At 40.1% G+C, this 576,716-nt stretch overlaps 1 protein-coding gene, 2 long non-coding RNA genes, 2 other non-coding genes and 2 pseudogenes across 18 annotated transcripts, besides 43 other annotated features; 4 read left to right on the top strand and 3 right to left on the bottom strand.

The window, feature by feature from the left end:
• Positions 17,640–17,815: a silencer, noted in NCBI's record as "fragment chr14:66317337-66317512 (GRCh37/hg19 assembly coordinates)". NCBI's record gives its function as "represses an EF-1alpha promoter that drives an FKBP-Casp9 reporter gene in an ReSE screen in HepG2 liver carcinoma cells {active_cell/tissue: HepG2}" and the evidence as "EXISTENCE:reporter gene assay evidence [ECO:0000049][PMID:32094911]".
• Positions 29,498–29,999: an enhancer, noted in NCBI's record as "H3K4me1 hESC enhancer chr14:66305153-66305654 (GRCh37/hg19 assembly coordinates)". NCBI's record gives its function as "activates a minimal SCP1, AML or CMV promoter by ChIP-STARR-seq in naive H9 embryonic stem cells {active_cell/tissue: H9 hESC(naive)}" and the evidence as "EXISTENCE:reporter gene assay evidence [ECO:0000049][PMID:30033119]".
• Positions 36,970–37,488: an enhancer, noted in NCBI's record as "H3K27ac-H3K4me1 hESC enhancer chr14:66297664-66298182 (GRCh37/hg19 assembly coordinates)". NCBI's record gives its function as "activates a minimal SCP1, AML or CMV promoter by ChIP-STARR-seq in naive H9 embryonic stem cells {active_cell/tissue: H9 hESC(naive)}" and the evidence as "EXISTENCE:reporter gene assay evidence [ECO:0000049][PMID:30033119]".
• Positions 53,704–54,299: an enhancer, noted in NCBI's record as "OCT4-NANOG-H3K27ac hESC enhancer chr14:66280853-66281448 (GRCh37/hg19 assembly coordinates)". NCBI's record gives its function as "activates a minimal SCP1, AML or CMV promoter by ChIP-STARR-seq in primed H9 embryonic stem cells {active_cell/tissue: H9 hESC(primed)}" and the evidence as "EXISTENCE:reporter gene assay evidence [ECO:0000049][PMID:30033119]".
• Positions 54,300–54,895: an enhancer, noted in NCBI's record as "OCT4-NANOG-H3K27ac hESC enhancer chr14:66280257-66280852 (GRCh37/hg19 assembly coordinates)". NCBI's record gives its function as "activates a minimal SCP1, AML or CMV promoter by ChIP-STARR-seq in naive and primed H9 embryonic stem cells {active_cell/tissue: H9 hESC(naive and primed)}" and the evidence as "EXISTENCE:reporter gene assay evidence [ECO:0000049][PMID:30033119]".
• LOC107984641 (uncharacterized) lies at positions 77,704–79,570 on the bottom strand. 2 transcript variants are annotated; one of them, XR_001750929.2, is made up of 2 exons: positions 78,532–79,570; positions 77,704–78,134 (listed from the first exon to the last, which is right to left on the bottom strand). It is a non-coding gene; the product is annotated as an uncharacterized LOC107984641 (long non-coding RNA). The 2 variants fall into 2 exon arrangements; XR_001750930.2 differs by having other exon boundaries at positions 79,010–79,570.
• Positions 117,429–117,598: an enhancer, noted in NCBI's record as "experimental_35265 CRE fragment used in MPRA reporter constructs". NCBI's record gives its function as "activates a minimal promoter by MPRAs in K562 erythroleukemia cells, with activity observed for both the introgressed and non-introgressed 14:66217639 variant alleles {active_cell/tissue: K562}" and the evidence as "EXISTENCE:reporter gene assay evidence [ECO:0000049][PMID:34662402]".
• Positions 122,169–123,130: an enhancer, noted in NCBI's record as "NANOG hESC enhancer chr14:66212022-66212983 (GRCh37/hg19 assembly coordinates)". NCBI's record gives its function as "activates a minimal SCP1, AML or CMV promoter by ChIP-STARR-seq in primed H9 embryonic stem cells {active_cell/tissue: H9 hESC(primed)}" and the evidence as "EXISTENCE:reporter gene assay evidence [ECO:0000049][PMID:30033119]".
• On the bottom strand, positions 124,313–511,592 carry FUT8 (fucosyltransferase 8). Of its 13 annotated transcripts, XM_047431179.1 has the most exons (15): positions 511,440–511,592; positions 493,528–493,650; positions 491,560–491,684; positions 412,716–412,813; positions 407,283–407,346; positions 306,668–307,097; positions 252,341–252,456; positions 252,061–252,223; positions 251,243–251,344; positions 238,828–238,942; positions 198,954–199,191; positions 146,413–146,659; positions 144,111–144,287; positions 135,053–135,203; positions 124,313–126,341 (listed from the first exon to the last, which is right to left on the bottom strand). In XM_047431179.1, the coding sequence occupies exons 6-15, from the start codon at positions 306,868–306,870 to the stop codon at positions 126,024–126,026; spliced, it is 1,830 nt and encodes a 609-aa protein (XP_047287135.1). In that variant the 5' UTR covers positions 306,871–307,097; positions 407,283–407,346; positions 412,716–412,813; positions 491,560–491,684; positions 493,528–493,650; positions 511,440–511,592; the 3' UTR covers positions 124,313–126,023. The 13 variants fall into 13 exon arrangements, 12 of the variants coding, with proteins under 12 accessions (XP_047287135.1, XP_047287133.1, XP_047287134.1 ...); XM_047431177.1 differs by lacking the exons at positions 491,560–491,684; positions 493,528–493,650; positions 511,440–511,592 and adding an exon at positions 456,441–457,842; XM_047431178.1 differs by lacking the exons at positions 491,560–491,684; positions 493,528–493,650; positions 511,440–511,592 and adding an exon at positions 435,303–437,112.
• Positions 175,222–175,783: an enhancer, noted in NCBI's record as "H3K27ac hESC enhancer chr14:66159369-66159930 (GRCh37/hg19 assembly coordinates)". NCBI's record gives its function as "activates a minimal SCP1, AML or CMV promoter by ChIP-STARR-seq in primed H9 embryonic stem cells {active_cell/tissue: H9 hESC(primed)}" and the evidence as "EXISTENCE:reporter gene assay evidence [ECO:0000049][PMID:30033119]".
• Positions 176,346–176,908: an enhancer, noted in NCBI's record as "OCT4-NANOG-H3K27ac hESC enhancer chr14:66158244-66158806 (GRCh37/hg19 assembly coordinates)". NCBI's record gives its function as "activates a minimal SCP1, AML or CMV promoter by ChIP-STARR-seq in naive H9 embryonic stem cells {active_cell/tissue: H9 hESC(naive)}" and the evidence as "EXISTENCE:reporter gene assay evidence [ECO:0000049][PMID:30033119]".
• Positions 201,758–201,927: an enhancer, noted in NCBI's record as "experimental_35248 CRE fragment used in MPRA reporter constructs". NCBI's record gives its function as "activates a minimal promoter by MPRAs in K562 erythroleukemia cells, with activity observed for both the introgressed and non-introgressed 14:66133310 variant alleles {active_cell/tissue: K562}" and the evidence as "EXISTENCE:reporter gene assay evidence [ECO:0000049][PMID:34662402]".
• Positions 203,528–204,288: an enhancer, noted in NCBI's record as "OCT4-NANOG hESC enhancer chr14:66130864-66131624 (GRCh37/hg19 assembly coordinates)". NCBI's record gives its function as "activates a minimal SCP1, AML or CMV promoter by ChIP-STARR-seq in primed H9 embryonic stem cells {active_cell/tissue: H9 hESC(primed)}" and the evidence as "EXISTENCE:reporter gene assay evidence [ECO:0000049][PMID:30033119]".
• Positions 273,473–274,007: an enhancer, noted in NCBI's record as "H3K27ac-H3K4me1 hESC enhancer chr14:66061145-66061679 (GRCh37/hg19 assembly coordinates)". NCBI's record gives its function as "activates a minimal SCP1, AML or CMV promoter by ChIP-STARR-seq in primed H9 embryonic stem cells {active_cell/tissue: H9 hESC(primed)}" and the evidence as "EXISTENCE:reporter gene assay evidence [ECO:0000049][PMID:30033119]".
• Positions 317,049–317,343: a silencer, noted in NCBI's record as "tiled region #13095; K562 Repressive DNase matched - State 9:DNaseU". NCBI's record gives its function as "represses a minimal TATA promoter and a strong SV40 promoter by Sharpr-MPRA in K562 cells {active_cell/tissue: K562}" and the evidence as "EXISTENCE:reporter gene assay evidence [ECO:0000049][PMID:27701403]".
• Positions 329,948–330,456: an enhancer, noted in NCBI's record as "H3K27ac-H3K4me1 hESC enhancer chr14:66004696-66005204 (GRCh37/hg19 assembly coordinates)". NCBI's record gives its function as "activates a minimal SCP1, AML or CMV promoter by ChIP-STARR-seq in primed H9 embryonic stem cells {active_cell/tissue: H9 hESC(primed)}" and the evidence as "EXISTENCE:reporter gene assay evidence [ECO:0000049][PMID:30033119]".
• Positions 330,457–330,966: an enhancer, noted in NCBI's record as "H3K27ac-H3K4me1 hESC enhancer chr14:66004186-66004695 (GRCh37/hg19 assembly coordinates)". NCBI's record gives its function as "activates a minimal SCP1, AML or CMV promoter by ChIP-STARR-seq in primed H9 embryonic stem cells {active_cell/tissue: H9 hESC(primed)}" and the evidence as "EXISTENCE:reporter gene assay evidence [ECO:0000049][PMID:30033119]".
• On the top strand, positions 338,860–339,604 carry EIF1AXP2 (EIF1AX pseudogene 2; annotated as a pseudogene).
• Positions 360,990–361,688: an enhancer, noted in NCBI's record as "OCT4-NANOG hESC enhancer chr14:65973464-65974162 (GRCh37/hg19 assembly coordinates)". NCBI's record gives its function as "activates a minimal SCP1, AML or CMV promoter by ChIP-STARR-seq in naive H9 embryonic stem cells {active_cell/tissue: H9 hESC(naive)}" and the evidence as "EXISTENCE:reporter gene assay evidence [ECO:0000049][PMID:30033119]".
• Positions 366,684–366,853: an enhancer, noted in NCBI's record as "active region_8567". NCBI's record gives its function as "activates an Ori minimal core promoter by ATAC-STARR-seq in GM12878 lymphoblastoid cells {active_cell/tissue: GM12878}" and the evidence as "EXISTENCE:reporter gene assay evidence [ECO:0000049][PMID:35858748]".
• Positions 366,884–366,943: an enhancer, noted in NCBI's record as "active region_8566". NCBI's record gives its function as "activates an Ori minimal core promoter by ATAC-STARR-seq in GM12878 lymphoblastoid cells {active_cell/tissue: GM12878}" and the evidence as "EXISTENCE:reporter gene assay evidence [ECO:0000049][PMID:35858748]".
• Positions 397,248–397,332, bottom strand: MIR625 (microRNA 625). Its single transcript, NR_030355.1, has one exon. It is a non-coding gene; the product is annotated as a microRNA 625 (primary transcript).
• Positions 400,050–400,660, top strand: RPL21P8 (ribosomal protein L21 pseudogene 8; annotated as a pseudogene).
• Positions 404,486–404,655: an enhancer, noted in NCBI's record as "experimental_35208 CRE fragment used in MPRA reporter constructs". NCBI's record gives its function as "activates a minimal promoter by MPRAs in K562 erythroleukemia cells, with activity observed for the non-introgressed 14:65930582 variant allele {active_cell/tissue: K562}" and the evidence as "EXISTENCE:reporter gene assay evidence [ECO:0000049][PMID:34662402]".
• Positions 406,380–406,429: an enhancer, noted in NCBI's record as "active region_8565". NCBI's record gives its function as "activates an Ori minimal core promoter by ATAC-STARR-seq in GM12878 lymphoblastoid cells {active_cell/tissue: GM12878}" and the evidence as "EXISTENCE:reporter gene assay evidence [ECO:0000049][PMID:35858748]".
• Positions 442,380–442,449: an enhancer, noted in NCBI's record as "active region_8564". NCBI's record gives its function as "activates an Ori minimal core promoter by ATAC-STARR-seq in GM12878 lymphoblastoid cells {active_cell/tissue: GM12878}" and the evidence as "EXISTENCE:reporter gene assay evidence [ECO:0000049][PMID:35858748]".
• Positions 442,937–443,137: a silencer, noted in NCBI's record as "peak2171 fragment used in MPRA reporter construct". NCBI's record gives its function as "represses an SCP1 promoter by STARR-seq MPRAs in K562 erythroleukemia cells {active_cell/tissue: K562}" and the evidence as "EXISTENCE:reporter gene assay evidence [ECO:0000049][PMID:32103011]".
• Positions 448,817–449,017: a silencer, noted in NCBI's record as "peak2170 fragment used in MPRA reporter construct". NCBI's record gives its function as "represses an SCP1 promoter by STARR-seq MPRAs in K562 erythroleukemia cells {active_cell/tissue: K562}" and the evidence as "EXISTENCE:reporter gene assay evidence [ECO:0000049][PMID:32103011]".
• Positions 454,399–454,963: an enhancer, noted in NCBI's record as "NANOG-H3K27ac hESC enhancer chr14:65880189-65880753 (GRCh37/hg19 assembly coordinates)". NCBI's record gives its function as "activates a minimal SCP1, AML or CMV promoter by ChIP-STARR-seq in naive H9 embryonic stem cells {active_cell/tissue: H9 hESC(naive)}" and the evidence as "EXISTENCE:reporter gene assay evidence [ECO:0000049][PMID:30033119]".
• Positions 454,399–455,075: a biological region, named in NCBI's record as "NANOG-H3K27ac hESC enhancer GRCh37_chr14:65880189-65880753".
• Positions 454,886–455,075: a silencer, noted in NCBI's record as "silent region_5852". NCBI's record gives its function as "represses an Ori minimal core promoter by ATAC-STARR-seq in GM12878 lymphoblastoid cells {active_cell/tissue: GM12878}" and the evidence as "EXISTENCE:reporter gene assay evidence [ECO:0000049][PMID:35858748]".
• Positions 455,086–455,205: a silencer, noted in NCBI's record as "silent region_5851". NCBI's record gives its function as "represses an Ori minimal core promoter by ATAC-STARR-seq in GM12878 lymphoblastoid cells {active_cell/tissue: GM12878}" and the evidence as "EXISTENCE:reporter gene assay evidence [ECO:0000049][PMID:35858748]".
• Positions 455,506–455,665: a silencer, noted in NCBI's record as "silent region_5850". NCBI's record gives its function as "represses an Ori minimal core promoter by ATAC-STARR-seq in GM12878 lymphoblastoid cells {active_cell/tissue: GM12878}" and the evidence as "EXISTENCE:reporter gene assay evidence [ECO:0000049][PMID:35858748]".
• On the top strand, positions 455,817–457,842 carry FUT8-AS1 (FUT8 antisense RNA 1). Its single transcript, NR_024334.1, has one exon. It is a non-coding gene; the product is annotated as an FUT8 antisense RNA 1 (long non-coding RNA).
• Positions 456,206–456,525: an enhancer, noted in NCBI's record as "active region_8563". NCBI's record gives its function as "activates an Ori minimal core promoter by ATAC-STARR-seq in GM12878 lymphoblastoid cells {active_cell/tissue: GM12878}" and the evidence as "EXISTENCE:reporter gene assay evidence [ECO:0000049][PMID:35858748]".
• Positions 496,253–496,322: an enhancer, noted in NCBI's record as "active region_8562". NCBI's record gives its function as "activates an Ori minimal core promoter by ATAC-STARR-seq in GM12878 lymphoblastoid cells {active_cell/tissue: GM12878}" and the evidence as "EXISTENCE:reporter gene assay evidence [ECO:0000049][PMID:35858748]".
• Positions 511,308–512,507: an enhancer, noted in NCBI's record as "P300/CBP strongly-dependent group 1 enhancer chr14:65822645-65823844 (GRCh37/hg19 assembly coordinates)". NCBI's record gives its function as "activates an origin of replication core promoter dependent on BRD2, BRD4, P300/CBP, MED14 and CDK7 cofactors, with strong dependence on P300/CBP, by STARR-seq in HCT116 cells {active_cell/tissue: HCT116}" and the evidence as "EXISTENCE:reporter gene assay evidence [ECO:0000049][PMID:35650434]".
• Positions 512,398–512,487: an enhancer, noted in NCBI's record as "active region_8561". NCBI's record gives its function as "activates an Ori minimal core promoter by ATAC-STARR-seq in GM12878 lymphoblastoid cells {active_cell/tissue: GM12878}" and the evidence as "EXISTENCE:reporter gene assay evidence [ECO:0000049][PMID:35858748]".
• Positions 532,003–532,152: an enhancer, noted in NCBI's record as "active region_8560". NCBI's record gives its function as "activates an Ori minimal core promoter by ATAC-STARR-seq in GM12878 lymphoblastoid cells {active_cell/tissue: GM12878}" and the evidence as "EXISTENCE:reporter gene assay evidence [ECO:0000049][PMID:35858748]".
• Positions 532,213–532,312: an enhancer, noted in NCBI's record as "active region_8559". NCBI's record gives its function as "activates an Ori minimal core promoter by ATAC-STARR-seq in GM12878 lymphoblastoid cells {active_cell/tissue: GM12878}" and the evidence as "EXISTENCE:reporter gene assay evidence [ECO:0000049][PMID:35858748]".
• MIR4708 (microRNA 4708) lies at positions 533,251–533,317 on the top strand. Its single transcript, NR_039857.1, has one exon. It is a non-coding gene; the product is annotated as a microRNA 4708 (primary transcript).
• Positions 537,266–537,876: an enhancer, noted in NCBI's record as "H3K27ac-H3K4me1 hESC enhancer chr14:65797276-65797886 (GRCh37/hg19 assembly coordinates)". NCBI's record gives its function as "activates a minimal SCP1, AML or CMV promoter by ChIP-STARR-seq in primed H9 embryonic stem cells {active_cell/tissue: H9 hESC(primed)}" and the evidence as "EXISTENCE:reporter gene assay evidence [ECO:0000049][PMID:30033119]".
• Positions 538,736–539,507: an enhancer, noted in NCBI's record as "H3K27ac hESC enhancer chr14:65795645-65796416 (GRCh37/hg19 assembly coordinates)". NCBI's record gives its function as "activates a minimal SCP1, AML or CMV promoter by ChIP-STARR-seq in naive H9 embryonic stem cells {active_cell/tissue: H9 hESC(naive)}" and the evidence as "EXISTENCE:reporter gene assay evidence [ECO:0000049][PMID:30033119]".
• Positions 546,748–546,837: an enhancer, noted in NCBI's record as "active region_8558". NCBI's record gives its function as "activates an Ori minimal core promoter by ATAC-STARR-seq in GM12878 lymphoblastoid cells {active_cell/tissue: GM12878}" and the evidence as "EXISTENCE:reporter gene assay evidence [ECO:0000049][PMID:35858748]".
• Positions 547,058–547,167: an enhancer, noted in NCBI's record as "active region_8557". NCBI's record gives its function as "activates an Ori minimal core promoter by ATAC-STARR-seq in GM12878 lymphoblastoid cells {active_cell/tissue: GM12878}" and the evidence as "EXISTENCE:reporter gene assay evidence [ECO:0000049][PMID:35858748]".
• Positions 549,238–549,457: an enhancer, noted in NCBI's record as "active region_8556". NCBI's record gives its function as "activates an Ori minimal core promoter by ATAC-STARR-seq in GM12878 lymphoblastoid cells {active_cell/tissue: GM12878}" and the evidence as "EXISTENCE:reporter gene assay evidence [ECO:0000049][PMID:35858748]".
• Positions 563,733–563,832: an enhancer, noted in NCBI's record as "active region_8555". NCBI's record gives its function as "activates an Ori minimal core promoter by ATAC-STARR-seq in GM12878 lymphoblastoid cells {active_cell/tissue: GM12878}" and the evidence as "EXISTENCE:reporter gene assay evidence [ECO:0000049][PMID:35858748]".
• Positions 565,383–565,482: a silencer, noted in NCBI's record as "silent region_5849". NCBI's record gives its function as "represses an Ori minimal core promoter by ATAC-STARR-seq in GM12878 lymphoblastoid cells {active_cell/tissue: GM12878}" and the evidence as "EXISTENCE:reporter gene assay evidence [ECO:0000049][PMID:35858748]".
• Positions 565,963–566,032: an enhancer, noted in NCBI's record as "active region_8554". NCBI's record gives its function as "activates an Ori minimal core promoter by ATAC-STARR-seq in GM12878 lymphoblastoid cells {active_cell/tissue: GM12878}" and the evidence as "EXISTENCE:reporter gene assay evidence [ECO:0000049][PMID:35858748]".
• Positions 566,053–566,152: an enhancer, noted in NCBI's record as "active region_8553". NCBI's record gives its function as "activates an Ori minimal core promoter by ATAC-STARR-seq in GM12878 lymphoblastoid cells {active_cell/tissue: GM12878}" and the evidence as "EXISTENCE:reporter gene assay evidence [ECO:0000049][PMID:35858748]".

Genomic DNA, 576,716 nt, shown 5'->3' with positions numbered 1-576,716 from the left:
GTTCTGCTTTTGAAATATTTAAGTTGATCTGTTTCCCTCCATTTCACTGCTATCCCTCTCCAAGCCACCATTTTCTTTCACTTGGTCAACAAAACTGACCTCTTAAGAAGTCTTCCTCACAGAGCTTTCTGTCCTGAATGAACAGAAGCTGAGTGTTATGTTTTTTAATGCAAATTTGGTTTCCTCTCTCTCTCTCTCTCCCTCTCTCCCTCCCTCTCTCCCTCCCTACCCTTCTTAAAACCCTTCAGTGGTTTTATATTGCTCTTAGAATCCAGGTCCAAATCCTTAACATGGCTTATAAGATCCAACAAGGTCTGGCCCCTGCAGGGCCTCCATTTGTCTCATAGTTTGTGTGGAGCTCTGCTTGAAGTTGTGCAGTGCACAGGTTGCACAGCTGTATACCTAGGTCCTGGGCCCTGACCTATCTTTCCAGTCTCATCTCTACCACTCTGGCCCTTCTATTCTAAACTCAGCCACATTCTCATTTCTCAAATGTGTCCTGCTCACTCCAGCCAACAGTGTTCTTTGCTACGAGTACACTCTATTCCTCGCTCCCAAATTCTTCTCTTCGATAATTTTCAATCAAAAGTCACTTCCTCAGGGTAGCTGTTAGTATTGATCACAGTCCCAGCAAGAAACAGACAGCATACTCCAAGAGGGCGAGTGAAAGGAGTTTAATGAAGGGGCATGTTACAGCATCCGGACGGGGTCAAGGGAAACCAGCAAGGGCTGGAGAAGCACCCTGAGCTGGACCCTGTTGCCACCCCTGGGTCTGAAGGAGCAAGAGGAGGACAATGCAGCTGTAGGAGAGGGGCCTCCTGACAGCAGCTGTGATCCCCAGAAGAGGAGCACACCACCACTAAACTGTAGCCCAAGGGGGAGGAGGCCAGGCTAGAAACACTTCTACCCCTCCCCTTTCACTCTCTTATCTCTCGCTGGTGTCTCCCATTGGCCAAACCCACCCAAAAGTCAGAGGGCAAGAGCCACAGTGTTGTGGCTCTCTAGGGATCAGAACAACTAGAAGAGGTTGCTCTGACCTGGAGAGCAAGTGGAGCATGTTGCGCCTACCTTCTCTCTTCACCCTCATTCAGCTCTCTTTGATATACGCTGCTTTAACACAGCACTCTCTTCCTTCATAGTTATTCTCCCCATTTGTATGTTTCCTATGTTAATAATTTGATTAACATCAAATTATTATCAAGTAATTATTAATTATTTGATACGGATAATTTTTCATATCAAATGATGGACACGATGTGTTCATAAGCTCATGAGGATAAGCACCACTTGGATTGCCAGTGCCTGGCACAGTGCCCAGTGTGGAGCTCTGCAAACATCTGTTGAATGAATAAACATCCTCATCAACTGCTGATTATAGGGTGTTTATATACTTTGGCCCATGTTTGTGAAGACTAAGGAAGGCCTGGCGTTAATGGGAAGGGCAAGGCCCTGGGTGAGACAGACAGTACAGATGAGGATCCCCATCAGAGTGTCAGGGAGGTCCAGAACCTTCACTCCACATTCAGTCGAAAGTCTTAATGAAGCCTCTGGACCAAAGCTCCAGCTTTTCTCCTGCCCCATAGACAGAAATAGTGAGAGGGTTCCAACTGGACAATGGGCCAGATGGGGCAATAAATGGAAATACAAAACAAAGGAAATACATCAGAATTTAGAGTTAAGGAATCCATGTCCTCCCCTGCTCTGACACTTACTTTCCTCTGACACTTACTTGGCTGTGTAACTTTGAGTAATCATGCAACTCCCTGGCTCTCAGTTTCCTCGACTGTCAAGCAGGAATAACGACTAAACTTTCCATTACAGTTGCTGGGAGGACCACATGAGGACATGTGTTACGTGAAATGTAGTTTATAAATTCTTAAGCACTGAACAATTCATCCCTTGGTTTCAGAGTCACACAAGATGGTTCTAATAAAGCTCATTTCCTAATTTTTGTATGGGGAGGGCACTCATTCTGGAAGCAAAATATTCACCACAGATACTCCTGAGCCTCATGGGACCTCATTCACCAGGGCGGTTCCTCAGAGTGGCCCTACCTAGTGGCAATGGGAATAATTATTGTAAGCACCTAAACCCCTCCCTCCAAAATCAGGAAAGTCTCTCGCTACTTCTCACCCCTCTTCCTCAGCCTGAGAGAAGCTCCCAGTGGCCAATCAGAATCATCACCCCTAGTTTTCTATAAGCACACACATGAGAAAGATACACAGTGGCTCATGCCTGTAATCCCAGCACTCTGGGAGGCCAAGGAAGGCAGATCATGAGGTCAGGAGTTTGAAACCAGCCTGGCCAACATGGTGAAACCCCATCTCTATTAAAGATACAAAAAATTAGCTGGGCGTGGTGGCACGTGCCTGTTTCCCAACTACTCGGGAGGCTGAGGCAGGAGAATCGCTTGAATCCAGGAAGCAGAGGTTGCAGTGAGCCGAGATGGCGCCATTGCACTCCAACCTGGGCAACAGGGTGAGACTCTGTCTCCAAAAAAAAAAAAAAAAAAAAAAAGTTGCCTCAGTTTCCCCATGGATCACTTGCTACATATTTATGAATGTGTAATTAGGAACGTGTGATGTCATCATTTCCAATTATGCGGTTTTAGCTTGCAGCAATGACACATTACCCTAATGTGTGCTTCCTTCTAATTGATAATTATCCTTGATCCCTGTAATCATGATATAATATCTCTAAGGCAGAAGTGCTCTTATTTTCCTTTTCTTCTTCCTTTTTCCTCCTCAGGTTCATCCTTCCGGTGGATTCCTGATATCTCCTAAACTCATTGTGGATTTCCTTACCTCTCCAAACAGATGGCTCAGTGCCATTAACTTTGTAATTTCATCTTTGAAAAATCTAATCTTTGTACTCCCTTCTCTGCTTTCCTTAACTTTTTAATAACACAGACTTGTCAGAACAGAAATTGCTTCTGGCCTGGAACAGGCTGTGCTATCAATGGCATGTATATTGCTGAGGCTGGGGTGGCTTCACTTTGACTTGACACAAACCCAATCAGGATATGAGACCTCCGAAGATTTTCATCTTTATCTGAGGTCTCACAGTTGTTAAGCAAGTGGGAATGATATTGATGTCTGTATACCTCCTTGTAATTCACACCAAAAAGAGAGAGAGAAAGAGAGAAGTTCCTGACATTTATCTCTTAAACAAGACATGTGAGCAGCCAGATGCTGTCTGACAGGACAAATATTTACTGTGCCTGCAAACAGCCCTGAATGCCAGTCCAGCCACGGCAAAGACTCTGACCCAAGCTGATCGACATTCAGTGGAGACACCGGGTCCCAAGGGCTGAGGATTAAGGACATTATTTAACACTGAACCATGCACAAGATTTGTCTTGTTGGCCTTATATCAAAACTGGGCATTTTATTTTCATTTCCTGGATTCTCCATGGGCTCACATTCTTTAGGGCAAGTAGCTGTGAGACCTTTTCATTCCTGCGAAATCTGTCTCCAGGCCCATATTTCACCCAGCAGTCAGAAGGATTATAGAACTGCAGAGTTCTTCTGAAGATTTGCTAGCTCTCCTCCAAAAGGAAAATTAGACTCCTGAAGATCCACATTGCCACTAAAAGTAAGCAAGGAGATGAGAGACCCGTCTGGGGACTGTGGCTAGAAAAAGCACTTGAGGCATTTTTTGCAGCAGAGTCTTGAACAAACCACCGAGGAAAAGGAGGGGCAAGAATTTCCACTAACAAGCTTGACAGTTATTCTGTAGCTCATAGAGAAGTCGTGCTTACTTCAGCAGCATTATTTTTTTCTACAGAAATGTCTGATTAGCAACCTCCTAGAATGATAGTGCTTAATTGACACTGGCCACAAAGGCGTTTGAGAAGTTTTATCCCCTGCCTTTCATATAAAATACTTAAAGTTCTGCTGTTGCAGGCAATAGTTGGGAATAAGTCTTTATCTCTCTGCTCCGCTAGCTTCCCAGGCGACCTTCCTTTCCAGGGAAGCCATGTGCTGCTTGCTTCTGACGCTCTCTGGTTTGATTCCATTGAGTAAGCTGTTTAACCTCTCATGCCTCAGTCTCCTCAACTACCTGAGATGTTGAGGAGGAATTAAATGAGAACGTGTATCTAAAGCTCTTCTAGGGCCTGAGATTTTGAAGCAGACACTCACATGTTAACTCTCATAGGTATTATCATTTTGACAAATGTCAGGCTTGTCTCAGCTGAGGTGAGTTGAGGCTTTCTCCCTGCCTTGGTCAGGATAATGAGGGCTGGGTGTGGCAGATACGGTAATAGCCCCCAAATGATGTTCATGTCCTAATCCCCAGAACCTGTGAATATTACCTTATATAGCAAAAGGGTCTTTGCAGATGTGATTTAGATGGGGAGATGATCCTGTATTACCCAGGTGTGTCTAGTGTCATCACAGGGTCCTCTCAAGAGGTGGGAGCAAGAGTCAAAGTCGGAAAACAGGATGACGAAGCAGAGCTCAGAGAGGAGAGATGATCCTACACTGGAGAGATGATCCTACACTACTGGCTTTGAAGACAGAGCAGGAGGACACAAGCCAAGGAATGCAGGAAGCCTCTAGGAACTGGAAGAGGTGAGGAAACAAAATCTCCTCTACAGCTTCCAGAAGGAACACAGCCCTGCCAACACCTTGATTTTAGACCAGTAAGACATCTGACCTCCAGAACTGTAAGATAATAAATTTGCATTATTTTAAGCCACTAAGTTTATGGCAATTTGTTCCAGCAGCCCAAGGAAACCAAGGTACTGGGTAACAGTAGAGACCTGTGGGTCCCATCAGGAGCAGAGGCAAGAACGCAAAGGAAACTCTAGAGGGATGGCCTCGGGGACATGGACTCCATCCCACCAGAGGGCTCCTTGCAGAGGCCTCAGCCCTGCAAGGAAGAGAAGCTGCTGTCCCTCCTGGAAAGCCTTGGCATCAATGAGGCTTGCCTCAAGGCCTTGAGGGGTGAATGGAGGGGCTGGAGGACATGCTGTCCATAGGGAAATTCCAAGGTGGAAGATGGGAAGTGAGAACTGAAAGGCTATTGGAGCATTATTTTTTTAGACAGAAATGTCTGATTAGACGGGGCTGCTGGCTGCTGTCTCCTCAGAGAACTGCAGAGGAAGGGGCGTGATGGGAAGGTGTGGCCACAGCGGCAGGCTCAGTTTCCACAATCTGCTTAGGTACTCCTGCAATAAGGAGGTTATTTTCACACAGGGCTTATGAGACTCAGTCTCATCTCTCCATAGACTCTGTGCTTTTCTCATTTCCCCTACAGGCCAGCACTCAAAAATACATAATGGATGAATAAATGAATGAATGAATGAATGAACCAACAAGTAAAAAGAGCCCAGATGTTATCACAAAATATCACCATTTCTCTTGGCTTGGAGGTGGGGGTAGGGGGCTGGGAATGGGAAGGAGATTGGGAAAAGATCCTTTTTTTCCTTTTAATCTTCCCAGGAAGGACCTGACTGAGCAAATCCCTTCCCTACAGTCAGACACACTGGCAGGTGTCCTTGGGCCCAGATTAGAAAGGTGGCTCCAGGCCCTAGGTGCTGCTGCTGTGGTTGGTATGCAGGCAAACGCTCCCAGTGCATTCGAAATCTGAGGGGGTGGATGCTAATAACCCATAATCAATGTTGCATTTGCCAACAGCCAAAAGAAAAATGAACCTTTAATTGAGCAAGATTTGGCATCAATCAATGATGTGACTTTAGTCAGGCAAAAGCGACAGATTACTGAGCCGGACACCCAACTGTGAGAATTGCTCTCTACTGGGGTGAAGAATGCAAAATGTGGATAAACAGCCTATCTTGCCAGGCCCAGGATCACAACTCACTGGGGAAAAACACCTCTTTATATCTGTTTGTAAATCTTTTTCATTATTCTCTTTTTTATGTTCTAAGAGCTTAAGTTACTTTGTACCTCTGAGCCCCTTCGCAGAAGTATTGTATTCTTATACGCTGATGATAATTTCTAAGAAGCCATTGGACACAATGGAATCAGCAGATTCCCAGCACCCAGCCAGAGAGCTGATAGAAGAGGAGCTTGAAGAAGCAACAGTCGGAGGCCAGAGAATTCTGGCAAGATGGTGGGGATGATGGCCACACAGGTTTTGGATCTTCCTAAATCCCCACCTAAAAACAGAGATACTAAGTAGCAACACCAAAAAACCTGGCCATGAACAACATTTATCACAAACTAGCTGATGGGGTATCCCCATGAACCCCAAATACAAGCAGGTCAGGATAAACCACCAACTAAGCCCTGAGCGCCCTCACTATCTGTGAGGGAGTAGAGGGAAGTCTTGGGCAGCTACAGACCCAGCACAGGAGAACTCCAAACACCAACAGATGGGAAGCGCTGCAGGCCTGAGACCAGCAGCTGCTACTGGGAGGAGCGTGTAACGGATCTGTGGTCGGCTCTGAACTATGAACTTTTGAAACTGACCAGCCAGGGTTCCCCTCCAGCACAGGGCCCCAGAGCAAGAAAACTACCAGGAGGGAAATCAAAACTGAGCCGGCTTGGGCTGCAGACTGATGAAAATCAGCGTGTGTGTGTGTGTGTGTGTGTGTCTGTGTGTGTGTGTGTGTGTGTGTGTGTGCGCGCGCGCACGCGCGCACGCACGCCAGTGGCCTCCCTCCCACCTGCCTAGATGCTTGGAAGGCTCTTTCCTTCCTGTCCATGGCCAGGATTTTGGTGTTGCTACTTAGTATCTCTGTTTTTAGGTGGGGATTTAGGAAGATCCAAAACCTGTGTGGCCATCATCCCCACCATCTTGCCAGAATTCTCTGGCCTCCGACTGTTGCTTCTTCAAGCTCCTCTTCTATCAGCTCTCTGGCTGGGTGCTGGGAATCTGCTGATTCCATTGTGTCCAATGGCTTCTTAGAAATTATCATCATCGTATAAGAACACAAAACTTCTGTGAAGGGACTCAGAGGTACAAAGTCAGTTAAGCTCTTAGAACATAAAAAAGAGAGGCCCTCCTGTTGCTCTCAGCCATTGCTTTGATGACGTGTATGGACATAGTTCTGCAGCTCCAACACTTCTCACTCCTTTCAGACATGGTTTTGCATTCACCCTCTGGCTTCATGCATAATTCCAATCGATTAGTCCTAATTCTGCCCTCAGGAGTTACAAAGAAATCTCCTCCCTCTTCCATATGACAGGTTTCAAATATTTGACAACAGCTATCGGGGGCCCTCTAAAGAACCTCTTTTTCAGGCCAAGCATCTCCAGTTTCTTCAAAAGCTCCCTCCAGGATGTGGCTTCCTGAAGCCTCAGCCCTGGCCACCTGCCTCTGAGCTTTTTGCGGTGCAGAGAAGCAGCATGGTAGAGTGGAAAAAACACCAGTCCTGGTGCCAGAGAGCTTGTGTTTAAGTTCTAGAACTTCCACCTCCTGGCCTCAGTTTTTTATCCTCTCTGAGCCTCAGTTTTTTTCATCTGCAATATGGGGATAATATGAAATCCTGGGTTTATTGTGAGGCTCAGGGAGTTAATAAATGTATCCGCTTTGAGAGCCCTAGAGCATGGTAAAAACATATATATATACATACATACATGTTTGGGTATTATTTCTCCAAGTTGTAACATCAGTGGCACTTCAAGAGCCTGGAAGAGACCACTCCAGAAGTGATCTGTTTAGAGGAGGGCACAATGGGACTATTCTGTCCTTATTCTAGTCCCAGGGTTTTCTTATTGTAGTTTAAGTTACACAAACTTGGCAGATCCTTATTGAGCCAGCAGTCAACTGAGCAAGAGCCACTCCATTTACTTTAGGCTCTTAATTGTCTCAGACAAGGTTATACATAGTATCACACATCACCTTAATAAAGAGAGCTGCTTTCAGCCCCATACAAAGGACCTCCTATGTTGAATTAGATAGGCCCATCATTCTTTTTCCAACTTGGTCCCAAGGAATATTTTATCTGGGAGGAGAGTGCAGAGATTATCCTTTCTCATTAAAAAACACTGTAGTCTGCTCAGGGGTCAGGGGTCAGGGACCCACTTGAGGAGGCAGTCTGCCCATTCTCAGATCTCCAGCTGCATGTTGGGAGAACCACTGCTCTCTTCAAAGCTCAGATGGAAATGCAGAAATCACCCGTCTTCTGCATCGCTCACACTGGGAGCTGTAGACCGGAGCTGTTCCTATTCGGCCATCTTGGAGGCACCCCCCAGTAGGAGCAGACTGACACTTCACACGGCCGGGTACTCCTCTGAGACAAAACTTCCAGAGGAATGATCAGACAGCAGCATTCGCAGTTCACGAAAAACCGCTGTTCTGCAAACACCGCTGCTGATACCCAGGCAAACAGGGTCTGGAGTGGACCTCTAGCAAACTCCAACAGACCTGCAGCTGAGGGTCCTGTCTGTTAGAAGGAAAACTAACAAACAGAAAGGACATCCACACCAAAAACCCATCTGTATATCACCATCATCAAAGACCAAAAGTAGATAAAACCACAAAGATGGGGAAAAAACAGAGCAGAAAAACTGGAAACTCTAAAAAGCAGAGCACCTCTCCTCCTCCAAAGGAACACAGTTCCTCACCAGCAATGGAACAAAGCTGGATGGAGAATGACTTTGACGAGTTGAGAGAAGAAGGCTTCAGATGATCAAACTACGAGCTACAGGAGGAAATTCAAACCAAAGGCAAAGAAGTTAAAAACTTTGAAAAAAATTTAGACGAATGTATAACTAGAATAACCAATACAGAGAAGTGCTTAAAGGAGCTGATGGAGCTGAAAGCCAAGACTCGAGAACTACGTGAAGAATGCAGAAGCCTCAGGAGCCAATGCAATCCACTGGAAGAAAGGGTATCTGTGATGGAAGATGAAATGAATGAAATGAAGCGAGAAGGGAAGTTTAGAGAAAAAAGAATAAAAAGAAATGAACAAAGCTTCCAAGAAATATGGGACTATGTGAAAAGACCAAATCTGCATCTGATTGGTGTACCTGAAAGTGACGGGGAGAGTGGAACCAAGTTGGAAAACACTCTGCAGGATATTATCCAGGAGAACTTCCCCAATCTAGCAAGGCAGGCCAACATTCAGATTCAGGAAATACAGAGAACACCACAAAGATACTCCTCGAGAAGAGCAACTCCAAGACACATAATTGTCAGACTCACCAAAGTTGAAAGGAAGGAAAAAATGTTAAGGGCAGCCAGAGAGAAAGGTCGGGTTACCCACAAAGGGAAGCCCATCGGACTAACAGCGGATCTCTCGGCAGAAACTCTACAAGCTAGAAGAGAGTGGGGGCCAATATTCAACATTCTTAAAGAAAAGAATTTTCAACCCAGAATTTCATATCCAGCCAAAATAAGCTTCATAAGTGAAGGAGAAATAAAATCCTTTACAGACAAGCAAATGCTGAGAGATTTTGTCACCACCAGGCCTGCCCTAAAAGAGCTCCTGAAGGAAGCACTAAACATGGAAAGGAACAACCGATACCAGCTGCTGCAAAATCATGACAAAATGTAAAGACCATTGAGACTAGGAAGAAACTGCATCAACTAACGAGCAAAATAACAAGCTAACATCATAATGACAGGATCAAATTCACACATAACAATATTAACTTTAAATGTAAATGGGCTAAATGCTCCAATTAAAAGACACAGACTGGCAAATTGGATGAAGAGTCAAGAACCATCAGTGTGCTGTATTCAGGAAACCCATCTCATGTGCAGAGACACACATAGGCTCAAAATAAAAGGATGGAGGAAGATCTACCAAGCAAATGGAAAACAAAAAAAGGCAGGGGTTGCAATCCTAGTCTCTGATGAAACAGACTTTAAACCAACAAAGTTCAAAAGAGACAAAGAAGGCCATTACATAATGGTAAAGGGATCAATACAACAAGAAGAGCTAACTATCCTAAATATATATGCACCCAATACAGTAGCACCCAGATTCATAAAGCAAGTCCTGAGTGACCTACAAAGAGACTTAGACTCCCACACATTAATAATGGGAGACTTTAACACCCCACTGTCAACATTAGACAGATCAACGAGACAGAAAGTTAACAAGGATACCCAGGAATTGAACTCAGCTCTGCACCAAGCGGACCTAATAGACATCTACAGAACTCTCCACCCCAAATCAACAGAATATACATTTTTTTCAGCACCACACCACACCTATTCCAAAATTGACCACATACTTGGAAGTAAAGCTCTCCTCAGCAAATGTAAAAGAACAGAAATTATAACAAACTATCTCTCAGACCACAGTGCAATCAAACTGGAACTCAGGATTAAGAAACTCACTCAAAACCACTCAACTACATGGAAACTGAACAAACTGCTCCTGAATGACTACTGGGTACATAACAAAATGAAGGCAGAAATAAAGATGTTCTTTGAAACCAACGAGAACAAAGACACAACATACTAGAATCTCTGGGACACATTCAAAGCAGTGTGTAGAGGGAAATTTATAGCACTAAATGCCCACAAGAGAAAGCAGGAAAGATCTAAAATTGACACCCTAACATCACAATTAAAAGCACTAGAAAAGCAAGAGCAAACACATTCAAAAGCTAGCAGAAGGCAAGAAATAACTAAAATCAGAGCAGAACTGAAGGAAATAGGGACACAAAAAACCCTTCAAAAAATTAATGAATCCAGGAGCTGGTTTTTTGAAACAATCAACACAATTGATAGACCACTAGCAAGACTAATCAAGAAAAAGAGAAGAATCAAATAGACGCAATAAAAAATGATAAAGGGGATACCACCACCGATCCCACAGAAATACAAACTACCATCAGAGATTACTACAAACACCTCTATACAAATAAACTAGAAAATCTAGAAGAAATGGATAAATTCCTGGACACATACACTCTCCCAAGACTAAACCAGGAAGAAGTTGAATCTCTGAATAGACCGATAACAGGAGCTGAAATTGTGGCAATAATCAATAGCTTACCAACCAAAAAGAGTCCAGGACCAGATGGATTCACAGTCGAATTCTACCAGAGGTACAAGGAGGAACTGGTACCATTCCTTCTGAAACTATTCCAATCAATAGAAAAAGAGGGAATCCTCCCTAACTCATTTTATGAGGCCAGCATCATCCTGATACCAAAGCCTGGCAGAGACACAACCAAAAAAGAGAATTTTAGACCAATGTCCTTGATGAACATTGATGCAAAAATCCTCAATAAAATACTGGAAAACTGAATCCAGCAGCACATCAAAAAGCTTATCCACCATGATCAAGTGGGCTTCATCCCTGGGATGCAAGGCTGGTTCAATATACGCAAATCAATAAATGTAATCCAGCATATAAACAGAACCAAAGACAAAAACCACATGATTATCTCAATAGATGCAGAAAAGGCCTTTGACAAAATTCAACAACCCTTCATGCTAAAAACTCTCAATAAATTAGGTATTGATGGGACGTATCTCAAAATAATAAGAACTATCTATGACAAACCCACAGCCAATATCATACTGAATGGGCAAATACTGGAAGCATTCCCTTTGAAAACTGGCACAAGACAGGGATGCCCTCTCTAACCACACCTATTCAACATAGTGTTGGAAGTTCTGGCCAGGGCAATTAGGCAGGAGAAGGAAATAAAGGGTATTCAATTAGGAAAAGAGGAGGTCAAATTGTCCCTGTTTGCAGACGACATGATTGTATATCTAGAAAACCCCAATGTCTCAGCCCAAAATCTCCTTAAGCTGATAAGCAACTTCAGCAAAGTCTCAGGATACAAAATCAATGTACAAAAATCACAAGCATTCTTATACACCAATAACAGACAAACAGAGAGCCAAATCATGAGTGAACTCCCATTCACAAATGCTTCAAAGAGAATAAAATACCTAGGAATCCACCTTACAAGGGACGTGAAGGACCTCTTCAAGGAGAACTACAAACCACTGCTCAATGAAACAAAAGAGGATACAAACAAATGGAAGAACATTCCATGCTCATGGGTAGGAAGAATCAATATCGTGAAAATGGCCATACTGCCCAAGGTAATTTATAGATTCAATGCCATCCCCATCAAGCTACCAATGACTTTCTTCACACAATTGGTAAAAACTACTTTGAAGTTCATATGGAACCAAAAAAGAGCTCACATCGCCAAGTCAATCCTAAGCCAAAAGAACAAAGCTGGAGGCATCACACTACCTGACTTCAAACTATACTACAAGGCTACAGTAACCAAAACAGCATAGTACTGGTGCCAAAACAGAGATATAGATCAATGGAACAGAACAGAGCCCTGAGAAATAATGCCGCATATCTACAACTATCTGATCTTTGACAAACCTGAGAAAAACAAGCAATGGGAAAAGGATTCCCTATTTAATAAATGGTGCTGGGAAAACTGGCTAGCCATATGTAAAAAGCTGAAACTGGATCCCTTCCTTACACCTTATACAAAAATCAATTCAAGATAGATTAAAGACTTAAACGTTAGACCTAAAACCATAAAAACCCTAGAAGAAAACCTAGGCATTACCATTCAGGACATAGGCATGGGCAAGGACTTCATGTCTCAAACACCAAAAGCAATGGCAACAAAAGACAAAATTGACAAATGGGATCTAATTAAACTAAAGAGCTTCTGCACAGCAAAAGAAACTACCATCAGAGTGAACAGGCAACCCACAAAATGGGAGGACATTTTCGCAACCTACTCATCTGACAAAGGGCTAATATCCAGAATCTACAATGAACTCAAACAAATTTACAAGAAAAAAACAAACAACCCCATCAAAAAGTGGGTGAAAGACATGAACAGACACTTCTCAAAAGAAGACATTTATGCAGCCAAAAAACACATGAAAAAATGCTCACCATCACTGGCCATCAGAGAAATGCAAATCAAAACCACAATGAGATATCATCTCACACCAGTTAGAATGGCAATCATTAAAAAGTCAGGAAACAACAGGTGCTGGAGAGGATGTGGAGAAATAGGAACACTTTTACACTGTTGGTGGGACTGTAAACTAGTTCAACCATTGTGGAAGTCAGTGTGGTGATTCCTCAGGGATCTAGAACTAGAAATACCATGTGACCCAGCCATCCCATTACTGGGTATATACCCAAAGGACTATAAATCATGCTGCTATAAAGACACATGCACACGTATGTTTATTGTGGCACTATTCACAATAGCAAAGACTTGGAACCAACCCAAATGTCCAACAACGATAGACTGGATTAAGAAAATGTGGCACATATACACCATGGAATACTAGGCAGCCATAAAAAATGATGAGTTCATGTCCTTTGTAGGGACATGGATGAAATTGGAAATCATCCTTCTCAGTAAACTATCGCAAGAACAAAAAACCAAACACCGCATATTCTCACTCATAGGTGGGAATTGAACAATGAGAACATATGGACACAGGAAGGGGAACATCACACTCCAGGGACTGTTGTGGGGTGGGGGGAGGGATAGCATTGGGAGATATACCTAATGCTAGATGACGAGTTAGTGGGTGCAGCGCACCAGCATGGCACAGGTATACATATGTAACTAACCTGCATATTGTGCACATGTACCCTAAAACTTAAAGTATAATAATAAAAAGAAACATTGTAGTCATACACATCTAAATTTCATTTTCCTCAATATCCTTTCATTGATCTTCAACCCAAAAACCAATCTAAAACTTTAAGTTATTCCCATCTTTGGTATAATCTGCCTCTTCTGGATAATAAATGCCATATACCCACTGTAGGATATAGCACATCCTTTTACTCGACCCAGATTTATGTCTTTCAAGTTTCCCAGGGTGTCTTTACCAATACGTCAAGATTTGTTCAACAGCTTCACCACATGGCCCATGGATTCTTGATTATTACCTTAAATACTGCCCTAAAACCCAGCCATCTTTTAAAGTCGGCAGTAAAGTTTTAGAAAACGCATGTGATTCGCTGTTTTAATGAAAGGGTACTTTAAAAAATAAGAGGCAAAGCACGTTATTCGCCTTGGTTAAGTAAGCAGAAACTCCTGGGAGCCTGGCAGCTTGGCTTGTGAGGCCTGAGTCAATAAGCCCATGTCCACGTGGTGTCAGTTACCTTGGATTGCCAGCCAAGAACATAGGAAGAAATAAACAGCCTCATGGGGACTAATGTTGGAAATCAAAACATTCACACTTTATTGGGATCATTTGTCCTCTCACATGCTGTGAATGCACATAAGCTTTCAAATATATGCTCTTTTCCATGCACTTGCTTCCAGATATAGGATTGCCCTTACATCAAACAAGAATATAACTTCACATACATTATTGGTGAAAGGGTGATGACAATATAAAGGTGTGTAACGATATTATCCAATGACAGCAAGGCAAGGAATAAATTCTCACCTCATAAGATTTCAAAGGGAAAAGAAGCTGGTGACTAACCAGCACCAGGCTCTGGTTAATAGTCCCACTGGTGAGAATTCCCAAGTGATGTTGATCAGCGAAACCGCCATAGGCATTTGAGTAGCTAAGCACATCAAAGACCCCTATGATATCTACATCCATGTGGCTAGATCTGGGACTTAGCTGGATGTATATTAACACAAAATGTGTTTGTCAAATATCCCAGACAAGATGGGTGGATTTTCACTGTTTCAGTCCCTCCCCTCCCTGCTGCCCCTTATGGCCATTTGTATTTCGTAGTTTATGATTTCCAAGAACTACCTCTAAGTTGTTCGACCTCAGGATACCTCCCAGTGAGATCGCAAACCCTGTGAATACAAGAACCACGTCTTCAGATCCCTTTGTCTCCTCACTCAGGTCTTAATCCCAAGCCTTTTATAAACCAAACACCCAGTAGGTATTGCCTAACCAAAGGGCCTCATGTGGACTCAGAGATATCGACATGACGTCAGCCTTGAATTGCATTGCGCTGCATGACAAGAACTGTAAAGAGGGAGGAACTGAGGCTTGGAAACTGTCCTGCAAAACCATCTCTCCCCACTCCTACTGCAGATCCACTCATTTATTGGTCCTTTGATGTATTTTTGCCTTGGTTGTATTTTTTTTAATCATGCTATTAGGGTTTTGTTTTTCTTTCAGGTGGTGAGTTGAAGAGATAACCCTTTCTAAATTGCCAGCATTCCAAAGAGTCACAGGTTTGAGGCCAAAGGCACTCCTAAACAAGAAAGGTCAAGTGTGGTCACTCACCCAAGAAGCAGAGCAGGGCAAGCCACTTGCCCCCAATTAGAGACAGTCCCTTCATGTGAAATGCCAAGAAGCCTGCTTTTGATTTGTGGCAGCCTATAACCTGGCCATTGCTCGAGGTCTGAGTCTTAATATATTTTCTCCACTTTCCAAGTGTATACTTATTTAAATTTTAGAATCATCTGGTTATAAAGTCCTAGGGGTTTTGAAGAATAAAACAACAGGTCAGCTTGAAGTTAAAGAAGATAAATGAACACAGACCATGGGAACAAGGGCTGATGCCTGCTGGAAACTCAGCTAACCTGGTGTGGCAGAGGTACTGGCTGATTGCTTGAAGCAGCTGAGTCTGCATTAAAACTGGACACACCTGGAAATGATCATTTTGCAGTTTGCTTGGCCTCTTCCCTACGGGTAGACCTCACAGCCTTGTCTTATGTAAACAACAAACTCACACATTTCTGGCCAAAGAGGTTGAACAAACTGGCCTAGCACATTCATGACAAGGACTTCACGGTCAGGAACAGATCACCAAGTACAGAAGGAACATGCTAGACAGGGAGACAAGTTCATCACCCACAGTCAGTCTCTCCTAGTGTGCCTCTGGCCAAATACACTATGACAATAGACATGCTGCTTCACCCGAGTCCCTCTTAAGGCAGACCAGCAGCTCCCCAGTGCCCCAATGGCCCATACAGGACTATCTCCAAGCAGCTAGCAGACAGTGGTCACTGGTTGAGCAGACAAGAGCTTGGTCTCAGGGGTCCTAAGTCTAGAGCCTGGAATGAGGGCGAGGAGTCATGTTCCTGATCTCCTTTGCCATCCTATGTAGGGAATGTTGAAGGTCACTTTCATCAGACCCACAGAGATAACCATCCCTTTTATAAAGACTGAGTCCAATGGCCTCCTGGCACACACCCTGGCAGGCAGGTTTGTTTGAAATTTTTGAGAAAATAAATAAGCAAAAGCAAGCAAACCAAAGAAATAAAACCAAAACGACTGACTTCTCCAGCTGACAGGGCATTTCCTATACTTGCCTCCAGGAGCTCTGCGCCTGAGCCCAGCTGCCTCCTCACTGGACGACTATCCATGTCCCAAGCTACCTCTGTCATGAGAAGCCCTGCTTCTCTCTACTCTAAACCACCTTACGGTAAAGGCAAGACAATCAAGCAGTACAATCAGTAGCCAACCCTACTGGTATGATGACCCCAACATCGCTGAGTAAGCCCAAGACACAGAAGGTCAGCCCCTTCAGCATGGTCCCTTTGGCAACTAGAGGAAAGAACACGGATGTCATGGTTTTAAGACTCAAGCAACGTGATGTACGCTAGTGGGTAGAGCACAGGTGAGGGACATTCAGATACGGTCCCACTCCATTCATGACTGAACCTGACTGTGGCGCTGGCTCAGGAATGTTTTGCCTGGCACAGTGGTGGGCATCTGACATTTCAGGATTTGGGGACTAGTTACAGTCAAGGCAGTGACATGGTTTCTGTGACTGTCCTTTGATGAAGAAAGTAGGGTAAGGGTTGCACAAGCGAGGAATCATTTTACTTACAGAAACCACTTGTGCGAATTTAAATAAAGGGATATTTATTCTAAAGGTCTGGATTAAGAGGATCCAAGGAGAAGGTGACCAAGCAGACCCTGGAGCTGGGCCCATTTGGAGACCCCTGCAGCAAGCGTGCCTGGACCATCACTCTAGCGCCTGCGCATTGATCCCAGTCAGCAGCCTGATTACTTCGTCTTCATTTTCCAAGAGAGGAAATCTGATTGGCTTCTGGCCAGTCAGAATTGGTCCCTTTTTGGTCAATGAGATTGGGATAGAGAGGGGACATGATGAAAGGACTCCCCTTGTCTGATTAGAGTAAATGTAAGTCCTCTGGGAAGAGAGTGCAGGGACAGGAGGAGACTGGTGGGCAGTTCTGCCGCAGAAGTCCCCTCCTATTTCACCCCTTAGCGACGGGGCAGGATTCTTCTTTGCATCCCAGCATTATGACTCAGAAGAGTAGACCTGGAGCAGAGAAAACCCTTCCAACCTGGCCATCAAGGCTGATTGAAGGGAAACAAGGTACCTTCAGGTCAGTACATACATCATTTGGGAAAGTTGGGATGCGGGTGGGAGGGAAAGGGCAAGACGATGTGCACATTGCAGATTAATTAAGTGTCTGCATAGAGTGGACTCCCCTGCTTCCCTCAGACCCTGTCTCCTCTGTGCTCCCACCCAGAGGAATGGCTAATTGGCAGAAGGTCAGTGCATTTACCTAGAGTCATTCCAATCCGTCCGAGAGGCAGGAAGGGCAAGGAAGGAGTGGCTGGATGACACACTTTTATGCAATCATCTGGAAATCTAATTTGTGGAACAAGTAGCCATCTGTTCCATGGGTGATGTGCCAAAGTACCTGCCAACAACAGAACAAGCTTTCTGCTGTTCGGGTAACTAATTGCATCTATGGGACCAACACAGCATGAGACTCAACCCGTGGAATATGATCTCCCACTAAATTACCACTTTTGCTTCGGCTTTTCTTGGGGAGCCAGTATGCATACTACAGAGTCTCTGAAACAGCAGCAGAGAAACAGAGAGGCTGGGCAACCCCGCACCCCCCAAAACGGGATAGGACAGCAGGTGTCAAGGGTAGCACGTTCCTGGAGCTGTGCAGGAGACTGCGGCTTTGCTCTAGTTTCTTTTTCCCTTCTGAGAAACACGGAAGTCTGACTCAGTATGAAGCTGGGGAGGGTAGTCAGGGCCTAGAAGTGCTAAGTTGCTATCAGTGATTCCTTTTATGCCTTTTTCTTTTCTAAGATACCTCATTTAGAAACTAGAGGGAGTAGAATGTACTGGAGGTAAGAAATCTGTGTCTTCACCCCTATCACCACTGATGGCATGGTGGCCAACAGTTGCCTTGTTTAAAGTTTCAATGGTAGGTTCATCCAGTTACATAAACTCCTCATAGAAAATGACCTCTCGTTGTTTGGTATCACCCACGACAAGCATTACCCTACAGGAAGCAAGCCAATAGCAGGTGGATTCTCCTTCACTTTCTGCACCCGCTATCCCCAGAGCCCCGTCCATAGGCAAGAGAATCTCAAAGAGCCTAAGCAGACTTTTTCCTAGGTTTTCGTACTGCTTGATTAGTTATCTAGGAATGGATGGCTGGATCCATATCTATTCTGCCTCAAGAAACTTAACCCCAAACTCTTAGTGACAGTACATTTTTTCATCTCTGTTTTTCTTTTTTTAAAGAATATATCAGCAACTTCAAAAATGTACCAAGAATACCAGTTGTCATAGGGGCCTTAGTATCAGCTGCTTTGGCCTTCCAGTGGACTGGGGACAGGTCTCTCATCATATACCTGGCTGTCTGCTGGGCTCTTTCCAGTCTCTCATTAAATCCCTATCATGCTGGATTGGCTCTGAGCATTAGTGAAAAAAACACTTCCTGTTTTCCTGACAAAGCAGAACCTAGCACACTGCCCTTGTGTGATGAATACTTAGCGATTATCTTAGTGCAACCAAGAGGAAAAAAACAAGGGATTTAACCAGCAGGAGGGGAGTATGCTTAGCACTCAAGATGCTAAGCTGCTAATAATCAGTGTGAACCAAAGGTACTTCTGGCTGTCTGGTCCTCCAGGGGTCGGTGAAAGGTGTTGCATCAAAACTGCTGCAGAAGGCAGCTCCCTAACAGGCAGAACAGTTATTAGGCTGGGCCCACTATGAAAAATAAATAAGAAGTATTGGAAAGGATTAAATCAGCCTTATAGAGATGTCTCCATTAGCCACGGGAATAAAGGTTTCAGGTGGAAACCTCAGCATAATCCCACAAAACAAAGTATGATACTTAACAGTCACTTATGAAATGGATTTTATGAGGTTTTTGGTGTTCCATTTTTTTAATTTAAGAAGCGACTATAGAGTACCTTCTTTCTGACTGTATTTTGCTTAGAACTGGGAACACATGAGCCAGATGGTGGAAGGAATGTTGGCCAGGATTCACAATTCAGTGTCACCTCAGAGGTGACATGAGCCCCAAGAGCGTGTTGGTAAATGTCTAACAACTAGCTCTACCATAAAAGCCCTGATTTGTAGTGTTTGCCACTTTTAGTAGTGTAAATGTTCCCGCCACAGCTGGTTTCATGGTATCAACATAATGTTACTGAACACAGTGTTGGAAGAGATGAACACAGATAGTAGTATTTCCAGACAGATTCACCAGGCATAACAAAGAAAACCCAAGAGCATAGACAATAGTAAAATACAGCCAAATCATTAGGAAGTCATGAGTTTTGAGTACCTATTAGCCTTGTTTTAAATGTAATTTATTGAAGTGTGAGGTTTTTTTTGTTTGTTTGTTTGTTTTTGAGACGGAGTCTCGCTCTGTCGCCCAGGCCGGACTGCGGACTGCAGTGGCGCAATCTCGGCTCACTGCAAGCTCCGCTTCCCGGGTTCACGCCATTCTCCTGCCTCAGCCTCCCGAGTAGCTGGGACTACAGGCACCCGCCACCACGCCCGGCTAATTTTTTGTATTTTTAGTAGAGACGGGGTTTCACCTTGTTAGCCAGGATGGTCTCGATCTCCTGACCTCATGATCCACCCGCCTCGGCCTCCCAAAGTGCTGGGATTACAGGCGTGAGCCACCGCGCCCGGCCGAAGTGTGAGTTTATATCATTTAATTTTGAATACTGATTCTGGTTCACAAAATGCCTGAATATTGAACAAACCTTTGCAGGCTTGTATGAGCCAGACCCCACATACCACTGTATCCACCAGAACAGAGGCTGAATTCAGGTGACAGAAACCAGGAGACCCACCAACTTTGGTGGGACCTGGACTCTTACGACTACATTCAAATAAATTAATCACTTTTCATAAAAATTGATATATCAAAAAAAAAAAAAAATGTCAAGGAACACCTAAAATGCACTTGGATGGCTTAGTCTACCATTTGAAACAAAACATTTGTCAAGCCTGTAATCCCAGCACTTTGGGAGGCCAAAGTGGGTGGATCACAAGGTCAGGAATTCAAGACCAGCCTGGCCAACATAGTGAAACCCTGTCTCTACTAAAAACACAAAAATTAGCCAGGCATGGTGGTATGCACCTATAGCCCCACCTACTCGGGAGGCTGAGCCTGGAGAATCACTTGTACCCAGGAGGCAGAGGTTGCAGTGAGCTGAGACCGTGCCATTGCACCTGGGTGACACAGTGAGACTCCATCTCAAAAAAAAGAAAAAAAAAAATTATCAGTAAATTTCTCGTATTGGCACAACATTGATATCTAAAGGCTTTCCATGAAATTCAATATGTAATAGAAATTACAGTACTGGAAAATTGTGCTCAAGTGACCAATTATTAATAGAACTCTAATTAATCTTAATTCAACTAAACTTAAAACCTTACGAGATTTTAAGAATAATAAAAAATTTTTTTAGGATCTCTTAACTTACATCTCATTCTCAATATTATTGACTAGGTTTTTTTTTTTAAACTATGCCTTTTCGATGTCTCTGAGAGTATCTGATTGTTGTTTTTGTACAAAGGGGAAAGGTAGGAGGCAGTTTCCTCTCCAGGAGATGTTGGGCACAGATATGTAATAACTAAACCACAAGGCAGAATTGTCTGTTGCTTTAGATTCTACGTATTTGAACTGTAAAGTGTCTTTCAACTCTGAACTCTGGGAATCTACATTTCTATCGGAAGGGCCAAGAAATGCCTTTCTGTCATGTGTGAGCTGGAAGAGTTTGCTTTGGAAACTCTTTCCATCAGTGATGAATTGTGCCTCCTCTGTGTGGTTCTACTGGGTGCTGGAGATGCACATACACAAGTCCATGGCAAGGTCTACAAAATTCTCATACACCAGGAGAAATTCACCCAAAGAGTTCATTTCAGCAGTGTTCATAATAGTTAAAAAACGAAAACAAATGCATGGTAAGGTACTGATAAGCTCAAAACAAGCACTGCCCTGGGCCTGCTTCCCACAATAGCCTCAAGGTCTTTCCTCTTCCGCTCAGTCATCCTCAGAGGTGGTAAGACTTGGTGAGAGATCTAGAAAGAAACCATCAGGTGAAGGCCGTGTTTTCTATGTCAGGAAACACGTGATGCACAGTCTCTTGGAGACAAAGTAGAAGTAGAAATGTCTCTGGGGACAAAGTAGAAGCTGGTGATATGAAGCAAGTCTCCAGGAATTATGTGCAAATGATGAATTTCCCAACCCTGTACCTGTAAGAACTTCAAAATTTCCTGGGCCAGGTGTGGCTAGGGAATTATTCAATTCCATAATTCCCATGTGGGTTCTGTTGTCTCCCCGCCCACACTTTCCTTGAGTCTGTCTTTTGCCTCTTCACTCACCACTGTCCACCCCCATTCCTGAGAAAAATTAGGTGTCCAAGTCCCTAAATCTGGTGCCACTTCCATTTCCACACATCCACCTTTGTTAAGTTCTGGCGAAGGAAATTACTTTAGATCTTTGTTCAAAAGTCATATATTTCAAATATAGTTTTACGTGGTGAAATTCTACCTTAAGCTGGCATTTATTTGACTCATTTTTCTAACAGAGCAAGGTCTGGTTCAAAACAGCAGAGTGAGCTGATTCTCAGCTAGTAATGGTTGCTAGGAAACCATTCTGTGGCAAATCAGAATCACATAAGCTCTGACTTCCCCATCTTGTGAACTCCTATAGAATTAATGCAGGCTCTACTCATTCAGTGATGAATCAGTACTGCCCAAGGATATCTCTTCTCTCTTACTGTTAAATTGTTATTTAATAATTAACTTTTATCTATAGTTTATGTCTTAGCTTTCCAGTTAGTTTTTAAACTTCAGAGGATGAGTCTTTTAGCCTGTGTATTTTGAGACCTCCACTTGCAAATGCCTAGTTGGCAGGGCTTAACCAATATGCACTGATTGTATTTGAAGGCAGGTGGTCATGTGGAAGAAACACTTCCAGATTGGAAAAAGAACAGTCTGGTACTTTCTACCAATAATTAAATGAGTTTTCAAAGCTATTTTCTTTCTTTGGCTTGTATGTCTGTTTTCTGCTCTTAAATTTGAGGCCACAGAAAACTTGGTGGAATATTCAAGAAATGGTTATATGAATTGATGCAATTTCTTTAGAGAACAATTTGGTAATATTTGTTAAAGCTGGACATACATGTAGGCAAGTCTATTGCTAGGTGCATAAAATTCTCATACACCAGAAGAAATTCACCGAAAGGGCTCATTTCAGCAGTGTTCATAATAGTTTTATAAAAATGAAAACAAATGTTAATAAAGAAGAATAGATTAAAAATGGTGGGCTGGGTGTGGTGGCTCACGCCTGTAATCCCAGCACTGTGGGAGGCCGAGGCAAGAGAATCACTTGAGGTCAGGAGTTCGAGACGGCTTGGCCAACATGGTGAACCTCGTTTTTACTAAAAATACAAAAATTAGCCAGGCATGGTGGCATGTGCCTGTAATCCTAGCTACGTGGGAGGCTGAGGTGGGAGAATTGCTTGAACCTGGTAGATGGAGGTTGCAGTGAGCCAAGATTGCACCACTGCACTCCAGGCTGGACAACAGAGCAATACTCTGTCTTGGGAAAAAAAAATTGGTGCCAGATTCCTACAACAGCACACTACACTAATATCATTCTATGCTACACAACGCTATATCACTCTAGGCCATACTAATAACAGTTAAAATGAGCTGGAGTTACATATGTCAACATGGTACATCACTGGGCAAAACAAACCTATTTGCAGAGAAATGCATATCATATGATATTATTTAGATAAAGTTTAAGATGTGTTATACCAAATTGTGTGTATGAATATAATACATAGTAAAAATTTACAAATACTATGTTATGGTAATAAAATCACTAAATTCAGTAAAGTGGTTGCCTTTGGGAAAGGGGGAAAGAGGATGTGTTGGGGGACTACACAATTTTTCCTATAATGTTTTATGAAAAAATATATTTGAAGAAAACATAAGCTGGGTGTATAATGGCTATATTATTCACCACGGGTTTTTTATGTTTTATATATTCATTTTCTTTCTGGAAATTTGTTTTAGGGTGACAAAAGGCCCATGATTCTTTCACTTGGGCAGATCACTGCACAAAGCTGGCACAGGAGAAGATAGTTAATTTCGGTTCAGGTATTTGATTCCTGCCAAGTTAGATGGATTCTTCTGAAGTTCTGTCTACACACTAGAAAGCTCACATGAATTAGGTCTTTTAAATATCAGTTATAAAACAAAGGGAGGTCAGACAATGAGGCATGATTTTTTAAATATAGTAAATAATAATCTTTGTTTTGCCTTGTCTGAATAAAGTTAATTATAAAAGCAATATATCACTTTGGCAACTAACAATGCCTAGAGCAATGGCGCCAAAGCTTTAAAAAGCGTAAAAATCACCTGGGATGCTTGTTAAAATGCAGATTCCCAAGTCCCACTCCCTCCCCCACCATGATGCTGAGACAGTATAGCAGGGTTGAGGCCCTGTCATTTCCATCTTTAGCAACCACCCCAGCTAGTTCTGGTGGGTGAACAGGGTAACCATCGAGTAAACTGGGACTCTCTCAGACAGATAGCCCTACCCATGAACCAGAGAACGTTAGTGATTCTGATTACGAGAACACACTGCGAGCATTGCGGATGTAATATAAATATTAGCCAGTAATTATCTGCTTGAAATTTCAAATCTACAAAATTATCACACACAGCATCCATTCATTCACCAAATATTTACTGAATGTCTATTATGTGCACAGTATTCTTTTGGTCTTCCTTCATTCTACTCTGTGACTCTCTTTACACATATACATATGTATATTTTCACATAAATGTGATCAAAAAATTCATCATCTTGGCTTTCGCTTTTTTTTGCCCTCAAAGTCACACTGATGTGCCAGGGATACATTTTTTCCATGAGGTCGGCGGGTAAGTGTAGTAGTTTTGTGCTTAACCACCCTTTCCTACTCTCCTCCTTCTTCCATCTATATTAGCCACCCCTCACCCAGATAATCTATGTTAACACCTTAATACGTACCCTTCAATATATTTCTTTATGCTCATAAGATCTTATAAACATAAAAGCACAGCATATTTATGTGTACGGATGACTCAGTGTAATAACAGGTATGGTCTCTCTTCTGGGAGCTGACCATCTTTGGAAGGAGACAATGCACATTTACAAGACAAAGCGGGGAAGCTTGCACACATGGCACAGTGCCATAGCAATACAGTGAAAAAATAGATGGAAAAGACCTATCAGCATGAGGGTTGCAGCTTATGAGAGGCAGAAAATAGAAAATGTAAGGGGTCATCAAGAAAATCCTCACTGTCATGGTCTCCACATGGACCGCTTGAATCAAAATTAACTCAAAACCCAGATGCTATGTGTACTAGAGACACATCTGCCAAGTCAAGAAGGAAATGTCTCTCCCTCAGAGGACAGAGCTGAGGGGAGCATCCCTCCCTAAGGTGGGGTTCCTGGACCCCAGGAGCATCGTGGGCCTGGAGCCAGGGGAAGGTCAGGAGAGCAGAGGCACCATATTCAACTGAGCAAATGCCACAGTGACATTTGCAGGCACAATCATGTAAATGTTATTTACTGTGAGAAATGCATTTCTCAGGCAGATGCTTCCCACCATCTATTCACTTGGCTGCCTCAGAAAGAAGCGATTCTTTGCTCAGCCTCCCAGGTGGGTGTTGGTGTGTCAGGGGTCCTGGGATTGAGACTTGGCAGTCAACCTACAGGTGTAGCTAAAATCCTCCTCTTGGCTGGTGAAATGGGCTTCTGCCCCAGGAGTGGCAGGGCCTGAACTTGTAGCCTTTGAAGGATGCATCAATCCCCTCCTTCCAGGTCAGCCCCATGACTCTACTGAGAAGGGAAGTGAGGCTTTGGGTAGAAGCTGCTGCCTTGGTGAAACCAGCATCAGAGCTCAGGGATGCAGCAGGGTTACAAAAAGATGAGAAAGTGACACAGAGACAAACAAAGCAGCCAAACAACAAGCAGCCGGGGTCTGTGAGGCAAAAGGAGATTGCTGCCTGTTCAAAAGCCCTCGCTTCTCATTGCCTACTGGGCAGCCCTATTCATCCAGCATGACTTTTATGTTTTCAGTCCCCTTGGCAGAACAGAAATGTAGGGTCAGAGGCTCTCCAGTCCTTGGCTGGACCAGGTATCAGGTGGAAAAATAAAGTCTGCTAAACAAAGAAATCCACAGCATGACTTTCAATGCTACCTGGGCTGGCCCCATACCATTCAATGGAAACAACCAGAACCCACTAGAATCCTCTGAGAAATATATTTGTTGCAGTCCTACCAAAGTAAGGTGATAAAGTTTAAAAGCCACTGCACCTGGAATTGAATACCTAGAAAGGCAGCACAGTGGAAAGAAAATGAGACATCAGTGGTTGATATTCCAGCCCCACCACTTGCCTATAGATCCCTTAACCACACTGAGCCTCCATTTCTTCATTTGTAGAATGAGGATATTAACATCCTCCTTTTTAACTCACCTGATGGATGTAGGGATTGTGCGTGGCGATGACCACTACAGCATTTTTGAAATAGTAAAGGTTATATCATGCTAAGGTATTTATGGCACTGTTTCAGATCTTCTGCTACTAAAGATTTGAGAGACCCCGATGATGAGGTCTCAGGAGAGATGTACAACCTAGGGACATTTAGCGAGGACACCCAGGCAATGCCTAATTACCTGCTAAACATGGTAGAGAAAAAATGGCCACAGCCGTTCAGAAAATCAAGTGATGACTGGTCTATGGGGTATAGTTTCAGAGAGGGGTTGGGAGTTGAGTCAGTTCTTGCAAATTTATATAATGACACCGTTAAAGAACCCAGATAAACACAAAGCATGTAGTGGCTTTATTAGAGGGTAGAGAGAAGTTATCTGTGCCCCCAAGTTGGCAGGGTATCTGTGAAGCTAAGCCTACATCTCCCCCTTATGAAATGGCCTCTAGATGTCTTCTGCTGACCCCACTTACCTTTTAGATGAGAGATAATGAACCACAAAAGAGCCCTCCAACCCCTCATTTCCTCATACTCCTTTCCTTAGGTTTTTCCTCCAAGGCCCCAATGTTAAGAAAAATGTTCTACAATTAAAAATTCAAGCAGTAATCCAGGCACTCCAATCTACTTTGTAGGACAGAGTGTAAATGATAGAAAAATAAGTGTATGTCATTACCTTTTCCCTACTTATTACTTATTCAAAATATAAATGGCTGCCAATCAGCTCTTCAGATTAGCATGAGATCACCAGTGTCACCGCACTGAACTAATAGGATAATCCTTTCTTTAAAAGTTTATTTTTGTAGAGATGGGGTCCCACTGTGTTGCCTAGGCTGGTCTCGAATTCCTGGGCTCAAGTGACCCACCCACCTCAGCCTCTCAAAGTGCTGGGATTATAGGTGTGAGTTATCACACCAAATTAATAGTATCATTTTAACCAAAGAGCAGAGAAACTTGGCATTTTTGTTAGTAAATACATTATCTGTGTAAATGTACAATTTCCAAGAGATTTTCTGAAATACTGAAAAGAGTTCGAATATCTGATGGGACCTGAAACCTCAGATTTTTAGGTTGGCAATCACTTTTCTAGAAGGTAGTTTATAATCCACCTGCCATGACAAGGAAGTTAAAAATAAATTGCCTTGACCAACTTTGAGGCTTAGAAGTGAAATGAAGGTGACCAGAAAAGCATCCACGCTGTTCATCTTGGCTCTTCCTCCTTATTTCCCGCGTGCTTCAGAGCGGGACCCTCCGCCATCGGCCCCGTGGGTTTCTTCCAAACGGGACTCAGTGGTGGGCCCTCAGCCATGAAAAGCTCTTCACTCAGAAGAAGCCTGGACGTGTACTCATTGGTTGTCAGGAACTGTTCAATTGCCCCACCCCCACCATTAGCCCTGCTACCCTCATTCCCCAGCCACGTGCCTCACTTCATCTCAGCCCCAGACGGGAGTCCATGCTGAGCTTCTTCGAGGCCAGGGCATCTGGGCAGGAAGGGAAATGGCTGGACCAACCCCTAGTCCAACCCATTCATTGGGCTGACTTGCCCAAAACCATAAGGCTCACTGGGGCTGAACTGAGCCTGGCATTGGGTTTTCCTGCCTCCTAATCCAATTCCCTTTCTGTTTCTTCTTTGGAAGGCAGAATTTGTAATGTATTGGTGTGAAATAAAACTAATCTCAGAAATTCCACCATGGTTTTCACAAAGCAGTGTTGTAACAACAGAAGGTTTAAGGCCTAAGGAAGAATACTGGAAAATAAAACTTGGTGAGTAAGAATGCACTGGACCATCTCCAGCAAACATCAAAACAGAAAGTACTCTGAATTCCAAAGACTGGTATCCATAAACCAGGCAGAGAGATCTCTAGAGAAGAGTTGTTTGCCAGTGGAAATGTCCTTTGAGCAACTTCCCTATCTGCCATGTTGTGTGGTCTCCTGGGCAGACCACCTGCCAGGAGGATTACCATGCAGGTGGCTGGAACGGGTCCCCCTGTATACTAACATCTGCTTGTGGAGGTCTTGAATCCTCTTGTGAGATCAATAGGCATTCTTTCCCTGGGATCAATCCCCCATAGATACTCTGGTAACAGAGCTTCTGAATTCCCAGCACCAAGACCCAGCCCTGAGGAGCAAACTCGAGAACAGGGCCAAGGCAGCCCTTCAGCCGCTGTCTTCTGCAAGCCTTATCTGCACTGGGAGGCCCTTAGCACCAAGGACTGGGGAGGGAGGCAGCAGACTGCAGGGGGTAAGGGTGTGAGCTTTGGTGCTGGGAGTCTGGCGATAGCTGTGTGATCCAGCAAGTAGCTCAGCCTCTCTCAGTCTCAGGGTCCCCATCTACAAAGCTTGGTGGGGGTATAATAATAATACCTATTTATGAGGGTCATTGTGAGGATTAAATGGTGCTTAGCATGGCAGCTGGCACATTGTAAACACTCCATAAATGTTTGCTGTTGCTATTAATACCAGGCAGGCTTCCACCACGTTGCTTTGGCAAGGACACTGCATTGCGCTTTGCAGTACTCAAAGACAGCCCTCTCTTTTCAACACTCTGTCCTTCAGCACCCTGGCCTGGGACCTCCGGAGCCCCCAGGATGTCATTTGCCTAGACTTTACAGGACAGGATCAAAGGACATCCTGCTAGCACAGTGGTATTAAACCCACATGACCAGCCCATGGGCTTGCCTGTCTCAATGGGGGACTGGAAGCTTAGAACTTCAATTGCTTATAAATGGCAACAGATCAGGAAAGCAAACCAATGCACCCTCTGTCACTGTGGTTATTCCAAGAAAAGGAAATCCTCTGATGGTCAAGGGGGAGTCCTTGATGCTAACCTCTGTTCTGGCAAATCCCAGGGTGCGGGGAACCAATGCGTTGGAGATCCAAGATGTAATGGGAGAAGAAGTGTGATTGAGGACTGACCCAGGCTCTCCCATCTCTTCCTCTCCTCTCCCAGAGGGAATTTTGGTTGGAAAACATTGATTTAGCATCAAAACGCTGGTTTAATGAAGGCTCCTAGAGAGAGCTGGGGCAGCTGTGACTCCACAGCCCTCTCAGAGAAAGGGGAGCTGACAAAAGGCCCCAGAGCATTATTTCCTGTTACTTTCTGGAAGCTTCCAAAACAGTCAAGCAATTATTTATTTGCAAAACTCAGGAAAAAAAAACAGAGAAAGAGAATTTCTAAGAAAACAGGATTCCTTCTGCAGAAAAGCAGGAACAAGATGAGCTAAGAGCATGGAGGGTACAATTAGAATAGATGATCTGTACTTTACAGAGGAGGAAACTGAGGTTGAGAAAGACAAGGCATGTTTCCCAAGATCACAGCCAAGCAGAGGCAGACATGAACTAATAATAGAAATAACAGCAGCCACATCTGTCTAGAGCTTCACACATTTCAGTCTTGGTATTCAGGGCTTTACATGGACCTTGAGAAAGTTATTTAATCTCTCCATGCTTCAGTTTCCCCATCTATAAAATGGGGATGATAATAATAATGCCTATTAAAACTTGTAGGGTTATTGTAAGGATTTAAAGAGTCCACCCTGTGAGGATATTAGAATAGGGCCTGGCACATGGTGAGTACAATCTATGTTGGTTCTTACTATACTATGGCTATGAAAATCTTTGTCATTATTACCTTCCTAGGTCAATGCTGGGAAGGAGTGAAGATGTTGTAGTCCCTCAGAAGGTCAAAGCCTGTGCCTAATTCAAGGATGAAGGCAGTGCCTTCACCAGCTAAAGTAAGCGTGGTTGACATCTCTGGTAAGAAAGCCATCATGACCTCCCCAAGAGGGCAGGAATGTCACCTGCCAAGAAGCAGGGGGCCCCAGCCATGCAGCAGCCACCCCAAAGCCACTGCAGGCAGAGGAGAAGCCCTGCCTGGCCAGAGGGAGCCGGCAGCCAAGGAGGCGATGAATGTGAGAAAGGCCAAGGCAGATCCTGCAAAGAGCAGAGCAAGGAGGAGGAGCCAGAGGACTGAGACTTAGAGGACGGACAGTGGGGAGGAAGTGGCAGATGACCACTTCCTTCTGGAGCCAGAGGGACCAGAATTGTTGCTGGGAATGTGGCCAGTGAGGAATCTGGATGCTGAAAAATTCTGCAAAGATGGCCAAGGTGAGTTTTAAAGGAAATTCGGGCAATTAGTATAGGAGTCCACCTTTGTTCGTGAATGTGTATAGTGTTATAGTGTTTATTAGGATGTTGCTTTCAGCACACATCTCTGCAGAAAGTTGCTCCTGCTATCTGTTTCAGCAGCCTGCTTGGGGATGCATAGGATGCTAACCGGGTTAAACACTGGGTGGGAATGATTGGTCCCTGAGGCCCAAAGCACTCTGCATCTGTGGCTGTGGGAGCCCTCATGTTTCAGGATCAAGCCTGGCTGTGTGGCCCATTTCAGTCTTCAAGACATGGAAGATGCTCTAGCAAGCAGTAGATAAGCCCTTTGCACCAAGGTTCTGTACCAGAAACTTTCCTCTGACACCATAACACCACCTGGTTGCCTGGCAGGGACTGGGCTGGCCCTAGAGAACTTCAATCACTTATAAATGGCAACAGATCAGGAATACAAAAAACAGATCACTGATAACAGAGCTTTCCCTCCCTTGCTCTGTCATCTAGGCTGCAGGGGCAGTTAAGGGGCATTTTAAGGAAAACAACACGTGGGGCTCCAGCATGCAGGAGGGGGTTTCTTGAGCACATCTGCATAGGCCATGTTTACATGTCTGCGTCCGCATACCAACAAAAAGCCAGTGTCCACAGAGATAAACCATGGATGTTTGTTAACTGGTACCTGGGTTTTAGGTCTTTCCCTGAACTTGGTTAATTGGGTTGGGGAGAGGGTCCTACATTCACCAGAGTCTTTTAATGCGTGAAAGTAGATATTTTCAAACAGGCAGGGAACAACTAGACTTAGGAGGATAAAGACAAAAACCATTTGTCCTGTGACAGGTTCAACATACAGGCTGCCCTTGTCTTCTGTCTTCCTTCCTGTGCTCTCCTCCTCTGCTTCCTCTACAGACCTTCCCTGGATGATTTGTCTAATCAGATGCTTCCTACCATCACCTGTAGGTCCATGACTCCCAGAGGGATATTTCTAGCTCTTCTTCTTTGCTGATCTTGGTCCCACTCTTCCCAACTTCTCCTGACCATCCCCCAGCATAGTGCTGGCTTCTCCAGCTCAGTATTCCAGAACTAAATTCATCCAGTACCCCTCTAAAGCCTGCTTCTCCTGAGGCCCCTTCCTCTGCTGGAGCACCATCATATCTCAGCTATGAAATTCAAGCCGTCTGATCTCTCCCACCTCCCAGCCACCAATATTCCAGGAGCTTCCCAGCCCCTCCAGTTCTCCCCTCCAAGGGGCCCTTGCTTCTGTCCTCTCCTTCCTGCTCCGTCACTGCTGCCTCCCTAAGCGAGTGCTTCCTCTTTTCCCGCTAAACAGCTGCAATCCTCTCGTCACTGGCCTCCCAGGCTCACCTATGCCCTGCTCCATCCCAGTTCTTTCCAGATTCTGTTGGCAGATTAACCATCCAGAAGATCTTGTTTGATTATATCACCTCTTCAAGTGGGAAAAAGAAGACTGTTTTCTCCCGTCATTGTCTCCAGAATAAAATGCTAATTCTTTAGCCTTCATGTGGAGAAAGGGTTTGGAGCAGTTTTCCTCACGAGCTAACTCCAAAGCATTATTGGTGGCTGTGGAGTGCGCAGTGTGGAAAAGGACCCCAAGGCTCTCTGCGGAGTGAGTGGAAAAGATGGCCGGGATCACTGGCCATGTCCAGGAGCACGGGACACCCATGCTGCCTACAGGCCACCCCACCTCTCGGCCTGCCATCCCTCAATCCCCCATTCTCCCTTTTTCACCCTGAGAGCTCTCCAATCTTCTGTGCTAAAATAACAGAATGCAGCACTGCTCTCCAAACCTATCCCACACCTGCTGCGGCTGTGTGTGGTTTGTGCCGTCTTTCCTCCTCCACCAAATGTACTTGCTCTCACCTTAAACTACACAACCAATTTCTCAAATCTAATCTGCTCCCTAAAATTGACCTTATGTTTCCTGAGCTGAACAATATTCCCTTAACTCCTTAACTGGTGGCCCCTCGCTGATGTCACCCCTCCCTTTCCTTAAGCAACTTAAAAGCAGATGCTGTGTGGTTTGTCCAGTGTTTCACACATGGTAGATAAATATTTGTCAAATGAATGAATGGATACTCAATTGTGATATGTGTCCCTAAGAAAGGCACCATCTATCAGTTTTTTTTTCAACTAGGTTAATAATGCAAGTATCACAACCAAACCATTGACCAATTATCAGCAATCAAAGCTGTAACAGAACTGCGAGCGAGTTCTGGCTTACCTGCCCCTCACTGTATTCTAAACCCTGGGAACTTTATTGTTAAACATTCCAGTCTCTTCTCTTGCCTGGCTCCCTAGGAGCACATGTGTGGAGGATAACTGAACCTCTCCAGGGCTTGTACTCTACTGAGGCAGACAGCGGAGCCTTGGAGAGTTGTCTTGGCAGCACGATGCCATTTGGGGAATTTATGCTGATTTTTTTGCAGATGGCATGTTGTTTTAGTTTGCCTCCTACAAGTTCACATTCATTGTTCTCCCTCTGGGTTTCGAAGACTCAAAAATTGGTTGACTCAGATCGCCCCCAAAATAAAAGGAAAAAACACATATCCTGGGTAAACACACTCCAAGGCTGGTGGTGGATTTGGATCCTTGAGCACTGAGTTAAGAATGAATCACCTATTGGTGTCCTCTGCGTATGACCCTGATTGGCAGAGCCCAGTGGTCCCCTCATCTGATTGGGCATCAAAGACTACTAGAGAGTGTTTTTTATATTTTTTTCTAAAATTACTTGTTGATTTCTGGCACCTGTCCTGAGATTTTGATTTAGTTAACCTGGGAGGGGGCCTTAAAATACACATTTAAGAAAAATATTTCCGGGCAATTCTGGTATGCAGGTATGTTTGGAAGCCACTAGGAGAGAAGAGGAAACGTGTGCAGAACAGGGTGGTTGTAAGGCCTGAGGGAGCACTGTACTTGCCCACAGGGCCTTGGAGCCTGCACAGGAGGCCTCTTGCTGGTCCTGCTGGGCTGGGGTAATTTCCTTCAGGGTGGTGGTTCTCCAAGTTAGTGTGCTAGAAGCATCCAGGGCAGATTACTAAACCCGTAGATTCCCAGACCCAGTCCCCCTGGTTCTGAGGTGGTAGGTTTGCAGACTCAGGAGTCTACATGTCTAACAAGTCCCCCAGGGGAACCTGACGCAGGAGGCCAAGCACCACTGAGAGGAAACCCTGCCTCTACAGACTGGAGTCCAAGCCTAGCTTTGGGGTGTCCCATACCAGCACTATGAGCCTTTGGAGATGGCCCACGTGCCCCACCTCCTGCTTCAGCACACAGAGCAGGCTCCCTAACGGATGGTGTCTTGGTTTCTTGGCATTTACAGGCACACAGTGAGCTCTCTGTTCTGAAACATATAGGAATTCCTTTGCCTAAAAGGACAGATAATGAGACCAGCAACAACAGTCTCTCTCACATGCTCATCAGAGGCTGCACAGCCCACAGGCCTCTCCAGGAGGTGGTGAAGATGAGGGAGTGAGGGACCAGCAATGGGACCTCCTGCATCCTCAAAGCCAGACCAGCGCTCCCTCCTCCACACGGCCGGCTCTCTTCACCACCGCCACAAGTGGGCTCTCCTTACTTTGCACACCTGAAAATGAGTTATCCTCTTCTTAGAGTCTTTGCATTACCTTAATAATGGTGGGTATTCACCTAGCCAGTCAGTATGGGGCATCACTGTAGGCAAAACCAGGCCTGTCTTGCCTGATATGCCCAGCCCTCTGCCGTGCCTCACCCTCACCCTGGGCCTGCTGTGGACAACAGTCATTGAGCCCCACCACTGTGAGCGTTAGGTAGCACAGTGAGGGTATGCTGGTTGTCATGGCAACTCTCCCCCTCCCCAGTTTCTAAAAGCCTGGCTGCAGTTGGAACCAGCCCATTTTAGCTATCCGAAGTAAGTTGGCTTTCCAGCGATGATGCCACAGTCTCCTTTAGCTTCCATGGCCCTGCAGATGGACAAGGAATCTTGGAATCCCTAGTAACAACAGACTCCTCCAGGGTCAGTGGACGGATTCTGTGTGCCCATTGCTAAGAATGCACTTGGCATGCTTGATGGGAAATTTAGCACTTGGTTCTATGTTCCCACCAAAGTGGAAATTCCACTGATGCATGCTCCTTCTCTGTGTGTGTGTATCTTAGCTATTGCTGTGTAACAAACCATCCTGAAACAGTGATTTGAAACAGTAAACACTGATTATTGTTCACAAGCCTACGTGTGTCTGCAGTCAGCTGAAGGTTGCAGTCAGCAGCGTTTCTTACCTGGGCTGGTCTCACACAGGTCGGGGGCCGGCAGGCTGTAAGAGGATCTATGATGTCCTCAAGCTGGGACAGTTGGACTGTCCTCCATTCTCTATTCTTCCAGCTGAGAATAGCACTGTGCTGGGCCTGCTCTCAAGGTGGCAGGATTCCGAAAGAGTGGAGCAGAAGTGGGCCAGGCCTCCTGAGGCCCTGGCTCCAAACCATCCTTCCTGCCATGCCTGCTGGATCCAAAAAGGTAACAAGACCAGCCTGGATTCAAAGGCAGGAGAAACAGATTTCTTCTCTTCCACGGAGAAAACTGCAAAGCCACATTTTTAAAAAGTGTATATAGGGAGGAATCATCGAGGCCATTTATGGCCAACAATTTTTCACAACGTGGAAAGATGAAAAGGCACAGGGACTCACTTTGCAGTATATTGCATTACAGGAACTAATTTGTAATTATATTAATGCCTTTTAAGTGAGTGGGTGAATGAGTGAATGAACGAATGAATTTTAGCCCCTTAGACCTGGAGTTAAGTGCTGCCGTTCTGTCCCCACCCCTGCATAGTACAGGACTTCAGTGGAGATGCCCGAGCCGCTCTGTTTCTATCACAGATTTCCATTGCAATTGACAAACCTTTGATTCAGGGCTTTCCCAAGGCCAGCAGCGCGAATTGAGGTCAGCGAGAATGAGGTCCAGACGTTGTAACCCAATGCCAGCAAGATCCCGCAAACAACACAGAGCCCAGCAGCATAACAGGACTCCTCCCTGGGGCTTTGTAGCCCAGAAGTTGCTGAGCTTGAGAATACACAGAGATGTCCTTTTTAAAAACAAGTGGCACCAATGAGCCAACAAGGGAACGTAGGATATAAATATGAATTGTAACTGGGAACATAATCCTAACACTAGCCCCAGGAGGGATGCTGTCTTGAGTTGCCAAGCCAGCAGGTCAGGGACAGGGAGGGGCTCAGGACACTTCTGTACCCTCTGCCTCTCCCCTCAACCACAGAACCAGAGACTCACAGCGTATGGTTTTTAGTTTGCACTCTTTCACCGCTGACTTTTGAACAGTTGCCTCTGTATTTTGGGTTAGAACTTGAAATGTTCCTTGTTCCCAGTGTGGATGAAGGTTTTTAATCCTGGGGACACAAGATGGCTCCATCTAAAAGATACAATTTCTTAGTGTGCTGAGTGGCAGGCCTCAGGGGCCCTGCAGCCACCACACCCTCCTGTATGCTTGGAAGCGAGCTCTTCTGCTCACCCACTGTGATCCTTCACCCAGAGCCCAGCTCAACATCTAATGGAATCCGACAGCGGGAATCTCTTGGTTGCATGTTTCACCAGCTTCCTGCAGCTTCCTTAGGATCTACACAGCTCTGAGTCTAGGCTGCTTATCTTTTTCCTTTCTAAAAAGCCAGCAGGGGGAGCAGCAAAGCCCCCAGCCTTGTGTTTATTGTTTATTTTTAACACGGGTCTCCTGCATACATTATACATAATCCCCTCACCCCCAAGTTACTGTGATCAATTTGTTCTTCTTAAAAGCGAAACTGTGGTTAAAAAAAAAAAAACAAAACCCTAAATACTAAATAATTAACTCGAGGACATCTTCCAAGAAAAACACAGTAATTCAAAAGAGTAATCTTCCACTTGAACGATTTGGGCCTCTATTAATTATAACTTTTATTCACTGTGATTAATGATAGCTAGGATGACATTTAGAAAAGAAAGTTGAGAAAGAGTAACAAGAGGAAGCTCATCCTCGTGATCAGATGTAACCATGGAACAGGCTTTCCCCGGGGAAGGGCCAGGACTTCATTTCAGGATACTTTTAAAACCAGGCCTACCAAAGCCTGGGAGAACATGCTAGAAGAAGCAATTGTCCTCCAGAGAGAGATTAGAAATGACCTAAATAGTTACTTACACCTCTGCTTTCTGAAGTAATTAACAGCTGCAATAATGGGGGTGACAACAGCAATAACAAATACGGCACATGTTCTGAGAGAAGATTTAATTATTTTTAAAATAAATTATTGCCACCTGCTTAACAACCTGATAGAAAGAAGCCACCGATGAGCAGGTAGTAATCGAGTTTCATGCTGGGAAGCCTTTCTTCCATATTTCTTTTTTTTGTTGTTGTCATTTGTGTTTGTTTGTTTGTTTTGAGACAGAGTCACGCTCTGTCGCCCAGGCTGGAGTACAGTGGCGCAATCTCGGCGCACTGCAACCTCTGCCTCCTGGGTTCTCCTGCCTCAGCCTCCTGAGTAGCTGGGATTTCAGGCACCCACCACCACGCCTCGCTAATTTTTTGTATTTTTAGTAGAGATGGGGTTTCACCATGTTGGACAGGCTGGTCTCGAACTCCTGACTTCAAGTGATCCACCCACCTTGGCCTCCCAAAGTGCTGGGATTACAGGCATAAGCCACCATGCCCAGCCCCATATTTCTTATTTGAATCTATTTTTTTCTCTATGGCTACATTAATGCATAATGTGGATCACCTGCTAAACCCAATACCAAATGTACCACATAATTCAGATGACAGCCTATAATTTAGGAGGAAATCCTCCAGAGACACAATCTTCATTATCTATTAGAACATGTTACCATTCCATGCCTTACCCAGAGTGGTGAGGAACCGTTGGTATCTCAATGCCACTGAGAATGAGATGCACCAGACCTATCTGGCATTTAACAACAACCATTGCAAATAAACAACGATATTTACATGACTGCCCCAGAGCTCAGCAGCTCCAACCCCCACCCAGTTTCCTTGCAGGGTCTCCAGGCTTTGCCTGGTTTCTGAGGGTCCCTTGCCCTACGGCAGCCTGATGAAGGGCCAAGACCCCAGGCGGGTCCCTTGAGGGTACATGCCCCAGCCCTGCCCTACCAGCCCCTCCTGAGGGATTCACTTACTTAGGCACCACCCCTGCCGAGACAGAAAAGCAGCCAGGGTCTTTGGAGACAGGAGCAGTGTTCAGGGCCATGGTTTGCTCAGAAGCATGGCTCACCAGCCGCCTAGCCCAGCCTTCCCCGGTTTAGCCTCTGCCGTTGCAGTCCAGGCTGCAGAAGGCTCCACCAAGGGCTCAGGATGCACCCCCGTCACGCATAGCTCCTTCTACTCAACACCTGAAACCATCAGCCTGGGTCACTGAGGGCAGGGCCACTCCAATCTGTCAATGTGGATGGGGATCTACATTTTGGATCACCTGCTAAACCTACCATGGCACATGCCACCATTCACGTGTAGGTGGCCAGGAGATGGACACCAGACTTGGAAGTTTGGGAGCCTCTGCCAAGATCCTACTCAGCCCAGAAGCAGTGGGCACGCCCTTCCTCCCATCATCTCTTCAGTATTGACCCTAAGGGGGTGGCGACCAGGGGCTCTGCCCCAGAACATCACGCTCCACCTGGGTTCCCTGGGATTTCTGCAAGATCCTCAGGGAGAGGTGGGGCTAACCCATAACCAATCTTGACTTCTTATCACTGGTGCCTGGGAGCTCAGAGACATATTTGATTTTTCTTTAGAACAAATTAAATAGTGTGACAGCCGTTGTTTCTGAATGTGGTAGAGAAATTAGGGGAGATAAGATATTTATCGTCACCCATCCATGGAGTCTGAATCCCAGACCTGAGTACAGCCAACACATCCCATTGCACAATGACAGAGGACCTCCTCCTAGCTTCTAATTATTATTTAGAATCGATACTGTTAGGGGTCAGAAACCAATACCCCAAAATCTGGCACCTTGACATGCTGAACTGAAGAAACGGCCTCTAGGTCTCTCTGGCCTTCGCCTCCCTCCTGTCTCTCAATCCTCTCTCTCTCCCAAAGCACAGGAGGAAGCTGCTCTCTGAAGTTCCCTCGCCTGCTATATTAGTCCATTTTCATGATGCTGATAAAGACATACCCGAGACTGGAAAGAAAAAGAGGTTTAATTGGACTTACAGTTCCACATGGCTGGGGAGGCCTCAGAATCATGGCAGGAGGTGAAAGGCACTTCTTACACGGCAGCAGCAAGAGAAAAATGAGGAAGATGCAAAAGCAGAAACACCTGATAAACCCATCAGATCTCATGAGACTTATTCACTACCAAGAGAACAGTATGGGGGAAACTGCCCCCATGATTCAACTATCTCCCATCAGGTCCCTCCAACAACACCTGAGAATTATGGGCGTACAATTCAAGATGAGATTTGGGTGGGGACACAGAGCCAAACCATATCATCTGCCTAATGTCCAGAGCCACCAAAGAAGAAAAGAGTTACTTCCAATCCCTTCCCGGAGTCTTCATTAACTGAACTCATATCACAGGAAGAAAGACTGAAGTCTAACAGACTTGGACAGACTTGACACAAACCATGGTCTGCTCTGTGGGCCCAACAGACTTTGTCCCAGGTCACTGTATGTTCTTCAAGCCCATTGAATTCCCCTAAAAATCATTTACTGCCCCTCTAAAATCATCCACACTCCCCCATCTCCCTTTCTCCTAAGAAAAAGGGTATACAACCATCCGTACCCCTTTGTGAGGCAGACATAAGATAATCCCTTTGTGATCCCCCCCAATGCATGTTAATAAATTTATATGCCATTTCTCCCATTGATCTGCCTTTTGTGAGTTGATTTTTCAGTGAAGTTTCAGAGGATGAAGGGGAAGCTTTCTCTTGGCCACTACGGGAACCATGCAGCAGGTGAAAATTTGACTCTGCCTTAGTGACCCTGCTGCCTTCCCTCCCCATTCCTGTCCTCCTGGGTGGTCCTCAGCTGGGTCTGGGTGAAGGTGGCTGGAGAGGGCCTGTTTCAGCAGAATCAGGAGATACATTCTGGCTTGAACTCCAATCCTTCGTGCCACGTCTTGCTCAGAGTGGGCTCTCAGTGGGTACTGAGTGATTTCTTAGCCAATTTTTCTTTCCATCTTTAGAACCAAAATCGAGCCCCCACCCTGTCCCCTCCAGAGGACTAGCCCAACTCCATCTTTTCTTTGTTGCATCTGCATGTCCAACTGCCCAAGTCCCTTGCTGGGCTACCTAGGCTGCATTAACTGATAGTTGCTCTTATCCCAGTTAATAGGAACATTTCTAGATATTCTTGCCGTGGTTTGTTATTTGTTGCTTGTTTCCTCCAGAAGGGTAAGAACCTGTCTTCTACTCCTCTAGCATCTCCAGCTGATGCCAGTTTAAAGGCAGTGCTCTAAAGTCCCAGGGCCACTTTATGTACATGGCAGCCCCCTTGCAAGAATATAGTACCTGGAGAATGGAGCTAAACCCTCACTGACTCCTTGTGCCCTCCTCATTCCATCTGCCTTTCCACCTGCTTACAGCCAAGGTTATACCATCTCCTGATCCAGGTTTGAAAGGAGTTTGTGAAATCAAAAGTGCTTTAAATCAATATTTGGAGGATAGAACCAAATTCAGGATTGGAAGCAGCCAACCAGCTTTAGCCTATTAAGGCCCGACTTGCTTGGTTTGGTTCTGTACGTAAACAGTTTTCTCAGCTGGGATGGATTTATTGCCCTGCCAATGACTTCCACAGCTAACCAGACCAACCTCTGAATCTCTTTCTGCTTTTGGGTCCCACCAAGGGCAAAGTCCTTCCTATGAAAAAGAGATTATCTCCTTTACCCCCAAAATCATAGCTCTCCTCTGAAGCCAGGCATCTCCTTTCCCTTTAATTCAATTCTCAGGCTGGGATTTCTTGCCAACCCATTTCTCCAAGGCCACACACTGCAGGGAGGAGAGATGAGTCTAAAGTAACACCCAGGCTCCCTAAAGATGCTTTCAATGCTTCAAATGCTAGCATCGCAGGGAAGGGAGAGGCAAACTAGAAACTTCAGTAATTAGATTTCCTGGAATTAACTCACACATTCCATGCTGAGCAGTCAGGGTAAGCAATGCATCTTCAGCTCATCAGCATTAATTAACGGCCGTTCTTTTACACCTGACCCATTTATGGGAGTAAATCCCAGGTGATACCGTGTAGCCACCACACACCTGTGCCTTTTTAAACAGCTCCTAGGCCTCCAGGAAAGGCATCTACAGCTAATTGAGCCCGCCCTCCTTTCTCACGATAGTCAAGCCAAGAGAAAGAGAAACATACTCTTGTCAATTAAACAAACAAAAGGGAGAGAAAAACAAAACGCCACCAGCAGATTTCACATCCTATGTGCCCAGGAGGATGCCGCCACCCCAGCTGAGCAGATGTAGGATGGCTGGTTGGTGCTGTTCACCTTGTCCTCCTCTTTGCCATCCGCCCCTTGACCACCTTGAACTGCTTTGCCAGCTGCCTGCACTGATTCCCTTTCAGGAGATGGCTCAGCAACCAAAACGTGCAGTGTTTTGGTGCTGCCCTGCGCGCACAGCAGACGCTCTGTGGATGTCCGGTGTCTCAGCAGCCAGTGGGTTGCATGCCTGACATGTTATCTTCCGGCCGCCTCTGTTGCTGCTTCATAGTTTCTGATCTGCTTTGCCTGTTCCTTGTATTCTATGTTCAATCTTCCCTTTACCACAAGTTTTATCTTCTCCCAAAGAGGTGGGGGTCAGTGGGGGTCATCCTTTTCCCATTTCTATGGCAAAAATCCTGCTTGTGCAGTGAGAAAGTAGCTCCACCTCCAGGTCAGGCCCAGAGCATGTCTGACCAAGTGGAGCACCCACACCTCTGGACTCAGTGATTGGTTCACTTTGGGGGTGATGTGGGTGTCAGGGGAGGGAGGGGAATTTTCCTTCTGCTTTGTGGGAACTAAGAACCTTGCAAGCGCGAAGTTCCTCAGGTGGGGCGGGGTGCAACGTGGCAGATATTTACCATGTGCAGAGAAAGCCAGAGAGCCACCCTGGGAAGAAAACTAACACTGGGGAAGACAGACGGAGCAGAGGGTTGGAGAAAAAGTGGTGCAGGGGAGCGAAAAGTGGTTTCTTTCTACTCTTCTAGGTTCATCGGCTAGGCTATGAATTAAATTGACATAAGACAGCGTAACAGGAGAAAAGCCACGTTTAATTATATACATATGCATGGCAGTCCTGCAGAATAAACCTTGAAGACGGGCCAAGTGATTGAAGCTTATGCAGCATCCTGAGCTACAGAAAGGAATAGGGGCTTGGGGCTTTGGGGGGTGGTGGGGACACAAGTTATGGGAGCGTGAGGGGAGGAAATTTGTGCGAATAAAGGCTGTCTTGTTATGCAGATAAAAGTCTCTCCGGTAACAAATATTGTCTCAGGAGCAGAGGTGACAATCTGCCTGGGCTGGTGCCAACCTCTATTCTTCTTTCCTGTGAGCTGAGTTAATCTTCCCCAGTTGAGAAGATTCCCAGGAGGGGATTCATGACAATTGAGTTCCTTTCGGAGGATCCGTCTTTAGGCAGATAAAGGGGCTCAGAGAAAGTCTCTGCCTGCATCACTGTTTCCCAAGTCCCCTGACTTCAAAGTCATCAGCACACCACAGTGGCATATTTGGGGCTGGCATTTCCAGAACGCCTTCAGTGGGATCCTGAAGATATCGTCTGAGTGCTTGAATCAGGGAAACCTAAATTGAAGGCTTTCCTGAACATTTCTGTTCCTCAAGCCAATCCTTTATTTTTTATGCTTAAACTAATTGAAGACGGAATTTTGTCACTTGCAACTGCTGCCTCACTAATGTGTCTTCTGACCTAAATCTTGGAGTCATTTCTGTATTATTTAAGGTTCTTTCACTTGCAAGTAACAGCAACTCTATTCAAGTTAACTTATGCCAAAAAGGGGAGAGAATCCTAAGCTGCAAAGAAAGAATATGGGTGCAACTGGCCCTGGGGACGGTGGCACTGGGGCATTCTTTCTTAGGCAGCCACTCCTGCCTCTTCCCTTGGTCTGCACATCCTTAAAAGACTGCTTCCTTCGCTACCAGAGATCTGGACTTGCGCCCTTATAGACTCATGAAGAAAGCACAGTTTCGGGGAAGGACTCTGCCTTGCTTTGTGTCTGTCCCTGGACTCACCCCTGTGGCTGGGGAAGAGCAGCTGTGACTGGTCTCTTCTGGGTCACACATGCACCCAACAGGGAGGAAGGAGAGGTCTGTCGCCAGAAGAAGGTAAAGGAAAAAGTATAGGCAGTGGAAACAATACTCACCCCCAACTTCCTACCTCAGAGGTCCAGTGAAACTCCTCCCGAAAGCATCCCTGAAAAGCCCCATTCAGATTGCGGGCATCTGGTCATTTCATTCACCCGGCAATAAATCACCCTCGCAATTTGTGTCATTGAACTTTTTGGAGAATACTTTTGGAGTGTTAAAATAGGATTGACTTTCTATTGAAAGCTGTAAACATTTTTATTTGTAGCTTAATTTTTATCCTCGTGTTGTTTGACAGTTTCTCCTCAAGAGGGGAAGAAGCAGTAGGAGTCTGTTGGCAAAGCACTCCATATTGCTGAGCAGCAAGTAAACCAGCAAGCATGGCGCTTCCAGCTGCACACCGTCTCCTCTGAGACCCAGCTACAGCCATCCAACTGAATGACTTCTTGCCTTTTGGCCTTCAGAGTGCATGTGTGCCCGTGCGTGTGCACGGGTGTGCTTGGCATCATGTGTGCATCTCTAGACAATGAGGAGTGTGGAGGGACAGGTGAAGGATCAAGGCAGGAGGTACAGCCAACTCAAGAAATGAGGCAGGAGAACAATGCACAGTTCCCCTTCTCACTGTGCACGTTGACCTATTTGTCACAGGCTGAAAAGAGCTGGGAACATGGTGGAAGGCTCTTACTTGTAAATGTCGTTCAGACTTTTGAATGGATCTTTTAAGATCAGGAAATGGGATCCATAGTTTACAGGCTTTGTTAGCAGCCAATTTGTTCTACTTGATCCAGAGCATTTAGGCAACGCTACCAAAGAATCTCCTACCAATGAGTTGTGAGTGTTCTTGTCAATATTTTACACATTAACAAGGATCCTAGTTAGAATATGAAGTTAGACATGTTTCTTTCAAGGGAACACGTTACAATGACTGAGGGATAAATATAGATATATAGATATGTCTATATATTAAAGAAGGCAACATAGGACTAATTAAATATTATTTATAATCACTATATGATTTAATACATTAATCTATTAATAGTACCAAAATAAAATTTTAATCCTTCAAGTAATTTGCAATAATATTTAGTAATTGACAGCATTCCATGTAAAGCAGTAATTTTTTTAATGAATCATGTGTTAGTTAATTTAATAGGCCTTCTACCTTAAAAATAATTATGTTTGTAATTAAAACATTTCAATTAATTATAAGGGCTTCTTATGTGATTTAAGTCTATTAAAGACAATTTAATTACCAAACTTTGAATGTGTTATCATTCCAATCACAAAACGATTTTAAATACTTTTCTTAATATCCAGGTCTTTATATTAGTCATTTATTCCTGTTGATATAAAAAGCATCCTAATTTGGTCGTGATGACAGCTACTGATATCAAGAAATAGGGGGGTAATTTGAACAAATAATGGTGAACATGGTGGATAGTAGTCTGCATGCAGCCTTTCTGCGGGGCACACATGCAATAACTAAAGGTGGACACTAGAGGGAGGCAGACAGAGAGGGTGAGAAGGAAGAAAAAGTAGAGCTATACACGAGCTGGACTTGAATGAAGACTGTGTTTTGGTTTGACCCCTTTGATGCTCATTTTCTGGAGGCCATACCCAGAAACCTAATTAGAAATACGGTTCATGATTCACACACCATGAACTTACTTTATCCGGGAAGAGACCTGAGCAAGTCATGCTCACCTCTGAAGAAAGCAAGCTCATTGTAATTCTCCTTCTCCACACTGAATACCTGTGTAATACATTTCAGTTTTCAAAGTGATTTCATATACATTATCTTATTTTGGAGTCAATATGGTGTAGCAGAAAGAAAATTAGACTTGAGTCAGGGAATCTGAATTGTAGCCTGGTCTCTTTCACTACATGCCTGTGACCTTGGATGAGGTACTTAACCTGTCTGGCAGAAGCTTCCTCATAGGTAACATGCTGGTGTTAGAACAGATGATCTCTAAGGTCCCTTCAATTCCAAAACTCTGTGATTTTATGATGCAGCCCATATAAGAGAGACTGTGTGTGCATGTATGTGCACTTGGAATGTGTGTGCCTTGCCTTAAATGAGAATTATTTCAAATAAAACACTATTCTGGCTTCAGTGAAAGCATTTTCTCCTTCTGCCTTGGAGGGATAATGCAAACACAAGGGAAGTCCCAAGTAGTGAAACAGCCCCTCCGGGACCCAGCAAGTACCAAGATTGGGTTACAAAACTTAATGTGTATATGAAATGTTTCCATCAACTTATAAAATAAAAGTACAATAAAAGCAGTGGCTTTTTATTATTATTTAGATTTAAATCATCCCCTGCAGTGTTGAAAACCCAAGGGCAACCTTCCGAATTTAGCAGGATCTCAGAATGAAATGGAAATAGAATGTAGCAAGGGAAATAGATGCATTAGACATCATCGTCCTACCTAAGAGGAAATTCTTGTTCTTTGTTCCTTGTGTTTCTTTAAGCCCAGCAAACGGCACAAATGTTGAAAGCTTATTAGAATTTTAAAGACTTCTCAGCATACTGATAAATTCTAACTTTTAGAATCTCTGAATTATTTTTTGTCTGAACACTGGCTCTTCTATGTCATTTTCATTAAATGAACACACAGCAATTTTCATCCCCAGCCTTGAAGAAATTCTTTAACTTTCTTGCCTGGTTGTATTTAAGTGTCCTCAAATGTACTCCCTATTTCTCATCCATTTCGTTACCTCTCTGTTTCCAAGCTTCTGGCTCAGAGGGGAAAAAAAAAGCAGAGCCACACTCTAGGAGAACTAGGAATGTGCACCCGGAGTCCCACTCAGAGACAGGAGGGATTCAGTTTCACGGACTCTCAGGTCAGGGCTTGGGTAAGGGACCCAGGAGGCCCAGAAAGCCCGTACTAACAAATAACATTCCAGGGTTCCCAGAGTGGCGGTATGACCTGGCTAAGGTGAGCTCCAAAGGGCAGTTCACCAGATCAGCACAACCTCATCTGGAAAGCAGAGAAAACAGGCGAGGCTGTGAGGAGGGTACTTAGAATCTCAGATGCCATGGCTGCCCAAAGATTAAATGGAAAGCAACCATACTGAAAGAAGGGCTAGCAAGTAGAAACATGAGATGCATCAGAAAGCGCTTCGGTGAGATCCCTAGAGCTCCTTTCCCCCCAAGGAATTCCAACTTAAGGGGAATATTTCATTCAACAATATGTATTAAGCTCCTATTGGCACTGTTTTAAATACTAGAGCTACACCACTAGACAAGTCAGACAAAAACCTCTGCTCTTATGGAGCTTATGTCCCTGTGAGGAAAAAGAGCCTAAATGTATGAAATAAATACATGATTGGGTATGTTAGATACTGGTGGAAACTGCTGTGGAAAATATATAGTAAGGTAAAGAGGATAAGAAGGATTAGGGATCAGGGAAAATCTGTTTGCCCTCTAGGGTGGTCAGGGTGGGCCTGGCTAAAAATATGATGTTTCAGCAAAGATTTTTAAAGCGTGAGGGAGAGAGCCATGCAGATATGTAGGGAAGACGCATTCTAGCCAGAGGAGCAGCCAGCACATGGGCCCTGAGGGGGCCACAGTATGTGGGAAGACAGGAACGTAGCTGGAACAGAGGGAATGACAGGAGTCATACAAGAAGGCGAGGTCAGAGAAGTCATCATAGCCAAAATAGGCAGAGCATGTAATGCCATTGTGAGGACTTTGGGTTTTACTTTGAGTGAAATGGGGAACCATTGGAGGGTTTTGAGCAGAGGGTTTGAGCGCCATGACCTGATTTATACTTTAATCGGACCACTCCAGCACCTGTGTTGAGATTAGCCTGCAAGGGGCAAAGGGGGAAATAGAGAACACAGTTAGGAGGCCATCGCCATATTTACGTAGCGGCTGATGACAATGTGGACCAGGAATGGAGCAGTGGAGGTGATGAGAAGTGCTGGGAGCCCAAGTGAGATGTTGAAGGAAGCATCAGCAGGGCGTGCCGACGTGTCAGATACGGGTGTGAGAAAGAGGAATCAAGGATGACTGACCACCAGGTCACACAGTGGCCATCAGCTGAAATGGAGACAGCCGCAAGTCATGTGGGGGTTCTGGGAAAAGATCAGAGGTTTCCATTGGATGTGTCAAGTTTGAGAAATCCAGTGGACATCTAGTGAGGTTGCTGAGTAGATCCAGCCTGAAGATGGAACTTGGGAGTCCTCAGCAAATAGAAGGTAATCAAAACTGTGAGACCAGAAAAGATCACCAAGGTCTCCAGGGCAGTGGGTAGAGATGGACAAAAGAAGTAAGGACAGAGCTCTGCAGCACTGAGTGTTCAAATGTCTGGATTGCATGGGGACTGGATTTTGGTTAGGTCGGATTTAAGAAATTACTTAGGGACTCAAACTTGAAGAAGGTGCCTGGTGTGGTGAGAGGGAGGGCAGGTGTACCCGCAGCTGACTTTTCCCGGGGATCACTTCCCCCACCATCCTCCATTGCCGTGGCCCTTGTAAGTCTACATCCAGTAGACACTTTGACCCCAGGGGCATCCGAGTGTCTTCTATGTGCTTAGGCATCTCAAGCAAGCATCCAATCCTAAAAAGCCTGGATTGCTAAGTCTCTTTGTTTTCACTGGGCCTCCTATTGTTTCCAGTCAAAAGCATATAACTACTTCATGAATTTATGCAAAAGTAAATGCAGTATCCCCTGCCTAGGGCCTAGCCATGCCTGTTTATCTGCGCTGCTTCTGAGCTGCTGTTCATTGGGGCCAGTGCATCTGCCGCCTTGAGCTATAAACCTCCCTTGCTCCTGGCTCCTCCAATCCACGTTCCCTCCTTTATGGCTCTGTCCCCGGTGCTTTCCCTCCCTGCAGCACCTCCTTAGGATGGTCAGCCACAGTTCCCGCACACACTCACGGATTTCATATCCAGGGCGTCACTACCAGCCCGTAGCTGCCCTGCACCACCTGAGCAGCAGGCTGTGGGAAGGCGCCTAACCCACCCAGTCACCACAGCTGGTTTCTCACCGTGGCCCAGGAGCAGCAGGCTTAGCTGAGTCCATCCACCACCCTACCACACCATGTGGGCCCCACACCTGCCTTCTTTCTTGAGGAATGACTGATTTTCTTTAAAATTTACATGAGAAAAGACACAGGTTTGCATAGCACCTCCATGGTCAACTTCTCCTGGTATATCCTACACAAGGTGAGGGGTTTGAATTCGCCTGGTAAGCTCATACTGCACTGCATATAACTCAAGGTTAAGTGTGGCTTTCTCTCTGAAATGCCCTCCCAAATGGAGCACCTTCCTAAATCCCTCGTGTCAGTGTTGCAGCTCTGCCACGCCCCACTCTTGGAGGTGTCCTCTGTGCCACAGCAGGCCCCCAGAGCCCTTATGAGGTGAAGAGGGCTGCCTCCAGTCCCTTCTTGGCTAGAGCCACTGCAAGGTGGTTCAGAAGCACTGTGGTCCCTTCCCAGAGTACTTTCTGGCTACTGGACCTTTCCCAGGTCAAGCCCAGAGCATACTATAATCTCTGAGAGCAGCAGGCCATGAGAAAGCAGAATGACTATTACTTTAACTTAGAAAGGAGAGGCTTCCTAAGCTTGAGCCTTCAAACAAAGCTTCCTTTCCCCAGATCTCCATCTCTCTCCCCTTCTCAGTCTCTACCGTTTTCATGCAGCCCCTCTCCTTCAGGTGCCCCACCCAGCCCTCCTCTTTACAGTGGAAACTCCACCCCTTTCCACAAACACAGAGGAGGGGTGCTGTCCCCTCCCTTCCCACCTCCTCCGACTCCAGCATCTCATGTCCTCTGGCTGGTTCCCAAGTAGAGTGGGAAGATTTGGAAATGGAGGGAGTGTTGGGGACAGCCACAGTGACTGGGGCACACTATTGGCATTTAGTGCTGCAGGGCCAGGGATGCCAAACATCCAACAAGGGTTGAGACGGTCTTTTTCCAGCCAAAGCACCAACTAATCCCAGTAAGAATCACTCAGGCACCGAGAGTGAGAGCAGAGACAGAGCCCACACCCCAGCTTATTCCCACCAGCGAGCCTCACAGCTGATTTTCTCACTGCTTTGTCTAGGAATTAATGTTCATGTTTCTCCAACATGAACATTAATTTTCCTTATAGAAAATGCAGTCCAGTCTCCTATGAGGAAGCTTATTTCTCCTGATGGTGTGTCTTTGACCTTGCCCCTTAATGACAGTAAGGTCCAGCATCGCTGTGCTGGATGGCATCCTTATACCTCAGTAGGTGGGAGCACAGGTTCTGGAGTTGAACTGCCTGGGTTTGAGTCCTGACTCGGGTACTCTGAGTACCCGAGGAGGCTACTTGACTCAGTTTTTTCATCTGCAAAACGGGGAGAATAACAGCATCTAATTTCCATGGCTGTCATAAGAGAATGTGGTAAGGTGCTGAGCCCAGTAGTACTCAAGAAATTAAATTCTCTCCTTGGAAAAGGGTGTGCTCCGGTTCATCCTGCCTCCACCCCAAAGATCACTACATGGAATGAAATACACCTGTAAAAAGACTCTGTATATTTTTTACGTTGCCTGGTTAGTGACTGGTCCAAAAGCATAATTCAATATGAATCTAAACAAATTGCTATTTTGCCAAAGCTCGAGGGGCTTAACAAGTGCAGATGGCTGTCAGCTTTGACGCATCCCAAGAGCTGCTCTGTCATCACATAATATGCACTCAAGGCATTCTGAAGAAAAGAATGCTCGTGCAATTTGAAGGTGATGCTGCTAGTGTGTGCTTATCTCTCCCAGCAAGCCCATCCAAGGAAAACAGGAGTCAACTTTAATCTAGCTGTGAAAAGAAGAGACAAATCATCACCCCAAATCCTTACGTGTTTTGAGGCAATAGTTTTGACCTGCTGTTCCTCAAGATCCTTTTGCCAGAACTACAACCAAAAAGTGATGGGTTTTTTATGAGCCTTTTTTTAAACTCTCCCCAAATTGTAACTTTGTTCTTTCCCTGCATTTACTTCCTCGAACCTCCCCAGTGGAATGGCGAAATTGCATCCCTTTTTCTCTAAGTGAAATCAACATGGCCTTTAAGATGTTCAAAGCATAGCAGAGATTCTCCTTTCTCACTAGGTCAGCTGGGAGGATGAGAAAGGGTCCTAAAGAGTGTGTGTGTGTGTGTGTGTGTGTGTGTGTGTGTGATGTGTATATGTTTGTGTTTGTCTGGTGTCACGTTGTATGTTTGTGTGAGGTCTGTGATATATGTATAATATATGTGTGTATGATATGTGCATGTGTGTATATTTTGGCAGTGCGTATGTGTGGTATGTGTGTGGTGTATGTACATGTGTGCAGTGTGTATGTATGTGGTGTGTCTATGTTTGTGTTTATGTGGTGTAATGTGTGTGTGTGCATGGTGTGTGGTATGTGTGATGTGTGTCTGTATGTAGTGTGTGTATTTATATGTAGTATACGTGTGTGGTATGAGTGCAGTATTTATGTGCGTGGTGTGTTTATGTTTGTGTTTACTGTGGCATTGCGTATGTGTGTGGCATGTGTGTACATGTGTGTTTGTGTGTATGTGTGTGGTATGTGGGTGTGTGGATGTGTGTGGTGTGTGTGCATGTATGTGTGTGGTATGTGTATGTGTTTGTGTGTGTGTGGTGTGTATGTGGTGTGCATAGTATATGTGTATCATGCATGTGTGTGTTGTGTGTGTATGGTGTGTGCATGTGGTCTGTGTGGTGTAGTGTTGTGTTTGTGTGTAAGGTGTGTATGGTGTGTGGGGTGTGTGTGTGTATGGTATGTATTTATGGTATGTGTGTATCATGTGTGGTGTGTACGGTGTGTGTGGTGTGTGTGTGTGGTACGTATGCAGTATGTGTATGTGTCTGTATGGTATAGTGTTGTGTTTGTGTGTGGGGAGGGTGGGGGGTATGTGTGTATGGTATGTGTGTATAGTGTGTGTGGTATGTGTATGGTGTGTGTGATGTGTATGGTGTGTGTGGTGTGTGTGCAGTGTGTATGTGTATGTGTTTGTATGGTATTGTGTTTGTGTGTGAGATTGTGTGGTGTGGGGGTTATGTGTGTATAGTGTGTGTGTGGTGTGTGTTCAGTGTGTATGTGTATGTGCTTGTATGGTATAGTATGTTTGTGTGTGAGGTGTGGGTGTGTGTGGCGTGTGTGTGTGGTATGTATGTATAGTGCATGTGTGTGGTGTGTATGGTGTGTGTGTGGTGTGTGCAGTGTGTGTGTGTGTGGTATAGTGTATTTGTGTGTGAGGGTGTGAGGTGTGAGGTGTGTATGGTGTGTGCAGTGTGTACGGTATGTTTATGGAATGTGTGTGGTGTGTGTGCAGTGTTTATGTGTATGTGTTTGTATAGTATAGTGTGTCTGTGTGTGGGGGGTGTGTGTGTGGTGTGTGGGGTATGTGTGTGTGGTATGCTGTGTATACTCTGTGTGTGGTGTGTGTATGGTGTGTATTTGTGTGCAGTGCGTATGTGTGTGGCACAGTGTTGTGTTTGTGTTAGGTGTGTGTGGTGTGTGTGGTGTGTATGGTGTGTGTATGGAATGTGTAGTGTGTGTACAGTGTGTATGTGTTTGTATGGTATAGTGTTTGTGTGTGTGTGTATGGTGTGTGTATGGAATGTGTAGTGTGTGTGCAGTGTGTACGTGTTTGTATGGTATAGTTTTGTGTTTGTGTCTGTGTCTGGTGTGTGTATGGAATGTGTGGTGTGTGTGCAGTGTGTATGTTTTTGTATGGTATAGTGTGTATGTGCGTGTGTGAGGTGTGTGTGTGTGTATGGTGTGTGTATGGAATGTGTAGTGTGTGTGCAGTGTGTATGTGTTTGTATGGTATAGTGTGTTTCTGTGTGTGTGTATGGTGTGTGTATGGAATGTGTAGTGTGTGTGCAGCGTGTATGTGTTTGTATGGTATAGTGTTGTGTTTGTGTGTGAGGTGTGTGAGGTGTGGTGTGTGTATGTATGCGTTGGGCAGGGCAGTGAGCAAGGAATGGAGGGTGCCCCAAGTCAGGCCCTGACCTAGCTTTGGTAAGAGCAGTGCCTGCTCTTTGAGTAATTTTTTCACATTATCTCTAAACTGCACTGCAACCCCACAAGGGTTATTCCCAAATGAGGAAACTGAATCTTAAAACAGGTTTAGGTTAGGCAACTTGTCTGAGGTCACATAGCCAGTAAGTGGAGGAACTGGGATTCAAATGGGCCTGGAAAATGCCACAGGCATGCATTCTTTCCATCCCATCAGGTAGTCTGCCATATAACAGTTTAGGGAAAACAAACATCGATAGATACCATCAGTATTTCTTTGCTTTTCATGGCACCTTTCCCCCAAAGTTCTCTATACCCATTAAATGTGTCCCAGGATCAGGATTTACCTGTCTGGGTGGATTTAAGAAGAGGGAAATAGAGCTGGGTCTTACAATCCTGGTTATTCTGGGAACTAATTAACAATTCTCTACTCTGGACCTTAAGAGTGAGAAACAGAGAACAAAAGAGAAAGAGAAGAAACAACTCAAAATGGCCATCTTCAAGGAATTTGTTGGAGGAGGAATTGGGCACAAAGCCATTATGTTTGGTCTTTATTCATTTGTAAAACAGTGATCATGAAACACTGGTCCAAAAGAATATAGAATGGAGAATTTATGGGAAAGGACATAAGGGTAAGAGGTTTGAGGGTTTGAACTGAAATGAAAGGATTAGAAACAGAATGGCTGCAAGGTGGGAACGCCTGCCAGGTGTTCAATGGATTCAGTAGGCCACTTGGCCCCGCATCTCCCACAGGTGAAAAGCTGAGACTATTCTGGTTCTATAACTTACCCAAATTCAAGGGCCAACATTCCGTCCAGAACGGAACTTTGGAAGACATGCAGTTAGTGAAGGGTATCGACTGAGTGGCTCTACTCCTGTCCAGCTCTGTCACGGGCTGTCATTTGGCCCCCAGAGACCCTGGAACTATCTGGGCTGTGGGGATGCAGACCCCGGGGACAAGCACGGCAGCACATTTGAACAGACATTGGAAGGACTTACAATCTCTAGGAAATACAGGACAAACAGGCAATAGACACAGCTTAGGATTCTAAGAGGCATGAGACCTCATAATCTGTTACTATTGAATGAATAAAACACATGTTAAAGTACTGAACATGTTTTTGAGTTTAACAGAAATGCTAAGTAGGGTTATCTCCCCCAAGGAAATCCATGGTAGATTGGTTCAATTCATTTACTCATCCAACAAATATTTACTGAATGCCTGCTGTGGTAAGTATGATATCAAGACTGGAGGTACAATTGTGAACAAGGTCTGGTCTTTGGTCTCTATGCAACTGATATGTTAATTGCAAGAGACAGAAAACAAGTAAGCCAATAAATAAGATAACCCTAGGCTGCAATAAGTGCTATAAAGTAGAAAAAGCAGTGACGTGCAGGTGAGCAACCAGAGGTGGGAGGAGGCAAGCTCCATCTGATGGGGTCTGCAGTCAGTTGGGGTTGGGTTCAAACCCAGCTCCAACACCCGCTAGCCACATGGCCTTGGGCAAGTTACCCTGGTGTCTTGGTTTCCTCATCTCTAAAATGGCTAATAATATCTGCTTTGTGGAGTATTATTCAATGTCTTTCTGCTTAAACCGGAGTGGATTCTGTTGTTTGTGACCAAGAACTCCAACCAAACTCTCACTCTTTGAGGTCTTTATATTTGCCAGTGTCTCCCACACGAATCTCTAACAAGTACTCCACAAGACCTGTAAAGCAGACATATGACATAAAACAAATTTGGAACATGAAGAATGAGGTGCCGTGTGGGTTCTAGTCTGGAGGAGGGGTAGAGAGACATCTGCTGTATCTCCTCTTATCTCTAAGACATACTTAGAGATTGTGTGGGAAACGCTGGCAAATATAAAGACCTCAATAAAGGAGAGTTTGGATGGGGTTCTTGGTCACAAACAGAATGCCCTCCAGTTTAAGCAGAAAGGCATTGAATAAAGGACAGCTCAGAGAATATCTAAGAGGGTCAGGGAAGAAGGCTTGCTTCTGGAATGGCGCAGTTGCACTCTAGACTGCTCCAGGGAACACACCATCACAGCAGCTATCATAGCTGAGCATGGCTCCAGGATGCCACCTTCAGGAGCTCCACCACTGTGGCCTCCGAAAGTAGATGTCTCTCTATCCCTTCTCCAAACTAGACCCGTACAATACAGCACCTCATTCTTCAGGTTCCACATTTGTTTTATGTGGGTATGTCTGCTTGCAGGTCATAAGCTCTGCTTAAAATCCTGTTCCTTGGGCGGCTGGTGAAGTGAGTTTCTGATTTCTACCTAGGGAGGCAGGACACATGATATGGGAAATTCTTCCAGCATAAGAGGGGTGGTCAGCATCACTGGGTGCTATGCACCTCAAGCATCCATGGTACAGAGCAAAAAACCACATGGCTGTTCAATACAACCTATACCCAGTGTTCCTCCTTCTCCCTTCCTAGGAAACAAATCAGCACACAGAAACATCTTTGCAGACTGTGGCAGCTCTTCTTCTAAATTCATTAAAGAAAGTAGGGGAAAGAAATGGGGAAAACAACAATGATATGCCATTTTACACCATCAAATCAGCAAAATGTAAAATTCTAACAGTGCTGTGCAGTGATGAGCATGCGAAGAAATGAAAACTCGTATGTGGCTAAGAGGAGTGTGGATTGATGTGGGCATTTTGGCATGCAATTCAGAAATAATCAATGAAATTGAAGATGTTTGTGCTCTATGACCCAGAAATCCCACTTCTAGAGATATTCTCAAATGTGTGTACAGAGACACATAGAAGCATGTTCATTGCAGCACCATTTGTAATACTGGAAAATTGGAAATAACCAGAATGCACATCAACCAGAAAATGGATAAATAAAATGTGGCTTATCAAATAATAAAACATGATTCCACAGTTAATAAATGAACTAGAACTAGACACAGAAGCATGGAAATGTCTAAGACATAAAAGTTGAGTAAAAAACAAGTTACAGAAGGAAAAAGAGTAAATCACAGTCTGATACCAATTGTAAACCAAAAATAAAATTCTAGGCCTCCCAACCAATTGGATGAACCCCTCCTCTCTGTCAAGGGCATTCATTCCTAAGTTGATCTGAAAAGCTAGTTCAGGCCATGATGGGAAGTGGGGGTCAGACATGCCTCATTACACCCTCCTCCCTTTGGAATTCGGGCACAGCTGACCAGCATTTAACATTAAAACAGAGGCCTTAAGACTGACAAAGCAGACTGTTTGTAGCAATAAGGTACCAACATGACAGACAGCAGACACTAAAAGGAAATGGCCCTGCAAAGCTGTCTCTTATGAGGAAAATGTAGATATTCCCTTTCCTTTCCAGATCTTTTTCCTGATCCAGGAGAGAATTAACTAAGAGTCTGGCGCCTTTTTAAGTCTGATGAGAAACATTTACTATCTATTCTCTCTGAAGCCTGCCACCTGGAGGCTTCATCTGCATAATAAAAACCTTGGTCTCCACAACCCCTTATCTTAACCCAGATACTCCTTTCTATTGATTCTAGGTCTTTAGATAAACTCTTTCAACCAACTGCCAGTCAAGAACTCTTTGAATCCACCTATAATCTGGAAGCCCTCCTCTCTCCCCACCACTTCACGTTATCCTGCCTTTCCAGACAGAACCAGTGTAGAGCACATGTATTAATTGATGTCTTATTAAAATGATAAAACCAAGATGTAGCCTGACCACCTTGGGCATATGTTTTCAGGACTTCCTGAGGCTGCATCACAGGCACGTCCTTAATCTTAGCAAAACAAACTTCTAAATTGATTGAGACCTGTCGCAGATACTTTTTTATTTACACAAATAAAAGTTAAAAATGAAAAACACTGCAATCACATGTCCACAGGTACATTTACTTGGAGTAATAATGTAAGTCATGCATGGGGCTGATGTAGACCTAAGTGCCGTGGTGCACCTCTCTGGGAGACAGGAAATAAGGAAGACTTCAACTCTATATGAATATGATGTCTATGTATACTGTGCTTATTTGGGTGATTAAAAATTTTATGACTTTTTTAAAACTAAAGAAAAGAGTGGGACTTAGAACCACTCAACCCTGGGTAGAAACTCTGACTCTTCTACTTACTAGAAAAAAAATGTTAAACCTTCGCGGCCAGGTACAGTGGCTCACGCCTGTAATCCCAGCACTTTGGGAGGCCAAGGTGGGCGAATCACTTGAGGTCAGGAATTTGAGGCCAGCCTGGCCAACATGGAGAAACCCTGTCTCTACTAAAAATACAACAATTAGCTGGGCGTGGTGGCGGGCACCTGTAATCCCAGCTACTCAGGAGGCTGAGGCAGGAGAATTGCTTGAAACCGGGAGGCAGAGGTTGTGGTGAGCCGAGATTGCACCATCACACTCCAGCCTAGGCAACAAAAGTGAAACTCTGCCTCAAAAAAAGAAAAAAAATTAAATCTCTCTGAGCCTCAATGCCTTCATCTGGAAAATGGGGCTAATAATACCTATTAGTTTAAACCACATGAAATTGCCTGTTTTGCAGGACAAATGCATTTGCACATCAGCAACTTCATGGTTCAGCCTAACTTTGTTCAGCAGAGCTGTGCTGAGAGCTCATGTAAAGAACCACTCTTCTGGCACTCAGTGGATAGCTGCCCTTATTAAAAGGAGAGGCTGGCACGGTGGCTCACGCCTGTAATTCCAGCACTTTGGGAGGCTGAGGCAGTGGAATGCTTGAGCCCAGGAATTCAAGACAAGTCTGGGCAACATGACAAAACCCCGTCTCTACAAAAAAATACAAAAAAATTAGCCAGGCGTGGTGGCACATGACTGTAGTCCAATAACCGGGAGGCTGAGGCGGGAGGATTGTTTCAGCCTGGGAGGTCAAGGCTGCAGTGAGCCACGATCCCATCACTGCATTCCAGCTTGAGCAACATAGTGAGACTCTGTCTCAAAAAAAAAAAAAAAAAAAAAACAGGCTGGGCACAGTGGCTCACACCTGTAATCCCAGCACTTTGGGAGGCTGAGGTGGGTGGATCACCTGAGGTCAGAATTCGAGACCAGCCTGACCAATATGGTGAAACCCTGTCTCTACTAAAAATACAAAAATTAGCTGGGCACGGTGGAGGATGCCTGTAGTCCCAGCTACTTGGGAGGCTGAGACAGAATTGCTTGAACCCAGGAGGTGGAGGTTGCAGTGATCATGCCACTACACTCCAGCCTGGGTGACACAGCAAGACTCCATCTAAACAAAAAAAAAAGAAAGAAAAGGAGATATGTTTCATTGGAAGGTTGAGTGTTTCCCTGCCCGGAAGCAAAGGAGGAGCTGGATGACCTCTTGGGGGCTCCTCTTTCTAGGCAACCACGGTCTTATCAGGTGAGCCCAGAGTCACCCAAACCACTGGAAGAGGGGACTCTGGGATGAGGGAAAGATGCTTGCCCATATCAATTCTTACAGCACAGCATTTCCAGTGTTATTTCAAAACAAGAGTATGGATTGGGGGAGACCTTTCAAAGACAGATGAGGCTTTCTCTGTCTCGTGTCTGATGGGGAGGCCTGCAGAGTCACATCTGTTTGGCTCAAGTGCAGGACAGCACCAGCCAGAGACCAGACTGTGAGGTCAAAGCCAATCAATATGGCCAACCTGGAAAAGGTGCTCCGAATAAGCTCTACATGAATCTTAAGCTGAACAGACTGGCACATTCTCCCTAGAATCAGCCTTCAAAACATTGAATGCACATCTTCCTTATACTCGAGATGGAACAAATTGCCTAGTAAATGTTTGCAGTGAATGCCAGAAATGGCAGCACATGGCTGTCTGGTTTTTTGGGGAAGGAGGGGATGGCGAGGGAAGTAAAGAGCTGAAGACAATTAATGACCAAACCCTAGAGGAAAAGACACTCTAGCCAATTTGTGCTGATTTTCTTGTCTGAAAATGGGGAAAACCCATAGATTATTCAAGCTTAATTGATGCTTTTGCAGCAAAGGAAATGAAAGGTGCTTAATTCATATATATACTCTCCGAGGTCCATTACCAAGCTGTCACCTCCATCAGCCAAGCCAGTAGGCTTTCTTCTAGCTCTCCTGTCTATGCACATACAGCTGTGCACCCAGCAGTACATCAATCCCTGGCAACTGGCCAGTCGGGTTGTTTAAGAGAAGAAAATAGAATGGAGAAAGAGCTGAAAAAAATCTGGACAGAGAAGCAACACCTTTGGTCTTTGCAGTTTAACAATTTAATTTGTTCTCTTCAAGTTGCAATTTTTCTGGTCTTATCCCTGAAATAGTATTAAAGGACTTATCCAAAGTCACATCAACTTCACTGGCCAAACTTGAAATTCCTGGGCAAGTACTTAACCTCTCTAAGTCCCAGTGTGTTCATCCATACGACAGGGACATTTGTAAATTAGGAACAACATTTTCCCCCACAGAGTTGTGGTGGAAGATACATGAGTGACACAGACTGGATGTTCCATAAATGTTATCTGCCCCCACTGGCATTTATCAGAACAGGTGGTTTTCATGTATAGAACCCTACAGTACATAACAGGTTCAGGAAGAGGAAGAGAGTAAAAGAAAATGTGTAGCATGTAATAGATTTTAACTACCTAATTTTTCCTACTTTGACCAAGTGAACATAAATGTAATACCCTTGCATACTCAGAAGCCTAAGAGTGTACCCAGTTAAACCAGCACACGAATGAACAAGATTTTATACAAATGAGTTAGCCCTTCAAATCACATGTTAACTAACCAAGAGGAAAGCATGAAAGAAGTACATAGCAAAGCCCTGGTGAGACCATATTTTCCAGTAAGTGAATGCCTTTTAATTCCAGCTGTTGTTAAAAGCAGGCTGAAAAAAGAGGGGGAAAAGAAAACAATGAGAGGGGCAGGATGTTTGCACAATGAGAAGGAGTTGTCCAGACAGCACTCAGCTGTGAACAGTCCTTTTCCTCCGGAAGCCCTTTCCCCAGCAAAGGCTGCTTAGGATGCATTTGCATTCAAGGAGAGTTGCCCCTCCAGCATCTCCCAAATTGCCTAGATGGGCATTCATAGGAAATGCAAATTTAAAATAAAAGCTGAGAAAATCAGTTGAGTTCTACAATGGGCATGTATTTCTTTTGTAATCAGAAGACAATAGCTCTCATAAAAAAGAAATAAAGGGAGCCAAATTGATTAAGCCTATACAATTGAGGCAGAAAGTCTGTGTACATTAAAGCCTAATCTTTGTAAACAGTTGCAGACAGAGAGATTGAGAGTACACAACAATCTGTCTACAAACTTTGAGGTAAGGGAGCAACCAATATAGTGTTCAGCAGCAGGATCCAGCAAGGGACATGGGTCATTAGGGTTCATCAGCAAAAAACAGCTAAAGAGAAGGCAAAGAAAGGAAAGGTTTGGACCCAGAATGAAACCACCTTAGCACTGCTCATACCTGTAGAGGACAGAGGAGATTGGTAGTTATCAACAGAATTGCTTTACTGGAACAATTATAAAGCAAAATATCCCTTAGGTCTTACCATACGCAAAGTTGTTTTAATAGTTGCTCTAGATAATGTCCCCCACCTACCAAGGTGCAGGATTTCAGTCCTGCTTTCTTATGTCTCCTTAAGAAGCTCCAAAGGCTGAGTGTGGTAGCTCATGCCTGTAATCTCAACACTTTTGGAGATTGAGGCAGGAAGATCACTTGAAATCAGGAGTTTGAAACCAGCTTGGGCAACATAGCAAGACTTTGTCTCTCCAAAAATTTAAAAGTTATCTGGGTGTCATGGCATGCACCTATGATCCCAGCTATTTGGGAAGCTGAGGTGAGAGGATCGCTTGAGCTCAGGAGGTTGAGGCTGCATTAAGCCAAGACCACACCACTACACTCCAGCCTGGGTGATAGAGAACCTGTGTCTTAAAAAAAATCTCCAAAGGAAGGGAGAGTGATTTCCATTTACAGAGTCTCTGTCCCCACTCCAATCTCTGTCTACAACTCTACTCCACTGTCTGCTGTTACTCTGCTGGCCCTAGTTGGTCGACCATGCCAGGTGCACCTCATTCTCCCAGGCTACTGATCCGGATGCTTTTCTTGGCTGTTGCTTCTGCCAATTGTCTCCAGGCAGCTAGTCTCTGCTGTGCTACGTGCTACCGCAGACAAACTGCCACAGTTCAAAACCATGGATGCTCCTGACACCATGCCCAGTCCACCCACCCCAAGGCCCTAATCTTCTGTGACCTCCAAACTGCTCAGGGTCTGTGCCACCTGACACTGGTCCTCAGCTTTCCCTCCATAGCTGCACTGCTTGCCTGTTTTTTTCACCATGTGTTCCCAGTGCTTGGTAAGTAATTGTTGACTGAATTAGTCAATGAACATGAAAGTGATAGTGGCAAGAGGCAGACAAATGTCTAGGCAGATGGGGCAAGTACCTGGTAAAACCCCACCTCCAAGCCAAAGACAGTTTAAAGCCTGAAAGCCAAGCTACAAGTCAAATCCATGGACCAGATTAAGAACCTGTCTTCCCATTTGGCATGCTTTCCTCTGATTGATCCCCACCCTTCAACTATTTTACATATACCTACCCTTTCCTAATTGGTTTTCTATACTGCCATACTCACATTGAGTGGTGCATTTGCTTTAGCGTTTCTCTGCATACTTACAAACCAATCAGCATGCACTCCCCTATTCTGAGCCCATAAAAGCCCCGGACTCAGCCACACTGAGACAGAAATCACCTGACTGTGGGGGTGGGGGACCCCCTCAGTTCTCAGCATGCCCTGGAACAGCTCTCAGCATGCCCTCTCTGCTGAGAGCTGTTCCATCACTCAATAAAATTATTCCCCATCCTCCTCACCCTTCAATTATCAGCATATTCTCATTCTTCTTGGACATGGGACAAGAGGTCAGGAACCACTGCACATGAGTACAATCTATAACACAGGTGGGCTGGGGCACACCTGGCCCAGCCACAGGCTAAGCCAGTGCACAAGCTAGACTAAGCATGGGTGGGCTGAGTGAACAGGGTGCCTCCTGTGTCAGGCGGTGTGCCTAAGCAAGGCCTGGGGTGGGTCGTCATCGGCTAGAGGTTCTCAGCTGGCAAAGTGATTGAGAAAAATCCTACGTCAAAAGGAGGAGGAAGAGATATTTCAGACAGTTCTTGAAGGACAAGGAAGTGAAACATATTAAATACTCACATAGCTACACATTGATACCAGGTTTTTCTTCAAGGGAAAAGGCCCAGAGGCTGTATTTACCACTCTGGTCAATTTTCCCACAATCCAGAATCTGCCCCTCAATCTTCTAAACCAGAAACCCAGTTTTCACATTCTCTGAAGAATCAGGCTCACAGTAACCAAATAATAAACTCAGAAAACCCACTTACTTCCTCACACATACACACGGTAAACAAAAACACCTGTTATTTGGATGAGAAGAGCCTATGAACATAAGTGATCAGTAAACTCACTCCCTCTGGAAAGACCCACTTGGAAATTCAACAATAATCAGAAGGCAGCTTGATAATAATGAAATGAAACCAAGGAAAGTGAGAGGAAGCAAATATGTAATTGCCATTAGGCTTAGATGGTCTGATGTACGAGTGGTCATTAGAATTCTTATGGTTGCAAATGACAAAAAACCCAACCCAACTGGCTTAGGCAAAAAAGCGTTCATACAATTGAGAAAAACAGAAGCAGAGCTGATCCCAGGCATGACTTAATATAAGAACCCAAAGGGATCTAGTTCCTCTCTTTATATCTCTTGTCCTGGTTCCTCTTGGTTAGCCCTACCCCACACAAGTTCTCTCCACCATGACAGCAATGTGGCTGCAGTTGCTCCAGCATCACACTCTAAACTCCAAAACTACGTTAGGACATAGTTCCTTTTCTAGTAGATCTGCAAAAGTCCTAAGATTCACACATTATAGTCAGGGGAATGAAAAGTGTTTACTAGCCTAGGCTTATCCCATGCTCCAGCCCTTGAATTGGGGGTGGGACCATGCCTAAAGTATGTGGCCTTAGAATGAGGGAGGGTGAATCACAACATTAATCAAAGACTATTAATAAAAATAGGATGAACAGATACTATGAAGAAAACTTAACATCTTTCACAGCCTACAATTTATGATGATATGCTCTTGTGAAGACAGTGGGAAAACTTAGTTTGCTGTGCACACTCCTGCACCCAGTCTCCACATTATGCATGCCCTCATCAGTAAGCCTGTGGTCAAGACTCTCCCTTTCCTGGTTAGTGCGTGGACGTGCACTTCTTTTCCTGGGGCTCCACTGCTCACCAACTGCAGCTAACATAACACATTTAGTCTATCACAGCTGAGGCCTCCTGGTTGGAAGCTCTTTATTCTCTCTCCTACAGATGCCTTCACATGCCTGTGCTCTTATCCAAGGCAACTCAGATCCTTTGTGGAAGAAACAAATCTGTGCCCCATAGAAAGTTGGGGGTATAGTCTAACAAAACTCCTACAGACACATTTACTTTAAAGCCTTAAGCGCCACCTTAATATTTAATATAGATTTTTTCATTCTATGCTGCAGTATTTTTCCTACCTGCCAGGACAAATGGGATCCCCAGGACTATATGTCATGCTCCACACACTGAGCCCTGATTCACCCAAGTCATCAGTCCACATATAGACTTGGATGGAATGCGATCCCATAAAGTATGGAATCTGGCTCCCTGAGTGGCCGCTAAGGGACTAGCTGATGAACCTGGAAGCACAGAGAAGTCAACTTGGTGTGGGGCAAATAACCGGGGACAGAGAGAAGGGAAGGAGTTGGGCAGGTGAGTTTCCTCGTTCTCCTTCCCAGGGGCTGTCCTGCAATGTGGTTTCCCCTTGCTACCCTTGCCTGCCAGGTGACCTGTTGTGTCTCCATGGCTTGCAATGGAGTGGGGCCAATGCTGCTGAGTAGTGCCTCATATCACTTCCAATCTTCCCTTTTCTCACCACCATTTTTTCCCCTCACCTTCATCCCCTGGCTTCTACCTCTCCCATAAAGCAGCAGCACATTAATCTTGGCTTCTGGCTCTGGTTTCTAGAGGAGCCCAGGCAAAAACATGATCTGTTCTTGCATAACTCTCAAGAGAACAATCTTATTTCCAACTTTATAAGACATCTCAATATAGCAAGATCTGGCAACAAGCAGGGTAGAAAGGAAGGAAGTCCCAAGCCTAGAGATTAGCACGGCCAGAGGCACATAGCTGCCAGAGTCCATGAGGGAGCAGGATGATGAGGGGAAGTAGCAAGAAAGATGTCCCAAACACAGGAGGGGCTTATGGGCCAGGCCCTCTGGGAAGATGTTTACTATCCCTGCCTCCATCCCAGATTCTGAATACCGAACTAGGAGACTCCCTCCCCCCATCCTCAGTAAGTATTACTAAAGTAACGAGTCATTGTTACTGATCCCTCAGTTGTCACTGGGCAAGGAAAAGGCTGAGAGACACTGGCACAGGTGGGAAATGCAGGTCAAAGTGTGACAGGCACACTAACGGGCTTAGTCTTTCTCCTATAAACCATGGAGGGCATAAAGAGGTTTCTGAGCAATGGAAAGATAGAAACGATGATGGTTAATTTTGAGGGTCAACTTGATTGGATTGAAGGAAGCAAAGTCTTGATCTTGGGTGTGTCTGTGAGGGTGTTGCCAAAGGAGATTAATATTTGAGTCAATGGACTGGGAGAGGCAGACCCACTCTCAATCTGGGTGGGCACCATCTAATCAGCTGCCAGAGTGGCCAGAATAAAAGCAGGCAGAGGAACATGGAAGGAGTAGACTGGCTGAGTCTTCTGGCCTCCATCTTTCTCCCATGCCAAATGCTTCCTGCCCTTGAACCTCAGACTCCACATTCTTCAGCGTTTAGACTCTTGGACTTACATCAGTGATTTGCCAGGGGCTCTTGGGACTTCAGCCACAGGCTGAAGGCTGCACTGTGGATTTCTCTGATTTTGAAGTTTTGGGACTCGGACTGGCTTCTTTGCTCCTCAGCTTGCAGATGGCCTATTGTGGGACTTCACCTTGTGATCATGTGAATCAATACTACTTAATAAACTTCCCTTCATATATTCATCTATCCTATTCGTGCTGTCCCTTTAGAGAACTCTGACTAATACAGAAACAGAGCTGATTTTTAACAATACAATCCTGGTGACAATGTCGAAGATGAATAGTAAGGAAATGAGTTTGGGGGCTTTTTTTTCTAACCTGATGACTGGTGAGATGAGAAGGAAGTTGTTTCAAAAATGATCTCCAGTTGAGTGATGATGCTATAAAACAAGTCAGGAAATAAAGGAGGAAAAATTGTTTTACCAAAATGTGGAATAAACAATGAGTTTGGTCTGAGATGCTCTGGGCGTGAGGTCATATGGGACATTAAAATGAACCTATCTTAGCAGGCAACTGGAAATACAGACGTGGAGCTCAGGAGAGAAGTGGGGACTGGAGATAGAAAGTCACGTAGCATCAGCATGATGTGAGGGTGGAAGCCAAGGCAGTGGGTGGCATTGCCTGTGGAGAGAAAGGACTGTGGTGGAGCTCTGAGTGCAGCCAACCCAGCTGAGCGATGGCGAAGGAAATGGGACCAGGAGGTGGAATCAGAACAATCTGTCAAAAGGCAGAGGAGAGGCAGTCTCAAAGACTTCAAGAAAGCACCCAAAAGAGACGCAAATCAAGCTTAGATGTTGGATAATTTGAGGTTTCCTGAGCCAGTGCAAAGCACTACCCAGTACTTACGGCAATCTAACAAACAAGGATTTACTGCCTGCTCAGCACAGAACCCGCGACACTAAATTACCCCATTCATCATGGAGTTCTGGGCTGGCAGGACTACTTGGCATCACCTTCAGTCCTCAGCAATGCAGCTGCCGGACCACACAGGGGCCCCCTTAGCCTGGACGGGAGCCGAGCGAGCCACCTATGGGAGGCAGATTCCTGAGGTTCCTCACTGGTGGCCTCACACCCTTTGTTACCTGCTCCCCGTTTGCCTTCAGAGGCCCAGAAAGGAGGAGGGGATGGTCAGGGTGGGCTGCTGCCTGCAAACTCACAGAGTTTGCTAAGGGGCTTGAGCTGTTTCTGTAAAGATGTCTGTCCGCTTGTGAATTGCTGGACTGAAGAGGTGGACAAAAGCTGTTTTAATTCTTAGGTCCTCTCCAGAGGTGACAGTTACCAGAGTGTTTACAATGGAGACTTTTGCTGGCAACTTCAAATTTTCCCTACGACTGAGCTTTGTAACTTAGCAGAACCACTGGAGAAAGAGGAGGAACAAACTTGGATTCTCTAGGCTGTGAGCCTGGCACCATATTGAACACTCCACGCACATCGCCTCATTTAACCTTGAAAATGCCCCTGAGTAGTAGGTGTTGTTATCGATTATCTCCATCTTACAGACGAGAAAACAGGGCTCAAAGAATTAGTAAGCGGGGAAGCTGCATCAGACATTTTCAGTTTTCAGTAACAACTTCAGAGTTTCAAAATTCTTCCACATAGAATATTTCTTTTTGATTCAGAGACTCACACTGACTGTGAGAATTAACCCCATTATAGAAATATGAAAACTGAGAACCTGAAAGTTTAAGTGGCTTGTCCAAGATCCAAAGCTTGGGCCATCCAGACTTTGAGCTCAGTGTGCTTTCCACGATGCCTGCTGCTTCCTGCCCATTCCAGGAGAAAGTCTGGATGATACAAATAGGTGATTTTTTCCTATCGTTGGTAAAGACTTTCCTAAACCAGAGGCCTCTTTCTTGAAGGACTTATTAGGAGATCTCAAAATCTGCCAAGTTCCCGAGTGAATCCTGCAAAGTAGAGTTACAAGACGGCATCAGTGTAGGGGGAGATGGCCTCTCTGTGTTTAACAAAGCCCCGATGGTCACATTCTGGAGGTGCCTAGGAAGTATGGCCTTCCCGAGAAGTATGCCGCCTCCCTTCTTCATCTGCCACCCTGGGCCTCTGCTTCTGTAGGAACCAGCAAGGCTGCAGTCTTGGCCACTCACTGTGTGTTCTTAAACCTCAGACTCCATGAACTTGGCTTCCACTAATGTCTCTGTTCTAGCCCCCACAGGCTACTCTGTGCCACTCATTCACCAACTCACCTTGAAACAACCCCCTAATCGCATGTGTTTGCACTGTGTTCTCATTTAACTTACCCCTATTAAATGCTTCAGGCGCAGATGGCCGCCTCCCCAACGCAAATGCAAGGGGCCTTGTCTTGCTCCTCCTTGCACCTCTCCTCAGTTCAAACTTAGATTTGTTTTTTATTCTAGCCAGAAGTCAGATTAATTTTTTTATGACAATAACCTATTTCTTAGCAAAAGTATCTTTTTTGCTGTCGAATGAGTTTCAGTAACTTGTAAGGGGAGATAGTGGCAATTTCCTTTACAATTCCCTTTGCCATGGAGTCCTCCTTTCCAAGCAGGCTGTCATGACATTGTTCCCCAAGGAAGATGCCCTGACCAGTCATAAGTCCTGGATTGCCTCGCTCCCTTCGCTAAGCACTGGCCAGTGGAGAATATCAGGCTATTAAGTACCTTAGCACAATCTTTACTTTACCATTTGGAATAATGGTAATAATAACAAGTACAGTATTTTTATCATAATTTCTCATTTGATTTTAGACCTGGAAGGGCTGAGAGATTGAGTCTATCTCTCACTCACAGGTGAGGAAACAGATAAAGCTCAGAGCATCTAACATCCTGGACAAACCTCACAATCCTGTTCAAGGGTAGGCCAGCACCCATCTCACCAATCAGGAAACTGAGACATAGACAGTAATTTATCCCAATGGACTCAGCCAACTCCCAGCAGAGTGGGACCAGACTTTCTGTTTCCCAATTCCAGGTCTGGCACTCTTTCCCCTCAGCTGCAGGGTCTCTCCTTTGGCCAGAAAACCACTGGAAGAGGTACTAAGTAAATTGGATCATTTGTGACGCTGGACTGACCTTGGACCATACCAGCTTGGAGCACTGCTTCCAAAGGCCTCCCTGCTCCTAGGGGGTCTTTCGTCCATGATCCAAGCAGCTGTGTGTGCTCCCACTCCAACCCCCCTTCCTTCTCAGTCTGCCTTGAGTCATGAAGTGTGGAAACTCCAAATACCAAATCATCTGTTAGATACAAATTTCAGCTGAGTGCCATATAGCTCACTGCCATTAAAATTAATGTAAAGTGCACTGTCTGAAGCTCCCTATAGCAGCAGTTCCCATTTGTTTAAAGATGTTTTAGCTGTAAGTGATGTGAATCATTATGCAGCCCTGTTTGGCTGGAACAGATGAGGAGGATCAGGGACCACTCAGGAAGTGAGCCCAGCTAGGACTGCAGTGACAGCCCCCAGTCAGAAAGACAGTGAGGGCAGCCCCTGAGAAAAAGGTACAAGGTGCTTGCTATCCTTGGGGCACAAAGAGAAAGCCAAGAAGAGGGACAAAGGTGGCTGGACTTCCAGAGCAATTCCTCAGTCTCTTCTTAGGTCAGCCTGCATTGACAGCCACTTCCCAGCTGGCCATGCACAGCAGCTGGACAGACAGGCTGCCCCTGAAGCAGGTGTTTAAGGCGGGCTACCCCTTGTTATGGGGAAGGCAAGACGAATTGAAGACCCAGGTTTCAAGTTCAAGGAACTTAGATCTTGCTGGGAATTCAGGAGGTAAAACTCTGCTATCATTTGTGCCTGCCTGGCAACCTGTTCCCTTCCTTCTGGCAACAGCATCAGATTTCCCACGAGCATTCCTTCCCTCCCTCCCAGTCTGTGTTGGCACGGCCCATCTCCAAGGGCTTTACAACCCGGACTGCCCCAGGAGCACTTAGGAGTCCCTTAAGACCAGATAAACTATCTCCTTCCTCTTCTAGAATGACCCTTGAGAGTAGTTATTCACTTTCTCCTGTGACATCCCTCACCTCCATCTTTGCACTTATCACACTGAACTACGACTATGTGTTCATGTGCCGGTCTTCTCTCCCAGACCCTGGGCTTTTAAGGACTGGGGTGTCTTTTAATTATCTTCATATCAGCAGTGTATTAGTCTGTTCTTCACATGGCTGGGGAGGCATCACAATCATGGTGGAAGGTGAAGGAAGAGCAAAGTCACGTCTCACATGGTGGCAGGCAAGAGAGCTTGTGCAAGGGAACTGCCCTTTACAAAACCATCAGATCTCATGAGACTTACTCACTATCACAAGAATAGCATGGGAAAAACCCACCCCCAGATTCAATTACTGCCCAGCAGGTCCTTCCCACGACACATGGGGATTATGAGAGCTACAATTCAAGATGAGATTTGGGTGGGGACACAGTGAAACCATATCAAGCAGCTTCTAGCACAGTGCCTGGCACATGGTAGGTGCTCAGTTGATGTTGGATAGATGGATGAGTGACAAAACACACATAAACTATAAATAATATAAAAATACCATATGGGCAGACCCAGATATACAGACTTGTTGACGTTTTGTCAACCCTGAGTGCTACAAACTGTGACACGCAGAGGCTTTATTGCATTTATTAGTGAGGCAAGATAAACCCCATCTGACAGAGCCTCCTAGTCATATATCAGGCAGACAGTGCAAGATTAAACAATCAGCCCTGGCAGGCACCCGCAGCAACCTGGAGGTTATGCTGCATCTGGTGCTAAGAGGCTGGGCGAGAAAGCTTCCACCCCAGAACCAGAGTGTTCTTCAAAGCTGTGATCAGAGACGGGCGGGAGGAAGGCAGCCTGCAGAGGAGAAGGTTGTAAACTTGCCCTAAATTTTCCTGGTGTCTAGTTTAGGAAACCAAAATACTTAGTACTTGCCTGAAGCAGCTGAGGACCACCAGGCCACATGGAGTGAGGCTTCAGAACAAAATACTTTGCTATAAAAAACAGTTAGGCCGCAAGTCAGGTTCAGAGCAATACAGGGCATTTCTCCCCTTGTAAAATGCATGAACTTAATCAATAAACATCCTTCTTTCACAGCTCGGGTGCCCCAGGACAATCTTGCCTCGGTGGAAGAATTTTACATTTGAAGGTTTGTTCTCAAGATAAACAAATTCCAACTGAGATGCTATTTTCCTTCTCTTTTTCTCTCCGCCCTCAACTTAAAAGAACTGGTATATCTGCTTGTTCCCCAAGTTAGTATTAAGGGTAAGGTAAACTAAAAGTTATTTCTTCACTGAGCCACAATATGCCTCTAAATCCAATTTTTGTTGGCCCCAAGCAAAAACCAGTTATCTGATGGAAAGAAAATGTTTCCCTTTTACAAGATATGTATTTAGTAAACCCATGCATTCTACCAATTGTCATTATATTCCTATCCTTCAGTTGTTTTCAGAATGAGTCTACCGACCCAGCCATCTCCCAGGTTTTGGGGCTCATGGAAAAGGACATCTCCCTTGTCTTGCCCATTCCCACTGTTCCTGTGCACTGTCCTGGTACAGCCATGTAGAAGGGTTGCCACACTTATTTCCTGTCCTTCCCCTTCCCCTTCAGATGAGGACCAGTCTCCAAGAATCTTTTGATCCCTTCCAGGTACAACTTCGGACACCAAGTTGGCCCCAGGGTTTGCCGAGCTGAACAAGGCTGAGTGTAACTGTCCCTCCTGCCTGCTGTTGAGGCTGTTCCCTTAAATTAATAAGTGGCCACCTCCTGGGCCCTCTCTGCACGGGCAGCAGGTACAGCAGGGCATCCTGCATTATGAACACCTCTGCTTTGTGGTTGAGCTTTACAGCCTCCCAGTGAGGGTAAGAGAGCAGGTGCTACATTTTACAAGGGCGAGAACTGGGCTTTGTATCCAGTGACTCTGGAGATGGCAGGGCTGGGATTAAGACACGGCTCTGGCTCCAGACCCAGGGCTCTTTCCTTTCTGCCTCCTCCTCGTGTCCCCCTCAAGCACCATTCCACCGCAGGCAGTGCAATCCCTCCATTGCTTAAGCAGAATCTTGGCTCTGCCACTCAGGAGCTGTGGCACTTTGAGAAAATTACTCTGTCATTCTAAGCCTCCATTTCTTCATCTGTTAACTGGAGCTAAGAAGAACCCAGTTAATATTCCTCCAGGCTATTTCAAGAGATAAATGAGATGAGGTAGATGGAGCTCCTGGCACAGCAGACACCTCATAGAAAATGCCCAATAGCTGTTATTGTTTTAATCATTGATATTGTTACCTGGCTGAAACTGTTCAGTTTTGGAGCCAAAGCAAACCACTCAACTAGTAGGTCTTAACTCAGTCTTGGTCTTGGCATCATTGTTCCTGCATCCACCTCCCTTTCTTATTCTATAAACTAAAGAATCCGTCCCTTTTAGGCAGAACGTTTGTGGAATGTTGCTTGAGCTTCTAAGATACTTAGACAGCTTCCTCCAGGGAGGATTCTTAGAGACACAGTGAGGAGAGAAAGATTCAGGCCAGACACCTATCCTGTGAGGAAGTCAGGCCTCTGGCAGGACGACCCTTCCCTCGTCCTCCCTCGTGGAGCAGAAACCTCACTAGAGGCCACAGTATCAGGCTGGCTACCTGGTCCAGAAGTGGCCCCAGCCACCCTCTGTCTCCTCCCCATCCATTTCACCGTGTCCTGCTGACTCTGCCCCAGTGACATACGCAGGCTCTCTTGCCACAGCCACTGCCACCATCGCAGGCCATGCACCTCTCGCATGGACAGTTAACTGGCCACTAACGAGTCTCCTTGCCTTCAGACTTTCCTCTCTGAGGAGCTCAGCAGACAGAAGGCACCTCCCAATGGTGCCCCTTCTCAGCTACCCCCGACTTCACAAAGCAAACGGCTCAGCCCCGGGTCCCAGGCCACACGCCATCTGGCCATACCCCACATCACCCTACTGTCCTGCATGGTGCCACACTAATGCTCCAAATATCTGCCCAAGGGCCAGACTCACCCAGGTGTTTTATAAACGTGGGTATTCCCAGGCCCAACCCAGCCTTACTTACTGACCCTCTCTTGGGGTAGACACCCGAACTCTGCATTTGTAAAAAGTTCTCCAGGTGGCCGAAGCACAGAGGTGTATCCTGCATGCCTGCCAAAGAGAACCTGGCCAGCCCCCTACATTCGCCACATATGCTCGCCTCAGTGTTGCTCTCTCTGCCAACAGCTCCAGTCTCTGCCTACTACAACCCCCTCATCCTCCCAGGCCCACGTCAAACATCCACTCCTCCAGTAAGTTTGCCCCCACTCCTCCAGCCAGAAGGATGCTCTCTGTCCTCTGACTCCTGTACCATGTCGTCATTTCCTAGCCTTTCCTCGAACTCCCAGCCTTCGTTTCCTTATCTCCCACCCCAGGCTAACCTGAGAGGTATTCTTGCCTGGCTGCTCTCTAGCCCCTCTCCCCATCCATGTGGGGATGTTTTAGGAATTAATGAGTTATTTCATGTGGAGTACTTGAAATTCTGCCAATAAATGTAAGCCATTGTAATTATCGTTGCCATCCTGTCATCTCTGTTTGTGTTTTTGTCATGACTTGTGTGTATGTGTTTCCTCCCTCGGGACCCCGTTGAGAGAAAGGACTATGCCTGTATCATCTTCATATCCCGCATGGCAACTGACACAGTGTGGGCCACCTGCAGCACCTTCACTAAACGTTTGCTGAACGGACAGCAAGCAGAACCATCTCAATGCTTCCCCTTCATTCCTCTGCTCTCCGCCTGCCACTGCTACTGTAATTCAACCTCGAACAACCCATCACCATCAGAATTTGTAATTATTTATTTATTGTTTTGCAATTATTTGATTATCATCTGACATTTCCACCAGACTCTAAGTTCCCTGAAGGCAGGGATATATATATATATATATTTTTTTTTTGAGATGGAGTTTCACTCTTATTGACCAGGCTGGAGTGTAATGGTGCAATCTCAGCTCACTGCAACCTCCACCTCCCGGGTTCAACTGATTCTACTGCCCCATCCTCCCGAGTTGCTGGGACTACCACACCTGGCTAAGTTTTGTATTTTTAGTAGAGACGGGGGTTTCACCATGTTGCCCAGGCTAGTCTTGAACTCCTGACTTCAGGTGATCCACCCGCCTCAGCCTCCCAAAGTGCTAGGATTACAGGTGTGAGCCACTGCACCCGGCTGGGGTCTTATTTTTTTTTAATCTCACTATTATGTCCACAGACCTAACACATACGGTAAATAGCTTCCCCAAAAAGATTTTCAATTAGCAAACTCTAATTAATCAAAAACTAATTCATTCATTTACCAATGGATTTCTTTTTTAGTTATTTTATTATTCTAATATAATAGATGGTTCTGAATATTATAGTGGTTCTGGTCAATGAGTGCTCCTAGCAGCTAGACCTAGTCAGGGGTCGTGTCAGGGTCCAGGGCAGTGAGTATTAATAGTTGGATTGTTGCCTGCAGTCCAGTGCTAAGCAGGCATTCAGAGTGTGGGCTCTGCCATCAGCTGGGCTAGTGTAGGACCCCCTCTTACCACCTGCGTGACTGTAAACAAGTAACTTTTCTAATTTGTTAAGTGGAGATAAAAGGAGATCTACTTCATAGGGTTACTACGCATGTAAAATGCTTACTCAAAAGTTGGTTACTATGAGGATAATAATATTGGCTTCCAAATAACATTACAGACTAGCTTAATTAAACTTTTATGAGCTAGATCATGTGCTTCAATTTTCTTATCTATAAAATACTACATTCAAGTTCTTATTATATGATAAAAATGATGAGCTATTTACAAGGGAACAACAATAATAGAAATTTAGGGCCCATCTAAGTACATCCTAACCCCTGACCAGAAATTGTGACGGCTTAGTTTCTAGAAAATAAAGCCGTCACATGTTCTGCTTCCTTAAAGAAAGTTTGAGCAAATTTTAAACGCTCCTTGGGGAAAAACTAAAATGAGTAATTCTAGAACCAGGACAGAGAAAAGAAAGAATGGATCAACTCAACCACATTCTATAAGCCCTTCTAGCTGTAGCCCTTTACTTCCCAAGAATGTTGATGACAAACACTAAACATCATTATGACCCTAATAAAATTTAGGGTCCTACACGATCAGTCTGTGCACATTCAAAATTGCACAATACAGGGGCCACATGTAATTAAAGGGAACTGCTCATCTTCACTTGTAGCTCACAAAGTACATTCAAAGAGATTCGATTCCTAACTCAGCACAACACATCTCAACTCGCCTCCTCTCTGCGTGATGCTGTCTGGGAGATCCTCTAAACCTCAAATTCTTCCTTCAGCCCCAGCACCTGAGAAGGGAGACAGATCTTTCTCGTGTCTCCTCCGCAGTCACTCTCTGTATTGACTGATTTGTTCCTCTGTCATCCCACTCCCAACTCTTTTAACTTATCCCCCTCGCTCCACATCACAAAAGATCCTGGACCAGGGCTGGCAAAATCTCTCCTTTCCTGGAGGATTGAATGGAGGCAAGTAGTGTGGGTAGAAGGCGGTCATTGTCTTCCCAGCATCCATCGCCTCCTCTTTTAGTAGCTGCAAATTTTGATTTCCTTTGCTGACTGCGGGTCATTTTAGTGGAACTGCCAATGAGTACCTGGCCAAGGGGAGAGCACGTGACTCAGGCAAGATGAGGCCAACCCTCCCCATTCATTCTCATGGCAGTCCCTGGTTCTACCCTGGCTGGTTCCTGCCTCTCACCAGCTCTAGCTGCCCAGATCACTGACATCATTTTCCCAGCCTAATTCTTCTGTCTTCCCTTGGACTCTGTGAGCTGTCTAAAGTACTTCCAACAAATTTGTCTGCTTAACTTACCCAAGTTGATTATTGTTGTTTGCAACCAAAGAACACAAGCTGATATCTAAAACTCACTTTTTAATTTAATTTTTTTTTTTTTGACAGGGTCTCACTCTGTCACCTAGGGTGGAGTGCAGTGGCACAATCTTAGCTCACTGCAGCCTTGACCTTGTCAGGCTCAGGTGATCCTCCCACTTCAGTCTCACAAGTAGCTGGAGCTACAGGCACATGCCACCTCGCCTAGCTAATTTTTTGTTTTTTGTAGAGATGGGGTTTTGCCATGTTCCCCAGGCTGGTCTCAAACTCCTGGGCTCAAGCGATCCTCCCACCTTGACCTCCCAAAGTGCTGGGATTACAGGCGTGAGCCACTGTACCTGGCCTAAAACTCACATATTAATAAATCTTGTCGTCACCTTAGTTTGTAAGAATATGGTGCAGCATGGACTAGTGAACCTAATCTTAACTGATGCAGTTATTACAACTCCAGTCAAAAGTTAGCTTTTATGAAACCTGCTTTTTACTACTTATGTCTATCCCCCACGAAAATCATTTGAGCATGTTGAAAATTCCTAGTGAAGAAAGGAATCACGGCTACTCATTTTGTAAAACCTACATTTACCCTCTAGAGGCTACTCAGAGTAATAAAAACCACACATGGCAAGGTGTCAAAATATTTGGCCTCTCTCATTTACTGGCCGTGTATCTGCAGCTCAATCATTTAATTTCCCTGACCTTCATTTACCTTGTGTATAAAAATACAGATAATAATATCAGCTCTTTCTACTTCTCAAGGTGATTGTGAGGTCCAAATTAGAAAATCAAATGAAAAAATGCCTTGGGAATCATTAACTTTGGGCCTATGGCCCAGGCAAAAATTAAAGCCAACTATGGGCACTGTCTTCTCCTAACTGGTTCTTCTTCCTCTTACCTCCTGGCTTAGCTATTCTCTTCACTGCTTCCCCCTCCCTTCCCGCTGTTATAGTCCCTGTGAGTAAAATTGCCCTTTCTCAGCTACCATCACGGGTCTGGATGAAATACGCCAGATGAAATACAGGTATGTCAGGATCAGTAGTATCATCCTTTTACAACGTGAATTCCTAATTAGACTGCGTCCATCTCAGTTTTTTAAAAAATGAATTTGTACGCAGTACCTAACTTCAGACCACAGCATGGAGGCACACACTCAACACAACCCAGAGGGACGATGATGGGCCCACTCGAAGTGGAGTCTCCTGGGCTTAGGAGAACCGAGATCCTCTCTGAGCTTTGCTTTTTTTTTTTTTTTTTTTCTATTAGAAATCAAGATGGAAGAAAAATGTTCCTCATTCTGCACTCTTGAAAGTAAGAAATTGTTACTTTATTGCAACTTGGTTAGCTAGAGATCTTAACCAAAACCTGCAATTATAAATGGTTTCTACTCAAATTTCTGTTAAAAACAAACAAACCACATTCTAAGAAGAGGAGGGAAGTGCCTGGTGGAGAGAGAAGTGGAGGCAGAAACTCTGAAGATGTAGACAGCAAAGGAGCAGGACAAGATGCCCAGAGTCCAGAGGCCACGGCTGAGGAGTGTGGGGAGTTGAGGGCAGAATTCTGTGGTTACCATGGGGCTTACGTTCAGAGCAAGCCACGGGCTCCACTGCCTCTTCTGCCCCATAGTGACGAACTACTTAATGAGAGCCACTGGAGCTTTTCCTAGGGACTACCAGCAAGTTGCTTTCCAGGACACTGTAGCCTGTTAATAATGTAACAGCAATCATCGCTGAGCTCTCACCAACTGCCAAGATGCCACACTAAATTCTTTTAAAACTCTTGCAGGTAGGTACTGGGGTCAATTGTATTGTCATCTGAGTATTTACTGCCCTTCCAAGGGAGAGCGGATACTCTTTTCCCCATTGATTTGGATGTCACCAATGATCCCCTCACCCCACCTTCTGCCACTGAAATGGCAAGCGACCCAGACAGGTGCTCCTGTGTTAGCCAGGGCCAGAGAGAAGATGACAGGGAGCGGCAGAGCTGCAACTGCTTCACCATGAACATGAGCATGAGCAAGAAATAAACCTTTGTGCTTGTTTAATACCGCACAATGTATTTAAGCTGACATTATCATGGGGCCGTTGGAGGCTCAGAGAGGGTAACGACCCAAGGTCACACTGCCAGTGGGTGGCAGCGTCCTTCTGAGTGAGCATGTCGCCATATCCTTCCTGGACACCCTCTCCCTGTTGCCCCTCTTCAGCCACCTGCCCTCATGTGCATCTTACCTGGCGTTGGCTCTCCATGAAAGCCAACGACAAAGGCAGCCCTCACTTCTCACCTCGGTTGGCTTCTCTTTAGCACAGGCGCTGCTAACCATTTCCTCCTTCCTCAAATGCTCCCGTGGGAACCTCCATGACCTTGCCTCTCTCCGGACCTCTTTTGGCATTTCTTTATCCCCCCCGCCAGGCAGCCTTGACTTTGTAGTTACAGCAGAGGCTTTACAATCAGACTGACTCCACAAGATCAAATATACAGTCTTTATTTCACCAGCTGTGTGATCGTGGGCAAGTCACTCATCCTCTCTGAGCCCCGGGTTCGTAAATAGAAAACTGGAATAAGAACACCTCCCTTGGCCGGGCGCGGTGGCTCACGCCTGTAATCCCAGCACTTTGGGAGGCCAATATGGGTGGATCACCTGAGGTCAGGAGTTCGAGACCAGCCTGGCCAACATGGCAAAACCCCATCTCTACTAAAAATACAAAAAATTAGCTGGGCCTGGTGGAGGGCGCCTAGAATTCCAGCTACTTGGAAGGCTGAGGCAGGAGAATTGCTTCAACCCGGGAGGCAGAGGTTGCAGTGAGCCGAGATCGCACCACTGCACTCCAGCCTGGGTGACAGAGTGAGACACTGTCTCAGAAAAAAAAAACCTCCCTTGCAGGCTGTGGTGAGCATCACTAAATGGGCAGGCATGAGAACGGGAACATGCCAACCAGGGGACTACCCAGGCCCTGTATGTGGGAGTCTTTCCCCACTCACTTGCCTGAGGAGCTGCTTTGTACTTCCTGACCCTACCCTTCTCCCTCTGGTCAGCCAATTCATAGGCTGTGCTGGACCCGTTAAGATTTTCTTAATGAGTCAAACTGTAAGATCCAGAAGCAAATCAGTTAGATCCATCTGCAGTTGTATCTGCGCAATCTTCAAATGTGTCCAGAATCTGACCTTTTCTGTCACCTCCTCAGCTTCTGCCCTAGTCCAGATCGTCATGTGTCATGCAGATGGCTGCAACAGTCTCCTACCTGCTCTCCTGGCTGCACCCTCCCTCCCAACTTCTGTCTCCACACAGTGCTCGGAGCTATGTGTGAGTGGCACCATGTCCCTCCACCACTCCCGTCTCACACCTCTTGTGGCTTTGCATGACTCGTTCCCGTGTTATCTCTTGGAATTCATGTCCGATGACTCCCTGTCTCCACTCCACCCAAAGCACATGGGTCTCCTGGCTGCTCTGTGGACACCTCAGACAATGCCCCACCTCAGGGGCTTTGCCCAGATTCTCCCATTTCCACTGCTGCACCTGCATCCTTCGGGTCTCTGCTCTGATGTCACTGGGGCAGAGAGGCCTCCCAGGTCAGCAGTTACCAAGACAGCCCCAGCCCACACCTCTCAGCTGCTTTCCAGACCCTCCTTAAGCTTCCTTTTTCCTCACAGCAGGATTGCCACCTGAAATATCTCTTTTTCTGTTGAATATCTGTCTCTTCCACAGGAATGTCACCTCCTGAGATCAGGGACTCTGCTTTGATATTCACTGCATCCCCAGTGCCAAAAGATACCTCCTGACATACATTTGTATTGAATGAGTGATTAGATGAATAATGCTGAACTCTTGAACTAAAAAGCCACAGTTGGGCCATGGGGAAGCAAGGAAGGCATCAGCAGAGAGAAACAGGGAGAGGAAGCAGACACATTCCTCCCAGAGAGCGAAGATGCCAGAGAGAGGGGAGAAGCACTGCTCCTGATGGCCAAGGCCAAGTCCCAGGGGGTCCAGCTGTTTCCTGCCTGCGATATGACAGCACCACAGACATACACGCACCATGCACACACAGACCACACACACCTCATACACACTATGTACCCACAGACTGCAGACACCACACACACACACAGACCACACACACCTCACACCTCACACACTATATACCCACAGACCACACACCCCCACCACCACACACGTACATACACATCACACACATGCACCTTACACCCCCCCATCCCCTACACACACACTTTCTGGAAAGCCTGGAGCAGGTTCCCGAGTCCTGCTGCTGCCGAGCCCACATGGTGGTGGTGCATCCAACACAGACCCAGAGCACAGCAGGCTCCTTTAGTGCGAGTTCCCCATCTCCCATCTACTGCCTTCACTATGAGCAGCTCTCACGCTTCAGAACTTACTCCAGTCTCCACTTCCCTAGAGTCTTGGTTCCTGTAGAGTCACAGCAGCAAATAGGCCCTCGCCCCAGCCCAGCCCTCCCCACCCCCGAACAGCGCTTCTGGTCTATCAGTGGGTCCGCGGAGCTCAGCATGTTCCATGCTGCTTCCCGTGCAAAACTGGCTCTCCACCCCAACTGCCCTGTCCGACAGCAGCGCCTTTGATTTTGTTATTCTGGTCAGCACCTAGAAAGTCATATTTAGCATCTATCTCCTTCACCCCTATATCTGTCCACACAGCTTGTCAATTCTCTCCAAACACTTCCTGAAGCCAACCTTCTTTTCCATTTCCACAATTAGAGATTATAGCACTTCACCCGGAAATCCTTCTCTAACCCCAGAAGAAATCAGGTCCCCATTTATACTCGAATAGCCCCTGCACTTTTATAGAATTGGCCATGGCTTTTAACAACATATTTTTGATATTATTTAATTAATGTCCCTCTCTCCCATTGCACTATAAACTCCCCTGTGGGAGTTTACATTCTGGTCCTTTACAATAGTATTTGTAAATACATAGTTAAAAATACTATCAGGCCATTCCCAATAAATGCCATTGGGTGAATGAATAGAGCTATTTTTTCCCTCTGTTTATTTTGCCCTCGCCCCCAGCTATAATGTAAGTTTCCCAAAGGATGGCGCTGTGTGTTGCTACTGCTTGCATCTGTGTCCCCAGCCCCTGTGCTTAGCACAAAACCAGGAGCACACTAGGTGCTCAGGAAATAAGGACTTATTGATTGCTGTGCCCTTGTCAATCATTCAGATGTTGAGTTTGTTTGGGGAAAGGCAAGTCCTCACTCCCAAGTGACCAGGCAGGCATCAGCCAGGCCCTACCAGCCCCAGCTACCCGACAATCAGGAACGTCAGCGTTTCCTCAGTGGCCCACCAGGCTGGCTCCTTCCTCTGCCTCCTGATAGGGCAGTAATTAGAAACAGCAGTCATCACCATGTCACATTCCCTGGAGCACCCTGCTGCAAGCACGGAACACATGTAGCTGTGAGACCACCTGCCAGGAAGAGAATAGAAGAGTCATTTGCTGAACATGCAGGGGTGAGGGCTAAGGGGACGAGCTGCTGCATAGCAAATAGCTGCCCCCTCTTCCCCAAAGCCCTAAATAATTTCTCCACTTAAAAAAAAAAGGAAAAAATACACAATTAATTTTTCATGTAGATCATCCCACTTGGAAGCTTAGGAAGGGCTGTGCATACTAACAGCCTGAAATGCCACACAGTTGGCCTGGCTTAGATAAAACCAAGGAGGGAATGAGTGGAGAAAAAGCCCAGTGGCCCTGGCCTGTGGCCCTCACTGAGGGCACCGACAGAGTGGAGGGTCTCTGCTGATTCTCTCTTGTCCTTAAGGGCCTGCTTCAGGCCATGTGGGGTCACCTTCACTGCCACGTTTACCATAATGACACTGGGAGGTAGGATTCATTGTCTTCATTTTATAGACGAGGAAACTGAGGCAAGGGGAAGTTAGGCTCCTCGGCCAAGGTCACCCAGCCAATGGGAGGCAAAATCAGGATTCCATGTCCAGCACTCAGCCCCTCTGCACTCCCGTGCACAGCGCTGTTTCCCAGCAGGCATTCAGGCAGACGCTGGGTGACCATCTGTCTGCGACAGAGGCAGGCTCTTCCTTTCTGGGAGGGAGGATGGGCTCCAGCAGAGTTGCCCAATCCAGATTTTCCTGCGCACGTGTTAAATGTTTATCTCCCTGCCTTCGCCCCAGAGTGAGGAAGGGAGGAGGAGAGGTGCAGAGGGGAAGAGGGGAAGAGGGCTCCACGTTCCTCGCGGCTCCTCAGTCCTCCAGCACTGCCACAGCAAGGGGGCTCAAAACATCAACACTGGCCAGATTCCCCGGGCCTGCATCCTCTCTGTCGCCCACCTGGCTGTGTGACCGTGGGCACATGGCTTAACAGCTCTACATTGTTGCCTAGGGCTGCCGTCCCAAAGTACCAGAGACCAGGTGGCTGGAAACAAAAGAAAAGTAATCTTTCACAGTTCTGGAGGCCAGAAGCCCAACATGAGACTGGCGTTGGTGTTGTTTCCTTCTGAGGGCTCTGAGAGAAGCTGCCCCAGGCTCTCCCCTGGTTTCTGGAGGCTGCCAGCCATCTTTGGTGTCCTTGACTTGTAGCTGCCTCACCCAGCCTCGACCTCTGTCCACATGGCATTCTCCGTGTCTCTCTCTCTCCTGTTCTCATGAGGACATCAATCACAATAGGTTATGAACCCAACTCTACTATGACGTCATTTCCACTAATTATGTCTGCAATACCCCTTTATCCAGATAAGGTCACATTCTGAGGTACTGGGGGGTTAGGACATCAACGTATCTTTTCCAGGGGACACAATTCAACCCATATCTATCTCTGTGCCTCTCTTTGGCGTAAAGGAAGAGAATAATAGTACATACAGTCACACATTGCTTAAAAACGGGCTTCCGATCTGAGCAATGTGTCATTAGGTGATTTTGTTGTTGTGCAAACATCACTGAGTGTACTTACACAAACCGAGATGGCATAGCCTACTACACACCTAGGCTATACGGTGTAGCCTATTGCTCCTAGGCTAGAAACCTACACAGCATGTTACTGTCCTGAATCCTGTAGGCAATTGTAACACAATAGTATTTGTGTATCTAAACATAGCTAAAGACAGAAAGGGTGCAGTAAAAATGTGGTATTATAATCTTACAGGACCACTGTCATATATGCAGTTTGTCATTGACTGAAACGTTGCTGTGTAGCACGTGGCTGTACTTCATAGGGTGTTTGTGAGGATTGAATAATTTAGTACATGGAGTGGGCTTAGAACAGTGCCTGGTGTAGAGTAAGAACCCGATAAAGTTGTGGGTGATTAATAATGCTGTCATTATAATTGTCTGCAGAAGAGAGGGAATTGTCCCTTTTTTTTTTTTAAACACTCACTGAAGAGACTCTATTTTCTTATAGAAACAAATGACTAGGCCCGATGTAGTGGCTCACACCTGTAATCTGAGCACTTCTGGAGGCCAAGGCAGGTGGATTACCCAAGGCCAGGAGACCAGTCTGGGCAACAGGGAGAAACCCTGTCTCTACTAAAAATACAAAAATTAGCCGGGTATGGCGGTGGGTGCCTGTAATCCCAGCTACTCAGGATGCTGAGGCAGGAGAATTGCTTGAACCCGGGAGGCAGAGGTTGCAGTGAGCCGAGATCATCCCACTTCACTCCAGCCTGGGAAACAGGGAGAGACTCCATCTCAAAAGAGAAAAAGAAAAGAAACAAGTGAATAGATGTTTAGATATTCACTAGCTAGGACTCTTGGTTGAATATAGCAGAAATCTACTCAGGCCAGCATTGGCAGAAAGAGCAAGTCAGTGCTATAGACTGAATGTTTGTGTCCCCTCAAAATCGATATTTTGAAACCTCACCCCCAAGGTGATGGTATTTGGAAGTGGGGCCTTTGGAGTTATTAGATTATGAGGGTGGAGCCCACATGAGTGATATTGGTGATATAGTTAGGAAATCAGAGAGTTTGTTTTTCCTTCTGCCATGTGAGGACACAGCAAGAAGACAGCCATCTATGAATGAGGATGTTCATAGGTGGATGCCTCAGGGCAACTAGGATGTCCTCACAGATACCACATCTGCTGGTGCCTTGATCTTGGACTTCCCAGCCTCTAGGACTGTGAGAAATAAATTCCCATTGCTTAAAAGCCACCCAGTCTATGGTATTCTGTTACAGCAGCCTGAATGGACTGAGACAGTGAGTAAAATGGAGGAACAAAAGCAGGAATTCCAAGAAGGCTTGAAAACCAGTATCTGGATGGCTGTGGGGAATTCAGGAAGCCTCCTTCTCTATGTTGTCTCTCTGCACATCCACTTTGCTCTTCAGCCTAACAGGACATAAATCCTCCTTACCTGTGTGATTTGGGGCAAATCAACCTTTTTGTACCTCAGTTTCCTTATCTGTGAATGGGGATGAGAATAGAGTTGCTGGGAGGGTAAATGAGTTATTACATATAAAGTGTGTAGCATGGCATAGAGGAAGACAGTATGAGAGTGCTAGCTTTTAGTATTAGTCTCCCTGTGTGGCTTCTCCTGCTATTCTGTCCACAAGGTAGAAGACACAGCTGCTGACTACTCCAGAGTTTTCCCAAATCCTCTCTTCAAGAGAGCTACCTGGGCTGTGGCTGAACCTCTTCTTGGTGACTGCAAGTTGCTGGAGAAGCATCTTCTGGCCAGCCTGGGTGGGGAGCCTACCCTTGTGGCCATGTGGATAGAGGAGGAGGCCTGGGAAAGAGGCCTGAGAGGCAGCCTGACTCATGTCCAAGGCCATCGCATCCTGTTCTAGATTCTTTTCTTCTGCTGAAAAGGTCTCTATAAGCACTAGATGTAAGTTTGCTGCCTAGACTTTCAATGTAAGCCAGATCACATCCTTCCCCATTTTCGCTGATTTCCCATGACACCTAGAGTAAGATCCACATGTGTGAGCTTTGTTTACAAGTCCCACCCAGATCCAGCCCCTGCCTGGTCCTCAGACCCTCCCCAGGCCTCTCACCCCTGCTGACATGCTGGCTTGCTTTCTGCTCCTTAAGCATGGCAGGCTTGCGTCCTTCTCAGGACTTTTGCATGTGTCATTCCTGCTGCCCATAAAAAGTCTTCCCCCAAGATTTCCACATGACCAAATCCTTAGATCTATTTAGAGCTCTGCTCAAATGCCACTCACCTCCCGAGAGAGACCTTCCCTGACCTCCTTATCCAACAGCCGCCCTTATCCCCACCTCCCATCATTCTCAGTCCCATCACATAATTTTCCTTCTTCCAAGCAGTGATCACCCTCTGATTTTATCTCATCTGTCTCCGGGCTTACTTGTTTACCTTCCATCTACCTCGCCTCCACAGAACATCAGCCTCTTGACAGTAACGACCTTGTTGCTCTTGTTTACCCTGATGCCCCCTGTGTCCAGTGCAAAGCCTGATAGATCATATATACCAACTTTTTATTTATTCACGGGATGAACACGTCCGTGAATAAATACCTTCTGAACCTAGTAACATGTGAGGGATAGGGTCAGAAATTTCTCCCTGTGTTGCCATGAGGGAGCCATTCCAATCTTGCACCACCCACCCTAGCATGCCAACATAACATCTTTAGGCTCTGCAGGCTGGCTTCTCAGACCCCCCATATTATGCAAGGTATATGAACTGTCCTTTAAAAATTCATACCAGGCTTTTTTCCCATTGCCCTGGATTTACTTGATTTATCCAACTGCCGGTAGTAGAGTTCTTCAGTTATGATTTTTAGGCATCACTAATAGCACTTACTGAAGATCAAAGCCAAGCTAGCTATTTTCCCCCTTTAGTCCTCTGCAACCGTAGAAGTTCTCCAATCCCATGGTTTGTCTGATTTTATTATCACCCAAGGATGCAAGATGATTTATTTGTTTACATAGGTTCAGATTATTCAAATATTCTTTTATCTACTCTGTAATAACCATTCTTTTTCTATTGCCTTAATTGTATCTTATTAGACATCTTGGTTTTGTTTTATGCCGTGTGGCCTTAGGATATACTGATGTGCTTAAACATTCTCACACATACTTTAATATATTGTAAGTCACTTAAACTCATTGTAACTTGTCTTTGAGCTAAGAAAGCATCATGGATTGCTCTCTTGGGAAGAAACACTAAACCAAGTGATCTTTTCCTGCATTCTAATGTGAACACACCCAGGCTTTGGAACACTCTTGCCCTGCTCTCCTCCACATGCTGGGCATATCCCAGCACCTTCAAGAGAAACAGAAGAGAAAGTAGAAACCCCCTCTACTATCAAAAGAGGTTCTCAGTAGCATAGCGGCCAAAAGTGTCCAGGTACCAAAAAATACCTCAGAAAGGGTTTTATAAAATCTTTTGACTACAAAGATGAATTAGTCTCTGGTCCTCACAGCATGCAAAATAAAGAAGCAGTCTAAGTAATGACACCTGTCCCAGTTGGACTCCAGCTTGCTTTCCTTCGCTGCTTCTTGGAGTCTGAATTCCATGTTTGATTAGCCAATGTTTCCTCTCTGTGACCCACAAGTTTCTGGGTAATCATCTGCAAAGTCAGAGAATTGAGCTGAGGTTGGATTGCAGGCAACCCCACCAAGTCTTGGAGGTCTCCAGTGTCCTCTGTCCAGATCCCCTTGTGGCTTTTCAGAAGCTGTCCTGTCCCTGTGAGTTCCTCTTCAGTCCCAGCACCTCTCTACAGCTGAAGGGCATGGCTATGGGGCCCTTGGCCCAGAAACTCATCAGAATGGACTCACATTCCTGAATTACATGTGGAATGGATGGGGCCCAGAGTAATTGCCTCATTTCATCAGAGAAGACCTGAAATTAATTCCTCTCTTTAATGAATTACCCAGGGAACTTTCCTTTTCCAATTTTCCTTCTGGTTTTAGGTTTCTTTCATTTTCTTTCCTTCATTGTTCCCCCAATCCCTCCTGGGGCTGGAGATCATAAAATTGTTTCTTTTCCTGCTGAACCCTCACGGTTTATGGCCATTGGCACTGGAGCTTCCCTGTGGCTCCCCAATCATTTCCTTCCTAATAGGAAGCAGCAGGTTTAGAGTGGTTGCCTTGTCTTCTTTCCAAGCCATAACATTTTCTTTCTTCCTTGTGATTCAAGAACTTCTAGGATGCTCCATGGGTCCCCCAGCAGCCAACAGTAGCTAAACTCCTACGAGTGTCCTGCTACTAGATTCTGTGTTTATGGTGACCTGTGTGACCACAGCAGCCAAGCCATCATCAGCTGGTGGGTGAAATTTTCAGAACATTTAAAAATGCCTAGCTCCCACTACACACCAATGAGGTGTTGATTAATATGGCTAACTTTAACATAGTCGATGAAGGCCATAAAAGCCACCTGCAGTTCTGTGTGGCTGACCCAGGGCCCCCTTGCAAAGCCCAAAGACAGACCATTTGGCTGTACTAAAAGTACTGCCGCAGGAGGAAACAGAAACTTTATGCTCTCTGTCCTTGTGCCTCATGGAGAAGACTCCCCTTGCTCCACTCCCCCCACCCACTACCCCACCTGCCCCACACACCCCATTGATATACATTAGCAATTGTGTCTAACCAAAGAGGAACATAGACATGGATGCAATAGTTTATTCGAAGACTTCCCTCCCCCAAGGAATGCAAGGCCTTTTACAAAATGGCCATTTCCTGATACAGGAGAATTGCTTATAAAAATGGAAAAACCAAGACACAGATAGAAGATAGCCCAAGGTCACATTTGAGAGTCAGGAGTAGAATGAGTGTGGCCCTTGGTCTTTTCCAGAGTTGTGTTGTATGCAGCACTGTGGACAGTGATGTTCTCAGAGCAGCTGTTGCAGGGCAGGCAGTAGTTTGAGCAGTCAATGCAAGCTGCTGGCCTGGGAATCTTCGTGGCTTTTAATTTTCTCAGGATTCTTGGGGCTGACAGGACCTTTTCCCAGTCCAGGTCCACACAGTCAGTTTCCAAGAATTAGTCACAGACTTCCATGTGTAGACTGAACTGCCAAGTCACCACCTAGCCTTGGCTCACAACACTGAAATCATAATTACACTGACACAGGTTACCATAGGGGGCCCAAACTAGGACACTTGACATTTACAGATAGGAAGAGCATGACTGCTTATGTAAATTACATCATAAAATAGAAAGGAATTTAATTATTTTCTGTTGATTTGGCAGCAAAACAAAATGACTTTTAACAAAATATTTAACAAGGATTTTTTTCATGTTGAGTCTTAAGAGATTTATGTTCTGGAGCAGCTATCCATTCATAAACAGTCAAAAGGCAACATATATAAATACAACCTAATACTTATCATTAAATTGAGTTAAATGTTGATTTTTAAAATTTCCTTTTTGGTGTGTGTAAGCAACGTGTAGTGGTATGTGGAAAATAGCTTCTGTGTGCCTTTTGTTGAAACTTTGCATCACAGTTGTATAATGAATGGTGTGAGGTGAAGGTGGCTTAGTGTAGCGGTGTGAATCCAGGCTTTGGAGTCAGTCCAGCTTCCTGGGATCAAATCCCAATTCTGCCACTTGTTAGTTATGAGATGCTGGGTGGTAATGTGGCCTTTCTGAACCTTGGTTTTTCATATGTAAAATGGCAATGATCACCCTCTACTCTATAAAGTGGAGGCTTAAGTAATTTATATGAGTATCTTAGTTCCATACCTGCTACATAAATAAGCGCTTGAGAAACAGTAATAATTATCATGAAGAGGAATGTTATAAATTTCAAACATGCCCATGTGAACCATGACAGGGCTGGAGAGTGGGGGCAGGGAGACTCTAGAGGGAAAGATCATCAGCTATGCTTCGCTTCCACCATTGGAAAAGGGAATATTTCACCCAGGAAAGGTAGGAGATGAAAGATAAAGATGACTATTAAGTTAGAAGAAGGAGCCATTCAGTAGAGTTAGAGAGACAGGCTGCTGAATTCTTTGAAAGACACAACCATAGACCTATGGAGAAGACTCTAATCGTGTAAAAGTGAGAGAGAGAAACAGGGTAGAAGTCGTTGCTCAGACCACTCCAGCTTTTTACTGGTGCCCTAATATTTGTGTTCTAGAGTATACTGTGTCCACTGGGGGACACTAAACAGCCCTGGGCACCATGGTTGGTATTTTGAATAAGCCATAACTGAGCTGGCACTTTGGCTTAAGCAAACATTCTGGTGGAGGACTATAATCAGAGGTAAAGGCCTCAAGTAAAAAGCAGAAAGAAATGTGTAAAATGAGTTTAAATGGGGGGAAAAAACTAAAGGAAACCTGAAATCAAATATAAAGCCAGAAAGGGAAAAAGAAAATTGATTTTATGATAGATCCAAGATTTTTTAAATCTCCTCTGCTAAGAGGGACCCAGACTTCAACCCTCCTCCTACTCACTAAGCAATATCAGCCCAGATTATGCATCCATCCTGAAGGACTCAAGAATAACGCCTGATCTGACCCACTTACCATCAAGGGGGCTCTGCCAGAATGAGGGCCAAAGGGACCCTTTTGAGGAGAAGCTTTGACACTGGGGATATGAAACCCAAAGGTGGAGTTGAAGCATTGCTAAGCATCAGTGGATTCTGGGAATTGCTTTTCTCAGGGCCTCCGAATGCTTTGGAATCAGGTGGATATCTTGGTTAGAGAGTTCTCAGACCAGAGTCTCACCATTTGGCTTCAAAAATGCAAATCTTCATGCTGGCCCAGGGGTGGCACTATTTGAAATTAAATCAGAAAATGTCAGCTCACAGTATGGGTCACTGTTTTTCAGGCAACTGAGGAATAGAATGTCCAGGTCATGCATGTTCTGCCCATTAGATCCTGAAAATGGCCAGGGCATTTCTCAGCCTCAACAGTTTCACAGGGCATATGTGGAAGACCGATGTTCATTGATCTCCTTTCTGAACCCCTTTAGGATGGTAGAATATTAGGTATTTACAAGGTCCAGCTTTGTGAAGACCAAAAAACTGGTCCAAGAGATAGGGAAACAGCTGAAGAGGTTGATGGTCTATATGTCGATCAAGCTGAAGTCAAGGTCACCTTGACTGAGGAAAAGCCCCCTGTTCCTCTGCCTAAGACAGCCCATGGGCTCTCCTGGGGCATGGGAATGGCCTAGACGATTCCTGAGACAAGTCAGTCCTGGTCCTTAAGGACACCCACACTGTTAGGCTCAGCAAAAGAACATGCCTTCTTGGAAGAAGCGAAGCCCAGGAACCAAGTCTACCACATAGAAGACTGGAAGACTCCACTATGTTTTAATTTTTCCATCTACACAATGAGGATAATAATGACACCCACCTCAGAGGAGTAGTTCAAGGATTCAATGAAATGAGTATATCTACAGTGCTTAGAACAGTGTCTAGCACATTCAATTAATGTCAACAAATACATCTCAATAAATAGCACTCAATAAATGTCAGTGATGAGGACAATGAAGAAGGGGAGGAGGAGGAGGAAGGATATGTCATTCAAAGTCAGCTAAAGCCAAATCCCTCAAGAGAACAGTCTTTTAGCATTTAGTAAGAGAAAAAAATGTTTTCTCCAAGGGAAACTGATGAGAATATATATATTTTTTCCCTGTGTGCAAGATTCTCAAAGTTAAGTTTTAATCTTCAGTTGCCACTATGTTAACTCTTGTGTTTAGAATATTTTCTTTTTTCTCTCCTTGGTCCTGATCTTCTATTTTATTGCTCTTGTCTTTTATGTCCTTGGTTGTAAGCTGCCTGAAATTCCTGTTGGAAAAGGTGGGATATAAACAATAAAATAAAAATAAAGAGAGACACTCCATAAAAGTTTGCTGAATTTATTGAATTGTCAAATCTTTCCACATAAACTGACTGCTTCTGAAAAATGAGTAAGCACAAGAGAGAGCAATAACAGAAAAACATTCTCCTTATTTTCTTGTTTATGTATCAAAATTCTACCTAGGAGAGCAATCCCATTTCTCTTACTTCCTGGAGCCATAATGCAAATCCCCTTTTCCCTGTATGAGGATCTGAGGACCTGCGTGAGGGCAGCTGCCTCAACAGGCTGATAGTCCAAGTTACATGCCATCTGTTCATCCTCTGCCTCGAGGCATGTGCCATTTCTTGTTGGAGTGGACAACTTCCACTGCTGATTCAAGCCCTCTCTTTTATCATCCTTCCACCACTGCTTTGCCCTGACTTACAGAGGAAAAAAGAAAGAAAGAAAAGCACACCTGCATCCTCAAGGATCACAGATCCCATTTGAAGCCATTCTTGAGGTTGCTATGGTGATGGACAATTTTAACTATCAGGGTGCAGGAGCCACTGGTGCTGAGGAAATCATTGGGTTACAGAGTTACAGATGGATGGGTGCAGAGAGAGCCCCAGAGTGCCTCCCAGTTTGAGAAAATGACTGGCTTGTCCAGCTCACTCTGCATACTCCAGCAAAGTCTTTCTGATGGAAAGGCAGCCACTTCACACACAGATTAATCACTATCTGGCCCTTCTCACACTCCTGGTGTGCTCTTGTGGAGTTCTTTTTCCACTACACTCTAATGGGCTCTACAACAAAGTACTGAAGGAGTAAGCAATTTGCTCTGAAGGCTCCAAGTCCAGATGATGCTAAGAGAAGCCCAATTTCTCCACTGATGAATACTTGGGAAATGGCCTTTCCCTCTGTGCCCCTAAACCTATAAGCTTCTGAGCTTGCTGGAAGGACTGGCTTCCAGCAGTTTGGGAGTGACAATAATGTATTTTAGCTGATGTAGTCCCAAGTCTGATGGCACTCTGATGGCATCCTCCTCCAAAGCTTTTTCTTGCTCAGCCTTCTTTGCACACTCCTGTCCCCTACATAACTGGGCACTTCTCTCATTTTGCAAAAGGTTAAGTCTATTGGAGAAAATGCACAGGGTCTAAAAACCGAGCTGTTTGTGCTGACTAAAGTGAACTGGCAAGGAGAACAATGCCCCATAGCCGATGGTCAGCAGAGGATGTCTCAGACCCAAGGTTGTGGACCTTGGTGGAGACTGAAGGTGAGTGGAGACTGAAGGTGGTTGGAGACAGGGCACATTCCCAGCTCCATTTTTGACAAGTTCTCCTACAAGGTGGGGAAGGCAAAATTCTTGTTTTCCCAGTCTCCCCTGTTTTTAGGAATGGCCAAATGACACCATCTTGCCAATGATGCCTGCTGGGGCCTCCAGGCAGGTTTTTGTTCTTCCCAATATAAAAGTACTACTCTTTTGTTCCTTCTGCCTTCTTTTTTCCTTGAATTAAGACATGATAGCTGGAGCTCCAGCAGTCATGTGGCAACCCTGAGAGAAATGCCAAGGTCCCTAGGGCCTCAGCCCTTCTATCATTTAACCTCTGAACAAAGACTGGCAATGGCCTATCTTGAGACATCTTGTTTGAGAGAAAAACGATTCCTATTTATTTAGACCATTTTTGTTAGATTTCCTTTTACTAGCAGCTCAGTGTTTTCCTCATTGATACAGGTACTCTCGTTTCCATATTCTGACTCTTTCTCAAAATGTAGAGGTGTAGGAAGAAGCAGACACCAAAACCAAGGAAGGGACACTTCTTGGAGATTTTACACTGCCAAGTTATCCGATTTAAATAATTTGGCAGTTCCCTGTGGTCTTCCATGCACCATTTCTACTATTTCTAAAAGTTGGCCAAACAGATATATGAAAAAATGCCCAACACTTCTAATCATCAGAGAAATGCAAAGTAAAACCACAGTAAGATTTCACCTCACACCTGTTGGATTGGCTACTATCAAAAAGATAAAAGATAACAAGTATGGGCGAGGATGTGGAGAAAAAGGAACTCTTGTGTACTGTTGGTGGGATTGTAAATTAGCACAGCTATTATGGAAAAAGGAATGGAGGTTCCTCAAAAAACTACAAATAGAATTACCGTATGATCTAGCAATCCCACTTTTGAGTACATATTCAAAGAAATTAAAATTAGCACGTCAAAGAGATGTTTGTACTCACATTCACTGCAGTGTTATTCACAATAGCCAAGAAATAGAAACAACTAAAGTGTCCATCAATGGATAAATAGATTTTTTAAAGTGGTACTTATACATGATGAAATATTTCTCCATTTTTAAAAAGCAGGAAATTCTGTCATTTGCAACAACATGAATGAACTTAGAGGAGGACATTATGCTAAACAAAATGAGCCAGGCACAGAGAAACAAATACCACATGATCTCACTTAAATGTGGAATCTAAAAGAGTCAAACCCATAGAAGTAGACAAAAGAATGGTTAATAGAGGCTGGGGCAGGGGTAGATGAGGCAAGGGGAGATTATTGCTTAAAGGGTATAAAGTTTCCATTAGGAAGAATAAGTTCTGGTGATCTCTTACACAACATGATAACTAAAGTTAATAATAATTTATATCTCAAAATAGCTAAAGAACAGCCAGGCATGATGGCTAATGCCTGTAATCCCAGTATTTTGGGAGGCTAAGGCAGGAGGATTGCTTGAGCCCAGGAGTTTGAGAACAGCCTGGGCAACACAGTGAGACCCTCTCTCTACAAAAAAATTTTGAAATAGCTGGGTCTGGTGGCACGCACCTATAATCCTAGCAACTTGGGAGGCTGAGGTGGGAGGGTCACTTGAACCCAGGAGTTCAAGGCTGCAGTGAACCATGATTGCACCACTGCACTCCACCCTGGGTGACAGAGTGAGACCCTGTTTCAAATAATAATAATAATAATAACTAAAAGAGAGTATTTCAAATATTTTCACCACAAAGAAGTGATAAATATTTTAAGAGATGGATACGTTAATTACCCTAATTTAATCATTCCACAATGTATACATGTATCAAAAATCATATTGAATCTCATAAAATATATGCAATTATTATCTATCAATTGAAAATAAAATAAAACTTAAAAAAATAAAAATAAAATAGAAGTGGCCCGGGTCAGGGTTTTCTTAGAGCTTCAGAAATTCTTCTGTATGCTGTGACAAATGCAGAAATATTCCTCTTTCTTCTGAGCAAACCATTTTGAAACAGAGGAAAGGAAAAGATAGCACAGTAGAATTATAAAGTAACTTAGCCCTGTAATTTTCTGCAGGCATAGATGAAAGCCCTCTTCAATAAGCAAAATTTTTAAATGCCTCAAATGGGAGCACAATAATAAAGAGAGAAATGGGACCCTGATTTCCTTTTTCCTTTTCATATGACAAGCCTCAATGCCAACAACTCAATCTGCTGTCCCTTTAAGAAATTTTCCCCAAAGAAGAAAACTGGAGATGGCATAAGGATAAGTCCAGCTCCTAAATATGGCAATGAACGATTTACAATACCAATTTTTCCAAATCATTTTCATTCAGTTTGTGCATGCTAGTGATGTTGGCAAATGTTCTGAACTCTCTGTTCCACCTCCTGGACTCTGTATCCATAGGTCATTCAAAAGTAGAGCCTGGCTGGGCACGGTGGCTCATGCCTGTAGTCCCAGTACTTTGGGAGGCTGAGGCAGGTGGATTACCTGAGGTCAGGAGTTCGAGACCAGCCTGGCCAACATGGTGAAACCCTGTCTCTATTAAAAATACAAAAATTAGCTGGGCATGGTGGTACATGCCTGTAATCCCAGCTACTCAGGAGGCTGACACATGAGAATCACTTGAACCCAGGAGGCCAAGGTTGCAGCGAGCCAAGATCGTGCCACTGCACTCCAGCCTAGGCAACAGAGTGAGACTCTGTCTCAAAAAAAAAGAAAAAACAAAAGTAGGGACCATTTCTTCCAAAGTGAGAAGAAAGCAGGGGACCCAAGCGCCTACTCTCGCCTCATATCAGGCCTCTACCAGGTCCTCAGATCATGTAAAAATAAGGTGAATAAAACTCCCATTCTCCAGGTTTATCATCACTTTCCTGTTTCTCCAAAAGTTCTTCTTCAGCTTTCTTCCAGGGCCTTTCTCTCTCAGAAGTCATATAGGTTTCTCAGGAGACTCCAATTTTTTTGTGGCTATTGTTGCCCTCTATCTAATCCAAGGGTCTGAGAGAATTCTGAGAAGACAAAGAGCACCTGCCAGAATATTCTTCATCCTCAGACCTAGTGGAAAATCTTTTAATACATGGTATCATACACATCCTTGTGCTTTAGACAAAGACTTGCTACCTTGGGACTGAAGAGCCAGAAAGCCTGAGAACTGTGGCCGCCAGGATGATCCTTCATAGGGGATCCCCGGGAACTGCTATGCAAGGACTTCACTTTGTGTTGCCTCTAGATAAAGGAAAAATCTAGCCCCAAATACACTTGGGAAATTGTCCTATGACCTGTTCATAAAAGGAAAAGATAACTTTTCAAATTACTTAGTAAGATATATTAACCTATTCCTTCATTAACAAAACATACTGAATGACTGCTGTGTGCCAGGCACTAGCATACTAATGAACAAGACGCACCCTGCTCTCATGTAGTTTACAATATGATGCAAGACAGAGTAATAGAAACATCGTAATATGGGATGATAAGCACTAAAGAAGAGCATACAAGCTGCAAGGGTGCAGTGAATTAACCAAAGGAGGGACTCCAGATGTAAAGGTGTCAGAGGGACTCAATGCCATCACTCCAAGCATAAAAAGAATTTTAAGAGTGTGTAACACATGTTTTTCCAAAGCAGCTGCACTCCTATGCTGCCTGACTCCTGGGTGTGGACTCAGGGGTCCACATCTTCATAGACTCCCAGAGGTAGATGGTTAGATTTCCCTCATTTGTCCTCAATCTCTTCATGTCCTTATTCAACAGAGAAACAGGGAAGGAAATAGGCTTACTGCCTAAGAGAATGCCCCAGTTTCCCTCTCTTCTTGCCAACTTCAGCTTCCTGTCCTTGGTTAATAGGTCATCCCTCCAAAATGAAAAGCTAAATTGATGTTGAAGAATGATTTTTTAAAAGGGTAAAATCATGACTCATAAAGATAAAAAACACACACATTAAAGAACTTATTTAACTTATTACTAATGCAGGAACCAGGTAGAAGGTACAATTAGTTCAAAGGAAAATGTAAAAAACAGACATAGAGACATCAGGAATATTGAAATTTTCAAATGGAGGCAAAACTGGCTTCCTTCACATTTGAGAAATTAAGTAAATATCCACCTGATGGAATTTATTTGTATATCTGTAGACAAGTTATCTTGCATTGCTATCAGTTATCTACAACTTACAGAGTCTGATAGCATCTTGCAGGGGAAAGTAAAGTCTGATTTGTTGAGACCTTGCTGTGAAATTTGGCATAAAGCCTGTCTTTCAATGGGGAGGAAAGGTAAAAGAAGATTAGATGAGGATAATGTTTGGTGGACACAGCAAGATGAGGATGTTGAGGGAAGGGACATCTTGGGATATCTGTTGATGTTTTCTGTTTAAGAGTTGAAAGGTCTTCTCAGAAGTTCCTGTAATAAACTGTATTGGTCATGCTTCTCCAGGGAAACAGAACCAGAGAGGGATTTCTTTTTAAGGAACTGTCTCATGCCATTGTGGAGGCTTGGAAGTCCATAATCTACAGAGCAGGCTGGGAGGATGGAAATTTCGGCAGGCGTTCATGTTAAAGCCTCGAGTCTGCATGCAGTCTGGAGGCATTTATTTCTCTTCAGAACCTCAGTCCTTTTTCCCTTAGGCCTTCAATGAATGAGATGAGGCACAAACACACTATGGAGAGTAATCTACTTTTCTCAAAATCTACAGATTTTTTTTTGCTTTACTTTTTAAATTTAATTTTATTATTATTATACTTTAAGTTTTAGGGTACATGTGCACAATGTGCAGGTTAGTTACATATGTATACATGTGCCATGCTGGTGTGCTGCACCCATTAACTTGTCATTTAGCATTAGGTATATCTCCTAATGCTATCCCTCCCCACTCCCCCCACTCCACAACAGTCCCCAGAGTGTGATGTTCCCCTTCCTGTGTCCATGTGTTCTCATTGTTCAATTCCCACCTATGAGTGAGAACATGCGGTGTTTGGTTTTTTGTCCTTGCGATAGTTTACTGAGAATGATGATTTCCAATTTCATCCATGTCCCTACAAAGGACATGAACTCATCATTTTTTATGGCTGCATAGTATTCCATGGTGTATATGTGCCACATTTTCTTAATCCAGTCTATTAAAAGTTAATCCCATCTAAAAAGTGCCTTCACTGCAACATCTAGACTCGTGTTTGACCCAAAAACAAGGTACCATAACATAGCCACACTGAAACTTAAAATTTATTATCACATAGACAATAAAGCTGTTTGCAGTTTTTATCTTCCTGAACATGAGTCCTCTGGAGCAGTAAAGTTATGCTAATAAAGACAATGGAATAGGAAAGTCATGCTAATATACACAGTTGGCTGTGTGCAAGTACAAGATTTCGGTTCTCAACTTTTTTTTTTACATTACAGCTTACATATTGTCTATCATATCTTTATTATCATGGCATCTACACTGTTTGCATCCATGTTTGCAATCATTATTTAGATTAACTCTCTGTTTGATTTCATCCAGTCTTTTCTGTAATTTCAGTTGGCACATAGCATCTCTGCCCTTTCCCTCCGGGAAGCTCTCACAGCAAAGGCCTCATGTACCCATGATAAGGAGTTTGAACTTTTTCCAATAGGGATCTGTGGAAAATATCTTGGGTTGCTTTTGCCTGCAAGTAACACCAGAAGGCCCAAGTAAACATTGCTTACATGATAAGAACACTATATTTTCTTACATAATAAAAAGTCTAGTGGTAGAAAGCTTCAGGAACTCATCAATATAGGGCTCTGGGTCACTGTCTCCCCATGACCACAATATGGGAGTCCAAGTCTAAGCATCAAGGCTTAAGCACACAAAGCCCTAAACAAGGAAAACGGATGTTTCTTTTGATGTGTGTTTTATATGAAGAAGGGATATATTTCTCTGAAACCCTCAAAATTCTTCCCCTCAGATCCAGTTGGTCAGAATCAGGTCATGTCCCCATGTCCTAGCTGTAAGGGAATCTGAAAGGGCACATATTTGGCACTTTCAGCATCTTTCATGGGGGACCAGCTCTATCAACAGAGCTGGATAGGTTAGCACTGGGGATTGCTGAGAACAAGCAACTAATAGTATATGCTACAGATGGGCTTTGAGCAGGAGAATATGTGGTGAGATCTGCACTTGGAAGACATCCCTGCTAGCAACATGGAAGAAGGACTGAAGGAGGCAATAAAGAGGTGACAGAGGGTAGATGGAAAGGCAGATTAAAAGTAGGTAAGGGGAGATGGTGCAGCATTAGTGGCCCCAGATAAGCAAAGTTCTCCATGCACCCAAGTGAGACACCCCTTGAAACTCACAAAAGTAGTAGAGGGATGCTTTTAGGAGCCATGGTGCTACATGAGCCGGTGACTTCTGTGTTACTACAGTGCCTGGAATCCCTTCTCAGCCTGACAGCTGAAGAGGCCTGGGAAAGTTAAGGCTATATCAGACATATTGGCATTCATTTCTCTTAAACTTCCAATGACAGTTAATACTGAGCTGCTTTATGTTGGAAACCTCAAAAAGGCTTTCTCAGGGCCAATTGATGTAAATGTTTAAACAGGTTTATAGAACTGGATTTCCAGAAAGCCTTTCAGCCTAACCTTTCAACAGCTGTCATATCTACAAGTTACCTGGAAAGATTTTTCAAAAGACTAAGACGTTAATCTCTGTACTTTGAGAGTTTGTTCCTGGTTTGAGGAACAAGACTTAACACATGCAGACTGTACAAGATAATGTTCTGATTAGGGAAGTTGTGGTTGTAAGGGACTAAAGCCAATACAAATAAAGGGTAGGAGATAGGAGATTGTAAAAATCCATGCCGGCCAAGGGTAAGAAAGGAAATTTAGCAGAGCCTCATGATACCAGAAATTGCCAGGAGCTGAAGCCCTTCTTTCCGCCTCAGGGGAACATGGTCTTTTAGGCCCATATTTCTCTGTATGTATTCCACCCTCCTGCTTCTTCAAAAAGAACAACAAAAAACAAAAAACAAAAAAACAGCCTTTTCTGCTTACTATTCCTGCGCAAGGCCCAGTGTGACCAGCCTAGTACCTGGATCTATGTGACACCTACTTCCATCTAGCTCTTAACCGACAAACCACAATTTCTGTGTCCCTGAGTTCAGCCAGGAACTAGGCCATGTTGTTGGCAGATAATCAACCTCTGAATGGGGATCCCCAGGGTCAGATGTTGCTCTCTGCTGCAATCAGCTATATTTGGGGTCTCAATCAGTGCGGGCAGAGAGCGGATACCAGATACGCCTAGTCAAACAGCCGAGATCCAGTACATACTCAAACGGATACCCAGACAGCCTAAGAAACTAAGGGTGGAGGGTCTGTGGAGTCAGAGAGAGCATACGAGGGCATTTCCTGATTATGAGACTCTAAAGTGGACATATTACTCGTTTTTTTACATCATCTCCTTGTTTTGTGTATGTTTTTCCAAGATGATGGAGTCAGATACAAAAAGTAGAAATGTAAAGAGCATGCAACTCTTCCCAGGCCACAGAGGAGGAGCAGCAGGTCACCCGGAACTGTGTTTCTCAGACCATGTTTTCTGGATGTCATGAGGGCCCAAGTCCCCTCACCTCTCTGAACCTCACTCCCTCACCTAGAAACTGAGGGAAAGATGTAAAGGGGCTGAATTAAATCATTTCTAAGGTCCCTTCCAGCTGGGTCATTCTGTGATTGTGGCCTTTTTCCTTAAAGGAAGTGTTGTAAAAATAAGCAAGTGAGAAGCAAGTCTTATCCTAGAAAGCGGGCCTCATTACTTTCTGCTGTGGTACAATGTTGTCAGCATTAACCACCTCTTATTTTTAGAAAATAATGTGTGATAGAAGGAACCAAGACCTTAACTGTGAGGTATATTAAAAAAATAAAATAGGGCAGGCGTGGTGGCTCATACCTGTAATCTCAGCACTTTGGGAGGCTGAGGTAGGAGGATCACTTGGGGAACCAGGAGCTCAAGACCACCCTGGGCAACAAAACAAAACCCTGTCTCTACCAAAAAAAAAAAAAAAAAATTAAATTAGCAGGGAATGTGGCAGTGTGCACCTATGACCCCAGACACTCAGGAGGAGGCAGAGGTGGGAAGATCACTTGAGCCCAGGAGGTCAAGGCTGTAGTGAGCTTTGATTGAGCTACTGCACTCCAGCCTGGGTGAAAGAGCAAGACCCTGTTTTTAAATAAATAAATATAAAAATAACTCACAGAAGGAGACCTTCATTCTCTGCTGCAGTCTGTTCTGGTAGCAATGGAAGCAAAGATGCACGTATACCCTTTGCTTGTCACACCTGAAATGCCACTAGCCAGGAAAATCTGAGTGCAGCTCCAGCGAACTGCCACTAATGATCCTGGGCTGCTCCCAAGTGACTCTGGAGGCTAATGGAAGAACTGAGGACTGAAAGGATGGGGGTGCAGTAAACTGATAATTAGGGGGTTTATGGAGGGGCCTCTGAACCTCCACCCTGACTCAATTTCTCAGCTTGAAGCAGCTGCGGCCCCCTTGGCTGCTCACCTAGAAGAGGCAGGTTCCTGCCTGGGAGCTACTGCAGCCACTTGGTATCCCTCAGAGCCCAGCTGCCGTGCATGACCAGCATGCAGGGCTCCCTCATATGGGAATAAATTTAGTTTGACCTTTAGGAAAAAAGGGAAAAATGTCACCTTCCTAGCACAAGTGATAGGTAGATGGCCTCTGTGATGAAGAATAACTTCACTGTACAGCTTTTCAAGGAGGTAGAGAAAGGCTCTAAAGAAGAGCTGGGAATGAAAAATTGAGGCCACAGCAAAGCCACACAGCATAAAGTTTAACTCCTCCCATAGGCTCCCCACGACGATCCCATAAGTCCCATTTTCTCGCGGTCTGATTTCTCTCCTTTCCTTCCAACCATTTTTGGAAATCTCACCGGCTTAGAAAAACAGCCAGGGCCTTGTGTGTCACTAAATTGGACTTGGCAAGGAGGCTGGCAGCACTTACCAGGTGATGCCATTTTAAGGGATGGGATCCAAAGGGGTAGGTTTCTCTCCAAGCAGGTGACCAGGACAGCTTCCTTGGTGGGACTTTGTGGGGATGAGGATAAGCAGTAGGGATTCAAGTGCTTTGAGTATCCTTCACCCACAAATGGGCATCATCCTTCAGAGAGAACTATGGGACCCAACCCTGGTTAAAACCTCGGTCCTGTTTTTAAGACAATCTCTCCAGTCTGAGAGACATCGGTTCCATTGACCTGGACAGTGCTTAGTTGATAATGACAAATGGAAAGCAATCCTCTGACCAGAAAACAGACTGTGTCGGGTAGCTGGGTCTTGAGGCAGTTGACATTTCACACAGGGCACAACACAGCTTGAGGCTTTGCTGGTCCCCCTTGGTGTGGCTGATGGTGTCTTGGAGTGAGAAGGAAGGCTGGGACTCCCTGGAGAGATGTTCGTCTGGCCTGAGTGGACCCAGAACGGTCACCAGCTGTCAGATTGGAGTTTATGGGACACAGGAGCTAGAAGGTGACTTCTTCCTCCCTTCAGCCCACACAGATCCTCCCAGGTTCACCTCTTCTATGAAACTCTCTCTGATTACTTCAATCTCCATTGATTTGTTCCCCCTTTGAACTCCTAATGGAATTATCGTTCCAACACTTAATGGGATCATAGAGCTGGGTGGATGTTACTTAGAGACCATCCATTGTATTGAGTGTTGAGATGAAGGTATTTCACAGATAAGGAAATGATATCACAATATTATGAGGGAAATACTATGTAATACCCCCATTTTATGGCTGGGAAACTACCCTAACTGATTCTTAGGGAAGTTAAATAACTTGTCCCAGAGTCCACAGGCAGTGAGAGTCATAGCCCATGCTGTAAGCACGGCCATCGTTCTGCCTCTTCCTGAGCAGCATGCTGAGTGGTGGCATAAGCCTGGCAGCTCGGCAGGGAGGGTGAAAAGTCCCACAGTTTCAGAACCGTCTTTTTTTTTCTTCTTCTTTTTTTGTTTGAGACAGAGTTTTGCTCTTGTTGCCCAGGCTGGAGTGCCATGCAATCTCGGCTCACTGCAACCTCCACCTCCCGGGTTCAAGCAATTCTCCAGCATCAGCCTCCCAAGTGGCTGGATTACAGGCGCCTGCCACCATTCCTAGCTAATTTTTTGTATTTTTAGTACAGACAGGGTTTCACCACATTGGCCAGGCTGGTCTCGAACTCCTGACCTCAGGTGATCCACCCACCTTGGCCTCCCAAAGTGCTGGGATTACAGGTGTAAGCCACCGCGCCCAGCCCAGAACCATCTTTCGTAAGACTGCTGCCCCTCTCCAATTCATTGATTTGTTCCATCCACTTTCTCATTGGTTACACAACAGGAGGGACAGTGAAGTTTAGCATCAACTATATCGGTGAGTCTCATTCTAGCCATGACTGTGACCTTGGACAGCATCATGAGCCAAGAAGACAGAACTGATTCAGCAGGGATGAGCAGAGTCCAAGAATAATCCCTTTTGGCTGTGATTCATTGCAGGTGGGTGGAAGAGAAAGCAGCGAGGCAGGGAGGTGGTATAATGTGGTGGAAAAGTGCAAGGATTCTGGAGCCAGATGCCTTGGGTTCTAAACCCAGGATTCTCTACTTACTAGCTGTATGACCTTGGGAAAATTATATAATCTCTTTATGCTTCTGTTTTCTCATTTATAACATGGGAATGATAAAAATATGTATCTCATTAAGATTTTTACAAGGATAAAATGATGTTGTATTTATAAAGCTTTTAAAATCATATCTGGAATACATTAAGTGCTATACAATGTTTGTTAAATAAGGATTAACAGGAGGACAGAAAGAGAAACTGTTAACAGAATGAACAGACAACCTACAGAATGGAAGAAAATGTATGCATCTGACAAAGGTCTAATATCCAGAATTTATAAGTGATTTAAATCAATAAGCAAAAAACAAATGACCCCATTTAAAAATGGGCAAAGGACATGAACAGACACTTCTCAAAAGAAGACACACATGCAGCCAACAAGCATATGAAAAAATCCTCAATATCATTAATCATTAGGGAAATGCAAATCAAAAGTATCAAGAGATACCATCTCACACAAGTCAGAATGGCTATTATACAAAAGTCAAAAAATAACAGATGCTGGTGAGGCTGCAAAGGAAAGGGAATTCCACACTGCTGGTGGAAATGTAAATTAGTTCAGTCATCATGGAAAGTAGTCTGGAGATTTTTCAAAGAACTTAAAATAGAACTACCATTTGACCCAACAATCCCACTACTGGGTATATATCCAAAGGAATATAAATTGTTCTACCATAAAGACACATACATGTGTATTTTCATTGCAGCACTATTCAGAATAGCGAAGACATGGAATTAACCTAGTTGCCCACCAGTGGTGGACTGGATAAAGAAAATGTGGTACATATACACCATGGAATACTACACAGCCACAGAAAAAAGAATAAGATCATGTTGTTTGCAGCACCACGGATGGAGCTAGAGGCCATTATCCTAAGCAAACTAACACAGGAACAGAAAACCAAAAACCGCATGTTCTCACTTACAAGTGGGAGGTAAACATTGAGTGCACAGGGACATAAAGAAGGGAAAAATAGACACTGGGTCTTACTTGAGGGTGAAGGGTGGAAGGAGAGTGAGGATTGAAAAACTACCTATCAGGTATTATACTGATTACCTGGGTGACAAAATTATCTGTACGACAAACTCCCAGGACACACAATTTATCCATGTAACAAACTTGTACATGTACCCCTTGAACCTAAAATAAAAGTTGGAAAGAAAACAAAAACAACAAAGGATGGACAGCAGACTACATCTTACCTTAAAACTTTAAACCTCTATCCTTGGTGGTATTGGGTGGAAGTGGGGACTGTTCACAGGTGCTGAGTGGGGGATGAGTGGGGGGTAAACTAGCTCGTTCTTATGCCATGAGGCCATAAGGGCAAGTGCTCAGGAAGGACAAGTTTTCCCTTGCCTGATTCACCCCTCATGTCATATTCCAAGCACCTAGTAGGCAAGAATTGTGTTGCTTTTGAGTTTTCACCCCCATAGTGACTGACACAACTGGGGAATAGAACAGATACATAATAAATGCCTGTTGAATGACTCTCCCACACACTCCTTACACTTGTCAGCCTCCGGCCTTGCTTAATCCCACATTAAGGTTTACCTAGATGGTGGCAGCTCTTCTAACTGGCCTCCTCCTCTCCATCCCCTGTTGAATCTTACGCAGGCTGCACACGGCCTCCCAAATAGCCTTCCCAGGGCACATGGCACTCCAGTGCTCAGAAACCTTTGATGACTTGCCCTCATCATAAGGGTCCTGGCCTAGAATTCAGGCTCTGTATAATCTGTTCTCAGGTGGCACTTCTAAAACTGTTTCCCTCCACTTTCAGTAGCTGTGCTCTCACCACCACTTCCCCACTATGGATATCTCCTACTTCTCCATGTTTGATCTGTCCCTCATCTCCATATGTTCAAATTATGCCCCACCTTCAAGATTTACTCAAATGCTCCTTGATCCCTGCAGCTAGAAGGGATTTCCCTTCCTCTGAATTTCATAGCACTTTGTACCTACCCTGCTTATCATCACATTCTGGTCTGTCTTAAAATTATTTAGGAAGATAAATTACCTTCTCTTCTGCAAGAATGTAAGCCCTTCAGGGCAAGTTGTGTGTAATCTATCTTTGTGTCTACTACAGGATCTAGAAGTGTTCCTCACAAATGCTAGGCACTAAACAACTATTTTCTGGATAGATGGATGAGTGGACAGATAAGCCTGCTTGATGCTGAACAAAGTTTCCATGGGGAATCTTTCTTCTTACTTTATCGAAGACATTTTTGTCCCAGGATCCACATTCACTCATGAAGTAGGGGATGGAACTGGGACTCTAAAGCCCTAATTTTGCTTGACTTGACAAACGTGTTAGATGACCTCCAAATTTCAAGATGGTGCCTGAGAAGGCAGAGAAGTGAAAGAGGGAAAGCCCAAGTACAAGCCCCAAAGGAAATCCCTCTCTCCTGGTCACATTCAAATTCATTCATCAGGATACTTATGACAATATGAATTGTCCTTGGCCATTAGAAATTAGAACATGCCACTCAAGAGGCGAAATGCCCTCCAAAATTGAAATTACTTACCAGTCACCGGAGGCACTGAGTTTAGAATTCACAGCTGAGAGGAAAATGGGGAAAATATCATCAAGTACCAGTTATGATGTTATATAAATAAATCATCTATCCACAAAAGAATTTTGTGAGATAGGTATTACTTTCCCCATTTTACATGAGAAAACTAAAAAAGATAAAGTAATTGCTCAAGATCACATAGCTAGAAGTGGTGAAGCCTGGATTTAAACTCAACTCTGACATCCAAATCCCTGCTCTTTGCACAAAGCAATAACGTTATACTCTTTGTTAATTCTCATTGCAGTGTCACCCAAGTTAGATTATGTGCTTCCTTATGTTTATGCCTTGGATGCTCCATTGTTCTTGGTGGCCTCTTCTTTAGCACCTCCACTGTATTAGTCAAGGTAATTAACCCTAATTGCTGTAACAAATCACCCTCAGAATCTTAGTGGCAAACACAATAAAGGCTCATTTTTCACTCATATCATAGTTGGACACAGTTGGGCAATTCTCCTCCAAGTAGCAACTTAGGCATCCAAGCTTCTTCCAGCTGGAGATATTGCAACCTTAAACATACGGCTTCCACTGTTACCATGGAAGAGGAAGAGGGTGGGCTCAAGTGCACAGGGGGTTTCATGATCAGGTTTGGATGTGTTATCATCTCATTAGCTATGACTGAGTAATACAGCCTCAACCTACTGCAAGGGAGAATGGAAAATGTAATCTTCCTGTGTGTCCAGGAAAAGGAATTAGAGTTGGTAAACATTCATCAGTCCCTGATATACCCATTGTATCAACCAGGGTTCTCCCAGAAACAGCAGGCATGTCTAGCAGGGATTTTGAATTTAATGGAGGTACTATTTACAGCCATGTGAATAGGGTTAGGGTTGGAACCTATTAAAGATGTTGAGGCATCCAAGGACTAGAAAAACAGGAAGTTTATACCACTGCTAGTCTTGGGACAAGTAGAGGGAACCATGCTATCAGAGCCCAGTAAGAGCTGGAGCCATGGAAGAAGGGCCTTCTGATAGGAACAAAGGCTGTAGAGGGATACACTCACTGTCAGCACTGCAACACTTAAGCAGAAAGGGAGTGGAGGAAGAAATACCCTGACCTCTCTCTCCTAGTCTCCTGCCAATGCCTCCCTATGGTTAAAGCCAACTGGAAGCCACAGAGTAAGAGAGCCTGGGTGATGCAGTCCACAATGGTCAGCCTCTGTGGCACAGAGAATGGCAGACAATGAATCTTGGGGATGGACAGTCAAAGAATAAACAGCACACTGAACCATTCCATCTAACCTCCCCTCCCTGGGAAGCATCATTGTCCTTTGGGTCTTTCCCTGTGTGCTCCCTTCCCTAAACTCTGCCTATCCAGATTCACTTACTTACCCTAGCTGTGTACCCTGTGTCACATGCCCCAAACTCTTCCCTGCCCCTACCAAATGTTCGTAAACGTGATACGGTAGTATGCAGAATTATGAATCTTTAGTTTTTTCCAATATGACTTGTAGAATCCAACAGGGTATTATAGCAACTCATATTTCACTCTAAATCTGGAACTCTCTATGAGGAGAGGTCCAGGGCTGAAAGGACCCCTGTTCTGAGAGATCTTGACACCCTAGGCCCTGAATCACAGCCCTCCACTCCTTTCCAATGTCACTCCCGCTGTCCTTCTCCACCTTCAGCAACCACCCCCTGGAACCTACATCGACTTGGTTCTGTGTTGATTGTGATTAACTGTGCAGATACACTCACAGGAACTCAGTGCTCTTGCAGGGCTTGGAGAAGCAGCTGCAGTAATTACTGTGAATTTCTGAAATGGAGACTAATGGTGCAGGTTCACATCTAAAATGCTTTTGATCCTCTTCATCATTAAAAGGCCATTAAAGGTACAACACATATATTACCAGACATCAAATCTACATTGATGTAAAAAGAAATTAGGCTAATAATTGTTCCCAATGCCATTATCTCCAGTGAGTAAGGGCACATGGCACGCTTTGTGGTTTTACAGAAGGGCTTTCATTGACCCTGATTGGTTTAAGTTAGACAGCATTGATTAAGTACATACTATGTGTCATCCTAATCAGATGTCAACTTCTGTGACTACCTGATTTAAACTGTGACTTTTAAGAACTTGCTCTCTGGCTGACAGGCTGAACCCTAGGGAAAAAAACTCACAGACCTTGAAAGACCACAAAAGTTTGTGGCAATAGCAATGAAAGGGTCTGCATGAAATAGTAACCCCAGCAAGAGAGGCAAAACCACAATGTGTAAAACGATAAAACAGAGACTGCAGAACCATCCAATAGAATGCTTTGCATGTAATAGGTATTCAATCCATATCAGTTTAATTAAGAAATTAACCAATTACTCAAAAGAGTCTTTCTTTACAGCCTTAATATAAGGATAGAAATTAAGTCATTCTTATTGGCTTAGGTCCTAACTACTTTCCCTTAACTACCACCAAAGAGATTCTCCATCCAGAAGACTTACTGTAGGGTAAGCTCTCCTCAGCTAATCCCCACATCCGTATTCCTAATCATCTGTCAGCACCCAGAAGATCCAACTACCACCCCATCCGTGTCACCATTGCACCTTCAGGTCTGGTTTCTCATTGTCACCACACTCCATTTGTCACCCAGGTGAGATTAGAGGACAACAACGTGGTCCTTATGCTTCCAGGTCTTCCAAGATGGGAAAGAGGATGAGGAAAGGATTCAGGCAGGAGAGGATTCACAGGGCACTGACTTCTCCAGAGAAAAGACTGGGGGCAGAAAACAGTGCAGAAGTGAACAGTGATAGAGAAAGAGAGCCTCACAGAGGGAACATCATTAAACACGTGGCACACGGCTTATCAGCTCTTAGAGCTTTCACAAGGATATCTTTGGAACCATGGCAGACCCAGTCACTGCCAACAAAATTAGTAAAAATAAATAGGTATGGGTTTGAGCTCAGCCTTGGTCTCTTGGAGCCCCTCAGCCTCAGAAGCTGAGGCCTAGATATGACTGGAGCCTATGGACAGAGTGATGATTGCAGGTCCAGAAGAGATCAGGGACAGAGAAGTCATTCCTAAAGTACAAGTCATCCTTGTATCTGAGGCTACCTTCACTATGACTGGGCTTAAATGTCCACTAATAGGGGGCTGGTTAAGTAAATGATGGTTCAGCTATTTATTCTAATTCTGTATATACCAATACAGAAAGATCATCAAAAAAGGAGTATAAAAGAAAAATACAAAGGGGCATAAAAGGTAGTATAATATGCTGTACTACCATCTATGCAAAAAAGGAGTAAAAGAATACATAACTATATGTTTGCTTATATATACACACATTTTCTCTAAAAGATATGTAAGAAGCTAATAACATTGGTTGCCTGGGGGAAAATGAAGTGAGTGGCTGGAGGTCTGAGGCAGGAGGGAGAACTTTCACTTTTATATTTAAAAAATTTTGAATGTGGCTGGGCATGGTGGCTCATGCCTGTAATCCCAGCACTTTCGGAGGCCGAGGCTGGCGGATCATGAGGTCAGGAGATCCAGATCATCCTGGCTAACACAGTGAAACGCTGTCTCTACTAAAAATACAAAAAATTAGCCGGGCATGGTGGCACGTGCCTGTAGTCCCAGGTACTCGGGAGGCTAAGGCAGGAGAATCACTTGAACCCGGGAGGCGGAAGTTGCAGTGAGCCGAGATCGTGTCACTGCACTCCAGCCTGAGCGACAAGAGCGAGACTCCATCTCAAAAAAAAATTGAATGTGACTATTATGTATTCAAAATATAAAATGAAGTAAAATTATTTTTAAGTGGGGAAAGGAACTATCATTTATTGAAAGTGTATTAGGTACTTCACATATGTTGTCTAGTTAACTTCTCTTAATAATCTTATCTGGTGCTTTTATTTGTATATAATTTTTTTAAACTCACAAAAGTAACACATAATGCAGCAAATCACACACATTTGCAAAAAACCACTTTTAATTCCCATTACCCTCAGAAATAACTATTGTCAACATTTTGGTGTAGTCTTTTTATAGTTTTATAGTTGTTTTTATAAAAACTGAATTGCAGTGTTCATACTGTCTTTTAACTTGTTTTTCTCATTTCTCCCCATATCATGAACATCTTCCCATGTTAACGCTATTCTTCCACAAGGTAATTTTAAGAGGGTGCATGATACTGTTTCATATGGATGCATCACAATTTTTAAATGAACTTGGTATTTTAAAATACTGTTATGAACATTCTTTTATACATATTTTATATAGCTCTGATTATTTTATAATCACTTTTTCCCAGAAGGATTAAATAACTGCTTAAGTTCACATGGCTAATAAGGAGTACAGCTGAGATTAGCACTCAGTATGTCTGCCCCCAAAACTGGAGTTCTTTCCACTACCCCACATTACCTGGGCCTGCTTTCTAAATGGTGGGTTTTTAAGATGTGGTTGAATGGAAATGTTCTAAGTTTTGTTGCACTGCTCCTGCAGGAAGATGTTTCAAGTGAATATGACAGCTTCCTAGAGGTGGAGTAAGTAAAGCTCAGTGTTACCAGAGCTGTGCAAGCCTTTCTTCTCACAGATGAGACTTGGGGGAGGTCATCTGTGCTGGACTATTTGTTGTTAATTTAGCATTATCACCCCCCCACCCCACTCCTAAAATCTCTGCATTTCAGGAGAGAAGTCTGGAACTACATTTCTGAGGATCTCTCTTCCTATATGGTACTGGGTTATATTCTGCCATTAAGAAGCACACATTTGAGATTTAAGGCAGAAGAGATGTCATATTTCTCTGGTGGCAACTGGGGCAAATATATAGGCAGATGGCAGAACTGAGGTTTGCATTGATTTTTGGGTAAGATTCTGCAAATCACCTGCTTTGGTAGTGCAAGCAGCTGAGACTGAAGTGGCTTGAGATCCCAGCATGTTTCAATTTTTTAACTCCTAGCAGTGGCTTCCTGACCTTCACTCCCCCAGCTTATCCAATGTTTGTCTAAGTCAGACTCCATATTAAATTATTTCTACTTGAAATACCAAAAATGGCTTCCATTTTCTGACCATCCATTACCAAGATTTTAGATGAGAAACATGGTCTTTCTGAAAATCAGTAAAAATATTTGTTGACCCCCAAAAATGATTTACAAGGCCAGTGTGCTGTGTGGTTTCTTCATCTGCCACTGTTCAGGTCACTTTTTTTCAGATATGCTGCACTTACTCAATAAACATTAAAGGAGCAGATACCATGTGTCAGGAATCTGGATAGTGCTGGAATCAGAGATGCACACATAGTCTAGTAAGAAAAGCAGCCAGAACAATCAGCAATACACATTGGCCAGTGTGGTTAAAGCCAATTGAGCTAAGTCTCATCTGTGCCCTATCTAAAGGGTACGGAAAATTGCTCATGCATAGAAGAATCAATATCATGAAAATGGCCATACTGCCCAAAGTAATTTGTAGATTCAATGCTATTCCCATCAAACTACTATTGACATCCTTCACAGAATTAGAAAAAGCTATTTTAAATTTCACATGGAACCAAAAAAGAGCCCATAGAGCCAAGACAATCCTAAGGAAGAACAACAAAGCTGCAGGCATCATGCTATCTGACTTCAAACTACACTATAACTACAGTAGTATTTGGCTACAGTAGTAGTAGTTTTGGCTACAGCAGCCAAAACATCATGGTGCTGGTACAAAACAGCTAGTGCTGGTACAAAAACAGACACATGGACCAATGGAACAGAATAGAGAACTCAGAAATAAGACCGCACATCTACAACCATCTGATCTTCAACAAACCTGACAAAAACAAGCAATAGGGAAAGGATTCCCCATTTAATAAATGTTGGTGGGAGAACTAGCTAGCCATATGCAGAAAACAAAAACTGGACCCCTTTCTTACACCTTATACAAAAATTAACTCAAGATGGATTAAAGACTTAAATGTAAAACCCAAAATTATAAAAACCCTAGAAGAAAATCTAGGCAATACCACTGAGGACATAGGCACAGGCAAAGATTTAATGATGAAAATATCAAAAACAATTGCAACAAAAGCAAAAATTGACCAATGGGATCTAGTTAAACTAAAAAGCTCTGCACAGCAAAAGAAACTGTCATCAGAGCAAAGAGACAACTTACAAAATGGGAGAAAATTTTTGCAACCTATCCATCTGACAAAGGTCTAATTTCCAGAGTCTATAAGGAACTTAAACAAGTTTACAAGAAAAAAAACAACCCCATTAAAAAGTGCGCTAAGGACATGAACAGATACTTCTCAAAAGGAGACATTTATGTGGCCAACAAACATATGAAAAAAAAAAAGCTCAACATCACTGATCATTAGAGAAATGCAAATCAAAACCACAATGAGATACCATCTCACGCCAATCAGAATGGCAATTACTAAAAAGTCAAGAAACAACAGATGCTGGAGAGGCTGTGGAGAGACAGGAACGCTTTTACACTGTTGTTGGGAATGTAAATTAGTTCAACTACTGTGGAAGACAGTGTGGAGATTCCTCAGAGACCTAGATCCAGAAATACCATTTGACCCAGCAATCCCATTACTGGGTATATACCCAAAGGAATATCAATCATTCTATTATAAAGATACATGCACACATATGTTCATTGTAGCACTATTCACAATAGCAAAGACATGGAATCAACCCAAATGCCCAATAGTGATAGACTGGATAAAGAAAATGTGGTACATGTACACCATGGAATACTATGCAGCCATAAAAAGGAATGAGATCATGTCCTTTGCAGGGACATGGATGGAGCTGGAAGCCATTATCCTCAGCAAACTAACACAGGAACATAAAAACAAACACTGCATGTTCTTACTTATAAGAGCTGAACAATGAGAACACACAGACACAGGGAGGGAAACAACATACACTGGGGCCTGTTGGTGGGGCAGTGGTGTGGGGAGAGGGAGAGTATCAGGAAAAATAGCTAATGCACGCTAGGCTTAATATTTAAGTGATGGGTTGATAGCTACAGCAAACCACTATGGCACACGTTTACCTACTCAACTAACCTGCATATCCTGCACATGTACCCTGGAACTTAAAAATAAAATAAAATAAAATAAAAGGTGTGGAAAATAAGCTTCATCTGTCTAGATGTCTCTTCTCTTTGGAAGCCTCCCTATTTCTATAAGCAGAGTTAAGTGTATGTTCCATGGTGCTTCCAAGGTAACTTGTACATATATATATATATATATCTCCAGTATAACCCTCAGTTATAGTGATTTGATCTGCCCCCATAAGACTGTGATCTCCTTGAAATAAGATGTGATGTACTTGCCAATCTATATGGGCTCACTTGATAAAAGGATTGTATGCTTTTTCATCTCAAAATGGGGAATTCTGTGCCCTGCTTATATCCTGGAGTATAAATGGTATTAATCACATTAATTTCTTTAACGTTTAACCAATGAGCCCTTGCTAGAGTCAAGAAGTGCCACATATTTATATTTTGTAGAATATAACATTATGTTGATGCAATTATATTTACTTACAAATCATGCATGATATGAATAATGCTGCATTGATCATAAGAATGCTGATATCTCAAGATACTGATTTCATTTCCTTTGGAAATATACCTAGAAATGGGATTGCTAGATCATATGGCGGTTCTATTTTTAATTTTTTGAGGAACCTCCATACTGTTTTCCATAATTGCTATACCAATTTACATTCCCAGTGTACAAGGGTTTCCTTTTCTCCACATCCACACCAACACTTATGGTTTACTTTTTTGATCACAGTCCCCTTAAAAGGTGTGAGATGATATCTCATTGTGGTTTTGATTTGCATTTCCCCGACGATTAGTGATGTTGAGCACCTTTTCATATATCTGTTGGCCATTTGTATGTCTTGTTTGGAAAACGTCCTGTGTCCATTTTTAAATCAGGCTATTTGTTTTTTGACTATTGAGTCATATGAGTTTCTCATGTATTTTGGATATTAGCTCTCTGTCAGATTCATGGTTTGTAAATATTTTCTCCCACTCCATAGGTTGCCTTTTCATTTTGTTCATTTTGTTGATTGTTTCCTTTGCTGTGCAGAAATTCACAGCAGCATTATTCACAATAGCCAAGATATGGAATCAACGTAAGTAAATGGTAAAAGAAAATGTGGTATATATAAAAAATACATACACAATGGAATATTAGTCAGCCTTAAATACATACAATTTTTTATTCGTTAATTCTACCTCAATAAAGCTGAAAAATAAAGTAGATTTTAAAAAATCATGCATGCATAAAGATAAGAACTGAAGGGAATACATTAAAATGAAAATAGTGGATTACATAGGGATTTGTATGTTAGACCATGAGTGGCCTTGTTCTTTAATTTTGATTTCTGTTCACGTTTAGCAACAAGTACTCCTTAAGACTTATTTGTTACAATGGTGGCCTTAGCTGTGCTCAGTTTCCTCAACTGTAATATGAACGTGGTGCATTTACACCCCTCTCTTTTCATTCCACACATCCAATCTGTCAGCAAATCCTATTGGCTCTACCTTCAAAACATTCCTCAAATATGACCACTTTTCTCCCACTGTTACTGCTCTGGCCTGACTCACTGTCATCTCTTATTCAGACAATAATAATAACGATAATAATAACACCAAACACACAAACGGCCTTTGCTATGTACTAGTCTAAGTGTTTCAACTCCTCACAACTCTGTGTTCTAAGTGTTTCACATTTATTAACTCATTAAATCATTACAAAAACCCTATGAGGTGGGTACAATTATTTTCTCCATTCAACGGAAGAAGAAACAGACACAGAGAGACTGGTTATGATGTTTGCCCAAGGTGATGCTGCTAGTAAGGGCATGGCTGAGATTTGAATCCAGGCAGTCTGGCTTCAGGGACTCTGCTCTTAATACCTAAGCTTTATCACCCCTCCAGATGAGTGCAGTATCTCCTAACTAGTCCCCCTGTGTTTACCTCCAAGTTATTCTCAAGGCAGTCACCAGCATAATCACTTTTATTACATAAGTCAGATTATGTCAATCCATTGCTCCAAACCATTCAAAAACTTCTCATTTCATTTGGGTTAAGTCCTAATGATGGTCTGCAAGGCTCTATACTATCCAGACCTTCATGACCTCTCACCTTGTCTCCTGCTTCTCTCCTTTCTGGTCACGCCAGCCTCCTTGCTATTCTCCGAACAGCCATGCTCCTGCCTCAGGTCCTTTGTGTTTGCCGTTCCCTCTGCATGTAATGCTCTTCCCCTAGTTAGCTATATTCCTCACCCTCGTCTCCTTCAGCTCTTTGCTAACATGCCACCTTCTAAGTGAGGGCTTCTCTGACCACCCTATTTAAAATATTAACCCTTGGTAGCACTCTTTATACTCTTCTGTCTCATTAGCAATTCTTATTGTTTCAGACACTATAAATTTCATAGATTTATTCATTGTCTGTCTCCCTACTTGATCATAAGCTCCATGAAGGTAGAAACTTTTTCGGTCTGCTTTAAGACTCAGAACAGTGTCTGGAAAATAATACGTGCACACTATTTGCTGAATAAATAGTCTCTAAGGTCCTTCCAGCTACCACTGTGTTCCTTGGTAACATCACAGAAAGAATCCAGTGAGGACTACTTTGCTGCTCACTGAGCATATAAACTGGCAATGGGAATTGCCAATTACCAACTTGTTTGTATTGGAAGAAAGAGAAACAAGGGAGAGAGAGAAGAAAAGGAGGGGAACGGTGGGGGAAGCTCTCAGCCACTGAGCATAACCTGTCTCACCTACAGACTTATTAATACTTGGCTCTGCATTATTTAACCACATCAATCTATTAAGGTTTTAAGCATGAAAAAAAAAGGCCAATTGTTCTATCAATGCTTTTTACTTTTTTATTGAGGGCTGCTTCCGCAAGATGCTTGGGATAGACTTTCCTGAGCTACATGGCTTAGCCCAAATCTCTGAATTAGACCAGTGTTTGGGTTCTGGGAGACCCTTAGAAGGAGGGACCACCTCCAGGGTAACTGACAAAATTTCAGACAGGCTAAAATTTAAAAACGAAAAAAAATATGAACAAATAAAATCCGATAGCCTGGTTTTCTTAAGAATTGGCCTTGCGTCACAACTCAGAGGGAACTGTCTTGGAACACTTGTTAGAGGGGCTCCAAATTGATGTCAAAGACTTGGGCCCAGGAAGCCAGGAGATTGAAATGAGAGGCTAAAGAAGGAAAAGAGGGAGGAAAGCCAATAAAAAAGAACAGTCTTGGGAGAGAACAATCAATCAGCTGGGCAGACATCGTTTTAGAGGGGCTCTTGTGGTATCCACTGGAAAGGTAAAGTGTCTCGGTCTAGGAAGTATAAAGCATGATGGTCTTTATCCTCTCCCTGAGGATAAAGTGCCCCTGGTCCCTGAACAACCTCTGCTAGTTTGGAAGTCTCCTTGGAAGAGATGAGAGTGTCAACCTTTGGGGCCCAGGGATCCTTCTTTTCCAGGTAGGCCATGAGGTGAGCTGCTGGGAGGGGGGCTTTCAGTTGTTCCCATACTCTGCCAGCTCACTTGGGCAGCTGCTCAAACAGGAGCAGCTTAAAGAGGCCTACTCTGATGTCAATTGCCCCTCACTCCACTCCTCTTCCTTTTCAGGCCTTTCTACCATTTCTCTTTGTTATGTCACTTACTAGTTGTGTGAGCTTGAACAGTTACTTAAACTCTCCGAAGTATAGCTTCCTCATCTATAAAATGGAGTATATTAGCATCTAGCTCATGGGATTGTTGCATGGATTAAATGAGATTAAATGTGTGTAAAGCACATAGTAGGTGCTCAGTAAGCGAAGGGTTACTATTGATGCTGTTGTTGATATTAGCCATAGGAATAAGATGGAAGAGGGTTCTGTTAGAAATAACCCGAGGATTTTCCTGGAGGCTCATAGCTCCAAGTCACAAGCAGGGCAATGTTGAATTAAGGCTGAGCAGCAAGGGAGTAGCTCCTGGTGGTGTTTTTACTCTGCTCCCCACCTCGGTCCCACCTTTACCATGCATATGCCGCACACTGTCTTGTACTGCCCATCTCGCATCCTTTCCTCTCCACCCCATTTCCCTATGAAAGCAGCTTTCTCCATGAAGATGCAGATGTTATGGCCCCTTTGAGCTCAGTCTAATTGCAAAGCTCGTAAGTGCTCAGCACCGTGCTGGCAAACGAGGCAGTAGGGATGCATAATGTTTAAGCTCTGGTTATATTAATAAGAAGACATGGCCAAGTGATAAATAAGCCAACTCAGGAAGGAAAATAATATTAGAAGGCTAATATGGAAGAACAAAGATAAGACCAAGGAGAGAAGAGAGGTGGGGTGGAACAGGGAGGTGGGATGGGGTGCAGATCTTGGCTTGCTTCAGTGGGAGCCAGCGAGTGGAAACAGCACAAGCTGAGGAGGCAGACTCAGGTTTGAATTCTGCCTCAGGCAGATGTGACCTTGAGAAAATTGTTAAAGTCAGTTTCTTCATGTGTAAAAAAGGGACCAACAAGAATACACCTCCACTAAACTGCTGTGAGAATTAAGTGTGATAAAGAGCCCAGCAAATGTTATTTTCTTCTGTGTGCCCTGAATTCCCATAGCCTCACAGCCAAGCCTAGGAGAGATTCCCTGAACCCAGCCCAGACTCTTCACCTCATCCTCATGTTGGGGCAGAGAAAGGAGCTGAGGCTTTGGGATGCAAAGCAGATAGGAAGGCCAGGAGGAAATGGTCAAGAGTCTCCCAACTCCAGACAAATGCCAATGCTGCTCATTCATTCAATCAAACTGCAGTGAGCACTTATAATATACCAGGTCCTTGGGATAGAAAGATGAATAAAATATGGAATATTTCCCCAAGGAGCCAGATGTTAAGAGGGAGAGACAGATATGTAACCACAAGTGCTAAGATGGGAGTAAGGACTGAATTTATGATATCTATGTATCCTGATTTCAAAGAATCTGCTTTATTGAGCAAACTGCTAAAAAGTGCAGAGGAGAATAATGAATACTGCTTGGAAGAGTCAGAGGAAGGCGTTTGAACAGGATAACAACAATAATGAGGGCTAACATTTGCTAATGTTTACTGACACTAACATGCCAGGCACCAAGTAACCAAGTATTTTACATGTATTAACTTATTTAATCCTCATGACAGAAACATTATCATTGCAAGCATATTCATATTTACAAGAATAAGGTCACATAGTTTGAAGTGGCAGAGCCAGGATTTGAAGCAAGGGTCTGATTCTAGATCTCATATTCTTAATGTCTATGCCAAATTGCCTCTCTGCATATTGAAGAATGAATATTGTGGCCATTCTGAGATCTAAGGCCAGTCCCGTCCCCCGACTCCCCCCAGAATGATCTAAAGTAATAGAGATTGGATCATCCATCCAGTCATACCATGTTCATTTAAAAATCTACTCTATGCAAGGACAGGTAAGATTCAGAACTGTAGGACTTGTGGGGGAAGCAACAACCCACAGCCCCTTACTCCATCCATGAGTTCTGTTTTGCTGTAATTCTCCTTGGCTCTGGGACCTAGAAAGTGGGCTGTTAGGAGTTGGGAGTGTCTGCTGGGCTGGTCTTTCCTACCTCTGCTCCTGGTGGGCAGGAATGGTGGAAACTGAGAGATTCAAGAAATTAAGGGGCCCAAAAGTTTGGCGATCCAAAGGATCTTCCAAAATAAGGGGTTTATTTCTCTCTCTCTTTCAAGGATGGAACAATTCTCCAAATGCAATCTAACGTGAAGCAGATAAAGCGGAACTGCCATGACAGAAGTGGAGTTGGGGGATGTAGAGCCCCATTCATTCAATGCTTATGTATCTTCTCCCATCTTCTCAGATGCTTCTTGTAGCCTCTCCATGGAATGCAGTTTGAAAAATTCTGTCCTAGGTAGTGCACTGGCAAAAAGCTTGATGGTGGCCCCTCCTCAGCTCTCTTGGCTGTTGAAGATAGGTAGTGTCTGCAGCAGGCAAGTGAAGTCAAAAAGCAAGGGAGTAATTAATCACTGTTGTCATTTGGAGGTTTTATGAGCATTGATATGACTCTCTGCCCTAATATGTGCTCTGAGTTGCTTGAAAAAGGAGAGAAATAGGCTCTGGGTTGGGATCCGGGAGAGGGGGTCATGAAGGGTGGGTGAGGAAGGGGGTGTAGAAGAGTGGCAGATACAGGTAAAACAGATGACAAATATTTCCCCCCTGTGGCAAATGCAGGAGAGGACAAGGTTGAGCGGAAGAAAATTGAATAAAAGAAGAATCAGTCAGAGTGGACAAAGCACTGACACTAAGTTTTATCCCGGATCATACCATTGTTAAACTCTGCTCACTAGAATGCCCTTTACGGGGGCAGTGGAACAGCAGACTTTGGACCTTTTCCGGTTTTGTGTACTCCTCCCTAGAATGGGAGTCCAGCACTGCTTCTGTAGGTGACATTATGTGTTCAGATATTGCTTTATGCCAGGACTCAACTCCTATGGCAAAGTCCAAAATACTGAGGAAGTATTGTGGGCTGGTGGAGGCAGAGCTTGGGAGGCAAACTTCCTGGATCTGAATCTGGACTTTGCCGCTTACAATTTGTTTGACTTAGGCAAGTTATTTAGTCTCCCAGTTTCTTCCTCTATAAAATTAGAACAATACTAGTTTCTCCCTCATAGGGTTGTTGTGAGAGTGAAATTAGTTAATACATAGAAAGCACTTAAAACAGTGCCTGACATATAGTGGCTATTCAAAAGATGCTAGTTTTGTTATTATCATCATCTTCAGAGGTATTTAATTATAGCTCTGGATTCTCTAAAACGTCAAATAACTACTGAGAGTCTCCTCCCATGTCTGAAATATGTAGGCTGAAAACCTGGTTTGCAAGATTATGGGCAATTCAATACTGTACTTACGACAACAACAACAACAACAAAGGCTTATTTCAGTCACCTTATAGTCTATTATAGATTCATCAGTAGAAGAGAGTGATGGTTCTGCTCCATGAAATCATTCAGGCATCTAGGCTCTTTCATTGCCTAGGAGCTTGAAGCTTTTCACTGATTTCCTACATCCAGACCGGAGGCAAGTGAAGAGAGAATGCTTAGAGGATCATTCAGAATAATGGTCACACTTGGAAGAGGCTTACATCAGTTCTGTCCACATTCTATTGGCCAGAACTTTAATTACGTGGCCTGACTACAAAATGCAACCCAGCTATGTGCTTAGCAAAAAGATGAGACTGTTTGGAGAGCACTAGGCCAGTCTTTGCCATATCCTTCAACATTTTGTTATACTTAATACAGATATTAATAAAAAAAACTTTTTATTGTGGAAAACATTGAACAAACGCGAAACTAGAAAAAATAGTAACAAATCCCTACAACATATCACTCAGATTAAAAAGTTGTCATCTCATAATCCATCTTGTTTCATCTATACTTACACTCAATTCCTCCTCCCACTCTATTACTTTGAAGCAAATCTGAGACACTGCATCTTTAAATCTGTAATTATTTCAGCACAGTACATTCTCAACCACTTACTATGTGCCAGTCACTGTGCATGCCCTAGGAATACAATAAGGTATGCTTTTTGTCTTTAAGGAGATGCAGCTGAGGAGCTCACAGACTAAAGCTTACTGAGATACATCAGACTGAATCTCAACGACAAAAGAGAACTCTTTTCTTACACACACACACACACACACACACACACACACACACACAATCCTTGCAACAGCCAAAATGGCCATACTAATAAATAAACGTATTTTTCCTGACCTCCCTAATTCACTAATGAGCTTTCTTAAGTATCTTCACTCTTCTTTGAGTAGCGGCTCCTGGGAGAGCCATTTTAGCTTAGGAGCTCTGTATGACAGAGGATGAGCTTACCTGTCAGTAGAGGAACCTGATAATGGAACAGCTGCTGAGAGAGGCTGAGAGGCCCTTTCTGGTCTAGTCAGCTCCTGGGGCTTCTACTAAGCGATGACCTAAGGCTTTAATTCTATCTTTTCCTGAAGGTGGGTAAAATGGCCTCCAGGGGGTTAAGAGGCAGCATCTTAATCAAAAAGAAACTGATTGTTGACAGCTCTGCTGGCTCCAAGTTCTCTCTAATCAGAGCTCAGGACACCTTAATGGGTCACTAACCTTGCCCCAGATGTCCTGCCACATATCACCACCGGCACACCAGCCATTCAGCTAGCCAGACAAAGCAATGAAAAAAATACCATCTGTGTATTCCTTCTACTTCCTTCAGCATTCTCTACCCTGCAGAAGCCTGGAGTGAAATTCAGATGCAAGTGGGCTTGGAATTAGACAAGCCATAATTGGGTAAAACACAAGCAATACCAGACTTCATATTAGAACACTGTGCTCTCATGTACATCAATAATTCCAGTGTCAAATTCAGCCACAGAATATTAACCTGCATGAGACAGTGGGTTCTCTGAAGCACAGACAGGGAAACTGTTTCTGCTCTGAGATGTATCTTGTTAAGCACAGAAGGTGCATAGAATCACACATGGATTTCCTCCTGCACTTAGGGGCTGGGAAAATGATAGCTTAAGTAGCCACTTACTATAATTTAGTGTCTCTGTGTAAACACAACTGGCTGAGCTGGGAATAGACACTCTTTCAGGGCTCACCTTCCAGTGGATGCAGATAAGCAGAAGTCCACAGGGAGAGTGTGACCAAGCAGACGACTCCAGAGCCCAGGGGCAGTCTGCTATCAATTCAAAGAATTTTCACTTGGCCCACCTGCCCACCTATTTCCTGTTGTGGATATGGGTAGAGAGTGAGTAGAAAGAAGTATGAGATGCTAGATTCAAAACTGATTGAGAATGGGGTAAGGGGACAAGATTAAAGACCATGGTTAACAAAAAAGTTACCCTTAAAGTGAGTCTGGATGATCAAACTTCAAAGAATCAGTACTGTAAGGATAAATGGAGTCTGGGTCATGCAGTTTGGCTTTTCACTGCAGAAGGGCAAGACTGTTTACAGGCTGGAAGAACAGACTTCAGAGACACATAGTCCTGAATTTGCCTTGTAATTTAACCCATAGCTTCCCAATAACAAATAGGTTGAAGGTGTACCATAAAATGCAGTTGGTTGTAAATTTTTTATAATGATACAATATTTAAAGCAATTGTCATAACTCTTCAACATTACACTGGTTGAGATTACATTGAAACACTATTTGTGTGACTCCCTGAGGCTTGAATATACTGTTATTTTGTATACTTTACACTTAGTACCCATTGGCAGAGAGCAACCTGAGGTGACCACATCACATACACCTTTCCTGATGCTCTACTAAATCGTCTCAAATTATCAATAGAGGTGTACTGAATTTTTCACTGAGCTCTATTTCCCAAATCCCCTCATTTATCCCAGAATGCCAAATAAATAGAATTTTCTATGTAAAAAAGTTGGGAAAGCACTTATTTAAATTCTGTGAACAAATTTCCTCATCTGAAAAATGAGAATAATAGTACATATCTCATAGGGTATTGTGAAGATGAAATGAATTAAAATATGTAAATAACTTTAGAATAGTGTCTGGAACATAGTAAATGAATAAATGCCAGCTATTATTTTTTCCATATCTGTAAGATGGGGATAATATCTACCTGATAGGGTTGGTGTGAAGATTATACATGAGATAGCACCTGTTAATTGCTTAGTAGGTATGACACAAAGTAGGTCAGTAAGTGCGAAGCAGTATGACTAGTGCTCCAATTAGTTAAAATGTGTGTAACTTTTTATGTTAGATTCTAACTTTCTAGTGCAGTTCATATGTGCACAACTTTCTAGTTAGACTGTAAGCTCCTTAAACTGATTTCATTCTCTTCAGGACCTATTATAGTTCCAGAACTACAGAAATTTTCCAAAACATGATTGGAGATTTCTTTTGCAGAGCTGATAGACTTTACAAAGCAATTTTATGCCTGTTATTTCCCAAAACAACAACTAGAAGCTACCTCCATTTTAAAGGTAAGAAAAACTGAGGCCTAGGCACATTATGTAGTTTGCTCAAGGTATCAGCAGGTCAGTTTCAGAGCCGGAAGCAGAACTTAAGTCTAAAAAAATTAGTGTTCTTTTTACCAGATCACACTACAGTAGTGAAACTCCTACATGTGGTTGCACAGGGAGTGCAATTCATATTGTAGATGTTGATGGTTTGTATATTTATTGAGCAATTTTCTGGTGGATGGCAGTAAGTTTTATTGATTTTGTTAAAAATCAATAGATTACAACAACTGTCTTAGGAGCATCTTTATCCAATTTTCACAAACGCACCATACAGATTAGCAGAGGCCCTAATATACTACCACCACTATCAAATTTTTCTCTGATGACTGTCAGTGTTTTGTGACGTTGGGCCTTTTTGGATTATCAATTTGAATCTAAAAGACAGGACTACTTATAGCAGGGGTCACTAAACATCTTTTGCAAAAGGCCAGATAGTAAATATTTTAGGCTTTGTAGGCCATACATTTAGGCTTTGTGGTAACTACTCAAGTGTGCTGTTGTAGCCCCCAAAGTGGCCACAGTCAATATATAAGTGAATGGGTGTGGTTATGTTTCAATAAAACTTACAAAAACAAGCAGTGGGCACAGCTTCCCAATGACTGACTTAGAGAATTCTGGTCATCTGAATTACCAACAGGAGTTTCTGGAAAGAGCATAACTTGTTAGAACCTGTTGATGCTCAAAAGGTGTGAAGCCAGAACTTGAAATTAGAGCCGATTTCAAACCCCTTGTTCTTTAAACTTTACCTGTAAGATGTTCTCATTCTTGGTGGTGTGACCTGCCACTATGTGGCAATCAATTGTGCAGTATGTTTGCGAACAAATTCCAGTGTTTTTGAATATCACTTAAAAAATAATGAAATAGACTAGATGGGACTCATCATGGTGGGTACTCATTCACACTTCTTTTGATTTCCTGAACGGTATGGGAAGTCCGACCTGAGCCAGAGTGGGTTATCATCTCCACTCTTTGGCCTCCAAGGAGACACTGACACCTCATTTCTCTGGGCTTTTATGCCCACAAATCCCTATTCTCTTAGTTTAGCTGAAACAAAGCTGTGATTCTATGAATGAAACTTTACCAGGAAACAAAAGGTGGGAAAGAAAACAACAACAAAAGGAGTTTCTAAATATAAACAGGTGAGTTTGAACAGCCTGTTAATTAAGTCAGGAATTAAGTTACTCTATTTTAACAGAGGTCTAGGCAAAGACATAGTCAGCTGCTCTAACAAAATGACCCTTGTTCCTCTTGCAACCAGATCCAGCCACCCAGGTTCCTAACCCAGGCAGGTGCACCCTGGTACCACATATGACCTTGTTACAATCTCAGGCTCTACCATGACCTTCTTAGAAATTTAGGGCTGGAAGAGAACTTAGAAGTTATCTAACCCTTGTTACATACTTGAGGTCTTCAAGGCCAAGTCTGAGGGGCCCAGCCTACGAGCTTCATAGCATATTGTCATGAATATGCTATGAATATGCTACGAATGGGCTATTCTGAGCCCAGGATGACAGCCAGCTAAGCAGGTATTTCTGAGGAATTGGGACACGTGCAGCATCTGAACTTGAAAGCATTATGCAGCTGTTACTCTCTTACCAATCCTTTCCAGAGATATAATCTTAGTTTTATTTAAAAAAAATTTTAATGGGTAATTTTAATAATGTTATTTAACCCAATGTACCCAAAATATACTTTACATTTTTTCTTTATACTTTTATACTAACCAACCTGATGCATAATTTATATTTACCGCACATATCAATTTGCTTTAATTTTTATCTCAATAGCTTTTAGGGTCCAGTGGTTTATTGTTACATGGATGAATTATATAGTGGTGAATTCTGAGATTTTAGTGGATTCATCACCAAAGTAGTGTACATTGTACCTAATATGCAGTTTTTTATCCCAACTCCCCTCCCACCCTCCTCTTTCTGAGTCTCTAAAGTCCATTATATCACTCTGTATGCCCTTCCATACTAATCGACAACTTGAAGAATCAGGAGATGAAAGTTATTCCCCGTAGGGGAATAACTTTCAATGTAGGGGAATAACTTAGCTCCCACTATTAAGTGAGACTATATCGTTTTTGGTTTTCCACTCCTGTGTTACTTCACTTAGAATAATGGCCTCCAGCTCCATCCAAGTTGCTGCAAAAGACATTATTTTGTTCTTTTTAATGGCTAAGTAATATTCCATGGTGTATACATACCACAATTTCTTTATCCACTCATTAGTCGATGGGCACTTAAGTTGGTTCCACATCTTTGCAATTGTGAACTGCTATAAACGTACGTGTACAAGTGTGTTTTTCATATAATGACTTCTTTTCCTTTGGGCAGATACCCAGTAGTGGGATTGCTGGATCGAATGGTAGATCTACTTTTAGCTAGAGATATAATCTTGAAGTTAGAAAAGAGCTTTCCCAATCTAGTCCAGAGGTTATAAACTAATGGGCCATGGGCCCAAAGGAGCCACAGATATTTATTTGGACTCCTTAGTGTTTTACATATTTTTTAATTAGTTGCTGATACTTCAAAATCTGAAGATCTTGCACAGAAAGATCCACATTTTGCTTGTCTGGAAAAACAGAAATATCTGTCCACATTATGTCCTTAGAACAACAATCAGCTGAGGCTGAGTAGAAGCTACTTCCTTGAGACATGTGAAACTGAACCAGTCAACCAAATTTGCAAACCCTGAATAAATCCAACCAATTCATTTCACTTATGAAGAAAACAAAGTTCTGAGAAAACCGTTTGGCCTGTCCCCATTTAATGACAATATCAAAATCAGAAGCCAGATATTCTGAATTTCAGTCAGTGATCTTCAATGAGAACTGTTGCTTTTTCCCTAAAGAACCCGAAATACAGGGATATTACGTGCTTGTAGGCACTATGAGGAGGAAAAACAAAACTGAAAACTAGGTCTTCTGTCCCTGCACTCACTATGTTCTATCTCCTTACTGGGCCAGAAATTCTTATGCAAATTAATAGGGAGGTAAGACTAGCCAGGAACTCAAAGCCCAAACTTTCCAAGGCCTGTGATCCTGGAACAGCTCTTCCATGTGTCCATGAGAGAGACTGGTGCTAGGAACCAGTAAGTATAGAGGCAAATTTTTTGTGCTCCTTTCTGAGCAGCACACTTTAAAAATTCCATACAGTCTGTATCTGACATAAATTAGGGTATTGTAGCCAAGTTGTCAATTTCACCAATCCTCAAGCCACATGTCTATTCTGTGCAGGTCTATGGAACCTAATGCACAGTCTCCTGAGAGCATAAATGAAGTATCGGGCAATTGGCTATGGCCAAAGGAGACTTGTCTTTTTCCCCTGAGAGATTTGCTCTCACTGAGGCAGAAGAGACTCTTCTAGATGCACCGTTTAGACCCCAACACTTTTCCTGCTCACCGAATACACAGTGACTGTATCCTCTCAGAACCAAATAATAATGACAATAATCATTGTATGAGGTAGCTTTTAAAATGTGCTTTTTTTTCTCTTTTAACTCTCAACTCCCTTAGAAGCTGGGGCTGTTCATCTTCTCAACTTTACAAAGAGGGAACCCAGTAAACAGGATTGCCTCTATATAACAACAACAACAAAAACCTAAAGCTTGAACAGAAAAGGAACTAGTCTCTTACTCATTTAGGTACAATGAAATCCTGGATTAGGGCTTTCACAACAGGCATGAATTCGTTAAGCGCCCAGCTGAGCACTAAATCAGACTTGAGTGGAAGAACTAGGAAAGCCTTGGTGAGATCTTTCGTAATTGCTTTGTCATTAATAAGCAGGATTTTGTTACCCACATTCAATGAGCCCACGATAATAATTTAATTCCAGGCAAGTCTCTCAGAAATAGGTCTTTCAACAAGGAAAAGACCCAAATCCTAACCTAGCACTGGCCACTCAATTCAAAATCATGCAGGATTTTTTAAGTACCAGGGCTTTATGGAGAAATTACAATAGTGGTAAGAAAAATGTCAGCCTTCTCAACACGGCAACATGTATTGAATGAATCACCATCATGTATGTGATGATTACAAAGGCGATTTAGAAAGATGTGGTCAACAGTATTCATTAGCCCTTCACAAGAGCAGGTTTAACAGTTTGGTTACTTCTTCATCTTCTTACGTAAGGCTACTGGCTACTTGGCTATTGAGGCCAAAGTCTCAACAGGGGTTTCACAAGACTAAACCTGTCCTCTCCCCTGCTGTTTTTTCATTTTAAGTTAATGGTGGAGTAAGCACCCACTGAACCAATATTCCAACGAATAACAACCATAAACTCTCAAAAAAATACAAAAAATACATGAGGGTAGGAGACAATAAAAACAGGCAAGTTCTGAAAAGAGATTGAAATTTTAAAGAAGGGAATGGCACAAGGTGAGTTTCCCATTGTACAGCTTTTGGGCTGAAAGAAAACTGCAGTTTTTCTGGTCTAAGAATCAGAGCAACCACAGCTGCTGGAAAATGAGGGGGGAAATCTCAGAAGAAAGAGAGCCAAAGAAAAAGCACCACAAATTCTGTGCATAAATTCTATCCATCTCTCTGGCTAAGCCCTGAACTATGTGCAGCATAGACTCCAGCTAACTGAATTGAGATTTTCAGCTGCTGCCCAAGAGAGTTTACAGTTTGAGTCCAATAAAGTTAAATGCCTGCTAACACAAGCAATATATATATATACACACACACATACACAATATATATATATTTGTGTGTGTATATATTTGTATATATATATTTGTGTGTCTATATATACACACAAATGTAATACACAAATGTTGTATATATATATTTTTGTGTATATGTATATTTATGTGTGTATATGTATATATCACAGCACTTTTCAGAGCAATATAACAGAATCTACAACATAAACATTACAATGTTCAGGACACAATCTAAATCACTCAATATATGAGGGACCTCCCCCCAAAATCTGACCATTCTGTAAAGAGGAACAATGGAGACCAATTCTAAGATTATCCAGATGTCAAATTTACCAGAAAAGAATTTTAAAGCATAATTTAAACTCATTGAACATAGTTATGTGTTCTCTACTGAGAACACATAATTTTTTTATTTATGTGTTCTCTACTGAGAACAAATAATTTTTTTATTCACTATATAGTTATGTTCAATGTTTTGTTCGGTTATGTTCATAGTTATGTTCATCTGTTATGTTCAAGGTTCATAGTTTTATTCACTACATAGTTATGTTCAATGAAAACATGCATGTAGTGAATAAAAAAATCTCAGTAGAGAAATATAAAGAATTAGGGAGAAATTCTAGAACCAAATGATAAAATGTCAAAAATTAACTCTTCAGTTGAAGACTCCCTTTGGGAAATACTCCTTAATTTATTTCCTTCGTATCTCTGTTCTTTGGTCCTTTCACCCCTGGAACTCGGTCAATTTAGAAGGAAAAGAGACTAACTTAATTTACCTTTGGATCTTCTATAAGGGCACAAATCAGATCCACAGTTACTGATGTTCCAATGACATGTGAGATGCGAGTTGCAAAATAACTCATAATCAAAATTACCTCCGCTCAGTTGGAGATTGTTTCAAATGACTTTTATTTGTACCAAAACTAAATGGAAAATTGCTTGCTGACACTGTAGGAAGTTAATTTCTTTTTTCTTTGGGAGGCTTGACTTGAGAAAAAGAATTTAGTTAAGTTTGGTGGTGAAATTTTATATACAGTATTTTCATTTGGTGAAGATATGAAGGCCAGGACTAATAGCTCTTCTGCCTAGGATCCCTAATATTTCACACTAGGCCTGATAGTCGCTCCTACAGAGATGACATTTTTCTTTTAGAATGCAGTAACACCTACCAGGCCTCTGTAGGAGGCAGGCTACATACAATAAGGAAGTGTTTTTATGAGGAGAAAAATGATGCTCAGAGACAAAGCATCAAAGTCTTATTTTCTGAAGTGATTCTAACATGGAAGAATTTGGAAAAGATAATCCCAAGACTCAGTCCATTGTGAGTCTCCCATTGGTCCCGCTTCTCACTTGGTCACCAAGTTCTGCACACTATGAGACATATACTTCTGAAACAGCCAGCTTCCCAATCCCAAAGATACCTGGTACTCTCAAAAGCAGGGCATGATAGGCTAGGGCAGAAATTGGTTCCTGGATAAAACAGGACCCTACTCACAAAAAGCGATAATAAATACATTAAGAAAGACTACCAAACAAACCTGAAATGGTTTTAGAAATGGAGGTGATAGCTTCTCTGGGAGCAAGGAGTTATGATTATTTCACTCAATTAAAACAATGTCCAAAATATGAGAATGAAAGCTCCCAAACAGTGTTCTTAGCAATTTTGTAATGTGTACCAATGAAAATTGGTTTTCAGTATTAAAATGGACCAATGTCTCTGAGTTAAGAATTAGTTACTATATCAGAAACAGGAAAAAAAACAAAGTAAATAAGCTGAAAAACTAAAAAGCTCCTCTTTTTATCACAGTTCTTCCACATAAGGCTGATCAACATATCATCCAATGATATAAAATTCTAGAAACTTTACAAAATTCCTTTTTAAAATTTATTTTTTGTTATCAAAGAGAATGTCCAGAAACATTGAGTACTAAAGAATTTGTTCATGGCATTGTTTTACAAAATTTTCTAATGGAGAGTGAATATTTTATTTTCTGATGTATTCTTCACTTATTAATGATGAGGTCAATGAACTGATGCAATTATTTAAAAAAAAAAAAACAGACAACCTTATAAAGGAAAAAACAAAAACAAAAACAAAAAAAAACCAAACGTCCATTCTCATTCTGAATCTGTTGACTGGAGTGAATTCAGTGGTCACAATACCACCATCAAATAAGAATCAACTTCCTCAGAGTAAGGAGCTGTTCCGATCTTCTCAATAGTTCACACAGGTCTCTCAGATATAGGCACCATGTTTTAAGTCTCACACAAAATGTCTGTGTCACTTAAATTACACAATATGGCAGTGTTTGTCTTATGGGGACATACTGAAAGGGGCAAAGTAGAAAACAACCTGTTTGCATGTTATATGTGAGTACATTATTGTACTGTGCATGGGTATGAGGGCATTGCAGCCCTTGTTAAAGAGGAATTCCACCAATTGAAGCCTATGTCAGTTCCCAGCTGCTCTTGGTGCTGAGAGTATCTACTCATATAACCTTATTTTGTTAGATCAGAGCCCTCTTCATCTACAGTTTGGCTGAAATGGTTTGAACTGAGTTTGGTCGAACTGAGTTTGGTCGTTTATCTCTTCCATCTGAGCTTTATTTCTCAGCCTCAGGATATGTGGGGTACTTGACCGTTTCTATCTTCTCTCGAACTTTGTAGGAGGGATATAGGCCCGTCCTTCCCAATTTCCTGTTGACACCTTTAGAATAGCCATCCCAATGATTTCCAGCCACACCAATGATATCTCCAGGTTCCATGGGAATTTCATCTGCAGTTCGGGGTTGGTGAGCATAAATGGCAATTTGATTGTGGGCATTCTGGCCCCCAAAATAGTAGATGTCATCTAAAGAATGGAAGTTTGCAGAGGCATCAGGATGTAGTGTTTGCATAATTTCATAAGCAACTCGACAGACCTTGGGAAAGAATTTAAAAGAAATTGTTAGTATATAAACACTCTCCTTCACAGCAATCTAAAAGCCCTTGGCCAAAAGGATGGGCTCTAGGAGTAAGAGGTTGAAAAGTAGTGGATTCTAGTCACAAGCTTTCAGTCCATTTGTTCTCAGAAGATGGTACAAGTCATTCTTCATCTCTGTGTCTGGATCCTTTTTCAAATAAAGAAGAAAAACTCACGAAAGATTATTACAATTAAAATCTCTCTATCTCTATATAGTACAAAAGAATTTAAGAATATGAATTAGTTAATTTTAACAAACATTTATTAAGAGCTACATACACAGTGGTCCAAGCTAGGCACTCATGATACCAAAATGAGTAAGACATAGTTTGTGCCCTTAAAGAATTTGAAGTTTAGGATTAGGATAAAAAAACTTAACACAAATAAATGCTGATGGTCCCTTTCCTTCATACACTGTTAATCAATCACACATTCTCATCTGCTAATTTATAACTTGGTGTCAGAACTGTTTTCTTTTTTTTTAAATTATACTTTAAGTTTTAGGGTACACGTGCACAACGTGCAGGTTAGTTACATATGTATACATGTGCCATGTTGGTGTGCTGCACCCAGTAACTCGTCATTTAACATTAGGTATATCTCCAAATGCTATCCCTCCCCGCTCCCAGAACTGTTTTCAAGAGAGATTCATGTAATTACTGACAATCAACAAGCACTGGCAAGTGAGCTAAAACACATCGGCAATTTCTGTTCTAAAAAGTTTTAAGTGTGCTGTGTAGAGAGTGGCATGCTTGGATGACATAAACTGGGCAAGCCTTTGAGGAAATGCATCACCCTGATTACTATAGTTTTAAGGCTACTTAAAAGGTCCCTATGTCCAAAGAATACCCTCTCTGCTCACTGGATAGCAGGTGAAATTCCACAATCTGAGCTTCAATCCTTGAGGTTAATGCTTAGTAATAAAGTTAAACTAAACTATCACCCAATTTAAGCAATTTATACATTGTGAAAAGAGAACAATGCAACTCAGATGAAATTTTCCTAAATCTCCAGTTATGGTAATCTTAGTTAATGCTTTATTGTCACTATACCAATAGTTTTGCATGTATTTAAAATGACGCTACTCATAGTAATTGCTTATCTGCTCAGTGGAGCAATTTAGGACTACCCGGCAGTCTTTTAAAACCTTGGCATTTATGAAGATTAAAAACTTGAATGGTGATATGGTTTAGATTTGTGTTACCTGCCCAAATCTCATGGTGAACTGTAATCCCCAATGTTGGAGATGGGGCCTGGTGGGAGGTGATTGGATCATGGGGGCGGTTTCTCATGGTTAAAACCATCACCCCTTGATGCTGTGGTCACAGTAGTGAGTTCTCGTGAGATCTGATTGTTTAAAAATATGTGGCACCTCCCAATTCTCTTCCTCCTGCTCCAGTCATGTGAAGTGCTGGCTCCCCGTTTGCCTTCTGCCATGATTGTAAGTTGCCTGAGACCTCCCCAGCATCATGCTTCCTGTATAGCCTGCAGAACCATGAGCCAGTTAAACCTCTTTTCTTTATAAATTGCCCAGTCTCAGGTATTTCTTTTTAGCAATGCGAAAACAGACTAATACAAATGGAGATGCCTATTCTTAACTCTTATCAAATAAAATCTGACTAGGTTAATCATCACCTCAACTTAGAGAATCTGAATTTCAGAAAACTTGAGGGGCAATTCTCAAATGCTATATATAATTTGCAAATGAAACTACATTTGCCCCAATATTTTTAATTTTGCAGATAGGCAACTAAAACACAAGGAGATTAAGTGATTTATGCAAATTTTAGTGATAGAATTTCAACTAGATATAGAACCAAAATAATAGAAACCTTGCTTTCAGATTTATTAGTTCAACAACGATTATATTGGCAATGTCATTTTACAATTGAGATCATTGGTAGAATACCGAGACTATAATAAAATAGGGATCAAAAAGATTTGGAACTTTTGAATTTCAAATTCAGCCAAAGGCTCATAGAAGGCAAGCAAAATTAAGTGGGACTCAGGAAAAGAAGAAACTAAATAATTAAAGCAGCTCCAATAATAGCAAACTACAATAACAATGACAGAGGCTAATATTTACTGAGCTTTTGCTAACTGTCAGACATTGTTTTTAGACATTATCTAATGTAATTAGATTCCTTTCAGCATCCCCATAAAATTCTATCATTATGTTTGTTTTACAAATGTCAAAGGGAAGTTAAGGCATTGCTCAAGGTTATACTAATAAGTGGTAAATTCAGGTTGGAACCCAGGCAGTCTGCATATGCTTGAAACTGCTATATATATTTTCTCTTGTAAATCTTATTCTCCATGTTCATATTGTAACACCAGAAAGATATAGCATAAGACCAAAGACAGTCTTGGGTAAACCTGACAGTCTTCTTTTCAGGGTGTCTTCACCCACTCTTCAGTCATCCCTAGCCAGGAATGCAGGACCTTGTGTTACTCTTAGGATGACCACAATCTCTACTGTGACAATGAACCGTGATGTGTTTCCTCCTCTCCACTCTTAAACGTCTTACTCTCATAAAAACAACATCGCACCCTGTCCCACACCCTTAGAGACCTGTTTCTTCTGGGGATAATCCTAATAATTAGTGTATGTTTTGCTATCAAGAGTTGTTCATGTGTTAACCTTGGTGGATAACAGAACTGTTTTCTTAAACCAAAGAAATAACTATTATAATAATAGTAGAGATTTCAGACACTGAGGTGGCCCATTATAAAAATGACAAATGTGACTGTAGGCCTCTGCAAGCATACCAGTGCTACACAGGTGTGGCCCTTTATTTTTCTCATAAGAATGACCATTAAAGATAGCAGCTGAACTTAATGAGCACCGATTATGTCCCAGGCAGTGTTATAATAGTGTGCTCTTCCCTCACCTTGTCTCAACTCATTTAACTATTATGACAAACCTGTGAGGTACTATTATTATTCATATTTTACAGATGAAGAAGCTAAGCCACAGAAAGATTAAGTAAATTTCAAAAAATAAAAATAAAAATCCAAAAAGGAACTAGTTAATGGCAGAGCCACAGTCAGAACTCTTTCAGGCTCTTGAGTATATATTCCCTTAGGATAAACACCTAGAACAATGCCTGCCACAAAGTACGTGCTCAATAAGTATCTGTTGAATGAATATTGCTCCAGGCATAATACCAGCCCAGTAATGGAGACACAAGTCCATGGGTGATATTTAACCCTTAAGATCCATATATAACATTAAGAGGAAGTAATTTTAAAACTGTCTATATCAACCATGGGACAATTTACTGCAAAAGGCTAAAAAGATTACTATAGTGTTAATGTTCGCATTTAGTCACTCTATGCTTCCTCTCTTCTTTCCTTACCTACCACGTGGTTTAAAAGTTCAAATCACATGGCAGGTAAATGAAGGCTTGCAGCTGACGTCCATACTCAGGTTTGATGCTTGACAGGTGGCATGACTGAGAGCAGTCCATGGTTTGCAAAGCAGTGGTTGGCTACATGTAGTATGTTTAACTTTATTCTGTGTTGACATGGCACTGTATCATTTTTAGTACATCGTAAAGCACACAGTAATGGGTAACAGCAAAAATCCTGCCAAAGGATAAAACAGATATGACTGTATTAAAAAAAATTTTAAAAAGGGGGAGGAATCCATTAGTCTGAATTTCATCCCTTAGAAGTAGCCTGAGTTTACATAAGCCTCCAAAGCTTTCTCAGAGTAGATGGGATCTTATTTTTGTCAAAATAGATAGATAGGGGCAGGAGGATATCCTAGTGTGAGAAGTTGGAAGTGGCTGAGAGATCTGTGCACTTTTCCTGTAATCTGCTTTGTTTTACTATACAATAAGAGAATAAGACCCAGGTCTTTTCTTTGTTGTGAGAAACACCAGAAGGATTAATGCAGTAACAGCTGCACTGTACAGCACTCAGCATTGTAAGCTAGATAGAGCCTCTGTGGATGCAAATACTTTTCTTGTCTTCTGCTCTGGGAAGTAATCACAGAGTTCACACCTTGGGATTTCACCCTGTGCTTTCCTCCATGGTACTCTCAACAGGTATCCACTGTTGTTTCATGAGCCACATCTCAATGGAAATTCCTGTCCAGAGCCATCTGTCTGGAATAGTTAACGTAGTTTTTGGTTTTGCCCTCTGGGCTTCCAAAATCTGATTCAAAGTGTAATAAGGGGAGTAGAATTGCGTGCGGATTTGGAATTAGACCAAGAGAGGCTCATGAGAGTATTGTAATAACTGCCATAAAGGGAGGTGTCATAGGGGGAAAAAAAGGATTTTGTATTATGATAACTTTTAATGGCTGAAACTACAGAGTAACATTAACTGCTCTTTAAACAATGTCTTTAACAATGTTAGTCTTTAAAGTGAGCATCTGCAACCATTTTTTAAGTCAGATTTCAGAAAAATAAAAATTGATCCCAGAACCTGATAAGCAATATTTTCAGAAAACCTTTCTGATACTGTGCCTATCTACAACTGGGCTGTCAACTGCTGTTATTCTCCAACTATAAATTCTTTGCTTTAGATTTAAGATTCAAATAAGAAAATAGGTGACAAAGGAGATGCTTTGCACATAGGCGATTTCCAGTAACACAGAATAGGATTAATGTATTTGGTAGAACGTTTTAGAATGTAGTTGCATAGCTTTCAAAATTCACTTGACGTACTTGAAAAAAATGCTAATATTGCCTCCAATTTTCATATTAAATCCTGAGGACTGTGCTATTCAATTTATGAGGCTTTTAGGACAAACTTGGCTTTGAGAAACAGATCTGATGAAAGTTAACAGCAATAATAGTAACAAAATTAGAGAGCAGAGCCACAGTGTTGGCTTTTAAAACCTTTTCATTGAAGAAGAGAGAATTCCCAGACCTCACTTATGGATATAAAACCAAGAAAGATGAGAAGTCCTGAGACTGAGGGAGATAGGTCTAAAAATTTATGAGAAATCCCGATTAAGGTCCCATGACATTTTTGCCTGCAGTTTTCCAAACATCTAGCCTTGTATTTTTCCTTCTAGCATGGCATTTCATTCCTGCAGTATTGTCTACAATAGCTCATGGTCAACAGGTCAACTCTTTCTCACTATTGTTATATGGTATAAAATTCCTGAAAGGATAGTGTATAGGAGACAGAAAGTTTACATGAATAAAACTTAAAGATTGTCAAAGAATTATGAAGGAGATATTAAACTTGGATCACTTCCTAACATCTCTTGGCACATGAAATTATCATCTAAGAAAGTTGAGAGTTGGTTATCCATGTTTTTATTCTGGGCTGAACTTATTCTCAGTGTTTATCTTCTGTCACTCTTCTGGATGTATGGCTTTAGTCTTCCTCCATTTTCTAGAATGCTTATGACATATATAGGAAAGTCTGAAGATTAATTTCACTAAAGTCAACACACACACATTTACTTCAAATACTAAGTCTTCACTCACCTTTTGGGAATGAAGAACTTTTGTTTCTGAAAAATCGCATCATATGGCAATATTCTCTTTCAATAAGCTAAACAAAATGAAGTTGAGGTGGTACATTGGCCCAGAGAAATTGTACATGCTGAATGTTAACAGTTCCTCTTCTTTACGGACCCTAAGCATTACCCGTAACCACAAGCAGAGCTAATGGAGGCCTTGACTAGCTCGTTTCATGCTCCTTCTAAAATGTGAGCGCATACAGTCTGAAATGAAGCCATGTGAAAAAGAGCTGCAAAATAAATACTATAGAGTGTCTCTAACAGGCAGAGATATTCCTATAACTATTCATATATATAATAATAGCAGCTAATGTGTTTAACACTGTATTGCTAGGTACTATTCGCAGTGCTTTACTTTTCATAACTCCTTAATCCTCAAAAAGACTCTATACTATAGGTACTATTATTTTTTCACATGTAGAAAAATAAACCAGTTAAGAAATAGGCTAAGCAATTTGTTCAAGGACACACAGCCAGTAATTGGTCAAAGTTGGATGCAAATACAGATATCCTGACTCTACAGCACAGGTTGCCTCTTTCTTGTTCTGTGATCAGTGGTCAATGGTTTGGCATTTTATCCCATCAGTGACTTTTTCTCACGCTCTATTGGCAATGATGGCAAGATATTTCTAGGGCATTTTCAAACAATTCCAATTTTGGTTTATGTAAAGGAATCTACATAATAATCCTGCAAACAATTTCATTCACACTACAAAAACATTAAACTTTACTAAATACTTCTTTACTAAAAATATTTGAGAAAAATAATGAGGTGCAAGTAAGCTCAAAGATTTATCACTGAATATGGAATTACTCTACAATTTCAAATGCTACAGCGGTTAGTCATCAAATAAGGTACATGATAAGGAGGTAATCACATTAGGCAAACTGCTACTCACTATATAAATGTAAGGTATTTCTACTGTTAAACTTTTATTGTGAATCCTAACATAAAATATTTTGAGGTATTCAAGTCTATTTTGGGTTATGAAATACTGTTTTAATTTTGCTTAGGTTCAAATGAGTGAAATTATTTTGGGCAAACTTTGACTGCCAGGAGTTTTTAGGAACAATGTGAAATATAAGTATGAGCCTTATTCCTTTGGATACAGAAAGTCTTCTCAGCACCACTCTTTCTTCATATGAATTGCTTCTCTGGACCCAAGTTCTGAATACACTGAAGTTGACATTATGCATAAAACCAAACAAAGTAATAGAACAATATTCTCCTCAAGCCTAGACAGAATTCTACCATCATGAAGTGACAGAGATCCTGATTTGTAGGTCAAAATTGGAGTTATGAGGATCCAAAATTCTAAAGTACAACTTCAAAAAGGAAAAAAAAAATAGTAAAGCAAAAAATTTTCTTTCTATTCCAGAATAAGCCTAATGGTATTACTAAGGAGGATTGGGAGAAGAAAAGCAAAACATGAGTACAACCCTGTAAGTCTCAGTGCCTACCTACATGTGAGGTTGGTAAACATTTAGACATGTGTATGTTTATTTAACTTTAGAATCTTGTGACTAGAACTGTAGTTCTCAACCAGGGCAATTTTGCTCCACAGGGGCATCTGGCATCTGGCAATGTCTGGAGACATCTTTGGTTGTCACAATTTTAAGTGAGGGTCTTACTGGCCAGGGATGCTGCTAAATATCCTACATGCAGAATACGGCTCCTCACAACAAAGAATTCTCTGGTCTAAAATAGTGCTTTGGTTGAGAAACCTGGACTAGAGGAGTTGACTTCAGGCAGGCCTAAAATCCAGGCCTACAGAGAAGGTGGCATAGCTGGGGAAGTGACTCTTGATTCACTCATTGTAACAATAAGCATCAAGAATGTTTGGAGGTTGTTACCAGTTACATGTACCTGTTGATCAGGCAGATGCATAGTCAGACTCTCAAAAACAGTTGCAAGGAACCAAGTAGTTATAAACCTTGCCCCTTTCTTGCAATAAGAATGGAAATGAGTTTCTTAAAGATAGGATCCACACCCCAATTAGGGAGAAACATAAATAGTGGATGCCTTCATGGGAACTTGAAGACATTTTCCCTTCTGATTAAGATTGCTGCTACGTGTTCTGTGCAGCTATCTTTGGGTAGTAAGTTGTATTCTTATTCCATATTAAAGGAATCTGTAACCTTTGCCTGGCAAGGTATCTTTCCAAAAATCATATCGCCATCCCATCATGACAATGTGTATTGTCATATAATAAGAAAGTCTCCATTTCCTTTTACTCTCCGAAGTATACTCTTGTAAAAATGATGTGGCTTTCCTTTTTTTCACATTTTCTTTTCTCCGCTTCTTCTCAGCATTTAAGCATACATTTATCTTATACCAATTTATATGTTCTGGTAATTATTCTCTAGTTATTTCATGTGTGTATTTTGCTTATTAGATTCTGGACCAGGGCAAGAACTGTATCTTCAATCTCCTTTGAAATCTCCTCTGCACCTAGTATAATTTTGAGTGCATTTAACAGCTGGTTGAATGAACTAACCAATAATATGTGCATAAACGAGAGAACAGAATAAAATCCACAATAAATATTGTTATCCTGATATTCCACAGGGCATACAAAGCTGGCTGGACCCTCATAAAAACACATACACCAAACCCATAAAATATAATCATCTGCAACAATTAAATTCAAACAAAGATTGTGATATTATATTGCTTAAATTTAACATACAGTTTCTCACTTGGTAGAAATGTAATAGAACTTGAAAGGGAATTACATTTACTCTCTTTTCTATAAAGCAATCAACTGAGGCAAAATTTAGGGCATTTAAGCCTCTCAGTATCAGTGCGATGATGTGTAGAAATGGATGGATTCTGGTTACATATTGACTATATGCAAAATTAGAAAGTATTAAGTAAGCTTAATTACTTGTTGTTTCTGTTAAATGCTGTGAACAAGCCAAGTACTTTAAACAACTCCAGTAACTGGCTTCAGTGGAGATGTAGTCAACCATTACTTGCAAACAACTAAATATTAGTGCATGTGAATGGCTATGTTATGGGATCTTTCCATTCTTTCACAAAAGGGATCATTACTGAGTATCAGAAAAATTGCACCTGAGTCACAATAATGAACATTAACAACACATAGACACACAAATAATTTTTCTGACTCCTATACAACCAAAAAGTATTGGTTATTTTAAAATGCCCTACTGACACTTACCTGGGATGAAAAAGTACACACTAGGAAGTCTGCCTGAGAGAGAAAATGTATATCCAGGATCACTCCACGAAGTGAATTTTCTGTGTATCGATTGTGCAGTCCAGCTGACCAGGAAATAGAGTTATCACTAATAAATTCATAATTGGGGTACCTGAAAAAATAAATTAATTTATAGATGGTCATAGATATCACAGTATCCTATCAGAAGGCAGACTTTCTCCTTTGACTAAGAGCTTCTCACAGAAAGGAGACCTTTAATTATGGCATTTAATACTGTAGTTGATGAGACATATTTGAAGTCCATCAGTGGGGCAGAAACCATTCTGGAATGCCCTGTATATTAAATTTTATTGGCATATCATATAAAACACACATACACACATCAAAATGTCCTTTATCAATTCATGAAATAGCTGAAAATTGAAGTCTCCTTTTTCCTTTTGTAATGAGTGACTTTTAAGAGTTTATTCAAACTGCTTTCATATTTGGTCACTGAGCTTTTCCTTTAGAATACAAATACTGTGATAAAACCTCATTAAAATTTTTAATTTAGAATTTCTGATAATTCAGATTTGGGTTAGACTTTGTAAATGTCTTCTTCATTGACATTACAAGTTAATAATAAAAAGAAGTTAAGAGATGAATATTTTAAAAATTTGTGAGAACTAACAGTCTCCCTTAACCTGCATCCTTCTTGAAGAACCATCTACTCTTACCTAATAACAGTAATAGAAAGCCCATTCTAATATTTATGGAAGCAAATTCCATAGATGTCCACCAAGTAATATTTTGGTAGTCTTGCTAGAGATAGTGTGTGTTTAAAAGTATTCATACAGGATGTCTTTTGAAAAGAATCTGGAATATAATAGAGGAGGAATAAATATTTGCTGAAGGAATAATAGTTCTTATATAGAAACCCTGAAGCATCAGGAGTCAGTTTACATGTTTGTCTTCCAAACAGTATTCCAAAAAAGGTTAGGACCATGACTTATTTTTCTTTGCATCACAGCATCTAGCACTCCACACAATGCTGAGTGAATAAATACATGAACAAGTCAGTGCTACCTATGCCTGGGACTTTCCCTAATCCCCTAAGAGCTGTTTCAGTTTCTCTTCATTTCATGGCCACCAAGGAGCTTTCCCTCATTGCCTCTGTAATAATGATTGTAAAGGCAAAGTCTCTGAGCACTGTTTCAGACTGCTATTCAGTGTTCAAATCCATCTGGCCTCATTATTTTTGACAGTTTGCCTTCTTCAGCTCAAAATCAAGGAGATGAAGAAAATGTCACATTTGTTCGGAAAAGAAAACAACCAGAAATAGTTTTAATGTGATTCTTGGGAAGCTGCATACCCAGGCATGGAGCAGAAACAACAACAAAGAAATACGAAATGCTAGAGGGAGAAAGAAAGGGGGGAACTGATAAAACCAGCATAGGTTTTATCCTTGAATAAAGACTAACTTTGTCAGCATGATTTGGATGCTCAGTGAAACAAAGGAGTGATCAATTTACCAAGAAGTAACACTAACATTAATGGCCTTCCTAACTAAAAGAGCCCTCTCTGGAACCAAATCAAAAGGGTACCTAAGGCTGGGTGCGGTGGCTCATCCCTATAATCCCAGCACTTTGGGAGGCTGAGGCAGGCAGACTGCTTGAGCTCAAGAGTTCGAGACCAGCCTGGGCAACACAGTGAAACCCTACCATTATTTTTTTAAAAAAAGGTACCTAAGTTCCTCAGGCCCATCTCTACATGCAAAAGAGCTCTCAGGCCTATCTCTATGGCTTCATAAAGGATACCTAAGTGTAAAACAAAACAAAACACACACAAACAAAACAAAGTAAATAATGGAAGAAGGAAATTGTACACCTTTCATAATGAGCATGAAACTTTTTGCACAAACATGCTTCTTGTCTTTTGCCCTCAAGTATGTCAGTGGAGGAATTCTTCTACCTTGAGGTTTCAGATACTGGGAATAATAATTTTTTTTTCCACTTTATAAAAATTTATTTTTATATCATCCACAAAGGACTAGCTTGCAGTTATAAACTAATATCTGGTGTTCTTTTCTGAAGTCCTTCTCTTGACTGAGGGAGATACTTCTCTTTGTGACTTCACTGTACCTGGTACATAAACTCCTTCAGGAGACGTATCTAAATTTACTGTAATATGTGTTACATGTATATTGTCTACCTGTTGGTTACTCCCTGAGATAAGGAGCCACACATTATATTTTGACTTTGTATTCCTAGTGCTCTGTGCTGTGTCCAGCATATTATAGGAGTTCAATAAAATAGTGAACAAATACACCACTCATTGCTGATTCTTTGTTTCACAGGGCAACCAAATACTTTACAAAAAACTTTTAACAAATTGTTCTTGTCTCTATTCATTTCAATGTACCTACTTTTAGAAAGAACTCATTCAGCATTTTAAAAATAAAGAATAAACTCAATTTGTAAATATTTTACCTGGGAAACTTTTAAAGACTTGTTTTTCTTCCTATTTTAACCCCATCCCTAATCTCCACAATCTTAGAATGCAATGTTGGATAGCCAACTTTAATAGTTCTTATTTCTTTGACTGTCAATGATTCTGTGATTCAAACACTGTAATACTGAACTACTTAAGAGATCGCCACAATAGCAATGGCTGCCACAGTCACTGGGATGCTGGTGGTAAAATCTTGTGGATGAACTCAATTTTTTTTTTTGAGATTGAGTCTCGCTCTGTCGCCCAGGCTGGAGTGCAGTGGTGCGATCTTGGCTCACTGCAACCTCCGCCTCCCGGGTTCACATCATCTCCTGCCTCAGCCTCCTGAGTGGCTGGGACCACAGGCGCCCACCACCATAAACAGCTAATTTTTTGTATTTTTAGTAGAGACAGGGTTTTACCATGTTAGCCAGGATGGTCTCAATCTCCTGACCTAGTGATCCGCCCACCTCGGCCTCCCAAAGTGCTGGGATTACAATCGTGAGCCACTGCGTCCGGTCGGACTCAATCTTAACATGCAGAAATCTGAAGTGCAATACCAAGCCACAAAGCATTAACCAATCATCTTCACACAGAAGCTATGTGTATAAAGCTAATTTTAACCCCTTTTCAAAGAATGAGCAACACAGAAAATAGATTCTCCTCTGACTGTGTCAACACTATACCTCTGACTGTGTGAACACTATACATCATTTAAGTTTAATTTTTCATCTCTTCACCCTCTTGAAGCAGAAAAGTCTTACAATGATTACCTTGGATACTATATACTTTGATAATAGATTAATTCATGCTTTTGGTCTCTTAAAACAATGGCAGAGATTTTTATGATTTGCTTAGGTATCAAAACCAATCCTGAGTATTTTAAAGCAGAATTAAATCAGAGTAGAAAAACATTTCAGTAAAAGAGTAAAGAAAAAAAACCCATCATTTAAATCCCCGAGAAACGACTCAAGTCGAAAATAAAAATAAAAGGATTTACAAAGAGAAAAAATTATGCATAAAAGGCTACTACTATATTTATAACAGAATATGGAGAAAATTGCTGCCTGGACTACCACTGGCAGGGGAGTTATAGCTGTTGGCTACAAGGAGGAAATTCTGGTTTTACTATTCTTGCAGTCCAAGTAGATACTGCCAACTGTACTATAAGGGTTGTTTGGTATAAAACTGTCATGCTGTGCTATGGATCAAAGCTGTAAAATGTTTATATCTAGCTGAGTGTGGTGGCATGTGCCTGTAGTCCCAGCTACTCAGATGGCTGAGGTGGGAGGATCATTGAGCCCAGGAGGTCGAGGCTACCGTGAGCTGAGATTGTGCTACTGCACTCCAGCCTGGACCCTGTATTTAAAAAAAAAAAAAAAAAAAGTTTATATCCTTGCATCTAAATACTTCCAAGTCCAGAAATCTAGCCTAAGGAAATAATGTGGATAATTTTAGGCATACGTCATAGCATTACTTATAAGAATGAAACATTGGAAATAAGCTGACTGCCTAATATTAGAAGAATGGTTGGTCAAATAAGCAACGGCATATCTGTACAGCGTATATGTATGTAGTCATTAAAAAAGATGTTTAGGCTGGGCATGGTGGCTCACGACAGTAATCCCGGCACTTTGGAGGACAAGGCAGGAGGACTGCTTGAGCCCAGGAGTTCGAGACCAGCCTGAGCAACATGCAATCCCGTCTCTACCATAAAAAATTAGCTGGGCATGATGCTGCATGCCAATGGTCCCAGCTACTCAGGAAGCTGAGGAAGGAGGATTTCTTGAGCCCAGGAGGTTGAGGCTGCAGTGAGCCATGCTTGCACCAACGCATTCCAGCCTGGGTGACAAAGCAAAAAAAAAAAAAAAAAAAAAACATGTTTACAATGACTATTTTAGCAACCTAGGGGAATGGATCTATTGCTGTATTAAGTGAAAAGAGTTTAAATTATATAGAATTCGATCAACTACAGTCATGCTCCAGTTAACAACGAGGATATGTTCTGAGAAATACATCATTAGGCATGTTATCATCATGCAAACATCATAGGGTGTATTTACAAAAACCTAGATGGCATAGCCAACTATACCACACCTAGGCTATACATATATATCCACCTAGGCTATATGGAATAGCTTATTGCTCCCAGGCTACAAACCTGTACAGCAAGCTATTGTATTGAATACTGAAGGTAGTTGTAACACAATGGTAACTATTTGTGTTATCTAAACATAGAAAAGGTACAGTAAAAGTATAGTTTTATAATCTATGGGACTACCATCATACAGGTGTTTCATCGCTGACTGAAATGTTATGTGGTACATGACTGTATTAGAAAATGAGACTACATAAATGGGATTGAGGATAATACTTTTTCCTTGATTCGGTAATGATATGGTTTGGCTGGGTCCCCAAACCTTTCCCGTGCTGTTCTCATGATAGTGAATAAGTCTCATGAGATTCGATGGTTTTAAAAACAGGAGTTTCCCTGCACAAGCTCTCTTCTCTTGTCTGCCACCACATAAGTCACGCCTTTCGCCTTCCATCATGATTGTGAGGCCACCCCAGCTATGTGGAACTGTAAGTCCATTAAACCTCTTTCTTTTGTAAATTGCCCAGTCCTGAGTATGTCTTTATTAGCAGTGTGAAAATGGACTAATACAGTAAATTGGTACAAGAAGTGGAGTGCTGCTGAAAAGATACCTGAAAATGTGGAAGTGACTTTGGAATTGGGTAACAGGCAGAGGGTGGAACAGTTTGGAGGGCTCAGAAGAAGACAGGAAAATGTGGGAGTTTCGAACTTCCTAGAGACTTGTTGAATGGCTTTGCCCAAAATGCTGACAGTGATATGGACAATAAAGTATGGGCTGAGGTGGTCTCAGATGGAGATGAGGAACTTGTTGGGAACTAGAGCAAAGGTGACTCTTGTTATGTTTTAGCAAAGAGACTGGCAGCATTTTGTCTCTGCCCTAGAGATTTGTGGAACTTTGAACTTGAGAGAGATGATTTAGGGTATCTGGCGGAAGAAATTTCTAAGCAGCAAAGATTTCAAGAGGTGACTTGGTTGCTGCTAAAGGCATTCAGTTTTATAAGGGGAGCAGAGCATAAAAGTTTGGAAAATTTGCAGCCTGACAATGTGACAGAAAAGAAAATCCCATTTTCTGAGGAGAAATTCAAGCCAGCTGCAGAAAACTTGTGTAAGTCATGAGGAGCCGAGTGTTAATCACCAATACAATGGGGAAAATGTCTCCAGGGTATGTCAGAGACCTTTGTGGCAGCCCCTCACATCAGAGGCCCAGAGGTTTAGGAGGAAAAAATGATATTGTGGACTGGGCTCAGGGTTCCTCTGCTGTGTTCAGTCTAGGGACTTGGTGCCCTGCATCCCAGCTGCTTCCGTCATGACAAAAAGGGGCTAAAGTATACAGCTCAGACTATTGCTTCAGAGGGTGGAAGCCCCAAGCCTTGGCAGCTTCCACATGGTGTTGGGCCTGTGAGCGCACAGAAGTCAGGAACTGAGGTTTGGGAACCTCTGCCTGGATTTCAGAGGATGTATAAAAACACCTGGATGCCCAGGCAGAAGTTTGCTGCAGGAATGGGGCTGTCATGGAAAACCTCTGCTAGGGCAGTAGAGAAGCAAAATGTGGGGTCAGAGCCCCCACACAGAGTCCCTACTGGGACACCGCCTAGTGGAGCTGTTAGAAGAGGGCCACCATCCTCCAGACTCCAGAATGGTACATCCACCAACAGCTTGCACCATGCACCTGGAAAAGCCGCAGACACTTAATGACAGCCCGTGAAAGCAGCCAGGAGGGGGGCTATACACTGCAAAGCCATAGGGGTGGAGCTGCCCAAGGCCAAAGGAGCTCACCTCTTGCATCACTGTGACCTGGCTGTGAGGCGTGGAGTCAAAGGAGATCATTTTGAAGCTTTAACATTCGACTGCCCCACTGGATTTCGGACTTGCATGGGGCCTGTAGCCCCTTTGTTTTGGCCAATTTCTCTCATTTGTAATGGCTGTATTTATCCAATGCCTGTACCCCCACTGTATCTAGGAAGCAACTAACTTGCTTTTGATTTTATAGGCTCATAGGTGGAAGGGACTTGCCTTGTCTTCGATGAGACTTTGGACTCTGGACTTTTGAGTTAATGCTTAAATGAGTTAAGACTCCGGGGGGACTGTTGGGAAAGTATGACTGGTTTTGAAATGTGAAGACATGAGATTTGGGAGTGGCCAGGGGTGGAATGATATGGTTTGGCTGTGTCTCCACCCAAATCTCATCTTGAATTCTCAGGTGTTGTGGGAGGGACCCAGTGGAAGGTAATTGAATCACGGGGGCAAATCTTTCCCCTGGTGTTCTCGTGATAGCGAATAGTCTCACAAGATCTAATGGTTTGAAAAATGGGAGTTTCCCTGCACAAGCTCTCTTCTCTAGTCCGCTGCCATGTGAGAATTGCCTTTCACCTTCTACCAAGATTGTGAGCCCCACCAGGGATGTGGAACTGTAAGTCTATTAAACCTCTTACTTTTGTAAATTGCCCAGTCTGGGGTATGTCTATCAGCAGTGTGAAAATGAACTAATAGGGTATTTACCAACTTGCATATTTTTAAGTGAGCATGAATTAATTTGCTCATCAAGAAAACAAGGAAAAAAGCTTGTGATGCGTTCCAGAACAAGTGAAAGAGTAGACAAAATTAGTATCTTTTTCTTCAACCAAGCTACAAATTCAGTTTGGTGTTTTAAATTGAAGAAACATGGTAAACTATACATTTTTTTATTGTGTTTTGTGCCCAAATGTTCATTTAATCCCTCTTACATTAACTCATTCTTATACTTGGCTGATGAATTATTTGCCCTTTGTTTATATATATACACATCTCAGTGTGTGTGTGTGTGCACGCATGCGCGCATGTATATGGTAGTGTGTGCATATGCTCAAGAGAGGGAGCCTTGAATAAAAAAGGCAATTTGCTTCAGGTTCATTTGGATTCTTCAGAGGTAGAAAGAGGATTTAAATTATTATCTAATGACTTAGATTAATACCTGCATTATAGTCCTCATTCTAAATTTATTTATTTTCCTCATCCCCATTTGAAACATGGGGGACAACAAATACATTAATTAAATAGCCAAAAAGCTTAAATGATTAAGTGTTAATGTTTTCAAACTGATGGGATTGAAATCAATACCATTTAATATTTACTGGGCATTTAACTACAGCTAGGTATTATGTCCAAAGTACTTATAATCTAGTGAAGGAGACAGAAGTAAGCAAGTGCTAAACACTACAACAGAGAACTGTACAGAGTGGGGAACACAGGCCAGTCAAGGGTTCAGGGATGACTTCTGGAGGAGATAGTATCTGAGCAGAACTAAGACTAGAATTTTCTTCTCCTTAATTTCCTACTTTTACATACATTTAATACATCCTTCATTTATTGATAGTAAATAAAGACTAACTCCAGGTTTACTCAGATCCTATAAGAAGTGTCCAATCAGGATTTGTGCTTTATCTATGTGTTTTCATAATACCCCATGTTAACCCTATAATAGTGTTACTCAACTGTAGGGTAATTGTTTATTGCCCTATTAGATTTGGGAATTCCTTGACAGCAGGGAGTATCTTGTTTATCATGAAATCCCCAGCACCAGCACAGTGCCTGAAATACAGGCAAGCTCAAAAAATAATTGTTACTGTTCCATACACAGTAGTAGTCTTTATTCCTCAACTTACAAAACTTACTTTTTGATTCCTTACCTTTCTTTAGTATAACTTTCAAATTCCACAAATTATTATAAGACAAAACTCTACATATGTGTTCAGTTGTCTGTAACTGTTAATGAAGACAGTGAAATCAAAACGATAAGCACCTGGTTTTATTGCTAACAGTCTGTATGGCTGGCTAGTGTTATCGACTGAACGTTTACATTCGCACAAATTCCTATGTTGAATCCCTAACCCCAATGTGATGGTGTTTGGAAATAGGACCACTGAGAAATAATTAGGCTTAGATGAGGTCATGAGAATGGGGCCCTCATGATGAGATTAGTGTCCTTATATGTGGAGACATCAGAACACTTCCTCTCCTGTTCCCTGCACACACAAAGAAGAGGTCACAAGAGCACAGAGTGAAATAGTGGCTGCTTACAAGCCAAGAGAAAATGAAATCTACCTTGCTAGCATCTTGATCTTGAATTTCCCAGCCTCAGACCTGGGAGAAACAAATTTCTGTAATTTAAACCACTCAGTCTATGTTATTTTGTTATGGCAGCTCCAACAGACTAGTGAAGATTTTAGTACCAAGAAGTAGGGTGATACTTTTAATGATAATAATGATTATTGCTGGTGACAATGCGTAAGTCAGTGGTCCAGTTCATTTTAGACTTCTTATAAGGCATTATTGGATATGGCTAATAAAAACACTTTGATTAGACTGACAGTTACACAAGTACATAGTCCATTGAATTTTTAAAACCCTAATAATTAGCAATAATAATATACAAAAATCACAAGTCATGGGAAGTAAGAATTCTTTTAAACTGAAAGAGACAACCCCACTCTAGAATCACTAGTTGGTCTAACTTACTTTGTTTTTGCCTCCTTTAATAAAGAAGGGTCATCTGTGGCCAAATACACTCTTTTTTTGTCCACTTGCATTCTGCGTGCAAGAAGCTGAAAATGTTCTTCAACATGCACCATGTACTCTTCAATGGGATGGAAGGCAGCTTCTGTTCCCACTTTGTCTGTGCGTCTGACATGGACTCTGGGGGAGAAATTCAGATTCTACTGGTAATGTACTGACACTGGGTGCTTTGAGGGTACTCAATTTATACCCCTACTTATGGTGGCATTATAGGCATTTTTAACTGATTTTTCTTTCATTTTCACTATTAGAAAAAGTAAAACACATAGTATTTTAAAAACTCAAAAATACATATTCTAAATATATTTGCAGGCTAAACAATACAAGGGGAATTAGAAAGTAAGTAAAGCCTTTGAAGAATGATTTCTTATAGAGAAAATAATTCACATCTTAGGAATAAATGGGAAATTTCAGAGCTGCATTTCATACTAGGCAGCAACCAGCTGTCTGGAAAAAAACTGAATACAACTTAAGATTTTTGTTACCAGGATGATACCAGGATTCACAGTTGTTACTAAAGAACATTAGAGATATTATTTGTAAAGTTCTGATACCAAGGGTTTTCCTCTTTATTTTACCCTGGAGAGTCACCATAACTGCCAGCTTGTAGAACTTAAAAGTTGTCCCAGGAAAACATAGACCTGGATAAACTTTTACAGCACCGTTAAGACCAGCAAACCTTTTAACGGTTTTTACTATTTTAGGTAAATGAAACCGATTCCAGCCCTTCTGTTGTGGGCATAATGCATTTCCTTTCTCTGTTTTTCACCATATCAAATGACAGCAGATATTAATTTCACCTGTCATATTTAAGAAAAGCCCCAAAATTGTAAAATTGGGGACACAGATTCACACTTCCCTGTACTGAATAAGGCACTGACTTCCACAGTTTTCTCCTCTCTCCTCCCATCTTAGTGTTTCCAAAGTAATTTTTTTTTTTTTAAGACAAGGTCTTGCTCTGTTGCACACATTGGAGTGCAGTGGCGTGATTATGGTTCACTCCAATCTCTGCCTCCCAGGCTCAAGTGATCCTCTCACCTCAGCCTCCCGAACAGCTGGTACTACAGGCATGTGTCACCAAGCCTGGCTAATTTTTGCTTTTTTTTTTTTTTTTAATTGATGGGGTTTCAACCATGTTGCCTATGTTGAGTTTTCTCAAACTTCTGGGCTCAAGTGATCCACTTGCCTCAGCCTCCCAGTGTTGTGATTACAGGCATGAGCCACTATGCCTGGCCCCAAAGCAATATTAATGGAAATAAAAATAACAGTTTATTTTCATAAATTAAAACACCCTCCTTAAATCTTGCCTTCCCCTCCCCCCAAATTACTAAATCACTATTTATATGTAGAAAAAGGTAGACTTATACGCCTTTAGGTCACAGTATATGGGCCAAACTTAAGGCCAGTTTTTTATTATGAATCTGGAGTGAAGGTTTGATTTCACCAGAGTTACTCTGCCATCTTCACGGCTATTCTTTGCTTTGCATTCCAGACTATAACCCAGATGTGGATACAATCATATGAACATCTATTCTATCATCTTTCCTTCCCACATCCTTCATAATCACTCTTTTTCTGGGGAAATTGGAATTGTTCAGTGGGCTCTATAGAGATGAAGTGGGCAGAACGAATGATTCCATTGAATTTCAATCAAAAGTTACATGAGAAGAAATACGATTTGATATTCTGACTTCACATGTACCTTCTTTACGTCTAACACTTAGAATGGGGTCAATAACTCCTCTACATATGAAGACTAAGACACAAGGAAAGATGTGGGGTGGGAAATATGAAAATAAAAATAAAAAGAAGCTGGACATGGTGATACATGCCTTTAGACCCAGCTATTATACTTGGGAGGCTGAGGTAGGAGGATCACTTGAGCCCAGGGTGGTTGAGGCTGCAGTGAGCCACTACACTTCAGCCTGGGTGACAGAGTGAGACCCTATCTCAAAAATAACAACAACAAAAGCCAAAAGAGAGCTGTGATAAGAGGAGAAAGAAGCAAAGGAAGAGGAGAACTGGAGACAGTAATAGAGCACTACTAAGCAACTTTCTTAGCTGTTCTAAGTAAACAAACAAAAAAAAATAGTCTCCATGTGACCTTAGGATAGCTCTAGAACCTCTGTCCTTTGGTGGGACTATAAAAATTGAACTACATATTGTAAAATTCACAATATATTGTAAAGATACATAACCCTAACTACTACATATCACAGTTTGAGGGAAAAAATCAGATTCTTACCCAATAACTGGATGTTTGAAGCCAAGCTTCTTGGTGGCTTCTTCTATTTCTTTTTCTAGCCAAGGCTGTGGGCGGATCAAGTATTTGACAAACTGAGACACCCACCACACTGCAGGGTCACCATGCACTCGTACAAGTCGATCTGCGAGGTCTTCTGGTACAGCCAAGGGTAAATATGGAGGACGGGGATGAAGACTGTCTACAATGGGAAGCTCGACCACTTGAACATTTTTGTCCTTCACTTCACCTGACAATATTGAAACATATAATCATTACCACATGGTATTCCTTATACATCCACCATTCAACAAGAACTTATTCTGAGTGCTTTCATCCTCACAGCAACTCTAAAGAAGTATAATCTTCACTTTACAAAGGAAGTTAAATAACTTGCTCGAAATACCAGAGCAAAAGTGACGGAGGTGAATTTCACATGCAGGTTAGTCTATCTCTCAAGTCTCTGGTCTTTTCTAAAAGTTTCTATCATAACATGCTATCATACCAACACCTCATGGTATGCAGAACTCAAAGTATCTAATCAAAGAATGACAGTAGACACAGCCAGCTAGCAAAGTTCTATTTTTTGTTGTTGTTTTGGAATTAGAAAATAAAGTGTTCTCGAAACTTCTAGCTTTTCATTACAGCAAAATTGCTCTTGCATTACTTTCATGACAGAACACAATGACTCTGGAAACACCTGAAGATTATAATTATAAGCCAATCATCTACATCTTTTAAAGAAAAAAATTAGATAATTCTAAAATCTTTTTTTTTTTTAATCTATTGGAGGGAGATGAAGCAAGATGGCTGAATAGAAGCCTCAACCAATCGCTGCCCCCACCACAGGAACACCAAATTTAACAACTATCTACACAAAAAAGCACCTTCACAAGAACCAAAAATCAGGTAAGTGATCACAGTACCTGATTTTAACTTCATATTGCTGAAAGAGACACTGAAGAGAGTAGGAAAGACAGTTTTCGATTGTCTACTACCCCTTCCACCCCCATGCAGTGGCCGTGTGGTGCAAAGAATCTGTGTGCTTGGGGGAGGGGGAGCACAGTGATTGTGGGACTTTGCACTGGAACTCAGTGTTACCATGTCACAGCAGAAAGCAACACCAGGCCAACTGGCAAGCAACACCCGGGCCATTAGCAAAGAACTCAGCCAATGCCCATGGAGGGAGAACTTAGATGTGCCCTAGCCAGAGGGGAAATGTCCATCCCAGCGGTTGGAGCCTGAGTTTCAACAAGCCGCACCACTATAGGCTGAAGTGTCCTGGGGCCCTAAATGAACTTGAAAGGCAGTCTAGGCCACAAGAACTGTAATTTCTAGGCAAGTTTTAGTGCTGTGCTGGGTTCGAGAGTCATTGGACCTAGGGGGCACGTAACCTAGTGAGCCACCAGCTGAGGTGGCTAAGGCAGTGCTTATGCCACCCTTTCCCTAATCTAAGGCAGTGCAGTTCACAGCTCCAAAAGAGACTCCTTCCTTCCACTTGAGCAGTAGAGAGGGAAGAGTAAAGAGGACTTTATCTTGCAACTTGGATAACAGCTCAGCCACAGTGGAACAGAGCACCAAGTGGGCTCTTGGGGTTCCTGATTCCAGACCTTGGCTCTTGTATGGCACTCCTGGACCTGCCTGGGCCAGAAGGGAGCCCAGTGCCCTGAAGGGCAAGTCCCAGGCCTGGCAACATTCACCACAAGCTGACTGAAGAGCCCTTGGGCCTTAAGTGAACATGAACCGTAGCCTGGCAATAATCCCTGTGGGCTTGTAGTGGTGGTGGCCATAGGGAGAGACTCTTTTGCCTATGAAAAGAGGAGTGAAAAGTGGGAAGCACTTTGCCTTATGGTTTGGATGCCAGCTCAGCTGCAGGAGAATAGAGGACCAGATAGGGTTCTAAGGTTTCCAACTCCAGATGCTGGCTCCCAGATGGCATCTCTGGACCTGCCTGGGGCCCAGGGGAACTTGCTTGCTGTCCTGAAGGGATGGATAAAAGCCTGACTGGCTTTGCCACCTGCTCATTATAGAGCCCTAGAACTTTGAGCCAACACAGGAGGTAGCCAGGTAGGGGTTACACTGGGCCTTGGGTGAGATCCAGTGCTATGCTGGTTTCAGGTCTGGTCTAGTGTAGTTCCAGTGGTGGTAGCCACAAAAGTGCTTGTGTCACCACTCCCCCAACTACAAGAGGCTTGGAGCACAGAATCAGAGACTCGTTTGTTTGGGACAAAGTAAGGGAAGAGAACAAGAGTCTCTGCTTGGTAATCCAGAGAATTCTTCTAGACCTTATCTAAGACCACAAAGGTAGTACCTCTGCAAGTCTGTAAGAACCACAGCATTATCGGGCTTGGGGTGCCCCCTAATGTAGATATGGCTGCAATGACCAAAACTGGATCACAACAGCCAACTCCCTTCAAATATCTGGAAAGCCTTTCTAAGACAGGTACAAAAGAGTTCAGATTGTGAAGACTACGATAAATACCTTCAATGCCCAGACACCAATGAACACCCACAAGCATCAAGACCATCCAGGAAAACATGGCCTTGAAAAACAAACTAAATAAGGCACCAGGGACCAAATCCTGAAGAAACATAGATATGTGACCTTTCAGAGAGGGAATTCAAAAGAGCTATTTTGAGGAAATGCAAAGAAGTTCAAGATAACACAAAGAAGGAATTCAGAATCCTATCAGATAAAGTTAACAAAGAGGTTGAAACAATTAAAAGGAATCAAGCAGAAATTCTGGGGTTGAAAAATGCAGCTGACATACTGAGTCTCTTAATAGAAGTCATCAAGCAGAAGAAAGAATTGGTAAGCTTAAAGACAGGCTATTTGAAAATACACTGTCAACAGAGACAAAAGAAAAAAGAATGAAAAACAATGAAGCATGCCTATAAGATCTAAATAATAGTTTCAAAAGGGCAAATCTAACAGTTATTGGCCTTAAGAAGGAGGCAGAGAGAGATAGGAACAGAACGTTTATTCAAAGGGATGAAACAGAGAACATCCGAATTCTAGACAAAGATATCAATATTCAAGTACAAGAAAGTTATACATCAACCAGATTTAACCCAAAGAAGACTACCATTCAAGGCATTTAATAACCAAACTTCCAAAGGTCAAGGATAAAGAAAGGATCCTAAAAGCAGCAAAAGAAAAAATAAATAACATACCATGGAGCTCCAATATGTCTGACAGCAGACTTTTCAGTGGAAACATTACAGGCCAAAAGAGAGTGGTATGACATAAACTACTGAGGGAAAAAAAACTTTTACCCTAGAATAGTATATCCAGTGAAAACATCCTTCAAGCTTAAAGAAGAAATAAAGACTTTCCCAGACAAACAAAAGCTGAGAGATTTCATCAACATCAGACCTGTTCTACAAGAAATGCTAAGGGGAATCCTTCAATTTGAAGGAAAAAAGGTGTTAATGGGCAATTAAAAAATGATCTGAAGGTACCTCACTGGTCATACTAAGCATACAAAAAACCACATAATTTTATAACACTGTAATTGTGGTATGTAACCTATTGATATCTTAAGTAAAAGACTAAAAGATGAACCGATCAAAAATAACTACAACTTTTCAAGACATACTTGGTACCATAAGATATAAATAGAAATAACAGAAAGTTAAAAAGTTGGGGGGACAAAGTACAGAGTATTTATTAGACTTCTTTTTGATTGCATGTTTGTTTATGCAATCGGTGCCAAATTGTCATCAGTTTAAAATAACGAGCTATAAGTTATTTGCAAGCCTCATGATAATCTCAAATCAAAAAACATACAATGAATACACAAAAAATAAAAAGCAAGAAATTAAAACAAACCACCAGAGAAAATCACCTTCACTAAAAGGAAAATAGAAAGGAAGGAAAGAAGGAAGAGAAGACCACAAAATAACCAGAAAACAAATAACAAAATGGCAGGAGTAAGATCTTACTTATTATTAATAACACTAAATGTAAACAAACTGAATTCTCCAATCAAAAGACATAGAGTGGCTGAATAGCTAAGAAACACAAAATTCAATGATCTGTTACCTACAAGAAACATACTTCACCTATAAAGACACACAGACTAAAAATAAAGGGATGGAAAAAGATATTTCATGCCAATGAAAACCAAAAAAGAGCAGGAGTAGCTATACCTGTAATAGACAAAATAGATTTCAAGAAAAAAAAACTATAAAAAGGGACAAAGAAGGAGGTGAGGAGCGCCTCTGCCTGGCCGCCCCGTCTGGGAACTGAGGAGTGCCTCTGCCAGGCCGCCCCGTCTGAGAGGTGAGGAGCGCCTCTGCCTGGCAGCTGCCCCGTCTGGGAAGTGAGGAGCATCTCTGCCCAGCCGCCCCGTCTGGGAAATGGGGAGCGCCTCTGCCCGGCTGCCCCGTCTGGGAAGTGGGGAGCGCCTCTGCCCGGCCGCCCCGTCTGGGAGGTGAGGAGCGTCTCTGCCCGGCCGCCCATCGTCTGGGATGTGAGGAGCGCCTCTGCCCGGCCGCCCTTCGTCTGGGAGGTGAGGAGCGCCTCTGCCCGGCCGCCCCGTCTAGGAAGTGAGGAGCGCCTCTGCCCAGCTGCCCTGTCTGGGATGTGAGGAGCCACCTCTGCCCAGCTGCCCCATCTGGGAGGTGAGGAGAGTCTCTGCCTGGCCGCCCCGTCTGGGAAGTGAGGAGCGTCTCTGCCCGGCTGCCCTGTCTGGGAGGTGAGGAGTGCCTCTGCCCGGCCGCCCATCGTCTGGGAAGTGAGGAGCGCCTCTGCCCGGCCGCCCCGTCTGGGAGGTGAGGAGCGCCTCTGCCCGGCCGCCCCGTCTGGGAGGTGAGGAGCGCCTCTGCCCGGCCGCCCCGTCTGGGAGGTGAGAAGCGCCTCTGCCCGGCCGCCCCATCTGGGAAATGAGGAGCGCCTCTGCCCGGCTGCCCGTCGTCTGGGAAGTGGGGAACGCCTCTGCCCGGCCGCCCCATCTGGGAAGTGGGGAGCACCTCTGCCCGGCCACCCCGTCTGGGAAGTGTGGAGCGCCTCTGCCCGGCCACCCCGTCTGGGAAGTGTGGAGCACCTCTGCCCGGCCGCCCCGTCTGGGAAGTGGGGAGTGCCTCTGCCCGGCCGCCCCATCTGGGAAGTGGGGAGCGCCTCTGCCCGGCCGCCCCGTCTGGGAGGTGAGGAGCGCCTCTGCCCGGCCGCCCCGTCTGGGAAGTGAGGAGCGCCTCTGCCCGGCCGCCCCGTCTGGGAAGTGAGGAGTGCCTCTGCCTGGCTGCCCCATCTGGGAGGTGTACCCAACAGCTCCAAAGAGACAGCGACCATCGAGAACAGGCCATGATGATGATGGTGGTTTTGTCAAAAAGAAAAGGGGGAAATGTGGGGAAAAGAAAGAGAAATCAGATTGTTACTGTGTCTGTGTAGAAAGAAGTAGACATAGGAGACTCCATTTTGTTCTGTACTAAGAAAAATTCTTCTGCCTTGGGATGCTGTTAATCTATAACCTTACCCCCAACCGTGTGCTCTCTGAAACATGTGCTGTGTCAACTCAGGGTTAAATGGATTAAGGGCGGTGCAAGATGTGCTTTGTTAAACAGATGCTTGAAGGCAGGAAAAAAAAAAAAAGAAATCCTGTCTAGAATAAATTCCATTATTTTCCAAAAAAAAAAAAAAGGGACAAAGAAGGTCACTATATAATGATAAAGGGATCAATTCATCAAGAAGATATAATAATTATAAATATATATGCACTCAACACTGGAGCACCCAGATACATAAAGCAAATATTACAGCTAACGAGAGAGGTAGACCCCAATATAATAATAGCTGGAGATTTCAACACCTCACTTTCAGAATTGGACAGACAGAAAATCAACAAAGGAACATCAGACTTAATCTGCATCAGAAACCAAATGGACCTAATAAATACTTATAGAACATTTCATCCAATGGCTGCAGAATACACATTCTTCTCCTCAGCACATGGATAGTATTACAAGGACAGACCATAAATTAGGTCACAAAACAAGTCTTAAAACATTCACGAAATTGAAATACTATCAAGTTGTTTTTTTTTTTTTTTGAGAGAGGGTCTCACTCTTGTCCAGGCTGGAGTGCAGTGGTGTGACCTCAGCTCACTGCAGACTCTGCCTCCCAGGCTCAAGTGATCCTCCCACCTCAGCCTCCTGAGTAGCTAGGACCACAAGGTATGTGCCACTGTACTCAGCCTCAAGTATCTTCTCAGACCACAATGAAATAAAACAAGAAATCAGTAACAAGATAAATTTTAGAAACTATACAAACACATGGAAATTAAATAATATGTTCCTTAAATACCAATGGATCAATGAAGAAATTAAGAAGGAAATTAAAAAAATTTCTTGAAACAAACGATCATGGAAACACAACATACCAAAACCTATGGGATACAGTGAAAGCAGTACTGACAGAGAAGTTTATAGCAGTAAGTGTCTACATCAAAAAAGTAGAAAAACTTCAAATAAATGACCTAATGATGCATCTTAAAGAACCACAAAACTAGAGCAAATCAAACCCAAAATTAGTAAAAGAGAAGAATAAAGATCAGAGCAGAAATAAATGAAACTGAAACAATCATTCTTGACCAAATGGGATTTATCCCAGAGATGCAAGGATGGTTGGGCATATGCAAATCAATCAATGAGACATATCATATCAACAGAATGAAGAACAAAAGCCACATGATCATTTCAATTGATGCAGAAAAAGCATGTGATAAAATTCAAGATCTCTTCATGATAAAAACCCTTAAAAAACTGAGTATAAAAGCAACGTATCTCAACATAATAAAAGCCATATACATAGATCCACAGCTAATATCCTACTGAGTGGGGAAAAGCTGAAAACCACTTCTCTAAGATCTGGAACACAACAAAGATGCTCTCTGTCACCACTGTTATTCAACACAGTACTGGAAGTTCTAGCTAGAGCAATCAGACAACAGAAAGAAATAAAGGGTGTCCAAAATGGAAAGAAAGAAATCAAATTCTTGTTGTTTGCACATGATATGACACTACATTTGTAAAAACCTAAAGATTCTACAAAAAAAAATTTAGAACTGATAAATTCAGTAAAGTTGCAGGACACAAAATCAACATACAAAAATCAGTGCATTTCTATATGTCAACAGTGAACAACCTGAAAAAGAAATCCAAAACATAATCCAATTTACAATAGTTACAAATAAAGTTAAATACCTAGGAATTAACTTAACCAAAGATGTGAAAGATCTCTACAATGAAAACTATAAAACACTGATGAAAGAAATGGAAGAGGACACCAAAAAAAGGAAAGGTATTCCATGTTCATAGATTGGAAGAATCAATATTGTTAAAATGCCCATACTATCCAAAGCAATCTACAGATTCAATGCAATCCCTATGAAAATACCAATGACTTTTTCATAGAAATAGAAAAAAAAAATCCTAAAACTTAAATGGGGATGTGGTGGCTTATGCCTATAATCCTAACACTTTGGAAGGCCAAACCGGGAGGATGGCTTGAGGCCAAGGGTTTGAGACCAACCTTGCAAAGACAATGAGACTCTGTGGCTACTAAATAAATAAATAAATAAATAAATAAATAAATAAATAAATAAAATTTATATGGAACCACAAAAGACACAGGATAACCAAAGCTGTCCTAAGCAGAAAGCACAAAACCAGAAGAATCACATTATCTGACTTCAAATTATACTATGGAGCTACAGTAACCAAAACAGCATGGCACTAGCATAAAAACGTGGAGCTATAGTAACCAAAACAGCATGGCTCTAGCATAGAAAAAGACACATAGACCAATGGAATAAAATTGAGAGCCCAGAAACAAATCTATACATTGACACTGACTCATTTTCAACAAAGGTGCCAAGAATATACACTGAGGAAAGGAAACTCTCTTCAATAAATGGTGCTGGGAAAACTGGATATCCATATGCTCAGGAATGAAACTAGGCCCCTATCTCTCACCATATACACAAATCAAATCAAAATGGATTAAAGACTTAAATCTAAGACCTCAAACTATGAAACTACTAAGAGAAAACATTGGGGAAGCTCTCCAGGACACTGGAGTGGGTAAAGATTTCTTGAGTAATACCACATAAACACAGGCAACCAAAGCAAAAATGGACAAATGGGACCGACTCAAGTCTGCACAGCAAAGAAAACAATAAACAAAATGAAGAGACAACCTGCAGAATGGGAGAAAATATTTGCAAACTACCCATGTGACAAGAGATAAATAACGAGAATATAAAAGAAGCTCAAACAACTCTACAGGATAAAAGTAATAATCCAATCAAAAATGGGCAAAAGATCCGATTAGACATTTCTCAAAAGAAGATGTACAAATGGGAAACAGGTATATGAAGAGGTGCTCAGCATCAATGATCATCAAAAACTACAACAAGGTATCATTTAACCCCAGAAAAAATGTCAAAATTCAGGCAATAACAAATGCTGGCAAGTATGTGCAGAAAAGGGAACCCTCATACACTGTTGGTGGGAATGTAAATTAGTACAACCACTACAGAGAACAGTTTAGACATTCCTCAAAAAAACTAAAAATTGAGCTACCATATGATCCAGCAATCCCACTGCTGGGTATATGCTCAAAAGAAAGGAAATCAGTATATCAAAGAGATACCTGAACTCCCATGTTTACTGCAGCACTGTTCACAATAGCCAAGATTTGAAAGCAACCTAAGTGTCCAGATGAATAAACAAAGAAAATATGGTAAATATACACAATGTAGTACTATTCAGCCATAAAAAAGAATGAGACCCTGTCATTTGCAACAACATGGATGGAACTGGAGGTCACTGTGTTAAATAAAATAAGCCAGGCACAGAAAGACAAACTTGGCATGTTCTCACTTATTTGTGGGAGCTAAAAATTAACACAATTGAAATCTTGGAGATAGAGTGTAGAATGACAGTGACCAGAGGCTGGAAAAGGTAGTGGGAGGTGGGGGGTAAGGGAGGATGGCTAATGGGTACAAAAAGTCGAAAAAATAAGACCTAGTATTTCACAGCACAGCAGGGTGACTACAGTCAATGATAATTTAACTGTACATTTTAAAATAAGTAAAAACATATAATTGGATTGTTTGTAACATAAAGGATAAATGCTTGAGGTGATGGATACCCCATTTACCCTGATGTGATTATTATGCATTGTATGCCTGTATCAAAATATCTCATTACCTCATATATATACCTACTATGTACCCACAGAATTTTTTCAAAAATTAAAAAGAAAAAACTATATTTTCACCAGGCGCAGTGACTCGCGCCTGTAATCCCAGCACTTTGGGAGACTGAGGCAGGAGGATCACCTGAGGTCAGAAGTTTGAGATCAGCCTGACCAACATGGAGAAACTCCATCTCTACTAAAAATACAAAAATTAGCCGGGTGTGGTGGCACATGCCTGTAATCCCAGCTACTCAGGAGGCTGAGGCAGGAGAATCGCTTGAACCCAGGAGGCAGAGGTTGCAGTGAGCCGACATCATGCCATTTGCACTCCAGACTGGGCAATAGAGCGAAACTTCGTCTCAAAAACGCAACTACCACCACCACCATCACAACAAAAAAACTGTATTTTCAAATATGATAATAGAATGTGTATTGCTTTTTACCTTGAACTCTAAAGTTCAGAGACTAGATGCTAATTTTTACAGATTATGATTACTTTCAGAATTAAATTTCCATAAATCATGAATGTTACTGATGTTCTATCACCTTTATAATCCAATGATAAGTATAATCCAAAATGTGATAGCCAGCACCGAGTTTATTTTACATATTCACGACCACATAGTAGTAACTACGAGACCCAAAGATACCAGAAATATTTCACTACCATAAAATGTACTAAGTTAAATTTTTGATAACAAAAAATATTAACCTGAACATACAAAATAACTCCAGTTAAGATGTCTCTGACTATAATGAATTAGAATAAAAATCACTGTACCATTAAAGAAATAATGTACTTGTAAAGAATAAACCTAGAATATGTTTAAAATGTATTCACCAGAACAAAACACAGTCTTCAAATTGTTTTCCTGTATATATGCAAAATGTTTTAAAATAAATGAAATGATCTAGGAATATAATATAGTCAATCAAGCCAACTACATGGTTATTAGAAAGTCAGTTTGGCTAATAACTTCTTCATATTCTCTCCCTCTGATATATAAAACTCCTTTTAGGATTCTTAGAACAAAATCTTTGAAACATGACATTTGTTGCCTGAATAAATGGCAGTAAAATAATTCACCATCAGTACTGCAGTTCATCTAGGGTGCCAGTTAAGAGGTGGGCACCTTTATCAGACAAGAAACTATAATTAAGAGTATAAGAGTAAATAATTAGCTGCATTTTAAATTAAGCTGTAATAGTCTCCCCTAATGTAAGGAAAACTGGGGTGCTTTCCTTGAGGTGAAGATGATCAGAAATATAGTACATGCATGTAAGAAAAAGAAGAATGAAAGAGCAAGAAGGAGAATTTTTTTGTTATAAAAAAGAGAGAAAGGAAGGAAAACCCTAGTCTCATATATGACCATAAATTCAGCTTCCTGTAAGTAAAAGCAAAATTAGTAGGGCTGCCTTCCTTTAACAACTTCTTCCTAGCAAGGTTATTCTAAATGTTCAGTGTAACTAGCTCCAAATTTTACTTATATGAAAGTGTTATCTTCTGATTAACCCAAGGCCTCAGTTTCCTTACAGATTGCTCCATTAACAGCTTTAAGAAAGAAATAAAAACTGCCCACATATTTAAGACAGAGAACTCAGTTTTTTATTCTTTATTCATTCATTTATTCATTCACTTGTTTAAATATTTAGTGATCATTACTGTTACAGTTTGGGCATTTGCCCCCTCCTAATCTCATGTCGAAATTAGATTCCCAGTGTTGGAGTGCTGGAGGTGGGGCCTGGTCCTGGTGGGAGGTGTTTGGGTTATAGGGGCAGATCCCTCATGAAAGACTTGGTACTGTTCTAGAGGTAATGAGTGAGTTCCTGCTCTACTAGTTCTCAGCAGAACTGATTGTTAAAAAGAGCCCAGCATCTTCCTCACCCCTCTCTCTCTTCCCTCCTCTCTTGCCATGTCCCTTCACCATCTGCCATGAGTGCAAGCTTTCTGAAGCCCTCACCAGAGGCAGATGCTGGCACCATACTTCTTACACAGCCCGCAGAGCCATGAGCCAAATAAATCTTTTTTTGTTATAAATTACTCAGCCTTGAGTATTACTTTATAGCAATGCAAAACGAGCTAAAACAACTACTACGTGAACACTGTGCTAGAAAGGGTATACAGTGATGACATGATTCTTCACCTCTAAATAATAACTACTCAAGATTTCCAGTTCAAAACCCTCATCCAGACTAGACTGCATTCAATGAAAGAAAAATAGATTAAAAAAAAATCATCACCAACAAATATGCTATCAAAAAGATACACGCTACTGTCTAGTAAACTACTAAAAGATATTTACACTTATAGAAGAAAATTGGCATAGAACAAAAGCTTAATTTCCTCAATAACAACATATTTCAAAATGAAAGAAAATAACATAGTACATGCTATGTTAGAAAGCCCTTCTTTTACTTGATTTACCATATAACATTATATATTCTATTCAAATATACATGCAAAAGAATTTTAATCTAAAAGAAATCTCACAAATAATCTTGTTCAGTATTTTCTAAATTTTAGTCATTTGTGTACCATCTTTATGATTTTTATATCCATGTACCATATGTATTATTTAATATTTTAAAAGCCAATTCATCTTTTAAAACTTAAATGAGTTTCTTTTATAGATGTTAACCATAAATATAAATTCACTGAAAAAAACATGTTATTAAATTCTATATGAATACCATTGCTTATGGAAAACTCTAAGCTGAAGTTCGGTTAAAAAGGGAGATTATTAGTGAGGTTTTAAAGGGTAATAACTGCTTTTCCTCTTACATTTCCTAAGAGTTTGAAACCAACTGAAAAAGAGAGAGAAATAAAATGACAATCAAAATATCAGCTTGATAACCAATGTCGATGAATTGCAGAATGTGATTTTGTGGTTTGGATTTATGGCTTCGTGGACTTTCTCACAGTTGCCATCCTGTCCTAAGCAAAGTTTGTCAACCAAAGCCTATTACATGGTAGAAGAGAAGTGCCTTGAGTATGGGCCACACCATGAGAGAAGTCAGAAACGGCTGTGCCTCACACGTTTGGTTCCTCCTGCCAAACGTGCCAGTTGGATAACACATTGATTTTGTTCCAAGTGCAAGGGAAATGAGGTCAACAGAAAGAGCAAAAAAGCATTTCTGTACTTTTTCATTCTAAGGGAATTAATTTCGCTTCTGTAGAAACTTTTTTTCTTCTTACTTTCATTGTTCTGTGTGACTCTCATGTGGAAACTCTTGAGGAGTATAAAATTCACAGTACCTGTTCACTCTCACCCCTACCCTACCCCCACAACCAAACAATTATCCAGTGTTAGAGAACTATTAAAGATATCTTAATACCAAACTGAGACTTTCTTTTTGATGTAATCAGAAAGATTGAAAAAGGAGTAACTTTCTTACTATGTGATTCAATGTTTATTTTAATGTTTTATCAAGGCACTGCCTAAAGTAATCTCATATGCCACCTAAAATCATCTCTAGTAATCTTTCAGAGTTTGGGAAACAAAGGTTTATTCAAACTTTCATTTTACAGAGGAAATAGACTAAGAGAGATTAAAAGAAATTCTCAAAGGTAATATTGTTAATAAAACGGCCAAGATCAGACCCTAGTGTTTACTCATTACTTATACTACATCCTACTTTATGAAACCTACATATTTGTTTTGTTTTAATTTATTTTGAATTGAAAATTAATAATTGTATATGTATTTTTATGGGGTTCAATGTGGTGTTTTGATATTTATATACGTTGTAGAAAGATTACATCAAGCTAATTAACATACCCATTATTTCACCAACGTATCCTTCTTTTGTAATCAGAACATTAGAAATAAATTCTTTTAGCAATTTTGAAATATACATTATTATTAACTGTGGTCACCATGCAGTACCACAGACCACTAAAACTTATTCCTACAGTTTAACTGAAACTTTGTACCCTTTCATCAACATCTCTCCTTTCCCCATCCCCTCCCACACCATCCCCCGACCGCAGCAGGCACTGATTATCACCTTTCTACTCTTCCTATGAGATCAACGTTTTTAGATATCACATGTGAGATTATACAGTGTTTGTCTTTCTGTGACTGGCTTATTTAACTGTCAGAACTAATGAACAAATTCAGTAAAGTTGCACGTTACAAAATCAATATACAAAAATCAATAGTGTTTCCCTACACTAACAACAAACTATTCCAAAAGGAAATTAAGGAAACAATCCCATTTACAATAGCATCAAAAAATAAAACAGGAGGAAATTTAACCAAGGAGGTGAAAATCCATACACTGAAAACTTATAAAATATTGACAAAAGATATTAAAAAGACAAATAAGTAAAAAAAGATGTACCATGTTCATGGATTGGAAGAACTAATATTATTAAAATGTCCACATTATCTGTATTAGTCCATTTTCATACTGCTATAAAGAACTGCCTGAGATTCGGTAATTTATAAAGAAAAAAGGTTTAATTGACTCACAGTTCAGCATGGCTGGGGAGGCGTCAGGAAACCTATAATCCTGGAAGAAGGCGAAGGGAAAGTAAGGCACCTTCTACACAAGGTAGCAGGAAGGAGAAGTGCCAAGTGAAGAGGGAAGAGCCCCTGATAAAACCATCAGGTCTTGTGATAACTCACTATCATTAGAACAGCATGGGGGAAACCACCCCCATGATTCAATTACATCCACCAGGTCTCTTGACATGTGGGGATTATGGGAATTACAATTCAAGATGAGATTTGGGTGGGGATGTAAAGCATAACCGTATCACTATCCAAAGCAATCTACAGATTCAATACAATCCCTATCAAAATTCCAATGTCATTTTTCACAGAAATAGAAAAAACAATCCTAACATATGTATGAATTCACTAAAAAACCCAAATAGTCAAGGCAATCTTGAGCAAAAAGAACAAAGCTGGAGGCACCAGACCCACTTGATTTGAAAATATAAAGCTACTGTAATCAAAACAGGATGGTACTGGCATAAAAACAGACATATCGACCAATGGAACAGAACTGAAAGCCCAGAAATAAACCCAAGTATTTATGGTCAATTGAGTTTTGACAAAGGTGCCAACACACAATGCAAAAAGGCTCATCTCTTCAATAAACAGTATTGGGAAAACTGGATATGCAGAGGAATGAAACTGAACTTTTATACTATATATAAAAATCAACTCAAAATGGTTATAAGACTTTAAGATCTGAAACTATACAACTATAGGAAGAAAACGGGAAAAGCTTCATGACAGTGGTGTGGGCAACAATTTCTTGGAAAGAACTCTAAAAGCACAGGCAGCAAAAGCAAAAATAGACAAATGGAACTGAATCAAAATAAAACGTTCTGTACAGCAAAGAAAACGAGAGTGAAGAGATAATCCATGAATTGGAAAAAAAAATTGCAAGCCATACACCCAACAAAGGGCTAATATCTATAATAATAAGCAACTCAAACAACAATAGCAAGAAAGCAAATAATCCAATTTAAAAATGGGCAAAGGATCTGAACAGATATTTCTCAAAAGAAGAGATACTAACGGTCAACAGATAGATGGAAAAAAATGCTCTTTAATCATGAGAGAAATGCAAATTAAAACTGCAATGAGTTATCACCTCACACCTGTTAGAATAGCTATTACCAAAAAGACAATAATAAGTGGTGGCGAGGATGTGCAGGAAAGGGAACCCTTGTACACCATTGGTGGGAATGTAAATTAGTTCAGCCATTTTGGAATCTATATTTTTTAAAAAATAATTTAAGTATGGCCAGTTTAATCAAGAGAGCCCTGCCATTCCATCAAGACTTTAAGGCTCTAAAAGAATACACCATACCAACCTTCCAGCAAGAAAACGTTTCATATGTAAAAATCACACATAAGTTAGCACTATACATTTATAAAGAATCAGTACAAACTAGCCCCGTTCAACATGAATTAATATGGTTATTACTGATTATTTCAGGAACATTTTCAAGTCTGTCTCCATGCTATGGTCTGAATTTTTATTTTCCCCCCAAATTCATATGCTGAAATCCCTACTTCCCAAGGTGATGGTATTAGGAGGTCTCTGTGAGGTAATTAAGTCATAAGAGCAGGCAAAACCCTCATGAATGGGATTAATAACTTTTTAAAGGAGACCCCAGAGAACTTGTTTGCCCCTTCTACCATGTGAGGATACAGCAAAAAAGTATCACCCATAAGGAAGCAGGCCCTCATCAGACACTGAATCTGTTGGTGCCAACAGTCTTTAGAACTGCAAGAAATAAATTGCTGTTGTTTATAGGCCACCCAGTTTATAGTATTTTGTTATAGCAGCCCAAACGGACTGACACTCCTCTGGTTAATAATCCTGTTTTATAAGGTCATTCATTCTCTTTACTAAGGACAGGTAACACTCTTATCTGCCCTTAGCAAAGGGGAGATCGCTGAAACCCATAGTCTTGCTGGAGGCTGGAGCAGAGAGGCACATCAAGCAAAATATACTAAGGCAAATGCCTATGCATGCAGTCTTTGACTGTAGCATGTAGTGGCTGAGAGTATGGGCTTTGGAATCACAAAAACTGGTGTCCAAATCCTCTATCACTTACCAGTTGTGTGACCTTGAAGAAGTTATATTTAACTTCATCCCAGTTTCTTCATCTGGAAAATGGCATTAATATTAGCACCATACTCATCTATAAAATGGGACTGATAATAGTATCTTACTCATTAAGTTATTTTAAGGATGAAATAAAATGTTACATGTAGAAAGCTTAGCACAATGGCTGACACAAAGTAATTCTCAGAAAATGTTAGTTCTTTATTTTGGGGACGATTCTGCTGAACAATTCTCAATAAGCCAGCTATAGTTTGATCTAGGAAGAGATTATTTGCCAAAATATCATATTATCTGAAAAATATATGAAAGGACCCCATTTCAGTGAGCACTTTATGCCCAAAGTATATCTAATTCATGCTGTTTACCACAGACAATAAAACAATGAGCAGTTTTTACCTTTTCAAAATATTCAATAAATGACTACAATGAAGAGTAGGGACTCCTAGCTACCGTGAAGTTCTGACATTCTGTCATCACTACCTTGATTTGACCAAAACCCTGTTCTGTACTGAAACACAGAATAGCAGCTACTTGTCTAAAACAGTAACACTTTCTGCTCATATTACAGCAAGGGATTTGTATGTTTAATTTATATCTACAAAGACTATCTGGACTTCTAGGATACACATTTTCTTTAACAGTGTATTGCCAAGTATGACTCCGATTAGGTTCTTAGAGAACTATCAAAAAGTTTTTAGAGGAGGCAAGAGTAAAAGGAGATCAAGGCTGAAAGCTAACTAGCTATGGTGAGACCTTTAGAGGGATGAGGGAGCTTTTTAAATTTAACTTGGACACAAAAGACGGCCATTTAAAATGAACACAGAAATGTGTAAGGTCTATTCTTTGGGATTTCAACAATGATGACATAAATATTTATATCCTCATTTAATGACAGAGATCTGTTTTCACTTAAAATAGGGAGGAAAGATATGTTATACTATTAAAAAGTGAACATCTAGGCTACTTTCCTGTTGTTTTTCAGCCACTGTGGCCTGTAGAGATCTCTTCTTGGACTTGAATGAGCAACTATGGCCTGTCATATGAATTCTATGTCATATGAATTCTATCACTGCTCTACTTAGTCAACAACTTGAAAGACTATTATTACTGTCAACTTGAAGCCTCCAACCAATTGAATAAAAAGTTCTAAATTGAATCATATGAAACATAGTGCAGTGTTAGCAACATTCTTAAGAATTAGCATATCACACTCTGGGAATGACTGGGCAGCATTCTCATGAGGTGCCTGCTGCTTTTAATAGCAACAGACATGCCTTGCAAAGGCAGCTAAACTTATGGTTAACTGATCTCAATGATATTCTGACAGACTTAACTCTGGGTTGGGGACTAAAAGAATGGCTAATGGAAAACAGGTAATATCTTAGTGAGTTATGCAGTTCAGGATAAGGCAGGCAGGACAGTGTCAAAAGAAAAAAGACAAAAGAGATTTGTTTGCTTCATGCCACTAAACAGAAGGCTCCCTGAAGTCACTCTTAATATTTCTAAAACAAATTTAGCCATTTAACTTATAAACATATAAAAGTTGCTTTGCCAAGAAGTTGCAGACTACAGACAGCTTGCTAATAAAGGGGATACTGCCAACAGTCTCTTTGATGATTCATAAGACCCTATGAGTCCATGGCTAGACGTTTGAGGGAGTTTTTTTGTTTGTTCTATTTTTTTTAAATAAGTTAGTACTTTCTCCTAACTTAGAACCTCCTTCCGGCTCAAAGGATCACAAAGATACTAGAACAGCTTCTCTTCATTGGCAAGAAACAAGAATATAGGAACAGAAAGCAGTAGGAAGGCAAGGCTTAATTTCATCAAATTTACCCAAGAGCTAAATTCCAGCCTCACTTTCCTCCATTGCCCTATTTAAAAAAAAAAATCACAATTCCACTCTTAAGTTCCCCTTATTCCTTCACTACATGTCATGCCCCCTTGAAAGAAACGACTAGAATAAGCAGGTATGCCATCAGGATCTCGCAGGATGAAGCTGTCAGTCAGCACACTGGATTCCTTTTTGCTCTGGGTGAATTTTACAGCTGCCTCTGTAATTAGCATACTTGAGGAGTTACGAATGAGATGTTTCACAATGGCTTTAAGGCTATTTGTAATTTTTCTGCTAAATTATCATCCAATTATGTTAAATCAGGGAGACCTATTGGGTTTCTTCATTATACGTAAAGGTCAATACCCTAAGATATAAGAATTATTAAGTAGAAATTCTGGCCACATCGTAAGAGAAGAAAATGAAAACGCAGAGTCATGTTAAAGGAAGCAAAAACAAAACACTTAAGATTTCTATGGAATATGAGGAAAGAGGGCAGTTAGTGTAACACTGTATAGCTTAATTTAGTATTGCATAGCTAAAGTGCTGTACAAATTGCTGATAAAACAGACGTACATCTTAGCCTACTAAAACAGGAACTGGAGCAGCAAATCTCCCTAGTATCATAAATTCCACCAATCTAAAAAGTACCAGTAGCTTCAACGGTCACCCTACCATCACACTCCCATCTTTAACTCTTGCTGCCATCTCAGACTGCACAATGTATCTTCTTCCCCAGCTGCCTCTGCTTCCATTGTGGAAGAAAGATGATGGGGTGTGGAGTATGGTCTTATGTGCCAAACCACAGCTGCTACTGTCACTGCTACTGATGATCTGACATAGGTCACTCCACTCTCCCTTCCTTTTGCGCTGTGTAAAATCTCTAGAAAGAGAGCTAATTAATACTTTACAATCTATAGCTTCTGGTGGCATAGCTGAAACAAATAGTGTAAAGGTATTACTCAAAAAAATGGCTATATTTTATCCTTTTGGGTTTAATTGGGAAGAAGAGGGGATATCCATAAATGAAGAAAAAGAACTATGAAGCAAAAGGCATGAAACCTTAACTAACAGAGCATGCAAGTGGGAGGAGGGAAGAAGATACATGTAGCAAACAGGGCAAGGAGGAGATGTCTGATATGGTGGGAAGTAGGCTTTGGCTTGCCATTGCTTTAAAAGACAATGCTTTGTACAGATTTGATACTTGACATTATGTTTCTCATACAATTTCTCATTTGAGCTTAAAACAAAGACAGTATCATGACAACTTTCTTTAGAACTTGGACTAGAATTTACAAAGGAAGACTTCTGCCACTTCCTCGCCTAGAAGGTTACTTAAAATTTTCTACCCTAGGCCGGGCGCAGTGGCTAACGTCTGTAATCCCAGCACTTTGGGAGGCCAAGGCAGATGGATCATGAGGTCAAGAGATCAAGACCATCCTGGCCAACAGGGTGAAACCCTGTTTCTACTAAAAATACAAAAATTAGCTGGGCGTGGTGGCATGCACCTGTAGTCCCAGCTACTTGGGAGGCTGAGTAGCTGAGGCAGGAGAATCACTTGAACCTGGGAGGTGGAGGTTGCAGTGAGCCGAGATGGTGCCACTGCACTCCAGCCTGGCGACACACCAAAACTCTGTTTAAAAAAAAAAAAACCACAAAAATTTCTACCCTATGTAACACACGCCTCAACCTGTAGACAGTTATTTATCAGTAGGCCACAACATCTTACCTGGTAGCTCCAAATCATTTTACGATACTCCTATATTCATCTGAGGTCATAAAGATTCTGGCAGGGATGAAGGGCCAGACTCCTTTTTTTCCATATACTACTTCACCTTTTCTCAATGAGCCATGCTATAAGATGCTTCTAACATAGCCGCTGCATTTATACCTCCTTGTCCCAGCTCTCTATTAGCAACTGGAATTAAGAGCTAACAGTTATTGAGAACCAACTGTATGCGCGGTACTATACTAAATGTTTCCAACGCATTATCTCAATTAATCCGCAAAGTTGTGATGAGGTACTTTCTTGTTCCCTTTTTTTTTTTTTTTGAGATGGAGTTTTGTTCTTGCTGCCCAGGTTGGAGTGCAACGCCATGATCTCAGCTCACAGCAACCTCCGCCTCCCGGGTTCAAGCGATTCTCCTGCCTCAGCCTCCTGAGTAGCTGGGATTACAGGCGTGTGCCACCATGCCCAGCCAATCTTGCATTTCTAGTACAGACAGGGTTTCTCCATGTTGGTCAGGCTGGTCTTGAACTCCCAACCTCAGGTGATCCGCCCACCTTGGCCTCCCAAAGTGCTGGGATTACAGGCGTGAGCCACCACGCCCGGCCTCTTGTTCCCATTTTATAGCTGAGGTTAAGCACCTTATTTAAGGTCACTCAGCTAGGAGTCAGAGACAGGAGTTGAACCCAGACATTCTGATTCCAGAATCTTTAGTCCTATTCCATTCCCACTCCATTATCATAGTTTCAGTGAGACTCAAAATGACTCTTCATGGAATAACAAAGGGAGAGGCGAGGTGGCTACTCCAGGTGTGAGTTTAAATAGCATGATAAAAGGAGGGGCTCTAGAGAAGTTCCTATGGGTAAGATACAGATTTTTCTCTATAATGTGTACTAGATCTAGGAATTTACATAAATGATATAAACTTCAAACATGCATCATCATGTATAGCCATATAAAGCAATTAGTGGATGTGAATTGTGGCTTAACAACTTCATAAATTGTCATTTTGGGTTCATACTGGGATCCCCAAAGAAAGAAAAATAATAGCTAAAGACAGCTTATCTCAAATTTAATTTATTTGTATGACACATTTAGGGTGCATTTTAGTTATCTTAAAGCTCATGGTTAAGAGTTAATAATACCCTTAGAGAATGAGAATCAGCTGTCCTGTGACAGTCGTATTTTCTAATAATTATGTAAAATTACGTAATAAGCTTTCCATGAAGGAAAAATAGCCTACTTTGGGACAGAAAACCCAGGAGCAAATTTATCACAAAGAGGTTTATTAAACTTGTAAACTCCTCTTCCTATTATCTATTTAAACACTTACTTCCAACCATTAAACATTAAAGCACACACATTTTGCTTCCGTCCTTAAATATATTTCCTCCTTTAATTTCTTAAGTGACATAATTAGGGATAAAAAATTTCAGTTTACTCATGAAGACCTTATAAATTAAAGTATCTACTCTTGATGATATGATCCAAAATTTGGGATATAACACCTGATGGTATCCAAAATGAATCACAACATGAATACAAATATTTTATGTTTTCAGAAATAAATTTCAGCCCTGATTATCATTAAAATTAACATTATTCTTGTCAGTGAAATTTATAAAAGATTAAAAAGATTAGAGAAAGAACTTTTAGAGGGGACGCAAAATGATTTTAAAGTTAATTCAACAGATCACTAAGTTGGACACACATACATGATGTGTTATGTATAAATATGTGTGGTTCAACCACTGCAGATCAAAGAATGGTCTAATAAAGAAGACAAATCATTTTATTTAAAAGAGTGGTGATCCCCCCAAATGACAATAGGATGATTCTCTTCTATCTAAAAAGATGAACGCTGAGAGGCAGTATGTTCAAAGCTTACAAAAATCCAAATATTTGGATGGGGGTTCAAGAATGTGTTCATTAAATCTTAGAACTAGGACCCTTTCATTGAAAGTAGTTTAAGAGGCTGGGTGTGGTGGCTCAAGCCTGTAATCCCAGCACTTTGGGAGGCCAAGGCGGGCGGATCACGAGGTCAGGAGATCGAGACCATCCTGGATAACACGGTGAAACCCCGTCTCTACTAAAAACAAAAAAAATACAAAAAACTAGCCAGGTGTGGTGGCGGGTGCCTGTAGTCCCAGCTACTCGGGAGGCTGAGGCAGGAGAATGGTGTGTACGCAGGAGGCGGAGCTTGCAGTGAGCCAAGATTGAGCCACTGCACTCCAGCCTGGGCAACAAAGCAAGACTCCGTCTCAAAAAAAAAAAAAAAAAAAAAAAAAAACAGAAAGAAAGAAAAGAAAGTAGTTTAAGAGCATGTAAAATAAAACTTTTATACAATATGTAAAATTCTTACAGAACTAATTGTCACAACAGAATATGAAAGTCAGAGATGAAATGTTTGGGGGAAAATATGAATATTCAGGCCTTGATGTCATGGATGGCAACCATATGTCCTACAAAGTCACTGAGAATCACTGTTAATCAGAGTAGTGAATGGAATGAATCAGTGATATAACCCAAAATGCTCTTCTTAGGCTTCAGTGCACAGGAAACAACATATACAACATAATCAGATTATGTTACATTTTGGCTCTAAAGGATGCATTTTCTTAGTGTACCAACAAATTATTTCTTTTCCTTGCAGTATTGGAGATAAGAGGTAGATATACCACAAAAACCAGAAAAGTATAAGAAGAGGAAAAACAGAATATTACTTATGCCTGATGATGCTACCTGCTGGGTTAGACTAGAATATATAATTCATAAAGAATACTGGAGTTCAGAAGTTAGTACTACATGGAACGTAACTTGCGTATGATTATTTCCTCTAACCTATATAAAAAAAACCAGTAAATATTCTTTGAGAATGGTGTTAGTCAAGGTTCACTGGTTGTAAGGAATAAAAACCTAGACAAATTAGCTCAAATGAAAAGAAAGATTACTGAAAGAATACAATGGAATTGCCAAGAGATGAAGAGCAGAAAGTATAACTGATCTTCCCGCAATGAGAAATCTGCAATTCTTACCCATTTCTATGTGGCTGTGGGGTCTGGGTGGGTCTGCTATACTCTCCTTTCTGCTAAGTGACTTATCTCTTGCTCACAGCCCACCTTGTAGGTATCAGCATCAGTCTACAAGATTTTACAGCTTAGTCTCACCTCCATGTAAACTAGAGTCCCTATCTTGTAATGATTCTAACACTAAGACCATGTGCTGAGCAGTGTGCTACATGCTTAGAAATATTATTTCTTTTAATTGCCAGAACAATCCTATGGGGCAAGTACACTTACAGATGACCAGTGAAGGAGTCAGAATCCAGACCAGTCAGACTCCAGAGTTGGAGAGCACAACTACCAGGTTACATTACCTCTAAACAGGGAATTTGATTGGCAGAGCCCAGCCTAAAGGATTAGTTTCCCAGGGTTAGGAACAGGTGTGAATGGGCATGTGTTTCTGCATGGGCGTGTGTGTGTGTGTGTGTGTGTGTGTGTGTGTGTGTGTGTGTGTGTGTGTGTGTAGAAGGGAGGGAGTGTTTACATGACATACACAAGACAGCGAGAGGTGTATTCCTCAAATAGATTCTATTAGATGGGCTGTGGAGAGTTAATAATTAGTATCCCTGGTCCCGACATTTGATATGTACTCCACACAGAAGTGGTACAGAAAATCTTTGGCTTTCAGGAATTAAAATTTTCAGAAATTTAACTCTCAGAGGTATCTCAATCATTGCATTTAGCAAACTGCATGTTTTTATGTGTATCTGTCTCCCCCATAAGTCTGGAACAAGGACATAAACATAAACCTATTCATTTTGTTGCCTTAGTAACTACCACTATTGCAGGCAAATAAAAAGCACAAAATAAATGCGTAATTGAATAAATAAACTTAATAATATAACGTGCCGTACCTAACAGGGATCCCACAGTTTGCTATAGGAAATGATCGCTTACCTAGACAATAGATGAGCCTACCATCCAGCATCACAACTGCATCATTCTTGGTAATTTTTGAGATTTGCAAATGCCACAGTTTTATTACTTTACGATGCAAAACGTTAATATTACTCAGGTTCTACCTTTATTTAAGAACTTTAACAGTTTCTTAGATAATAGTTTAAGACCTCAAATACCTACAAAAAGGGAATATAAATACTTGCTAAGCTACATGGACACTTCTATTCTTCTCACTGCTTGCACAATACTTCAGAAATACATAGGTCTTCTGCCTCAGACCCATCAACTATTTCATAAATATATACTACCGAAATAGTACATGACAGGAAAAGAGATATTATTCTTGTTTTTGTTAATTTTATTATTTTACTGTACACTTTTCCAGGCAGTTGCCTCTAATTTCCTGGACCCAAAGAATGATCTTTGAGCATTTCGATAAACATTATAGAATCTATATTTTAGTTATTCAGTAATGTAAGAAGTTATGGTTAATTTTTATATGAAGTACAGAGCCAGATGAAATTATGCTAGGCATGTATTATTGCTAGAATGTCTGTCCCTCCATTCAGAATTTTGTAGATTTCATATTGAAATAAATATTGAAATTCATTTATAAGAATCTCACTTGGAATATTTCTACACATTATAATAACAGAAGTTACAAAAATTAAACATTACATTTAAAACCAACTTATTTTCATATTCCTTTTTTTTTTTTGAGATGGAGTTTCGCTCTTGTTGTCCAAGCTGGAGTGGAATGACGTGATCTCAGAATGGCGTGATCTCAGCTCACTGCAACCTCCACCTCCTGGGTTCAAGTGATTCTCCTGCCTCAGCCTCTGGAGTAGCTGGGATTACAGGAATGTGCCACCACGCCCAGCTAATTGTTTGTATTTTTAGTAGAAATGGGGTTTCACCATGTTAGCCAGGATGCTCTCGAATTCCTGACCTCAGGTGATCCACCCACCTCACTCCTGACCGCAGGTGATCCACCTGCCTTGGCCTCCCAAAGTGCTGGGATTACAGGCAACAGGCGTGAGCCACCGCACCTGGCCTCATATTCCTTTTTATAGCTGTTTGTGATGATTACTATCATTATAATAAAACATAATTGTACTTTTCTTCAGTTCCAGAGAATTTTCACGTTTTAGCTCAATTCATACTCAACAGATCCTTAACAACGCATGGCCTAAAGGAAAACTAGTTTACCAGAGCTTAATCTACTGGAGTTTTATCAAAGCCTAACCCACCAGGGGGAAGAGAAATACCCAATTCAGGTTTACTAAAAGACTGAGACCTAATGATATTACTACGGAACACTTCCTCCTCCCCACAAACCATACCATCACATCAATAAGACTGATGAACAATAAGGAGAAATTGCAGCTAAAAGAACTGCCTATTTCAGGAGTCTCTAAAAGGCCTAAAGACAAGGGAGACAAAAACAAGGACACTAGAAGAAATTTTAGCATCTGATACCATAGCTATGGCTACAGTAAGCACACCCCAACTCCTAGCCAGATAAACACAAAACCTCATACTAACAGCCTATCTACTTCAGTTCCTTTTTATCCAATACCTCACATTTGGCTTTCAATAAAAACATTACAAGGCATGCTAAAAGGCAAAAAATATAGTCTGAAGATACAAACCCTCAGAACCAGACTCCGATATTACAGAGAGTTTGCAAGTAACAGACTGGGAATTTAACTATGAATAATAGGCTAAAAACCTAATAATAAACAAATGGACAACATGCAAGAATAGATGAGTAATGCAGGCAGAGAGATGGAAACTCCAAGGAAAAAAAATTTTTTTTAAATGCTAAAAATAAAAAAACACCATAACAGAAATGAAGAATGCCTTTAATGGCCTCAGTAGTAGGTTGGATATGACCAAGGAAAGAATCAGCTTAAAGATATGTGAACATAAACTTACAAAACTGAATTAAAAGAATGGAACAGAATATCCAAGAACTGTGGGACAATTTACAAAAGGTGGACATACATGTAATGGGAGTACCAGAGGAGAAGAAAGAAAAAGAAAAAATTACTGAAATAATAATGCCTGAGAATTTTCCAAAATTAATGAGAGACACAAAACCACAAATCTATAAAACCTAGAGAACATCAAGTATCCATACAAAAAACAAACAAACAACAACAAAAAACCCCAAAGAAATAAAACTACACCTAAGAATAACATATTCAAACTGCAAAAAGTCAGAAAAAAATTTTGAAAAACGCTGGGCTGGAGGAACCTTATCTAGAGAGGAACAATATTTACATGTGCCTTCTCTTCAGGAATCATGCAAGCAAGAAGAGAGTGGAATAGAATAAAGATGTTTGAATTCCTTTGAAAGAATAAAACCACCCATTTAGAATTCTGCATTCTGCAGTATTTCTCCTTCACTTTTGAAGGATAATTAAGAATTTCTCAGATAAACAAAACAGGAAATTTGTTGCTAGCTTCAGAGAGAAGGAAAATTATATAGATCATAAACTCAAATATGTATAAAGAAGAGTGTTAGAGAGGTATAAATGAAATCTTTTTTAAGTTCTTAATTTACCTACAGTGTATTCAAAATAATACTAGCAACAATGTATTTGGTGATCATAGCTTATGGATAACTAACACGAATGATAGTAATGCTTTACGGGATGGGAGAGAGAAATTAGGAATACTCTGTTATAAGGTCTTGGCATTATATATCCCATGAAGGGATATATAAAGTTATTTGAAAGTGGATTTGGATTTGTGGTAAATATATATTGCAAGCTCTGGGGCAACCACTAGAAGAAGTTATAACTGATATGCTAAGACATAATAAAAAATGGAATCATTATAAAATGACCCATTAAAACCAGAGAAGGCAGAAAACTAGAGGAAGATAAAAAAGGACACAAAAATAGGGCAACAAATAGAAAACAGCCACAATTATAGAAACAACCCAACTATATCAATAACTGCTTTAAATGTAAATAGCCCAAAATACACCAGTTAAGAGGCAGAGACTGTCCAAGTGGATTTAAAAAAAAAAGAAGACCAACTATATGTTAGGTACAAAAATCCACTTTAAATGTGAAGATATACACATAGGTTAAAAGTAAAAGGTTGGAGAAAAATACACCATGCTAACACAAATCAAAAGAAAGCTAGAGTAGCTCTACCAATTTCAAATAAAGTAGATTTCAGAGCAAGAAAAATTATCAGCAATATCTTACCTGAGCTCTAATATTGAATAAAAAAGTTTTTAAAAAAATGAACAAAAAACAAAAAAATTATCAGCAATAGACAGCATTATATAATGACAGAGGTTTAATTATCCAAGAAGACACAATTATACCTAATATGTATAATGCACCTAACAACTGACTGTCAAAATACATAAGGTAAAAACTTACAGAATTGCAATGAGAATATACAAATTCACTATTATACTTGGAGACTTCAATACCTGTCTATCAGTAATTGACATAACCAGCAGGGAGAATATTGGTAAAGACACAGTTGAACTGAGCAGCACCATCAATCTAATTGATTTATAGAATACTTCATCTAGCCACAGTAGAATGCACATTCTTCTCGAGTTCACAGGGAACATTTCACCAAGCTAAACAATATTCTGGCCTACAAAACACACCTTAACAAATTATTTATTTATTTATTATACTCTAAGTTTTAGGGTACATGTGCACAATGTGCAGGTTAGTTACATATGTATACATGTGACATGCTGGTGTGCTGCACCCATTAACTTGTCACTTAGCATTAGGTATATCTCCTAAAGCTATCCCTCCCCCCTCCCCCCACCCCACAACAGTCCCCAGAGTGTGATGTTCCCCTTCCTGTGTCCATGTGTTCTCATTGTTCAATTCCCACCTATAAGTGAGAATATGCGGTGTTTGGTTTTTTGTTCTTGCGATAGTTTACTGAGAATGATGATTTCCAATTTCATCCATGTCCCTACAAAGGACATGAACTCATCATTTTTTATGGCTGCATAGTATTCCATGGTGTATATGTGCCACATTTTCTTAATCCAGTCTATCATTGTTGGACATCTGGGTTGATTCCAAGTCTTTGCTATTGTGAATAGTGCCACAATAAACATACAAGTGTATGTGTCTTTATAGCAGCATGATTTATAGTCCTTTGGGTATATACCCAGTAATGGGATGGCTGGGTCAAATATAAATTTAAAAGAACAGATATCATACAAAGTATGCTCTCAAACCACAATGGAACTAGAAATCATTAACAAAAAGATAGCTGAAGCACTTTGTGTTATTTATAACACAAGAATCAAAGAAATGTCAAGAAATAAAAAATATTTTAAACTAAATGAAAATAAAACATTAAAATTTGTGGAACGCTGCAAAAGTGGTACTTAAATGTATATTCGCAGCACTGAATACACATAATGAAAAGGAAGAAAAAGCTAAACCCAATTATCTAAGCTTCCATATTAGCAAACTAGAAAAAAGCACAAATTAAATCCAAAGTAAGCAGAAGAAATCAATGAAACTGAAAATAGAAAAACAACAGAGAAAATTAACAAACTGAAAAGCTAGTTCTTTGAAAATATCAGTAAAATGAAGAAACCTCTAGTGAGGCTAACTGAGAAAGAAGGGGAGAAGACCCAAATTACTAATATTAGAAATAAAAGACAGGCCACAACAACTAATCACGTGGACGTTAAAACGATAATAAAGGAATATTATGGATAACACTGTACCCACAAATTTGATAGCTAACATGAATTGAACCAATTCTTTGAAAGATCCAATCTACCAAAATTCACACAAGGAGAATTTGGTAATCTGAATAGGTCTCTATATTGATCAAAGAAATAGAATAAACAATAATTTTCCAAAAGAGAAAGCACCACACTCAGATAGTTTCACTGGTGAATTCTACTAAACATTTAAGGAACAAATGATGCCAATTCTGTATAATTTCTTCCAGAAAATAGAAACAGAAGGAATCCTTCCTAAATCATTCTATGAGGCTAATATTACACTAATACCAAAACCACATAAAGACATCATGAGAAAGAAAACAGACTAATAGCTCTCATTAATGTAGATGCAAAATCCTCAACAAAATATTAGCAAATCAAACCTAACAATGTATAAAAAGAATTATTCTCCCTCTCCCCCTCCCTCTCTCCCTCTCCCCACGGTCTCCCTCTCCCTCTCTTTCCACGGTCTCCCTGTGATGCCGAGCTGAAGCTGGACTGTACTGCTGCCATCTCGCCGTCTCGGCTCACTGCAACCTCCCTGCCTGATTCTCCTGCCTCAGCCTGCCGAGTGCCTGCGATTGCAGGCGCGCGCCGCCACGCCTGACTGGTTTTCGTATTTTTTTGGTGGAGACGGGGTTTCGCTGTGTTGGCTGGGCTGGTCTCCAGCTCCTAACCGCGAGTGATCCGCCAGCCTCGGCCTCCCGAGGTGCCTGGATTGCAGACGGAGTCTCGTTCACTCAGTGCTCAATGGTGCCCAGGCTGGAGTGCAGTGGCGTGATCTCGGCTCGCTACAACCTCCACCTCCCAGCCGCCTGCCTTGGCCTCCCAAAGTGCCGAGATTGCAGCCTCTGCCTGGCCGCCACCCCGTCTGGGAAGTGAGGAGCGTCTCTGCCTGGCTGCCCATTGTCTGGGATGTGAGGAGCCCCTCTGCCTGGCTGCCCAGTCTGGAAAGTGAGGAGCATCTCTGCCCGGCCGCCATCCCATCTAGGAAGCGAGGAGCGCCTCTTCCCGGCCACCATCCCATCTAGGAAGTGAGGAGCGTCTCTGCCCGGCCGCCCATCGTCTGAGATGTGGGGAGCGCCTCTGCCCCGCCACCCCGTCTGGGATGTGAGGAGCGCCTCTGCCCGGCCGTGACCCCGTCTGGGAGGTGAGGAGCGTCTCTGCCCGGCCGCCCCCTCTGAGAAGTGAGGAGACCCTCTGCCCGGCAACCACCCCGTCTGAGAAGTGAGGAGCCCCTCCGCCCGGCAGCCGCCCCGTCTGAGAAGTGAGGAGCCCCTCCGCCTGGCAGCCACCCCATCTGGGAAGTGAGGAGCGTCTCCGCCCGGCAGCCACCCCGTCTGGGAGGGGGGTGGGGGTCAGCCCCCCGCCCAGCCAGCCGCCCCGTCCGGGAGGGAGGTGCGGGGGGTCAGCCCCCCTCCCGGCCAGCCGCCCCGTCCGGGAGGGAGGTGGGGGGGGGGTCAGCCCCCCGCCCGGCCAGCCGCCCCGTCTGGGAGGGAGGTGGGGGGGTCAGCCCCCCGCCCGGCCAGCCGCCCCGTCCGGGAGGGAGGTGGGGGGGTCAGCCCCCCGCCCGGCCAGCCGCCCCGTCCGGGAGGGAGGTGGGGGGGTCAGCCCCCCGCCCGGCCAGCCGCCCCGTCTGGGAGGTGAGGGGCGCCTCTGCCTGGCCGCCCCTACTGGGAAGTGAGGAGCCCCTCTGCCCGGCCAGCCGCCCCATCTGGGAGGGAGGTGGGGGGGTCAGCCCCCCGCCTGGCCAGCCGCCCCGTCCGGGAGGTGAGGGGAACCTCTGCCCGGCCACCCCTACTGGGAAGTGAGGAGCCCCTCTGCCCGGCCACCACCCGGTCTGGGAGGTGTACCCAACAGCTCATTGAGAACGGGCCATGATGACAATGGCGGTTTTGTGGAATAGAAAGGGGGGAAAGGTGGGGAAAAGATTGAGAAATCGGATGGTTGCCGTGTCTGTGTAGAAAGAAGTAGACATGGGAGACTTTTCATTTTGTTCTGTACTAAGAAAAATTCTTCTGCCTTGGGATCCTGTTGATCTATGACCTTACCCCCAACCCAGTGCTCTCTGAAACATGAGCTGTGTCTACTCAGGGTTAAATGGATTAAGGGCGGTGCAAGATGTGCTTTGTTAAACAGATGCTTGAAGGCAGCATGCTCGTTAAGAGTCATCACCACTCCCTAATCTCAAGTACCCAGGGACACAAACACTGCAGAAGGCCGCAGGGTCCTCTGCCTAGGAAAACCAGAGACCTTTGTTCACTTGTTTATCTGTTGACCTTCCCTCCACTATTGTCCTATGACCCTGCCAAATCCCCCTCTGCGAGAAACACCCAAGAATGATCAATAAATAAATAAATAAATAAATAAAGAATTATACACTATGACCAATTGGAATTTATTTCAGACATCCAGTGCTAGTTCATCATCGAAAAATCAATCAAGATAGTCCATCAAATCAACAGGCTAAAGGAGATAAATAATTTAATAATATCAATAGATGCAAGAAAAGTAGTCCACCAAATCCAACACCTATTCATGATTAAAAACTCTCAGCAAGAAAGAACATCTACAAACAGCCTACAGCTAGCAAACTGCATAATGGTGAGAAACTTGATACCTTCTTCCTAAGTTGGGAACAACACAAGGATGGCCCCTCTCACCATTCCTACGTAACACTAAAAATAAAAGGAATCAGTCAGTAGCAGAAGTCAATGGAATAAGACAAAAGAAAGAAAGAAAAGGTATACAGATTGGGAAGGAAGACATAAAACTATCTTTGTTCACAGATGACATGGTCATTTATGTAGGAAATCCCAAGAGTTGGCAACTTGCCCCTGCCCCTCCACCCCCCAAAAAAACCAGCAAAAAACCCCTGCTGGAACTAATAAGTAACTATATCAAGGTTGTAGGATACAAGGTTGATATACAAAAGTCAAATGTGGCTGGGCGTGGTGGCTCACGCCTGTAATCCCAGCACTTTGGGAGGCCGAGGCAGGTAGATCACCTGAGGTCAGGAGTTTGAGACCAGCCTGGCCAACATGGTGAAACCCCATCTCTACTAAAAGTACGAAAATCAGCCCGGTGTGGTGGCACACGCCTGTAATCCCAGCTACTCGGAAGGCTGAGGCAGGATTATCAGCTTGCACCCGGGAGGCAGAGGTTGCAGTGAGCCAAGATCACGCCACTACACTCCAGCCTGGGTGACAGAGCGAGACTCTTGTTTCAAAAAAAAAAAAAAAGTCAAATGTTTTCCTATATACCACCAATGGGCAATGAAATTTAAAACACACACCACCATTTACATTAGCACAAGAATGAGAGAGAGAGAGAGAGAGATAAAGGGATGACAGAAGTTAAAGTCTAATAAAATACATTATGAGCTCTATATGACAAAAATTATAAAACTGAAGAAAGAAACCAAAGAAAATCTAAATAAATAAAGAGCTATTCCAGGTTCATGGATAGAAGACTCAATATTGTCAATGTCAATTTTTCTCAACTTTATATATAAATTCATCACAATCACAATTGAAATCCTGACAAGTTACTTTATGGCTATCAATAAGCTAATTCTAAAGTTTATACAGAAAGGCAGAACACCCAAAAGAGTTAATATAACATTGAAGAATAACAAAGTAAGAGGACTGATCTACCTGACTTCAAAGACTTTTTTGAAGATTACTTTATATATAAAGTAATCAAGACAGTGTGATATTGGAAAACAGACAAATAGATGAATGGAACAGAAGATCCCAGAAAAAGACCCACATAGAGATGGTCAACTGATCTCTGAAAATGGAGCAAAGGCAATCCAATGGAGAAAAGATAGTATTTCAACAAATGGTGCTGGAAAAATTAGACATCTACTTGCAAAAACAACAAACAAACAAACAAAAACAGGGTATAGAATCTAGACATTGACCTTATACCTTTCATAAAAATGAACTCAACATGGATCACAGACCTAAATGTAAAATGCAAAACTGTAACACTTCTAGAGGATAACACAGGAGATTATTTAGGTGACTGTGGATTTGGCAATGAGTTTTCAGATATAACACCAAAAGCACAATCCATAAAATAAAACAATTGAGAAGTTAAACTTCAGTGAAGTTGAAAACCTCTGCTCGGCTGGGTGCTGTGGCTCATGCCTGTAATCCTAGCACTTCGGGAGGCCGAGGTGGGCGGATCACGAGGTCAGGAGTTCAAGACCAGTCTGGCCAATATGGTGAAACCCCATTTCTACTAAAAATACAACAATTAGCCAGGCACGGTGGCATGTGGCTGTAGTCCCAGCTACTTGGGAGGCTGAGGCAGAAGAATTGCTTGAACCCGGGAGGCAGAGGTTGCAGTGAGCTGAGATTGCACCACTGCACTCCAGCCTGGGCGACAGAGCGAGACTCTGTAACAAAAAACAAAAAAACAAACAAACAAACAAAAAACCTCTGCTCTATGAGACATAGTTAAGAGAATGAAATGAAAACCCACAGATGAAAGAACTTATATCCAACTCAACTCAACTTTATATATAAATAGAACTCTTATAACCAAAATATATAAGAACTCTTTCCAAAATATAAAAAGAACCCTTAAAACTTAATAGTAAGAAAGCTAACAACCCAATTATAAAATGGGCAAAAGACCTGAGCAGACATCTCACCAAAGAAGATGTACAGATGACAAACAAGCATATGAAATGATTCTCAACACTGTATGGCACTAGTGAATTGCAAATTAAAACAGAATACTACCACATATCTATTAGAATGGCTAAAATCTGAAATAGTGACAACACCAAATGCTGGGGAAGATGTGAAGAAATAGGAACTCTCATTCATTGCTGCTGCAAATGCCAAATGGTATAATCACTGTTATGGACTGAATGTTTGAGTCCCTCCTCTCCCCTCAAATTCATATGTTGAAGTCCTAACTTCCAGTGTGATGGTATGAGGAGATGGGGCCTTTGGGAGGTAATTAAGTTACATGAGATAATGAAGGTAGAGTTCCCATGATGGAATTGGTGGTCTCAGAAGAAGAGGAAGAGACACAGAATTTTCTCTCTCCACGATGCGAAGGTAAACACCAGGAAGAAGGCCCTCACCAAAACTGTATGTTGTTTAAACTACCCAGTTTATATTTTGTTATAACAGCCTAGATAGACAGCCGTTTTGGAAGATAATTTGGCAGTTTCTTACAAAGCTAAACATAGTTTTGCCATATGATCCAGCAATCTCACTGCTACAGCTTACCCAAGTGAGTTGAAAATGTATGCCCACTCACACACCTGCACACAAATATTTACATTAGATTTATTCAAAATTGCCAAAAAATTGGAAGCAATCAAGATGTCATCTATGATCCATATTGAGTTCATTTTTGTGAAAGGTATAAGGTCAGTGTCTAATCCCAACTCCCCTGCCTTTTTTTTTTTTTTTTTTTTTTTTTGGCATGTGGATGTCCAGTTCCAGCACCAACTAACTGTTGTTAAATGGATAAATAAACTGTGATGCATCCATATAATACAGTACAATTCAGCAATAAAAAGAAATGAGCTGTAAAGTTACAAAAAAGACATGTAGGAACCTTAAAAAAAACAAAAGCCAGTCAGAAAAAAAACACATAATGTATGATTCCAACTATATGACATCTGGAAAAAGCAAAATTGTGGAGATTTAAAAGATTAGTTTGCCAGGGGTTAAGGGGCAAGGCAGGTGGGGAGGGATAAATAAGTGGAGCATGAGATTTTTAGGACAGTGAAACTTCTGTATGATTATGCTACAGTGAATAAATGACATTATGCATTTGGCAAAAGCAAGAGAATTGTACAGCACAAAGTGAACCCTAATGTGAACTATGGATTTCAGTTAATAATATATCAATATCACTTCACTGATTATGACAAATATACCATGCCAATACAAATATTAATAATAGAGGGTTAGGCATGGTGGCTCATGCCTGTAATCCCAGTGCACTGGGAAACCCAGGCAAAAGAACTGCTTCAAGCCAGGAGTTCATGACCAGCCCGGGCAACATAGCAAGACCTGTCTCTACAAAAAATTTAAAACTTAGCAAGGCATGGTAGCACACCTATAGTCCCAGCTACTCGGTGGTTGAGGTGGGAGGACTGCTTGAGCCCAAGAGTTCAAGGCTGCAGTGAGCTATGATCGCACCACTGCACTCCAGTTTGGTCAACAGAGTGGGACTCTCTTAAAAAGGTTGGGGAGAATAAGTCATGGCTGGCACTTGGTGCAGGGGGTAGGGGGAGTGGGGGGTATATAGGGGAACTCTTATTTTCTGTTCAATTTTTCTATAAGCTTAAAACTGCTCTAAGAAATAAACTCTAATATTTAAAAATATATTCATTCAAAACCGACCAAAAAGAATACATATAGATATGCACATATATATTTAAGTGGTATTTTTATTTTTGGATTTTCTGTACTTTCTGGGTTTTTCAGCAATAGGTGTTCATTGCTTTAAACTTAAAAGTTTTATTTAAAGGAAATTATGCTAAATAAACAGATTTGGCATCACCAAAATGACAATATGATACAAATGTAATTAAATCCAGAAAATTCTGATCCCTAACACTACTGTCCAATTAACACAATCTCTCTTTTTTTCTTCAGTTCTATGTTAATTAAAAATAATGATACCTCACCATGTGATTTTCTGGAAAGAATAACTGAGAAAAACTCTTTAAAGATTAAAAGTAAAAAAGGATGATATCCTAGTAACTGGTAAAATTATTAAGGATGGGAAAAGGTTTTCTCTTTGACTAAAGAGAGGGCTAGTCCTGGAATGATTTACCTAGTAACTGGTAAAATTATTAAGGATGGGAAAAGGTTTTCTCTTTGACTAAAGAGAGGGCTAGTCCTGGAATGATTCAAGGAAACCTCTAACCAACTAACAAAGGCCAAACTTATCACAAATTAGAAACACAAAGAGTCCATTCTACTAAATCTAAGGCCTTTTTAGTTCAACTGAAAGGCCATATGAAGAAGTAGTTTAAAATTAAAGCATGAGTCACAGGTTACCTAAGACTTCTCAACCTGGGAAGAAACTTGTTCTGTTTGAATGAACAGAACAACTGTCCTTAAGTATAGATGTTTTCAAGTTTGTAACTAAGGATTTTCTGGTTAATATTGACATAAAGGTTCTAATTTGATAAAAGTGGAAATACAGCTTCTCTTAAGTTCTCTTTCATGGTAAACAGATACATAAAATTTGCCCTCTTAAAAAAACAGTTTCTTGTTCTTTGCTAATTGATGAACTTTTAAGACTTAAATCAAACTGACAATCAACCTCCTCTCCCTACCTGTATTAGATGGCATTTTCAATTCTTTGACAAAAATCAATCATTGTACAAACTGTTCTTAACAAAACAAAAACAACTCTTAAAACTAACAACTTTAATCCTTCATTGAGAATGGCTTTAATGTAATAATATGGCATATCCATTAATAGGCCTCAACTATTAACCTACCTAAGTAGCTTTCAGGAACCACAGTTCCATGATAATGGGTGCTTTCTTTCATTTCAGCAGAGATTTATTTCATACTGAACTTATTATTTAAAAAAGAATCGATTCAAGAACAAGTGTCTCAGGCTAGATTTGGTATTGTATAAGTAAGCTTTGTGTTAGAGGATGATAAGAATAAATTTAAAATTTTAATTGAACAATTCCAGGCACCAGAGGCAAACTTAAAGCTTAAAATGCTAAATAAAGCCAGCTGCCAAAAAGGCCAAGCTGGTGGTTACAGCTGTTTACCATCATGCAACAAAAATATAAAATCTCTCCATTTCTGAGGTGTCTTCTCCACATGGTAGGTAGACTGCTCATCATTTCTGTGGCCTCTGTTCACCACTTCTCTACTCTGGAGTTGTCAGAGGCATCTGAACCAGAGCAACTCCAACTTGAATAGGGGCTGGGTAAAATGAGGCTAAGACCTACTGGGCTGCATTCCCAGGAGGTCAGGTATTCTAAATCACAGTATAAGACAGAAGGTCAGCACAAGATACAGGTCTTGCTGATAAAACAACTTGCATAAAGAAGCCAGCCAAAACCCATCAAAACCAAGATGGTGAGGAAAGTGACCTCTGGTCATCCTCACTGCTCATTATATGCTAATTATAATACATTAGCATGCTAAGAGGCACTACCACCAGCATCACTGACAGTTTACAAATGCCATGGCAACATCATGAAGTTACCCTATATGGTCTAAAATGGGAAGGAACCCTCAGTTCCGTGAATTGCCCACCCCTTTCCCAGAAAATTCATGAATAATTTACCTTCTGTTTAGCATGTAACAAGAAATAATCATAAAAATGGGCAACCAGCAGCCCTCAGGGCTGCTCTGCGTATGGAGTAGCCATTCTTTATTCCTTTACTTTACTAATAAACTTGCTTTCACTTTACTCTATGGACTTGCCCCAAATTCTCGTGTGAGATCCAAGAACCCTCTCTTGGGGTCTGGATTGGGACCCCCTTTCTGGTAATAGGGTTAACCTACAATAGCATGGCATACAACTGTCCAAAGTGAAGGAAAATTAATTTTTTGAATATTTACCATTTCAAACTATCTACAATTATATTTCTTTAAATTAATTTAGAGAGTTGACTGCATTATTCTCACTGTTTTATACGGCCACTGAGAGAAAGCAAATTCTTATTTCAGTGCTGCCAGGGAAAACTGTGTCCAAATCTCCTTTTTGAATTAGGAAATGGAGCGGTACTTTGCAAAAATATGCTGTCTCATACTCCATTGATAAAAGACTGTAAAATAAGTTTGTTCGTTTGTTTGTTTGTTTTAAGTGTGAGCTTTTATCTTCCTATTTCTTTCTGGTAGTCACTAGCCTAAATATAGAGAGGAGGCAGGAAAGGAGACAGCAATGGCCTTTAAAAATCCACAAATTCAACAATCCTTTTCTGTGAGTTTCTCTTACCTGTGGCCCCTAATACAAAATGGCATTTGATTAATTTAAATTAAACTAATTAAACATGAAACTGGATAATAACATACTGTTTTACCAAAATGCATGTATTAGTCCATTTTCACGCTGCTATGAAGACATACCCGAGACTAGGTAATTTATAAAGAAAAGAGGTTTAATTGACTCACAGTTTCACATGGCTGGGGAGGCCTCAGGAAACTTACAATCATGGTGGAAGGCAAAACAGGCAAGTCTTACATGGTGGCAGGTGAGAGAAGTGAGAGCAGGGGAAATGCCAGATGCTTACGAAGTGTGTGAGAACTCACCAAGAACAGCATGGGGGAAACTGCCCCCATGATTCAATCACCTTCCATCAGGTTCTTCCCTTAACACCTCGGGGTTATAATTCAAGATGAGGTTTGGGTGGGGACACAAAGCTAAACCATATCAAAGCAATAGCTTTAAAATGCTAGTTTGCCCTTGACAACAGATAATAGCTTCAAAATATAGCTTTTGGAACCATTTCTTTCCACTATTTTTAAAGAATGACATGAGTAGATAGAGGGTTCAGACTATTCTTTAGCTACAACTCAAAGACTACATTCAAATCTTTTGAGAAGAATTCCTTCTTCCCTTTTCGTCATCTTAGCATACTCTAAAGACCTACTGGTAATTCATTTCCGTGAAACAGAATTGCAAGGCAGTCTTTAATAAAAGATGGCAAATGCAATAATTTACAGATGTGTTTTTTTATGCATCTGTGGTTACTCCTGTTTTCACTCAATTACATAGATAATTCCACTACTAAAATACAGAGGAATATGTACTGATAAATATTTAAGGGTATATTATAGTTATTATAGTAGAAGTCTTTTTATCAAACTGAAAATGCGATAAAATATATATATATTTTTAATATAAAATCAATGCCAACCAAAATATCTGCACCAACGTATAACAAAGAAACCAAAGTTGCTACTTATCATTAATATATATTCTTTTCAGGCTAAGAAAAATGTTCAAAGAAGAGATTTCACTTATTCAAATGAGAAACATTTAATTTCAATTATATATCCACAATAGAATAGGGAACAGTGATTTGCCCACATACACATTAATTAGTTTAATGATTATATATTAATATTAATGATATTCAGAAAAAGAAACAGCTTGAAGCTATTATCAGATTTTAAAAAAATGTCATGAATATAGACATAATATTCATTATTCATACAATGGATGCTATTCTACACAAACTGTAAAATCAGGGAATCTTTATGCCTCCTCTGCTTTTATTTTTGGTGTCTGGAATATTTTTCAATCCACATAAAGTATCCTTTTTTCTCTTTGAGAATAAAATTCCTCAATATCCAAATATTTGATTATTTAACTGTAATATTCTTAATTATGTTGGCAGAAAATGCATCTCCCAATGTAGTTTAATATTTTTCTGTGTGCTTTATTTACAAAATATAAATCTTTCATGGCAGTGTTATTATATTTTTGGCACTGTTTACAATCAAGGGTTGAGTAATAACAATGCCAATCTTGTGTCATTTCCTCAATTCAATTAAAAAGTTTCCTAACAAGCAATTCTATCTTAACTTGACAACTTTTGCCAATATTCTTCAAAAGCATGGTTTCATTTTTTCTCCCAAATTAATGCAAATGCATTATAAAATTACATGCTGAATTCCTAAAAATAAGAAACCTGGCCAGGAGTGGTGGCTCACGCCTGTAATCCCAGCACTTTAGGAGGCCCAGGCGGGCGGATCACGAGGTCAGGAGTTCGAGACCAGCCTGGCCAACATAGTGAAACCCCATCTATATTAAAAATACAAAAAATTAGCCAGGCATGATGGTGGGCGCCTGTAATTCCAGCTACTCAAGAGGCTGAGGCAGGAGAATCGCTTGAACCTGGGAGGTGGAGGTTGCAGTGAGCCGAGATGGTGCCACTGCACTCCAGCCTAGGTGACAAGAGTAAAACTCCGTATCAAAAAAAAAAAAAAAAATTGCAATTACTGTGAATGTAAACATTGGTTTTCAGTTTTGCCAATCCAATGACAGCTAAGACTGAATACAAAATGCAAGGTTTATTTAACTAAAGCACTACCATTTTCACATTTTTACAGCTTAAAAAATAACTTGCACTGAAGCACCCTCTATCAGATTTGTTTTTGATTCACTTGAAAAATACAAGATAACTATCAGAACCAATTTTTTATTCACAACTGACTAAAGGCTAAACTAAGAAGCAGATGTTTTGATGCACTCTTCTACATAATTCAGCAAATAAGAGGTAGAAGGAAAAATAATGCCCAGGAGTTCTGGTATCTTGGCATGTCATGGGCAAGTATTTTTATCATCACCTGCCAAGTACTCCGGGTGTGCAGATTTCTATACCTAAGATGTCTGGTCACTTTACAACTTTTTCAAAACCAGTTCAAATGCCATTTCTTCTAAGTTTTCTGGCTGGAATGACTACAACCTCCAATCCCTTGGGGTTCCTTTTTTTTTTTCTGAGACATGGTCTTGCTCTGTTGCCCAGGCTGGAGTGCAATGGCATGATCCTAGTTCACTGTAGCTTTGGACTCCTGGGCTCATGCAATCCTACCTCAGCTTCCCAAGTAGCTGGGACTACAGGCATGTGCCACCATGCCCAGCTAATTTAAAAAAAATTTTATTTTTAAGAGACCAGGTCTCACTATGTTGATGAGCTGGTCTCAAACTCCCAGTCTGAAGCGATCCTCCTGCATCAACCTCCCAAAGTGTTGGGATTATAAGCGTGAGCCACCACACCTGGCCCCCTTGGGATTCTTGTTTAAATCTTTATAATAACATCACTAACCACATTTTGCCTCTTGAGGCAGACTTTTAAAATGTTTGTGTTTATTTCCTATTTGGATTGGGAGCTTCCAGAGTTACAGGGACTCTCTTTAACCATCTTTAGGCTGGCAAACACTTTCTGTAAAGGGCCAGATAGTAAATATTTTATGCTTTGCAGGCCACATATGTCTCTGTCACATCTTTTTTTTAAAACAACCTGTTGAAAATATGGCAGGCCTTACAAAACCAGGCTGTGGGTGTTATAGTTTGCTGATCCCTGAGCACAATATTTAAAGGTCAGGTTTTGAAGTCAGACTGGGTTTCTGTATCAGCGGCTGTACTACCTCTGGCAAGTTACTTACCTATATAAAATGTGGATAATAAGGGTTATTGTGAATATTAAATTAGATTATATGTGATGTTCTTAGCACAGTAACGTAGTATGGTTCACTAAATATTAGCTATTACTGTAATGTGATCACGATCATAGTGCCTGAACTGAGCAGTACTCAGTATATTCACTGAATCAAAGATATCCAAAAAGACACTCACATACACACATACAACTGAGATTTTATAAAGAAAATGCCTTATTTTCTATAGTTTTAAATGCAAAAATATTTTTTAACTAAGTTATTTTCAGTTTTACTGGAAACATTAGAAATAAAAATCTTTAAAGTCTTTTAATATTAGGATAATTTTAACCAATGCAAATATATGAAGGCAAAGTTCCACCATAATAAAGCTTGTAAGAAACCAAGAGGATTAATTCTAGTGAAATTTTGTTATAAACAACAATAAGGCCATCACATTTTTAAAACATTCTTCAAACATTTCCATGCCTATTACTTCATTTGCTCTTCACCAGAAACCTTTGAATAACATAGGTAAGGTGGTATTTTCTTTATTTGATAGATTCAGAAGGAGATTAAAATTTTTCAAGGACCATTCTGCTTATCATAGACAATTTAATTTAAAAAAACTGAGTAACAAGTATTGGCCAGTAGTATTAGGCAATGAGGAAACAAAAATAAATAGGACAAGCTTCTTAAAGAACTCACAGTATACTCAAAGAAACATGAACTGTTTAAATACAGTGAAAACATGGGGACAATTGGAGGGAAATATCACAAAGGGAATGATACTAAAAGATAAATAGGATTTCATGGGATGAAGTGGAGGAAAGATATTCTCTAGAGAGGAAGAATTACATGTTCCCAGTATATCAGTAAAAGTACACAAAACTTTCAAGGAATACATTTGTAGGTGGACTAGTGAATTATGGAGTGCAGGGCACATTTTGAAAAGCAGGCTGTTTATGTGAAGGAGCTTATATCCTATATTCTAAGCAAGGAGTTTCTATACACTAAGCAGCCATGGAAGGCCTTAGGAGAGAAAGTCATATTTGGTTTCGAAAATATCATTCTGATGGCACTGTGGAAGACAGATTAAAAAGAGAAGGATTCTGAGAGCAGAGGAGATACTGAAATAATTTTTCCATAGAGGGATTAGGCATATGTAGGCAAGTTAAAGAAACGTATACTTTCATATGACCTAACAATACCACTTCTAGGCATATGTACAGCTTTCTAATCAACATGCTGTGAAATATCTGATGGCTGATAAAAATTTAAAGTGTAAGGATAGACACAAATAGAGCAGCTGAACAGGATGGAGAAACCAGAAATAGATCCATATATTACTGATTGATTTTAGACAAAAGGGACCAAGGCAATTCAAATGGGAAAAGTTTTCAACAGATAAGGCTAGAACAAATGAATAAAAATACGGAAAACAATGGTCTTAACCCTTATCTTATGTGACACATGAAAATTAACACTAGAGAGATCATAGACATAAATGCAAAAGCTAAAACTATAAAGTTTCTGGAAGAAAACATAAGAGAATATCTTTAGGTCATCTGTCTTCTGCCACTGGCACTCCTGGTTCTCAGGCCTTCAGGCTTGAACTGGAATCATTACACCATCAGCCCTCTAGCTCTCTGTCTGGCCTTTCAACTATAATACACTACTGGCTTTCCTGGGTCTCCAGCTTGCAGATGGCAGATCGTGGAACTTCTCAGACTTGATAACTGTGTGAGCTAATTATAAGGTACTGACCTTATAATACATCTTTCAGGCTCTATCTCACTATATATCCTATTGGTTCAGTTTGTCTGAAGAACCCTGACTAATACAGTGGGCCATATACAATGGTTCCTCTGTTGGAACCATTTAACTCTGTCACTGTAGTGTAAAAGCAGCCATAGACAACACACTAACAAATGGGCATGAATATATTCTAATGAAACCATATTTACAAAAATAGGTAGGGGGCTAAATTTGGTCTGAGGACCATAGTTTGTCAAGCCCTTTTTTAGAGCATAAGATTTTATATGTGACACACTGTCAGAGACCTCTGTAGCTTTGCCACCATCCCCCAGGTGATAATATGGGCAGTAAAAATAATTTTTACATATAGTATAATGTGATACAGTTTGTAAGCACTGCCCTAGGAAAATTAATATATATGCACAAAGAGATATGCATAAAGATACTATGTCACTGTTTATAATGGCAAAAACTTGAAATAATTTACATGCTCATCAATGAGGCAATATATAAATCATGATACAGATGTACAAAAATTACAATAGTTGAATGAACTCAATTTCCATTATTAATGCATACATAAAACAAATGGGTGCCTCTAAGATGGTCATTTATGACAGGCCATAAAATATTAATCTTCCCTCTGAAATAGAGACACCATATAACTTTTAAAATGTAGATAACATATTCTGAATTCAATCTAGGTATTATATTTCCAAAGAATGCAGAAAGATTGCTGTATAGATTCTAATGTCTCAATTTGGGTGGCCCCATGGTTGGTACTGGATCTAATCTAGAAAAGAGGAACATACAGTATAATGCCTATTTTTGCCAATGTCCTATTATTAATTCTAAATTATATGGATCAAGATTTGCCAGATGTAGCAGCAGAGGCAGGTATTTAACCTACTCCCCAACTCCTACACTTGATTTCAGTGAACACAGCAAGATGGGCAGTGGCAGCAAAGAAAGAAAAACACGGTGATTTACTCTTTCATCAACTACTTTTTTCACCATGCCTTAAAATCCCACTGAAATGTTCCAGTTCATTCCTAGCCAGAACCTAGATGCACTAAATAATAGCTTCAAATATAATATACAAGACCCAAAACCTAGAGAGGAAAGGATCATGCTGCAGTGCTTCAATACTACGTTTTTGGTTGCTTACATAATCTCTGCTGGTCTGGCATTATGTAGCTCCTTCCAGTCAATAGAGAGATACCAAAGGGATGTTTTCTCAGTCAAAGGCCCTCACTGTTATGTATTTATTTCTAATATTCAGATCCTTAGGATTTGTACAATTCCATTGCAGTGTTTAGAAAAAAAGACTTTTAAATGAAAAAACCCTTTCTACTTTTAGGTAAAATTTACGTGGAAATTCCTACCTGGGGTATGTTCAGATTCCTAAGCGTTAGCTCCCACAGAGTAGAGGCTTCACAGGGGCCTATTTTTGCTTCTCTTAGTATTATATACATATTAGAGCTCCAAGACAAAATGGTTTATTCCTAGTACCCCCCTTTACTCCCAGCCATCATCCTATCAACTTGGAGACCTTAAAAAGACTATCTGAAGACTGTTTTGTCAGGAGAGCTCTCTGACTGGGGTCAGCGATGGCTCTAGCTAAGAAGGCAACCCTGTCCCAGAAACTAAGAGAAACTGGTCAGCTCCTTGATTAGGAGCATATTTTTGATGTTTAGTCAGCCTAGACACTGAGATTTTTACAGGGCAACCTAAATAAAACCCAACAGAAGTGGAGAATGATCCTCATGTGGGCTAGGGGAGCTAGGGAGCCAAAGCTGGCTCTCTTTGGGAGGATGGCTACACAAAAAGCCATCAAGTAGCTCTGAGTTTCATTAATGTTGGCTGTTAAAGTTAAAAGAAGCCCTGCTGAAACTCTATAACCCAATCATGCTATTATTGTTATTTTGCTTTGTTCCCATAAAACTAAAGTGGTAATAATAACATATGGTGATTTAGAATATATAAACCACTGTCAAATATATTATCACTCTGAATGCTCATAACAACTCTGTAAGGTACACAGAACAGGGAGGTTAAGGGACACTACCCAAAGTAACACAGCTAATAACTTCTGACTCCAAATCAATGACACTGATCTGTCCTGGTAAATGATGTTCTTCATTCTCTAAGAGCCCAGCTCATGGATCTAGTGAAGTCTCTGATTGCTTTAGCCAGAAACAGTTTTTCTATTCTCTGGTGGCCCACAGGACCTTATACCTCTCTTATGACACTACCTTTTTTACATTTACAGATGTATGGGTCTCATGATACTCAATGACAAGTTCCTGAAGAGTCATCTTTATATTTCCCATGGCATCTAGAAACATTCAAATTTTTACTGAATGACTAGTGTACTTCCCTGTTTATGGTACTGATCCATTTTTTTTAAAGAAACTTTATAATTAAAAACATTATAAATATAAATGTGCCCATTATTTATACCTAATACAGTATTTGCTGGCAGTTGTACTTTTTCAAAAGTAAAGTTGGATATCAAAATCTGAACAAAAATGATAACTCTAATTGTAATATATCTTTTGGGAAAATCAGTATGACTTATAGTATCACTAGTTGCAATTTCTTGCTTCCAGAGAATATAACCTGCATTAAGTTTAATGGCTACTTATAATAGGAGACTAAACTTAAATTGAATCAAAAGGAGGACCTCTTTAGGAAGAGGTGGAAGACTCAACTCTAATTATTTTCAATAACTGCTAAGAATATTTTTGATCTTTGTATTTGGGGAAGCAAAACAAAAGAAAGAAGCCTGATACCAAAGTATCATCTAAGAAGGTTTATGATTCTGTAATCTGCTTTTGACCTTCTGCTAAGGCAACAAAAATGCATGAGTAATAAAGTCTATTACTTAAAAACACACATGCGCACACACATACGTGCGCGCGCATGCGCGCGCGCACACACACACACACACACACACACACACACACACACAAATATGTCTTTCTTTCCAATGGAACTGATGTATAAACCACTATAGAACTTTCTTACTGAGTAACAACCTTTTGGAGGGAAAAAAATATGTATAACTCCACTAAAGATCACGGACTTTATTATTTCCTATTCCATGAAATTAGCCTACAATTTATATAATCCTGGGGAAGGGAGACAAAGAAATTACAGATTCACATCATACTCAGAGCTCTGGCATATAAAACTAACCAAAAGGGACAGGATGCATTCTTTACTTTCTTCAAAATGTCAACAATTATCTTGTTTGTAGAATCACTCTAACGTGATCCACATGTTTTAAGCAAACAAGACTCTGTTATCAAAATGCTACTGAAAGATTGCAATCTTCTTTTTCTATACTTTGGTGTTTGAGTTGAAGGTCAACTGTGACTGAGACTCAAAGATTCACATAAGTATGTCTGAGGAAAACAGAAAAACCCAAATACTTACAAAAGGAAGAAAGGAAGGGAAGGAGGGAAGGAAGAAGGAAGGAGGGGTGGGGGGTGACTCAGGGGACCGACTACTAGCTCCTATTAGAAAAAAGATTATTTACTTTGTAATCTAGCTCCGCTGGAATGTTTCAAACACGACTCAATTTGTAATAATTTATGCCAAATCTTTAAGGAATACATCTATCATAATAGGTATATCAGTATTTATAAAAACACTGATAATTTCTGAGACAGTTATCAAGGCTATGTGGCCCAGACACCCCACAGGAAATTAAGAACACCTGGATTCTATCTCTAGCTCTAACAACCTTGGATAGGTCCTAAATAGACTTTAGGAGATTTTTCAGAAACTTTTCCAATGAAATAGTTTACACTCCATAGTGAGGTGGATGCTAAATACGTATTGCTTTTTCCTAAGTCACACGTCCTTTTATCTCTGAACTCATTCTGCCAGAACCTTTTCTAAAAAGGGGAGAATAAATTGCTTAAAAGATTCATTCTTGGTAATAGACTATTTTTTCAAAACAAAATCTACAGTTTAATAAAAGTGCTTCACATAGCTAGAAGGGTAATGTTTTGAAATTTGGATGGGGATCTGGGGAGACAGGTTTTGTTTATTACATTTATTTTTTGTTTATTTATTTTTTTTGAAACAGAGTCTTGCTCTCTCGCTCAGGCTGGAGTGCAGTGGCGCGATCTCGGCTCACTGCAAGCTCCGCCTCTCAGGTTCAAGTGATTCTTCCCTCTCAGCCTCCTGAGTAGCTGGGATTACAGGTGCCCATCACCACGCCAGGCTGATTTTTTTTTTTTGTATTTTTAGTAGAAATGGGGTTTCACCATGTTGGCCAGTCTGGTCTTGAACTTCTGACCTCTGGTAATCCGCCCACCTCGGCCTCCCAAAGTACTGGGATTACAGGCGTGAGCCACCGCGCCCGGCCTCTCTTATTACATCTAATGTGCTCTGGTCAAACGCTTGGCACTGTGTAAATAACCTAGAAGGTAAATAACCTAGAAGTACCTTGCTGCTTTGCTCCCATATGGAGTCTCTGTCAAGGTGAAATAAACAGCTAAAAAACTCATAGAATGGTGTTTCTTAAAATTTTCCACCAAAATGCTCCTAACAGCAGAGGAAGGTAAATTCATGCTACTGAGAATATGAAGTCTGGCCTCAATCAATGGGCTGGAGTTTGATCAAATTTTCATTTTATACCATTACAGATCTTGTTTTATTATTTGAAAATGATTTAGCTTACCTACCAGTAAATAAAATTAATAGTCCAAGAAAATGTACCATGTTTTATCCTGGTAGGTTGCAAATCTCTAATTCACTTTCCCCAGGTTTACTCACAACTCAATCTGAGAAGCACTTACAGGATAAACACGAAAATAAATATCTGTAATTGTAAGAGTGTAGGCTCACAAGGGTCAAGGCTACAATGTGGACAAAGCTTCAGTTCCCTATTCCTGTATTTCCTGATGATCCCACTAGATTTTAATGAGATACCATAGACTTCTATCTCCTTAAGTGGGAAATGAAAGAAGATGTAATGGTGAAAAGCAGCTTAACTTCTTCTGAGACATTAAGTATATTCTAACTGGAATTTTAAATTCCTGAAGCAAAGATCTTTCTTTCTTTTGTGGCCCATAAGTAGTAAAACAAAAAAGTTTTATAGCAGTTGAATCAAAAGTCCTTATGTACCTGCAATGATACTTGTTTAGGTTAATGATTCTAAAAGGAGTCAGGTAAAGGGCAGAGAAACCTACTAGAATCTTGGAGAGGAGACAGCTAGCTTTTCAACTATATGTGGTACCAACTCACTCTCCAAATAGCCTCCTGCACAACCAGATCTTTGCTGCAACAAAGCCAGTTTCACTAATTACACAGAATAACTATCATAAGAAAGAGTATACCTTCTATCTTAGGTATGTTGAGATAGAAAAAATACTTAAAACTGCTGAAGGCTTCAGGTAGCTGCGGAGAGACTCTATGAGTGGCCCAGAATTTTATTTTGATTAAATTGTGGGTTTATTAAGCATAGAGATATTCTGAATGTCTAGAAGTTATTCTCAGAAGTTATCTTGCTTCTCTGTATTTCTTTCAACTTTTCCATTTAACTTAGACAGAAAACTACATATGAAGCTCTTATAAAGGCATGATTTTCATCTCAGAATAAAAGGATAACTTTCCTGTTGTTGCAGGTTATAACCTAATAATATATTCCAGGTGGACAGGGAGGTAGATAATGAGTATCATGAGTTTTTTAAAGAGCTAAACTGAGGTTCAGAAGCTAAGTTAATTCACAAAGTTCAGAAAGCTAAAAACAACAGAACTGGATCAGACTCACAGTCTAATATCCTTCCTCTCCCTCAGATCCCCTAAACAGAGAAATCAAGATTTTTTGCAGCATAAGGGATCAAAAATAGTAAATGTACTTGTTTTAAGTTTCTATTAATACAATTATCAAAGACTGAAAATACTACTGTAAAAAGACTTAACATATGCATATCTATAGCCTAATATGTATATTATATCTATATATTCTTAATCACATTATTGCTTAATATCAGTTTATAAATTAGTCTACCTGACGTCAATCCTTATTAAGGATACAACTTGGTTAGAATATTTAGATGATTCCAACAGACATCTTAGTAGTTTTGTAAAGGTTAAAATATTAGTATCAAAGGAAAGACTGAAAGTATAATTTCATTTGTGTTCTACTTGCTAAAGATTTTCCTTCTGACCTGAGTGAGATATTTGAATAAACAGTTTAATAGTTATGAGATAACAAAAAAGTCATCTGAAATCAATTTCTTATAACTCTGTCTACTCTCTAAACCAAAATCAAAAAAACAGCTTTGACTCTCGAATTAAAACCTGTCAGTTTTAGTGAAGAACAAGAATACACAACCATCAAAATGGAAATCCTGTAAGTGATGCTTGTTTTTAAAAGGAAACATTAGCTAGTCTCTCAGTATTCAAGCTTTACAATGAATTACTACTAGTTCCCCCAGTGACTCCATGTTCTCTTGCCTGTCTTTTTACATGTTGTGCCCACTGACAGAAAATTCTTCCACCATGTCCCTACCTGGTTGACTCCTACTCATAATTTAGGTCTCAGCTTAAAAATCATTTCTTCCAAAAGAACCCCAAATATGCATTAGATATTTGCTTCAGGGTAGTCTTAACCATACCACCACATTAGCACAACATATTTTAATTGCTTATTCAGTTGTCTATCTTTCCCCCTTGACTGCCCTTTACACGAAAGAGACTGTGTCTGTCTTCATGTAGTACAGCATAGGTATCTAGCAAATAGCAAATACTTTAATTGAATTACTTTTATTTCAAGGTTGCCTCCACATAAACCTTAAGGATGTCAAATAAAACTCTTTGACTAAAACCTTTTGGAAATGAGGCATGGAGAGAAGGTAACTGTTCAGTTTAGATAAGTGGATATACCAAACGGTCATCTACCTAAACATGTATTTAAACCAGGCACCTCGCCTCCAGGGCATCAAACTTTATCGTATTTATAAATTATTTTTTTACTAGTCATTATTTTCATTTACAAATAAAATTTTCCAATTACATTTATCATATTAAGAATTCAGTTTAACTTATGTATTTATTAAGACAGTGGGAAAAAGACAAGAGAAGGAAAGACAGAACAGCCTAGGTAGTTTAACTGTTAAGGTGAATAATTTTTAATTTTTACAAGGAAAAAGATTGAAGTGGGGAACTGAATTTAAGTGGAGTTCTCTATCACTAAATCATCTATTCAATATTGTTTATATAAGCTAGAAAAGCATTTTGAAAGCTAGTCATCATATATAGCCTAAAATAGTCAATATCCTTTAAAAAACCAAATTATAAATTGTTGAGGCCAGGCACAGTGGCTCACACCTATAATCCCAGCACTTTGGGAGGCTGAGGTGGGAGGACTGCTTGAGGCCAGGAGTTTGACATCAGCCTGGGCAATATAGTGAGACCCTATTTCTAATAAAAAATAAAATAACTAGCTGGGCATGATGGAGCATGCCTGTAGTCCCAGGTGCTGTGGGGGCTGAAGTGAGAGGACTGCTTAAGCCCAGGAGTTCGAGGCTGCAGTGAGCTAGGATCATGCCCCCGCACTCCAGCCTGGGTGTCAGAGCAAGACTCTGTCTCTAAAAACAAAACAAAAAACAATAAATAAATATTGTTGAAAGGTACTTCAAACTATTAAACATAAAGGCAAGATTCCCATTTTGAATTATCACAAGCAATCTATGTGGAAGAATCAGGTCTAGTATGTGTAGTTAGTTCAGGCTGAGGAAACATCTTGTGGTGTAAAAAACTAAATTGATCATTTCATCAACAACCTTAGGGCACATAAACTATTAGGAATAGACATGGCATGTACAGGTGATGGGAAATATTTTGATTACTTTTTACTGGAAGCATTACCTTTAGTATTTTCCTTCACTTAACCATTTTACTTGGTACAAAGGATATAGTTTCACACACAAACATAAAATAATGGAGGAGAAAAATAGACACCAACCATAATAAGGTATGATATAGCTATGAAATGATCACTGTACAAACTAATTCCTGCACTGGTGGACAGACTTGAACAAGAATTACTAAATTCCATCTGCAAGGACATCATGTCAAGTTATGTATGAACAATAATAATTTCACAGTAATGGTGACAAAGGAAATATCCCAAGATTTTTTGTACAACTCAGAATGACAACAGACACAGCTGATTTATGACTAACTAAAGAATTAAAGTCAAGGAGCTTATTAAAATTCACTATTTCCTCTAATTCTTGGAAATATGTTCAATAGTTTCTCTAAAGGGCACATATATAGATAATGTAAATAAGCAGATAAATTGATGGCAGCCATACTCTTCATAAAAACAAAAATATTCTAAGCTTAAAAGAAATCTCTTTTCAGATAAAAGATTGGTATCTAAATTATTAAAATTATTTAATTCCTAGATATTCCAGGCAGTTTCTGTGCCTCTAATCATCATTCTTCTAGTAATGATGGTAGATTATTCTGCTAGTAACGAGGTAAAGTGTTTGGCATGAGTTTACTGATAAGGACTTAGACTGGGGGTATGTACAAGTGAATGTGCTAACCAGAGTTCTGGCATTTATAAGCTGTATGACCCTGGGTAAGTCATTTAGCCTTAACTAGGCCTTTGATTCCAGATGAATAAAGAAAGGATGCTTTCTACATCCTCTTTAGTTGTAACATTAAGAAATTCTGAGTGTTTGAAATTCAAGCCATGTTAAATTTTCATACCCTGTGGTTGCCACTACCGACTACAAAATGTACAAGTAAGGATTAAAAATCAAACAAACCAAATAACCACTTGTAGCACACGGGCAGGGCTAAACTATATATTAAACCTGATAAATCTGTAACTTTTCACTTTTCTGACTACCATACAAAAAGTTGTCTCCCCCTAGAACCAGGGAAACATAGTTTGGCCCTGGCTATTATTTCCACAATCAAGGAAGTTTAAACTGAACTAAGTCCATGAAATGAAAAAAGTTAGCCATAGTGGGGCTGGTAGAGTTTCTTTTCCTGAATGACAAATTTAGTATCTTCCTAACCTTTATAACTAATCTGTTGGCACTAGCCGTGAAAAGTACAGACCAGATCAGTGGAAGATATAACCTTAAAACTAAAGCTTAACTAGGTTCTAGATAAAGAGGTTCACCTTAAAATCTGAAGTGAGTTAAAAATAAAAAATCGGGTGATATATAAAATAAGGCTTCTAAAACACCCTACAGAAGACAAAACACAATACTTTTAATCCATACAGGACCTCTTGCAGAGCAACTCAAAGTATTTTATAGAAAGTACTCAATTAAGTTTCATGACACTTCTGCAAAGAGTCAGATATTACCGATTTTTTTTCAAAGGAGGCAAAAGAAATGAAGGAACCAAAGTTACTTTGCTGATGACATAGCTCCCTATTTCGTATCTAGTGTTGTAGCTCGTGAAAAAAGGTGCTTAGCCCCACAATAAATGATATTAACTGAAGTGCCTCAGTTTTTTGAAAAATGTTGGACTTCCCACAAGATATGAGTGCAGAGGATGTGTACTGTCTTGCTTAGTATTTATCCTGATCACTTAATTCAGTATCTGTCACACTGTAGGCACTCATTATACATTTGTTTAATGAATAAAGGCTATTCATAATAGCTAAAAATTACTAGATATAAGTTCATATATCAGTACTAAGTGCATTACATATATTATTTCATTTAATCTACCAACAATTCAATAAAGTGATTACTCTTCATTTTACTGATAAGGAAACTAAGACCTAGGTTAAGTAACTTGTCCAAGATTACAAAACAATAAAGCCACAATTTTAACAAGGTAGCCCAACTTTAGATCTTAAAGATCATGATTGTAGAAAGAAAAGCACTAGACTAGCGGTAAGAAATTCTTTTCTATATTCTACTCCTTCACCACTTCCTTGGAGAGAAAGGAAATTTCTTACTGATGTTTCTATCTGCTTATAATGCCTAGTATAGTACCTTAGTCACATTACTATTCATTAAATGTTTCCTGAATACAATTAAAATCACATAAACAAATTAGGCTTCATTTGAAGATAAAGTTACCAGCAAGGTCCACCTCAGTGGTTCTCAAAGCACGGTCCCTAAACCTAAAACTTTTGTCAGATATTAAAACTCTCAGGCTGCAGCCTAGACCTTCCTTAACAGAAAATGGAGTTTTATGAAACCTTCCAGATGATTCTCATGCATGCTCATGCTACTCATATATAGTAGTCCATATAAACTGGACTACTTTATATGATGATTACTTCATATTAAAATGAGTTCAATAATGTGAAATCATCTTATAGAGTGAAAGTCATATCATTATTATTAAAAGATTAAATTATGCTCCCTGAAAAAAACTCAGTGATTTTGCTAAATTCACATAAAAATGAGCATCAGAAATGAAATACATAATAAAATACTTTTAAGATAAAATACTGTTCTTCTAGATTTTATCTGGATAATGTATAGTATTCATGGATCCAGAGGAAAAGATAAGTATGTTCCATGAAGGTCTACCTAGAAATCTAATAATCTGGTAATTGAGTGAAACAGCCCAGAGATCTCATATGCTGCACAAGCTCCTTACCTGACCAGTGTCCAGTGGAGATGCCAGATCTGTCTGTGCATGTCTCACTTACAGGCCTAAATACAGTCTCCCATCCACCAGTAGCATAGCGCCAATTCTGAGATTCCAAGATGAGTGTTCGCTGGGTGCCATATGCAATCATGAAGCAGTAGACCACATGATGGAGCTGACAGCCATAGCCACAGCCTTTGTTGATATTACACACCAGCTTTTTGGCTTTGCTGCAGTCCTTGGGATTCTGTCAGGGAGAAAGAGAAATGAAAATAAAGATAAGTTGTACAGAGAGGTCAACTGCTCTTTTTTTTTTTTAATCTTTCATCTTCAGGGGTACACATGCAGGTTTGTTCTATAGATAAATTGTGTGTCGTGGGGTTTGGTATACACCCCAAGTAATCAGCATAGTAAGTGATATGCAGCTTTTTGATCTTCACCCTCCTCCCACCTTTCACCCTCAAGTAGGCCCCAGTGTCTACTATTCTCTTATTTGTGTCTATATGTACTCAATGTTTAGCTCCCACTTTTAATAAGAACATGAAGTGTTTGGTTTTCTGTTCCTGCATTAGTTTGCTTAGGGTAATGGCCTCCAGCTCCATCCATGTTGCTGCAAAGGACATGATCTCATTCTTTTTTATGGCTTCATACTATTCCATGATATATATGTGCCACATTTTCTTTTTTCAGTCTACCACTGATGGGCATCTAGGTTTATTCCATGTCTTTGCAATTGCAAATAGTGCTCTGATAAACATGTTAATTGCATGTGTCTTTATAGCAGAATGATTTATATTCCTTTGGTTATATACCCAAAAACGGGATTGCGGGGTCAAATAGTAGCTCTCTAAGTTCTTTGAGAAACTGCCAAACCACTTTCCAATGGTTGAACTAATTTACATTTCCACTGGCAATGTATAAATGCCCCTTTTCTCTGCAGCCTCACCAGCATGTTATTTTTGGACTTTTTAATAACAGCATTCTGTTGCCTCATTCTGATGGTATATCACTGTGATTTTGATTTGCATTTCTCTAATGATTAGTGATGTTTGATACGTATTGACTGTGTATATGTCTTTTGAAAAGAGTCTGTCTTTTGAAAAGTGTTTGCCTTTTTAATAAGGTTGCTTTTTCCTTGTTAAGTTCCTTATAGATTCTGGATATTAGACCTTTCATAGCTTGCAAATATTTTCTCCCATTCTGTTGGCTGTCTGTTTACTCTGTTGATAATTGCTTTTGCTGTTCAGAAGCTCTTTAATTAGGTTCTGTTTGCCAATTTTTGTTTCTGTTGCAACTGCTTTTGGCGTCTTCATCATGCAATCTTTGCCAGGGCCTATATCCACAATGGTATTCCCTAGGTTTTCTTCTAGAGTTTTTATGGTTTTAGGTTTTACATTTAAGTCTTTTATCTATCTTGACTTAATTTTTGTATATAGTGAAAGGAAGGGGTCCAGTTTCAATCTTATGCATATAGCTAACCAGTTATCCCAGCACAATTTATTGAATAGGGAGTCCTTTCTCCTTGGCTTGTTTTTGTCAGCTTTGTCAAAGATTAGAAAGTTGTAGGTATATGACTTTATTTCTGGACTCTCCATTCTGTACCACTGGTCTATATGTCTGTTTTTGTACCAGTACCATGCTGTTTGGTATGGTGATACATGGTATGGGTACCATGGTGTTTGGTACCCATACCATGGTTACTGCAGCCTTGCAGTATAGTTTGAATTCGGGTAATGCGGTGCTTCCAGCTTTGTTCTTTTTGCTTAGGATGGCTTTGGCTATTCAGGCTTTTTTCTGATTCTGTATGAATTTTAAATCAGTTTTTTCTAGTTCTGTGAAGAATGTCATCGGTAGTTTGATGGGAATAGCATAGAATCTGTAGATTGCTTTGGGCACTATGGCCATTTTAATGATACTGATTCTTCCTACCCATGAGCCTGGAGTGTTTTTCCATTTGTTTGTGTCATCTCTGATTTCTTTGAGCAGTGTTTTGTAATTCCCCTTGTAGAGATCTTGCACCTCCCTAGTTAGCAGTATTCTTAGGTATTTTATTCTTTTTGTGGCAATTTTGACTAGGATTGCATTCTTGATTGAGCTCTCACCTTGGATATTACTGATGTATAGAAATGCTACTGATTTTTGTACACTGATTTTGTAGCATGAAACTTTGCTGAAGTTGTTTGTCAGATCTAGGAGCTTTTGGGTAGGGAATATGGGATTTTCTAGGTTTAGGATCATATTGCCTGCAAAGAGAGGTAGTTTGACTTCCTTTCTTCCTATTTGGATGCCTTTAATTTTTTTCTCTTGCCTGCCTGTCTGCTCTGGCTAGGACTTTTAGAACTATGTTGAACAGCAATGGTGAGAGTGGGCATCCTTGTCTTGTTCTGGTTCTCAAGGGGAAGGCTTCCAGCTTTTGTCCACTCAGTATGATGTTGTCTGTGGGTCTGTCACAGGTAGGTCTTACTATTTATAGGTATGTTCCTTCGATGGCTAGTCTGTTGAGGATTTTTAACATGAAGAGAGTCTGAATTTTATTGAAAGCCTTTTCTGCATCTATTGAGATAATTTTTTTGTTTTTAGTTCTGCCTATGTGATGAATCACATTTATGGATTTGTGTATGTTGAACCAATCTTGCATCCCAGGGATAAAGCCTATTTGATCGCGGTGAATTAACTTTTTGATATGCTGCTGGATTTGGCTTGCTATTATTTTGTTGAGGATTTTTGCATCTATGTTCATCAAGGATATTGGACTGATGTTTTCTTTTTGTTCTTGTGTCTTTCCCAGGTTTTGGTATCAGAATGATGCTGCCCTCACAGAATGAGTTAGGGAGGAGTCTCTCCTCCTCAATTTTTTGGAATAGTTTCAGTAGGAATGGTGCCAGGTCTTCTTATACGTATGGCAGAATTTAGCTATCTGGTCCTGGGACTTTTCTGGATGGCAGGCTTTTTATTACTGATTCAATTTCAGAACTTGTTATTGGTCTGTTCAGGGTATGAATTTCTTCCCGGTTCAGTCTTGGGAGGTTGTATGTTTCCAGGAATTTATCTTTTTCTTGTAGGTTTTCTAATTTGTGTTCACAGAGTGTTATGAACATAGTCTCTGATGGTATTTTTGTATTTCTGTGGGGTTGGTGGTGATGTTCCCTTAACTTCTCTTTACAGGTGACAAGTACCAAAAATCATAAAATAGGTCAGGACTGATCCAGTACGTTTCTTATTCAGGAAAGAATCCTGCTGGATTGGATTTCAGTGAATCCAAAGAAAACCGTATGTACATATTTAAGGAGATTGCAGTGAAAAGAAGCTTACTTGAGAAGAACTGTAAACAATGTGAAATTAAGCAGTTACATTTAAAAAATTCTTTCACTTCTCTTTTTTAACATTGCATTTTGTTTTTTTTTTAAATTTTAAGTTTAAGGGTACACGTGTAGGTTTGTATACAGGTTAACTTGTGTCATGGGGGTTTGTTGTACACTTTATTTAGTCACTCAGGTTTTAAGTCTAGTACTCATTAGTTACTTTTCCTGATCCTCTCCCTCCTCCCATTGTCCACCCTCCGATAGGCCCCAGTGTCTGTGGTGCCCATCTGTGTCCATGTGTTCTCTTCATTTAGCTCCCACTTATAAGTGAGAACATGCAGTATTTGGTTTTCTGTTTCTGCATTAGTTTGCTAAGGATAATGGCCTCCAGCTCCATCCATGTCCCTGCAAAGGAGATGACCTCATTCTTTTTTATGGTTGCACAGTATTCCATGGTGTATATGTATGACACTTTCTTTAGCCATTCTACCACTGATGGGCATTTAGGTTGATTCCATGTCTTTGCTACCGTGAATAGTGCTGCAATGAACATATGCATACATGTATCTTTACGGTAGAATGATTTATATTCCTTTGTGTATATATCCAGTAATGGGACTGCTGGGTCAAATGGTAGTAAAAGTTCTTCGAGTAATTTCCACACTGCTTTCTACAATGGCTGAACTAATTTACACTCCCACCAGCAGTGTATAAGTTCTTTCTTTCACTTCTTTATTCCTCAGTCTTTTATTTCTTTCACTTATTCATCACTCAGAACATGCAAATGGAATCATCTCTGAATTCAAAGTTGCATACATCAATATCTTTATGAAAAAAGTAAAACAGTTCATTTATTCCAGCAGCATTTCAGCATTCTGAGCTTACCTTCTATGATGAAACTCAAATTATCTTAAAAGAAAAACTCTAATTTCTCTATTAATTCCATCTATCTTCACAATTTTATATATTACAACCAAATCTACTTTTTCATTATGAAGTAAAAGCCACTGAGTAGAGGGATATCTGAATTCAACAATTACAAAATATCAGGCATGGAACATTTAAAAAATCATACTTGATAATAGCTACCAGCCATTTTCACAACTGAATGTGGAACATGTTCTATACTGGCTAACTTGAGAAGTATTATGCCACTTTTTAACTGGGAGATCCAGACAGCAAATGTTTAGCTAACATGATAATTTCTTTTTTTTTTCCATTCTAAAGTTCAACTCTGCTTTAATTTGGATGAGCTATTGCTAAATTATTCCTAGGCATCTTAGTTCTTCATATAACAAAATCAGTCTGAGCAGTTTTCCTAGCTATTTTGTCTACAAGAGAGAGGACGGGTAATTCCAAGAACAGAAGCTTTTATCCTACATAGCAAGAGGCAATGTAACCAGTTCTCAATTTATATGAGCCTTGAATAATGCAGTCACCAAACATCAACTCTAAAACTATTTTCCAGGGATATTATCTGTCCTGTCAAGCAGAGCCCTAGAAACAAAAGCTGCAGTCTATAAAATGATTCCAAAGGAAAGACTGAGAAGGGAAACTACAAGTTACCTCCAGAAGAAGTACCTTTCATATTCAAATGTGTCACAGCAAGCTGGTCTTTTTTTAGATCAAAGCAGAACCCATACCATCAAGTACCTTAGGAAGAGTTAAGAGCCTTTTTGAATCTGAGAGAACCCTGATAAAATTCAGCAAGATTTGGTCAATATTGTTTCCACAATCAAGTAGTAGAGTTGCTGATTCTTTGAAAATGTGAACTCATGGCAGACTCCTAAAGCAATAAGCATTCTCACACTTGTTGCTATAGCCACAAAAGATCTGAGAGAAACAGAGGAGTGTGGTATCATGTGGGAATGGGAGATCTGTATCATTTAATTTCTGTACAATATTATATAAGGATCCTGGGAATAAATAATATTCTCGAACTGATTCAAAGGTTTATTATTGACTCAGTTGATCAAAAGTACGGACAAACAACAGTGACATTTGTCAGATTTTCATGAGAAATAGAGTACCTGAATATCACTAAAATTCATATGAATGAAAAAGAAAATGTCCCTCATATCTTCTTCAATAAACCTTTTCTTTTAGAACAGTTTTTAGATGTACTGAATTACTGCAAAGATAGTACAGAGAATCCCCATATACCTAACACCCAATTTCCCCTACTATTACATCTTATGTTAGTCTTCTTCTTCTTTTTTAAGGAAAAAAAGAGTGAAGGAACATAATAATTGAAACATCTGACCTTTAGTTTGGAAACTATAGATTTTCTATTTAAAAGAAGACTCACATCTGCATTTAAGAAAGTATATTCACTGTGTTGAGAACAGAGTTTGACTAGAACCTAAAGCTTTGAGCACAAGAGCTGAGACCTAAAAGGGCAATCTGTACAAGCGGCTTAATGAATGATGCTTAGTATATCTCAAATCAAGCTGAAGATAGACTATATTAATTCTTTTCTGTTTATGTCATAGAGGACATAAAGAAAGAGGGAAAATCCATTATGCTTGATTCTGAAATGAGAAAGGTCTATACATATAAGGTAATCAATGGAAGACTTGAAGGGTGATACGAGAAAATGAATGACTGTACTGATAACAGTAAATTAAACACTGAAAAAGCTCAGAGCCATAGCCCAATTTTTTTGTCCAAATAATACTTAAAAGTCTGGAAAATTCAAAATAACTTGCTCATAAAAGTTCCAGAAAAAGGCAGAGGACACTAAAGAACAGAAAAGGTATTTATGTTCCTAACACAAGATTAGGTTTATCAGAGTACGTATCTAGAAAAAAAAAATAAAGCAACAACTCTGAAATGAACAGGAATTTATTCTGATGAAAAGAACTTCATAGAAAACCCCTCTTCTGAGCTAAGCCTTTGTTATTCAGCATAGTTCCAGAATAGCAACAAATATAAAGAGATTTATGGGACTCTATAAAAGGGATACAGAGCCATAGTTTTGTAATTTTCAAATTTCTTACCAAATAGCTCTTGTCAGTTACCACTGATCCTAGTTTTATACTATCCAGTTGATGCCTGCAAAAGACTAGAAAATGTGTCATATCCATGAGCAAGATATATAGAAGGGTCTCATTACTAAAAGAAGCTTTACTCTAAACTATAAACATAATAAATTATATTTTATAATATGAGATTTTTATATATGGGATCTACTTAAAAGTCAGACTCACTAATAGGCAGATATATTCTAGCTCCTTGCAATAATGATAATTCAAGTTTTAGAAATACAAGGTAAATCTGTGAAAATTACTTAAGACAACATTCTCTAATGAAAGAGCTTGGATAGAGAGGTTAAAGATATGATTTTGGTCCAGTGAAGGTTCTGTTATGAACTCAGTTGTGTGATTTGGTTTCAATTGGTTAGTTTAAAATAGACACAAAAATTACCTCCCTACACAACCTCTCCCTGTTCACTCGCCCTTCTTTCTCAGAGCTACTATGAGGCTAAATAAATGAGCTGGTGTATGCACAAAATTAATTTGAACATACTTATTTATTCTCATAATTTCAAGAGACATTATTTCACACTGAATAAATCCAGTTTTTTGTATGTGTGTGTTCTTTTTGAGTATTAGTGTTGCAAGGTAGCTCAATCACGAGTCTTTATATGCTAACAACATTATGTAACATTTTTGTAATTATAATTCATCAGCAAAGCTGTCATCATAGTACATATAAATCAAGAAATAAGGATTTAAGATATAACAGGATTCTTCTGAATTCAGGTCCCTTTTTATTTTCTTCAATTATTATTATTATTTTTGAGACAAGGTCTGGCTCTATTGCTCAGGCCGGAGTGCAGTGGTGCAATCACAGTTCACCACAACCTCAACCTCCTGGGCTCAAGCCATCCTCCCACCTCATCCCCCCAAGTAGCCCAGCTAACTTTTTTAGTTTTTTGTAGAGATGGGTTTTCCCATGTTGCCCAGGCTGATCCGAACCTGTGAGCTTAAGCCATTCTCCCACGTCAGGCTCCCAAAGTGCTGGGATTACAGGCATGAGCCACCACTCCTGGCCCAATTATTTTCTTTTACACTATCTGAGGCATTTCATCTGACACTATTAGTTTCCAAGAATGACCCTGCTTCAACAGAGCTGAAAGCTGTATTTGCTCTCTCTGCCCTGTAAATCAACAATTAGGAACAATACTTGAATCAATAAGCCTCTAACCAAAATGGTATTTGAAGGAAAGCAGCAGTCCTTAGAAATAAATGATTACTAATTCAGTAAACACACCATCATAACGCTGAGATATTTTACTTAGGTTAAAATATAAAAATAGTCACTGTTAGACATATTTCAAATTAGCACACCAGGTTAATTTCCACTTTGCAAAAAAAGAACAATTTTCAATCAACTAGTAAACCATAGGCGTTCTTCTACTACTTAGGCACTACTACTAGGATTTATGGGTTTCCACTGACTCCACTTAGTAAATTAGTAGCAATGTGAATTACAACATATTACAAAATAGTACTGATTTTGTGGCTTATAAATTAAATGATTTTTTTCTATGACTTTTAATAAAGATTTTTCCTACACACCAATAAAAGCAACTTCAGAGTACAAATTTTCCAGCCACAATGTAATTGCCCTCACCTGCCCAGAGTTACTACTGACCAAAAACATTGCAGAAAAAGGCTAAATTAACAACAAAGAAAACATTTAGTAAATATAAACTGGACATAATATCTCCAGCTGCCTTTTGCAAACAGTAAATGCTCAATAACCATTAGTTCAACTGAATTACATCTACAGAGACAAAGGTGATGTCAAGTCCATAGTCATAAAAATAAATTAACAGGTGGCAAATCTGTTCAGGTTCAAGAGACCTGTTCAGGGCTCTTGATCCACTGTCCACTGCCCTTATCGATTTCACCATGATGTCTTCAATACAAGATGCAGCAAGAAGTCCAGGCTCAAAACACCTATCTGGCTATTTCTGTAAACTGAAAATTAAGAATCAGAACCCCAGGAGATCCTTCCAGCTCCTCCCTAAGAAATTCCTTCTATTGGAAGGAGTTAAGTCAAAGATAGCTCCTATTTCCAGTGAAGACAGCTCAGTAAAAACCAAAAAAAGGGATCAGGCCAGGTGAGTTAAATTTTACTGTGCTCTTTGTCTGCTCTAATCAGAAGACTAAACAGTTTTTATTTGTTTAAAAAGATTTGCAATATCTAGCTTTGTGCTGGTAATGAAGAACGAATTCATTAATAGTGTAGTGAAAGCATTTCATTATATTAGAAACAATCTGATTTTATTTCTCTAACATTATTTTCAAAACCAAGGAGAAAAGGTAATGAAGCAAATAAGAGAACTGAAGTACTCCATTGTGGTAATTAAAATGAAGACTCAGTTAATAACCATGAAAGAGGCAATTAAAAAGCATGCTCACTTTTAAAAGCCAAGACCAGAAATTATTGTCCCTTAACATATTAAACAAGAATATTTCCATAGCAAAGTTAAGACTGTACTAAGGCATCCTTTCCACCCCTCTAGCAAAGAACAATCTAATCTGTACCAAGTAGTAAGGACAACACAATAGCTCAGGCCCAAGTAGTTTACCAAGTGCTTCAGGAAATCAATTTCCCTATGGGTATTCTGTAAAATCTAAGAGTAGAAACTAAAGGGAGGAAAGATACCAAGATACAGAGTTTATAGACTGAAAGACTGCAGCAAAGGCAGATAGTTACTATATGGTCATAGAAGAGGAAAGCTTATCTTGGTAAGTAAAGCCACATTTAGCTTACTTTAAATAATACATTTTAAAAACTTTTGCTCTTTACCTGAAAGTCTCTATTAAATGCTTTAAAGTCATTTTTAAAAGATGGAAATTCCATAAATCCAATAGAAAGCAACAAGCAAATGTGGGGCATTTCTTCCACTGAGGCTTTCAAGACAGTATTCTGTTACCTCTGGGAGTTCCAGGTGGTCTCTAGAAAACCCTCAACTTAGTTTCAAGAGACTTGCATGCTAGAATAACCTTGGTAATATTTTTCTGCCATCAGAAGGGCCACAAAGGAAAGGCAGATAATTAATGATGCATATTCTCATTCAAGAATATAATGTAAATAAAACTACCTCCAAGGATACAGAAGTTGAGTTACATGAGGAGCCAGAATCTGACAATCCTATATAAATGCACAGAAAATGTATCTTCTCAAGCACCTCAACTTTTCTCTGTAAGTTTATACCCTAATTCCCAGGTCTCAGAATCAATTTAACTGTTGAGGTTATAAAGAGCATGCTTACAAAATTAAGATTGAATTTTAGAAAGGTCCTCCGTCATCATTTTAGTTGACAGAATTCATTACGGTCTCTTTCCTCAAAAATATGACAGGTACTCTTTTCAAAAAGGGAGTGAGAAGAGAAAAGAGGAGAGGAGGAAATAAGATAGAAAAAAGGGGAGTTGGGAGGAGAACAGAGGGGAAGAAAGGCGGACGAGAGAAGAGGACAGAAAGGGGAAGAGGAAGAGGGTGGAAAGGGAAAAGGAGTAAAAAGCATGCCTATGAATAGTTAGCCCTGTCTTACTACACAGGAGTAAAAAGATAAAGTATCAGTTCTCGGCCTTTTGGCTAAGATCAAGTGTAAAAGATGAAGTACTTGCAAAAGGAAAACAATGGTTGAAACTGTTCCTGTGCAAAAGCTGCTCCAAATGTTTCGTTTTAAATAAAAGTCAGAGTTTTAAGTTACACAGTTTTGCTGGTTTTTCCATTCTGCAAAGTACCATTCTTCTGGGTAGTACTGGTACTTACAGCACTTGTCTATTCACTGGCTTTAAAACCAAACCATCAACAACAATTAGACTAGATTTCAAATCTGGATACCTCTTCTCGAAGACGGAGTCTTTGTCTCATTTCTCCATGCAGCCAGCCATACATGAAAAATACACTGTTAGCTGAGCATGAATTTCTCTGGAATCCCCAGCTATTATTGTTTTTTTAATGAAAAAAAAACAAAACAAAAAACAAAAAACACCTCAAGATCACCTTTCTCAAACCACCTCAATGAACAGTACTGTAACCAGTTCATTTTATTCTTTACTCCTCAAATATTTTTAACACTGTATTTTTTTACTTTTATTTTGAAATAACTTAAGATCCATAATAAACTGCCAAAATAGTACAGAGAGTTACTATACTTACAGCGTACCTTCCAAAAAGCTTTCCCCAAGGAGAACATATTACTTAACAATAGTACCTTATCAAAATCAGGAAATTGACATTATACAATACTATTAACTACAGACTTTTTTAGATTTTACCAGTTTTCACGTGCACTCAGATTTTATAATACGTATACACTCATGCAACCACCACCAAAATTAGGATACAAGCTGTACCATCAAAGCAAAGAAACCCCTTATACTTCCAATTTAGAGGTACACTCTTCCCCAAATCTTAATCTCTGGAACCCGCTGAACTGCTCTCCATCACTATAATTTAGTCACTTTAAGAGCATTATAAATGGAATTAGATAGTAGTTAATCTTTTGAGATTGCCTTATTACTCAGCACAATGCTCTTGAGATCCATCCAACTTGTGTGTAATAGCTCATTTCTTATTACTAGGTAGTATTCTATTATGTGGATTATATCACAGTTTATTTACCCACTGAAGGACATTTGGGTTGTTTCCACTTTTTGGTTATTACAAACTAAGATGCTATGCACATGAGTGTACAAGTTTCTGTGTGGACATGGGTTTTCTCTAGGATATACAGGAATGTGATTGCTGGATCATATTGGTAATGGTATGTTTATGGAGAACTACCAAACTGTTTCCTAGAATGGCTGTACCATTTTACATTCTCATAAGCAATGCATGAAAGAGCTGGTTGTTCCACATTCTTGGCATTTTTTATTTTAGTCATTCTGACAGGTGACTAATTGTATCTCATCATGTCTTTTGCATTTCCCTAATAACTAATGATTTTTTAACATTTTTCATGTGCTTATTTGTCATCTGTATATGTCTTTTGCATAGCCGTCTGTACAAGACTTTTGCCTATTTTCTAATTAGATTGTTTCTTACTATTGAGATTGGAGAGTTCTTAATACATTGTCTATACATGCCTTCGTTGGACATGTGATTTGCAAAGATTTCTCTCAGTCTATGGCTTCTCTTTCATCCTCTTTAACGGGGTTGCTGGTAAGTAAAAAGTTTCTATTTTTCTAGCATTGTTTTTCTTTAATTTTTAATTTTTTTGAGTACATAGTAGGTATATATATTTATGGGGTACATAAGGTATTTTTACATAGGCATACCATGCATGAAAAATCACATCAGGGTAAATGGGGTAGCCATCCTTTGTGTTACAAACAATCCAATTATACTCTTTTAGTTATTTTTAAATGTATTATTGACTATCACCCTGCTGTGCTGTGAGATATTCTTTCTTTCTTATTCTTTCTTTCTAACTATTTTTTGTACCCATTAACCACGTCCCCTTACCCGCCCCCACAACTACCCTTCCCAGCCTTTGGTAACCATCATTCTAGTCTCTATCTCCATGAGTTCAATTTGTTTTAATTTTTAGCTCCCACAAATAAGTAAGAACATGCCAAGTGTGTCTTTCTTTGCCTGGTTTATTTCACTTAAGATAATGATCTCCAGTTCCATCCATGTTGTTGCTAATGACAGGATCTCATTCTTTTTTATGGCTGGATAGTACTCCATTGTGTATAGGTATCACATATTTTCTTTGTTCATTCATCTGCTGATGGGCGCTTAGGTTGCTTTCAAATCCTGGCTATTGTGGAAAGTGCTGCAGTAAACATGGAAGTGCAAATATTTCTTCAATATACTGATTTCCTTTCATTATATACCCAGCAGCTGGGTTGCTGGATCATATGGTAGTTCAATTTTTACTTTTATGAGGAACGCCCAAACTGTTCTTCATAGTGGTTGTACTAATTTACATTCTGTGTGTTGCCTCTTCACTTTGTTGACTGCTCCCTTTGCTGTGCAGGCAGAAGGTTTTTAACTTGATAAGATCCCATTTGTCCATTTTTGCTTTGGTTGCCTGTGCTTATCGGGTATTACTTAAGAAATCTTTACCCACTCAAACCAGTGTCCTGGAGAGTTTCCCCAATGTTTCCTTTTAGTAGTTTCATAGTATGAGGTCTCAGATTTAAGTCTTTAGTTCATTTTGATTTGCGTATATGGTGAGAGGCTGGGGTCTAATATAATTCCTGAGCATATGGATATCCAGTTTTCCCAGCACCATTTATTGAAGAGACTTTCCTTTCCCCAGTGTAAGTTTGTGACTTTCGTTGAAAATGAGTTTACTGTAGATAACAGATTTGTTTCTGGGTTCTCCACCTGTTCCATTGGTCTATGGTCTATATGCCGGTACCATGCTGTTTTGGTTACTATAGCTCTGTAGTATATAATTTGAAGTCAGGCAGTGTGATTCCTCCAGTTTCCTCAGGCAGTGTGATTCCTCTACTTTTGAGGTTTTTGCTCAGGATAGCTTTGACTATTCTGGTTTTTTTGTGATTCCATGTAAGTTTTAGATTCTTTTTTCTATTTCTGTGAAGAGTGTCACTGGTTATTTTGATAGGGATTACACTGAATCTATAGATTACTCTGGATAGTATAAACATTTTAACAATATTTATTCTTCCAATCCATGAACATAGAATATCTTTCCATTTTTTATGTTCTCTTCAATTTCCTTCATCAATGTTTTATAGTTTGCATTGTAGAGATCCTTTACTTCTTTGGTTAATTTCTTGTTACTTAATTTTATTTGTAGCTATTGCAAATGAGATTACTTTTTTAAATTTCTTTTTCAGATTGCTCACTGTTGGCATATAGAAACAATACTGATATTTGTGTGTTGACTTTGAAACAATACTGATATTTGTGTGTTGACTTTGTACCTGCAACCTCACTGAATTTATCAGTTCTAGTAGTTTTTTTTTTGGAAGAGTCTTTAGATTTTTTCAAATATTGAACCATATAGTCTGCAAACAAGAATAAATTGATTTCTTCCTTTCTAATTTGGATGTTGGTCATTTCTTTCTCTTGTCTGATTACTCTACCTAGAGTAATCAGCACTATGTTGAATAACAGTGGTGAAAGTGGGCCTCCTTGCCATGCTCCAGATCTTAGAGAAAAGTCTTTCAGTTTCTCCCCCATTATGGTACTAGTTATGGGTCTGTTGTATATGGCTTTTATTATGTTGAGGTATATTCCCTTTATGCCGAGTTTTTTGAGGGTTTTTATCATGAAGGGAAGTTAAATTTTATTAAATGCTTTTCAGCATCAATTGAAATGATCATACGGTTTTTGTCATTCATTCTGTTGATAATGATGTATCACAATGATTGATTTGTGTATGTTGAACAATTCTTGTGTCCCAGGGATAAATCCCACTTGGTCATGATGAATGACCTTGTTTGTTTTCGGTCTAATGCTTCCATCAATTATTGAAAGAGGGATATTAAAGTCTCCAACTATATTTGTCTGTTCTCCTTTCAGTTCTGCCAGTTTCTGCTTCATATATTTTGAAAACCTGTTAAGTGCACATGTTTAAAATTACATTTTTTTGGTAAATTGATCATTTTATTATCGTTATATCTTCCTTTGTCTCTGCTAGTTTTCTTTGCTCTGAAGTCTATTCTGTCTGAGATTAATACAGTCACTGTACTTTTTTTTTTTTTTTTTTTGAGACGGAGTCTTGCTCTGTCGCCCAGGCTAAAGTGCAGCGGCGTGATCTCGGCTCACTGCAAGTTCCGCCTCCCAGGTTCATGCCATTCTCCTGCCACAGCCTCCCGAGTAGCTGGGACTACAGGTGCCCACCACCATGCCAGCTAATTTTGTTTTTGTATTTTTAGTAGAGACGGGGTTTCACCGTGTTAGCCAGAATGGTCTCGATCTCCTGACTTCATGATCTGCCCGCCTCAGCCTCCCAAAGTGCTGGGATTACAGGCGTGAGCAACCGTGCCCAGCCCAGTCATTCTATCTTTCTTTTGATTATTGTTTGCATGGTGTATCTGCCCATCATTTCACTTTTAATCTACCTATATCGTTATATGTGAAGTTAGTTTCTTGGGGGGACAGCATATAGTTGGATCATTAAAATAAAAAATAGGCCAGGCACAGTGGCTCACGCCTATAATCCCAGCACTTTGGGAGGCCGAGGTGGGCGGATCACCTGAGGTCAGAGTTCGAGATCAGCCTGACCAACATGGAGAAACCCTGTCTCTGCAAAACTCTGTATCAAAAACAAAAACAAAAACAAAAAAACACCATTCTGCCAGTCTTTGTCCTGTATTTTTTTTTCTCTCTTTCTTAACTGGTATGTTTAGATCATTTGTATTTATATTTCATGCAATTATTGACATGTTGGGATTTAAGTACGCCACTTTATTGTTTTTTATTTGCTCCTTTTGTTGTTCCCATTTCTCCTTGTCTATGCATACTCTGAACCTTTTTTAGTATTTAATTTTGATTTATCTATAGTGTTTTAAGGAACTACAGAAATGGTTCCTGTAAAGTATGGTCTTCTATAGTGTTTTAAAATATCTTTTTATAGAGCTTTTTTTTTTTTGGAGACAGAATCTTGCTCTGTCGCCCAGGCTGGAGTGTAGTGGCACGAACTCAGCTCACTGCAACCTCCGCCTCCCAGGTTCAAGCAACACTTCTCCTGCATCAGTCTCCCGAGTAGCTGGGATTACAGGCACATGCCACCATGCCCGGCTAATTTTTGTATTTTGGTAGAGACGAGGTTTCTCCATGTTGGTCAGGCTGGTCTCCAACTCCTGACCTCAGGTGATCCGCCTGCCTTGGCCTTCCAGAGTGCAGGGATTACAGGCGTGCTCCACCGTGCCTGGCCTATAGAGCATTTTTAGTAGTTAATCTAGGGATAATTATATCTATATACAACAATTATTACAGTCTACTCAACATTTTGCCATTTGAAATGGAATGCAGAAACCTTCCTACTTTTTAGGTTCCTTTACTCTCCCCACTTTTATGACATTGTTTTAAAAATCACCTTCATAAACATTAAGAACCACATCGGCCATTGTAAAAAATTTTGCTTCTTACCCAACATTTTAAAAACTCAACAGGAGAAGATTAGGCAATTCCCTATACCTATTAATTTGTACTTTCTTCATTCTGATGTTCCAGCAGAATTCCCTTCTGTCATCATTTTTTGTCTGAAGAACTTCCTTTTTTACGCAAGTCTGCTGGCAATGAAGTCTCCGAGTTTTCTTTCATCCGAAAATGTCTTTTTCTCACTTCGTTGTATTTTCCCTAGGTGAAAAATTCTGGATGGTAATTCTTTCCTTTCAGCACAAGGTTTTAAATCTGGTTCAAAGCCTATAATCCCAGCACTTTCGGAGGCCAAGGCAGGAGGATTGTTTGAGGTCAGGAGTTTGAGACCAGAATGGGCAAAATAGCAAGATGTTGGCTCAAAACAAACGATACAGTTTTCCTACTTCTCTTGGCTTCCATGTTTTCTGATAAGAAACCCAGAGTCATTCAAATTGTTCCTCTACAATTAATGCGCTGCTTCTCTCTGGCTGCTCTCAAGATTTTTTTCATTGTTTTCAGTTTTCAGCAAATTACTTAAAAAGTATCTGGGAATGGATCTGAGTTTTTCCTGTTAGGAGTTTGCCCAGCTTCTTGAATATTTAGGTTTGCCAAATTTAAGAAGTTTTCTGTCACTTCTTCAATTTCTTTTCTTTTCTTCAAAATAAGGCATTTATTAAACATATCTTTATAAAGGTATCAGAGATACTAAAGTTAATAAATCACAGACTAAAACTTCCAGGTGCTTGCATCCTTCAGTCAGAAGGATAGACATGAAAGACATGAATGACATCGAGATGGTCAATCTGATAATAGAGGTGTATATAAGGCACTGTAGCAGACTGGATTTTCAAAAATAAACTAATAAATAAATAAATAGCCCTGGCAATATTTCCAGTTCCACATGCTTTTCTACAACCATCCCCTCTCCACCAAGAGAGGAGATCTCTACCTCTCCTCTTCTACCTAGTGGGGCTCATGACTGCTCTAACCAATACAGTAGGGCAGAAGTGATGCTATGTGACTTCTGAGGCTAGGTTATATCAAGGACACACATTCCTCCTGGCTTGTTCTCCATCTATCTCTGCCTCTTGAAGTGACTACCTTTGGAGCCCTCAGCTACCTTGTAAAAAATCCTACTACCTTGAAGTTGCAATACTGAAAAGACCAATACAGAGAGAGATGGCCAATGATCCCCTGCTATCGCATGCTCCAAATGTTTGGCTCTTTCCAGCATCAGCCAAGAGAATGTGCTCTCAGATGATTCCAGCCCAGCCTTCAAGTATTCCACATGAGGTCCTGTTAACAGGGACAGCTGGAGTATAGGTAGGTTTAGTAGAAGTTTCATTCATTCTTTCTCTTATTCCTTTATCCAATAAATACATATTGACCCCCATTGTGTCAGGCACCTGGCTTGTGCATCAGTTAAGACTGCTTTTGGTTGTATTTAAAAAAAAAAAAAGTGCTTAAGCACTAAGAACACGTTGTTTACCTAATAAGAAAATCAGAAGACAGTCCCAGGAATGTTTTCCTGTTTCCAGCCAGTCTCTTCTTCACCAGCCTCAGAATGTTAGCTTTTTATCTGAATGCCTCATGGTCACAAGATGGTTGTAACAGCTCCAAAGCATCATGTCCTCTCAAGCTTCTCACATCATATCCAAAGGCCAGAAGAAGAAGTACACTAAAAGTTTTTTTCTTATGTGCTCTCCATTTTTATCAGAAAGAAAAACATTTCTCTGACGTTCCCACCAGCCAACTTCCTCTTATATTGAATCAACCAGGAGCAAATCGCACAGCCATCCTAGCAGAGGGCATACAAAACAGGGAGGGTGCTAGGAAAGCGAGTATCTGGCCTTTCCAGCTTCTGGTCCACTGAAGGCTCTTACAAAGTGTTGATTCTCATCCTGTCTTTTGGTTTCTTGGCAGATCTGGAAGCCAGAAGTCCAAAATCAAGGTGTTGGCAGGGTTGGCTTCTTCTGGAGGCTCTAAGGAAGAAGTTGTTCCATGTCTCTCTCCCGGCTTCTGGTGGTTGCCAGCCATCCTTGTCATTCCTTGGCTTGTAGACACATCTCTCCAATCACTACCTGACTTCACTGGCTTTTTCCCTGTGTCTCTCTGTTCTTCAAATATGTTCTTCAATCTCTCACTCCTACTTTTCTTCTTCTGGGATTTCAATGATACAAATATGAAGATGTTTCTGTAATTTTCTCAGAGGTCCCCATAAGACTCTCTTCACCTTTTTAAAATCTTTATTCTCTCTGTTGTTCAGACTGCATAATTTATATTGATCTAAATTTGAGTGCACCATTTCTTTCCTCTGTCATCTCTATTTTACTACTGAGCTAATTTTTAATTTAGTTTATTATATTTATCAGTTCTAAAATTTCCATTTGTTTCTCCCTTATATCATCTATTACTTTGGTGACACTTTCTATTTTTTCATTTGTTTCAAGACTGTAATTGTAATTGGAGTATATTTATTATTATAGCTTCTTTAAAATCCTTGTCAGACAATTCCAACATCTGTGTCAACTTAGTGTAGTGTCAGCTGATTAACTTTCATCATTCGAATTAAGATTTTCTTGGTTCTTGATATGATGAATATTATGTTAGGAGACTCTGTTGTTTAAATTTTCTACTTTGATAGGCAATCAAGTTGTTTAGATTCACAATGCATGTCTTAGCCAACTTTTATGGGCTGTGAATCAAATGTCAATTTAATTGTTAGGGTCTTTTTAGTGTTGTTCTGTTCTGCCCCACTGGGCTACCCAGAGGCCAGTCTGAAACCTGGGTGGTATAACACAGCAGAGCCCAATTCTAAAACCTTTTTCTGTATTGATTCTAATCAGTTTCATGAAAGGGATGCTAAGAAATCTGCCCAGGATTTCAAACACAGATTTTTTTAAGTCTCTTTCTCTAACTCCCTCCTCTTTTTAATCCTCCCTCCACACTCTAGTTGGGAGGGTTAGGGGATGGAAACGGCGGTCAGGGCTTTGCCCACAGTCTCTGTGGCTGTAGCATCCATTGGGGAGGGCTGCAAACTTGTTATTGCAGCTCCATCCACAGTTTCCATGGCAGCAGTGCCCAGTGGGAGTGGTAGGAACAGTGTTCAGTGGGAGTGGGAGGGGCACCCTCATTATTGCAGGACAGGAATGAGGGACAGGGCTACATGCACAATCTCCATAGCTACAGCACCTGGGGAAGGGACTGCAACTGGATAGATATCATTAAAATGGGGCTTTTTTTTCCCCCCTCTCTGTCCACTAAGGTTTCTAGCTGCAGGCCTCTAGTACCCTTGGCTGGGATATATAGGAAGTAAAATAAATAAGTAAACACACAAAAAATAGGAAATTACAAGTTTGTGGTTTTTTTTGTTTTTTTTTTTTTTTTTTTTTTGTAATTAGCAGGAATTACAGTGATCTGGTTTGGATCTGTGTCCCCACCCAAATCTCAAGTTGAAATGCAATCCCCAGTGCTGGAGGTGGGGCCTGGTGAAAGGTGACTGGATCATGAGGGCCGTTTTTCACAAATGGCTTAACACCCTGCTAGTATTTTTCTCACGATAGAGTCCTCAGGAGATCTGACTGTTTAAAGGTGTGTGGCACCTCCCTGCTCTCTCTCTTGCTCCTGCTCCACCATGTAAGACATCTCACATCCCCTTCTGCCATGATTGTAAGTTTCCTGAGGCCTCCCCAGAAGCCACTATGCTTCCTGCACAGCCTATAGAACAGTGAACCAATTAGGCCTCCTTTCTTTATAAATTACCCAGTCTCAGGTTTTTTTTTTTTTTTTTTTTTTTTTTTTTGAGACAGAGTCTCACTCTGTCACCCAGGCTGGAGTGCAGTGGCACGATCTCGGCTCACTGCAAGCTCCGCCTCCCAGGTTCACGCCATTCTCCCGCCTCAGCCTCCCGAGTAGCTGGGATTACAGGCGCGTGCCACCACGCCCGGCTAATTTTTTTTTGTATTTTTAGTAGAGACGGGGTTTCACTGTGTTAGCGAGGATGGTCTTGATCTCCTGACCTCGTGATCCGCCCGCCTTGGCCTCCCAAAGTGCTGGCATTACAGGCGTGAGCCACCGCACCCAGCCAGGTATTTCTTTATAGCAGTGTGAGAATAGACTAATATATATAGTGTATGATGTGTTTACTATATCTTATCCAGAAATAGAAGCCTAAAACTGTATTTTAAGCCCAATATATTCTCAAACATTTAATGCACATTTAACTCACAACTGCAACATTACTCATTTATTGGCAAACTAATAAGTGTATTTTCAGAGGCATTTGCTAATATGTTTCTTTTAAAAATGGTAAACCAACTTTTTTCAACAATCTCTCAATCTTGAGAACAATATCATTATATCTTTTTATTTAAAAGGAAAATATAACATTTATTTGAAATGAACTCTCATAGTGAAAACTTAAGGAGATTATTCAAAGCCTCTGTAGTGTGTAGGCTTTGAATACTGAATGGTCTCTTTTAGATTTAAAAGCTTTTCCTTAGAGTTCAGCTTTATTTCCATTTTCATCCATTATTTAAGTACAAAAGGCAGGGCACTAGGTCCTTTGGTTGCAAAGCCAAACACACAGTATCTATCTTGTCCTTAGCCCTTTAAACATAATCAACCATCTCACATGGGACACAATAGCAACTTTTCTATTTCAGATGTGACTTGTGGCTTCAGGATATCTTCTATCCCTGATACTCACAAACTCAGCAAGTTCGGCTATCACTCCAAGGGAAGAAGATTCAGATTAAAAATAAAATAAAACAATCCCTTCCCACCAAAACATCCCCAACCAAACAAACAAAAAATCACCAACCTCAGGTAGATCTGAGAAAGAGAAATGTCCAAAGCTTAGGGCTGTTTTATTGGCAGAATGTTAACTAGAATTCTAACAATCCTAGACAGTTTCTGATATGCTTCATCTTTATCAAAGAAATGGTAGTCTATGGGCATACAAAAGTGTCAGATGTTTATAGGTGATATATTTTGTTTAACAATGAACAATGTTTATACCAATGAAAAGAAAGGAATAAAAGGTGTAAGAACTACGGAAAATACATGGAATAGTTGAGAGAAAATAAGAAGCAATGGTAAAAATAATGACATGTCTCTTTCCATTCAAATATCGTCAGAGACTCCCTACTTCTCCAAATTGAAATCTGTATGGTTCCTTTTGCATTTGCATCTTAATCTTTCTGGCTGTTAGATCCTAGACCCTCTTGTGATAGCATGACCATAATAGCTCCAATATACCATCAGAACTTTATTGTAGAGTAGAACAGAAGAAAATTAAGAACTAAATGAAAAGTGTTACCCTCATTCCCTCCTCACCTCCAACATGCAAAAAATCAAAGATAAATTAAAATGAAAACTGATTTCATTAGCAGAGATGCTTCAAATTCCCTCTTGTGGAACCCGATATTAGTCAGAATAAATTGGGATTTGGTCCCAATATTTAAAAAGACATCATTGTACATTTGACAGCTTTATCATCGGTAACATGACTACATTTTAAGAAGATCACTGTGCTCTTCAAAAGGCAAACAAATGGTGGTCAGTCTGTAAGATAGCAAGGGGTATATTCCTGAGTACTTACATAACTCCTGATGTCTAGTCCTGTTGCTCTAACGAGTAAAAATCCTTAGCCTCAAAAATGGAAAAAAATAACTGTTTGGAGGTGGGAACCTCAACAGGAGGCAGACAAAGGCATATGCTCAGAAAGCTGACACCTGGAATACCAACAAGAGTTCATATATAGCTAAAGGAATAGAAGGAACAGGAAGAGGAAGAAAAGGAAAATAGGAGGAAAAACATTTAAGAATTATTTTCATCACTGTCTAGGCCAGGGTCAGTAAAGTTGTTCTGTAAAGGAGGAGACAGTAAATATCTTTGGCTTTGCAGGCTGTACATTTTCTGTCAAAATTATTCAACTTTGCAACTGTAGCCTGAAAGTAGATGATATACAAACAAATGAACATAGTTATGCTCCAACAAAACTTTATTTACAAAAACAGTTGGGTTGGATTTGGCCTAAGGGTGGTAGTTTGCTGACCTCTGGTCTAGGCCAATAAAATCTGTAAAAACATGGTGGCAAAAAGGAAGAGCAACCTCCAACAAAGTGGGCAGAAATATATGCTCCCTAAGCAAAACCCCAAGGTCTTGTTCCATTTTGTATTTTGCTTTAATATAACTTCTGAGACTTCTTTTTTTTTTTTAACCTTTAATGAGACACATACATTTAGGTCCTCAGTAAACCTAAGGAAATTCTCCAATGTCCACATTACTTTCTATTCACACTAGTAGCAATATTTTCCTAATGTCTGATCTGCTAAAACTGAAATTTTCCTGACAACATTTACTTAGATCATAAATATATTTTGAATCTTCCAGGATACCTCTACTATATATGGAACAAAATTTAAGAGCAACTATTACTCATTTCCTATAAGCTGGAAAGAAGATGTCCCATAGGTGTAATGGACAGGTTAGGATGTGTTTAATACTTCAACTGTAAAATGTCAGGCTTTCTACCCATACCTCTGATTATCAGTTTTAATCTACTTAGCACATAATTCTACATTCTATCACTATTAAGTTCAAGTTTTTATAACCCAGAGAAAGAAAAATCACCTCTCATACTATCATTAAAGACAAAGATAAGTACAAACCTCTCTAAGTCTCAATTTACTCTCCTGCATATTGAACATTACAACACCTGCATCATAAGAGTTACTTTGCATAATACTAAGCATACAGAAAGTGCTCAGAAATGGCAGCTTACAAATGTTCTTCAACCTCACAGCTTCCTTTAATGTACTTTAACATACTAGAGGAACAAGAAGAAACACCTGCTCCCTATCACAACCAAAGGACTTTAATAAGACCTTGAGTGATCTGGGTATTTTATCATCTATCAAATACAACTGACCTAAGCCTTGAGCCTAGTATAACATCACTGTAATGACTAGAATGTCACAATTTTCTATAGAAAAGAAATCAGTGCGAACCTTTCACAGAGAAGTTTTTCAAGTGATACAAGCTATGCAAATCACATACATCACTCCTGTTAAATTACTTATCACAATTGGTATTTTAGGTTTAGATAGGTCAAATTTATGATACATGAATTTGCATAATCCAAGTACACAAACATCCAAATACTTTTTTAGACAACCTACCACAGAACAATATTTAATGTGTGAGAATTATCATGTTCATTTTTCAGGGTCAGAGCTTATCCATATGTTTTAATCAATTGCACAGAGATGTATTTGTATGCATTTATGACTTATCAATGAGCCATATCTACAACTTACTTGATGTTAGATTCTCATTTGGTAATCTACCCTTAGCTAGGCAATTAGAGGGGAGGGATAGAGGAAGAGGAGGCAGTGAAGGTTACTGAACAGAGACCAAAAAAAAAAAAGTCATTGGAAAGGCTGCTCAGTTATGGTCTGCCATAACCAACACTCACACCTAGGGTATGGCTGACTTACACAAAGGTTCTTGGCAGTTAGTAAACAAGCAGTTGATACACAATTGTAGGCTGGTCAATCTGAGAAAGTGCTGCAGGCTCTAAGGAGAGATGGAAAGTGAGTCCTAGTCAGAGGTTAGCACTTTTTAATGGAAAGCTGCTGTTCTAGTATTAAATTAAAACAAAATTTTAACTAGAGGCAATCTGGACATTCTCTGTTATATCTTTGTATTAGAGACAGAACTCAATCTTAAAGGGTCAGCATCTATTACCTTTCATCTAATTTTGCAATATAGCTTTCTCTATTTCAGGTTTCTTAATGTTGGTTTTCTCAAGTAATCTCCTATCTTGGGAGCAGGACTGAGAACCCCTTAGGAACTTGAGGTGCCCTCCTAGTTCAATGGGAAGAGCTTCCTTAGGAGATTTGCTGAAATGTAAGCTTAAGGGACCCTTGCTTGCACGGTTCCCTTCAAAGGCCCTGGGAGAGGCTTGTGCTATGTTACCTGGATGTGTTTTTGTAAAATTTCACCATCATGAGTTAAATGAGTTAAGTTAAATAAGTTAAGATATCTGTCTCTCAGGATTCGGTGCCATCTCAGTTTTCCAGCGTCGGTATTAGTGTTGGGTAGCAAATAAAGTGGCCATCTGCATTTCTGGGATCCTGTGATGGAGAAATTAAGCTGAGAACTATTTAGTTTGGATTTAGAGATATATTTATGTAGTTCACAGTTGCTTTTGTGCAGAGATATTTTTGTCACATAAATAGATACAGGGTGAGAGATTGCACTGTGATATGAATGTGTCCCATGGTTCCTAGCATGGTAAGTACAAGGTAATAACAGAAATGAAGGAGGCATTTCTCAATGATGCCTAGTCAAAATAGAAGTTCTCTTCTGTCACTAATAGTCTTGAAAATGTAGTGTAGACAATTAAAAATGTAGCACAAGCAATTATATGAACCATTTTTTCCTTTTCTGATGAGAATCACATAAAATAAAATTATCTGAAATCCTGTCTAAACGGCACAAGCTTACAGCAGTACTACAAATATGAAGTATGTATGTATGTGAAGTTTCAAATGTTATGTACCACAAATATCAATAATTTAAAAACAACATTTTAAATCAACCATGCTAGAGAAAAAAATCTTTTCAGATTTTCCATTCTCTTTATAGACAATATTAATATTACAAAGTCATTCTCAATTCTCTTTACAGAAAACATTACAAATCACTGTCATACAATCAAAGGGTATGCAGCTAAGAAATGTAAGGGAAAACAGTATTATAGAGAGCATCAAGCAGTTAATTAAAAATTATTTTTCTGGGGTTTAGTATTTGTGGCATTTGTCAGCTTTATACAATTGTAACTTGTTAGGAGTTCTTTTTTCATCCTGGAGTCAATCCTCACTATTCACAGATTCCATGTGAATTTACCAACTAGAATTTATTTGTAACACCCAAATCAATACTTGTGGTGCTTTCACGGTCATTCATGCACACGTGCAATGAAAATTTTGAGTACTCCAAGGCACGTAATTTCAGCCAAGGTGGCTTTTTGCCTTCTTGTTTCAAATCTCTTACTATAAACAAATGTCCTTTCTGCAGTATATTTAGCTGTTTTTCTCATTTTTGTGCTTTTTTTCCAGTGATTTCACTGTTGAAAATGGCCCCCAAACATAGTAGTGAAGTGCTGTCCAGTGTCCCTAAGGGCAAGAAAGCTGTGTGTGCTTTACAGAGAAAGTATGTATGTCAGATAAGCTTTGTTCACATATGAGTTATCCATGTTAATAAATCAACAATATACATTAAATAAGGTTTCTTGAAATAGAAACACACATAAAACAAGGTTATATATGTTAATCAGTTGATGAAAATGTTGATCTCACAGGAACCTAACTCTGTATTTCCCCTAGGAATAGTGGTTCACTATTGCTAATTCAGTATTAAAGAATATAATTGGCCGGGCGCGGTGGCTCACACCTGTAATCCCAGCACTTTGGGAGGCCGAGGCAGGCGGATCACGAGGTCAGGAGATCGAGACCATCCTGGCTAACACGGTGAAACCCCGTCTCTACTAAAAAATACAAAAAAATTAGCTGGGCATGGTGATGGGCGCCTGCAGAACCAGCCACTCGGGAGGCTGAGGCAGGAGAATGGCGTGAACCCGGGAGGCGGTGGTGGGCGCCTGTAGTCCCAGCTAGTCGGGAGGCTGAGGCAGGATAATGGCATGAACCTGGGAGGTGGAGCTTGCAGTGAGCGGAGATCACACCACTACACTCCAGCCTGGGTGACAGAGTGAGACTCCGTCTCAAAAAAAAAAATATATATATATAACATGAATAATGACAGCCAATTGTAAACATTTAATATTTTGTATTCCTTTTCATAAAGACAGCACCAGAAGTTGAATAGGTTTCAGGTGACTCCCCCAAACCTGAATCTGCCTCTGCTCAAGAGCCTACGTATTCCCTTCATAGGCGTCTTGCTACTCCCTAATTCTTGCTTCGCTGGAACTCATACCACTATTATGGAAGAAGAAATTCCATCTTGAGTCTTGGTAGTTACAATCAGAACTTCCATTATTACTCTATTTCTATGTGGAAACCAGACCTGCTTTAAGATTTGGAAAATTGTTTCTAGAACTGTATTGTGACTTAGATCAGAGTCGAACTATAGCGAAACCTGCCATTTCTTGAAAAAAATGAGGCATATTTCTAGAAAGAGAAAATTACTTTCGAAATAACTTTAAAACAAGTACATATTGGGCTGATATACCTAAATTAAAGAAATTTGAATTTAAGTTCAACGTATATTCAAGAAAGTTAAAAGGATAAAACCTCTACTGGGTGTTGCTACTCTCAAGGATTAAATGAGTTAAGGAATAGCATCTAGAATGGAATCTGGTGTGTGTGTGTGTGTGTGTGTGTGTGTGTGTGTGTGTGTGTGTGTGTGTATTTTTTTTTTAAAGACGGAGTCTCGCTCTGTCGCCCAGGCTGCAGTGCAGTGGCATGATCTCTGCTCACTGCAAGCTCCGCCTCCCAGGTTCACGCCATTCTCCTGCCTCAGCCTCCTGAGTAGCTGAGACTACAGGTGCCCGCCACCACGCCCGGCTAATCTTTTGTATTTTTAGTAGAGACAGGGTTTCACCATGTTAGCCAGGATGGTCTCGATCTCCTGACCTCGTGACCCGCCTGCCTCGGCCTCCCAAAGTGCTGGGATTACAGGCGTGAGCCACCACGCTGGGCCAGAATCTGTCAATTTTATTTCCAGGTCACAGATGTTAATGACCTAAATATGTATTCCCTTTTATACCCTCAATAAGGAATGATGTTGTGAAAGCCTTTTATTATTGATAATTAAGAGAATTTGAATATATAAAAATATGTAAACTGAAAAATGTCAAAATGCTGTCAGCTTAGTGAGTGTACTCTCAGGAATTAAAAAAATTCCTTCATTACCATTAGGAATCTCAAAATATTTTAAAACTCTTGCTAAGAAAACCTAAAAGCTGAAATTTGGACTTTGGTAAGGATTTTAGTTTTAAATGAAGGAGGAATTAATTTGTGGCTTACTGTAAGTTATCCTAATAGTAAACTGTACTATTTAATTAAGATTAATGACTCAAAGAGACTACTGCCAACTAGAATCCATATTGGAAATGAAGAAGTAAGTGTATCTATATGTAGATGACATGATACTTTATGTAGAAACTCTGATGAAATCTACAAAAAAGCACCAGGTGAGTTTGACAAACTGGCAAGATGCAAGATCAATATATAAAAAATCAATTGTATTTCTATGTGCTAGCAACACACAGACAAGTTGATTCTAAAATTTAAATGAAAATGCAAAGAACATATAATGAACAAAATTTCAAAAAAAGAACGATAAATCACACTACCCAGTTGTAACACTTACTACAAAGCTAGTAACCAAGACAGTGTGGTACTAACAGAAAGACAGACACACATGACACACATGTATGGTCAATTGATTTTTTTTTTTTTTTTTTTTTTGAGACGGAGTCTCACTCTGTCACCCAGGCTGGAGTGCAGTGACACCATCTTGGCTCACTGCAGCCTCCGCCTCCTGGGTTCAAGAGATTCTCCTGCCTCAGCCTCCCAAGTAGCTGGGATTGTAGGTGTGCGCCACCACGCCTGGCTAATTTTTGTATTTTTAGTAGAGACGGAGTTTTACCATGTTGGCCAGGCTGGTCTCAAACTCTTGGCCTCAAGTGATCCACCCACCTCAGACTCCCAAAATGCTGAGATTACAGGCATGAGCCACTGCGCCCAGCAGTCAATTGATTTTTGATAAAAGTTCTAAAGCAACTAATAGGAAAGACATAATCTTTGAAAAAATGATTCTAGACCAATTGAATAGCTATATGCAAAAAAATGAACCTCAATTCTTAGTTTACGTGATTCCTCAAAATGGATCTTAGACCTAAATGTAAGAGCTAAAATTATACAATTCCTAGAAGAAACCAGAAAAAATTCTAGTCACCTTAGGCTTCACAAAAATTTCATAAATACGAAATACAAAAGCATAAATTTAAAAACTTAATAAACTGAACTTTGTCAAAATTAAAAACTTTTGCCTTTCAAAAGACACTGTTAAGAAAATTAGAAGGCAAGCTGCAAACTAGAATTTCCAAACAAAAATTTCCAAAACACACATCAGACAAAGGACTCATATCTAGAATATATATAAAGAACCTTAACTCAATAAGAAGAAAGCAAACATCCCAATTAAAAAATAGGCAGAAGATTTAAGCAGACATTTCACCAAAGATGATATGCAGATGAAAATATGCATATGAAAAGATATTCAACAATACTTACAGGAAAATGAAAAAAAAAAAACCACATACACACAAAAAAAAACCATGACATACCCCTACACATACACTAAAATAGCTAAAATTTAAAAGATAACCATACAAAGTGTTAGTTAGGGTATATGAGAACTAAAAGTCTCAGACACTGCTGGATGAAAATATAAAATGGCACAATCACTTTTGTAAACAGTTCAAACAGTTTCTTAAAAAGTTAAACCTACACTGTTATACGACCCAGCCATTCCACTCCTAGGTATTTAGCCAAGAAAAATGGAAGTATATGCCCACAGAAAGGCTTGTACATAAATATTCACAACAGTTTATTTATAACAGCCCCAAAGTGGAAACAACCAAGTGTTCATCAACAGGCAAATAAGTAAATTTTGGCATAACCATATAATAGAATACCAGTCAGTAATTAAGAATAACAAATTATTAATACATACAACATAGATGAACGTCAAAATAATTACGCTGAGTAAAAGAAGCCAGACAAAATAGTATGTACTGTAGGTCTCCATTTATATACAATTCTACGAAACACAAACTCATCTATAATGATAGAAAGCAGATCTGAGTTAAACCTGTGGATGAAGGTGGGAAGTGGTGGAGGAAACACAAACGGACATGAGCACACTTCAGAGTGTTAAATAAGTTCACTATCTTGATTGTGGTGATGGTTTCATGGGTGTCTGTATACGTCAAAACTTAACAAATTGTATACTCTAAATATGTGCCGTTTATTTTGTGTCAACTATATCTCAATAAGGCTGTAGAAGAAAAAAAGAAAAAGAAACTACTGCCAAATGATAAAGAGATTACCCTTGAGTTTAAGTCATCAGTAAGCCTTCATATTTGTGTTAAACATCTGGTTCTATTTTTCTTTTGTTTTAAATGCCTTTCTATAGTCAATTCAAGTTAGGTTTTTAATTTATTCATACAAAAATATTTATGGAGTATTTATAATTATGCTAGGCACTGTTCCAGGCTCTGGAGTATAGCACAGAATCAAAGGTACCATAATATATCAGTTCTCTTAGTGTTACATTGATAATTCATTTACTCATTAACTCATTTATTTATATCCATTCTATGTTAATACTCTCTAATGTAGCACTTTGTTTTGGGGGAAATTCTTTAAAGCTAAATGAAGTATTATGTTAGAGAACACAAATATGATGTTATTCTTCCAAGTTCTTATCTTCAAATTAAATAAAATAATATGAGTAAATACTGTTGACAGATTTCTACTTTTGTATGAAAGTCAATAAAGAGTTTAAGTTCACATTATCATTATTTAGGAAGGCATTAAATAACAATTACATTAAAAATATGTTCCAAAAATATTATGTATTTTGACCAAGAATGTTAAACGCTTAAGAGAAATAGAAGCTGTTAGCTGGAGAAATTCAACTAAGTAATAATTTAAAAAATCAATATCATAACTATAATTTTATAAAACTGGCTCTAGTATTTACCATCTGCTTTTTCACTTGAGATGACTGTAGCATTTTTTTTTTCTTTTCTTCTTAGATCCATTGGTTTGGTCCTTTTATTTTTCTTCATCTTAATTTTGCTTTTAGTTTTTGCATTCTTCTAAGTTATTCTATCATCATTTGCTTGTATTTATTTCTTTATTGCTTTATTTCTTTATTTCAAGTCAGGCCACACTAATTTTTCTTCTGACCATTCACTTCTCTCATTTTTCCATTCCAGGAAGAAAAAGTATATGCAGAGCTTACAATCAAATTGCTCCTGTGATGATTCATAATCATTTTTTAAATGGCACATTAAAATGTATTTGGCAGTTGGGGAAACTTGATCAACAACTGGTTATTTGATGATTTTAAACAATGATTCTTAATTTACTTAGGTGTAAAATAGAATGTAGTTACGTTTTGAAAAACTATCTTTTAGAAATTCATACTGAAATAAATACAAATGAAATTATAAAATGTCTGGGATTTGCTTCAAAATGAACCTAGAGATGGTAAGTAGCACTGGTAGTACAGATGAAACAAAACTGATCATAAAGCTGGGTGATGAGGACAAAAGGGTCCACCAGCTCTTATTTTTATACATGTTAAAGTTTTCCATAATAAAAGTTTTCTAAAAAGGAATGACGAAGGAGCCCATAGGAAAACTTAGTGTACCAGAGATATGGGAAATAGTAGAAAGATCCAAAAAAAGTATCAGAAATATAACTATCAAAACAAAGAATTGTAGGGAAGTTTCAAAAGTGTGTGTGTGTGTGTGTGTGTGTGTGTGTCTGGATTTGAAGACAATACTCACAGGAAGTTTAAGCTACTAGACTTTAAACTTCCTAAGGGCAGACACTATGTCTATTTGATTTATGACTATATCACCAGCAATGTACCTAATGCCCAGTATATCCAAATACTTAAGGAATGAATGCACCAATGAACTATTCAATTGGACCTACGCTCCCACAAGCAAGAGCTCTGTAAAATCTGTAAGAATTCAAGATAAAGTTGTTTTTAATAATGCTTAGAAAACTTCCTTCAATAAATTTTCTTCTTTACTTCCTATCACCAGCCTATGTCCTTAGTCAACTTCCAGTATAGCAATCCCCTCTGCTACTTCATGAAATCTACCCATGCCACTATATCCACTACCACTTCTTGTTCTGTCCTTAGTCAAGTTGTTCATTTTTTTTTTTATCTTGGAAAAGGTATTTTCTTTCTCAGTATACTCTTAGGTTTTACTTCTGAGAAACTGCCTGCTTTTTCCTAGATGGTTTCCTCTTAAACTAAAAATTTCTTTCAAATAGGGAAAAGCTCTGAAGGTTTCTGCCCATCCCAGTTGTATTAAATATTTAGCAAATATTTTAATGTAGTTAGGCTGACAACTTTTTCTAATGAGTTACAGATATTACCACTTCTGGCTTTATTTTGGTTAGGCGGAAATACAAATGCAATCTGAATTACTTGGTAGAACACAATTCACAACTCTAAGAATATGTGATGATTAATTTGATCTCAGAGTCAGTATACAAGCACATAAATAACGTATATAGTTATATTCTGGCTTTAAATCTATCTTAACGAATTAGTCCTGTCAAAGAAAAATGAGATCAGGCAAATCCTGTGTTGGAGTGAGGGGTTCCATAAGCTGAAATGTATGTTTAATAGCCTCAATAATGTATCCCCAGCATTAACATTCCCCTTATTCCAAAGGATCATATACTGTCACTGGAGAAGTTTTCTATTTCTCCAATAAAACTTATTTTTGAATGAAAAAAAATCCCTATCCTCATTTAAAAAGTGAAATAGTTGTTTTCCATTTTCACACCTTTTTTCCTCTCTTTCTCTCAAAAAAAAAAGAAAAATAATCTACCAATTTCCAGTAAAAGTCCTATTCAAAACATAAACCAAAGCAAGCAAAACACGGGGGCAAACCAAAAAATCTTTCTGGCCGGACACAGTGGCTCACGCCTGTGATTGCAACACTTTGGGAAGCTGAGGCAGGAGGACTGCTTGAGCTCAGAAGTTTGAGACCAGCCTGGGCAACACAGTGAGAGAGGAGGCAGTTAGGGGCTGGTTAGGCAGATAGAGACGGAGGGTCTTGGGAGAAGGACAATGTTCACAGGAACAACTGTAGGACAGCACCTACACTGCTTCTGCAGCTAACCAGAAGAAATGTGGTTACGAACTTCACCTTGTGCCAGGGTGTTGCTCAGAAACGACTGACCCAACTTAGGCGCAGGTGCAATAAATCAACCTAAATGTTGTTAACTTGACCAAGCTCATTATGTCATTAACATGACATTAACTTTGTGGTTTTAGCACCTGTGGGTTTGGCTTAGGCACTCATGAGTAATACCAAGATGAAGTCACTCTGGCCAACTCCAAGCGTGGGCAGATGCAACACCCCTAGGAGGGAGCTTTACCTCTCCTATTTGGGCAAAATCCACGACGACTTCCTGGCTTCTGCCACACAAAAGACCAGAAGTAAGTCCCGTTTCTGGCAACCTGCTTTCAGGGCCCCTCTGTTTGCTGAGACCTTTCCTTTTGCTTAAGAAATCCTACTCTACTCACTCTCTGGTGTCCACACGCCTTATTCTTCTTGGTTGTGGAACAAGAACTCAGACCTAGCTGAGCTAGGGACTAAGCAGACTGCAACAATAGGGAGATCCCATCTCCACAAAATAAATAAATAAATATAAATAAATCTTTACTGTTATTTCTTTTTACATACTTTATTCACCTGAAATGGGCTTAATTTTGCTTAAAATATCAACTTTGGGGCTATGCAGAAAACAAAATCCATTTTCGTATATCAGAGACAGATAATTTCAAGTTAAACTCGGAGATATCCTTCTGCAGAGGCTATTTGCTCTAACTAGCAGCACTTTACATGAGAACTGCCAACTTCCAACTGCTCCAAACAAGTTAAAAAACTAAGGCTTGAAGTATACAGATCTCACTCATCGTGCCTGTTTAACATGAGCTCATCAGAAATCGCAACATAAATTTTCTAAAGATAATCTCTTCCACATAAAATCACCCAAAAGTCTAGGAAAATGACTTATATTATGGTAAAATGTGGACTCATAATGAATATATATCAGCAACGTGCAGTTTTAAAAATGGACTTCATCAGAAACTACAGAAATAGAAACAATAGCATTTTCTCAATGTTATGATTATATAACACAAGAGTAAGACCAGGACAAAATGGCATTTAATACAACCCAATATTATATGTTCACTTTGCGGGAAAAAACTTTTTAGATAAACATATACAGTAAAAGACTAAAGCCCTTACAAGATTTGCTTGATCCATTCTATTTGAGCCTGATAGCATACTTGTCTATTAGGGTTGTCTTCAATCCGAGTATTATAATCTTTTAATCAGTTTAATCTTTGTAAACCATGCCATACTGCCTTCAACTCTAAAGAGAAAATGATTTTGACAACTATGAACTTTGTCCCACTAAACTCTAGTTGCCCAAAGTGCCTTTTCAATTTTCCATTATGTCCTGTGAAATTGCTCCTCTCAAGTAAAACCAATATACAGGTTAATAAAATTGAGACCAAACTTCTTCTCACAACTGAGCTATATATGACTGTAAACTAGAAATCAACTCCAACTGGAACCTTTAAAACCATGCAAACACATGGAAATTAAATTACCTGCTCCTGAATGATCACTGGGTCAAAAACAAAATCAACATGGAAATTTAAAAATTCTTTGAACTGAATGACAGTAACGACAAATCCTACCATAACCTCTGGGATATGGCAAAGGTGGTGCTAAGAGGAAAGTTCATAGCCCTAAATGCCTACATCACAAAGACTGAAAGAGTACAAACTGACATTCTGAGGTCACACCTCAAGGAACTAGAGAAACAAGAACAAACCAAACCCAAACCCAGCAGAAGAAAGGAAATAACCAAAATCAGAGCAAAACTAAATGAAATGGAAACAAACAAAAAAAAAATACAAAAGATAAATGAAACAAAAAGCAGGTTCTTTGAACAGATAAATAAAATTGATAGATCATTGGCAAGATTAGCCAAGAAAAGAAGAGAAAAAATCCAAATAACCTCAATAAGAAACAAAACAGGAGATACTACAACTGACACCACAGAAATACAAAAGATCATTCAAGGCTACTATGAGCACCTTTATGCACATAAACTAGAAAACCTAGAGGAGATGGATAAATTCCTGGAAAAATACAACCCTCCTAGCTTAAATCAGGAAGAATTAGATACCCTGAACAGAACAATAACAAGCAACAAGATTGAAATGGTAATTAAAAAGTTACCAACAAAAAAAAAAAGTCCAGGACCAAATGGATTCACAGCTGAATTCTACCAGACATTTAAAGGAAGAATTGGTACCAATCCTTTCGATACTAGTCCACAAGACAGAGAAAGAGGGAACCCTCCCTAATTCATTCTATGAAGCCAGCATCACCCTAATACCAAAACCAGGAAAGGACATTAACTGAAAAAGAAAACTACAGACCAGTATCTCTGATGAAAATAGACACTAAAATCCTTAACAAAATACTAGCTAGCCAAATCCAACAACATATCAAAAAGATAATCCACCATGTTCAAGTGGGTTTCATACCAGGGATGCAGGGATGGTTTAATATACGCAAGTCAATAAATGTCATACACCACATAAAAAGAATTGAAAACAAAAATTGCATGACCATTTCAATAGATGCAGAAAAAGCACTCAACAAAATCCAGCATCGCTTTATGACTAAAATTCTCAGCAAAATTGGCATACAAGGGACATACCTCAGTGTAATAAAAGCTATGACAAACCCACAGCCAACATAATACTAAATGGGGAAAAGTTGAAAGCATTCCCTGTGAGAATTAGAATAAGACAAGGATGCCCGCTCTCACCACTCCTCTTTGGCACAGTACTGGAAGTCCTAGCCAGAGCAATCAGACAAGAGAAAGAAAGGGCATCCAAATCGGTAAAGAGGAAGTCAAACCGTCACTGTTTGCTGACGATATGATCATTTACCTCAAAAACCCTAAAGATTCTTTCAAAAAGCTGCTAGAACTGAGGAAGAATTCAGTAGAGTTTACGGAAACAACATTAACATACACAAATCAGTAGCTCTTCTCTATACACCAACAGCGACCAAGCAGAGACTCAATTCAAGAACTCAACCCCTTTTATAAAAGCCGCAAAAAATAAAAATAAAATAAAATACTTAGGAATATACCTAACCGAGGAGGCAAAAGACCTCTACAAGGAGAACTACAAAATAGTGCTGAAAGAAATCATAGATGACACAAACAAATGGAAACGCATCCCATGTTCATGGATGGGCAGAATCAACATTGTGAAAATGACCATACTGCCAAATGCAATCTACAAATTCAATGCAATCCCCATCAAAATACCGCCATCATTCTTCACAGAATTAGAAAAAACAATTCTAAAATTCATATGGAACCAAAAAAGAGTCCGCATAGTCAAAGCAAGACTAAGCAAAAAGAATAAATCTGGAGGCATCACACTACCTGATTTCAAATTATACTATAAAGCCATAGTCACCAAAATGGCATGGTACTGGTATAAAAATAGGCACATAGACCAATGCAACAGAATAGAGAACTCAGAAATTTATTTACAGCCAAAAACTTACAGCCAACTGATCTTCAACAAAGCAAACAAGTGGGGAAAGGACACCCTTTTCTTTTTTTTTTTTTTTTTTTTAATTGATCATTCTTGGGTGTTTCTCGCAGAGGGGGATTTGGCAGGGTCATAGGACAATAGTGGAGGGAAGGTCCACAGATAAACAAGTGAACAAAGGTCTCTGGTTTTCCTAGGCAGAGGACCCTGCAGCCTTCCGCAGTGTTTGTGTCCCTGGATACTTGAGATTAGGGAGTGGTGATGACTCTTAACGAGCATGTTGCCTTCAAGCATCTGTTTAACAAAGCACATCTTGCACCGCCCTTAATCCATTTAACGCTGAGTGGACACAGCACATGTTTCAGAGAGCACAGGGTTGGGGGTAAGGTCATAGATCAACAGGATCCCAAGGCAGAAGAATTTTTCTTAGTACAGAACAAAATGAAAAGTCTCCCATGTCTACTTCTTTCTACACAGACACGGCAACCATCCGATTTCTCAATCTTTTCCCCACCTTTCCCCCCTTTCTATTCCACAAAACCGCCATTGTCATCATGGCCCGTTCTCAATGAGCTGTTGGGTACACCTCCCAGACCGGGTGGTGGCCGGGCAGAGGGGCTCCTCACTTCCCAGTAGCGGTGGCCGGGCAGAGGCGCCCCTCACCTCCCGGATGGGGCGGCTAGCCGGGCAGGGGCTGACCCCCCACCTCCCTCCCGGACGGGGCAGCTGGCCGGGCGGGGGCTGACCCCCACCTCCCTCCTGGACAGGGCAGCTGGCCGAGTGGGGGCTGACCCCCCACCTCCCTCCCGGACAGGGTGGCTGCCGGGCGGAGACGCTCCTCACTTCTCAGACGGGGTGGCTGCCGGGCGGAGGGGCTCCTCACTTCTCAGACGGGGCGGCTGCCTGGCAGAGGGTCTCCTCACTTCTCAGATGGGGCAGCCGGGCAGAGACGCTCCTCACCTCCCAGACGGGGTCGTGGCCGGGCAGAGGCGCTCCTCACATCCCAGACGGGGCGGCGGGGCAGAGGCGCTCCCCACATCTCAGACGATGGGCGGCCGGGCAGAGACGCTCCTCACTTCCTAGATGGGATGGTGGCCGGGAAGAGGCGCTCCTCACTTCCTAGATGGGATGGCGGCTGGGCAGAGACGCTCCTCACTTTCCAGACTGGGCAGCCAGGCAGAGGGGCTCCTCACATCCCAGACGGGGTGGCGGCCAGGCAGAGGCTGCAATCTCGGCACTTTGGGAGGCCAAGGCAGGCGGCTGGGAGGTGGAGGTTGTAGCGAGCCGAGATCACGCCACTGCACTCCAGCCTGGGCACCACTGAGCACTGAGTGAACGAGACTCCGTCTGCAATCCAGGCACCTCAGGAGGCCGAGGCTGGCGGATCACTCGCGGTTAGGAGCTGGAGACCAGCCCGGCCAACACAGCGAAACCCCGTCTCCACCAAAAAAATACGAAAACCAGTCAGGCGTGGCGGCGCGCGCCTGCAATCGCAGGCACTCGGCAGGCTGAGGCAGGAGAATCAGGCAGGGAGGTTGCAGTGAGCCGAGATGGCAGCAGTACAGTCCAGCTTCGGCTCAGCATCAGAGGGAGACCGTGGAAAGAGAGGGAGAGGGAGACCCTGGGGAGACGGGGGGGGGGAGGGGAGAGGGGAGAGGGGAGAGCAAAGGACACCCTTTTCAACAAATGGTGCCGGGATAATTGGCTAGCCACATGTAGGAGAATGAAACTGAATCCTCATCTCTCACCTTATACAAAAATCAACTCAAGATGGAATAAGGACTTAAATCTGAGACCTGAAACTATATAAATTCTAGAAGATAACATTGGAAGAACCCTTCTAGACACTGGCATAGCCAAGGATTTCATAATCAAGAACCCAAAAGCAAATGCAATAAAAACAAAGATAAATAGCTCAGAGGTAATTAAACTAAAGAGTTTTTGCACAGCAAAAGGAACAGTCAGCAGAGTAAACACACAACCCACAGAGCAGGAGAAAATCTTTGCAAAGTCTGCATCTGACAAAGGACTAATACACAGAATCTACAAAGAACTCAAACCAGTAAGAAAAAAAAAATCCCACCAAAAAGTGGGCTAAGGCTATGAATAGACAATTCTCAAAAGACGATATACAAATGGCCAACAAACATGAAAAAATGCTCAACATCACTAATGATCAGGGAAACGTAAATCAAAACCACAGTGCAATACCACCTTACTCCTGCAAGAATGGCTATTATCAAAAAATCAAAAAACAGTAGATGTTTGGCCTGGATGCGGTGATCAGAGAACACTTCTACACTGCTGGTGGGAATGTAACTAGCACAGCCACTAGGGAAAACAGTGTGGAGATTCTTAAAGAACTAAAAGTAGAGCTACCATTTGATCCAGCAATCCCACTACTGGGTATCTACCCAGTAAAAGGAGTCGTTACATGAAAAAGATACTTGCACATGCATGTTTATAGCAGCACAGTTCGCAAATGCAAAATTGTGGAACCAACCCAAATGCCCGTCAATCAACGAGTGAATAAAGAAATTGTGGCATATGTATATGTATGTGTATATGTATATGTATATGCAGAGTGGAATACTATTTGGCCATAAAAAGGAATGAATTAACGACATTTGCAGCGACTTCCATGAGATTGGAGACTATTATTCTGAGTGAAGTAACTCAGGAATAGAAAACCAAATACCATATGTTCTCACTGATATGTGGGAGCTAAGCTAATGAGGACACAAAGGCATAAGAATGATACAATGAACTTTGGGGACTTGGAGGGACGGGTGGGAGGGGAGCGAGCGATGAAAGACTACAAATAGGGTGCAGTGTATACTGCTCAGGTGATGGGCACACAGAAATCTCACCAAGCACCACTAAAGAACATGTAATCAAATACCACCTGTACTCCAACAACCTATGAAAAAAAGAAAAATATTTTTCCAAAGCACTTTTTTTCTACTGAGATTGTCCCTATCTCCTTGAAAATTAAAAAAAAAAATCACCTTTTCCTTCCAATGGGGGGAAAAAGGAAAAGCATGAAAGTAAAGTTAAATAGCAATATCTGAAACTGAAGGTAAGGTCCAAGTAAAGTGCTAGGTTTTGCTATAGTTTAAAAGATTTAAAAAGCCAATGTAGCTTTAAATTATTAGCATGATTTGCAAATGAAATTCTCTAATACGGAACCACAAAAATCAGCATATAGAGGATCAAATTAGTACTACAGGTGAAAGCACTTGGCCACCCACAAACCAAGAGGAAAAAAAAAAGGAAACTAAAACAGGTGGCAGGTACTTGTTACAGTTTAGGTAGCTGAACTATCACTAGATCATAGTTTAGAACTATCACCAGATATAGTTGGTGAAAATTTAACGAATAAGAGGAAATGGAGGAAGCTCAGAAACCACAGTTATTTCCATTTTAAATAAGGATGATGGTTCTGCACCACCAGCTGTTTATAGTTCACTGAGTGAGGTTCTAGTTGATAGGAGATAATTACCTCTTCCCTACAGGAGGTGAAGTGTTTCTCATTCTGCAGACACCTCTGATGAATGGCCATGTGGGTATGAGACCAAGATAGCATGCCAAGATCAGTTTGGTTTTTAATGATCTCTTTAAACACTTGATTTTCTATTTTTTCCTATTTAAGTGTAGAAAAATGTGCACCTTAAAATATACAGAACCATATCACTGGCTGTCATTTTGCTTTTATACAATACTTTAATTTTACAGGGAAAGTAGAGCGTACACAGTATGCCATCCACAGCATTAGAAAAGGATGAGGGTGGAGGATGTTCCAAGGTCATTTCAACTTCAAACATTTTGAGATTTGAAGATTCTACTGACTCATTGTTTTCCCCTGAAAACTATTCTGTCCCTCAGCACCTTATCAGATAATGATGTCCCCATTATCCCAGCCATTTCAGTTCTTTCATCTACTTGGAAAGGCCTATCAATTTTATCTTCCCAATCTCTCTCAAATTTGTCTCTTCACTTCCAAAGCAAACTGCCACATACCTTAATACTTCTTACCTGCACTATGGTCCTCTTATCTTAAATGGTCTCCCTGCTTCTAGTCTCTTCAAATAATCAAGTTCAACTAAAATACTAGTTTCAGATTAATATCACTTAAGTACCACTCTCATACCACTTTTGTATGTAAAACATTTCAAAAGCAGGTTGTGACTCCAAAATAGAAAAATGCTTATGGCATATTAAGCAGAAAAACAAAATCAAAAATAAATTATTTTCTTACATATATGTAAGACGGTGTGTACATATTAATAAGAACTAGAAAAGAACACAAAAAACAAAGTGAAATTAATTTTAAAGGGTCTGAGACTTGATGTTTACCAATACTTTCTATTTGTTATAATAACATTTATAAAACAAATAAGTAAAATCTTTCAGTGACCCCTTACTGCCTATGTACCATAAACCTTAACCTCTGTAATCTGTTTCCAAGCCTACCTTTCCAACTTATTCTCCATCCCTCCTTTCACACAACCTAAAATTCCAGACAAACTGAACTGCCACACTTATCATATGGGTTCCTGTACTGTTCTTTCCCAGTTACGAGCCACTGCTTAGCTGATAACCTCCAGCTGGTACATTCTTTTCCTTCATTTCTGTGTGTCCAAATCCTATTTAACTATCTTTTACAGTTTACTTCAAACAATACATTCTCTACAAGACTATCCCTGATGTCTCCTTACTCAAAACTCCAATAAGCATTTCATCTATTTCTCTCCTATAAAATGTAAGATGTTATATTTGTATTGTATTGTGTGTGTGTGTGTGTGTGTGTGTGTGTACGTGTGTAAGAAGTAGCTCCCTTTAGGACAGGGTCTTTGTTTTAGCCATCTTTGTATTCCACTCAAGGCATAACACAGTGTCTTTCTGAATAAATATGTAAAATGTGTGAGTACTGATTTTCAAGGGCCAGGAAGACTAAAAACAACTGAAATTATTACTCTTAGTTATATTATGATCCTTCTTTTTTTCACTCAAATTTATTCTTAACCCAACCTTCTTACCTGAAGATATGTTATTCTCCGCTGAACCAGTTCTGTCAGATCTTTGGCCTCTTTTTCCCGCCAATCACCTGCTCCATCTGTCTGACTGAGGTAGTATAGATCCGTCATTATAGACCTGTTAAAACAAACAACAATGGAGATCGAACTTGTCTGTACTGCTTCACTGGATTACACAAAGTCTTAAGAAGAATGCCAGATTCCTCATAAAGATTGATGCTCGCATTGACACTGGTACTCATCTTTTATTTTCTATCAAGGTTGTGCAATTCAAAAATTAGTCTCTTAAAATCCAATAGTCATTCCTATAGTAAATTTTCACTGTTGAGAAAATATACTTTTTTTGTTCAAGCTAGTCAGCTGCACTTGTTTCTCAACACAGACAAAGCACTACAAAGATGTGGAGGAAAGTGAATACGCAAAGCAAACAAATGAGTAAATTAACATAGAGAAAGAAGTTGACGTTAGTATTAGTACCTCTTGGTTCTCTCTACTATCATTTCATGCCCCCTTTTAATTTTTCTCTTCATATTTAAACACTCTGAGTGACTGGAAAAAGATCAGAGGAAAATTTTTACACAACTCTTAACAGTATAAACCAAGGGTCAGCAAATTTTTTCATTAACGGGCCAGACAGTAAATATTTTAGTCTCTACAGATCTCTAAGATCCTTTGCCTTTGTAGCAGAAAGCTGCCATAGATAATATGCAAATGAATAGGTGTGGCTGTGTTTGAATAAAACTTTATTTATAAAAACAGGCAATGAGCCAGATTTGGTCTCTGGGCCATAATTTGCTGAGTCCTGGTCTAAACTAATAAAATGATTATTTAGCATCAGTAATTCCCATTCTGTGTAGCATCAGTAATTTCAATTACAACATGCTGGATTACCTGCAGAGTAAAGTAAAATCTCCAGTAAACTAAAAAGAGAAACTTTAGGGCTGCTACAAATGGTTTTATTTATATTGCATTAAATAAAAATTATGACTTGCATTTAGCAAGAAAGAAAAGTAAAAAGCAAGAGTCTCTGTTTGTCTAACATCCCCTACAAATCTGTCAGCAAATTTATAGCTAATTTCTAATTTTTCACATATCACCACCAGCACTTTTACCAACTGAGACACCATCTTCTCTCACCTGGATTACAACAACCTCCTAACAAGGTCTCCCTGCTTCCACCATTGCCTACATCTAAAGTCTGTTCTCAATATATCAGCTAGATCCTGTTACAACATCAACAAATAATGTTACTACTTTGTTCTTAACATGAATTGGCTCCTCAGCTCAGAGTCAAAGCCAAAATTACTACTTTGACCTAAAAGACCCCACCCAATATGGCTCACTTTGATCTCATCTCCCACTACCATCCTTCTTGATTTCTCTATTTCAGTCACACTGGTCTTGTTGCTAACCCCTGACACTGCCAGGTATATTCCTACTCCAGAGCTTTTCTATTTGATCCTCCCTGCCCTGGAATGCTCTTTTCTCAGATATCTATTCACATGGCTCATCTAAATGACCTTGAAATCTTTGCTCTAATGTCACCATCTTCATAAGGTTTTCCCAGATTATCCCACTTAAAAATCCAACACTCCCGCCTATCACCCTCAACCCTTGGTTTTCCCTCTCCTCCTGTTTGAGTAGGTAGCTAGGCAGACTTAAGAGGGCAGAAGAAGGCACCCCCTTAACCTCCAAGCAATGTCAGGCGACCATCAGGTGATGGTCAGGCAGTTGTTAAAGTATCTCTCTAAAATAATTTAACTAGTCACAGCTGGTGCCAGGGAACGGCAGTCTCCTAAATAGATAGAAAACAACTGAAGCTGGTCATCAGCAGCTTCCTGATAAGTTTTCAAGAGTTGTGTGAGTTGGCTCAAACGCGTACTAAGAGGCAAAATGGCAGACTTTAACTGTTATATGACCTTCCTCTAGGAACACTCAACTGGTAAGGAAAAAAAGCCTCAAATGAGCATGTGCACAACTTCAGTAAACACACTGCATATGCGATCCCTCCCAAGTGCTGGCAGGCCATTGCTCATGCAGACAGCCTGCCCCAAGGAAAAATCAGGTAAGAAGAAATGCAAACCCCGGAACCATAGCAATATATACAGGCCCAAGTCAATGGTCAGACAGCACACTTGACCCTCTCAAGTCGCCCGCTTGGCCTCTTACAAGTGTACTTTACTTCCTTTCATTCCTGCTCTAAAACATTTTAATAAACTCTCATGCCTGTTCTAAAACTTGCCTTGATCTCTCACTCTGCCTTATGTTCCCCTGGCCAAATTATTTCCTCCAAGGAAGCAAGAATCGAGCTGCTGCAGGCCCGTATGGATTCACTGCTGCTAACACTCCTTCCCTGCTTATTTTTTTTTTCTAAGCAGTTATCATTTTCCAATATACAATATTACTTACTTCTTATCTTTCTGCCCTACTAGAATTTAAGCTCCAAAAGAATGAACTTTTTTTTGGTTGCTTCTTTTATTTTTTTGTTTTTTGTTATTTAAAATCAGCATGTGGAACAGTGCATGTCACAGACAAAATATTCGATAAATATCTTTAGATGAATGAAAAAGTAGCAAAAGAAAAACCTTCAAGAGTTTATATAATGAGATAACGGTGATAATTTTTATCTTTTACAAATCCAGTTTGATGGTAGACAGGTTTGGGGAATAATCCTTACCCAGGTGTAGCTCCAGCTTCATCCCTTCTCAACACTTTGTATTAACTCCTCTGGCATGCTTAAGATTATGGATTATTTGCTTATGAAAATTATAAAGTCAGAAATGTATTTATATTGTCAGAAAAATTACACATCTAGAAATCACTTACAATGACTGTATTAACTAAAAACATAAAGCATTAGCTGGAGATTCCAAGAGTACTTAGAGAAAACTGATGTATTACAATAAATAAAAAAGAACAACAATAAATAGGTACACCTATTCTAAGTGCTTTACATTATTTCATTTAATCTCACAATAATCTTACAAACTAGGTAAGAAATGGCAGGCACTGAGAGGTTAAATAATTTGCTCAAAGTCACAAACCTCAGAAATGTCAGAGTAGGAAATCAAACCCAAGCAATGAATTTTAAAGTCCAGGCTTCTAATTACTACACTAACAAATATCAAAGTAGGAGGTCCAGAGCACAATAATGTGTCCTCTCCTCAATGTAAATATCCAAAAATCAGAAAGTCTGAATCAGAGGAGAGAGCTTTGGGAGCCAGACATACCAATTTCTCAATTTTGGTTCTATCTCCTACTAATTTTGTGTCCTAGGAAAATTATTTTGACATCTCTGAGACAAAGTATCAAAAGACCTTCTCTAAAGCTCTTTAAAAAATACACACAAAATAGTAATACATGTGGTAGCCGCTATTTTTTTTTTTTAATGCTAGAGGTCCTCAGAGAGTTGTTTCTGAGCTTTTACACTGTGTCTGAAGAGTACCTACTAATAATTCTACTACCAAGAGGAAGGAGCCATTAGATGTGGGTAACAGTAACACGTGGTATTGATAATCAATTATAAAAATGATCCAATATTGAGTTCCATATAACACCCTGAAGAAGGGGGATTGATCAATGAGAAGGAATCACTTAAGAGATGGTGAAATATGCCCTCAACAACTGTGATTTGCTTGTGACACAGTCTTAGTACTCTTTTATTCCTGATTCTTAACTAGATGCTAAATTATTTAGCAAAAATGCAATGGCAGCCCACAGGAAAGTCTTATTTACTATCACAGAAAGCCATTAGAAGTACACATGATTAACAGAGAATACGTGATAATAGCCCCTTTTGAATAAAGTGAAACTATTAATTCAATTAAAAATTAAAAATCTTAGCCACCATTTAGACTATTCATCCTAAATTAATAGTGGAACAACTTTGAACGATGCTTTGGAACAACAGTTCCATTTGTGAAGCACTTTAGACATTTGTTTCATGTGTCAACATTCATCACACACAGGACACTTTGCAGCTTATCTACTTCCATTTTCACCCTTTTAAAACAGGCAAGAGGCCAATATGTGATGCCTTGTCCATTTTCTTATTTGTTATTCTCAGCTAGGATTCAAAACATTTTCTTTTCATGAAAGAGACTTTGGCTGCAAAAACCAAACCTACAATGCAGAAATTAACCTGAAGTCTTTAGACTAGGCAAAGTTTCAACTTCAAAGTTTTTTCAGATTATAAAACTGAGTCCTCTATGGACTATTATGTAGACTACAGTATTTTTTTATAGTTACTGAGGGGGAAAGTCACTATCTGTATGAAATTGTGAGTTGCTCATGGAAACACAAAAGTCTTTAACTATAATAGGGCTATAGGGCTCGGCTAAAACTTCATTTAAAACATATTCTCAGTTTCATAAGCCTCTTTCCCATCACCCTCATCACACTCATTATTCTTTATATTTCATAGGTTTCATCATAATAGAATGTGGTCATTTGTTTTTTCCTACCTATCAAATAGGAGTAATCACAAAACTTGTTGCAAGTCTCAACTTTACATTTATTTATTTATTTATTTATTTATTTATTTATGACAGAGTTTCACTCTTGTTGCCCAGGCTGAAGTGCAGTCACACAATCTCAGCTCACTGCAACCTCCGCCTCCCAGGTTCAAGTGATTCTCCTGCCTCAGCCTCCCAAATAGCTGGGATTACAGGCATGCACCACCACACCCGGCTAATTTTTTCTGTTTATAGTATTGACAGGGTTTCACCATGTTGGTCAGGCTTGTCTTGAACTCCTGACCTCAGGTGACTGGCCTCCCAAAGTGCTAGGATTACAGGTGTGAGCCACTGCGCAGGCGCAAGTCTCAGTTTTAAATAACAGTATCGTGCTGGAGATGTCATACAATGGAATAACCAGTTTATCAGCAAATGTCTGTTGAAGGAAAAAAGGAAATTCAATATGCTCTCAGTTTTACGTCAAATGTGTCACTACACACATGCACATGGGTGCACGAATGCACAGGAACAGATACAGAAACAAAAAGCATTACATTTCATTGACAATCATCATATAGCCTCAAGGAGGTAAAAACTGCATTAGGTCTAATTTAGAGAGAAGAGTGCCTTGAAATATAAGCATTAGCATGGTTTATGCTTTCTTGTCATAGGAATCAAGACATTCCTTTACCATTGTGAATGAAAGCTGATCTCTACTTTTTTTAATAAATTAGTTTATGTCAATGTTTTTACCAAGTTTACATCAGTACTAAGTCTTGGCAATTAATTATTCACATTCATCTGTCTCTACCTAGAAAGCAGAATAACCAAGCAACTAGAAGACCAAACATCAAATAAAAAAAAAAAAAAAGAGTACACTAATGTTTTGTGATAATGCAGTTAGGGTATCAATATAAGTTACTGTAACTTCATGATCCACTAAAATTAAGCTTGTTTTTAAAATCTTTTGTTTCTCGGCCTCTCTGTTGGAGACCATGTAAGCAAGACAATTAAGTCCAGGATACAACCTTAAATTCAAACTAGTTCTTTACTGATTCAATTATATTTGAAAGTTATCATCCTGCAGTATTTATTTTTTGGTCAAAGACAAGAAGATAATCAAATCAGCAAGGGAACCATAGTGACTCAAAACCATTCTGCAGAAGCCCTGGGTTTTCAGTAACTCTACCCTGAAACCAGATCTCCTAGAAGAGTCCCAGAAAGCAGGGAATCTGGCTGTTGTGGTTTTGACTACGAACATATCAAGAAATCTAATAAGTGGGCATACTAAAGACCTAGTATGAGACCAGGTCAAGGTTTGGGAAATAACAAAGCTAGGCAAGGTACCAGCAAAATAGTGCTGGCCATTTGAGGATACAATAAAGTTGCCTGAAGACACCGAGTAGAATATAACTTGTTGTTGTTGTTATTGTTTTTTGAGACAGAGTCTCTCTCTGTCGCCCAAGCTAGAGTGCAGTGGCACGATCTCAGCTCACTGCAACCTCCGCCTCCTGGGTTGAAGCAATTCTCCTGTGTTAGTTTCCCAAGTAGCTGGGATTACAGGCATGAGCTACATGCCTGACGAGCTTTTTTTGTATTTGTAGAGATGGGATTTCACCATGTTGGCCAGGTTGGTCTCAAACTCCCAGCCTCATGTGATCCACCCTCCTCGGTCTCCCCAAAGTGCTAGGATTACAGGCATGAGCCACCGCGCCCCGCCAAGTAGAACAGAATTTATGACTCTGAAAGCAAGCCACCTATGACAGGTATTAAAACCTCTATTTCAAAAATTGGTTATGTTTTATGTTCCTTATATTTTCTGCTAATTTCTCTAGTTTTCTATTTCAATAGTCATAAAACTATTAAAAAAAAAAGACTTCTAGTCTGCCTCTATGCCACTGAGGAACCAAACACAAAGAGGGCTTTTTGTTTACGCCTGATTCAAAATGTTGAAGAGAGAAGTTTGGTCGGGCGTGGTGGCTCACGCCTATAATCCCAGCATTTTGGGAAGCTAAGGCAGAAGGATCACTTGAGCACAGGAGTTCAAGACCGAGTTGGGCACCATGGCAAGTCCCCCTCTCTACAAAAAATAAAAAATCTAGCTGGCTGCAGGGACACACGCCTATAGTCCCAGCTACTCGGGAGGCTGAGGCAGGAGGATCACTTTAGCCCAGGTCGTTTTTGCACCACTGTGCTCCAGCCTGGGTGACAGAGAGAGACACTGCCTCAAAAAAAAAAAAAAAAACAGAGAAGCTCCCCCTAAGGGCCAGCACAGAGATGGAATCCAGGCAAGAAGGTGAAGGAATTAACACTTACGGGGGTAAATGTGACTAAGATTTACTCTCAAAGTCAAATCCATGGGCAAATCTGCATCATGGGCAAGAAAAATTACTTGAGTTTTGTCCAAAGCTGCTTTTACTTCGGTTTGCTCCTGCAGCAAAAATAAGCAATGCTAAGGATAAAAATGTGACCAGGAGACAGGCAAGAAAACAAAGCTCCTTATTGCCTCCCTTATCTCAAGGAGGAACTTTAGGATGCCACCATCTTGACAACTGACACAGGTGGGGAAAACTCCAGAAGGATGACAACAAAAATAGCTTATACTATCATATATAAGACAACAATTATGTTACTTTGGTGAGTGATGTTCACTAGGCTTACATTTAGTTTCCAGGCCTTAACATTTTTCCTATTGAGTCTTTCAATAATCTGCCTTTATCTGTGCCAGCTCTGCAGGGTCTAAGAGTTAAGTTTTCCTAATGTATTAATAGGTCTGACCAGAGCCTACTAGAATCTATAATGTGTCACGCACTAGGTAAAGTATTTTATATATTTTCCTTCATGTAATCATCACAATGCTGTGCTATAGGAATTATATCCCCGTACGTAGAAGAGAAAAAGCTCAGAAAAGCTAAGTATTTAGCAATTAAGAGAACGGATTTTGGAGTAAAACCGTTCTGTTAACTTAGCCTGTGTTAAGCCACCTAATTTCTCTAGAACTGAATATAACTTCAGTTATAAAAATGGAACTAAGCTAGGCGCAGTGGCTGACGCCTGTAATCCCAGCACTTTGAGAGGCTGGAGTAGATGGATCACCTGAAGTCAGAAGTTTGAGACCAGCCTGGCCAACATGGTGAAATCCCGTCTCTACTAAAAATATGAAAATTAGCCAGGCATGGTGGCGTGTGCCTGTAGTCCCAGCTACCCGGAGGCTGGGGCACGAGAATTGCTTGAACCTGGGAGGCGGAGGTTGCAGTGAGCCAAGATCGTGCCACTGCACTTCTGCCTGGATGACACAGCGAGACTCCATCTCAAAAACAAAAAGGAACAACTTTGGGAGGCCAAGGTGGGCGGATCACCTGAGATCAGGAGTTCAAGACCAGCCTGGCCAACATGGAGAAACCCTGTCTCTACTAAAAATACAAAATTAGCTGGGTGTAGTGGCAGGCGACTGTAATCCCAGCTACTCAGGAGGCTGAGACAGGATAATCGCTTGAACTCGGGAGGCAGAGGTTGCAGCGAGCTGAGATCGTGCCATTGCACTCCAGCCTGGGCAACAAGAGCGAAACTCCATCTTAAATAAAAAAAAAGAGGAACAAATAGGCCAGGCGTGGTGGCTCACGCCTGTCATCCTAGCATCCTAGCACAAACGGGCCAAGGCGGGCAGATCACAAGGTCAAGAGATCGAAACTATTCTGGCCAACATGGTGAAACCCTGTCTCTACTAAAAATACAAAAATCAGCTGGGCATGGTGGCGTGTGCCTGTAGTTCCAGATACTCAGGAGGCTGAGGCAGGAGAATCGCTTGAATCCGGGAGGCAGAGCTTGCAGTGAGCCGAGATCACACCACTGCACTCCAGCCTGGCAACAGAGCGAGACTCTGTCTCAGAAAACAAAACAAAAAAAAAAACAGGAACAAATAATGCATACCTTGTAGGACTACTGTGCTGATAAAGTAACATAATGAATGCAGAACCTTTATCATAGTGACTGGCATGTAAGAAATCCTTAGTAAGTGATTATTTTTAATCTAAAATCATTCTTAAGTTTGGAAATCACACCCAAAAGATGTGTGGTCGTAGGAAGCAAAACAGAATTAGAACTACTAGATGAAAAACACCCTTTTCCACCTGGAGATTCTTCTTCTAATGCAAACTTTATTTTAGGAGACACTGTTCCATTACAGGCGATGAAGAATCATTATCTGGCTGATAGAGACTAAGTGATGAGCAGAATAAGGATGACTTCATAAAGAAATGTATCCCTTTGCACATGAATATTAAGATGAATGTTCTAGCACCACTTGAAAATAAGCTTGGATTCCTTAGAAGACAATCATACAAAAACATTTTGTTGAAACAAATCCGAAATTCAAGAAAGAATATCCACATCCCAGCTTAATATAAGTCTCAATCAAATCACATCTCAGAGAACTTAGTAAGATCTTCCTTCCTCCCTTCCTCTCTCTGTCTCTCTCTCTGTTTTTGTGTATATGAAATAAAACACAAAGAATAGAAGGTTTGAAGGTTCACCAAACTTAACTTTTCAAGAGTGGGAATATCAATTCTTGGACCTTCCAAACAGAATGAAAATACAAGCTATTGGGCAACAACAACTATGATCATAAACTTAAAAAAAATCTGTAAGCTATTCTATCAATCTTTCCCAGTGTACCCCTTGAGTCACAGTCATTTCTTTTGTTACATAATCCCCCACAATGTCTTTTTGTACATTAGCAAATCAGCATAATTAACATAAGTATCATTCACTATTTGGAGAACACAATTTAGTCTAAGCACAGCTGCCCTATATATTACTGATAATGAGAAATGCAAACTAGGTAAGGGAGATGAGATTGCTACTTTAACAGATTGTTTTTCAATAGTTTCAGTCAACACAGTTGAAAAATGGCTCATCTCCTGTACTTTAGTTTTATAATTGTTATAAATTACCATAAACAGAACTTGGTAAAAAAAATAATAAAATAAATGAATAAATTTAAAAAAAATATGGTAATTTTAAAAGCAGAAAGAAGCAGCTTTGGTACCCTTTTCATAAACTGGTATTTGGCAATATGAAGATGATAAAAAGAATCAGAGCAACAGTGATTAAGTTAAACATGTCTCTGCATCAGCCTGAAAGGTTGATAAGACAGACTCCATGATATGCTTAGAGGTTGAGGTACACATCTAAACTGCCATAAATCGAAGCACTGAACCTACAATACAAGATAAATGGTAAAACCACAATGGCAAAAATACTAACTCTAAACCGCTTAATTCTCTCTACTGCAAAGAGGTAGGCTAGGGTCAATTCATGATCAATGATATCAAAAGCTACAAGTATATTTAACTGTATTACTGGGAAGAATGGTCATATGCAATCACTAGAATGAAATCATCATTTAGAAATCTAGTGATGCTAAAACTTGATATCAATATAGCAGATAATAATTAATATGCTACTCTAAATTTATTATACCATCAACACCTCTAAATTCTTAAAACAGCCTGTAAAAGCTTCTAAAAGCCCAAGAATATTACTAATTACTACCAGTTGATTACCCAACTGTGGTTGCAGGCAGAGATTAGGCTCTACTAGTTATTAGCTATCAAGGCCAATCAGGTAAATAAATAGTATTTTGCTAAAAATCTCAGGTGAGTTGAATCTTAGATCAAACTTATGATATTTGGCCCCCAGGCTGCATTTTAATGCCTGGTAATGCAAGTGATGAACAACAGGAGCCAGATTCCAGGAGAGGAAACATGGTGCCCTGACTACTAGGAAACAGCTTCAAGTGGGCAACAAAGGAGGAGTCTTACCCCCACAGCTCACTGATGGGGTCACTAACCTACAGAGAAATGCGATTTCTACCAGGAAACAACACAGGCATCGTGGTGAACTCACAAAGAGAAACAGGGAGTCTGTAGTTGTAGTTCTCAAAAACCAGCAACTTTAGCTGCCCTTAGTATTACTACTACTATTATGATCTGTTTTTCACCACAGAACACTTCTGACACCAAATATGTGCATTTTCCACATCAGATAATTCTCCAAATCTCTGTGGACACCAACTAGGTAGTGACACAAACTACCCAGAATTAGCCCAGACCTCTCAGTTCCATAATACTACACCCCACTTCACATGCCATCGCAAGTACAAAGTGGCCAGGGTACCCACACTCTGTCAAATCAGGGGCTCCCACAATGAACTACTCAAGTTCAATAATCTGCTAATAATCTTCTAACCCAGGTAGAAGGCTGCAAAACCCTAATAGAGCCCAAGACTCAGGAGGGCTCTTTTAAGAAGGCAGGCCCATACCCAGGTGGCAGCCTCACTGACCATGGTCCCAGCTACAGACCTAGAAACCTATACACTATCATTTGAGCCAATGTAAAAATAAAATGGACTTTTGTATCATATAAAAATTACCAGAGGCAAACCTAAAAGTTTGTTTTGATTTTAATTCTTATACTTAAGGATCTTGAAAATGGTCAGTAAAAGGGTATATTCTACATAATAAAAGTCCTTTCTATTTGTACGTCCGTCAGTTTAAGGGTTATTTCTCTAATGTTTGATTGTGTTTTGCTCATTATTTGTATTACTGCATTCTAATCTGGCTTCCTGGAGTTAAATTACTACCCTATGAAGTTATGTCCCAGATTCATTGTCATTTCTGTTTAAGACAGGAAAATAAACTGACTTGGGTACCTTTACTTACCATTTTTGTTTTCAATGAACTACCATTATTTAACATACTAAATGGCACTGTAAGGAATCATAATTCAACAACAACAACAACAAAATGGAAAACTGATTTATATCAGTTTCTCAGGGGCCCATTTCTTATATTCACTTTTCATTTGTACATATGGTCACAAAACATATGCGAGTTATATAAACAAATTATATTATTATTTACAAAATAATTCCTTAAAGAATTATTTCAATTCAGCTGGACATGGTAGCCCAGGCCTATAATCCCAGCTACACAGGAGGCTGACGAGGGAGGATCACTGGAGACCAGGAGTTCAAGACTGGCCTGGGTAACATAGAAAGACCTCCACATCTAAAAAATAAATAAATAAATATATACATACATATATATATATATATATATATATATATATATATATATATATATGAATTAATTTTTAAAAACACTGGAAAATTAAATTCTCAAGTTATTTGATTACTCAAATCTTTTTTTTGAGACAGAGTCTTGCTCTGTTGCCCAGGCTGGAGTACAGTGGCATGATCTCTGCTCACCACAACCTCTGCCTCCCAGGTTCAAGTGATCCTTGGGCCTCAGCCTCCCAAGTAGCTGGGATCACAGGCATGTGCCACCATGCATGGCTGATTTTTGTATTTTTGGTAGAGACGGGGTTTCACCATGTTGGCCAGGCTGGTCTCAAACTCCTAGCTTCAAGAGATCTCTTATCTCAGCCTCCCAAAGTGCTGGGATTACAGGCATGAGCCACCACGCCCAGCCCAATTACTCAAATCTTAAAATTAAACATTCCATCAGAAGTCAGTGGCCAAAATTCTCCTTTACATACAGCATAGTCTACCCAAGTCAAATCCTCTTCAGATGTGAATTGGCCTAAAAAACTGTGATAAGCAAAGAACACAAGCACAAAATTCCATTTAAGAGATGCTTCGTGCCTAGAATCAGCTTTAGGGTAGAGAAATATTAATGACAGAATTAGTCAGCATTTGGTTTAGTGGTCTAAGTATGGCCTGACTGCAAGTTGGGCTAAATATATCAAAAAGTCTGTCCAATGTGTGGCCTAATAATTCACTGCCCCTTGAAATCCATGCTATCATATTTCTGTAGATTCATTAATGCTAAAATGATTCCAATAGACAGATTTTTATTTATAATTTCACCTAAAACAACCAAGCAATTTTTCAAAATCATTATAATATTGCTGCTGATGTTAATAAATATGAAATCTCTTACTTGTATGGGGTAATTCTTTTCCTCTTCACAGTAGTAGGTTGTGCTAATACAACAATTTTTCTTTTATTGTTCACTAATGAGACAGTAATTGCCATCAGAATCCTACTGGAAACATAGACTTTTAAATATAACAGGCCTAAAGACAGGTTTCACTGTATTTATAATGATTTTCAGATACATTTTGTTCTGCATGAATACAACAGCACCAAAATGTTTTCTTTTCTGTGGAAGATAAACTTCATATTATTTAGCAACGTGTGCATAGGAGAAACAAATTTAACCAGGCAGATCTCAGGTACCTCTTTCCAGCAACTAATGAAAGAACAATGAACAGAATGCTCCTTTTTACTTAAAGAAAAAAAAAATCCTGTTAACCTTTCATTAGAAATCCTTAAAAAAATGCTATTTTAAAGTTTTTAATGTTTGAATTAGAAATGTAACCATCGGACTCACTATGAGTTCCAATGTACCGCAATGCAAAACTGCACACTCCACTTCAAATACTGATTATATATAAAGAACATTTATAGAAAGATATTTTAATGTATTGTTGGCTGGCACCACTACCTTCAGAATTTATTTAGAATGTAAAGATTTCTAGAAATACATTTTAATTAATACTTTCTGGTGGTATATTTTGGTTGATGAACTGCACTTGGCAATTACCATCCTTTGGGACCTCAGGTACTCTTCGCCTCTTAAATATTGTAGGTGCTATTAATATTTACCACTCAACAGATGGATTAACAAGTCTGTTTCTCATTCTTAGATTATAATCTTTTCTAAAGCCCAAATAAAATGTGAAAGGAGAATAGTACCTTTCATGATGTCCTAAATCCAAAAGAAATTCATCTGCATGTCTTTGGAGTTCATTTCCTTCTAAGTTCTTTAATTTCTTCAATTCACTCTGTAGGAAAAACCAGAGCTCTTTAGCTCCATTTTCAATCCTCCTCCTCAGGATTTCATGATCCTTCCCCAGACCTGTAGTCAAAGAATAGAGAGTTGTAGCATTTCCAACATTTTGATAAAAGGAAACTTTCAATTATCTGTGCTAAAGCCCATATACTGAGGAGGGGAAAACACTGTATAATCACCTACCATTTCTGGTCTGTTTCTTGTAATTTTCAATCTGTTCTTTGGCCTTAACAAGCTGCTCTTCTAAAACGCGTACTCTTCCTATAGCTGGCCCCTGATCAATAGGGCCTTCTGGTATCCTGTAGTTTAGGGAAGATAATGTAAACATTTAGCTTTCAAACTGTGCAACAAAATACAAGCTCACTTTCTAAAACATTTATACTGTAAACTCCATAAGTTGTTGAACCATATAGCACAAAAGTAGTACCAAATGGAATTTTCTCTTCAAAGGTATAGGATTAACCAGTGAAATGGACAATGAAATGATAATAACGAAAAATAGAAAATATTAATCTACTTCAGAAATCTATGATCTTCTAGGAGTTAACAAACCTCTAGAGCTGTTTCCTAAAAATCTTTCATCCCCAGAGTACCATGATCAGTGGCAAAGAGGTCAATTATTCATTAGCATTGAGAGTAACAAAAGTGAAGGAAAAAGTAAAGAAAAGGCTTAAAGGGAATAACGAAGCATATCTGAACATGTGTCTAAGGACATGCTCAAACATCAAATATAATGTATTTCTAAATTAATTATAATATCAGACTATGTAAATCTGTCTTTCAATTCATGACATTAGACTACTAAGCATTGGTCTTATATAGAAAAAAGAAAGACAAGAGTAGAAGATAAAACATATTAGAAAAAAATTGGGCCAGGTGTAGCCACTCATGCCTATAATCCCAGCACTTTGGGAGGCCCAGGTAGGAGGATTACTTGAGCCCAGGAGTTCATGGCCAGCCTGGGCAACACAGCAATCCCCCATCATTACAAAAATGAAAACATTAGCTGGGCACATGGTGGTGTGTGCCTGCAGTCCCAGCTACTCAGGAAGCTAAGGAAGGAGGATGGCTTGAACCATCCTTGAACCATAGTTCAAGATTACAATGAACTATGATCATGTCACTGCATTCTAGTGTAGGCAGCAGAGTGAAACCCTGTCTCGAAAAAATAAAAATAAAAAATTGAAGATCATTGTTCTATTCATTTCTATCAGCAACAAAAACAATCAGTCAATAATATAAAAGCTGGAACACAGAACAGCAATCCAAGATCTCTTACTTATATTATCAACCTCTCTGTTCAACTTAATTCCAAACTGTGCTTGTTCCTGTTTTGTTTTTATGTGACTTATGGCAGTATACTGTACTCCACTTTGATGTACATAATACAATTTCGTGGTAGGCTAAACAAAGGTCTCCCAAAGATATCCATAACCTAATCATGAAATCTGTGAATATTACTCTTTATGGCAAAAGAAACTCTGAATATATAATTAAGGATTTTGAGATTGGATTATCTAGGTGAGCCATTTTGTAATAACAAGTGTCTTCATAAGAGGAAGGTAGAAGAAGATTTTACTACAGAAGAGGAAAAGGTTATGTGGCTGTTAGCTTTGAAGATGGAAGAAGCAACCATGAGCAAGGAAGACATTTTTAGAAACTGGAAAAGGCAAACGAACGAACAAACAAAAATACCCCAGATGCTCTCCTAGAGCTTCTCTAGGGAATCCAGCCCTCCTGACATCTTGGTTTCAGTGCAGTGAAACTCAATTCAGATCTCTGGCCTCCAAAACTCTTAAGAGAATAAATTTATGTTGTTTTAAGCCATAAAGTTTGTGGTATTTGTCAAAGCAGCAATAGGAAATTAATACGTACATATATTGATCCTTTTACAAAATTGTCCTAAAGATTAAATAGCTGATTTTTCTTTCAAAGTCTATTTAAATGAGGAAATGTCTGTAAAAGTACTTAGCAGTGTCTGGCAATAAATTTTATGAAGGCTACTATTATATCTGAGCTTTGTCATTTTAGAGATGAGCTGTAATCTCAAAAAGTCTGGGCTATCTATTCTTACCATCATGACCAGTTTAAGGGAACTTAAGTTTTAAATTATAGTTGGCAGAACTTAAATTCAGATGTCAACACAGTCTTTTTTTTTTTTTTTTGACACAGTCTCGATTTGTCACCCAGGCTGGAGTACAGTGATGGGATCTTGGCTTGCCACAACCACTGCCTCCCAGATTCAAATGATTCTCGTGCCTCGGCCTCCTGAGCAGATGGGATTACGGGAATGCACCACCATCCCTGGCTAATTTTTTTACATTTTTAGTAGAGACGGGGTTTCATTGGGTTGGCCAGGCTGGTCTAAAACTCCTGGCCTCAAGTGATCCGCCCACCTCAACCTCCCAAAGTGCTGAATTACAGGTATGAGCCACGGCGCCCAGCCAACATAGCCTTTTGAGGCAAACACTCTGATACGAAAGGTTTTTTATAGCTTCTCTAACATTTTCTATATAACCTGATAAAGCCAAATTAACTGTCAATTACCTACACTACTTCAGAACACGTTTAATAAAGTAGCTATTGTTACAGCTATACCAAAGTAATTGGAGACATTTTATAATTTCCTGTAAAATTGTACGCATTAACATTGAACAGGAGCATAAAAAGTAACTATCCTCCAATCATGAGTGTCCAAGGCTACAGAATATGAATGAAAAAGCCTTCATTTGTATAAGCACAAAGCGAATAATAAAAAATGAATACAGTAGTTAGGTGCACAATTACCCAATTTATGAGCACGCATACATTCACAAATGAGGCATGTCCTGGTATATAGTTTTTTAAAGTTATGTTTCTAAGACTTGGCTCTTAATCTCTTTGTGAATTAGGTGGCTGGTTTCTAGGAAACAATTTGAAAATAGAATAAAACTTCAATCTCTTGGGATTTATTTTGGCAGCAATATACTATAGGACAGGAATGTCCTTTTTCAGAACATATGTTAGTGATAGAAAAATTGACAATAGAAAGATTATGTCTAGGTTCTCCTTTTTATCTCTTTCTTCAAATATTGGTGGAATAAACATCAGAGGCAAAACAGCCATGAAAAAAATAGCATGTGATCTTTTCAGTAGCTTTCCACAAAGAGTTCCAATCTAATTCTAATAAAACATAATGGAATTAGTAATCCATATTGCCTAATAATCTAATCCAACTGTGAAAAAAAAAACTGGAAAAGAAAATTACTGGAAAAATCACTCTAAAAAAAAAATACAGGAGAACTATTCTTTCCAAACTCCATCCAGAAAAGAGTCAATATGCACGAACAGTCTCTTTTCTGAATACTTAGGGAACAGAATGCTTTCTTACATTCACCATGCCAAAGATACAGATATATAAGACTTCCACTTCTAGCCAAGACATTTACCATCCTGCCTGAAACAACTCAAAATCCAGGTTAGATGTATTAAACAATGATCTAATAAAATTGCAATCAGGCAACAAAGGGCAGTGATCACCAGAGAAGGAAAACAAATGATGATAGCCCTGTGACTGTCCCAGCTTACTGCATTCAGAGAGTTTCCAGACCACAGTGTATGGAGGGGAAATGCAGATGGAGCCAGTACATTCACTGAGTTGAAGAAATGGAGCTAAGAGTCTAAAAAGACCAAGACAGAGTTTGAATAAGAGAGAACTGTAGAGGACAGAGAATTCCAGAAATCTGCAAAGGTACCATTTTGGAATTAGCAGAGTACTCATCAGCACACACACATAAGGAACTACTCAGGCTGGGGAAAGAACTCTCTAAAAGGATTAGAGGAAGTAGTACCTGGCATTCATACAGATTAGGTAGAAACAGTTCCTGATCCTATCAGCCAGACTAGAAAACCGTAATTCATGGGATGCTGGGTAAAATGCTCAGAAGGATTTGGCCTCAATAGCAGGAAAATGTGCCCCAGACCAAACATTGCTTAGGTCCCACTTAACAATTATTAAAAGACAAAATAGGATCAAATTATTTTAAAATAACATAACTACATCCCAGAACAAAATTTAAGAATATTTGTAAATTATACAAGACCTTCTAGTAACAAACAAGGTAAAATTCATGTCTGGAATCCACAAAAGTTACCAGGCTTGCAAAAAAACAAGAAAAGACAACCCATAAAGAAGAGTGAAATCAATCTATCAAAACCAACTCAAAACTGACACAGATGTTAGAATCACCATAGAAATAACAGTTATTATGACTGTATTTCATATGTTCAAAAGTTAGAGACAGGGAAGATATAAAAAAGATGTTAAAATTTTAATAGGCCAGGTGCGGTGGCTCACGCCTGTAATCCCAGCACTTTGGGAGGCTGAGGCAGGCAGATCACCTGAGGTCAGGAGTTCAAGACCAGCCTGGCCAACATGGTGAAATACTGTCTCTATGAAAAATACAAAAATTAGCCAGGCATGGTGGCAGACGTCTGTAATCCCAGCTACTCAGGAGGCTGAGGCAGGAGAACTGCTTGAACCCAAGAGGCAGAGGTTGCAGTGAGTCGAGATCACGCCTTTGAACTCCAGCCGGGGTGGCAGAGTGAGACTCCATCTCAGAAAAAAGAAAGAAAGAAAGAAAAAATTTTAATAGATACCCAAGTTGAACTACTACAGATGAAAACTATAATGTCTGAAATGAAAAATATAAAGAATGAGATTTACTGCAGATTATATATTGTAGCGTCTACCCTAAGAAACTAAGAAAAAAAGAGCAAATGAAACTCCAATTAAGTGGAAGAAACGAAGTAATAAAGATCAGAGAGACGATCAATGAAATGGAGAAAAAGAAAAATAGATAAAAACCAATGAAAACTAAAATCTGGTTCTTTAAAAAAAAAAGAAAGAAAATCAATTAAACTGGCAGACTTTTTCCTAATAAATATTTTCGGTTTTATAGGCCAACAAGCAAAATCAAGGCTATTACTTGGGGGGTGTGTGTGTGTGTGTGTGTGTGTGTGTGTGTGTGTGTGTGTGTGTGTGTGTGTGTGTGTGTGTGTGTGTGTGTGTGTGCGCGCGCGCGCGCGCGCGCGCGCGCGTGTGTGTGTGTGTATGACACTTAAAATGTAACAACTTAAAAATGGAAAATCATTCTTAGCTTGCTGGCCATGAAAAAAAGAGGTGGTTGGTAGGATGTGACCCATGAGCCATAGTTTGCCAACCCCTATTGTAGCCACACTGGGCAAAAAAACCTAGAGGGACTACTTCTTTCTATAAAGTTAGTATTATCTGGATATCAAACCAGAGAAAGATATAGTAAGAAAAAAAATTACAGAACAGTATCTCTCATGAACACCAATATAAAAATTATAAAAAAATTTAGCAAACCAAACCCAACCATATGTAATGTAGATAGTAAATCATGGTTAACCAAGGTTTATCCTAGAAATCCAAGATTGGCTTAGCATTAAAAAATAAATCAATGTAATTCTTCCTATAGACAAAATTTTTTTTAAACAAAATTTTACAAAACACATTATCTGAATACACTCAGAAAAAGGACTTAACAAAAGTCTAATGTAAATTCCTGATAAAAAGTGTCAGAAATGGCTGGGTGCAGTGGCTCACGCCTGTAATCCCAGCACTTTGGGAGGCCGAGGCAGGCGGATCACCTGAGGTTGGGAGTTCGAGACCAACCTGACCAACATGGAGAAACCCCGTCTCTACTAAAAATATAAAATTAGCCAGGCATGGTGGTGCATGCCTGTAATCCCAGCTACTCGGGAGGCTGAGGCAGGAGAATTGCTTGAACCTGGGAGACAGAGGCTGTGGTGAGCCGAGATTGTGCCATTGCACTCCAGCCAGGGCAACAAGAGCGAAACTTTGTTTCAAAAAAAAAAAAAAAGGTGTCAGAAACTAGGAAATTAAGGAAATTTCCTCAACCTGATAACAATTATCTATTAAAAACTTACTGCTAACACCATAGGTTAATGGTGAAAGCATAAATATATTGCCCCTAATATCAGAAACAAAACAAGATGTCCTCTCTCACCACTTCTACTCACCACGATATTGGAAATTCTAGCCAGTAGACCAAGGCAAGAAAAAGAAACAAAGGCATTCAAATTGGAATGAAAGAAGCAAAGCTATCCTCGGTTCACATAACATGATAATCTATGTTGAAAATCTGATGTTGTTTAACAAGGTTGCAGAATATAACATCAACATACAAAATTCAATTCTATATTTCTATATTCTACATTTCTATATTCTAGCAAAAAACAACTGGAAATTAATATTTTAAACCACATTATTAGTTACAATAGCAAAAAAAAATGAAAAAAATTAAGTATCAATCTGGCAAAAGATGGGCACGACTTATAAATTTAAAATTATAAAACAACACTGAATTTGTTTAGAAATTGTCAGGCCAGTAATAAAATTCATATGGAAACACAAACATCTAGAATACTCAATACAAATCAGAAAAAGATAAAACTAAAAGGCAAACACCATCTGATATTAAGACCTATTGTATCTGGCTTGAGTTGGTGTTTGAATGACTGATTGAATGAATGAATGAATGAATGAACAAAAATTTAAAAAATTTAAAAAAAGTTTTTAAAGACCTATTATAAAACTACATACAATAATCAAGACAGTGAGGTACTAGTATAAAGACAGATGACAAAGAGCATAATGAAACAGAAAAGAGTCCGGGAATAGGCCCACACATAAATGGACACTCAATTTATTTTTTAAATAAAGTCACAAAGATAATTTAGCAGACAGTTTTCACAACAAGAGGAAAACAAGAAATATACCTTTCTGACCCTCAGTTCAGCAAAGTTATCTTAGCTATGACAGAAAGGTGTGATCCACAAAAGAAAAAATTGATAAACTGGATTTCACTAAAATTAAAAGCTCTTCTTTTAGAAAGACACAGTTAAGAGAATGAAAAGATAACCCACAGACTAGAGGAAAAATTTTTTTTTTTTTTTTGAGACAGAGTCTCACTCTGTCACCCAGGCTGGAGTGCAGTGGCGCGATCCTGGCTCACTGCAACCTCCACCTCTCGGGTTCAAGTGATTCTTCCGCTTCAGCCTCCCAAGTAGCTGGGACTACAGGAGCGCGCCACCACACCCGGCTAATTTTTATATTTTTAGTAGAGACGGGGTTTTGCCATGTTGGCCAGGCTGGTCTTCAACTCCTGACCTCAGGTGATCCACCCGCCTTGGCTTCCCAAAGTGCTGAGATTACAGACATGAGCCACTGCGCCTGGCCAAGAAAATATTTTTAAATCCTACATCTGTTAAAGGACTTGTATCCAGACTACATAAAGTATCAAATCATCAGGAAAAAAAAGAAAAAACCTCATAAGCAAAAAGATTTAAATAAATGTTTGAACAAAAAAGACAAAAAGGCGAATTAAGCACACTAAAAGACGTTAGACATCATTAGTTATTAGGTAAATCCAAGAAAGCTGGACTGTGCAGCTGCAGCAATAGCTATATAGGCTGGCCTGGTTCACTGCTTACATCTGACATCACAAAACATGAAACAGCTAATCACTAGGGTTTCCTGTAGATGATCCTCATTCCTATTTTAAAAGCCTTTAAGGATGCCTACATGTTAAGTTTTTCTGAGATTTGATATGTATTTCAAAAATTATTCTCCCAAATAAAAACTTGATGAAAATCTTTATTCAAACAAAAAGGTACCATTCTAATACCCAAACATTAGCCCCACTCTAAAGGAATTCAATGCATTAAAACATAATATGAAAACCAGTAAATTACTGCTTTGCAATCAGAATATGAAAAACTAGTGAGTTGTAGCCTAAATGAAATGATTACACGGCTCTCTGAGAAATTAAACTTTTCCCATCAAAAATGCACTTAATAATTCATGTAAAACAGGTTGCCTTTCTTAAATACTTTCAACAATTATGCCATGAACATTGGAAAGAATAAAGATCTTAATTAAGAAAAAGAACGTAGGCACAAATAAGCAATATTAGGAAAGAAAAGAGAATCACAAACAGATAAGGAATTTTAAAACATATCAAAAATTACTATATTTTCAGGCACTTGCTTTAAAAACATAAAAAACATACTTTCTAGAGGAATTAAACTACAAAATGAACTCAATAATATATAAAAATTTTCAGTGGTCAAAAATCTATTGAATTTTTTGAAACTTTAGATTCAAGCATTTTTTTTTTTTTTTTTTTGAGACGGAGTCTAGCTTTGTTGCCAGGCTGGAGTGCAGTGGCACAATCTCGGCTCACTGCAACCTCTGCCTCCCGGGTTCAAGTGATTCTCCTGCCTCAGCTTCCCAAGTAGCTGGGATTACAGGCATGCGCCGCCACACCCAGCTAATTTTTTTGTATTTTTCGTAGAGACGGGGTTTCACCATGTTGGCCAGTAATGGTCTCGATCTCCTGACCTCATGATCTGCCCACTTCAGCCTCCCAAAGTGCTGGGATTACAGGCATGAGCTACCGTGCCTGGCCAGGTTCTAGCATTTTTATATGAGTTTTACAAATATTCATAAAACATCGAATCAAAATCTAGGAAATATAAAAAGAGAGGAAATTCTAAAATTCCATTCCTGAGATTAGTATAAGATTGATATAGAAGTAGACAAGGATAACAAAGAAATTAAAGACTAATTCAAATATAAGCTTATTTTCAAACTCCCAAATGATCCATTAGTAAATACAGCAATATATTTAAAAATACATGACTATCTCAACTTTATCCTAAGAATACTACATTGGTTTACGATTAGAAAAACTATTAATTTAAATTGATTACATTAACAAATTAAAACAAAATAAAATTACAATCTCAATGGAAACAAAAAATCATTAGATAAAATTTAATACTTATTCATTATAAACACCTTAACAAGAAAGAATGAATGGAAGGTAAACTCTTTAATTCAGTAAGGAATATTAGAAATTCATAATAAATATCACATTCTATGGATCAACTCATCAGTAGCATTCCTTTTAAATCTAAGAACAATAGAAGACAGGCCTGCCATCTATGCTTCTATTCATCACTGTACTGAAGGCCTTAGCTGAGGTAATAAGATAAAGAAGTAAGACTTACAAGTGTAGAAAATGAAGAAACAAATGTTATTCAGATAATATAAACTTTAATACAGAAAATCCAAGATAATCTACAAATCGTACTAATAAAGTTCAGGGACATCACTATATACAATATCAATGTACAGAAATTAAAGTCTCTATACAACAACAACCACAAATTACTAAATGTGTTTTTTAAAATATCACATTTACAACAGTAACAGCAGAATCATAATCTTTCAAGGAATAAATCTAACAAACAGCAACATACCTCATACATTAAAAAATTATAAATTTTCTGAAGAAGTAGTTGTTTCCCAAATTGATCTATAAATTAAATACAATTCTAATAAAAATTCCAAAAGGATTTTTTAATTAAATTTAGCAAAGTGATCCTAAAATACTTATGAAAAAGCAAAATCTCCAAAATAAGCTAGTTCATTTTGCAAAATAAGAAAAAAAATAGGATTTCCCCCCATCAGAAAACAAAACAAAGTTTTACTAATGGAAACAGTGTAGTATTGGCACAAAGCCAGATAAGACTAATGGAACAGAATAAAGCACCTAGAAAGAGATCTTAGCATATGACACAGGTATCATTCTAAATTAATATGGAAAGGAAAAATAATTCAATAAGAGATGGTTTCACAGAAAATTCAAACAATCTTACAAACAAAACTTAAAAATTTTAGAAGAAATTTTGCATTCTTCATGATCTTGGGAGAGAAAAGAATTTCTTAAATAAGATTTTTTTTTAAAAGCCCAAACCATAAAAAGAAAGACTAATAAATCTGACTGCCTTAAAACTTAAAAATTTTTGGGCAGGGCACAGTGGCTTATGCCTGTAATCCCAGCACTTCGGGAGGCTGAGGCAGGTGGATCATGAGGTCAAGAGATCGAGACCATCTTGGCTAACACAGTGAAACCCCGTCTCTACTAAAAATACAAAAAAAAAAATTAGCCAGGGTTGGTGGCAGGCGCCTGTAGTCCCAACTACTCGGGAGGCTGAGGCAGGAGAATCACTTGAACCTGGGAGGCGGAGGTTGCAGTAAGCTGAGATCGCACCACTGCACTCCAGCCTGGGCGACAGAGCGAGACTCCATCTCAAAAAAAAAAAAAAAAACTAACAATTTTTGTGCAATAAAATTAATAGACAAGTCACAGGTGGAGAGAAGAGAATGGAAAATATATAATTAATGTAGGATTATTATATAGATTTTATAAAGAACTCCTTCAAATCTGTAAGAAAAAGGCAAGGCAATGTAATAGAAAAATGTACAAAGTATATGAACTAGCAGTTCATAGAAGAGGACTTCATTCATCAGTAATCCTGAGAAATGATCAGCATTTTTGGTAACCAGGATATTTAAATTGAAACAGAGATACTCTCTCCTCTATTAAAATGGCGACAATTAAAAAGTGTGATACTGAGTGAGATAAGGATGCAGAGAAACTGGAAATCTCACATATTAATTTGTTTTTAAGGGCTGCCATAACAGAATACCATAAAATGGGTGGCTTAAACAACAGAAATTTATTTTATCACAGTTCTGGAGGCTAGAAGTCCATGATTAAGGCATCAGCAGGTTTGGTTTCTTCTGAGGACTCACTCATTGGGTTGCAGAAGTCTGCCTCTTCTCAACTGTATCCTCAACATGTCTTTCCTCTGTCTGCAAGCCTCCCCTCTTTTGTTTGCCCAAATTACCCCTTCTTATAAGGACACCATCACATTGGATTAGGGTCCACCTTAATGACCTGGTTTTAACTTAATCATCTCTTTAAAGGGACTATCTCCAAATACAATCACATCTGAGGGACTGGGGTTTAGGGCTTCAACATATGAATCTGGATGGGTGGGGGAAGCAATTAAGCCCGTAACATACATTAAAGGTAGCCCATATACATTAAAGGTAGGAACGTAATATTAGAATAATTTGTTTAGAAAATATTGCTGAATTGCTCCAAAGTTGAAAATGCACATATAATAAGACTGAGAATGTATCCTTCTAAGATTACCCTAAAGAAATTTTAGCACATGTCCACAAGGAGACACTAGATGTCCATTAATAGAGAATAAATAGTAAATTGTGGTTATTCATATATGGTAATTTAATCTACAGTTAAAATGAACAAAGTATACCTACAAGTATCAATCATGAATAATCTTACATGAATTTCACAATGTTGAGTGAAAAAAGTTGCAAAACATACATATATGTAGGATGATACATTCTTACAAATTTTAAAAAGATATAAAAACATGCTTTCATGCACACTTATTTACATAATATAAGAATAAAAATGTGGACAGGAGGTATGCACAACACTCAGAATAAAAATTCCTCTGGAAAGTGAGGAAGGAAAGTGGGATTAAGAAGTTATATATACTTCATTTATCTTTTGTATTGTTTTTGTTTCAATTTCATTTAGTTCTGCTCTAATCTTGGTCATTTCCTTTCTTCTGTTGGGTTTGGGTCTGGTTTGTTCTTGTTCTTGTTTCTCTAGTTCCTTGAGGTGTGACCTTAGATTGTCTACTTGTGCTCTTTCAGACTTTTTGATGTAGGCATTTAAGGCTAAGAACTTTCCTCTTTGCACTGCCTTTGCTGTATCCCAGAGGTTTTGATAGGCTGTATCACTATTATTGTTCAGTTTGAGGAATTTTTTAGTTTCCGTTTGATTTCATTGTTGACCCAATGATCATTCAGGAGCAGGTTATTTAATTTCCATATATTTGCATGGTTTTAAAGGTTCCTTTGGAGTTGATTTCCAGTTTTATCCCACTGTGGTCTAAGAGAGTACTTGATATAATTTCAGTTTTCTTAAATTTATTGAGACTTGTTTTGTGGCCTATCAAATGGTCTACCTTGGAGAAAGTTCCATGCGCTGATGAATAGAATGTATACTCTGTGGTTGCTGGGTAGAATGTTCTATAAATATCTGTTAAGTTCATTTGTTCCAGGGTAGAGTTTAAATCCATTGTTTCTTTGTTGACTTTCTGTCTTGATGACCTGTCTAGTGCTGTCAGTGGAGTTATTATTATTACTTATTTTGTTGCTGTCTATCTCATTACTTAGGTTTGGTAGTAATTGTTTTATAAATTTGGGAGCGCTAGTGTTAGGTGTGTATATGTTTAGGATTGTTACAAGGCCTTGTATATGTTTAGGATTGTAAAAGGCCTTGTTGGACAAGGCCTTTTGTCTTTTTTAGTTGCTGTTGTTTTTTGTTTTGTCTGATGTAAGAATAGCTACTCCTGCTCGCTTTGGGTGTCCATTTGCATGAAATGTCTTTTTCCACCCCTGTACCTTAAGTTTATGTCAATCCTTATGTTTTAGGTGAAGGCAGCAGATGCTTGGTTTGTGAATTCGAATCCATTCTGCAATTCTGTACCTTTTAAGTGGAGCACTTAGACCACTTACATTCAATATTAACATTAAGATGTGAGGTACTATTCCATTCATCGTCCTATCTGTTGCCTGTATACCTTGGATTTTTTTTTAGTGTATTTTTGTTCTTTTGAAAAGATAAATAAAATTGATAGAGCATTAGCAAGATTAACCAAGAAAAGAAGAGAGAAGATCCAAAGAAGCTCAATTAGAAAATGAGCTTATGGTCATTGTGAAAATTGCCATACCGCCAAATCTACAAATTCAATGCAATCCCCATCAAAATACCGCCATCATTCTTTACAGAATTAGAAAAAAACAATTCTAAAATTCACATGGAACCAAAAAAGAGCCCACAAAGCCAAAGCCAAGACTGAGCAAAAAGAACAAATCTGGAGGCATCACACTACCTGATTTCAAACCATACTATACGGCCGTAAGTCACCGAAACAGTGTGGTAGTGGTATAAAAATAGCCACAAAGACCAACTGAACAGAATAGAGAACCCAGAAAAAAACCCAAATACTTACAGCCAACTGATCTTCGACAAAGCAAACAAAAACATAAAGTGGGGAAAGGACATCCTATGCAACAAATGATGCCAGGATAACTGGCAAGCCACATGTAGCAGAATAAAACCTCATCTCTCACCTTACACAAAAATCAACTCAAGATGGATCAAGGACTTAAATCTAAGACCTGAAACTATAAAAAAATCTAGAAAATAACATCGGAAAAAATCCTTCTAGACATTGGCTTAGGCGAAGACTTCAAAAGCAAACGTAACAAAAACAAACAGGTGGGACTTAATTAAACTAAAGAGCTTTTGCACAGCAAAAGGAACAGTCAGCAGAATAAACACAACCCACAGAGTGGGAAAAAAATCTCTGCAAACTATGAATCTGACAAAGGACTAATATACAGAATCCACAGCAAGGAAAAAACAATCGCATCAAAAAGTGGGCTAAGGACATGAATAAGACAATTCTCAAAAGAAGATACACAAATGTCCAAAAGACATATGAAGAAATGGTCAACATCACTAATAATCAGGGATATGCAAATCAAAACCACAATGTGATACCACCTTACTCCCACAAGAATGGCCATTGTCAAAAACTCAAAAAATAATAGATGTTGGCGTGGATGTGGTGATCAAGGAACACTTCTACAATGCTGGTGGGAATGTAAACTAGTACAGCCACTATGGAAAACAGTGTGGAGATTCCTTAAAGAACTAAAAATAGAACTACCATTTGATCCAGCAATCCCACTACTGGTTATTTACTCAGAGGAAAAGAAGTCATTATACGAAAAAGATACTTGCACATGCATGTTTATAGCAGCACAATTCGCAATTGCAAAAATGTGGAACCAAATGCCCATCAATCAATGAGTGGATAAAGAAACTGTGTGTGTGTGTGTGTGTGTGTGTGTGTGTGTGTGTGTGTGTGTGTGTGTGTGTGTGTGAGAGATGGAACGCTACTCGGCCATGAAAATGAATGAATTTAATGGCATTTGCAGCATCCTAGATGGAACTGGAGACTATTATCCTAAGTGAAGTAACTCAGAAATGGAAAACCAAACATCCTATGTTCTCACTCATAAGTGGGAGCTAAGCTATGAGGATACAAAGGCATAGGAAGGATACGACGGACTTTGGGGACTCGGGGGAAATGGTGGGAAGGAGGTGAGGGATAAAACACTACAAATTGGGTTCAGCGTATACTGCTCGGGTGATGAGTGTATCAAAATCTCACAAATCACCACTGAAGAACTTATATAACGGAATACCACCTGTCCTCCAAAAACTTACGGATATAAAAAAAATTTTTTTAAAAACCATCAAAACTTCAAAAGATAAAAAAAAGGTTACATCTGTATTTTATTCTAGCAATCTGAAGCAAATATGGCAAAATATCAATACTTGTTCAATCTGAGTGAAATACATGGGGTTATATTATTTTCTGAGCTTTACATATATATTTGAAGTACTCTTTAACAGCAGAAACGCGTTAATAAAATTAGATAAAAAATAAGTAGTTGCTCATCATTAATGATATTTGATTCTGATCTTCTGGCATCATATAGTAATACACTATTAGAATATTACTGTAAAAATATTATATAGCATGTCTTTTATTCAGAAGAAATTAACCAACACCGTTGCCTATCACCTACTAAATTTTTAGTCATGGTTACATAGTAGTTCAGCTGCTAAAATAACATCATTTTGTTTCACATGATAATAAGAAAAAATTTTTTAAACAATCTATAAAGAAAATCTGTAATAGTGGCATTATATCAACAAACTACTAAGATTAACATAATTCGGACCACTTCTAAATATAAACTAATATGGCTGAAAGGTAGAGTTATACTCAGTAAATTATAGATATGCAGTTTTGTTTGTTTTGGTTGGAATTTTAAGTGGTCACCCATAGGACTGAAATATTCCCAGCAAAAGCACAACAAATAATTGTATTTATTCAAATGTCAAGCTTTATAAGAGTTTGTCAAATTCGATACATGGAGAAGCCAGTTCCACTATTGAAAGAAAATATCACTTTATTCAAATAAACAGCTTCTAATGACTATACATATCCATTTTACCTAATGTGCAAAAGTGTGAATTTATTTATTTATAATTTTCAAAATTTACTATAACTTTCAGACTCACACACAAACCAAGAAGGGGTAAAAGGGACAAGCGACAATCTCAGTTTTAACAGAATAATCACATATGATAATCTGTATCTAAATTCAGCTCTAAGATACTATGATATCAACATTAAAAAGGTTTCTGGCTCAATTCTCCAAGGAAATCCGTGTCCATATTTACTTTGACAAGTGTATACTAGACTACTGTTGCATCATCCAGCAGCCAACAACAGAACAATGTAGAACGAATAGTTGTCTGTGCTCACTTCAAATGTGTTAAAAGAAGGCAATTTGGAGAAAATGTACAAATCAGGGCAATGAGTGATTAATAATTCAATGTTTTATCTCCAGATTTTTTAAATGGAAATGTAATTGCTTACTTATTTGCTCATTCCATATGCTGCAAATTTTCTTTAAATCTTATTAGAGTTTAGCTGAAAATATGTGAATAAATTTTTTAAGGTACAAGATTATACATAATAACAAGTCTAGTCCCCATGAAACCCATGTTACTACAAATATCGTCTTATGCATATTTTTTACAAATGTTTTATATATTTTAACAGCTGCAAAATATTCATCCCATGGAGACATCATCATCTCTTAACCCATCCCCTACTGATATTTAAATGTAAGTTGTTTCTATAACCACTTATTTAATGTAAGCGCTTATTTGTCACTCTATCCCGCTACATTCAAATCTGTGAGGGCACTATTCTATACCTAGCACATGACACATTCTCACGACACATAGTAGTTGCTTCATTAATATTTTTTGCATAAATGAAGTAACACAAACAAATCACTGACTACTTAGAGCTAGGAGGAAAAAGAAGTATGAAGTGGTAAAGGCAGGACAAAATAACAAAGCTCTGTCATATAACCAGCTAAAGTAATCAGTGAAGTGAAAATAGAGCATTTGTAAACTGAAATACAAGTAAATGGAAAATCCAATTGACACATCTTTTACAAACAGGTTTTGCATTAAGAGATGAGTATCTTTAAAGAAAGAAATGGATTGTTGTGGGGAATTTAGACACATTATTCTACGTTTACTTGGCTAAAGTGTACAATACTAATCCTGTTTATCAAGTTACTCTACTATTAAAATCTATCGGTTTTCTGAAAAAATTTTCTAGACTACAATGACATTTCTCTCAACAGTAACATTTAATTTTCTTCATGTACTCAAAAGAGCAAGAATCTTTGGTGAAAATATCTTATGGCACTGGATTTACAGCAGATTACTGAATTTTTGTTAGAGCATATGTATTAAGCAGACCTAATAAAATTAACGATTATTGTAAATCTCTTTTTCCAAATAAAGAAAGTAGTTAATGGCTTTATTAAGAAATGGAAAGACCTTGGTTATGTGCCAATTCACACTACTGTAAGTCTTTTAAATATAAGGTTCAAAGGTAGGGTAAATGATAATAACACTGCAATTACTAGTTTATGAAGTGAAGCAGAACACTTAGGACAAAATGTTGAAAACGGACTTGTAAACCTTGCATACCAAAGAGTATCTCTAGATGTCTGGCCCAGGAATGTATCCTGGAATCTAAGTATGGGCTTCCTGAAACAGAGCTGTAAGGCCTTTATATGACATAGGTCCAAACTAAAGCAGCTTGCCTATCATCCTGTACCAGCCATTCCCTAGCATGAGTAAGAATTTAAAATATTTCTAAAAATACTCATAACCAAACCAAGAAATAAATCAATTTTCAAAAAGGAACTTTTGCCTCCTTTCAAGCACTTCTTCAATTTTTAAGAAATGCTTTACAATAAAGATGAAGAAGAGGTGAACCACTGTTAGAAGTATAGGGAGATGGGGGGAAACATGGTAATGCTCAATGAGTTTTAGTTTTCTCCTCTTTCTTTTCAGAAAAATGATTATCTTATTTATATGCCTGATACTGATACCATATTCTGAAAATATTTTTTTTGTTTACTTTAAAGCTGATGACTGAGTCTGTGTTTGCTTATTTCTCATTTATAAGGTAGGAAACAAGGCTCAGGCAGAAATTAAATTTTATGTTCAGAGACTTATTAAAAAATGTTCTGGGCCAGGCGTGGTGACTCACACCTGTAATCCCAGCACTTTGGGAGGCCAAGGTGGGCAGATCACGAGGTCAGGAGATCGAGACCATCCTGGCTGACGTGGTGAAACCCCATCTTTACTAAAATACAAAAAATTAGCCAGGCGTGGTGGTGCATGCCTGTAGTCCCAGCTACTGAGGAGGGTGAGGCAGGGGAATCGCTTGAACCCCAGAGACAGAGGTTGCACTGAGCCAAGATTGTGCCACTGCACTCCAGCCTGGCAACAGACAGAGACTCGACCTCAGGGGAAAAAAAATATGTTCCAAGAACCATCAAAGTATTTGTAAATTTTTACTTAACTTCTAAATAAAATATATCTTCCAATAATATTTCAGCCTTTGGAATAGTAATTATACTACTATGAAAACACATTATTTTCCTCCATAATTCAGTAATTAAAATGAAGTTGAACTGGAGAAATGAGAAAAAGATCTCTATCAAAAAACACTCAAAGCTAAATTAGTAAATAGATGTATACATAGTAAATAGAGCCAAACCACATCACTATTATTTAACAGAATAAAAAAACTGTGGCCAGGCGCAGTGGCTCACGCCTGCAATCCTAGCACTTTGGGAGGCCGAGGCGGGTGGATCACAAGGTCAGGAGTTCGAGACCAGCCTGGCCAATATGGCGAAACCCCGTCTCTATTAAAAACACAAAACTTAGCTGGGGGTGGTGGCGTGCATCTGTAATCCCAGCTACTTGGGAGGCTGAGGCAGGAGAATCACTTGAACCTGGGTGGCAGAGGTTGCAGTGAGCTGAGATCACGCCACTACACTCCAGCCCGGGCAACAGAGCAAGACTCCCGTCTCGGAAAAAAAAAATTTTTTTTTAGTAAATACAGCCAAACTGTATGACTGTTACATAATAGAATAATAAAATTTTTGAGACAGGGTCTCTTTCCGTTGCCCACGCTGGTGCAAATACAGCTTACTGTGTAGCCTTGACTTCCTGGGCTCAAGCTGTCCTCTTACCTCAGCTTCCAGAGTAGCTGGGAACTACATGTGTACGCCACCATGCCCAGCTAATTGTATTTTTTATTTTCTGTAGAGACAAGGTCTCACTATGTAGCCCAGACTGGTTTCCAACTCCTGCGCTCAAGCAATCCTCTCGCCTCAGCCTCCCAAAGTGCTGGGATTACAGGCATGAGCCACCACGCCTGGCCAACAGCTTAAATTAAAACATATTAAGAACAAATTCACTGTGAGATGGCCTGAGTCACAAATACCTGGCTCAATGTTAAACTGATTTAGTTGTCCATATTAGTCAGTGCTACTAGAGCTACTGTCCTCAATGTTGTATAACAGATGTTTAGAGTTTCCAAGCCTCCAAAAAAAAATTCTGTTACACTATCATGGACTTTACTCCAAGACAAGCCATTCTGTGATATGCACCATTCTTCTTCTTTTATTTATGTTTTTTTTTTTTTTAGACAGAGTCTCGCTCTATCGCCCAGGCTGGAGTGCAGTGGTGCGATCTCGGCTCACTGCAAACTCCGCCTCCCGGGTTCACACCATTCTCCTGCCTCAGCCTCCCGAGTAGCTAGGACTACAGGTGCCCACCACCATGCCCGGCTAATTTTTTGTATTTTTAGTAGAGACGGGGTTTCACTAGCCAGGATGGTCTCGATCTCCTGACCTCGTGATCCACCCGCCTCGGCCTCCCAAAGTGCTGGGATTACAGGCGTGAGCCATCGCACCCGGCCTGATAGTGTGGATAAATCAGATTAATCCACCACCATCACTGAAAAGCTCATTCAAATCAGCGCCTTTTAAAATGCTGGTTAGCTGCATTATCCAGAAAAATAATATAGAGATTTAAACTATAGTTTTTACAGGAAGACAGACTTTAGTAAGAGTCTTACCGTGTGACTCTTAACTTTTCCTAGCTGTGTGACTCTGGGCAAGTTATTTAACCTTTCTAAGCTCTGTTTCCTTATCTGTACTATGAAAATAACAATAGTACCATAAAGACTTATTTTGAGGACTAAATGTTCCAAAACAGTAGGGGCTCAATAAATGTTACCTATCAAAATTATTTATTGTGTTCTATTGTGGAACAGCACAGATTACTGGTAAACAATTTTATGGTATAGCCCTCAAATTTTAAAAGGATTATAAGGAATATGATAACAGCTTCCTCTTACGAATTATGCTGCTGAGCTAACTAGGATGTCTACAGTCTAGAGAAAATTTAAGAAAATTCTACATATCACAGTAAGTGTTTAGATAGACCATGCTTGGAAAACTCAAAAGACTAGAATATAGCAAGTCCTATGAGAGAAAACAACCATGCATTTTAAACTATGATTTCATTTAAAAAAAAAAGTGTTATATCATCAAAGAATTCTGTAGTTGATATTCTTGAGGTTGGATATTTGTATATTTGGTTTCTTCTTATGCTACCCTAAAGGTATTGGTTGAAAATTATCTAAAAAATAAGTAACTCCCCTAACTATTCTGCAAATCCATACCATCATCTCCTTCAAAAACCTGAAGAATGAAAGAAAGATGGCTCTTAAAAACTTCAGTAACATTAAAATAGCTGATCATGTAAGAAAGGAAGACAGTCCTCCTACAGAACAATGGTTTGGATAACTGCTATAAATGAATTAACAATTTTGGAAAGAATACTATAAAATTATATGATAATATCAAGAGTTCTAAGTGAATATTGCTGCTGTCAAAGCAATGATTAATAAGTATGTTTAATCTTCAAACTATACACACTCACATCCAAATAAAAAGATGTAGTTTTTATTATAGCAAATCTATATTTAAAATCAAAACACATCAAAATTACAACTTTTCATTTTGCATATGTATGTGCATGTGTTCATCTCTGTGTATACTTTCTCTAACCCAGTTAAAATAATCATTCCAAAAGGGTAAAAAAACCCCACAGAGCCTGAAGAGGACAAAAATTAATCTTCAATTCTACTGCCAAAGGTTTTAGAATCCAGATTACCAGTTTGTCAGGTCATTCTACAAACTTCATTTCTACTGTTATTAGATAAATTTATATTTCCTAGCCCAGGTGATACTATTTATCCTGATACTTTCAAAAACAAAGGTAGTCATAGTAACTGTTTATCAGCCACAGCAGAATGTTTTAGGCTAGAAATAATATAAGAGGATGGTGTGGGCCGCGCGTGGTGGCTCACGCCTGTAATCCCAGCACTTTGGGAAGCTGAGGTGGGCAGATCACAAGGTCAGGAGATTGAGACCATCCTGGCTAACACGGTGAAACCCCGTCTCTACTAAAAATACAAAAAAATTAGCCAGGGGTGGTGGCGGGTGCCTGTAATACCAGCTACTCTGGAGGCTGAGGCAGGAGAACAGCATGAACCCGGGAGGCGGAGCTTGCAGTGAGCCGAGATCCCACCACTGCACTCCAGCCTGGGTGACAGAGAGAGACTCCGTCTCAAAAAAAAAAAAAAAAAAAAAAAAGAGAATGGTGTAGAAGATAAATCGTCAAGTTATTTGATAAAGAATATAAGGAATATATGTCAATTCTACTTAATTCGAAGTGAACTTTCTTCTCAAAATCAAGTAAGTGGTTTTAGTTCTAATCCAGACTGAGGTATATAACATGAGAGTGAGGAAACAAAATACTTTACTTTTAAGGAGGATGAAGTAAACCCTGGAAACAAATTTTCTTTATAATTTCACCTCAAATAAGAAATGCTAACATTTTTAGTTCATATTAAAATAGTCAAATAGACACAACAGGGTTCAAGAAAATATTTTTGAAATTATGCTAGTTAACGGCATTCTGATTATTACATCCTCTCATATTAACCATATCCAGACACTTTCAGGAGACTCAGGAATCAATAATTAATAAATACAGTAAATATAAGGTGCCAGATAAATGCCATTATCAAAGATTAAATATTCTAATGCATAAGATGAAACTTTAAGAATACACATTTGAAAGTGGTTTTGACAGCAACAGGAGGCAGAGGAGGCAGAGACACTCTAGGCAGACAGGGGCAAGTCACTGGCAAAATCCCAACTTCGAGTGGAAAAGTCTGAAATCGGTGGCCCAAAGTGAAAACTTCCATCCCTGTGTGCCCGCTCTCTCCCAATTGGTTGTTTCTCAATAATATCTTTTTACCAATCGAATGCTGCCTTTTCCAAAACTACCTATGGCCCGTCCCAACCCCCATTCTGTGCCTATAAAGACCCCAGACTCAGCCGGCAGAGGAGAGAAGTGGCTGGATATCAAAGAGAGAGGACTTAACTTCAGAGACACCGGCTGGATGAGGCAACTTGACTTCAGAAGAGAGAGGCAGAGAGGTGGCTTGACTTCAGGGGAGAGCAACCTGCCCTTCCCGCTCCCTTTCTCGCTCCCCTCTCCACTGAGAACTGCTTTCACGACTCAATAAAATTCTCTATATTCACCATCCTTCAGTTCATCTGCATGACCTCATTTCTCTTGGGCACCAGACAAGAATTTGGGATGTACCACATGCCGGTACCCAAAAAGTCTGTCATACTGGCCCTCTGCCCTCACTGGCAGAGGGCAGCCACCCAATGCAATGAGGCAAAGGACACACTGAGCTGATAACACACTGATGTCTGCAGACAATGGAGCTAAGACAGCATTGCAACATACCCCCTGGGGCCTTGGGGTCGTAGAAACCCCTACCTGGATGCTGCCACAGGGCCTGAAGGGAGTTTACTCCTGTCATCGCTGAAGCAGCTGGCAGTCCCTGCACTCACTCACTTGCATGCTCCCTCCTGCGAGGGGTGGAGCCAGGCAGACCAAAGTAAATAGTAAGTTTACCCAAGTAAACTGCCGGGCCCCTGGCCAGTTCCTGCAGTTGGGTTCCTGTACTCGTTTGCACACTCTCTCCCTCCCACAAGGGGTTAAGCGGGGCAGGCTGAGTAAACGAGGCACCCCTGTCATACACCCCACAAAGGGGTCAAGAAAATATCCTGCATCAGTTTTTCACTAATTATTTTCTGACTAGTTTTAATGCAGATTTACTAAAAGTCAAATCTGGCACTGTGAAATTTGTTAGAAAGCACATCTTAGGCCGGGAGCAGTGGCTCATGCCTGTAATCCCAGCACTTTGGGAGGCCAAGGTGGGCAGATCACCTGAGGTCAGGAGTTTGAGACCAGCCTGACCAACAGGGCAAAATCCCATCTCTACTAAAAATACAAAATTAGCCAGGTGTGGTGGTGCATGCCTGTAATCCCAGCACTTTGGGAGGCCAAGGCAGGTGGATCACCTGAGGTTGGGAGTTCAAGACCAGCTTGACCAACATGGAGAAACCCCATCTCTATTAAAAATACAAAATTAGCTGGGTGTGGAGGCGCATGCCTGTAATCCCAGCTACTCGGGAAGGCTGAGGCAGGAGAATCTCTTGAACCCAGGAGGCAGAGGTTGTGGTGAGCCGAGATAGTGCCATTGCACTCCAGCCTGGGCAAAAAGAACAAAACTCTGTCTCAAAAAAAAAAAGAAAAGAAAAGAAAAAAGAAGAGCGCACCTTAGAGAAGCTCATCATTTTACGGCTATTTTAATTTCTGTATTAATATCACATTCCCTTACATGGGTATTCTACAGACAATATTAATCTGTATCTATACACTATGAAACACAGAATCTATAATGTTCATGACAAATTTTGAACATTTCAAGAACAAAAGAAAATCTGGTTTGATTGCTATTGCAATTTTTCCTATTTCAAAATGAATGCAGTAGATTCCCCTCTTAACTTTAATATTCATTTAAGTTATATTATTCTTTATTACAACTATTAAACTACTCTTTATCACTTTAAGTAAAAGGCATACAAGTATTGACACATAAAGATTCAAAAAAGGAGTGAGGTGCAAGTGATTATGTTTTACAGTGATTCAAGGAAATAATTCAGAAAATAAGGTAAAATCAATAATCTAGGATTACACTGGAAATCCTATAGAATTATGTTGGGGATTATAAACATCATTAGAGCCTAGAAGGACTGACCAATTGCCTAAAGACTAGTATTATAGAAAGAAATTAAACTGGATACATTACATGATCTCAGAGGATGTGAAGAAAATGCAAAAGAAATTACCAGATTACCAAAACCATACCAATACCATGTATAGAACATGCCTTGGTCCAGCCCAGATGCTGACATATAGTGAGTGTCCAAGAAATGTCTATTGAATGAAAGATGCATTAAAGAATGACTCAAGATACTAGTTTCCCAACAAGTAGAAGAGAGGAGTATCTTCCACAAAAGACAGAAATACATGAGATGCATTGTTCCCAATGCTGACAACACATTCAGGTTCAAATAAAGTTTCAATAACTCAACAGACTGCAGATCAATAGGGATTATTTAAAGGGGAAAAGGAGATTGAATATGCATGAAAACTTCTAAGGATGTTCTAGAAGATAAACTGTCCTACTCAGAATGAAATATCTTTTAGTATCATTAGACAGAACTAGGCTATTTACTCAAAAGAATAAAATCCCTTAAATGTAAGCTTAGTATCAGGTCCTCTGGTAGAGTCTTCTTTTGCCTTCCACCAAAGGCTGAAGTTTGAACAGCTCCTTTAATATATCTATCTATCTAATACAGATAGATAGGAAGGTAGGTAGGTACGTAGGTAGCTAGCTAGCTAGCAAGCAGACCTCACCACTTAGGTATTCTCTGAGAGAACACAATTAATTCCTCTATAGGAAGCCACTTATGCTTGAATGAAGGAAAAAAAATAGATAATAGGTCAGTTCTCCCCCACCACTCAAATCTAGTCATTCTTTTGTCTAGAATTTAAATATACTTTATTTCAAGTCGCACTCAACCATTTTTTCATGAACTACTTTACACCAGAGGAACAATTATAACACAAAACCAAAGTGAAAGCTCTCATATATATCCAAAGGGATTTAGTGCCTGTTTTAAAAATGAAGCTGACAAAAAAACAATTGTATATACAGCTGCATATGCAAAGTCGCAGAAAAATCTTCATAATTAATCCCTCAGTTAATAAGAAACTTTCTGAAGAACTAGGTGAGATCTAGAAGCAATGTCCTTTTGTTTATTCCCAGTTTTTTTTAAGTATCTTGCAATAGAGTTTACATGTTTTTTAGTTACAACCAACTCATGCAAATTGTTACAGTATGTGACTTGCCTGTGGTGTTAATCACATAAGTAAAGTATGCTGTTACTAGATTATATATGACATACACCAAAAAAAAAAAAAAAGCCTGCTTCAATGCTTCAATAGTGCACATTTCTCTTGGTTTACATGCCACAATACTTTAAGAGAAAGGCAACAACTAATTTTCAGCTGAGATATTAAACATGGAGCTCCTTCATAAAGCATTCTAGCTTCAAACTATACTACCTGAGATTAAGACCCAAGATAAAGATCCTCCTCAGCTTCCCCTCATGTCACCAATGAAAAAAATGATTATCTGTTTGCAAAATCACAATCATAACTCTATCTTACCTCTAATAACTTACCTGCCTTTCATCCAACAGTATCAAGCTGCTTTGCCAATGCTAATTAAGCTACACAAAACCCCAGGGAGGTAAGTTACCAACTGAAGGTTAATCCTTTCAAAGAAAGACTTGGATTTTTCTTGTATATTATCTTGCTGCCTGGCTGATGTGTAACATACTTGTCAGAACAAGGGAGTTGAATTTCAAAGATATAATGTATCATAAGCTTTCAGAAGTAGAATCTCATGCCCCTTTCATGTTCTTAAATACTTCAGTCTAAACCTGAACAACTGCTTTTTGCCTTTTATTGAAAACAATGACAAGTGATAGGCCAAGAGAAACCCATATAGACCATTAATACCAACTCCAAAAGTAAATCCGAGTTTCTCCATATTAAAATGGAAAAATTTTAAACTAACTTCACATTCATTTAAATAACTTAAATGTATTCACACTATTCTTTGTGTGAAGGAGGAATTAACCTTTTGCACAAATACTTCTAGGCTTTGTTTCCAAAATGTCGACAAAGTAGTTTCTGTTTTCTTCCATTACTGTAGAAAAATGTATGTTTTATGTGTGTATGTGTATTTTTCAAATAAACTATAGGTAAAAGAACACAAACTGAAGGCCATAACATTTTGCCAAGTCAAAACCAGAAATGTTGTTTTTCCCCAACAATGAAATGACAAATGTCTAAAATTCCCAAAGTACAGAAATACCACCACCTATTTTCCCCATGGAGAATTTTATCCAGGGAGATGGAGTGCCAGAAGGTGAAAGAATACTACTATCCTTTGCCCTTAGACATGTATCACCTTGAAGTATGAAACCTATTTCCAACAAATACCAGGAGACTAGAAAAACAATCGTTTATGCAGGATTTCTCTGAGTTACTGAACCCTTAAGTTATGTGGTAGTGTTTTAGAACCCTTTATTTTCTATGGAGGTGAGAATTACCCTATATTGTGATTCTTACCTAATGTATTCCAGATACTAATCCACATTTAGGTAACAGATGAATGACACATTGGGTTCTACCAGGCTCCCATCTAGGCAATTAAACCTTTTTCATTATTATTATTCCCCCCCAGTTTGGTCAAGAGGAGAAACAGAGAGACATCTTAAGGGATTTTTCCAATGGTACCTATTCTTTGACTCCATGATGCAAAGACATAAAAACAATTCTGCAGGTTAAGTCAAGATGTTTGGATTTCAGCATAAACTCATCCCCTTCCATGTGAGTTTCTTTTTATACCATGTGATAAATGAACTGGATATGCTGGGTGAAAACATACTCATTGCAAAGTTTCTAATTCCAAAGACTGAGAACCAATCAATGCTTTTCCTGTTTCAAACGGTTATTAAAATACTCAATTTTCTGCCATGAACTCATGGTCATCAAATGATTCTTATTTTGTGCAAGGTTATGAAGAAAAAAAATGTTAACTTATAAGGACAAAATCAAGTAATCAGAGCTCTCAACAAAAAAAATGCTAGGAAATTACTCCAACAGATGGTGTTACCCATTGGTATGTCGTATCTTTCTGTTTCTTTCCCCTAAGATAGGGAGGATATCTTTGAAAGGAAGCAGAAGAAACTAATAGAAGATGTTACCTCTAGAAAGAGAAACTGAGGGGTTGGGTTTGTGGCAGAAATATCATGCCAATGTATACCCCTTTTGTACTCTTTGGATGGTTTACCATGTCTATGCATCATCTTTTAAAAAATGAAAATCTCTTGTTGTGTCAAAAATTTAATTAAAGTAAGTTTATTACTGTGAAGAGAAAGAAATGAGAAGAGAGGTCTTTAAACTGAGTGAGTGAAGTTGAACCAGTCTGAGTCAAAACATTTAAGACAAGCTGGGCATGGTGGCTCAGGCCTGTAATCCCAGCACTTTGGGAGGCCGAGGCGGGCAGATCACGAGGTCAGGAGATCGAGACCATCCTGGCTAACACGGTGAAACCCCGTCTCTACTAAAAATACAAAAAAGTTAGCCAGGCGTGGTGGCGGGCGCCTGTAGTCCCAGCTACTCGGGAGGCTGAGGCAGGAGAATGGTGTGAACCCGGGAGGCAGAGCTTGCAGTTAGCTGAAATTGCGCCACTGCACTCCAGCCTGGGCGACAGAGCGAGATTCCATCTCAAAAAAAAAAAAAAAAAAAAGATTTAAGGCAAGGCCCTTGACAAGCAAAGGGTGAATATCAAAGCAAAGGTCTGGGAAGTGCCATGGTGTTCTCTATAGAATTCTAAGTCTCTATGCCAAGTTCTTATTTTCAAGTTTACATAGGCCCATGATCCTTTATTTCTTCTATGTGAGTTTCATTAAATAATGCTATTGTAGATTTTGACATTTAAAAGAGAAGTTTCTACTGAAATCAGGATTCCTTTTCTAAATATTTCATCATAAATAAATCTACCTAGATTACATGTAAAAACAAAGAAGCAGTACCCATTGGTGGATTTTATAACACTCTTTTCCTGGCAAACACTTCTAAAAATGTCTGTCTTTTGTGTAACACTGAAGAAAAGAACAAAGTTGAAAAGGAGGGAGTAGGGGAAAGAGGAGGAAAGTAAAAGAGATTGAGAGCGACAAGAAAAAGGAGCGAAATAAAGGGGCTGAGAAAGAAAAGGAAAATGTGACATAGTAGTTCCCTCTTATTTGTGGGGATACTGTTCCAAGACCCCTAGTGGATGCCTGAATTGCAGATAGTACTAAATCCTATATACACTGTTTTCTCCTAGACATATATACTTATTATAACGTTTACTTTATAAATTAGGCACAGCTAAGAGATTAACAAGAATAATAATAAAATAGAACAATTATAACAAGATAATGTAATAAATGTTAGGTGAATGTGGTCTTTCTCTTGCATTCTCTCTCTCTCAAAATATCTTATTTTCAGACCACAGTTGACTGTGTATACTGAAACTGCAGAAAGCAAAACCATGGATAAAGGGGACCACAGTAATATGATCTCTGCAGGACTAAGAGTCACAACTCATTTTTAAAAAATTGCCAAGTACTTGTTACATGCCAAGTACTTAAGCACACAAACATGAAACAAACACAGCCACTATCCTCAAATATTTTACAATCTGGAAATGTCAGATTCATAATTTGTGGAAAAGTCAGACACAAATTACAAATTGCAGCACATGTAATAACAGCGATAATTTGGTATGAGAGTTTAGACCATAGCAAGAAGAGATAAATAATGCCTGGTATAATTAAGAACTTTAAAAGGATAGCCATAGTGAACCATGTCAAGGAAAAGTCTGTTGGGGGATGAAGGAAAAGACATTTCAAACAGAAGGAAGAGCATGTGCAAAGGAAAAGAAGTGTGAAAGAGCATGCCACATTCAGTAAAAATGAACTTATTTTATATGGCTAGAGCATAGGGTACAGGGGAGAACAGGAAATGAAGATGAAAAGGGAGGTTAAGGTGGAAGGAGGAGTAGTGGAAAATTAAGCTAGAACAGTAGGTAGTGTCAGTTTTCTTAAACTCTAAAATAATGTTTGTTTTAAAAGTAAATTCTGTAAATATTTGCTGGGGTAAAGGTTGGTGGCAGTGTTTTAAAAACAAATTTCTTCAGAACACAAGTGAATACATTAATTATCAGTAAAAATGGATGGCACTATTTACCAATTACCATCATCTATTAATTATATCAGATTCAGTGGGCTGTCAACTTGGAAACAGTAAAGATTTACTTTGGTTTACATGAACCTGAAAGCAATAAAGCTGTATTTATCATCAAATGTTACAGAATTCACATTTGTCATTAATTCAGACTGACTACCAACCACACAACTAATACATGGATGCATTTGCCTTTATAAAATCAGGCATGCATACATTCAAAGTAATTGTGCAACTCTAAGCCCCAGAAATATTCATATTTAGCAATATTTTAATAGTCCAAGTGGACTTTTAGATTCAGTGTCCTGAATCTCACAGATCCACTGTGTTGCCATCTTTATGCCTAAAAGTTACCTAGACAATATAATTTTATTCATAAAATATTAATAGCACAGGTACTATACAGACGTTTGTCTTGGTAAAATTTTTCAGCCTATACACACACATACTATTTGTTCTCTTTGTGACACACTGTGGCTACATATGGCACTGCTCTAGAAATATATTAATTCCTAAATATTATCACTTGTGTAACGCAGTAACAGATCAGTTACCAAAGATTCAAAAGACTTGGACTATTGGCCTGCTTATAAAATTAACTAAATATTTGACTTAAGTCATATCATTTCTGAACTTCACTTTTTCTCATCTGTGAGGATCATAACTATTTCCTGAATACATAAAAATTCTTTTGCAGTGAATAACGTTTTCCTAAATATACAAATATTTCCTATTTTTGTAAAAATTAGTTTTTTTTGTTTTTTTTTTTTTTGAGACAGAGTCTCGCTCTGTCGCCCAGGCTGGAGTGCAGTGGCACGATTTCAGCTCATTGCAAGCTCCGCCTCCCGGGTTCACACCATTCCCCTGCCTCAGCATCCCGAGTAGCTGGGACTACAGGCATCTGCCACCATGCCCGGCTGACTTTTTTGTATTTTTAATAGAGATGGGGTTTCACCGTGTTAGCCAGGATGGTCTCGATCTCCTGACCTCGTGATCCACCCGCCTCGGCCTCCCAAAGTGCTGGGATTACAGGCGTGAGCCACAGCGCCCAGCACATACTCTTTAAAAGAATTACAGAGATGAAAACGTGTAGGGGGGAAAACCCCTCAAATATGTCAAAATAGGTTAAAAAGCTTTTACAAAATTAGAGGAAATTATTTGTCCTTTTAAAATATAGTACATTTAATTTTACTTTTATTTGATAGAAGCACAAATTCAGTGAAAATGCATGAGTTCCTCAATTTCAAATGGATATTTTTAAAAAGATCTAAGGTTAAAAAACTGTCAAAAACATTAATATACTGGACTAATGTCTTTATATTTTAAATTTTAGATGTTATTAACAGAAACATGAAAATACTTCCAACTCCAAATTTTGTTGGCATGCTATTCTTCACGGTTAAACTTTATATCAAATACATTAGATTCCAAAATCATAACTTACATAAATGTCTAGCATTTCATATTAAATGATGTTACTGCCAATTTTATCAATTTATCTTTTAAATGGCTCAATACCCTAATTAAATGATATATTTTTCAAGAGAGACTGAGGGTATTTGGGAATGCCTGCCTATTGAATCTATACTTGGCTGGTGTCTTAGCTAAGAACTGCATTCCTAGATCACATTTTCTTTATTTCAGAAATGTAAAAAGATTGCTACATTCATCTCCAGCACTGACTGTTCCTAGGAAGAAATTTAGCAAGAGCCTGATTTCCCCCTCTTTGAAATGATATATTCTTCTTTCTGGATACCTGGAGAAATATCGGTTTTATCATTTAACCTAGATATGTCAAGCAATCAAAATTCACAGGACCCAAAATATCATTTTGACCTGAGGATGTGTTTCTCCTTTTCAGGGAAAGTGTCTTTATTATTTTGAATAATTTTTCTCTTCCATATTTTCTATTCTCTATGCAATTATTTTAATGCTAGATCTTTACTGGTTATCCATATCTATTTCCTTCTCTATGTTTTAATCTCTTGCTTGTCCATATTCTCTCTGATTATGTCAAGTCTTTCTTCAGTCTCAATATTTAATTTTTAGGAACTGTTTCCATCCCTTGCTATTTCTACTACTTTGCTTACTGTTTCAGTAATTATGTTACAAGGCACCATGCAGCAAGTTTCCTTCTGGGGCAAGGCAGCCTGACTTCCACATGCTGAGTTGTGTCAGCTTTGAGGAAATCAAACGCCAATATTTCCGAAGGAAACTACGCTAATTAGACATGCCCACCAATTTCCAATCTTCACTGTTGTTTAACAATTTATGAAAAAGCATTTATATTTACTTTTTTTATTCCTTGTCTAAAAGTATATTTTAAAACACAAGTAATCATAGTTGCATCAAAAGAACAAACAGCTTAAAATATCCATACTTTTAGAAGTACATGTTTATGTTACTTCCTGTCATTTCATATTATTTATATAGACAGAACTTTACACTGGCTATCATTTCAAATCAATCATTCCAGCTGGGTGCAGTGACTCACACCTGTAATCCCAAAACTCTGGGAGGCCACGTTGGGAGGACTGCTTGAGACTAGCACTTTGAGACCAGCCTGAGCAACATGGCAAGATCCTGCCTGTACAAAAAATTTAAAAATTAGCCAGCCATGGTGGCTCAATGCCTGTCCTCCAGCTGCTTGGGAGGCTGAGGTGGGAGGAGCACTTGAGCCCAGGAGGCTGCAGTGAGCCATGTCCATGCCACTGCATTCCAGCCTGGACAGCAGAGTGAAACCCTGCCTTTAAAGAAAACTTAATTTAAAAATTAAAATAAATAAATAATATAGAAATCAATCATTCTGTAGGTTAGAGAATTATAAAATGGGGAGGGGGCAAATGCAAACCCATGAAAGCGTGCAGGAGCAAACATCCTAACAGTTGAGTTGGGAGGCAAATGAAACAGATCTGTTTAAATAAATTAGTTTAATCAAGAAATGTATAAACAATTAGGAATATCTGTTAAAATAATTATAGGTTATATATATTTCCAAAATGCAATACGTACTATTGTCTTATTTTAAGAAATTGTCACAGCCAATATAGAATATAAATTAGATCTGTCTGACTACAAAGCCTGAATGAAGGACTACGTGAATGGATGAAGTCTTACAAACTGGATGCCAAATACAAACATACACAAACTAAGGAGTTAAGTACTGAAAGATGACAAAGAAGAACCTAAGGCAAAACAAACTAATTTTCACTTGATATTAAATTACAAGTAATATATGTGAAAGTACTTAGATCCTAACACAGAAGATGCATTAAAATATTAGAACTTGACTCTGAATCTACATGTCTTCAATCTCTTGAATTTCTCTACTTCCTTCTGTTACCACCTGATCTATTATATTTCTATCTTTATCCCATTTTTTATATCCCTAATAAGCAAACAGCAACAGTGATAGACAGTAATTCACTTTCTTTAATCTTTTAAATAAGGAGTTTCAAAGTTTGATGTTAAGAAGTAAACAGACTGGGCGCGGAGGCTCATGCTTGTAATCCCAGCCCTTTGGGAGGCCGAGGCGGGCAGATGACCTGAGGTCAGGAGTTCGAGACCAGCCTGGCCAACATGGCGAAACCCCGTCTCTACTAAAAATACAAAAAATTAGCTAGGTGTGGTGGTGGCCGCCTATAATCCCAGCTACTCAGGGGTCTGAGGCAGGAGAATCGCTTGAATCTGGGAGGCGGAGTTTGCAGTGAGCCAAGATCGCACCACTGCACTCCAGCTTGGGCGACAAGAGTGAAACTCTGTCTCAAAAAAAAAAAAAAAAGGCTGGGCGTGGTGGCTCCCACCTGTAATCTCAGCACTTTGGGAGGTGGAGGTAGAGGCGGGCGGATCACAAGGTCAGGAGATTGAGACCTTCCTAGCTGTTGAAACCCCATCTCTACTAAAAATACAAAAAATTAGCCAGGCGTGGTAGCACGCGCCTGTAGTCCCAGCTACTCGGGAAGCTGAGGCAGGAGAATGGTGTGAACCGGAGAGGCAGAGCTCGCAGTGAGCTGAGATTATACCCATGCACTTCAGCCTGGGTGAATGAGCGAGACTCCATCTCACAAAAAAAGTAAACAAAGACTCTTAGCTGGCTAATTCGGATATTTTAATGGAAATAAATTGCTGTCTTCCTAAATATTTGCCTATTCTACACAACAAAGATGAGATCCTTAATATCAAAATATAGGGTTGGGAAGAGCAAACAGCTTCACAGCTTCTATGCACTTTCTAATTAATCATTAAAATCACTAAAACCAAGTTACTATAGATGCTAAATTAATTGCATTTGACTCAGCATTCTTTTTTTTTTTTGCTTATTATTTTCAGCAATCTAAATAAATTAAATGTCGCTTATGTTGCCTAGAGCCCATAAGGTACTTATCAGAGTTTTACCAGATCTTCCTGTTGGTTATGAATGGCAGTGTACATTTTTTTATTTTATCACAGTGATAACTGTGATTGTGGCCTGACCTACAAAAAATATTATCTCTAATACCTTTCACAATGACATGAAAATGCAAAATTTCAGAGGAAACTACTATATAATATTGACAAGAATTCTATGGCTGGACAACAACAACAAAAAGTCAAATGTAATGAAACCCAAAAATTTGCCAGGCCTGATGGCATGTGCCTGTGGTCTCAGCTGGCTTGGGAGGCTGAACCAAGAGGATCACTTGAGCCCAGGTGGTTGAGGCTGCAGTGAGCATGCTAGTGATTACACCACTGCACTCAGCCTGGGTAACAGAGTGAGATCTTGTCTAAAAAGAAAAAAACAAAAGAAAAAGAAATAAAACCATGAAACCCAAAAGGTGTACTTTGATCAAAGTGGTAAAAGGCAGATCAATAAAATCTTTTTCTAAAAAAAGATGGCATCTAAAGATGTTAAGTTTTAATTATAAAATAATTAAATCTACAGAAGAAAATGTTTATGATTTATATAAAATACAGCCCTTAATTCCAATCCATTCATGCAGCATTCACTATGCCAGAGGTACTGGACTAAGTAATAAGTGGGATCAAAGATATAACAGGCATAGATCAGCATGTCTAAGATGACCGTTATCTCCTGAGAATACAAAGAATGATTTTTTAATCAGGTACAATGTTCCCCAAATCAACTGGGCTCATTCATTCATTCATTCATTCAATGAGCATTTAATTCACTTTATTAAAGACGCCAGATTCTAAACACTATGATACAAGGATGAATAAGATATAATCCATTCCATCAAAATACTCACTTAAGATTCAGCTAAAAGACAAATGCACTAAAAGTTATCAAACTGTGGAGAGTACAATGACAGGAGCAGGCCATGGCTGCTGGGTGAACATATAGAAAGGGCACCTAATTCAGATGAATGAGGTCAAGAAAGGATTCTCAGAAGAAGACACGCTTAGGTTGAATTTTAAAGAACCACCAACACTTACTAAAAATACTTAGGACAGCTGGGGATGGGGCTGAATCAGTAAAATAGTAAAATGTGTAAAGGCACAGACATGAAGCATAGTGGGTTGTTCAGCATAAAGGCTTAAGTTTAGGATGCAAATTAGAAAGTATTAAGAGTAAACATTAATGAGGTGAACAGAGATCACGAAACGCCAACATTATAAATTTGTCTAAAAATAATGAAGTAAATATATTCTTATATCAAAATATTTCAGAATAGTATAACACTTCCAGGAAAAAAAATATATAAATTTAAAATGGAAGAAATCATGTGTTCATCACAAATAGAATATGGATATACAACCATAACTGGATATTCATGACCTTATATATTATTTTAATTGGATGGAAGAAGAAAATGCTAGCTCAACTCATCATGTGACACTTATGCTCCTTTCACGCTATGTCTCTATGCTGCAGAGTATATTCAAGTACACTGCTCTATTTTCTATACCGCAAAGGCAAATTCAACACCATGACTTACAGTTATAGCAACAAGATTCTAATGGTCTCATCCAGATGTAACAGACAAAGTAGTTGTATCCTGCCAAGCCTAAGAAAATTAAAATCTGTCAAAATGTCAATGTGTATCTTTCTTAAACCACAATTTATATGTGAATATGCAAAAGTCCTCTTAGAAAACAGAAAAGTCATAAATATCTTCTTGCTAATTTGGCAATAGTGGCATCATTCGAGGAAGAAAATTATGGGTAGAACAAAAAAGGTAAAAATGGTTGACATCCATTAATAATAAAATATACAAACTCACGTATCATACATGGATAAACTATGAAAAAAAAAGATTCCAGTAGGTTTTAACTGGACACGACTGGAATGGATAAAGTAAATTATATTTAAAATTTACATGTGTCAGTTTATATCCTTTGACACAAACATGCATAGCAATATTCTATTTACATTCTTCTTTCAAGGCTCTTGCTGTGACTAAAAGCTCTGGCTGTATAAATGAGTTAAGTCTTACAAAAGCAGCAGTATCCTAAAATGAATAAATAGAAGGTGCTGAATAGTTTTTGAACTGAACCTCAGTCCCATCATAATGCATTATGTGCTATACTTAACAGGACACAAGATATAATAAATGTTTACTTCACGGGTAAATACCAGGTACCTGAGACTAACTGGTTATAATAAAATCCCAAAGATGACTCATTGTTAGTCTTCTTATTCTGTTATGAATTTTCTCTGTCGGTAATTTAAATATCAAAATGTTATTGTACTTTAGGACAGTGGTTCTCAAATTTTAGTGTGCATCAGATGCACATTGAGAGCTTGTTAAAATACAGACTACTGAGCCTCATCACCAGAGTTTATGACTCAGTAGGTCTGGGAATTAACACTTCAGGATTAATTAACTATTACATCATCAAACACCTACATCCCAAAGGCAGCAGCAATATCAAGCTGTTCAGTAAGCTTTATTTCCTATAAAAACCAGCAAGTTTATTGTAAGCTAAATGGACTCTAGAAATAGTATTTTGCTGGGTAAAATTAACTTATGTGAAATACCTAGAAATATTACAGAAGCACTACCAACTTTGAGAACAATATGTAAGTATTTAGTAAATCCAGTAGCCAATACTCTTTGGAATGATGCTCTAGGCTTAGATTCCAATCCACACTGTGTCTAGGGGCTGATTCAGATTATTATCTGATGCCTGAACAGAAGGATGATCAAATCCTGTTGTTGGAATAAGGTCACAACTTTCTCAAGATAATCTTTCATATAAGATATTGCAGGAACACCTAAAAAGACAGAGTATGAACTTCCCCATTTTGAGTCTTGTCTTCACTGTAACATATTAAATGTTAGCAGAATTATGGGGGAGGAAGCCTATATTTTTCACTGACCTCTAGTTATTGGAAGCTACCAATACCTATCAAAAACAATCAAATAATAATGAGTGATCAACCAACTTGCTGGTTTTCAACAAACTTCCATGTGTGTTTGTATGTGCGTGTCTGTGTATACATAGTGTGTTATATACACGCACACATAACATGTATTTTCTACAAGATAGAAAATACATATATATGTATTATATACAGTATTATATACACATATATATATATTTAGTCATGCACCACATAACAATGGACCGCATATATAACAGTAGGCCCACAAGATTATATTTTTACTGTACCTTTTCTATGTTTAGATATGTTTACACAAATACTTAACCATCATGTTACAACTGCCTACAGTATTCAGTACAGCAACATGCTGTACAAGTTTGTAGCCTAGGAGCAATAGCCTATATCATATACCCTAGGTATGTAGTACACACTAGCCTACTACACTCTATGATGTAAGTATACTCTATGATGTTCATACAGCCACAAAAATCACCTAATGACGTATTTCTCAGAATGTAATCCCGCCCTTAAGCAATGCATGACTATATATATATATATATATAAAATATAGCACTATCAGTATTTTGAAGAGATGCACTTCCCATAGTGCAGGGAAGCCAAAGGTGTATTTATTATTGAGATACCTTGAAATGACTTTTGCTTTCTTCTCAAGGATCAGAATAGGGTATTACTGACACAGGTTTGGTTTAAGAACTAATAGATCCTAGAAGCTTGTACACATTCCTTTAAATGGAAGTGCATAAATTGTGCATATTCTTGTAGAAAGGTGACATCAGCTCCAGGTATAAAAGGATTACGGCATAGCAAGAAATCAGCTTAGATCTGGCAAGATGTTACCTTGTGTGGACAACTGCACAGGCAGTTTATGACCCCACTGGGGACTCTAAAGGACCACAGGAAGCTATTTTTAGATATACTATATCTATTTCTACTCCATATGGCATTACCATGTCCAATAAGCTTTTGTATTACTGATCAAATAAACTGGGGACTTAATTTTAACTTACAGTATGTGGTTTCTTCCCAGAGACCCATGACCCACATGAAATACAGCAATTACCTAATCTAGCAAACTTGTGTTTAATGTGCCATTTCTACTTATTTATAAGACACTAACCTATCATTATGGTTAATCTCAATAAATATTAAACAAGGTCTCTATATGCTTATACAGATATATCCATATAACAAAGATGTAATGATTCAAGTGGCCATTTTCAATACTGTTACATGGGGATCTCTGATCACACAAAACAAATGCCAAAAGTAACTGTAATATAAAATTGGATATTCTGTCATTATCTATAGGCTAATAAACCATACTGTCCTGAATTAATTCTAAAAGGAAGGGAAACTTAAAAGTATAAAAGAGGACAGTGTTGGCAGTACACTGAAAATCAGATACAACTTCATAATTCTTTGGAAGATTTTTATTTCTTCTTCTGCCACTGACCTGCAGAAAAATAAGTCTCTTAGCTTCTGCACATAACAAATGGTAAAATAGATAATATTTCTGAAGTGCTATTAAGTAAAACTGAGAATTAACATTAAATTACACTTTTGAAAGTCCCTTTTGTCTTTATTTGCAGATATAGCATTCCATATTCATTAAATGTACCTCAGTTTTTCACCAACCTTATTACAATCTCTTAAGCATTTCTGATGTAAAATACCCCCGCCAAGCAACAGCTTTTGCATACATTTTTTTAAAAAAGAACAGAAAGACTATGTTAAAATCAAATTCATTCTATTTGAACAAGCAACAATAACAAGAAAAGCATAGTGTGCTATTTTACATTATATTTCCTTGTAGCCATTGTAATTCACAGGCTAGCTCTAATACATATATTGAAATCTATTTATATTTGTTCTCCTTCAGACAGCTTTGCCTAGAATACTGATCTCCAAACTAAACAACCATTTTATTTCATTATGTTATCTAAATCAGGGGTGTCCAATCTTTTGGCTTCCCTGGGCCACATTAGAAGAAGAAGAATTGTCTTGGGCCACACATAAAATACACTAACAATAGCTGATAAGCTTAAAAAACAAATCGCAACAAAATCTCATAACGTTTTAAGAAAGTTTACGAATTTGTGTTGGGCTGCATTCAAAGCTGTCCTGGGCCACATGCGAGTTGGACAAGCTTGAGCTAAATGAATTAAAAGACGTCAATATAACAATTTCAAAAACAAAATAAATCTTCATACTGAAATACAAATTTGCCTGAAAGAAACGTAAGAAATAGCCCAGGGTATTTTTTTCTAAAGACTTTGTAGCAGATGTGTCATCTATAAATCAAGTGATACTGAAATCAATATGCCACAATGACTGTATTTCCTGCTATTATTTATCTTCAATTATCAAGAAGTTATTGAAGTCATCATCAGCTCAGTATAGTCGGGTAAAAGAATAAAATATAAAGAATGTTTAATCAAGTCCCTCAGCTCAACTATTCATACATTATATTAAATAAAATATTTAATGAAAATTTACTTTGCCTATGTAGCATTTATATACGGGAGAAAAAAATTCAAATACAAAGTTTAAATTTTTACAATTTAGTTATTTAAGATGTTTTTTCATGTGACACCTTTCTCCAAGAATGGTGTGTTCTTCCCTAGAGGTCTGGGTAGTGATAATGAATAATTAAAATTTCTATATTCTAAATAAAGCTCAGGGTGGGCAATTATAATTCCCATATTTAGAAGCATCAGTTTTAAAAATCATATTGTCCAGTTATGAGAGAAGAATTATGAGAAATAAAGCCCATTCTATGCTTCTATTTAACCTAGTATATATTTAACTATTCTGTTTCAATAAATACATTTATTGAATGTGATCACCTACCCCAATCTACTTTTCCTACAATTGTAGATCCTAGACCCAAAGAGGTTAAGTGATTTATCTCAGGGTGAGCAATCATTCTGAAGAATGTGCAAGTTTTCCAAATTATCTCATCCATTGTGTTAATTATTTTACATTAGAAAAAATGAAAACATATTCTGAGTTCTATAAAACTATGTAAAATCATGCATTTTGGATTATCAGCTACCATTAGCAGCTAAAAATCTGTTTATTGAGGACCTACTAATACACAAAAATCTTCTATTTTTTTAATCTCATTTTAAACTTATTGCAAAATAGATATTATTGCCATTTTTAAAGTGAAGAAACTGAAGATCAAAAAGCCCCCTTACACGACTTTTTTAAGATCACTAAGTTAGTAAGTGGTCGACTTGGGATCCAAATCCAAATCTGAGAAGCCCAGGCCTTTCATTTCACTAGATTGTTCCTTTCTAAGCATAACCGATCAGATCTCCTCCACCTAAGAGCCACTTCAGCACTAAATACAAGGTGCCTCTTAGGAGGCAGAGACACAAACACATTAGAATAACTGAACATATAATAAAAGCAAGAAGAAATAAGAGGTAAAATGTAAGCTTATAAAGATTTATAGTAAGACCAGGCGCAATGGCTCATATCTGTAATCCCAGCACTTTGGAAGGCTGAGGCAGGAGGACTGCTAGAGCCCAGGAGTTCGAGACCACCCTGGGCAACATAGGGAGACCCCATCTCTACAAAAAAAAAATTTAATTAGCTGGGCATAGGCCAGGCGTGGTGGCTCATGCCTGTAATCCCAGCACTTTGGGAGGCCTAGGTGGGCAGATCACGAGGTCAGGAGATAACACGGTAAAAACCCCATCTCTATGAAAAGTACAAAAATTAGCTGGGCATGGCGACGCGTGCCTATAATCCCAGCTACTCAGGAGGCAGAGGAAGGAGAATCGCTTGAACCTGGGAGGTGGAGGTTGCAGTGAGCTGAGATCGCGCCATTACACTCCATCCTGGCGACAAAAGCTAGACTCTGTCTCAAAAAAAAAAAAAAAAAAAAAAAAAAAAAAAAAAAAAAAAAGCAAGCTGGGCATCATGGCACACACCTGTGTTCCCAGCTACTTGGGAGGCTGAAGTAGGAGGATCGCTTGAGCCCAGCAGATCGAAGCTGCAGTGAGCCATGATTGCACCACTACACTCCAGCCTTGGAGACAGAGCAAGACCCTGTCTTGGGAAAAAAAAACAAAAACGGAAACAAGTACAAAAGATGTACAGTAAAACAAGAGCCTAAGAATAATATTACTATTTGGACCTTTATTTCAGAGCATGTCTATATCAACATGTAACATGCCTAACAATTCAGAGACTACAAAAGACAAGACTTAATAATGAAAATAATGAAACCATCCTGGTTCACACAAACCTTGTTAGTCAACTTTTTCTATAAAGGGTCAGAGAGTAAACTATGTAGGTTTTGTGGCTACAAATGGCCTCTTACATGTTCTGCTTTGAATTTGTTTTTGATCCAACCATTTAAAAATGTAAAACCATTCTTAGCCTGGAAGCCATTGAAAAAGAAACAAACAAACAAACAAAAAACAGAGAAAGGTAGACTTGTCCCACGGCCATAGTTTGTCAACCCCTGTTAAAGCTAAGCAAACCAAAAAAAGCAGACAACTATTCACAGCAAGTGAGCTATTATAAGGATTTGTAGTGAGGAGAAAGTCAAATTTAATTTACATTTGAATAGTTGTGATTATTTATATAAAAGCTATACTTACTTGCGGCCAACTGTTGACTAATTCCATTTGTATTTTTATCTATATTTTGAAAACTGAATTATAAAGTATTCATCAAAAATATCTGCTTCTGGCTCACACTTGTAATCTTAGCACTTGGGGAGGCCAAGGCGGGCAGATCAATTGAAGCCAGGAGTTCGAGATCAGCCTGGCCAACATGGCAAAAACCCGTCTTTACTAAAAATACAAAAATTAGCCAGGCCACAGCAACGCGCACCTGTAATTCCAGCTACTCGGGAGGCCGAGGTGGGAGATTTGCTTGAACCCGGGAGGTGGAGGTTGCAGTAAGCAGAGAATGTGCCGCTGCACTCCAGTCTGGGGGACAGAGCAAGAGTGTGGGGGAAAAAAAAAAAGAGGAAGGAAGGAAGGAAGGAAGGAAGGAAGGAAGGAAGGAAGAAGGAAGGAAGGAAAGAAGGGAGGGAGGAAGGGAGGTTGGTTCTAAGTGAACAGAGGTAACCAACTTGTCATTAAATGAGCAAAAGGTCAGACTATCCAAAAAGTATCCTATTTGGATATCCTATCAAAATGGGATTTTCTGTACTCACAGCTATGAAATTAATGCCCATGTATGAAAGATTACATATGTACTGTATACATATAATTACAGGAAAAAGTCACACATAAATGAAATTAAAGGCAAGTTCAAAATAATCCCTGAGTACAATAATTTAAAGTCTTGCCATATGTAATCACTCTAAATTGGAAGAAGAGAGAAAGAAAAGGAAGGAAGAAAGGAGGGAGAGAGAGGAAAGGAACTTCACAACGAAGGTAAATGATTTTTAAGTAATGGTAAATTTCTTTACTACTTGCAAATTTATACCCTTGGACACAGCCGTCCAGAGGCACTCCTAGACTATTATAAGAAATAAAATAAAATAAATTAATAAATAAAATAATAAAATAAAATAAAATACAGGAATGAAGAGGAAAAAGAATTCGCTTTATACGAATTAGAAAACATTTCATAGAAAAGAATACTGGCCTTTGGAATCCAGTAACCAAAGCCATCATCCACAAAAAGAGTATACAATATTAATCCTGCAACATCAACGAAATAAATGAAGTATCTGTTCAGCAACCCTGCCTTCAAGCCATGCTTATGGTTCCTCCTCAGAGGATATGTTTCACAGAATCTGCTCATTATTTGCCCCTTTAATCTTTGTACTAGGAACCAAGGGAAGCAAGACATTGCGCCACAAACAATGAAGTTCACTGTGATTGAAATGTTTAGTCTGAAATCATGTGGTAACAATTAATAACCAGATTAGCATTCTTATTGCTGTAAAAATGCTACCCACCTCAATTCTAGAACATTTTAAAACAGACAAGAAGCACCATTTAAAGCTTTTCATGTTTAATTAAAAATATATTATTCTATAATACCTAGAGTCAGACTCTTTGAGCTCTTGCTGGTTTTAGCACTTACTATGTGGTGTGAGGCAAATCACTTAACTTCTGAATAAGATAATTTATGTAAAGTGTTGGTACACAATGAAAACTTTGATGTTATTATCGAGCACAATAAAACATGTTAAAAACACATGATCCCTGCTGTGGTGGTTGACTGTAGGATGCCCCCACTGATTTTTATCTTCTGGTGGTCAAGACCTTGGAAAATCGCCTCCCCAAGTGTAAATGGGACCTGTGATTTGCTCTAATCAATAGAATATTGCAAAGATGATGGAATGTATCTTCCATGACTGTGTTTAAAAAGACTGAAACTTTATCTTGCTAGCAGATTCTCTTCCTTGCTGGTTTTGATGAAGCAAGCTATGGTGTGAGCTGCCCTCTGGAGAGGTCCACTTGGAAAGGAACTGAGGGCAGCCTCTGGCAGACAGCAAGAAACTGAGGCCCTTAGTCCAAACAATATCAAGGAAGTGAATTCTGCCAACAACCACATGATTTTAGAACTGTATCCTTCTTTAATTGAGCCTTGAAATAAACTGCAGACCCAGTCAACACCTTTTGTACCTTTGTGAGGGACCCCAAAGCAGAGACACCACCTAAACTGTGCAAGAACTCCTAATCCACAGAAACTGTGTGATAGTAAGTTTGTGTTGTTTTACAGCACTAGGTTGGTAATTTGTTGAACAGCAAAAGATAACTAAATACCATTTAACAGACAAGATATAAACAATCAGATGCATTTTATTCTCTAATAGTTCTAATGAACCTAAAATAAATAATTAAAAGAATAAATGAATGAATCACTAAACCTGACGCCCTATTTTTTTTTTTTTTTTAGACATGGGGGTCTCACTGTGTTGCCCAGGCTGGAGTACAGTGGCTATTCACAGGCACGATCATTGGGTACAATAGCCTGGAACTCCTGGACTCAAGTGATCCTCTTGCCTCAGCTTTCCTAGCAGCTAGGACTACAGGCTTGTGCCACTGCATCCAACGTGGACCCCCTTTTGTATGCCACAATCTATCCAGTGCCTTTCGCTAAGCTTTGCAATTTCCCTCCTATTTGTAATATTAATGGTTTATACTTTTTGATTTATAAAAAATTTTACTTTCTCTTCAAAATCATATAGCTATCACCAGAAGTCTTGCACATGTATTATTTTCCAAATATTGAAAGTTACCTTACTCTAATTTTCTTTTCTTGGTGGTGATTTTGGTATTATATATGAATATATTAATATGAATGAGGAAAGTGATTATGACTCCTAATGAGAAAGCATGATCTTACCTTACATTCCACATAACCAGTTTCTACTGAACCATCTGAACCATCTTTGTTGTGGGTGGGGAGCAGGCAAAGCTTGAAATGAACGGGAAAAGAAATGTTTCTCTACATGATAGACTTCTAGCTGATACTATAAATAAGAATAAATTTCTACAGCTCTATCCCTCCCCACTGAGCCAACTCCAAATACACAGACTTCCCTATTCATTATGACAAGACAGCCTTTTACAAGAAACTCCCCAATCCAAATATCAGAGTCCATCAGGACAGACAGGTTTTCAATGGTAAATGTGTATTCTGCTATTGTTGAAAACAGTATTCTGTAAATGTCAATTAGGTCAAGCTGATTGAAGAAAATGCTATTCACATCAGCTATATCTTTACTGATTTTCTGCCTGCTTAATCTTTCAATTACTGTAAGAGAGGTGCTGAAGTCTCTAGCTATAATAGTGAATTTATCTATTTCTCCTGTCTCACATATTTTGCCTCAGGTATTTCACACTTTGTTGTTATGTGCATACATGTTAAGGACTGTTATGTCCTCATTACTCCTTTATCACTACAGAATGACCCATCTTTATCGCTGATAATTTTCCTTGCTAAGTCTGCTTAATGATAAATGGGGAAGAAAGGAATCTGGTAGAAAGAGAATGTACATTATAGTCTATGGTCTAGTCTACTGGACCCATATACAAAACACGCAAAGGGTGTTAGGCAAAAAAGGATTGTTGCACATTTTCTGTGGAAAAAGCAGTGACTTTTAGAGCCACCATACCAACGTGATTAAGAATGTGGAATATGAAGCAAGATGAACTCCACATTCATCACTCACAGTTGTATACATTTCAGCAAGCTATTTAACTGTACTTCTCTGTCTACATCTACAAAATGGGGATAATGTGAGTACTTACTCACAGGGCTGCTATAGGGATTAAATGAGTTCATACATACACAAAGCTTAGAATGTGACCTGATACATAGTAACACATATTAACAGCTGTTGTTTTTGTTGTCTTGCTGTTCCTGCTTGCTGCTAATGTTACTGTTAGGACAATCGAGATGCTAAGAGTAAAAGCACAAGCTAACAGCTCTTCTTGCATTGTTTCCCACTGCAATCCAACATCTAGTTGATAGGGTGCCACATGAGACCTTGAGAAAAGTGTCATAAAATTATGATTATGAGCTGCAACTCTCCTATGAATAGGATTATAAGCCATTCACTGTGCCTATACACTGGTAGGCCTAGATTTACAAAAAACTTGTAAGACTATGGGCAAAGTGGATTGTTAAATCTTGAATCCAAATTCACTAAGAGTCTGCTATTTTATAAAGACTATTTTACCTTTTATCTTCTGTGTAAACCTAGATTTTCATATATTGAGTTTAAGTGGGGTTATACTTTTCAGTACACAAGAAAAAACAGGTAACAATGCTATAACACAGTGTTCTAAATAGAACAACTGATATAATACTTTTGTTGCCTGAAAACCCCTTCCTTGGCATTGTTCCATGTAAACTTTACTTCCATGTAAATATATATATATATTCAAGTCTTGGGTGTGAAGAATATTAAGACAATATAACAAATGATGATGAAAGTAGCATTATATTCTAAATGTGCTTTTATTCTACCAAGGTTCTGTCCCTAATAAAACCTAGTAATGGCAATAGTATGTAAAAATACATATGATGCTATGCTTCTCTACACATAACCAATTGCTGTATTCATAGAACAGGTGTAGTGGTTGAAAAATGAATTTTCCTACCACGTGAGATTCTTGCAGGCCCTGTATGTAAGAGTATGTTGATGCTGTTCCCACACTTCCTTCTCTGCAAGTCCACAGTGTTTAGGGAAACTATGGATCATCTGAAGTGCATGGAGAAATTTTTACTTTGTGCCACACATTTTCTGGCAATCACTGCTATGTGCATGATTCCCAAAGTCATATTTCTCTCTCACCTGGGCTTTTTTCCTGAGTTCTAGACTCACTTTCCAACTTTCTTTTGGATAGGTTCAGCAAGCACATCAAGTTCAACCTACCTAAATCCCATCCTGGTCTTTCTCCTAACAGGTTCATTATATCAGTCATTGAAAAAGATTACTGACAGTTACTGTTAAAATAAAAACTTCAGCCAAATTAAATTTAAAGGAGTTTAATTGAGCAATGAACGATTCACGAATCCAGCAGCACCCAGAATCACAGCAGATTCAGAAAGACTCCAGTGCAGCCACATGGTGGAAGAAGATTTATAGACAAAAAAGGGGGAGTGATATACAGAAATCAGAAGTGAGGTACAGAAACAACTAGATTGGTTACAGCTCAGCATTTGCCTTATTTGAACACAGTCTGAATGCTCAGCAGTGTGTGAATGGTTGAAATATGGCTGCTGGGATTGGGCAAGACTCAGCTATTGTTACAGGCGCATACTCCTAAGTCAGGTTTTCGATCTTGTCTACCTATTAAGTTAGGTTACAGTTCGTCCACTAGGACTCAAATATAGAGTACAAAGTCCTTCTCAGACCATATTTAATTCACTTTAACACGACAAACTTTGAATCCACTTAAACTCTTCCTTTCCTTTACCACACAATTAAGGTATACAATAGAAGGTTAAAAGGGAATCAAAGGAAAGCCTGAAGAACCAGGTCATTAAAAGAGCAAGAACCAAGAAGTCTCCAGAGATCTAGGCACAGGAACTAATGGAAATCGTGTATGTCAGCAACACTGGGATAAATGAACTCCACTTTTAATACAGGTAGAGTATATGTAGGAGTATATGTAGTTATAAGTAGAATACAGTATAACATGGCAAACCCTATTCTCATTCTCACTGTAATAATGACAATAAGCACTCCCCACCACTCCCAGAAAAAAAAAAACTTGCAAATATAATCCTTTTAAAGGCATTAGAGAGCTGTGGAAGTGAGGGATTAAATTAACTAAAATTCCAGAGCAGGCTGAACTAGCTATGTTCTTACTTGGGAAGCATTTGCTGATTCTGGGTAGGGATCACACAGAAGAGTGGTGTGAAAATTTGGAAACTGCAAGAGCAGTAAACACATAGCCAGTTTTCTCCATGATTGATTTGCTGGATTCTATGGCTCCAAGGCTAGACAGTAATTTTAAGACAGAATGAAATTTCTCATAGTCTTACGAAATTTACAGGATGAAGTCCTGCTTGAGGTCTACCTTAAACTCACAGCTAGTCTTCTCTTCAATGTATGTCAAATTTAGATGCTACATGGAGCAAGAGACCAAAGAGCAAAGCTCAAAACCTCTGAAGGGCAGAAGAAATGTCCTATACTTCAAATCTGAAGAGAAATCTACCAAATTGTCAATAAAAAGCCTAGAAGAATTATACCTGAGGAACAAGGAAGAAACAAAGTGGGCTAGGTTTTACTAAAACTAAAACACAGCCATGTTCAATCACTGATTGTACTGGATTGAAATATTAAGCCCAATCTCCAACAGAGAAAAGCCTCTGTAGCCTCCACAGTGCCTTTATACACAATATATTAAATTTAAAATCACTAGACATGCAAAGAGGCAGAAAATTTGACTAACAATCAAAATAAATATCAAAAGAAATCAACCAAAAGGTGATCCATGAAATAGAAATTAGGAGAAAATATAATAGTTATATTAGAATAACTATTTAAGAAATTAAAAGAAACATGGACAAGACAGATGAAAAATGGAGAATTTCCAAAGAAATTTGAAATTATCAAAAAGAATCAAGTGAGTATTCTAGAATCAAAAAATATAAAAAATTACTAACTGTGTGTGATTAACGGCACAATGAACAAAACAGAAGACAGGTGAAATAAGTTGGAAGCCAGTTCAATAGAAAATAATACAAAATAAAGTGCAAAGAGAAATTAGATCATGAAAGACACATAAAGCCATGTGAGATACCATAAAAATAAGTTTAATAATACATATAATTGGAATTCCATAAGGAAAAAAATAAAAAATAATGGCTTCAGAAGCAGTATTTGAAGAAATAGTAGCTGAGGGTTTTCCAAAATTGATAAAATACATCAACTCCCAGATTTAAGCAGCTCAGTGAACTTCAAGCTGAATAAAAACAAATAAAGCCATATCTAGGCACTCATAGTCAAGTGCTTAACACCAAAGACAAAAAAAAAAGTAAACTCAGCCAAAGAGAAAGATACGCTTCTTAAAATTGCAGACTTCTCAGAGACTATGAAAGGCAGGAATCAATGAAATGACATGTTTTAAATGCTTTTAAAAATTACTGCTAAAGTAAATTCTACACTCAATAGAAATATCTAACAAAATGAAAGATAAAGTTTTTAAAAAAGAGAATCTGAATTTATTGCTATCAAACCTGCACTATAAATACTATAGGATATTATTAAGGCTGAAGAACATGATTCAACATGAAAGAACTGAATAACAGGAAGGAGTAAAGAACACTAGAAAGAAAAAATATGTGGCCAATTATAAAAGAATATGAGTGTTTATAAAAATTAATAAATCTGAATAACTTAATTAACCAACCTAACTTAAATGACATATATACTAGATCAGACTCAGCAACAGAATACACATTTCTTAAGCATTCAACAACATAAGTCATTTGCTAAGCCATTAAATAAATTTCAAAGAACTGAAATATAGAATATAATTCTATCTGGTTGAAGAACAAACTAGAAATCAAAATCTGAAAGATAAACAGAATAGCCCAATTTGGAAATTAAGTAACAACTACTAAATAACCTATGGGTCATAGAAAAAAAAAATCACAATACAAATTTTAAAGTATTTTAAATTAATGACAAAAATAGAATATCAAAACTTATGGAATACAACTGAAAGCTGTGCTTAGAGAGAAATTTAAGGCTTTCCAGGACATAAAAGAAAATAAAATAGAAAACAGATATACAATAAAGAAAAAAAAAGCACAGAGGTTGGTTCTTTGAAAAAGCAAATTAAATTGATAAACTGTTAGCAAGATAAAAGGAGAAAACACAACCAATATTAAGAATGAAAAAGGAGACATTACTATAGATATACAAGTATGGAGAAGAAAATAAAATGGCACTAAGAACAATTTTAAGCTAGAACATTTGAACATGCTGATAAAATGAACACATGCTTTGAAAAACACGTCTCACCAAAATTGACATGAGAAAAAAAAAGAGCTGAACAGTCCAATTTATATTAAAGAGATGAAATCCAGAATCTAAAATCTTCCCATATGTTCTCCTTCCTCGCCACCACCCTTCCCCACAAAAAGACTCCAGGCCCAGATAACTTCACTGGTAGAATTATAATATTTAAAAGAAAATGAATATCAACTTTACATAAACTTTTCCAGAGAACAGAATTGGCCTGCATAAACCTTGATAACCTGAAAGACATCACAAGAAGGAAAAATCATAAATAAACAGCTCATTTATATAGAAAAAATCCAAAACAAAATGTTAGCAAATTTAATCCAGTAAAATGTTAAAAAGTTACAAGAAATTCCAGGGAGAGAATATCTGCTTAATCAGGCCTATCAGGATAGGAATGTTGTTCCCACTGTAATGTTCTCAGGGAAGGAGTATCTTTCATTATATCTTAAAAATAAGATATTCTTGATAACATGAGGAATAATGGATACAAGATTGAAAAAGCAAAAGGCAGATATCATGAAAGGTTATAATTAGATGGCAGGTGCTGTACACATTCCAATCTATCTCACTGGCTTTAAGAATATATGTACACTTCTTATATGAGAGACTAGGAGTTATAGAGAAGACGGTCTAGAGCAAAATCTTCCAACCAACCAACTAGAACAAAGGCAACCCACTTTTTAACACAATCTTCTCAAACAACAGTAAAACATGACCTGTGAAGAACCACTTCAGTTTCCTTTCTACCCAACTCAGTATACTTCTGTTGCCTGGGACAAATTTTTCCACCAGAAGATTTGTGCTTTGTCTGTAACCCGTATTGGCAGATGACACACAGCTCAGAAAAACAGGTAATCGGAAATTAATCATACATTCTTTGTGGTTTTTAAATTTACAGTTTTACAGCTAGCATCTAAATTCTAGAAGAAATCTCTTCTCCTTTCCTAGACCAAACAAATAAACAAAAAAACTATTAATCGGCCAAAAGGCCAAAAGCCACATTTGAATTTTTTTAAGTTCTGTTCTCAAAAATAAATGTCCCTAGAATAACAAGGATTAGGTTAAAAGGAAAGTTGTCAATTAAGCACTTTTTAGATTTTACAACTCCATGAGATTGACATCCAACCAGGTTGAGGTTCACTGCTCAAGGGGATTTCTGCACAAACCAACAATTTTCTGGGTGTTTTCTGGTAAATTTCAACTCTAGGAAGCAACATGGCTGGTTCAAGTCCCAAGGAGCAAAAATTCTGTGAGCAAATAGCTATTTCACATTATTAAACTTGAAACAAAACGAACATGAAGCATAAAAGGACTGAGAAAGTGATAATTTCTAAATTTTTTAAAGGCCCACTACATGTGTTCTAACATGATACCAATGAACAAGAAAGAAAGAGATGTCTGGGAAACTCTAAATACAGGCATGTTGAAAACCTAAGCATCAAAGTCAACTGATTCAATCATTAATTTCAGTGTAAGTTGCATTACCTCTTATCTAGATTAATACTTTAAGAGTTTCCCAAGAAATATCTTAACTCCAATCTGGCACATGCACCAAATCCACCTGAAAATCTAAATCTTCCTCAACCATTTTCACTGTGTCATTCCTCTGCTGAAAACCAACTATTGTTCTCTATTATCTATCAATCGGGTCTATACATAACTCTGGCTATATAAGCCCACCATGATTTGACCTAATCCAATCTATTCAACTTCCCTTCTGTGGTGAGAACGGTAGGTTAAATGCGGTTACACATTCTTTGTAGTTCCATCAACCAAGATGCAGTATCTATTTCTTCCATTTTTGAATATGGGTAGGCCTCTTGACTTGCAATGAACAGAATGTGGCAGAATTGACACTGTGTTACTTCTGATGCTCAGTCTCAAGAGGCCATGCAATTCCTGCTATTTTCCTCTTGGAACACTACCATGTAAGAAATCTGGGCTATCCTTCCAGAAAAGAAATATGGAAGTGAGCCAGTTAATGGTCGACCTAATTGCCAAATATGTAAGTGAGGTCATCTTGGACTGCCCAACCATAACCAAGCCACCAGATGACTGCAGCCACATGAGTGACCCTATTTATAATTAGAAAAAAAGCCTAGCTGAAGTTAACCCAAATTGGAAAAATCAAGAGCAAATAAATGATTGTTTTATGCCACCATGTTTTTGTTTTTTATTATATTATACCATATTTTATATTACTAATAAATATAATTTTGTGTTTATATGTTTTTTAAAAATAATTTTTTCAAAGAACTTATTAAAAGAAAACAGTTTGATTTTTTAAAATAGACAACAGATTCTTTGGTGAAATGAATAAACACTTCACCAAAGATGACATATGAATGGCAAATCAACACATTAAAAAAATGGCCAATATCATTCATTACAGAAATATAAATTGAAACCTCAATGAGATAGTATTATATATCTGTTACAATGACTAAAATAAAGATAACTGACAATAGCAAATGCTGGGTAGGAGGAGAGCAAGTAGAACTCTCAAGAATTTCTGGTAGGAATTTCAAAACGGTACAGGTACTCTAGAAAAAGAACTGGGTTGCTTCTTATAAAGTTAAATATGCAGTTAACATATGACCCAGCAGTTCCACTCCTAGGTATTTGCCCAAGAGAAATAAAAACTATGGTCATACAAAAGTTTATGAAACAAAGGTTAATAGTGACTTTGTTCACAACTGCCCCAAAATGGAAATAACCTCACATTCTTCAATTGGTGAATGGATTAAAAAAAAAAAAGTGATATATCTTGCTATGATTTGGATGTGGTTTGTCCTCATCAAAACTCACGTTGAAATTTGATCCCCAACATGGCAGTATTGGCAGGTGGGACCTAGTGGGAGGTATTTGGGTTATGGAGCTAGATCCCTCATGAATAAATTAATGCTCCTCCTTCAGAGATGACTGAGTTCTCCTTCTCATGGGAATGGAATAGTTACCAAAAGAGCAGGTTGTTTAAAAAAGTCTGGCTTCCTCGGTTTCTGTCTTGCTTCCTCTCTTATCATGTGATCTCTTTATACACGCTTACTCTCCTTCCACTTCCCACCATGAATTGAAGCAGCCTCAGGCCCTCACCAGATGCAGCTGTTCAATCTTGGACTTTCTGGCCACCAGAATCATGAGCCAAATAACTTCTTTCTCTATAAACTATCCAGTGTCAGGTATTCTGTGATAGCAATGCTAAATGGGCTAAGACACATCAATATAACGGAATACTACTCAACATTTAAAAAGAATAAAAATACTACTCAGCAATAAAAAAGAATGAACTACTAATACAGACAATAGTATTGATGAAACTCAAAAACATTATAGTAAGTGAAAAAAGACAGACTCAAAAGGCTACATACTATGTAATTCAATTTATATGACATTCTGAAACAGGAAAAAAGTGTGACAGAAATCAGATCAGTTAAGTGCCAGGGACAGGAGGTCAGGACAGAATTTGACCATAAGAGGGAACAACAGAATTCTAGAGGGAGGTAGAATTCATCTATAGTTTTTGTGATGGTTACGTGACTGTATTTGCCAAAACTCACAGACATCTACGATAAAGGAAGTGAATTTTATGTACAGACATTACTCATCAATAGATCAGATTTACACAAATACACTGCAACCTCCTATATATTGTGCTTCTACATTTGCATCCCTCCAAGATACGATATTTAAATTATTTTCCTAAATTTCTAAAACTATCAACAAAATCAGAAAATTCTAGCCGAAAGATTTGTTAATGGCTTTTCAGATTATTGACTTGAATCTAGAAAATCTAAAAAATTGTAGTTTCAAGCTTTTGTGTTGCTTTCCAACTCCAATCCATATGCCTTATCTCAAAGAAACGACCTAGTTATAAACATCTGAATTAATCTTTTGTAGTCTGACTTGTGAACACATTTTCTTATATGAAAAAGACATAGCAAATTGAGTACAAAATATTAACTTAATTACTATAAGGGGAAAAAAATCCCAATGCTAGTAGCACCTCCATTGCTCTTCCTTTCATGCCAGAGGGCTCTAAAACGACATCCCTTTGGAAGAAATACAAATGGCCCCAGCAGTAAAGTCAATGAAAGGGCCCAATGAGGTTGAGGGAAAATAACTATAAACTATTTTCCTGAAATTATATTCCCTTATATAAACATGGGCCTATTTGCTTAGTCTGTTTTCAGACTGTAATTACATGGTATTACCACATGACTTAGGTGATTCAGCTCTTGAAAGTAGTCTCTACATTTAAATGTAGTTGAGAAATTAATTTCAACATATAAGAATATAAAGAAAGTGACTTAATAGACCTAAAGATTATTTTGCAGAAAGAAAAACCCATACTAAAGCAAGCTTTCCCTTCATGCAACAAAAACAAGACATTTGGCAGTCAGAAATAAACAAATTGAAATATCAGTATTGAAGATGGAACCATAAGGAAAGTGAGCAATTATTTATAAGTCTAAATTGTTAAGGGGAAAAATCTTTTTAGGAGCAAAATTCCCATGATATAGAAGGAGATTTGATTACAATCAAAGCAAACTCCAAAATCAACTAGAATAGTAGCTATTCTTGGTGATCTCATACCTAAGATGTTTAGGTCACTGATTTCTCTGTTTTCTGCTCAGGAAGGCAATACAGTTATTCAGAGTTTAGGTTGTGGAGTCATACTACTGGGATTCAAAGTAGGCTCTACCACTTGTGAAAAGTGTGACCTTCAGCAAATTAAATTACTTAACATCTCTATAATTGTTAATCTGTAAAATGGTTACAAAAATGGTACTAACATCTCATAAAGATAGTGTGAAATTCAGTGAGATGATCCATGCAAAGTCCTTGGCACAGTACCTGGCATGTAATAAATGACAGCTATTATTACTAACCCCTAAATTATCAATCTTTAGAATGAATGAATAAGACTCTACTGAAAGATCACCTTCCTCCATGATGTTCCCTGAGTACCCCAAGTAGGAAAGAAAATAATAGACAAATTCAAGAAGTTCTGTCCACTTTCTAATCCCTGACTGCTTGCTATCTTCTTGAATGGTACAAATGACAAGAATAATGTTTCATTCATTTTTGTCTTAACACGTAGCATTGTCTTTCAAAGGACATAAAAGGACCCAAATAATATTATGAAGAAAAAGTTATGAAACTAGACAAAGGGAAAAATCCGAGTTCTAAACAAAGAGTGAAGGGCAGTGAGAGTAGAAAATGAGAGCACCATGGGCATCCTCTCTATAGCATCAAGGGTAATTTAACACTGCCAACTACATTCTTCCTTCACAGAATGTTCCTCAGTTTCCGTAACAGCTCTGTCCCACTATTCTTCCCCAACTATTCTAAAGGCTTTCTGTACAATTGGATGTTTCCACTTTCTACTCCTTAATTTATGTGTTTCTCAAAGAGAAATGAACTTTCAGCTCTTTCTCTATACCACTTCCCTTAGGGTCAATTACCACCTCTGGAGTAAGGATTCTCAAATCTTCATTTCTAGCTTCTCTAGTTTGAGAGAGTGAGTACTACATGATCATCTTCGCATATAAGATACTAGGTAATGTTTTACCTCAATAACTTTGGAAAAAAATACAGAGATCGCCTATGTAATATTATGTTTACTTGCTCCCTGAAAATATATAGGAGACTTTGGTTTTCAAACAGTTGATGCCTTCTAATAGATATATGTCACATTTTTTACAGACTAGAAATAGCAATGATAATCATTCTCCGCATTCCAGATCCAGTTGTTTAATGATAAACTTTTGTTTCTGCATTTTAATAAGTTCTAGTTAGACTAACTCAGCCTCCCAGTTATTATAATCTTTGTTACAGTTCATATAAAATTTTTAATATACATGAGTTTAAAACATAGTTTGGATTTAATATATCAATTTTTTTAAATACATAACTGTAAATGAAATGTAAGTATATAAATGAAATGGCATAGTTTTTCTACATTAAAATGCATATGCAAAATAATGATGCCACTATGGAGAAATTATATCAGGGTTTCCCTGGGCCACACTGGAAGAAAAATTGTCTTGGGGCACATATAAAGTACACTAACACTAATGATAGCTGATGAGCTTAAAAAAAAATAAAAAAATCTCAGAATGTTTTAAGAAAGTTTACAAATTTGTGCTGGGCCCCATTCAAAGCTGTTCTGGGTCACCTGTGGCCCATGGGCTGTGGGTTGGACAAGCTTGTTCTGTATTAAATACACAGAGATAGAAAACTGTCATGCTAAGTTGTGGCAAAGACAGCAGGTTATAAAAATAATTAACTATTTTTCCTAGCGGAATGAAGCCCTACACCTAAAAACAAAGTACAATATTTCATCATTCTTCATTCAGTATTTTAGGACCTACCGGAGAGATTCGGCCATTCGCCTCAAGTCTTCATTCTGTTGTTTTAAGCGTTCAAGCTTTGCCAGAATCTTGGACAGTTCTCGGCTAGAGTGATCAGGATGGTCATTATCTCGTACCAAGTGACCACCTATATAAAACAGCAAGGTCCCCCAGGCAAAAAGAATGAGCATAATCCAACGCCAGGAACCAGTCCATGGCCGCATTTTCAGATTTTCAACTCACTTCCCTGGAGTCCTGGAGCTCAAAGAATTGAAAACATTGTAACTCTGTTTCTAGTTAGTGCACAGGTGAATAGACTTCTGTTGTTTCAACACATGATGCTTCAGACAAATTATTCTCTCTGGTAGTCCTGCAGTGAATCTTTCAAAGAGATCCTCCTGGTGATATGTGTAGGAAGCTTTATTGTCCTGTACTTCATGCGCTCTACATGCTGTGGAAAGAGTAAGAAATGTATTTAAATTATTTAAGGTATATAAAATAGCATATACTGAGATTCTTGGAGGAAACACATTGGTGTTGACTGGCCAACAAGTTGGAAGATAACCTAACTGCCTAATAACAAGTAAAGGGTAAAAGCTTTAAATCTGTTAATCTGTATATTAAATCAGCCATGTACATTAGTGCTCTACCAGATAACAGACTAATTAGCTCTAAGCCTGAAAGTCCTCAAAGTGCCATCATCACTTTCTTTTCCTTCTTGCATAATTATACATTAACTTATATATGAAGACTTAAAAATTATATCTTTGAACAATCAATCAAAAACAAAATGTACTCAACCACATATTTTGGGCTATATGTTCATTATCTCAAGAAAAAACATGTTCCCTGTATGAGTGATTTCATTTCTACCAGTTCTCAACTCCACTCTCCTCCCTCATTGTTCAGCTGCCATTATACCACTTAACTCTGCAGGTGACAGGCAAATTGTCACTTTTAGGATAAATTCTAAAACTGACATGCATATTAGCCAAGTAAAGGTTATCATAGCCATTAACCAGCTGGCAGTCATTCCAAATATCAGAAGCAAAGGTTCAAATGGATCAGGCTAGACTACTGCTTCCTCAAATTTATAAAAATACCAACAATTGCAACAAACGTCTAGCACCAGTTACATCTTAGTTACTGTGCATCTTAAACTACAAATGCACATTCTTTTCCAGGCTTGGTTACAAGTATCATTTGTCATTTCTCCATCATTAGGCTTAGAATTCCCTTGGAAACAAAACTATTTTCTCCCCAGGAGAGAATTTGTAGGCAAAAATATAATTTAAAACCTTTTGACAGGCCAGCCACAGTGACTCACATCTGTAATCCCTGCACTTTAGAAGGAGACAAGGCGGGAGAATTGCTTGAACCCAGAGTTTGAGACCAATCTGGCAAGATGGTGAAACCCCATCTCTATAAAAATTTTTTTTTCTTTAATTTTAAAAATGTTTTGATAATTTTAAAGCTATAGAAGAGAAATCATATGTCTAGACAGAGTTCCATATACAAGAGAAGAGAGAAAAAACAAGAAATAGTTTCTGTATACGAGACTGAATGTGAGGGGCACTTGACCACAAATCAAACAGTGGTAAAAAGATGAGCAGAAAAGATGGAGAAGAGGCTTCAAAAATCAGAGCACAGGGCCACTATTTTTCTATGTTTGCACCTTAAATCTCAATTGTTTTTAAAACACCAATATTCAAAGAGAAGAAAATCAAAGGGCTGTCCTAGAAACACTCTACTTCCTTCCCATTTACTCCTACAACATTTACCTTAATGTTACTGATTTACACTGGCTAAAACATAGAATGAAAAGAATTGTACTTGCTGAGAACTGTTTGAAAACCAAATTAAAAAGGAATAATCCAAGTAAAAAGTTGTCTGTTGTTTTAATAACTATTCTTAAATCTATCAAGAACACTCTTTTTACTGACTCCATTGTTTATCCTGTCCCTTTCTTAAAACTCTTTCTCAATCCCCACTCCTCTAAACTCAGGTATCCCCTACTTTTCATCTTATGTAAAAAAAATACAGAAATCCAGGGCTCTGTGACTTTAAAACCAAATAAGAAGTGAATTCATTCTGATGGCATAAGAAATTGATTCAATTCGGTACGTCAGCCAAAAAATATAAGTATTAATATTTCAATTAACAGTAATTTTGAGACAACATATGCAACACTGTAAAATGTTACTATACTTATATGCTGAAACTGTACTATATCCTAGTTAATTCTAAGCTATTAAGATATACAGTTGTCTCTCAGTACCCTCCACGGACACCAAAATCCACAGATGTTCGGGTTTCTTACATAAAATGGCATAGTATTTACATATAACCTACACACATCCTCCCAAATACTTTAAATCATCTCTAGATTACTTATAACACCTAATACAACGTAAATGCTATGTAGATAGTCAATTTTGGGGGTATTTTTTGGCAAATATTTTGATCTGTAGTTGGCTGAATCAAGAATACTAAAACTACAGCTACAGAGGGTAAACTATATATCAGATATTACAATTTTTTTCTTTCCCTTCACTGCAAAAGTAACGCAGAAAACAGACAACTGAGATAAACAACCAAAGCAAAGGTAGCTTTCTTTAAAAGAGTAATTTAAATAATAAAAAGACATGCTGAAACATTTTCCTTGGGATTACCATAAAAATCGTAATATTTAAAGCCAGCATAACTTGAATAGTAACAAAAGTTTACAGAAACATACATTTTGAATAACAAAATTTGTACAACAAAAAATACTTTCCATTTTTTATAAACCATTACCAAAAATATCTAAGAGATTAAATTACTATATTATATATCAATATTGATAATACTTGAGTTTTAAAAAGCAATACATTTTTATAAGAGCAAAACATGGTCATTTTCTAATTAATAGCATCATTTGAACTATGTTTTTGGAGAGAATGTTTCCCATGATTTTTTTTGTCTTTGCCAGTATTTTTTAAATCCCCAGTTTTGGGGTCAAGAAAACCAAGTTAAGCTGAAAAACAAATAGTTTTCTATGCAATTTTCCTCTGCAAGGTTTAAAAGAACAAGTACAGAATTTTTTCCCTATCTACTAACTACAATGAATGCTTGCTTACTTACTTATGGTTACTGTTTATTGTCTGAACCATGCTTGCTAAAATACAAACGCCATAATTTTTGTTCATTGTGTTCACTGATGTATCCCAGGCACTCAGAACGGTATTTGGCACTTAGTTGGCACTAATAAATACAGCTTAAACTGCATTTATGCCCTACTTAAGACAGCAAATGGTAATGCAGAAAGTGAGAGAATGCTATTATAAGGAAATGGTTCAAAAATAAAGTCATTAATAAACTTTCATATTTATTATTGTCAACATATATCTTATAAAGACATTCCTTGATTGATTAAATTTAATTGGCCTAAAAGACCAAGAGAGTCTTTTTTTTTTTTTTTTTGAGTCTCGCTCTGTTGCCCAGGCTGGAGTGCAGTGGCACAATCTCGGCTCACTACAACTTCCACCTCCAGGGTTCAAGAGATTCTCTTGTCTCAGCCTCCCGAGTAGCTGAGACTACAGGTGTCTGCTGTGGCGCCCGGCTCATTTTTTATATTTTTAGTAGAGATGGGATTTCACCATGTTGGCCAGGCTGGTCTTGAACTCCTGACCTCAAGTGATCCACCTGCCTCAGCCTCCCAAAGTGTAGGGATTACAGATGTGAGCCACCACACCCAGCCAAGAGAGTCTTATGGTTTACCTTTTAACCATGAAAAAATAATGTATCTTATTTTCTTCATTTAGAAGATTCACTTTGCAAAGACAACGATATAACTGAAGAAAGTATGTTCAGCCTTTGATATGACAACCACTCAACTTATTTGTGAAAGTATTAGTAAAAATAGTTCAAATTCGTAAAAATATTTAAAAATTACATATATCAGCTAATTTCTGACTAAAATTTATATAGCAGTGTTTGTTGAGATTTCTTCTCAGAGTGGGCTTTCAAGAATTTATAAATTTATTACTACTTAAGACTCACAAAGTACCCTTCTGCAAAATACTAAATATACTAAATGTACTGAAATGTGCCAGGATTCTTTCTGCAAATTTATTTAATTAGTGATATCACTTTTTTTTTTTTTAAGAGACAAAATTGGCTGGGCACAGTGACTCACACCTGTAATCCCAGCACTTTGGGAGGCTGAGGCGGGTGGATCACAAGGTCAGGAGTTCAAGACCAGCCTGGCCAAGATGGTGAAACCCCCGCCTCTACTAAAAATACAAAAATGAGCCAGGCATGGTGGTGGGTGCCTATAATCCCAGCTACTTAGGAGGCTGAGGCAGAGAATTCCTTGAACCTGGAAGGTGGAGGTTGCAGTGAGCCGAGATCACAACACCACACTCCAGCCTGGGCGACAGAGCAAGGCTCTGTCTCAAAAAAAAAAAAAAGGGGAGAGAGAGACAAAATCTCGGCATGTTGCCTAGGCTAGATTGATATCACCTTTTTAAGGTACTAAGGTATTTAAATGATTCATTTCTTTCAGTATTTACAGAGATTCTTTGGGTAATATTTGTTTAATGTCTCTGGAACAATAAACATATTTGATTTTTCAAAGTACTTTTTCTGAATCTGGAAGCTCGAGTGTAATATCAGTAAGATAAGGAGACTTAATAGAGTTGCCACGAGCCTTAAATAAGGTTAACATATATAAACCACTTATCATAATGCTTGGCACAGAAGAAGTGCTCCAAAAAAAGTAATTTTATTTTAATGCTGACAAGACATAGAAATTAAAAGTATGGGTGCTAGAATCAGCAGTGTCTAGACTGGAGTCTCAGTTCTGCTACATCATAGCTAGGTAACCTCACTGAACATCAATCTGTAAACTGGAGATAATAAATACCACCTCTCCCAGAGAATACTGGAAAAGGCTTAAATAAAATAATCATCAGTGGTGAGGCACCTCAGCATACCATGCAGCAAATTATTATGTGGTATATATTGACGTTGTTACATTATTTTATAGACCCATTTACAATTCTTTATATAATTAATATGCCACATGCTGTTGTAGGCAGCTTCTAAAATGGTTGCCAACTATCTCTGCGTCCACTATTCATGCCCTTGTATCATCTCCTCCTCTTGAGTGTTGGCTGCACCTAGTGACTTGTTTCTTAAATAGAATACAGTAAAAGTGACAGAATTTCATTTCCAAGATAAGGTTACAAAAGACTGGAGCTTCTGTGTCTTGCTCACATTGTCCCTGCTTGCTTATTCTGATGATACAAGCTACCATACTGTCAGCCATCATGCTGAGAGGCCCATGTGGAAAGGAGCTGAGGGCAGCCTTCAGACAACAGCCAACGAAGATTTAAAGTGCTCAGTCCTAAGACCACAAGCACCTCACAAGGTTGTTGAATCCCGCCAATGACCAGTGAACGTGAGCAAGCTTAGAAATGCACCATCACCAGTCAAGCCTCAAGACAGCTGTAGCTTTGGTCCACATCTTGAATGCAGGCTTTTTAAAGACCCTCACCTAGGAGATGGAGCTTAGCCAGAGGATCCAGCTAAACCATCCCTAAATTCTGACCAACAGATAATAAATTGTTGCTTTAAACCACTTAGTCTAAAGGTAATGTGTTACATAGCAATAAATAATTAATACATATGACTACCTCCTCTAGTAGGTTAAAAGCCTGATCTTCACTTCATGTGTTATTTTCTGTCTCTAGCAAGTTATAGAAAGCCCTGGGCACAGAATAGGCATTCAAGTTGCAGGACAGAACTGAGTCTTAATCACATTTCCTTATGTATTCTGCTAATACCTCTTATACATACCATAAAACAAAACTCAATTTACAGCAAATAAGAGATTTAACAGATACAATTACAATTATTGGTTTTATACTAATACCAGAGGTAAAAAAGCACATTTATTAATAGCTGCTAAACAGAGTTCCATCTCCAACCATGAAAGAATAACTACTAGATTAGCCTCACATATAAACTAGAAAACTTTAAAAAACATATTTAGAAAAACTGTTTTCAGATATTGGGCAAAGGTCAAAGAAGACTGTAATGTCTGAGAGAAAATTAACAATAAAAGTAAGCCCTATGATCACTTTAGCCTTCTGCCTAGAAGCATTTGCTGAACACCAGCACAGAAAGGAAGAACCCAAACAAAACACAGCCATCTTCCTCAGGTGAGAAGACAAAGACCAAAGTTCAGGGAATTTAAGGTAGGTGGAATTTGCAGGTCATTATACTAAAGAGGAGGTAGATACTCAGAAAGCTCCAAAATTTGCATAGGAGATCCTTTAAGTCTTTGGCAGGAAACTAAGTTATAGTAAGAACTCATGAGGCTTGCAAAGGACAATTATCAGAAATAGAAAAATTAAATACTGGGTAGCTAAAAGCTGAACACATCTCAAAGATTAGGCAAAGTTGACAGACCTGTGAGTTCCAACCAGGTACAATAAAAATACCACAGAGAAAACCTGCAGCATTCGGTAAAAATCCAAGAAATAAAACACCTTAGAAATTAAAATTAAGCAAGCAGGATCAGAAAATGTTTTCTGTAAAGGGCAAGATAAATATCTTAGGCTATGTGAGGCATATATAGTCACTGTCACATATACTTCTTAATTTTTATTTTTGTTTCTTTATAACCCTTTAAAAATGAAAAATCCATTCTTAGCTCATGAGCTATACAAAAATGGGCTGTGGACCAGATTTGGCTCATAAACCAAAGTCTACTGACTCCAGTTATAGAATAAAAGCTATGCCAACAAGAGCCCTAACAAAGCTTAAAAACAAGCTACAAAAGGATCAGTGTAATCCAAAAGTAAATTATCTGCCTGTCAAAATAAAACTCAACAATCTTCAAAGAAAGATAAGAAAATACAGACAATCAAAACTAGAAGGTGCATTTTATCAAAAGTTACAAAGAATATGAACAGAGGTCATGCTGTGATGCAGGCATCCAAAGACCTGCTAAAAGCTAAGGATGGAGCTGGAACACAGAGGAAAGACTCCAGCACCGAGGCTCCAAACCAAGAATGAAGAAGCAGCAAGCAGTCCACTACTGCAGGAATTTCAAGTTTCTGATTCAGTGAATTTAACTATTACAATCACAACAAAAAAACAAATCCAACTCAAACCACTGTTGGACTGACTCAATCTCTGCCCCATCCCAATCCACATATACACCAACATCATCAAAGAAGAAGGGTACCCGTTTCTGGGCATAAATACTATTCACCTCAATCTTTGTTGCCTTTTACCTAAAATGTCTGGCATGCAACAAAAAAACCATGAGATATAGATCTATAGATATAAATATATATATATAATATATATATAGATATATAGTTAAAAAAAAAACCCAAACCATAGTCAAAAGACAAAGCAAACACCAAAACCAGACTTCTAAATGAATCAGATATTTGAACTATCAGACAGAAAAGAGAATAATTGTAATTGATATATTAAAGGATCTCATGGTAAATATGAACAAAATACAAAAACAGATAAGGGATTCGGCAAAGAAGAAATGCTAAATGGACTATATCAGAAAATCTTCAACAGAATTATCAGAAGATTAGACAAAGCTAAAAACTCAGTGAGCTTGAAGAGAGGTAAATAGATATTATTCAAAATGAAACGCAAAGAGAAGAAACAGATTGAAATTTTTAAAAAACAGAATAGGAATTTTAAAGCTGTAGTATAATATCCAATGATCTAGTGCAGGTGTAACTGGAGTTTAATAATGTGAAGAAAACAAGAACAGAGAAGAAAATACATTTAAAGAGATGTTAGCTGGGAATTTTCCAAAGTAAAAAAATGATAAAACACCACAGGTCAAAGAAATGCAGAGAATTGCTAGTAGGGCAAAATTAAAATGTAGACAAAAAGCTGCTAAAAAACAAACTGAAAGAGAAAAATCTTTCAGGTAACTAGGAAAAAAGAAATATTACATACAGAGAAAAAAAAATGAGAACACACTACATGTAATAAAGAAGGCCAGTCAAAAAACAATGGAGCATCATCTTTAAAATACCAAGGGGGGAAAAACGGCAACTGAGCATTCTAGATAATACCTTTCACTGGATAAAATGAAGGCAAAACAAAGGCAAATAAAGGCAAAATCAAAACTCTTCCAGAAAAAAAAAGTTAAAAAATATTCTGTGCCGGCAAAATTGTACTATAAAAAATGTTAAATGAAATTTTTCAAGGAGGAGTATGATACCAGATAAAAATGCAGATCTGCACACACAAAAATAGCACCAGAAATGATGAAATCTAAAAAATCAGAGCTATTTTCCCTTAATTTAACCACATTAAAAGATAAAAAGCTGTTAAACTCAAAAATGGCAATAATGTATCACTGGGTTTATAATATATGTAGATGTAAAACATATGACAGAATATTTAAAAGATGAGACGGAGGAAATGGAAGTGCACAAAAGTCAAGTTGTCTCACTACACATGAACTGCTATATTATTTGAAAGTAGACTAATAATTTTATATATACATATACATATATATAAAGATCCAGAGCTACACTGCTTTAATAGCTACATGCAACTATTTAAATTAGAATTAAAATTAAAAATTTATTTCCCCAGCCTGAGCAACATAGTGAGACCCTGTCTCTATAAATAAATTAAAACTGGTGGTGCACGCCTATAGTCCCAGCTCCTTGGGAGGCTGAGGTGGGAGGATCACTTGAGCCCTGGAGGTTGAGGCTGCAGAGAGCCGTGATCACACCATTCTACTCCAGGATGGGTGACAGAGCAAGACCCTGTCTGGGGGAAAAAAAGAACGTATTTCCTCAGGCACAGTAGGCCACATTTTGATTGCTCAATAGCTACCTGTGTCTAGTGGTTACCATTACGAATGGTGTAGATACAGAGCATTTCCAACATCAGATGGCATTCCCCCAGAGCAACAAGTAGTTTTTATTAAATAAAATAAAAAGGTATAGCAAAGAAAAAGCCAGTGGTGAAGATAAAATGGAATTAAAAAATGAAAGTATAATTCATTAGAGAAAAAACAGAGAAGAGAAAGTTCTTGAGAAGACCAGAAAAAGTTTCACAGCTGCAGTAGAGAAGGGAGCACATTTGAAGTATTAATAAAAGAAATGACAATGAGCTGCAGTCTCCATTCTTCAGGATGATCACTTCGGAAGCATCCTCTACTATGTCAGCAGTAAGTAACTGACCTCCTAAATAATATACTTCATTTAGTGCAGTCATTCATGTTATGTAAATTTTATTTTTTAAATATGCAGCATGGTTCTTATCAACATTTATAATGGAAAGCAACTGGAAGAAATCTACCTAAATCTATACAACACTATGATCCATTCACTCATATGTTCAAAAACTAATCATTCAATTTCTATTACATAAAATACATTACATATCCCAGGCATTGAGGATGCAGCAGTGAACAAGACAGACACAAATCCCTGCCTTCAATAGGTAATATTACAGTGGGTTCTAATTGCAAAGTGAAGTAATGCCACTAAAACAAACAACCAAAAAAGAAAAAAAGCCTCTTCTTACAGCAACTAACATTCTGAGTGACTCAACAGAAACTGAATATAAACTATTCCACAAATAATTGCATTTTTTGCTATCATTTTATTTTTAAGCATAAAATTGAACACTGCCACCTGCATACCACAGTTATAATACTATAATTTGAAAATCAAAATATATGTACAGTGTCAGAATAAAACATGGTAATTTATTGTTGCAATCTTCAAAATCCTTATGTATTACACAATGTTTAAAATTATATATATAAACAGATGATCATTATGTCAAGATTTTACCGCAGAGCTGAAACTAAGCTATTTTATCACAAACATTTAGCACCTTTGTAAGATCCAACCATACTGAAAAAAATTTTCAGAAGTAGAACGAAGTCTCTATTAAATTTACAATGATTACGATAACTGTGTTGTCATTGTTGTGACCATTACCATCATCATAACTCCCCAAAAATATAAGCAGGCTAGGATGTGTTGTCTTTTTCTTTTTTAAAATTCAACATTCTTTTAAACATGTTTTACATACAAAAAGCTATACATAATATATACAACTTGATGAGTTTGCAAAGTAGACACCTGTGAACTCATCACCACAATCTATGCCATAAACCTATTCATCATCTGCAACAGTTTTCTCCCACTCTCTTATTTACTATCACTAATTTGTGTGTTTGTAGTAAGAATACTTTACGTAAGATCTATCCTCTTAGGAAATTTTTAACCATACAATACAGTATTGTTAACTATAGGCACCACGCTGTACAAAAGATTTCTGAGACTTATCTTTATAACCAAAACTCTGTACCCTTTGACTAATAATTCCTCATTTCCCCCTCCTACATTTCCTAAAGATAGATATAGCTCAATTATTCCATTAGACATAACAAAAAATGCAGTACCATTTATAATACGATCAAACTGACACTTCTTAAGTCTAACAAGAAAATGAACAATGGCCACATTTGGCATATGACTGTGTGAAAAGGATGTTTCCAAGAATCATATTCAAGCAGCTTGACTTTGATGCTGAGGCCAGAAGATGAGTATGCGACAATCTGCTGAAGATAAAAGCCTGGCCTGTTGTGCTATGAGCCATGTCAAAGGAGGGTTGCCTTTTAAACTCAAAAATAATTCAGCACTTATTTAAATAATAAAAATATGTGTACCCTATGCAAAGGGTAATACGGCATTATATATCAAATATTTACATACACATGCCCTTTGACAAGAAATTCCACATGCAAAAATTTATGCTAAGATGCATTTTAATATGTAAACAAAATGCATTCACATACTCTTTACATCATTGTCTGCAACAGCACTAAACTGGAAAAACAACGTAATTGCCCATCAACAGAAGTACAGTTGAATAAAGTATTAATTACTTTGCCAAAAATATGTATTTTATACTATGATGCCAACAAGAAGGAAAATGTAACCCATAACCAGGAGAAAATTAGTCCATTTAAACAGATCCAGAAAACAGAAATGACAATGATGACAGCAGACAAGAGCGCTGAAACAAGTATCGAAATATGTGCTAGGATTTAAAAGAAAAAATGAAAATGTTGAAAAAAGAAAACTACAATAAAAATGTATAACTTGTAGAACAAAAAATATCATATAGATGGTCCTCAAATTAACAATGGCTCAACTTAACAATTTTTCAACTTTATGATGGTATAAAAGCAATATATATTCAGTAGAAACCACTCTGAGTAACCCTACAACCATTTTGTTCTTCACTTTCAGTAAAGTATTCAATAAATTACAAAATATTCAACACTTCATTACAAAATAGTTTTGTGTTAAATGATTTTGTCCAACTGTAGGCTAATATAAGTGTTCTGGGCACATTTAAGGTAGGCTAAGCTATGATGTTCAGATTAGGTGTATTAAACATATTGCGACTCATGATACTTTCAACTTATGATGGGTTCATCAGAACACACAATGATCTTGTTAAAAAGAGCCTGGTATCTCCTCCCTTCTCTCTCTTGCACCCCTTCTCACCATGTGATACGCTGGCTCCCCCTTTGCCTTCTACCATGAGAGGAAGTTTCCTGAGGCTCTCACCCAGAAGCAGATGCTGGCATTATGCTTCTCCTACAGACTGCAAAGCTGGGAACCAAGTAAACTTTTTTGTTTTGTTTTGTTTTGTTTTTAGACAGAGTCTCGCTCTGTCACCCAGGCTGGAGTGCAGTGGCGAGATCTCGGCTCACTGCAACCTCCAACTCCTGGGTTCAAGCGATTCTCCTGCCTCAGCCTCCCAAGTAGCTGGGACTACAGGCACGCGCCACCATGCCCAACTGATTTTTTGTGTTTTTAGTAGAGACAGGTTTTCACTGTGTAAACCTCTTTTCTTTATAAAGTACCCAGTCTCAGGAATTCCTTCAGAGCAATGAAAAACAGACTAATACAGGTAGCCACTGTTGATAGGACTTATTGTCAGATACTACAGTGTTTTACAGCTTCACCACAGCTGCATCACCTTACAGTAACTATTATTGTGAACAAAAAACCGTTCAAATGATAAAAGGCAAATGAAACTCATCCATCATCATTAGTTAGGCAAAAAGCCATTTACAATATCCGTTTTGGGGCCAGTTGGAAATCTGTAAGCACTTCCCCATTTTTGAGTTTGGCTTCAGAAAAGGACTTCTCAGAACAAAATTTATCATCAAATTTGAAGTAATGTACATTGAAAATATGTTTAACCATGGGTATATATAGAATTTCCAATCTATTTTTAAATACAAATAAAACCATAATTTAGAGGGTAAAACAGCCACAAGATTGGGGGGTAAACCATACATGGTAACAAAGAAATGCAGGGGGCTTCTAATCAGAAAAAAATACAATCTAGTAAGACAATGGGACAACATCTTTTTAAAATGCTAAAAAAAAAAAATGACAAAACTACACTTTGTTATTCAGTAAAAATATATTCAAAAATAAAAGGTTTCTGTGAATGTGAACTTTCAGCTAACTTGGGTCAAATAGCTAGGAGTAGGATTGCTGGGTCACATGAAAAATGTATGTTTACAAGAAAATGCCAAACTCTATTCCAAAGTGGCTGCACCATTCTGAGTTGTCAGAAGCAATGAATAAGAACTCCTGTTGATCCACAATCTCCCTAGCATTTGGTATTGTCAGTTTGTTTAAAGGCAATTCTGGTAGCTGTGTAGTGGTATCAAAGTGTGGTTGCAATGTGTACTTTTCTAGTAACAAATGACACTGAACATCTGGCCATCTTTTCATGTGCTTATTTTGTATCCGTATATCTTCTCTGGTAAAGTATCTTTTGAGATCTTTCGCCCATTTTTTAGATTGCTTGTTTTCTTACTGCTGAGACTTGAGTTCTTTATATATTCTGAACATAAGTCTTTTATCAAATATATGATTTTCAAATATTTTCTCCCAGTCTGTGGCTTATCTTTTTATTCTTTTAACAGTATCTTGCACACAGCAAAATTTTTAAATTTTTTAAATATAATACAATATACTGACTTCTTTTCTTTTATAGACTGTGGTTTTGGTACTATGTCTATAAATTCAATGCTAAACCCAAAGTCCCATATATTTTCTCCTATGGGTTCTTTAAGAAGTTTTAGTTTGAGGTTTCAAAGTTAATCCACCCAAGAAAAATGAAAGCATATTTTTCCACAAAAAATTAATCTCAAATGTTTGCAGCAGCTTTATTCATAACAGACAAAAAACTGCAAAAAAAAAATCAAGATGGCCTTCAACAGGTGAACAGATTAACAAACATGATACATAGAAAACAAAGGAATACTAGTTAGTAATAAAAAGAAATAAGCCATTGATTTACTCAACAAAATGAATCTTAAATGTATGTTGCTAAGTGAAGGAAGACAAAACCAAAGACTACATATTGTGTGCTTCATTTACATGACATTACAGAAAGGGAAAAACTATAGGTTGAAAAATAGTTCAGTGGTTCCCAAGAGTTGAAAGTACAAGGAGGGGATGATTATAAAGTCCCTTCAAGAGTAACTTATATGATGAAACTATTCTAAATGATACTAAAAAAGGACCCATCAATTCTGTAGTACTCATCCTCTAAAACCATGAATCCAGTCTAATAATAAAAGAAAATATCAGACAAATCCTCATCTGGGGACATTCAACAAAATACCTAACCAGTACTCTTCAAAAGTATTGAACTATTAAAGTCATAAAAACAAACAACTGAGAAATTGCCATAGATTAGAGAAGTCTAAGGAGACATAATGACTAAATATACTGTGGTATCCTGAATTGAATCTTGGAACAGGGCAGGGACACCATGGAAAAACTGCTGAAATCCAAATGTAGTCTGTAGTTTAGAGTATTTCACTACTGTTAATTTATTAGTTTAGATGAATGTACCATGGCTACGTAAGATGTTAACATTAGGGGAACATGGGCAAAGAGTATACAGTGACTGTACTCTCTTTGCTAATTTTCTATAATTCTAAAATTATTCTGAAACAAAAAGCTTTTAAAAAATAAATGCAAAATAAGTATATTTTTGGAAAACAAAAAAATGGAAAGAACTTGTTGCCAGCTGATACATACTACAAGATATATTTAAAAGGATACTTTTCAGGCTGAAAGAAATGATTGTGGATAGAAACTTGAATGTAAATGATGGATTTAAACAGACATGTTAAATATATGGGTAAATACAAATAAAATTTTTTCTCATTTCTAATTTCTCTTTTTTCCACCCTGCCCCCTCCTCATTTCTAATTTCTTTCAAAATAAATTTGACTCAAAGCTAAAATAATAACAAAGTATTATGGGGTTTACAACACACACAATAGTAAAATATATGACAATACTTACACAAAACATAGCAAGCAGAAAAAAGGAAGGACACTGTTTTAAAGTCCCTATATTATACCTCAAGAGGTATAAAAGTATTTGAAAGTTTGGTGAAATACGTAAAAGGTTCACAGTGTAAGCTCTATGAATGTAATATAAAACCGATAAACAACAAAGAAAAATCAATGAAAACAAAAAATGGGTTCCCTGAAGTGATCAATAAAATTAAAAATCTTCCAGTTGGACTAATCAAGGGCATAAGGACACAAGCTGAAAAAAAAAAGAACATAAGCTGCTAATATTAGGAATGTAAGAGGCACTATCTGTAGTATTACTAGAGATACTACAAAAGAGTAATAAGAAAATATTACAAATAATTTTCGGTCAATAAATACGAAGTCATACCTGAAATGGACAGATTTCCTAAAAGAAACAAACTACTGAAGCTCAATAAAGAATAGATTACTTGAATAGCCTAATGACTTAAAAACTTAAAGCTTAAGGAAGTTGAATGCGTATTTGTAAATCTTCCCATGAAGAAAACTCTAGGCCCATATTGCTTTATGTGCGAATTCTACCATTTACATAACATGGTAGATATAACAACAATTCTACACAAAGAGTTCTAGAAAATGGAAAAAGAAAAATAAACAGCTTGTCAATTTCTTGCAAATATATACTTACCGTATACCTCAACAATTCTATTCAGGTATTTACAAAGGAACTTAAGATGTATGTCCATACAAAGACTAGTACATGAGTATTCATAGTAACTTTATTTATTTACAACAGCCAAAGATTTGGAACAATCCAGGCATCTTCAAGCAGGTGAATGGATAAACAAATTATGGCACATTCATACAATGGAAAACTGTTCATCAGTTTAAAAAAACAACAACTACCAGTATACACAATATGGTTAAATCTCAAAAACATGCCTGACAAAAAATGCCAGGGACAAAAAAAATACACACTGTATGACTCTATTTTCGGCCAATAAATATGAAGTCATACCTGAAATGGACAGATTCCCTAAAAGAAACAAACTACTGAAGCTCAATAAAGAATAGATTACTTGAATAGCCTAATGACTTAAAAACTTAAATTCATAAAATTATGAAGTTCTACAACAAAGAAACTAACAGATAGTGATGGAAATCAGACTAGTACTTGCCAGCAAGTACGAAGATGACTGATTAAGAAAGGAAATGACAGTTACATGAGGATATAGATTTAAGAAATATCATCTAACTGTATACTTAATATGGGTTCACTGATGTAAATTATGTTCCAATAAGGTTGACAAAAATTTTAAGAGAAAGTTTAAATTACCCCTATTTTGTGACTATAATTGAAAATGTCAATAATTGAAAGTTGTTATTTCATTAAATGCCTAAATTATGTCCTTGCATTTAAGTTTCAATGAGACAGATTTTTTCAGCAAATCATCACCTAGTACATTCTTACTTTTAATGAAAAAAATTTCAACAGCATTTATTATATAGATGTAATAAACTTTCCAAATGTTAAAGTGAAAACTATATTTTTCACAAATTTCAGACAATAAGAATCAACTTAAATAACTAGTAATATAATTAACAAACCAGAGAAATTGTACTGAACATTCTTACTAACCTAACCTTTTCTCAGAATAAAAGGAATCATCATAAATTATTCAAATAATAGTGATTTCCTAAATTAAAATATACACTGCAGTTATAAGAGTTATCAATTTACTTTTTTAACAACTGAAAAGAGTAAAAACCAAAATCATTATTACAAAGTGTTTCTTGAAGTAATTCAACATAATAGAATAAACTGAAAAATTTAACAGAAAAGTGAAGTCATTTATTTAGCAAATTTAACGAATGACTGTTACAAGGTAACAGATTGAGCATGACATATTTCACACTCATTTTCTTCATTAACAATCTACTAGAAAACAAAAATTTTTCAAGTTGATAAAGAGAATTATAAATAAAACTTTTAAAGAAAAGCTAATTATCAATTATAATGTACAAACATTTTAAGAGCCATATATAGTACATACATAATCCAATCCTATTCAGGATTAATATGTGCCCAAGACTCTATTTTTTAAATATCTTCTCCTTTGATCGCAATTCATTTTTTAACTAAATATTGTTACAGAATTTATTAAAATCTTTTTTATTGCTTTGCTCCCTATACGGGAAAAGGGTAATTTACAAATAATGTGTTTATTAATGTAAGAAAGAAGTAGAAAGGAACAAGTAAAAATAGTATTATAAATTAAAAGGGTCCTTTAATGCTAGCTGAAATAAACTTTTACTTTATGTAAAAGCATTTGGTAAAACCAACTAAACTGAAATGAAGACAACGAAAAAGAGAGGTGGGGGAAAGGGAGGGGAAGAAAGAGGAGAGGAGGGGAAGGAAGAGGAGAGGATGAAAAGAGAGAAGAAGAGGGTAAGACAGGGAGGAAAAGAGGGCAGAGCAGGACAGAGAAAAGAAAATTTTCATATAAATCCTACCAAGATTATAAAATTTGATTTTCATTCATTACTTATACTCATCTATCATACTTCATATTTCTTATCAGTAGTGTCATAGTATATACATATGAATTTAAAATGCCAGCATCATAAATACATGAATACAAAATACTAATTCACTGAAATCAGCCAATATCTTAGAAATTAATCTTCCTAGTTATAAAGTACAAACACATAATCACATTTATAAGGTTCTTATCAAGAATATCTCACTCACCTTAACAATTACACACAATAACACACCAGGCTGTGTTTACTGATACAATTAACTACTCAAATGGGTCTAGAAATCTGGACTTGCCATCTGTACCTTCAGCCCTAAATAAATTAATACTGCTGAAAAATGGTAATACTAGTAAATTCAAATGAAATGTGTATATATATCACCATTTTCTCCAATTGTGTGTGTGTGTGCACATAAATAATATATACTTGATTGGCACCATGATGTGTTAATATTAGAAAGAGCAACCATTTCAAATCAATCACATATGGACAGTTTACCCTGCTATAAAGTAGGAGTCATAATCGTAGAAACTCACATAATTGTGAAGATTATGATAATATGCATAAAAGTGATTTGTACACAGTAAAACAATCTATAAATATTAGTTATTATCTTTCCCTTGCTTAGAAACCAAGTAGATCAGCCTTCTGCCAGTTTCTGGAATATGCCAAGTTCTTACCCAACATGCAGCCTTTGTTCTTGCTATTCCTTCCACCTTTGGCTCATTCTTATAATTCAGATCTCTACTTATATTATACTTCTTTTCCAAAAAACAGCCCCTGACAACTAGTATCAATTACGACACATTAGGATACAAGAGAAATTGCAACTCAAGGTGACTTTAAAAATAAGAAAATTTTAGTTTCTCAACAGCAAAAAAGCTAATTCAATGGGGTTCAATGAAACTGTGAAAAATCCCTTTTCATCTTTCTATTCTACCTTAGCATATCTGTTTTTGTCCTCTAGCTAACTTTCTTCCTGGTAGCAAGTTAGCTGCCTCAATTCCAGCCATATGCAATTATGTGCAAAAGAACAACTGGGAATCTGTCTCTTAATTTTAAGAGAGAGGAAACCACTGACAGTCATCTCCCCTGAAGACCTGCACATCTTCCTAGCCAAGATTGAGTCATCTGTCCCTTGTAAACTCAATCACTGACAAATGGAATAGATTCCCATTACCAGCTTAGACTAATCAGAATTTATCCCTGAGGGTAGGCTCCAAAACAAAACTGGGACCCTAAAAACAAGAAAGAACGAAAGAATGACTACAATACCCTACAAGAATGCTACATACAACACTCTATGTTTTTTTTAAAAAAACACTCACCCTCTTCCATTATTCTCTATTATAACACAAATTGGCTTATTTATCTATTTCCTATACTAAAAGGTATGTATCAGTAGAGCAAGAGCTAAAAGTATACATAGCACCTAAAACAGAGCAAGCTCTTTATTAGTATTTGTTGAATAAGCCCATACATATTATCCAAATTTATATTTATTTAATACCTATATTCAAAATCCCAAGCAAAATAAAAATTAAATCAGGCCTTATAAGAATTAGAACTAAGATTCAAAGTCATTTTCATATGTTTACTCATTTATATTTACGTGCATAAAATGTCAAAAGCAGATGTTCAGAAATAGGTCCAAATGTAATTTCGAAGAAATAACTTGCATTCAAATCAACTCTTGATAAGCTGCAGGGTCCTTAAACACAACATTTAATAGTTATAAGGAGAGATAAATGGATTGCAAAAAAAATTCCTAGTCATGGCCAGGCGCGGTGGCTCACGCCTGTAATCCCAGCACTTTGGGAGGTCGAGGCGGGCAGATCACCTGAGGTCAGGGGTTTGAGACCAGCCTGACCAACATGGTGAAACCCCATCTCTACTAAAAATACAAAATTAGCCAGGCATGGTGGCGCATGCCTGTAACCCCAGCTACTCAGGAGGCTGAGGCTGGATAATCGCTTGAACCCAGGAAGCGGAGGTTGCAGTGAGCCAATATCGCGCCATTGCACTCCAGCCTGGGCAACAAGAGCAAAACTCCGTCTCAAAAAAAAATAAAAAATTCCTAGTCATATACAACACAAATAATGAATAAACATTAACAATCTTTCCAGGGAACAGTTTCTAAAGAACAATAGATTCAAAGGTGCAAATTCAAACACATTCAAAACTGTTTCTACAGAATAGTAGGGATTCAAAAGTGCAGTAAACATGCACTCTTCATACAAGAGACATGAAAGCCCTTTAAAGGCTAATCTTTACTACTGCATGTATGAAGAATATCATAATGGTATCACTGGCTGGTATTCAATTCACTAACACATAGGCCAGATTAGTGGCATAGAGTATATATCTCACAAAATAAGGGAAACAAATAAATTATGGTACAACCATTGTGGGATACTATGGCTCAGTTTGATATGCTAAAGACAAATACACATAATATGTTAGGTGAACAGTTAGGACACAGAGGGATCTGATAATGTTGGATGATGGTATAAGATCTTGGAAAGTACAGGCTCTAAGGTTAGACAGAACAAGGTCTAAATCCTGGCACCGCTAATATAGAAATGGGACAGTAAAGAATCAAGCAGGACATATCCGAACCTGCATTACTTTGTCTTTAAAATGACCGTCATAATTCCTATTACGCTGGTCTCTCATTAAGTATAATAATAACGATTACATTTATATAGTGTTTCCTGAATGCAAGGCCCTTTACTAATTGCTTCACAGATATCATAATATTTAATCCTCTCAATACCCTTACGACGTAGGTAGGTATTATTATCCCCATTTTACAGTGAAGAAAATTAAGGTACGCTGAATTTAAATAACTTCCCCAAGGTCATAAAGCCAGTAAGTAGCAGAACCAGAATCAATGGCAGCTTTTTTCTATTATTAAGAACATGCTGGCTTTAAGAATTGCAAGAGAAAACTAGAAAATCTCCTCTATGTATACTTTTAACACAAGGACAGGCAACCCCACAATTATTTTTATATTCGTGAGTGAAAACCACAAATATTTTTTATGATTTGTGAATGAAAACCAAAATATCTTATAATGGTTAATTTTTTATGTCAACGTGACTGGGTTAAGGGATACCCAGATCACTGGTAAAACATCATTTCTGGGTGTGTCAGTGAGGGTGTTCCCAGAAGAGATTAGCATTTGAATTAGTAGACTGAATAAAGAACATGTGCCCTCACCAATGTGAGCAGGCATCATTCAGTCCTTTGAGGACCACCTGAATTAAACAAAAAGGTTGAGGATGGGTGAATTCTCACTCTCTTCTTGAGCTGGTACTTTCACCTCCTGCTCTCAAATACCAGAGCTACTAATTGTTGGGCCTTCAGACTCCAAGACTTATCCAGCAGCAGCAATCCCCTCCGAAGGCCTTCCACCTTGAACTGAGACTTAGACCTTGGGTTCCCCTGGTTTTCTGGCCTTTGAGCTTGGACTAATTCACACCACTGGCTTTCCTGTTCTCCAGCCTGCAGATGGCATATGGTGGGACATCTTGAATGACTATAATCCCATGATAAATCTCCTCTTATGTATCTATTTATTTATACCCTATTGGTACTGTTTCTCTAGACAACCCTGACAATTACGCATCTTTATATTAACAAGTAAAAGAATATCAACATTTGTTGTAAAGGCTCAACCTCTCCCTCAGGAAATAGCTAATGTTTTCTAACATTTTTTTCAAATTTACCAATCCAACATTTTGAGATAAGACACTTGAAGTCTCATTAATAAAATATGATTTACCAGAAAAAAATAAGGTTATAAACACTTCATTTAACAATGGCATAACAAAGAATCATATGAAAAACCATTAATCTATATTCCAAAGACCAGAGTGATCTGTGCCGCCTAGCTTTCTTAACCATCCCCAATATCCATCAAAATGTGACCTGATAACTAGTTGTACAAATGTCATTGAATTATTACATATTTCCTTTTTTCCAAAGTTTCACATTTTCCTTTAATACAATATTCCAGTTTCACTAGCATGATTAAAGTAGATCTACAATCTTCTCACTTCGTTAGTTATTTATGCTACTCTCCAGCTCTCCATACACAACACATGCTCCTGTGTACATAAACCATTCCATCTCAACAGTGTTTCATTATTTACACTTCTTCCTCTTGGTATAGGGATACAATTCTGAACATTACAGAGTATCTCAACATAGCAATAGCTTAAGCAATATTGAGATTTGGTTTTTTCTTTTGTAAAAGAAGTCTGGAGATAGGTGAAGTAGAGATGATGGTTGCACAAAGTCCTCAGGGACCCAAGCTTCTAGCTTTCTCTTCCACCACTCTAGATGCCTGGCTTCCATCTTCAAGACTGCCTCATGGTACAAAATGATTGTTAATGCTCCAGTTATTACACTTTCAATAAAGTGGAAGAAAACTGAATGGTAAAAAGGTATGCCTTCCCAGCTGAGCCACTGTCTTTTAGAAGTACACACATAATACTTCTGCTTTCATCTCTTTTTTGCCAGAATTTAATCACATGGCTGGGAAATAGTCTTTTCTTCTAGTCATCCATGTACCCAGTTAAAACAAACAAACAAAAATCAGGGTTCTATTACTATAGAGGAAAGGGGAAATGAACTTTAGGGGCATCATGACTCCCTATCTATTTCTGACAGCTTCAGAATCACTACTGATGTTGAGAAAAGTTTTATATCATATCTTTAATATAATACAGCTGGTGTCAAAGCTATCCCCAATAAGTGCTTTTACTTCCCTGGCCATCTGTCGAGTGTGGCCAATTCTAAACAATACTTTTAACACAACAGGTATACTAAGGTTACAATTTTGAAGTATCATTGGATAGGATTCTTGGATCTACCATATCTTGCACATGATCTGGGAGAGAAAAGTTAATATGTTTTATACAAGTTACCTAAAAGAATGTTGGGACTCATTCTGTGTGTCTCCACCAATTAGCCAATCAATGGAGTTACACAGTGTGGTCTTTTTCTGCCACAAATATTGGATCCATACTTATTCCACAGACATATATGCTTCATTATAATTATCACAACCCCATTTTATACATAATTGGCTGAAAATGTACTAGGAACCTGTACAAAGTGTTTTACTTATTTTATTCATTCAGGCCTCACAACAACCCTATTATGTTATTTTTACCCAGGTTTAAATCTGGCACATAGTAAACACTCAATAAACATTCTCTATTATCTCTATTAGTACATAAATAAGTACCCATATTATCCTTAATTTACAGATAAGAAAGAAGAAGCAAAAAATTTAGTAACTTGCCCAGAGTCGTACATACTTTTAAGTAGTAGAGCCAGGATTCAAATCCCTACAAGCTAGCTCTAGAGTCCACTCAACTACTGAACTATGCTAATATCAGGTAAAACACAAAAGGTTAATTAATTTGCCTAAGATCACAAAACCAGGAAGAGCAAAGATTTATTTAATGATGAAGCCCTTGCTCTCAACTTCAAATGAATCAAAGAAACACGGTATGGCTGACCAAGGGATTATTACTCTTCACGGGCAGAGTTACAAGGGAACACACTACCAAAGTAACAAACATAATATATGAATTTCAATGGTAAGCAATTTAGGACGATGAAATACAGTGTACATCCATATTGCCTAGGTAACACTACAGGTAGACCCATCTCTTTTAGCCATAATAGAACAAAAACAAAAGCAGTTTTGGCAAGTGTATGTAGTGACTACCATGTATCGATGTGAGTTTTCTCACAAATGAGTAACAACTAATATCTAAAAGATCTTGAATAATTAAATGTCTTCATTTTATATCGGCCAGCAGAAAATTAAAGGGGAACAATTTTTTGCTACACCAAACTCAATGGATTTATCTAGAAGCAGCGTTTTTTTTGTGTTTGTTTTGTTTTGTTTTGTTTTTTGAGACAGAGTCTTGCTCTGTCACCCAAGCTGGAGTGCAATGGCGCGATCTTGGCTCACTGCCAACCTCCACCTCCAGGGTTCAAGCAATTCTCCTGCCTCAGCCTCCTGAGTAGCTGGGATTACAGGCGCATGCCACCACACCCACTTAACTTTTGTATTTTTAGTAGAGACAGGGTTTCATCATGTTGGCCAGGCTGGTCTCGAACTCCTGACCTCAGGCAATCCACCTACCTCGGCCACCCAAACTACTGGGATTACAGGCGTGAGCCACCATTCCCGGCCTAGAAGCAGCAATTTTTAAAGATATCAGTAGCGACTTCCAGGGATATGGTGGGGTCTTTGTCTCACTCCAGCCAGAGCTTGGGGTCCTGTATTCACTGCTTCATGTCCTCAGCTCCAGGAGCCATAGATGGTCGACCAGATGCAGCCAGGAGGAACCTCTCTAACTGAGGGACCAGGACATCAGGGAGACTGATACACTTCTAGCAGATCTTCAGAGGGAAGGCACTGAAAGAACAGGGGCTGATGTGAAGAGAGAGGAAGCTGGAAACCCTTCAGGAGCTACCACACACTAAGGCTCATTATTGGTCCCCAACAACTCCAGCGGAGAGGGTGAGTTGAACAGGCAAGGAGCGACCCACTCTGGCCACAGGCCTCTGGAATCCCAGCAGGAGGAGACCCCTCAAACACCATGGACACTTGAGTTGGCAGGGAAAGCTGCTTCGAGAAGTGGTAAGGATAGAGCCCAGAGGGTTTGGTGTGGGAGCATCTGTAGTGGAGCACAGCCAGGGACACCTAACCCACTAGGCTCGACTTGCTCCCATAGGAGACTTTGGCCCTAGGGGACTAAAGAGTCAGACCTGAACTCACTGCTCCGAATGCCTGCAGGGAGGCCAGCACCCACTAACACCCTGCTACAGCCAATGAACATGCACCCCGCCACATTGCCACTGCCGCTGGCACATGCGAACAAGGATAGATCCCGTTGCCATCACCCTATGAAGTGCTTTGGCTGGCACCACCTATCAAAGTGTTGTGACTAGCAGTCCGAGGGCACCTCGGCCACTCCAGCACAACAGTTCACAGAACCCATGTTATACCACAATCAAAGCCCCAAGGTCGTCAAACAGAATAAAAGAAAAAACACCCATTCTTATGACAGCAACTTCAAAGACTGAAGAAACATTAGCCCACAAAGATGAGAAAGAACCAGCACAAGAACTCCAACAACTCGGCCAGGTGCAGTGGCTCATGCCTGTAATTCCAGCAGTTTGGGAGGCCAAGGTGGGTGGATCACAAGGTCAGGAGATCGAGACCATCCTGGCTAACATGGTGAAACCCAGTCTCTACTAAAAATACAAAAAATTAGCCGGGCGTGGTGGCAGGTGCCTGTAGTCCCAGCTACTCAGGAGGCTGAGACAGGAGAAAGGCGTGAACCTGGGAGGCGGAGCTTACAGTGAGCTGAGATCACGCCACTGCACTCCATCCTGGGCAACAGAGCAAGATTCCGTCAAAAAAAATATGTAAGTAATAATAATAATAATCATAGTAATAATAGTAATAATAATAAAAACTCCAACAACTCAAAAAACCAGAGTGTCTTCTTTCCTCCCAATGACTACACTAGTTCTCCAGCAAGGGTTCTTAACTGGGCTGACATGGCTGAAACAACAAATAAAATTCAGAATATGGATAAGAAAAAAGAGCATCAAGATTCAGGAGAACACTAAAAGCCAATCTAAGCAAGCTAAGAAGCACAATAAAATGATACAAGAGCTGAAAGACAAAATAGCCAGTACAGAAAAAACATAATTGATCTGATAGAGCTGAAAAAACCTCTATAAGAATCTCAAGTATTAACAGCAAAACAGACCAAGCTGAGGAAAAAAAATCATAGAACTTGAAGACTGGCTTTCTGAAATAAGACAGTCAGCAAAAAAAAAAAAAAAAGAAGAAGAAGATGAAGAACAAAAGGGAATAGCAAAACCTCCAGGAAATATGGGATTATGTAAAGAGACCAAATCTACAACTCATCGGCATCCTTGAAAGAAATGGGGAGACTGGAAGCAACCTGGAAAACACTTTTCAGGATACCATCATGAGAACTTTCTGAACCTATAGAGAGAGGCCAACATTCACAGGAAATGCAGAGAACCCCTGCAAAATACTTTACAAGAAGATTATGCCCAAGATACATAATCATCAGATTCTATGAGGCTGAAATGAAAGAAAACATGTTAAAGGCAGCTAGAGAGATAGAACAGGCCACCTACAAAAGGAAGCCCAACAGACTAACAACAGACCTCTCAGAAGAAACCTCATAAGTCAGAAGAGATTGGGGGTCTATATTCAATATCTTGAAGAAATGATATTCCAACCAAGAACTTCATAACTGGCCAAACTAAACTTCATAAGTGAAGGAGAAATAAGATCCTTTTCAGACAAGCAAATGCTGAGGGAATTCATTACCACCAGACTTGCCTTACAAGAGCCCCTTAAAGAAGCACTAAATATGGAAAGGAAAGACCATTAGCAACCACTACAAAAACACACTGAAGTACACAGACCAAGTGACACTATAAAGCAACCACACAAACAAGTAGGTATAATAAAAAGCTAACAACACAATAACAAGATCAAATCCACACATATCCATACTAGCCTTGAATGTAAATGGTCTAAATGCCCCCAATTAAAAGGCACAGAATGGCAAGCTAAATAAAGAAGCACAACTCAATGGTATGCTGTCTTCAAGAGACACATCTCACGTGCAATGACACCCGTAGGCTAAAAAATAAAGAGATGGAGAAAAATCTACCAAGCAAATGGAAAGCAGAAAAAAACAGATTTTAAGCCAACAAAGATCAAAACAGACAAAAAAGGGCATGACATAATGGTAAAAGGTTTAATTCAACAAGAAGACCTAACTATCCTAAATATATATGCACCCAACACAGGAGTATCCAGATTCATAAATCAAGTTCCTAGGAACCTTCAAAGAGACTTAGACTCCCACACAATAACAGTGGGAGTCTTCAACACCTCACCAACAGTATTAGACAGATCATTGAGATAAAAAATTAACAAAGATATTTAGGAACTGAACTCAACACTGGGCCAAATAGATCCAAATGGACATCTATAGAACTCTACCCCAAAACAAAAGAATATACATTCTTCTCATCTGCACATGGCACATACTCTAAAACTGACCACACAGTCAGACAAAAAACAATTCTCAGCAAATGCAAAAGAGCGGAAATCATACCAACTACTCTCTCGGAACACAGCATAATAAAAATAGAAGTTGGGACTAAGAAAATCACTCACAACCATATAATTACATGGAAATAAAACAACCTGCTGCTGAATGACTTCTGAGTAAGGCAGAAACCAAAGAAGTTCTTTAACATTAGTGAGAACAAAGATACAACATACCCAGCATCTCTGGGACACAGCTAAGGCAGTGTTATGGGAGAAATGTATAGCACTAAACACTCTCATCAAAAAGTTAGAAAGAGCTGGGCACAGTGCCTCACACCTGTAATCCCAGCACTTTGGGAGGCCAAGGCAGGCAGATCACTTGAGGCCAGGAGTTCGAGATCAGACTGGCCAACATTGTGAAACCCCGTCTCTACTAAAAATATAAAAAATTGGCTGGGCTTGGTGGTGTACGTCAGTAATCCTAGCTACTCATGACGCTGAGGCATGAGAATCGCTTGAACCTGGGAGGCAGAGGCTGCAATGGGCCAAGATCGTGCCATAGCATTCCAGCCTGGGCAACAGAGCGAGACTGTCTCAAAAAAAATAAAATAAAATAAAAAATAAAAAATAAAATTAAAAAATAGCATTTATATACATATGTATATATAACATATATACATATATATTAGATCTCAATTTAACAACCTAATATCACAACTAAAAGAACTAGAGATGCAAGAGCAAATCAATCCCAAAGCTAGCAGAATAACCAAAATCAGAGCTGAACTGAAGGAGACTGAAACACACACACAAAAAATCATCCAAAAGATCAATGAAGTCAGGAGTTTGTTTTTTGAAAAAATTAACAAGATTCATAGACCACTAGCTAGACTAATAAAGAAAAAAAGAGAAGATCCAAATAAACACAATCAAAAACAACAAAGGGGGATATTATTACAGATTGGACAGAAATACAAATAACCAGACAATTATGAACACCTTTAGGCACAAAAACTAGAAAGTCTAGAAAAAAATGGATAAATTCCTGAACACATACACCCTCCCATGACTGAACCAGGAAGAAACTGAATCCCTGAACAGACCAATAATGAGCTCCAAAATTTAATCAGTAATAAATAGCCTACCAACCAAAAAAAAAAAAAAAAGAAAAACAGCCCTGAACCAGACAGATTAACAGCCTAATTCTACCAGATGTACAAAGAAGAGCTAGTACCATACCTACTAAAACTATTACAAAAAAATTGAGGGTAAGGGAATCCTCCCTAAATGATTCTATAAGGCCAGCATCATGATGATACTAAAACTTGGAAGACATACAACAAAGAAAGAGAACTCCAGCCTGGGCGACATGGTGAAACTCCATCTCTAAAAATAAAATAAAATAAAAAATAAAATAAAATAAAAATTAGCCAGGCATGGTAGCACATGCCTATAGTCTCAGCTATTCAGGAGGTTGAAGTGGGAAGATCACTTGAGTCTGGGAGGTTAAGGCTGCAGTGAGTCATGTTTGCACACTGTACTCCAGGCTGGGTGACAAAGTGAGACCCTGGCTCAAAAAACAAAGACAAAAAAAAAGTACCTTTGTTTCTCAAGGAAAAAAAAGAGAAGAAAACTTCAAGTCAATATCCTTGATGAACACTGATGCAAAAATCTTCAACAAAATACTAGCGAAACAAATCCGGAAGCATATTGAAAAGCTAATTCACCATGATCAAGTAGGGCTTATCCCTGGGATGCAAGGTTGGTTCAACTTATGCAAATCAATAAGTATGATTCATCACACAACTATAACTACAGACAAAAACCACATGATCATCTCAATACATACAGAAAAGACTTTCGGCAAAAGTCACCATCCCTTCATGTTAAAAACTCTCAATGAACTAGGTATTGAAGGAACATACATCAAAATAATAAAAGCCATTTATGACAAACCCACAGCCAACATCACACTGAATGGGCAAAAGCTGAACACTGGCACAAGACAAAGATGCCCTCTCTCACCAATTACTATTCAACATAGTATTGGAAGTCCTTTCAAGAGCAATCAGGCAAGAGAAAAAAAAATAAAGGGCATAAGTCAAACTATCACTGTTTGGAGATGACATGATTCTATACCTACAAAACCCCAATGTCTCAGCCCAAAAGCACCATAAGCTAATGAACAACTTAAGCAAAGTTTCACAATACAAATTAAATGTACAAAAATCACTACCATTCCTATACAGCAACAACAGCCAAGCCAAGAGCCAAATTAGGAAAACAGTCCCATTCGCAACTGCCACAAAAAGAATAAAATACCTAGGAATACTGCTAACCACAGAGGTGAAAGATCTTTACAATGAGAATTACAAAACACTGCTCAAAGAAATCAAGAGATGACACAAATGGGAAAACACTCCATGATCGTGGACAGGAAAAATCAATGTCATTAAAATTAAAATTGCCATACTGCCCAGAGCAATTTACAAATTCAATGCTATTCCTATCAAACTACGAACGACATTTTACAGAATTAGAGAAACTATTTTAAAATTCATATGAAACCAAAAAACAGCCCAAATAGCCAAGGTAATCCTAAGCAAAAAGAACAATGCAGGAGGCATCATGCTACCCAACTTCCAACTATATCATGCGACTATAGTAACCAAAACAGCATGGTACTGGTAAACAAACAAAACAAAACAAAAAACACAGACACACAGACCAATGGAACAGAACAAAGAGCCCAGAAATAAGACTGCATATCTACAACCATCTGATCTTCAACAAAGCCTACAAAAACAAGCAATGGAGAAAGGATTTCCTATTCAATAAAATGATGCTGGGATAACCGGCTAGCCGTATGCAGAAGATTGAAACTGGACACATTCTTAGACTACATACAAAAATCAACTCAAGACGGATTAAAGACTTAAAACCCAAAACTATGAAAAAGCCTGGAATACAACGTAGGCAATACCATTCTGAACATAGGACCTGGGAAAGATTTCATGACAAAGACACAAAAAGCAACTGCAACAAAAGCAAAAACTGACAAATGGGATCTCATTAAACTAAAGAGCTTCTCTACAGCAAAAGAAACTATCGACAGAGAAAACAAACAACCTACAGAATGACAGAAAATTTTGCAACTGTAAAGGTCTATGAATCTGACAAAGGTCTAATTTCCAACATCTATAAGGAACTTAAGCAAATTCACAAGAAAAAAATAAACACATTAAAAAGTGGGTAAAGGATGTGATCACTTTTCCAAAGAAGACATATATACAGCCAACAAGTATATGAAAAAAAGCCCAACATTGATCAACACTCAACATCACTAATCATTAAAGAAATGCAAATCAAAACCACAATGATATACCATCTCACATTAGTCAGAATGGCTATTATTAAAAAGTAAAAAAAATCAGATGCTGGCAAGGTTGCAGAGGAAAGAGAATGCTTACACACTGTTGGTGGGAGTGTAAAATTAGTTCAACCACTGTGGAAAGCAGTGTGGCCATTTCTCAAAGAGCTAAAAATTGAACTACCATTCGATCCAGGAATCCCATTACTGGGTATATAACCAAAAGAACATAAATCATTCTATCATAAAGACACATGCATGCCTACGTTCACAGAAGCACTATTTGCAATAGCAAAGACATGAAATCAACCTAAATGCCTATCAAGGGTAGACTGGATAAAGAAAATGTGGTACATATACACAACAGAACACTATGCAGTCATAAAAAAAAATGAGATCATGTACTTTGCAGTAACATGGATAGAAGTAGAGGCCATTATCCTTAGCAAACTAATGCAGGAACAGAAAACCAAATACCACATGTTCTCACTTATAAGTGGGAGCTAAATGATGAGAACACATAAACACAACGAAAGGAACAATAGACAATGGAGCCTACCAGAGGGTGGAGAGTGGAAGCAGGGAGAGGAACAGAAAACATAACTATTGGGTACTAGGCTTAGTACCTGGGTGATGAAATAATCTGTATGTCAAACCCCCCATAACACAAGTTTACGTATATAACAAACCTGTACAGATACCTCTGAACCTAAACTAATAGTTCAAAAATAGTAAAAGGTAATGAAATCAAATTTTGTGGCCATTTGTCAGAATTAATGCATTTGTAGTTTTCTCACCTAAAATTACAACCCTGACCCTCATCTCTTCAGAGGTATCCAAATTATGGCTCTACATTTCCTCATTTTTTTTTAAGACTCACAATGTACAATTCTGATGCCCTGGGCACACAACACCTAAATCACAATGCTAATTAACTGGCTCATCTTCAAACACTCCCCTAAGATTTTCAAGTTCCTCTTCTAAGAATAGCATAGACATATAATAATCAGATATGGTACACTTCACACCTAGTACAGGAACTCAAATATTGTAAGCACTAAATAATAAAGAATGAAGCTAATGTCACCAAATGACTCAATCATAAGCATAAGAGCCATTAATTTAAATCTTTCGTGAGTACCTCATATCCTTTCGAAAAAAATTTTTAAACGTCCTTTTTTTAATGTCATATTTAATGAGACATTCCCAATTACTTCCCACCAATTTACATTAGCATTCTGCTTACAATTTCCAATGCTTTTAAGCTACTTGAAGGAATTTGAAAGAGTAAGAAGTAGTAAACTTAAACACCATATTTTACTATATCTCAACAGATAGAATATAAGACCAATTTTTTTATTGGTAAAAAGTTCCCATACTTTTTACCAATAAAAAAATTGGTCTTATATTCTATCTGTTGAGATACAGTAAAATATGGTAAAGTCATGAGGTTTTTGGTGTTGTTACATCAAATTCTGGGGAGAGATGGAGAGAGGAAGAGAGGGGGAGGGAGGGAGAGAGAGAGAGAGAGAAAGAGCGAGAGAGAGAACGTAAGAGCATACACGCAAGAGCACCATAAAACAGGCAGTGATCTTCAGTAGGGCATTAAAGTACTAAAAAGATTCAACTCTTATAAATCATTAGAGTTATATCAACTTTAATTTAACGCATCAGTTGACTGGTAACTAATATTAGATGAAAAGCAGCCAAAGCAGGCTTTACTTAACAGCTATGTATGAAAGAATAACACAAATGTTGTTACTAAAATTAATTTAAATAACATTTAAAAATGAAATTTTACATATAATAGCATTTGAACTCACTTTGAAATGGGTGAGACATATCACTTGCTAAGGATTTTCTCAATTTTAAAAGTATTAGGAGACCTCTACCTTCACCCATGCAGCAGTAATAGGATCGAGAATTACCCTCCAAATGTAAACAACTAGAAAACTGGACAAACAATGTATATGACATTGCACAACTGATGATCTGACATTGAAAATCAGCTCAAAACTGATTTCTGTAATAAGGGAAACAAACAAACAAAAAGGTGAGCCCTATAATTGCCTGAGATTTCTCTCTGAAAGCACTTTTGGGACTGTAGTATGTAGGAGGTGAAACCCTAATAGAATCTAGTGCCATTGCTGAGTTAAAAAACACAAGAGGTCATAATACAGAAAGGCCAACACAACAAGAATTTTGGGGGAAAGTTCCTGAAGTGAGAGAGTTACAGAAAGACCTATTTTCTTTAAAAAAAGGATATCCTTAAATTACCTGAATATCAATACTAATCTACATGTGCATAGGGTAAAAACCAATGATACAGAGCAAAACCAATTTCCAGGAAAGAAAAATTATGATGTAGTTAGTGCTGAGTAATTTCCAGAGCTCACAAAGGGCCAGGAATCATTTAAGTTCTCACAGGCAAGACAGAGTCCTCAATGAATCCTTGGGACATCCAACAGAGAGTCACTCAATAGAGGTCCATCTTAGAAATGAGGGTAAGAATGCACAAGAGTAAATGTTACTCTAGACTGCCCTAGAAAACCTTAAAAATGTTAGCACAAAAAACAAAAGATGAAAAAAGAAGTTAAAGATTTGCTGCCACTGAGCATGCCTCTAAAGACCTTGGTTGCAAAACATCCCCCGCTAAGTGACCAAGCCTCCTGGGACTACATATTCATGCACACCCCTCAAAATAGCAGCCACCACAGCCAACACAACCACCAGAGAGGAGTCCAGGACACCGTAAGGCTGCCATTGCTGCCATGCCCAAGAGTAAGGTAAGGGAGGTAAAAACAGATGCAGGAGGCCGGGCGTGGTGGCTCACGCCTGTAATCCCAGCACTTTGGAAGGCCAAGATGGATGGATCACCTGATGTCGGCAGTTCGAAACAAGCCTGACTAACATGGTGAAACCCCGTCTCTACTAAAAATAAAAACTATTAGCAGGGTGTGGTGGCATGCACCTGTAATCCCAGCTCTTCCAGAGGGTGAGGCAGGAGAATCGCTTGAACCCATGAGGTAGAGGTTGCGGTGAACCAAAATTGTGCCACTGCACTCCAGCCTGGGCAACAAGAGTGAAACTCTGTGTCAAAAAAAAAGAAAAAGAAAAAGAAAAATAGAGGCAGGAGTAAAAATAAGAACCCCAAAAAGGAGAGTTGGTATATAAAGGGGATAGACAAGAGTAGGTAATCAAAATGAAGGAAAACAGATGATTAGAATCAATGTGCTTTGATGGTGTAAAGAGGTTATGTCATATGAGAGGAAAATTGAGAAAAAAGAAGTGAATAAATACCTCAGACATTATACTGGTTGGTCTGTGAGACTATTAGGATAACAAATCTGATGTTATTTTAAAATACCATGCACATGAAGCTAGAAGTCTAAAGGCATATGGCAAGTTTCTAGAATCTGCTAAAATCAATAAAACCAATATACTTGGTCCTAGAGATGATAAAATCCAGTATCTTATGATACTCAAGATGATGATAAAGATCTTGATGATATCTAAATTAAATTCAAAGATTTACATCCAAGTTTCCAATGAAGCCATATAACTTCAGTTTCCCTTAAGTTATATGGCTTCATTGTCATACAGAAAGTTAACCAGTCTTCTGTGTATCTTATCAATTTTATTTTGATCCTCAATGGTTCCAAGATGGCCAAATAGGAGCAGCTCCAGTCTATAGCTCCCAGCCTGAGCGACGCAGAAGACAGGTGATTTCTGCATTTCCAACTGAGGTACCAGGTTCATCTCACTGGGGATTGTCAGACAGTGGATGCAGGACAGTGGGTGCAGCCCACCAAGCGTGAGCTGAAGTAGGGTGAGGCATCGCTTCACCTGGGAAGCTCAAGGGGTCAGGAAATCCCCTTTCCTAGCCAAGGGAAGCTGTGACAGATGACACTGGAAAATCGGGTCACTCCCACCCTGATACTGCACTTTTCCAATGGTCTTAAGCAAATGGCACACCGGGAGATTATATCCCGCGCCTGGCTCGGAGGGTCCCATGTCCACGGAGCCTTGCTCATTGCTAGCACAGCAGTCTGAGATCGAACTGCAAGGTGGCAGCGAAGCTGGGGGAGGGGTACCTGCCATTGCTGAGGCTTGCGTAGGTAAATAAAGAGGCCTGGAAGCTCAAACTGGGTGGAGTCCACCGCAGCTCAAGGAGGCCTGCCTGCCTCTGCAGACTCCACCTCTGTGGACAGGGCATAGCCGAACAAAAGGCAGCAGAAACTTCTGCAGATTTAAATGTCCCCATCTGACAGCTTTGAAGAGAGTAGTGGTTCTCCCAGCACAGAGCTGGAGATCTGAGAACGGACACACTGCCTCCTCAAGTAGGTCACTGACCCCCGAGTAGCCTAACTGGGAGGCACCCCCCAGTAGGGGCAGACTGACACCTCACATGGCCGTGTACCCCTCTGAGATGAAGCTTCCAGAGGAACAATCAGGCAGCAACATCTGCTGTTCAGCAATATGCATTGTTCTGCAGCCTCTGCTGCTAATACCCAGGCAAACAAGGTCTGCAGTGGACCTCCAGCAAACTCCAACAGACCTGCAGCTGAGGGTCCTGACTGTTAGTTAGAAAACTAACAAACAGAAATGACTTCCACTCCAGAACCCCATCTGTATGTCACCATCATCAAAGACCAAAGGTAGATAAAACCACAAAGATGGGGAAAAAACAGAGCAGAAAAGTTGAAAATTCTAAAAATCAGAGCGCCTCTCCCCCTCCAAAGGCCAGCAACAGAACAAAGCTGGACGGAGAATGACTTTGATGAGTTGAGATAAGAGGCTTCAGACGATCAAACTTCTCCAAGCTAAAGGAGGAAGTTCAAACCCATCACAAAGAAGCTAAAAACCTTGAAAAAAGATTAGACGAAGGATTAACTAGAATAACCAGTGTAGAGAAGTCCTTAAATGACCTGATGGAGCTGAAAACCATGGCATGAGAACTACATGACACATGCACAAGCTTCAGTAGCTGATTCAATCAACTGGAAGAAAGGGTATCAGTGATTGAAGATCAAATGAATGAAATGAAGTGAGAAGAGAAGTTTAGACAAAAAAAGAGTAAAAAGAAACAAACAAAGCCTCCAAGAAACATGGGACTATGTGAAAAGACCAAATCTACGTCTGATTGGCATACCTGAAAGTGACAGGGAGAATGGAACCAAGTTGGAAAACACTCTGCAGGATATTATCCAGGAGAACTTCCCCAACCTAGCAAGGCAGGCCAACATTCAAATTCAGGAAATACAGAGAACGCCACAAAGATACTCCTTGAGAAGAGCAACTCCAAGACACATAATTGTCAGATTCACCAAAGTTGAAATGAAGGAAAAAATGTTAAGGGCAGCCAGAGAGAAAGGTCGGGTTACCCACAAAGTGAAGCCCATCAGACTAACAGTGGATCTCTCAGCAGAAACTCTACAAGCCAGAAGAGAGTGGGGGCCAATATTCAAAATTCTTAAAGAAAAGAATTTTCAACCCAGAATTTCATATCCAGCCAAACTAAGCTTCATAAGTGAAGGAGAAATAAAATCCTTTACAGACAAGCAAATGCTGAGAGATTCTGTCACCACCAGGCCTGCCCTACAAGAGCTCCTGAAGGAAGCACTAAACATGGAAAGGAATAACCAGTACCAGCCACTGCAAAAACATGCCAAATTGTAAAGACCATCGATACCAGGAAGAAACTGCATCAACTAACAAGCAAAATAACCAGCTAACATCATAATGACAGGATCAAATTCACACATAACAATATTAACCTTAAATGTAAATGGGCTAAATGCTCCAATTAAAAGACACAGACTGGTAAATTGGATAAAGAGTCAAGACCCATCAGTGTGCTGTATTCAGGAGACCTGTCTCACATGAAGAGACACACGTAGGCTCAAAATAAAGGGATGGAGGAAGATCTACCAAGCAAATGGAAAACAAAAAAAGGCAGGGGTTGCAATCCTACTCTCTGATAAAACAGACTTTAAACCAACAAAGATCAAAAGACACAAAGACGGCCATTACATAATGGTAAAGGTACCAATTCAACAAGAAGAGCTAACTATACTAAATATATTTGCACCTAATACAGGAGCACCCAGATTCATAAAGCAAGTCCTTAGAGACCTACAAAGAGACTTAGACTCTCACACAATAATAATGGGAGACTTTAACACCCCACTGTCAACATCAGACAGATCAATGAGACAGAAAGTTAACAAGGATATCCAGGAATTGAACTCAGCTCTGCACCAAGCAGACCTAATAGACATCTACAGAACTCCCCACCCCAAATCAACAGAATATACATTCTTCTCAACACCACATCGCACTTATTCCAAAATTGACCACATAATTGGAAGTAAAGCACACCTCAGGAAATGTAAAAGAACAGAAATTATAACAAACTGTCTCTCAGACCACAGTGCAATCAAACTAGAACTCAGGATTAAGAAGCTCACTCAAAACTGCTCAACTACATGGAAACTGAACAACCTGCTCCTGAATGACTACTGGGTACGTAACGAAATGAAGGCAGAAATAAAGATGTTCTTTGAAACCAGTAATAACAAAGACACAACATACCAGAATCTCTGGGACACATTTAAAGCAGTCTGTAGAGGGAAATTTATAGCACTAAATGCCCACAAGAGAAAGCAGGAAAGATCTAACATTGACACCCTAACATCAGAATTAAAAGAACTAGAGAAGCAAGAGCAAACACATTCAAAAGCTAGCAGAAGGCAAGAAATAACTAAGATCAGAGCAGAACTGAGAGATAGAGACACAAAAAACCCTTCAAAAAATCAATGAATCCAGGAGCTGGTTTTTTGAAAACATCAACAAAATTGATAGACCACTAGCAAGACTAATAAAGAAGTAAAGAGAGAAGAATCAAATGGACGCAATAAAAAATGATAAAGGGGATATCATCACCAATCCCACAGAAATACAAACTACCATCAGAGAATACTATAAACACCTCTATGCAAATAAACTAGAAAATCTAGAAGAAATGGATAAATTCCTAGACACATACACCCTCCCAAGACTAAACCAGGAAGAAGTTGAATCTCTGAATAGACCAATCACAGGCTCTGAAATTGAGGCAATGATTAATAGCCTACCAACCAAAAAAAGTCCAGGACCAGACGGATTCACAACCGAATTCTACCACAGGTACAAGGAGGAGCTAGTACCATTCCTTCTGAAACTATTCCCATCAATAGAAAAAGAGGAAATCCTCCCTAACTCATTTTATGAGGCCAGCATCATCCTGATACCAAAGCCTGGCAGAGACACAACAAAAAAAGAGAATATCCCTGATGAACATAGATGCAAAACTCCTCAATAAAATACTGGCAAACCGAATCCAGCAGCACATCAAAAAGCTTATCCACCATGATCAAGTGGGCTTCATCCCTGGGATGCAAGGCTCGTTCAACATACATAAATCAATAAACATAATCCAGCATATAAACAGAACCAAAGACAAAAACCACATGATTATCTCAATAGATGCAGAAAAGGCCTTTGACAAAATTCAACAACTCTGCATGCTAAAAACTCTCAATAAATTAGATATTGATGGGACTTATCTCAAAATACTAAGAGCTATTTATGACAAACCCACAACCAACATCATACTGAATGGGCAAAAACGGGAAGCATTCCCTTTGAAAACTGGCACAAGACAGGGATGCCCTCGCTCACCACTCCTATTTAACATAGTGTTGGAAGTTCTGGCCAGGGCAATCGGGCAGGTGAAAGAAATAAAGGGCATTCAATTGAGAAAAGAGGAAGTCAAATTGTCCCTGTTTGCAGATGACATGATTGTATATTTAGAAAACCCCATTGTCTCAGCCCAAAATCTCCTTAACCTGATAAGCAACTTCAGCAAAGTCTCAGGATACAAAATCAATGTGCAAAAATCACAAGCATTCTTACACACCAATAACAGACAAACAGAGAGCCAAATCATGGGTGAACTCCCATTCACAATTGCTACAAAGAGAATAAAATACCTAGGAATCCAACTTACAAGGGATGTGAAAGACCTCTTCAAGAAGAACTACAAACCACTGCTCAATGAAATAAAAGAGGACATAAACAAATGGAAGAACATTCCATGCTCACGGATAGGAAGAATCAATATCGTGAAAATGGCCATACTGCCCAAGGGAATTTATAGATTCAATGCCATCCCCATCAAACTACGAATGACTTTCTTCACAGAATTGGAAAAAACTACTTTAAAGTTCATATGGAACCAAAAAAGAGCCCGCATTGCCAAGTCAATCCTAAGCCAAAAGAACAAAGCTGGAGGCATCACACTACCTGACATCAAACTATACTACAAGGCTACAGTAACCAAAACAGCATGGTACTGGTACCAAAACAGAGATATAGATCAATGGAACAGGACAGAGCCCTCAGAAATAATACCACACATCTACAACCATCTGATCTTGACAAACCTGACAAAAACAAGCAATGGGGAAAGGATTCCCTATTTAATAAATGGTGCTGGGAAAACTGGCTAGCCATATGGAGAAAGCTGAAACTGGATCCCTTCCTTACACCTTATACAAAAATTAATTCAAGATGGATTAAAGACCTAAATGTTAGACCTAAAACCATAAAAACTCCAGAAGAAAACCTAGGCGATACCATTTAGGATATAGGCATGGGCAAATACTTCATTCTGAAACACCAAAAGCAATGGCAACAAAAGCCAAAATTGACAAATGGGATCTAATTAAGCTAAAGAGCTTCTGCACAGCAAAAGAAACTACCATCAGAGTGAACAGGCAACCTACAGAATGGGAGAAAATTTTTGCAATCTACCCATCTGACAAAGGGCTAATATCCAGAATCTACAAAGAACTTAAACAAATTTACAAGAAAAAAACAAACAACCTCATCAAAAAATGGGCGAAGGATATGAATAGACACTTCTCATAAGAAGACATTTATGCAGCCAACAGACACATGAAAAAATGCTCATCATCACTGGCCATCAGAGAAATGCAAATCAAAACCACAATGAGATACCATCTCACACCAGTTAGAATGGCGGTCATTAAAAAGTCAGGAAACAACAGGTGCTGGAGAGGATGTGGAGAAACAGGAACACTTTTACACTGTTGGTGGGACTGTAAACTAGTTCAACCATTGTGGAAGACAGCGTGGTGATTCCTCAAGGATCTAGAACTAGAAATACCATTTGACCCAGCCATCCCATTACTGGGTATATACCCAAAGGATTATAAATCATGCTGCTATAAAGACACATGCACACGTTACGTTTATTGCGACACTATTAACAATAGCAAAGACTTGGAACCAACCCAAACGTCCATCAATGATAGACTGGATTGAGAAAATGTGGCACATATACACCATGGAATACTATGCAGCCATAAAAAAGGATGAGTTCATGTCCTTTGTAGGGATGTGGATGAAGCTGGAAACCATCATTCTGAGCAAACTATCGCAAGGACAGTAAACCAAATACCACATGTTCTCACTCATTGGTGGAAACCGAACAATGCGAACACTTGGACACAGGAGGGGGAACATCACACACCGGGGCCTGTTGCGGGGTGGGGGGAGGGGGGAGGGATAGCATTAGGAGATACACCTAATATAAATGACGAGTTAATGGGTGCAGCACACCAACATGGCACATGTATACATATGTAACAAACCTGCACGTCGCGCACATGTACCCTGGAACTTAAAGTATAATTTTTAAAAAATTTTATTTTGACATTCCTTTCCTAAATGAATACATGAACTCCTGATGCTCAAATACTCTTGAAAGCAGTTCTTTTGTCTTGCTGATGTTTTCCTCATTCATTAAATAAGAGTTTGATACATACTAACAAATAACCTTAAGAATTAAATTTTTATAGAACCCAAGAACACCTAATTTCAAACTCCTATTCTCTTCATCATAAATCCCTTTAAAAAAAAAGGAAATAACACTCTGAGTTGGTAAATTAGAAGATTAATGAGAAAATGTTTATGGTGTAAAGAATACTGGAATGAGAATAACAATATCTGTCTAACAGACAAGAAAACCAGGGCACCAAAAGGAAAAGTCGGGAGAGGGAGAAAATCACAAAGCTAGTACTGTCAAACAGGAATTTCAACCAAGCAATCTGATTCTAGATGCAAGGAGTTCTTCCACAGCAAGGAGGTTTTCCATAGCAAGTATCTTCCCATGCATAGATGAGACAACTGAAACAAAAGGATCACCCCATCAATGGACTAAAGTTAGACTAAGAGACCAAAAATCTTTGCCAACTCAAGATTGCTACTAATTAATGGTGACTTTTGGAAGTCATTCTATTTAATGACATGTCTTCTCATGCATAACATCCAAAAGAGTTATCTAAATGATCTCTAAAGACCTCTGTAGCTTGAAATAATTTGGTAGTATGAATTTAAAAAAAAAAAAAAAGAAGAAGATTCCTCCAAAATTCTTTCTCATCATCCACAACAAATTGCCTGCCATGTGTTTGGCACTGTAGTGGGTGCCCAAGATACAATAAGCAAGACAAGTAAATCTCAATTTCAGCATATCTTAGAATGTACCAGGAAAGCAAAAATGAAACCAAAAAAATGTATTTTTTTAACATATAAGACCACCTTGTGCCATGCACAGTTAAATTTCTTATGTTTCTAAATATGCAGAGCCTGCACTCAACACAGGGCTTTTGATCTTGTCTGAAACACACTTATCCGAATATCCCCACAGCTATGTCCCTCACCAAATTCAGAGCATCACTCAACTATCACCTTCTTAGTGAAATCTTCCCTGACCATTCTATATAAAAATGGCATCTTCCCAATTCCAACATTCCTTATTACCATCCCTAATGTACTTACTTTTCTCTAGAACACTTATCAACATCTGATATACTTAAAGAAAAGTATAAATATTGTGAGTGTATAAAAGAAGCCATTAATTTCATTTAGACTAATATATATGTTTTTATCCATACTCATACATTTTTATGTAACAATTTAAAATATCAATTATAAATGCTAACATCATGTTTATAGTATTAATTCAAGCATTTTGTTTCAGTTTTTCTATAATTCCCTTCTTCTAAATTATTTAAACATATAAAGCATTTAAAATAGAATATCACTATATAAGATTCATACTTTTATACTATAAGAGTCAACATCTAACAACATGATTTATTCTCCATTTTATAAACTATCTCACTTTAAAATATGAGGGCGAAAATGAGATACATTATTCTACCTGGATTTCAAATTATCATATTCATTAAACTGGAATGGGCTTATTTTTTTCAAAAATAAAAAGTAAAAAAGAGAAAGAAATCTAAAATCATCCTCTAAGGTTTACAGTCTTATATGTGTGCTTAATATGCTCACAGTTTCTGAAGATTTTCATAGCTAAATATACAATTTCTGGAGATCTCATAGGTAAGTATCCCCAAAAACAAAAAACTGTTTGAAACTTGATGCATCAGAATTCAAAGGACTGTGTGGTCTGAAAAATAAAACTTGTTTTAAAAGAATAATGATAACTTTTAACTAAGCAATGTTAACCTTTTTAAATAATATCATCTAAAATGTTACTAAACAGAACCATAGACATAGTTTTCAAACTGAATTACGTATGATTTGAAACTCCAGTAACTACACTAAAATGATCTTGTGGAGGATAAAAAAAAAATAAGGTTGCTATAACATTTCTAAAAAAATGAGTTTGTTATGAGCAAACTATGTATAGAATGGAACATTTTGATTAGTTCATTAATTTTTCCTGATAAAAACAGCAAGTTATTGAAATAAATTAAGAAAATAGGTAGTAATAATTTAACATTCCGTACTATCCTGTGAAAACTAAGACTATTGACTAGACATAACCAGGACGCCCAAAGAACATGTCTTCTCTCCTCTAATTAAGAAAATGAGAAGTCATAATAAGCAAAAATGAGTGCCAAAATAAATCTTTAGATTAAAAGTGCAGTTCAACCTAATATTTATTAATAACTAAATCCAAATTAAATTTATAAGTATACAAAAAAACTTAAAAACTTCCGTTCTTTGCCATTTAATTATGTAGACATACCTCCCTCAAAGTACCTCCAAAACAAAATTAAAATTATTATTAAATATATTCCTGCTACTACACATTTGTAAATGCTATTATTCATTTTAAAACTACACTCTATGAGTGTTACAGGTAAATGTTGTTAAATGTTAAAGGTAGGCTGGGCATGGTGGCTCATGCCTGTAATTCCAGCACTTTAGGAGGCCAAGGCAGCCAGACTGCTTGAGCCCAGGAGTCTGAGACCAGCCTGGGCAACACGGCAAAACCCGGCCTCTACAAAAATTACAAAAATTAGCCAGGTGTAGTGGCACGCTCCTGTAGCCCCAGCTACTTGGAAGGCTGAAGTGGGAGGATCACTTGAGCCCAGAAAATGGAGGCTGGAGTGAGCCAAGATCATGCCACTGCACTCCAGCCTCAGTGAAAGAGGAAGACCCTGTCTCAAAAAAATATATTAAAAAATGAATAATAAATAATAAACATTAAAGGTAAATGTTGAGTATCAAAGTGAACTCTGGTTAACTATATTTCTTTAGAAAGAAAATGCAGAATTCTTTAATAACACTTTTACATTTACAGGACAACGGACCATCAACCAGTAACACTATTTATAGATAGAATATTAAGTTTAAAAAAATTTATCCAGAAACATTTTTAAGCAGCTTTATTATTTTTAAACAGTAGCACATGATCATGGTAAAACAATCACAGAAGTGCATAAAGAATACAGCAAAGATCAGCGAAAAACTTACCTCCTGTTAGAATCATTCATTGTTATCATTTCTCCACCATACCTTGTGACATTTTATAGAAATATAAATAACCTTACATTAAAGGAATCATTCCATACATCCTATTCAACAGCTTACTTTGTTTAATTCAACATTAGGTAAATTAGAACATCTTTCTGTGTCAGCCAATAAATATCTCATTTTTTAAGGGCTTTTCTGTACTACATTCTATGTATTACCATAACCGACTTAAGTAGTCTCCATATTAATAAACAGTTTGTTTCCATTTTTTTAATGAATGAACGTGTCCCTAATACGATGGGACACGTTCCACTTCCTCACTAAAATGTTCCATACCATAAATCATTTTCTACAAAACAGACCTTCATGTATTCAAATATTTTTAAGCGCCTATTACATGCCATTCACTGTTCTAGACAACCTAAATTCCCTAATTTATCTAATTTATCATTGCTGTATTTCCAGTACTTAGTGGTGTGTCTGATACATAGTAGACCTCATTATGTGTTGAATGAATAGATGGCCATCCTTGTTCATTCATCTTTCTTCACTTCTGTAATTATCTCCTAAAGTTTTCATTTTTTATGTGGAATCATAACCTCAGAAGATACATTTTATTATGTGCAAGGCACCAACTCTACTAAACGTTTTACAAAAATGAAACCACAAGCCTGGCACAGTAGTTCATGCCTATAATCCCAGAACTTTGGGAGGCCAAAGCAGGTGAATCACTTGAGAGGAGGAGTTTGAGACAGGCCCATGGCGAAACACCATCTCTACAAAAAAAATACAAAAATTAGCCTGGCATGGTGGCGCACACCTGTAATCCCAGCTATTTGGGTGGTGGAGGCACGAGATTCACTTGAACCCAGGAGGAGAGATTGCAGTGAGCCAAGATCAAGCCACTACACTCTAGCCTGGGCGACAGAGTGAGACTGTCTCATAAATAAATAAGAAAAATAAAATAAATAAAAATGAAGCCACAGTCACTGTTCTTACAGTGACTTACAGAGGCTTACAGAATAATCACATTCATAGGCTGTAGGCTATGAGAAAGAAGTTTTATTTTTAGGGCCAGGACACCCTACAAAGTAATGAGTCTTTACCACTCACAGTTCAAGCTCACTATGGGGAGCCAAGTAGATTAACATGGAGGAAAAAAATACTACTACAGTATTACCTTTTAGAAGCTCTGCTTAGCTGTGTTTTTTAAAGTTCATCTTGAGCTCCAAAACATCATTCAAAGAAAATATGAATCTAAAATATATGTTTTCCTTTGGTCTAACTCAGTGGAAATTAAGAGTAGGAACACTCTCATGCTAGTATTCCAGTGTTAAACTTCAAAAGGTCCAGCTTGCACACATAGAAAAACCCTAAAAGTCCAATTAAACTGCAAAGTTATGACTAAATTCATAAAAGACTTATTCTGCTTTTCCAGGAAAAGTACTCTGAAAGAGAAGAAAAAGAGACCACTGAAACATACCAAACTGTTTTTATTTCAAAGTTTTAGCCTTTAAAAATCACCACAAAGCAGCTCTGCTGTGAAACCTCTAAGCATGCTAACTCTGTTTTCTTTCACTGGCAACACACAGGTACCACAGGGATTAAATTAGAATCATAAAGCTGGAAAGAACCTTGAAACATATATGTAGTTCCTCCTTATGACTTTTACCTTGTTTACACTTAAGCCAGTTTACATACATAAGAAATGTATCCACAACAAAAAATTACCCAGTGCAAGGTGGGAGTAGGGGATAGGAGATGAGGTCAGAGTTAAGGTGGCAGTTTGGTAGAAGGAAAGTAACTCACCTAAAGATAAGGTCCATGGAGAAGACTTTAAAGATATGTCATGATCTAATTTCCATGTTGATATGATCACCCCAAAATTCATCCTTGAAGGTTAAATGCTATGCTTGAATGGAATATGCATATGTTGACTGTGGCCATGTATCTGCCTCCTAACTGCTCAGGATAACAAACAAAAATTTTGGCAAGAAACGATGCTGGTTTGCATCAGAGCTCAGATATCTCTTCAGCTTCAAAAAGCATATGCTACCAGGTTCTGTGTCTTTATAAACACACCCTATTACTGTTATTAGACTGTAAATTCTTTAAAACAATAGTTTCATGATATTGTAACTCTTTATACCCCCACAATACTTACAATATACAAGGTATTCAATAAATATTCACTGATAACACTGAAAATTCAGATATTTAGCTCGTTTAAGTAAAAATATGTAAACTAACAAATTTCTGTTAAAATATATAGAAAATATATTAACACACTCAAACAGATACTTGCATACCAAAGTTCATGGCAGAATTATTCACAATAGCCAAAAGTAGAAACAATGTAAATGTCCACTGATAGATAAATGGATAAGCAAAATGTGGTATACACATATAACGGAATATTAATCATCGTGAAATAGAACTGAAATTCTGATACATGCTACAATATGGATGAACCTTGAAGACATTATGCTAAATACAATGAGCCAGTCCTAGAAGGACATATTTTGTGTGGTTCCACTCATACGAGATACTTAGAATAGTCAAAATCAGAGAGAGAGAAAGTAGAATAGTGATTAAAGGGGAGATAATAAGTAACGGGGAATTATTATGTAACGGGCACACAGTTTCATTTCAGGATGATGAAAGCGTTCTGGAGATAGTGATGATGGTTGCATAACAATGAACTGTATACTTAAAAATGATTAAATGGTGAATTGTGTTATGTACATTTTACCATAACAAAAAGGGGGGATGTATATTACTATGATATTATTTTAATAATCATTTGCCCAAATAATATTTTGTATATTCAATGTAAAATTATAGACTTCTAGTAGTTAACATTAAATTATTAATAAAATAGTTACAAAAATAATTACCGAGTTTTATATTTAAGTATCTGGTTTCCTGAAAAAACAAACATAATACCAAAAAAACTTGAAAAATAAAGTTATTTTAATTTTAGCAATATCTTTAATCCATTTACTCTAACTCTGCAAACCGTCTGCCTATAACACAAACACTTAAAGATGGCTATAATCAACATATCCATATGTCTTTAACATTTACACATAAATTCACCTCCATTTTCTCGACAGAAGCTTGTCCGCACTTCCTGATTTTCAACTAAGTTTTGATTTTATTTTCTTTTATCCTTTTCTTCAGGGTTAAGGACTATGCATGCAAAGGCTATTCTCACTGCAACATTTTCAGGGTCAAATAAGGAGCTGTAACATGTCAAATAAAATTATTAACTGAAATTTCTTTTTTTTTTCCTTTTCTTTTTATAAGAGACAAGGTCTTGCTATGTTGCCTAGGCTAGAGTACCATGCTGTGGTTATTCACAAGCACAACAATAGCACACAACATCCTCAAATTCCTAGGCTCAAGGGATCCTCCCACCTCAGCCTCCAGAGTAGTTGGGACTACAGGCACACATTACCACAACCAGCTAAACTGAGATTACTTAAAAGTGATTAGCAAACAATATGCTAAATTATCTCTTAAACTTTAGTCAAAATAAAATAAATTAAAATTTATATTTATCTGAATATACACAAAAGCTAAATCACCTGCTACAAAATACAAAGGCAATGATATTTTGCTGCTGCTTATAAAAGTGATTCACATTTAAACAAATATAATTGAAATTCATAGGTCTATAACATCCTTAAAAATACATACTCACTAGTTCATCACTTTGTAACCCTTCAATACAATGTACCACACATACATTGATTTCTATTCTGTGATTATGTCAAAGAAATTATATTGATTTGACACACAGTTAAACTCAACAATAACACTAATTTAATTCATAACTCATTTAACATGATTTGTTTGTGAGTCCTGACTTTAATTTTGTAACTGAACTTTAATATTGGTTTATTATTTCTTTGGTAATTACTAAACTGGGAAATTTTCAGTAGATTTTACAATATCTGCCCACAAAACATTATATAGTGAAATCTTATTAAAATCTGAAGTTACCTAAGATTAAAAAAAAAAAGCAAAGAAAAAGGTATGTTCAAGTGTCTCACTTCTTATATTACTGCTCTATGAATATCCCTTCTAGAGGTGCTATTTCAAGTAAATAAATCCTTTGGATGCATAATTTCCCTATTATCTTGATGAATTACAGTAACTGTAATGCAGTAAGCTATTGTAGAGTCCCCCAAAAAACATTCTAGAGACTTACTTTCCCTTAGTATATTTCTCCTACTGTTTAATTCTTAAAAAGATATTGTATTTTCATGTCCAAAAGATCTACACAGCAAAACTCACAAATTTATACAAGTTTTTAGCAATTTGACATTCAGATTCAAGAAAATCTTCCTAGACTACACTAGGAACTGAATTTCAACCACTACTTCATAAAGTGTGTATTACTGATTTTATGTTAGAGAAAAATGAGGTTTGGAAAGACAAAATAATTTGATTCCACAACCAAGTAACCACTGAATTCAAAGAGTGAAATCCAAATATTACTAATGTCAAAGGAAGGAGGAAAACACAAAGTTGCATGCCAAAGAGGTACCAGGCATACAACACATTTTTACACACATTTCCTCATTTAATTCTCACCATCAATTTGTAAGGTAGGCATTATCTCCATTTTGAAGAGGAGAAAACTGAGGTAAAGAAGTGATTTGATGACCAGTTAGTGGGTGCAGCGCACCAGCTTGGCACATGTATACATATGTAACTAACCTGCACTATGTGCACATGTACCCTAAAACTTAAAGTATCATAAAAAAATAAATTTAAAAAAAAAAAAAGAAGTGATTTGACTTGACTAAGTTTTGTATACCTACTCAGCGGTGAAGACAAGACAGAAACTATTGATACATTGATACATTCTGTCCTCAAACCACTACTAGCTGTGATCCAAAGGTCAACAATGATAGATAAGATGGACTTTCTGTAGCTAAGATAAGACCCTCAAGAGAGAAAATTAAATGGCCATAGCAGGAACAAGGGTTTGGTCATACATACGTACATTGTTAACTACCAAAGGGTTTGTTAACTGCCATGAAGTTTTCCTCTTGTATTCGGCAGAAATCTGTTCTAGAGACACACTGCCCAACCAATCTTGGTAGACTGCCTGATAAAGACAACTGGGACAACCCTGCCTTGAGGGTCCTGCCAGCAGCACTGATAGGACAGGAGGCCATTCTTACAAACATTCTTTCTTATTAACTGCCATGAAGTTTTCCTCTTCTATTAGGCAGAAATCTGTTCTAGAGAAACTGCCCAACCGATCTTGGTAAACTGCCTGATAAAGACAACTGGGACAACCCTGCCTTGAGGGTCCTACCAACAGCACTGATAGGACAGGAGGCCAGTCCTACAAACATTCTTTCCTGCTAAAATGCTACAGACCCTAAGCCAGTTTTAGCCAGCTTATAGAGACTGCATACAAAATATCTTTGTGCTCTATAGTTCACCTGTTGACATAAAGAGCTGAATTCCACCTCATTTTAATGCTAAAATTGTGCCCTGAAGCGAAGATGGGATGTATGTTACTTATATGTTAACTCACTGTGCATGCACTAGACTTCCCCATATATATTCATAGACATTCCTCAAACAATTCATATTACATGATGGATATGCATGTAAAACAAACCCTAGAAGGCTTAAATACTACTGTTCACTCCCCTTCGGTGAAGCACGTGCTTACAGTTCCACCAGAGGTTACTTTCCCTTATCTGCAGATTGTTACTCTGAAAATAAAGTTTTCTCCTTTTTCCTTCCTCCACAGATCTCATGGTCGTTTTGTTAACACACGGAGAGAAGTTTGATCGATTTTTTGTTTTGTTTTTGATTTTGTTTTTATATTCTACAGAGAAGGGAACAATTTCACTGCTCTAATTTTAATAAGAAGATTCCCAACTCCTTGAGAAAATCATATCTATGTTGTTAATTCCCTGTAGGGTCACTATCATGAGTCTACCTGGTAGTTGTTTTTAAGGCCCTATTTTACACGACTGTCATTTCCTATCTTAACTACTTGAAGAATGACTTTCCAATGCTTAAAGGTCTTTAGAGGAAAGCTCCCAGGCAGCTGGATATGTGAGAAAAGGCTCTATTTCCCACAATTAGCTCCCTTTTAGGATATTTTCTCTAGAGCAGGGACTAAAACATGTATAAATGCCAACTAATGCACAGTATATCAAGGCTAGTTAATAAATGCCAAATGATAACAATACAGCACTTAACATGCAAATAGATGTCAACCCAATATTAATCCACTAGGAAAACACTGTGAATGCTTTTTGTCGATAGAATAGCTTTGCAAAGAATCAGACACCCTCTTGAACCAGATGCAAGTGATTAAAACACCACTTTAAGCACCAAAGAATGGAAATTAAAGTTTAGAGAAAGAAGCTGAAACACTTCTCCCCATGCTACCCAATGTCCACATATTCCACTAATTTAAGCTCATGATTCTGCTCCCCACTAGCCTAGCTCTAAAGGAAAGAAAGAGTACTAAGAAAAGGATGGTCTTGGAATGGGAAAGAAACATCACAATTTCTTTTTCTTTTTTTTTTTTTTTTTTGAGACAGAGTCTCACTCTGTCGCCCAGGCTGGAGTGCAGTGGCGTGATGTCGGCTCACTGCAACCTCCGCCTCACAGGTTCAAGCAATTCTCTTCCTCAGCCTCCTGAGTAGCTAGGATTACAGGCGCCCGCCACCATGCCCGGCTAATTTTTGTATTTTTAATAGAGACGGGGTTTCACCATCTTGGCCAGGCTGCTGTTGAACTCTTGACCTCATGATCCACCCGCCTCGGCCTCCCAAAGTGCTGGGATTACAGGCATGAGCCACCACAGCCGGCAAAAATATCACAATTTCAAACAAAAATCAAACCTAAGTTACTTTCATATCTCCTTTAGAACGTTCAGTAACTTGTCATACAAAGTAAAGTCATGCACCACATAATGATGGTTTTAATCAACAACGAACTGCATATATGAGTGGTCCCATAAGATCATAAATACCCAGCCAGGCACGAAGGCTTATGCCTATAATTCCAGCACTTTGGGAGGCCAAGGCAGGGGATCTCTTGAGGCTAGGAGTTCAAGACCTGCCTGGACAATATGGTGAAACCTCGTCTCTACTAAAATTACAAAACTTAGCTGGGCATGGTGGTGCACATCTGTAATCCCAGCTACTACCTGGGAGGCTGAGGCACGAGAATTGCTTGAACCAGGAGGCGCAGGTTGCAGTAAGCCGAGATCGCGCCACCGCACTCCACCCTGGGCAACCGAGCAAGACTCTGTCTACAAAAATAAAGATTATAAATACCATAATTTTACTGTACCTTTTCTACGTTTAGGTACACAAATACTTACTACTGTGTTACAATTGCCTACAATATTCAGTACAGTAACATGCTGTACAGGCTTGTAGCCTAGAAGCAATAGGCTATACCATATACCCCAGGTGGGTAGTAGGCTGTAACATCCAGGAAGACAGGAAGGAAAGAAAGACGTAAGGGAAGACCACAAAACATCCAGAAAACAAATTACAAAATGGCAGGAATAAGTCCTTGTTTGTCAATAATAACACTGAGTGTAAATGGACTAAACTCACCAATCACAAGACTCGGGATAGCTGAATGGATTTAAAAAAAGAAGACCCATTAATCTGTTGCCTACAAGAAACACACTTCACCTATAAAGACACACACAGATTGAAAATAAAGAAATGGAAAAGATATTCCATGCCAATGGAAACCAAAACAGAGTAGGAGAAGCTATATTTGTATCAGACAAAATAGATTTCAAGACAAAAACTGTAAGAAGAGACAAAGAAGGTCACTATATAATAATAAAGAGGTCAGTTCAGCAAGAGGATATAAAAAAGTACTTTAATATATATGCACCCAACAGTGGAGCACCCAGATATATAAAGCAAATATTATTAGAGCTAAAGAGAGAAAGACTCCAATACAATAATAGCTGGAGATTTCAACATCCCACTTTCAGCACTGAACAGATCTTCCAGGCAGAGAATCAACAAAGAAATAGACCAAACGGATCTAATAGATATTTAAAGAATATTTCTTCCAACAGCTACAGAATATACATTCTTTTCTTTAGCATATGGATCATTCTCAAGGATAGACCATATGTTAGGTCACAAAACAAGTCTTAAAACATTTAAAGAAAAAAAAACCCACATAGTGTCAAACATCTTCTCCGACCACAATAAAATAAAACTAGAAATCAATAGCAAGGGGAATTTTGGAAACTATACAAATATATGTAAATTAAATGATTTGCCCCTGAATGACAAGTGGGTCAATGAAGAAATTAAGAAGAAAATTGAAAACTTCCTTGAAACAAATGATAATGGAAACATAATATACCAAAACCTATGGAATACAGCAAAAGCTGTACTAAGAGGGAATTTTATAGCTACAAGTGCCTACATCAAAAAAAGGAAGAAAAACTTTAAATATACAAGCTAACAATGCATTTTAAGGACTAAAAAAGCAAGAGGAAAACAAACTCAAAAGTAGTAGAAGAAAATAAATAATAAAGATGAGAGCAGAAATACAGGAAATTGAAATAAAGAAAATACAAAAGATGAATCAAAAAGTTGGTTGCTGGAAAAGTTAAAACGGACAAACCTTAAGCCAGACTAAGGAAAAAAGAAGATCCAAATAAATCAGAGGTAACAAAGGAGACAGTACAACCGATATCACAGAAATCCGAAGAATCATTAGTGGCTACTACTAGCAAATATATGCCAATAAATTGGAAAACTTAGAAGAAATAGACAAATTCCTAGACACATACAACCTACCAAGATTGAAACATGAAGAAATCCAAAACCCAAACAGACCAATAATAAATAATGAAATTGAAGCCATAATTAAAAGTCTGACAGTAAAGAAAAGCCATGACCCAATGGTTACACTGTTGAATTCTACCAAACATTTAAAGAAGAACTAATACCAATCCTACTGAAACTATTCCGAAAAATAGAGGAGGGGGAATACTTCCAAACTCATCCTGCAAGGCCAGTATTACCCTAGTACCAAAACCATAAAAAGACACATCAAAAGAAGAAAACTAAGGACCAATATCCCTGATGAATATTCATACAAAAATCCATAACGAAATACTACCAAATTGAACTCAACAACACATTAAAAAGATCATTCATCATGACCAAGTGAGATTTATCCCTGGGACACCAGAATGGTTCAACATATACAAATCAATCACCATATATCGTATCAACAAATGAAGGACAAAAACCATATGACCATTTCAATTAATGCTGAAAAAACACTGATAAAATTCAACATCCCTTCTAATAAAAACCCTCAAAAACATGAGTATAGAAGAAACACACATCAACATAATAAAAGCCATATACAAAAGACCCACAACTAGTATCACACTGAATGGGGAAAAACTGAAAGCCTGTCTTTTACGATCTGAAACATAACAAGGATGCCCACTTTCACCACTATTATTCATTATAGTACTGGGAGTCCTAGCTAGAGCAATTAGACAAGAGAAAGATATAAAGGGCATCCGAATTGTAAAGGAGAAGTCAACTTATCCTTGTTTGCAGATGATATGATCATATATTTGGAAAAACATAAAAAATCCACCAAAAAACTATTAGAATTGATACTATTAAGAACTGACTAATTCAGTAAAGTTGCAAGATACAAAATCAACATACAAAAATAAGTAGCATTTCTATATGTGAAATGTGAACAAATTGAAAAAGAAATTTAAAAAGCAGTCCCATTTACAATAGCCACCAAAATAAATAAATAAATACATACCTAGGAATTAACCAAAGAAGTGAAAGATCTCTGTAACAGAAACTATACTATATTGATGAAAGAAATTGAAGAGGATACCAAAAAATGGAAAGATATTCCATGTTTATGGGTTGGAAGAATCAATATTGTTAAAACGTCCATACTACCCAAAGCAATCTACAGATTCAATGCAATCCCTATCAAAATACCAATGACACTCTTAACAGAGATATAAAAAAAACCCTAAAATTTATAGGGAACCACAAAAGACTCAGAATAACCAAAGCCATCCTAAGCAGAAAGAACCAAACTAGAAGAATCACATTAACTGACTTCAAATTATATTACAGAGCTATAATAAACAAAACAACATGGTACTGGCATAAAAACAGGCACACAGAACAATAGAACCGAGAACCCAGAAAAAAATCCACACGCCTACAGTGAACTCATTTTTGACAAAGGTGCCAAAAACATACATGGCAGAAAAGACAGTTTCTTCAATAAATGGTGCTTGGAAACTGGATATATATATGCAGAAGAATGAAACTAGACTCCTATCTCTCACCATATACAAAACTCAAATCAAAATATTGATTAAAGACAAAAATCTAAGACCTCAAACTATGAAATGACTAAAATAAAACACTGGGGAAACTCTCCAGGGTATCGGTCTGGGCAATGATTTCTTAAGTAATACCCCACAAGCACAGGCAACCAAAGCAAAACTGGACAAACGGGATCACATCAAATTAAAAAGCTTCTCCACAGCAAAGTAAACAAGCAACAAACAAACAACCCACAGAATGGAAGAAAATATTTGCAAACTACCCATCTGACAAAGGATTAATAACCAGAATATAAAAGAAGCTAGGCCAAGCACGGTGGCTCAGGCCTGTAATCCCAGCACTTTGGGAGGCGGAAGCGGGTGGATTACCTGAGGTCAGGAGTTCAAGACCAGCCTGGCCAACATGGTGAAACTCCGTCTCTACTAAAAATACAAAAAATTAGCTGGGCGTGGTGGCAGGCACCTGTAATCCCAGCTACTTCGGAGGCTGAGGCAACAGAATTGCTTGAACCCGGGAGGTGGAGGTTGTAGTGAGCCGAGATTATGCCATTGCACTCCAGCCTAGGCAACAAGAGCGAAACTCCATCTCAAAAAAAAAAAAAAAAAAAAAAAAAACTCAAACAACTCTACAGGAAAAAATTAATAATCCAATTTAAAAACAGGCAAAAGTTCTGAACAGACATTTTCAAAAAAAAAACAGACATACAACTAGCAAACACACGTATGAAAAAGTGTTCGGCCGGGCACAGTGGCTCACGCCTGTAATCCTAGCACTTTGGGAGGTTGAGGCAGGCAGATTGAGCTCAGGAGTTTGAGACCAGCCTCGGCAACATGGTGAAACCCTGTCTCTACTAAAATACAAAAACAAAAAATTAGCCAGGCATAGCGGTGTGTGCCTGTAGTCCCAGCTACTCGGGAGGCTGAGGCAGGAGAATTGCTTGAATCTAGGAAGTGGAGGATGCAGTGAGCCAAGATCATGCTACTGCACTCCAGCCTGGCCAACAGAGCAAGACTCCATCTCAAAAAAAAAAAAAAAAAAGTGTTTAACATCACTGATCATCAGAGAAATGCAAATCAAAACTACAATGAGATATCATCTTACTCCAGTTAAAATGGCTTTTATCCGAAAGACAAGCAATAATCAATGCTGGCAAAGATGTGGAAAAAAGAGAACCCTCATACACTGTTGGTGGGAATGTAAATTAGTACAACTGCTATGAAGAAGAGTTTGGACGTTCCTTAAAAAAACTAAAAATTTAGCTACCATATGATCTAGCAATCCCACTGCTAGGTATATAGCCCCAAAAAAGGAAATCAGTGTATCAAAGAGATATCTGCACTCCCATGTTTACTGTAGCACTGTTCACAATAGCCAAGATTTGAAAGCAAGCTAAGTGTCCATTAGCAGACGAATGAACAAAGAAAATGTGGTACATATACACAGTGGAGTACTATTCAGCCATAAAAGAGAATGAGATCCTGTCATGTGCAACATGGATGGAACCAGAGGTCACTGCGTTAAGTGAAATAAGCCAGGCAAAGAATGACAAGCATCTCATGTTCTCACTTATTTGTGGGATCTAAAAATCAAAACAACTGAACCCATGGAAAAAGAAGGATGGTTACTAGAGGCTGGGAAAGGTAGTGGTGGGATGAGGGAGAGGTGGGGATGGTTAATGGGTACAAAAAAACAGGATGAATGAATAAGACCTAGTATTTGACAGCACAACAGGGTGACTATAATCAATTACTGGGGTTCAATCAGGCTGGTGGGAAAAATATTGAAGATAGTTATAGAGACAGACACAAATCTTCTTGGAAGGCCGAGAGTTTGCATAACTTCAGTAATAGACATGGTTGAAGGCAACCTGATCTTTACCTTTAAACAAATTAAACTAGTAATAAAGGAAGGCAGAGTAGTTTACCTAGCTAGCTTGTTTACTCATATAATCTTAAGACTAACCTTTGATGTGCCATGGGTGATTAAGGGCTTTTTACTTGGAAAGTCCACAATGTCAATTACCTCTAATGGTGTTGACTCAAGCCTTTGTTAATTAATCTTACCGCATAAATGCAAGTCTCACTTGCTGATCGAGGTCATGGTCACAACTGTTTACAGAACCCTCCAGGGAGTCTGTAAACAGCTGAGACACCCTCAGCTGGACTGGCAAAACAGAATATCTGTGTGTCAGTGTACTTTATTCATCCGTGGCCGGGTCAGGGTCTATGGGCAGACCCCGGCAGCTGGTGCCCCTGTGTGAGGGGTGCTGCCGCAATCAATAATTTAATTGTACATTTTTAAATAACTAAGAGTGTATTTGGATTGTCTGTAACACAAAGGATAAATGCTTGAGGGGAGGGATACTGCATTGTCCATGATGTGATTTTTACACATTGCACGCCTGTGTCAAAACATCTCATGTATCCCATAAATACATATACCTACTATGTACCCGCGAAAATTAAAAATACATTTTTTTAAAAAAATCAATAAGTAGTACAATTCACTGGTTGTCCTTACTACCCAATTTTCAAAATAACAAATTCTGTTTATTAAAATAGCATTATCATACCTTCTATACAAATTTAAGTTTTATAGTTCTTCCTAAGGAAATAAAAAACAGTAGAAAGCTAAATTTTTATGTGAAATCTGACATATGGATGCCAATCCCCAACATCTGCTATCACCATGGAATTAACCTTTATCAAAATTAGTTTACTTAGAAAATCTTAGTCCACTGTATAGTGTTCTTTACTTCTTTTTTTATAGCAAGAAATACAGCTAAATTGTTTTTCAAATCACACTGAAAAATGGCTTATTACTTTTTATATTTCTGGCTTAACTTTTATTCCATTGACTTTTAACCTACTTAACCAAAAGTATACCAATTAAAATTCAAGGTAAACATAATGTCTAATTCACCTTAAGAAATCCGAAAGAACCATTACAAAATAAGCCTCCAAACTTAGCAAGCATATCAGAATGGCCAGACCCAAGGGAACGTATTAGCAATATTTTCACCTTACATATATGTAAATTTTATTATTACTTCCACATCTGTGGTGCATTAGGTACAACAGTCACCTCTGAACCCTTTACACAGTGAACACATGGTGGACTATTACAAAATTAGTAGCTAGGGTAACATCTTAAGGAATTATTAATAATTTTGTTATCCAGCCAGAGGATAGCTACAGAGTTGGACAAATAAGTTTTCCTAGGAAGATAATAAGGAATGACGGTGAGATACAAGGGAAATGACTTGGAGATGGTCACAAAAAGAATGGGCAAAAGTAGTAACAGGAAAAGATTATATAAAATCTTCTAGAAAAAAAATATAGCAAAAAAAAGTCAAATGAGAATGAAGATGGATGATTGTGAAAGACAGAAAATACTATAAAAGTTCCACTCTTAATTTTCTAAATACAAAATACATTCCTGAAACCTCAAATTCCTGAAACTCCAAAACAAAGTCTAAATAAAACTGAGATGTAGGCCGGGCACGGTAGCTCACTCCTGTAATCCCAGCACTTTGGGAGGCTAAGGCGGGCAGATCATGAGGTCATGAGATCGAGACCATCCTGGCTAACATGGTGAAACCCCGTCTCTACTAAAAATACAAAAAATTAGCCAGGCATGGTGGCGGGCACCTGTAGTCCCAGCTACTTGGGAGGCTGAGGCAGGAGAATGGCGTGAACCTGGGAGGAGGAGCTTGCAGTGAGCCGAGATTGCACCACTGCACTCCAGCCTGGGTGACAGAGCGAGACTCTGTCTCAAAAAAAAAAAAAAAAAAAAAAAACTGAAATGTAGTACTTGACATAGTTTCTAGCTAAAGTAATAACCAACAAAACTGATTCAATTATGTCATTTTCTAAGAGATAAAGAAATAAAAACATCAGGAAAAAAATTAAGACTAATCAGGTCAAGTGGTTACGCATGTAAAACTCAACTATTCAGATAACAGTGGCTAGTTAAATGAGACAAGATAGCTTAGTACATGGGGCACAGAATACAGCCCTGCTCCCAAAAAAATGTCATATAACTTTAAGAAAGCCACTATATCATCTCTAAAGCTAAAATAATGTAGTCTCAGTAAGAATAGTGATACTGCATCAATAATTAATACAGTGTGTTGGGGTTTTTTTCCCTTTCTTTCTTTTTCTGAGACGGAGTTTCACTCTTGTTGCCCAGCCCGGCGTGCAATGGCACAATCTCAGCTCACTGCAACCTCTGCCTCCTGGGTTCAAGCCATTCTCCTGCACAGTGGCTCACACCTATAATCCCAGCACTGTGGGAGGCCAAGGCGGGCAGATCACCTGATGTCAGGAGTTTGAGACCAGCCTGGCCAACAAGGTGAAACCCCGTCTCTACTAAATATACAAAAAAAAATTAGCCGGGCATGGTGGCGGGCGCCTGTAACCCTAGCTATTCAGGAGGCTGAGGCAGGAGAACACAACGTTTTCTGAGTGAGGAGACACTATGGAAAGAGAACAGGTTCCTGGCTTCTAAAAAGAGAAAAAAAGTATTTATTAACCAAGTTATTTCAATATATTTAAAAAAGTCTTATCTTCCTTCCCCTAGAATATAAGAAGCTGACAAAACCACATGACAATTATGAAGACAGGTATTATTGCTTGAATCTGGGTCACTAAAATTATTAGCTGTTCAAGTGAGATAAAAGAAAGGGGAAACATCAATTATCTAGAAGTCTACATTTTCTTTGCTGTTAATGTGAAACATATCCCACACAAAACCATTCAAATAAGATATATATCCCTACATTTGAGTCTCCAGGAACAGGTCCTTTGAAGCAAAGATTGGACAAATAGTTAAAATTATTTAAACAATTCCTGATCACCAAATGTCAACAAATTTAGTTAAAAAAAATTTTTAATCCATACAGTTAACATCCTACTTTAATATTTTTTCCTAAAAAAGAACATGAAAGTTCAACTAATACAAAAAAGCCTCGCAGTTTTAAAGAAGGGGGTGTAGGTGGGAGAAGTAAGAAATTCAAACAGCTTCAAGGACAAAAAGCATGTCCCACACCAGAACATATTTACAACTCTTCAACTTGAATTCAACTAACATCCAACTGCGGCAATCAGCCAAGCTTGGCAAATTAAAATAACAGTAATTTTGACAGATTATCTTCTATAAATATTCAAATATGAACATTTGTGTTCACGCAAAGGTCTCCATATGCCAATCAAAATGCTTTGTTAAGGATCCTAACATTGAGCTTTTTTCTTCACCCATCTGTAGGAATCCCCTGAATCCTTAACTTCCATTTTAACTCTCTCACCCCAGCTAATTGTGAGACACATTATCTGTCTAGTTGTAGCCTGAATTAAAAACTTAAGGATAACATTCACATAGTATCAACAGACAAAAGGAACCTAGAACCTTTCAAAATCTAGGTCTGTAAAGACAAAAGGAAAGATCCAGGAAGGCAGGGAGGGAAGGGCAGAGAGAGGCTCTTGAAGGATGGCAACCAAATGAAAGATTACCTTTCTATTTGTGTTAGCAGATAGAAATTACTGAAAGTAAAATCTAGATGTAAAGAGAAATTAACAATTTCATAAATTTGGGCTCTATTCAAAGTTTCATTTGGCTCAAGGCAAGATGCTGTGTTTTAATGACAAGTTTAAGTATATGAAACTGTCAAAAGCAGAGAAATGCCATCAGTATGAAATTCACACTAAACACACTTTTTGAAATCTGCAGATGTCCTATCATCAGGAACAATCAATAAATAAGAGTAACAATGGCTTTAATGAAAGCAAGTTATCTGATGCATGAATTTGTTAATTGTTCTATTCTGTCCTCCATTACTCAGTTTCCCTTAAATATGTACACAATTACCAAGCAGTCTCACGCCTTCCAGGAAAATTACAAGTGATAGGCACATTTCTGCATTCAGGGCAGCATTATATTATGGAAGAAAATTTAACCTATTCAGAAGCATATATTTCTCTGATCCTACCTGGAAAGAAACAGCTATAAATAGCTCTACTAAAATTGCTCAAAATATTTCTAGACGGGCAGGCTTACAATAGAAACTCTTACTTTATGATCACTCACCACTCAACCATCCAAGTCCAACACTGGATCTAAGCCAAACCAGTAGTTCTCAAGGGAGGGAAGGGAGTTAAAAAAGTCTGGTCTAGGGACCAGTAGCTCCAGCCTCCCCTGGGAGCTTGTTAGAAATGCACAATCTCAGGCCTTACCCAGGGACATATTGAATCAGAATCAGTATTTTACCAAGATCCTCAACTGATTCATATACACATTAAAATTGAAGAAGCTCTGCAGGAGGGGGAATTTTTGAATGAGTAAAAAAGGCATAATCTTTTCAGAGGTTGGTTACCACTGCAGACCACTGTTTGGCTAATAAGCAACCAATTTTAAAACTTTGTTTATGGGTAACATCATTACTTTTACCATTATTTATTTTACATTTTAAATAAGGGCTTTTAAAAAACAGAAATACCTCAAGAGGCAAAGAAGGAGTATCTAATGATTAAATGTAAGTTACCAAAAAAAGCTGTAACAGAATTATCTCAGAATAAGTGGACCCGGGCCGGGCACGGTGGCTCACACCTGTAATCCCAGCACTATGGGAGCCTAAGGCGGACAGATCACTTGAGGTCTGGAGTTCGAGACCAGCCTGGGCAACATGGTGAAACCCTGTCTCTACTAAAAAGACAAAAATTAGCCAGGCATGGTGGTGGGTGCCTATAATCCCAGCTACTCGGGAGGCTGAGGCAGGAGAATCACTTGAACCTGGGGGGTGGAGATTGCAGTGAGCTGAGATCCCACCACTGCACCCCAGCCTGAGTGACAGAGTGAGATTCTGTCTCAAAAAAAAAAATAACAATAAATAAGTGGACCCAGCCAGGCATGGTGGCTCACACCTGTAATCCCAGACCACTTGGAGGCCAACATGGGTGAATCACTCGAGGCCAGGAGTTCGAGACCAGCCTGGCCAACATAGCAAAACCTCGTCTCTACAAAAAATACAAAAATTAGCTGGGTGTGGTGGCAGGTGCCTGTAGTCCCAGCTACTTGGGTGGCTGAGGTGAGAGGACTGCTTGAGTTTGGGAGCTCGGGACTACAGAGAGCCAAGATTACACCACTATATTCCAGCCTGGGCATCAGAGCAAGACACTGTCTCAAAAAAAAAAAAGAAAGAAAAGAAAAGACAAAGTAGACCCGTCTCATGCCCCCTCCCCCATCACATTAACTAAACAAATTAATTTTTTAAATAATAATAACAACTTTCCTTCCAAACCCTCAGCATTAAGAATATCTGGGTCTGGGGTCCAAGTAGCTAGGAAAAGAGACCAAGAGACCAAAGGCCTATGGCCTCCTTTGACCAGAAGAGAAGGCTATATATACTGGTTATTCAGCTATTTTCTCTCAGATCCAAATCTACCCTTTAATACTCATCTTTGTAATACTGAAAATAAAACTCTGAAAACTACTTTTCTCTTCTGCAGCTAGCTTCCTCACACTGCCAATAAGGACACTAGAGGGAGAATGCAGTACATGCTTTTTCCAGTCAGCATTGCCCAGCATAGATCCTCCACCCCAGCAGTAGCAGTGATAACCACCAGCTTTTTCTGGCACTCTCAGAAATTCCCCTCAGACATACCAACAGCTGTCAGGAAGTACCCCCTCCAGAGGTTTTGAACCCCAATTCTATGAGGTCCCAACTCCAAGTTCTTATTTCCCCCTCAACCATATGAATAGTGGCTAATTCCTGCAAATATTGTCTCTGTGTTACCCCAGTGTTCCCTGTTTGCTTTTTCAGCCCTCCAATACCTGTATAATCCCTTCCCTGTATTAAATTTTCTGGGCTGAAATTTTTTGTTTTTGTTTGTAATTCTGTAGAGACAGGTCTTACTATGTTACCCAGGCTGGTCTCAAACTCCTGGTCTCAAGAAATCCTCCTGCCTCGAGTATTTAGTGTGGACTGTTTTCCTGACCTGATCCTAACTGAGCCATCATGGCTAGATGGAATAAAATTTAACATGATCTTGATCGCTTTGGAAAACGGTCTTCCCAAACATGGTAAGTCCATAAGAAAATATTTACTGCCTCTCCTCCAAAATAGGTGCAAGATGGGAAATGGATACAAGAAGCACAGTTGAGGAAGAAAGAAGAAGCATAACCTAAGAAAGGAATATATTGAAACAAATATCATGGCATAAAACACATTTTAACCCTGAAAAACATAAAGAAAAGGCCAATAAAAAGTCTGAAGCAAATACAAGTTTTCAACGCTAATGAAAACCACAGATTTTTAGATCTATATTCTTCTGCCTCTGCCATTGTTCAGTTTTGTTACAGCAGTTTTGTATCTAGTTTGGGTTATTACACTTTAAGGAGACTATTGAGAAATTAGGGAAAGTCCAAAGAAGACTATACAAATGATGAAAAGGGATAGGAAATAGGATCCATAAAGAAAGGTTCAACAGTCAAACCTTTTAGTCTAGCGAAAAGAAAACTTCAGGCCAACATATTAACTGCCTTCCAGTTTAAGAGTTCTAACCAGCTGTCCACCATCATCTCTACAGAGGAAATGAGCTTAAAATGGAAGACAACAAAGTAAGAGAAGACCTAAAATGTAGCTTCTTAGCTTATGACTCTCCTTCAGATAACTAAAGTGGTGGCTCTTAATGCTAGTTTCACAAGAGAATGATCCAGGATATTTTTACCGAAAGAAAAAATGATGATGATGATGACGACAATGATGACGACGATGATGCCCAGAACCCCAAAGGCAAAGCTCTAATTTAACTGGTATGACACAGAGCCAAGGCATAAAGAACAAAAAATATCTAAGTGTTTATAATATACTGAAAGCAGGAATGAGAACCACTTAATGGAACACTGCATAACTGTGCTACTCAAAGTGTGTTATAAGAATGAGCTACATCCAGATTACCAACAGGAGCTTGTTGGAAAGGTAACATCTCATCCTATTCCAAAACTACTGAATAAGAATCTACATGTTATTATGATCCCTACACAATCCCATATGCACATTAAAGTTTGAAAAACATTGTTCCATAACAGTTTGAAAGGGGCGTTAAGTGTGTATGTGAGACCAAACACCAGCCTAAAAATAACTAAGCTGAATTTTTCTGAGCTTTTAAATATAAAAATTTTTTTACCCTAAGGTCAATTAGAGTTTACTAAGAAGACTATTTTAGAGAGTGAATAATACTTATAACTAAATATTCAACACATACTATTTGCTGGCATTTTTTTTTTTTTTTTGAGACAGGGTCTTGCTGTGTTGCTCAGGCTGGAGTGCAATGGTACAATCACAGATCACTGCAGCCTGGATAGACCTCGATGGACTCAAGCAATCCTCCTGCCTCAGCCTCCCATGTAGCTGAGACTACAGGCACACACCACCGCACCAGCCTAAGTTTTTCATTTTTTATACATATGAGGCCTCGCTTGTTGCTCAGAATTATCTCGAACTCCTAGGCTCAAGTAATCCTCCCACCTCGGCCTCCCAAAGTGTTGGGATTACAGGCACAAGCCACTGCACCCAGCCCATTATTCTTTACAAATTGATTTAATCATCAACACACCTATAAAGTAGATATTTATTAATAATTAGTTATGGCAAAATAAGATATTAAATAATTTGCCCCATGTACTACTTAAAAAAAAAAGTGGTAAACCTGAGACTTGAGCTGTACTCTGTTTGAGGGCCTCTACTTAACCACAAAATAATTCTAGTTTATCAACACCATCCCCAAACATTCTGAAATCATTCAGAATGAAAGTATAATAACTGGTAATGAAAATGCTATAAGGGTAAAGAAAAAATTAGTGTGCTCTTCTCTGGTTAAAAAAAAATTCAGCCAGGTATGGTGGTGTGTGTGTGTGTCTGTAGTCCCAGCAACTTGGGAGGTTGAGGCAGGAGAATCACTTGAGCCTAGGAGTTTCAGGCCAGCCTGGGCAACATACAGTGAGATCACTGTCGCTTGAAGAAAAATTTTTGGTAATAACCACTGTTATTTATATTTGGGAAGTAACTGAAATCCTATGTTGGGAGACACGTTCTTACCCAATGCCTCCTTAATTCATCCCTACAACTATTACTACTTCCACAACCATTACCACCACTACAACCCTCAGAAAAGTAATGTACATGAGGCTATAATTATTTTTCACAATGAAAGAGGCATGACATAAATTTAGTCTGATTTTTCTCCTTCTCTGTATCCCACTGCTTCCAACCTCTAAAAAAGTCTACTGTTTCCATCTGCTACTATAGAACCAAAAATTCCTATTTCAGTAAGACCCAAATGTTACTTCTGAAAATATTGAGGAAAACTTGTAAAGGAGAAGTCAGACAGAGACTGTCAGTAAAAAGCCTACTAGAAGTTTTAACAATTCATTGAATTCTAAATAGCATGAAAGAATAGTCAAAATTCTCAGAGATAAATAACATTGTTGTACTGGCAGATAGATTGAGTTTAAAATATGCAAAATTATATTCTATGAGTATTTAAAGCAGAGCATTACTAACATATTTTGGCTTCATTCAGTACAAGCACATTCCAAAAAAAAAGCATACAATACCTTTTTAATTAACAATGACACAACAAACCCTGGTGACCTAGTTTCTGATAATGAACAAAACTACAGATATTAAAAATACAGTTACTTAACCCATAAGAATTATTAAAGTGGATACTGGAGCCAAAAAGATTTGTGGGCTAAAGATACCAATGCAAAGACTCACTGAAATTAGTCTTCCAAACACTTAAGTTTAAAATTATGACGTGAGGCAATTTATTGGTTCCTTTGAGTAAGATTTTACTTGAAGAATCTAAAAAAAATAAGGTCATGTGAAGCACTGTGGGGATACAACTTGATTTCCTAAAAAGTCGAGTGAGACTTCCCAGGAAGGCAAAGATAAAACTCAAAAGAATAGACAGATAAAATCTAAAAGAGCGTTCTTAGGGAGCAAAGCAATAGTAGAAAACACAGAGGCTGAGCATTCCTGATTATTCTTTCATTAAATAATATGACTAATAAAATGACTCTGACCAAAACTCCCTGAAAATTTCTATCTGCTTTGAAATCTTATTAGTTATATAAATTATTTGTAGTTATGCTTTTCTTCTAGTTAGCAGCAGAAAATCGCTCCCTTCCCCTCTCCACCTAGCTTCATAACAGCACATTCTCAATCTGCTCTCCTTTCCCACCCTATTCGGAGACTATAAACTGAGTAAAATATGACATATTTTATAGTAAATTGAGACTATTTTACTCATAGTCTCAACAATCATTTTGTTTGAATAACTGAATAAAATGATATATTCATTTTAAAATACTCCAAATAAGTAAATTGTATTTTATAAATTTTAATATTTTAATATTTACTAAACATTAGCTGAATGAATGTCACCACCCATTAAACTCTTATAACATACAAAAATCACATATATGTAAACATTTAAATGGAAAAAATTTACCACCTCCATTACCAATAAAATGGAAAGCTCATTACATCAAATAAAAATATTTAAAAATCATTAGAATCATTTTTTAATCATCGGGAAGAATAAATTAAAAAGATGATTCAAAAACTTCATAGAGAATAAGAATTATGATTAAGCTTATAAAACTGCAGGGTCTGGGCTCCACGGCCAGAGATCCTGATTCAGACTCAGAGTTTCAGATGACAAACACAAAACTCTACATTTTAACAAGCTTCCAAGGTAATTACCATGCAGATTATCCTTGAACCACACTCTAGTAAATATTTCACCTTCAAACCACTGTCAACTTCCAAACAAGTCCTTCAGATCTGATCAAAATGCCCATTCCCATCTTTCATCTTAGGAACATCAACTTCTGATTAAGGAATCAACATATAGAAAAAGTAATAGCAACCGGTTACTGGACATATATTACCGTTGGAAATGAACTTTTACATACTCTAATATACACATACAAATTAAATTATATACTGCATATGAAGTATGTAACACAGTGTCTGGCTGGAATAAATAAATGCTCAATAAAAAGAGCAGCATTTATCCTTAAACTTCATCACAACCCTAGGAGGTGGTTGCTATTATTTCCAATTTGCAGTTGAGGAAACTGAGGTCTAGTAACTTGCCCAATGTCACAGGGGTAGTTAAGGGTCAGAGACAGAATTCAAGACAACCCATGTGACTCCAAAACCTGAACTCTTTAATCTAGGCTAACTTTCTGAAGCACCACGGCAACAACAGCAAGCACAAAACCACTCCACAGCCATACCCCATAGAAGAATTTTCCTGAGTCATACCAAGAAAATCATGGCCAGAGTCCATTCTCACACTGCTATGAAGAACTGCCCAAAATTGGGTAATTTATAAAGAAAAGAGGTTTAATTGACTCACAGTTCTGCATGGCTGGGGAGGCCTCAGGAAACTTACAATCATGGCAGAAGGGGAAGAGGCATGTCTTACATGGCGGCAGGCAAGAGAGAGCGAGTGGGTGAAGGAGGAACTGTCAGACACGTATAAAACCATCAGATCTCATGAGAACTCACTAACATGAGAACAGCATGGGGGAACGACCCCCATGATCCAGTCACCTCCCACCAGGTCTCTCCCTTGACACGTGGGGATTATGGGGATTACAATTCAAGATGAGATTTGGGTGAGGAGACAAAGTCTAACCATATCAGATACTCTTATAAATGTTCCTATATGACTAAAAGTGAAAGAAGGGCAGTCATAGGACTATGATGGGTTGAGGTTGCTAAAAATGTTTAATGTTTCACAGCACTTGAGAATTACAAATTAGGAAATCTATGTAATAATAATTCTAAAAGGAATATGACTGAAAATATGTTAAAGGAATCTATTCCAAAATCACTCAGGGTTAGCTTTTTAACTCAAAGATGGTACAAACTCAGTCTTATGGTTCTCCACATCTAGGCAGCCTCAAGGGGGCCAACTAAGAGACTTATTTCCTCCCCTCAAAATATAAACATAATTAGTATTTACTTCAAAGTTATCTATTTAACGTGATTTTTTTCTACTTAAATTTTTCTAAAATCTGATTATGTTCCTAATGATTAATTTTTTGTGTCTAAATTTATTTTTTAAAACACTACACTTTCCTAAAAATGTCTGTTTCTCCCCTCATCTCAAGTTCCTACTAAATGGTTTTCTTCCTTCCAAGTGTATTTCTAGCTTGTCTATTCCCACCACCTATCCCCAAAATGGTAAGCACTGGTTTCCAAAATACCTCCTTACCCCTACTTGAACCAAGACTACATTCACAACAAATATAACACAATTAGTCATAGCAAAAAATATTATATACTGATAACATTAGCATATTACAAATTCAGAAAATGGAAAAATGATAAGTGTGTTTTATTCTGCTAAATTATATAGAAAACTTGTATTTTAACCTGGTATCTCTCAATTAGCAATACAAATCCTATTGCTGTTGTTTAGTTTTTTAAACCCTACAAATAGCTAAGATTTTTAAAAATTAAATATATTATAATTAGGCTCTTAGCCAAATAAAATATGATACACAGATAAAGAGCAATATACAAATGGACCATACCCCGGAGGAACACATAACTCCCATTTGTTCACACTCTCCTTAAAAGAAACAAAATATCCAGTACTACTACATCCAAACCAGAGGTGATGATTCACCAGAGTGCTCCTGCCCAAGGAACCCCAGTGCAAGAAGCAGCAGCCAAAGTGAAAACTCTGCTTGAGACCTGTTCATTTAATATGTAAAAACAGGTATCTCAATTACCTAACTTTTCACAAAGAATACATGACTTTTTTTAACTTTCATAGTTAGAAAAGATTTGCTATAGTTTTTTAAATGTGATTATTTAATTTACTGGGTTTTTTTTTTTTTTAAGGGAAAAGCAAACTTCAGTAATTCCTGCCTGAGGAATGAAACTATAAACATATTAAATCCTATAAAAAGAAAAAAAAAGGTTCTGAAAGGTTCCAGAAAGAGGTACAAAGTCCCTAAACCAACAAACACCATGTTTCACACTAAGTAAGAACTGTGTGCCTCTCCTCCAGAGCTCTATCTAGAGAAAAAGCATTGAGTTTTTAGGTAAAACCAGAGCCCAGAACTACGATAGCAGAAATTCTGGAGTCTCTTGGAAGTCCTTCTAACTATACAACAAAGCCTCAATCAGCAGAAACCTAAACATTTGGTAAACCTTCCTCCCCACTTCCTTAAGTATAAAAAATATCCTTTCTCTTCCGTCTCCTGAATTCTGGAACCCTTCAGAACCTTACTTTTTTTTCTTTTTATAGGATTTAATATGTTTATAGTTTCATTCCTCAGACAAATACCTAATGCATGCGGGGCTTAAAACCTAGATGATGGGTTGATAGGTGCAGCAAACCACCATGGCACATGTATACTTATGCAACGAACCTGCACATTCTGCACATGTATCCCAGAACTTAAAGTAAAATTTAAAAAATAAAAAATAAAAAAATACGTTGCCCCTCCTGAGTAGATTCTCTGGATACAACTGGAGAGCGATGCTTTGCAGCCCCAGATTCCTCTTCACTCCTTGTTTGTTACATACAGAGGGAGAATAAGCCATCTACTTGTAATTCAATCAGAAACTTTTTATGAACATAGCAACTACAATAAACCTTTTCTCTTCTAATAGTATGTAAATGCACTGTCTGGTAAGGTATTCAGTAGCCAAATGTAGCCATATGAAATGTGGTTAGTTTGAACTGAGATGTGCTATAAGTGTAAAATACACATGGATTTCAAAGACTTAATATGAATAAAAGAATGTAAAACTCTAATTGATATTTTTATATTGATTAGTTGTTGAAATATTTTGAATACATTACGTTAAATAACTGAAACCAATTTTAACTGCTTCTTTTTGCTTTTTAAATGTAGCTAACAAAAAGTTAAAAAATTACATGTGTGGTTCACTCTACATTTCTATTGGACAGCACTGGACTATAAACTAATGACCATAGCTTTTACTAAACTATACAAAGATCAAACTTGCATGTTTATATAGTATTATAAAATGTAGTCATTACAACAGCTAAACCAAAATTTCCTTTCTCCCTGACTAACAAAGCATATTACATTCACTCATCTGCTTCCAGGTTCCTTCCTTTCCTTATCTCTTCATCTAACCTTAAAATATTGAATAAATTTTATTCACCTCCTCCCCACTTCCACCCAAATTACCAGCCTTGAAATGTTAATCTTTTATTTCCAAACACTATCATACTTAGAAAAAAAAAAGGAGAAAATTTTTCCCAAAGAGGCCTCCAAGGTTATCCCTAAGAGACAATACATGGCAATGTTAAAGGTTTGGTCTCTAGAATCAATAGCCCAGCAAGAACTCTACCTTTTGCTGGGCAAATTATTGTAGCTCAGTTTCTTTTCTGTAACAGAGGGTAAATACTATTATTTACTATCAAACTAATCTTTCATTTAATTAATATTTAATATTAAAACATCAATTCTATAGGTTATAATATAAGAAAAGCATTTAGCACAGTACCTGAGACTTCAGTGCTAAGAATTATTAACCATTATTACTACCATTATTTCCTTTTTTGTCAAGCTTCCTGAACCTATCCCTTCTCTTTCTATTCCTAGCTTCCCCATCAACAGGTTCTCTCTTCAGTCAAGCCAAAATATATCTAACAAAATGAAAAGAATACAGAATAACAGAGGGAGAAGGTGGTCATTTGGGACTAAGAACTCCAAATACTGGAGCCCATAATAAAGTGGTCTGCATTACATGATAGAAAGATTCCTCACTATAAAAAGCCGTCAAGCTAAGTCTGGGATTCTGTAAAAAGTATCTTCACAGATGACTGAAATAGTTGTTTCTAAAGTCCCCCTTTAATCCTCTATGCCCTGGAAAGGTATACAATGCAGATATTAAAATCTAGACGCTATATCATTGGCAATACTCACCAAAGTCTAAAAATTGTACATTCCTTATGGCACTTTGACTTGGCCACTGATTCACGCTTGTACACAAAAAAATCAACAAGCTCCTATCTGCAACTATTGGAGAGCCCAAGTTTAAACTTTCACCTTATGGCAGGGAGAGAGATGGGGAGACAGAGAGGGAGTGGGGAGATAAAGGGGAGGAGAGAAGGGAAGCAGGTGGGGAGGGAGAGACAGAGACACGAAATGGTCAAAATTCCTACTTTGCCACTTGTGGTAAACAAGCCTCATGGACTTAGAGCAGATTCAGGTGGGTAACTCTTTGCCTAAGCCAAAATATAGGTAAGCTGAATCTCTTATTACCCTTTTCATATTCTGTCATATATTATAGACATTTACATTATGTTTTATTTCCTTTCTCTTCCTTCTCCTGAAATCTAAAGTCTACAACACTGCGTCTGACATATTAGGTACTTGATAAAAGAAAAACTTCAGCAGAATTAAATTTAAAGGAGTTTAACTGAACAATGAACAATCTGCAAATCAGGCACGCTCCTAAGCCAGAGTAGGCGCTGAGACTCCAGCACAGCCACATGGTGGAAGATTTAAGGACAGAAAAAGGAAAGTGATGTACAGAAAAAGGAAGTGACATACAGAAAAAGGAAGTGACGTACAAAAACAGCTGGACTGGTTACAGGTTGGTGTTTGCCTTATTTGAACACAGTTTGAACAGTTGACTACATTTGATTGGCCAAAACTTAGTGACTGGCACAAGTGTGGCTACAGTCTGTTTCTGCCTCCACTTGTTATAGCTCACAATATGCCTCCACTTGTTATAGCTCAAAAACCTTTAGGCTAAACTGAAGTAAGAAGGCAGCTTTCGGCTAAACTTGATTTAACATGCTTATAAATATCTGTCATGTTGGATTGAATCTACAGTTTTAATATGAAAAAAATATTACTTACCTTTGGTTTTTAAAACACTTTCATGTGATTTCACTTGATTGTCCCAACAATTGTATAATTAGGCACATTGAAGACATAATCTCATTTTTTGCTAAGTAACTGAAGCTCACAAGTCCAAGTAACTAATTCAAAATTATTCATTTTTTTAATGTCTTCATAAGCAAAATTTTATTCCAAGACCAGGCTGGCTGTAAGTGACAAAATCAGAACTTTACAGCACTATATTACATCACAACACATGACACCAGAGCTTCTCTTAAGAGAGAACCAGTGGGGTAAGGAAGAAGGCACAAAAAGATTGTGATGATGACAAGTTTTTAACAATGAGTTAAATCTATAGCCTCCCTATATAAAATTAACTTGTTTTTCACATTTCACTTTTCCTATCTTACTAAAGTCTCAAAGTTCTATTTACCTTCCTAAAAGATTTTCTGTTAATTCCTTTTTCCTCACATAATTATTAAGTTATACTTAATCATCAAAATTATATTCCATATCACATTTTACCTGCTACCTTTCCTCATACCTATAAATCAATTCGTGCTTTAAAAATTATGTGATTTTATAAATATAGTTCCCTTATTTTGCCTTAATGAATGTGTTTTATTATTCTTTTCAGTTCTCCAGTATTCTCTGAAATGGCTTCTGTTCAATTTTATCCAGTCTGAAAATAACCTATTGTCCCCATGCTGCTGATATTCCCACTGGACTCACATGAGAAAAGGACCAGAAGTTTCTCTGTAAAAATACTTGAAACAAGCAATCAGTCAACATTAGCTGACATTCAAGATTTAAAAAGCAAAGTTAACTTGCTACCTATTGTCATTACTGAGCTCATATTTAGAATGACCTATAAACCCCCTTTGATTAATGACAATTCACTGCACTTCTCTGAATATGTTTCCTCATCTGTAAGAAAGTTGGTCTCGATCTTTAGAATTCAAGATTTAAAGAGTTGTTGAGTCTGGGGATTTAAAAGTAAGTTTATTTACCCTAATCATTGATGTATTATTTTAATGCATATATTTGCACCTTGTCTACCCACTGTACTTTGAGGTAAGAACCATGTCCTATATAATTTTATACCCTTACCAGTTTTAATATGGTCCAATGCAAATACAGGCAAGTTTCACTTGGTCTTCTAACTAAAAGTGTTAAATTGTTGGCTTTAGCAGAAGGCTCTTCAAATTTCCCTATGTGCAATTCAACAAGTCACTACAATTTTGAACCAGATTCTGAGTAGGTAACACTGTAAAACTGTGGTGAGAATCCAAGATATGTTATTGTATCTTATGATCAATATTCAGCATAACTGCCATCTGCAAAAGAAATGGTAATTAACTCGGAAAGGGAAAAAGGCTCTAAACCTTGCTTTTTGCCACAGTCTTCCATAACCCTTATATATAATCTCTGACTGATTAACTAAAAACCAGACCTTAGAATGCCATCAACTCCCCAGATCAAAGCTCTGGGAGGAGGGAGGGATGTGACATAGATGTGTATTTAGTTTTTGATTTATCATAGTAGGTCTTTCTCTAAAAATTAAGACATTTGCCAAATTTGTTTTCAGATGAAGTCAAAGGCAATTTCCTAGTAGAGTAAAATTTGAAGAAATATATTTTTTTAACACAGATACAGGCTTTTGTAAATGTTTCCAGTCAACTTGTAATAATGTCAACATTAGCTCAAATTTAGATTGAAAACTATTACCCTTCTCAGTAGTTTGAGCAGATGCCTGGGCCTTGATAAAAATCACTAAACTGTGTTTAAAATATATGTGTATCTGTAAAATTCAATACAGACACAGCTGACAAAAATCACTTAACTGTGCATAGAGCAATACAAGAACTAAAAGGTTATGGGAACCTTAAAAGTCACATGTAATCATCACATCTGCATGCAGTTAAATACATAGACTCCAGTTTCAGAAATCCTGAGCTTACCAAAAACTTTTACAACTAAATTTGGGTTATTTGGGGTGGGGGTGAAAGAGATGCAAAAGGAGAGTAAACAGCCTCTTACAGCCCCTATTTTGACTAAATCTGCAGCTGTAATTACAGCTGTTCTGAAGCTTTTCTTGGAACTGCCCAATTACATTTAAATAATAACCAAAAGTAGGTTTAATGAACAGAAGAATTTGATAGGAAGACTTCTTCATAGTTAAAAGCTATTTTTGACTATATAATTAATATTTTATTATTTTTGCCCTGCAACTAATAGATTAAGAATTGTTATATAAATGCAAGAAGCTTTTTCTTCCTTGGGTTTTGGAGTTTTTAATGTTTTTTTGAAAAGAAAGTACACTGAATTTCTTTGATATTTGTGCAAAAACTTGCATGTAAGTTTCTTCTCCCTTGCCATGCCATCTGTTTTACTATGAAACAAGTCTATGACCCACATGACACGTGTGTGATACCAATAAACAAAACATAGAATCCTTTTTAATGTAATTCCAAATACATTTTCTAATGATGCATTTTACTCAAAAAAAGTTACAACATCAATCAACACAAATGAAGCTATACATATTTTAAGACTCATTTTTATGTTATATTTTAAATATGATCAACAGCTAATTTCCTGGACAATTATTCAAATAGGGAACTATTTTTTTAATCACAAATCTATAGAACTTTTTAAGTAACTGATCTGTCCATTTATAAAAACATTCTCAATGGCTGAAATTTTTTTAATTGCATGTTATGTTTTATCCCTGGATAGCAGAGATTCCTATAAAAACATCAATACTTTTAGGGAGAAATAAAAAAGGCTAATAAAGAAGCCTTTCAGGTTCCCTAAGATTTAATATACGGAGACTAAAAGAGATACGTCCCAGAAAATTAGAGAAAGCTAGGATACTGAACACTTGCTTCATATTCACCATTGTTACAGGTGGAGGAGAATGAGGTTAGGGAACAAAGTAACATGTTACAAAGAAAAGGTTCTTGCCAGTGACCGTTTAGTGTTAGATAAATCTGTTCTCTAACTTCCTCTGGCTATCAAAAAGAAAAAGCAACATTATTGAATTTTTCATGATAATTTGCTGAACAACAAAAAATCATAACTTTCTAATCATTGATGGAAAAATACTTAATACTACATGACAATACTAAAATATTGACTATATCTGACACATTTACCATGAGAGCCTCATGTAACTAATCAAATATATTTTCCATAGTTATAGTCAGTATATCCATGTAGAAATAGTAAACATATTATTCTTCAGGTTGTTTTTTTTCTATTCAAGTTGGTTCAAAAAGTACAAGGTCGATGGTGAACTTGATTAGGAAGGAATAGGAAACTCACCTCTTTTTCTGTACTCTGAAAAATTGGAAAGAAATGCCCCAATAATCCTAAATATGGTGGCCAAATATTCACACTTTCCTGAATAGGCCTATGTCTTCTATGGATGCTAACCAACACAGTCTGGTATTTAAATTAAAAGCTAAGCAAGCATTACAAGAGGAACACAAGGAGCCACAAAGCAAGAGGCAAACTAGCAGATACTAAGAAGATTTACATATTTAAAGAGGATAAAGATAATTTAATTTCAAAGCATAGATTATATTCACAGGAAATTGGCTCACCTGTAGTCAAAATGTACCTCATAAAGACAAAGAAATCACATGGAGCACAGAAAACAATTCACCAAACTCAAGAATGAACAGCGTTAAGCAGCAGCTGCTAGAAACCAGTAGTGCATTAAAAAGGTAGAAGAGAATAGCTGATCCTTTCAGTCACAAAACTGAGCTCCCTGAAAAGCACAGGCAGTCTTTGAAAGGTTGGGTGCATACACCGAAGCCTGCAAACCAACTATCAAAAATGATCTCATTTGACTTCTACTAGGATCATCACAGAAGGATGAAGCGAAATGAAAAAAGGCAATTGCAATTTAAGTTGAAGATGTGTCATCAACTAAAATAGCTGCTGCAAAACCCTATTCAAATCTCCCTTTCAGCCATATGTCTACTTTGAAGCTTTTCATTATCATATATTACTGTTTCCTCTACTACAGAGCACCTACATAACAGGATCCAAGACACACTGCAGGCTGGGTGAGGTAGCTCACGCCCCTAATCTCAGCACTTTGGGAGGCAGAGGTGGGAGGACTGCTTGAGGCCAGGAGTTTCAGACCAGTCTGGGCAACATAGCAAGACCCATGTCTAAAAAAAATTTTTAGCCAGACGTGGTGGCACACACTTGTAGTCCTAGCTACTCAGGAGGCTTAGACAGGAAGATCACTTGAGCTCAGAAATTCAAGGCTGCAGTGAGTTATGATCACACCACTGTACTCCAGCCTGGGCAACAGAGCAAGACCCTGTCTCTGAAATAAACAAAGAAAAAACTGCACAAAGAATGCAAGGAGCAAAGACTGAGAGAAATTTCCCACACCACAAAACACTAACTCCTTGATCTCTGAAATTTCACAAAGACAGCGCCTTCCAAAATCAAGAGCTGGGAATCTAAAATCATGAGCAAGATAATGGGCCCTTCTATTTTGGGGGGCTGGAACTGGGGGAGACAAGAAGAAAGGCCGCAAGAGCCAATGACAAAAAAATCTACTGTGAAGACACTAAAAACTGAGTTTTTTTTTTTTTTTTTTTTTGAGACGGAGTCTCACTCTGCTGCTCATGCTGGAGTGTGCAGTGGCACAATCTCTGCTCACTGCAACCTCTGCCTCCCGGGTTCAAGTGATTCTCCTGCCTCAGCCTCCCGAGTAGCTTGGATTACAGGCACCCACCACCTCACCTGGCTAATTTTTGTATTTTTAGTAGAGACGGGGTCTCACCATGTTGGCCAGGCTGATCTCGAACTCCTGATCTCAAGTGATCTGCCTGCCTGGCCTCCCAAAGTGCTGGGATTACAGGCGTGAGCCACCATGCCCAGCCCCAACATTCTTAATAAAATTCAAATTGCCCAATAATTGCTAATGTACATGATCAATTCTCCCCTCCTCTGAGAGCTATCCTTGACTAACTACTCCTCAAACTGAACTTTGCCTGACCCCTACTGTCAAAGCCCTATAAAAAAATTCCACCATCCTTCTCCAAGTTAGAACTCTCCTTCAGGGCCTTATCATGCCCACTATTTTCTAACATAATCTTATGCTAATAGAGTCTAACTGTGCTCTGGCTGATTTTCATCTAAACTATGTAATGTTCCAGAAGGGCAACAGGGCAGGAATTTGCTTCATTTTTCCTTGATGGGTTCCAAGGTAACTGTAAGCACTGCTTCTATGTCCATATAATCACTAGGGAAATATGCAATAGAAAAGTAAAGCTTTCTCTGGTCATTTCTTTAAAATAATAAAGACAAACACTTATTAAGCACACAAACATACTGCTATATACTTCTATGTAATTGATTCTATTTAAGGCTCACTACAACCCTCGGGATAAATATGCTTATCCTCATTTTACACATGCAAAATCAGAAATTTAGTTTAAAAAACTTACCCAGTTAGCAAGTGGTAAATAGAGGATTTAAATCCAATTATCCCAAATCAACTCTTTCTATTCAAGCAAAGCCATAAGCTACACTGCCCTAGCTCCAGCTACCATCTATAAGAAACAAATGCATTCTTCTGAGCCCCCTCTATCTTGTTAGGTCTACTTATTTGCTTTTTTCAATATTTCAGTAAGCCTCCATGACTTAAAGACTTCTTCATGTAATTCATCTCTTATTTCCACCTCTTCCTATATGTTCACCAATAAGGCTTAAGTATTCTATAGCTGTCTCCCATCCAGTAATGCCAAGCTTTACAGTTAAAACAATTGTACTCCTAACAGATTTCATCACAATGCGTTCTCTAAACATTTCTAAGTATTTTTCTGTATTCTTCACATCAGTTCAATCAGACTCCACTAGTATGTACTGTAGTTTATTTTAACCAACTGAAAATAATATTGGAAAAAAATACCTTTTAAAACGTAGGTATTATTATATATGCAGAATAATTGGGGGGATTTTTTAGAAAGAAAATTGCCAATACAATTTGTATATAATAGATACTTGCATTAGCTAGTGCTAAAACATAAAGAAATTGTAATTTTCAAACCAGAATTATTTTTACTACAGAAAATAATGGGAAAAAAAGTTTTAAAAAATGGAAAATAATGGGGTTAAAAATATGCTATATATGGAGGTCAGGATGCAGTAACAACCAGGTTTGTCCTCTCACTTAAAAGAAAAACGGACATAATATAGAAAACAACATTTTTCAAGAAACTGGACATTAAGCAACAAAGAACAGCGATTCTAGAGAGACAGGAAACAAGCAATACCCTTCAATTGTCCCAGCTTACAACCTTTGGAGACTTTTCAGGCTAAGGCCCAGGGAAGAGAAAGAAATCCAAGGGGAGCTAGGTGCGTGGATAAACTAACTTGAGTTGATGAAACAGAAGAGCTTAGAGTCCATGAAGACAAAGGTAGCTAGCCCCGGGAAAGTAGCAGGGTGGCTACGCAGAGAACAAAACCCAGAAATCTGCAGCAGGGCCTCTCAAATATTCAGCACAGTACTGATTAGCTCAAAGTGTGAGACAACTACTGGAGGCTGGGGAAAAAAACATCTGAAAGAATTTGAGAGAATAGTGATGGATAATCATGCAGACTTAGGAATATTGCCTGTTACTACCAGCCAAACTGGTAAAGCTCTTAATTCACAGAGGACATTGAGTGGAGTGCTTAAGAAGGTCTTGCCTCAGTAGTGAGGAATAACTAGCCCTGGATTGAGCATTGCTCCAGGCCTCTTAAAAAAATCATAAAAGCAAGCCTCAAATTATCTCTAAATAACTACATATCCGGAACAAAATTCAACAGTATTTCTAATAATAAAAGAATATCTAACACTCAAAAAAGGTAAAATTCACAATGTCTGTCAGCTGAAGATTACCAGATATGCAAAGAGGCATGAAAACATGAATAAAGCAATCAATTGACTGAAACCAACCCAGATGTTAGCAAACAAGGACATTAAAAATTATTATTATTTTTTTTAATAGAGACGAAGTATTACTATGTTGGCCAGGGTAGTCCTGAATACCTGGGCTCAAGCAATTCTCCCACCTCAGACTCCCAAAGTGCTGGAATTACAGGCATGAGCCACCACGCCTAGTCTAAAAGTTATTCTAAATGCATTTCATATAGCCAAAACATTAAGAGACATGGAAGATATAAAAAAGATCTAAATCAAAACTCTAAAGATGAAAACTATAATATCTAACATAAAAAACTACATAGAATTAACAGATTAGACACCGTAGAAGAAAAAAATCCATGAACTTGGAAAAATACCAATAAAGACGATCCAAAAATACAACACAAAAAGAGAAAAGAACACAAAAAGAATATAAAGAGCATCAGTGAACTGTGGGGCAACATCAAGAAGCCAAATATACATCATAACCAAGTGGGCTTATTTCAGAAACATACAGTTGGATTAACCTTTAAAAATCAAGCAATGTAATCCACCATATTAACAAATTTTTTTATTTTTTTGAGACAGGGCCTCACCCTGTCACCCAGGCTGGAGTGCAGTGGCATGATCTTGGCTCCCTGAAGCCTCTACCACCCAAGTTCAAGCAATCTTTGCACCTCAGCCTCCCGAGTAACTGGGACTACAGGTGTGTGCCACCATGTCTGGCTAATAAAAAACTTTAAAAAAAACAAACATGGGATCATTTCAACACATTAAAAAAAACTGACAAAATTCAAAATCCATTCCTAATTTTCTTTTACACTTTACCCAAACTAGGAATGGAAAAAAACTTCCTCAGCCCAGTAAAGTGCATCCTGAAAAATCTACAACATCATACTTAATTGTGAGAGAATAGATGCTTTCCCCCTAAGATTAGAAACAAGACTAAGATGTCTGCTCTTTTTCTATTCAACATTATATCAGAGGTTTTAGCCAGTGAAATCAGGCAAGAAAAAGAAATAAAAGGATTGTCTTTTTATTAGAATGGAAGAAATAAAGCTCTCTTTATTCACAAAAGACATGCTTTGTCTATGCAGAAAAGCCAATGTAATCTACAAAAAAAGCTACCAGAATGAGTACAGCAGGTTTTCAGGATACAATGCCACTATACAAAAATCAATTGCATTCTTATACATTAGTAATGAACAATTAAAAATTGTATGTTATTGGCCGGGTGTGGTGGCTCACGCCTTTAATCCCAGCACTTTGGGAGGCCGAGGAGGGCAGATACTTGAGGTCAGGAGTTCGAGACCAGCCTGGCCAAGATGGTGAAATCCCATCCCTATTAAAAATACAAAAATTAGCTGGGTGTGGTAGCTGAGCAATCTCAGCTACTCAGGAGGCTGAGTCAGAAGAATCACTTGAAACCAGAAGGTGAAGGTTGCAGTGAGCTGATATCATGCCACCACACTCCAGCCTGGGTGACAGTTACTGACCACACTTGGCCAATAACTCTGTCTCAAAAAAAAAAAATTGATATGTTATTTAAATATTTATAAAAGCATCAAAAAATATAAAATACTTAAAGATCAACCTAATAAAATATGGGTAAGATCAGTACATTGAAAACAATAAAATACTGCTGAAAGAAATTAAACATCCAAATAAATGGAGACATTTTATTCATGAGTCAGAAGACTTGATATCGTTAAGATGTCAACTGTCCCTCAAATTCATCTATAGATTCGATGCAATTCCAATCAAATATTTACATACTGTTTCTTAAATTCATATGGAAATGTAAAGCCATTCCGGAGAGAAAAGCCACACAGTAATTTGAAAAGTGAAAGCTTAATAAAAAGGATCACTAACTATTTAACATGGGGTTGGAGAAACAGCTAATTAACTAATGAGAAATAAAGAGAACTCTTAAGAGTAGCCAATGCTCCCTAGGCTGACACAGAACACCAAGGCAAGAGCTTCCTCCGACCCTAAACCATCCCAGGGCTGAGATCCAGACCTTGTTGGAGAGAACACAGTCCTCTCACTGAATAGCACGGAAGTTGCTGTAGTGCTGCACCAGCAGAACTTACTGGAAGTCTACCTTGTGGAACTTGCCAGAAATCCATTCTTTAGGGTGCTAGTAAAATCTCTTCACACAGAAGTGTCCCACCAAAGATACTCTGTTACAAATCCAACTGAGGGGGAAGTAAAAGAAGTTGCTGGCCTCGGGTCACTGGTTGCTGGGTATTGCTGCCCTCTGAGCACTGCAGAAGCCTGATAATGGTGAAAACATGCATCCTACAGAAACTGTAGAGTGGGAAAGCCAATGTGGGTTGACACTGGAGAAGCTGAGTGTGTTGCTACAGTCCACTAAGCAAGTACACAGAAACGAACAAGCAAAACTTCTCTGCAGTGTTTCTCCAGCACTCTGTACTGGCAAAACTTAACATTGTCAGCTGACAAAAGAAAAATATTTAAAGGGCCTGATCTATTTTCACAGAGCAGGCAAAAAGGATGCATTTGGAGCTGAGAGGCAACAGATTGGTAACCAGCACAATAGCCAAAATTGCTCTGAAAAGGAACAAGCAGTTGTATGGGTTAACGTGACCCGATTTCATGACTTATAAAGCCATAATAGTCAGCATGGTAGTGGCATCAAGAAAGACAAAGAAATCACAGCACAGAAACAATATCCTGGAGTTGTGATCCATTTAGAAATTGATTTTCACAAAGGCTTAATTGGAAAAGTTGGCTTTATGTCTATCCTGAGCTACTGTTTAGTTGGTTATAGAGCAAAATTACATTCAGCTTCTTCTTGTCATGTAAGAGGAATTTGGAGGGTGTTGCTTAAAATTTTATTCCACCTGTACATTTGTCACTTTAAAATTAAAACTGAGCTGGTATGAGAGACAAAAAAAAAAGAAAGACAAAGAGGTCAGTGGAACAAAATAAGAGTCAGAAATAAACCCACGCGTATACAGTCAAATGATTTTTGACAAAAATCAAAAGGACACAAACCACTTCAGTAAATGATGCTGAAATAACTGCATGTCTCTACCCCCCAAAAAAGAATTTCTATCCAATTTTTATCCCATATAAAAAAATTAACTCAAAATGCATCATAGGTCTAAATACAAAACCATAAAACTTCCAGGAGAGAACTTCTATGCCCTTGGATTAGGCAAATATATCTTAGATACATAAACAAAAATAGAATCCATATGAGAACAAACTGATAGATAAACACAATCCATATGAGAACAAACAAATTTCATCATAATTTAAAATGTGTGCTCTTCAAAAGACACTATTAAGAGAAAGAAAAGACAAGCAACAGTCCAGGAAAAATACATCTGCGAAGCACGTATCTTATAAACAACTTTGATCAAGAATATAAACCGCTCTCAAAACTCAATAATAAGAAAACAAACAACCCAATTTAAATAATGGCCAAAATATTTGAACAGATATTTTACCAAAGAAAATATACAAAGGATAAATAAACACAGGAATGGACAGCCCCTGCCCAAAAGTATATACTAGAAGTTCCATTTTAAAAAAAAACTTTAGAAAAGGCACTAAATTTATAGTGACCAAAAGCAATTCAGGATTTTCCTGGAGACAAGGAAGGATGGGTAGTAGTGGGGGAAAAGATTACAAGGGGGCAAGAAGAAATCTGTGGAGGTAATGAGTATGGATTCACAGATGTATACATATGTCAAAACTAATCAAATTGTTCATTTCAGATGTGTGCAGTATTTTTTATGCCAATCACACCTCAGCAAAGCTGTTTTAAAAAAAAATCACACTCCATTAACCCACTAGAATACAAACTATAAGGAAATCGATCAGAAAAAAAAAAGTATATGTTACGGAATTATAAATCACTTAAAAAGGAGTTCACGTGATTAGCATCTTTAAAAAGTATCCCTAAAACTCAACAACAAAAAATCTGACTCAACAGTGGGCAAAGGACTTAAATAGGTATTTCTCCAAAGAAAATATGCAAATGAACAGTAAGCATAAGAAAAGATGCTCAACATCACTTATCATTTCAAAAATGCAAATCAAAACCACAATGAGATACCACTTCACACCCATTAAGATGATGATGATTATAAAAAAAAACCAGCAGAAAATAAGTGTTGGTAAGAATGTGCTGAAATTAGAACCCTGTGCAGTGCTGATGGAAATGTAAAATGGTGTAGCCACTGTGGAAAACAGTATGATGTCTCCTCAAAAAATTGAAAAAAGAATTAAAGAGGCTGAAAACGATGGTCATGCCTATAATTCTAGCACTTTGGGAGGCCAAGGCAGGCAGATCACTTGAGGTTAGCAGTTCGAGACCAGCCTAGCCAACATGGTGAAACCCCATCTCTACTAAAAATACAAAAAAAAATTAGCCAGTGTGGTGGTACACGCCTGTAGTCCCAGCTACTTGGAAGGCTGAGGTAGGAGAATCATTTGAACCCAGAAGGCAGTGGTTGCAGTGAGCCGAGATAGTACCACTACGCTCCAGCCTGAGTGAGTGAGACTCCATTTAAAAAAAAAAAATAGAATTACAGTATGATACCAGTGATTCCACTTCTGGATACATACCCAGAAGAATCAAAAGTGGTGTCTGAAAAAGTTATTTGTGCCAGGCACCGTGGCTGACACCTGTAATCCCAATACTTTGGGAGGCCAAGGTAGGCAGATCCCTTGAGCCCAGGAGATTGAAACCAGCCTGGGCAACATGATGAAACCTGTCTCTACAAAAAATACAAAAATTAGCTGGGCATGATGGAGTGTACCTGTAGTTCCAGCTACTCTGGTGGCTGAGGTGGGAGGATCACCTAAGCCTGGGGAGGTTGAGGCTGCAGTGAGCTATTAAGATGTTCATGCCACTGCACTCCAGCCTGGGTGACAGAGTGAGACCCTGTCTTTAAAAAAAAAAAAAAAAAAAAAAAAAATCACAGTTCATTTCTGCAGTTTGCAACAGTTTTACTACTACCAAGATGGATGTTATCATAATGATGGGATAGAAAGGGCCGATTCAGATAAAAAAGCAATCAGTCAATAAGCACTTCTAAAGCTCCTAATTAGGGCCAGATACTATGAGGCACTAGGGACACAAAGATAAAGAATCCCTATTATTAAGGGATTTCTGTTCTAATCACATTTACCCATAGTCAAGAAATCCAAACATGTGGTCATTAATGGCATCATTTCAAACTGATTCCAATGCCACCCAGAACCAATCATAGTAAGAAGTTTCCAAAGGATAGCAGCAAAATATTTGGTTTCTTCATGTAAGAAAATTTTAAATCCAATTCCCCCATTCTCAAACTGAAAAGAACCATTTCTCAAAGATAACATTAATGAGACAATAGATAAAAAATATGAATTAAAAAAACCTTGCAGATCTATGATACATTTAACATCTTGCTCATGTTTGCAACAGGCATAGTAATCAAAATTACCCCACCTTTCTGGACACCAATTCTTGTTTTTAGTCCTTATCTTCTAGCCCCATAATTCAACTTATTGCTGGTCAAAATAGAATCTTCATATGTGGAAGAACAGAGATCAAAAACAAGCAAAGAAGGAAAAACAGGAGGGGAGGGGGATAGAAGGGGAAGAAAGAGGGAGAGCAGGGGAAAGGGAGGACAGGACGGGAGAAAGTGGAAGTAGGAGAAGGAGAAAGGAAAGAAGAAAGGGAAGGAGGGAGGAAGAAATGCAGACATCAGTAAATTATGGAAAATGCTGAATCTCACTCATAATCAAAGAGATCCCAACAAACTAAGAGATCCTTTCCACCAACTGAGAAATACTAAAAGCTCAAGAATACCCAGTGTTAGAGAAAATGTGAAGAAAGGTAACCGTGTAAATTGGTACAACCTTTCTGCAGGGGATTTGTTTCTATGAATCAACAACCTAAAAAATAATTAAATCATTTGGGCCAACCATTCTATCTGAAGGAGTTAATGTTAAGGAAAAAGTAGATTAAATTGTTTGCATACATTTACATACATGTATGGATATAGACGCCATGTATTAATATATGCCATAGACATCTGTAGTTTTTTCAAAGCTTCTCACAGAATTCTTATGATAATCTACTTTTGGAACCATGTCCCAGGGAATGAATGTATGTATTGAAGGAACTAACATTTAGTTAGCAACTTTTGTGAGCCTGGCATTATACTGACACATACATCATCTTGTCTAACCAAAACACATTAAAAGCTAAAGGGGATGTTTTAAAAAGTATTCCTAAAATACTGATAACCAAAGCCTAACAGGGAATTTTCACTGTTATATTCATACAATCAATTAACAGAATTTATGTTCCTTTGTTGTTTAAAGCAAAAACAGACAAAAGAGTTTATCTGTGCAAAGAATGATTCATCAATTAGGCAGCACTCTGAACCATAAAAGGTTTGAAGAGCTTCATTCACAGCAGTGTGGGCTGTAAGCTTTATAGGCTGAACACGGAAGACAAAGAAAACATATCTCATTGGTCAGAGTGGAAAGACACTAGTTAGAGATTACTTAGGTGGTTTCTAGTTGGCAAAATATCTAGTTTCCTTTTACTTTCTAAGTTGGGCTTTGGTTTGCTTAGACAGGAACTTAAACAGCTAGAGCCACCCAGCCTAGTAGCCTCCCAACTAAAAATTTAACACTGCAAAGACAATTTCTAGTTACCATCTCAAAATTTCCCATTAATTTCTCTCACAAAAATAGGAGCTATCCCCAAATTAGAAAAAAAAATCACACTTAAGAATTCAGAATATCAAGTAAAAACTAATGGGAATAGGGAGTTTTTCCTATTGGGGATATTTGTGTTATACTTACCAGTTGAGCATCTCAAATCCACAAATCCAAAATGCTCCAGTGAGCATTTCTTCAGAGTGTCACGTCGGTTTCAGATTTTGGAACGTTTTGGATTTCAGATTTGGGATGCCTGACCTGTATATATAGGGTTCAGTACTATCCATGGTTTCAGGTATCCACTGGGGGGCCTTGGGGACTCCTGTGTATCAAATTCCCTCAAGTCAGCAACTCAGAACCTAAAGAACAAGAATACTATTGTTCTCAAAACCTCAAAGATAGATACTATCTGGGGTAGAGGGGGGAACGCTCTCTTTAAAGAAGAGTATGTCCAAGAAGAAAGACAAAGAAAAATCAATTAAATGACTATAATGGAGTTTACTTAGAGGGCTCTCAACATTTTACAGACCTGGTTCTAGAAGCTAGAATCTTCTGATTAAAGAGTTTATAACAGATACAATCTAGACTTGGCTATATTAGTTTCTGACTTTTCTGCTGCCTTCACTGATGCCTCGTAACGTTTAAACCATGATGCTTTTTACACCTAGAACTCCTTTGAGGGGGGTAAAAAAAAAAAAAGACATCACAAACCCTTAGTCATCTTTCCCTACAATTTGGTTCTATAGTTCAGATTCCTCTGACTTGACACCAAATGAGACAAACTTACCCAGGCTAGAAGATATGAGAAAAGTTCTCTCATCAACTCTTGCTATATGATTTGCTCTTAGGCAAATCTAACCCGTGCCAGAATTTAGAAGCTGACCAACAGCTTATTTCCTCTGTACTACTGTTTAACAATATTAGGGTTTTTCAAAAAAAAAATTAGCAAAGCTGTAGTCACTTGATTAGCTGCAGGTCAGATAGACACACCCAGAACAGGTCATCCTATAGGAAATCTCCTCTATATAGAAATATCTGTATAAAAATAGAATTGACTGACTTAGGTATTTTGCTAAAGTTTAAACAATGCAAAAATATATGCTCAATGAATAAATGACTAATCAAAAAGGTGCTCCTGAGCATCTAGTCTTAGCTCAAGGTGGCCCCAAGGTATTCATAGTCTCCAACAACTATATGTTTGAAGTCAGAGACCTAGGGAACTCTTATTTAGTTAACAATAGTAATAATTAACATTTATTGAGCCATTACTTCATGCCAGGAACTGTGCTAAAGACTCTGCATTTTTTATCCATATTTTACAGATGTGGAAAATTAGCATCGAAGTTACTATTCAAGGTTGCACAGATCTTAAGTGACCAAGTCAGGAGTCAGACCACACACCTGCTTTACTCCACAGCTTATGTGCTCTCTAGGGCAATTCCAGAATTCAAACAAACACCCTGATGGCCATAACTGTCCACAGAAATACTCAGAATCTTCAAGAGTGCCAAAAAAGCTTATATTTAAGTAGAGAAAAACTTTACATTTAGGTTGACTTACATTTGGAATAAATCTAATTCTAAAAATTCAATCATCCAGTATATAATTTACAGTGAAAATTTCCTAATGGTAGCTTAGAAGTTGCTGAAGTTTATGCATAAAGAATTAAGGGATAAAGATATTTAGAAGAGCTTAGTCCCATATAATGTATTCAGACCAGAGCCATTTCTGAAATGAGTAAGGTTCCAAGATCTCAGTATTACTGGGCAGAGACTTCCACTATCAGATCTATTTCTATGCTTGAGCCCAGAAGTTTAGAGATTGCAGTGAGCTATGATAGCGCCACTGTACTCCAGCCTGGGAGACCTACAGCAAAACCCTGTCGCCAAAAAAAAAAAAAAAAAAAAAAAAAAAAAAAAAATCTACTTCTTTAACTCTACCACTTGAACAAAGAATTCAAGGATCCTCTCCTTTGTGAGACCTTTCCTGACCCTCTAGACACAATTCATTACTCCTTTCTGTGTGCTACTACTGACTTTTACACCTACTTCAGTTGTACTTAACACACTAAGCAAAATTGAGTTTCACACAGCTCAAAACATTTCACACATTAACAGACTGACATCCTCACACTAACTTCAGAACATCAAATTCAATCTTTTAGATATCACCTTATTAACAATGATTTTGAGTTACTGCATGAAGCTTTGTCATTGCACAATGCTAGGAAATTGGAAGAAGAGGTATGAAGCCAGGCCTCCCTGAAGTTTAGGGGGACATGACACTATCCTGATCTATGATGAAAAAATAATAATTCTTCCTACCCCATCCTCCAGTCCTGCTCTGGACAAACCACTAGTCACATATACTTGGCAGCTGGGAGAGGGAAAAAGATGAGAGTGAAGGAGTAATTGGAGTTGTAGTTCTAATATCCTATAGTGTAGGTGCTCTCTTATCTCATCTCTTACCCTTGACTTATCACCAAGTCTCTGATTTCTCTCTTGGGACTGTGCAGGCCTACAAGTATTGCTGGGTTCTAAGCAGAAATCCTAGGTGATCAAACAACTAAAAGGCACCCATTAAGCACCAAGCTCTTACTACCACAGCAGGGTGAGAAAGACCCTTTCCCTCTCAACTTCCTATACCTACAATCCCAGTAGCAGGCCTCAAATTCCAGAGGTTGCCACCTCACCCCCTACAAGGAGGTTGGGCCCAAGACTGATTTCCTCAGCCCCAAATATGCCTAGAAATCCCATCCTTACACTTTTTGCCCCCCAAGACAAGGTCTCACTCTGTTGCGGAGGCTGGATTGCAGTGGCTCTACCATATAGAGCCTGAGCTCTATATGGTAGAGCTCAGCCTCACTGCAGCCTCACTGCAGCCTCAAATACCTGAGCTCAAGCGATCCTCTGCCTCAGCCTCCTAAGTACCTAGGACTACATGCACACACCACCATGCTTGGCTAATTTTTTTAAATTTTTTGGTAGAGACAGGGTCTCACTATGTTGCCCAGGCTGGTCTCAAAATCCTGGCCTCAAGCAATGCTCTGCCTCTACCTTCAAAAGTGCTGGGATTACAGGCATCATCCTGACACTTTTAATGTTATGCAGCAACTAAGATTTCTAATTCCAAAGGAGATAACATGCCCAGGAACTAGAATTGAGTATTTTATAATAATAAATTTTAGCTCTGTGAAATGACTCTCCATACAAACACCCAAATACCTCCTACGCCTATGACATGTGGAATTTTTATTTTCAATCACATTTTGGGAGACATGTTATTATAGAGGAAATCAGGGGACTTCCTGTACTGTAATTATTAACTTATATTTCTAGTTGACCTTCTAAATTGTCAGTTTCCTAAAGGCAGGGTCGTTATCATTTTGTATTCCAAATTCATAGTAGTTGTTAACTACGCTTGTTGAGGAAAAAGCGAGACAAGATTGGGGGAAAGACTGGGAACAAGATACAAAGAAATATGAGATCATCCTTGTATGCATAACTTTAGATTCCATACTAGTAGATATTCTCAAGTGATATTTACTTTCCCAAAAAAATCCTGTCTTCCAGCCAGGTGCGGTGGCTCACACCTATAATCCCAACACTTTGGAAGGCCGAGGCAGGAGGACTGCTTGAGCTCAGAAGTTCCAGACCAGCCTGGCAATACAGCAAAATAAAAATAAACAATAAATCTTATCTTCCCTGAACAAATCCACAAAAATGAAGGATGAATATCAGTTGAGAAATTTCACTACTTTTACAATAAAATGAACTGTGTAGTATTTTCTTCTCTCAGGCTCACCAAGGTATTAGGAGAAAGATGGTTATTTTTCAATCTTGGCAAATAACTTGAAGATGACAAGAGTAAAAAAGCCACATGGATTTATAAAATCTCTAAGAAATAATAAGGCTAGAAGATTAGGTACAACAGAAGATCTTTTTTAATTTTTTATTTATTTATTTATTTTTGAGACAGAGTTTTGCTCTTAGAGTGCAGTGGCACAATCTCGGCTCACTGCAACCTCTGCCTCCCAGGTTCAAGCGATTCGCCCAGCCCCATGAGTAGCTGGGATTACAGGTGGGAGCCAGCACGCCTGGCTTTTTTTTTTTTTTTTCAGTAGAGACAGGTTTTCACCATGTTGGTCAGGCTGGTCCCGAACTCCTGACCTCAAGTGATCCGCCCGCCTCAGCCTCCCAAAGTGCTGGGATTACAGGCGTGAACCAACCTGCCTGGCCTCTTTTTTTTTAAATATCTTTTTTATTTCAATAGCTTTTGGAGTACAAGTGGTTTTGGGTTACATGGATGAAATGTATAGTGGTGAAGTCTGAGATTTTACTACACCCATCACCAAAGTAGCATACATTGTACCCAATATATCGTTTTTTATCCCTTATCTTCTTCCTATTCTCCCCGCGTCTCAGTCTCCAAAGTCTATTTTACTATTCTGTATGCCTTTGCGTACCCATGACTTAGCTCCCGCTTGTGAGAACATATGGTATTCAGTTTTGTATTCCTGAGTTACTTCACTTAGAATAATGGCCTACAGCTCCACCCAAATTGCTGCAAAAATGTTATTTCATTCTTCTTTATGGCTGAGTGGTATTACATGGTGTACATATACCTGTATAGAATAGAAATGCTTAAAACAATCCTCTAATAGCTTTTACAGATGAGCAAGTAGGGTCAGAATCATCAAATTCACCATCTCAGTGACACCAGAAGTTTCTAGAAGTCTCTAGTCATACTGATTTTCCACTTAAATTGCTGGACCCAATTCAGTTCTAAACATTAGTTTAGGGAGAAGTCAGAAGAATGCAGAGAAGTCTAATAATCCTGACAAAGATGCCAAATTAAGCCTACAAACATTAAATTGGTAAGGAAAAGTTCAATTTGTGAGTAAAATATTACAAGAATTAAACACAACATATTAAATTATTGGACTACAGTCAATTTACATCCTAAGTATGAGTGTCTAGAATACCAAGTTTGGCACATATAGGAGATCATTTTTATCACCTAGTCACAAAACTACAATTTTTGGGAATAAAACTGTGTAAACTGCCGTGGCAATGTAAGTCCAAAAGCATTGTTTTCTAATTATATAAGTAAGAAAAAATTTCTAATCCCGTTTTTCAAGATCCAATAAAACTTAATTAGTCCTGTGAAAGAGAACACAAAATGCTCCCCAAATGAAGGTGAGAGATAGAAAAGACAGACAAAAAGAGAAACAGAGAGAGAGACAGACTTCTGAAAACCCAAAGATATGGTACAAACATGGAAAAGCTAAATGTACAAAGATATTACAGCAATACGTACAATAAACTATCAGTCTGACCAACCTAACAGTACCTCACTCAATGAGAAAACATTGTTAGAAATGGGAAACATTTACACTGTTAACTGAAATAAGGCACAAATTTGAAAAGAAATTATTATTATAACTTTGTAAAAAAAATTGTGTATGAAAAAGGACTAAAAGGCACATATACCAACATGGTAACCACAGTTATGTTAAGATCATGGGACTGCATGTAATTCTTTTACATTCAATAATAATAATAAATAAAAGTTATAAATAAGTTGTCTAAATTATCTATAATGTGATCTTTTCAATGTAAAGTTTTCTAAAGAAAATAAAATTATATCTTACATTTAATTTACAACAATGTCTTTTTCTACTTCAATTTCTACTAAGATATTTGAGCACTAAATTCATTATATGAACTAAGTTTTTTACCATATCACAAAAAAAATAAGAATAAACATTACCTTATTCTGTGCTCATAAAAATAATTAGTGGGCAATCTACTAATTAAGAAATTCAATGTAAATGAGTCATCAAATTAATTGGTTCCATAAATCCAAAGTATCAGCATAGGGCTTTAATAACCATCCTCAGCATCATCAGTATACTTATCAGAAGTGCAATTAGTAAAGCCTGACATGACCCTACACCCAAAAAGGCTATAAAAATAAAGTTGTTTTTTTTTTTACAGTATAAGAATATAAAAATAAACCTTTGGCCATCAACATAGAAAACAAAGGCTGCTGTTGCCCTCAATCTATACTTGAAAACAGAATAGTAAATAGCCTGAGTCTATGCTATCACTTAGATGATTGTCCCTCCTGTTGAAATTTGATCTCAATGTTGGGGGTGGGGCCTAATGGGAGATGTTGTTGGGCATGGTGGGGAGGGGTCAGAACCCTCAAGAATAAATTAATGCTCTTCCTCAGGCATGCTTGAGGTCTCACTCTATTTGTTCCCCCAAGAGCTGGTTGTTAAAAAGAGCCAGGGCCCCTCCTCCCACCCTTTTCTCCTCTCTCATTTTGTGCACAAGCTGGCACCTCTTTGCCTTCTGCTATCAGTGGAAGTAGCCTAAGGCCCTCACTACAAGCCGATCCTGGTGCCATACTTCTTGTACAGCCTGCAGAACTGTGCGGTAAATCAAACTCTTTATAAATTACCTAGCCTCAGGTATTCCTACATAGCAACACAAAACAAGACAAGGCAGTCAATTCATCAATAATAAGAATCAGTCCTATGATCAACTTCCCTCTGGAGAAGTTTTTTAATCTTTCTTGCAAATTAGAATATATTATCCCCAAAATGTGCAGACCTGATGTCAGAAAGAGATAAAATTCTTAATGAACAATACTGCCAAATGAGATAAAGGATACTGTAATAAGTCTTTTGACTAGTTACAAAAGCATCAAAAATGGTCAAAAAATAACCTTAAGTACAGTTGTAAAGAGCTTGTAATTCATCACTCCCAACCTCACGACAAGAAAAAAAGCTGGGGGTAAAAAAAAAAAAACTGATAATCCAACTCTTCTTAGAGCCATCAGAGAATTGAGGTCAGAGGGCAAACTGCTGCTCTAAAACCTGGAGAGACAAGACAGGCAGATAGAGAATCACAGTGTGCAGGAAGCAGAAGTCCAGGAATACAAGCTCTCAACTGAAGCCAGCATCAGTAGGAACACTTGAAACAGTAATTGTGGACTAGCTTGAGAGTTAAAAACTGTAAGGGGACCAGTCTTACAGGGGTCCCCATACTTTCCTGAGTTTTACCTCCAGGAGCCCTACCAGGTTCTCATGGTAAAGATCTGAAAAAAAACCCCTCCTGCTTGCAGCAGGGGAAGAAGAAAAACCATTTTGAAATACGCCAGGAACTTTATTTCTCTTAAAAGGTATTCCAGAAAAGGAAACTATTTTACCAGAACCTAACCAACTGGCTTTTAGATTGCCTAACCTACTACGGTTTTACAGTGCCTAACCAACCGGAGGGAAGGGAAATACCCAACTCCAGCCCCATCTATCCTTTGACCGAGAAAAAGAGACAGTTACTCAACTCAGGCTCACAGTTGGTAGAGGGCAGAGGGATGAGGGGGAAAGTTCTATAGTCCTGAGATCTAATTACAGGACTATAGAACTTTCCCCCTCATCCCTCTACCCTTACCACCACATCAGTACAGCTCTTGTACAACACAGGATTACAACTTAAAAACCTGCAAGCCTCAGACCCCATTTAAGGATTCTTTACAAAAACCCAAAGACAACAGGGCAGATAAAAGCAAGGACAGTAGAAGAAATTTTAGCCTCTAATAGTGATGGCGGTGGCTTTCTGGTACATGGACGGCACAGGGAGAGGCGGACAGACCCCCTCCCTCAACAGCCCGCCGCCCTCTGTGCAGCACAGTCAAGCAGAGAGCAGACCGATGCAGAGCTGAGGCTGAGCTTCAGGGGCCTGAGGCAGGAAGTGGGAGCGGTGCCCACTTCAGGGACCAGCCAGTGACACAGCCACTGCGCCCACCCCACTGAGGGTGCCAGGTTCCTGGGCCTCAGGAGGAGGCTCTGTGCAGGGCTGCCCGGGGCTACATCCCCAGGGTCCACCCCACATCAGGCGACTGCTGAGCCTGCCACTCCCAACAGCCAGGCCGGACAGTTATCTGCTCTGCCTGGGCCACTGAAGCGCCAGGGCAACTGGGGTAGCTCCCGGCGATGTCACCCCTGCCCCGGATCCCAGCCCAGGTCCAGCAAGGATCTGGAGCCCCTGTCTCAGGCTGAAAGGGGGCGGAGCCAGGGCTGCATGCTCCACAGTGCCAGTGGGAGCCAGGAGCAGGCAGCAGCCCAAGCCACCCAAGCCTGGGTGGTAGACCCAGGCCTCCATGTGCTCTTGGGGACTGGAAACAGGCAGGAGCCCTGTCCCCCAACCCCATACAGCTGCAGCTACCCAAGTCAGGGTTGTGGACCCAGGCCTCCGTGTGCTCTTGGGGGCTCAGGAAGGCCCCCCTTGCCTTTGCAGGCTCGGAAATGCCTGTTCCCGCTGCCACTTCCCGCACCGGCTCCAATGTGGCAGGTTCTCAGAGTGGGGTTGGAGCCAAGCCTGGATATCATCACAGCCCAACAGGATATGCGCATGCTCAGGCCCTGCCGCCTAGGCCCCCTCTGAGGAAGCTGAGGTGGAGAGCTGCTCCATGCTGGCAGGCAGGTGCCCCTTGGCACAAGCAGCCTGGGAGCCATGGAAAGTGGCAGGAAGCAGACAGGCTCCTGGGTGGAAGGGGGCACGTCCCCAGATAGACCCCACCTTCAGGCCAGGGAGGGCCTGAACGTTGGGGACCGGGCTGCCAGTCCCGCAGACTGCAGTGGGGGCTTGTGGTGCCTTTTCCAGCCCACCCATGGCCACCGATGTACCAATTGACACACTTCCTCCCCACTGAGGTCCATAAAAGCCCCGAGATCAGCCAGAGCAGGGCAGAGGCCAGAGAGACAGCCAGATGACTAGCTGCAGAGAGGAGCTATCGTCTCTGCTGAGAGCTGGGAAGTCAATGGGGACCTGCCTGCAGAGAGGAGCCACTCACTCCAGGGCCTCCTCTCTGCTGAGAGCTGAACACTGGATGAGACAACCTGCCTATAGAGAGGGGCTGCCCTCTGCAGCTCTCCTCTGAGCTGTTCTAACACTCAGTAAAGCTTCTCTTTGTCTTGCTCACCCTCCACTTGTCTGCATACATAATTCTTCCTGGACACAGGACAAGAACTCGGGCAAAGGCGCCACTGGCCACAGAGGTTTCTAGACAGAAAAGCAACACCTTAAAGATCCCGTAACATTTGCCTCCGATACCACAGCCAGAACAAACACTAAACACAGCCTGACTTCTAAACAGATAAACATAAAACCTCACACTAAAGGCCTATTTACCTCAGTTCCTTTTACCTGATACATTCTGTCTGGCTATGAAAAAAAATTATGAGGCACTATAAAGGCAAAAAATACAATCTGAAGAAACAAAGCAAGCCTCGGAAACAGACTCGGATGTGGCAGAAATTTTTACCAGGAATTATCAAATTATCACCAGGAATTTTTTTTTATATATATGTTTTGAGACAGGGTCTCACTGTTACCCAGTCTGGAGTACAGTGGTGATTCACAGCGCACTGTAGCCTTGAACTCCTAGGCACAAACAATCTTCCTGCCACAGCTTCCCAAGCAGGTAGGACTACAGGTGCATGCCACCACCATGCCCAGCTAAGTCCTTTTTTCTAAGACCGGCCTGGGCAACATTGGAGACCCTGTTTCTACGATTTTTTTTTTAATCGCCAGGCATGGTGGCACACACCTGTAGTCCTGGCTACTTGAGAAGCTGAGGAGGGAGAATCACTTGAGCCTAGGAGTTCAAGACTGCAGCGAGTTATGATCACGCCACTACTGCACTCCAGCCAGGGTGACAGAGTGAGATCCTGTGGAAAGAAAGGAAGAGTAAAGAGAAGGAAAAAACAGTGAAGAGGGGAGGCGAGGAAGGGGAGTGTACAAATCAATAACACTGTAACAGGAAAGAATGTCTTTAGTAAGAAACACCAAACCTGGAAGTTCAGAGAACACCAAGCAAGATAAATACCAAAATATTTACATAGGCAAATGATAGTGAAGCTGCAGAAAATAAGACAAAGAGAAAACTAAATCAAAAGCAAAACTTTAGTTTTTTCCTTATTAACTTTAAGACCAATAAGATATCTCGAAAGAAGCAAGAGGTAAAGAAAAAAATCAACACACACAGAAAACATCTTATCCACAGAGAAATAAAGAATTAGATCAAACTTTCTCTTCAGAAACCATGCAAGCAAAAAGAGTGAAGTGAAATATTTAGTGTTAAAAAAAAAAAAAAAAAAATCCAACCTTTCGGCCGGAACCACCATCTTCCAGTAATTCGCCAAAAGGACGAACACAAAGGGAAAGAAGAGAGGCACCCGATATATGTTCTCTAGGCCTTTTAGTAAACATGGAGTTGTTCCTTTGGCCACATGTATGCGAATCTATAAGAAAGGTGATATTGTAGACATCAAGGGAATGGGTACTATTCAAAAAGGAATGCTCCGCGAGTGTTATCATGGCAAAACTGGAAGAGTCTGCAGTGTTACCCAACATGCTGTTGGCACTGTAAGCAAGTTGTAAACAAACACGTTACTCAGCATGCTGTTGGTATTGTAAACAACTTGTCAACAAACAAGTTAAGGGCAAGATTCTTGCCAAGAGAATTAATGTGCGTATTGAGCACATTCAGCACTCTAAGAGCCAAAATAGCTTCCTGAAACACGTAAAGGAAAATGATCGGAAAAAGAAAGAAGCCAAAGAGAAAGGTACCCGGGTTCTACTGAAGCACCAGCCTGCTCCATCCAGAGAAGCACACTTTGTGAGAACCAGTGGGAAGGAGCCTGAGCTGCTGGAACCTATTCCCTGTGAATTCATAGCATAACAGGTGTTAAAAAAAATAAAAGACCTCTAGACTGGCTGGGCACGGTGGCTCACACCTGTAATCCCAGCACTTTGGGAGGCTGAGGCGGGCAGACCATGAGGTCAGGAGTTCGAGACCAGCCTGGCCAACATAGTGAAACCCTCTCTACTAAAAATACAAAAAATTAGCTGGGCGTGGTGATGGGCGCCTCTAATTCCAGCTACTCAGGAGGCTGAGGCAGGAGGATCGCTTGAACCCAGGAGGTGGAGGTTGCAGTGAGCCAAGATCACACCACTGCACTCCAGCCCGGGCGACAGTGTGAGACTCTGTCTCAAAAATAAAAAAGAAAAGAAATACAAAAAATTAGCCAGGTGTGGTGGTGCGCACCTGTAGTCCCAGCTACTTAGGAGGCTGAGGCAGGAGAATCGCTTGAACCCGGGAGGCAGTGGTTGCAGTGAGCCAAGATCGTGCCACTGCACTCCAGCCTGAGTAACAGAATGAGACTCCATCTCAAAAAAATAAAATAAAATAAGACCTCTGGGCTGTTAAAAAAAATAAAATAAAATACCAAACTAGAATGCCTATAGAATCCCAGCAAAAGTATCCTCCAAAAGTGAAGAAATAAAGACTTTCTGAAATAAAAACTGGGAGAAATGAAACCCAATAAACATGACTTGCAAGAAATGTTAACAGAAGTTATTCAGAAAGAAGGAAAATTATATAGATCAGAAATATGGATTACAAAAAGAAAGGAAGAGTGTAGAGGAAAAAAATAAAGGTAAAACTAAATCTTTTGTTTTTCTGATCCTTAATTCATCTAACAGATAACAACTTGTTCAAAATAATAATAGCAACAATATATTTAGTGACTGTAAATTATGGAAAAGTAAAACAAATAAAAGTAATGTTATAAGGAATGGGAAAAAGGAACTGACAATACTAAGTTGTAAGGTATTTGCACTACCCATGAAGTGGTAAAGTGTTATTTAAAAAGTGAACTTGGATCAGTTTAACTGTGTAATTATTGCAAACTGTGGGGCAACAACTAAAAAATAATTTCATTTTATTCTTTTTTTTTTTGAGACAGTCTTGCTCTGTCGCCCAGACTAGGGTGCAGTAGTGCGATCTTGGCTCACTGCAACCTCCACCTCCTGGGTTCAAGAAATTCTCCTGCCTCAGCCCCCTGAGTAGCTGGGATTACAGGCGTGCGCCAGCACACCTGGCTAACTTTTGTATTTTTAGTAGAGACAGGGTTTCACCATGTTGGCCAGGCTAGTCTCGAACTCCTGACCTCAGGTGATCCACCCGCCTTGGCCTCCCAAAGTGCTGGGATTACAGGCATGAGCAACCATCCTCAGCCTAAAAGATAATTTTAAATTAAGTATAATTTATATTTTAAAACAGGAGACAAAATGGAATTATATAAAATGCTGAATTACAATGAAGAAGGCAGAGACAAAGTGAAAGACGAAAAAAGAAAGAACAAGGACAATGAGTAGAAAACAGTTATAAATACAGTAGACATTAATCCAACTATATCAATAATTACTTTAAACATCTGTGGTCTAAATACACCAGTTAAAAGACACATGCTGTCGAGAGCAAATCAAACGACAAGACCCTACTATATGATGTCTACAAAAATCCCACTCTAAATATAAAGATGAAGACAGATTAAAAGTAAAGGGATGGAGAAAGATAGGCTATGCTAAACCTAATCAAAAGAAACCTGGAATGGCTATAAAAATTTCAGAAAGAGCAAGCTTAAGGCCAAGAAAAATTATCAGTGATAGAGGGGCATTACCTAATAACAGATGGTCAATCTGTTATTATTCACCAAGAAGACATAATCATCTTTATATGTATGTACCTAACTACAGAGTGTCAAAATACATAAGGTATAATAAAAACTGATAGAACTACAAGGAGAAACACATGAATTCAATATCATAGTTGGAGCTTCAACAACCCTCTATCGGTAATTGACAGAAGCAGAAAATCAGGAAGGTATCATAGAACTGATGACACCATCAATCAACTAGATCTAACTGACATTTATAGAACACTTCATCCAGCAACAGCAGTATACACACTCTTCTCAAATCCACAGGGAACATTTCACAAAGAGAGACTACAAAATATACCTTAACAAATTTTAAAGAATAGACACCATACAAATAGACACACCACAATGGAATTAAACTAGTTAAACAAAAACATAGCTGGAAAATCTCAAAATATTTGGAGATGTTTAAACAGCTCACTTACAAATAACTCGTAGATCAAAAAAATAGTCTTGAGAAATTATAAAATATTTTAAACTAAGTGTACATGAAAATAAAACACCAAAATTTATGGCCGGGCACAGTGGCTCATACATGTAATCCCAGCACTTTGGGAGGCTAAGGCAGGAGGATCACTTGAGGCTAGGAGCTCTAGACCAGCCTGGGCAACATAATGAGACCCCATTTCATAAATAAGTAAGTAAGTAAGTAAATAAATGTGGGATGCAGCAAAGCAGGACTAAGAGATTAATTTTTAGCATTGAATGTATATGTTAAAAAAGAAGAAAGGTAAAATTAATCATCTAAGCTTTTAATTTAGGAAACCAGAAAATGAACAAATTAAATCCAAAGGAAGCAGAAGAAAACAACAAAAATCAGAGCAAAATTGAAAACAGGAAAACAAAGAAAATCAACAAGACTCAAAGCTGGTTCTATGCCCTTAAATTTGATAACTTAGGTGAAATGGACCAATCCCTTAAAAGACACAATCTACCAAAATTCACACAAGAAGAAACAAATAATCTGAATAAGCCTAAATCAATTTTTAAAACCTGAATAAATAATTAATAATCTTCCAAAACAGAAAGCACCACACTCAAGATAATTCATTCGTGAATTCTATCAAATATTTAAGGAACAGATGATACCAATATTCTACAATCTGTAGAAGCAGAGTGAGCACTTCTAACTCATTCTCAGAGGCCAACATTACCCCGATCATAAGCCCAGGCAACAGCCTTACAAGAAAGGAAAATTACAGAACAATATCTTTCATGAACACAGAGGCAAATGTTCTCAAAAATCTCAGCAAATCACATTATACACCACGACCAAGTAGAGTATATTCCAAGTATGCAAGGTAGGTTCAACATCTAAAAGTCAATTAATGTAATCCAGGAAACAGAAAAAAAAAATCATACAATCAGATCATATCAATAGATGCAATAAAAGTATTTGATAAAATTCTACATCAGTTAATAATTACATGTTCTCAGCAAACTAGAAATAGAGGAGGATTTCCTCCACTTGATAAATAAAATTTACAAAAAACTTACAGCAAACACCATACCTAATGGTAAGAAACCAGATCCTTTCCCCGTAGGATCAGGAACAAGGCAAGGACTTCCCTTCTTACCACTCCTATTCAACATCATACTGGACATCCTAGCTAATGCAGTAAAACAAGAAAAGGACATAAAAGGTACACAAATTGAGAAGAAAGAAATAAAACTCTCTATTTGCAGATGACATGATCATCTATGTAAAAAAAAAAAAAAAAAAAACCCAAAGTACTGACCAACAAACTCCTGGAAATAATAAGCAATTACTACAGATTGTAAGATAAAAGGGGGAGATATTTGGGAACTCTCTGTAAGAAATTACAATTTCTCTGTAAACCTAAAACTGCCCTAAGAAATAAAAATCTATTTTAAAAAAACTCCAATTAAACAACTTTCACAGTAATACATTAATCCAGTATAGGTGCTTAAGAAAAAATATGTGTTCAACACGGTTTTCCTCCTTTGTTTCCTTTTTTCCCCAGTGGGGCTGCAGGGGTGGCTGGGGGAGCCAGGGAGAATCTCTCTAACTTCTCAAGCATCTTTGAGTCCAACAAAACACAACATGGAAAGTGAAGACTATACACCATAAAAGTGAATAATTCAAACACATCCATACCATCTTTTTCAATCTTTACCAATTCATAATTCTCTGAAACTAGAAAATATTTCTTACAAGTTGGAGGAACCTTATTTTCTTGGTAATATAAGTATACTGACTCCAAAACCTAAAATGAGAAGGAAAAGTACAAGGAACAGAGTTTAATCCAAGCTTGGATGATCAGCCACCATGGCCCCAGGAATGAAGAAAAAAAGAAAATCTTCCCAACAATCATCAAAACAGCCCACACCAAAAGTTCAAGTTACTTTCTGAGTAACTCCTTAACATTCTTTTCTTTAACACTAAGAAAATATATTAGCCAGGCACGGTGGCTGACTCCTGTAATCCCAGCACTTTGGGAGGCTGAGGTGGGGAACTGCTTGAGCACAGGAGTTCAAGATCAGCCTGGGCAACATGGCAAAACTCCATCTCTACAAAAAATGCAAAAAATTAGCCAGGCATGGTGGTGTGCACCTGCAATCGCAGCAACTCAGGAGGCTGATGTGGGAGAATCACCTGAGCCAAGGAGGTCAAGGCTGCAGTGAGCCGTGACTGCGCCAGTGCACTCCAGCCTGGGCAATAGAGTGAGGCCCTGTCTCAAAAAAATTAATAAAGAAAGATAAAAAATTCTCCTACTCTTTTAATTGACTAGAATAGAAATGTGAATAGAAATATGATAGAGGTATATCTTTTTATTATTGTAATTATGTCTATTTAATTTCTATATTCTGTCTGTTTTAACACATTTTATTTCAGGTATTGCTGGAGTGTTACTGCTAATTCTATATTCTAATGTATCTTCTAAAATTAATTAAATACATTACCATTGTTACAACATGTAGTGAGAGTCTCTGAATTGCCCAAATATCCACTATGAAAACACTTAGTACAATTTGTGTGTGATGGAAGGGCTACATACAGGAAGATCCTTAAGTTAAGTGGTGAGACAATCCTATCTCCCCCTGGTATATGGTTTTGAATTTCTTCCATATGGAATTAATAAAAATCCGTCCTTTCTCCTACTTCAGTAACTTTTGTCCAGATCTAAAAACATTGGTTCAACCTGTATTTATACTTATCATCAATATGTAGTCATTGTTCATTTGTAACTTCAAAGAACAAGCACATACATGACCACAGGGGGTTTTGGTAGTACCAAAGAATTTTTCAGTGCCCACAATATCTCTGTGCAGTAATTATTACATACTTTCAACATGATTCAAACAAAGAATTCAAATACGATACTACAGTGACCTATTTAAAACGCAAAGAAAATTCAATAGCACATGATTCACTTACACCTAGAATTCTAACACCATGCTCCACCTCACAGTACTATTACCATTCTCTAGTAAGAATTTTTCTAAAATCTCTTGACCACAAGAATGACATGACAGACAAACGTGGGCAATGAAGGGGGAAGGGGAACCACATTCTCATATTCACTTCAGGAAAGGTTATTTCATTTTATGAACTCAGCCTGAGAGTGCAGCATTTTTCTAACTTTAAGTGACCTGAAGAATGCTCTTCTTCCAAATACACTATTCAAGTTGAAAAACAAAATGGTAAGTCAGAGAGATCAGGGCAAACATCATGTTTACCTAATGTCTTCATTAATTAGCTTCACCCAAATAAACAAATTAATTTACGCAAGCTACATTCACAAGTTAGAGCCTATCTGATTAGCACTTAAAGCATTTTCTATTCCCTTTTTGTGACTCCAACAAGACTAATATTAATACAGTATGTAGCAGCCACTCAACATTATAAAACTTCAGAATGTGAGAACTAGAAATGTCTTAAAGATCATTTGGTTTACTCTTCTCTTCCTCAGGCCTCAAATTTTATCTATGAGGAAATTGAAACAAACCCAATAGTCCCACAGACTGTTCTTTTGGCACAAAAAGTATCAAAGAACTGAAACCAGATCACCCTACCAGATGCCAGACCCCTCATTCACCATTATTGCTTCCTCGCCCCTCCTCCCAAGTTCCTGTTTTCTTACACATTGTTAAAATCTATGTCTTCCCTGCTATATAAACCCTGGTTTTAGTCAGTCAGGGAGATGGAATTGAGACCAAGCTCCCATCTTCTCAGCTGCCGCCCCTGATTAAAGCCTTCTTCCTTGGCAATACTCATTGTCTCAGTGATTGGCTTTCTATGCAGCAAGCAGCAGGACCTAGACTGAACTCCTGGTGTATCAGTAACAAACTAATAGCTAAAGAAGACAGTAACTTTCTTAAGCTAGTTATTAACAGAGCAGAACTAAGGTACTCTGACTTCCAGACTGGTTTTCTTTCTACTATACCATGCTGTTGTCAAGAACTCTGAAGAACCTAAGATTTTACCCTACATGCAAGCTAACATCAGTCTGCCATAGTTTCATGGACACTGAGAGCAAACACTGTACCTACATACAGTTTGGGCACTGAAGACTGAAACTACATGTCCCCTATACTGAGTTAAATAAGTGTCCTCCCAAAATGTGTAACGGCTAGAAATAGGGTCTATGCAGATATAATCAAGTTGATATAATGTCATTCTGGATTAGGATGGACCCTAATACATGACTGGAATCCTTATAAGAAGGACATTTGAACACAAACACACACAGAGGGAAGATGTCATGTGAATACTGAGGTAGAGATTGGAGTTATGCTACCAAAAGTCAAGAAATACCAAGGATTTCTGGCATCCACCATAAGCTAAAAGAAGAAGGAAAGGATTCTTACCTAGAGCCTTCGGAGAGAGTGTGGCCCTGCCAACACCTTGATTTCAGACTGCTAACCTCCAAAACTGAAAGAATAAATTTCTGCTATATTAAGCCACCCAGTTTACAGTGCTTTGTTATAGCAGCCCTAGAAAACTAATACACACACACACAGCTTTCTAGGTACATTAACATGACTTTACCAGTCCACTGTCTTAATTAGCATAACTGCTATTCTAGGAGACAGCAGAAATATAATGTGATTGTTCATTACAGACCTTCTGGAAAGACCCATCAACTCTTCGGCAGTTTTCAAAATCTTACTGTTTCCACCAAACCTAAACTGTTTTATCATGATACCTACCCAATCCTAATCAAGCCTCATCGCCACCACTGAAAGATCCAACTTAAAACAAACTTCAAATTCTCAAATTTTGACCTCTCTAAGACCCTACCAAAGATTTTTTTAGGTGTTCTCCCTTACCACAATAAGCAATGAACTCAGCTTTGTTTTATCAATAGGATGTGTTAGTAGTGTAGCTGGTAAGCTAGCATCAGATAATCCTGGCAGAAGTTATGACACTCCTAGATCAGAAACAAAGAACAGTTTACTACTCACAACAATAGCATAGACAGAGTACCATATTTTTTACTGATTCCTCAAGCTCTAATTCCTAAAGGCCAATGAAAGGAAAACCAAGTGCACATACTGTGGGTTGCATTACAGGACAAGAAAACCTGAGCTTAATGAAACTCCAATCTTTAAAAGGAGCTACAAGCAAATATGCCCAACCTTTTTCCCTAGAGAGATTATCTTAATTATCCTGGACAGCAAAGAAATGTGCCATCTGTCCTAATGGAAGCACTATTTCTATCTTCCTAGGCTGTTTGCTAAACAGATTTCTTTGAAAAAGATAGCCCCCAACAAAAGCTATCAGTACTCTGCTCAGCGAATGTGCAGAAACAGAAGAGATCCATGGATTGAAGAGAAATGTCTCTCAATACCTATTTCCTTTGTCCTAAAAGACTAAAAAGATTCTTAGAGAATCAAGACAAAATTGGTACAATACAATGAGATGTTTCCAGAGAAAACATATAGAGCAAAAAGGTGTACTTTCTTCTCTCAAAAATCTGTATAAACTAAAACCACTTCAGCTGAGTCACAATCTTATAACAAGCCTATCTATCAAATATCCAAAAGTAAATACTTATATGTTTGGATCCTATTTTCATTGTAAAATGTTCCATTTCTAGAAAAGTATCTCAAGCAAGTTTTTATTTTTATTTTATTATTCTTTAACTTTAAAATAAAATGCTATTTTTTTTATTATTTTTTGACTGTTTCTCACAGTGAATCAAGTTTTATCAATAATTTCCAAGGCCTGGCAGTGTTCGTGAAATAAAAGAGACTAGCAGTTTTAAACTTTACCAATTATACCTGACTTTAATGTGGACCTTAACGCCTTTTTTTAAAATAAGAAAATAAAGACCCAAGAGCTGAGATGGTAAGCTTTTACTCATACAGCTATCTGGAGACATTGCAGTGTAGGGTTCATTTTACTCATCATTCTCTCTCTCTCTTTATCCTGGGATCATTGCTTAACCTAATGGGTGGGATTAAGTTAAATTACTCAATTTAATATTATTTACAAAAACTCAGTTTTTGTTTATTTCTTTTGCAGTTAATTTTAAGTTAAACAGGCTACCATTTAAACGGTACAAGACAGAATCTCAATTTTCAAATATGCAAAAAATATGCTGATATTGAATATATAGCTAGAAAAATCTAAATTTTTTTATTTTGTAACAACCTCAAAATATTTTATGTGAATTAAAGCATATTAAATTTAAATTTAAATATGGCTTTTATTTTCATAAATACTTTACATAAATATTGACCTTAGAATTGTGGTTTAAAATCTAAATACCCTAAAATCCTGAAGAAATCATGACTTCTGAGCACAGCATTATCTTTGACTCTGTGTTGTATTTGCCCGTTGAACAGATAACTATTCTCTTTCAGAAATAGCTCTAAAATGCTCTGACTCTGCCTAAAATGTTTTGTCTATTTAAGAAATGTTCTCTGACCGGGCACAGTGCCTCACATCTATAATCCCAGCACTTCAGGAGGCTGAGGTGGGCAGACCGCTTGAGCCAAGAAGTTTGAGACCAGCCTAGCCAACATGGTGAAACCCCATCTCTTCTAAAAATACAAAAATTAGCTGGGCATGGTGACACACATCTGTAATCCCAGCTATTTGGGAGTCTGAGGCATGAGAACTGTTTGAACCCAGGAAGTGAAGGTTGCAGTGAGCGGAAATTGAGCCACTGCACTCCAGCCTGAGTGGCAGAGAGATTCTTGTCTCAAAAAAAAAAAAAAAAGAAAGAAAAGAAAAGAAAGGAAAGGAAAAAAAGGTTTTAAAGAAATGTTTTCTGAGAACACAATACAGCAGGCCACGTATCTACAGAGATACTATGAAAATTACATAATTCATCTAAAAATGTTCAGAAACAAGAAAACAATTTAAAGTTGCAGTAAGTCTTTTAATGTCCAGGCTTAGAAGCTAGAGTCTAAACCATCCTACATTTTCTGAGTCAGAGCATAATACTTTCTCAAGACCTTTTTATTTCTATAACAAATAATGAACTACAGTTTCCTTATAAATATTCAAATAGGGTTTCAAGCTACTTTTTGAGGTCATTAATTTCCCCAAGGCAGAAAGACAGTTTCTATCACTTTCATCCTACATATTCATTCAAGAAAGTTTAAACTGACTTTTCCATGCCCAACCTTTACCCTCTTTAAGTATGTTTTTAATATAGAATTCTAATTTACTTGACTTTTCTAGATGACTTTTGAAGCTACCTATATGAGGCTTGACGTTATTAATCTACCTGTATATTTCTGGTCTACTGAGGGAAGAGAGACCCTCTCATGTTGTTTTATATTGTTTTACACTCAGTACCTGTTTTTTTTGTTTTTTTTTTTTTTGAGACGGAGTCTCGCTCTGTCGCCCAGGCTGGAGTGCAGTGGCAGGATCTCGGCTCACTGCAAGCTCTGCCTCCTGGGTTCACGCCATTCTCCTGCCTCAGCCTCCTAAGTAGCTGGGACTACAGGCGCCCGCCACTACGCCCGGCTAATTTTTTGTATTTTTAGTAGAGACGGGGTTTCACCGTTTTAGCCGGGATGGTCTCGATCTCCTGACCTCGTGATCCGCCCGCCTCGGCCTCCCAAAGTGCTGGGATTACAGGCGTGAGCCACCGCGCCCGGCCTCAGTACCTGTTTTAAGAAAAAAAACAAGGAAGTGAAATCAAAGACAGGCAGCCCGGCACCAGGCCCAAAACCAGGCCTGGGCCTGCCTGGCCTAAACCTAGTAGTTAAAAATCAACTCATGACTTAGAACCCGATGTTACACATAGATTTCAGGCACTGTATTGTGAAACTCCCTGCTCTGTTCTGTTTCACTCTGACCACCAGTGCATGCAGCCCCTGTCACGTACCCCCTGCTTGCTCCAATCAATCACAACCCTTTCATGTGAAATCTTTAGTGTTGTGAGCCCTTAAAAGGGACAGAAATTGTGCACTCAGGGAGCTGAGATTTTAAGGCAGTAGCTTGCCGATACTCCCAGCTGAATAAAGCCCTTCCTTCTATAACTCGGTGTCTGAGAGGTTTTGTCTGCAGCTCGTCTTGCTACACTACCACTATATTCAAGAAGGCTACCTAGTATCTCCAAAATCAGGGAACACCACAAGTTCCAATAGATCCCCTTTCTAATAATTTTACATCATTTCTCTTTCTATACTCAAAATGACCATAAATTGCAAGTTTCTTCCCCTAGCCACAATGTCTGTTAAATTGTGTTCTCATTATGTTTTAATAACATTTTAAAAAAGAAATGCAACCATGGCCTAAAAGGCAATAGTTAAATCATCACAGCGCTTTAACAGTAGCAACAACAAAAAGTAATTTCTATTAGTAAAAAATACATGGGGTCAGGGGATGAAGAAAGGTTGACTAATGGGTACAAACATACACTTAGAAGAAATAAGACCTGGTGTTCAATAGATCAATAGGGTGATTATAGTTAACCTTACTTAGTTGACTGTACATTTCAAAATAGCTAGGGAAGAGAATAATTCAAATTTTCTTAATATAAAGAAAAAATGAATATTTAAGTTAACGGATATTCCAATTACCCTGATTTTATTACATAAAGGTATCAAATTATCACATGTACCCTGAATATAAGTATGTACACCTAACATGCATCAATGCAAAAAAAAATTTTTTTTTTTTTTTTGAGACAGAGTCTCACTCTGTCACCAGACTAGAGTGCAATGGTGTGATCTCGGCTCACTGCAACCTCTGCCTCCCGGGTTCAAGCGATTCTCCTACCTCGGCCTCCCAAATAGCTGGGACTACAGACGTGAACCACCACACCCAACTAATTTTTGTATTTTTAGTAGAGATGAGGTTTCATCATGTTGGCCAGGATGGTCTTGATCTCTTGACCTCATGATCCGCCCGCCTCAGCCTCCCAAAGTGCTGGGATTACAGGTTTGAGCCACCATGCCCCACCAAATTTTTTAAAGAACATAGAGTCACATTTTTTTAATGTATGATTGCAGCAGTTTTATGATCATCAAAAACTAAAAACAGCCTAAATATCCATAAACAGGTATATGAATAAACTAATTATGGTATATCCATAAAATGGAACACTACTCAGCAATAAAAAAGGACAAACTACTGATACACAACTACTGATGCACACAGCAACATGAATAAACCTCAAATATATTATTCTAAGTGAAAGCCAGGATTTAAAAACTACATCTTAGATGATTCCAATTAAATAACATTGGAAAAGGCAAATTACAGGGATAGAAAGCAGATCAGTGATTGCTAGGGATTGAGGTATAAGGAGAGGTTAACTACAAATAGGCAACACGAGCAAATTTGGAAGGTTTAGAGAATGTTTTAATTGTGGTGATATATATTTGTCAAAATTAATAGAATGAACACTAAAAATAAATAAAAATGTTAATGTAGGACTGAAATCTGGACAAGAATACCTTTAAAAGCCAGCTACTAAAAATGTCAGAAATGTTTAAGATGAGTTGCTTATTTTTAGCACCAAATATGCCACACAACGATGCCAAAAGTTCAGTGTACCGCATTCAACCACAACTTGTTTTATCCAGCCCCATAATTTAAAGTACAAAACTATTTAAAAGGAAGTAAATTTTTTTCAATTTATGCAGTGAATATTGTATATAGTAGGCAGTAAGAAAATGTTTCTTAACTAATACACAATTCAACAGAGTTTAGACTGACTTGGCCTTTCTGCTTTACTGGTACATAACATGTAGCTTTAACCACAAAATTATCTATTTCTCAAAATATTAACATATAATTAGAACAGGGAAGTGCTGTCCACAAAATACACTAACCTGAATTTGTCCAGTTAATCAACAAAGGCAAAAAATCACTTTATCTTGAACAAAAAGACCATTAGGGTCATGGATGTCCTCTGAGCAAAAGCAGCAACCTGAAACAAAATAAAAATATATGAAATTCAGCCCTACTCAAGCTTCAGTTAGCATTATTATATAATTTTTTAAATACCTTTAACTTTTCTTTATGTAGCCAGTCATAACATGCAAATTCACTTATTTTGTACACTGACTTATTCTGTAAGCACTTTCCAAATGTCAACAAAAAATGGGTTTTCATTTTGCAAATTATACCCAAACTCAGTAACACTCAGTGGTTTAATTTGCTTCATAGTTCAACTTACAATAAGTTAGCGCTCATATAACTTGCTTTGTGAATATAAAATTCTTTAACTTTGTCTATCTTTTAACATAAAAGGCATTCAGAAGTGTACCTCTTTTCAGACCAAAGCTCAAAATCTTTTGTATTTCCCCTCGATTTTGTATGACACCTCGGTTAGCTACATAACCTAGTTTCTTACTATCTTCTACACAAACTTCCACTAACACCAATTTAATTTTGCTTTCTTTCCATAGAACAATTTGTTTATTCTCAGTTGTCACCCTGCAATACAACATTCCTTTTTTTAAAAAACAGGGATTTTTTTCTCCTTTATCAATCAATGCATATCCATCAACTTTCTCAAAATCCAGCCCCTCTATACCTCCCTGCCTGAGAGCTGACATAATCATTCTATACTCCATTAATCTTCAGTAGAGTATTTTGCTGCCTTATACATGCACCATCTCATGCAGTCTTTTGATCAGGGGCCCTTCTCCTACTTCATTTGTTGCTGCCTCTCCCTCATCCAGTATCATGTTTGGCACACAGTAATCAATATGATTAACTGAAAAGTGAAATGGCCTTAATAAAGATTCGCACATCAAATGTTCACTGAGTGTGTAGTATGCGCAAGTCACCAAGTACAAAAACCCAAGAACAGTACAAAGACACAATATATTCTATAGAAATGTGTGTTTCTGCCACTTGCTTTACTCTTATGTCAACAACATGAGATTTTTCTCTGATTGACATTATTAATTGTGAGAAGCAGTTTTTCTCCAATGACATCAAAGTCTACTGAAAACAATTTTAGGCAATTACAACTAATATAAAAGCAATATCACCAACTTAAACTCCTCCCACCACAAAGGTAACACAACTATTTTCTTTTTTTTTAAGATTTTAAAATTTATTTTGTTTTACTTTATTGTAGAGACTGGGTCTCGCTATGTTGCCCAGGCTGGTATCAAACTCCTGGGCTCAAGTAATCCTCGTGCCTCAGCCTCCCAAAGTGCCGGGATTGCAAACATGAGCCACCATGCCCAGCCTGTATAATGCTTTATTATTTACATTATCTCATACATCTATTTGAAGAAGACATAGTCAACTACTCCCAAAGCCCATAAACATACAATTATTAAACAGCCATCAAGTCTAAAGTCAGCAAAGGTTTATTGTAATTCTTTCCTGTAACTTCACCCAAAAGTCTTTGCCAAACTCCTCAATAATCCAATAGTGTGAAATGTATGCTTCCAGCCATTATGGAATAACTGGTAACAGATTTACCCTCAGATGGTAAGCAACTGCAAAACCAGACAAAATACATGACAGTTTCCAGATAGTGAACAACAATTAGTGTAGATCTGTGTTCCCTGAAACAAGAAAACAAACTAGATAAGGCCTATGACCACCCTGGCTTTCTGCCTAGAGACATGTTCTAGACACCATTGCCAAGAGGGAAATTCAAAGCAGAATACAGCAGTCTTGCTAACTTGAAAAGAACAGAGTTTGGAACAGTGGAGGTGGCAAAAATTACTAGAATGATATACCAGAAAGGAGAAACTTAAGCAGAAAAAAGCTACAGATATGTACATTGGGGTCCACTTGAGTCATCAACTAAATACTAATCTACACATGCTTAGGGTGAAGTTCCATAAAGTCAGACAAAAAACATCCTCCAGGAGCTATAATATGAACAACTCTGGGCTGACACTGAGCTTGGAGACATCTGAGTTCCATCCAGCCACAGCAGAGACATCTCTTTACACTCTAGGCCATAGGTACAGACCTCAGGAGGGCTAAATTTGCCCTAGAATAAAGATGACTCTATAATGATCCCAATAGAGCTTAAAAACAAGCCATGAAAGGACAATCTGATCCTCAATTTAACATCTGTAACCAACAGCCAGAATGGAAAAGTCTCATAATTCATGAAGCATAAAATATTCAGAAGGGTTTTGCCTCAGTAGTGGGGAAAATTAAATTAAGTGGTTACACTTAACAAAGATTAAAAGCAATACCTAAAAGTTAAAAAACACTTTCAAATAACTTCAATACAGACCAGGAAAAAGTTCAAAAATATCTGCAGGCACTAGGGCTGGTGGTACACACCTGTAGTCCCAACTACTCAAGAAGTTGCAACAGGAGGATCACTTGAGCCCAAGAGTTTAATACTGCCATGACCTATGACCATGCTACTGCACTACTGCCCAGGTAACAGAGCAAGACCCCATCTCTTAAAAAAAAAAAAAAGAATATAGGAATATAAAAATGTCCAGCACCCAACAGGGCACAATTTACAGTGTCTTATTTTACATGCCTGATATGCATCAATTAATTAACTAGCAGGTTAAAAAAACTAAGGCAAGAAAACAGAGCCAGAAGGAAAGCTATCAATCAATCAAAACCAACCCAGAAATGACAGGGTTGATAGAATTAGGAGACTAGGACATTAAAAGTTATTATATATCTGTTCCATATGTACTAAAAGCCAGAAGAAAGGTTAAGTATATTAAGACACAGACAAAAAAGACCCAAGTTGAACATCTAGAAATAAAAACTAGAACGTTGGAAGTCCTCTACCTGACATACCTGTTGAATTATGAAGTTTTTTTGTCTGATGGATTCAGGCCCTACTCCTAACCATGTGTGAGCTCTAATTATTATATTATTCCCTCAATTCCTTTTTGGTGGTTCTTCCGCAGCTTCCCATAGTTTCCTTACAGGCATGTATTGATCAGTAGTCAATTGAATTATTGAAAGCAATTTCTACAGATCTGTGAATTTCTGTCTCTTGCAGCTTTCTCCTTTCTCATACTCTACCTTGTGAACTCTAGCTGCCTTGGCCCCCCAATCTCCCAGCTAGCTCTACCTCTTCAATACAGAGAAATCTCTAGGCTCCTCCTGGGTTCCACTGCTTTGTTCCATCCCTACAAACCCTCTCTAGGTGTGAGCTAGAGCAACCGCATGATCTCGCCTAATTTGTTTCCCATCCCTTGGGGATCAATGTCTTTTGCTGCTTGACGGCAAATGTCTTGAGAACTGTGGTTTCATTATTTCGTCCCATTCTTTAGTTGTCTTAGGTGGAAAGACCATCCCTATTAGTCCATCTTACCTGGAAACACTGTATTTTAAAGGGGGACTATGAACTTAATTAACTTTGTGACAGCACTGAATGCTGAAATTTTCTAAAAATTAGATGTATTCAATAAATACCACTTATATGTCAATAAGTTATCCTAAAGCAAAGAAGCATAAATAGGATCTAAGAATGAGAAGGAACTCATATGAAAACAAAATATTACCATAGGAGAAACTAAAGATATTTAAGAAATGCATATTATTGACAGGAACGGGGGACAGAGAAATTCTAGGCAGAAAATGGTGGGTCCCCAGCATAACCTCACCCTCAAGCCAAAAAGCCTGTAACCATGGCCCAAAGTGAGAGCTTATATCTCCGTTTTCTGGCTCAAATGTTGCCTTTTCCTAAATCACCCACGGTCCTGCCCCATCCCATCCTGTGCCTATAAAAACCCCAGACTCAGCTGGTAGACAAGACGATGGCTAGATATTGGAGAGAGGTGGCTTGACTTCAGAAGGACAGCTTGATGGCATTACTACAGAGAAGAATCTTGCCAGAGATGGCTGAACTTCCCAGGGGAAGATTACCTACCCACCCTGTCCCCTTTTCAGCTTCCATTTCCACTGAGAGTCCCTTTCATTTCCAATAAAATCCCCTGCATTTACCATCTTTCAATTCATTCATGTAACCTCATTTTTCCTGGGCGCCAGACAAGAGCTCAGGAGCCACAAGTGTGGATACAAAAGGCTTTCACAGTGGCCCTTTGGCCTCACTGGCAGAGGGCTGCCACTTCACAAAAAGAAGGCAAAGGGTCCACTGAGTTGTTAGCACTTAAGCTGTCCACGGACAGCGGAGCTAAAAGAGCACTGTAACACACCCTCTGGAGCTTCAATAGTCGCAGGCACCCGCTCCTGGACACTGCTGTGGGGCCTGCAGAGAGTTCACTCCTGCTGTGGCTAAAGCATCCGGCCGTTCCGGCACCCACTCATATGCGCACTCCCTCCTGCGAGGGGCAGAACGCAGTGGGTCTGAGTGAGTGGAGGTTGAGCCCTCTGGCGCCAAAGCAGCCGGCTGGTTTCAGTACTCATTCACTCCAATTCCCACACCCGTTCACTTGTGCACTCCCTTCCACAAGGAGTTAAGAGTGGTGGGCTGGGGCAAGGCGCAGTGGCTCATGCCTGTAATCCCAGCACTTTGGGAGGCTGAGGCGGGCGGATCACGAGGTCAGGAGATCAAGACCATCCTGGCTAACACGGCAAAACCTCGTCTCTAACAAAAATACAAAAAATTAGCGGGGTGCGGTGGCAGGCGCCTGTAGTCCCAGCTACTAGGGAGGCTGAGGCAGGAGAATGGCGTGAACCTGGGAGGCGGAGCTTGCAGTGAGCGCCACTGCACTCTAGCCTGGCCGACAGAGGGAAGACTCCCTCTCAAAAAAAAAAAAAATAGGGTGGAAGGGTGGTAGGCTGGGTAAACAAGGCACCCCTGTTGCGAGTCCCACAAAGGAGTCAGGGAAATATCCTGCTTCATTACGTAATAGAAAAAAATGATTAACCATGAAAGTTTACTTTCATGATAGGTGAATATCAACAGCATCCAAAGAATAAACAATATCCAGTAATCAGCAATAATAAAAACCCAACGTAAGAAAAACCCCATTTTAGAAAAGATACAAACTGAAAGATTTCTCTGAGAAAAAGAAATATACCTGAAAAGATACAACCAAGAGTGCAGCATATAATATCATATCCACATCAAATATATGGAAGAAATTATTCACTTAAGAAGAAATGCTATACTTGCTTATCGTTAGTGGAACTAGAATTCAGTCGAACGTTACAAGATCTGCTGTAGACTAACTGAACATGAACATAATAAAGGAAGAGAAGTAAAACGATAAGTATAAGTTTTCAGGAGAAACAGAATACCTATAGAACTAAATAAACATCTTAAGTTATCTCCATGATAGAAAAAAGAAAGCATAAAGAAAGAAAAATGTTAGACTTTAAAATAAAGAAGTATAAAATAAAGAGGCTAGGAATCACAGGTTTTATTTTCAATCTGTAATATTGAACAGAGTCAGTCATTTTTACCCACACCATTAGGAAGAAAGACAACTGTGAGCTAAACTGAAGGTACCCTAGATGAGGAAAGAAAAACAGCAAATGGCCCATTGAGTCTCATCTTCAAAGAAATACATCTTGTTCTAAAAAAGGAAACCACACACACATGCATACATATGCACACAAAATCACATATGAAATGAAGAAGAACCCAAAGTCATGGGAAAACATGTTTAACAGATGACAAAAATTAACTCTATCAGTGGTGAAATTGGTCATTTTTAAGAAAAAGAGAAAAGTACTGTGTTGATAATAAAAGGGCTATTTACCCATAAAAAGTGAAAGCTATAAACATGTTTTAAAAGCTAAGTATGACTCAGGCACTACTGAGTCTTGTAACACTGATGGTCCTAAGGCCATTCTAGGTTTCCCCAAAGCTGGACTTCAAACAGGGAGATGCTTCAACCAAGAAAGTGAGCTTTCCACAGTGAAATAGGGTAAGGCAGGGGTGGCGACAGCCTAGAAGAGGCTGCTCACTATGAAGAATTTTACTATTGAAAATTTATCAACCTAAATATAGTATGGGGTATGCTGCTCATGGCTAAGATAAAAATGCAGTAAGGCAGGACCTCAATGTCTTCTAGCTATGGGCCAATGTTAAGAGAGAAAACACAAGAAGGATGAAAGCCTCAGAAGAGAAAAGCACACTGACAATGGTATATTGCTTCCTTTCCTTCTCCTTTCTCTGTAGTGTTGATATTGATATTCTAAGTGACTCCAGTATATCAACGGAAGCCGCATTCTTTCTGTTTTGGCAAAAAGAAAAATAGTTAAGGTAGGTGATACATACTAACAAAAACTAGAGACTAAAATGGATTCTAGGAATAAGTGAACAAAACGAAAAAGTCTGTTTTGTCTGCTATTTCAACAAAAACGAATTCATCATTGTAAGACTGTCAAAGTCATATTTATTGGTAAGCAAATATTTCCTATAATTATTCTAACAATTAACATTACTTTACAGTAAAATAAGTTATAACTAATTTATTCACTACTCCCCTTCCTTTGGTGAAGTTGTCTACATCATCAACATAAACTAGTACTAAATCAACTATATTAAATTTGGTCTAGTTTCTTACCAATTAAAAGGATCTATTTATTTATTCATAATGGTCTAGGTAAATCTGTCCTAAATTTGTAAGTTCTGTTTGACATTACAAAATCAATTCCCTTGTTTTCTCCCTCCTTCTCAAACCAGACTAATATGCCAAAAATCACTAAAACAATTTAAGTGATTTCTGTCATCCTTAATTCATAAATTCATTCATATAAATAGCTGTGTAAAATCACCTAAAATAAAAAATAATCTGAAAATTATAAAGGAAAATCGTATCAGTATCTATTACAGTCAAGATGCTTTTACAGTCATTATCCTTTCAGTTAGTCTGAATTAAGAAGGCAAAATACCAAAATTCCTGTTACAATACCATCACTCTTTCTAAATTCCCATGGGACACAGCTTGAATTTCTAAATCCTTTTCAACTTCCTATACATTGTAACTGTTTATTTTTCCCACCCCATCCCCAAAAGATTGGGCACACCATGAGAACAGAGCCTGTGGTTATTCACCTTTATATCCCTTAGTGATTTCTAGCACACTACCTTAACACATATTATATTTAATAGTTTCTACTCACCAATATCCCTTCTACTTATCTCACAAGGATACTGCAAGGATCAAACAGTACAATATTTATGAGTACTGTGCTTAAAATATTGTGCAGATATCAGATGTATTTTATTTTATTATTGTCTATGATTATTCTAAATCTTAGCTGGAAAGTAGCAATATGCTATAGGGAATGAGAACAGAACAAACGATCCTCCTGATAAGCATGAGTTTGATGGTGGCTCCATTGCCTCCTTTATTCCGCCCCCCCATTCTATAGGTTCTAGACCCACTTACTCATGACCAAAGCTTTCATCACCCCCTGCCTGCATCATCCCAGCACTCTTCACCATACCACAAACATCATCTGGCGTTTTTATGGTTTCTAGTACCAGCTCCACTTCCAGCTCCCAATCTATAGTTCATAACCATTGGATATTTTGGCTACTATCTCTAAGCTATCTCTTACTAGGTAAGATAAAGAGATAGAATCAACAGGTCAGGGGTCTTATGACCTAACACTATCCCTGTGATACTGAATAAATCATGTCTGTTTCTGTGCCTTTATAAAAATACCAATATAAATATGTCACACTGCCTTAGTTGCACTAATTTAGGTAGGATATGAGGAGCCCAGGAGCTGGTTATCGTGCCTTTCAAGAAACACATTCTGGCATTGAGAAACTAATCCCGAAACAGAAACGAAGAGGTTTAGTACTAGTCCCAGCTCTAAACAGAAATTTACTATGTGATCTCAGAAATAACATATCATTATCCCTAGATGTCTAGATATTCTCCTATAATGAAGGAACTGGAATAAATTTTAAAGGTCTCCTCCAGATCTAAAATTCTGAGATGAAAAGCCTATACTGCCATCTTCCAGGGGCCATTAGAATTTTTCAGCTTGTATTTCAATTGAACTTACCACTTGCTACTAAACACGCCAAAAACATTCTAGTAATTCAACCAGACAAGATACCATTTGAAAAAAATGTATGTATTTGAAAAAATGGTATCTTGTCTGGTTGAAGAAAAAAAATTTTCAGAAGAAAAAATTGTTTTAATCTTTTAATTTAATCTTTTGTCAAAACATTCCTTTCCAATCCAAAAAGTCCTTTTCCTTCATTATTATAAAATAAAGGTATTTTCCTATAACTCTTCAACATAAAATGTACAATGATTACACTGCGCCTTGATTTACTGGAAACTAAAAAATGCAGCTTATATTCACCAAGTTTAGTAACAAACTCAAACAAAATTTACTTTCTTTTGGGTTTTTTTTTTTTTTTTGAGAGAGTCTCATTCACTGTCACCTAGGCTGTAGTGCAGTGTGGGACATCCAGCTCACTACAGCCTCTGCCTCCCAGGAGCAAGCGACTTCTGCCTCAGCCTCCTAAGCAGCTAGGATTACAGGCATGCACCACCATGCCCTGCTAATTTTTTGTATTTTTAGTAGAGACCAGATTTCACCACCCAGAAGGGAAAAACATGAAAATAAAGAAAGGTTACAACATTTATAGGATAGCATAGAGAAAATTTTCAGATTATAAGAGCTGAAGAGAGAGAAGAGACAGACAAAGGGGCAGAATGTTTATTTAAAGAAACAATAGCAGAGTCGGGTGTGGTGGTACGTGCCTGTAGTCCCAGTTACTCAGGAAGCTGAGGCTGGAGGATTGCTTGAGCACAGGAGTTCAAGTCCAGCTTGGGCAACATAGCAAAACTCTGCCTGAAAAGTAAGGAAAGGAAAGGGAAACAGAGAAAGAACCTATCTTTACAAAAAAAAAAAGAGAGAGAGGGTGAGGGGCAGGCTCCCACTGGTCAAAGATGTAACAACAATTTGAGCTTCATTAAGCATATTAATTGCAATGAATGAAAATCTAAACATGTTAAAAAAAAAAAAAAAGCCCTAAAACATCTTCACAGGTTTAGATGTAACAATTTCAGTATCTTGAAAACTGGTAAATAAAAATAAAGAATCAAGTATTTATCCTGGCTTTCCTTGTGAATTATACTATTTAATAACCAAACAGTGATGAAGAAAATATTCTATGGAAGTATGCTAAGTAATAAATTAAAAAGAAATAATTTAGAATATCACTATCACTATTTTGCAACCTCCAATGAATTAATCCATCTAAGTAGTGAGTATCAATGGCTGCTAACGTCACAAAGAGAGTCATCCAAACAGCCAAGTGCCTTCTGATGACACACTTCCTATTGCCTTGCCAAAGGGATCACACCTAATTAGGATCAAGCCTCTGAATCCAGCTGAAAATCTACAGGGCATACAGAGAACAGAGGAAAGTGTTAAACTGCACTATTAGTATGCAATCAGCAGAATGCAAACTGTGGGAAACTCTACAAGGCAAACAGCCCAGGGTTCAATAGCTAACTTGTAAGAAAAAGAGACAGATGAGATGGGGGATCTGTAGATTAAAAGGCTTAAAAGACGTATCAAATTCAAAATATACATATATACGTAGTATTACAGTGTCTAAGGATATAGTATCACTTGGGTTATAAAACCAATGAACAGCATTATTTCAATAAATGATAGTTGTTACCTATTTTAAAATGTGAAGCTGTACTAGGTGACCATCCCAATTCTTTGCACATGATTATAGTGCTAATTATTTTAATATGAAAGGTTTTCTAGCTGGGCACAGTCGCTCACACCTGTAATCCCAACACTTTGGGAGGCCAAGGCAGGGGGATCACCTGAGCCTAGGAGTTCAAACCAGCCTGGGCAACATAGTGAGACTCTGTTTCTACTTTTTAAAAAATAAAAAATAAAGGTTTTCTGTGCATCAGTCACTTTTCATACAAATCCTTGAGACGTAAAAAAAATCTAATAGAGAAAACATTAGACAGTATTTATACAAGTTTATTTGACCAGTAGTTAGACCAAATGCCTTATAAAGTAGACACATGTTCAGTTTCTTTGTATGTCTTCCATTTTATTTCTTAAGTTAGCATACAGTAAAACAGACTTTTGGGAGGAAGTAGGAGTATACAGTTCTATGAATTTCAACACATGTATATCCATACTCAGGATACAGAACAGTTCTATCACCCCAAAAACTCCCTCATGCTGTCTCTCCATAGTCACACACCCTCCCCCACCATAACCCCTGGTCCATTTTGTGCTGCCATAACAGAATACCTGAGAGAGGGTAATTTATAAACAACAGAAATTTGTTTCTCACAGCTCTGGAGGCTGGTAAGTCCAAGATCAAGGCGCCAGCATCTGGTGAGGATCTTTCTGGCTGTAAACACTCATGGTGAAAGGTGGAGGACAAAATGAGACAAATGTTACATCCTCACATGGCAGAAAAGCAGAAGAGAGCAAGCCCTTTTTATCCTTTTATTTATTTATGAGACAGAGTTTCGCTCTGTCTCCCAGGCTGTAGTGCAGTGGCGTGATCTCGGCTCACTGCATCCTCTGCCTCGCAGGTTTAGGCAATTCTCTGCCTCAGCCTCCCGAGTAGCTGGGATTACAAGCGCTCACCACCACGCCCATCTAATTTTTTTTGTATTTTTAGTACAGACAGGGTTTCACCATCTTGGCCTGGTTGATCTTGAACTCCTGACCTCATGATCCACCCGCCTCGGCCTCTCAAAGTGCTGGGATTACAGGCGTGAGCCACCATGCCCGGCCGCAAGCCCTTTTTATAACAACATTAATCCATTTGTGAGGGCTCCCCCATATGAACCAATACATACACCTTCCATTGGGCCCCCCTCCCAACACTGTTGCATTGGTGATTAAGTTTCAACATGAATTTTCAGAGGGGACAAAAACATTCAAACCATAGCACTGGATAACCAGTACACATTCTCTACCACTACAGTTTTATTTTTTTGAAAATATCATGTAAATGGAATCAGGAGACTAGCTTTTTTAAAAAAGTATAATGTCTTCGAGATTCCTCCAAATTGCTACAACACACGTATCAACAGTTCATTCCTTTTTATAATTGGTACATCATCCATTGTATGATGTACCATAGTTTGTCCATTCACACATTAATATTTGTCTATATGTACATTACCATTTGGGTTGTTTCCAGTTTTGGGCAATTATGAACAGAGCATTACTGGTTTTTGCAGGAACATGTTTCATTTCCTTGGGTAAATACTTAGAAGTGGGACTGCCAGCTCATATGGTAACTTTATAAGAAACCACCAAATTGTTCTCTGAAGTAGCTGTATACTTTTTTGTATTTCCATCTGCAGGGCAGGAGAGTTCTAGTTGCTCTGTATCTCTGTCAGCTTGCTATTGTCTAGGTTTGTTGGTTTGTTTTTGTTTTGCTTTTCTAATAGGTAAGTAATGGTATCTCGTGATTTCTACTTGCATTTCCTACTGGATAAATAGGTTTATGTACTCAGTTTTTTAAAAGAAATATTACATTTAACTCTACTTGTCAAAGAACTATGTTTACTATTTAGCACCCACTCTGTTAATGAAATGCTTTTATAAACTAAACTAAGCTTGATGTCTTTTCAGAACCATGTGCAACATTAAGAGTTTCAAAGTGGCCTCTCAAGCAATAAGAGAAAGTTTATGCAAATATTTTCAATTTGTTTTACTAAATTAAAATTTTTTATAAACTTTTAGTAAAAACTTATTGAAAACATTAAAAAGCTTGTCAAGTTACTTCTCATCTTTCCAAAAGCCATTTCTACAAAATAACATAAATGTAACATTGTCACTTAGCACTTCTTTAAAGCTTATTTTGTATTAACTCTGCTAAACCCTAAGCATACCAATATTAAGTCAAATGACTCTGAACTCAAGGAGTTTATATTACTCATGATTTTTGAAAATCAACTACTTTTTGGGGTGTCTTTTTTTTTTTTTTTATTAGAGGTCCTGCTCTGTTGCCTAGGCTGGAGAGCAGTGGCACAATCATGACTCACTGCAGCCTCAACCTCCTGGGCTCAAGCAGTCTTCTTGCTTTAGTTTCCCAAGTAGCTGGGACCACAAGCGCACACCACCACACCCAGCTAATTTTTAAATTTTCTGTAGAGATGGGATCTTGCTATGTTGCCCAGGCTGGTCTCAAACTCCTGGCCTCAAGTAATCCTCCTGCCTCAGCCTCCCAAAGTGCGGGATCATAGGTGTGAGCCACTGCACCCAGCCTTGATTTTCAAAACTCTTTTTTTTTTTTTGAGATGGAGTCTCGCTCTGTTGCCCAGGCTGGAGTGCAGTGGCGCAGTCTCGGCTCACTGCAAGCTCCACCTCCAGGGTTCACAACATTCTCCTGCCTCAGCCTCCCAAGTAGCTGGGACCACAGGTGAGCACCACCATGCCCGGCTAATTTTTTGTATTTTTAGTAGAGACAGGGTTTCACCGCGTTAGCCAGGATGGTCTTGATCTCCTAACCTCGTGATCCACCCATCTCAGCCTCCCAAAGTGCTGGGATTACAGGCGTGAGCCACCACACCCACCCCAAAACTCTTCATTTTTTAGAACAGTTTCAGGTTTGCAGAAACATTCTGAAGATAATACAGTAAGTTTCCATATACTACTCCTCTATCCGGTTTTCCCTATTATTAACATCTTATATTAGTATGGTACATTTTCTATACTTAATGAATATTGATATATTAACTAAAGCCCATAGTTTTAAGTTCCTCCTGTCTGTGACAGTTTTATAGATTTCCCTGTTTCTGATGACCACTTTTATGGTGCATGAGTAAGGTTTCCTTGTAGGATGCCCCTCTATACTGTATTCTTAATTTTTTTTTTTTTTTTAATGAGATGGGGTCTCACTCTGTCACCCAGGCCCAACTTGGCTCACTGCAAACTCTGCCTCCTGGGCTCAAGCAATCCTCTCATCTCAGCGTCCCAAGTAGCTGGGATCACAGGCAAGTACCACCATGCCCAGCTAATTTTTTGTATTTTTGGTAAAGACAGAATTTCACCATGCTGCCCAGGCTGGTCTTAAACTCCTAAGCTCAAGTAATCCACCTGCCTCGGCCTCCCCAAGTGTTGGGATTACAGGTGCGAGCCACCACAGCGGGCCTATACTGTATGTATGTATGTATGTATGTATGTATTTATGATGGTCAGTACCTCAAATGTTTGTGCCCTCAAATGTCCACCCTTGGCCAGGCGTGGTGGCTCACTCCTGTAATCCCAGCACTTTGGGAGGCTGAAGCAGGCGGATCATGAGGTCAGGAGATTGAGACCATCCTGGCCGACATGTCTCTACTAAAAATACAAAATACAAAAATTGGCTGGGTGTGGTGGCACATGCTTGTAATCCCAGCTACTCAGGAGGCTGAGGCAGGAGAATCACTTGAACCCGGAAGGTGGAGACTGCAGTGAGCCGAGATCGCGCCACTGCACTCCAGCCTGGCAACAGAGCAAGACTCAGCCTCAAAAAAAAAAAAAAAGTCCACCCTTAGCTGTTTCTGTTTTGCTCTGGATTCATGCTTCTCAATCTGGATGCATCTAAGAATTATCTAGGGAGCCCTCTGAAAACCCAGATTAAATCTGGGAGCCCTTTGAAAACCCAGATAAAATCCCATTAAATCTGAGTAAACATAGGTGGGAACTGAACAATGAGAACAACTGGACCCAGGGTGGGGAACATCACACACCGGGGCCTGTCGTGGGGTTGTGGGAGGAGGAGGGATAGCATTAGGAGATATACCTAATGTAAATGACAAGTTAATGAGTGTAGCACACCAACATGGCACATGTATACATATGTAACAAACCTGCGCGTTGTGCACATGTACCCTAGAACTTAAAGTATAATTAAAAAAAAAAAATCTGAGTAAATACAAACTGATTTTTTTTTTTTTTTTTTTTTTTTTTTGAGATGGAATCTCACTCTGTCACCAGGCTGGAGTACAGTGGCACGATCTCAGCTTACTGCAACCTCTGCCTCCCGGATTCAGGCAATTCTTATGCTTCAGCCTCCCAAGTAGCTGGGATTACAGGCATGTGCCACCACACCCGGCTAATTTTTTTTTTTGTGTGTGTGTTTTTAGTAGAGATGGGGTTTCACCATGGTGGCCAGGCTGGTCTTGAACTCCCAACCTCAGGTGATTAACCTGCCTTGGCCTCCCAAAGTGCTGGGATTAAAGGTGTAAACTACCATGCCCAGACCTGTACTCATTTTTAAACATAAAATAATTTACCTACTAAACAAATCTCACTGTGAACGAAAGCTTGGTTCAAATTTTTTAATAATTATCAACATATATGTATACTTTTCTAAAATTTGTGAAAACAGAAAATGGTCACTATTCTAAGGTTCAATACTATGAATTACAATTAAACTGACATCTGTATTTCAACAACCCTAATCTCTTCTAACTCCACAAACATCCTCTACAGTAGGTCTCCATATATCAAGTAGGGAAAGAAATTCTGAAAGTTACAAAGAAAATTAAAAGTTACCTGCCCCTCTTTAAAAACATATGTATCTTTCCACTTACCCTTCCTAGTTATCTAAATAAGAAATTAACTACTAAAAAAAATCTGTGTAAAATATACTTCAATATAACCAGCTTATATTCATTCTTTTTTTTCCTCTTTTAAGTGGCAGACATAGTTTTGAGTATAAAATGTAGCTCTAGTTTTGCTAGCTTGAATCTAAATTCTAATTCCACAGTTATAAATTGTTGCAGAGGTAAGGAAGTTTCTACTCAGCCTCATTTAGGTGAAGGGTACTTCTCATTTACAATAATTGAGATAATTGGACTATGCTTTAGCTTTTCCCTAATTCTTGGTGTGTTTTATTGCCTGTATTGGTTCTTCATGGACCCAAATAAAATTCTCACTAATACTTGTGACTTACCAATTATACCAACTATAGATGTCTCAAATTTAAGAGTTTAAAAAAAAAGACCTTAGGTGGCCAAAGAAGTCATTTTCCCACAAGAGGAACTCCAGATGGATACAATGTTTAAACTTCATTTTAATTGGCAAATAGAAGTTACACATATGTATTGTGTACAACTGGATGTTTTCATATATGTGTACGCTGTGGAATGATTAAATCAAGCTAATTAACATACCTATTATCTCATATATCCAAGCTTTTTTTGTTTTAATAGTAAGGACACTTAAAATCTACTCTCTAGCTGGGCATGGTGGCATATGTCTGTAATCCCAGCTACTAAGTAGGCTGAGGCAGGAAGATTGCTTGTGCCCAGGAATTCTAGATAAGCCTGGGCAACACAGTGAGATCCCATTTCAATTTAAAAAAAAAAAAAACTACTTTCTAAGCAATTTTCAAGTATACAACACTTTATTATTAACTACAGTCAACCATGCTGTACACTGGATCTCCAGAATTTATTCCTCTAAATACCTGAAACTTTGTACACTTTAACCACATCTCCCCATTTCTCCCCAGCTGACAGCTCCTGGTAATCACCATTATATTCTCTGCTTCTATGAGTCTAACTTTGTTAGATTCTACATATAAGTGAGACCACGCAGTATTTGTCTTTCTGTGTCTGGCTTATTTCACTTAGCATAATGTCCTCCAAGTTCTTCCATGTTCTTATAAATATCAAGACTTCCTTCTCCTGAAAAGCTGAACAGTATTCCACTGTGTGTGTGTACATATATATATATATATATATATATATATATATATATACACACACACACACACATTTTCTTTATCCATTCATGTGTTGATGAACACTTAGGTTGATTCTATATCTTAGCTATGGCAAATAATGCTTTAACAAACATAAGAGATAAGATAATTTTCTATTTGTAAAGAGATCCACGAGCAGAACTAGAGTGCTCAGCACTTACGTGATGGTTTCTCAACACTAGGAGGCTTTTGTGCATATTTTATTGTTGCTATTGGTGTTTAAGGGAGCATTTATTTTCCTTTAAAAGTACTCCACATCCATAGAGAAAAAACTTGTAGTTTCTTTTCCTCTCCATGAAATGCTTTATTAAATGAGTAATTTGTTTGAATAACTGAGACAGTATGAATTATGTACCAGCTAGGAACCCCCTTCAAAGTAAGAAAGGAAATAGTTTCTATCACCCTTTAAAATTTTTTAAATATATTTATTTACATTTAGGAGTATGGCTTTAAAGAAACTTCTGTCCTTCACATGACCCTCCAGTTCAAGTGCCCAACAGAGTCTGACTTGAAATTATCAAGTTACTAAACAAAATATTCTAATTAGCCTATATGAGGTACATGTCCATTCTCTGAGGAAGACTGACTTGTTTCCCTCCATCTCTACTTCTGTTCTGAGTATTATTACTATGATCCTCCTAAACCAGTTTGTCCACATCCTTATAGCCTCAAAAGTAGAGAGGATCTCCTTTCTGCTAGATGCAGTTCTAAAAACCCAGGACAGAGCTGGTATTTTTGCTTACATATCCATCCTTGAACCAATAACTGTGACAGTAACAAGCTTCCATTTGGATCATGTTACTAGGGTAGGGATAGGATGAGTTTTCCAAAAGAGGCAAGTAAAAAGGGGTCTGTTAGTGATCTAGACATATTCTCTAGAGGAACTGCTGGCAGCCAATTAGCCAAACCAATCTGTATCAACTAAAATTGGAGGGCAGGGGAGACTTAATGGACACATCGTTCTTTAGAAATTATATTTTTCATTAGGAAATAAAATATGTGTAACTGTGCTTACACATTCCTTCATATTCCTGTTAAAGTTTCTTTTTAAAAAATTAAAATTTCAGGTGCTACATAACTAGCAATGCATAGCAGCTTCTAACTGCAACACTGTGCCTGTGAACAATCATTATAGAAAATGTGGAGAGCAAGAGAATTCAGGGACTTAGCAGTGGAGAGATGAAACAGCACCAAGAGTTCAACCACAGAACAGGAAGCAGAAGGGAAGATGCCTTAGATGGAGGTGTGAAGGATCGTGGGTTCAGCAATGCATAATAAGAAAATCCAAAATAACTATGGCATAAACAAAACAGAAGTTTATTTCTCTCTCACATAAAATAATCTGATAATACTCCAGAGCTGCTCTACCATGACATAAATATACAGGGTCTTTCCAGCTCTCCATTCTACCATCCTTACAAGTATAGCCCCTATCCTCATGATCTAAGTTGGCAGCTGGAAAAAATGATAAAGAATGGTAAAGCTCTTCCTTTAAATAGACTTCTGGGAAATACCAAATACTTCTACTGACATCTAACTGACCAGAATTTAGTCACAAGGTAGTAACTTGCTACAAGAGAACTTCAGAAATTTGTTCTTTCAGCAAGTGGCAATTGGGCCCTCTATCTAGGTTTCATTAACTTGAGAGAAGCAGAGAATGAATATGTGAGGGGAAAAAAAAAACTGCCTAATTTCTGTTGTAACAGGTCAAAGACAAGAAAGGCAGATGAAGGTAACATGTGAATGTAAACTTTCCTTCTCTAATCTCAAGCTACAAAATGGCTAGACTGAAATATTCTTGATATATTCTTACTTGAGAGAGGAAATGGACAAACAACTTTTGATTTTACTTTAGACAACTTCTTATCCCCTCTCTCCATATTATTATAAAAGCCCATATGAGAAGTAAAAGTGTGAGCCAAAATAGTTTGGGTCAAAGTTTTAAAACCTCTTTACTATACAGAGGTATGAAACCAACATGTCCAACAAACAGAAAACACCAAAGCAGAAATAATTTAAAATCAAAGAAAAAAAATCACTATCACTATAAAGACTCTTCTACAGTTAAGACTTCTACATTACTTCCTAGATCCAGAAACTCAGGCTAAACTCCTCTTCTTTACTCCCTACTCCATTGCTTGCTAAACCTCTCTCCTTGCATCCATAAAGCACATCTAATCTCCTTGGTTCTCCTTCCTTGCTGTTTTAAGGATTTTATTGTAATCACTATGGGTAATAACAAAAAAACATTAAGAAATTATGAAGTTTTTAAAACCTTATAAAATACTCTGGGACCTCAAATATTCTCATTTTACTGGGAAGAACTAATGATGTCAAGTAATATGAATTCATGTACTCTAGTCCCAAAACAGTAAATTGCATTTCTACGACCCTAAACATTAGGTGACGTATTTCAAAGTCTTTCTTTAACACAAGCATGACATGGAGATGGCAGTGGTGGTGTTAGTGGTGATAAGACCAAATTAAGACCTTTGGAGGTCCCAAGTACAGAAAATATAATAGTATAGCCCTCTATTCTCTCCCTATTAAATACAAAATAAAAACAATACTAAACAGCTAACATTTAATCCAATAAATTCTTATTTCTTTCCTAATTCTACTTCAGTATTTTTTTAAATGTTAGGTAGTAAATGCTTTCAATTGTTTTTCAAATTCTTTTCTTTCTGCTTTGCTGATACCCTAAGCTTTTGTTTGATAAAAAGCTGTGGCTAATCAGTACTAAGTGCTAATAAACAGAAGTAAAAGCAGTTGCAACTTGAAGAGGTCTGCTCTACATCAGATATTTTACATGCATTATTTATAATTCTTGTCACATCTATAAAAAGGAGAGATTATCAATCCTGTTTTGCTGATAAAGAATGAACTCAAAGAAGCTAGACAAGATGCCCAAGGTCACTCATGCAGTAAATGGCAGAGTTGAGTACCTGAAATAGGCCTTTATGTCTCCCAGGTCTGATCCATTAGACATACTGCCTGTAGGGCATTTCTTCAGAACTAGCTCCTGGACAAAAATTTCATTTCAGAGAAACATTGAAAAATGCTTTTTAAATGCATCATTTGGTAGTACTCAAATTTTCCATGGAACCTAATCACTGATAATCCTAGATAATAACTGTAAATATATAGCCCAGACTGCTACACTGCACAACTCCAGTAGGAAAAAAGAAAAAAAAATTTTATGTGAATGATGTCCCCTGGAATTGTGTGATACAGTTGAGTGTGCAACCCCAATGCTTGTCAAAGACCTTGTCAGGGCCATTTACTATTCTATTTTGGAAAAAAACTTTTTTTTTTTTTTTTTTGAGAGGGAGTCTCGCTCTGTCGCCCAGGCTGGAGTGCAGTGGCACGATCTTGGCTCACTGCCAGCTCCACCTCCCAGGTTCACACCATTCTCCTGCCTCAGCCTCCCCAGTAGCTGGACTACAGGCGCCCACCACCACACCTGGCTAATTTTTTGTATTTTTAGTAGAGACAGGGTTTCACCATGTTAGCCAGGATGGTCTCGATCTCCTGACCTCGTGATCTGCCTGCCTCAGCCTCCCAAAGTGCTGGGATTACACGTGTGAGCCACTGTGCCTGGCCACTATCATTGTTTTTTAAAGCCAATAAGCATTCTCGGAATGTTAAAGAAAAGTTTTTGTTGTTGTTGTTTTGAGACAGGGTCTTGCTATGTTGCCCAGGGTGATCTCAAACTTCTGGGCTCAAGCGATTCTCCTGCCTCAGCCTCCTGAGTAGCTGGGATTACACACTTGTGCCATCAGGACCAGCTCAAGAAAGATATTTTACAGCCTGGGCAACACAGTGAGACCTTGTCTCTACAAAAAAATTAAAAACTAGCCAGACATGGTGGCACACACCTGTGGTCCCAGCTTCTCGGGAGACTGAGGTAGAAGAACTGCTTGAGTTCAGAGTCGTCTGAGGCTACAGTGAGTGATGATCACACCACTGCACTCCAGTCTGGGTAACACGGCAAGACTCTGTCTTTTAAAGAAAAAAAAAAAAAAAAAAGGGAAGATATCTTAAAGCACACGAAAATAAAAATACACCAAAAGTCAATTGTAAGAAAATGCAAACTAAAACCACATGATATACAACTATACACCTATTATAAGAGCTAAAATTAAAAAAAAAAAAAAGAAAGAAAAAGGAACAGATACTACCAAGTGCTAGTAAGGATGTAGAGCAACTGGAACTCTCAAACATCGTTGGTGGAAATGCAAAATGGTACAACCACTTTGGAAAACAATTTGGCAGTTTCATACAAAATTACACATATGCTTACCATATCATCCAGCAATCTGCTCCTAGGTATTTACCCAAGTGAAATGAAAACTTATGATCACACACAAAGCTATACATGAATGTCTATAGCAGTTTTATTCATAATTGCCAAAAACCAGCAATAAGCTAAACGTCTTTCAACAGACAAATGGATAAACTAACCATGGTACATTCATACCACAGATTACTACTCAGCAATGTAAAGGAACGAACTATTGATACACGCAACATAAATGAATCTCAATGAATTTTCTAAGTAAAAGAGGCTGATCCAAAAGTCTATATAACTACAATGTCACTTACAGTTGGCCCTCCATATCCACTAGTTCCATATCTGAGAATTCAACCAATATGGATAGAAAATATTATAGTAAAAAAAATACAACAAAAATAATACATATAAACAACATAACAACGATGTATATAGTATTTACATTGTATATTATATTTAGCGATGACTGGAGTACCAGGAGGATGTGTGTGTATATGTAAACACTAGGTCATTTTACATAAGGGACCTGAGCATCTGTGAATTTTAGTATCTGAAGGGGTTTTGGAACTAATTTCCCTCAGATAAGGAGTGACAACTGTGTATGACATTCGGAAAAGTAAAATGGTAGCCATAGAGAATAGATCAGTGTTTTCCAGGGCGATGAACTTAGGGGGAGAGGTTAACTACAAATGGGCAGCAGGAGTTCTGTGTCTTGATTATGAGGGTAGATACATATTATATGCATTTGCCAAAATCCATAGAACTGTGTATCGCAGTGTGGATTTTAATGTATTAATGCATAATTTAAAAATGAAAAAAGTTGTATAAAAAATAAAGGAAATATGCCAAATTGGGATAAAAGAAAAAAAAGGTGGGGGGGCTTTTCACTACCAGATCTACAAATGGTTATCCTCTGGAGATAATACAGCTGCCTCCACTGAGCTGTAAAGATAAAATGTAAAACGCTTAACACAGGCTTACCACACAGTAAATTCTTAGTTTTGAATTCTTAAATTCTAGTTCCCTTCCCTTTCCCTGCTTCTCTCTCCTATGTAAGTATTTCTCTTTCACTGTGTCTACTATTGCCTTTTCTTTCTTCTGCCTCTGAAATGGCTTTACATTGTTTTTGCTACTTCAAATTCCTTTTCCCTATTTCTCTGGTTAACAACATCTATCCTCTGGGGAACTGACACTACCCCCGATTTGTGTGGTTCTGATGTTAATGTCAACGACAATTCCCCACAGTGATTAGCCCAGAGATAAGCCTGTCAGAGGCCATCCTAGGGAACTAAGTTCTCAGCTGTCTGAGGCCATGCATCCTTGCCATGAAAGAAGCTTTCTAACATAAGCAGAAAATGAGGCCAACAGGAGAAAAAATAAAATGAAGCTAGAATACTCTGAAGACAGCATCTAAGTTCCTGGATCTGGTTGTTCCTGGACTTCTCCATCTCTATTCTTCCTATTTACATAGCCAATAAATCACCTTTCTGTATAAGGCATTTTAGAATTGTTGTTTTTAATGCTTCCCATTTTAAAATCACAAAATATTTGGCTTCTCTAAGGAAACAAAAATAGTAAATTCTCTCTTTACTTGCTGTGGCCTTCAGTTATTTTCAGTATTAGTGGCTACTAATATCAAGATATTACCCAACCCCACTGTAGGGCAATCACACACATTTGAAAGAGGTAGAAATAGCTGAGCCTGGTGGCACACATTTTTAGCCCTAGCTACTGAGGAGGCTGAAGCAGGAGGACGGCTTGAGGCCAGGAGTTTCAGGTTGCAGTGCTCTATGATCACATCTGTGAATAGCCACTGTGTTCCAACCTGGGCAACACAGCGAGAGAGAGAGAGAGAGAGAGAGAGAGAGAGAAGAGACAGAAGAGAGGTAGAAATAAAAGATAAAGCCACATATAACAACAGTAGACTGAGAACAGCTGCCTAGTGAAGATTTACATTACAAATAGTGAAAAACCTTCAAGACAGCTTTTAATGCAAATTATATCAGGTTTTAAATCTTCAGTGCAGGCAGTACTCACTTTTCATTACCTTACATTTTACCACTCTACTCACTTAAAGCTAGGTAATAAAGATATATGTTACTTTGTGTCATTCTGCCATTGCATGCTCTTTCACAAATTTTAATCAATATCTGAAGAAAGGCAATAGCATATGCAAATACGAAAAGCACACAACTGCAGTAAGGATTAAAGAAGAAGTCTCACAAGTTGACAACAAACACATAGCACACTCCTAATAAGCCTTTCTTCAGTTTGTCTTCCTGGAATGCCCCTACTTGTTTTTGATGCTAAGCTAATCATCACTATGTACCATATCCTACTAGAACTTCCTCTGCCACCTCACCCTTCATCATAGCAATTACTGAATTATAATTATATATTTATATGTTAGTGGTAATGAGAACCTAAACTGTTATCAAAAAAAAATGAAACAGAAAAAAGCAGATGAATGAGATAAACACTGTAGTGATAGAATTCGCAGTTTTGTTACAGGATCCCAACACTTACCCAAAGGTAGCCGTTGGGTCAGGGTTTCTGCACTATAGTCTCTTCTGTGGTTGCCAGAAATAGGTTACAGGACAGAGAAACATGTTACAGGAAAGGGGTCCTAATCCAGATCCCAAGAGAGGGTTTTTGGATTTCACACAAGAAAGAATTCAGGGCGAGTCCACAGTGCAAAGTGAAAGCAAGTTTATTAAAGTAAAGGCATAAAAGAATGGCTACTCCATGGGCAGAGCAGTCTCGGGGGCTGTTGGTTGCCTATTTTTATGGCTATTTCTTGATGATACGGTAAATAAGGGGTGGATTATTTATGTCTCCCATTTTTAGACCATACAGGGTAACTTCCTGACATTGCCATGGCATTTGTAAGCTGTCATAGAGCGGTGCTAATGGAAGTGTAGTAGTGAGGATGACCAGAGGTCACTCTCATTGCCATTTTGGTTTTGGTGGGTTTTGGCTGGCTCCTTAACTGCAACCTGTTTTATTAGCAAGGTCTTTATGACCTGTATTTTGTGCCGACCTCCTATCTCATCCTGTGACTTAGAATGTCTTAACTGTCTGGGAATGCAGCCCAGTAGGTTTTAGCCTCATTTTACCCAACTCCTGTTTAAGATGCAATTGCTCTGGTTCACAGGCCTCTGATAGTTTGACAAGCGAATGAATCTGACGGGGAATACAAAGATGATTCACAATTCAAGTTTGGATAATGGGAAGGAAAAGCCAATAATTTAAAAAAAAAAAAAAGGAAAGTAGAAAAAATACATTTTAAAAGAAAAGAAAATTCAAATTTGAGTGGGTTAAGCATGACAGCATGACAATTAGATGACAATCTCCAGCTGGAAACTGACGTTCAGGAACTTACAGTATAGGGGTCACCTGGAAGAGATTCTCACTAAAGCCAAAAGAATAGGTAACATTTCAAGAAAAAGAATCTAGAGAATGAAAAACATGTAAGGCAAATACTTGAGAAACAAGTTGACTTTGTAAATGAGCCAAGAGGACAGCAAAGTTATAAGGAGAAGGGAGGAGGAAAAGTGGTTCACAGTGTTAAATCTGAAGCAACAAGACTGAAGAATCCCCATTTGGCAATTCAGAAGGTCACTGGTAACAACAGAAAGAACAGTTTTAGTAAAAAATAAGGTAACCAAATTGAAACAACAGACATAAATTGTTTTTTTTCCTTTGGCCTGTTGCACAGTATTTAAAAATAATAATAATAAGGAAAGGTTTTTGTTTAAGCCATTAAATTGTTGCTAGGGAAGATTAAAATAAAAATGATAAAAGAGTTAATTAATGATCCTATACATTCTAACAGTAGAAGGGATAAAAGAGGTAGCCATGAAAACCTAAAGGGCATATTGCATATCCCTGACACCAAATGGGAGACAGAACTTACACAATTTAGAGAGAGAGAAAAGCAAAGCTGAAGAAGCTTCTGTTGGATAGTCTTGATCTTACATTAAAAAAAAAAAAAAAGTGAACCTACAAAGTCTAAGAGCAGTACACTGGAATCAGGCCCTAGGAAGAAGTAGAGTGGTGGCTCACGCCTGTAATCCCAACACTTTAAGAGGCTGAGGCAGGCAAATCACTTGAGGCCAGGTGTTCAAGACCAGCCCAGGCAATGTGGCAAAACCCAGCCTCTACAAAAAAAATACCAAAAAAAAGCCGGGTATGGTGACGCATGCCTGTAGTCCCAGCTACTCCAGAGGCTAAGGCAGGAGGATCACCTGAGCCCAGGAGGTTGAGGCTGCAGTGAGCTGGGATTGCGCCACTCCCCTTAGTCTGGGCAACAGAGCATGACCCTGTCTCATTTGAGAGAAAAAAAAAAAAAAAAAAAAGGCCGGCGCAGTGGCTCACACCTGTAATCCCACACTTTGGGAGGCCGAGGAGGGTGGATCACCTGAGGTTGGGAGTTTGAGACCAGCCTGACCAACATGGAGAAACCTTGTCTCTACTTTAAAAAAAAAAAAAAAAATTAGCCGGGTATAGTGGCGCATGCCTGTAATCCCAGCTACTCCGGAGGCTGAGGCAGGAGAATCATTTGAACCCGGGAGCAGGAGGTTGCAGTGAGCCGAGATCGCGCCACTGCACTCCAGCCTGGGCAGCAAGAGTGAAACTCTGTCTCAAAAAAAAAAAAAAAAAAAAAATTAGTAGAAAAGGTCTGAAATAGCCCCTATAGGAAGTGGAAAAGAATTGCCAATCAATGCAACCAAGTATTTTAGAGCACATTTTCTCATTAATTGCTCATCTCATTTTTTACTTAACTTGTAGGATACAAATTCTTCAGTCTATTTGATCTGATATCCCTTTTTTAAAGAGAGCTTTCTATATCCCATCTAATGATGTTCTGTACGTCTACTTTTCCATTGTAAATTACCCCATCTATTCTTTGCTATGTTACAAAACTTTTAATTATTCTTCCTGCTTTAATGTGGTTCTAGTCTTGCTCTCATGCTCTGTACAAATATCAAAGTAGTATTTGATTACACAAGAAATCCTTAATGTCTATTTTCTTAAAGACAAGTATTCAAGAGAACTATATAAAGAAAAGGAATTCTAAACCTAGAAATGGCTATATCTTCTGACGGCTGCTCATTTACTATTATGACTAAAAATAAAAATTCCCCAGGAAAATATGAACGATGATCTTTAATATTTTGAAGCTTCAGAACAGAAAAAGTGTCTCTTTTCATTTACATTGACATTTTTCCAATTACACAACTCATATTTCAGTATTTTATATGTATTAAAAATTCAGTGGGACTTTTAAAATAAATATGGCATAACACATTTTCAAAAGAACATTCTTGGCTGGTGCAATGGCTTACCCCTGTAATCCCAACATTTTGGGTGGCCGAGGTGGGCAGGTCGCTTGAGCTCAGAGTTCGAGACCAGCCTGGGCAACACAGAGAAACCCTGTCTCTACAAAAAATATCAAAAACAAAAAAAAATTAGCTGGGCGTGGTGGTATGTGTCTACAGTCCCAGCTACTCAGGAGGCTGAGCTGGGAGGATAGATTCTGCCCCAGGGGTCGAGGCTGCAGTAAGCCATGAAAGCACTACAGCACTACAGCCTGGGCAACAGAGTGATACCCTGTCTCAAAAAAAAAAACAAAAACAAAAAAAGATTCTTGCAATAAGAACAGTCACCTCAGAGAGTTCTACATTTATTTCCATAACGCTGACACTGACATTTCATAAAAAGCTTTGGGATTCAACTTTTGTAGCTGCTTTAAAGTCTCTTGTAAGTCTTTTTTTTTTTTTTTTTTTTTTTTTTGAGACAGTCTCACTCTACTATCCAGGCTGGAGCGCAGTGGTACAATCTCAGCTTACCGGCAGCCTTGACCTCCCGTGCTCAAGTGATCCTCCCAACTCAGCCTCACAAATGGCTGGGCCTACAGGCACACACCACCACACCCGGCTGATTTTTTAATTATTTGTAAAGATGGGGTATCACCATGTTGCCCAGGCTGATCTCAAATTCCTGGGCTCAAGCAATCCTCCCATCTCAGCCTCCAAAATGCTGTGATTACAGGCATGAGGCACCATGCCTGGCCTGCTTTAAAGTCTTAATATAATGTTTATAATATTGTCAGAGTGACAAATCTTCATAAAATAAACATAGTTTTGATTTGGAGATATTTGTTATCAAAAAGTGGTTTACCTACATTGGAAATGCTACTTTTGAACAAAAAGTGTGACTCTAAAACATGAAACAAATTTTCTTACGCCGCTGTAATGACACCATCATTAAAATACATTTATAGCTACATTCCCCTCCTCCAGTGTCTGCTCTGTGGGTTATCACTCATATGCTCTAGTATGTTGGGTAAAAATAAAGTTCAATCATTTAATAGCCATACTTCCTACTACTGTAGGTAAAATAACAAGCCCTGAAGGTTTCTAAAAGTCAAATTATTGATTATTTGAAAGCAGTTACAACACTGATTTTTAAATTTAGGCAGCTGTGATTCAATTCTCTTTTTTTATACTATACTGAAAATGAACATTACTCTTTTAGCATATACCTGACACCAGCCTACTCAGTCAATTGTCTACTCCTGTTACAAACACACACATATACACATGTACACTATTTTTTAAATCCCCCATACATGTATTGTTTTCCTAGTTTATAACCTGAATGTTACCTGTCAGCTTTGCCTCTAGGACAACCTTCCCAATGATAGTCATGCACTTTCCTTCGTTCTTCTTGAAAAACTATCTAACCCCACTTGACTACCTTGAGTGCAGCTTGGCACAAACTTCACTGAAATTGTTCCAACCCACTTTCTACTCCCAAAACAAAAAACTAAAACAGCATATAGTCTTGTACTTCTCTTCATAACAAGTTTCAATCACTTTTGAAGCTCTACCTCACAGAATTATTCAACTATGGCTTTGTTCTCGTCAAAAATCTTTATTAACTCAGCATTTAAGATTATCCCCATCCTCAGAGTTGTATGTGTGAACTAAGAAATGCCCAAGAAAATGTTTAATCACCCATCTTGATTCTTCCAGACAATTCCAAATTTGTTCATTGCTGAATCATCCATTAGACCATGTCTTAGTCCGTTTGGGGTGCTATAACAAAATACCTTAGACTGGGTAACTTATAAATGACAGAAATTTATTGCTTACAGTTCTGGAGGCTAGGAAGTGCAAGATCAAGGTTTGGTGTCTGGTGATGGCAGAAAGTGGGGGTTCAAGCTCCCTCAGGCCTCTTTAATAGTAAAGACACTAATCCCATTCCTGAGAGCTCTGCGCTCATGACGTAGGTACCTCCCAAAGGCCCCACCTCTTAAAACCATCAAAGTGAAGGTTAGGTCTCAACGTAAGAATTCTGAAGAGACATTCAGACCATAGCTGACATAAGCCTCATTTTTTTGATCCAGAAAAAGACACACACACACACAGTGGCTACATTTAAGAGGAAGAGTTAATGTACCTTTTAAGAAAAGGTCAGTGAATGTCTACCCAGCTGTGAAAAGTGGGATATAAGAAAGTCAAAATAATTCATTTTATGGAAGAAAAAGCAGAGGCCGAGAGGGGACAAGTGGTTAACCATGTTTATATATTTGGTGGCACACACTACTAGTATCCAAGTCTCCTGATTCCAAGTTCAAAGCTTTTGTACTTTATCCATTCATTCCCATTACTAAACAGAATCATGCTAAATGAAAGGAGGAGTACACAAAAGACTACACTATTGTATGATTCCATTAATATTAAAAATCAAGAAATGGCAAAACCATGGAGACAAAAAGCAGATCAGTGGTTGCCTGGAGCTGGGGATAGGCACAGGGAGTGACTGCAAATGGACAAGAATGGGTTTTTTGGAAGATGAAAGTTTTCTAAAACTGGATTGTGATAATTGTTGCACAACTATATAAATTTACTAGAACTTGAACTATGAATGTTATGGTATATAAATTATACCTTAATAATGCTATTTTTAAAATTACTAAGAAGGAATTCGGTATATAAGGAACTCAACTCAATAGCAAGAAAACAAATAATGCAATTAAAAAATGGGCTACAGACCTAAATAGACATTTCTCAAAAGAAGACATATAAATGGCCAATTGGTATATGAAAAAATACTGATGAACCATCACAAAAATGCAAATCAAAACCACAATTCTGTATCACCTCACGCCTGTTAGAATGGCTATTCACATAAAGACAAAAGATGAGGATGTGGAGAAAAGGGAATCTTGTACACTGTTGGTGGGAATGTAAATTGAGACAGCCATTATAAAAGAACAGTGTGGAGGTTCCTCAAAATATTAAAAATAGAACTACCATATGCTCCACCAATTCCACTTATGGGTATACATCCAAAGGAAATGAAATCAGTATGTCAAGGAGGTATCTGCACTCCAATGTTCATGAAAGCATTATTCATATAGCTAAGATATGGAGTCAACGTAAGCGTCCACCAATGGATAAACGGGTAAAGAAAATGTGTTATGTAGGCCAGGCGCGGTGGTTCACGCCTGTAATCCCAGCACTTCAGGAGGCCAAGGCGGGCGGATCACGAGGTCAGGAGATTGAGATCATCCTGGCTAACATGGTGAAACCCTGTTTCTACTAAAAATACAAAAACAAAATTAGCCGGGCATGGTAGCGGGCACCTGTAGTCCCAGCTACTAGGGAGGCTGAGGCAAGAGAATGGCCTGAACCCGGGAGGCAGAGCTTACAGTGAGCCAAGATCACACCACTGCACTCCAGCCTGGGCGACAAAGAGAGACTCCGTCTCAAAAAAAAAGAAAGAAAATGTGTTATGTGTGCATGTGTGTGTGCATGCTCACACACACAGGATTCATATTCAGCTTTTAAAAAGTAAGACAATCCTGTTGGAGTTTAAATACGCCATTCTGACATATTGACTATTTTGAGTCAAAGGCACTTGAAAAACAGCAGGTGTAAGAAGAGCGCTCTGACCTTTCTTCTATTTCTTAAAAGCAGATGAAATTCCCATGTGAATGATGTCCTCCTTAAACTAAAAGGAAAGCAACATTTTTATCATCAAGGACGGGATATGGAGACAAAGAGAATTCCATACAGACTTTGTTAAAATAACTTCTATCCTTTAAGCCTCCCCATATAATCCAGTTTATTTTTCACAAGTTATTATCCTTTGTCCAATTCAGTATGTAAGTATTCAATTCTAACTGTATCTTTGGGTCTGTTTCCTTATGAGGGCTCCTGTGCCACATAAAACTTGTATTGAATAAATTTGTGTGCTTTTCTCCTGATAATCTATCTTATGGTAATTTGTGAGGCCAAGCAAAAAAAAAAAAAAAACTTTAAAAAGGTGGAGGTAAAGTTTGCCTCCCCTTTACACTGTTATCTGCAAATAACATGGATGAACCCGAAGGACATTAGGCTAAGTAAAATAGGACTGGCAGAAAAAGACAAATACACGTACTACATGATCTTACTTATATATGGAATCTAAAAAAGGTGAACTCATAGAAGCAGAGAACAGAATGGTGGTTGCCAAGGGCTGGGGTGAGGAGGAAATGGGGAGATGTTGGCCAAAGGGTTATTCAGGATGAGTAAGTTCGAGAGATCTAACGTACAGCATGGTGACCACAGTTAATAATATTTATTGTACACACTAAATGTGCTAAGAAAGTAGATTTTTTTTTTTTTTGAGACAGAGTCTTGCACTGTCACCCAGGCTGGAGTGCAGTGGCGTGATCTCAGCTCACTGCAACCTCCGTCTTTCAGGTTCAAGCAATTCTCCTGCCTCAGACTCCCAAATACCTAGGATTACAGGGGCCCGCCACCACACCCAGCTAATTTTTTGTATTCTTAATAGAGATGGGGTTTCATTATGTTGGCCAGGCTGGTCTCAAACTCCTGACCTCATGATCCGCCTGCCTCAACCTCCCAAAGTGTTGGGATTACAGGCATGAGCCACTGCTCCCAGCCAGAAAGGAGATTTTAAATGTTCTCACCACACAAACACACAAAAATAACTATGTGAGGTGACGGATGTGTTAATTAGCATGATTGTGGTAAACATTTCACAATCTACACATATACCAAAACATCAAGTTGTACACCTTAAATATATACAATTTTTATTTGCCAATTATACCTCAATAAAACCAGGGGGAAAAAGAACATTTCATGTTTAAAAAAAAAAAAAAAAAAAACGGCCAGGCATGGTGGCTCATACCTGTAATCCCAGCACTTTGGGAGGGCGAGGCGGGTGGATCACCTAAGGTCGTGAGTTCTAGACTAGCCTGACTAACATGGAGAAACCCTGTCTCTACTAAAAATACAAAAAAATTAGCTGGGTGTGGTGGTGCATGCCTTTAATCCCAGCTACTTGGGAGGCTGAGGCAGGAGAATCGCTTGAACCCAGGAGGTGGAGGTTGTGGTGAGCCGAGTTCGTGCCATTGCACTCCAGCCTGGGCAACAAGAGTGAAACTCCGTCTCAAAAAAAAAAAAAGAAACTCCATTTTTTTTCTAATTGTTTTTAGCTTTAAACTCTTAGAGCTCTCAGGGCTTAAAACTTGAACAACACAGGTTTGAATTTTGAGGGTCCACTCATATGCTAATGTTTTTCAATAAATATGTTGATAAATTTGGGGGAGGTTTGTGACAATTTGAAAATATTCATAGACAACCATATAACCTAGAAATATCAAAAAAGTAGGCCATGTGCAGTGGCTCACACCTGTAATCCCAGCACTTTGGGAGGTCAAGGCAGGAGGATCATGAGCACTGGAGTTCAAAACCACCCTGGACAAGGGCAACATGGCAAAACCCTGTCTCTACAAAAAACACAAAAATGAGCCAGGCATGGTAGCATGCACCTGCAGTCCCAGCTACTTGGGAGGCTGAAATGGGAGAATCGCTTGAGTCAGAAGGCAGAGGTTGCAGTGAGCTATGATTGAATCATGACATTCCAGCCTGAGTGACAGAGTGAGACCCTGGGTCAAAAAAAGAAAAAGACGGGAGGCTGAGGTAGGAGAATCACCTGAACACCAGAGGTGGACGTTGCAGTGAGCCGAGATCGTGCCACTGCATTCCAGCCTGGGTGACAGAATGAGACTTCATCAAAAAAAAAAAAAAAAAAGAAAAGAAAAGAAAAATAGAAAGTAAGAGGTATGTCATGAGTGCTTAAAATATATGTAGATACTAGTCTATTTTATCATTTACTACTACAAATATATACAAATCTATTATAAAAAGTTAAAAATTGTCACAACTTATACCACACACTTAGCCACACATGGTGGCATTTGACACTGAGAGAAACCCTGTCTCAAAAGAGTAAAGATGCAGTATTAAATCATAACTACATAAATTTAACTGTACTACACCCTGTACTATTGAAATAATTTTGTAGCCACCTCCTGTTGTTAATGAGGTGAGCTCAAGAGTGAATATTTGCTTAAAGTACCATGTGACATTAATCATCTCCAAGCAAGCAGTTCATCTTTCCAATAAATTGTATATTCCAGTAAAAAGTGATCTCTCGCGGTTTCATTATGTTTAGTACGATACTATAAACCTCAAATGACACCTAAGTGCCACTAGTGATGCCGGAAGTGCTCCCAAGAAGCAGAGAAAAATCATGGCATTACAAGAAAAAGGTGAATTGCTTGATACGTACTGTAGATTGAGGTCTGCAGCTGCAGTTGCGTGCTACTTCAAAATAAATGAATCCAGCATAAGGGCCATTGTAAAAAAAGAATTCATGAAGCCATTGCTGAAGGCACACCAGCAGATGCAAAAATTGTGCACGTTTTGTGAAATAGTTTTTTATCTCATGTTGAAAATGTAGCTTTTATAGGGGTACAGGATTGCTATAAAGAAAGGCATCCCTATAAACTTTAATAAGTTTCAAGAAAAAGCAAAGTCATTATACAACTTAAAACAAATGGAAGGCGAAGGATCTAAAGCTGAAGAATATAATGCCAGCCACGGATGGCTTGATAATTTTAGAAAGAGTTTTGGCTTTAAAAACGTCACGATAACAGGAGAAGCAGCTTCTGCCAACCAAGAGGCAGCAGACGACTTTCCAGATGACATTAAGAAAATCATTCACTTAGGCCGGGCGCGGTGGCTCACGCCTGTAATCCCAGCACTTTGGGAGGCCGAGGCAGGCGGATCACGAGGTCAGGAGATCAAGACCATCCTGACTAACACTGTGAAACCCCAGTCTCTACTAAAAATACAAAAAATTAGCCTGGCGTAGTGATGGGTGCCTGTAGTCCCAGCTATTCAGGGGGCTGAGGCAGGAGAATGGCGTGAACCTGGGAGGCGGAGCTGGCAGTGAGCAGAGATTGCGCCACTGCACTCCAGCCTGGCCGACAGAGCCAGACTCCATCTCAAAAAAAAAAAAAAAAGAAAGAAAATCATTCACTTTGGGAGGCCGAGGTGGGCAGATCACAAGGTCAGGAGTTCGAGACCAGCCTGGCCGATATGGTGAAACCCCGTCTCTACAAAAAATACAAAAATTAGCCAGGCGTGGTGGTGTACACCTGTAGTCCCAGCTACTCAGGAGGCTGAGGCAGAAGAATCACTTGAACTCGGAAGGCGGAGGTTGCAGTGAGCCGAGATCGCGCCACTGCACTCCAGCCTGGGTGACAAAGCGAGACTCAGTCTCGAAAAAAAAAAAAAAAAAAGAAAGAAAGAAAGAAAATCACTGAGGAGGCCAGGTGCAGTGGCTCATCCCTGTAATCCCAGCACTTTGGGAAGATGAGGCAGGAGGATCGTTTGAGGCCAGGAGTTCAAGATCAGCCTGGGCCTGGGCAATACAGCGAGACCCTGCCTCTACAAAAAACATTTTTTTAATTAGCTGGGGGAAGGCATAATGGCTCACACCTGTAACCCCAGCACTCTGGAAGGCCCAGGTGGGAGGATCACCTAAGGCCAGGAGTTTAAGACCAGACTGGGCAACACAGTGAGACCCTGTCTCTACAAAAAAATAAAAAATATTTAAAAATTAGCCAGGCATAGTGGTGCACACTTGCATCCCAGCTATTCGGGAGGCTGAGGCAGGAGGACTGCCTAAGTCCAGGAGTTTGAGACTGCGGTGAGCTATGATCATGCCATTTGCATGTCAGCCTGGGCAATTGAGCAAGACCCTATCTCTTAAAAAAAAAAGAAATATGGAGAAAGAATATCCGCCTAAACAAGTTTTTAATATAGACAAAAGTGCCCTATTCTGGAAAACAATGCCATAAAAAACATTCATTAGTAAGGAAGAGAAAAAGCACCAGGATTAAAGGCAGGAAGGGATGGGCTAACTCTACTGTTTGGTGAAAATGCAGTGTGGTTTATGATCAGAACTGCCCTTATCTATAATGCTACAAACCCCCAAGCCTTGAAGGGAAAAGATAAACACCAGCTCCCAGTCTTTTGGTCATAGAACAAAAAAAGCCTGGGCAATGAGAACCCTTTTTCTGGATTGGTTCCATTGATGCTTTGTCCCTGAAGTCAGGAAGTATTTTGCCTGTAAGTTCTTTTATTATTGAACAATACCCCTGGCCACCCGGAACCCCATGAGTTCAACACCAAAGGTGCTGAAGTAGTCTACTTGCCCCCAAACAAAATGTCTCTAATTCAGCTTCTAAATCAGGGGGTCACGAGGATCACTGGACACAGTACACTACAGAAAGTACTGTCAACTCTATGAAAGAGAATGCCAATAAAGAAACCATCCTGAAAGTCTGGAAGGATTACACCACTGAAGAAGCCGTCGTTGTTATGGAAAAAGCCATGAAAGCCATCAAGCCTGAAACAATAAATTCCTGCTGGAGAAGACTGTGTCCAGATGTTGTGCATGACTTCACAGGATTTGCCACAGGGCCAATCAAGGAAATCACGAAAAAGACTGTGGATATGGCAAAAAAAAAAAAAGGGGGGGGTGGGTTAAAGGGTTTCAAGATACAAATCTTGGAGAAATTCAAGAAATAGACATCACACAAGAGGAATTTAAAAAGATGACTCGGTAAGTGCTTCCAATCCAGTACCAGGTAATGTAGAAGGAATGCAAGAAAACAAAATGACATCAGACGATATGGCAGAAGACTGTCTGATTGTTCAAGACTGCTTTTGACTCCTTCATGACATGGACCCTTCTCTGATATGGGCACTGAAACTAAAGCAAACGGTGGAAGAAGGATTGGTACCATATGGAAATGTTTTCAGAGAAATGAAAAAGCAAAAAAGGCAGAAGTATGACGTATTGCCATAAAGTTACACCATGTGTGCCTGCCTCTCACGCCTCCCCTTCCCCCTTCCACCTCTACCATGCTGAGACCAACAAGACGAATTCCTCCGCTTCCTTCTCCTCTCAGCCTACTCAATGTGGAGACAATGAGGATAAAGGCCTTTGTGATGATCCACTTCCACTTAATGAAGAGTAAATATATTCTCTCTTCCTTATGATTTTTTTTTTTTTTTTTTTTTTCCTGAGATGGAGTCCCGCTCTGTCGCCAGGCTGGAGGGCAGTGACACAACCTTGGCTCACTGCAACCTCCACCTTCTAGGTTCAAGCAATTCTCCTGCCTCAGCCTCCTGAATAGCTGAGACTACAGGCACATGCAACCACGCCCAGCTAATTTTTGTATTTTTAGTAGAGATGGAGTTTCACCATGTTGGCCAGGATGGTCTCGATCTCTTGACCTCAAGATCCGCCCACCTTGGCCTCCCAAAGTGCTGGGATTACAGGCGTGAGCCACGGCGCCCGGCCTATGATTTTCTTAATAACATTTTCTTTTCTCTAGCTTACTTTGAGAACACAGTATATAATACATATAAGGTACAATGTGTTAGTTGACTATGTCATCGGTAAGGCTGGAAGTCAACAGTAGTTTATTAGTAATTAAGTTTTTGAGGAGATAAAAGTTACATGTGGATTTTCATCTTGATGGGGGTCTGTGCCCCAAACCCAGTGCTGTTCAAGGGTGAACTATACGTGCTGAAAAGTGTCATTAAAATATGAAGAAACCAACTTTTCTCTAAACTTTAGATGCACTTCCCTGAATAATTTCCAAAGGTTGGGTATCTTATTTTCCAACCGTGCATTTACAAGCAGAAACAGCAAACGATAGGTACTATACTGATATACATGTAGAAATGAACACATGATCCCTATTAAAACATTTTCATTATTTATCATTATTTCCTTTCAGGTACTTCTGTACTACTCTAAGCCTCTGTAGACAGTCATATAGAGGATGTGTTCTGGCCAAGTTTGGTGGCTCACACCTGTAATCCCAGCATTTTGGGAGGCCAAGGGAGGAGGACCACTTGAGCCTAGGAATTCAACACCAGCCTGGGCAACAGAGCAAGACCTCATCTCTAAAATAAAATAAAAAATAAAAATAAAAAAAGGATGTGTTCTTTTCTTTGTTATCTAGTCTGACAAAAATTTCTCCAAAATAGACTTCTTTGGTAATTTTATTTTCATTACATCTTTATGCCATTAAAACCTAAACACTAATCTTTTTTTTATTATTATTAAGAGGAACTATTCCTAATTGCACATTACCAGGTTTCTGTTGCTTATTATTTGGTGCATCCTCAGTAGGTATACATCTTTTCAGCTTACTCAGCATTGAGAACATAATATTGTGTGTTTGTTTACTTACAAATTAAAAGTAACATTATATCTCTCATCGTATGCACACTTGACAACCTATGAGATGTATCAAGCAGATACTTCTAATATTTGAACCTTAAAAATAAACGGAATTTTAGTTGATAGAGGGCTGGATGTCTGTAATTATGTCACGAAGCAATCAGGGTTATCAGTACATCTACATTTCTCACGCTGTTGAGGGGGTCGGTTTACCAAGCATAAGACAGGACCTTTTGGCCTCAAGAATTTCAGTTACAACCTGCCTAACCCCTAGAGTTTCACTAAACTTCCTAAGAGAGAAAGAAAAACCTAAAACTTAGAAAAAGAAAGCAAATTGTTTACCCTGGCTTAGTTCTAATTGTAAAGAATCAACTTTCTCAAAATTACAATCTTTTGACATTTGGCAACTGAATGAATCAAGTAGTTATTCAGAGAGCTCAAGACATAAAAACTAATACAACTTCTATTATATATTTTTCTCCTTCAGGTACCAGTACAATTCCATGTGTTGGAGAAATTGAGTAAGTCAAATCCCAATTGATTAGGCCCTAATTATCAAAGACACTTTCACCTTGTGAACTTCTCACAGTAACTGTCTTAAACCTGCTAACAGTACTCCCATGAGTGGAGAACACTGTGCTTCATTTTTAGTTTAATATGTTAGTTCTCTTCAATGAACATAGTTTTTTTTTTTACATTACAGTAATGAGGCACATGAAGGTTAGAATTTGTTTTTGTTTTTTTGTTTTGTTTTGTTTTTTGAGACAGAGTTTCACTCTTGTTGTCCAGGCTGGAGTGCAATGGCAAGATCTCGGCTCACTGCAACCTCCGCCTCCTGGGTTCAAGTGATTCTCCTGCCTCAGCCTCCCGGGTTCAAGTGATTCTCCTGCCTCAGCCTCCCAAGTAGCTACGATTACAGGCATGTGCCACCATGCCCGACTAATTTTGTATTTTTAGTAAAGATGAGGTTTCTCCATGTTGGTCAGGCTGGTCTCCAACTCCTGACCTCAGGTGATCCACCTGCCTCGGCCTCCCAAAGTGCTGGGATTACAGGCATGAGCCACCGCGCCCGGCCTATAAAATCATTTTTAATAAATAATATTAAATGCTATACAAATGAAGTTCTTCTAGTCTCTTGCCTACCACCTCAAAAGGAAATGATATCATTATAATAAACCTATTATAACATAAAAGCTAATGTTTTACCTGGAAATGTTCTATGAACTCTAAGGAAAAAAGTATACTGTAAAGATGGTCAATTCCCGCATTTCTTACCATTGCTAGAAGAGGATGACAAACAAGGAGAAGTAAGTAGAGGGAAAGAGAAAAACTGAATAAATCTCCTTCATCTCCAAATAAGGCAAGCTCATCAACCAGTATGCTCCTCTCTCTATCTCCCTCTCTTCACTGACTGCCCCAAGGTCCCAGACAATACAGAATCTATAAATTATATCTGTCCACTTTACCACTAATTAAGATATTACTATCAATTGTATTAATTGTAAAAATGCTTAGATTAGCTTATGGAATGTTGGCTTAAGTCATTAAATAACATTACAATGCTTTTATTATAGTTTTGATGGTTTGTAAATATTGTTTATACTCTAACCAAATTTAATCTGGTTCTAGATATTATTAGAATTTGATATCTCATTTAAGGGATATTATAGAAAAATCAGTCACAACATTGATAAAAACTTAAAACTCATTCATTGTCCATTGAAAGTCTTGATCAAATAAGACTTAGACAGATACACAGGTTCATTTTAGTTATACGTTAAAGGTAATTAAGAGGACTCTCCCATTTTCATTTTACTTTTGTTCAAGTTTACAATCAGAAAGTTATAGCATTTATGCACTTTCAAGTTTATATCATGAAGTTTATTCATTAGAAAAACTAATTCTAACCGTCTTCATGTGCCTCATTGCTACATGATATAAACTCATTACTCAGGTTCTAAAATAAACATTAGCTTAATTTTCCATTTTCATCTAAGATTATTATCAATGTTTTATTATTTTATAATGTGAACTTTATACTGACCAGTCATCAAGGCTGTGACAAGATCTTTCAAGTTCGTTTTCATATTTATTCAGTTTATGGAAAAATAAATTTTAAAAACCCAAGTTATAAAATACAACAAATACAGTGAGCATTTCGTAGTGATCTTTAAAAGTTTTTCTTTTATTCCAGTGCTTCGAGGAAGAAGTTATAGTATAACTATACAATCACTATAGAAGAAAAGGCAGAATAGCAAAGGCAAATTTGAACCACATTAACACTACCCTTATATTGGTATAATTTGTTAATTAAAAGAAGATTTATAAATTCAAAACGTATTTCTCCTTCACATTGTCATTTTCTGACCAAAAAAAAGACTACCACAAAGAGGTATTTTTTTAAAGTAGATGGGTAAGAAAATTTAAATGAAATTAGCCCTATAACTCTGCTTTCAGTAAGAGTACAAAAGTAACCCTTATATTGACAAATACGGCATAATTCCATAGGTCCCATTTGCTCTTCCTCCGTTAAAAGGAAAATGTGTAGTATCATATAAAGTTTATATGGGTTTTATGTTCAGAATATTGTAGAGATTAAGAAAAACCTTTGCCTGGTGGGAGGTAAGATTAACTTTATTGGTTTGATTTCCCATTATTCCAAATGGAAGACTGTTGGATGATGGGGGGTAGCTGGGGAAAGGAAAAAAATGCCAGGAGATTAGAATGTTGAAAGAAAGAGAAGTTGAGATTTGAAACTAATCCATTTTTTAAAAATCTTACAACCAAGCATGGTAGCTCACGCCTGTGGGAGGCCAAGGTGGGATGATCACTTGAGGTCAGGAGTTCAAGACCAGCCTGGGCAACATGGCAAGACCCTGTCTCTTTTAAACTTAGAAACAAACAAACAAACAAAAATCTTTTTAATAAAATAAAGGAGCCGGGTACAGTGACTCACGCCTGTAATCCCAGCATTTTAGGAGGCCAAGGTGTGAGGACCACTTGACCCCAGGAGTTCAAGACAAACCTGGGCAACATACCAAGGTCTCATCTCTACAAATATTAAAAAATAATTAGCCACGCATGGTGGCATGCACCCATAATCCCAGATACTCCAGAGGCTAAGGCGGGAGAATGGCTTGAACCAGGGAGTTCAAGGCTGCAGTGAGCCGTGATCACGCCACTACTGCACTCCAACCTGGGCAACATAGAGAGACAACCCCCAACCCCAATCTCAAAAAAAAAAAAAAAAAAATTAAAGAAAATAAAATGTTAAATCTACACATCCCCATATAATATTCTTCTGTTGGAGATTTTTTTACAGGTTCTTTAAAAATCAGTCGTAAATATCTTTTACTTTTAAATATGTTTAATTGTTTCACTATAACAAGCTGCAATGTAAAAACAATTCAAACTCCAAGAAAGAAACTCCATACTATACGGTAGTGAAATATGAGCCAGAGAATCAATAAGAGGATGCTACACTACTGTTGAAGACCAGAAGTTGATATCTCCTTTGAAAAGTATCAACAGAAGCAGCATTGATGCAGGGTACAAAAGTACTATAATAAAGCTGGCTGTGGTAGCACATGCCTATAGTCCCAGCTACTCAAGAGACTGAGGTAGGAGGATTGCTTGAGCCCAGGAGTTCAAGGCCAACCTGGACAAAACAGCAAGATCACATCTCTTTGGGGGAAAAAAAAAAAAAGGTACCATAATAGTAATACTTTTAGTTTCAGAGTTGTTTAAAAATCTTAATTTTATGTTTAGTAAAGTAACTTATTCAAGTTTTTTTAAATATTTACTCTTATGATTGTAAAACTTTCTTTTATATTTATCAATTTGCTATAATATGAAATGATGTATCCACCATTTAACTAAATCAAGAGATTTATTAAATGCAGTTTATCATAAATCAAAAATAACCATTAATGAAATGGAAGAATCTATTTACTTTATCAGCATTGAGATTCTATTTACATAATGAAGAGCTATGGATAATAAACAGCCCAAACACTATCTGCAAAAAAACCAATATTCCAATGATTTTAATATACATATAACTATCAGTTTCTAGGCTTGGATTTAAAGAATATGTGAATGGAAAGAAGTAAATTAACATACTAATTTATTACAGCTTAGAAACCTAAATGAAATGCCACAGGCCACAAAACAACTGCTTCGTATTCAAAGGCACACATTCAATTTGGTAGATCAGCTGGACGCACTGCATTATACTGCAGGAGATAAGGGTTAAGTGACCTGGGGATATTGTTCTCCAGATGTCTAAAAGGTCCATTTTTTTATTGGAATTATCTCTACTTTAAAAAAAAAAAAAAAAGGAATTATATCTACTTTTGATAAATACCTAGCTTACCACACAATTAATACCTTCGCCCATATAAGATTCTACTTGAAGCTTCGTTTTTGAAATTTTAGGATTGTAGCTATTATAAAAACAAAATTTAAGAACACACAACATGTACAATGGGTCAAGAATACATGCCTTAGATTCTGATGAACAGGACAAGAAGGTTAAGAAAATACTATAACATACTCTAAGTTTGGGGGTACATTTTAGAGATTTTTAAGTGAGAAATCCAATAAATCTTTAAGCATTTAGCTTTCCATTATTGCAGCGCATGAAAAGACTTTTTTAAACTAATTTGTAATACACAATATATTCACTCCACAAATAACTATGTACATATATATGCCCACATCAATTTCCTACTCTTTTAATTAAAAATTTATGTTTCTTTTGGTCATAAAAATCTGGTTTTGGGTGTTTTAAAAGTTCAAACAGCTATTAAGCTATACTTTGCTTTGGCACTAGCTCCCCCTCCAGACCAATGTACTAATATAACAGCATTTTTAAAAATAATAAGTTAACAGTTTTTTCCAATCCACTGGCAAATTTTAAGATTCACCACTTTTAAGGACACTCCAATTGCGTAAAAATAACTGGTAAGAATTTGCAACAAAACAATGCAGGATGTAATCAGAATTAGTTTTGTTTTGTTTTTTTCGATTCCATACATCTTAAACAGAACTGATTTGTAGGAAAACAACTTCAGGTGACTTTTTAAATTCAAAAATATCCTCAAAATATAACCTATATAAGGCCGTACTTTATGGAAATTATTTTGAATCACTATCCTATTACACAAGACACTCTTCAAGTTAACTCACAACTTGACCAAAGATACATTTTTGCATCTGTTTCTGCAATCTATGCAAGTTTCATTCCAGCTGTTCAGCTCTTGAATTCAAATAGAATTCTCAATTTATAAGGCAGCAAAAAGAAAATCCATGTCTTGGAACTACCTTTGTACGTGTCTTATAGCCTATTCATCTCTAACTCCCTGCATTTTTTACACACTAAACCTGTGAAATCACAATTACAAATGCTTGAATTCCCACCTTTTCAATACTACTGTAGTATTTACAAATCAAGTAATTAAGATTTTCTATACACATACCAGATTTCACAAGGACAGCAAGGTACAGGGCCTTATTATTTGGCATAGGGTTTTAAGATGTTTTTACAGTTATTTTAAAGAGCAGAGACTACAACTCCATTATTTCTCATATATCTGATATACTGTAGTGCTTAAATAATAATTTCTCTCCTAAAATACTTTCTATATGATGCACCTATTTAAAGAATTAGTCATAAAACATAGAATGTAAATTTAATCAAGAAAATAAACATGCACCTAACCGCCGGAATAACAAGAAAAAAAAAATCTATAATGAAACCTGCCTACAGTTTTCATAGAGGCAAGCCAGTTAAGTCAGTTACTTGAGATGCGTTTAACTCTAAACTGACACAAAACTTGTGTTGAATTTGTTCCGCAAAACCTTGAAATTTGGGGTTATGTACTACAGAATTTGGCTTTTCTGGGTCCACCTTCCTGAGTGGGTTTAAATAAACTGTGAATAATTAAAACATAGGAAGGAAAAAAACACCACCTGTCCGTGCCTTTAACCAAGGCCTCAATCTATATATTATATGGCAAAATGCTAAAATAAAAGCTCATCCGGGACAAACCCTAAGCATGACACTGCCACTTAAGAAATACACTGCGTCTCTGAAGATTGCAATCCCCACTGTGAAGAAAGAACAGGTGCTGCACCCGACAACCCACTCAATCCTGCAGGACAAACCTCCTAGAACTGATAAATATGGACTCATTTAACCTTCCCAAATAAGTTGATACTCAAAAGCCGCCAGCTCGTCATTTGCACATCAAAAGGGAGTACAGCTGCACTCAAGCCTTTAACTGCCCTGCATCAGTCCCTCGCGGATCTTTGTGAGGGTCCACTCCCTGCTTTCTAGCCCGAGCAGCACTCAGAAAGAGCCCATAACGCACGGGCATCTTCCTCCCCACAAACCGCGACTCCAGGGACCGAGCTGCTGACGAAGGGAAGGTAGGTGTGGAGGGGAAACGACGGACACCTCCCACCCCCGCCCCCAACCCTTCTCCTTCCCTAGGCTTTGGCCCCTGCCCTAGGCAAGGATGCGCGACGCCGAGGGCAGCAGCGGCGCAGCTCCGCGTCCCGGCTGGAGAGGCGGGCGCCCCTCACCCTCTGCCCGCGCCCCCGGGGCTGCGCCAAGGCATCCGCCAGAGCGTCCCGGGGGCTCCCTCCCCACTTTTCCGAGAGCCGCTGGTTAACCGGCAGCAGTTGCAGCAACAGGCCCGGGTGAACGAGCAGGGACAGCCGCGGAGCCTCCTCAGATCCCGCGCGCAGCCCAGCCCAAGACCCCGAGGCGCGCGGGGCCCGGCTCCCAAAACGCCCCCTTACCCCAGGCGGGAGCAGAGGCGGTCTCCGCCGCTCCCCGTCGCAGCTGCCAAAGCCACAGCCCTCAGCCGCAGCTGCCCCACGATGGGGGAGTGGGAAGGGTGGCTGAGTGGAGGATGCTACTCCCGACCGAACGGAGAGGAAGAAACGGAAACAGGAACCGCCGCCGCCGCTTAACGGAGCCTTCGGCGCCACTGACTGAGGCAGAGCGCGAGGCGGCGCGAGCCGGGCAGTCGCTGACAGCGCGAGACCGAGAGCGAGCTGGGTCCAGGGCGCGCGACCCTGAGCAGTGCCGGCCCCATTCCGCGGGGAGACGAAGGGACGGGTCGGCTGGGGCCAGGCGGCGGGGGTGGGATGGGGAGGGGGCCTGGAGAGGAGGGAACCGGCTGCTCGGGTCGGCCGGAGATAACGCGCGCACGCGCCGGAGCGGCTCTGACAACGAGCGCAGGCGGGGAAGCCTCGGCCAGCGCCGGCGTGCGCGCGCGAATGGGGGAGCGCGCCCCTCGGCGTTCCTGGCTTCTGGGAGAGGGCGCGCATGCGCCGGCCGCTGCCACCTACGGCGACCCTGGCATGTGCCAGGGATTCTCCCCGCCCCCTTCCTCGCTGCGCCGGTGGAGAGCGTAGCAGCAGCATCCACCGCCTAGCAGAGCCGCGGGCCACAGCGGGACGGCACAGTTCCAGCAGGGCAGCGGCTGCGCACGCCGGCTCCGGCTCGCACACAGGCGTAGGCCGCCCTCTACCGCCTGAAGGCCGGAGGCTGAGCGGGGCGCGAGCGGATCCTGGATCCCGGGAGGAGACTCGCCTCCAGAGAATGCTGTGCTCCCTACAGCGCCGGGAATGGACCGGCCCGTGCCAGCTCAGTCGGCGGCCCTAGGGGGCACCCGCACTAGAGGTTTTGAAGCTGGCTCCTTGCTACTTTTAGGGGTGCGCGCTGCTGCTGCTCAGCCCCTGCAGCCCGCATTTGGCCGCTTGACTGCTGCTTCCAGCGCGATCCTACAATGGCATCGCTCCCCCAGGAGACTCAGCGAAGCCCTACTTTATCTTGTAAGAGCTGTTTCCACATTCACTCGAAGAGAAAGACCCCCCCCACGAGGGCCTGAGTTCGATGCCCGGCCTCTCCCGACCCGCGGCTGCGACAGCCCCTCTGAGGCGGAAGTTTATTTAGTACGGGAAAGAGAACAGCACGGGGAGAGGGGAGAGGCTTTGCCCTAGGATGCGTCCTACCCGCTCGGACTCGGAAAATTCCCGGCGCCCGCGATGCAGAGCAGTGGACCGAAGGGCTGCCCCAGAGCAGCCCAGACCGCCAGCTGAGCGGGAGGACCGGAGCGCGCCGCCCCAGCACACAAAGTAGTCGCGGGACGAGGGGTGCCGCCGAGGCCAATCAGAGCTGCGCGCCGCGTGAGTGGAGTGCGAGCCGGCCAATCAGAGGGCCGGAAGATGAGCTTCCCGTTCCAAACTCTTCCCTGTAGCCTTGGGACCCAGATCCCAAGCCTGGGGCGCTTTACGGTGGGAGAGCGAAATGGTGCCCTTAAGACAAGAATCATTTCTCTAGGCTTGGGCATTTTAAAGTACATACCGGGGATACTTATCCCAAAGCAAGTAGCGGCGGCCTTTTAGATGTTAAATATTAAAAGATCACAGAAAGGAGATTTAAGAGGCAGTGGCCTGTCAAGGTTGCAATCTGCCTAATATTCATAAATTCACATATTTATTGAGACCTTCTTATGTACCAGGAACTCTATCACAGATACACAAATAAGGTACTGCTGATTCAAAAGAAAATCCCTTGTCCTCAAGCAGCTCAGGTTGTGAGGGAGGCTTTCCTAGACCTTGAGACTCGTATTTATTGTCAGCTCTTTAAACAAAAAGCACTCTATGAAGTGCTGTACTTTACAGTCGTTTTTATGATTATCTCCCTGTGAGAAAAGAAAATTGAAAGGAAAGTAGAGTGACTTGTCCAAGATCACACAGAAGATGTACTAGCAGAGCCAGAATTATGTTCTAGCTCAGTTTGGGTGTCATCATTCAATAAAATAATTCAATAACAATTTGTAAATGCATGGATGCTCTCTCCCATGAGATTTCTGTACTAAACGTATAAGCAGGACAAAATTCTGGTATAAAAGTGACACACTTTGGTTGTTGGAAATGAACACAAATTTTAGACTTATGTGGGATTAAAGGTAAAAATCTTACCAGTCATACTTTAGATAATTTTTAGAAGTCAGAGGTGGGGTGGATATTTACTTCTTAGTTTAAACACAGCATTTTAAAAATATTTTAACAAGCAAGCGTAACTTTTTTTTTTTAAGATAGAAGAAGCAGGAAGGATCACTTAAGCCCAAGAGTTCCAGGCTGCAGTGCCACATCGTGCCTGTCAGTAGCCACTTCAGCCTGGGCAACATAGCAAGACCCTCATGTCTAAAATTAAAAATAAAATTTAAAAAAAAGAACTACTTCTAGTTGGTTAATAATCATGATAGTTTACACTGTATAATACTTTGAGATACCCAAGTACAAAGCTTTACATTTGCCTAAAAATTCCATTTTTGTCTGGTGTTCCATTTTTACTTCCAAAATCCTAGGAATTAAAGCACTTATTTTCCCTACCTCCTTCCAACTGAAAAAAAAAAAAAAAAAAACCTGTCCTAGGAATGTTTTGCCCAGGATTTGGTGCATTTGTATAGAACAGTATAATATACGTTAAAATAACAAATAACTTTGGTATCTCTTGAATACACTCAGAAACTAATTCTTCAGTGGTTTTGAAGTCTGCTTTGTTGAATCAATGTGCTTCTCCACCTGTGATGGAACATTATTATCAAAACCCTTTCCAAGGCAGGCTCAGGATTTAGCTGCCATCCCAAAACTGGAGGTCTCTGTCAAACAACTGATATTTGAGAACAAGTCTTTACACATTAAGTTCCAAGCCAATCATGAATTTCCAGGAAATTCACTTATGAAAGGGAATTTTATACCCTGCCTCTTCTCAGTGTGGATAACAGTCCCAGCTTTTAAAAAATACATTTATTTTACTCTCTCCAGACAAGAAAATTCCTAGAACTCAGTCGTTCTCTTGCCAGGTTAAATTCTGAGAGAGAAGGAATCCCCCAAAAGGTTCTAAACATCACTGGCCATCAGAAAGTATCTGTGTCAAAAGCATTTTTCCACAAGCTGCAGGTCCCACCCTGTTGCTGCGCTCTCTCATTCTCTTCTCCCAACTGCTTGCCTCTGCTGCTCATCACTGCCAGTTTGTAATAGTTGCTTAAGTAAGTACAGGTACTCCACCTCTTACTCCACCCCTCCCTCACCAAACTAGGTTTTGGACCCATCTTTGCTTATCCCAAAAGTTAAAGACAAGTTCTGTTCAACAAAAGATTAGACAGAACAATCGTTATGATCTGTTATACAACAAGTAACAGGGCCTTGTCAGTGCATTGTTTTCTTGTATATAGCCTCGGTCAAATTCTTAACCATCAGCTAGAGCTATGGGGACTCGGGTGTCCCGGGGCAAGAAGGAGTCAACCCTTAGACTATGGAAAAGATCAAAATGAAAGTTAAAGTGAGTACATGAGTGGCCATTTTATTGAGAGATTAGCTAGATCAAAGTTAATGAACGTGAATGCTATCACATTTCCTAAGTTGTGAACATTCATGTAGAAACTGGTTTGAAATTTACTACCATTTTATTATGACTGTAATAAAAATAATAGCCAAAGTGTAATAGTGCTGAGCACCAGGCCTCATGCAAAACTCTTTACCTCCACCATTTAATTCTCAAATCAAACCTTTGAGGTGGATCCTGTTATTACGGTGGGGAGATCTGTGGAGTTCCAGCAAGGGGTTGAGGCACTCAGAAGGCTTAGCATAAGCTACTTACCAAATAGTTTAGAAATTTTTCTATCTCTACCAACGTGTACCAACTGACTGTCAGCCATGGAAGCATTCTGAATAATTGTTAATTGTTCTCGTTGTTTTATAATTGTTGCTCTAGCTACATTTCACTTACAGGATCCGATTTTCCAGGAAGTCATCCAAAGGGCAGCATTGTTATTGCCAAGAGCAAGAAGGGGTGACCTTGAGATAATCATTTTACCCATCTGGGCCTCAGTTTTCTCATTTGTAAAATAAAAGGGTTGGACTAGGTAAGTTTTAGTTGTTCGTCAGTTCTAAAACTATAAATCTAGCCAACTTGACACACCATTGACAATAACTACAAAAATGAAATATAGGGAAAAAAAGTCTATATTTTCATTTTTATTTTTTAGAGACAAGGTCGCAGAATGTTGCCAAGGCTCGTCTTGAACTCCTGGCCTCAAGCTGTACTCTTGCCTCAGCCTCCTGAGTAGCTAAGAATCTATATTTTCAAATTCAATGTGTTTTAAGTCACTTTTGAGCCAGCTCCTTAAACAAACTCTATACCTACTCATTAAAAAGCCAGAGCAAATCTTTCCCATTACAAGAGTAAATGAAGTGATTGATTTAAAGACTGATGAAACTAGCCAGACTATCCCTCCCTATGACTTGCCTCCATGGCTGAAATTTCTGTCTTCTCCACTGGGATAAAGCAGCATATAGTTCACACTATTGATTTCTAATTGAACATTCACTCCCGTCCTTCCTTATTAATAGGGCTGTTTATTTTTGTTTTCATCTGCCAATTCTTTAGGTAACCACCCAAAACTCCAACTACAGAAAGGCAACTCAATTAGCCAATAAATGGGTTCCCTAATATGGTAGGAGATTTATCATGCTTACTCTCTCTTTCCAGACATACAAAAAGATTATATTTTTCCACACCCACCCCCAGATACCCTCCTCCCCTTGCAGTTGGGCTGGACCATGTGACTGACTAGCTATAGCCACCAGTCTGTAGTGGGTTGTGGGCAGAAGTGGTATGTGTCAATTCCAGGTAGAACAGTTCATGGCCAGCGTAAGTCCTTACAGTGTTTACTCTTCTCCAGACTCAAGACCAGTATTATCTTGAAAGTATCGGTAAAGCCTCTCTCGGCTTAACTTCCAAAAAAAAGGACAAGGTAGAGCAGCCTGCCTCCCATTTTCATCTGGTTTTAATAAGAAATACACCTTTGTAGTTTAAGCCACTGAGATTTGGGGGCATTTTTCAATGCAGTATGACCTAGCATCTAGGTTATGCTAGACTAGAATATGCTAGAATTAGAATAGTCCTAGACTATTCTAATTGATACACTTGAAAACCATTAGGACCAGGATAAACTGGCCCAATCAGACTGAAGGAAAGGATTTTCAGTCCATATCTGGGGGAAGGAGTTCTCTCTTTCCTGCCAGATATGAGCAAGTCAACCTGTAACCCAGATTGCCATTGGCAGCAATCTTGCAAGAGGAACTAACCTGAAAATGAAGTCAACCTACTGGCGATGGCAGACAGATAGAAAACCCTTGCAGATTTGATTGAGCTGTGGTCATACCACTCCTGAAAACTATTCTTTCCTGGACTATTAATTCTACAAAATAATAATTATGTTTGTTTGTTCCCACCATAACACTGTAAGCAAAAACTCTATCTTGTATATCTTTAATTTCATCTCAGTTCCTAACACAGATATGTCTCAAGAAGCACTAAAACGTATTGGATATAGCCAGCAATTATGGCTCATACCTTCACCTCAACATTTTGGGAAGCCAAGGTGGGAGGATCACTTGAGGCCAGGAGTTCAAGACCAGGCTGGGCAACCATAGCAAGACCCCTGTCTCTATTTTTTTAAATATATTGGATACATTAAAAACATTTTAATGTAATAGATCATACTCTTGCCTTCAGAAAAAAAAGTATTATCTGTATTAACAAGGAGAGAGAGTAATTTGATTCAATCCAATCTTCTTACAGATGAAGAGATTAAAACCTTGTAAGACATTACAAGGTTTATCAAGCTCATATAGCTTTGGTATGGCAAAATTGAAGTAGGGAAATAGCTAATAATTTCTTCATCAAAATTGACCATAGTTTCCAACTTAGGATAGAGAAGTATTGAGCCAGTATATTACTCTCAGACTTACTAGCTTTTTTGTAACCACATCACACCAATCTGGTTCAACTTTTATGTAACAAAGTTGTGAGTTGTTTTTCAGTTACCAATGGCCCCCCAGTTTGAAGGTCACCTAACCTGAACATGCCCAGATGAACCGAGTCTGCAACTACAGCGGGAACCTAAGTGCTCTGACTGAGGAGTGAGGACTGAATTAAGAAGGGGACACCACATTGTAGGATCCAGGATCTAATCGTATCAAGCTTGGCATCACCCCATGGCAGGATCCAATCAAATCATACCTCCCAGCATCACCTCATTGCAAGATCCAATCAGATCACATCTCATGACTTTATGCTTATAAAACCTGGCCCAGGCCAGGCGCTGTGGCTCACACCTATAATCCCAGCACTTTGGGAGGCCGATGTGGGCAGATTACTTGAGGACAGGAGTTCAAGACCAGCCTGGCCAACATGGTGAAACTCTGTCTCTACTAAAAAAATACAAAAATTAGCTGGGCGTGGTAGTGGGCACCTTTAATCTCAGCTACTTGGAAGGCTCAGGCAGGAGAATCATTTGAACCCAGGAGAAGGAGGTTGCAGTGAGCCGAGATTATGCTACTGCACTCCAGCCTGGGCAACAGAGCAAGACTCCATCTCAGAAAGAAAGAGAGAAAGAGAGAGAGCGAGAGACGAAAAGAAAAGAAAAGAAAAAGAAAACAAGCCCTGCACAGGGAGACAGAGTTGAGCATATCTTCCTGTCTCCTTGCGGTTGACTTGCAATAAAGCTTTTATTTTCTCAAAAGCCAGTGCCATGGTATTGGCCATTGGCCTCTATGCACATTAAACAGTGCTCAGTTACAATCTGACCTTGGGCAAGTTACTTAACCTCTCTGAGCTCTGGTTTTTCCATCTATAAGAAGGGATGATGTCCCCTAGCTCATGGGGTTGTATAAAATAAATGACTCAACATACAAAAAGCACTTAGTACAATTCTTGACATATAGTAAATGTTGTATACATTGCAGCCCTATTAAATGATGTTTATTCATAGCTAAACCATTTTTATGCATTAGGATAGATCCTGTTCTCCTTTACCATTCATTTAATTCAGACCATCGACCTGTATTTTATCATCTCATATAATTTTAACGTATACCTATATTAGTGTGTGGCCAGCACCCACCTTTCCTATAGGAACTACTGCTCTCATGCCCACATTTTTATTATGATGGCAGCGAGAGCTGTGTGACCGCTGTCCATTGCCCACACCTAATTGGTCAAGAGGGGGACACCTGACCCAAGATGGGACAATGAACCCATTCCTCCAGAATGTTTATAGATGTGAGAAGAGAGATTATCTCAGGCCTCACCTAGATATAAAATCTGGGAGAAGTCATTAGTCATTTGCCAAGTGGAGAAACTCATTCTGCATTAGAGAATAAAGTCAGTGGAAAGAGGAAGCAGAGAAGACAGAAGTATCCTTATACTGGAATTCTCAGTTCCAGGTTTTGCTGACCAGTAGTTGAATTTCTGCCTTTTCTTCTGCTTAGGCTCCTCTGTTTCTAGGCTTTCCCTGTATCCTTCCAATATTGTTTCCATCTTGCCTAAGCTATTTCCAGGTAGGTTTATTGTAGATGCAATTAATGCAATAATATGCTCTATTATCATAAAGTAAAAAAAATAAGAAGAGGAAAAATTTTTAGATGTATTACTTTTCATTAATGACCTGGATGATACCACTAAGAATATGACCATCAAGTTTATGAAAGTGAATCAACAAATTTTTATAAGATACTAACTATATGTAAGCTCCCAGTAGAAGACACTTCAGATTTACCTTCCTATATCTTTTCTCATTTTTCCATAATCACAAATCCCCATTTCTGGATAGTCCTATTGGAACTCAACTAAAATCTTACTTTTCCTAGTCTCCCCTGCAATGGATGTGGCTGCATGACTAAATTCTGCCTATTGAGATCTAAGCAGAAATATTGTGCAGTGCTTACATTTTTTAAAAAAATCATGAAAATGAAGGAGATGCACCCTTCTTATCGCTTCTCTCCATCCTATTACCTGAGGCATGATGATGTGATGACTGGAGCCCTTTCAGCCATCTTGGACCATGAGGAGGATAGCTGTACCCTGGGAATAACATAATAGTGACTGGGAGGGAGCTGGCTCCTTGACAACTTTGTCAAGCCTCCACGCCAATCCTGGATTGCTCATTTCCAAAATTATTTTGTGTAAGCTGCTGTTTTATTTAAGCCACTATTATCTAGGTTTTACTGTTATATGCCACTAATTCTGATACTATTGATACAATAATACCATTGCAGTTTAATAAATTCTGATACTATTGATACAATACCATTGCAATTTAATAAACTATATTGAGTTAGGCTGGATCAATAAGGCTGTATAAAAAGGAGCAAGGCCGGCGCCGGGTGCAGCAGCTCACGCCTGTAATCCCAGCACTTGGGGAGGCTGAGGCAGGCAGATCACGAGGTCAAGAGATCGAGACCATCTTGACCAACATGGTGAAACCCCGTCTCTACTAAAATACAAAAAATTAGCTGGGTGTGGTGGCACATGCCTGTAATCCCAGCTACTTGGGAGGCTGAGGCAGGGGAATTGCTTGACCCGGGAGGCAGAGGTTGCAGTGAGCTGAGATTGCGCCACTGCACTCCAGCCTGGCGACAGAGCAAGACTCTGTCTCAAAAAGAAAAAAAAAAGAAACAACGCTGGGTGCAGTGGCTCACACCTGTAATCCCAGCACTTTGGGAGGCCGAGGTGGGTGAATCACAAGGTCAGGAGTTCGAGACCAGCCTGGCCAAGATGGCAAAACCCCATCTCTACTAAAAATACAAAAAAATTAGCTGGGCGCTATGGTGGGCGCCTGTAATCCCACCTACTCAGGAGGCTGAGACAGGAGAATCATTTGAACTCAGGAGGCAGAGGTTGCAGTGAGCCGAGATCACACCACTGCACTCCAGCCTGGACAACAGAGTGAGACTCTGTCTCAAAGAAAAACAAACAAACAAATCTGGCCCCGCACAGTGGCTCACACCTGTAATCCCAGCACTTTGGGAGGCTAAGGCGGGTGGATCACCTGAGGTCAGGAGTTCGAGACCAGCCTGACCAACATCGTGAAACCCTGTCTCTACTAGCGCCTGTAATCCCAGCTACTCAAGAGGTTGAGGCAGGAGAATCACTTGAACCCGGGAGGTGGAGGTTGCACTGAGCCGAGATCATGCCATTGCACTCCAGCCTGGGCAAGAAGAGCAAAACTCCATCTCAAAAAAAAAGAAAAGAAAAAGAAACAAATCTAGAAAGGCTCTTGAAAGAACTATTACAGAAACAAGTACATATTATTATATTTTAAAAATTAAAAATCCAAAAATAGACAATCTGGGGAAGGATGGGTAGGAGCAAGGTCATAAGGAAAAATTGCAGCCAAAAAAAAAAAAAAAAATTAACCACTATCAGTATGATATAAATACTTGCTCCAGCAAGAATAAACCTTGCTAAAGTCACTAAAGTTCCAATGTTCAGCTTTTCAGAGGCAAAAATTCTACCTTATATGTTAACCCAAGGGCAAATTAGAGTCTGATGGGAAAACACTAACTCTAACCAAACTGACAAAAGTCTGAAAAACCAGAGGCCCTCTTGAAAGCAGAGATCCTGCCTATCTGTCTTGATCCCCACCATGTAGCATATTTATTGAATGAGTTAATTAATTTTCATTGCAATATAACTGCCAACAGGATTGAGAAACATAACCTCTGGTTAGTCAGGATCTTCTAGTTTCCATGGGAACAAGGCCATATAAAATCATGGTTCAGAATGTTGATTCTAACTATATTTGAATCCTTGCTCACCAATTAATAGCTGTGAGACCTTGGGAAACTTTAAAACTCTCTGTCTCATTTTTTCATATCTGTAAAGTAGGAATAATAATAGTATCTACATCATAGGGTTGTTGTTAGTATTAAATAAGTTATTACATATAATACTCCTAAGAACAGAGCCTGACACTGAATAAGTACACCATAAATATTAGCCATTTATGGCTCTACAAAAATCCTAAACTAAAGCAAGCCTTTGCAGACCCTATAATTATCTGATCTAAATCCAAAATCAAGATAACATGAAAACAGAATCTAAGGAAGCAGAAGAAAGAAGTGATTGACAAGATTTCCTAGACCAAAGTCTGAATGTCATTTCAGTTCTGCAGTACATGCTATAACACAACTGTTGGTATTTAAAGCAAGGACTAAAGGTTCTAAAAACAACTCCCTATAAATTGTGCTGGTGTGATTTACAAGTAGACTTATAAACCTACATAGATAGAGGTCAAGTGGGGTTAACTTGTATTTATTTCAAGACTGATCATTTAGTTTAAAATATACTCCAGGCGGGCACAGTGGCTCACACCTAAAATCCCAGCACTTTAAGAGGCTGAGGCAGGAGATTGTTTGAGCCCAGGAGTTGGAGACCAGCATAGGCAACATGGCAAGAACCCCATCTCTACAATTTTTTTTGCTTTAGACGGAGTCTCACTCTGTCACCCAGGCTGGAGTGCAGTGGCGCGATCTCGGCTCACTGCAAGCCGCCTCCCTAGTTCATGCCATTCTCCTGCCTCAGCCTCCCAAGTAGCTGCGATTACAGGCGCCTGCCACCACGCCCAGCTAATTTTTTGTATTTTTAGTAGAGACGGGGTTTCACCGTGTTAGCCAAGATGGTCTCGATCTCCTGACCTTGTGATCCACCCGCCTCGGCCTCCCAAAGTGCTGGGATTACAGGTGTGAGCCACCACGCCCAGCCCCAGATTTTTTTTTTTTAATTAGCTGGGCATGATGGTGCATGCCTGTGGTCCTAGCTACTTTGTAGGCTGAGGTGGGAGGATAACTTGAGCCCAAGGTTGAGGCTGCAGAGAGCTGTGTTCATGCACAGCATTCCAGCCTGTGGGACAGAACAAGACCCATTCTCAAAAAAAAAAAAAAAAAAAAAAAAATCACACTCCATCTTTTGGGCTCCTACACTCACATATCAAAGGGCTGAGAAGACTATGCAACTTACTTGAGCTCTTTAAAGTGCAAGGACCCAGGAATCACTCAGTTTACTTCAAAGAAAGAGGGGCTTGTTTAAAAACACAAGAACTGAGACTTACCCCAGAGCTGAAACACTGTCGGATACTGAGGCACCTAAAAAGCTGCGCCTCCATGTCTCTCACGTTTCCGCATTCCCCATGGCATTCCTTTTCCTGCTCTTCTCTCACTACCAACTCAATCCCTTTTTTTTTTTTTTTTTTTTTTAGACAGGGTCTCACTCTGTCACCCAGGCTGGAGGGAGTGCAGTGGCACAATCTTGGCTCACTGCAACCTCTGTCTCCCGAGTTCAAGTGATTCTTATGCCTCAACCTCCCCAGTAGCTGGGATTACAGGTGTACACCACCACAAATTTTTTTGTATTTTTAGTAGAGATGGGGTTTCATCATGTTGGCCAGACTGGTCTCGAACTCCTGGCCTCAAGTGATCTGCCCACCTTGGCCTTCCAAAGTGTTGGGATTACAGGTGTGAGCCACCATGCCCAGCCTTTTTATTCTTTATTCTACCTTTTGGTTACTGCTCCCTTATAATTTTGGATCCCTTATAATTTCATCTTCCTTACGGCATAGATACTATCTTAACTTGCAAATTCTCAGTTTCCTATTACACATTCTCCAGAGAAGGAAGTCTTGTTAGGCCCGCATATCTCTTTCTTCCAAGCCATGTCATAGGTCTTCTGGCCTTGAATCAGGTGTTACTTTGGTCCAAACTACTTCAAGGTGGTGGTGGCTACCCCTTCAGCAAGGGCTATGGACATGGGTGTAGCAAACACAGGAACTGGCTGACATCTTTGGTACCCTGCTATACTTTTTTCCCTTGCTTTCTCCTTCAATTTTCTGCAATTCTCCTAATCTCTCCAATATTCACTCATAGATCTTACCATTCCCTCCTTCTATTCCCAGTACTTAGCAATTCAGTTCAGCGTCAGTCCTCATATTGGTTTTTGCAAATTCCCCCGTGTGTTGTTTCCAATAATTGTTGGATTTGGTTCTGTTTATGAAGTCAAGTGGGCTTTTGGAGCTCATCTTTACACCATGTAGCTTCTCACCAACTGACTCAGCCTCCCTTACATTGGTCTGGTAAAAGGTGGGCTCAGGAGAAGTTATGAGTTATATAAGTGCAACCCTCATGGCTTCTTTTAAAAATAGCAAAAAGGTGAAAGCGGTATGATAATGGTACAAAACTGTCTTCATATAAGAAAGACAGCCCTTTTTTTTTGAGACAGGGTCTCCCACTGTTGCCCAGGCTGGAGTGCAGTGGCACGATCCTGGCTCACTGCAGCCTCAACCTCCCAGGCTCAAGCAGTCCTCTCACCTGAGCCTTCCAAGTGGCTGGAACCACAGGTGCACACCACCAAGCCTGGCTAATTTTTAATTTTTTGTAGAGACAGCGTCTCTCTATGTTGCCCAGGCTGGTCTTGAACTCCTAGGCTCAAGCAATCCTCCCTCCCAAACCTCCCAAAGTGCTGGGATTATAGGTGTGAGCCACCACACCCAGCCTTAAGACAGCCATTTGGAAAGCTAATCTCCAGAGTAGGTTTATCAAAAGCTAATGCTATCATGTGTTGAAGTAAAGAGTTTATATAAATAATGGCAACAGAAGTCGTATACCCCTGAACCAACAGGGAAGACTAACAGGGAATTAACAGGGAAATATAGAGGAGTATATGGATATTTGATGGACACTAATGTCTCTGCCACTTGTGGTACATGACATACACACCCATATGAGGTATAGCTCTGGATAACAACTTAAGAAATATCAAGAATAATGGAATGGATGGCAGAAGGCAAATTTCAAAAATTTTGAAGAACTTGATGATTGGGTAAAAAAGTAACTAAAGATTAATGAGATTTGGGGCACGGTTGAATAGTTATTTGATACCATTGATATAGTTTATGGTTGACTGGATGCCACATGAAGGGTATGAAAACAAAAGAAAAAGAAAAATAGTTTATGCTTGTGATAACTGCATTTAGAATTCAGGTCTTCCAATCCTAAACCCAATGTTCTATTCACTCTTTCAGGTTCCATATTTCATGTACAAAATAGCAAAATATATTTTTAAAAATTCTGGAATCAGATGGGTTGACCATGATATCCCCAGTGTCTAGAACAGTGCTTGGCCTGTGGGAAATGTTCAATGAACAGTTATTGAATAAGTGGATGAGTGAATGAATGAATGAAGAAAGTAGATTTTATTACAACAGACTAAATGAAAGAAGTTTTGTCTTTACATGTTATTAGATCTTGCAAATGGTTTCCAATGAAGTTTTAATAGCTTTTAAAATAGCTGTTTTTAAAATATCATAGGAAACCTTATACAAGCTTATGTCCCCATTCCTAAATAATAGAAGAAATCTAATTAACTTTTTCCTTCCTTGGCCTTATTTTAAAGATGAAGAATATTCTTACCCTAATAAAATAATCCATGCAGTCCTTTTACCTTTAATATTCCATGTCCCTCTAACACAAAACTATGCGTGATTAACTTTCCTCTGCAACTTACAAGGAATGCATTTGCCAGCTCCTACCATGTAACTATGCCTGTGATGACCATATTTTTTTCACCAAATGGCAAGTGATCCAACAACTAAGTCTAATATTAAAAATCTGGATTTTCATGAAAGTCTAAGACCTATGAACATTCATGGCCTTGGATTTCAAGTGTCCTGGGCTGTTTGTCAGGGCTGATGTTCACCAACATGGCAAAATTCTCATTGGTCAGTGGTCTGTTTTGATTGTCTGAGCCTATGCAATACTATTCAAAAAATATCTTTTTTTTTTAGATGGAGTCTCGCTCTATCGCCCTAGCTGGAGTGCAGTGGCGCGATCGCGGCTCACTGCAACCTCCGCCTCTTGGGTTCAAGCGATTCTCCTGCCTTAGCCTCCTGAGTAGCTGGGATTACAGGCATGTGTCATCATGCCTGGCTAATTTTTGTATTTTTACTAGAGACGGGGTTTCACCACATTGGCCAGGCTGGTCTCAAACTCCTGACCTCGTGATCCACCCACTTTGGCCTCCCAAAATGCTGGGATTACAGGCGTGAGCCACCGTTCCCGGCTCAAAAAATGTCTTTATCCTCCATGAGCTTAACTTAGTAACAGAGAGGCTAACTGAAGCTATGATAAATAGGTTTGAACCCAGATAGTTTTGATTTTGTGGTGGGGAAATTTTTATCCTTCCTTGACTGTATCCCAATCACAGCTTACCACTTTGCTCACCAAAAGAACTGGGATAAATTCTACATTCATCACAGTAAATCTAGAACTCTAGTGTCACATGCAGATGAAACAAGAACATTTTTACACGTAGATGCCAACTTGGATGTTTTGTTTGTTTCTTTGTTTTTGTTTCTTTGTTTTTTTTTTTTGAGATGGAGTCTGCTCTGTCACCCAGGCTGGAGTGCAGTGATGCGATCTCAGCTTACTGCAAGCTCCTGGGTTCAAGCAATTCTCCTGCCTCAGCTTCCCAAGTAGCTGGGACTATAGGCACACATCACCACACCCAGCTAATTTTTTTGTATTTTTAGTAAAGATGGGGTTTTGCCATGTTGGCCAGAATCGTCTTGATCTCTTGACCTTGTGATCCACCCGCCTCGGCCTCCCAAAGTGCTGGGATTACAGGCATGGGCCACCATGCCTGGCCCTAAAAAAATTTTTTTTAATAGGCAGAGTGTTGGCAGTGTCTTGGTCTTCTAATAAATAAATAAATAAGTAATTTTTTTAATAAGCAGAGTGTTGGTACTGTCTTGGTCTTCTAATAAACAAATAAACAAATACATAAAATTAGCAGGGTGTGGTGACACACACCACTTGGGAGGCTGAGACAGGAAGCTCACCTAACCCCAGAGGTCAAGGCTGCAGTGAGCTATGATTGTGCCACTATACTCCAGCCTGGACAACAGAATGAGACCCTGTCTCAAAATAAATAAATAAATATAATGTCTGGAGGTCCTTCTGTATTTGTGACTCAATTTTCCATATGTACAGTTCTAGAAAAACTAAATTGCTAGACATGGATGCTCATTAAATCTCTACAGTGATGTGTATAAGAGAAAGGATATTACACTTTTATTACAGTCAAAATGAAAATTGAATAAACAGCAGCAAGTCCTTACTTAAGGCATCAATAGGCTTTTGGGAACTGCAACTTTAAGCAAAATGCCATATAAGGAAACCAATTGTACCACAGGCTAATTGATATAAACAAGAGTTAAGTTCCTATGGCCTATTTCTGGTCACGAAAAATCACCAAACTTCTAAATAAAGACCAAAACACTTCTAATATTTAACACTGAAATAAATGTGAGCTATACATACATTTAAGAAGAATTAATAAAAACAAGGAAGATAATTATTTACCCATTTATTCCAGTTCAGGATCACAGGTGGCTGGAGCCTGTCCCAGCAGCTCAGGGGTCAAGGCAGGACCCAGCCCTGAACAGTATGCTGTCCCATCACAGGGCAGGCGTGCACGTGTGCACACACACACGCACAGACACACTCAGACTGGAACAGTGTAGACATGGCAATCCACCTAATGTGCACATCTTTGGGATATAGGTGGAAACCAGAGTACCCAGAGAAAACCCACACTGACATGGGGAAAATATGCAAACTCTGCAGACAGTGGCCCCTGGTTGTGTTGGAAAATTTTTTTCTCATCATCATTATAATGAAATGAGATTGAACCACATGACATTATTCAAGGACCTGCTGTACACCAGATTTCCCCTAATATTCTTATAATCCTCTCAAACTACTAGAATCATCCTCTAGTGCTTTCTAGCCATAGAACATTACAAGTTACTGTGCTCCTTTATATTTCCAAGCCACCATGGTAGTCAAGTTCACACCACACTCTAGCCAATAAAATGTGGGCAGAAGTGATGTGAGTCACTTCCAAGCCTGGTCTTAAGTGCCCCTTCAAGAACTTCCAGCTCTTTCTTCCTCTGCCTTGGTGATCTTAGACGCTACATATTCCAATCATCCCACTATAAGATAGAGGTGGCCTAGATCCCTAATTATCCACTATGAGGAGAGCAACCCTATAGGCATTGGACTGTGACATGAGCAAGAAATAAATCTTAGCCAGGCCTGGTGGCATGGGCCTGTAGTACCAGCTACTCAGGAGGCTGAGGTGGGAGGATCATTTGAGTCAAAGAGTTCAAGGCTGCAGTGAGCTATGATCACGCCTATAAACAGCCACTGCACTCCAGCCTGGGCAAACTAGCAAGACTCCATCTCTTAAAATAACTCAAACTAAAACTAAATAAATATTTATTGCATTAAGCCACTAATGTTAATTAATATTAGAGGATAATGGGGAACTAAAATCCAGCCCCTGATTTAGTCACCAAACCACGTGTCTTGGCATAGTCTTGCCAAACTGAGTGCCCTAGGCTGCATCCTCCCAGCCATTTCTAATTTACACACAGATGCTGATATAGTCTGGCTGTGTCCCAACCCAAATCTCATCTTGAACTGTAGCTCCCATAATTCCCATGTGTTGTGGGAAGGACCATTGTGAGATAATTGAATCATGAAGGTGGTTTCCCCTGTACTGTTCTTGTGGTAGTGAAGAAGTCTCATGAGATCTGATGGTTTTATAAGGGGAAACCCCGTTTTGTTTGGCTCTCATTCTGTCTTGCCTGCTTCCATATAAGACATGCCTTTCACCTTCTGCCATGATTGTGAGGCCTCCCCAGCCACATGGACCTGTGAGTCCATTAAACCTCTTTGTCTTTATAAATTACCCAGTCTCAGGTATGTCTTTGTTAACAGGATGAGAACAGACTAATACAGTAAGTTGGTACCAAGAGTGGGGTGCGGCTATAAAGATAACTGAAAATGTGGAAGTGACTTTGGAACTGGGTAACAGGCAGAGGTTGGAACAGTTTGGAGGGCTCAGAAGAAGACGAAAATGTGGGAAAGTCTGGAACTTCCTAGAGACTTGTTGAATGTCTGTGACCAAAATGCTGATAGTGATGTGGATAATGAAATCCAGGCTGAGGTGGTCTCAGATGGAGATGAGGAACTTGTGGGGACTGAAGTAAAGATGACTCTTGCTGGGTTTTGGCAAAGATATGGATGACATTTTGCCCCTGCCCTAGAGACTTGTGGAACTTTGAACTTGAGGAAGATGATTTAGGGTACTTGGCAGAAGAAATTTCTAAGCAGCAAAGCATTCAAGAGATACTTTGGTGATGTTAAAAGCATCCAGTTTTAAAAGGGAAACAGAGCATAAAAGTTCGGAAAATTTGCAGCCTGACAATGTGATAGAAAAGAAAAACCCATTTTCTGGGGAGAAATTCAAGCTGGCTGCAGAAATTTGCATAAGTAACCAGGAGCCAAATGTTAATGCCTCCAGGGCATGTCAGAGCCATCTGTGGCAGCCCCTCCCATCACAGGCCCAGAGGCCTAGGAGGGAAAAATGGTTTCATGGCCTGGACCCAGGGACCCCTTGCTGTGTGCAGCCTAGGAACTTGGTGTCCTGCATCCCAGCCACTCTAGCTATGGTTAAAAGGGGACAAGGTATGGCTCGGGCCATGGCTTCAGAGGGTGCAAGCCCCAACCCTTGGCAGCTTCCACATTGTATTGAGCCTGCAGATACACAGAAATCAAGAATTGAGGTTTGGGAACTTCCACCTAGATTTTAGAGGATGTATGGAAGTGTGTGGATGTCCAGGCAGAAGTTTGCTGCAGGGGAGGGGCCCACATGGAGAACCTCTGCTAGGGCAGTGCAGAAGGGAAATGTGGGGTTGAAGCCCCCACACAGAGTTCCAACTGGGGCACTGCCTAGTGGAGCTGTGACAAGAGGGCCACTATCCTCCAGATCCCAGAACGGTAGATCCAGCAACAGCTTGTACCATGTGCCTGGAAAAGCCACAGACACTCAATACCAGCCTATGAAAGCAGCTAGGAGGGAGGCTGTACCATGCAAAGCCATAGAGGCAGAGCTGCCCAAGACCGTGGGAGCCTACCTCTTGCATCAGCATGACCTGGATGTGAGATATGGAGTCAAAGGAGATCATTTTGAAGCCTTAAGGTTTGACTGTAGCTGGGCGTGGTGGCTCACGCCTGTAATCCCAGCACTCTGGGAGGCTGAGGCAGGTGGATCATGAGGTCAGGCATTCAAGGCCAGCCTGGACAAAATACTGAAACCCCATCTCTACTAAAAATACAAAAATTAGTCTGGCATAGTGGCACATGCCTGTAGTCCGCTACTCAGGAGGCTGAGGCAGAAGAATCGCTTGAACCTGGGAGGCAGAGGTTGTGGTGAGCTAAGATCATGCCGCTGCACTCTGGGCAACAGAGCAAGACTCCGTCTCAAAAAAAAAAAAAAAAAAGATTTGACTGCCCTGCTGGATTTTGGACTTGCATGGGGCCTTTAGCCCCTTTGTTTTGGCCAATTTTTCCCATTTGGAATGGGTGTAGTTATCCAATGCCTGTAACTTATTGTATCTAGGAAGTAACTAACTTGCTTCTGATTTTATAGGCTCATAGGTGGAAGGGACTTGCCTTGTCTCAAATGAGACTTTGAACTGTAAACTTTTGAGTTAATGCTGAAATGAGTTAAGACTTTGGGGGACTGTTGGGAAGGCATGATTGGTTTTGAAATAGGAGGACATGAGATTTGGAAGGAGCCAGGGGCAGAATGATTGGGTTTGGCTGTGCCCCCACCCAAATCTCATCTTGAATTGTAGCTCCCATAATTCCCATGTGTTGTGAGAGGGACCTGGTGAGAGATAATTGAATCATAGTGGTGGTTTCCCCCATACTATTCTCATGGTAGTGAATAAGTCTCATGAGATCTGATGGTTTTATAAGGGGAAACCCCAGGCCAGGCACAGTGGCTCATGCCTGTAATCCCAGCACTTTGGGAGGCCAAGGTGGGCAGATCACCTGAGGCTGGGAGTTCAATACTAGCCTGACCAACATAGAGAAACCTTGTCTCTACTAAAAATACAAAAAAATTAGCCAGGCATGGTGGTGCATGCGTGTAATCCCAGCTACGTGGGAGGCTGAGGCAGGAGAATCACTTGAACCCAGGAGGTGGAGGTTTTGGTTATCCAAGATTGCGCCATTGCACTTCAGCCTGGACAACAAGAGCAAAACTCCGTCTAAAATAATAATAATAATGATAAGGGGAAACCCCCTTTCACTTGGCTCTCACTCTGTCTTGCCTGCTGCCATGTAAGACATGCCTTTTGCCTTCTGCCATGATTGTAAGGCCTCCCCAGCCACATGGAACTGTGAGTCCATTAAATCTCTCTTTCTTTATAAATTATCTAGTCTCAGGTATGTCTTTATTAGCAGTGTGAGAACAGACTAATACAGATGCCACACGGACTAGAAGTAGCCCTGACTAGTCCCCCTCCCACATGATCACTCTGTCTCCACTGATATTTCCCCTTTATAATCCCACTATAAAGAGATGCCAGATTCTAAAGCAAGCTCTGCTAAGGCCATTTCCTGCTCAGAAACCCTGAGAAAGGCTCCGTGGCTTCATGGATTAACACTCAAATCTTTAACATGGTCTCCAAAATCCTCCACAATTCATTGAAAAAAATCCACCTATGCAGCCCACTCACTATCTTTGTCTTCTCATACCTGTGTTCTCCAGCTCTGGAATCTAGCTGGCATGAGGCGAAGAGCTCCCTCAGCCTGACTCCACATAGCAGATGCACCCCATCTCACATCCTCCTAGTCTACAGAATCTCTATCAATCACTTACTCCACAATTTCCACAGCACAGAATCTCTTTGGGTCCTTCTGCTTTCTTGGGCCACCCTTCCCTTTAGTATTGGCATTAAAGGGCTAAATTTCCATCCTATATATTATAAAGCCACCTCCATCTAGGTTATCTGGGGGCAAAATGGAGGCATGTCTCACAGTTGTTTCTCAGTTAGTTCACTTACACCTGTTCTTCCACCCTGGCTCTGCAGCATAGCAAGAACTCTCAGCTGTGTTCTCACCCCTAGTCGCATCCTACTTGTGTGGAGGGTGTCAGTAGCACCCACCTTATCACAAAGGAACCAAAAGGCAAGGAAAGACAGCAACAATACATCCACTCCTAGTCTGTAGCCGCTAACATTGCCAGATAAAATACAGATGCTCATTAAATTTGACTTTCAAATAAACAGCGAATCATTTTTCAGTACGCCCCAGGTATCGCCTGGGACATACTTATGCTAAAAAATCATTTGTTGTTTTCTAAAACTCAGATTTAACTGGGTGTTCTGCATTTTTATTGGCTAAATCTGGCAACACTAACAGTGGGCCCCTTTTTGTTAAATTCTTAATCTTTTGCTCAGATTAGAGGAAGAAGCAGGACGCTTCCAGCCAATGCGTAATCCACCAAAAACACTGCCATTTTAAGTAACATTTTTCTCCTTGAACAGTAATGTTTTCGCTCCTATTATTCATGTATTATAGTGATTTCTACACAATAATAAGCCTCTCATGTGACAAAACAAACTTCATGAAGTCAGGAATCTTATTCTTCGTATTCTTTCATTGGCTGGCTGGATCTTGGAGGCATTTTTCATGAACTGACTACCTACTTGCTGCACTGGTATTTCAGGAAGTCAAAACCGGCAACAGCACCAGAAATTTTAAAGCAGATAAGAGTCAAAAGAAAATACCTTGGGCATAGCAATTTTCTGACTTGCATAATGAGCCACGGATTTTATAATTGTGGCCTTGCACATATGTTTCCAAATATTTCTCCATATCTTCCAGGGAATACTTAGCTGGGTTTTACCTGAGGGGTATCAGACACTCAAAGGAACACAGGTTATGTCTAGAAGTCCTTCTTTTAAGTTAGCTTGCCAGAGGAGTAATTCTGCCCTCTAACAAAAAAGTTAGCCGGGCGCGGTGGCTCATGCCTGTAATCCCAGCACTTTGGGAGGCCGAGGCAGGCGGATCACCTGAGGTCGGGAGTTTGAGACCAGCCTGACCAACATTGAGAAACCCCAACTCTGCTAAAAATACAAAATTAGTCAGGCGTGGTGGCACATGCCTGTAATCCCAGCTACTTGGAAGGCTGAGGCCAGAGAATCACTTGAACATGGGAGGTGGAGGTTGCAGTGAGCTGAGATCGTACCATTGCACTCCAGCCTGGCCAACAAGAGCAAAACTCCATCTCAAAACAAAACAAAACAAAACACTTAGCTGGCCAGACACAGTGTCTCACACCTGTAATTCCAGCACTTTGGGAGGCTGAGGCGGGTGGATCACTTGAGGTCAGGAGTTCGAGACCAGCCTGACCAACATGGTGAAACCCCATCTCTACTAAAAATACAAAATTAGCCAGGTACAGTGGCTCATGCCTGTAATCCCAGCACTTTGGGAGGCTGAGGCGGGTGGATCACTTGAGGTCAGGAGTTCGAGACCAGCCTGACCAACATGGTGAAACCCCATCTCTACTAAAAATACAAAATTAGCCAGGTACAGTGGCTCATGCCTGTAATCCCAGCACTTTGGGAAGCCAAGGCGGGTGGATCACGAGGTCAGGAGTTCGAGACCAGCTTGGCCAATATGGTGAAACCCCGTCTCTCCTAAAAACACAAAAAATAGCTGAGTTTGGTGGCATTTGCCTGTAGTCCCTGCTACTCTTGAGGCTGAGGCAGGAGAATCGCTTGAACCTGGGGGGCAGAGGTTTCAGTGACCCAAGATCACACCATTGCACTGCAGCCTGGGCAACAAGAGTGAAATTCCGTCTCAAAAAAAACAAAAAAGTTAGCATCTCCACTGGGTGGGTGTAATTTTATTCTCTTTCAAACAGCTACATCATCTGTAGAATATGAAAGTAGCAAACTGGCCAAAAGTTAACATCTTGTAAATCACACAGCCTCACTGTCCAGCTCTCATACCCTGTGATTTCTTGGTAGCCCCTCTGGAAGCCAGAAATATGGGGGGTTAGATTATAAAGATTAATTAAATAGTATAAAAATGTACACAGGACCATAGGATACAAATGGTCTTGTTCTTTCCCTCATGTTCCAGATGCCAGTAGGTATCAGTAGGTATCACTAGCATGATAATTATTTCCACAAAGAATAGGAAATTAGGCCGGGCGCAGTGGCTCATGCCTGTAACCCCAGCACTTTGGGAGGCCAAGGCAGGCCGATCAAGAGGTCAGGAGATCGAGACCATCCTGGCTAACACGGTGAAACCCTGTCTCTACTAAAAATACAAAAAATTAGCCAGGTGCTAATGTGGCGTGTGCCTGTAGTCCCAGCTACTCAAGAGGCTGAGGCAGGAGAATCGTTTGAACCCAGAAGGCGGAGGTTGCTGTGAGCCGAGATGGCGCCACTGCACTCCAGCCAGGGTGACATAGCGAGACTCCATCTCAAAAAAAAAAAAAAAAGAATAGGAAATTAATCGTAGACTTGGTGGTGTCCTGTACTTTCCTGGGGTGATAGTAGTAAAAGTGGGTGTGGTTTGCCTCCTTTAAATACATCATCTAGTCTAGAGATGTGGAAATTTCCTCAAACTGATATGTAGTAATATAATAACCCTTTTAGAAAACCTGAATTACTTCATTGAAAAAAGTCAATTTATGTATATCTAGTAGCTGCATTTTTTGAAAACTAGACAACATGCACATGATAAAAAATTCAAAAGTTATGTAAAAAGGCATAAAAGGAAAAGTGAACCTCTCTTCTACACTATCCCCTAGTCCCCCTTCCCTGAAGCACCAGTGTCACCAATTTGTTTATCCTTCTAGATGTATTATCTTACTTACAAGCATGTATTTTTTTTTTTTTTTTTGAGACGAAGTCTCGCTTTGTCGCCAGGCTGGAGTGCAGTGGCACAATCTCAGCTCAATGCAACCTCCACCACCCGGGTTCAAGCCATTACAAGTGCAAGCCACTGTACCTGACATACTGTATATATACATATATATATAAATATTATTTTTTATTTTTATTTTTTATTTTCTTTTTGAGACAGGGTCTCATTCTGTCACCCAGGCTGAAGTGCAGTGGTGTGTGTGATCGTGGCTTCCTGCAGCCTAAACCTCCCTGGGCTCAAGCGATCCTCCCACCTCAGCCTCCCAAGTAGCTGGGATTACAAGCGTGTACCAACAGGCCCAGCTAATTTTTGTATTTTTAGTAGAGACGGGGTTTCACCATGTTGGCCAGGATGGTCTCGATCTCCTGACCTCATGATCCGCCCACCTCAGCCTCCCAATTGTACTTATATATTGCCTTTAAACATATTTTTATATATAGTATGTATATACTATTATGCATGTTTCTTTTTCCTTTTTAAATCTTTTTTATTATAAAATTATTATATAAATTAAAGAGAACAAAACTGTATACAGTATGCCATGGCTGGGCATGGTAGCTCACACCTGTAATCCCGGCACTTTGGAAGGCTGAGGTGGGCAGATCACATGAGCTCAGGATTTCGAGACAAGCCTAGGCAATAAGGCAAAAACCCCACCTCTACTAAAAATATAAAAATTAGCCAGGGCTGGGCACAGTGGCTCAAGCCTGTCATCCTAGCACTTTGGGAGGCTGAGGTAGGTGGATCAGTTGAGGTCAGGGGTTCAAGACCAGCCTGGCCAATATGGTGAAACCCCATCTCTACTAAAAATACGAAAAATTAGCCGGGCTTGTTGGCAAGTGCCTGTAATCCCAGCTACTTGGGAGGCTGAGGCACTCCAGCTTGGGCAACTGAGTGAGACTCTGACTCAAAAAAAAAAAAATATCAGGGTGTGGTGGCACACTCTTGTGGTCCCAGCTACTTGGGAGGCTGAGGTGGGAGGATCGCTTGAGCCCAGGGAAGTTTAGGCTGCAGGAAGCCACGATCACACACACCACTGCACTTCAGCCTGGGTGACAGAATGAGACCTTGTCTCAAAAAGAAAATAAAAAATAAAAATAAAAAATAATTTTTTTATATATATATGTATATATATAGTATGTCAGGTACAGTGGCTTGCACCTGTAATCCCAGCACTTTGGGAGACCAAGGCAGGAGGATCACTTAAGTCCAAGGCTACAGTGAGCTAGGATCATGCCACTGCACTCCAGCCTGGGTGACAGAGTAAGCCCCTGTCTCAAATATATAAATATGTATGTATTCATTTATATATGCATATATACATTTATATTTTAACATATTCATTTATATATATAAAATGTAGTGATCTTGTTTTTATATTTTAAAAAATTTCACAATTTTTCTTTGAAACTATTCCATATTAACGCATACCACTCAGCTGCACTGTGTTTGCTGCACAATATTCCATTATGTGGATGTACCACTAGCAAATCTGATATTGATGGATTATTTTTTATTTTTTATTTTTTATTTTTGGAGATGGAATCTCACTCTGTCACCCAGGCTGGAGTGCAGTGGCGCGATCTCAGCTCCCTGCAACCTCCGCCTCCTGGGTTCAAGCAATTCTCCTGCCTCAGCCTCCTGAGTAGCTGGGATTACAGGTGCACACCATCACGCCCGGCTAATTTTTTGTATTTTAGCAGAGACGGGGTTTCACTATGTTGCCCAGGCTAGTCTTGAACTCCTGAGCTCAGGCAATCTGCCCGCCTTGGCCTGCCAAAGCGCTAGGATTACAGGCGTGAGCCACCATGCCCGGCCGATATTGATAAATTTTTACTTTTGCTATAGTGGAAGCTTTTTCAATTAGTTTTCCTTATTAGGTAAATGGATCCATGTGCCACTAAGATAGTCAACAGATATGCACTGAACACTTACTACATATCTAATACAGTTTGCTTAGGCCCAATAATGCAACAAAGAATATTCCTATATATTTCCTCATCTTCAGATTATTTGGTCATTTTTCATGTGTGTACTGTAGGATTGGTATTGTCCATTTCAAGTTTTTAACTAAAGACTCCTTCTTTATCTATTAAAACACAAATCTTCCCTCCTAAATTTGCTCGACTATGGCAAAATGGGAGTTCCATACTGCTGAAACTTTATCACTTTGGGAAGATACAACAGTTTCTCTATAAAGATACTCCTGTGCTTACTTATAAAATCACAGAATTTAAGAGGCAGAGAAGAACTTTATAATATATAGACCAACCTCTTCATCTTATAAATAAGACAGTAAGGCTAAGAAGAAGATAAATAACTGGGCCATGATCATACTCTGGCTTCTTTTTCTGACACAAAATTGGTTAAACATACCTCCTCATCCCCTATTTAAAAACCAAAAGTGCGACTTCTACTTGTGGTCATGATGGAATAACATGGGCCTGATTTACTGTGTACCTTAAGCAACTGAAAATGAGATAAAATATACAAAACAGTTTTCAGATGTTGGACAACATGCAACATGAGACAATGATCTTTGAAAGAAGAAAAACAAATCAGGTGAACCTATAATTGCCCCAGCTCACTGCCTGGAAAGATTCCAGGCTACAGCACAGGCAAGAGAAACCCCAACAAAGCCTGGCAGATATTCTGAATTGAACAGATGAAGTTGAGAATTCAGAGAGGCGGAGTCCTGAATTTACAGGCACTCAACAACTGTTGATAACTGTGCCTGTTACCATTTTGAATTCGTAGGGTAGATTACCAGATAGGAGACAGCTGCACAAAAAGAGCTAGTTCTAGAGTTGTGCAGGGGCTTCCTCTTGAGTCTTCAGCTGCGTATCTGTCAGCACACATGTGTGAGGAAACTACCTTTGACCAGGGAAAGAGACACCTGAATGGAGCGGTTACTGGCAATCACGCAGGAATGGAAATAGCTCACATTCCCCGAATGGAAAAACTTGGCGATATGTGGAGCATCAGGTTGAGGATTCAGAAAGGTGAGGCCAAATTAGCCTTAGACTAAAAGTTGCTCTGCACTTGCCTATCAAAGTTTACATGCAAGCCTCAGAAGGCTCAAACTGTTTCCAAGTCACTTAAATTTAAGTGTCAAAATACTTAAAGGATATTTAAATATTTAACTCAAAAATATTTAGCCGGGCATGGTGGCTCATGTCTGTGATCCCAGCACTTTGGAAGGCCAAGGCAGGCGGATCACCTTAGGTCAGAAGTTCAAGACCAGCCTGACCAACATGGTGAAACCCTGTCTCTACTAAAAATACAAAAATTAGCCGGGCGTGATGGTAGGCGCCTGTAATCCCAGCTACTGGGGAGGCTGAGGTGGGAGAATCACTTGAACCCAGGAGGCAGAGGTTGCAGTAAGCTGAGATCGCACCACTGCACTCCAGCCTGGGCAACAGAGTGAGACTCTGTCTCAAAAAAAAAAAAAAAAAAAAAATTAAAGGAAGACAAACACAAATAAACAAAAATTCAGCATCCAACAATGTGAAATTCACAATACGGAATACAAGAAAAAATTACCAGGCATATAAAGAATCAGAAAAATATAATCCATAATGAGGAAAAAAATAAATTAATCAATAGAAACATATCCAGATATGATACAGGTAATAAATAAAATTGGTAGACAAAGACATTGAAACAGCAATCATAACTATGTTCCATATGTTCCAGAAAGTAGAGGAAGGCATGAGCATGTTAAGAAAAGATATTAAAAAACGAAGACCCAAGTTGAACTTCCCTTTCTTTTTTTTTTTTTTTTTTTTTTTTTTGAGACGAGGTCTCACTCTGTGGCCCAGGCTGGAGGGTAGTGGCGCAATCGCAGCTAACTGCAGCCTCTGCCTCCCTGGGCTCAGAGATGCTCCCACCTCAGCCTCCCAAGTAGCTAAAACTATAGGCGCACACCACCATGCCCAGCTAATTTTTTTGCAGAAACAGAGTTTCACCATGTTTCCCAGGCTGGTCTCAAATGCCTATGCTCAAGCCATCCACCTGGGCTGGAGTGCAATGGCACCATCTCGACTCACTGCAAGTTCCACTTCCTGGGTTCAAGAAATTCTCCTGCCATAGCCTCCTGAGTAGCTGGGACTACAGGCATGCACCACTGAACTTCTTTTTTTTTTTTAGATGGAGTCTTACTCTGTCACCCAGGCTGGAGTGCAAGGGCGCAGTCTCTGCTCACTGCAACCTCCGCCTCCTGGGCTCAAGCGATTCTCCCACCTCAGCCTCCCAAGTAGCTGGGATTACAGGCACATGCCACCACGCCCAGCTAATTTTTGTATTTTTAGTAGAGACGGGGTTTCACCACGTTGGCCAGGCTGGTCTCAAACTCCTGACCTCAGGTGATCTACCCGCCTCGGCCTCCCAAAGTGCTGGGATTACAGGCATGAGCCACCATGGCTGGACTGAACTTCTTAAAATGCGAAATATAATAGGCTGGGTGCCGTGGCTCACGCCTGTAATCCTAGCACTTTGGGAGACTGAGGTGAGTGGATTGCTTGAGCCCAGGAGTTTGAGACCAGCCTGGGCAACATGGCAAGACACTGTCTCTACAAAAAAGACAAAGAAAAATACAATAGTTGCCGTGAAAACTCATAATTGCTAAGACAATTATAACTTCTGCCATTATTTTATCATTTTCAATATGACAAATGTAAAAATAATATTTTCATTGGGCCTGAAAACAGCCATTTTCATATAAAAAATCTAAAAGCCACAATCAAATGTGAGTCAAAACCATTAATGTACAATAGTGTTTGCATAGTAAAAATATGTTGTCTGCATTTGGTGTTGGTATTTATAAAGAATAGGAGCATCTCACAGCCTTTTCTATATGCAAAACATGTTAAGCCAAGCATAACTTCTATTCAGAAGAGTTCAGAGTTTAAGGGAGAATAAAAATTGGTTTACTGTGACTTCATTTTTAAGCATAGTGCATACAAAAATTAAAGAAAAGTTTTTTTATATGCAACACTTCGGATATGGAAAAAGCTAGTGATTTTTAGACCCTTGCCAGGATCAGTGAGGGCTTATTCCCAACAAACTGTTAAGGAGCTACAGTTAAGAATCTAACCTAAGGCCGGGCGCGGTGGCTCATGCCTGTAATCTCAGCACTTTGGGAGACCGAGGCAGGTGCATCACCTGAGGTCAGGAGTTCGAGACCAGCCCGACCAACATAAAGAAATCCCGTCTCTACTAAAAATACATAAAAAAAAAATTAGCCAGGCATGGTGGCACATGCCTGTAATCCCAGCTACTCGGGAGGTTGAGGCAGGAGAATTGCTTGAACCCGGGCAGTGGAGGTTGCGGTGAGCTGAGATCATGCCATTGCACTCCAGCCTGGGCAACAAGAGCGAAACTCTGTCTCAAAAAAAAAAAAAGTATCTAACCTAAGAAATGTAGGTAAAGAGAAGGGAAAAGTCCAGCAAGAAGTGGAATTAGAACCAAGAAACAAACTCATATGAAAATTAGAAATATTTTAAAATGTGAGGACAATGGTTTACAAGTATATACAAATCTTCCCGACAGAGGCTGAGAAGGTGATAACATGAAAATGCATTTAAATGCACCCAACAGTTGAGTGCCTGTTACCTGCAAGACACTGAACCAAATGAAGCACTATCCCTTTCATTCAAAATCACAAAATATTATACAAGAGATGGATGCAGATCTCATAAATAATTGTATCATAAATCTGACTGATAGCTTCAATAATGAAGGCATTACAACAGCTAAAGTAACATAGAGAATTGAAATAACTGGATCTTGGGGTGACAAAAATGGTGGAAGACTTTACATAAAAGGTGACATTTGAACTGTGTCCTAGAAGAGAAAAAGAATTTTACTATATACAAAAGAATTTTAGTCAGGCATGGTGGTGCATGCCTGTAGTCCCACTGCTTGGGAGGCTGAAGCAGGAGGATCACTTGAGCCCAGGAGATGGAGGCTGTTGTGAGCTATGATCACACCACTGCACTCCACCCTGGGTGACAGAGCAAGACCCTATCTCAAAATTAATAAATTTCCTTTAATTTTAAGAAGAGAATTTTGTAGTTATTATCCATTTAATTTCTCCACCATTAATTGCACCACCATCTATTCCCCACCTCTCACTGCCCTGCTTCCTAACTAGTATCCTGCCTTAACTGACTATCCTTGGTGGTTCATTGGCTTCTGGTTGAGTTTGGCCAGTGAAAGACACTGGCTGGAGATCAGAGGGCAGGAGGACAGAGAAGTTGGGATATTTCTTCACTGTGCCCATTCTGCTTCCACACTGTGATTCTTGCAGTGGCTGCCACCCTCTCTGCCTGCATTTCCTACTGATGGCCCCTTTCCCATGGCTCCAACTTGCACTGAGCTATGATGGCAGTGTTTCATCCCATGGGACCTTTGGGCCTAGGGAAGATAAGAGGTTCCCACTTTGCTAGTCTTTGGTTATCTCAACCACTCTTGTGATTTCCCTTTACCCTGACTGTATCTCTGTAAATTATCCCTTCATTTGAACCATCTGAGTTGAAACCAGTCCTAATCAAAGAGAATAGTATACGCAAAGACAAGAAGGAACTCATGATTGGGGAAACACAACTGCAATTTAGGTAACATCATGGAGATGGGAATCTAGGAATGGTTTTAGAGAATTGGGGCCAGATAATGAGGGCCTTACTATGGAATCTGTATTTTATTCTTGGGTAAAAGAAATCCAATGGGGCCAGGCACAGTGGCTCACGCCTGTAATCCCAGCACTTTGGGAGGCCAAGGCAGGCGGATCACAAGGTCAGGAGTTCACCAGCCTGGCCAACATGGTGAAACCCCGTCTCTACTAAAAATATAAAAATTAGCTGAGTGTGGTGGCACATGCCTGTAGTTCCAGCCACGTGAGAGGCTGAGGCAGGAGAATCGCTTGAACCTCGGAGGCGGCGATTGCGGTGAGCCAAGATCATGCCACTGCACTCCAGCCTGGGCAACAGAGCAAGACTTTGTTTCAAAAAAAAAAAAAAAAAAAAAAAAAAAGAAAAGAAAAAGAAAAAAGAATCCAATGGTGGTTATTGAGTACGTATCAACAGAACTGTGTTCCAGAAAGATCTCTCTACTAGCATGTGAAAGATGGAATGAATAGGAAAGAGCCTGAAGGCAGGGAGGCCAGGTAAGAAGTGATTGCAATAAGATTCTAAAATGGGGCGTTGGTTGGTGGTAGGGAGAATGGATTTCAAAAGGGTCTGCAGTAAAATCTATAGGATATGGCAACTAAGTAAGAGAAAGGGCAAAGCAGAAGGGATTTTTAAAGATGACTTCCAGGTCTCCAGCTTGGCAGCATGAGAAAATGGTGACCCTATAACACAGAAGAAGTTCTTAGAATTGGGGCAAAAAAAAAAGATTTGGGGCATAATGAATTTGATCTGGACCACATAGAAAGTGAGATACTACAGAGCATTTAGACTGAGATGCTCAGCAAAGAGCTAGACAATAGAGTCTATGTATCAGGAATGAGGCAAGAACTAAGGACAAAAGCAGCTATTCTAGAGCTGTGGTTCTCATTCCTAGCTGCACTGAGAAGTGTTATAAAAAAGAGATGTCAGGGCCCAACCCCAGATCAATTAAACAGAATTTCTGGGTGAAGCTAGAAATCAGATGTAACTGGCCGAGCACGGTGACTCACTCCTGTAATCCCAGCACTTTGGGAGGTCCAGGCGGGCAGATCACCCAAGGTCAGGAGTTCAAGACCAGCCTGGCCAAGGTGGTGAAATCCCAACTTTACTAAAAACATTTTAAAAAATTAGCGAGGCCTGGTGGTGTGTGCCTATAGTCCCAGCTACTCGGAGGCTGAGGCATGAGAATCACTTGAACTCGGGAGGCGAAGGTTTCAGTGAGCCGAGATCACGCCACTGCACTCCAGCCTGGGTGATAGAGCGAGACTCTGTCTCAAAAATAAAGAAAAATCAGTAGATATTTACCCAAATTTAATGGGATTTCATCTGGGTTTTCAAAGAGCTCCCTAGATAATTCTTAGAGGCATCCAGATTGAGAAGCACTAATCCAGAGCAAAACAGAAGCAGCTAAGGGTGGACATTTGAGAACACAAACATTTAAGGTACTGACAGAGAGGTGATAAAGAGCACAGATGCTAAAGAACAGCAGATAAAAGCAGCAAAGAGAATTTCATCAAAGGAGTGGACAAGCACATCACATGCCACGGAGAGGTGAAAGAAGAATGGGAAGAAGCCTCTAGCTTTGGTAAATAGAAGGTCATTACAGATCTCTGGGAACACAGTTTTAGTACTTGCAGAAGCCAAGTTGCAATAGGCAAGGGGTAGATTTTAGATGAGGACCTGGAGGGAGAGAGTGTAGACTACTCTTTCAAGAAGTTTCGTGCAATAGGTAGGAGAAAACAGCCAGTAACTTACAATTAAAAAGGTGGAGAGAAAGTGTTGCTGGATTTTAATTTAGAGCATATGAGTTGACTATGGGTAAGGAGATAAAGAAGAGAGAACGAAGATACACAGTAGAGAAGAAGTTATTGGAAGAACATGGCCCTGGAGCAGCCTGGGGTGGGTGGCATCAAAATTATCAGTGTAGTAGTCAGCCTGGGAAAGGAATACCAAAAAGATAAGCTTTAAGTTGAGGAAAGTTGAGTGAGCTCAAGCCATTATTTTCATTATGAGATGGAAGGTATGAATGACTGCTGAGAGCAAAGAAGGTAGAAGGCAAAGGGTCAAGAGGCCCGGAATAGTTACTGACGCTTTCCATGTGCCAGGCACCATACTGAAATTTTACCACATTACCTCATTCAGTAATTAAATGTGCTTTTCAAGGACAAATGTTGTCAGATGGAATAAGAAGCAAAAATTAGGACCACTTTGTCCACTTTCAGCCATCTAGTCACCTTGCTCCTCTGGTACCATTACTAATTAATGGCCCTTTAAAGCCTGGCCTGCAATTTGTTTTAAGTTAAATGCTCATTTCTAGCTGAATAGGAAAACATTTCAGTTATGATAATATTCCTTTAGTTTAGTTTAAAGGAAAGAGCTGTAGAAGATCATTTAAGAAAGAGAAAAAGCCTATTATTGAGAACACTCCATTAGTGAGAGCAAAGGGAGATGGGGCTTCAAAAAGATAGTGTTAAATGGTCCAAGTTAACGGCAATCAATAAATATTTAGGAAGTGGATTTAACCTGCATATTTTTAAGTTCTTCTTTCAAATGTAAAAAAATATAACTTTAGATTCCAAATCTATCAAGGGCTAGGACTGTGCCACCTCTTTCTACAATGCCTAGGCAATTGTGGAGGCTCAGTGGATGGCAGCTGAGGTTGAGCCATCCTGCACTGCCTGACCCTCCTATTATTATCTTTGCCATGTGGTACAGGCAACCAGACCAGCAAGCTAGAAGACTTCTAATTTTCCAGATGGTAAATGGGAACCTCTAAATGGGAAACTTGTGACATTGACTGTCCCTTTCTCTGCGAAACACTTTCCAAAATTGGGATCAATACATTCAGAAGTAGCTGCCAAGGATTTCCTTCATTGACATCCAAGTGAACCAAGTTGAGATTGGGGGTAGCTGCAAGAAAAGGCAAGAAACATGACCAGCCTGCCTGAAAGAGCCTTGGAGGACCCCAGAGGGATGACCCTTCAAGTGGGAGTAAAGTTGGGGATGAGGTTGCAGAAGGCTGGGAGAGGTTGGGATAAAATCAGGGTAGCATCCCTACTTGGCTCTCCACAGCGTGAATATTGAACCACTAGAAATTGTTTCCAAAGCTGCTGTTGGACCCCTTGCCACAGGCTGCTGAACCATGCCTCTAAAATACTACATTATTCTATCCCTATCCATTTATTATTTTTGTCTAACCTTCTACTATGGTTTTAATGTGTGATACAGTTTGGCTGTGTCCCCACCCAAATCTCAACTTGAATTGTATCTCCCAGAATTCCCATGTGTTGTGGGAGGGACCCGGGGGGAGGTAATTGAATCATGGGGGCTTGTCTTTCCCATGCTATTCTAGTAATAGTGAATAAGTCTCATGAGATCTGATGGGTTTCTGCTTTTGCTCCTTCCTCATTTTTCTCTTGCCACTGCCATGTAAGAAGTGCCTTTCACCTCCTGCCATGATTCTGAGGCCTCCCCAGCCATGTAGAAATGTAAGTCCAATTAAACCTCTTTTTCTTCCCAGTCTCGTGTATGTCTTTATCAGCAGCGCAAAAATGGACTACTACAATGTGTCTCCTCCAAAATTCCTGTTAAAACTTAATCCCTATTGTGCTGGTATTAAGAGGTGGGGCCTTTGGGGAAGTGATTCAGTCACGAGGGCAGAGCCCTCCTGAATAGATTAGTGCCTTATAAAAGGGCTAGGGAACTAGCTAAGGCCCTTTTTGCCCTTTTGCCTTCTTCCAGGTGAGGACCCAGTGTTCGCCCCTCCTGCCATGTGAGGATGCCCAGCAAGATGGCCCTCACCAGGTATCAAATGCCAGAACCTTGATCTTGGACTTCCCAGCCCCTACAACTATGAGAAATAAATTTCGATTGTTTATACATTACTCAGTCCATGGTATCCTGTTATAGCAGCACAAACGGAGTAAGACACTCACTTACAAAAAACAGACTCAAAATAATCAGGCCCCCTTTTCTTGAACCCAGAACGGCATGCAGTGCTGTGGAGACTGGATCCTGGTTTGCATCACTCACCCACTACAATTTCAGCTCCAAGCACATAAAGTAATTAGTACTCACTTTTTTTTTTTGTTTTTTGTTTTGAGACAGAGTCTCCCTCTGTTGCCCAGGCTGGAGTGCAGTGGCGCCATCTCGGCTCATTGCAACCTCCGCCTCCCAGGATCAAGCGATTCTCCTGCCTCAGCCTCCTGAGTAGCTGGGACCACGGTGTGCACCACCATGCCCAGCTAGTTTTTTCTATTTTTAGTAGAGACAGGGTTTCACCATGTTGGCCAGGCTGGTCTCAAACTCCTGACCTCAAGTGATCTGCTCGCCTCAGCCCCCCAAAGTGCTGGGATTACAGGCATGAGCCACCACACCTGGCCACTCACTAGATATTTATTGAATGTTTGAACCTTGCTTATATGATGCTGCTTTCTTGTGTTTCTGCATGTTATTTTTATTTGTTTAAAAAGCTTCTTGTGTTGGCCGAGAGAGGTGGCTCACGCATGTAATTCCAGCACTCTGGGAGGCCGAGGCAGGCAGATCACCTGAGGTTAGGAGTTCGAGACCAGCCTGACCAATATGATGAAATCCCATCTCTACTAAAAATACAAAAATTAGCCAGGCATGGTGGAATGTGCCTGTAATCCCAGCTACTAGGGAGGCTGAGACAGGAGAATCGCTTGAACCCAGGAGGCGGAGGTTGCAGTGAGCTGAGATCATGCCACTGCACTCCAGCCTGGGCAATAAGAGTGAAACTCCATCTCAAAAAAAAAAAAAAAAAAAAAAAAAACCTTCTTGTGAAATTTTTTTAGAAGTATTACTATATTTTTCATAATTCTTTACATGGAAGAGTCAAAGAAAATTTTGATGCTGTAAGGGTCACTATGTAGACAAACAGATGTTTGGCTAATCTTCTAGTAGACTTATTTCACCTATAGTCCTGGAAGTATTCTAACATCGGAAAATGAGGGAGTATTAATGTGAAACTTTAAAGTGGAACAGACAGGGCTTTCTGTCTGTTTCCAAAATAAATAGCTTTCAGGTGAAATTATTATGGCTGGAAGACTTTATGGGTGACATCACCTGACATTTACTTAAGGTGTTTTTTTAGGGGAGCCTCTATTTCTCTCCTAGAGTCTTGTTCTTCCCTCTTACTTACATCCTGGGCAGGTAGATACAAAACAAACATTTTCATTTCATCTCCACTCCAAAAATCCAAAATAACGACAAGATCAGCAATAGAACCCACACATTTGGCTTTATTGTAGATTCCATCCTACTTAACCTTTTTACCCACTGGCCCTCTGCTCCTGGTGCCTCGGGTTAAAGAAGATTTGCTTGAAACAAACATCAGCTGTCTCTCAACCTCTTTCTTAGCAGCTCACCTTCATCATCATACCCACTTGGTAGGGTGACTCCTAAACTATAATAACAAGAATAGTAAAGTTAATTTTATATAGACTCTTTCATACAGCTGGCTCCATTACAACATGTTTGCCAAGTTAAGAGTTGTAGAATTACAGTGCAGCACTACTGAGTTAAATAATAAGTAACAGCTGATACTAATAATAGCTTAATTTATGGTCTGGTAGAACTGTCACAACTGAGGCAGCTCTCCCTCTGCCCCTCATCTCTTCTCTGTCTTTTCCTTCTCCCTCCTTTGGAAACAGCCACCAAGTGAAGTGCTGAGATTGTCATATGACTCACCATAAATTCAAGTCACTTATTCTTATAACCTGTAGCTTTATAACCGTATTATATCAAAAATTTCCAACTTCTTTGAAGTTGCATCACCCTATCATTGTTTAATTTCACAACTGGTTCTCCTGATGTCATGTGCTCGGTGGGAGGGGCATACCAGGCTAGATTCAAACCTCTTGAGAGTTTGCAACATCCTCAGAAAGATTCTTGCTTTTTACAAGATCGAGGTTGACAATTACTACTCTGCACAGTAACACTGTAAAGAGGATCCTCCTTTCTACTTAAACCAAGGAATTAGAAAGCAAACAAATCAGCAAGGCCATACCGGGATCACATAGCAGAAATTGGGAATGACTATTTTTCCAATGTCTGTGGATGGTGACTTTCCATGAACACTCTGGTCTCACTATAATTGGAAAGAATTCCAAAATATTATTACATAAACCTGATTTTAAAACCCATGCAGCTTTGATTTAACACAGAATGCCCATTTTATCACATTTGGGTTTTTTTAAATTTTTTTTATTTTTACCACCAGGCAAGAATATCACATTTGTTAATCACTTATCTCCCCATTTACTGACCTTAGTCTCTAAGTCCTGGAGCAGAATATGGACTTTTCCTACAATCAAATAACCTGGTGACCAAACTCTCCAGTTCCATCAAAGCTGCACCCTTTGTAAAATATACTCTAGGGAGCTAGAGGGAGTTTGGACCTAGAAGCTTTTCATATTGTCTGCTGCAGCATGTAGGATAATTGTCAGGGTGTCCTCTATGCTCTGATAAAACTGCCAACTTATCTGAATGAAATGTATCTCAATAACACTCCATGCTGGGGAGGGGGCCTGAGCAGGAAGCAGCAGTAACATTTTATGCACCTTTTATTATTGCATAAAAGTGATTAACTGACAATTTATTACTAGGTTAAGACATCAAAACAATTAAAATGAACATAAAAATCTAACATTGCCAGGCTCTTCCGGGCTACCTGAGAGTAACTGACACATCCATCCTTTTCTATCCCTCACGTGAAACTCTTCATAGGAACTCACCTTGCTCTCCAAGACCTCCCTACCTAGAGGTGACAGAAGAGCCCAGGTCTGAGTCCCATCAAACATGGAGTTGTTTTTTGTCAGGGGAAGAGATCTCTTAGTTTTCTTGAAGATGAACTTGTCTGCTATGAAAGAAAAAAAATCAGTGCTTTTAATAACTGTGAGCAGGGCACAGCGGCTCATGCCTGTAATCCCAGCACTTTGGGAGGCCAAGGCGGGTGGATCACTTGAGGTCAGGAGTTCAAGACCAGCCTGACCAACATGGTGAAACCCCATCTCTACTAAAAAATACAAAAACTAGCCAGGCATGGTGGTGGGCGCCTATAATCCCAGCTACTTGGGAGGCTGAGGCAAGAGAATCACTTGAAACCAGGAGGTGGAGGTTGCAGTGAACCAAGGTCACACCACCGCACTCCAGCCTGTGTGACAGGAAGAGACTCTGTCTCAAAAACAAAAACAAAAACAATCTGTGGATGAAACGAGAGATTTTCATTTCTTGCTTCTACCACCACCACATGTTCTTCTTGATTTTGTTTGGCTGATACTAAAATCAGGTTCACAATATTGTATTTGCTCCATCTCTCTCCACCAAAACAGAAGCCTTTCTGCCAACTGTCTTCCTAGTCTCACTGCCCTGTAATATTTGCTAGAATAATAATCATGGAAAACCATACTTGACAAATAGAAATTTTCTTCTGCGGAAAGTTCTTTGGTTTTACTCTATGCTTTCCAGAATACACACCTTTTCTTATTATTTTATTTATTTTATTATTTTTTTTTTTTTGAGACAGGGTCTCACTCTGACACCCAGGCTGGAGTGCAGTGGCATGATCTTGGCTTGCTGCAACCTCCACCTCCCTGGATCAAGCGATTCTCCGGCCTCAGCTTCCTGAGTAGCTGGGATTACAGGCATGCGCCACCATGCCCAGTTAGTTTTTGTGTTTTTTGTAGAGACGGAGTTTCACCATGTTGGTCAGGCTGGTCTTGAACTCCTGGCCTCAAGTGATCTGCCCGCCTTGGCCTCCCAAAGTGCTGGGATTACAGGCATGAGCCACTGCACCCAGCCACAGAATACAAACCTTTTAGATTCTGAATTCAAAATATTCCTCTCTAAGAGGCAATGTCTGACAAACATCAGTTTGAATACCAGTGACACTACTTACTTGCTACAAGGCTCTCTGAGCCTATTTCATCCGTAAAATGGGGCCAAGTCAAGTGAGAGCTATTAGTACTCCCGCCCTATTCTTTTCATTTTAGACAGGGTCTTGCTCTGTCACCCAGGCTGGAGTGCAGAGGCACGACCGTGGCTCACTGCAGCCTCAACATTCTGGGCTCAAGTGATCCTCCCACCCTAGCCTCCCAAGTAGCTGGAACCACAGGCACGCACCACCACAACCAGCTAATTTTAAAACTTTTTTTGTAGAGATGGGGTCTTGCTGTGTTACCCAGCCTGATCTCAAACTCCTGGCTCAAACAATCCTCCCTCCTCAGCCTTCCAAAGTGCTAGGATCACAGGTGTGAGCCACCCCACCTGGTCCTCCCACCCTATTCTTGCTATTTATGTCCATGTCTTAACTATGGTGATCAGCCTGAATTTCATTGCCTACAATATTTGCCACGTGTGGCAACTAGTTTAATTACGATGATATGAGTTGGCAGAAAATAATTTTTTGGAAGTAATCAGATATCTGAAATTTCCTGGGCTCATCTTAAAGGGTGTATTGAGGAACTAAACAAAGACAAGGGTTCTCAGACTTCATATACCCTTAGGATTTCTCACCTTCCACTTAAGAAATGACCACCCCACCCCTGTGTTTATTTATTAGTGACTCAAGAACTTTTATAAGCCAATTACAATGAACAAACAGCTCTTATTGTAAGGCAATAAACAACAGTAAACCCTGACCTTATCTAAATTCATTGCTCTAAGCCACAGACCTGCAGGGAATAGTTACATTTACAACTCACCCTTGGTAAGCCAGTGTGGTGGCTCACACCTGTAATCCCAGCACTTTGGGAGGCAGAAGCCAGTGGATCACGAGGTCAGGAGTTCGAGACCAGCCTGGCCAATATGGTGAAATCCCACGTCAACTAAAAATACAAAAAAAAAAAATTAGCCAGGCGTGGTGGCACACACTTGTAGTCCCAGCTACTTGGGAGGCTGAGGCAGAAGAATCACTTGAACCCAGGAGGCAGAGGTTGCAGTGAGCCAAAATTGTACCACTGCACTCCAGCCTGGGTGACAGAGAAAGACTCCATCAAAAAAAAAAAAACAAAAAAAACAACTCACCGTTGGTTAGGATTGAAGATTTATAGGCACACTAGTCCAGCTGTCTTTGGGGAACTTGAGGAACCAATAGTGCCAAAATACCAAGTATGGAAAGCCAAAGAACTCATATCAGTCAGAGTTACCTTTGGTCTTTCATGGTGTGGGCAGGGGCAGGGGAAGTGGAGGTATAGAGGAAAGAGAGAATCAGAGAAAAATCCATGTTTATCCAAACCCCTTTTTCCCAGGACATTTGAGTATGTAGTACATTATAGACAATTTCTCCTCCAGGTATATAAACCAATAAAATAAATGGAAAATCATTATTGTCCAGTGAAACATGGCAGACTGTACACTCACATTTATCTCTATTCTCACAAAAACAAACTCAGCAAAGAAATTTTTAAATGACATAAACACACAAAGACAAACAGAGCATTAGACAAAGACACAGTAAATGAGAGAAATAAACAATATTAAGAGAAAGCTGAAACCTAAACCTACAGGAAAAACAGATCAACGAGTCTGAGAATCCCAGAAAGACTCAGCCTTTGGGGGCAACTGGTTCCTCCGAAGGTGGGAGTGCTGGGCAGGCCTGAAAACAGGAGGACTGGTTGAAACTTCGTATAAAAACCAAGTTAGATCTCTTCCGGTTCTTCTCCTCTTAACCCTCCTTGCCAGGCAGCTGTCCGTGCCCCACTCCTGCAGGATTCTGCCTGGGAGAGGGAGATCTGGCACAGCTGGAAGAAAGACGGACGGATGGTGGCACTGAAGACCATCTCTACACTGTTTCCCTCCTACAACTGGCTTTTGGCGCATTAGCAGCTAGGCTTGTAGCACCCAGGGGCGAATGGAAGAATTTTTCTCTGAGAAAACTGATAAACCTATGAAAAATTGGGATCCCATACAATTGAAATGGGAGAGTTCCCTGACCCACCGTGGTACGTGCAACAGGGGTGTGGCTCATTATTTTGCCGCTGCACGCTGGAACTCCTTACGGGAGGGGAAGCACACAGGTGAGCAGATGCAGGAGCCGGGGCGAGCACTTTTGGGCTCTGGCGCCACAGCAGTGTCTAGTGGTGTTACAACGCTCTTTTAGCCCTGCCGTTCCCCTGGAGTTTGGTCTTTCTGCATCCTATCTCCTCTCTGACTGCCCCAGCCGAACTCCTCTCAACATTCAGACGCTTCCTTTCTTCTCTCCATCTCTGCCGTGCCACTCTGCTGCTCTGTCACTCTGCCACTCTTCTGCTTGTGGAGCCTGGGGTTTGGGGTTTATATGGCCACAGGATAGGGGGACATGACAGGCCAAAAGGCAACATTTGGGTGCAAAAACAGGAATGCCTGTTGTCATTTACGGCTGCAGGTCCAAGCTTGAGGGTGGAGCCCTCGCCAGGGACTCCACCCTCCTGCATCCTGTCCATATCACAATCGCCCTGAAGGAAGTCAACAGTTGACTAAGATCCCAGGTAGAATGGCCAGATAAATTCAGATTTCAGATAAACAATGAATAATTTCTTATTATTATGATGTTCATAGTAATATTTGGGACACACTTATATTTTTAAATTATTTATTACTTATCTGAAATTCAAATTTAATTGGGCAGCCTATATTTTATCTGGCATCTCTACTCCCTACCCCGAATTCTGTTCTAGTTGGCTCCTTAGTGCCTCATTCTCATACAGGAATAGAAAGCTAGGAACACACCAGGTATGTGAGGAAAGCCTCCAACCGGAAAGAGAGACCAAAAGCAAGTAAGAGTACAAAGGAACTCAGGAGAAATGAACAATGAAGGAAGCAGAAGAGGCTAAACAAACTGAAAGTATTATCAGAGAGATAAGAGAAAAATTGCTCCATGAAACAGGAACAGCATTCTACTAAAGAAAGAAGGAGGCCGGGCACAGTGGCTCATGCCTGTAATCCCAGCACTTTGGAAGGCCGAGGTGGGCGGATTGCCCCAGCTCAGGAGTTCGAAACCAGCCTGGGCAACATGGTGAAACCCCGTCTCTACTAAAAATGCAAAAAATTAGCCGGGCATGGTGGTGGGCGCCTGTAATCCCAGCTACTCGGGAGGCTGAGGCAGGAGAATCACTTGAACCCGGGAGGCAGAGGTTGCAGTGAGCCAAGATCGCGCCACTGCACTCCAGCTCGGGTGACAGAGCAAAACTCTGTCCCAAAAGAAAAAAAAAAAAGAAGGAAGGGAAAGAGGTTAGTTATGAAACTAAGATAGTTTGAAAATATAGAAATCATTTTTTCAATTATCTCAGTTACAGAAATCCGTTTTCTCAGTTTTCTTAAAAATTTACTAGAAGCGTTGGAAGATACATAGAGGAGTCCTGGTCTGAGATGTTGAAGGCCAAGGTGGATGAGGATCTCCATGTGGGGAATGCCCCAGCACAAGGCATCAGAGGTCAAAGGGGGAGAGAAAAGAATTTGTGTAGGGGAGGAGGTGGCATTGGGAACAGGAGCTTGGTTACACATGGGGGATTGATCAAATATGTAAATAAATTACAGATAACAAGGGTCAGTTTTCTACTGCCAGAGAAGGGAGGTACAAATACAGAAAGAGAGAAAATGAAGATGTGCTCTGTGATACTGAATTAGAATTGGAGGTATCACTATGAACTCATGGTTTCCAATACAGAAGAAATAAATAGAAAACTAGAGATGTAAATGTATGTGTTTGTATATATATATACATACATTCCTTAGCTCTGCTCACTGAGCAGCCCTGGGCAACAGTGATGCCTCAATAGTAACAAGCACATCTAGCACCCAGATCTCGGCTTCTAAACTTAATTGTTCACTAGGGCTCTTCGGAGAAATGGCTGACTCCTGGGACAAGGAAAGTACAAAATAAGCCTGGAAAATGTGTTGTGTCAGAAAACAAGAAAGTGCTTAAAGAATGATGGTGACATGTCAAAGGACATGGAAATCAGCTTGAAGGACTCCTAATGACTAAGCTGGAAACAATTTGAGCATCAAAATATGTAACTAATAAGTTAAAAGTCTGATGAGGAATGGAATATTTGCAGTTTCTAAGTAAATCCCTCATAATTACTTATTTATTATGAAATAACTGGTCTGTAATTTTCAAAAGTGCCAAGGTCATGTAAGTCAAAGAGACTGACCAATTAATTCTTCTAGACTGAAGGAGGATAAAGACATTATTGAGACAACTACTAAAACTTGAATGGGATCTAAATATTGAATGATAGTAATACATCAACGTTAATTTCCTAATTTTCACAGCTTTATTATGGTTTTTGTAGGTTACATCCTTGTTTGTAGGAAATATACATTAAAATTTGTAGGGTGATAGGGCATCAGATAAACAATTAACTCTCAAATAATTCAGGAAGAAAAGTTCTGTACACTGTGAAAGTGTGATCGTTTTGCAGGGGACTAGAATGGGCTACACCCAAATATGGCCCTTTGACACAGGATTATTTTAAGCTGAAGACAACTGAGAAATGGAAAAAAGCTCTCTGCCCACCCCTCCCACACTCCCATTTGACTAAAAGAAGATTTAGTTTCTTAATCATCTGAAACTCTTATTGGCCCAGAGACGGCACTAAGAGAAATCTACATGACAAACATTACTAAACCAACTTTTATCTTCCAGGAATTTCGCCCATATATTTAGCGTCCCACAGTTTGCTGCCCCGAAAAGCCTAAACCCCTTTTCCTTTGTCTTGTCACTTCTCAACATATTGTTCGTTGTTCAAATGTTAAAAAGTCCCAAGTTTTAGCCACCCACTTTGAGTTACTTATCACTGCTCATCACTGAGTTTCTATCGCATGCTGCACATGTTAATAAACGGTTTGTTTTTCTCTTGCTAATCTGTTTTTTTGTCAGCTTAATTCCTAGAGCTCCAGCTGGAGACCCTAGGAGAATAGAGGAAAACGTTTTTTCTTCTTCTACAGTTTCAAGACAAATTATATACATAATATATAATTTATATATAGACAAATTGTACCTAACTATATATAGTTATAGTTATACATATACTTATATATATTTTTGTTTATATATATTTATATGTATCATATAGTTGTGATGATTAAATGGGCCAATGTGTTTTAAAAAAGACTACGTGTGGCCGGGCGCAATGGCTCACGCCTGTAATCCTAGCACTTTGGGAGGCCGAGGCAGGCAGATCACGAGGTCAGGAGATCAAGACCATCCTGGCTGACACGGTGAAACCCCGTCTCTACTAAAAAATACAAAAAATTAGCCGGGCCTGGTGGCAGGCACCTGTAGTCCCAGCTACTCAGGAGGCTGAGGTGGGAGAATGGCGTGAACCCGGGAGGCGGAGCTTGCAGTGAGTGGAGATAGTGCCACTGCACTCCAGCCTGGGTGACAGAGCAAGACTCCGTCTCAAAAAAAAAAAAAAAAAAAAAAAAGACTATGTGTGCTCTAAAGCAGTGACTTCCTGCCATTTGGATTTCATGGTCCTATAAAACTTTTTTTTTTTAATGGGAGAAACACTGTAGTTACCATTTTTTTTATTTAGCCACACGATGACATGAAGAAGAATAATACTAGCATCTATCATTATTATAATTTCATAAATGACTATTTCTGTGAGGAGCATCTCATCTTTGTTACCGGAAAGGGGTCCTGATTCAGACCCAAAGAGAGGGTTCTTGGACCTCCAGCAAGAAAGAATTTGGGGCGAGTCCATAAAGTGAAAGCAAGTTTATGAAGAAAGTAAAGGAATAAAGAATGGCTACTCCATAGACAGATCAGTGGCATGGGCTGCTTAACTGAGTATACTTATAGTCATTTCTGGATTATATGCCAAACAAGGGGTAGATTATTCATGAGTTTCCTGAGAAAGGAGTGGGCACTTCCTGGAACTAAGGGTTCCTCTCCCTTTTAGACCATATAGGGTAACTTTCTGATATTGCCATGGCATTTATAAGCTGTCATAGCTCTGGTAGGAGAGTCTTAGCATGTAATGCATTATAATTAGTGTATAATGAGCAGTGAGGAGGACCAGAGGTCACTTTTGTCACCATCTTGGTTTTGGTGGGTTTTGGCCAGCTTCCTTACCGCACCCTTTTATCAGCAGGGTCTTTGTGACCTGTATCTTGTGCTGACCTGATCTTCTCCTTCTGGAACTTAGAATGCCTAACCTTCTAGGAATGCAGCTCAGTAGGTCTCATCCTTATTTTACCCAGCCCCTATACAAGATGAAGTCACTCTGATTTAAACATCTCTGACAAGTCGGCAGAGACACAATCTCGAAATTTAAAAATTGAATATATTTGCCTCTAAGAAAAACTCAGTACCTTGTCCTTATTCTTATCATTTTGCCATTGCACTAACTTGTGACAATTTCTTCATGAAGCAGGCCATGTCCCCATATTTGGGGCCTGGTCTTTCCTCTTTTCCTGCCCATTCACCTAATCTGTAAGGCTTAACTGCCCCACAGGGTAGCCACTTGCCGCATGTGGTTATTAGGCACTTAAAATGTGGTTAGTTCATTTTAAGTGCTCTACACGTAAAATATATGCTGACTTTCAGACATAGTATAAAAAATGTAAAATATCTCAATAATTTTGTATATTGATTATGTGTAGAAATAATAGTATTTTGGACATACTGGGTTAAACATAATATATCATTAAAAGTAATTTTGCAGCCGGGCATGGTGGCTCACGCCTGTAATCCCAACACTTTGGGAGGCCAAGGCGGGTGGATTGCCTGAGGTCTCAGGAGTTCGAGACTAGCCTGGCCAACATGGTGAAACCCCGTCTCTAATAAAAATACAAAAAATAGGCCGGGCGCGGTGGCTCATGCCTGTAATCCCAGCACTTTGAGAGGCCGAGGCGGGGCGGATCACCAGGTCAGGAGATCGAGACCATCCTGGCTAACACGGTGAAACCCCGTCTCTACTAAAAATACAAAAAATTAGCTGGGAGTGGTGGCGGACGCCTGTAGTCCCAGCTACTCAAGAGGCTGAGGCAGGAGAATGGCGTGAACCCGGAAGGCGGAGCTTGCAGTGAGCGGAGATCACGCCACTGCACTCCAGCCTGGCGACAGAGCCAGACTCCATCTCAAAAAAAACAAAAACAACAACAACAACAAAAAAATAGCCAGGCGTGGTGGCAGGCGCCTGTAATCCCAGCTACTCAAGAGGCCGAGGCAGGAGAATCGCTTGAACCCAGGAGGCGGAGGTTGCAGTAAGCCAAGATCATACCATTGCACTCCAGCCTGGGCAACAAGAGCGAAACTCTGTCCCAAAAAAAAAAAAAAAGGTGGCTCACGCCTGTAATCCCAGCACTTTGGGAGGCCGAGGCGGGCGGATCACAAGGTCAGGAGGTCAAGACCATCCTGGCTAACACGGTGAAACCCCGTCTCTACTAAAAATACAAAAAATTAGCCGGGCGTGGTGGCACATGCCTGTAGTCCCAGCTACCGGGAAGGCTGAGGCAGGAGAATGGCATGAACCCGGGAGGCGGAGCTTGCAGTAAGCCGAGATCGCACCACTGCACTCCAGCCTGGGCGACAGAGTGAGACTCCGTCTCAAAAAAAAAAAAAAAAAAAAAGTAATTTTGCCTATGTTCTTTTACTTTTTTTTTAAGTGGTTACTAGAAAATTTTAAATTATTTATGTGGCTCACATTATATTTCCATGAAACAGCACTGCTATAAAGATACTTTCTTTTCCAAATCAGTTTGCCAGCTTTTCTTATGAAGAAAGAATTGGGAGAGATAAAGAAATGGGATTGGAGAGGTGGGAGTAAAGAGATGGGGGAATGAAGGAAGGGAATAAACACATGGCCTGGGTATTGGGGACAATTTGCAGGATTTGGTGGGTAAAAGCCTTTGTCAGATGTGGATTAAGGAGAGAAAAGAGAATTTCAGAAGTGTTCTCTGGGTTCTGAATCGAATTCCCTGTAGTGTTCTTTTAGAGATTTGCATCTCTAAAGATTGCAGTGCATGTTAAATTTCTTCTTGGTTTCTGGATTACCTTCTTTGATTATGATTTGGGGAAACTGAGCCTCCTGAGGGCTTCAGAATTTATTTGGGTTACTTTATTATTCTAAATAGTCCTTAAATCACTCCACAGAGCTTTTTAGGACTTTCTTTCCATCCTTTTCTTCCATGCTTACCACCCTTCCAAATTGGGCCCAGGGTTACAAAATAAGGGTAGTTGCTCAGTGCTGGGAGGATCCCTCTAGATTTTCAATCTCCTGCCCTGCTAGACTTCACAGTGTTCCTGTGGAATGGACTCTAACAGTGGTCCCTTTCTAATGGAGATCTCATCCCACTGAGGCTTTCTTATGCTCTAGACTCTAAAGATGAAGAGTCATTTCCTTAATGAGATGCCACTTTCTTATCCTCCTCATAAATTAATGATTCAGGCCTTCCCTTTAAACCTCCCCCAAGGCAAAATGGTCCAGGATACACACTGCTCCATCCCATGGGGAAATCCACTTTCTGTAATGTAGAAACGAGTCTTCAGGATGGGGACAGGAGAAGAGAGCCCACCACCAACCCCTCTGGCCAGCTCCAAAGTACATCTGACTTCTTAGAGCTCTGGAGAAATCTGGAGATGTTGCAGTCCTTAGGGAATCGGTTGCTTAAGGACACAGAGTCTTTTCTCTCTTTCATTTCCCCTTTCTCAGCTCTTCGCTTTTCTCTACATTTTCTTTTCCAGTAGTCTCTGGCACATGTCTCTTCCTCTCCCCTCCCTTCTTACAGAAGGAATCTGTAGCCTCTTCAGAACCATGGTGTGTGCACAGGGCCAATTTGCCACTTCTCCTGAGGGTATTACATTTTAAACCTTTTAACTGACTGTACAATGAAAAACTGGTTTAAAAGAATTTCAATCTCCAGAGCATAGCTGGAAAGTCTAGGATATTTTGAGGGGCAGGAGTCATTTCCCAGGGCTCTAAGATACGACACTATAGTAAGCTGCTTAATTTAATTAGATGAGGTAGGCCTTTTAAGAGTCTATTCTGAGGGATCCTTTGGATCATCTTGCCACTACTAACCAAAGTGATGCTTTGAAAAGCACAGAGCTGTGGTAGGGTATAGGCTGAATACTCATTCTGGTGGGCTGTTGGGTACATATCCTAGCAATAACATATAATGTCATTGTGATCAAAGCATAAGACAGGATTTCTTTTCTCCGCCAAAAAACAAGCAAACAAACCCCACAGAAGCCATCGGGGAAAAACTAGTGTAATAGTTTTCCAATGTCCAGTCTTTCTAAGTCTGGTCCATTTAAGTCTCAGCTCAAATCTCACTTCCTCAGAGATGCCTTTCCCTGACTACTCAGTCTATAGTAGCAACTTCCCTGCCTCATTCACTCTGCACAACATTACAGTGTCTCATTTTCTTCATAATATTTACTGTTACCTTAAATTTTCTCATTCGGCTACTTACTGTCTTCTCTATTAGAATATAAATTCCATAAGGGTAGAAACTTTGTCTGTCTTGTGCTGTCTCTCCAGTGCTAGACACATACTGTTACAGGAAAGGGTTCTGGATCCAGACCCCAAGAGAGGGTTCTTGGATCTTGTGCAAGAAAGAATTCAGGGTGAGTCCATAAAGTGAGAGCAAGTTTATTTTTAAAAAATACAAAAACTATCTGGGCATGGTGGCGCATGCCTATAGTCCCAGCTACTCAGGAGGCTGAGGCAGGAGAATTGCTTGAACCCAGGAGGCAGAGCCTGCAGTGAGCCAAGATCGCACCACTGCACTATAGCCTGGGCGACAGAACAAGACTCTGTCTCAAAAAAAAAAAGAAAAGAAAGTAAAGGAATATAAGAATGCTACTCCATAGGCAGAGCAGCACCAAGGGCTTCTGGTTGCCCATTTATATGGTTATTTATTGATTGCATGCTAAACAATGGGTGGATTATTCATACCTCCCCTTTTCAGACCCTATAGGGCAACCTCTTGTCATTTTCATGGCATTTGTAAACTGTCATGGCGCTGGTGGGAGTGCAGCAGTGAGGACGACCAGAGGTCACTCTCATCACCATCTTGGTTTTGGTGGTTTTAGCTGGCTTCCTTACTGCAACCTGTTTTATCAGCAAGCTCTTTATGACCTGTATCTTGTGCTGACCTCCTATCTCATCCTGTGACTTAAAATGCCTTAACCATCTGGGAAGGCAGCCCAGTAGGTCTCAGCCTCATTTTACCCAGCTCCTATTCAAGATGGAGTTGCTCTTGTTCACATGCCTCTTACAATACTAGATGCTCAATAATTATTTGTTAAATGAATGAGAGAGAGAGAGAGAGAGAGAGAGAGAGAGAGGAAGAATTTATTAGGTCTCAGGAGGGGAATCATGCCCCTCTTTGCTCTTTAGGAGGGCAGGGTAATTGCAGATACTCAGACACTCATCAGACATTGCAGAGTATTTAATGAAGTTACAAAGCAGCTGAGGGTCTAGCAGTAGGCTGCCTAATATATCTAAAAGAAAACAGCATTGTGCTTTAACTGGAAGTAAAACTCTGATTATTCTGTTTCAAGTTGAATGTGGCCAAATAAGGGGAGAATACCTTGGAACAGGTTCTTGCCAAAAGGATTAGAATAGAGTGAGGGAGAATAGATTAATGTGAAGTTGATCACTCAAAACTTCAAAAGGTACACACTGTACCTGGGATGTACTGTACACGGCCAAAGCATGAGGGGTGTGTGTGGACGGCAAGCCCTCAGGTGTAAGCCCCGGCTCACAGAGAAGACACATGTGCAATCCAGTGTGGCCCAGGAATGATGTGACACTGCGGAAAATGAAGTTAATGGGATCATTAAAGATGCAGATGTGCCTAGATTTCAAGGAAGACTTAGGCCTATTAGGAGAGTCATCTCAGATTCTATCTTGGCAAGATTTCAGGCAGAAATGTGTGTGGTCCTGTCATACTCTGTTTGGAAGGGAATAAGCTTATGTGAGCCTGTCTGGACCAGATGGACAAAAGGCAGGTTCTTGAGGCTTTCATCCCTTCAAGCAAATACCTAAAAGTGTCTATGGGGGACAAGGCAAGATGGGTTGTTGGCTGGAGTCTGCTCCATTGATGCAAAAGAATGCTGAGAACGATAAGGGCGCCTTGCACTAGCAGGAGCTCTTTACTTTTCAAAATGAGGCCAGGCACGGTGGCTCACACCTGTAATTCCAGCACTTTGGGAGGCCGAGGCGGGCAGATCACCTGAGGTCAGGAGTTCGAGACCAGCCTGGCCAACATGGTGAAACCCCGTCTCTACTAAAAATACAAAATTAGCTGGGCATGGTGGCGGGTGCCTGTAATCCCAGCTACTTGGGAGTCGAGACAAGAGAATTGCTTGAACCCGGGAGGTGGAGGTTGCAGTAAGCCGAGATCTCACCACTGCACTCCAGCCTGGGTGACAGAGCAAGACTCCATCTCAAAACAAAACAAAAAAAAATGGTTTTGGATCTGTTATCTCATTTTACTCCTATTTTAAACCTGTGAGGTAGGAAAGATGGTTACTGCTTTTATAGCCATTTGTCAGTGTGGAGACTGAGGCAAAGTAAATTTGTGGTCTGTTCAGAGTCAACTTATTTACAATAGTAGGAGAACCAGTGTTCTCCACCAAGTTTCTAAAAATGTGGACCCCTGCATCAGAATCACCCAGGAGCACATGTAAAATGACCCCACTGTAGGGGAGGGAAAATAGCTTTTCTCTACCCTTCTGAGTTCTTGGCTGGGGCCCCTGTAACAAAAGACAGGTTAACAAGAGAGAAGCATACAAACTTATTTAATAAGTGTAAAGTTTTAGAAAGCATGGCAGCCTTCATAAAGAAATGGAGACTCAAAGAAGTGGTAAAACCTGAGTGGTTTTATGCTAGGTTTGATGAAGAGTGGGGAGTGGTGGAGAAATGAGATAGGACAAAAGGGTGTGAGCTAAGCATGGTAAACTGAGGAAAACAGCAAGGCCTGGGAGTTCAGATTCTTCTCTGTGTCCCTTTGTCTTTAGAGGCAAGGATGCTCATTTCTTGCCAGTATAGAGAGGGCATCTCTCACATGAGGGTTTTATGACCTCCTTCAGGAAATGGGCAGAAAGTCCTTCCTGGCCGGGCGCAGTGGCTCACACCTGTAATCTCGGCACTTTGGAAAACCGAGGCGGACAGATCACCTGAGGTCAGGAGTTCGAGACAAGCCTAACCAACATGGTGAAACCCTGTCTCTACTAAAAATGCAAAAATTAGGCCAGGTGCAGTGGCTCACGCCTGTAATCCCAGCACTTTGAGAGGCCGAGGCCAGTGGATCACCTGAGGTCAGAGTTCGAGACCAGCCTGACCAACAGGGTGAAACCCCATCTCTACTAAAAATACAAAAATTAGCCAGGCTTGGTGGCGGGCACCTGTAATCCCAGCTACTCAGGAGGCTGAGGCATGAGAATCGCTTGAACCCGAAAGGCAGGGGTTGCAGCAAGCCGAGGTCACACCACTGTACACCAGCCTAGGAGACAGAGTGAGATTCCATCTCAAAAAGAAAAGAAAGTCCTTTCTGTACCTGCCATGTCTCAAATTCCTTCAGTTTAAAATATCCAATATGCTAAGGTAGTGTGTCCTAAACCTCATTACCTACTCCAGAAGTTCTTTTTTTTTTTGAGTCTCATTTATGAGGACAGAATTTCTTCTCTTTTTTTTTTTTTTTTTTTTTTGAAACAGAGTCTTGCTCTGTTGCCCAGGCTGGTGTACAGAGGCGCAAACTCAGCTCACTGCAGGCTCCGCCTCCCAGGTTCGCGCCATTCTCCTGCCTCAGCCTCCTGAGTAGCTGGGACTACAGGCACACACCACCACGCCCGGCTAATTTTTTGTATTTTTAGTAGAGACGGGTTTTCACCATGTTAGCCAGGATGGTCTCGATCTCCTGACCTTGTGATTCACCCGCCTCAGCCTCCCAAAGTGCTGGGATTACAGGTGTGAGCCACCACGCCCGGCTAATGAGGACAGAATTTCTTAATCAGAGGATATCTGGGGTCAGGTCTAGAAATCTGCACTTTTATTTTTAATTCCAGGTGATTCCTATGCATACTAATTGTTTAGCATTGCGTATCACCCTTGACCCTAAAGCAATTTGGGCTTTTTGTTTGTTTGTTTGTTTGTTTGTTTGAGATGGGGGTCTTGCTATATTGCCCAGGCTGGCCTCGAACTCCTGGGCTCAAGTAATCTTCGTACCTCAGCCCCCTGAGTAGCTGGGACTACAGCCACCACACCCAGCTTCTAAAGCAATCTGTAATCCATTGAGTCATTAGCTTAATTCTCAGCTCATCAATTCCTGTATTCTTTCCCTCAAACAGTCCCCCTTTTGAACTGAAAACACAGCATGCTCCTTAGAAGACAGCGTTGTGCTATTGGAAAGAGTAGAGGGAACAATTGTTGACAGGGACTATTTCAAGCTTTGGCAGGGAACACTTGTTAGAACAATCATAGCTAAATCATAGATTGTAAAACAGCAAAGCCTGGGAATCTGCTCTTCAGGGGTTAAAACAACATGCAACCCAACTAGCTGATCAAGTGTTCCAGGAATAAAAAGAACTGACAAAGAGCTTCAGAGTCATCACAACTGGCGAAACCAAAGCTCCATTGGCAGGCTGGAGGGTTGTTGAAACAAGATATGCTGCAACAAGTTCTGGAGTGAAAGAAAGAAAGCATTTCAAACAGCTGATGAAAGTTTATAAAATAGAGATAGGGGAGGATCTACCACAACATTCCCAGCGATTTCAGGAAATACCCAAGGCCACTAAAAGTGGATTCTTGGGGAGAGGAGAATGGGAGTTATAATTTATTTATTTATTTATTTATTTATTTATTTGTTTGTTTGTTTGTTTTCTTTGAGACAGACTCTTGCTCTGTCGCCCAGGCTGGAGTGCAATGGCACAGCGTCTGCTCACTGCAACTTCCACCTCCGGGTTCAAGCAATTCTCCAACCTCAGCCTCCCAAGTAGCTGGGAATACAGGCACATGCCACCACGCCCGGCTAATTTTTGTGTTTTTAGTAGAGACAGGGTTTCGCCATGTTGGCCAGGCTGGTCTTGAACTCCTGACCTCAGGTGATCCCCCAGCCTCAGCCTCCCAAAGTGCTGGGATTACAGGTGCAAGCCACCGCACCCGGCCATAGTCTATTTTTAATGTAAAATACTGAGTTTCTATGAGTCAGTAAGGTTAGTGCCCTTACTTAGGACAATAGTAATTTAGTCCTAGTAAGTATCCTTACAAGGTCTCTAGTAGATCCTTACATTTATAGAGCTTTTTTTTTTTTTTTTGAGACAGAGTTTTGCTCTTGTTGCCCAGGCTGGAATGCAATGGCACAATCTCGGCTCACCACAACCTCCGCCTCCCAGGTTCAAGCAATGCTCTTGCCTCAGACTCCCAAGTAGCTGGGATTACAGGTGCACACCACCACGCCCGGCTAATTTTTGTATTTTTAGTAGAGACGGGGTTTCACTATGTTGGTCAGACTGGTCTCGAACTCCTGACCTCATGATCCGCCTGCCTCGGCCTCCCAAAGTGCTGGGATTACAGGCATGAGCCACCATGCCTGGCTTTATAGAGCTCTTTACAGTTTAAAATCACCATGTAATCACTCTCATGTGATTGTATAGCACCTTGAAAGTTTCCAAAGTTCTTTCATCATACCTGATGACTTACCATCTTCATCACTGCTCTGCAGCATTTACCATCCCCATTTTGCAGAACAATTTTTTTGAGAAAATATGGGCTCATAAAATTACAGAATCTCTCCAAGGTCACCCAACTAATTTGTGTTCACTAAGTTGTGAACTCAACTTCAGTGCTTCCCCATTTCCACACCTGACTTTCTATTATAGACTTCTGCAAACAATAATAATAAAAAATAAAATGTAGCTCAGCCCATCATAGCATTTGAGGGCTATAAGCCAACTTCCCATTTGACAGATGAGAAAACCCAGGCACAAAAATGTTGAGGCTTTGCCCCAGGTCACATGGTTATCAACAGAGTCCGGATACTGGATCCCCATCTCCTCATTATCCAGTGCAGAGCTCATTCTACTTTGCCCTGCTTCCTCTCATACTTTGTGGATAGCTAGATATAAATCACATGTGTACATTTGGAATCTTGGAACAAGTGCCTTTAATAGGCCAGTCCTCTGAAGTATGGGAGCCTAACAGATTAAAAATGCTTTAGGTTGATTTAAAAAGGCATCTCTGGCCTTTGAATTTAGCTTTAAAAGCTTGGAATGTTTGTCTTCTTACTCCATAATGGTATAATCAGTACACTTACCACATTAAGCAATGCAGAAACACCTGCTGTGAGTCGTGCCCACATTTCTATTATTGGTATAGATGGCTGTAAACCCAGCTAATGGCAAGACTGACAGAGTTGTTTCATGTTAGATTTTGATAAAAGGGAGAGAATCATGCAGATTTGAAACATGATTTGTAAAATTACCAGTTATCAGAGGATGCATGAGGGCTAGTCCCACAACATAAGGTAAAAATGAGTGTGCCTGGCCAGGTGCAGTGGCTCATGCCTGTAATCCCAGCACTTTGGGAGGCTGAGGCGGACGGATCATGAGGTCAGGAGATCAAGATCATCTTGGCCAACATGGTGAAACCCTGTCTCTACTGAAAATACAAAAATTAGCTCGGTGTGGTGGTGTGTGCCTGTAATCCCAGCTACTCGGGAGGCTGAGGCAGGAGAATGACTTGAACCCAGGAGGCGGGAGGCGGAGATTGCGATGAGCAGAGATCATGCCACTGCACTCCAGCCTGGGTGATAGAGCAAGACTCCGTCTCAAAAAAAAAAGAGTGTGCCTTGCAGGGATGCAATCAGAAAATTGTAAACCCACGTTCATAGCTGTATTACTCACATTAGCCAAAAGGTGGAAGCAACCCAAGTGTCAGTCAACAGATGAATGGATAAATAAAATGTGTTCCATGCATACAATGGATTATTATTCAGCCTTAAAAGGGAAGGAAATGCTGACCACAGTATAACATGGATGAACTCTGAAGACATCATGCTAAGTGAAATGAGCCAATCACAAAAAGACAAGTAGTGTGTAACATACTTGGAGTAGTGAAATTCACAAAGATAAAAAGTAGAATAGCGGTTGCCAGAGCTGAGGGGAGGGGAGAATGGAGAGTTTGTGTTGAACAGGCTCAGAGGTTCAGCTAGGGAAGATGAAAAAGTTCTGGAGATGTATGGTGGTGATGGTTGCACAACAACGTGAATGTACTTAACGCCACTGAACTGTATAGTACACTTAAAAATAGTTAAAATGATGAATTTTATGTTATGTATGTTTTGCTGCAATACACAAGAAAATGAATGTGCCTTGTTTATTGGTTTCTTCTCTCATTTTCGACGGGCAGCAGAGCATGTGTCCTTGGGGCAGCCCAGGGATTCCAGCTCAAGCTCCAGATTGTTTGCATCCTTCTTCAAAACTTCACTAAAAACACCATCACAAGAAAACAGTAAGACAAACCCCAAAAGTAAAACAGATGCCCTGGTCTCTTCAAAAGTCAGTGCCCCTAAAAAAGAAAAGATTGGTTCTTAATAGGAAAAAAAACAGTTCTAAAAGACATTTTGGGAGCAACTGAAAAAGTGTGAATATGGACTCAGTATTAAATAATATTAAAGAATAATTATTAGTTATTGTAGATGTGGTCATAGTGTTCTGGTTGTGTAGGAGAATGTCCTTATTTGGGGTAACCATATGCTGTTAAGTATTTAAAGTGTCATGATGCTCAGCAACTTATTTTCAAATTATTAAGGGGAAAATATATGTACTCACCAAACAGTAAAATAATAGCACAAAAAAACACAAATAACAGCAGAAAACAAAATGGCAAAGACATAGATAAAACAATTATTCAGTGTAAATTATGCAGGGCATGGTAGCTCACACCTATAATCCCAGCACTTTGGGAGGCCAAGATGGGGCTGTCCACTTGAGCACAGAAGTTCAAGACCAGCCTGGACGACACGGAGAAACCCCATCCATCTCTACCAAAACCACAAAAATTAGCCGGGCATGCACCTGTAGTCCCAGTTACTCTGTAGACCGAAGTAGGAGGATCGCTTGAGCCTGAGGAGGTCATACTACTGCACTCCAGCCTGGGCAACAAAGTGAGACCCTATCTCCAAAAATGATAATAATAATAATAATGTAAAAAAAGTAAATGATGTATTTAAAGGTGTTACTTGCATTAGTTTTCAACATTTTTGTACATGTGATAATTGTTATTAAAAAGTGTTTAAATATTGAGTATCTATGGTTTAATAAATATTTTTATTAATTTATTTATAATTCACACAAAATAATTGTACATATTTATGGGATACAATGTGATGTTTCAATGCATGTGTATACTTTATAATGATCAACTCAAGGTAATTACTATACTCATCACTTTAAACATTTATCATTTCTTTGTAATAATACTCAAAATCTTCTCTTCCAACTATCTTGAAACATAGACTGCATCGTTACTAGTTACAGTCACCCTACCATGTAATGGAACACTAGAACTTATTCTTCCTAACTGTAACTTTTTACCTGTTGACCAACCTCTCCTGTTCTCCTCCCCTCCCTACCCTCCCCAGCCTCTGGTAACCACTATTCTACTCTCTGCTTCTAAGAAATCAACTCTTTTGGATTTCACATATGTGTGGAAATCATGTGGTGTTTGTCTTTCTGTGCCCAGTTTACTTCACTTAACATAATGTCCTCCAAGTTCATCCAGAAGTCACTATTAAATTGCAAATTTATGCCTTCTCTAGTCAAACCACCATTACCACCAGTTCAGGGTGTACCAGGCACTTTGCTAAAACTTCACACACACTATTTTATGTGATTTGCACTCTGCCTCTATCAAGAGACTATTGTCATTACCCTCACTTTTGCAGATGAGAAACTGAGGTGCAGACATTAAGTAACCTGTCCAAGATTATGCAGCTAGTGAGTGACAGAGCCGAGGTTTACACATAGACAGTCTGGCTGTAAAATAGGTCACATCTTCCAAACTGGAAGCCCTGAAGAAAATTTTAGATACTGAGGCAAGCCTATGATGGAGATGTGTTGGGGGCCCTCAAATCATGGCCATTAAGGGGGTATCTCAACCACCTAAGGGTAGGGTCTGCTTAGGCTGCAGAGCCCTAAAGAAATAGCCTCTGTTCGAGTATTCTAGCAGTGAATCTGGGTATTTTGCCCCTCCCAGGGAAGCTGAGACTGTTTTACAGCTATTGTCTCATCTGTAGCCCTAGGCAGGATGGGAACTGTTATAAATAATTCTTTCTAGTTTCAACTCTGGAGACTTGCCCGAGGCTTCTGGCTCTGTGGTCCACACCTGGCTTCTGTAGACAGCAACAACAGTAACTACAGCAGTTGACATTTTTATAATACTTGCTATGTGACAAGCACTCTTCCAAGTACTTTAAATACACTAACAAATCCCTGCAACACTTCTGTGGAGTAGACATATTATCCCCATTTTAGAGATAAGAACACTGAATCACAGAACATAAGTAAATGCCCAAGGTCACACACCTAGTAAGTGAAGGAACCTGGCTCCCGCCAGAGTAAGTACTCATGGCTTCTATTAATCCAGATGAGACCCAGAAGCTCCCTTCTGGTTCTTACCTCTCCTGGGGAGAACTTTGTCCCAGTGCTTGCCCCTGACCACATGAGTTGAATGAAATCAACTCAGGTGGCACGGAAAAGAGGCCAGCAGTAGTGGCCTCAGTGCCTCTGCCAGATATGTGAGCCGGTGTTCCAGTACCCTGCTCTCTCCACATTTTACCTTTGGGCCTTTGTTTTTTTACAAAGCAGCAGTAACTCCCAGATGGTTTGATATCAGAGGTCATCACCCCACCTTGCTGCCTACTAAGGACATGGTGGCCCAGCCCTAACAAACCACAGAAAACTTGCATGCTTGTCTTCAACGGAAAGAAGAGAAGGCTTCCTGGTGGGCCCTCCCTAATGGAGCCAACCACAAAGCCAGCCATTGGACAGGACTCTAAAGTAAGGAAAGGCAGTCCCCTCCCAATTCCCCACCCACACTCTCTCACCTGCCACGTCAGGAAGTGTAGGGTGAACCTCTTTATACTCAGGTGTTAGTCATGCTTCCTATCCCTCCCAAGGGGGCATCCTAATATGGGATCCCTTGGAGGCAGCAATGACTCACCCAAAGGAATGACGCTGGTAACAGAACGATCATCAAATGATGATAATCGAATGAGGCTTTTTTTTTCCCTTTCTGCTATAGGAAAAAAAGAAAAAAATATATTTTTCTTTTCTTTTCTTTTTTTCTGAGATGGAATTTCACTCTTGTCACTCAGTCTGGAGTGCAATGAGGCAATCTTGGCTCACTGCAACCTCTGCCTCCCAGGTTCAAGCAATTCTCCTCCCTCAGCCTCCTGAGTAGCTGGGCTTATAGGCATCTACCACCATGGCTGGATAATTTTTGTATTTTTAGTAGAGATGGGGTTTCACCATGTTGGCCAAGCTGGTCTTGAACTCCTGACTTCAGGTGATCCACCCACTTCAGCCTCCCGAAGTGCTAAGATTACAGGCGTGAGCCACTACACCCGGTGGAAGAAAAAATTCTATTCCTCTTCACTGACCTCCTAGCTCCCCAGTTAGCTAAGGCTTTGTGTTTAGCGGTCAGTCTTAGTTCCTCATTTTGTCTTGGGGGTAGTGGTGGCAGCAGTTAGCTAATGGTTTCTCTATAATTCAAGGGTCAAACCCAAGAAGGAATTAGATGGCAGTACCCCAGAGGATGAGGTGGGGATTGGTTGGAGAGAAGCTAGGGCTTTGTGGATGAGAGAGAGAATTGGATTCTATGAGTCTGGAGCCTTGCGCCTTTTCTGTAAAGGGCTCTGGAGGTTGCTGGTGTCTAGGGGAGCAGTTGGTGCCTGGAAGTCAGAATGTCTCTGTAGGAGGGGTTTAGGGGCAGCAATCTGATTGAAAGGCTGGGAGGGGAAGAGGATGCTCTAAGCTGTTTACATGGCTACATACATGAAAATGAGAAAATATTAATTACCTACAACAAGGAACAGGGGATGCTGACCTAGATTACGGGGAGAAGATCTAAAGTTTCCTCAACACTCCTTCTACTACCACCACCACTCAAACTTGGCACATGACTAATACCTCAAGGACAATCTCTAACTATATAACCTTGGAAATATCCACAAGGGCCCCTGTGGCAGAGCCTGCAGGTAAAGTAGGCACTTTGAGGTGAAACCTTTTAGTCCAATAGCTGTGTCACATAACAAAAGTAGCAACATTAATAATGGTGGCTATTTTATTGGCTAACTCAATCCCCTGCCCCATTTTGCTATTACCAAGCAGGGCCCCGGATTCTAGTACGGCCCAACAGAAAAGAGGGGATTTCAATAATCATTAATATTGGGGATTGCACCAGCCAGGGCAAGGTGGGGCTCACAGCATGATTCCATTTGATTTTAAAAAGTAAAGTGATGTGCATTTCCTTGCTCCTTGGCGAAGTGGAGCGAATTCCTACCTGTTATTTAGGCATCAGTGAGAGAGTGGTGGAGCGGGGAGGGAGGCAGAGTGATCCTCAAATCACCAGGCAGTAGGAGAAGCTGCCAGGCTCTGCCCTCCTCCATTTGCCTTTAGTTGGCAAAAGACAAATTAGCCCAGCGCCTCCTGAGCTGAGTTTGCAGTGCAGAGTCTGCAAGAATGTTTGCTTGGGGAGCAGCACTGTGCTTTACCTCAGCAGGTGTAATTCCATCACATGATTGTCTTGGATCTGCTTTTCCCCACTCCAGCCTGAGCTTGCCAAGTCAGAGAACGATAGCTGAGAAATAAATAGTTCTTCTCTGTGTCAGCCCAGGAAACACTAAGGGTCCCTTTACACGGTATAGAATGAGCATTTTCTTACTGCTGGGGTTAAAGAAGGCCTCTCTCCCTGCCCTTGAGGCCTACAGCCAGAACTTTCTCTTTGCGGGAAACTCACTGGCTTCCACGGGAAGCCAGACTGGGCCCTGCGGCCTGCCCTGCCCAGCCCATACCCAAGCTTTACAGGTCGCCAACACACCAGTCAAAGGAGGAAGACTAGGGCCTTCACGGGGACACAGAGACAGGGCTAAGTGCTCTACTGCCTTGGAAACTTTCGGTACAACCTTGGCATCTCTAGCCCAGAGAGTTATTTCTATTGCAGTTTAAGGTTACTACCTTGGGCAGGTAACTTTCACCTTCTGGAAACTGCTGACAAGGAAGCTAAATAAGAGGGACCTCCCCAGCCCAAGCCTGGAAAGCTCAGCCATTCAGCCCAGGAGCCAAGATAAGGTGAGCCTGGTCAGTGCCAGCAGCCTGGGCCCACTCATGCCTAAAGACTCGTAGGGTCCCGTGAAGCCAGGTCAGTGTCTGACCTTCCTCTTTCAGGTTACAGATGTTCCCTCTGCATGTCTGTTGCAGGACTAAGCTGGCTTGAGAGACTCTGGGGTTTCTGTACAGCCCTGACAGGGACCAAGAGAAGAGAGACTATCACTGAGTTCTAGGGACTCCTTTTTTATTTTTAGTAGAGACAAGGTCTTGCTGTTGCCCAGGCTGTTCTCAAACTCCTGAGCTCAAGCGGTCCCCCTACCTCGCCCTTCCAAAGTGCTGGGATTACAGATGTGAACCACTGCCCTCAGCTTGAGTTCTTACTTGAAGTTCAGATTTCTGGGCTTTTTCTGGAATGAGACACAGTACAAAACCATAACACTTGATGTGATGTTTCTTTCTTTCTTTTCTTTTTTTTTTTTTTGAGACAGAGTCTTGCTCTGTCGCCCAGGCTGGAGTGCAGTGGCACGATCTCAGCTCACTGCATCCTCTGCCTCCCAGGTTCAAGAGATTCTCCTGCTTCAGCCTTCCAAAATAGCTGAGATTACAGGCACCCGCCACCACTCCTGGCTAATTTTTTTGTATTTTTAGTAGAGACGGGGTTTCACCATGTTGGTCAGGCTGTTCTCGAACTCCTGACCTCAAATGATCTGCCCACCTCGGACTCCAAAAGTACTGGAATTACAGGCATGAGCCACTGCACCCAGCCACTTAATGGTAGGTTTCTTATAAACCTACTGCATGGTTATATAAACGAGATGATAGAAAAGGAAATCTCTGTACTGTTGTCTTCAGTGCTTGTTAAGATACACAGTAGCCACTCCAGTGCGTTAGCCATCTCTGACAGGTGCTAGATTTTCCCCATTTGCTACTCATAATCTGCTCTCCACCCTTCTTTGCCCTGCTCTCTGCCCATGAGGCTGAGTCACAAGGATGACATCAGTAGGCTGCTTTTGCCCTCCAGCCTCTAGGGGTTGGCCAAGGAGGTTGGCATATTTATTTCTCTGGTTCCTTCCTGCCAGGTGGCCCTCTCTATCAGCTTTCTAGGTTCCTTTAATGGGTTCCATTGCCTTGTCCTTACAGACATGGTGGCGGTAGTGGCTCTTGCACTCACCAGCCCAAGGGTAGTGCACATCCCTTTTGCTTTGTCTAAGCCCAGTCCATGCTTTGTAAATAGTGACTTTATTACACTCTTCCTAAATGACTCAATTTAAGGGCATCCTTTTTTTTTTTTTCCAGGCTAGGACACTAACAGATGAAACCTTTAGAACATTTTGCCCTTATTACTATTTCTAAGTTAATATGGGGAAATTTTACTTGACTTTGCCCTCTCCTAACTTTTTGCACATAAAATTTTATTTTCTCTTTTTATTTTTCTTTGAGACAGGGTATACTCAGACTGGAGTGTAGCAGTGAATTCCTGGGCTTAAGCAATCCTCCTGCCTCAGCTTCCCAAGTAGCTGGGACATAACATCTAACATTCCCAAGTAGCTACTAGTGCATAACATCTAAAAAAAAATTTTTTTTTAATTTTAAAAATTAAAATTTTTTTTTGTAGAGATGGGGTCTTGGTATGTTGTCCAGGCTGGTCTCAAACTCCTGGCCTCAAGCCTTCATTCTGCCTTGGCCTCCCAAAGTGCTGGGATCATGGGTGTGAGCCACCGGGCTTGGGCTTATTTTCTCCTGGTATTGCTAGTTTTTTTTTTTTTTTTTTAGACGGAGTCTTGCTCTGTCCCCAAGGCTGGAGTGCAGTGGCGTGATCTCGGCTCACTGCAACCTCTGTCTCCCAGGTTCAAGCAGTTCTCTGCCTCAACCTCCCAAATAGCTGGGGTTACAGGCACCTGCCACCACACCTGGCTAATTTTTGTATTTTTAGTAGAGACAGAGTTTCACCATCTTGGTCAGGCCGGTCTTGAACTCCTGACCTCGTGATCCACCTGCCTTGGCTTCCCAAAGTGCTGGGATTACAGGCATGAGCCACCACGCCTGGCTAAAGTAGTTTTTTAAAATTTAAAATGTATACAATAATTTTTTGTTTTCTAAAAAGCAAGATCCTTACTGTAATTGCTTTCAGGAGATAATTTTAGATAATGTATTAGTTCGTTCCTTGTTGATTATAATAGAATATGTGGAACTGGGTCATTTATAAAGAAGAGTAATTTATGTCTTACAGTTATGACGGCTGGGAAGTCCAGGATTGAGGGGCTGCAACTGTGAGGGGACTCTTGCTGGTGAGGACTTTCTGTAGAGTCCCAAGGCCACACTGGGAATCACATGGTGAGGGGCTGAGTGAGCTCACATGCTTGCTTAGGTCTCTCTTCCTCTTCTTAAAAAGCCACTAGTTCCACTCTCATGATTACCTGCTAGTCTATTAGCCCATTAATCCATTAACCTATAAATGGATTAATCATAAGGGTTGAAACCTTTTGATCCAATCACCTCTTAAAGATTCAATACGGTCACATTTTGAGATTAAGTTTCTAACACATGAAATTTGGGGGACACATTCAAACCATAGTAGATAAATAAGGAAAAAAAAGTCTTGCAAATTTTGCATTTTAAACCAGCACTAACAGGTGTTTCCGACGCATGCTACGGCTTAAGAAGCACTGCAAAAGTCAGCTCTTCAAGCTTCTCACAGGCAGCTGTCCTAAGACATCAGCATCCCCTTCCCTCCATTAGAGCCTACACCAATGAGTTTGAGATAAAGCAATTTTATATAAAAACAGCCTAGTATCTCTATATTGGAAAGTCTGTCCTTAACACCAGGTTTTGAAGTCCAGGAAAGCTGTGTACGTTATTTAACTTAAAAAGTTAAATATGGGCCAGGCACAGTGGCTCACACCTGTAATCCCAGCACTTTTGGAGGCCGAGGCGGGTGGATCACCTGAAGTCGGAAGTTCAAGACCAGCCTGACCAACATGGCAAAACCCTGCCTCTACTAAAAATACAAAAATTAGCCAGGCGTGGTGGCGCATGCCTGTAATCCCAGCTACTCAGGAGACTGAGGCAGGAGACTTACTTGAACCCGAGAAGTGGAGGTTGCAGTGAGCAAAGATCGCGCCACTGCACCTAGCCTGGGTGACAGAGTGAGACTCTGTCTCAAGAGAAAAAAAGTTACATATGTATATCTATCTATATATTTAAATCACATATATATATGTGTGTGTGTGTGTATGTGTATGTGTGTGTATGTGTATATATATATATATATATATAACTTTAGGCCGTGCATCGTGGCTCATCTCTGTAATCCCAGCACTTTGGGAGGCCGAGGCGGGTGGATCACGAGGTCAGGAGATGGATTCCATCCTGGCTAACATGGTGAAACCCCGTCTCTACTAAAAAATACAAAAAATTAGCTGGGCGTAGTGGGGGCGCCTATAATCCCAGCTACTTGGGAGGCTGAGGCAGGAGAATGGCGTGAACCCGGGAGGCGGAGCTTATAGTGAGCCAAAACCGCGCCACTGCACTCCAGCCTGGGCGATAGAGCGAGACTCCGTCTCAAAAAAAAAAAAAAAAAAGAAAAACTTTAAAAGTTTTATACTCAAGGCTTTTCCTAGAATATACATTCCTCCATATTCCCTATTTTAAAAATTACCTCTTTGTCTCTCAAGCTCAACAACTTTTCTGTGAATCTCTTGATCCTTGCACATCTGGCATGAAAATATCCCAAGTTATCTGCATTGGCAGATGGAGCTGTGCTGAACAGAAGCTTTATCCTGGATTCGGTCCTCTCTCCCAGCACAAGCACCTGACTCAACTTCCGAAGTGTGGAGAACGTTATGGAACTTCATCTTGCCCTAGTTTACCTCCTCCGACTTCCAGTCCTACCCACTTATACTTCTTCCTGGTCCAAATGGATTATCCCCCTAATTTTTCCCCTTAAAGATATCAATAGAAGATTGATTATCCACACTGTATGCTCATTATTGTCCTGCGTTGCTCCTTAGAAGCTGTTGCTAAGTAATGCTAAGTACTAAGCCAGGTTCCTGTGGTCTGCTCCCGCACCCTAGAAGGGTCTTACGTGAATTGGGCTGGGATGAGTTCCAGCACATGGGAACTATAGGAAAATCTGAAACAGAGGCAAAAAGTGACCTTAGGAATGAAGTCTCCTTTACATTGATGATGTGTGACCTGTTCTCCTCATTCTCCTCAGCAACTTCAGACTGGCTACTTCTTTTTTTTTTTTGAGACAGACTCTTGCTCTTTGTCCAGGCTGTAGTGCAGTGGCACAATCTCAGCTCACTGCAACCTTCTCCTCCCAGGTTCAAGCGATTCTCCTGCCTCAGCCTGCTGAGCAGCTGGGATTACAGGTGTGCACCACCATGCCCGGCTAATTTTTTTAATTTTAATAGAGACAGGGTTTTGCCATGTTGGCCAGGCTGGTCTTCCCCAGCGAGTTTTCACCAGCTCTAGCCCAGCCTGACCCTTTTTCTAGTGAAAGGCAGGTCCCACTTGACTGTTATTTTCATCCAAAGGAATGAACAGCCAGAGCCTCTTACTTCCCAGTATGTAGTAGTGGTTATCATCAAGCAGTTGATTACATAGAGCTTTGTTTGGGGAATATAATTCTTTACAAGTCTGGCCGTAATAAAATACAGACTTGCCGCTAAGATTTGCGGGGCCTTGGGCACGAGTGCAGATGGAAGTCCACATACTACATATATAAAAGTTGTAAATTACACTAACAAACGGATAAATAAAATATTTCAATTCCCCTATACTGACAAATATCCCCTCATAAACACAAAATATACACACAGATACAAATATACAGCCCTTGAAAAAGAGAAAGAAACGGGCTAATCTGGAAGGCCAGGTTCAAATATGGAATTCTTGAACTTCTCAGAGCTCCATGCGGGGACATAGTGGAATGGAAAGAGCTGGCCCCTGACCCACCCCCCACTTATCTTCCTAGCCCAGGCACTGTCCCACATGACAAAGGGCCTTGAGTACATTCACGTAGACATGACCAAGCTCCATCCACATTCCCACTCTTACCTCATCACACTTATTGCACACCTTTCATGCCTAGGAATAAGTACATTAGTGGTACAGTCTGTCCTTGGGGAAGTGTACCTGCAGAAGTGGCCCAGGCCCAGGAATTAGGCTCTAGAAGGGGAATATGGGCTCTGAGTGGGAACATCCCATTGGTGGGTTCTTTCCGCCATGAGAGGTATAGCCAAAGTGGGCCAGAGTGAGGCCCTCTAAAGCATGGGATCCTCTAAAACATGGGACCATAGGCAGAGGGCACAGCCAGTGAAATAAGATAGCTTAGATGGAAGATACACCCAACAGTAGGGAAATCACTAAAGAGGTCATGAAAGCTCCAGGTAAAATGGTGGCCCCGGAGAGGAGAGGAGGAAGAGATAGAGATTATCTAGGAAGCAGATCTGAGCAGACACACAGAGTGCAGAAACCAGTGCTTCGGCAAATGCTACCTGTCCTGGCTTCAGCCCCTGCCCAGAGTACCCACACTTCTCTACTGGGCCCTGAAGACCCCTTCTTTGCCTAAGCTAGTTGGAGTAGGTACTGTTACTTGACAAAAATAAAGTCTTGACAAGATACTACTTCGTGTCGCAAAAGAAACCGAAGTTTCCTAGAGAGAGAGAGATGGCAGAGAAAGAAAAGGGCTAAAGACAGAGGTTTGAGAAAGACATAAAATGCAGAAAAAGAGAAAGAAGAACCCAAGTAAGAGTTGTGACAGGAGTAGGGAAAGAACTAGCTCACTCGGGTGGGCATTTCAGAAAGAAGAGCTGGTCGGTTGGAAGATGAGGCCTGAGTAAAGGTCACTGGAATTGATGACTAAAAGATCACCACTGACCTTCAAGATAGCACAACTAGAGATGAGTGTTGGCAGACAGATGTGCCCAGCTGTGCTGGGGAGATGGAGCAGCAGCTGTTCACACATGGCCCAGGGCTTTCTTCTGCCCTGTATGGGTGTGAGTATGACCCCCCTGCCTGTTTCACAATCTCCTTCTACTGAGCACACTGGGGAACGCTGGCACCCTTGGGGCCAAGGCAGATTTGAAGTGTGTTAAAGAACAGGGTGTGAACTGCCATGATCCCGGATGTGACTCCCTAAGGACAGAGTGTCTGGAAAAAAAACCAACCAACCAACTGAAGAACCACTGGGTTTGGGGGGATCCCTAGTCTTCACCTGAAACACTGGGAATTACCTCTTCCTCTTATTCTGCATTCCCTTAGGATGTCCCTTAAGGACAAGTCCCAGCCCAGGTAGGTAGCAACCTCCGCTGCTCTGCCTGCCTGCCAAGGTGAGCCAGCTTCTCATTTCCTCGTCTTGTCTCAAGGGGTGTGTGTGTGTGTGTGTGTGTGTGTGTGTGTGTGTGTAGGGGAGGATCCCCTACAAAGTCTTTCTTCCAAATCCCAGCAATTCGGCCGGGCATGGTGGCTCATCCCTGTAATCCCAGCACTTTGGGTAGCCAAGGCTGCAGGATTGCTTGAAGCCAGGAGTTCAAGACCAGCCCAGACAATATTGCAAGACCTCATCTCTACCAAAATAAATAAATAAATAAATAAATAACAACCAAAACCAAAAAGTTGCCGGGCAAGGTGGTACACATTGTATTCCCAGCTACTCGGGAGGCTGAGGTGGGAGGATCATGTGAGCTCAGGAGGTCGAGGCTGCAGTGGGCCACAATTGTGCCACTGCACTCCATCCTGGAGTGAGACTCTGTCTCAAAAAAAAAAAAAAAAAAAGTCTCAGCAATTCGAGGATAACGACAAATAAGTAAAGATAACTTTTTATTTAAGGAAGCCCATCTATGACTCCCTGTTAATACAGCTGACAACAGGAGAACCCAGGCTATGAAGCCTACAGAGCATTTGCAAGGGAGGTAGGCTACCTGTAGCTAGAGAAAATGAACCATGGCACAGCCTGGGCCCAACTTCTCCACTGTGACCATTGCTCAGAGACTGCCATATAAGAGAGAATTTCGGAAGTGTGAGGTTTGACCCTCACGATGGACCCACTGCTCTGACTGGCTTGCTGTGAGCTGTCACCCCCACCCTATTTCTCCTCAACCTTCAACCACAGTTCCTAACCTGAGTGATCACCAAGCTGGGTGACCCCCACTGCACCCCCTGCCAAGGGTGAAAGGGAGGACAGAGTCCACTGGCTGGTCCTTCCTGCTAAGTTTATGAAAAGGGAACAGTGTCAGCAACGTCTCCCCTCCCCTGACTCAGCAGCGTGCACTGTCAGCACTTCCAGCCTCCCCGTGACAGTGCACTCCATGGAGAAATAAAAAATAACTGCTCGTTAGAAAAATGAGAGAGTCCTGACCTTTTCCCATTGATTTTTCCCCTTTTTTGATTTAAATATCTGCAGCCTGTGGGTGTTAGCATCCCGTCAACTTTCTCTGTGAAGCCATTCCCCTCTTCACAGGAGACAGGATGTTTTTTAACCTACAGATGAAGTTTGCTTTTCTTCTCTGAGGACCTAAAGGGAGTTTACTAAACAATATTTTCACATATTTCACTCGATCCTCTTAATTGCCTTGTGAAACAGGTATTATTATCTCCATTCCACAAGAGAGAAACAGATGTTCTGAATGGTCCAGTGACTTGCTCAAGGCTGCTGAGTTCGTAGGTCCTGGACCTGAGAATTGACTTCTGCCCCCTGACTCTAAAGTCTATGCCAGGCTAACAAATCCAAGGGTGGGGGCTGGCAGGGCAGGAGTGTAGTGTGGGAGACAGAATCTCAAATCCTTGTCTTTCCCTCTTTTCATAGAGCCCAGACATTGCGAGTTAAAAGAAAACATACTCGGGCTGGGTGCGGTGGCTTATGCCTGTAATCCCAGCACTTCGGGAGGCCAAGGCAGGCAGATCACTTGAGGTCAGGAGTTTGAGACCAGCCTGGCCAATGTGGCAAAACCCCATGTCTACTAAAAATACAAAAAATAGCTGGGCGTAGTGGTGGGCGCCTGTAGTCCCAGCTACTCGAGAGGCTGAGGTGAGAGGATTGCTTGAACCTAGGAGGCAGAGGTTGCAGTGAGCTGAGTTTGTGCTACTGTACTCCAGCCTAGAAGACAGAGCAAGACTCTGTCTCAAAAAAAAAAAAAACTCCAAAGAGAAAGAGCAAAGAAAATATACTAGGCTGGGTGCGGTGGCTCACGCCTGTAATCGCAGCACTTTGGGAGGCTGAGGCGGGCGGATCACAAGGTCAGGAGATCGAGACCATCCTGGCTAACACGGTGAAACCCCGTCTCTACTGAATATACAAAAAATTAGCCAGGTGTGGTGGTGGGCGCCTGTAGTCCCAGCTACTCGGGAGGCTGAGGCAGGAGAATGGCGTGAACCTGGGAGGCGGAGCTTGCAATGAGCCAAAATCACGCCAGTGCACTCCAGCCTGGGTGACAGAGCGAGACTCTGTCTCCAAAAAAAAAAAAAAGAAAGAAAGAAAAGAAAATATACTGACCCTTAGAGCAATGGCTTTAAACTTTTACAAATGTGACCCATTTGTAAAAGTACATTTTATATCTTGATCTGGTACATCACATGCGCGCGCGCGCACACACACACACACACACACACACACACACACAACTGGGTCAAAAGTTTTAGCAAAAGTAATATACTCTGATATATTTTGTTCTACTCCATTGAATTCTTTTTTCCCCTTTTAATGATGGTTTTGACCCACGAAATTGATTTCATTACCCACAATTGAAAAATGCTGCCTTAAAGCATAAACTATGCATTCAGAGACAAGCTCTCATACTACTCTTGTATAAAGTGCCAACTTATACAGTGCCCCAACACATAGTCCGTGTTCAGGAAATATGTGTTGAGCCTCTGGGCTTTTAAGGAACCAATAATCCACAAGTTAAACAACTTGTTCTGGAAACTCTCCAGTTTGGTTTATGTGGAAAAGATCATCCTAATTCCAAATCCCAACAAACAAATCATTCACACATGCGCACACAAAAGAAAAGCCTGGAAATGGATCTCTGTTGTGAATCTAGACTTGAAATTTCAAAATAAAATACTAGCAAATAGATTTCTTTCAGTGTCTGCCCAGTGCTGTGCACTGTCCTAGTGGCTAGAGATACAGAAAAATATGGGACCCAGGCCCTGCCCTCAAGGAGCTGGGGAATGGTGGGAGGCTGACAAGTGAAGCCTACAGTGCAGTGTGATGAGGGTAGCACAGGCTGCCAGGGAGTAGAAGGAAGTTATCTACCCAACCTAGAGGGCATAAAGATGATTTCCTTGGAGCTACTCAGAGCCTAGACTTGAAAGGTTGTAAGTTAGGTGGGAAAATAAATGGAGGACAGAGGTTTCAGGCAAAAGGAATCGCATGTGCAATGCTGTGGCAGTCACAGTTGATTGTCTGTCCCATAACCAATCCCTGTGTTCCTTGCAGTATGTCAATTATTTTGGGAAGGCATGGAGAGAGAGTGTCTACTACTACTTATATAATTTAGGGGGAATTCCTGACTAACATAAGCCAATCATCACGATCCCAGGATCCTTGCCAATTATTGGTTTAGGAATGAGTATAATAAGACCCGAGTCTGGCCAACGAAATTTCAGGAAAGAACTTCCAGGGAAAGAACTTCCAGGAACAGGCTTGGGAAAAGGTTTCCTTGTTCTTAAAGAGACTCATGGTAAGAAAGAGTCTGTTTTGGCCGGGCACGGTGGCTCACGCCTGCAATCCCAGACCTTTGGGAGGCCGAGGCGGGCCGATCACCTGAGGTCGGGAGTTTGAGATAAGCCTGGCCAGCATGGTGAAACCCTGTCTCTATAAAAATACAAAAATTAGCTGGGCATGGTAGCAGGCACCTGTAATCCCAGCTACTCTGGAAGCTGAGGCAGGAGAATCGCTTGAACCCAGGAGGCGGAGGCTGCAGTGAGTCGAGATTGCACCATTGGACTCCAGCCTGGGCAATGGAGCGAGACTCCATCTCAAAAAAAAAAAAAGAAAGAAAGAAACAGTTTGTTTCCTTCAGCTAGATACTTTACTGTGTCAGTGAAATTCCTGGCTGTAATGTGGTCATTTCGTGACCATGAGATAATCTACCTGGAGGGTGGCAAACCAGAAAGACAGAAAAACCAGGGACTTCAATGACTTTGTTGAGTAGCTGAATTAACCAACCCTAGAGCTACTCTATCCCATGACATGATGTCATCATGTAAGCTAATTGATTTTCCTCATCGTAAAAGTCAGTTGAGTCAGGGTTTTGTGTTACTTGCAGTCAAAATGAACTTAAACGAACTGGGCACAGTTGAGTGTACCTATATTACCAGCTATTTGGGAGGCTGAGGCAGGAGGATCACTTCAGCTGAGGAGTTCTAGGCCAGCCTGGACAACATAGTGAGACCCATCTCTTAAAATAATAATAATTAAATGAATGCAAAAGCTATAGAGATGGAAAAGGCATGTTCTGGGTTCTGCAACACAAAAATTGAGGTCCAGAGGCCAAATCATACTATACTACAAACTTTAGCTTCAACATGAGATACAAATGGCTGGTAAACATAAGAAAAACTTGACCACACTATTAAAGATAAAAGCACTTTGAAACTACAATGAGATGTCATTTTTCAACTCCAGATTGACTAAGATCAAAAAGCTTCATCATATCCAATATTGTCAAGAAGAAACCAGCACACCCATTTGTTGCTGAGGGGATGGTAAATGGCATAAATCTATGGCCAGGAATTTGGCAATAACTTTCAAACCAAAAATGAACTTGACCCGACAATTCCAGTTTTAGGTATTTATCCTACAGATATAGTTGCATGTATGGAAAATGACCTGCACAAGGATGCTAGCTACAGCATTGTTTGTAAAAGCAAATTGGCTAACAACTATTTAATTGTTCATTAATAAGGGAGTGATAAATTATTACATTCATATTGAATTATATGCCACCATTAAAAGGAATGAAAAAATTCTATACCTATTAATATGGAACTATATCAAATAAATATTATTAATCAAGAAAAGCAATATGTTAAATAGTACAGAATGGTATGCTACTAATGTTTTTTTTTTTTTTGATACATAGTTTCACTCTGTTGCCCAGGCTGGAGTGCAGTGGCCTGATCTCAGCTCACTGCAACCTCTGCCTCCTGGGTTCAAGCTGGTATGCTACTATTTATGTATACAGGGAAGAATATTTGAAAATACATAAGACACATTTGGAATAATCGCAAGAAACTGATAGCATCAGCTGCCCCAAGGAAAGGAATTAAGTGGATGGAAGTCAGGGGAGGAAGGGAGACTGACTTCCACCAGATACCTATACATACCTTCTGAATTTTGTGCCATGTACGTACATTGCGTATTCAAAATAATTCATTAACAGAAGGAGGACTTAATTCCCCAAATAAAAGGATATCTTAATTGGAAATATCACAACCTATTAAGCTCAAAAGAAATCGTTTGATTTTTTCTATAAATGCAAAAATGGCATTTAATATTCAATATACATTCATTTTTAAGGGCTAGTAGAGCTAGAATGAGTCTTCTTAATAAAGAGTACCTAATATTGGACATCATATTAAATTATGATTTTTGTAGAAGCCATTGTCAATCCTTAGAGATCACAATAAGTTGCCTCTAAAAAAAACTAGACAGAAAATTAATCTCAAAATTAAATTAGTAAGATCCTCATACCACAAATGTGATCAGCTACATATTTGAAGGTAAATATAAAGATTGTAATTTGTGACTGAAGAGATTAAGAAGAGAAGTATTCCAGTCCTGGTGTTCTGGGAATAATTTCTGAGAGGCAGAAGAAGAATGTAACAGTAATGCCTCAAACGGAAACTTGAACCCTAGTTGGAAAAAGACCTAGTGCATGTGGGGGAATTAGTCAATCAGGCAAACACATCAGTTCCCCCTAAACATGGCTAAGTGGGGAGGAATCTCTTTGCCAAGCAGACTTCCATGTATACTTCCAGACTTAGCCATAAGCTGCCTTAGCTGGGAGATAATTCTTGAAATTAGCTCACTCCTTGGTCTGATTTCATGTTTCTTAAGCATCTCTGGATAACCTGGCTGTCTCTGAGGTTTATCTAAGAAGAGAACATATAATGATCAGGCTGACTTGAGCATCCTAGTCCACTCAAAGATTGTATTTTAATTGTAAACTGCTAAACTTCAAAGTCCCATTCCAGTTTCAGAGGATCTCCCCCAATCCCCACCACTACCTCCCACCTTGGAATCAGCTAAGTTCCCAGTTGCAGCTCCATTGCAGGCCATCTTGCTACAGGTGTGTCTTCTGTAAAACACCCTCTGTAGACAACTCTCCATCTCAGAGTCCGTTTCTATGGCACCCAGTCTAAGATACAATGTATGTATGCAAAATATATGTATATACATACATTTCTTTATAAAGAAATCTATAAAACCTTCTATGTGATGGCCGGGCATGGTGGCTCACGCCTGTAATCCCAGCACTTTGGGAGGCCAAGGCGGACAGATCACCTGAGGTCAGGAGTTCAAGACCAGCCTGACCAACATGGAGAAATCCCATCTCTACTAAAAATACAAAATTAGCTGGGCGTGGTGGTGCATGCCTGTAATCCCAGCTACTCAGGAGGCTGAGGCAGGAGAATGGCTTGAACCCAGGAGGCAGAGGTTGTGGTGAGCTGAGATCGTACCATTGCACTCCATCCTGGACAACTAGAGCAAAACTCTGTCTCAAAAAAAAAAAAAAAAAAACTTCTATGTTGTCTGAAAAGATGTGAATGAATGGAAAAATAGAAGTTCCTAGATGGGAAACCTAAATATTATATAAATATGTGTTTCCTACAATTTAAGTTACATATTTAGCAGAATCTTGGTAAAAATCCCAGAAGGATGTTTTTAAACATATGACAAAAGAAAGGAATAAAAGGAAAATTCTAAACAGGCAAGAAAGAAAACAGGCCTGGCACAGTGACTCACACCTGTAATCCCAGCACTTTGGGAGGCCAAGGTGAGAGGATTGCTTGAGGCCAGAAGTTCGAGGCTGCAGTGAGCCATGGTTGCACAATGCACTCCAGCCTGGATAACAGAGAGAGACCTTGACTCAAAAGAAAAAAAAAGAAAGAAAATCTGTTGCAGAAGGGAATGAAAGAGGGTGAACGAGATCTATCAAAAGTAAAAACCTATAAAAAAAATAAAATATTGAAGTTTTTTCTTTTTAGAGATGGGGTCTCACTGTTACCCAACCTGGTCTTGAATTCCTGGCCTCAAGTAATCTCCCACCTTAGCCCCTAAAAGTGCTGGAATTACAGGCATGAGCCACCACACCTGGCTTCCTGTATTGAAGTCTTGATTTAAGAATAGACAGGCCGGGCGCGGTGGCTCACGCCTGTAATCCCAGCACTTTGGGACACCAAGGCGGGCGATCACGAGGTCAGGAGCTCAAGACCAGCCTGGCCAACAAGGCAAAACCCCATCTCTACTAAAAATACAAAAAATTAGCCAGGCATGGTGGCAGGCACCTAATCCCAGCTACTCGGGAGGCGGAGGCAGGAGAATTGCTGGAACCCGGGAGGAGGAGATTGCAGTGAGCCGAGATTACACCACTGCACTCCAGCTCTGGTGACAGAGCAAGACTCCATTTCAAAAAAAAAAAAAAAAGGATAGACAGATTGGCTAGTGACTGTAATCTCAGCATTTTGGGAGGCCGAAGCAGGCAGATCACCTGAGGTCAGGAGTTCAAGACCAGCCAGGCCAACGTGGTGAAACCCCGTCTCTACTAAAAATACAAAAATTAGCCAGGCTGGTGGCACACACCTGTAGTCTCAGCTACTCAGGAGGTTGAGGCAGAAGAATCACTTGAACCCAGGAGGTGGAGGTTGCAGTGAGCCAAGATTGTGCCAGCGCACTCCAGCCTGGGTGATAGAGTGAGACTCCATCTCAAAAAAAAAAAAAGACAGATTTCTGTAATATAATAGAAAGATCATATCAAATATACACCCTGATATGCTTTGGCTCTGTGTCCCCACCCAAATCAAATGCTGAATTGTAATTCCCATCGTTGGGAGAGGGACCTAGTGGGAGGTGATTGGATCATGGCAGTGGATTTCCCCCATGCTGTTCTCGCGATAGTGAGTGAACTCTCACAAGATCTGATGTTTTAAAAGTGTGTGGCACGTCCCCCCTCACTCATTAGCTCTCTCTTGCTCCACTATGGAAAGATGTGCTTTGCTTCCTCTTCACCTTCTGCCATAATTTTAAGTTTCCCCAGGCCTCCCAGTCATGCTTCCTGTTAAGCCTGTGGAACTGTGAGTCAAATCTCTTTTCTTCATAAATAACCCAGTGTATGATAAAGCTATCATGATACAATGAGATCAACAAATATTTTTCTTTTTCTTTTCTTTTTTTTCTTTTGAGACAAAGTCTTGCTATCACCCAGGCTGGAGTGCAGTGGCGCAATCTCAGCTCACTGAAACTTCCACCTCCCAGGTTCAAGTGATTCTCCTGCTCCCAAGTAGCTGGGATTATGGGCATACAACACCATTCCCGGCTAATCTCTCTATTTTTAGTAGAGACGGGGTTTCTCCATGTTGACCAGACTGGTCTCGAACTCCTGACCTCAGGTGATCTGCCCGCCTTGGCCTCCCAAAGTGCTGGGATTACAGGCATGAGCCACCATGGCTGGCCAAATATTTTTCAATAAATGGTGGATGGATAACTGACCAGCAGTTTAAGAGGGAAGGGAAGAATTGAGATCCACACCTTATATATTAAAATTAATTTTGTTTGATTTCAAGTCTTAAAAACATTTAATACTGTGAAGTTCAGAAGAAAATAGGATTGAAAATTTGTCAAAACAGTAGTGGGAAGATGACTCTATAATTATAAGCAATACTAATTGCTTATAGTATAAGCAATAGTACATTGCTTCTAGTATAGCAATATAGTATACTACACAGAAAATATTAAAGTACTTAACTACATAAAAATTTTTTTAGGCTGGGCACGATGGCTAACGCCTGTAATCCCAGCACTCTGGGAGGCCGAGGCGGGCGGATGACGAGATCAGGAGATCAAGACCATCCTGGCTAACACAGTGAAACCCCGTCTCTACTAAATACACAAAAAATTAGCCAGGCGAGGTGGCAGGCGCCTGTTGTCCCAGCTACCTGGGAGGCTGAGGCAGGAGAATGGCATGAACCCAGGAGGCGGAGGTTGCAGTGAGCCGAGATCACACCACTGCACTCCAGCCTGGGTGACCGAGTGAGACTCTGTCTCAAAAAAATTAAAAATTCTTTATAAATAAATTTTATATGTAATACATCACCAGAATTAACAACAAACAACATACCAGGAGTTATATTTACAACAAGAACTATGTCAAGAACTCAGATAAGTTGATAAGAATCCCATTAAGATCTCAGCTGATAACTGAATAAAAACTAACAAAACAATTAACAAAAGAACAAGTATTAACAAACACACAAAAGTAGTCAATTTTACTAATTATCAAAAAGAAGCAAATTAAAAGAAGCATGGTATTTTTTCACTAAATTAATTAAATTAACTTTATTAAATGAACTCCTTTACTAAATTAATCCCTACCAAATTAAAATGGAAATCCCTAAATCCAAACCCAGTAATATCAGGACCTGTATTCCTTGGGTAGTACCATAAATTGATGTAACCAATTAGGAAAGTAATTTTAAGTCCTAAAAATATTTATGCCCTTTGACCTAATAAATCTCTTTGGAGAATGAATCGAGAGCAGAGCAGCAGAAGCCTAAAGCCATTGCCAAAACTCACAGTTTCATCCTTTCATGCTTTCCCTGAATTAGGCCTTCCCAGACCCTATGCCTGTGCTGTTCAATACAGTAGCCACTGTCCACATGCACCCCTCTTTCCTCCACAAGGTAATAAACTCCATAAGAGGTACCCTGTCAATCTTGTTTCCTGCAGAATACTAGATCTTAGAACAGTGCCTGGCACACAGTAGGCGTCAACAAATACTTAGTGAATGAATTTATGAATGAATGTCAAGCTATTCCACCAATCCTCCCCAAATACGCTTTGAGCTTTCTTGTCTCCAAGAAAGTCTTGCCTCAAAGTGTTTGTTTTTGCCCTCTTCTAACCAGAATCTTTATTGCTTATCTAAAACGATGTACTTTGAGCTTCAAGTAGAAACTGCCCAACTCAAAAGCATTTCATGATAAGATTTTTTTTTTAATCTTACAAAAGAAATTCAGGGCCGGGCACGGTGGCTCACGCCTGTAATCCCAGCACTTTGGGAGGCTGAGGTGGGCAGATCACGAGGTCAGGAGATGGAGACCATCCTGGCTAACATGGTGAAACCCCATCTCTACTAAAAATACAAAAAATTAGCTGGGCATGGGGGCAGGCGCCTGTAGACCCAGCTACTTGGGAGGCTGAGGCAGGAGAATGGCGTGAACCCGGGAGGCAGAGCTTGCAGTGAGCCAAGATCACACCACTGCACTCCAGCCTGGGCGACAGAGCAAGACTCTGTCTCAAAAAAAAAAAAAAAAAATTCAGAAGTTGTGCAGTTCCAGGGTTGGGTAATTCCATAGCTCAGCAATGTTCTCAAGGAACCATGCTTGTCCACCTTTTCTCTCTGCCACTCTGCAGCTGTTGCCTTTACCTTCCTCTTTATGTTTGCAAGATGGCAATAGCAGTTCAAGCTCTATGTCCTTAACAACATCTCAAGGCCAGAGTACCTTGCTTCCTTTTGAAGACTTAGAGATTTTCCCAGACGTCCCTTCTGCAGTTTCCTTTTATGTTCCATTGTCCAGAACTATAGCATATGCCTTATTTATTTTATTTTATTTTATTTTATTTATTTTGAGACAGGGTCTCACTCTGTGGTCCAGGCTAGAGTGCAGTGGCTCAATCATGGCTCACTGCAGTGTCAAACACCTGAGCTCAAGCAATTCTCCCACCTCAGCCTCCTGAGTAGTTGGGACTAAAGGTACGCACCACCGTGCCCTGCTAATTTTATTTTTTATTTTTGTAGAGAGGAGGGCTCACTATATTGTCCAGGCTGGTCTCAAACTCCTGGACTCAAGCAATCCTCTCATCTTGGCTTCTCAAAGTATGGGAATTACAGGTATGAGCCACCATGCCCAGGCCAGTACATTCCCATTCTTAAACCAGCCCATTTCTAAACCAGTTACTGGCAAGAGTAGAAAATTTTCATGATTGGCCTAAAGAATCCAGATTCACCTTCCTTGGGCTGGCTGAGTCCCGCATCCCAGAGCTCCTGGTTGATATAACTGAAAGAAGTGGAACTAGGGTAGGAGGCTGCACTCCAGGAGATAAAATGGTCTCAAAATAAGCCCTTGAGACTTTTTATAAGTCACAAAATCCTACTAGTTTTTCAAAGTGCAGCTCAAATCTTGGGTCTTTCATTAATCTTTCCCTTATTATCTTAACCAGAAGCAGCCCATCCCTGCTATAAATTTAAAACCTTGAGTATCGGCCAAAAACACTGGAATCATTCCTGATTTCTCTCTTTATGTCATAAATCATAACCCTATATCTCATCTATCTTGTCTACTCTACCTTCATTATATATCAGAATCTAATCTCATCTCACCACCCTTAGTCTCTTCTCTCTGGTCCAAGCCACCATCATCTTCATCTCATCCCGGATTATTGCAGCACCCTTCTCACTGGCCTCACACTTCTCCTTGTGCACTCTTGGAGTCCATGCTCAGAGTGATCCTTCCAAGGTGTGAGTCCAATCATGTCACTGCTCTACTCAAAGCCCTCCAATGGCTTCAAAACAAAATCTAAAGTCCTTACCACCACTTGCAGGGTCCTCAGTGATCCACTCTGTCACCTCTCTCATGTCCTCTCCTGCCCACAGTCTCCTGCTCACTACTTTCCAGCTACACTGGCCTGCTTGTTCTTAGAACTCACCAAGCACACTCCTTCCTGAGAGCCTTCGTGCTTGCTGCTCGCCTTGCTTAGAAAATTCTTCACAGACTCAGATGACTCACTCCCTCCTTCTTCAGATTTTGACTCAAATGTCTCCTTACCAGAGAGGTCTTCTCTGATCTCCCATCTAAAAAACCACATTCTCTTAACCATGTCACTCTACCCTCCTTAATCTGCTTCATTTTCCTTCAAAGTACTTCCCAGAAGCTGGTGTATTATACATATTTATTTGCTGACACTCATCTTGGCCTCTCAAAGTATGTCTTGTCTCATTAGAACATAAGATCTAGGGGGTGGGGGAATAGGGGAGGGATAGCATTAGGAGAAATACCTAATGTAGATGACGGGTTGATGGGTGCAGCAAACCACCATGGCATGTATATACCTATGTAACAAAGCTGCATGTTGTGCACATTTATTCCAGAACCTAAAAATATATATATACATATATACACATATATACGTGTGTTCCTTATACATATATATATATAAGGAACATAAGATCCATAAAGCCAGGGGTTTTATCTGTTTTGCTCCCTGTTTTTTGAGACAGCCAAGTGTAAAGGGGTCCCCTGAGAAACTCCGACTGGCCTGCGCACTGGGAGAACAGGGTGGAGCTGCAGAAGTTCACACCCTTTGCAGCAGGAAGGAGCCTGGCCTCTCCTGATCCAGGGTAGTACATGGGATTCAATCAGTGAGGCAGGAAAAACCAGCAAGCAGGACTCTCACTTTGCTGAGAGTCCCTGTTTCCATTTATTTTCCTTTTTGCCCAATAAGTTCCATTCTTCTCACCCTTCAAAGTGTCTGCAAGCCTAATCTCTCATGGCTGTGTGACAAGAATCCGGCTTTTAGTTGAACTAAGGAGAAAGTCCTATAACACTTTAGCCTCAGAGCTTACAACAAAACATAATTAGTGCTCCATATATATTTGTTCAATACTTATGTATTCCCTTAATGTTTGTTATCTGTTGGGCATGGTCTCTAGCTGCTATCTTTACACACATCCTGTCTCTTCAACGGGAACATACGATTCTTAAAGGCCAGAGCTGAGTCTTAAAGCTCAAGGCCTTAACATAAAGAGGCCACTCCAAAGTGTATGTTGTTGACATTTGGAGGGAGGATACATTGGGGCAGTAACAGCTGTTGTTATGTTACCTACCCGCTCTTGGCAGGGCCCTGAGAAGCTGAGGTATGAGACACAACAGCATATTTAGGAGAGAGATGCCGCCTTGCTCCTTGAACAGGAGGAGCAAGGCGGCATCTCTCTGATACTAAAAGGAGAATACGGGAGCACCTTTCTTACCTACATTTCCCCTGGAACTAGTCTTTCCACTTGCAAGTTTGTTTACAATTCCACGTTCTTTGCAACTGAATGGGGCCTCACCCTCATTAATTGGTGGCAAAGGTCACTCCTTAACAGATGCTAAACAGAAGCAGAGCAAAGTTAAGGGTGGCTAAGGTCACACAGAGTCGTTGCTCAAATTTAGGAAGGAAACCCACCTAGTGTGAGGTGGGGCCCCAGGAGGGGCATCTGAGCCCCAAGAGAGCAGCTCTCTTTAGCCCCTGCTCTAGTTTCTTTGCAGTTCTCCTAAAGAAGTTCACCAGCAAGGCCATTTACCAGACACCAGGGAATCAGGCCACTTTCAAATGTTGATAGCATTACGCTTGCCAGAGGAGAAAGGGACAAGTGAGGAGACTGAAGACAGTGCTTTCAAGAAAAAGAAGAAAAAGATATTGAATGTGCACTCGCTAAGCCAAAAAAGCAAATGCCAGGAAGAACCGTGAGCCTTGTTTGAAGCCAAGTCTGCGCAGAAGAGTCCCAGGTGTAGGGAAGGAGGAGCTGAGGTGGTCTGAGGACGCACAGCAAATGCCCTGGGGGGTGGGGCGGGAGGAGAGAACATATTTTAAGCAACCTTAAAAGACTCGTTTTAGCATTCCGCAGGAAATGAAAAGCAGATGTGTTGGTTTGGAACTTGTTTACATATTTGGCCTCTGAGAAGCTTCCAGGACAGTTAGGACTGGAGAGAAGGGGTATTTTAGGCAAATGCTATAGTCTCCACTTGGAGAGAGTGGGGCCCTTCATTGGCTCACCTGCTTCCTGAGAAGCAAGCATTTAGGCTGAAAGACCATCATTGTCCCTAAGACAGGTCTGGCTAGAATAAACCAGGATTTGATATACAGAACTGGTCTCCTTGTACCTTCTTACAGAAACTAAGGGTTGTTGCACCTCCTCTCTTGCTTTCAAGTCACACCCACTGGGCAGAGAAGTGAAATCAGAGGCCTGGACATTGGGAGGATGATGGGATGGTTCACACCAAAGGTCCTGAGATTTGCAGAAGGCTTGTTAGAATACAGATTACTGGGTCTCACCAGCTCAGCCGAGCTAAGATGAGGCCAGTGGCTACACACTGGAATCATCTGGAGATTAAAATAGACTGATAGCTGAGCCCTGTTCCCACAGATTCTGATATTAATTGGTCTGGGGTGTGACTTAGGCATTTTTTAAAAATTATTTTTAATATATAATAGAGAGGGGGTCTTACCATGTTGCCTAGCTGGTCTCAAACTCCTGGCCTCAAGCAGTCCTCCTGACTCAGCCTCCCAAAGAGCTGGGATTATAGGCGTGAGCAACCATGCCCAGCTGACTTGGGCATTGTTTAAAGCTCTCCAGATAATTATAAGGTATAGCCAAGGTTGAGAACCATTGAACTATTTATCTTTTACCTGCTCTCATCATTCCATCCCTAGATTAACTTCAATTTACCTTCATAACATGTTCACAAGGTGGTTAGGACCACAGGAGACCGTGGGATCTAAATTAGGCATAAACCTGGATTTAGAGAAGGGGCTAAAAGAATATTGCTCTCAGAGACATCAACTATCAAAAAATCTATGTAAATGCAGGCAATTCCCCTTTTTTGTAGTATGTCCAGGAAATGGCGCTCCTTAAAAGATATTTTTTAGTTGCTAAGGGACAGGAAAAGTAGCAATCTTTAACACTTATTGAGCATTTATTATGTGCCAAGTACTCTTCCAAGTGCTTTCATTTTAAATTAATTTAATTTCCACAACAGCTCAATGATGTTGGAGCTGTTATTTTCCCCATTTAGCAAATGAGGAAACTGAGATACTAGGAGATGAACTAATTTGTCCAAAATCACACAATTAGTCAGTGGTAGAGCTGGCTTTCAAATTTTGGTGTGCCTCTGAATTACGGAGACTACGGAGACTCCGCTGAGAAAGAAAAATAGCTCAGATCAGTCTGAGCTATGTGAAGTATACAAAATTTATCAAGCCTGGAGAGACAGGAGTATGGGACTTCAGTCACATCTCTGCGCCCATGTCCAGGGCAACTGTGTAAAGGCATTTTGTTCCTGCTTAACTGCCTTACCCATTATCTTCATGTTGGAATTTGTGATGCAAAGAATAACACATACCCAATCAATAGCTTATGTTATTTTAGTATAAATTCTTGGTAAACAATTTAGGAGCTGCCTCTTCTTTATTCCTTAAAAATCCTCTTGTAGCTATTTCTAATCAGAGTGTGGGTTTAGGGCAACTTGAATCTATGCTCTTGGGTGGCCACCCTCAAGCTTTGAGCTTGAATAAACTTGAAGCCATCTTCACCATGTTAACAAGAATTCTGGACAGAAATATAGTTATGATTAAGCATTAATTAGGCTGCACTGTGGCTCACTTCCTTGTAACAACAGGAAGTGAAAGTTGTGGAGTACTAGATCCTGACCACTTGCATCCTCATTGTTCCTACAGATAGTATTTCTGTCTGAGGTTAGAATCATCAGGCCTCTGATTAAGATAGATAGAATCTCTGACATTAGAATCATAAGGCTTTTGTTTAAGAATTGCTTAAGATGTTTTTCAGATCCCAAATTTGAGCTGATGCCAACAAGTTTGAAGACCCCCAGAGGAGAGCAGAATCAGCATGAGAATATAGTTTCTTCATCTCCCTGTTCTATGACTTCATCCTGCACCCTTGGGCCAAGCAAAGATCTCCACACTTCAGCCCACTCCAAAATCACTAAAAATTCTAGACCCAAATTCCTTGGAGAGACTGATTTGAGGTTTCCTCCCATCACATTCAGCTGCCCTACAATTAAACCTCTTTCTCTCTTGCAACTAGGTGTTTCAGCGTATTGACTTGCTATGCACATTGGGCAATGAAACGATTATGGTTACAAACTCTATATTTAATCATCTCTTCAGAATCTCATTAATTTAGGTTGTGAACCCCAAATATCTGAGACAGGTCTCAATTTAGAAACTTTATTTTTTCAAGGTTAAGGATGCACCCGTGACACAGCCTCAGGAAGTCCCATGACATGTGCCCAAGGTGGTCGGGGCACAGCTTGGTTTCATACATTTTAGGAAGACATAAGACGTCAATCAATATATGTAAGATGTACATTGGTTCAATCAGAAAGGTGGGACAACTTGAAGCAGGGAGGGGGCCTCCAGGTCATAGATAGACAAACATTCTTTTGAGTTTCCAATTACCCTTTCCAAAAGAAGCAATCAGATATGCATTTATCTCAGTGAGCAGAGGGATGACTTTGCGTTCTGTTTGTCCTTTGTCCAAAAGGAATTTCCTTGTAGACAAATTGTGAGGCAGGTATATAGCTTTTTTATCTTAGTAGCTATCTCCTTTAAGGAATAGAATGGGAGGCATGTTTGCCCTAAGCAGCTCCCAGCTTGACTTTTCTCTTTGGGGGGGTCCAAAGATTTATTTTCCTTTCACAAGGTTGACACTGTTCAAAATACTAATGACCAGGCTCTAACCGAGACCAACTGGATCAGGATCTCCTGGAGTGGATCTTTATCAAAATTATTATTATTATTATTATTATTATTATTATTATTATTATTGAGATGGAGGCTCACTCTGTCACCCAGGCTGGAGCGCAGTGGCGTGATCTCAGCTCACTGCAACCCTCCACCTCTTGGGTTCAAGCGATTGTCCTGCCTCAGCCTCCTGAGTAGCTGGGATGACAGGCACGCACCACCATACCCGGCTAATTTTTGTATTTTAGTGGAGACAGGGTTTCACCATGTTGGCCAAGCTGGTCTCAAACTCCTGACCTCAAGTGATCAACCTGCCTTGGCCTCCCAAAGTGCTGGGATTACAGGCGAGAACCTGGCATATCAAAATTATTTTTAACAAATCTCCTAGAGAGTTAGTTGTTGGACAAGATATGAGGCCACTGTTGGGGGTTATTTATTTATTTAGAGACAAGATCCCTCTGTTACCCAGGCTGGATTGTAGTGGCACTGTCATGGCTCACTGCAGCCTCAACTTCCTGGGCTCAAGTGATCCTTCTGCCACAGCCTCCCAAGTAGCTAGGACTACATGTACACACCACCATGCCCAGCTGATTTTTTTGTTTTTTGTAGAGACAGAGTCTCACCATGTTGCCCAGACTGGTCTAGAACTCCTGGCCTCAAGTGATTCTGCCTTGGCCTCCCAAATTTCTGGGATTACAGGCTTGAGCCACTGTGCCCAGCCTCACTGTTGGGGTTTAAAATGAAGACTTTGGAATCAGGTTATCCTAGGTTCATTATTTTGCCACCACTTACAACTGGAATCTTTTAACAAATTCCCCATTCTCCCTTTGAATTTTCATTTCCTCATCTGCGTTGGAATGATTATACTTAGTTCTTGAGATTGTTCTGAAGATTACATGGGTTTAAGGTACTTAGCATAAAAATAGAGGCTGGAACATTGCAACTCCAGAAGGTATTTTGAGACATTAAACAGGTCCTCCCTTCTACCATCAACAAAACACACTTCACCACATTCTACTGCTCTGCAGACCCAGGCATGCCCTGCCCCAGGGAAAAGTGAGGTTATCATAGCTGGAATGCCAAGAAAAAGAAAGTCAGTGGTTAACTTTTGAGATTCAAATGAGATTGCTGAACACAAGACCTAGATTTGAGAGAAAATACTTTTTGAGCATTCAGGAACTCTTTGGCCCTAAATCGTTATTTTGAACCAAATAAGAACGGTCTGAAAGAACTCTCCCCACTCCTCCATGCAAGATTACCAGCCCCTAGATACTTTCGTAGGGTTATCTAGACTGGAGAGATGTGTGGTCTCCAAGGAAGGCCCCTATCATCTTCCCAGGGTGAATTATTTTAGCAGAGAGGGAACTCTGGCTGGCAAGTAGAACACAAGATAAGCCTTGAGGAAACTAAGAATAGAGGAAATTTGTGTCTACTTCCTATCTAGGGAGGGCAGCTGACCCCACACATTTGCTTATGCTACAGTGATATGGGGTCAACAGAGCACAGATGGTTGTTCGGGTGATGGGGGAGAGAGCTCAGTGACAGCCTTGTTTCTGGCTGTGGTAGCTGTGGGAAAGTAGCTGGACTGCCCCACTGTCATGCCGAGAAGTGCTCAGAGGTGAGCTGAGAGGGAGAGTTGGCAGCTCAAAGTGGTCATGCCATGGAGAAACAATGATGGATGGCAGTGCAAACCAAAAATTCTAAGCCCCCAGCCACCTGAATGGACCTCCTCATCTCAGCAAAGGACATTCCAATGTTAACCTGAAAAGTTAGTTCAGGCCATGATGGGAAGGGGGGTCAGACATGCTTCATCATACCTTCCTCTCTTTGAGTATTCAGGAAAAGCTGACCAGCATTAACATCAGCACAGACCTTAAGACTTGTTAACAGACTAAGTCTGACAAACATTTACAGTCTATTCCCTCTGAAGTCTGCTGCCTGGAGGCCTCACCTGCATGACAAAATCTTGGTCTCTACAACCCCTTATCTTAACCCAGGCATTCTTTTTTCTGAGACAGGGTCTCGCTCTGTCACCCAGTCTGGAGTGCAGTGGCGCAGTCTCACTCACTGCAACCTCTGCTTCCTGGGCTCAAGCAATTCTCCTGCCTCCACTTCCAAGTAGCTGGGATTGCAGGCGTGAGCCACCACCCCAGCTCATTTTTGTATTTTTTGTAGAGATGGCATTTCATCACGTTGCCCGGGCTGGTCTTGAACACCTGAGCTCAAGTGATCTGCTCACCTCAGCCTCCCACAGTGCTGGGATTACAGGCATGAGCCACTGCACCTGGCCCAGACATACCTTTCTATTGATAATAACTCTTTCAACCAACTGCCAATCAGAAAATCTTTGAATCTGCCTATGACCTAGAAGCCCCTGCTTCTGGTTGTCCTTTCTGAACCAAACCAATGTACATCTTACAGGTATTGACTGATATCTTATGTCTCCCTAAGGTGTATAAAACCAAGCTGTAGCCTGACCACCTTGGGAACATGTTGTCAGAAACATCTCCTGAGGGCTGTGTCATGGGCCATTGGCCACTCATATTTGGCTCAGAATAAATTTCTTCAAATAGTTTACAGAGTTTGACCCTTTGTCAATAGCAGCATGAGCTGAGCAAACTAGATGGGCATACAGCTGCTTTAGAGGACAACACGGGGCTATGCTAGTATCTCTGGATGCCCAGGGATGAGCTGTTCCCCATCTCTGGAGCTACCAACTCCGAGCACATGGTGTTACAAGGGTTCCTCCTTCCCACTCTCCTACAATTGAGATTCCAGCTAAAGGAGATCAAGGGAGAGAGGATGAGTATGAATGAATGAATTTCCTACTGGATTAATTTTTCTGCATTACACAGAATGAGAGTCTAAGATCAAAATTGTGTTCTGTTTTAGAAAATCACAGATGTATCCGTACATATCTAAAACTATCTCATAAAATTAATGCCTGCTAATCATTAGAACTATCAAGCTTCCCAAAACTCAGCAAGATGAGCAAGACGTAGTATGGCTCCCTAAAAAGTAGCACAACAATCAATACGAAATAGATTGAATCAGCAGATATCTTTAAAATGGCAGTGTGTTTACAAGGAGTTTTGAGTGACATAAAAACATTGAAAATTAAATATTGAGGACAGGCGCAGGCTCATGCCTATAATCCCAGCACTTTGGGAGGCCAAGGCGGGCAGGGGTCAGGGGTTTGAGACCAGCCTGGCCAACATGGTGAAACCCCGTCTCCACTAAAAATACAAAATTAGCCAGGCATGGTGATTGGTGCCTGTAATCCCAGGTACTCGGTAGGCTGAGGCAGGAGAATTGCTTTAACCTAGGAGACAGAGTTTGCAGTAAGCAGAGATGGAACCACTGTACTCCAGCCTGGGTGACAGAGTGAGACTCCGTCTCAAAAAATAATAATAATAAAAATAAATAAACATTGAAAAAGGGGAGTGGAAGCCCAGCATTATTGCAACACTGTCTAGGGAAGAAAGACACTGTGTCTGTTAGACTGGATTGTTATTCCAGGTTCTGAGTGGTGTCCCTGCAGTCAAACCTCCAGAGTTCCTATGTTCTACTGTGGTCTGGATGCATAGCCCATGAAGCTATTCAACGTGCTTCACTACAGTTTGAAATTCACCGATGACAAACTTGGTTTTCCAAACACCTAAAGGAGAGAGGTGCAAATAGTAGGCACAAAGGCTCTGCTATGTTGAAACGTGTGCCCTGCCCTGTAAACCCACACATTGGGGTTCTGGTTTACAAATAAGTCTCTGGTGAGTTAATTAATGGATGCCTCCTAGATAGGGTTGTCAGATGTAGCAAATAAAAATACAAATATTGGGGCCAAGTGCAGTGGTTCATGCCTGTAATACTAGCACTTTGGAAGTCTGAATTGGAAGAATCACTTGAGGCCAGGAGTTCTGGACCAGCCTGGACAACATAGTGAGACCCTGTCTCTACAAAAAATTTTAAAAATTAGCAGCTGGGCACGGTGGCACACACATGCAGTCTTAGCTGTTTGGGAGGCTGAGGCAGGAGGATCTCCTAATCCCAGGAGTTCTAAGGGTTGCAGTGAGCGGCAATCGCAGAACTGCACTCCAGCCTGGGTGACAAAGAGAGACTCTGTCTCTAAAACAAAACAAATATCACATGGGATACACTTATACTAAAAATTATTCATTGTTTATCTAAGATTCAAATTTTACTGGGCACCCTGTATTTTTCTGTCAACCCTACCAGAGCCTGCCCACTGCCAGGTATACTAATAAAATGGAGATCCTACATCTGCAAGGCTGAGGACCAGTCCTCGCCCCAAGACCACCCTCACCAACATAATGCTGCTCTCAGGGAGCCCACCTAAGTAACCAGCCCAAGGTTAGGTTAGGTTAGGTTTAGACTTTCACACACACACACAAACACACACACACACACACACACACACACATACACACACACACACACACACTGCCCCTCTCTCTCCCCCTCTCTCCTCTCTCTCTCTCTCTCCTTTTCTCTTCTCTCTTCCTTTTATAAGTATTTTTTTATTAAAAATCTTTTTTTTGTTTGTTTTTTTGAGACGGAGTTTCGCTCTTGCTGCCAGGCTGGAGTGCAATGGCGCGATCTCGGCTCACTGCAACCTCCGCCTCCCAGGTTCAAGCGATTACCCTGCCTCAGCCTCCTGAGTAGCTGGGATTTCAGGCATGCACCACCACGCCCGGCTAATTTTGTATTTTTAGTAGAGACGGGGTTTCTCCATGTTGGTCAGGCTGGTCTTGAACTCCCAACCTCAGGTGATCTGCCGGCCTCGGCCTCCCAAAGGGCTGGGATTACAGGCATGAACCACCACACCTGGCCAAAAATCATTTTTAGCCGACACACACAACAAAACATATTTATGGGACACATAGTGATATTTCAATACACATAATATATAGTGATCATCAGATCAGGGTAATTAGCATATCCATCATCTTGAACATTTATCTTTTTTGGTTTAGAGACAGGGTATTGCTCTGTTGCCCAGGCTGGAGTGCAGTGGCTTGATCATAGTTCATAGTTCACTATAACCTCAAACTCCTGGACTTAAGCAATCTGCCTGCCTCGGCCTCCAGAGTAGCTAGGACTATATGCATTCACCACAACCTGGCTAATCAAACATTTATCATTTATTTGTGTTGGGAACATTCAATATCCTCTTGGAGTTATTTGAAACTATATAATATACTACTGTTAACTATAGTCATCCTACAGTGCTTTAGAACACTAGAATTTATTCCAACTTATTCCTCCTATCTAGCTGTAATTTTGTATCCTTTACAAATCTCTTCCCATACCCACTTCCCGCTACCTTCCCAAGCCTCTAGTATCCTCTGTTCTACTTTTTACTTCCATAAGATCGACCTTTTTTAGTTTCCACATATGGGTGAGAACATGTGGTGTTTAACTTTCTGTTCAAGTTATCTGGTTTATTTCACTTAGCACAATGTCCTCCATTCCATCCATGTTATTGCAAATGACAGGATTTTGTCCTTTTTATGGCTGAGTAGTATTTTATTGTGTATATATACCACATTTTCTTTACCAATTCATCTGTTGTTGGACACCTGGGTTGACTCCCTATCTTGGCTATTGTGAATAGTACTGCAGTAAATATGGGGGTGCAGATGTCTCTTCAATATGTTGATTTCATACCCTTTTAGTATATACCCAGTAGGGGGATTGCTGGATCATATGGAAGTTTGATTTGTAGTTTTTTGAGGAAACGCCATACTGTTCTCCATAATGACTATGCCAGTTCGTGTTCCCACATAATAATCTTCATTCCTTCAAAGTTGATAATATATATGCCTGTTTATCTATAGACACACAGTATCGGGAGCTGAAGAATGAATAGTTCTAAGCCAGGCTTGTTGTTAGGTTGAAAAAAAACCCAACCAGCCAACCACCAATTTGGTTTTTCTCAAGCTGTCAGCTGAAGCAGAGAGAAGTAAAATGTTAAGTTGAGGGTGTTTTAAGGAACAAAGAAGATGCTATACTTGATCCCATATTCTCTTTATTTATACACAAAGTAAACAATCTCCCTTATTAAGCTTTCCAGGAATTTACCACCTGTTAATTCCAAGACCAAATTCACAACTTGGACAATACATGTATAAAATTGAAAGTCATTTATTGGTGGCATCCAAGGAGGTAATGAACATTATTAACAACATCTATTATGTTGTAAGATTAGTTGCTTCCCTGCAGTAGCTAGTCAAATATGAATTCTTATTGTCTTTCAATAAAGAGAATTTCTATTCCTTTTTTTTTTTTTTTTTTTTTGAGATGGAGTCTCGTTCTGTTGCCCAGGCTGGAGTGCAGTGGCGCAATCTCGGCTCACCGCAACCTCTGCCTCCGGGGTTCAAGCGATTCTCCTGCCTCAGCCTCCCGAGTAGCTGGGATTACAGGCAAGTGCCACCATGCCCGGGTAATTTTTGTATTTTTTTAGTAGCGAAGGGGTTTCACCCTGTTGGCCAGGCTGGTCTCAAACTCCTGACCTCAGGTGATCCGCCAGCCTTGGCCTCCCAAAGTGCTGGGATTACAGGCGTGAGCCACTGTGCCGGGCCAAGAATTTCTTTTCCTTTACCTGACTCTCCTTTCTGATTTTTGCCTAAATCATAATCCTGGGCTTTACTATCCATTACATCCTGAGATCCTTAGCCTTCAGATAACCTTATAGAAAAATCAGTTAATGTAACTGTGTAGGGCCACCTCATTTGTTGTACCTAGGGAAAATTAAGTTAGGAGGATCACCACAGAATAAACAGGGGAACAGGTTTGGCCTGTGATTCAGTGAGCAAAAAAGATCTTGCTCTTTTCCCAAGCCAGCTCTCCTCTCTTTCTCAGCACTAACATATTATAGGATGTCAGTATCTTTTTTTTTTTTTTTTTTTTTTTGAGACAAGAGTATCGCTGTGTTGCCCAGGATGGAGTGCAGTGATGTGAACAGGGCTCACTGCAGCCTCAACCTCCTGGGCTCAAGCAATCCTCCTGCCTCGATCTCCTGAGTAGCTGGGACTAGAGGCGCACACCACCATGCCAGGCTAATTTTTTAATTTTTTTGTTTTTGTTTTTGAGACAGTGTCTTGCTGTGTCACCCAGGCTAGAGTTCTCAAGCGATTCTCCTGCCTCAGCCATCCGAACAGCTGGGACTACAGGTGCCTGCCACCATGCCCGGCTAATTTTTGTATTTTTAGTAGAGATGGGGTTTCACCATGTTGGCCAGGCTGGTCTCGAACTCCTGACCAAAAGTGATCCGCCTGCTTTGGTCTCCCAAAGTGCTGGGATTACAGGTGTGAGCCACCGTGCCTGGCTTAGGATGTCAGTATCTTATACTTGACTGTGGCTTCCCTTTATCTTCTTCTAAAGAGGTTTCTGCCCTCTCTAGAGAGACAATATTGATTCCTTATCCCCAGATCGGATGGAGTTAAGTTCATGCTACTTGACTCCAGCCATCATCAACCTCTTCCATTCTAGACATAAAGTGCAATTTTTGCTAAGGAACTAAAGAGTCTCTCTGGTAAAGTGTGATTTAGGTCATTCTTCTAGATTCGGGTTTTAATTCACGGCTGGCATTTCCAAAGTAGTTTAGGGTGAGCATCTGAAATAAATGAGTCATCTCGGTCCTTCTATTTCTTCTATTTCCCATTATTTTCCAACTTAAACATCTAGGGACTAAAGATTAATTTATCCTCCCAATGCTGGCAACAGGCAAGTCATTCTGTAATATATATTGGGAAATTAATGGACTTCCATTAGGGGAGAAGTAAACAAAAGTTGATAATATATATGCCGGTTTATCTATAGACACACAGTATCAGGAGCTGAAGAATGAATAGCTCTAAGCCAGGCTTGTTGTTAGGTTGAAAAAAAACCCAACCAGCCAACCACCAATTTGGTTTTTCTCAAGCTGTCAGCTGAAGCAGACAGAAGTAAAATGTTAAGTTGAGGGTGTTTTAAGGAACAAAGAAGATGCTATACTTGTTCCCATATTCTCCACCAAGTCAACCCTCCTTATGTGGCAGGGAGAGCTGCACTCAGACCCCGGATGCCTAGGGAGAAACTGGGAGGAATTTTTGCTCCCATCGCAGGTAGGATCTGGTGGTTTGTTGAAATCCACGTGGTTAGGAAACCTCAGATTAATCACCTGAGTGGTTTGGGAGACAGGTTGCTAGAGGCCAGAGGCACTCAGAGGCAAAAGGACACTGAGGCTTTATAAAGGCTCCTTCCATGGTGGACACTTGACAGCAGACACAGCAACCTACGATATCAGCCTCAGCGTTTACTGTTCCCCTACTCCAGAGTACAAAATATCTCCCTAGGTATTGAGCAAAAACACTGCGAGAACCATTCAACCTACTTCTATATAAATGTAGTCTTCATACTACATTAGACATTTTTTTTTTTTTTTTGAGACGCAGTCTGGCTCTATTGCCCAGGCTGGAGTACAGTGGCGTGATCTCGGCTCACTGCAACCTCCGCCTTCCGGGATCAAGCGAGTCTCCTGCCTCAGCCTCCGGAGTAGCTGGGATTACAGGCATGCACCACCGCGCCCGGCTAATTTTGTATTTTTAGTAGAGACGGGGTTTCGCCATGTTGGTCAGGCTGGTCTCGAACTCCTGACCTCGTGATCATCCCGCCTCGGTCCCCAAAGTGCTGGGATTACAGGTGTGAGCCACTACACCCGGCCGACATAAGACGTTTTGTTGGCTAACATTAGTACAGCACCCTAGAGTTTGTAAAGTGCACTCAGATCGATGGTCTTAATTGATCCAGTTGCACACAAACCTTATCATGATGTTCTGATTGTGAGCCATCAGTAAATAGTGGTGGTACTGAAGTTCTCCAGAACATGTCTCAGTCAGGGAAACCCTTCAATATGGTCTTACAAAGAAATATTAGTTTATTTGATAACTGAAAAGACAGAGGGTCTTGCTCTGTCACCCAGGCTGGAGTGCAGTGGCTTGATCATGGCTCACTGCAGCCTTGAGCTCCTGGGCTCAAGTGATCCTTCCACCTCAGCTTTCTGGGTAGCTGGGACTAGAGGCACACACCACCACACCCAGCTAGTTTTTAATTTTTTTTTTTTGTAGAGGTGGGGTCTTGCTATATTTCCCAGGTTGGTCTTGAACTCCTGGCCTCAAGTAATCCTCCTGCCTTGGCCTCTCAAAGCACTGGGATTACAAGTGTGAGCCACTGCACCTAGCCATAAGATATATTTAAGACAAAAGCTAATTGGTGTTGGCAGGTAAAACTCAAGAAAGGTGCAGGTATCCAGGTCCTCTTCTCTCCCTGGATCCTGTAGACAGTTGGGCTTTTTGGGGTGCAGCTGGATGCACCATCAATCATCTGAGGAGGGACCCCTGGTACCTCTTCCTTTTCATAGGTCAACTTGAGAGGGACTTTGCTGTGGTGGGAAAGTATTTCAGGGTTCAGACACTGATCAGCATGAGCATAGGGGCCCAAGGCTTAAGGAAGTGCTATGAAATGCCCAGCTAGTGTCTTCAGATCTCCTGGTACCATAGGAAGTTGAAGTTGGGCACAGCCAGCCTCTCCTCTTGGGGAAACAGTAAGGTAGCCCATTGCCAGGCAAACCCAAAAGGAGCTCTTAGGACCATTCATTGGATATTCCTATTTGTCACACCACACTTTCTACCCATATCCCCCAAACTTAGCTAGTACTTAGAACATAAAAAGTACTCCAAAAATAACTACAGCTGCCATTAATTGAGGGCCTATTGTGTGCAAGTGACTTGGCATATTTTATCACTAGTTCTCACAATGACTGTGCAAGATAGGTATTATTAGCTCTATTTTATAGATGAGGAAACAGAAGCTAGAGAAGGCTAAGTGACTTGCTTAGTAATATGCAAGTCACATAGAGCTAGTAAATGGTGGAGCTGAAATATGAACCCATATCTCTGTGACTCCTTTTACCCCCAGGCTATGTAGCCTGTCACTGTGAACATAGTCTCTCTCCTCTCCTCCCCACTGGCCCCCGTACATGTGTGTCTGTCTGTCTCCAGCTCGACCTCTCCCTGTCCTGCTGTCTCTGTTTCTCTCTCATCTGTGGGTAGGTTCCCACCACTTCCTTTCCTGAAGTCCATGCCTTGCGTGCCTGCCTACTGAAATGTGCTTCACCAGTGAGGCCTCCTGACCCTTCTGCATTGTCACAAGCTGGCCTGGATGATTTTTCTCACCTCACCCAGTCTAGTTTGCTCTCTACCTTCCAAGCCCAGCAGGTACTTGAAAAGTAGTGGTCATCTGCTGTTAGTAAAAGCTCCAAGTAAGAAAAATGTAAGCTAAACTAGGAGCAGAACAAAAAGGAAGTTAAGAGATAAGAACCAAACCTGGTTTCTTGGCAGGGCACTTAGGGAAAGAATGACCCAAGGTCAGTCAAACCTGCACCCTAAAGCAGGAAGGGCCTCTGGCCTTTTCACTCAGCAAGATGCTCAGGGGACAACCCAGAACATAGTGACTCTGGCTGAGGACGCTGTTACATTCCCCAGGGACTTGTAAGGCCTAACAATCACCATCCTCCTCCCGCTCCTCCTCATCAAATGCATTTATTAAACAGCCTAATTATTAAACAAGGCAGGTGGAAGAGAAAGGTGGGAAATTGGAAGGTTGAATCAAGCTTTTTAAAAAGCTAGAAAAATGACTCACTTTGTGTAACCTCTCATTTGGAGAAAAAAGTGGATGTTCCTGATCCAGCCAGGTACATTTTTAGACCTGTAGGGGAGAGATAGGGAAACAGACCATTTTTTCTCTCAGTCACAACTACTGTGAGCTCAGAGCTGAACTGCCAGGCCTCTAGAATAAATTCAGAGGATTTATTCTTCCAACAAGGGCCAGAAAACTGACAGAATCACAGGCAAGAATAATATCTGTTCAAGTCAATGTTTAGAATATTAGAAGTGTGAAGACATTTTATTAGCAAATCCACCAGATTTTCTCCTTAAGGTAAGAAATTGTGCTCTATTTTTTTCTCCTTCCTTTTTCTTTCTTTCTTTCTCTCTTTCTTTCTCTTTCTCTCTCTCTCTTTCTTTCAGAGTCTCACTCTATTGCCCAGGCAATCTCAGTTCACTGCAACCTCCACCTCCTAGGTTCAAGTGATTCTCCTGCCTCAGCCTCCTGAGTAGCTGGGATTACAGGCATGCACCTCCATGCCCAGCTAATTTTTGTATTTTTAGTACAGAGAAGGTTTCATCATGTTGACCAGGCTGGTCTCAAACTTCTGACCTCAGGTGATCCACCCACTTTGGCCTCCCAAAGTGCTGGGATTACAGGCATGAGCCACCACGCCCAGCTATTTAGTTTTAAATCCTGGGATGGAGCCCAGTGTCTGACACAGAGAGATGCTCAATAAATGTTTGCTAGGGCCAGGCATGGTGGCTCATGCCTGTAATACCAGCACTTCAGAAGGCCAAGGCAGGAGAATCATTTGAGCCCAAGAGTCCGAGACCAGCCTGGGCAATATAGCAAGATCCCCATCTCTACAAAAAAAAATTTAAAACAATTATATTGAAAAGCTTACTAGGATAAAATTGAAGGCAAGAGCTGAGTCTTGCACAATTTTGTATTCCATTCAGTGCCCAGCACTAAGTGAATGAGTGCCTGCAGGCATTAATGAATGAAAAATGCACTTTTTGATTTGCCTTTGAAGGAAAGCATATGCCTTTGCAAGCAGTGGTATCATCTTCCTAATTATCCAAGAAGTCTGTGTTCTCTTCTTAATTTCATTTTGATTTTGTTCCCTTAAGAAGACAGAGCTTTTGCTAAACGAATCTGGCTACTAAAAAGAAACAGTTCTGCTGGCTTTTCTTCTTCCTCATGTAGTGGCAAACAGTCCTGAACTTCTGGATCTGTCAAGGTATTTCCTATGTTCCTGTCTGGGCACAGGTCAGGATTCTCCCAGGAGCTGGTCTCATTTGCCTTCAGCTTTCCTGGTCCTCCTGTCGAATCTCACCTCTCCTCCTTGTTCTTTGTTTTGCCCCAGTTGAGTTTTAATCCCTTTTGCCCAGCAGCTCCCTCCTCTCCCAGTACAGTAAATCTCATCTCTCTCAGTGTAGCACATTAGCACATTTACGTGGAAAGTATTTAATACATATGGATCATATGGGTAGCCAAGAAAGTACATGGTCTGTGGGGGGGAAACTGAAGTAGGAGCAGGGAGAGGCAAGAACCTTTTCTCAAAAGAGTCCTGAGTGTGGCCAGGCACGGTGGCTCACACCTGTAATCCCAGCACTTTGGAAGGCCAAAGGAGGTGAATCATTTGAGGTCAAGAGTTCAAGACAAACCTGGCCAATATGGTGAAACCCGGTCTCTACTAAAAATACAAAAATTAGCCAGGCAGTGGTGGCGCATGCCTGTAATCCCAGCTACTTGGGAGGCTGAGGCTCGAGAATTGCTTGAGCTTGGGAGGCGGAGGTTGTGGTGAGTCAAGATCATGCCGCTGCACTCCAGCCTGGGTGACAGAGTGAGACCCTGTCTCAAGAAAAAAAAAAAAAAAGAGTCCTGAGTGGAGGGATAGTAGGGATCAGTGATGAGCTTTCTTTTCACAAACAGAAACAGGTGTGAGTCACTGAAGGGGCTTCATTTGGGAGATGAAGTACATTTCATTCTATCAGTTCCCTTCACAAATATATAAAAGCTCCCTATTTTACAGCTGAGGAACTGAAACTCAGAGAGGTTAGGAGACTTCCTGACCACACCTTCAGGCTGAGCTAGGTACCCCTCCTCTAGGCTTCTCTCATGGGACCTCTGTCTTAGTGCTCATCACACTGTGATACAGTTACTTACTAATATCTTTTTCTACTCAATTTTCTGTGCACTCACAGAAGGCAGAAACTGTACCTTTCATTTCCATGATTCTCATGGATAAAGCCCTCAATAAATGTTTGCCAGATGAATGACTTGCCCAAGGTCACACTGCTAATATATGGCAGAACCGGGACCAGAACCAAGACCTCCGACTCCCCAGATCCCATATCCTTGCTGTTCTCCTGGGATGTTTTCTGGAAGAAAATGAGCTGTGGGCCTAAAAAGAAGCCAATCAAGCATTTGGCAGGTTAGTGAACTATACTGAGAGATTTTTTTTTTTTTTTAACTTTCATTCTCCTTTCTTTTTGCTATTGTCAAGAATTTTAGGCAGTTACTCAGAGCTGAGCCAGGTGGGTCACATCTATAATCCCTGCTCCCAAAATAGCTGAATTCATCATGTCTTCAGAGGGGGAGGCTTTGCCGATAAAAGTGAGGGCTGCAAATCTCCACAGATGGCTTTCTCGCTCCCTCTCCTGCCCGCCTGCCAGGTGTGAACAAACACTTTGAAGTAATTTGGGGATGCCTGGGAGGAAATGTCAAAGGCTGTGCTTCATGGTTCTTAAAACATTGGAGAGTTCTGATCTTGCTGGTCCCGCACAACTAGGCTGGAAATCTCATGAGAAAAGGCTTGTTTCTTTTCTCAGCTGGTCACACACATTGATGATGGAGGGTCCGTTCTTGTCAACCACAAGCAAGATGCTAGCACTTGACTTGGATAATGTGAATGCGGCCAGACACTGAGAACAAAGAGGTGCCAGGCCTGCACTGCTGCTGACAGTAGAAGGGATTGTCTCGTTTCAAAGGAAAACTCAGAATAGAAAGGCAGCAGAGACAAGGGGTCCTGACAACTGTATCTGTAGTGGTCAAGAGTCCAGGCTCGGCCGGGCGCGGTGGCTCACGCCTGTAATCCTAGGACTTTGGGAGGCCGAGGCGGGTGGATCACGAGGTCAGGAGATCGAGACCATCCTGGCTAACATGGTGAAACCCCGTCTCTACTAAAAATACAAAAAATTAGCCGGGTGTGGTGGCGGGCGCCTGTAGTCCCGCTACTCGGGAGGCTGAGGCAGGAGAATGGCGTGAACCAGGGAGGCGGAGCTTGCAGTGAGCGCGATGGCGCCACTGCACTCCAGCCTGGGCGACAGAGCGAGACTCTGCTTAAAAAAAAAAAAAAAAAAAAGAGTCCAGGCTCTGGGGCTAGATCTGCCTGGGTTCCGAACTTTGTTCTACCACCTCCTAGTTATCTTACCTTGGGCAAGTTACTTAACATTGCTGTGCTTAAATCCTCATGTGCCAAAAGTCATGAACATCAATGAGCTAATCCATGAAGTTTCATTCCTCTCCATTTGCCCTTCCAGTTCCATTCTCTATCCATTTCTTCATCCCTGCTCTGTGCCCTAAGAGATCAACCTCTAAGACTGTATCACCCAGTGTCCTTTGCCCTCTGGCTTCTAGCTGGATTCATCCAAAGGAGCTAATGGCAGAAGACATTGGCTGCTCAGAAGGATAATAAAGAGCCCAGGTGTTTAATCCCCTGGCTTTCACAATGCTAGGTCACCATTTCAACAGAGGCTGTATACCTCTACCTCCATCCCCAGCCACTGTCAGGCAGCCCTCTCCCTCAAAGAAGCTCCATAATGGTCCCATTATCTCTGCTCTCTCCTCTTACCCTTTCAGACCTAGAGACGCTAATGGCCTCAGCATTGCTTGTTGAGCACCCTAACCCTATGCACGCTTCTGCACATAGTCCCTATGTTAAATTCTCTTCACCATTTGAGTGTCCCATTTGTCTTCTTTCAGCACCTTGACTAATGTGCCTGATGCATAATAAGTATTCAATACAATTTTTCTATTTATCTTCCTTCTTCTCCTTCTATTCTTTCATTATCCTCATCACCCTTTTAATCCTTGTTTGTTTGTTTGTTTGTTTTGAGACGGAGTCTTACTTTGTCACCCAGGCTGGAGTGCAGTGGCACAATCTTGGCTCACTGCAACCTCTGCCTCCCAGGTTCAAGCGATTCTCCTGCCTCAGCCTCCCAAGTAGCTGGGACTACAGGTGCCTGCCACCACACTTGGCTAATTTTTGTATTTTTAATAGAGATGGGGTCTCACTATGTTGGTCAGGCTGGTCTTGAACTCCTGACCTCAAGCAATCCACCTGCCTTGGCCTCCCAAAGTGCTGGGATTAACGGCATGAGCCACTGGGCCTGGCCCTTAATCTTTTTTATTATCAGCTTAATATTAAGCAGAAGAGCTGGGGGAGATTGTATTTGTTTTCTACTGTTGCACAAGTTGTACAACTTAGAGCTTAAAACAACACACATTTATTATGTCACCATTTCTGTGGATCAGCTGGGTTCTCTGCTTTCAGGATCTCACTAGTCAGGGCATTGGCTAGGGGGCTGCAGTCTCATCAGAAGCTTGGCTGGGGAAGGATATAGTACCAAGATCCCTCTGGTTGTTGGTAGAATTCATCTCTTTGCAGCTATAGGAGTGAGATCTCAGTTTACTTGCTGGCTACTGTCAGCTCCTAGGGGCTGCCTACTGTTCATTGCCATGTGGCCCTCTCTGTTAGGTCCTTTCACCACATGGCAGCTTATATCCTCAAGGCTGACAATGGGGAGAGTTTCTCTGACTTAGGGAGGTCCTAGTCACTCTTTAAAGGGCTTTCTCCTGACTAAACCAGGCCTGCCCAGGATAATCTCCCTTTTTATGAACTCAAAATGAACTGATTTGAGACCTCAGTCACAATGCAAAATCCCTTTGCCTTGCCATGTGATGTAACCTAATTAAGGGACTAACACCCCTTTACCTTTGGAAGTCACAGGTTCTACTTGTGGTTTAAGGGGAGGGGATTACACAGAGGTGTGGGCACGAGGAGATGGGAAATCATCAGTGGTCACCTTAGGGTCTGTCTGCCACAGAGGTCTCATCAGAAGGTGGGGCAATACTCACTCAGCAGCTTTTCTGATAGTTTTTCACTAAGGTCAGGAAGGGGTTCTTGCCAGCAGGAAAGGACAGGGACCAACACAAACTGAGCACTTGCTCTGGGCTCTGCATTGTGCCCTCCACTTTCCCCTTTGGTCCTCTAACATCCCTGTGAGTGTCCACTATTATCTCTGCCTTCTGAATGAGGAGGCTGAAGAGCAAAGAGGTTGAAGCAATTCACACAAGGCCGCACAGATGCCCCCTCTTTTTTTTTTTTTTTTTTTTTTGAGACAGAGTTTCGCTCTTGTTGCCCAGGCTGGAGTGCAATGGTGCGATCTCGGCTTACTGCACTCTCTGCCTCCTGGGTTCAAGTGATTCTCCTGCCTCAGCCTCCCAAGTAGCTGGGATTACAGGCATGTGCCACCATGCCTGGCTAATTTTGTATTTTTAGTAGAGACAGGGTCTCTCTGTGTCAGTCAGGCTGGTCTCAAACTCCTGACCTCAGGTGATCTGCCCATCTCAGCCTCCCAAAGTGCTGGGATTACAGGCGTGAACCACCGCGCCTTGCCGCCCCCTCTTAAATTCTTAAGATTTTCCGCTGACCAATATGGTGAAACCCCTTCTCTACTAAAAATACAAAAATTAGCGGGGCATGGTACTGTGCGCCTGTAGTCCCAGCTACTCAGGAAGCTGAGACAGGAAAATTGCCTGAACCTGGGAGGTGGAGGTTGCAGTGAGCTGAGATCGTGACACTGCACTCCAGCCTGGGCAACAGAGTGAGACTGTGTTAAAAAAAAAAAAAAAAAAAAAAAATTCTTAAGGTTTTCAACAGGAAATAACAAAAGTTGTAGAGGTCAATGTTTGAGAACTAAAAGGGCCTCTCCATGTGCATTCTTCTTTTCCACAGAGTTGGCATCTTTGATTTCAGGAGAGGGGAATACAGATTTTTTTTGTTTGTTTTTCAGAAAGAATTTGCTGGCTGGGTGTGGTGGCTCATGCCTGTAATCCTAGCACTTTGGGAGGCCAGGGTGGGCCGATCGCTTTGAGCTCAGGAGTTCATGACCAGCCTGGGCAACATGGGAAACCCCATTTCTACAAAAATTATCCAGGCATGGTGGCTTGTGCTTGTGGTTCCAACTACCTGGGAGACTGAGGCTGGAGGATCACTTGAACCCAGGAAGTGGAGGTTGCAGTGAGCTGAGATCATGCCACAGCACACCAGCCTGGGCAACAGAGACCCTGCCTCAGAAAATAATAAGAAGAATTTGCTAACACATAGCGCAAACACTTAAGAACTGTACCTGGAAAATAGAGTTAAAATTCCCAATGGATGAAAAAGCCACCACCCTTTTTATTTGTCAATGAACACTTCACTGCTGTTCAAGATACATATGAAAACAATCACAATTTACTATGTACATAGTGCTTTCAACTTTTTAAAGCAAATTCACATGTATTCTGAAGCTTTGTGCTTTTTTCCCTTTTAACTGGACCTAGAAATCCCCCAAAAGTATAAACATTTAGCTTCAGAAGCTTTGGGAATGGCATTACTGCTTCAAGGGGTAAAAAACCTAACTTTCCACCAATGCCAAGAACTTGCAAGAGGTGACTCTTAGGTTGAGTATAGTAAGCCCATTAGGAAAGTATTTACTGGCCACTGTAGCCAGTCCCTAATGTGGAGCCTGCTGCACAGAAGGCACGTTATACAAATTTGTGGAATGACTAAAGTAATGAATATATTTTCCGTTTCCTTGCCTTTTTCTTATTTCCCATGAACGTTTTCTCATTTTTTCATTGTTTCTTTTAATTTAAAAAGTACTCTATAGGCTCGTTGTAAAAACAAAACAAAACAAAACTCAAAAATGTATATACTAAAAAATGAAAATTCACACCGGGCGTGGTGGCTCACGCCTGTAATCCCAGCACTTTGGAAGGCCAAGGTGGGCAGATCACAAGGTCAGGAGTTCGAGACCAGCCTGGCCAATATGATTAAACCCCATCTCTACTAAAAATACAAAATTAGCTGGGCATGGTGGCGGGCACCTGTAGTCCCAGCTACTTGGGAGGCTGAGGCAGAAGAATCGCTTGAATCCGGGAGGTAGAGGTTCTGGTGAGCCGAGATCGCACCACTGCACTCCAGCCTGGGTGACAGAGCAAGACTCCATCTCAAAAAATAAATAAATAAATAAAATAAATAAATAAATAAATAAATAAATAAATAAAAAATGAAAATTCACATCCTTCAGCCTTTTTTTTTTTTTTTTTTTTTTAAGAGATAACCACTACGGACAATTTGATGTGTCATTTGTATTGCTAAAATGGAAGCATTTGATATCTAATTATTTGCTTCTTAGTCTGTCTTGTAGCATGGATGTCTTGTTTCTCTTAATGTCCTCTTTGTATTTGTTAGCATGTGTAGCAGACACCGTCTGTGTTATGTGCGTATCCTCTTAGGAACTCTTGTCATTTCCACCTATAACAGCCTGTCTTCCAATGGCCAGTCCCTCCGTCGTGTTTGTATTAGTGTATTTTCACACTGCTATAAAGAACTACCTGAGATAAACAAAAGAGGTTCACAGTTCTGCATGGCTGGGGAGGCCTCAGGAAACTTACAATCGTGGTGGCAAGAGAGAGAGAGAGTGAGAGAGTCGGTAGCAGGGAAGGCGCACCAGAGACTTACCAAAACAACCAGATCTCAGGAGAACTCTATCAGGAGAACAGTAAGGGGGACGTCTGCCCTCATGACTCAATCACCTCCCACCAGGCCACGCCCCAATCTCAGATTACAATTTGAGATGGGATTTGGTTGGGGACACAAAGCCAAACTGTATCATTGTTAGATGGCTCCCTCCAGCCACTGAAATTAGTTTGCCAATGGATGGTTGGCTGGAAGTACTTGGGAACGAATGGTCCTCTGGGAGACAGCCTTTAGCCAATGACTAAAAGTTGTAGGAGTATAACTACTCCTGCTCTCTGACCCCTTAGCTAGGTTAATTCTGAGGCATGTGTTTTGTACTGTTTTTGGAGTTTCCCTAAAAGATTAAACTCTAGTTGCTTATCTTTATAACTGGCTTAATAACACACCCTTCATTGGTTTTCTGCCCTTCTCTGTATCATTTCCCCATTTCCCTACTTACACTTTCCAAACATTTTGCACTTGAATCCTACTTACAAGGTCTGATTCTGAGAGAACATAAACTAAAACAGCATGGATATGCTGTAGTTAATTTCATCATTTCTTATTAATGGCCGTTTTTAGGTTGCTTCTGATTTTCAACAAAAATAACACTGCAATAAAATCTTCATCCATGTTGCCTAAAAAATGTGCACATATTCCTGAATTTTAATTGCTAGGTCAAAAGGAACAAATATTTGGTATTTAAGAGATACTGCCAAACTGGACCCTCAAATGGTTTTATTAATAACATCCTTACCAACAGTTTATTAGAGTATACTTTACCCCACCTCTTGCTGACACCGGGTATTAGAAGTATTTTAAATATTTCTCTGATCAATTAAACAAAAATAGATGTACTCTAATTAGGCTTGTTGTAGCACATTTTAATTTGCATTTCTCAGATTAATTAGGATAAACGTTGCAGCATTTCAGGTAGTTATCAGATGATAGGACGAGAACACAGAGAAAACACACACACCCAATGCAGAAAAAATTAAGGTCTTGATTTAAGTAGCTGACAATATAAAATCTTATCAGCAGCGGAGTGGCTGCGTGAAGCAAAGGTGGATGTCTCCAAGCAGCTTTCCCTGGTCTCCAGGCCTCAGAGTGGGGCACACTGTGCACCCAAGGGGAGTCAAAGCAGATATGGAAAAGTTCAAGTCTTTTTATGCTTTAATCTCACTATACCCAGGATTTTTACTGCCTTTTAAGAAGACCTTTATACACACAAGCCATGTTTCTGTCTACAGGGATGTTATCAACCTTGTGTTCTCCTGGCTCTTGAAATAAACTTAACATGTCCAGCTGTCCTTGAACAATAACTCCGCCTGTACCTTTCCAACTTTCTGGAAAGCGCATTTCCCCGAAGACCATCCTTCGCCTATGATTTTATTTTTATTTTTACTTTTTAAAGGCAAAGAGAATGTAGCCTGTGATTTAATACTCTTGTTTGGATGGTTCTAAAGCTGAGTGTAATCTGAAAACCACAACTAAAAATCTATTTCCCTAAAATCATCTGTTCATATGCCCAGTGAAAATTTGTATTTCTTATGTGATTGGCCGTTTCAAATTCTTTGTCCATTTTTTTTAATTGAATTGTTTTTGTTTTTTATATTTATTCTTTGAAAAAAAAATTTTTTTTTTTGAGATGGAGTTTTGCTCTTGTTGCCCAGGTTGAAGTGCAGTGGCACGATCTCAGCTCACGAAAACCTCTGCCACCTGGGTTCAAGCAATTTTCCCACCTCAGCCTCCTGAGTAGCTGGGATTACAGATGCCCGCCACCACGCCTGGTTAATTTTGTATTTTTAGTAGAGAGAAGGCTCCACCATGTTGGCTAGGCTGGTCTCAAACTCCTGACCTCAGGTGATCCACCTGCCTCAGTCTCCCAAAGTCCTGGGATTACAGGTGTCAGCCATTGTGCCCGGCCAAATTTTTTTTTATATATTGTGGGTATTAACCTTTTGCTTGTTATAAATGTTTCAAATATTTCCTCTTAATCTTTTGCTTGTCATTTGCTGTTGTTTACAGTGGTTTTTCATTTTTATTCAATCATATCAGTAGATCTTTTCATTTATGATTTGGGTTTTGTTTCTTGCTTTGGAAGGTCATTCATCCCTCTTCAAAAATCATAAAAATAATCTCCTATTTATTTCTGTTAGCACTTTATAGCTTTGCGGGGGTTTTTTGTTTGTTTGTTTGTTTCTTACACTTAGCTCTTTAATCCATCCAGAATGTGTTTTTGTGAACGATCTGAAGAAATCTACCCAGGGAATTTTATCATTTTTGCTGCCACTATAAGTGAGGTATTTTTCCTGTCACATTTTCTGAGTGGTTATTGCCAGTATATAGGCTACACATTTACTTTGAAGGTACAATTTTATCATCTCCCACTGTCTCATCTCAGCAGGAACTGGATATTTGTGTTGAAGGAAGACCCTCTGAGACTGGTCAGTATGCCTGCTCTGTAGCCATTAAACAAATACAGCTTGAGTTTCCCTGAATTGAAATGCTTGGGACCAGAAATGTTTTGGACTTTTTTTTTTTCAGATTTTGTAGTATTTACCTATATCCACAATGAGATATCATGGGGATGGGACCCAAGTCTAAATAAACATGAAATTTATTTATGTTCCATCTATACCATATATACATAGCCTGAAGGTAATTTTGTACAATATTTTTAATAATTTTATGCTTGGGCCAGGCTCAGTGGCACACACCTGTAATCCCAGTGCTTTGGGAAGTCTACGTAAGAAGATTGCTCAAGGCCAGGAATTCAAGACTGTCCTGGGCAACACAGTGAGACCCCGTCGCTACAAAAAATTTAAAACAGCCAGCATATTGTACCAGCTACTTAGGAGGCTGAGGTGGGAAGATCCCTTGAATGTAGAAGTTTAAGGTTACAGTGAGCTATGATTTTGTCACTGTGCTCCAGCCTGGGTGACAGAACAGGACACTGTCTCTAAAAATATAATAGTAATAATAACTTTGTGTTGAAAAAACTTTGCATACACTGAACCATCAGAAAGCAAAGGTGTCATTATCGCAGCCACGTATGTGGACAACCTGTAGTTATTTGGCATCACCATAACTCCTGACTTAATTTATGTGCTACCAATAAACAATCATTTCCCTGTTTTTGGTTTTTGTTTTTGAGACAGAGTCTCGCTGTGTTGCCCAGGGTGGAGTGCAGTGGTGCCATCATAGCTCACTGCAACCTCAACCTCCTGGGCTCAAACGATTCTCCCACCTCAGCCTCCTGAGTAGTGAGGACTACAGGTGCAAATCACCATGCCCAGCTAACTTTACAATTTTTTTGTAGAGATGGAGTCTTACCATAGTGTCCAGGTTGGTCCTGAACTTTTGGCCTCAAGTGATCCTCCTACCTCAGCTTCCCAAAGTGCCAGGATTACAGGTGTGAGCTGCCATCCATAGCTACCAATAATTTTCTAACATTTACTTACACATAAGTACTTAAAAGTAAAAAATACTTTAGCATTAATTTAAAAAAAAAAAAAGGCCAGGTGCGGGGGCTCACGCCTGTAATCCCAGCACTTTGGGAGGCTGAGGCAGGCGGATCACGAGGTCAGGAGATCAAGACCATCCTGGCTTTACACGGTGAAACCCTGTCTCTACTAAAAATACAAAAAATTAGCCGAGCGTGGTGGCGGGCACCTGTAGTCCCAGCTACTTGGGAGGCTAAGGCAGGACAATGGCGTGAACCCAGGAGGTGGAGCTTGCAGTGAGCCGAGACTGCACCACTGCACTCCAGCCTGGGCAACAGAGCGAGACTGTCTCAAAAAAAAAAAAAAAAAAAAAAACACAAGCCAGATGTGGTGGCATGCACCTGTAGTCCTAGCTATGTGGGAGGTTGAGGCAGGAGGATCATTGGAGCCCAGGAGTTCAAGGCTGCAGTGAGCCTTGATTGAGCCACTGCACTCCAACCTGGGTGGCCCTATTTCTAAACAAACTACAAATAAAAACAAACACTAAGAACCCCACGAATTTAAACGGCATATTATGTGCCTGTGTTTTGACTGCAACCCATCACGTGGGGTTAGGTGTGGAATTTTCCATGTACAGCATCATGGCAGCACTCAAATAGTTTTGGATTTTGGAGTGTTTTGAATTTCAGATTTTCAGATTAGGGATGATTACACTGTATCTCTCTTGGCCTTTCCTTCCTCATCTGTTAAGTGGGGAAGAGGGACCAAGTACTCTTTGTGGTCCCTTCTTGCATTAATAATGCTGAGGTTTTAAATAACTTCATTCTTTCTGGCCAAAAGGTAGTTCAATTTCAAAAGGGAGAAAACTGAATCCTGGTCTCTATTTGCTAAAGGGCACTGAGCCTCTTTACATTTGAAAATGATACCAAGAGTGGTAAAGAGCAGCATCCCCTGCTCTTAGACTCAATACCTTGGCTATATTTAGCTAGAGCTAGCATCTTTGAGAATAGGACATTTGCAATGTATAGCTAAGAGCAGGGGAAAGCAACCATTCAGCATTTATCTGTTGTCTTTCTGTGAAATAATGTTTCTTTCCAAGGAAAGAGCAAAGAGATGCAGCAGTGGTTTCCTGCTCCAGGAATTTCTTTTTCTAATGACCCAGCATTAGACAGTTTGCCAGACTTGCTCTGACAGTCCACTCTTGACCAAGGGGTACAGTAATATGTGAGGTGATATGGTTTGGCTGTGTCCCCACCCAAATCTCATCTTGAATTGTAGTTCCCATAATCCCCACAAGTGGTAGAAGAGACCCAGTGGGAGGTAATTCAATCATGGGGGTGGCTTCCCACATGCTATTCTCATGATAGTGAGTGAGTTCTCATGATATCGGATCATTTTATAAGGGGCTTCCCCCTTTACTGAGCTCTCAATCTTCTCCCTGCCATCATGTGTAGAAGGATGTGTTTGCTTTCCCTTCTGCCACGATTTTAAGTTTCCTGAAGCTTCTCCAGCCCTGCTGAACTGAGTCAATTAAACCACTTTCTTGGTTTAATTGGATGGATCATGAGGTCAGGAGATCGAGACCATCCTGGCTAACATGGTGAAACCCTGTCTCTAATAAAAATACAAAAAAAATTAGCCCGGCTTAGTGGCGGGCGCCTGTAGTCCCAGCTACTCGGGAGGCTGAGGCAGGAGAATGGCGTGAACCCGGGAGGCGGAGTTTGCAGTGAGCTGAGATCACCCCACTGCACTCCAGCCTGGGCGACAGAGCGAGACTCCATCTCAAAAAAAAAACCAAACAAACAAACAAACAAAACCAACCACTCTCCTTTATAAATTGCCCAGTCTCAGGCAGTTCTTTATAGCAGCATGAGAACAGACTAATACATGAGGCCACGTACCTGGTGCTGTTTCCCAAGTGGTTTCGACTATAAATTCAAGAAGACATTTGATGTTTAGCTACCCAAAAGAAGCACAAGGATTCACTGGATGTGTCAGATAACCTACAATTTCTACCAAACTTCTGGGTCAGCTTTGATTTGCATTATATTGTGATCATTTACTTTTAAATATTTCAGCATAATTAATATGATATATATGTCATCTACACACTGGGAGCAGTTAATTAACATTTGGTGTCTTCTAAAGGAAAGGCACTCTTCAGGAATGAATAACATCTGAAAGATTATAAGCAGAACTCTAAGCAAAAAAGATCTAACCAGAGGGCCACACCACTACAACTTCAACCATCTTTATTTCATATTAACACCAGAGGGCTTGTTAGCTAGCATAATAAATGTTAGATATTAATTTTCACTGGTAAAATGAGTTGTGTTCAAGATAGGTGCATTGGCTGTAAATACTGCGTAGGTACTCTCCCCTTTCCCCAAATGGATCAGTAGCTTATAGGCTTTCAGGATGGCCTGAGCCAAGGATTGAGTCCAGTCCAGTGTTAAACCACCTGCAAGTGATTCTATCACCTGATGCCAACTGGAAGTTGAGTTTAACCCTGCCAGTTTCTAGGGACAGGCCTAATAGCTACTGTAAATTTCAAGCAGTAATAAATGTACACAATACTTCAAGATAACATTAACAACAGTAAGGTGACATGAAAATATCCATAGTTTCTATTGGTGACTATCTTAGTCTGTTTTTTGTTGCTATAAAGAAATACTTGAGGCTGGGTAATTTATAAAGAAACGTGGTTGATGTGGCTCATGATTCTGCAGGCTGTACCAGAAGCATGGCATAAGAATCTGCTTCTGGTGAGGGCTTCAGGCTGCCTCCACTCATGGTGTGAGGCAAAGGGGAGCTGGTGTTTAGAAATCATGTGGTGAGCGAGGAAGCAAGAGAGAGGGGGAAGGTGCCAGGCTCTTTCTAACCATCAGCTCTTATAAGAACTAGTAGAGTGAGAACTCATTACCTCGAGGAGGCACCAAGCCAGTCATGAGGGATTCAGCCCCATGACCCTAAAACCTATTAGGCCCCACCTCCAACACTGGGGATCAATTTCTTTGGGGGGGGACCAAAGAAACCATATCTAAACCATAGCAGTGATAAAGTCACCAGTTCTGCTAATATGACTGTAGTTTCTTACCTGTATTACTACTCAAGAAAACGCTAAAATCATTTAGAAGTTAGTAAAAAATATATATATTTTTTTCATTCAAGTACATAGAGTCTCTGAATTTTATTCACTGACCTCACGGCGGGTCCACGGACTCAGGATAAGAACTCCTGAACCGGAGTCCAAGACCAGCCTGATCAACATGGTGAAACCCTGTCTCTACTAAAAATACAAAAAAATTAGCTGGGCGTGGTGGCGTGTGCCTGTAATCCCAGTTACTCAGCAGGCTGAGGCAAGAGAATCACTTGAACCCAGGAGGCAGAGGTTGCAGTGAGCCGAGATTGCGCCACTGTACTCCAGCCTGGGCGACAGAGCGAGACCCTGTCTCAAAAAAAAAAAAAAAAGAAAAGAAAAGAAAGAAATCCTAAGCCTTACCTAGTGAATGTTTGATACTAGAGAAGCCACTCAAAAGGGCCTCATTATTAGTAATGCCCATAATGGGGACACCAATGTCTTGGCCAACAGGGTCTCTCCTGGGAATCCCAAAGCAGTCTGTAGGGCTGGGCTGCATATAGAATCTCCCCAACTGGCCAGGCATTGTGGCTCACGACTGTAATCCCAGCACTTGGAAGGCCGAGATACGCAGATCACCTGAGGTCGGAGTTCAAGACTAGCCTGGCCAACATGGTGAAACCCCATCTCTACTAAAAATACCCAAAAAATTAGCCGAGCGTGGTGGCAGACACCTGTAATCCCAGCTACTCAGGAGGCTGAGGTGGGAGAATCGCTTGAACCTGGGAGGCGGAGATTGCAGTGAGCCGAGATGACGTCACTGCACACTCTAGCCTGGGTGACAGAGCGAGACTCTGTCTCAAAAAAAAAAAAAAAAAAAAAAAAAAAATCTCAACTGTGTGTTCCCAGTCCCCACAAAGACTTCACAAAAGCAGAGTCTTCATCTATGATGAGTGCTACAAGAACACAGGCAGCTACAATGTAGCATCGGTCTGGCACAGGTCAACTTCTTTCTCAGCAAATCTAGTTTTTCCTAAGGAAGCAGCAGAGATCTATGGCAGACTCTAACACAGACACACCCATTCACTTTACCTCCAGAGCACTTTTCCCTTCCAGCTACTATATCCCCACATTTGCATAATTAAATGAGCCATTACACTGGTTTTTCCAAAACTAAGTAACCATCTGCCCTAAAGTTGTATCCATGTCTTGCCTCTTAGAAAATTCAAGACTCACTTCTGGATTCTTTTAAAAGCCTAGGTTTATTGTTGAATTTCCCTGTGTGTTTTCTCCTCTTTTCACAAACATTTCAAAAGTCTTCAGGTCAAAACTCAGTCCCACCTCAAACATCCTGAGCTCCCTTCTCTCAGGCAGTCTCTGAAGCACATGGCCCAGCCCTGTGATGGCGACAGCACAGGGAGATCTCCTTCCCATCAGAGTCACTGGTAGCTCTCTCCCCCTCACTACCACAGGGCCCTGACGTGGCTTTCACAAGAGTCCCACAGCAGGAAGATGCCACTCAGGGGGCACAAGCTGACTGGGATGCTAGAAGGGGATAGGATCAGAGATCAAGAAAAGCAGAAGAATAGCTTCCTCCACTTCCAGCTCTGTTCTCTTTTGTTCTCAGGCCAGGAGGGTGTTTAGCACCCTGAGGGGACCGTGTCCTGGACAGCTTAGTAAAAAGGAGAGAAGCCTGGGCACAGTGGCTCACACTTATAATCCCAGCACTTTGGGAGGCCGAGGCAGGCGGATCACGAGGTCAGGAGTTCGAGACCAGCCTGGCCAATATGGTGAAACCCTGTCTCTACTAAAAATACAAAAATTAGCTGGGCGTGGTGGCGGGTGCCTGCAATCCCAGCTACTCAGGAGGCTGAGGCAGAATTGCTTGAACCTGGGAGGCGGAGGTTGCAGTGAGCCGAGATCACACCACTGTACTCCAGCCTGGGTGACACAGTGAGAGACTCCGTCTCAAAAAAGAAAAAAAAAAAAAAAGGAGAGAAAATACAGAATCAATCTAAGTGCAAGTGTTATTCTCACTGGCACCTGCATGTGGGAGGCTGGCCAAGAGAGAAGAGCTAGGTGGAAGGAAGTGGCGCGAGGCAGATGAGGAGGCCAGAGGACAGGAGAAGGGGCTGGGCAGGGTCTCTGCCTTCCTGCCCTCTGGAGGCACTCACTTTATCACACTGGTGGCTAGGGATGCTGGGGTCAGGAGGGGCAGCGAAACAGGCTTGCACCTCCATGGGTGCCTCTGCCCTCATCCAGCACCCTATGCACAGGCCGCATGCCACTCTGGTCATGCCTACCATGGCTGGCAGGTGCTATTTATCACTGGGTCTTTTTACCTAAATGTGGCAGGGAGAGAGGATAAGGAGGGGAAACTCTTCACAGAAAAATGTTCTTTCTCTCTAGATCCACGGGCTCCTTATTCTTCACACGTCTGACTTGATCCTTTGCTTCTTCCAGATTCAGACCTTTCTTGTAAGTGGTCCCTTCCCGAGTCCCAGTGTGCTCATTCTTCCAGGGGCTCGTAGTTACTGCCTTGAGGGAACCGTTTGGGTGTCAGCCACCTGACCCCAGGTTACAAGCAGAGGAGCCACAATTAGCCTCTATTCAAACAAAGGATTCCATCTATAGAAGCTCATTTGTTTTCCTCGCTGCAGCTGGCTGGGCTGGGGGGCTGGGGGGCTGGGAGGGGGTTTCTCTGTCACTTTTTTCTTAAACTTTTCCTTTACATCCAGGAAATGACCAGTTCATTACAGTTAAAGAGTAAGTTAGGGGCCGTCCCAGCAACCAGCCAGCTCCTTGTATTTCGGGCTTTTTGTTCCATTAAAATACCAGAAGAGCTGTTTCATTCGGGCACTCCCTTTCCGGGGCTTGAAGAGAACCCAGAGGTGATTTCCAGCCATGGGTCTCCCTGTGAGCCTTGTAAACCCTCAAAATCACCACCCTCCCCTTGTATCAGGAAGCTTAGGGCAAACACCTCCAGCTCTAGTGAAAGCTGGATTTCCTACCCGCCTCCCACCCCTAACCCTCCAGCCCCATCCCCAAAGTACCACTGGATTCTGGAGTCAGATGAGCCCCAGCTGTGTCGCTTCCTAGCTTCGTGCTCATGGGCAAGTCAGTTAAACTCTCTGAGCCTCAGAAGGGAATAATGATAATGGTGATACCAACTCGGAAGGTTTGCAGAGATTAAAACCCAGTGGGATTTGTAAATGATGCTTAATAGACTTTAAAAGCCTATTTAAAGTTAGACAGCATCATTTCTCAGAATGCTGGGCTAGAGAGGAGCTTTTAAGATTTTTTCTTGTGTGCCTAGAATGTAAGCATCTGCAATGGCACTTCTAACACCCCTGGTGAGGGAGTCCTAATCAAATAAGGGTGGGTCTACTTGTCATGTGTCCTTCAAAGAGTTAAATACTAAAAAGAAACTTGCAAACCTTAAGGGAACCTCAGTGCTGGACACAGTGGGAGAAAATCTATCTCCGTTTCCTGATGGTTCTGGGTAACTGTGTGAACTTAAGAGGCTTAAGAAGACATAGGAAACAGTCACACCTGCCTCACAGATGATCTGAGTTGACAGTCACCCACAGCCCCCAAAGTTGTGGTGGCCTAGGAATGACAGCACAGAAAATCACCCCAGTTTCAGTCTGACTGGACCCCACCCTGCTCCCTCCCACCCCATCCCCTTCTGCCCTCTTTATTCTTGTCTCTCTGAATTGACAGTGGGTCAGGTCTGTCCAGAAAGGGTTAACCTTCAGGCTGTCGGCCAGGTGATTACTAAACTGGAGCCCTGACTTTTATTTACTGGCACATAAATCTTTGCTTTGACAATTGTGTCTGAGTGTTTTAACGCCTAGCTGGCCCTGCTGGAGTTTGTTTGACCATGTTTTGAAAAGTGACTTCAGTGCTTGTGGTAGTAATTGGCCTGGCACCACGAGCTGGCGACACGGCAGCGTGATGGACTGCAGCAATTTGAACTCAGCAGCTGATTTATTTTCTGTGGCTTTCTGCTTCTGCTGCTTCTGGTACTGCAAAGGCATGAAGTGGTCAAAGCCAACATGGGGCCCAGGGCCTTCTATCTGGTAGGTATGCATGGCGTGTGGAGGTGGTGTTTTTCTGCTAGATGTCCTTCTAGAAATGGCCAGGAATTTTCCAATGGCTCATGATAGAAAAGCCTCCTATGTAGTGTTTGGCCTGTGATAGTCCTTTGGGTTCAGTGTCTACCAGGTTGACCTGAGATACGCTTTGCATATCTCAGTGTAGACATAAACCCGAATGAGAACAAGCAGAGAAGATTTATGGAGAGCTCTCTATAGCGAGGGAGTCAGCCACTAGCACTTGGTTTTAGCAGATAGTCAAAGTCAGGCGGGGGAGTAGGCAAGCTTTAGAGTGAGAAAAAAAGGGGAGGGCTTCAGGTGTGCTCTGATAGGAGGTTGTTGGCATGAAAGAGCTGGAGGCAGGCTACTGAGAAGCAGGGTGCCCTATAGAATTGGTGTAGAGAGCATATCTGGCTTTCTCTGGTTGGTCCTGAGTTGGAAGGAGGGCCAAAATTTAGGGAACCTGGCAATGATTGACCAAGTCCTGACTGGGGGCTGATTGCTATAGAGGCTGTGGTTTGGCTTCCTGGGCTGGTCGCTACAGAGGCTGTGGATCAGAGTTCAGTTTTCATATATGGTCTGGCCATTGTCCATTTGCATATTTGGTCTCTCGATGGAGACTAAATTTGAGAATCCTGGTCAGTCTGGATTACGTTGGCATGGTTAAGCTGCTGCCTAGTAAAAATGTATTGCGCAGATGTTTATCATAGCGGTAGTTATAATTGCAAAAAAACACAAAACATAAAACAAGGCTGGAAACAGCCAGAATAGTCAATTTTATAGAATTAAAATTAAGGTGTACCCACATTGCGCTAAACTTTAAAAGTGAAGACATTCTAATGACATTGGAAATGTTTATAAATGTGATGCAAAATGACAACTTGATTCAAAAATCATACATACTATGTAATTTTAGGTATAAACAGAGGTTGGAGAGTCTTCCTGGCCCTTAATTTTTAGGTAAGATGTCCTCAAATACCCGTCACAGGGGTATAGGCAGTCCATTACCCCCCTGGGATTTCTGAAAACTTTCTGAAGATGCATACAATCGTCCTATGCATACAATCACCCAGGCTGTGAGCTCCTACTTCCCCAGGATTATTTAAATTCTGGAATATTGGCTCATCACCTGTCACACGCTGCCTCTAACCTATGCCATGTCAATCCAGTTGTAGAGCTCAGTTCTTTCCTTAATTTCAACAAAAACTCAGTCACCTAAGGCTTTGCATAGAGCAGAGGTATCCAATCTTTTGGCTTCCCTGGGCCACATTGGAAGAAGAAGAATTGTCTTGGGCCACACATAAAATACACTAACACTAACGATAGCTGATGAACTAAAAAAAAAAAAAAAAAAAAATGGTCCGTGCATAAATCTCATAATGTTTTAAGAGAGTATACAAATTTGTGTTGGGCCACATCCAAAGCCGTCCTGGGCCACATGCAGTCCGTAGGCCGCGGTTTAGACAAGCTTGGCATGGAGGGATTTATATCCTGCTAGGCATACTAAAAAATCAATATTGTTAGCTGGGTGTGGTGGCTCACACCTGTAATCCCAGCACTTTGGTAGCTGAGGTGGGTGGATCACTTGAAGTTAAGCGTTTTGGACCAGTCTGGGCAACAAAGCGAGATCCTTTCTCTACACTAAATTTATACACACACACACACACACACACACACACACACACACACACACACACACACACATATATGGCACTCTATAGATATAAGCTCTCTCTACATACATATTATGTATTCTCTCAGTCTGTCTGTCCCTTGGCATTTTTCCCTGTTCCGGATCCAGTCTCCCGATATGTTCTCGAGCCACTTTGTCTTCCTTTTCTTTCCTTTCTCTTCCTCCTCTGCCCTCACCTTCTAGAGGAAACACAGATCCTTCCTAAGGGATAATAACGGCATAACATAACGCAACCAATTCATCTCTCTCCAGTTCCTGCTGCAAACTTTGCTCTCCCTCCACATATCCAAGAACTCTGCTAAAGCTTTAAAATTACCAATTGTATTTTTTTTTTTTTGAGACAGAGTTTCGCTCTTGTTGCCCAGGCTAGAGTGCAATGGCGCGATCTCAGCTCACGGCAACCTCTGCCTCCTGGGTTCAAGTGATTCTCCTGCCTCAGCCTCCCGAGTAGCTGGGATTACAGGCATGTGCAACCATGCCTGGCTAATTTTTGTATTTTTAATAGAGACAGGTTTTCTCCATGTTAGTCAGGCTGGTCTTGAACTCCCGACCTCAGGTGATCTGTCCGCCTCAGCCTCCCAAAGTGCTGGGATTACAGGTATGAGCCCCCATGCCTGGCCACCAATTGTATTTTTAAGGGCTGCCAGGTTACATTTGCTCTGAGAAACAGGACTTCTTTTCCTCCCAGGCCCTGTTGGGTGAGTAGGGGAGGGAGTGGGTGTGGGCAGGTGTTTTTTCCAGTAACACAGAGTTGTTTGAAGATTAAAGACAGGGTACATACAATTCCTAGCACAGGCCCTGGCACTGTGATTGCGCTTGTTGCTTTATCAAACAGTATCAAAGGGGGCCTCCTCAGGTCTTCTGAGTTTCTAAGCCTTATCAGCATTTTGCATATCAGACACCGGCTCTGCAGATAACTCCTTCCTTACCGGCTTCTGTGCAATTTTTCCTCTAATCTGTTCTTAAAGGGTAGAACTTTCTACCTCTGCTTTTTACCAAATAATCTTAATCAGTTTTGTTTTTCTAATGTTTATCCAAGAAGTCCTTAATTTTGTAATTCTCGGTATTAATTTTCAGTTGATCAAATCTGAAAGGCCTAAGAAAGTTAATGCTTTTACTGTCGAATTTTTCCCTTTTAAAAGTGATGAGGCTCTGGGCTGGAAACAAGCTGTCTTTAGATGGGGGCTCATGTCTGGTCTTGGGTATAGGGCCAGTGGAGAACCCTGTCAGGAGCCTTTTTTTGTATGAGGGACCTGGAAGCCACCAGAAAAGACTCTTTCTACGAGAGTGAGAGGCTGGGTGGGTTGCTCAGATCTGTAATCCCAGCACCTTGGGAGGCTGATGTGGGAGAATCACTGAGGCCAGGAGTTTGAGGTCAGCCTGGACAACATAGTGAGACCCTATCTCTACAAAAATAAAGATTAAAAAAAAAATAGCTTGGCACGGCGAACGTGCCTGTAGCCCCAGCTACTCAGGAGGCTGAGGTGGGAGGTCTCCAGAGATTTTTCTTTTTAAAAACATATTTATTTATTTATTTATTTAGAGACAGGGTCTTGCTATATTGCCCAGGTGCCTATTGACAGGCATAATGATAGTGTACTACAGTCTCAAACTCCTGGGCTAAGAGGACTTACTGGTGAACATACCTGAGACACCCCTGATGACTTACAGAAATGTCTGAGGGGAACCCTGAGGAATGACAAGGTCTACAAAGATTTTTTTCTTTTCTTTCCTTTTCTTTCTTTTTTTTTTTTTTTTTCGGACGGAGTTTCGCTCTTGTCACCCAGGCTGGAGTGCAATGGCACAATCTCCGCTCACTGCAACCTCCACCTCCCGGGTTCAAGTGATTCTCCTGCCTCACTCAGCCTTCTGAGTAGCTGGGATTACAGGCTTGCGCCACCATGCCTGGCTAATGTTTGTATTTTTAGTAGAGACAGGGTTTCACCATGTTGGTCAGGCTAGTCTCCAACTCCTGACCTCAGGTGACCCACCTGCCTTGGCCTCCCAAAGTGCTGGGATTACAGGCGTGAGCCACTGTGCCCAGCCCCAAGAGATCTTTTCTTTTTAAAAATTTATTTATTTATTTAGAGACAGGGTCTTGCTATATTGCCCATGTGGCTATTGACAGGCATAATGATAGTGTACTGCAGCCTCAAACTCCTGGGCTCAAGCCATCCTCCTGCCTCAGCCTCCTGAGTAGCTGGGACAACAGGCGTGTGCAACCAGGCCGAGCTCCAGGGATTTTTCTGATACAGGGCAGAGCCATAGCTAGCTGCAATGTACTGAGCCAGGAGTTCAAGGCTGCAATGAGCTATGCTTACACCACTGCACTCTACCCTGGGCAACAGAGCAAGACCCTGTCTCTAAAAATAAATAAATAAGAGAGAGAAACTGAAAAACACTAGTTGGTAATAATGCCCTTGGCTTCTGGTGGGGGGAAGGAGTGGTTTCAAGTAACTGCTGGGTGTATGTCTCTCCAGTTGTTTCCCACCCAGCATCCCATGGCTGTGATTAAGTCCTAATCACACAGGATAGGATAGGAGGCTTAGGTGATGGAGAGCTGATGTAGACACAGTCACACAAAATTTCTTTGAGATATTGAGGACACACAGACAGCACTGTGGGGACAAGCAGAAGCGAGTATGGTTCAGGGATCTTCCTCAACTTGCAGATCCACGTGGGACCTGTGGAATAGGAGCCACCAAGGAACACTTCCTGCTTCAGTGGGTAGAGTCTCAGCTAGGAGGCTCTCCGAGGTGACCTAGGAGACAGGCACAAGGCAGCTGCAATGGGGGATGGTGGTACCTTTGGTGAATACCTTAAGCTTTAGGGAGTGGCAGTTGCAGCGGCCTTGGTGCTATTGACTCAGTGTTGACATCATTGGCTTTAAGCAGGAGGCAGCACTATTTGCTCAGATATTAGTACCCTACATGGCAGGCACTGCAAAATGGTAGGCGAGAGCTCACAGTCAGACAAGACCAAAAGAAAGCAGAGTAGAGGAGGGGGAGGTTGGCGGAGAATCCAAGATAAATGTGAGATTTGGTAGCTACGAAGACTTACTGGTGAACATACCTGAGACACCCCTGAAGACTTACAGAAATGTCTGAGGGGAACCCTGAGGAACAACAGGGTCTCCAGAGATTTTTCTTTTTGAAAATGTATTTATTTATTTAGAGACAGGGTCTTGCTATATTGTCCAGGTGGCTATTTATAGGCACGATGATAGCGTACTACAGCCTCAAACTCCTGGGCTCAAGCCATCCTCCTGCCTCAGCCTCCTGAGTATCTGGGACTACAGGTGTGTGTGACCAGGCTGGGCTCCAAGGATTTTTGTGATATAGGGCAGAGCCATAGCTAGCTTCAATATACCGAGTGCCTGACATCAATTATCACATTTAATTCTCACAACAATCCAAGAGGTAGGTAATATTAGCCTCATTGTACCAATGAGGAAGGAAGAGGTCAGAGAAGGTACATAACTAATGAGGAGTCACACAGCCTGTGAAGTTCAAACACAAGTCTATTTGATTCTAAAGTCAATGATGTATGTATTCGTCTGTTCTCACACTGCTATAAAGACATACAAGAGACTGGGCAATTTATGGAGAAAAAAGGGTTAATTAACTTACAGTTCTGCAGGCTGTATAGGAGGCATAGCTGAGGAGGCCTCAGGTACCTAATAATCACAGTGGAAGGCGAAGGGTAAGCAAGCATGTCTTACCATGGCAGAGCAGGAGAGAGAGACAGGGAACGAAGGGGGAAGTGCCACACACTTTTAAACCATCAGCTCTCGTGAGAACTTACTATCATGAGAAAAGCAAGGGGGAATTCTGCCCCATGATCTAACCACCTCCCACCAGATCCCTCCTCCAACACTGAGAATTACAATTTGACATGAGATTGGGTGGGCACACAGAGCCAAATCATATCACTCTACCACTACACCATCATGCCTCCAAAGAGGACCAGAATTTGGTCAATAAATTTACTTAACATTTATTGCATGTCTACTATATTCCAGGCACTGTTCTAGACACTCACTATATAATAATGAACAACATAAACAAAATCCCTGATCACATTAGGTTTAAAGACTGGAAGTTATTGAAATTGTAACCTTATGTTGTTTTCAGACTAGTCTGACCTTGGACACACAGGTTACATAAGGAAACTTGAATAATTCTGAGGCTTGAGATAACTTGGATTTCCATTACTCAGCCCTGCTCAGGGCCAGCTGCCAATGTCTCCCCCACTACTCATCTGTACATAATCTGCTCCATTACACTGATTTAGGAGAAAAACATAGTTCACTTCTGTTTTCCAAAGAATGAGAATAACTTGTGCTGGAGAGCAGTTGAGAACAGGGGAACAAGGACAGAAACAGAGGACACAATGCTCTTGAGGGTTGCTGATGCCTATGCAAGAATGTTTGCATTTAGAAACAGCATCTATATCCATATATATACCCATATAGTGTGTGTGTGTGTGTGTGTGTGTGTGTGTGTGTATATACATCCATATAGCTTACACACAATCAAGCTCTCATCCACATCCCTTTGAACAGATAGAGTACCAAGACAGGCCAGTCAAGAGCATGGTGAGTGTATATATACAACTGATGCTATGGGAATATTGGCAGGGTGGACTAGTCAGAGTCAAGTATGACACCATTGCTAGAAGCTTTCTATAACCCAATGTAAGAGATGCAGGGTACATGGAATCATGATTTGACTTCCATTTTAACTAAGCCCATGACAAAGGAGGTAGAACATAGTTGTTAAGAACATGAACTCTGTAGCTGGGTGTGATGGTGCATGCCTGTAGTCCCAGCTACTCAGGAGGCTGAGTTAGGAGGATCACCTGAGCCAGGGGAGATTGAGGCTGTAGTGAGCTATGAATCTGCCACTACACTACAGCCTGGGCACGGTATGAACTCTAGAGAAAAACTTCTTGAGTGACTCCATGTTGTGCCACTTACTAGCTGTGGGGCCATGAATAAATGATTTAATTTCTTTTTGCTTCACCTTCCTATCTTTAATATGGAGATAGCCAGGCACAGTGGTTTGCACCTGTAATCCCAGCACTTTGGGAGGCTGAGGCAGGAGGATCACTTGAGCTCAGGAGTTCGAGACCAGCCTGAGCAACATAGTGAGACCTCATCTCTACAAAACAATTAAAAAATTAGCCAGGTGTGGTGGAGCACACCTGTAGTCCCAGCTACCCAAGAGGCTGAGGTGAGATCACTTGAACCTAGGAATTCCAGGCTACATGCCACTGCATTCCAGCCTGGGCTACAGAGCAAGACCCTGTTTAAAAAAATAAAATAAAGTAAAATAAAATAAAACAGAGATAATAATAAAAGCTGCCTCACAGGATGGATTGTAAAGATTAGCAAAATATAAGTGTTAGCTATTATTAACAAAGTAAGATTCTTTGGATAATCGGTCATGATTGATATTATATGTGTTTATGAAATCCTATTTCATTTTTCCTCTTTCAGGGCAGAAAGGAAGATTATATACTGCATTGTTCCTTTCATGTACAGCTAGGTTTTAGCCAATTGATTACTGGTGGAAATGATAGCCACCCTCAGTCTTGACGCTTATAAACATCCTACAGGGTTTTTGCCCCTGCTGCAGCAATCCTGAAAGTCACATGAGATGGCAACATTCTAAGATGGTAGAACCTCCATCAACCTGGGTCCCTGAGAGATTATATGGAGCAAATCTCCCCTGAGCCCCATCCTTATCTACACTGGACATGTCACATAAACAAGAAATGAATGCTTTACTATATCAAGCCAGTGAGATTAGAGATTCATTGTTGCCAAAGCATAATCTCTCCTGTCCTGATGGAGAGGCACCATGGGCCTTCGTGTTCCAAGACTTGGAGTCTTAAATGCCTAAAGTGCTAGGTTATCTACTCAAGTCCTAGGGTGTGGAGGTTTCTCCATTTAAGCCTCTTAACTTCTTATTTTTATTTTTATTTTTTTTGATGGAGTCTTGCTCTGTCACCCAGGCTGGAGTGCAGTGGCGCAATCTCGGCTCACTGCAAGCTCCACCTCCCAGGTTCATGACATTCTCCTACCTCAGCCTCCCGAGTAGCTGGGACTACAGGCGCCCGCCACGACGCCCGGCTAATTTTTTTGTATTTTTAGTAGAGACGGGGTTTCACTGCATTAGCCAGGTCGGTCTCAATCTCCTGACCTTGTGATCCGCCCGCCTCGGCCTCCCAAAGTGCTGGGATTACAGGCGTGAGCCACCACGCCCAGCCGCCTCTTAACTTCTTAAGAGCCATGGATTCTTTTTATACTGCCAACAGCAACCTATATTTTTTAAGGAAGGATAAAACATTCCCCCTTCCTTTTCAAGCTGGATCTCAGCAGAAAGTCTTGCTGCTATTTTTCCAAATGCCACACTCATTCATTCTTCTATACCTTGACTTATCAAGTTTCCTTTTGTTTTGTCAGTTTGTCCAGTTGATGGCCTAGCCTTCATGAAGTATAAAGTCTGCTTAAAATGTTCATGTTTCCATGGCCAGTCGCAGTGGCTCACGCCTGTAATCCCAGCACTTTGGGAGCCCAAGGCGGGAGGATCACCTGAGGTCGGGAGTTTGAGACCAGCCTGACCAACACAGAGAAACCTCTTCTCTACTAAAAATACAAACATTAGCCAGGCGTGGTGGCGCATGCCTGTAATCCCAGCTACTTGGGAGGCTGAGGCAGGAGGATCGCTTGAACCCAGGAGGCGGAGGTCGTAGTAAGCCAAGATTGCACCACTGTACTCCAGCCTGGGCAACAAGAACGAAACTACATCTCAAAAAAACAAAACAAAACAAAAAACAACAAAGTTCATGTTTCCCTTTTCTAGAATCTTACTGCACTTATAGTTAACATTGGCACTTAGTAATATAAGATCTTGTTTTAGGGACCTTAGCTTTATCACTCTGGTGAGATTAAGGGCAGGGACGTTCTTTTAGATAACCACAGGGCCTAAGGCACCATTGGGCCTCAAATAGATGGCCTATAGATATTTATTGAATTAAATTTCTAGGCAATGTATTAAAGCCCAGACTTGCCACATTCTTGACCCTTTCTTTTTTTTTGAGACGGAGTCTAGCTCTGTCGCCCAGGCTGGGGTGCAGTGGTGCTATCTTGGCTCACTGCAACCTCCACCTCACGGGTTCAAGTGATTCTCCTGTCTCAGGCTCCTGAGTAGCTGGGATCATAGACGCCTGCCACCATGCCTGGCTAATTTTTGTGTTTTTAGTAGAGACGGGGTTTCACCATATTGGTCAGGCTGGTCTCAAACTCCTGACCTTGTGATCTGCCCGCCTCGGCCTCCCAAAGTGCTGGGATTACAGGTGTGAGCCACTGCGCCCAGCCATTCTTGATCCTTTCTTCCCAGAATAGGTCTGTGGGTAAAGAAAGGTGACTGGAAACGTTCCCCATCACCTTCTGGTCTGAATGAATTAGGGCATCTTTGTCCATGCTCATTAGAAAGGTGGATATGGCTGGGTGTGGTGGCTCACACCTGTAATCCCAGCACTTTTGGAGGCCCAAAGTGCTGGGTTTACAGGGAGGATTGCTTGAGTCCAAGAGTTCAAGACCAGCCTGGGCAACAGAGCGAGACCCCCATCTCTACAAAAAATAAAAAAGTTAACTGGGTGTGGTGGCATACACCTATGGTCTCAGCTACTTGGAAGGCTGAGGTGGGAGAATCACTTGAGCCCTGGAGGTTGAGACTGCAATGACCTATGATGGTGCCACTACACCCCAGCCTGGGTGACAGAGCAAGACCCTGTTTAAAAAAAAAAAAAGAAAGGAAGGAAGATATGTGTGTTGTGGGTTAGGGAACTGAGAAGGGGTGACAGTCAGGGAGTTGACACAATATTTATTTCTATTCCCTTATATATTGCTGAGTAAATATAGCTAAATTCTTATGAGCCTCTGCAGGTAAACCATAAAGCTCTCTAAGGACAAGCACCATGTTTTCTATTGATCAAATATTGATAGTTCTTTTATTTCAAACAAGACTCAGTGACAGGACCTTATATTTGCAGCATTATTTAAAATGTACAAGATATTTTCTAATTTTTGTCTTATTTGCTCTTTATAGTAATCAAGGCTCCACATACCTGGTTTAGGTCACTGTACTGCCAAGTTAAAAAGAAGTTGGAAATGTTCCTTTGAGTTCTTTTGTGTTTCTTGTTTCTTTTCTTTTCTTTTTTTTTTTTTTTTTTTTGATACAGAGTCTTGCTCTGTCGCCCAGGCTGGAGTACAGTGGCGTGATCTTGGCTCACTGCAACCTCTGCTTCCCGGTTCAAGCGATTCTCCTGCCGCAGCCTCCCGAGTAGCTGGGACTACAGGCGCCCAGCACCACGCCCAACTAATTTTTCTATTTTTAGTAGAGATGGGGTTTCACCATATTGGCCAGGCTGGTCTTGAACTCCTGACCTTGTGATCTGCCCACCTCGGCCTCCCAAAGTGTTGGGATTACAGGCGTGAGCCACCACACCCAGTCTCTTTTTAGTTTCTACACATCCAGCAATAATCTTATTTGAAATTTAGTGGTGAGCACAATTCAGTGCCCACTTGTAAGAGCTGGCACCTTACAAGTACCGCTAATCTTGGCCTGCATTGTTTACAAGAGGAGAGGCAGCTTCCTGTTTCCTTAGCCACAGTGGCTGCAGAGTCACTTACACTCTTAAGCTCCATCTTAGGACAAGCAGACAACGATCACCAACTGAGAACTCCTGAGCCAGGGTACCACCAAAGCCCCCTTGACCGAAAATTTAAGGGTTCATACTTTCTCCAGTTGATTGGAGCTGGGGACCAAGCCCTGGAACCAAACCAGTTACCGGGCTTATCAGGAAGCTATCCAGTGTTGCTGGGAAGCGTGAGGGTCAGGAACTCAGAGGTAATTCAGCCTTGCTGGGCTTAGAAGGTCAGAACCAAACTGGTCTTGGGCAGGAAAAGGAAGGAGCCCTGTCCTCCTAAGCCCTCCCTTCCTTGGGTTCTGGGAGGAAGCTCTGGGCTGCTGGCCTCTGTTTCCTCCACCTGGCACTTCCCCATTCTTCCACCTTCTTAGGTTGACCGACCATT

Source organism: Homo sapiens, chromosome 14 (assembly GCF_000001405.40).
Source record: "Homo sapiens chromosome 14, GRCh38.p14 Primary Assembly".
Lineage (NCBI taxonomy): Eukaryota > Metazoa > Chordata > Mammalia > Primates > Hominidae > Homo > Homo sapiens.
This window is presented reverse-complemented; position numbering and strand designations above follow the sequence as displayed.

Coding starts and splice junctions, on each gene's coding strand:
- FUT8 (XM_047431179.1), bottom strand. CDS start 306,870: ATGCGGCCATGGACTGGTTCCTGGCGTTGGATTATGCTCATTCTTTTT. Junction 252,224..252,340: donor CAAGAAACAGACCAGAAATG/GTAGGTGATTAT, acceptor CTTTGACTACAG/GTCTGGGGAAGGATCATGAA. Junction 251,345..252,060: donor GATTTAGGACATCATGAAAG/GTACTATTCTCC, acceptor TGTTTCCAGTAG/GATTCTGATGGCAATTACTG.